General features: G+C 38.8%; 2 protein-coding genes and 4 pseudogenes across 9 annotated transcripts; 2 read left to right on the top strand and 4 right to left on the bottom strand.

The window, feature by feature from the left end:
• Window positions 1-86,506: 86,506 nt before the first annotated feature.
• TTC27 (tetratricopeptide repeat domain 27) lies at window positions 86,507-258,730 on the bottom strand. Its single transcript, XM_028117196.2, has 20 exons — window positions 258,420-258,730; window positions 257,023-257,200; window positions 256,288-256,417; window positions 249,795-249,935; window positions 244,537-244,639; window positions 232,736-232,900; window positions 230,475-230,608; window positions 222,558-222,670; window positions 218,026-218,092; window positions 189,539-189,652; window positions 160,639-160,734; window positions 156,823-156,945; window positions 137,771-137,998; window positions 119,897-119,995; window positions 116,295-116,347; window positions 111,355-111,520; window positions 95,925-96,122; window positions 94,514-94,625; window positions 90,374-90,474; window positions 86,507-86,746 (listed from the first exon to the last, which is right to left on the bottom strand). Exons 1-20 carry the CDS (start codon window positions 258,517-258,519, stop codon window positions 86,624-86,626), a joined length of 2,544 nt encoding a protein of 847 aa, XP_027972997.1. The 5' UTR covers window positions 258,520-258,730; the 3' UTR covers window positions 86,507-86,623.
• Window positions 258,731-267,779: 9,049 nt separating this feature from the next.
• On the bottom strand, window positions 267,780-499,152 carry BIRC6 (baculoviral IAP repeat containing 6). 8 transcript variants are annotated; one of them, XM_028117286.2, is made up of 74 exons: window positions 498,828-499,152; window positions 469,087-469,268; window positions 466,714-466,851; window positions 459,521-459,714; window positions 456,731-456,842; window positions 454,860-454,942; window positions 450,894-451,116; window positions 450,654-450,814; window positions 445,789-445,847; window positions 439,511-440,902; window positions 434,106-434,255; window positions 431,054-431,279; window positions 428,668-428,828; window positions 427,485-427,616; window positions 426,858-426,989; window positions 424,427-424,605; window positions 423,325-423,458; window positions 422,425-422,586; window positions 422,196-422,327; window positions 420,998-421,095; window positions 419,430-419,577; window positions 418,454-418,587; window positions 411,092-411,238; window positions 401,204-401,391; window positions 400,100-400,423; window positions 399,765-399,864; window positions 397,603-397,817; window positions 397,222-397,430; window positions 396,420-396,766; window positions 395,602-395,821; window positions 394,735-394,868; window positions 393,859-393,996; window positions 392,220-392,347; window positions 388,735-388,866; window positions 387,681-387,896; window positions 386,742-386,925; window positions 385,962-386,117; window positions 382,420-382,553; window positions 381,627-381,780; window positions 379,201-379,317; window positions 376,841-376,995; window positions 376,206-376,332; window positions 373,928-374,038; window positions 372,169-372,302; window positions 369,399-369,526; window positions 365,108-365,670; window positions 363,954-364,129; window positions 362,661-362,757; window positions 362,327-362,521; window positions 361,241-361,441; window positions 358,364-358,643; window positions 357,270-357,526; window positions 356,911-357,019; window positions 354,258-354,479; window positions 352,349-353,129; window positions 350,885-351,028; window positions 350,314-350,443; window positions 345,444-345,575; window positions 344,513-344,680; window positions 343,140-343,313; window positions 341,834-342,030; window positions 340,115-340,415; window positions 337,286-337,503; window positions 335,045-335,209; window positions 334,014-334,182; window positions 309,100-309,310; window positions 296,693-296,838; window positions 295,931-296,041; window positions 290,117-290,334; window positions 288,333-288,494; window positions 285,245-285,322; window positions 277,968-278,156; window positions 271,578-271,712; window positions 267,780-268,948 (listed from the first exon to the last, which is right to left on the bottom strand). In XM_028117286.2, the coding sequence occupies exons 1-74, from the start codon at window positions 499,150-499,152 to the stop codon at window positions 268,769-268,771; spliced, it is 14,664 nt and encodes a 4,887-aa protein (XP_027973087.2). In that variant the 3' UTR covers window positions 267,780-268,768. The 8 variants fall into 8 exon arrangements, 7 of the variants coding, with proteins under 7 accessions (XP_027973087.2, XP_027973088.2, XP_027973089.2 ...); XM_028117287.2 differs by having other exon boundaries at window positions 427,485-427,574; XM_028117288.2 differs by having other exon boundaries at window positions 393,886-393,996; window positions 427,485-427,574.
• On the bottom strand, window positions 327,947-329,192 carry LOC114219709 (putative acidic leucine-rich nuclear phosphoprotein 32 family member C; annotated as a pseudogene).
• Window positions 383,640-384,929, bottom strand: LOC114219601 (large ribosomal subunit protein uL4 pseudogene; annotated as a pseudogene).
• On the top strand, window positions 407,292-407,774 carry LOC114219708 (large ribosomal subunit protein uL23 pseudogene; annotated as a pseudogene).
• Window positions 414,494-414,889, top strand: LOC114219711 (activated RNA polymerase II transcriptional coactivator p15 pseudogene; annotated as a pseudogene).
• Window positions 499,153-511,401: the final 12,249 nt, after the last annotated feature.

Below are 511,401 nucleotides of genomic sequence, written 5' to 3'. Positions count from 1 at the left end.
ATGTGTGACCTCCTCCACATTTAACTCAGCTTCCAGGAACAGTCACATGAAGCTTTACGCATGAAGAATTACAGCAGAGCTTCATCTGATGAAGATGTCAGCCTGTCAGCCAGCTGCGTGAGCAACATGGAGACGGGCCTGAATTGCAGAGAAAGATGAGACGCCCCTGGAATTGAGCAACAAGGAGAATCGAGGTTTATCCCAGTATCTCCCTTCCCTTCAAAGCTTCAGGTTTGAAATTTAAACATCTTGAGTTGTCACTCAGTAAACATTTCTTGAACCACCCTGGGGCCCTGAGCTAGCCTTTGTGGACCCTTCCAGCAAAACCAAAGCAGACTTCCATTTCGGATGGAGACATTAAAATAATGCCTGGTTGGATTGCAGCCCAGAGATGCCCCTGGGCCAGCGAGTGCCTCTGTGCCTAGCCGTGGCAATACAGATCCTGATAGATCCTGTCCACATGGAGCATGCAGTCGAATGGGGTCACCAGACCCGAGACAAGGGTGGTGAGTACTGATAAAGACCGTCAGAATGAGAAATGAAATCCATAAGAGGAAACGAGGTCAGGGTCATGGGCTGCCTTCCTACAAATTTAGAAGAGCCAATCAATAAAAGTAAATTCACTAAAAGTACAGTTTTGTGTGCACTAAATCTCCCTAATTATTCTGGTCCCCTTCTCACTTGCCTTTATATAATTAAGGATGAGTGTCACAAAATGATGGCTTCTGAACACAACGAAGTGCCTCTCTTATGCTAACTAAAACCTGTCTATTAATTTAGCTCTCATTGAAGTTTGTCATACCCATTTATTCAGAACTTCTGAACATAAAACATGAAGCTACGTAATAATTAAATAGGTATCAATAGAATTGTACACTTGTCATTTACACCCCCCAGGCCTCACTGGGCCACTGGCAGGTCAACATTCAAGGGAGCACAATCGAGTTACATTCTTCATCTCAAGGCATTTGAATCTTGGAAAACACTTGGGTATACACTGACCTGAGGGGCCCCTCTACAAAGCAATCTACGAAACACTTGCCTTTTGATCACAAATTGGTTCCCAATTACTTGCATTGCACTTCGGCATCTCAGTTTTAAACACTCTGTTGACCTCCCATTCAGTCAAGGAACATTCCTAGTTTCCCTGCCTAAATTTACATTCCAAGATGCCCAGACACCTGCAAGGTTGGTGGAGTGCCAGGTGGGCAAACAAAGTAATGTTCTCTACGCTCAGATACAACTATTTATAAATTTTGATCCGATTTTAAAGGGAACCTCCCAGCACCACATCAGTTTCAATGCTTCCCAGGTTGCTGAGTTGCTGGAATTGCTTCTCAATTTAAATATCGGGACATTAATAATTGTTACGTCTCTTGCCCTATTTAGAATTTTCACCCAGTGGCACTAGAACATGATGTTGCCTGGGTTTAACACTTGATCCTAATTTTTTTCCATAATATTCTCTCTGCTTTCTATCAAATGGATGATCCTATAGTGAATAAAGCAATCTAGAGGGTCGCCTGGGTGACTCAGTGGGTTAAGTGGCTGCCTTCAGTTCAGGTTATGATCCCAGAGCCCTGCATCAGTCTCCCTGCTTAGTGGGGAGCCTGCTTCTCCCTCTCCCTCTGCAGCTCCCCCTGCTTGTACTCTTCCTCTCTCTCTCTCTCTCTCTCTCTCGCATGTACTCTATCAAATAAATAAATAAAATCTTTTTTAAAAGCAACCCAGAGAAAAGAAGAAAATGAGAGAAATTAATATACCACTTGGGGCGCCTAGGTGGCTCAATCGGTTAAGCGTCTGCCTTCGGCTCAGGTCATGATCCCAGGGTCCTGGAATGGAGCCCTGCATCGGGCTCCCTGCTCAGCGGGGAGCCTGCTTCTCCCTCCACCCCTCCACCCTGCTCATGATCTCTCTCTCTCTCTCTCAAATAAATCAATAAAATCTTAAAAAAAAAAAGTTACTATACCACCTCTACATACTAATTCCTAGGCTGTCTTTCTGTTTTCTGAGATCCAAGGTCCTTCATAAACTGTCTACTTCTGTTTCAACTTCATCTTGGGCTACTCCCCCAAATGAACCTTGTGTTCCAACTACATTTATCAACCTATATTTCTTTTCTCTTTGAAAAAAAAAAGACTCTGGTCTGCAGAAACAGGACACTCATACTCCTTGCTCTTGCCTCTGCTTCTGAAATACCCTCTTCTGCTCAACCAAGTCCTTCTCCTCCTTCAAAATAGAACTCAAGATCCTTTACTTCCATGAAGCTCCTGGGACCATTGTAAACCTCACTTGATTCTCACTCCTAACCCTTAGAGCATCTATTGTCCATCCTAGGCAGTAAGCACATAATACATGCTTTGTAACAGATGTAGAACATTTCCTGCAGGGTAAGCTTTTTTTGATTCTTGGTCCTAGGAAGATAAACCAGAATTAAGGCAAGTCGTGGTTAATAATCATTGAGGTTTGGTTCTGATATAGTGACTTTAGCTGTTTGCAGGCAGGGTTCTGCTGAGAAGTGGGGTTTGCCCAAACCTTCCCCCCAACCTAAACTAAATTGCTCTATCCAAATGGAGCCATGGGCCTCTATAGAAAGTTTCCTACCTCTGAATTAATGGTTTGGAAAGTTCTGTAGAAAGATTTTTTTGTCATATTTGTGTCTGAAAACTGTTACATTGCCAGAGATGTATCATTAAAATAGTCAGTGCTTTTATAACTTCTCTTTTTTGTTGCCCTCTCGACTGGCCCTATTATTAGAGACCAAGACATACCCTGGGAATGCAACTAGTAAAAATCCACGTAACACGGATGCACTGAGCAATACGCAGAAGTAACTCACACCACCAAAGAAACACCAGCTCTGCAAGGAAAGGCCTGGCTTTCTAAATAGTGAGGGGAGAGCAGTAAAACCAGCCCAGTGTCTGTGATTCCTCCAGGTTTCCAGGTTTTAAAGCCCAGACTACTGCAGAGAGGGATCAGGTTACATCTGCCAGTTGCCCCCAGAACTTTCCCCTTAACCCTTTCCAACCCAGCAACTGCATGTTACGCTTCCATTTCACTTACTAGAAAGAGCTTCTTCGTCTTTGGTCTTTACATCACTCCCCCACTTCCACCCGCCCCCACCCATCTTCTTGCCCGTGTCACAGGTCACTGGTCAATGCCCACACTGTCTTCCAGACCTCCACCGCATCCCTGGAGGCCTAGGTTGAGGGCAGAGATCTTGTGTGTCATATCCCCAGTGCCCAACACGGTGTGCAAGTCGTAGTAAATGCTTGTAGGAGAGTCCGTTGAGTAAATGACTGTGTCTTCGGACACCTGATTGCAGTGGGCGGTGCACAATAACAAAAACTATCTTTTTTTTTTTTATCATGACCTATCTATTCTTTTTCATCAGGACATTTTTAACCTTGTCCAAAATCCTTAAGTTGTCAAGGATCTGGAGATCGATTCAGTCATTGACACTTTCATTCATTCATTCACGAGACAATTTTGATGGCCAACATTTTTTCAAATAACAAAAATGGGAAAAGGGCTTCAGAAATTTTTGCCTAGGGACCTAATATTCCTGAATGATTCAGGATTCTCTCTGAAAGTTGGGGAAATTCGTTAGAAGGCATGGGATCAAGAGCTGGCTAGGTGGAATCTCTTCCTACGGTCCTTCTGCAGCTAAATGCTAGAAAACGGCTGGCAGAAAACTTGTGTGAGCACAGAGAACAGCATCTGCAGAATGTAAATACATAATCCTTGGTATCTGCACGCCAGGAAGGAAAACAATGCATGGTTAAGAGGACAAGCTTTGGTGGCAAACAACCTGAGCTCAGTTCTTAGTTCTGCCTCTAAGTATGGGAATGAAATTGTGGGGCACAGGCCCATGTTCTGGGTGAATCTAGGAAGCAGCTAGCTGGACGGTGAGGAACTAAACTCTTGAATCCCCCTTGAACAATCACTTTTATGAGGGAATGTTTTTGAGTTACTCAGGGCTGTCCCGGGAACCACTTCTCAGCTGGAGGCAGTTGGAAATAGATAATCCCGGCCTTAGATTCTAAGGCCATTGAGGCCGCCACTTTATTTTATCACTTTATGGTTCAGCACACAGAGTAAGTTCTCAGTGATCGTGAAGCGTGTCCCGGGAGTCAGCTCAGCCTCTACACGTTTACTGCTCTAACTCTTTCCAGTAGAAGGAAGGCATTCTGTAACAATGGAGCTTCCTCCAGAGGTTTGAGAGTCACAGATACCAAAACCTGATGAGTCCCTCATGCTCTTCGCCCGTGGAGAGAGGTCACGGGGTCACTATTTCAAGCCCACCTGCCTGCAGAAAAGAGAATCAGTCTAGGAGAGGATCAAAAACAGAGATGGAAGAGGAGACCTCAGTTTTGCAAAGGGAGATGGAGGAAGGAAGTAAAGGGAAGAAAATCCTTTGTATTCATTCACTGAGCACTTACAAAGGCCCGTAAATGGCATAGGAAGGTTCTGCACCTGCCATCACAGAAGGGAGTCATTCTATAGCCGGTTGCCTCTATAACTAAAAAAATGGCATTCTGTGATAAATAAATCATGAACATGTCTAAGCTTCTATTTTCTTATCTATAAAATGGAAACCATATCTACACAGGGTTCAGCAAGCTTTTTCTCAAAAGGGTCAGATAGTAAATATTTTCAACATTGCAGGCCATACAGTCTCCACCACAACAACTCAACTTTGCCATTATGGTATGAGAGTGGCATAGACATTAACAAAGCAATGGGCATGGCAGATTTGGTCTGTGGACCATAGCTTACTGTCTCCTCGTCTAATTTCCCAGGCCAATGCATGGTGTGTTGTGAGGATTAAATGAGCTAAGCCAAGTAACACTTTTTAGTACATCATATGGCAAGTCATTGCTCAATAAATATTAGCTATTATCAATGCTTGGATTTTAAACTCTCCTAACTGTATATGCTTCCTTTGCTCCCTTTAGTGAGTGGGGTAGACCTCAGAGCTCCTCAGGAGATATTTCCAGCCCTCCCTTCTTGGGCATGTGGTGGGTATGGCAGGTTGGATTCTCTGAGAACCCTGAGATGCAGTTCAGTGTACAGGATATTCATTAAGGAGTGTCATTGGGAGCAACCCTTGTGGAAAGGAGGAGATGGAAGCAGGATTGGGCAGAGGGAGAAGCCAAGTTGCCCAACAGGCTGAGCCAAATGCACAGGAATCTCTGGAGCCAAGATGGCCATCATCAGACTTGTCCTACGTTGGGTTAAAGTAGCTGGGCCTTGGTAACCTTACCTGCAACAGGCACTGCATGTGGGCTACCCTAGGAAGGGGGGGAGTCTTGGGTAAGGCAGCCCTGCAGCTCAGGTACTCCTGGAGGGTCCAACAGGGGAGACCTGTCTGAGAGCATTCCCAACTATTGGGGGGACATGGGTGGGAGGGGAAGGTGTGACCAATTCTGACCATGAAGTGTGCATAGAAATGACACAGTCACTTGCAGACCAAGCATTTAATTGTTGCTGCAAGAACCTCAAGAGCTTCTTGCCTCTGTAGTGATCAGCAATTTCAAGATGGTGGCTGCTCCATCAGTCTGGGTCCCTGGGGAACAACAGTGAACAGAATCCCCTATCAGCCTGTAATGGAAATGCAGCGTACGCAAGACTTAAATCTGAGTTGAATATTTTGAAGTGAAGATGCCCTTAAAATCTTGAAAAGTCAGAGAACTCCTTTGGAATCCTCATCATCATAGCTAACACTAGCATTTATGCGATTTCACTAATTTAATGCTCACAACCTACGTACAACACAGGTAGTATTATTATATTTATTTTTAGGGATGAGGAAACTGATGCCTATAGGGGTTCATTAACCTCCAGCTCACTGCCCATTTTTGTAAATAAAGTTTTATTGGAACACAGCCATGCTCATTAATTGCATAGTATATAATTATGGCTGCTGTCCCGATACTGTGGCAGGAGTGACTAGTGGAGTAGGGCCTGAAAATCCCTTTACAGAAAAAGTTTGGCCCCTCTTCTCCTCTCCCCGCTCTATGCGAGGCCTAGTTTCAGACTCCAGAGACACCACGCATAATTTAGACATAAGTAAATACTAGGTAGGCTTGGAAACGATAGGGGTGTTATAAAATTTTTCCATTTCCATTATTCTAACTGTATACATGTTTTAATTTAAAATTTTCATGACATTTAGTTCCAGCAACATGACAGACTCCGCATCCTAAAAATCCTCCCCTGAAAAACACCTATAAAATACTGGATAAAATGAATAGCCAACTTGGTAAGAAATTAAGGTATATCCTCAGAGGTGAAAAATGAAGCAGAAGCCAGAATCCACCATGAGCTGGTAAATGCTCACTCAATCGAGCCTTAAGGCCTCAAGACCCATGAGGGCCTTTGCCTTCGTGGGGTGGGTGTGGGGGGCAAAGGCAACAAAGCAGTAGACTGTCAGCATAAAGACTTTAGAATAAGTCCCCAAAAGCCCACATTTCCAGTGAAAGAGTGGACTAGAAAGTATTTGCCCCACAAAGGGGGGATGGCAAAGAAAAGCTTTATACCTCAGCTTTGATTTTGGTTGGAAGAAAAAGAGTCCCTTATCCCCCACCCCAGTCCCCCCACACCCAAAGGTAATAACCACAAACCAAGGCCTCAACCTGTGGTTCAAAATCACTCTGCTTGCCTATTGCAAAATTATTTTAAGCCAAAGAAACTAATTTAAAATAGTCCCGGATTAGTAGTTTCCAGGTACTTGGCAAAGTAAATACAAATAGAAGGAATATTCTCTCAAGTTAAGTCTCACAAAATTCTCACAGATAATGCCCCAACAAAAATGAGCTCCCAGTAAAAAATCACAAGACTACTCACAGAGCAAGACATCATGAGAGGGAGTTGGCAGGAACATCAAGCAGCAAAATCAGAGACATGAGGTCTTCAGATGTTAGAATTATCATGTGTAGCGGGGCTGGGCAAACTTCCTCCAACAGGCCAGGTAGTATATACTTTAGGTTTTGTAAGCTATACGTCTCTATCAAAAAGACTCACCTTCAAAACAAAAACAAAAGCAAAAACAAAATAAAAAATTTTTTAAAAGACTCAACTTTGCTATTCTAGAGCGAAAGCAGACACAGGCTGTATGTATATTAATGGGTTTAGCTGTGTTCTCATAAAACTTTATTTACAAAGATAGTGTGCCAGATTTGGCTGGCAGGTCATAGTTTATAAAATAAGTATGTTTTCACGTGTAATGAGCACTGGGTATTATATAAAACTGATCAATCACTGACCTCTACCTCAGAAACCAATAATATATTATATATTAATTAACCGGATTTAAATTAAAAAATGAAAAAAATAAGTATGTTTTCAATTTTTTAATTTAATATGTAAGCAAAAGATAAAATAGTATCATAAATATCAAGGCAGATTCTTAATTTCTAGAAGTAGAAGATGTACTTGAAATTTTAAGATTCAATATATGAGTTAACTAACAGATTAGAACAACTGAAAAACATAATTAGTAAGTTGAAAGCTGGATATGACAAAATTACTTAGGATATAATACAGAGAGACAAAGAGGAGGGAATTATGAAAGGGAGGTTAATAGATGTGGAAGTCTAAGTAAGAAAAAAATGGGAGAGAGACAATAATCAAGAATTTTCATGGATCCCTAAATTTAGGACATACAAAATACTGAAAAAAATATTTACAGCCAGAGTCATCCTGGTGAAACTGCCAAATGGTAAAGGCAAATTGAATAGTTTAAAAAGAGCCCAAACAAGATAGCTTACCCGCTTAATGTTTGATTTCTCATGAACAATAACAGACACCAAAATACTGCAAGATAGTGTCTTCGAGGTGCTGAAAGAAAGAATTGTCCATCTATAACTGCATATCCAGCAATTTATGTTTAAAAAATGAGGAACAAACAGAAATGGGTTTAGATGAACAAAAGCTAAGACAATTTATTATCAACAGACTCTTAGCAAAGGAAGTACTTAAAAGGATATACTTTTAGGAAGAAGGAAAAGAACCACAGAAGAGAGATGTGAGATGTGAGAAGGATGGTGACCAGGTAAGCAAAGAAAATGGTGATTATGTGGATACATAGAAATAAAAATCAACACTAATGGCAACACTTGATCTGTGAAGTTAAAAAAATGGGGGGGGGAGTGGCACATGGGCCTCTAAAATAGAGGTAATATTTGTTTCTTAAAATAGTAGACACATAGTATTCATGAGTGTCTGTGGGTGCATGCATACACTTTACGCATGATACATTTTGCAAAACATTTTTAATAGAAATAAAATACTGGACAATGATAGCCTATAAGTTGGAAAGAGTTAAAGCAGTAAGTTTTAGGAAGAGAGTAAATATAACAACCCTGCCCATTAAAACATACAATAGACTCTATAAGTTTCCAAGCACTAGAGCAGGAAAAAGATGGAACTAGAACTTCCTAAGACAAATAGAAAGCATGAAAAGGATAGTAAAAATAAACCCAAGTATGTCAGTGATCACAAAAGATAATAATGAATTCAACTTCCCAGTTTAAAATCATTTTTAAAAAACCCAGCTATATTCTTCTTACAAGAAACACTTAAAACAGAAGTACAACAAATGTTTGAAAGTAAAATTACTGAGAAAGCTCTATAAGGCAAACAAATTTTTCCAGCAAACAAAAATGACTTTCTATTTGCTTTCTGGGGTTACCTTTGAATCCTCACAGAAAGAGACATTAAAATAAAACAAAGAAAAGAAATTAAATGTGAAGAGAGAAATGAGAAAAAACCTAGGTTCAAAGTTAATATTCTCTGACAAACCCAAAAATATGAAAAAATAGTCCCACTAGTGTTATTCCTGTTGAATTCAAGCATTTGTGGAAAACTGGGGTTTAGTAGTGAGTCAGAAATAAATGCAATCTGTCAACTATACTTCAACTAAAAAATACATTAATTTTTAATCGGGCACCTGGGTGGCTCAGTCGGTTAAGTGTCTGCCTTCAGCTCAGGTCATGATCCTGGGGTCCTGGGATCGAGCCCTACACCAGGCTCTCTGCTCAGCGGGGAGCCTGCTTCTCCCTCTGCCTCTGCCTGTTTCTCCCTCTCCCTCTGCCTGCCACTCCCCCGGCTCATGCTCTCTCTCATTCTGTCAAGAAATAAAATCTTAAAAAAAAAAAATGCAATTTGGGGCACCTGGGTGGCTCAGTCGGTTAAGCGTCCAACTCTCCATTTTGGCTCAGGTCATGATCGCACTGGGTTTGGAGCCTGCTTAGGACTCTCTCTCTCTCTCTCTCTCCCCACCTCTTCCCAAATAAATAAATAAATAAATGCAAGTTATCACAAGTTATCACTACTCCAGTTTGGGCCAGATTTCCTGTCTTAGAAATGAAGTTTACAAAATAATCAGATAAAACTTCAAAGTAACTTGCATTTTGAGACAAAGGATGATATGGTCATTCTTCATTGTATTAATAACTCTGAAATTTATGAGGGATTATTCATTTAAATATAAGGATTCTAGGAAAAATTATATAATAAATCATTCTGAAGTGAGAAGGGCTTTGAAAGTCAGGGACAAAAATTTATGTATGAAGGTAGAGAGTTGCTGCGTCAAATTGAGAAAGATTAGGAAGAACCTAAATGAATAACATAGGAATGGTTAAAGTGTGAAGCATGTGTGGAATAAAATGTTTCTCTAGCTATTTTAGTGGCATTGGGAAATACCTATGCTATAATTAGTGAATAAAGTAATATACAAAACTCTAAATACAAAACGATCACAAATTTGTAAAATGCATCTAGAAACAGGATTGGGAGGAAAAACAATTTTAAGAATGATGGGAAATGAATAATTTGTATTTTCTACTTTATACACTATTTCTCAAGTTTTTACCATGAGCACTTTTATCATCGGAAAACAGAATAATTGTATTTTACATCTTTAATACTCTTGTTACATATAGGTAATGGCTCAGAATCCTCGTGAAGGAAAGAGCATGGGGAAAATGTGCTCTGCAAAGAAGAAAACATGGCAAGCCTTTAAGAGAACATTTTAAGAGACAGGGAAATTGCTGTATTTCTAACTTGTGCGTAACTTGATATAAAGTCACTTCCTCACTTCAAGTTTCAAGAATGTGTGGCAACACCACACCCAGAGGTTGCTATGGCTACGGAGGTAAACCTGATTAGGCCAGTATTCACTGTGCCGCAGAGGTGAGGCAGGAGGAAGAATTGCAGGGCTCCCCTTTGTGCCTCCGTCTCTCCTCCCCCAGCTCTCCCCTTTGCCCTCCCTTCCTCCCCACCTCTTAACTGCCCAGGCAGTCAACACTGTTAGACCCTGCCCTTCCAGACTCCCCTCCTCCACAGGGTGCCACACCTCCCTTACCATGAGCTCCGGAAGGCAGGATTGGTTTCCCTCTGCACCCTCGGCGCCCAGGACCTGCCCATGTTGGTGCCCAACAAATATATGCTGACCAAATGAATGAATGAGTGAAATGAATGGATGCACAGCCTTCATCTCTTTTGTGGGCTCCCCATCATCTGCTCACCCTTCAATAGGGTCATTCTCCAAGATTCTGGGCTCAATTGCTTTTTCTTTTCTTCTGTACTTTTCCCCTGGCTGATCTTCTTCTCTCTCTTTTTTTTAAGATTTTATTTATTTATTTGACAGAGAGAGACACATTGATAGAGGGAACACAAGCAGGGGGAGTGGGAGAGGGAGAAGCAGGCTCCCCACGGAGCAGGGAGCCTGATGCGGGGCTCGATCCCAGAACCCTGGGATCATGACCTGAGCTGAAGGCAGATGCCTAACGACTGAGCCACCCAGGCGCCCCTGATCTGTCTTCTCTTTGCTTTTGCTAACACTCACAGGAAAATGAGTCCAACCTGACAACTCTACCTCACCCCTTTGTCCTCCCCTGTCCTTCCATCTGCTTTCACTTGGACCTAAAGACATTCCTTATTCTCCTCCCCAACTCATCATGTTCTCCCCATTCTTCTTCCTAAGAGCCTCGACTTAATCAACACCAGCATCCCCTCAACATTCTGGACTGAAACTGGGGGAGCCCTTCCTCTCCTGTAACCCTAACCCTAACCCAGGGAGGTTAGAGGGAAGTAGCTCCCTCACTTCCATCCCATTCCCACCGCCCCTGCTCTACTTCTCACCAAGATCCTCGCCAAACCCTGAAGAGTGTCCTGACTTTGAATCTGCACTTCCCGTGTCTGCTGGATTTAATTTTCTAAGCCGCAGAACTCAGCAAGTTCCTACCTTGCCCAAAAGCTCCTGATGTTTCCCACCACCTTCAGAAGAAAACCCAAGCCCACCGGCCCCTCCCAGTCAGATTTGGGCTATTTCCTGCTCCATCTCCTGTCCCTTGTCCCCAGAGCCGCCACCCTGCCATCCTCAATGTCCTCCTCTCTCCTTCTGCCTCCCCATGCTTCTGGCAGTCAGCACTGCCTTCATGCCACCTCACATTTCTCCGCCTGCCTGGATGCCATTCTCCCACCATGCTGCCTCGCAAATTGCCCCGCCTCCTCCAAAGCCCAGATCGAGTGTCACCTCTACTGAGAAGCCTTTTCCCAAACCTTGAGTCAGGATTAAGGGCGCCCTCCTCTGCGGTCAGATAGCATCTTGATGATGCCTCCATGAGATCACAGCTCAAGGTTGTCAGCTGCAAGTGGCTGGACAGAGGGAGACAGTGAGGTGCCCTCCAGAACCGGAGCACAGAGATGGGAGGTTGCCCTCCTCCAGTGAGCCCATAACGACAATACAGAATGGAAAGGGACAAAAGAGCCTGCTAGGCTTACAGGAGCCACTCCTTTACGAGCAACAGCTGTAGCTTTTAGCCAGCGATGTTAATGTAGCTGCAGAAAGGCTATGTTAACAGAAGCTGGGGCTCAGAGTAGGGTGGGCTCCAAAGCAGCACATTCTGGCATTTTCCCAACCTTCTCCAGGGAGGATGATGCTAACGGGGAGGTGGGGGGAGGGGGGGGCAGTATATTCCAGACACTGGAATGATGTTGTCTGGCCAGGGGCAGGGCTAGTTTCTTCTTCTGGTCTCACCTTGACCCCCAGCTCTCCTGGAAGGCTTCCTGCAATCTAGTCCATGCTCATCAGGAAAGCTCAAGAAAACCAGCCACTCTTGGGTAAGTGCCGCAGCGCGCACAAAGGGCGGCCCACTAGAAGCCAGTCCAGTCCCTGACAGGACTATCCCACACAGTATGCTTGTTTTTAGCCCGTCCATCGGTCTTTGCTTTGGGCGCCTGTCGGCCCAGAATGAACTCTGTTGTCAGGACCAGGTGAACTGACCAGTTTGTGGAGCTGCAAGGCTGAAGGCAGGTCCACCAACTACAACAAAGCCCTGGGGCAGCAGCGGACCAACCAGCCGTCTCTGCCCCCTCACCACCACCGTCACCCACAGCCAAGAATTGGAGTTAACCGGGCATGGCTGTGTCTCTCCCACAAGAACAGGGGTTGACAAACTTTTTCTGTGGAGTTAAAGGCTCCTTACAGTCCATATTGTAGGGTATGTGGACAAGTCCTCTGTGGCAACTACTCAACTTTGCTGTTAGAGTGGGTGCTAAGGCAGATGTAAAACAAATATATAAGCGAATGGGTATGTTTGATTCAAATAAAACATTATTTGCAAAAACAGTCACTAAACCAGATTCACCCCACAGGCCATGGTGTGCCAAGCCCTGCAGCAAACTGTGAGGTGGTTTTTTTGTTTTGTTTTGTTTTTTAAAGATGTTATTTATTTGTTGGAGAGAGTGCAGAGCGAGAGCAAGAGAGAGAGAAAGAGAGAGGGGTTGAGGGGCAGAGGGAGAGGGACAAGCAGGCTCTCCTCTGAGCAGGGAGCCCGATGTGGGGCTCAGTCCCAGGACCCCAGGATCATGACCTAAACCGAAGGCAGACGCTTAACCGACTGAGCCACCCAGGCGTCCCCGTGAGGTGTTTTTTTTCTTTTTTAATTGAGATGTGACTGACATGACATTATATTAGGTTCAGCTGTACCACATAATGATTCGATATTTGTATATACTGCGAAATGATCACCCCAGCAAGTCTAATTAACCTCCATCACCGCACAGTTGCAAACCTTTTGTCTTGTGATGAGAACTCTTGAGATCTCTTCTCTTAGCAACTTTCAAATACACAACTCAGTATTATTAACCACGGTCACCCGGCTGTACATGACATCCCCATGACCTATTTATTTTATAACCAGAAGTTCGTAACTTTTGACCCCCCTTCACCCATTTCACCTACCCAGACTGTGAGTTCTCGATGGCAGCAACTGTGTGGGTCCTCTGGGGGGCCTCCCATGCAGGCATTCACATGACAGGCTCGCTGGGTGTGTGCAGTGCGGCTGAATGCCTTCCCCTCAGATCGCCCCCAGGCCTCCGTGCAGTAGTGACTACAGTGAACACAGAACCCTGCTGTCTGAAGGAATCCTAGAGGGGCCTCCTCATCAGGGAAGAACCCCTCAGATCGTTTCCTCGACTCATGACAACTACTCACACTCGTGCGGTGCTTCTGCCTTAGTGCAATAATCTACTTACCCACCTGATGGCTGCTAGGGCCTTCACTCTTGGGGTTACTTCCAGGAGCGACTCGGTCGATTGTTGTCGGAGAAATGGTACTTTGGAGGCAGAGGAGACAAACTGTCTACCGAAAGCCCAGGTCAGCGTCTTGGCTGTCAACTCAGCTGGGAGGTCCCCTGCCTTCTGCTGATCGGGATGGAGGCTGCAGCCGGCACCTGAAGTGGGCAACACACTCCTCTCAGCTTGGGCACTCGGATCTGGGGGATCTCACTGCAGCCCGGACCATGGCAAAGGTGGAGCCTCAAAGGAGTTCTTTCAGGTGAGTTCTTTCAGGTACTCTGGAGCAGGCCTTAGGATGTAGGGCCTGTTTTGATTGTGAGCTCCTAAGGAACATCACGTTTGAATTCTAATAGAAGAATACTTGGGACCCAGCAGGTGCTCAGTACAACTCCCATGGGTTGCCTCAGGAGGCATTTCTGTATCCTGGTTACCCACAACTGTATCTGACCTACATCTGACCTTGGCAGAGCCTCCAGTGAGATCCTAACAGGAAGTGCACCGGATTCCAGAAACTCTTACCCATAATACCAATTCTACAGCACTTCAAAATTTGCAAAGTGCTTTCACATGGTCTTCCTCTCTTTTCACCAGCACTGAAACCCTATAAGGTACAGGTACCTCAAATGTCCCCAGGCCTCACCAGCTTGTGAGATCCCCTTAAAATGAAGGCTCCATCAGAGGACTATAAGCCTTCAACGGCTGTCTGACCGCACCACCCGAAGCCTTCCTTACCTAAAACCTCCCCCAGTGGCTTCTGGGTGTCCTCAAAGATGCCCCACATTAGCTCATGAATAAGTGTGCAACACCCCTGTGCTGGTCCTTTGCACGGTCACATACCCATAGCCTATAAGCCCCCTGCACTTGGATGCTGATGTTTGCCCTGAGCCCATAGGCTGCCCAGATTCTGGGCCAGGATGAGGATAATCATTCTGCTCCATCTTCAGGTGTAGCTTTATCATCTGGGCCCCAAGGCTCTGTTCCACTCCAAACCTCATGCACGAGGCTGGAGGTAGGGGTCAGACACAGGGAAACTGATACTCAGGTGGGGATGGGGCACAGGACACGGATGCCATACGGAACTTCCATAGTCTTCCTGTCACCTCTTGGCCTCCTGCGTTCAAGGACACCCAGAAACCACTCTGGCTTCTCTAGCCAAAAAGAGGAAAATCCTCATATATCTTGTCGCATTCTTGCAAATGGCTCCTGGGAAAGGTCACCTGCACTTACATGTCGTTCCTGCTAAGCCTCAGCCGGCCGTACTACCTGGGTGTGGCCTTCCCCCTTGATGGTCAACACAGTTAAGGTTTACATCTCATTTAAATAAATGAATGGGAGAAATGGGCCTTGAACCCACATGTTTGACTTTGAACCATTCCTCCTTTCACTTTATGGCAACTGAACAATTATTGCTCTATCTCATCTCCTCATTGATCAAGATCGGGTCCATTTTCTACCCTTAGAAATGTCAGTGTTAAAGTCTAGCCTGTTCCTGAGTCTTCCTACCTCTCCCCATGTGTGGTTATCTGGCAGCACCAACAAGAGGGAGGGAGGGTCCTTGGCTCCGAGAAAAAGTCACTGCCATAGGCAGCTAAAGCCACACAAGATTTTCTTTATAATTTTGGCAGAAACTGGTTGTTTTCTGCAGACATTGTAAGCAACCAAAAGAAGGATCATGATTGCACTGTATTTCCAAACAAGTGAAAGCTGCCTCTGTTTAGCCTATGCCTAACCCTACTCTTCAGGAAGTGGGAAATTTACAGCAGAAGTAACTCCCCTCATCTTTCCATCCCCTCACAACGCAGCCTCTGACCTCTGGAGACGCCACCAAGAGCCAGAGCGTAGACGACTAAATAGGAAAAAGAAATGTAAACCACAGGAAATAAAGAGTTCATCACACAAAGTGTTACATTCAAGCCATTGTCTCAGATGTTTTGGATACTCTACTCCTCAGTTTAGGAAAGCAAATCTGAAACAGAACGATTACATCACAAATGGAACATTTATATAGTTACTGGGATAGAAAAATGTTCAGCAAAGAGAAGGCTGCACAATTTCAATGAGATCCAGGTGGAGCAGCCCTTTCAGCAAAACGTCCACACAGCAACCCGTAAAAATGATGGAAAAGGATTAAGAATAAAAGCAACCAAGTGCCAGGTGCTCATCCTGACTAAACCCACATCCTCTCTGAGCTCGTCCTTTCCAGTTGCTTCCATGGCCCACTCTCCCTATCTCCCAAGGGCTTGAATCTCTTTTGCACCTTCTGGGGTCTTCTGCCCATGGTCCTCCTTCCTTCCCCAACCCACCAGGCAACCAGAGTCTCTCCTGGCCCAGGCAGGGCTGGGGAGGGCAGCAGGGAGAACAAAATGACCAATATTAATAGTAACAACAACTTCTGGAGCCCTTGGGAAGCACCAAGCACTTACCTTGCATGTCTTGCATGTCATGACGACAGCCCTAGGCGGTGAGTTCTGTAATTGTTCCCATTTTATAGTTGAGGAAAACCAGGCTTAGAAAGGTTCAATGTCTTGCCCAGCTTCACACAGCTAGTTAGTGGCAGAAGAAAGCCTCAAACTCAATCTGACTCCAAAGTTAATCACCCGAACCCGTAGCCTACACACCTCCCAACTAGAGCTATTAATACTAGGTGCTATTTAATGTACTTATTTATCTTACCTCAAAATAAATGCAAAAAGTTGATGTTATTTTATCCATTTTATAGAAGGAAACATTGACACATGCGGTGAGCATATACTGTGTGTGTGTGTGTGTGTGTGTGTGTGTGTGTGTGAACACGTGAGTGCTTCGTTAGGATTCTGACCCATTTCTTACACATAGGGATTCCTGGTTGGGGAGTGGCAAAATTTGCATTTAGAACCCAAGTCTGGGGACGCCTGGGTGGCTCAGTGGGGTAAGGGTCTGCCTTCAGCTCAGGTCATGATGCCAGGGTCCTGGGATCAAGTCTCACATCCGGCTCCCTGCTCAGCAGGGAGTCTGCTTCTCCCTCTGCCTCTGCTCCTCCCCGCCATCCTCTTGCTTGCTATCTCTCTCTCAAATGAATAAAAAAAGAATTAAAAAAAAGAACCCAAGTCTGTATCTCATGTTGACTGCATACCCCACACGACCTACAAATGGGCCATTTCATAAGCCTCCACCTGCAGTCCAAAAGTCCATGCCACTTGCCAGGTGTCCGGCATCAGGCAGGGTGAAGGAGGGCAGGTGGGGAAAGCATGGATGCAGAGACAGCAGCCTGAGGGGCCAAGGACATGGGGGTGGAGGCTGTGGGCGGTATGGGCCACAGGCCTGGGCAACTTGGGGACTAAGCAGCCCGCTTCCATGAGGTCCCGGGCCAGGGGGGAAGCCACGAGGGCAGGCAGGGCAGGAAGCGGTATGTGTTCAGGTGGGACACAATCCTAGCAGGAAGAGAGGAGCCATGTTAGAGCAGGGTCGGGGAGGACTTCCCTCCCAGCCCCAGGGAGCCAGAAGGACAGTCTGGTTTATCTGCTGGAAAGGAGAGCAGAGGAGGCCAAACTGTGCAGGTCACTCCCCTGCCAAAGCCTGCTCTCCCTCCTCCAGTCCCACCTCCTTCCTCAAATCTCCCCTTCACCCAAGCATAGCCCTTTCCCCTACTCCAGCAACAAAGGGAAAGCTGCTCTGTGTGCCCCCAAGAGAGCTGCACAGGAATGGGCACGGGGCCTCCTGTCCAAGCCATGCTCCTTACCTGTACTTCTCCTGTGGTTCTTGATCACAATCACACTGTCCACCAAATGAAGACCTTACATCTTCTCCCTGCCAGTCTGAGCAGGCTGTGTTTTCATTCCCGGGGGTCATCAGTAATTTTGGTTGCGATCAGAGAACAGGCAAAATCCCAGAGGAACTTCCCGTACACAAGATTCTTAGCAAAAATGGATGAAGAAAAATGGAATATGAGGAACTCAGAGGGAAAATCTTATCAAGGAGATGGGATCAAGGGTGAGAAGAACAGGGCAACTGGGAGAAATCACTGGACCACATCGATGGGTACCCCATCCCCAATTCCTACCTGAAAATAGAAACTCCTCAGGAAAAACCCTTACATGCTAAAATACCTCTGACTTTGACTCACAGTGGATGAAATGCACAGAAAGAGAACTTGGAATATTCCCATAAGCATGGCCATCCTCACAGAGGTGAGCTGGGACACCTGCCAGAAATGCAGCCGAGGCAGGAAGCAGACCGTGCAAGAGAAACAGGAAGAAGCAGCCTTATATATGAACAAGGGATGAAAAAAGATGGCCTGGTGCTATACAGAAAGGCACTGATTAAGAGGAGAAGCAGTGCAGAATTACAGCCAAAATATAAACAAGGGTCCTTCTAGGGTGGGTGTGTACAGCGGATGCCCAGGCAAGGATGAGGCTTTCTGAAGGTCGGCCATACACCTGCAAGCAAGCAGTCATGCCGACAGGAACTTGAGCTATCTTTCTGTCTGTCTTGAAGCCACATTTTGCCAAACTAGAGTTACTTATAAAATTTTTTACATTCCTCGCTAACAATTCCAGCCCTCAGATAGAAGGAGAAACTGCCATTCTGGATATGATTTTAGCCAATGAGAACAACCTGTTTTCTGTACAGAAATTATAGGGACCCTGGGAGAACATGACCATGTCCCATTTGGGAGACTGTAATATAGCAAGAAAGGGGAACATTACATAAATTCTAAGGCAGTGTAATAATGAACAATTCCAGGGGAAAGGAAAAGAATAAGTAAATTCCTGAGCCAGTGTGGTCCCCCAGAAACTTTTTCATGAACTCATGTTTTTTAAAGGACATGTTCACAACACATACCCCAGAACAATATAAAAATGGAGGTTTTCAGGACGGCTAAATCCTCAGCTAAGGGGTAATGCAAGAAAAAGGAGAGATTTCACCAGAGAAACATGAGAAAAGGTGTTCGTTCCATGCAAGGCTCAGTTCAGAGAGAGAGAATGGGATGGGAGAAGAAGAAGAAAGGAGGGTGGGAAGGGGCAAGGAGGGAGAAAGGGAAGGAGGCGAGAACAAAGGGAGAAAGATAAAAGAAAGAAGGAGAAAAACAAGGAAGTGACACATTCAAAAAGAAGATGTAATGTTAACAGGTGACAAAAAGTCCAAATTACCAAATACTCAGCACAACAAGAAGAGTTTCTGAATTCTCAGTATGGGGCAAAGGAGACCAGGCGGTCTCCCATGCACAGTAAATTAGGGAAAAAGAAAAATCTAATAAGCGATTTCAAACCTCTTAAGTCCAAACAAATTCTATTCCAGAGTGTAAAAAAAATTTGAAGATAAAACCTCAGAGCCACTGAAAGTGAGTTTGAGAAATCATGGAGAATGGGAAAGATGCCAGAAATCTTGAGAAATGTTCTATTTCGCAATATGTTGGGGGGAAAAAAGACCCTGAAAACTAAAGATCCATAAGCTGGATGTGCTTCTCTTCAAGGACGGTGATCCCAAAAGGATTCTGTGAGTCAGAACATAACAATTTTTTTTATGAGGGCTGTTATCAAACTAGGGTCTTCCAAAAGAGAGTTATCATCGTGATGAGAAGTGGCAGCCACACCATATGAGGGAGGCTGAGAGGCATATACAGCCCAGAAATCAAAGATGACTGAGCAAGGTAGCAAAGATTTGAAATGTGATCATGTCCAGGGATCTGTAGAATCATTTTGTGTTGCCTTAGAAAACAGAACTAGAACTAACAGTAAAAATTGTTAAGTAGGTGGATTTTTCCTTAACTTTTAATATTTTCTGTCCATTCATTCATTCGACAAGTGTTTATTGAGCACCTACCTTGTGTCAGTGCCAAGCACTGAGGATACATGAAAAATGGAAACTAGTAAAGTATTTTCATATAGTTCCTACCTTTCTTGGACTTAGAGTCTTTTGGATGAAAACCAACAATAGGCAAAACAGGGAACATAATTACAGGTCATAGCAAAAGCCAGGAAGGAAAGAATAGGGGATGGAGAGAGAGTAACAGTGAGTCCCTACTTGAAAGATGGTGTTAGGGAAAAAAAAAAACTTCTCTGAGGAGGTGACATCTGTGCTGAGATCCATGTGACAAGGGTGGGTTATGTGAACGCTTTGCAGCAGAGAGAACGGTGGGTTCCTGAGACTGGAAAGAGCTTGACTCATTCCCAGAACTAAAGGAAGCCTGGCTGGGAAATGCAGTGCTCAGGAGAGAGGAAAACCTGAGAGGGCGAGGTAAGGCTAAAGACAGTGACAACACTCAGGGGATAAGATGTTGCCATCTTAAGGAATTCAAGATGTATTCCAAGAGATAAGGACAGCCATTGAAAGTTTTGAGCAGGAAAGTCACATGATCTGCCTGATGTTGGTGTTTTGGTCATTATTCCAGCCATTCTATGGTAAGCGGGTCAGCCTGGGCCAGGGCGGGAAGCAGAGAGAGCCTGGAGGAGGTGACTGTAGCATTTAGATGAGGCAGTAGTATGAACTGAGGGTGTGGATTCAAGTTGGAAAGAAGTCCATTCAAAAATTCTTTGAGGTAACGGAGACAGAATTTACTGATGAATCGAAAATGGAGTTTGAAGACCAATGGCTAGAATGATCTAAGAATGGACTCAGGTGACAGGCACTGAATGGCCATAGGAGAGGATGCTGCAGAATGGGACCGGGAAATGGGCTGGCAGGAAGGACTAGAAAGACTATGGCTGTATTTGATTCAATGATGACAAAAGGACAGAACTCCTGTGAAGGTACCTGCTTCCTACTGCAAGTCTACCAAAGTGGAAGCCTCCAGAAAACAGGCTTCGGTTGCCACCAGTTAGAATTTTCCATCACAAGCACCAATAAATCATTTCCATGGGAACATACAGTGCTCCCAGGAAACACAACAGGAATACTAGCAAAATGGAATGTAAACTTTGCCATAGAAATATATCTGTATATAATATATGCTTATAGTTTATACAATTATAGACTTTTGCTCACAGAGATGGTGCCTATGCTTTCAAAGCACATAATATACACTGATCCCCACCAGACACAAATACCATAAATGTTACTAAAGGCAGCACAAACATCCTCATCTTGTTACAGCATCAGGAGAAATTCTCTCTTGAAAAGAAGGCTTTTGACATTTAATAACCTGAAGAGTTTTTCATGTCAGAATGGATCTCCAAAAATGAATCCTCTCCTCCCTATCTTTCTCCACATAATCTCACCTTCCACCCACGGAAACATCCCAGCCTTCAAGTGTCATAAATATTGGGGATGAACAGCAGGGTCCATGAGATTTCGACTGGGGCAAGGATGCTTTTCTAGAATATACCAATCTTTAAATGAGAACCAGGACCAAACTAAAGGTAACTGTTGAGACGAGATCCACCATATTGTCAGCCATTTATGCTGCATCCAACATCCCACAACAGTGACCACATCAGGGTTTAAACTCCAAATCACAAACAGCTTGGCCTCAGCCCCACCCCTCAAGCTATCTATAGTTAGGCCACCTAACGAATCACTAACTGAATTAAGTGTCTGTGGGAACCTCACCCTGAGTGCTTTCCTCAACATTAAATTCATTTGTCATTTAATTTTCTTTGTTGGAAAGGAAAAAAACATTAGAGGAGGAAAGCAAGCTGCAATGTGGGCCAGCAGGTGTGAGTTTGCATGTTTCTGGTTCAGGGGCCCAGACTGCGGTTTCAGCTCCAATGGGGTGTTTTGTCTAGCTGTCTGGGCTGTAACATGTATTGTCCCACAAACAATTTGTCACACCACAAGAGGTGCATATTTGGGGACAGAGATAGCTCACACCATATGGCAAAATGGGCTACCCTTGTCAATTATTACCCGTGGTGGCAGGTAATTTCTTAGACAAGACGTCATGAACTCATCAGAATCGTGTGTCTATTCAATGCTGAGTGATAACCTCTACCCGGCAAAGACATGCCTGTTAAAAACCACAAAATAGAAATGGTTAAAGAGCTTTCACACAGTAGCAACTTCTGGATGGTTCTTTGGAGAAAACAATGTTTGAAAAAGAAAGATTTTACTACCAGATGCAGGTTTTGGCATAGATAGCCTGAATGATGTTAGGAAAGGTCTTAAAAATATCTTCTTTTGATTTTTTTCCCATTCAACATTTGTTTTATGCAGCTGTACTGGGGAATCGTCTTCATAGAAAAGCGCATGACATAAAAGACAATGGGATCTGCCAGTTGAACAAAATGGTGCAAAACAATGTAGTGTTGATGAAGCATGCTGTCCTAGGAAGGATCAGCTCAATCCGAAGCCGGCCTGCGGAGAGCTTCTCTTTCTAAAAATCATTCTATTGGCTTTCTGCTCATTTTTAGCCACAAGAGAAAAATAAGTATGAGCGCCTAAGTATATGAGAGTGAGAAGCCCAGGCAAAAATATGGGCCCGCCCATGTGGAGAAGTAAAAAGAAAGCAGAAAAATAACCTGGAGGAGATGGTGCCGGGACCAGAAAGAGAAGTCTGGAAATGTGGAGGGGCAAGTTGAGAAACTTTTTTTAAATAATCAGAAAGAGAGATTCAGAGAATATAAAAGGGAAAGATGGAAGAAAAACAGCCCGGGCCCCTCGGGAGCTCTCTTTTCCTGAGTCATAAAACCCTCCTGGTCTCCCTTGTCAGGAATCACTGTCCACAGTGTTAGAAACAATGCGCTCTTCTTTTCAGTTTCGAAAAGACAACCACAAAAACAACTTTAGGGTAGTTTTCATACAGAGAAGGGAACATTTTCCTTGCCCCTGATTAATTAGGATATCAGGGAAATGGCTGTCCTCTAGGAGAGGAAGCCAGTGGTGACGACTGTTCCCGAGGCTTTCAGCTGTGGCTGCACACCAGCTTTCCATAGGAATGGTTGAGAATATGCCTGCTCTTGTCAATAATATTGTAATGCATGTACCATAGTGAGCATTTTGTCATGTACCTAATTGTTGCATCACTATGCTGTATCCCTGAAACTCATTTATGAGAGGTCAACAATGCCTCAATTAAATTTTTAAAAAATTAAAAAAAATGTAAAGAGAATGTTTGCTTTAGAGTTGATGCAACTGCACAAATCCGTATTGAATATTTATGACAGCCTTCCTGCATGTTCAGAGGACTACGTGGCGTCGGCAGATTTTCTAAGGCAGCGCGGGCACTTTGATCTTCTGGGGGCTCTGACATCTGTTCTTGTCGTCTGTACATTCATATGCTCCTAGCGAGGCTCATAGCAAGACCACAGAGCAGCAATCTGAGGCCCCAAAACTTGTCCAAAGCGAACAGAGCTGAGATTTACACTTATTGAGACAATAGCATCTCACTAACGCAAGCCAAGAGGCGATCAGCCCATTTGGATTATAAAATATTCTACGTGCTGTAGAACAGAGAATATTGTTTTAGAAATGAATCCTACATTTCCCCAACTCACTGGCCCCTGAGTGCAATGTGATAGCCCAGGTTATGATGGCTCTTCCTCAAAGCTTCTCCCCAGTTAGCAAAGGGGTGCCACGGTAGTAGCATCTCATGGTGCTCAGGAATCAGCCCCCCGTCGTTTGCTAACTTGTTTTAAGCCACTGTGAGGCACTGGTGCCCACTTTGACAGCCCACCCCGAAAGGCCTATCTTCCTCAGTAATGGCATCTCTGAGCCCTCAGAATGTCAGAGCTAGTCCATTGATCAGGGAGGCTCGTGTGGCCCACACACCAAATCTTATGGTCTGGGGCCGGAAGCCACTTGCTGGACCTATGTTTTCTTCTAAGAGTTTCATAGTTTCAGCCCTTACATTGAGATCTTTGGTCCATTTTGAATTTTCATGTATGGTGTGAGGTAGGGTTCCGGATTCATTTGTTTGCATGCAGACAAGCAGTTGTCCCAGCCCCATCTGTTGAGATAACTATTCTTTCCCCATTGAATGATCTTGACACTCTGGTTGAAAATCAACTATTCATAGATGTATGAGTTTATTTCTGGAATCTCAGTGCTATTCCATTGGCCCATATGCCTATCCTATGCCAATACTACATGAGCTTGCTTACTGTAGCTTTGTAGTAGGTTTTGAAATCAGGGAGTATGTGTCTCCAACTTTGTTCCTTTTTTAAGACCATTTTGGCTATTCTGGGTTAAAAATTTAATACATCTTCCATCCACACTGTGACACTGCACTCTCTCTGAGAGATGCCCCCTAAAGAGAAGCAAAGAGAGCAAACAATAATGTTTTAATACCTTTACCTTTATGCTCTCACTTCTCTGATTTGGCTATACTACTTGGTCTTACAATACAAAGGATCTTTCTCTTCATTTCACTTCAGTATCCCCATGGACTTGTACAATATTTCTCTATTTGTAAAACTCAGAATCCACCTCCATATAAACACGGTAAAAGACACCTATAGTCCCTTTCTACCAGTGTCCTGCCTCCTGGGCAAATAGTATTGTGATGATTCCAAAGGGTTCGAATCCCTTAGAGTCTCGTATTTCTCCTAAAGAACAAGTTTAGGCCTTTGGTCAATTACTTCCACTTGGGTTAATGTCTATAAGAAGTTCAACTCCTTCTAGAGGACAAAAACAAATAGCAAACAACAGTTACAAAGCGAAAGCAAGAAGAAAATCAGGTGCTTTCTATTTTAACAGAGCAATATACGTTTCCAAAAACTAATTAGCTGGTTTTTATTTGAAACCAAATAGAAATAAAGTTCTTAAACTAGCCTTCATAGGTAAAATGTGGTATGGCCACAGACCCTGGAAACAATTGGTGTGTTTGACTTTGGCGCTCTGCATAACATGACAAAATAGAAACGTGCGTTTTTCTCTATGAACTGATCCTGCAGTCAATACTCCTGCCCTTTTTGTTTCTAATATAGTCATCTACTTATAAATGTATAAATATAATAAGGGTGTTCAAGAAAGTCACAGAAAAGCAGTCGGCCGTACTTCTCATCTGCTATCAGAGCACACGAAGCACTGGGTTGCTTTCTGAAAGTTCTAAGTTCAACAGCTATCTTGGGGGCAATCGAATCGGTTCTAAGGGCCTTTTCTGCTTCAATTGGCTTTCTCAGAACATGCCGGAAGGCCTTCATAACAGCAGTCAAGTGATGCACAAGCCCAGGCAAACCGGCTGCTTTGGCTCCTCCCTAAATCCTTCCATCCTTGAGTGCAGGCCTCCATTCAAGGAAGAAGTCAAGTTCAAGATGCAAGGCCCGCATTTAAAGAGGCTCTGAATGTGGATTCCTTTATTCCTCTATCCTCCCCACCACAGACACAGCTCTTGAGAAATTCTCAGACATGGAAATAACTTCACGGAGGAACGTCAGTTGGGAACGACTGTTCAGTATAAGACAGAAAACACTGAGAGACCACAAATCTATAAACCCACAGCCGCAAGAGACAATTGCACAGGATAAAATGTAGCCCAGCCTTAGTTTATAAATATATTCTTCAAATACCAAGCCAAGGGCAAACAAACTAGCATGCGCTGGGGTAATTAGTATTACCTAATCCTGAGAGTAAAAAAATAAGCAACAGTGTTTTAGCTGCTACCCCAGTTGTTAGGTTAGGACTGATTTAGAGGGGGAAAAGAGTATATTTTTAGATTCTGTTTCACAGGATATCCAATAATATGGCAAACACTGGGATCAGATCTGATGACAATCATACTGGCCACGAGAAAGCAGCAGGTGGTATGATGCTAAACATGTTTTGGGTGTGTCTTATTATTAAAATATTCTGGAATAGCAAAGAGAGGTCAGTAGAGGTACTGACCACATACTATTTCACGGTAACTGTGTAGACCTTGGTCTGCTACTCTGTGGCCCTTTCAACTTCTCTGCCTGAATCTTTTTTTTTTAAGAAGCTCTTTCTTCCTCCCAGTTTTAACCACATCACAGTGCTTCCTTCCAGCGTAGGGGTAGAGTTCTCGCAGAGAAGGGAGCCCCTCCAGCCTTCCATCCTTATCCCTCATTGGCTTCAGCCTGACATTCACCCATGAAATTTTTCCTCAGGGGTTTGCCTTTCTGAAGCCTTTTGCAAATCACCGTCCTTGAAACAAAGTCAAAGGAGACCAGCAAACCAGCCCGCTTGGGAACGATCTTCAACTGTGGATGGCAATCACAACAGGGCACAAAATAGCACACAATTCTTCATCGCCACAGGGGAACATCGGCCTGAAATGCACTAACACCACAGGAAATTTTTACGTTAAATATAAACCAATAGCTTCCCAACCACCACCACCAATCAGCTCTGATGTCACACAGAGAAGGTTCTAGAACTTCTCTCCAAACCACCAACACATGATGATGGGCTCTGTGAGGTTTATAGAGGCCTGTTAAATCACATGGAAGGCCTAGAGCTGTGCTGTCCAATAGAGTTGCCTTTCCACACGCGGCTGTTGAACCCTTGAGGTGGGGCCGGTGTGACTGAAACACTGAGTTTTAATTTAAATTTACATTTTAAATTTTAAAATGGAACTAGTGTAAAATATCTTTCTGCTAAACACAACTTTATTGTTTGGTAGGACTACACTTAACTGTTCTATCATGTATAATATTAGTGTTATGGTATACACATCAGCACATATATTATTTCCAACATGTGCTGATAATTTTTAAAATATTGATCACATATTGAAATGGTAATTTTTTGGCATATCAGATTAAATAAAACAGACTATCAAAATTAATTTCACCTCTTTCTTTTTACTTTCTTGGGGGGGCCACTACAAAGTTTTACATTGCCGATGTGCCTAACATTATAGTTTTACTTGATGGTGCTCGTCTAGTGGACAAGTGAAGATCTTCAAATGCAGGAGCAGCAGGGCTGTGGCAGGCCCAGACAGGAGAAGAAGAGTTTGGGACAGGGGTTGTAGATCCCATTAGTTCTTTGGTTTTCGTCCAAGGGCTTAATTTCTTTCCAACAACTGTGAAAACTGAAAATGTTTAATGTTTGAATTTTTTATTGTGCAACAATAATGTGTAAAATGTTCCTATTTTGCCAACTGGCCTTCTGCCCCTAAAATAAATTCTTCAACTAGGGAATAGAATAACTTTTGTGCACAGAGGTCTAGGGCAGGATTGCTGGTCCCACAGCCCCAGAGTCTTGGGAGAACTTGGGGTAACAGCACAGTCCACAAACCCATACAGGCCAAGCCCTGTCTGCAGACTGAGTAAGTCACCCCTGGCTTATGCCAACACTACGATTTTTCCAAAGCGTAGATGTTGCCATGATTAATAAAATGTTAAGCTCATTTTAAGGTGTTACTGAGTTCAGAGTTGTTAAGGGGTCATTATATATTTTCTCAATCAAAAGAATCCACAAGTCAGCTGCTCACACCTGGGGCCTGTGGAGGGTTGAGTCTTTGCTAGCTTATCTGGTGCCCGTGTGCAAATTAGAGCCAGACATGCCAGGGATTTCAGCCTGGACTCATTCCCAGGGTATGACCGGCAGGATGATATGCTGCAGCCCTGACATATTTTTATATTCAATAAATTCTTTACATTTGAAAAGGCTTAATTGTATCCTGAGGAATACCCAACAACTAGCGAATAAGAAATGGATGCTCCATCTCCAAAGAGCCCTGCCCTTACCATTGTCCCCAGGCCAGGGCTCATGCTTTCCCCCTGGAGGCTGGTGAGGTAGGCTTCTGGACCTGGCCAGGTGTCAGGGCTAGGGTGGGCCCGCCAGCGGCACTCACACCATCTATCCTCATGGGGACCGTAGTTTTGTTGCCCAAAAGGTTCTGCAAGGAGCAAAGTGGGAAGGAAACTGGAATCTGGATCCTTTGACCTTAGAATTTATAGTGGAATAAAAAGCATGCTATTTCTTCCAAATGCATTCGAATTTATTTAAATTTAGACCAGGGTTTCTTAACCTTGGCATGATTGACCTCTTGGTAATTTTTTGTTGCATTATAGGATGTTGAGCAGAATCCCTGGCCTTGACCCATGAGATGCCAGTAGCACTCTGAGCTGTGACCCTCGAAAATGCTTCCAGACATTGCCACATGCCCCCCCAAGAGTAAACTGGTAAGAACCACTGATTTGGAATATCAAAACATCATTTGTGACATTAGCTTATTTTTATATTTTCCATATTACCACTGCAAGCACATGAACGTTGCAATCTGACATAACTGAATTCAAATTCTGACCCATACGTTACTAGCTGTGTGACCTGGAGGAAGTTGCTTCACATCTCTGTACCTCAGTATCCTCACCTGTAATGGGGCAGTAACTCTGCTGTCCTCAGAGAGAGGCTGTGACGATTAATAAGACAAAGCTCCTGGGGAGCCTGGGTGGCTCAGTCGGTTAAGCGTCCCACACGAGATTTCGGCTCTGGTCATGATAGCAGGGTCGTGAGATTGAGCCCCGTGTGGCGTTCTGTGCTCAGGGCTCAGTGGGGAGTCTCCTTGAGATTCTCTCTCCCTCTGCCCCTCCCCCCACTCTCTCTCTTTCAAAATAAATAAACCTTAAAAAGAAAAACAAGATAAAGCTCCTAACAGGTGGTCAATAAACAGCAGCTAGTACACTCTGAAGCCCCCTTTTGCACTGGTCAAACCCCAGGTACCTGCAGGCTCACCCTAGCATCAAGGTTGATTCTGGTCTCTGTGTTAGTGTAGCAGCTAAGGACCTGGCCTCTGAAGTCAGAGTACCAGGGTTCAAACTCCGGGTGCGATCTGGAAGGAGTGGCTTAACCCCTGAAGCCACAGTTTTCACATCCGCTTAGAAAAGAGAGGGGGGGGTGGCGCCTGGGTGGCTCGGTGGGTTAAGCATCCCACTCTTGGTTTCAGCTCAGGTCGTGATCTCAGGGTCACGAGATCGAGCCCTGCATCAGGCTCCATGCTGGGCATGGAGCCTGCTTAGGACTCTCTCCCTCTGCCTCTGCCCCTCCCCACACCACCGCACATGCGCGTTCTCTCTCTCTCTAAAAATAAAAAATAATAAAAGAGAGGAAAAAATAATTTTAAAAAGTAAAGAAGAGAGAGAGAGAGAGAATAACTCTCCCTCTCCGGGCGTCAAGGGGATGAAGTGACAAGTGCAGAGGCTGAGTTTTTTAACGATTATCAGGAGCTGCTAGCCTGCCTATGAATACAGGTAAAAGCAAAGGAAGATGTTTTATAAAATGGCGACAAAATCGTGGTCTTTCTCAACCTCCCTTCCCTGCTGCTGCCCTGCCTCACCCCACCCCACCCCACCCTGAGGAAATTTTCTGGAACCCCAAAGCCCTCACACCTCATATTGTGATCACATCAGTTCCTCCTGGATACCTCTTGGAAATTGTCTTCCTGTTTCTGGAAGTTCTCCTCAGTCTCCCCTGGATGAGCTATTCCAGGTCCACTCTGAGGACCCTGAGGCTCTTACCTGTGGTGAAACAAGTGTCTTCACACCACAGTCGTGCTGGAGTGCCCTCCCCTCATCAACATGGCAGTCTGCAATTGGGCACCAGAATCTCTGCTGGGCTTCAGTGTCCCCACCTGTGAAATGGGGCAGCCCGAGCATCCCTTTCTCCAGGAAGTTTTGAGTCATTAGGGACTGCAGGTGCTCTTCATTCATACTCTTCCGGGCATTTCTCTATCATTGTAATTATACCCCACTTTAAGATAAACCTGCTTCTTTTTCTAAACCATGAACTCCCTTAGGTCAAGGACTCTATCCTATAGATATTTACATCCCATGTCAAATCCTCAGTAAACATATGTTGAAGGAATGAGTGGGGGAGAGGGGTACATGATCACTTTGAATGCTCTGAGTGTGACAAGGTGGGATTTTCTTCTCTCCTTACCCTCCTCTCGCCTCCACCCCCACTCCCATCCTCCGCTGGGAAAATATCTTTTGTAAGAAGAAGCAGAGATGGAAACTCTGTTCGTGTAATAACTGACGGAGGCTGTGCAGAAAAGAAGTTAATATTGGCAAGATAAACATGATTTGATTTGGGGGAATTTGGTTCCTCTGGGAAGAACCCAAAGTATCTGATGCTGTCCCTTCAGGCTGCATGTATGTGGCTGAGGACAGAGAAGGCTGGGAAGCGTGGGTCCAAAGGCAGAGGAGAGACTGTGAGGGTATAGGGCCACAGAGAGAAGGAAAATCCCAGGGAGCCTCCAGGGTGGACTCCGATATGGCGTGGCAGCACCCTGATGGAAGAGGAAACAAGCATCTGGCAGCATCCTCTGTGCTCTGTGAGTCTTCATTCAAAAGCACCTAATAGTAAGAGTTTTCTTTCTGGGAACCACTATGCCTGGAGCCTCTCACTCTTACTCCCAACAAAAGGACCTGACAAAAGTAAGAGATTGCAGTCAGAAAACAAAGTTGGTATTGTGGTTTAACTGCTGTGGTTCAGGACTACCAAGGCATCCTTTGGGTTACATCTAGAGTGATGGTTTTATTGAGACTCTCCAATCTGAGACCCCAGTTACAACCCTATTGGCACGATTTATAGCCAGGTCAAAACTCAGATGCCTAGGTCCCAGTCTCCTCCCCACTTGCAAAACTGAGAAAGTTTATAACTTTACCGGAGGTCAACTAGATGAACCAAAGCTTCATGGTGTCGTGGCGAAGAGAGCAGAGTTGAGAAACAGAACCTAACATGAACTCTGCCAGTAATTTGCAGTGTGACCTTGGTAAAGTCCCAACACTTCCAGACATCGATTTTCTAAACATGTTCAATGGAACTCTTACTACTTAGGTTGAGCTCAGAGGGACATTGTAGAGATAACATAAGATGTGATATTCAAAAACATATCAAACTGGTTAGGTGCTATGCACATTCAAGATATTTCTGCTATCAGTTTGCTAAATAACTCATATGTGAAGGCTCCTATTCATTTAGTGCCTAACTGTGGCAGTTGCCAAAGGATTGGTGGAGAGCCAAGGGCAGAGGAGGAGGCATGGGGGTGGGCAAGAGGAGAGAAGATGAAAATGAGAACAGTATGTTCCCTTGCCCCAAGGATCCCCTCTTCCGGGAGAGATAGAAGCACATACTACACCAAGTTTCAGGCAGAAAGAATTGAACACCAAAGCAAACAGATGAAGTGTTTCCGGAGGGCAGCTTGCTTCTCACCACGTTCATCACTGCCATTCACAACTGGCAAATACAGAACTCTTGGGAAGCCAGTGGAGGTACATGGATTTGGGGTAGGTAACTCTATTCACCATAGTTTCTCTTTTGATGTACGTTGGATCCAAAGTTAGATTAGTTAAGCAAGATGGTTTTGCAGCTATTTGGAGAACATTATGGTCAGTAGGTCTGATTCAGAAAAAAATAAAAATAAAACAGAAAACCATTTGTCAAGCAGAGATGAACGTGAGTGGCAACAAGTCCATGAGAGATGAAGGAGGCACTACCTGGTGGCTTTCAGCACCACTATTGCAGGCTGGACTCAGGCACGTGCATGAATAGAAAAATACAGAATGTGTTCATGGGCTGGAGCCAAAGGGACCAAAAAAAAGGCCATTTGGGAGAAGTGCCTGCAGCTCTTTCCAAAATAGTCTGAGCTCCCCACTGAGGCGCAGAGAAGATGGTAGGGAAAGTGAGTCTTGTCTTCTCCACCACTCGGCACTCCCTGGGCCTCAAGAGCATCCACAGTCCTTGGGACTAACCCAAAGCTTCAGCAGAGGGAGAGGTGAAAGACTCCCCCTTATCTGCCCACAAACACTTGTCACACCCCAGTCACCTCAGATCCAGAGCTTCTCACTATCTCCCAGTGATCAGAAGATGACTCCAAGCTCAGACATCCCGGTTGGGAACATCTGTCCCCTAGCCTCCCTGACTTTTCCTTTGTTCCCTTTCAACTTTTCATTTCGATCTGGTCTCCAAAGCTTGCCCTAAAGCATGCTCCCCCTCGGGTGTGCTCAGGACCATTTATGGATGGAAGTCCTACGCGTCCCTTGATTGTCAGTCAAACTATCAGCAGGAACTGAGACGTCATAAATGTCCACTGTGGGAATAAAGCTGAACACATATATAGTCCTTTTCAGCATTCCTTCAGTTATTTTAAGGAAACACCCTTTTTTTCTAAAGTAGTACATCAGCTGGGACCCCGCCTTCCACATTGCTTTGGAAGCATGCCCTTTGGGTCTATGTCGTTCTCTTCCTCCTTCTCATGTATATTGCTTATTCCACAGTACTTACCTCTAGAATAGCATCTAGAAAACCGGTCGTGGTTGCACATGCACACTAAAACCCCAGACTCTTAATTCAGATGGAAAGGAAGAGCCTTAATGTTGGCTGTATTTGTTTCCTACGGCTGCTGTAACAAATTATCACACGCTTGGCAGCTGAAAGGTCAGAATCTGCCATCAGTTGACTGAACCAAAATCAAAGTATCAGGAGGGCTACACGCCCTTTGGTGGCTCCAGGGGAGAATCCTTTTCCCCGTCTTTTCCAGCTTCTAGAACTGCATTCCTTGCATTCTCTGGCTTTGGGCTCCTTACTCCATCTTCAAAGCCAGCAGTGGAACATCACTGTTCAATGTCCTATTTCCTTTTGAGTCAAATCTCCCTTTGCTTCCCTCTTGTAAGGACACTTGTGAGTGCATTGAAGGGTCACCCAGATAATCCAAGGTAATCTCCCCATTTTAAAATCCTTAACTTAATCATATCTGCAAAGGCTCTTTGGACACATAAGGTAACATTCATAGTTTCAGGGATTAGGACCCAATATTTTGGGGGGCCATTATTCAGCCTACCCCACTGTGGCAAATGCATGGTCTCTTACAGTCTTCTGCTGAGGATCTGAAATAATGTTCAAGAAAAGTGCTGGACCCCTGGGTTCCTGCTGCATATTATGGATCCAGGATAACCCACTTCACACTCTTAAGAAAGGGGTGAAAAGCTAAGCATAATCAGTGCAGAGAGCCCTTCACTAGAAACAGAATGAACAATGCCTTTCACTTAGCATTTTAGCAAACCAGGGTTCTAGGTTTGCAGGTACTGGGAGAAGAACTTGGAAGTGACCCATGAATAATGACCACACTCCAGACTCACTCAGCCTCTGCAAGGCCAGTGAAGAGTACAAATGGCAGCCCACACGGCCTGTGTCTAGAATGTTTAAAAATACAAATCAAGATAACACGATATTATGTAAAATATGTTCTCTCCTCCTACCTTGACCAACAGACCTTCACAATGACATGAAAGCCATATTTGAATTTAGAAAATGTGGATCCCCCATGTTTCATCAGGGAACTCTAAGTATGTAGAGAGCTATCCATAGCCCCTGACCCCTGGCTATTCCCTCCCTCCCTCTCTTCCCACATCCTCAACAGCACGAGAGCTCGCATTCACATGCAGACACTCTGACCCACGCCGCCCTCACCTATAAAGAGCTACCCCTTGGCCACCCTCAGGCCTAGGATTAGCTCAGCAGCAGCAGCAGTCCACGCCCTTGGATAGGCAGACCAGAGAAAGAGGACTGGGCAGGCTCTGGAGGCTGGCTTGCCACCATTTGTGCAGGGAATTTGGGGTTTTAGATGCCCAGATCATGAATGAGAATCTGTGCTTCTCTGGTGAAGAGCTACTTTTAGTTGTTTTTTAAAAATGTCCACTCCACTGTGGACCAATAATTATGTAAAATACAATCAAAATATTTGAGAAGTATCAGATTGCCATAGAAAATAAGGAACATTTACTCTTACTTTCTGTATTTAGCTCACCATGGACCTGGTAGTAAACGGACCATGTTTTGTGTACCACCAACTAGAAGATGAACAAGGGGGAACAAGGGTTCTATGCTTTTATCTCAAATTACCATAAATGTAGTGGCTTACAACAACAGACATTTATTGTTTGGTAGTTTCCAGGGGGCAAGAGTCCATGGCTCAGCTTGGTCTTCTGCTCAGGATCTCACCAGGCTGTGGTCAAGATGTCAACCAGGGCTGGGGGCTCATCTGAGGCTTAGGGTCCTCTTCCAAGCTCACTGGTTGTTGGCAGAATTCAGTTCCTTGGGGCTATAGAACTTGTGGCAACATGCTTCTTCAAGGCCAGTAGGAAAATTTCTCTTTTTAGGAAGGGTTCAGTCCCCTTTACAAGGGATTTCGCCTGATTAGGTCAGGCCCACCCAGGGCAGTCTCTTGATTGACTTATAGTCAACTGATTAGAAGCTATAATTACATCTCTCAAATCCCTTCACCCTTGCCATATGATATAACCTAATCACATGAATGACATCCATCATATTAATAGGTCTTGCTGCATTCAAGGAGAGAGGAAGATACAGTGGATAGGAATTTTGTGTACCATCTTAGATTTCTTCCTACCAAAGGGGCCTTAAGATGGTACGTCCTTTTGTCTCTGGGACTCTTCCCCTCACAGAGACAGGAAGGCCAGAGTATGACCCTCAAAAGCCCAGGGCCCAGGACAGGGGCCCCCCGTGACCCAGTTCACCTTCCACAATAGTTTAGGATTAGAATTGTACCAACATCTGCTTCAAAAGCCCAGACAGCAATGCTGAAAGACACTCCTTCCAAGGACTATTTGGTTTCTGTCCTTTCAATATTTCTTGCTTCTCTATAATCACAGTAGTTGTTTATGAACACAACAGTATTTTCACAGCTGTATTAAGTCCATATTTCATAATTCTGGAGTTGCCAACAGTCGGTTGCTTGGAGATTATCATTATCAGTAAGAATTGTAGAGCTCTAATTCCATCTCTAGCAGAGGCTGAGAATTCACCTGGGCTCTTTGTCTGAATCACTGTGCCTTCCTAGAGATTACTGCAAGATCAGCCTAGGAGCATCGTTCTGATTCAATACATGGTGATATGCTATACATGGCATCAGAGTCTAATGCAAAATGACTGGTTTATTAAACAAGTTAACAGGAAGTTATACATTCGAGTGAATTTTGGCCTTCAATGTAATACTTTTAGAAAACTATACTCTTACACCAATGAGGCTGCCATTGCACAGATCATTTTAGGAGTTCCTCTTTGGGAATAATCTTCAAAAGCCTGTGGCATATTTTATTTAATAATCCAAGAGTTGTAACTCTTCATCCATTATAGTGAATTTTATTTTGGGAAAGAACCAATGTCATTTAGATCCAAAGGTCATGATCAATTTGTTAGTTATCTGGCTCAATTATAAAAACAAGTACATATAAAAGTGCTTTTTCTGAGGTATTGTCTGGTATCTGATGGCATTTCTTAGGAATATGAATTTTTAACAAGTTCCCTGGATGATTTAAGATTATTCAAGAACCACTGCAGGTTCTACTTCTTACTAAAAGGTAGACAGTTATGAAAGACTGTTGCTCTTGCCAAAGGAAAATTTATACCTCTAGCTACATCTATATGTGTCTTGAATTCTTTAAAGCGAGTGAACAGTAAAGAGCTGTGGACACAAAGAAGGGTAAATGAACTAAATTCCTGAGAATACTAGACACAGAAAAAAGAAAGCATTGGAGAATTTGAAGACAAGTCAATATAAATGATCTAACGAGAAGTACAGAGAAATAAAAAATATTAAAGGGGCTCCTGGGTGGCTCAGTCAGTTAAGCCTCTGACTCTCGATTTTAGCTCAGGTCATGATCTCAGAATCGTGGGATCAAGCCCCACGTTGGGCTCCACCCTCAGCACAGAGTCTGCTTGAGATTCTCTCCCTTTTCCCCTGCCCCTCCCCCTGCTCTCACATGCGCACGTGCACTCTCTTTCTAAAATAAATAAATAAATCTTTTTTTTACAAAAAGAAAAGAAATAATAGAATCTGGAAGATAATGGAATATCACCATTAAAGTGCTGAACAAAAAAAAAAATAACAAATATTAACCTAGAAGTCTACATCCAGTGAAAATATACTTCAAAATAAGGAAGAAATAAAGACATTTTCAAACAAACAAGATCTCAGAAGATGTGTTACCAACAGATCCACAGTATAATAAATAGGCCATTTTGTTTACATCACTAGTCTCCAGAGACATTTGTGAATTAAAGGGAAGTTATGCCAGTTGGAAGCCTGAATCTACAGGAAGGAATGAAAAGCACTGGAAGAAGTAAATATGTCAGTAAATAGAAAAGACAATGCTTCACTTTTTTAATTTTTTAAAAGATGTTTGAATGTTTAGATAAAAATAATAGCAAGTATTGTGGGGTTTATAACATATGTAGAAGTAAAACATATAACAAAATAGTGCTAAGGAATGAAGGGGTAAAATGGAATTAAAGTGTTTTAAGGTTATTACTTTGTCCGTGAAGTGCTATAACATTTATTCAATGTAGACAATGATATATTAAAGTAGCATATTGAAGACACTAGAGCCACCATTCAAAAAATAGAGGCATAGTTAAGATCTAGCACAGGAGATAAAAGGAATATAAAAATAATTGGGGCACCTGGGTGGCTTAGTGGGTTAAGTGTCTGACTATTGATCTCAGCTCCGGTCTTGATCTCAGGGTCGTGAGTTTAAGCCCCACATTGAGCTCCACACTGGGTATAAAGCCTACTTAAAATAATAATAATAATAATATAATAAATCAGTCTAAGAGAAGGTAGGAAAGAAGAAACAAAGAATATGTGAGATAAATAGAAAACAAAGCAAGATGATTCATAAACCCAACCCACCAGAAATTATATCAAACATAGAGACTAAACATTTTAGTTAAATGTAGAGATGTATAGACTAGGTTTAAAAAGTGGCAGCCATCTATGTGTTATTTATAAGACATGAACTTTGTTGATTCTGTTGTTTTGGGGAGGAATGTTGATAGCTTTGTTCCAGTCTTCTCTATCTTCGCTTACCTTTTACATTCTTACTGATTTCCTTTTTTCTACTTTTACTATCAATTACTGAGAGAAGAGGGTTGAGATCTTCAATGAAAACTGTCCAGTTCTCTATTCTTCTTTCACTTCTATCAGTTTTTCTTTTTGTCTCTTCTCCCTTGTCTATTATTAGGTACATACACATTAAAGATCGTCATGTCCTCTTGATAAACTGATCTCTTCATTATTGTGAAACATTCCTCTTTATCCCTGGCAATCATTCCTTGTGATGAACTTGACTTTGTCTTATATTATTATATCTACTCCAGCTCTCTCTTGTTTTGTGTTTGATTGGCATAACGTGTTGTCATCTTTTTTAAAATCTGTCTACCTCTTTATTTAAAGTGGTTATATACAGCACATACACTAGATCTTGCTCTTTTTTGAAAAATCTGATCTGACAATATATGGCTTTTAATTGGAGTATTTAGACCATCAACTGACATAATTATCTATATAGTTGGGTGAAATCCATCATCTGCTTTTTGTTTTCGATTTGTCCCATTTTTTCTTTTTCTTTTTTTTCTTCTTGGCACCTTTGTTGTTGTTGTTATTGCTGTCCTACTAGCCTGGTTATTTTATTTTTATTAAACTTTAAATTTTATAATAGTTTTAGATTTCTAGAACAGTTGCAAAATAGTGCAGAGAGTTCCGCTATCCCTGACTCCCAGTTTCCCTTATTGTTAACATCTTACTTTTGTATGTTACATTTGTCACTACTAATGAACCAATATTGATACATTAGAATTAACTACGGCTCATAGTTTATTCAGATATCCTTAGTTTTTGCCTAATGTCCATTTTCCATTCCAGAACGCAATCCAGGATACCATGTTACATTTAGTTGTCATGTCTTCTTAGGCTCCTCAGAGTTGTGACAATTTCTCAGACTTCCCCTGTTTTTGATGACCTCAACAGTTTTGAGAAATACTGGTCTGGTATTTCATAGAATGTCCTTTAGTTTGTGTTAGTCTGATGTTTTTCTCATGGTTAGACTGGGGTTATGGTTTTTGGAGGCAAGACTGTAGAAAGAGATAAAGTACCATTTTCATGGCATTATATCAGGGGTGCATACTATCAAGATGACTTATCTCTGCTGATATGAACTTTGATCACCTGGCTGAGGTTGTATTTGTCATGTATCTGCACTGTAAGCTTACTCTCTTCTTCCCATATTCCATCTGGACTCTTTGGAACGAAGTCATCATATGTACTCCACACTTAAGGGGTAAAGAGTTATGTTCCATCTCCTTGAGAAGGGAGTATCTACATAAATTATCTTGAATTCTTCTGCAGGGGAGATTTGCCTCTTTTCCCTCCTTTATTTATTTATTCAATCATTTTTTTCATATTAGTATGGACTCATAGATATTTATTTACACTTCAGGTTATAATCTGATACTAGGTTATTTGTTTTATTGCTCATATTGTTACAGCTTTGGTCACTGAGAGCCTTTTCAGTTGGGTTACTGTGTCCCTTTGACACACCCCTCATCTTTGTTTGTTGGTTGGTTGGTTGGTTTTAGCACTCCCTTACTTTCTGGCTCTGCAGGATCCTCCTCCAGCCCAGCCCTAGAGTCAGCCATTGCTCTCAGGAGCCCTGGTTCTTTCTACTGGAGAAAGTTTCTAGAAACCAAAATCTGGGTGCTGGCTGTGCTTGTTATTACTGAGATGCTGCTTCCAGGCCCTCTCAGTGGACAAAGCAAGGAAATGTACGCAGTATGCATGCGGTATACTAACCTGTACATGTAACCACGTGTGCCTATAATGAGCTACACTTGAGTTCATACTGATGCCCCCAACTCTCACCCACTACCACATGGATCACTCTAACCACACCCCCTTATGAGCACCTCTTTCAACCCCAAGGAGGGGGCTAAACATGACCCACATGTCATTTCCCAGAGTGCTTGGGTGGCACAGTTGGTTAAGCTACTGACTCTTGGTTTCAGCTTAGGACATGATCTCAGGGTCATGAGATCAAGCCCCACATCTGGCTCTGCACTCAGTGTGAATCTGCTTGAGATTCTCTCTCCCTCTTCGTCTGCCCCTCCCACTTGTGCACTCCCTCATGCTCTCTCTCTCTCTCTCAAATAAAATTAATAAATCTTCTTAAAAATGTCATTCCCTGTTCTGGTTACTTCCTCCCTCTTTCCCCTGTACTCTCCCACTTAGAAATGTTTCACCTTACACATTTGCTCAATAAAGTCACTCTCTAGCTCTGAAAAGTCTGCTTAGACATTTAAAATGTGGAAGATATGCACAGAAAGCATCAGACAGCTGCTGTGTTGACTTTGGACTCTACCATGTGCCCACTAAGTCTTTAGAGGCATATTTAATTGCTCAGTACCTCAGTTGCTCAACCTATAAAAGGGAATAATGCTTGACCTGTTCTCAGTAGTTTGTTGGGGAGACCAAATACAAAATGGGGTTAAAATAACTTTAGGGGTGCCTCGGTGGCTCAGTCAGTTTAGCATCTGACTCTTGGTTTTGGCTCAGGTCATGATCTCGCCATCATGAGACTGCGCCCCACATCGGGCTCCATGCTCAGCATGAAGTCTGCTTCAGATTCTCTCTCCCTCTCCCTCTGCTTCTCCTCCACTCACATGCTCTCTCTCTCTCAAATAGATAAATAAAATCTTAAAAAATAACTGTAAAATAAAAAGCACTGAGAATAGATATAGAATTATAGTGACTCTGGCCAAGCTCCTAACACCATACCTGACACCATGAGGAAGGAACAGACACTGTCTTATTAAATCCTCAAAATGGGATGCCTTTTTATTCTCCCCATTTTACTAATAAGGCAACTGAAAAATTCAGAACTTAGTAGTAATAGTGATGATAATAAATAGCACTTTCTGAGAACTACGTTTCCAAGCACTTTACATGTATTAATTCATTATATCTTTACCACAATGTGACAAAGCAATTTTCTATTAGCCCCCACTTTACAGAAAAAGAAACTAAAAAACAGAAAGGATTCCACAGGGTTGGCATTCAAACCCAGGTCTTTCTTTCCCTCCCACTTTTTTTCCTGGTGCCTCTTAATTAGCAAATTTAAATGCCGCTACCATTACTTATTCTTTCAGCAAATATTTGAGAACCTGCTATGTGCTATTTATTGGTTTAGGCACTGCTGGTCCAGTAGTAAATAACACAGAATCCAGGCCCTCATGGTGCTTCGATTACACAACTACAAGGCACTGTTATTGTGTTAACACGGAAAATGTACATCTCTACCTAGAGTAGCCTCTTTCATTTACGGCCACTTTTGAGAAGACATTTTGTCCTCGAGGCATTATGCCAACAGTCAACTATGGAGCACAGTGTTGTGTTCACTCCATTTGCTGGCTCTTATCTCAGAAGTCAGGAAACAGTGCCTGCAGGTGGATGTGTCCTCCTACGAACTGGAGGTGTCCTGTTCACAATGACACATGCCTTTCTTACTTTTATAGCACCTCTCAGCCTTTTCAGCCTCAACTGTCCTCAGGGGCATTGCGTTTAGCAGCTCTTCACTGAGAAGAGTCTGTTTCTGGGATGCCCTCATCAAGGCCCCAAGGAGGGGGCTAAACGTACCACAAGACACTGCTGTGAATGGACGTGATGCTCAGGACGGCTGCTGGATGCAGCCAACACAGAGAAGCGGAGAAATCCAGAAAGCCGCCAAGGAGTGGAGCCAGCAGTGCCTGTGCGTTGGGTGGAGTGTGCCTACTTTAGGGCTTGTTATGCAAGAGCGTGAATCGCCTCAGGGCTTAAGCTATCCTCAGCTGAGTCTGTGGTTACTTGCAGCCAAAAGCATCCTCACCAAGACAGCATTGCAAAGACCTCTTTGTTGTTAAGAACATGTACGCCTGGGAACCTCGGCTATAAACCGCCCCATTTCCCAGAGGTACTAGCCAAGGAATTCTCCCACAAACCAATGAAATTCTCAGTCTTTGTGGTCAAATGCCCTCTGTCTGCTCTCTTCTTTCCTTTGCTTTATTCCCTTAGACAACTACTCAAAGACACTTGGTACATTGAAATCACTCTCGCATTACCAAAAGCTATGTGATGCTGATTGGAGACACTCGAAGAGAAATAAAGCTTTGAACTAAAGCATGTTTCCTAGTGTTATTGAACAACACAAAAATAGGACCTACTTAGCCATATACCCCCACTGTGTTATTCATCCTCTGGCTGCTTTGGTGAGTGCCAAAGTGCTTTCGGGGGGCCTCCTGAGCACTTCTTTCCTTTCCATTTCTTTCCTTGATTGCATTCAAAAGAACCAAAAACAAACAAGGCATTTAATTACTAAGGGTTATTCATTATTTTGTTCAAAGCCTAAAAGCTCGAAAGAATCAGAGCAATTTATTTTCTGAATTTACTCATCACAGTTTCCAAACCGGCCAACGTGGGCCAATCTTTAGTACTTATTGAAAGTGTTCTTTCACTGCAGTGAAAGGGCTGTAGTACCCTTACACCAGTGTCATGAGATGAGCCTGTGGGCTGGGTGCCACAATTCAATCTGTGTCAAAAGATGTGTGGATAAGACTGCTTGGGAGTTTGGGAGCAACTTTATTCTAGGAAGGCCAGTCAATTCCAAATTAACGGAATGTTGAAATATCCTTTGCCTATGACAGAAAGAGGATCTCTCCTGCTTTGTCAATTCCAGAAATTGCATTTATTTATTTTTGTCATAGTAGGCCCAGAAAAGTACAGAGAATAATAAAACCAACACCTACATAGTAACCATAGTGATTTAACAGATGCAATATCTTGCCATATTTCCATCATGTATAAATATCATGATGGATATCTCTATTTGACCCATGGAATAAATCGTTAAATTGATAGTTCCACTTCCTTATTTCTCTTTAAGGGACATTTACAATTAAACCTTTCATTTCTGAGTCTTTTGCAACCGTGATTTCCAAAAAGAAGAGACAGGTTCCAGAAGAGACCATAAATATTTCAGATAGGACTTCAACAGAGCCTTGCTCCTGCCTGAAGGTGGGCTAGAGCTGACAAGGGAGTCTGTGTGGACATTAATATGGGACATTTAGGAGAGATAAATGTCCTGTAAGCAGGAGAGGGGCTAGATCTGAAGATCATGAGCTTCGGGGAGACTGAAAATCTGAAGTTACTTTTATCTATTGATTTCCTTTAATGTAAACATATTCTGAGATTTCATTTATAAGCATCACCATTTTAAATAACACCCACACACAATTTAAATTGCAGAAGTTCAGCAACTTAACTCCTCTCTGTGCCCCTACGTAGCTGACATGCACTGTCACATCTAACCATTATGGGGCTTGAATGGCTTTCCTTTCTTCCAAATAAGAACATAATAAAGTTCCCCTCAGCTCCCATGCCAGCCATATAGGTCTGGAATTTCTTTTTAAAGCACTTACAGATTTCTGTAGCTTTTCCCTAGTTTACAACCCTCCTAGAATAAAAGCAGAGTTCAAAACAGGGTTAAGCACAACATGCTGACAGACACAAACATACTTACCAGGAGCTGTCTCAGGAACAGTCTACTTTCCCAGGCAGGAAGACAGCAAACAATTGCTTCTTGATCTCACTTTAAAGCAAAGTCATGTATTTTCCCCTCTTAATGCTTAAGCATCCTATCTTGGTAAAGCTTAAGAAATAAAAAAGAAAAAAATAAGTTCTGGAAACAGATAGTCGAGATGGTTACACAAAATTGTATATGAACTTCATGCTACCCGTATTGTACACTTGAAAATGATTAAAATGGGCAATGTTGTGTTTCACTACAATAACAAAATTCTGGAATTAGAAATCACAAAATATGGGCACCTGGGTGGCTCAGATGGTTAAGCATCTGCCTTCGGCTCAGGTCATGATCCCAGGGTCCTAGGATTGAGTCCTGCATCAGGCTCCCTGTTCCTTGGGAGCCTGCTTCTCCCTCTGCCTCTCTCTCTCTCTCTGTGTGTCTCTCATGAATAAATAAATAAAATCTTTAAAAAAAAAAAGAAATCACAAAATATTTAAGTAATAGTTGAATAACAAGTCAAATGAAATTGTAAAAAACTATCCTGTCTTTTGGGCAAACAGAATGACTTTCAACGTTGACAACATACAAGTCCAGGGAGAGTTTACAAGTATCAGGTGTAGTTCTATTTCTTCAACACTCTGTGGATTGAAGTCCACTCATGCTTTTTGCTTTCTAGACCAGATAAAGAGCAGGATATCTTATGATTAAAACTATAAGCAATTCCAAATTTAAAATATGGTTTTACTCTGCTCCTGAATAGGACCCTCTCTGCTGTTTCTCCTCTCCGAACATCCCCAGTATCAGTCATCTGGTCACCTATGTTCATGTGCCATTATTTGACATTAAAAAAAATACAATTTGGGGGCACTTGGGTGGCGTAGTCAGTTAGGCGTCCAGCTCTCGGTTTCGACTCAGGTCATGATCTCAGCATCCTGAGATCAAGCTCCCCCTCAGGCTCCACGCTCAGCACAGAGTCTGCTTGGGATTCTCTCATCCCTCCCCACCGTGCGTGCACACACACTCTCTCTCTCTCTCTCCCTCTCTAAAATAAATAAATAAATCTTTCAAAAAAATACAATTTTAATCCGTGTTAGGTCATACTTGTTTACTTTGATATGCTTTTTCTACCGGCACCTTGTGTAGATCAGGTTACTATGGAAAAGCCCTAACAAAGCTGTATATGGATTTTGTTAAACATTTAGCATCTGTTTCCCAAAATCCACTAGTGAAGGACTCAAGAGAGGTAATAAGGTGACCCAGTTCGTTTTATTATAATGACCTGTCGCCTGGGAAATGTGCACCTTGTGTGCCCCAGAAATATCTGACTATAACCAAATAGAAAAACAAGTCTTTAGAATTTCTCCCTGACATGGCCTTAGTTTACAACCAGCCAGTATATGATGAAAGTTTATGCCCCTTTTCCACATAAGTTATTTTTCCAACTGAAAATTGTTCCCAGCTGTTCTGACCCAGATGTGTTGGCAGCCCATGCTGCGAGGGCCATTTTACAGGTGATGAAGCCCTCAGACAATAAAGTTTACACAACTTGTGTATAGCTGGTCTCCAATACAGTGTTGGACTTCTAACACCGCCCCCACCCCCACGCCCCAAAAAAGGTAGTGATTTCCTGACACTTCACTTGGGGCACAGTTAAGAGGGGATTTCAGAGTTACAGACCCAACCAAACTTACATAGGCCCCGGGCTTATGAAGCCAGAGTAAGATAAATTACCTAGCCTTCTCCTCAAGAATTCAGCCTGCTTTAGCTAAAAATAGCTCTGGACCAGTAAGAAAATGATCAGAAATTGTCTCTGGGATTTGGCTTCCAGGAGAGGTAAGTCATGATATCCAAATGGGACCCCTGAGTTGCCATTCATCTTGTAGCTTTACACTGTCCTGTTCTAGTGTCTACCAACTTCGCTCTTTCCTTCACACTTAAATGAAATGAGATGTAGAAGTTGATAAAATTAGTGCAATATTATGTTTCATCAGGAAGTCATAGGACAACCAAAGCAATCGATGGTGAGCAGGGTAGCTATCTGTCCAGGTTTTTCTAGGACAGTGCCAGGCAGTTTAACATATATCAGATGCTTCATTTTAAAACACGTTATTAAGTGCACCTGCGTAGCTCAGTTGGTTAAACAACTGCCTTCGGCTCAGGTCATGATCCTGGAGTCCTGGGATCCAGTCCCACATCAGGCTCCTTGCTTAGCAGGGAGTCTGCTTCTCCCTCTTACTCCCCCCCCCCTTGTGCTCTCTCTCTCCCTCTCTCTCTCATTCTCTCTCTCTCAAATAAATAAAATCTTTAAAAAAAAAACCACGTTATTAATAATACTGGAATCAAACACACTGGATGGGCTGAGTCCTGCACTTGGCATTCTCAGCCTCTACCAGTCCTGAACATTAGTGTTGAGACACAAGGGCAATACACTGAGATCTCACTTTTTCTCCTGGTAAACTCGGAAAGATGACCAGCAACACCCTTTTCTCTTTCCCTAATCATTTCCTGATAAGGTGCCCCTGACACCGCCTTTGGAGGACAGCATGACAAAACGCAGTGTGGCCAGCCACCAGTCCCTAGGGACTCGGGGGTGGTGAGCCATCCTGCAGTCCGCCACCCCCCAGTAGTCCCCGCTGTGGGGCAGCGGGAAATGTGGGAAAGCCCAGGGTAGGTGTAAAGAAGACACAGGCAGGAAATGGAGGCTGAGCAGCTCCGACACAGAGTGTAGACTGTCGTGTGAATACTCTTGCTTACAGTAGTTTTGTCGCTTACTGTACTGTGTATCTACAACTATTATTTATTACGCTGTTGCGTAACATCTTTTTCTTTTGCAATAGACTCTTGGGGCAGCAATCAGCTTGGAAATATCAAAGCATGTGCTTAGGGGAAAATTTAAAATATTAAAGTTGTAGATAAATGAATAACTTGCAAAAAATACCTCTTGATTCTACTGTGGGGATATCATCATGAAAACCAGCAAACATAATTTTGCTGAAGAAACATCAGCTTTTACTTCAAAAGTGCGTTGCATACGTAGACCGTGCACAAAGACCACAGTCTCACACAAGCAGCAGCACAGCTGTGTTTTCCTACACCCTGCGCAGCTGAGCTTTTATATGGACACAGTGACCATTCTTCTAAACTACTTTCCCTCACTTCCAATCCCGGTGTTTCTTGTGCCCGACTAAACAATGAAGTATTAGCTGCTAATGAGTCGCCTTTAGCCGAAGTAGTACTACGTAAACAGTGAAACGACTCAAGCTCTCTATCAGGGTCGTCAGATACTTCAAATGAGAAAATCTGTTAATTCTATTAATGGTTCATTTAAAAAAAAAAAAACCTAATTCAGGGAATAAAATTAAACCTTTGGTAAGTTCATTCTGTCCAAGGTGAAAAATCTGACATTCTGATGGCTACTATAAATCCAGTTTAAAAGTTCATCATTGGGGGCGTCTGACGCCTTCGGCTCAGGTCATGATCCTGGAGTCCTGGGATCAAGCCCCGCATCGGGCTCCCTGCTCAGCAGGGAGTCTGCTTCCCCCTCTCCCTCTGCCTGCCGCTCCCCCTGCTTGGGCTCTCTCTCTCTCTCAAGTAAATAAATAAAATCTTTAAAAAAAATTTTTTTTTAAAGTTCATCATTGGAGGGAAACTTTGTTTTTGAGGTGGTATATTTTGATGGCTAGAGAATCCTGGTAGAAACAGTATTCTTACTAATATAAGAACCTGTGGAGCAAAAACGTACTTGAACTGAGTAGTGGAACATATATAATTAGTACTTTTGTCCAAACAAGCTGTGGGGGTCTCCCAGGGGAAATGGAAGTAAGTTGTCAAACTTTACACAAAACACACACACACAAAGCAACTGGATCACAAAATTCTTCTTTTTGCCTACCAAATGACTCAGAATATCTGAGTCTTTACGATAAACGATTTTCTTAAAATCATCCTAAGTGTCTTACAACTTTGGGTTGCATTTTGTTCAAAATCATTTGGAAGTCTTCAAAGTATTGAGTAAATGGAGTTTCTTTCTTTCTTTCTTTTTTTTTAATTCAGCTTTTGAGCTCGAAGGTTTTGGAAAATTGCAATTATTGAAAACCAAGACAAACAAACAGGACAAGCTACATAATTTGCGGGGCCTAGTGCAAAATGAAAATGCTTGTTAAAAAACTAAGAATTTTAGGATGGCAACAGCAGAACCGTCAGCCAGGTGTAGAGCCCTTTTAAGCACTGGGTTCTGTGCGTTGGACAAGTCACAAGCCCATGAAGCCAGTTCTGCAAACAGGAAGACACTGAAATATATCCCGCAAAAGTGGGGGGTAGGGCACAATGAGTGCTCTAATGAAGTATTTTGAAATTCTATAATTGTGCCCTAGATGATCTCAACCTGTGAGAAGAATATTTTGATGGAGCTCCTATTTTTATTTGGATAAATTTAAATTCTGTCCCAGAATAGAATGTAATTGAGAAGGCCTACAATTTTGAATCATCTAAATTTGGTGAACCATTCAAAAGAATCATACATAGAGACAATTTATTCAACAAGTTGTATTGTAAAAATATTTGTCAAAAAAAGGAACTCTGAATGAAGGCTAAAATTACCTGAGCAAATATTTGGACCAAGTTATTTATTCTTCTCAATATTTAAAAAAATTAGAATTGAGAATAGCCTTTGTTTAGCAGGATTGCTCTTGCCCCTGTAAAGAGAGTGTTTTCTCAATTAATATATTATGATCTATAGAGAAGTCAATGTAAGTATCAGCAATTTCAAATTTTTTAAGCCCCAAATGCAGACAATTTTGTAGAAAAAGTTAAAAGTAATAGAACTATTTTAAAAATACATTCTTCAGGGATGCCTGGGTGGTTCAGTCCATTGAGCATCCGACTCTTGATTTCAGCTCAGGTCATGATCTCAGGGTTGTGGGATCAAGCCCCACGTCGGGCTTGTGCTCAGTGCAGAGTCTGCTTGAGATTCTCTGTCCCTCTCTTTCTGCCCCTCCCCCCACTTGAGGGAGCTCTCAAATAAAGAAATAAAGCCTTTAAAAATACATTCTGTAAGAAAATACCATGACAGATAAGCTAAGAAATGGACTAAAGTACATAAATATATAACAAGAATAATTAATCTGCTGAAAATTTTTTTAATGTTCAGATCAATATAGAGAAAATTTTCCAATTTGCTTTAATATACACAGATGGATGTTCTTTCATTTCTTCAAAAGAATTTTATATTTGAAGAGTCCCTGAACAGAACCATTCTATAGGTCTACCAATGTAAGAAACCAATCTGTTGGTCAGTAAGTAAACTTTTCAGAAAGTTATCATTCAACTTATTTTTATGCCCCCCTTTACTATTGAGGTATCTTGATTTGGTGACATATTACATCGCTCCCCTGGTCGTGATGATTATGGCCACCACGTGTTAAGCCCTTGGGGTGAGCCAACACTTTGCGGGCATCAGGTCATCCAACCTATAAAACAAGCCTATGACAGGTAGTGTGGGATCAACCCACTTAACTGCAGAGAAAACTATGCCTTCAGGTGGTTTGGCCACTTCTCTGGGGTCATGGAGCCAGGAAAAGATCTGAGCCCCCACCTCCTCTAACTCCCAGACCATGCATGTCCAGCTATCCGTTAGATGAGTTCACCACAGACTCTGATTTAAGAGGACCATTGCCTGGTAAGTTTCCAGGAAGGAACCCAGATCTCAGATGTAATTGCGGCTGCCTCTAAACAGGACAAATTTAGCTCTTCCTGAAAACGTAAAGAGATCCCCTTCACTGGCCTAACACAGAAAAGGAAACAGCTTTTCTCTGGAGTTATCAAGCCATTCATATACGCCTGGGTCTAATGTGGCTAACAGCGGTGAAAAACCTATGACTGTCTCCCCATCTGATGTCCCCTTCCTCAGAGCCATAGTAACAGAAGAGTAGATGCTGTGAGGCACTGCCCAGGCTCCCCAGCAGGGCTGAGGCTCACTGCTAGGTGACTGTTAGCTGCTGAAGGCTCACAGCTGGGCCTGTCCCCGGGCCTTGCCCTCGGCTGAAGCCAACAGCCCAAGGTTACCCACTCCCTAAGAGCAGCCAGCTGCAGTGTCTGGTCCGTGCAGGGGTGCACAGGCCTGGCCACCCCAGCTCTCTGTAGGATCATCCGGTGCCTCGTGTTGCCCTCATGGTAGTTCAACTTCTCTGTCCCCCCTTGTGTCCCAGCTAGCTTATCGGTGTCACCCCTTGAGCATTCCCTATAAACTTCCCGCCCTCAGACCTCCATCTCAGTCTTCCCGGGTCACCCGACCTGGGACACTGACCAGGGACAGAGCACCTGTGACTTTGAAGCACCAACTTCATACACTTTGGTGTCTAACCCACGCAGCACCTCTACCAAGTGGATGTCATTAGCTTCATTTTATAGGTGATAAAACCCAGGCTCAGAGATACGGTGTTCCTTGCCTATAATCACACAGCAAGTGGGCCACAATTCAACATTTAGGGGCAGGACTTCAACCTCAAATTGCACGCAATTTACTACATGCACGACACTATACTGGGCTCGCAATGGTTCTGATCATATTTTTATGCAGGGTACGTTTCATTAAAATAAAAACTATATTTTAGAGATGAATGGAGAACCTCTATAAAGGGAGTATAAATAAATAAGAATAAGTAAGAGATGTTGTTTGGTTACTAGCACTGTACTAATGTCAGTTTCCTGGCTGGGATGACAGACTCTGGTTATATAAGGTATTATCATTGGGGGACAATGGGGGCAGGTACAGAGGAACATACGCACCATACTATTTCTGCACCTTCTTGTGAGTCTAAAACTATTTTGAAATAATATGTTTAAAAATTTCTAAAGCAAAAAAAGAATGAGACATAAGAGATTCTGATGTCTTAAGAAAAACGTTCCTCAAAAGGGGAATTTAAAAGGTATTTCAGGGGCGCCTGGGTGGCTCAGTCATTAAGCGTCTGCCTTCGGCTCAGGTCATGGTCCCAGGGTCCTGGGATCGAGCCCCGCATCGGGCTCCCTGCTCGGCGGGAAGCCTGCTTCTCCCTCCCCCACTCCCCCTGCTGTGTTCTCTCTCTCGCTGTGTCTCTGTCAAATAACTAAAAATCTTTAAAAAAAATAAATAAATAACAGTATTTCAGAATAGTTGCTAAAGAGTGATATTAATCAGCTCTCAAGAAGAAGTTAATATAAATACTTTCCTATGATCCACTGAGGGCTAAGAGAGACTTTTTCGCCTTTAAACTAATGATGTGAGATTAGGGCGGGCCCAAAGATTCTTTCCTAATTGGGGCTTCAAATAAAACAACCTGCTAGACCATAAACCCTCTCCCCTTAAAACGTGGAAGGGAGTGCTCTTATGACACCTCCTCTCTTCACGAGGAATTCTAGGCAGAAGCAAGGGTGTGACCACAGGGGTCCTGTAACGTTGACTTGTCCCTACGGTTCTCTCCAGCCCTCCACGGGGCAAGCCTCCCCACCTTCACCTGGCCTCAGTCTCCCACCATTAGAACCGAAATCCCTCCTGGACCCTGGACGAAGGGACCACCCAATCAGCAGGTGCTGTCTCCATAAGGCTGTGGTACATGAGGCAGTTGTCCTGGAAGTCAGCTCAGCTCCTCCCCAGTGAGCTCTGTCCAATACGGAGCAGCCTTGGGTGTGGGGGGTGAGGTACAGGATGAGACCTGGAGGGGAGGGAGTGGATGAGCCGGCTAAAATTCATGCTGGGAGTAAGATGGTTATAACCTAGAGACGAGGCACAGGGAAAGAGAGGCACGAAAGATCATGGCCCAATCCCATTCATTAGTGTCTCCTGTCATCTCTTGAGAAGAGCCTTTAAGTCGTGGGGAGCTGTTTCGCTCATGGTTGCAATTCCATGTTTTCTGAGCTTCTAATTTTTACTTGAAAGTCCAAATCTTATTTTTGGCAACAAGTACCAACAGTTACTTTGACATGGCAAGCTCTCTTAATTTTCAAGAAAATTTCTGCCAGCTCCCCAAGTCTGCATAACCACCAGACGTCCTTCACTTGCTCCTTCAAGTAAAAACAGTGCTCGGTGGACAAAGCAGCTCATTCAGCTTGCAGTGCGTGTGCACAAGGGCCCTTCCTGGAGACAGCTTTCCTGCTCCTGTGCACTCAAGAAGTGCCTCATGTGTACTCCCCATCCAGTCACACAGAAATTTTAAAATATAGGCCTACACAGGTCACAAATTAACAACTTTTACTGCCTAATCCGAGGCGTTCTTAAGTGAACCTGGCTTTTTTATGAGTACATGATGATGAAGAATCCAGTGTCTAGTCCTACAGTCTGGTGCCTTGACCTGTCTGACCTATTTCACTTAGCATGTGATACCTTCGAGGTTCATCCATATTGTCACAAATGGCAAGTTTTCCTTAGGTTGTTTCCATATCTTGGCTGTTATCAATAATGCTGCAATGAACAGAGGAGTGCAGGTATCTTTTCAAGTTAGTATTTTTGTTCTCTTCAAATAAATACCCAAAAGTGGATTTGCTGGATCATGTGGTAGTTCTTTTTTTTAATTTTTTGAGAAACTTCCATACTGTTTTCCATAGTGGCTGCACCGATTTACGTTCTCACCAGCAGTGCACGAGGGTTCCCTCTACCCCACGTTCTCGCCAACACTTGTTGTTTTTTGTCTTGATACTAGCCATTCAAACAGGTGGTAGGTGATATCTCATTGTGGTTGTGATTTGCATTTCCCTGATGATGAGTGATGTTGAGCATCTTTTCATGTGTCTGTTAGCCATCTGCATGTCTTTTTTGGAAAAATGTCTGTTCAGATCTTCTGCCCATGTTCTAATTAAAGTGTTTCTTTTTCTGCTACTGAGTTGTAAGTTCTTCATATACTTTGAATACTAGTCCCTTATCAGACATACAACTTGCAAATATTTTCTCCCATTCAGTAGGTTACCTTTACATTTTTTTTGATGATGCTATTATTATTATCTCCTTTTAAAGATGAAGAAACTAGGACTGAAATAAAGACATTAAATAACTTACACCAGATACCACAGCTAGTCAGTGACACAGCCAGGACCAAGCACAGAGGGCCTGACTTCTGAATCTGCTCTGATGGACTAGTTCCCATGAGGAAGAGAGATACTATCTGCTTCCAGTTTGGGAAATCCCAATTGGCCCACCTCAGTCACATGCCCGCCTCCACTGGTCTCAGGGACCAGCCCATTTAGGGGACACATGCCCACCTCCACTGGGGATGGCTCCAATCATGAAGGACCACACAATGACACTACACAGCATGAGAATGAATGATCTACAACAATACTCAACAAAGTGGATGATGGGTCTTCTTACCATAATCTTGGACAAAGGCAGACCCCAAGAGCATATTCTATATGGTTCCATTTACATAAAGTTCAAAAACAAGCAAAATAATTATGTGCTGTTATGAGCCAGGGATGTGTTCACCGTTCTGGGGTAGTTAGTGAACAAAGGTAGGGGGAGGGGCAGGGAAGGGTGGTAACATTCTGTTTCGTGATTGGTCACACTTTGTAACAGTTCATTAAGCCAGACGCTTGTGCACTTTTCTGCAAGAATATTTTTCACTTTTATTAACTTTTAAATTTTTATTAAGTCTTTTGTGTAAAACAAAAAATGCAAACTAGGACAAAAGATCCACAAAAGAGTTTTATTTCACCAGAGCGGCAAATGGACCGCTGATTGAATAAAGAATCTATGTCCCACATCCTGATGGATAGCTGCAATAACAGTGAAAACCCAAGGACGAAGGGGCATTGTGTGTCAAATGGTCTTAATGAACATTTGTTCAAGTTTCACTCATTAGCATTAGAAAGCCAAAGGAAGGGTCCAGAACACAGAAGCGCCCTGTGCATGTGCCAGCTTTTTCCAATGAGGCCACCGGGGAGGGCTGCGTGCTCCACCTGCCCGTCGCCACCTTGGGGATGGGTGGGCACTTGGCAGGGCAGGCAGAAGGGGCAGAGCACCATGCCTTCCTGTCACTGGAACATTCCTGGGAGCTTTGCTGTGCTTTATAGGTTATAGATGGCTTCTCAACCTTTTAAACCCATGCCCCCTTCTTTAAGAGATGTAAATATCTCACACTTCCCTTTCATGTTATTTGAAATTTCAAAATTAATTAAATATTATGACCAAAAGCAAAGCCAAGCCACAGGACAAAGGGCTGCTTTGTTTCCAGGCGGCCTGTGCAGACCCCACAAAGCCCCAGAGCGAGGGTTCCGACCCTCCCTGCCCCTCCCCTTGCCCCTTGAGAAGCCTCGGTTTATAAATTACAAGCCTTTTCATTTCCTCCAAGGTTTTTGATGAGAGATTTGGGGATGCGGCCACCAGGTGGACGCCGCACTCAGCATTTACGAGCTCGTGGTGCGGCTTCCCAGAGGGATGAGGGACTAAGAAGCAGACGTACCTGCTTTGCTTCTAATAAAACCCACAAGTCCTTACTTATTAAATAAGCATCATTTAATAGCAATAGCTAATATTTATTGGGTGCTTCCCATGTGCCACACACAGTGCAAGGTGTTTCCCACCACCCCCACCCCACCCCGGTGTTGCATCACTCCATTCTTACCGCAGCCCCGGGGAGGGGGCATCAGCATCTCTGCTTTGTGGCTGAGGAAACCTAGACTTTGAGTGATCCTGGGCCTGCCCAAGGAAGAGGAGGATCTGGAATATGGGTCCCAGTTGGGCTGGCCCCAAGGTGCATGCCCCTGATCAGTAGGCCATGAACTATTTGGTAGAGCTGGGATTCAGCCCTTGCTGTTCAACTCCAGAAGCCCCGTGTGTGTACCTCCAATTATGAGAGTAATGGGTGATTGCTTGGACCCAACTTCTGATCAATGGGTGAGATCACTGGGTGAAAATGATGCCAAGGAACCCCCCCCAACCAGAAGGAACTCACTATGAGGGGAGGGGGTACCGGCTGAGTGACCTCTGACCCCACTTCTGTGCCAGGACCTTGATTGTCCAGGGATGACCTATGATGGGGACTCATATAAGTAAGGCCTCTGAGCAGTGCATTAACGACCTGCGAGGGTGCCGACCAAATGGGGACTGAGACCCAGGCCCGGAGGGGGAGCCACCTGCTGTCCCTTCCCTTCCAAGCCTGAGAAGCTGCTCCTGTCCAAGAGGGCCTCAGAGCCACGCCATGGAAAGCCATGGGCTTCTGTAAAAATCCCACGTGACAGTGAGACTGATCCACCAGCTCCCGCGGGGGCTGAAACCCAGGATGATGCTCTGGCCACAGACAACACTGGGCATGGGCAGTGCAGGGGGACCTCAAGCCCCCCTGTGCAGAGCAGTGCGCAGGCCTTCTCCAGGCTCCCTGGGTCTGGCTGGAGCTCTGGCTTCAGAGGTGATACTAGGAGGCTGTCCCAGGAGAGGAAATAAGGATGTAAAGGTGGCTCAAGTTAGTAGATGGTGGTTGAGAATCCTACCACTTTGATTATTAAGAGAAATAGGACTTCTCGGTGGCCTAAGATAATGAAGGGAGATAAATAGTTCCCCTATATTTGTAAGTGGATTTGGCTTAGGCTCCTCCTTTTCAGCTCCATGAGGAGAAGCTCAAAGACAATTCTTCAAGGGCTGGGGGGTCTCTGCTGCCAGAGGGCTGGCACAAAGCTGAAGCCGGTCTCCCCATAAATGAAGGGCCTCGTGCAGTAACAGGGAATGAGCTGGCAGCGCCCCTGAGACATGAAGAGCAGTTCCAGAGACAGGGGGGCCATCAACTTGCATGCGCCAACCTCAGATGCGGCATTACCTGTATTCCCGCCACCATTTTGGTCAGTGACCCACCAACACTGCCTTGACGTTAACCCCATTCCCTCCCAGGCTGCGGACTCACTCCAGAACACTGGGTCAGGTTGGGCTTGGGGACCTGCTGCCTCTGGACAATTCTCTTTCCTTCCTTGACCTCTACTCCTTTATATCCCAAACACAGAAGGGAGGTTTCCGTAATAATGAGATCTACTAGTTGAAACTGGCAGCCATTGAATTATCTCAAAGGGCTGCTCACACCTGAGCAGACTCTCCTTGGTGACGTCTACGGTGAACAGCTGTTCACACACCCTCCTGGGAAGAAGGCATCAGTCTGGACAGGTCATGCGAGAACCTAAAAACCACACACATTCTAACCACATGCCAGTTTCTTGCCACATTTAGAATGAGATTTAAAGAAATAAACATACTTCAAAACAATTGGGTTCTCACAGATTTTGAGTACTTGTAAATTATTTCCTAAAACTAGCAAATGTGAGTTACTCTAGCTCTTTGCTACTCAAAACGTGGGCCTTGGACCAAGAGTCTGAGCCTCACCTGGGAACTTGTTAGAAGCAAAGAATCTCAGGCCCCACCCAGACCTGTAGATTCAGAACCTACATTTTTACAGGATCCCCAAGTGGTTTGTGTACATATTAAAGTTTGAGGAGTGAGGCTCTAACTCACCCAGAGCCCTCTTTTTCCTGGCCAGAGTGTTTGGCTGGACTCTTGCCACACACACCGTCAGACACCAGAACTCTCCCCACGTGGCCACAAATTTCCATGGACAATCCTCCACCTCCCGCACAGGGTCCTGACTGCTTCCTTCCAAGTTCCTTGCATTCCTCTTGTTCTCCCTATACCCCCCCGGGCCCACCCCCAGCCTACTCATGACGTCACATTAGCTCTTCTGATCATGCTTCCCTACCTGAATATTCAGATTCGCCCCACCACCTCCTAAGTGATGTCCAATCTCTCTGGTGTAAGATTCATGGATCGATTTATCATTCTCTCTTCATCTCATTGTACACTCCCTTCCACGCCCTTCACTCCATTACCCTTTGCAGATTTTTGCTCCTATGTTTTGCAGGCCTTCAACACTCTGCAATTTATCTCCACTATTCCAAAGGTTTGGTGTCCTTCAACCCTGGCTAGAATACTTCCTCTGGATCGCCTTTCCAGCTCAACATAATCTCCTTCTCTGAACTCCCCCATCGGTATTTTCTTCCTCGGCACACTTGTCTCTCTCTACCTTCTATTAATGCTAGCGGTATACACTCTTTCTGTCCCCTGCTAACGTGTGAACACATTTAAAGCAGAATCATGCCTTAATCATCTTTGCTCCTAACAAATATGTGAACACACAGCTAAGGTGATCAAATAGTCAAACCTCAAACATGAAACACACAATTCAATGCCCCCTGGTTTTCCTTATTTATATATTTATAAGAACCTCAAATACTATGACCATATTTAATATATAGTTAATAATTGGCCTTTATCGAAAACATCAAAATTTCTTTCCAGGGAGCTATCTTGGAAAATCTAAACCATCTGATCCCTGAAGAGACATCCAATGCATGGTAATTGAATAACAAGCATATGAGAACACATTCCTTTTCCTCAGTAGAGTGACATGTTAATCCTTAGGTCTCCACTCTACGTAAGCTAAACATTGACTTTTGAGAAGAGATAAGCATGTGATTTGAGACTAACTAACGGCCCAATGAAAGCAGGAATTAAGAAGAGAAGTTCCAACCTCAAGGAGACGACGCGTCGGGGCTGGGAGGCACTGAGGCTGGTTTTCCTGCGTGGCTGGTGGGATCCCTTTGTTGCTGTGTTCCCATCTCACCTCAGAAGTGAATGTGCTGACTGAACGCTCCTCTTCCCAGACTGATTAAAGCTCAGCCAACATCTAAGCTGCCACTGAAAACTCAGGCAATTCACAAGCAGTGGAGTGTGTTCTTACGGATGAAGGAGGAGCACCTACCAGATTCAGCTGCAAGGAGAAGTGGGGGGAGGAGGAGGTGGGGGAAAAGCCATCATAGAGTTGCAAATTTGCCTTTGCAATGTAAAATCAACAACATTTTACCATGACCCCGCAGAGGAAACTTTTGTTTTGGAGCTCTGTGACACAGTTACCTCTGCAAAGAGAAAGGAAGCTTCTAGGCCTGGGACAGCTGGGGCTCGGGTCTGTTCTCTCAGAACTAGGCTGAGCCCAGTTCCTAACTCTGGGGAAGACTAAGTGAGATGGATCATTACCCATGCCTTGTAAATATTTTGGAACATGGGGCTGCCCGATCAGCTTGAACACTCCTGTGGAAAACTTAGAAGACCACAGTTAGTCCACAAGGGTTAGCAGACCAAAATATCAGATTTTCCAAAATCACCAAAGTCTTAATAAAATAATGAAGTGGAAAGTATTTGCTTTACCTCTTTTTTTTAAAGTAGATTCTTAAAATGCTAACTTCTCTTTTTAAACAATGTTATAAAGCTTTAGTCTTATCTTAGCAGTAGATCTCCTGGGAAAAGCCAATAAACAAAACGCCTTCAATATTTTGTCATTGGAAATTCAGCTAGAAAAACAAAACTCAAGCAGTTTTAGTGTTTGGTCACTGAATAGACTCTGGTTTTGATTATAAACACCAGCAGTTTCAAAGATCTGTTTCTAGATGCCAAACGTATCCAGAGCTGGGGCCAGGCGCCCTTGCAGAGGGTTCTTTAAGAAGCGAGGGTGAGCGAAGCACTGCGTGCATCCTACCTGTAACCAGCTACTAGCAATGGAAGTTCTGGTTAATTAGCAAGGAATTGTTTCCATTAAAACCTTAATGGACTTCAAATCAGCTAAATTAACAGCCAGAGGAACAGCCACCGCTAAATTGCATTCCACTGTTTCCAATTAAGTTGGAAGCCTTGGGTGCGGTAACCACCAACATTACAAATTAGGAATCTTTGCCAAAAATGAACTCCTTCAATTTTTTCTCAGACCATCAACAACCTTTGCTAATAGAATTAGCTCACTGAATGTGTGCAGAGAAATGGAGTTAAGCAAGCCACTTAAAAGCGTTATTCACTGAAACATGCCAAAGGCTGTTCGAGGTACAGGTAAGACCTGAAATGCAAGCCTCAGATGGGAGACCACCGCATAAGAAGAAAGTCATGTCTCTTGTTTTTGGTTTCCATTCCCGACACACTTGAGGAATCGCTGGCCTGCTGAAATCCAAGAAAAAAACTCTCGGACTGGCTAATCTCATTGAACCCTTTGGTTCCTCGGCCACTGCTGGTAGCTTTGGGTTACTGAGGTCAAAATAACTATGATGTCAATATTTATAAAGTAGCTTCCAAAGACTATTATGTGCTCCAATCTCTAAGAGAAGCATACTTTTTAGGGAAAAGGATAGAATCTTTGTTCTGTAGTAAATGTAGTTCGAGTTAGGAGGCTGTCAACAGACCACACTGCAGAACTAATTTGTGATTTTAGGGACTCTGGGAAGTCTCTGATGCCCCCAAGCCCATTCCTTTCCTGCTGGTCTGTGTCCAAAATGGTGCCATTATAGATTCATGGCTTTGGACCCAGATTCTTACTAACCACCCCACCCCCCCACCCTTCACCACCCCCCCCTCCCGCCCTGCCCTTGAAGGGAGATACTGCTATCACTGTCTAGGAAGGACTTAAACAGGCCTGGTACTAAACAAACTTAACAAGCGAGGGAACTTTCTGACTCCAACCTTGCCATCCGGCCGTGTCCCACCCACCCTCCAGTCAACTTCTTTTCTTCCCATCTTGAGTCCTAAGGCTTTGAAATATCTCCTTTTATCACAACATTAAATATCACATCTCCCAAGTCCTTGGTTTATACTAAGATGTAAATGATTGCTATAAACTTAGTGTGTTACTCCTTCAAGGGGCTTTGTACTTACTAAGATTCAAAGCCTGAACACGGAAGAGCTCCAGCCAAAGGAGTTTCAGGAAGCAGTCAGCTACATGCCAAAAATTGTCTGCTCTTTTGATCTATCATCAGATTTTGCACAAGGTGGATTTTGGTAGCCGGTCTCCAAAGATGATCCCCAACGAACACTTGGTATTCTCTCTGATGTAGTCCCACAGGGCTCTCCTGGAATTTGGAAGAGTTTGTGAAGAACTGGCATTCATTCTTATTTAAATGTTTGGTAGAATTCACCAGTGAAGCCATCCAGGCCTGGGCTTTCATTTGTTGGAAGTGTGTTGTTGTTGTTATTATTATTATTACTAATTCAATCACTTTATTATAATCACATAAGCGAATTCCATATAATAAATTTATATATGTGGGTCTATATATTATACTGCATTCTATTATTACTATTTTATTATTACTATGTATTTGTTTGAAAGAGAGAGAAAGTGCAGAGGCAGAAGGAGAGGGAGAGAAGCAGACTGCCCACTGAGCCTGGAGCCCAGTGCTGGGCTTGATCCCACAACCCTGAGATCATGACCTGAGCTGAAATCAAGAGTTGGACGCTTAACTGACTGAGAGACTCAGGTGCCTAATATTACACACATATGTGTATATGTCGTATATAATATATACTACATATGTATACACACGTGTGTAATAGATACAGCTATGTTACATATATAACGTATAATATATATTACACATCTGATTGGTTCTGCTTCTCTGGAAAAACCAATACAGGAGTCAGAAGTGATGGTAGGAAGGGAAAAATGAAGGGTGGGGGAGGGGGAGACGAACCATGAGAGACGATGGACTCTGAGAAACAAACTGAGGGTTCTAGAGGGGAGGGGGGTGGGGGGATGGGTTAGCCTGGTGATGGGTATTAAAGAGGGCGTGTTCTGTGTGGAGCACTGGGTGTTATATGCAAACAATGAATCATGGAACACTACATCAAAAACTAATGATGTAATGTATGGTGATTAACATAACATAATAAAATAAAATTAAAAAAAAAAGTGACATTCTGAAGCAAACATTAAGATGGCCTGGCAGCTTCCACTGCTGCACTTTTAGGAGTCCTGAGCTCCCGTCTGAGAAACTACAAGGGGAAGAAGAGGACTTGACAGCACATAGAGAGTGAGCAAGGCCCAGATATGATGGTGTCCCTGCTGAGCCTCCAGATGACCCTGGCCTTCGCCGACATCTAACGGAAACCACAGGAGTTGTTCCAAGGGAAACCGGCAGAAGACCTGCCTCACTGAGCCCAGTCACCACAAAGAATCATGAGAGACAATGGAACGGCTGTCATTATATAGCAATAGGAAAACAACAACAAAAACCAGCACAAAGTACCATTATAATCATTAGAGCCACATTTACATCTTTGCTCTTTACTGCTTGCATCTCAGACTCTCCATTCAGGATAAACTTTCCTTTTGTTATCAAGTATATTCTTTAGAATTTTTTTAGCACCTATCTGCTAGGAGCAAACTACTGTTTTTGTTTGTCCAAAAATGTCTTTATTTCACCATCATTCTTAAAAGATATTTTCAAGGAGTACAGAATTCTAGGTTGGTAGTTGTTTTCCTTCAGGACATTTTACATGTCATTTCACTGTTTTCTGGCTTCTGTTGTTTCTAGTAAGAAGTCAAGTGTCACTCATTAAGGAAATCTGTCTTTTTTCTCTAGCTTCTTTTAGGACTTTCTATTTGTTTCTGGTTTTCTGTAGTTCTGTTGACTTGCCTGGTGTGAATTTGTTATTGTTGCTTTTCCTTACTTCATTTATTTATCTTATTTTATTATTTGTATTATTATTTATTATTGATATTTATTTATCTATCTTAGGGTTTATTTGGCTTCTCAAATCTCCTACTGTCTTTATAGGCATTTTTAGGATCTGTTAAACCTTTGCACTTAACCCTGTATAGTAATGAGAACAGTATGGTACTGGCACAGAAATAGAAAAATAGACCGAAGGAATAACAGAAAGCCAGAAATAAACTCACAATTAAGTCAGCTGAAATATAACTAAAGTGATAGAACAGGATATCAGGGAAAGGATGGACTTTTTAAAAATGGCCCTGGGGAAACCTGGTATAACTGAAAAAAAACAAATTTAAAGACTCATCTCACATACAAGCATGAATTCCAACTAGTCCTATAAAGTACTTTCAGAAGCTAATAAAGGAGAGTATCTTCCCATTAGGTCAAATTAGAAAGCATAGCAGATCAGTTTGTTTCATTTTAGGTGTTACTAATTTTTTTTCACTTGGATAATATTTGGTGTCTATCAGATCACTTCATTATAAAAGTATCTTAATTTTTTTTAAGGATTTAAAAACGATTGCTAAGCAATTGTGTGGCTGTGTGTACTATTTTACAAAATACATATAGAGGAGACAATTGTTATTTTGCCTGCCCAGTATCTTTTCCTCTTTGTCTGGTAACAGAAGCCTGAATGCTTTTGGAGAACCTCCCACCTCAGGGAGGTGGAATTAACTCTACCCTTACCTCCAGGGGCGAGCAACCTGAACATCATTTTCTTCTAGCCCACAGTGATCATTTCAGAGATGAGACTGTGACCCAAGTAAATCAGATAGGTATTTTTTTAATTTAAAAAAAAAAAACCTCTTATGGGGTATTTACAATGTGCTTAGCACTGTTCTGGACACTTTACAAGTATTAACACGTTTCATATTTGTAATCCGATGGGAAGGGTAGTGCTGTCATCAACCACTGTAGAGATACGGGGGCTATAGTCTGATAAGTAACTCATCCACAGTCATATTGCTGCTAAGGGACAGAACTGGAATTTGCACCTGGGCAATGCGGGGTGAGACGCCATGCTCTCAACCACTCTACAACATAACTGTTCCATGGGAGCCCCTGGAAAAGAGGCATTCTCTCTTCCACTGTGAACATGAGCCATGGGCTGGAATGTTGGAGTAAACAATGCAGGTAATGGAAGCCATTGTGCCAGCAGGTGGTTAAAACCCACTGAGATTGGAGGCAGCATAAAGGAAGAAGGAGAGAGCAGGTCCTATGACCCCCCTGAGCCCAGGCATCCAGACACGCATGAAAGTTTACCCCTGGACTTCAGAGTTCATGAACCTTCCCCACTGACCCTATGAATACACAAATAAACTTTTCCTTCCCAAGCTTACTTGGGTTTTCTGTAACTCGCAACCAGAAGTCTCACTCCCAATAGAATCAGTAAAGGACCTGAGTTCTTTTTTAAATTTATTCTGGTTGAGTAGACTGTATCCTACTTAATTATGGCTCAGTTCTGGGACTGAACCATCCCGGTCACGGCTTTAAAAACATTATAATAACTTTATGAGCAACCTGCTCAAGACACACATTGGCTGGCTTTCATCCTAATGGAAAAAGTCCTACAAGGAAATATCTGTCTCAGATGCTGAGATGGACATTTGCTCGTAGGAAGTTGACCGGGGAGTGCTCTCTGAAGCAACACTTGTTAGGGAGCGAGGAAGCAGGGTGGGGCAGATGCTGAGGTTGAACAGTGAGGCAGTCCCAGGAAAGGCTCCTGCAGATCCCTCTGAAGCTCTGGAGCTGGGATAGCTTCAGAACCGCCCTGAACTGAGACGTGAGCACTGGGCTTGGAACCCTTGCATCAGGCCATTCTGGGAGAGGTGTAACTTTGGTCCCTCAGTCACGGCAGTCCTAGGAGGAAACTCAGCTGTGAGGCCTCAGCAGCCAATCCCCTCAGCAGCTGGGAGAATGAATGCCTTGGCTGGGAAGGGGGACCTGGGAGGTGCCCTGCAGCCTCCATTACAGTCCTTACTCATTTTACAGCCTGATTCAAATCCTCATCTTTCCGGCTCCCAAGTACTAATCATCACCACTGCACATCCCTGTTACCACCGCTGTCAGCCTGGGGGTCCGTTCTGGGAAAGCTAAGGCCCTGTTCCTCGGTCCAGCCTCAACTGCAAATAAACTTTCATGCCACTCACAGCTAAAGTTCATCATGTAAGATATACTGTACCAAGTAAAAAAAATGCAGCTACTACTAACAAAGTTTACTGCCCCTCGCATTTCCCAGGTAGCCAACTAAGAAAGGGATCCTGTTGGGTAGAAACTTACAGGCAAAACAATGAGAGCGAAAATCTTCACAGGAGGGGAGTTGTTCCAGCTATACCAAGCGCAAATAAACAGAAAGTGTTTTTATGCTTTGCCAACTAGCTCAGACAGAATTTAAGGAGGAAAAGTTATTAGTTAAGGTTGAAAGGAAATTGGCAAGAAATATGTATGGCCGGAGGCATCTTCGTTCAAGAGTAGAACTGAATGTCCTTTCAATTAGCATATCTATGCCAGAGTGAGCCTGCCTCTCACTCTTTCCCAGCCCTACTCTGACCTGTGTTCTATTTCTCTCGTTCTCTTTTCTCCCTGACCAACCCCCCCCCCGCCCCCCGCTCGTGCATACTTAGAATTTGGCGCTGGGTACCTGTGGGTATCTGCTCTGTCCTTCTTCCTGGGATCTGACCCCCCCTCCACTCCAACCACTGAGGGATGGGCTGCCTGCCTTTGGGGGTGTGCCCTTGACCTAGCCCTTCTCCAGAATATTTTGGCCTGGAACCAAGGAAAGAGAGGCAACTCCTCTTTACTCCCTTTACTAAAGCCAGGCCTCTCAGGGGTTATGTGTTCTGCTATGTGAAAAATAAAAAACAAAAATCCAAAGCCAACACACAGAGAAAGGGAGAGAAGGAAGTGTGCAGGTGGTATACCACCCTCTGGCAGCAGGACCCTCAGACCGACCACAGCCTTGCCCCACTGGAGACTGGTTATGTGAGCCCTACATTTGCTCCTTTACTCAGGCTAGCCAGGGGTGGATTTCCATCATCAGAGTTCTAATACATCATAGATTCATCAAAATAGGTGGAGCTTTGAGAGAATATCTGGTATAGACCTCTGACTCCAGGCAAGAGGATCCTTAAAATGAGGAAGGTGGCTATCATTCTTAAGACTCCCCAAGAAAAGAAGGCCCACTCTTTCTTTCATAGGCGTTATTCAATAGTTAATTAACCTTAAGATTGAATATTTCTTTATTTTTCTGTTGGCCACCATGTTTTTCAAAAGCTTCCTCACTAGAATTCTCCATCATCTCAGGTCACCAGGTAGGATCAGGAAGGACCACTGAACCCTGGCAAACCCTTGTTTGCATGGCCCATGGGGTGAATCTGTTCTTCATGTTCCCTCCCCAGAACTGAATCCTCAGGGTCTTCCCATGGAAGACATTCTATTTTTTTTTTTTAAGATTTTATTTATTTTTTGACAGAGAGAGAGAGAGACAGCGAGAGAGGGAACACAAGCAGGGGGAGTGGGAGAGGGAGAAGCAGGCTTCCCGCTGAGCAGGGAGCCAGACATGGGGCTCAATCCCAGGACCCTGGGATCACGACCTGAGCCGAAGGCAGATGCTTAACAACTGAGCCACCCAGGCACCCCTGTAGAAGATATTCTAATTCAATGCCTGCACTGCCCAAGATGGAACCTCATGGGAAACTGGCAATAAAATCATTTAATTAGCCAACAGTAGGAAACAGATCAGCACTGTTTGTATCAGCAACCTCTTTTCCTTAAATACAGAGATTTCATTGTCCTGTGGCTTTCTTCCCAACACATTTAAACATTCTACATAAGACCTAACTCCATGCTTTCTTTTCATACTGGTTTTTACTTTTCCTTCTTCTTGGGATCTCTTTGGATACTTTAATCTTTCTCAGAATGTAGAGCCCTAACCTCAAAATGATATGTGGGTAAGGCCTTGAGCAGCGGCAAGGGGAGTAAGGACTTATTTCTCAACCCCTGTATGCCAGACCATTAATACATCCAAGTGTCAAGTTTGAGTTTAAAATAACTTGATGACCTCTCTTAGGACTCTCTAAGTCAAAACATGTAGCCCAGGGCTCCCTGATAATCTGTCAGAAGATGGGTACCACCTTGTTCATAAAATGGGCATCACGGCCACTCACCCACACCCTATATAGTTCGCATGTCTCCCATGCTATGACAAGGGCTCAAGCTAGGACTGAAAATGCTGCCATTCTTCTGGAGGCCCATCTAAGGCCCAGACCTCCTCCAGAACCTTTTTGTTTTTTGAGGAAGTATACTCAGAGCCTCTGATTAGTCCCTCAGTCTTTGGGAACTAGCCAGAGTTGGAAGAGACCTGTTTGGGCAGCTGTGATCCCAGAGACATTAATTCATAATTTCCTTCGGTTGAGCATTTTTGATACATCTCTGAGTATCCTTTCTGTGCTAAGACTGGACCCTTCCTTGCTTCAGGGAAGGAAAGTTTGGGGAGCATTAGTGAGATTCAGGTTCCCACAGTTCCCCCGTCTCCTCCGCCTCTACCGGTTTTCTCCACCCATGGGGTTGAGGAGGCTCACAGTTGTCAAGGAGCAAAAGATGGCTCAGCCGGGAAGATTGAGAGTAGCCTTTGGCTTAGGCCACAACCTGATAATTATAGGAACTAATCTTGGTAAATGTAGTCCACAGAGAATCAGGGGTGGTTTCAGTTTGTTTGTTCGGTCCAACAAGCTCCTGGTAGGCTAAAAATGCCTGAGGCATGTGAGTATTTGACAACCATTAACAAAGGTCCCCAACAAAGCTTTTAGGGGGACACAGGAGAAACGAACAATGTGACCAGTGACATTCTCAACCTCCCCAACACTCTTGGTACAGAAGGGCTGGGAGAAATGCAATCTATCTTAGGGTCTTTGTCAATGACTTAAAAAAAATAATAATACATTGGATTTCCACTTAGATTATGTATCTAAAGAGCTCCTAAGTGGGTGCAATTATGAAATCGTTGGTAGGAAAGTCAGCCAGAAGTCAGGGTGGGATGGCTGGCCCTGGGAATTGGGAACTCCTTCTCCTTCCTCACTCTGCCCCTTGCTACTGTTGCCGCCAAGATCTGGGAGCCCTCATCATTTATTATGTTGAGTTTTCTATATTTGGAAACACTTTGGGGGAAAATTTTCCACACTTAGGAAGTCATTAACCCTGAGTCTCTAACACATGCATTCCTCCATGCTCTTACTTTATGCATTGAAAGGTTTATTGTTGAGGATATTCATTCTGGATGCAGTAGAACTAAGGCGACACAGGGACACCCCCTCCCCAGAGGTTCTGGTCCCTGGTGTGTGGGAAGATAGTGAAATGCAGACTGAAGGGGATGCTCCAAGTGGCGTGCTCTGCCCTTCTTGCGGGTCATTTGTTGTGACTTGTGGAAAGAGAGGTGGAGGTGGGCTGCTTTTTCCGAGTTGGGGTTAAGTGTTTTCTGTGCTTCTACAGCTAGGAGTTGCTCGGGCTCTGAAAGGTTTCTGTCTTTCTCTCCCTCGTGCTGGGAAGGAGCAAGTCATACGTGCCACTCATACAAGCAAGTCAAGAGGGATTTTACAAATGACAATTTCTTACTTATTCTCCTGATGAAAGAAAGGCATTGATTTCAGGAAAATACAGACAAGAAAAAGCATCTTAAAGAAATGACTATTGATCAAAAACTAATGATGTAATGTATGGTGACTACCATAACATAATAAAATTAATAATAATAAAAAAAAAGAGAAATGACTACTGATACCCAGTTAAGGCCTACATCTTCAACTTTCACCTGCGCATGGATAGTACTGACAGTCACCACTTCCTGAGGGCTCAGGTGCTGGCCTGGGTGGCTCACATCCATCCTTCCGCGTGCCCCCTGCCAGTCTACGGGTCACTTGGCAGGGTCCCCAGCATGGGGTATGGATGTAGTGTGGGCTCCAGAGCCAGGCCCTGCTCTGCTGTGCGATCACCCACAAGCTGTGTGGTCCACAGCCCGCCAGGGAGTGCCTCCAGAGCCACACCGCTCAAATGCGGGCAAGGGGCTGCCCACAGGATTCCATGAGTCAGATACGTAAAATGTTTACTGCTTGCTCCCTGTGAGTGCCCAGCTCAGTGCAGTCATCGATTGTCTCCTTCTCAGAGATACGGAAATGTGTTCAGAGACATCAGAGACTTGGCTGAGGTCCCACGAGTATTAAGTTATTAAGTGACAAAGACAGGCGTGAAACTTCAAATCTCTCCTGACTCCAGGTTCTTTATGATGTCACATGCACGTGTGTGTGTTTATGTGTGTGTCTGTATGTGTCTGTGTGTCTGCAAAAGAGAGAGAGAGAGAAGGGAAAAGAGATCTCCCCCCGCCGACTCTATTGAAAACATCTTTAGGTTACTGTATGGTAGATACTCCAGCGCCCGGATGTGCCGCGGACCTAGTCTGAGTCAGTGGGCAGAGGACTGTCTGGCTTCAGTCAGAGCTGTGCCCTCAAGCTATAAATCCACCAGAATTCCCCGGGGTTTTGTTGTGCAGACTCTGAGTCAGGAGGTTGGGGTGCGGCCTGCGACTCTGCATTTTGTTTTGTTGTTTTTTTTTAAGATTTTATTTATTTATTTGAGAGAGAGAGAGAGAGCACAAGCAGGGAGGAGGGTCAGAGGGGGTGGGAGAAGCAGACTCCCCACTGAGCAGGGAGCCCGATGCAGGACTCGATCGTAGGACCCTGGGTTCATGACCTGAGCTGAAGGCAGACACTTAACAACTGAGCCACCAGGCATCTGCATTTCTAACACGTCCCGAAGTGATGCTGGTTGTTGCTGGTCTGGGACCCACACTGCAGCCGCAGGTTTTTGAGAATGCTGGCCAGTGAACGTGCCTTATCCTGCAAATTCCTCCTGCTGACTCTTTTATTTACCCCGGTCCCCTCCAATCTCCCCTCATGCCCTGAGTCTGAAATTCTGACTCGCTCTATGTCACTCAGGGAAACGCCAGAGCTCCTGAGAAGGGTTCTCTGCTGAAGCTCGGGTGGGCCCACCTGAGAGCACTCAGTCCTGGTGTTCCCAGTCCAATTTCAACCCTGGGGACTCTGTACAAACACTCCTGGCGTCAGGCTGACCCACGTTGTCTGAGACACGTCAGGGGGCACACAGGTGTTTATGGATTCCAAAGAAAACAAGTCTACACTCTGTGTCCAGCACTGGGGGTAGCAGGGAGCATGGTGGCTGTGGGGGGCACAGCGGGGGAAGGAATCATCTACCTCCTGCCAGGAGGCCCAGAGGCTCTGAGCCCGTCATGCAGAAGTCTCTGCAGGCCTGATGTCATGGACTGCTACACAGACCACGACTCCCCCCGGTTTTCCATCTGGCACCATCTGCAAGCTCATCCCTCAGACAGGACATCCTTCAGAACGTAAAGAGGAAGTGACACCTGACACCTCTGCGGAAGTCCCAGGTAGGGCCAGAGAGTATGACGGACACAAAAGGGACTCTGGGTGTGGAAATCCGTGTGGGTGTTTGGTCACGTGAGTGGAACAATCCCAGCCGCCTCAACCTCAGACATAAAGGAAAATTCTGTCTTAAAAAAAAGTCTCTCAGTGTGATTTTTCCATGATGTGACCCATTTTTCACTCAGTTGTTTATCCCAGCAGACAGCAGGTAGGTCCTGACAAAATAAGAAGGGTGGAGAGGGTCACCCTGGGAATGAGGAGTCTCTTTCCTTTCCTCCTCAGGACACACTCGGTCCCCAGCAGGTGATATCTGTTGGCACTGGTTGAGTTTGCTGCTATTTTCACCATTTTAGAATTAGCTCCCTGCGTACTGGGAATTTTCCATGCAGACATAAATCCCCAAGCCTCATACTAGCCTCCAACTCACTGCTACCTCAATTAGAACCAGTGAAATATTTGGAAATTCCCATGGCCTTGGCCAAGACCTTAATGGAGTGGGTTTTAAAAAGTTCTGGATTCCCTTCTTTCTGTGCCAGCCAAAAGCACATTTCCCTGGGCACCACATCACATCTCCCTCAAAATACAACACCCCTGGATTGCAGGTCCCCATAAGCCTGCCTAGTCAGGCCCCCAACTTAGCATAAGAATACTCAATGCACCAAAATAAGCAGAGCAGGAAGGTCATTTATTAAAGCTCTACCTGCCAGTGTTGGGGAAACTTCCTGTTATCAGATATCTGAGAACGGGGTCAGGTCTGGTCCCTCCAGCCCTTGTGATCAAGACACTGACTCAGAGCCAGGAATCTGACCACTGGGGCAGTGCCTGCCGGAAGAGCAAGAGCGCAGCTGGGAGTCAGAGCTGGGGTTCAGGTCAGGTCTGTCCTCCTCACCGGGTGACTTCTCTGAGCCCGTGTTTCTTTAAAATGAAGATAGCAACACCACCCTAACTTATTCTCATGGGTTATTGTGACAGTAAGGTAACACATTTCAAAGTGGTTAGAAAGCAGCAAAGTGTTATTCCATGCATAGAATCTGGGCTTATCATGGAGATGAAGTTCAACGAGACCCTATATATACATGTACTCACACTGTGGTGTTTCAGGAAATATTTCCCAACTGGCTTTCTAGAGAGGAAAATGCCCTGATTTTTGAGCATTTGCCAATTTCCCTGGTGTAAAAATCCCCAGCATGCCTGACCTCAGAGTAACCATTGTGACACCACTGAATGTCAAGTTGAGAGGCAATGGGCCTCATTGACTGTTGTGTGCTGAGCTGAGCCTGCTCAGGACACGTAAACCTCCATTTATGTATTTTATCCCCTATAATATGAGGCACCTAGCCTAGTGCCTGGAAAACAGGGGCACTGACCTCCTCTCCTGCTCATCATTTCATTAGATTCAGGTTCTCGGGTGGGGAAATGGCAGCCCAAGCCCACCCCATCTGCTGAATCAGAATCGTGCAAGGTGTATGTTCTAAAGCTCTGGGGTGATTCTGATGCACAGCCCTGATGTGGAAGCCCAGCACAGGGGCTGCAAACTCCAGAGCAGTGACCACATCCTGGTTTGGTTCGTATCCCCCTTTCCAGAACAGCATGACCCACAGGATGCTTCTCTCAATGAAGTGAAAGCAGCTCGTTATCTGTAGCCAGATTGGCCCAGAAAGAGGTCAGATGTGCAGAAATGTGTAAGAAAGAGGGCCTTGCCTACTGCCATTTGCACCAGTGGGTTTCTCCCCACTGCTCCCCACTCCTCCGCACGTCACCCCTACTGACCTGTTTCTTGGAAGGCCACCCACATGCGTGCCCCAATGCCATCACTCATTCTGGCTCTGCTGATTCCTTTCTCAGTCCTGTGGGGCCTGCACCCACTCACTCCACTTCTCTGAGTGATTCCCTGCAGACCCTCGGGTCCCGGGGCCCTTGCCTTCTCCCCTTACCGAGAGCTGCCAGGACAGATGCACCCAAGTGTGGAGGGTGGGAGTGTGCACATGCCTGTCCCCCCATTGCCCAGTGCCCTCTTCATCCGGGAGCTCTGTCCCTAAGACAGCATACAGCCCTCAGTAAAGGTATTTTGAATAAAGGAAAACAAGTTACAGAGATGGCATGACAGGAAGGGAGGAGAGGAAGACATTCCAGGTGAATTAATTACTCCAGGAAAGACCCAAAGTAATTGGCACTTCCTTGGCCTGAGTACAAGAGCAAGGGAAAACTGATTTTTAAGCCAAAAATGTTCACATCCCCATCCATCACTGAATATGTGTTCCGCCCATTTTTATGTTCTCTCTCAATCCTGCCAATATAAACTACCAACTCCCTTGTCTTTCTCAAGGTAAGCTGGAGAAAAATGAGATGGTGGTATTCTCCTAGAATGGAACAAAAATGTCCAGATCATCCGTTTTAGGGAACAAATACAATGACCAAATTTTCTCAGACAGACAAGGCTACTAAGTATAACACTTGCACTTGCCACAAGAAGGAGGCCACCTACTTGTGCCCGGGGTCCTCGTAGAAAAACCCAACCTGGGGGCACCTGGGTGGCTCAGTCATTAAGCGTCTGCCTTCAGCTCAGGTCATGATCCCAGCGTCCTAGGATCGAGCCCCGTATCGGGCTCCTTGCTCCGCGGGGAGCCTGCTTCTCCCTCTGCCTACCGCTCTGCCTACTTGTGCTCTCCCTCTCTGTCAACTAAAATAAAATCTTTTAAAAAAAAGGAAAGAAAGAAAAATTCAACCTGATGACCGAGTTCCTGAAATGAAAATTAAATGTTCTTCTTATATACTCAGAACAAGCGTGACTTCCCTGTTTTCTTCAATTAAATTGTTTTCTTACTGTAAAATTAGAATGTGTTTAAGAAAAATTAGCAAATAAAGTTAAGCGCACACATACACAAAACTGTAAGTATGAGATGATGAAGGGGTTGACTAACCCCAGCACGGAGCCATCTTGCCAGGGACACGCGAAACACACGGCCACTCTGCACACGCCAAGCCCCCACGAGGCCAGGTGACAACTGTATCCCAACAAAGCTGGAATGACCTCCCTGATTTAAAGGAAAAGAGGGAGGGGATTCGCATTTATGAAGCACCTAATGGAGCCTTTCTGAAGACAGTATGCTCGGCACAGAAGGACTAATCCACACACAGCCCTGTGGAAGAACATCTTTTGACCTCATTTTACAGGGGAGGCAACCGCACACAGAGCTTTAGGAAATGCACCCACGGCCACACAGTCGATGAGCAGCGGAGGCAAACCTACAGCCAGGTGTGCTGGCTGTGGCCACGGACGGAGATTTCAGCCGTAGCCGCTACTGCAACCGCCCTACCAGAGGCCCTCCACGATGGATCCAAGAGTCAGCAAGACCACAGAAGGGGGCAAGCCCTCCTCTTCTTCCTCCCTCCCAGTGGCCCCCTCATGGAGGTGAAGCACGAGGAGACAGGAAGGGAGGAACAGTGTTCGAGGCAGGCGAGAGATAACCAGGGACCCGATGGGAATCTGAAGTTCACAGCGATCAGGTCTGAGGTCTACGGGCTTAAGATGCTCAGAGGAATGATGTTCGCTCTTTAAAAAAACACTCCACCAGCAGCAACGAAAGATTAGAGGCAAGAAGTGATTGTTCAGTGAGAACGGAAGGTATGGCATGTGCTGGCCATTGGCCTTACAGTCCTTGGGTTCGCCCGGTCCCCCCGAATCAGGCCCTGGGGGCCTCACCTGACCTCTGCCCCCACCGCGCTCAGCGGAGGTCCTGGAAGGAAGGGAGTGTGCCTCATTCATCTCAGAACCCTCAGGACACAGCAGAGAGCTTCTGGCAGAGAGGGAGAATGCAAACAACAAGTCTGTTGAATTGCACTTTCTGTTTTTCCACCTCTATTCCCGGGGTGACCTTTCAGAACCTGTCAGCTCTCCTGCTAGACTTCCCTGCACCTCCAGCCGAGCGTCCCCGCTCCCTGGCCCGTGTGCTGCACATAACAGGGTTTCGGCACTCAGAGAACTGTACTACGAGAATCTAGGTTCTGAGTCAAACTACACATCCTTTCGGGCAGGAGCAATCTGTTAGCGAGGTGTGTACCCTAAGCACCTAGCACAGTGCCCGACACACGGGAAATGCTTATTACGTATCCAATAACCAGGATTGGCTCCGGCAAAGGTTGGTGAAAAAAAGCAGTCTCTAACACCCGAAATCTTTAAATACAGTCTCTGCCACTTTAAGCAGAAGGAACCATAATGATAAGGTGGTGCCAAACTGGTTATAAACATGGTTCTTCACCCAGTATAGGTGGCTTAGTTCCTAACAGTGGGATTTGTGTATTTGGGGGAGTTGAGCATCTGGAATCACCTGAGACTAAATAAGGGGCTCAGATATAGACTATTTAGCATGGTAAACTCACAGCCTTACCAAGGGAAAACCAAACATGCTGCCATCACTATGAGGTGAGCTTGAAACGGGCAAGGATCCTATAGATGCATGACCAGGCTGCTTCCAATTCTCCTGCCCAAAGCACAGCATTACAGAAAGCAGGAGCATCCATTTCTTTACTACAGGAGACTTTAACCATCTCATGTCCACTGGGACTCTTCATGAGGGGACAGGCACACCTAGTCTCCCAAGCTTGTCTAGCCATAGAGTCCTTCCTCAGCAGCACTTCTTTTTTTTTTTAATTTTTTATTGTTATGTTAATCACCATATATTACATAATTTGTTTTGGTGTAGTGTTCCATGATTCATTGTTTGTTCATAACACCCAGTGCTCCATGCAGAACGTGCCCTCCTCAATACCCATCACCAGGCTAACCCATCCCCCCACCCTCCTCCCCTCCAGAAACCTCAGTTTGTTTTTCAGAGTCCATCATCTCTCCTGGTTCGTCTCCCCCTCTGACTTACTCCCCTTCATTCTTCCTCTCCTGCTATCTTCTTCTTTTTCTTTTTTCTTAACATATGTTGCGTTATTTGTTTCAGAAGTACAGATCTGTGATTCAACAGTCTTACACAATTCACAGCACTCACCGTAGCACATATCTTCCCCAATGTCCATCGCCCAGCCACCCCATCCCTCCCACCCCCGACCACTCCAGCAACCCTCAGTTTGTTCCTGAGATTAAGAATTCCTCATATCAGTGAGGTCATATGATACATGTCTTTCTCTGATTGACTTATTTCACTCAGCATAACACCCTCCAGTTCCATCCACGTCGTTGCAAATGGCAAGATCTCATTCCTTTTGATGGCTGCATAATATTCCATTGTGTATATATACCACATCTTCTTTATCCATTCATCTGTCGATGGACATCTTGGCTCTTTCCACAGTTTGGCTATTGTGGACATTGCCCTCAGCAGCACTTCTATGAACCCCCTCTTGGGAAGGCTGCTCCACATCCCAATCCACCTTTCGTCACATTCAACCTCACAAGCATCAGAAGACCACCTCTGCTCCATGCCCAAGGCGATGCACTAGATGTGGGAAGGGCCACACAGAGTGATGGTCAGTCTCTGCCCTCATGGGGATTTTAGTCTCACATAGGAGATCAGAGAAGGCAGAATCAGAGAAGGGATTGAAAGCAAAGCTGGATGAAGGTCAGCACATGAGAGGTACCTGAAGCAAGGCCAAAAGTGGCATGGGGGGATAGAATGAAGAGATAGGGCTCCGGGCATAGGGGCAGGCGTGTGATCTTGGAAAAGCCCCATGGGAGAGACGGGCCTTCCACAGGCAGACATGAGGTGGTAGAGCGAGGGGGGCACTATGAAGGGCAGGAGGAGAGAAGACAGACATGGGAAGGGCCAGGCCACAGTGTGGGAAGGGTGACAAGGGGAAAGCCTGGGAAGGTAGTCTGGGGACACATTATGGGAGTTTGTATTTCCTGGAGTGTTCCAGAAGGTCTTTAAGCAGAGGAATGACACAACTAGAGCCACATTTTAGACCACAGAAGCTTCTTAATGTTTGCCCTTATGTGATCTGTTAGTTCACAGATAACTCTCTAAAGAGATGACTGATTTCAACACAGTACAGGGTATAATTGTATGTCAGTCTACCGTCTTAGAAATAGCAATGGAAACATTTCCCAAAGTGAATATTTATGTTATGGAAAGAAAAATGGCAGGTAAAATCTACTGTATTAGTTACCACTTGCCATATAACAAATTGCCAATGTAAAGCACACATTGATTATTTGACAGTTTTTGTGAGACAGGAGTTCAGGGACAGCTGAGCCAGTTCCTACTCCAGGGTTGCTCATCAAACTGAAATCAGGGAGTTGGCCAGAGTCTCATCTGAAGGCTCAACCGAGGAAGGATCTGCTTCTTTTTTTTTTATTTAAATTTATTTGACACACAGAGAGAGATAGTGAGATAGCACAATCAGGGGTAGAGGGAGAAGCAGGCTCCCCGTGGAGCAAGGAGTCCAATGTGGGGCTCGATCTGAGGACCCTGAGATCATGACCTGAGCCAAAGGCAGACGCTTAACCGACTGAGCCACCCAAGCACCCCAAAGGATATGCTTCTAAGCTCAACTGTTTGTTATTAGAATTGTTTCTGACGGCTTGTTGGACCGAAGGACTTCCTCAAATCCCTTGCTTCCTTCAGGGCTTTGCTGAGTGTTGGCCTGAGCCCACCCTCAGTCCCTGACCACAAAGACCTCTCCTACATGGCAGCCTGCTTTATCAAAGCCAGCGAGGGACAGAGTCTGCTGAAAGACAGAAGCCACTACATTGTGGAACCTAGTGATGGAAGGGACACCCTTCAATGTTGCCAATATTTTGTTAGTTAGGAGAAACTAATTATTGAAAGGAAGGAGTTTACAGAAGGCCATGACTATCAGGAGGCAGAGATCACTGGGGGACTTCTTAGAGACAAACTGCCTCATGCATAGTTCACTATTTTCCTAGCACAGAGTAAACTTACAGAAATTCGTAACATTTTACTAACTACACCCCAAATGAACCTATAGGACTTGGGATCAGTGGCAGAAGCCATTTAATTTGGTGGAAGTTTACAGTCAAGGATAAAGAACCTTGTGTCAATCACTGCTCCCTTTGCAAATCAGGACTGTACTGTAAGAATAATCATGGAGGAGATAGAGTGACCCCCTTACCTCAGTGGACCCCTCTCGCCGCCGGCCATGTCTGTCCTCAGGACTAAGCTCAGCCAGTCTGCTTCCATTCAAGTCATCAGACTCATGCGGGCACTGGAAAAGGAAAGACTCTTTTGTTCTGTGCAGGTGAAATAAGATACTCTTCTTTCTGCCTGGGTCAGACTCCTGCCTAGGATTGCCTCTTTCACATAAAGAATGTACCAGCTACATTCCTGAAGATGAGAAACCAAATGCTGTCAGGGCTGATTTGTGATTCTTGTGATTCTCAGAGGAAGAAAGGAAAGAGAAGGGAGGGTTTATCGGGATGCGTGTAACAGTCAGAGGACAGTAGGATTGGTCGGGTCAGGAGATGGCTAATAAAACACAGCGTCTTTGATCTGTAGGTCACCAGTTTATTTAGGGTTGTCCTGAGACATTCCCTTAAAATATGCCTTTTTGGAATTCTTCCAGAAAAGCTTAAAACCTTAGGGTTATCCCTTTTTCTGTAGTGTGCTGGGTTTTGATTTATCATTCCCTGTCAAGCTGTGGACAAGATTTCACTTTTATTTATTCAAAACCCATCCAGGCACACATAAGTACTCTCCCTGAAAGTAGTGGTGTGGGTATCCTGTCAAGAAATGACTATCAGGATTCCTATTACAGTTTTAAGGGAAATCACCACCCCAACCAGAGTTGTGAAGTGGATCGTCTCAAGGCCTTGCTTATTCAACTTGGCCATCAGACATCAACAGGGACTTTTTCCATCATACTATGGAGCCCAGAGGAAATGCCACAGGATATTAAACATGTCAACACCATGGTTTTCAAGAGGAAATGTGAGAAGCTGGCTTTGGTCAACAAGATGGCCACACTCTATCAATGACTCAAAACTGGCCAGGTTCCCTTATGTTAGTACCACACTATTTATCCAGAGAGCAATGTGAGATGAAAGGCACAGGATCTTAACTGTGTGAGACAAAAGAAATAAAGCATTTAGAGCATAGTATCAAAGTATCCACATTTTTGTCTTAGGGTGAAACCATTGGAGAGCTGTAAAATGTTACATTTTGTTTAAGGTGTTTGCGAGTGGGGGGTGGTAGTTAAAGTTACCTGGGGGTAAGTTTCAGTTTATGATGCCAAATTTTACCTCAAAGAGCAGTATGCTTTCTCAAAAGTCAATTTTATGATTTGCAAGGAAAAGGAATCAGGGCTCCTCCAAAAAAGGAAAGGCCAAAGAAGTAGAAAAGTACAAAGATCCAGAGGGGAAAAACAGATACTCAGGTTCACATTAGGGTGCCTGCACTCTTCCTAATATTTTAGATTTTTTTTTTTTTTTTTTTTGAGAGAGAGAGAATGAGAGACAGAGAGCAGGAGAGGGAAGAGGGTCAGAGGGAGAAGCAGACTCCCTGCCGAGCAGGGAGCCCGATGCGGGACTCGATCCCGGGACTCCAGGATCATGACCTGAGCCGAAGGCAGTGGCTCAACCAACTGAGCCACCCAGGCGCCCTCTTCCTAACATTTTAAAGCTTTTTACTATGAACTGTAATGCACATTCAGAAAAATGTATAAAACAAAAATATATAACTCAATGATTTGGCAAACTACGTTAACCATGACCCAAATTAATAAAGGATACTGCCAACTCCCCAGCAGTCCTTCACACACCCTCCTGGTCATCACAAGAGTGTACCCACAAGAGTAACCACTGTCTTTCGTGGTATTCACTTCCTTGCTTTCCTTCACAGTTTTAACACCCCAGCATGGATCACTAAGTTTTATAGTTTAATTTCATCTGCCTTTTCAATTTTATATTATATCCATGGAAACATGCCACATGCATTTTTTCCCCTCACATCTGGCTTCCTTTGCTCAACATAGATTCACTCATGTTGTTGCTGGGGTTTAGTATAGTACATTCATAGTCACTGATGCATGCAATTCCACTGCATGGCTCTCCTGCCATTTATGTATCCATTTCACTGTGGGTGGATATTTGGATTGATTCCATTTGGGGGCTATTATGGATAATGCTGCCATAAACATTCCTGTAGGGGAGTTTGGGTGCAGGGATGCACACATGTGTGCTTGTATATATGCATGTTCACCTAGGAGTAACATTGTTGGGTCAAAGGGTATGCTTATCTTCAAAGTTAGTAGATATTGCTCAACTGTTTTCCAAAGTGTTAGTATCAATTTATACCATTACCAGCAATGTGTAAGAGTTGCTGTTACTCCACATCTTCACTGACACTCAAAGTCATTTCAATATTACCCATTTGGTTGAGTATGTGGTCATCTCTTTGTGACCTTAATTTGCATTTCTCTGAGGACTGAGTTGGAGCATATTTTTGTAGTTTTATTGGATGTTTGGTTATCCTCTTTTGTGAAGTGCCTCATTTTTTTACTTGTTTTTTTCTTATTAGTAGTTTTTATTAATATTCTGAATGCACATCCTTTTCCAGTTATATGTATTGCAAGTATTTACACTCACCTTTTAGCTTTCATTCTCCTTGTCATGTCTTTTGATGAACAGAGCTCTCAATTTTAATGTGGTTCAAAACTGTTTTTAAATTTCCTATGAAGTTAGTGCTTTTTGTGTCCCAAGGGACACTTTACTTTCCCCAATGTCATGAAGATATTCTCTTATATTATCGTCTAGAAGCTTTATTGTTTTACATTTAGGTCTACAGTTCACTTATAATTAATTTTAAGGAAAAAAAAGAATTGATTTTTGTGTCTGGTGTGAGGTGGGGTGATCAAGATTCACTTTTTTTCTATATAGATATCTAAATAACCCAGCACTATTTATTGAAAAGATCACCCTTTCTCCAGCATTTGGCAATGCCACTTTTTTCATAAATCAAGTGTCTGTTTACGTGTATTTCTGGTCTCTATATTGTATTCCATTGGTCTGTCTGTCCTTGCACCAATATCACACTGTCTTAATGACTGTCACTTTATGGTAAATCTTCATTTCTGATATATAAATCTTCAAATTTGTTCTTCAAGATTGTTGTGGCATTCTCAGCCCTTGAATTTCCATATACATTTTAGAAACAGATTTTTAATAACCTGCTATAATTTTGATTAAGACCATTTGGAATCTATAGATTAATTTGGGGAGAAACATCTCTACTACACTGGGTTTTCCAATTCATGAACATAGTATTTCCCACCATTTATTTACTGAGAACTTCTTTAATTTTCCTGAAAATGTTTTAGTTTTCTATTGACGTATATAATATCTTTGAAAAGATTAATTCCTAAGTATTTGAATTTTTCATGCTATTATAAATGATGCCATTTAAATTCTTTTCCTTTTCAAAATCCCTGCTGATTGTGTGTATGCATAAATTGAGAAGTTGATTTTTAAATTTATATGAAAATTCTGAATTTGGGAATAAAATTTTTTCATTACTTCTGAAGACATTTCAGTTGTTAACTCTTCAAATGCCCTTTCCCCATTTTCTTTAATATCCTTCTGCGACTTTTATTAGAAACATCCTTCTGGAAACTATGCTCTATGTCTTCTAAATTCTTTTTTCTTTTTTTTTTTTTTTCTGAAATGATGTGCTGCATTATTTCATTCCTTCATGAATTCTCTTCAGCTCTCTTGTTTAATCCAATGGTTCTCAAAGGGAGTGATTTTTATCCCCGAGGAGATACTTGGCAACGTTGGAAGTATTTTTCGTTGCCACACCAGGAAGGGCATGCTACTGGCATCTAGAGGATAGAGACAAGAGACACTAGTAAGAACCTACAATGCACAAGACAGCCCCCTACAACAATTATCCAGCCCAAATGTCAGTATTGTCAAGGTTAAGAAACCCTGGTTTAACCTAACTACTAAATTTCCAATTTCAATTATTATATTTTTCATTTCCAAAAGTTTAATATGGTTCTTTTTCAAATCTTTCTGAAACTGTGATAGTCTCTACGTTCAAAGTTGATTTTCTTTTTTATTTCCTTAAACATAAAAATGTACTTCTTCTATATTCTATAATTCCAACATCTGTAGTCTTTGTCAATCTTATTCCGTTTGTTTCAACTGATTCTTATCCATGGTGCCATACCTACTGGTGCATTTCTGATATTTTACTATGAATTCTTATTACTTGGAGCCTTGTTGGGATAATGCATTGAGGTCTGTGTTCAAAGTGTTTTCCTTCAAAGAGATTTATTCTATCAAATATCTGGTAGCACATCAATCTGGGTGTGCCAGATATAAATTTGTGGCTTTAGGCCACACAGGGTATATAAATTCCAGTATAAGAGCAGCCTTAGAGTTAGGAATGATCACAAAAGATATTTTTCTTTTTCTTTCTTTTTCCCTTTAACCCAGAGCCAAGGCTGAGATACACAAGTCTCCCACCAATGTCCCTCTGTTGAGTGAGTTTTGTACTATCTCTTGTTCTACTTTTCATGGAGGATGGTCTTGGATATAAAGGATCCCTGAGCCAACCTCCCACTTTGATGGGTCCTGGGTTTTTCCTCAAGTCTCCAAGCATGTATTAATACCTAAGTTTACTCCCCCATGAATTAGTATGTGCCTGCAGGGCACACTCCACCTTTGGTATTCATTAACCACTCTCCATTCATGCTTCATGGCCACCAGGAATGTCCCTATTCCTCTATTCAGCCACTGAATAGATTCAGCCACTCATTTTTTTAAAGATTTTTTTTTTAATTTATTTGAGAGAGAGCGAGCGAGAAAGAGAGGGGTAGACCCCGCTGAGCAGGGAGCCCAAGCAGAACTCCATTCTAGGACCCTAGGATCATGACCCTGAGCCAAAGGCAGACGCTTAACTGACTGAGCCACCCAGGTGCCCTCAGCCACTCATTTAAAAGGAAATCTTAAAAAAAAGAAAAAAAAAAGGAAATCTTTAAAAAATGTTTTATCCAATATATTTAGTTGTTCTAAATATGGGTTTCTTAATCTGGAAACTGAAATTGATATTTATTTTATTGTATTTTGCTCCAAATGTATGTTATTTAATAACTATAGCAATCAACAATACTACATAATTATTCATAATGAAAGTAACAATACTTTATACAGAGACCTTCAATATTCAGTGAATTTTTTTCCATTTAATCTTTACTGTCAGTCTATGACGAAGCAACATAGGATCTATTTTCATTTTATAAAGCTCACTTACATTCAGTGATTTTCAGGTAAGTATCAGAATCACGCTTGGAGCATTAAAAAGACATTTTCTCAGGACTAATGGATATGAATCTCCAGGATTTAAATCTAGGATTTTGTAGTTGTCCTTTTTTTTGAAAATTCTTTAGATGGCTCAGATTCACAGCCCTGGTTAAAAATTCACCAGACTTTAAAAAAAAAAAAAAAAATCCACGAGACAACTCAATGAACCCAGCTAGGGCTTAAATCCAAGTAATTAATCACTCTCTCCTCTCCTCTCTGGACTGATTTTAAAACCAACTGAGGTACACACTCTGAACTCCAACACATGGAAATCAAAGTGTTCGTTTTATTTATTTATTTTTTTGATGTGTTATCACATGTGAGCCCCCAGATACTTTGCCTGCAGTATAGCTCGTGGACTGATCCATAAAGGGAGAGTTTGGAACTACAGAGCAAATACCTACCTCAATCCAGAACTACCACCCCATTAGGAAGAAGAGAGAGAGACAGGTCAGCTCTCAGACAAGCCTGGGCCTTGACTCAAGTGTGCTTACGGGGAGAGCATGTGTTGGGGGACGCGGGGGAGAGAGCACTCTCTTTCGTTGGGAAAGTCTTGGAGGCAGACAGACAGACAGGGAGAGTCAGGCTTGTCTAGTTCCTTCCATCACTCTTCTGGCAGTGGATTAATATGCAGAGAAAAGAGAAACTAAATTATTCCTGCTATTCTTTTCCTTCATAGCATGTTGACTAGAAATTCTCTCTCTTGGGCGCCTGGGTGGCTCAGTCGTTAAGCATCTGCCTTCGGCTCAGGTCATGATCCCAGGGTCCTGGGATCGAGCCCCGCATCGGGCTCCCTGCTCAGCGGGAAGCCTGCTTCTCCCTCTCCCACTCCCCCTGCTTGCGTTTCTTCTCTCGCTGTCTCTCTTTCTGTCAAATAAATAAATAAAATCTTTAAAAAATTAGGAAAATGAGGGAGGGGGAAGAAGTGTATCTGACACCACTTTGCCATCAACACCACCCTTAACACCAGGCAAGAGATGCCTTTCCCTGGGCAAACGTCTCTCTCTCGTCGTCCTCCAGATACCCCTTGCTCACTGGACCAAGGGGATATACCCATCTAGAGCCTATACTAACCTCACCTTCTCGACCAGGCTCAGGTACCTGAGACCCCAGAATCCCCTGCTCAAAAGCCCAAAGCCTGCAGCCGGAGTGGCATGGCCTTACCCCAAGTCCATACTCCCGAGGGCAGAGTGGCCTCTGGTCCATGCACTCCTAGGTCTGCAGGGTGGCACTATGACTGCCTCTGGGTGGCAAGACAGACTGAGACAGTGGCTGGGTGTGCACCCCTTGGCATACGAGGCCCCCACAGAGAAGGGCGGGCTGAGAGAGGGCCAGCTGTCCCTGCACCACCCTCTTCTGCTCTGGAATTCCGAGGTTTTGAGAATTCTAAATTAAAATACACCCTTCCAAGTCACTACATAGGAATATTTATTAAGATCCAAAGCATAAAACAAATTTTCACTGTTTCTTAGCTTGATTTACAACATTTAAATATTTAGATATGTGGTACGTGGGCCCCCATTTGTGCTCTGGCTCTGAGCCCCGCCAGGTTGAAGGCAGGCCTACTTCCATGTGCTTTATTAGAAAGCTTAATTAAATTTTTTTAAAAAGCCTATCTCTTTCTTTCCCGTGTACCCACACACACACACACATTTGCAGAAAAATGTTAACGTGGTTATTTTCTACAGGGGTGGGGATTTGGGTGATTCAGTATTTTTCTTATTTGTATTTTCTAATTTTTTCACAATGAAAATGGAATGGAACACTTGTGTAATTTATTAAAGGGGAAGGACAACATGCATCAGGACACACCCACCCCCAAAAATAACCTCTTTCTTACTGGTTATGGTCAGGGGACTCAACTGAGTCCATAAAGCACACTCCAGCTCTGTGGTGGATACACATTTTTTTGTGAAAAAGAATTGTGGAGGCATAAGCAGGTTTTCTGGCCAGACAGCTAGAAAAATACCAAGACGGCTTTATCAACACTGGCACCAGGCATCCTATAGGCCAAACTGATTTCGGTCAGTAGAGCGACGAAGGGCACTCACAAGGCCGGAAAACCTTCGGCAGTGTTGTCTCTCAGACCACGGGGTCATGACCCCCCACGGGGATTATGGAAACCAGAGCCCAGTGGCTGGATGCCCCCATCCAGGGACTCTGCCAGTCCCTGGGACCCGAAAGGCCATCCACAATGTTTCTTTCTCTTGATCATAACAAGAATTAATTGTTCACCGTTGCTCACAAAATACTTCACACACGGCATCTGATAACGACCCCCACAGCAATTTTCTCTGAATGAGGTGGGAGGGGTAAAGACCTCTCTGTAGGGCGGTGATTTGCATTTTATAGCTGGGGAAACTGAGGCCCAAAGTGGTTGCAGGGGCTCAGGTGTGGTCACGGCTAGGAAGTGGGGAGGCTGGAAGTCACACCTGGGGCTGCTCACCCTGACTCACCTCATCAGTCAATTCCTCGGGTCACCCTTCCGCTTTCCTTTTCCCAGCACGGGTCCAACTGGAGAACTCCTGAGGATATAAAAATCGACCACCTCATAAAAACTCGTCACATTCTCGGCTTCTTCCCTTGCCCCATGCACACAGGTAGCCCAGAAACACGGGGAGGCTGCTACCAAATGAAGACACTGAGAACACGACACATTGGTGTCATACCCCAGCAGCACTGAATGTCATCAAGCTCCCAACCGAGGGACAGAAAAGATGGTGTCAGTGCTTACTATCGGTGGTTTCTAAGACACTTGGACATGTGTTTCTATTGAACCTTTTCATTTTCAGAGCACTTCTACAGGGCGCTGGGGTGGCTCAGTCAATTAAGCATTTGCCTTCAGCTCAGGTAATGATCCCAGGGTCCTGGGATCGAGCCCCACTTCTGGCACCCGGGGAGCCTGCTTCTCCCTCTGCCTGTCCCTCTCCCCACTCATTCTCTCTCTCTCTCTCTCAAATAAATAAGTAAAATCTTAAAAAAAAAAAAAAGCACTTCTACATGTGTCTTCGGATCAGTCTTGTTATAACATCTCTGTCTGTGAATGCTGATCGGCCACAGAGTGGTTAAGGCTTCCTCAAGCCCCACAGGCTTCGAGCAGGACTCCTCTGTCTGTGAGCACCTCCATAGATACTGACATCCATGTGAGCCCTCAGTCTGGAAAAAGTTAGCAATGCATGGGTTAGCTCCTTAACCAACATTACCATGATTTATTTCCTCCCACCCCTTTCTGGCAATAACACCGCCAAAGATTCAAATATGGCTGATCCCTTACCGTTCAGAAGACCTCTTTAAATACTATCAGTTTTCCACCTCGAAGTCCTTGGCAGGAGTCTCTTTCCACAGATCACAATGCTGGCACGGGGCTGAAAGATGGTGTGGCTGACTCACAGGTCACTGTGGTTTATAAGAAGTCAGAATAATAAAAAGGAAGACAGGTCTGACATCACTGGCAAGGGAAAAATGTTAGCTTGTGCTAAGTGAACTAATTAGAGCTAGCTCTGAATGAGGTGGGAGGGGTAAAGACCCTGTTGAACAAAGCCCAGCCCCAGGAAAAGGTCTACATGAAAAGTCCAACCACTCTACTGAGTCTGCAAAACTCAAACTTGACATTAACTTGTTATTTATCCCAAAGCCAAAGGGGGGAAAAAAAATTTGCTCAAGCGAACTCTTTATTAACCACTTTATTAACCAAGATGAAAGAGAAAGTGCTTTATGATAAAGTAATGAGAACACACAATGGGTGCACGCACACACTCACACAAATGCATATGCAATTGCTTTTAAATTGGCTTTGCTGCAAGCTGCATATATATCCAGGGTAAAAAGTACCTCTTTGTCCACTTAAGCTACTGCAGTTTAAAAAAATAAAAGAAAAAATTTCCAAGATAAGCTTGGCTTTATAATTCATTGGTGAAAACCGAATGCAGCTACAATTATTATTAGGCCTAGGTCTGTGAAAGACTCTATAAGAGTTAAAAGCAAGCCAGCACTACCTTGAGCCCATAGGGATTACTCTTTTATTAGTATAGTCTTGGGATTAGTGGAAATGTCTGTCTAATGAATGCAGCTACTATATTTGAGCACATGCCTGAATAAGCTACTTGTTGATTGAAACCTATCTATTTATAAGCACTTCTGCACGTTGTGAAAAATCCATCTGTATCACCACAGCATGGCGCCCACCATTTGAATAAAGGCTCTTTGCCATTTCACTATAGGGCCTGTCGAAAGAACAGGCAGAAAGGGAGTGTGTTGCATCTACTTAACAGGTTTTATTCCTCACTCTTGGCCTGTAAAGTAGAGTTACCTTATCTAAACAGTGATTTAGATTGATGTGGATGTTATAAAAACAGAAGTGGAAAAAAGTACTTTTCATGAGACTCACCCAGGGTTTTAACTTAGTAGATTTACCATAGTTTGGATAAATGGTCACAAAGAACCCAAACTAGCCCTACCTTTGCTTATGTCACAGTCTTTGAGTGGCATCTGGAACATAGGTGAATTGAGTTACTACACCTATTCAGTATCATTTCTTCCTTAAATGTCTGCTTATGAAAAGCACACTGATAGCATGTCCAACAGAAACAAGTACAGCATGAAGAATAGCCTTGATATACAAGTAACTCAATGCTTTCAATGTTTGGGGTCCTCCTTACCATACTGAGGCTCCATCTGAGGAAAGGCCAAGCACTTACCCTGAAAAGGAAACTCAAAGTCCAACCCGGGGTTCTGTAGTTCTGAGCCCCGCCGGCCAGCGCTTGGCACACGCCCCATGGCTCTGCTTCCCAGACTCAGCATCAACTCACTAAGCTTCCTGACTTTGAGGTTTGGATATAAAGAAGATATTTCTTATTCCACTGGGGCTTAATTCCTCTGCAGTTAAGTCCCCCACTTACAATGCGGCCTCTTTGGAAACAGGCTAACGAAAGCTTTACTAAATTTTCTTTAAAAAAAGGACTATAATAGACCACAGGCTATTAAGAACTGAGATTTCACAGAATTTCTCTCCTTGAAGAACTTTATAAACAATGACAGGCAAACATTCCAGGCATCCCATTGTGATAAAGAGAAGACAGAAATCGGCTGACCACTGGAAGCTTTTTCTAGCCCCAACAGAGCAAGTAGAGAAAGTTCTGGCTACTTCTCTTTCTAGAGTCTGTGAGCTTGTTTCCCGGTGATATCACAAGCCTACGACGTAGTGCATGGAGTGAGAGCTCCGTAACTTGTAGCTATTGGCATGATTATTCATATATTCATGATTATTCATATTAAAGAATCACATCTTTTATATTCTTCTACCTGACAATGCACAGAAGTAATGCCAAAAACAAAAGTAGTGATATTCGAAAACCAAAGTTGAAATTTGTAAAAGATGTTTGGAAATAGCAAGTATTTAAATCATAATATAGCAATATGAAGCATCAAAGACCCTATAGTAAGTGAAATACAGCATTTTAAAGATACTGTGTTACTGACTCTGCAGCGGGGTGAAAGTGCTCTAAGAGATGTTAAAAGCTTGATGGAAGGTACGATTATCACCACACTCACTTTACAGATGAAGAAATTAAGTAACTGAATGTTAAGTATTAAGTGTTAGGAGGTGGTAGAGGTGAGGTTTTGATAAAACCTCAACTTTTCCTATTCTACCATAGAACCTCCCCATACATTTTCTTCAATTATGTTAAACATTCACATGAGATTATTAAATATAATGAACAGATCTATGTCTTTAAAAGAAGACATTTAACAGCTCTCTTTTGTGAGATCAATCCAAGAAAAAAGAGGATGTAGGGCATCGTCCTGGAAACTTTGATTCAACATAGCATTTGAGAACAGGCCTGGAAGGGAGATGATCCTTTTGTGACTTGGTTTGCGACAACTCAGACTCACTCATGTCTTTCTACCTTGAAGCCAAAGGAAAACAAACTGAGAACTAAAAACTTCTAATACTTGGAAACTTCTTCAATTTTCCATTTGATTCCTGAAACCTTTGCCCTTCCAAGTATTTCTCTATCCATTTTCTATTGGGGATCACAGCCGGGGACTGATAAAGAGTTCATCTTAAAACCTCAATCCATCCATCCATCCATTTACCCACCTACTCTCCAACAGCTTCCATAAAAGATTTGAATGGACATTTAATGTTAACTCAGGCTATGAGCTCACTTTACTGGTCTTTCTCATAACTACTATGTCTCCTGTAAAAGAAACTGCTTTGGGGCAGACATCAACTCTTTTTTTTAAGATTTTATTTATTTGACAGAGAGAGACATAGTGAGAGCAGGAACACAAGCAGGGGGAGTGGGAGAGGGAGAAGCAGGCTTCCCACTGAGCAGGGAGCCCGATGTGGGACTCGATCCCAGGACCCTGGGATCATGACCTGAGCCGAAGGCAGACGCTTAACGACTGAGCCACCCAGGCGCCCGAGACATCAACTTTTTTTTAGACTTGTGTACTAGAAAAGAAAAGCAGGTGGCTAAGAAAAGCAGGTAGCTAAGAAAAGGAATAGCACTGGTAAGCATTTATAACTAAAATTCATCCATGGAAGTTTTTAAAGACTGTTTTTTTAATGTTCAGAATACTTGTATTTGTATTTGTGGAGTATGCATTTTAAAATTTCCAATGGCAGCTGAAACTCACAAAGAAGCCAGAGGTAGAAATTATTCACATTCTATAAATAAGAACACAGATAAAAAGCAAGGGTCAAATGACTTATGCATGGGACCCAAAATTCAGCAACCCAAGCCAGGACTGAGAATTCCTCACTACAACTTTTGTAGTAAGATCATTAAGCTCAGCTGCTGCCTTCAATATTTGTTTCCACAGACATTACTAAGAAAGCATTTTACTTTGGCATTTTTGTAATATGGCACCATTTATGGCTATCTTCACTCATAATAACCTTATTAAACAACCATCTTTAGGACTGGCAGTCTACAAAATGAGGAGGGTCAGCCTGGTTAGTAGTGGTTAATGGCTCAATCAAAATTTGGGTTATGTCATTTTTTTTCTTGCATTTTCTTGATTTAGAAGCTAAAGTATGCCCACATTTCTAATTTAGCCAAGCCTGTATCTTTCTGACACAAATACAAAATCTCAAGAAGGAAAAACATTTGTCATCCTATCTACTTTTTATCATTTTTGGATAATAATGCAGCCGATCCAATGATTCCACAGACTTGTAGTGTGCAGATTTTTTTCCCTGTTACAGACTAAGTCTTTCCAAAGGATGCTCTAATTCATTTTAGGCTGAGAGAGAATAAACCCTATGCTAAAAAGAAAACTATAATTTTTTCTCTTAGTGCCGAAATACTTCAGCACAGAATACAAAAGAATATACTAAATTCAACTGCAACTAAGCCTAAAGAAACAGGGAACTTTTAATTAACATACTTCGGAAAGTCCAAACGTGGAAAAATCACAAAACAAAAATGTTAGCCATTAAAGAGAAATTTATTTTAAAAAATCAATTATCTTTTGTTTCAGATACAAAGGTGTAAGAGAAATTCAGAAGGTAAGCGCTCCTTTTCCAAAAACTGCTCCCAGGATGGTCAGTACTGGTTTCGAAACTGGTTGCTTAGGCCTTGCAGTTCTAAGACGAGGGCGTCCATCTCTGCTTTTTCATCAGCTAACTCCCTGGAAATTTCTCCACTTGCCACATCTGTAAAAAGTTGCTGCAACATAAAGAACAAAGGAGAACTATCAAAACAATGACAATCTCTTTAAAATAAAATAGGTACAGAGGATAGAATTAAAATTCCCTATATCTAATAATACCACATGGTAGTAGCAATGGTTAATGTTTGTTCTGTTCACCATCCTGGAAATGTACAAGCTGCAAAATTAAACCAGGCATCAAACAACATGCCTGAACTTGTAAATTCAAATGAGCTCTACTCTTAAAAATGGCTGCCCTGAACACTATTCATTTTTTTTTAAATTTTATTTATTTGTCAGAGAGAGGGAGAGCCCCAAGTTGGGGGGGGGGGCAGAGGGAGAAGCAGGCTCCCTGTTGAGCAAGGAGCCCGATGTGGGACTCGATCCCAGGACCCTGGGATCACCTGAGCCGAAGGCAGATGCTTAACCAACTGAGACACACAGGTGTCCCCTGGTTATTCATTTTGATGTCATATGATGGCTTCAGGATGAATGGACATTTTTCATCCAAACAAAACAAATCTATTCATTGTGTATATAAGCAAAATGAATATATTTTATATTCAAGCTCATACAAATCATACCCCTTTATGCCAATTATTTGAAAATTATTACGGCTTAGGACTCAGAGGCCACAAAGATTATCAAGATTTGGTAAAAGCAAAGAAGCCCAGCATATTAAAATAAAAATAAATGTGCCCTCTTCCTGTAAAAGGAATTGCCTTGGGAGGCACACTGCAACATACTACGATAATGCCACCATAGCTGAGGCATTTTAGAGGGCCTCTCTTTTTGGAACTGCCTGCTGAGCCAGGATAGGCACCCAAGAAAATGAGTTTCAGGATTTTACGACCAGAATGTGCATGTGTGTGTGTTTGTGTGTTGATCAGAAATGTAATTTACTCAACATACTTTTTTTTTTAAATTTTAGAGAGAGAGAGTGTGTGAACGGGAGGAGGGGGGAGGGCAGAGGGAAAGAATCTCAAGCAGACTCCGTGCTGAGCACGGAGCCCGACACAGGGCTCAATCCCAGGACCCTAAGATCATGACCTGAGCCGAAATCAAGAGTCAGTCGCTTAACCGACTGAGCCACCCAGAAGTCTCACTGTCTATATTTTTCACCAGGCCTGACTAGATGACTTGTTTACCCTTACCATATGACTATTTACTATCACGACCATAGATAATAAGACATGACAAATACTCTGATGGTTATTCTAAAAAGGGAGTCCCAAAGATGTTTTGAGTGATGGTATAATCACTGGGACAAGCTTAGAGTTTCACACAGTGATTTTTGGAGCCAAGAACATTCATTGAATGCAGGACTTCATCAATGTTCAGTAAAGATTTGTCACATTACCATGTAGTCACACTGTGCACAGCATTTCATTAGAGAATGACATAAGACCGTTGCAATGTGATCAGTAAACACCTTTTAGAAAAATAACCTAGACTCACATAGCATATTTTATTTTTACGAAGAATTATAGTGCTTGCAAATCATCATGAATCTGCATCACTCACCTATAAACTAAAGAGGAAGGAGAGAGAAACTGAGGCTTAGAAAGAATGGATTATTTGCTGAGGGTCCCAAAGTGCGTAAGTGGTAAAATCTGCCCTGTCTCCAGGCTCTCCGGCATTTTCCCCAACAGCCCTCATGCCCTCTGCAGCAAATCTGCACAGCGACTGGCCAGGGGGGGTGGCGGGATGGGAGGAGCCCATGGACTGGTGGAGTCTCAGATGAGTCTCTAGGCTCTAGGAGTTTATGTCCATGAACTCCCTGGCCCGGCAAGAAAAGATCAGAGATTGGTACAAACCAAGCTTATTACAAGCTATTCAATAGAGCTATCTATCCTATTTCATTTTCACTCTTTAAAGTGTTCTAAAAAAGTTATTTTGGGGATCGCAATTCAGCTGAGCAAACCCAAGTTGTTAAAAAAAAAAATAGGAAAGGCATATGATCTACCACAAAATCAGAGACTCCCAAACACTCTAGCCAAAACAGGCTTTCAGAAGGAGGCGCTGGGAGGCAAATTTTCCCAGTTGGGATCTAAGGAGAACAAAATCTAAACATAGATGATGTTCTGAGGCCTCATTTTCAATGTTTGGGGATCTTCCACAAAAGGGTGGATGGGCAGTACCTGCAGAGACAAGATATTTAGGTTTGCAGGTACAGATTTATGTAAAAGTAATAACTTATAAGAAAAAGCTTTGCACAGAGATAAGAGAACTAGTAGAGTATCTCCGGAGGAAATAAACAATCGTGGGTAGGTTAGTAATCTAACCAAAACTAAACTAGGAAACCTAGCTCCCGATTTGAGAAGGAAAGTCACAGGAGAAGCTTGCTACCTTGACTTTCTTTGAGAGTCTGTGCAGCCTTCTGAGAGATACAAAATTGTGAAGTTATCCTACCAAGCTGGGAGGAAATACAGTTCTTCCTGGTAGATTATAGAAACCGGGTCCAGCTTGCAGATTAAAAGGATAGTAAAGCAAGTTAATAATGTAAAGGGGCACAAATGATGCCCTCATCAGAAAAGATCAAGCAATTAATAAAAAGGCATACCTACTCTGGGAAGGTTTTTACATGTGTCCTGAAGTGACTTCACTTGCCATAGACTTGCTCTCAGAAGTGTCAGAATTCATTTACAACCCAAGATTAAATAGTGAAGGCAAGCAAAAATGAGAAAAGAAAGCACTGAATTGCATTAGAAACTATATTCCTTGGGGCACCTGGGTGGCTCAGTCGGTTGGGCTCAGGTCATGATGCAATGTCCAGGGATCGAGCCCCACATCGGGCTCCCTGCTCAGCGGGGTGCCTGCTTCTCCCTCGGCCCACTCGTGCTTTCTCTCTCTCTCTCAAATAAATTAATTAATTAAAAAAAAAAACTATATTCCTTTACAGTTTGCTTCCAGAGGTATAATCCACACTGGCTGTAGGGATCTCCCAGGCTCCACCCCATGCCTGACCTGCCACAGGTAGACACTCCGAGTTCAGACTCCAAACCAGTTCCCTCAGGGATTCTCAGGCATCCACAACCCAGCGCTAGTTCACAAGGTGGCATTTGTAGATTGATGGTAAATGTTTTAGTTGTCAAACCTGAGTCACGCACCAACCTTAATCTCTGTGAAATCCATATACTACCTACTTAATATTTGTTTCAAAATCAACTTCTTAAACTTAAATAAAAGTCTTTTTTTAAAGGAAACATTACATTACTGCAAATGAAAAACAAGCAATAATATTCAGGAAAATGTAGATCTGAAGTGCTAGTTATAGTTTTTCTAACATGTGCTGAAATAAATACACATTAAAATCAAAAGTTCAGCCACGTGCTGTCAGTGGCATATATGTCACACTTTGGAAAAAGTGACAAGAAGAAGAGCATTGTTTTAATTTAAATTCAAGAAAGCAGTAGGGCTGGGTTATAAGTATTACTTTCAAAGACTCCCAAGTTACCCACAGGAGTCCAGCCATTGGGCCAATAATACCCCCACCAGTCCAACTGAACCCTGGGGGCTGATATCCAAAACGTAACGTGGGCCTAAAATCAGCCCTGATGTACAAGAAGATTTAAGAGCAGAAGATTTAGAGACCCTTCTTCCTATGACACTTTGAGTTAAATCACATTTTAAATCACTCTCACCTTTGCTTTAGATAACAGGCCCTGTAAATTGAGTCGAACTGAAGAAAGCACCTGTACAGCCTCCTGGGGACTGGATTTGTTTTTACTGTGTTTTATAGCCACTGAAACATAAGTATGGGAGAAAACATGCGTTAAATACTGGTAACGATAATTTACAAGTGCCAAAAACAATTACTTAATTAGGATTTTATAGTACAGACTTTAGAAATATTCCCACATGGAAAGATTTTGTTTTGGCAAAAGGACAACAATTATGTGCATAATTTCCCCCATTATCCTTCTTCACGCTTATTGCTAAACGGAGAATTTTGAGGGGAAATAGGTGATTTTTGGTAAGTTACAGATCACTGGGAAGATACCCTAAACACACACACATACACACACACACTGTGAAATTAGACAAAAAGAGACAAAATCTAACTGAACACAAGGTGCCCACAGAGGGCAAAACCAGATGTAGCAGATCTTTAGTGTAGCCTCCCGGAGCACCAGGTCCCTAACGGGGGCTCACAGTGGCCCATGACTCCAGTCCAGTGAAGCAACATCCAGGTATTTACAGCTCAATTCTAACTGCATTTTCCTACTCCGGGTTTACGTCCCCATTCTGGAAGAAGTGATTTCAACAACCTATGTGCTTGCGTTCAGCGGTGACCACACCCGGGCTCTCAGGTTGCTGGGCGGCGCTTGGCATCAGCAGGGAGTGGGAGAGAACGTCACTCATGCGTGACAACGCTGTGTCCAGTGAGCCAGGGAGCCCATCTTCCTAAAACGTGAAATTATCAAGAGGGGTAATCCTCCCTAGCAGAAGGCCTGGCTATTAATGCTTTATAAGAACAAGGGAAGAGCTTGGTAAAAATACAATGCCTGATATCTCTCCATGGTTTGTTTTTGGTTTTGTTCTTCTAAATTACGCTTGCCACAAAGCAGACCGATAACCAGATCCTATTTTAAAACTACACTAAACAGTGCAACGATGAAAGTCACTCAGTGCCCTAGATCTTAGACCAGGAATGGAAAATAGGTGTCCTTCTTGCATGCAAACTCTCATCAATTGGTGGGGATTGCCTGTGCCTGGAAAATCGTTTTATCATTATTTAATATCTTCCATGGCTGGTGAGAACCAAGTTTGACATTCTCATTTCAAAATAATTTATTAGACTTTGACATTTCTCAGCTAAGGGTTGAAACAATGCATGGTAATCAACAATGTGCAACTCGTTTTCAAAGAGCACAGTCAACCTGGAGATAGTGAGGATTCTGCTGTCTGTGTGCCTTAGGAGAAGAACACTATACTACCATGGCTGAGGTATTTGGGCTGTTAAATACCTAGGAACGTATCAGAAACAGCTTCTTTTTTTTTAAATTCTTATTTTCATTCAGGAAAAAATAAAAAAAAATAGAGCAAAAAGACAAAAACACTATTACACCCCTTGCTTAATCCCATTTCCAAAAAGCACTAGAGACAAAGAGTTCTAGAAAGGGAGAGAAATAAAATGCTGTTCCAAATCATCAGGAAATCCAAGATACCAGTGCTTCCTCCAGGCAGACTATAGTTAAAATGCATAACTATTATTTTGAAAGTCCCTGGATGGCAAAGAAGGAACCAGCTTTTGCCTACCCTTTCCCAGAAAACAGAAGAGCAGAAATTGTAAATGAATAGACCCCAGATAATACCTTGTGTACCTACACAATGACAACATGGTTACAGAAAGGTCTCAAGCCCTATGGAGAGACATTGCAGTTGTCCTGTCAAGTACATGGCTACTCTTAAAAATAGCAACCCAAAAGGGAGTAAATCATGTGGAAGGGTGTGTGTGTGTGTGTGTGTGTGTGTGTGTGTGTGTGTGTGTGTGTGTGTAGATGTGTGTAGATTTTTTTTTGGCTTTCTTTTTTTTTCTTTTTTTATTGTTATGTTAATCACCATATATTACATAATTTGTTTTGGTGTACTATTCCATGATTCATTGTTTGTTCATAACACCCAGTGCTCCATGCAGAATGTGCCCTCCTCAATACCCATCACCAGGCTAACCCATCCCCCCACCCTCCTCCCCTCCAGAAACCTCAGTTTGTTTTTCAGAGTCCAGATGTGTGTAGATTTTTTTCTTAATGTTTTATTTTCTTTTTCAGAATTGAGCAAGATAGACAACAGTGGTGGGGAGAAAGATAAAAAAAAGAATAGAATAACAAAGAAACCCAGTTCATTCCTCAACTGAGCACTGGTCTACAAAAGCAACAAAGAAAAGGTAAAGTTTTATCTTCATAAATCTAAAATATCACCAGGAACTAAAGCTGAGCATCCACTCACAGATGCTTAAATTGTTGTAGGAGCACCAACACCTAATTCATTAAAGTCAGAGGAAACTTAAAAGAATAGATGCTTGTTTTTCTCCCAGTATTGCCCTGATGAAAAACGGTGCCCCAAATAGCTTAAAAACGACTTTAAGATACTAAGTGAAGATTTTCTTCCTGCAGTACTTATTTCTTTAACCTGTGCATTTATATTTGGCAGGTTTAATAGCATCACTTAGTGACTACAGAAAATATCTTGGCTTTGACTGTTAGAAAGTTAGCTGTTCACAGAAATGTTTAGAGTTGGCAATCTCAAGTAGATAAGATAAATTCTTCCAAGGAGATTACACCTTGCTGTAATTATGTACATAATACACCTAGGTATGGGTTTCCTCAAACATGGTACTATATTCACAAAGGTCAAAGGCATCAGGACTGCACTCCCTCTGAGCCCACCCACCATGAGGCCAGCACAAGCCACATGAACTGCAGCCACATTCCATGGGTCTATCGGCAATGACCTCCAACTCATCTACTCTGTATTTCAGCTACACAGAGTTCAGCATGTCTCCCTGATCTGTCAAGGGGTAGGCGGCCCAGATAATTGGATATTTATATTCTTCTTGTCAGTGATATCAAAGACCGTAAGTAGAATTATCAACTACTAAGCCCATTTCTAAACTGTTTGAATGTTCTGTGACTTCTTTAGAGACACGTTAACCTTTACTCTTGTTCTTCATTTTTCTCTTTTTAGTTTTGAATGCCTTATCAGACAGCTCAGCTCCTCTACCCCAGAAGGAACAGGGTTGGGGTGAGGTCAGGGATTCACATTTCAACCATGTGCAAGATACTCCTAAGTGTTTAAATGTGTTTTCATTTATTCTTCCTAACAAGAAGGTAGGCATTACCCCCATTTTACTGATGAGGGAACTAAGGCTCAGAGGAGTTAAATGATTTACCCACCACCACCTAGAAAGTACGTGGCAGAGACGGTCCTGGAGTTTAGGTCTCCCTGATTTCAAGGGTCTGCCCTTTTTATGGTCCCTCATTGGCTCCCCAATTACTGTAACTATTAGTTGCCAAAAAAGTTAGAGGAGGACTTTAGGATACGTTCATAGTCTCTGTGATTCAGTTCTTAATACTGTGGCTTCATTATTTTATTTGAACTGCATATCCAGGGCATCACACATCTATACTCAATTCTAAATATAAAAATGCACTATTAAATTTAACTGGTATATTTTTTCATCAATGCAAATAATGAAAAGGGGCCTTTATCTGGAATATACCCAACAGGCATGCAACCTTATATGTAAGGTTATCTCTCCCCTCAAATATCACCCACTAAATTTCCCAAAGGCAGGGATAGGATTATATTTTTTATTTATTTTGCATATGCCACAGCTCTTTGTACATTCTGTGTTCTCCAGTAATCTATGTATTTTTGAGAAAAAATATTTTCATTTATAAAGGAAGGTTATAAGTCAGGAAATGTTAACAGATTTCCTTAGTACTACACAATCAACACCAACAGACCTTGTGTGCTTAAAGGTCAGACACAGCTGGAAAGGTACTCCGCGTCCTGAAAGCTCCTGATACCCATCACTTACTCCAATGGTTTTGAAGCCTCTATCCTTCCTACCGCTCCGGCCTCTATTTGCTACTATTGCTCCAAAGTGCTTACTACCTAGCAGCTGGTCTTATAAAGATTTGCTGCATGAAATATGACAATTTCCATAGAAGGAAATAATCTGAACTTATTTGTAATGGAACTTCACTTTTGACAAATTCTTTTTCAGTACAAATACATTAAAACGTGGCAGGGATAGCGAACATTACATCAAATACCATGTGCAAGTTCTAAGGCTCTGTGCACCACTTCCTTAAATGATGTCATATCTTTCTCCCAACAACTGGACTGTGTGTCACACTTGTATGCCTTAGAGAGATACTGGAACGCCTGAGGACAGAAAAAGAACAGTGTTCAGAATAACAAGTAGAATGCACATTTCAAACTTGGTTTCCTAGAAGTCATGTGGAACTAATTCCAACTTGAACAACGAGCATCTGGGTCATGCAGCACGGTCTTTATTATTCTCATCAAAGAAGGGGTACAGATGCACAGCCAACAGCAATAAGCAATTAAAAGCAATCAAATGGATGTATCTGGATAGAGACACTTCCCTCCAAACAGAAAAACAGAAATGCCAGGTTTGAAAATCTAGAAGAAGGGCACACACCTTTCCTCGGCATCTGTAGCCATCAGCTTAAGAGCCCGGTTTAGAGAATGAGGCATGAACTTGATGACACCTACAGAATTACCGAGAGGTGTGTATACTCACAGAAGTTTAAAATACTCTTTCCCAGCCCCATCCTTGCAGATTCTTGAGGGAGAAGTCACCGATCAGAGAATTCAGACTACCCTGGATTCCATATACGCAAGAGGACATAATTCAAGAAGAAACAGAAGGACAGAAAGTAGGAGTGTGTGCCTGCGTGCGTGCGAGTACGTGTTCTCTGGGTTGACAAGCAACGGTAGAAGCCAGCTGCGTGGACTGAGGGAGGAGAGACGGCTCGGAACCCCCCAGATTAGCTGTACTGCAGCAAATTCCAAACTCACGCAAGGAATACGTGTGATTTGTTGTGGATGTTTTGAAAAGAACAGAAAACAATTATTTCAACCTTGGAAACTCTGGGGGCTCCTTCGAGTTCTAAGAGGCCAAAGGCATAACTTGAGTGTAACTGGTGTTCTAATGCACTTTTGAGAAAGGTGCAGGGCAACCTCTGTAAAGCATTTTGCGTTTAGACTTACAAGCTCTCCTCCAATGTTCTTACCTAGTGCCTTTTTCTTTTTCCCTTCCATGGCCCCTATCTCAGATCTAAACCGTCTTTGTCCCTGGGCCCCATCTACCTGAGTCTTCGGCAAGGAGCCTGCAGAAAGGACTGGGGGTAAATAATGGGAGCAGCTGCTCACAGCAGCTCCAGTGGGGGAGCAGGCTGGAGAGACCCTTTTGCAGGAAACATAGAAAATTATGTAAGAAAAATTCATAGAAAGAAAAAAAATGAATGCTTACAAGTCTTAACCTGCCCACAATTCAAAGTGCTTATGTTAAAGATTCTGAATCAAAATAGAAAACCTGAGCATATCAATCTTCCATTTCAAGCTATTTAACTCTTCCCCCAACCATCAAAGAAGCAGATCCACTACACACAATTCAAACAAAAGGCAAGCACCCGGGAGAAATGAAAGAAGACTTACCTTTTCATTTTCATCAGGCTTTTTGCTCTGCCCATTTCCATACACTTCGGCATACAGCCTCCAGATTTCTCCATCATTCGTCACTCTTGAAGTCACTCTGCCAAGTAGCTCCTGCAGCTTCCCTTTGAGGCCAGTTGCAACATCTCCACTTCGATCGGTCATCCCGTCAACCACTGCCCTGACCAGAATTTTAAGGACCTTAAAAAATGCACAGAACAAACTGGTAAGCTAGAAAAAAAAACAAATAATAACAAAAAACAAAGGGCTACCATCACCATCATCAATGACTGTGACAGTGAAAAACCTTGAGACCTGTTGGAATATCACCTTTACACTTCTTAAAAATAAACATCAAGCCATGTCTCTAGAACCACATGCCGATTCACATGGGCTCCCTTTTTAAGGCTCCTGGGAGAGTTCTTCTTTAACAGGCTTGATGTTTCTCTCTTCTCATTCTGAGTGCTCTCTCTGAATGATTTGATTGACACCTGTAGCTTTTAGGAATGTAAGCTCAGACTCATGGTCCTAACTACATACAGCAAAAAAAGTGGAAAAGAGAACATTCAATTGTGTTTTTTCTTTCTTGTTTAGACAAGATACCTTATCTCTGCCTATAAATTCACATTACAACCCCACATGTTTAGTTTTAATTCTGAAAATAAAATTCTTATTACAATCCCATTCGTGGTTTTAAATCTAAAAGTAACAATGCAGAAGAGACTGCATGCATATGCACGGCTGTCAAGTGATCATTCTTTAAACATTTCAAGGATTAACACGCTTTAAAAGGGATGGCCTACTAAAATAGTTACTATCAAGTACAAATAAAGCATACTAAATTAGTAAAATACTTTGCTTTCTCTGGGATCTGACAATGGGCCCAACATCCTCCTCCTATAGGAAGAGATGGGGGAGAGAAAACTTTTAGCTTTCTTGCCAATAAAAATGGAGAGAGGCAGTGCAGGGGTTTGAGGGGGGAAAAGTTAGAGAAGAGAGTGTATGTGTGTGTGTATTTGGTGGTGTGTGAAGGGAATGGAACAGTAAAAGGGTAAGGAGGTGGCTTGTCTATGTGAACAGGAGCTGTTAGGGCGAAGGGAACTTTAGACAGGCAGATACCAAAGCCTCTACACAATTCATATGCAGATGTCACAAGAAGAGAGTGGGACCTTGAACAGGAGTGGAAGCACTGACAAATGTTTTCATACTCTCTATCTGTATGTTCAATGGCCAGTTAAATGAGCTTAGAAGAAAGTTCTATAAGGAGGAACAGATAACAGAAGTCATTCATGGCCATGGCAGATATTGCCTAAAGAGACTGTTGGGTAAGAATCAGATTACAGATAGAATCCTAAGGAACACTACACTTAAGGGAAGATAAACAGGGGTCTATGCATAAGTAAGCCTAAAAAGGAGTGCTCAGAAAGACGGGATAAAGTGATGTCATGGAAACCAAAGGAAGAGGAAGTAACAAGAAGAGCACATCTATAGAAGTTTAGGGCTGGAAGACTCCACTGGATTTAGCAATTACAAAGGGTTAGTGACTATCCAGAGCTAAAGCCAGAAGAAAGGCAGGAGACATTGATTTCAGACAAGAGGCTTACAAAGAGAGAGAAAAACATGAAAACCAAGACAATTATTATTTTTTTTTAAGATTTTTATTTATTTAACAGAGAGAGAGAGAGAGCACAAGTAGGCAGAGCGGCAGACAGAGGTAGAGGGAGAAGCAGGCTTCCTGCAGAGCAGGGAGCCCGATGTGGGGCTCGATCCCAGGACTCTGGGATCATGACCTGAGCTGAAGGCAGTTGCTTAACCGACTGAGCCACCCGGGTGCCCCAACCAAGACAATTATTATCATCACAAAAAATAAAAAGCAAAAAAAACCCCAATCATAGTAGACTGTAATGCTCATTTTGAATATTATATATATAGGCATAGACTGTTAATAGAGAATATTCATATAACCAAAAAATTTAATGTAAATATCCTGGGAAAATAAGAAAGAGAAGTAGTACTTGGGATGCCTGGGTAGCTCAGTCTGTTGAGCATCTGACTCTTGATCTCAGCTCAGGTCTTGATCTCTGGGTCGTGAGTTCAAACCCTGCTTAAAATAAAAGAATTTAGAGGTGGAATAATTCTTGGGGATACAAAATCCAAGATATGGCCACTTGAATGGGTTGCTCATAGGGAGTAAAGAAAAGGACAAAGAACTTTAAGTCCAGGGCGCCTGGGTGGCTCAGTTGGTTAAGCAACTGCCTTCGGCTCAGGTCATGATCCTGGAGTCCCACATCAGGTTCCCTGCTCAGTGGGGAGTCTGCTTCTCCCTCTGACCCTCCCCCCTCTCATTCTCTCTCTCTCTCAAATAATAAAATCTTGAAAAAAAAAAAAAAGAACTTTAAGTCCAAAGTACTGGACATAGCAACTACCTAAAACACTAAGTACTCAAGAACAGCTAGATCAAGAGTGAAGTGTAATATTTATAGAATTAGTTGCTGAAATCCACTAAAAATACAGGGACTATGACATTCGTAAACAGCAGTGATGAGGACAGGTTTTCCGTCTACTACATCACAGAACTGCTGTATCAAGGAATGAACATACATGTAAAGAGCTTCAAAACTATAAAGCAATATAAACCAAAAACTATTATGATGATCACTGATCCTCAACTTCCTTACTCCATCAGAAGTGGACAGCAAAACCCTCATTGTTAGTTCACTTTCCATACGCCCCTAAACTTCCTTCTGGTTCAAAAGAGACCTAAAGAAAAACAAAACCCACCACCATGGTAGCAGCCCTCAATACCTCCCCACTACCTCTGCTGTGAGCATCACTGTGTGCCAAGCCCTGTGCTGAGCACATGACCAACCTGATCTCATTGGTTCTCACAGCAACCCTAACAGGCAGGTACTTTACTCTCCCCACTTTACAAATAAACTCAGGCAAGAGAGGCTAAATGTACTTTCTCTGGGTCCCACAGCAAGTGGGGCGCGGAGAGGGGTTTTGAACACCAGTGGTATTGGACTCCTGAGCTTTGATGGAGATGATGAGAAGACAATAATGGTAGATTACACTTCCATATATATATGTAAGAGACACAGAGAGACAGAGACGGTGACGAGACAGAGAGACGAAGAGAGCATGTGAGCATGTTCAAGAGCCAGGGCCTCCATGAACACACAATCCTCCTGACAGTCCTGTGAAGAAGGTGCTCTTGTTATTTGCATTCTGTAGATGAAGAAACTGGAGCACAGAGGAGTCAAGTAACTTGTCCAAGGACACACACCTGGGAAAGGTGGAATTGGATTTGAACCCACAGTCCAGGTCCTGGATCTTGCGCTCAAGCATTCGTTGTGTTCATTTACAAGGCACAGTTCCTTATGCCTGTTATTTCTTCCTTTCTAATAAATTCTTTTATACTGGAAAAATTTCTCTTTTATGAAATATAAAAGTGACTTTGATCATTTCATTATCATTTCTTTGCCAAATCTTGAATTGACCAAAACCAAACAGGTTTTTGCAGTTTTATTTTTTATTTATTTATTTTTTACTTCCCCAAGACATCAGAGCTAATTAAAAACAAAAAGGAAAATAAAATTCCCAAACCTAAGCACTACTAACATTGCAGTGAATTTCTTCTAACTTTTTACTATGTGTGAATTTTTTAATACTACATAAACAGTCTTATCTTCCCTGTTTCACTTGACATTGTGTCATGGAATTTTTTCATGTTTTCATACACTCTTTAAAATAGATCATCTTAATAGATTTAAAATATTCCACAGAGTTGACATACTGTAGTCTATTTAACAATTTCCCTGCAGTCAGATAAATAGTCCATGTGCTCCCACTGTTGATATTATTATAATTAACCACTTCAATGCGTATTTTTGTGCCCAAAGTTCTTTTCCACATTAAAGCTTTCCTTAGGTTAGATTTCTAGAACAGGAGCGCCTGGCTGGCTTGGTCAGTGGAGCCTGTGACTCTTGATCTCAGGGTTGTGAGTTCAAGTCCCACCTTGGGTGTAGAGGTTACTTAAAAAAAAATAGAAAATCATAAAAAAAAAAAATTCCAGAAACAGAATTACAGAATCAAGGGAATAGACATTTTAAGACTCTGGTAGTGAGTTTGATACTTTCTACAAGGGCTAAATCAAATAGATAGGCCTATCAGTGGTATATGAAAATGTGTCATTTCATTGCATATTACCAGCACTGGGCAGATCACTATTTTTTAAATCTTTGATATTTTGTTGTACTAAAGGTATATGCAGCTATTACTTTGAATTTTATTTCTTTCATTATTTAGCTCATTTAAATCTTCCAAATGTTTGTTGAGTAAACATATTTCCTTTTAAAGATATTTAAATGTTTTCTTAATTTGTACTGAGCTCATTTGTTTCCAGTGTGAAAACAGCTTTACTGTTAATCTTCATTATGGAAAAAAACAGCCCGCAAGCTGATGGACTAATCCACCACCGGCTCCTCTTTCTGAATCCAACACCATCCATGGCTTGAGAAAGGAGAAAGTTGATGAATCTGAGGCAGAAGCATATGGGGAAGAAAACAGGGGGCGGGCTGAGCCGGGAGGGCTGTCACCGATAGGGGAAGGGTGTCACTGGGACGAGGAAGCCACAGCTGGTAAGGTAAGAAGTGCGAAATTCTGGAAACCAAGTGAAGGAAGCATTCGAGGAGGGAGACCCGTGGTGTTAGACATTGCTGATAGGCTGAAGAACTTGAGGACTGACGAGTGTCCCCTGGCAGCGGCACGAGGGGCCTTGCCAACAGTTCAGTAGACAGGGAGAGAAAGCCTCATTGGCATGGGCTCCAAAGAGGCCGGGAGGAGGGGAAGCCCATGTGGGAAGACAATTCTCCTCCGGAACTAAAGAGCCACAGAGAAATGGGGTGGTGGCTGGGGAGGAAGTGAGCGTGCACAAATTATTTATGCGCAGTTGGAAGACACTGAGGATGTTGACAAACTAGAGCAATAGATAAATGCATTCGGTAGTATTTTCCCATTTGTAGTGTAGCACAAGTTATAGAGGCATATTTTAATCCACAGTGATTATAAGGGAGGGCCAACTAGCCTTTTTATCTGAAAACTAATCCTAACAGTCTACTCCAAAGATGATTTTTTAGTCTGTGTTTACTTTCCTGGGGTTCTGGACACCCATGTGGTAATCTAATGAGAGTTCAGAACCCTCTTTCCATAATGTGCATATCCACATAGATAAGTCTTTTTCACAGTGGTGCAGGTCCTATCATGATCTCCTAAAGCCTAACAATGGAATCCGACTTTGTGAGAGAGAGAGAGAGAGAGAGAGAGAGAGAGAGAGAGAGACCAAGACTCTTTAACTACAGAGAACAAACTGATGGTCACCAGAACGGCGGTGGGTGGGGGGTAGGGGAACAGGTGACAAGGATGAAGGAGAGCACTGGTTGTGATGAGCAGCGGGTGCTGTATGGAAGTGCTGAGTCACTATATTGTACACCTGAAACTAATATAAAACTGTATGTTAACTATACTGGACTTAAAACTTAAAAAAAAAAAGAGAAATCCTAGTTTGTCCACCATGGCGTGGGATTCCGGTCTTCTCTCTCAATACTGCCTACAACTGAGTTCTATTTGAAAAGCGTTATTAGTTTTCTATCAGCTCCCTCCCTATTCTTACTATCTCCTTTGTCACTTCCAGACATTCAAACATCTGGTGTTGTTGGCTAACGGCAAGGCCTTCACATGATTAGTGGTGATCTCTGTGGCCTCTGCTGGCACAGCTCTGCGCACCCCACCCCTGCCACCACAACGGCTACCAGTGAGGCGCCGCTGTGTGCCGGGTGCACCCCGGCCCTTACCAACCCCACTTTTCTCAAAGGCACTGCTTTCTCCCTGAAAAGAAGCACAACAGTTGTGGTGGGTCAGCTGTGGTGAATTTGCATCCTCCCCAAATTCCTGTCTAAACAGAACTTCACAATGTGATCTCATTTGGAAACATAAAATTTGCAGATACAATTAGTTAAGGTGAGGTTATACCAGATTTGGGTGTGTCCTAAATTCAATGACCAATGTCCTTCTAAGAAGAGGAGAGGACATACAGAGAAGGTGGTGCAGAAGTAGGGGAAGAGGGAGAGACTGGAGCGAGGCCACCACAATCCAAGGAATGCCAGGAGCCACCAGCATCCAGTGGAAGCAAGGAAAGATTGTTCCCCACAGCCTTCACAGGGAGCAGGGCCTGGCCAACACCTTGATTTCGGGCTTCTAGCCTCCAGAATTGAATGGTGAGAATACACGTCTGTTGTCTGAAGATGCCAAGTCTGTGGTAACTTGTTAGAGCAGCCGAAGGAGACTAATCCAGGAGTCTCGAGTAGAAAGACCCAGACAACACCGAAATCACTGAGACAGTCTCTCCCCAGGGCACTTGCCCAGCTTCTCCTCATCATCTTCCGGGTTCAGTTCAGGAAGCACTAAATGAATGGCTGTCACCTCACAGCCTATCCCTTCTAGGGATGGTGACATCTGGCACCCCACCTCGATGGGCATTCTTTCCCCACGTGTAGAAGTTTCAAATATCGAATCTCTCAAACTATTCCTTCCTGGGGTATGGCTTTTGTGTCATGATTTAAAAGAGTTTCTCCAACCCCAAGCTTATAAACAATATTTGCCATACCTTCTTTTCTTTCAGTGCCTTTATGGTTTTAACTTTTTCGGCGATGATGATGATGAAAGCAGCCACACTTAGAACACCTGTATGTGCCAAGCACTGTTCCAAAGCCCTTTCCAGAGATCAACTCATTTACTCCGCACAACAGTCCTTGGGAGGCAGGTACTATTTTCATCTCCATCTTACAAAAGTGAGGCACAAAGTGAATTAAGTTCCCCAAGGTCGCAGGGCTGGTGACGGGCAGAGGTGGGCTGCAAGCCCAGACTGTCTAACTCCAGAAGCTCTGCTCATACCTACAACGTAATCCTGTTTCTCAAGGCACTCCAATTTAAATATGTGATCCACCTGAATTTATTTTAAGTTTTTTTTTTTTTTAAGATTTTATTTATTTATTTGACAGAGACAGACACAGCGAGAGAGGGAACACAAGCAGGGGGAGTGGGAGAGGGAGAAGCGGGCTCCCCGCCGAGCAGGGAGCCCGATGTAGGGCTCAATCCGAGGATCCTGAGATCATGACCTGAGCCGAAGGCAGATGCCCAACGACTGAGCCACCCAGGCGCCCCCACCTGAATTTATTTTGGTGTAAGCAGTGAAGCAGAGCTTTAGTGTTTTTATCCCAAATGCTTGGCCAACTATTCCAAGACATACTGAATATTCTATTTTTATCCCACAGACTTAAAATGTCATCTTTATCATGGACCACATTCTCATACTTACTTGAGTCTGTTTCTGAATCCTCTGTTCTGTCACATTTCATTCCTGTAGCAGATGTTAACTCTTTATATAATAAGGATATTATTAGCTTTTTATCTTTCCTATTTGTTACAAATATTCTGTCACATACTTTTTAAATGTGGTCATAAAAATTCTTTCAAGTTTTCTTTTATTGCTTTAAAGTTCAGAAAATTTGGGAAGTATCCACTTCTATTCCTGATTTTTTTATGAGATAAAAAAATAGTTTGCATATAGTCCATTTGGAATTCATTTGATGTATCATAAAATAATCTAAGTATATTTTTTAAACCTGGATGCTCAGAGGGATTTCATTCTCATCAATATAAACAGCCTTGTAGTTCCTCACATCCTCCCCGAACCAACACCAGGCCACAGATGCCCTGCAATGACCTCTTAATCCCTCACCCACATCTCATTCATTTAGGTGATAAGAACTTTCTTTCTCTATCCTGAGTCTCTTTCTCACCTTCATCCCAGACCATGCCTAGGGGATGCAGCAGCAGAGAATAACCTGTGGGGAGCCACCTCCAGCCTCTAAAGAGAGTTCCCGTTTCCTCACATGGAAGAACAGTGATTCCAATGTACATGCTGAAGAATCCCCACAAAGAGAAAGACCAAGGTTAGTTCCCAACATTAACCTTGGAATCCTTGGCCAAGTCTCACCAAAATCTTGGCTGAAAGCACAAGGTGTTGGCCCTCTGAATTCTGGAGGTCTTCAAAGCAGGAAGGAATGTGATTGCCTGAGGGCCAGTTATAAAAACTTCCAGGAGGGCTCCAGGCCAGGAGTGAAACCATTTTTCGCCTCCTGGCTTGGCTACCTCCCTGCTCCACTTGGAGCTCTTTACAGAACTTGCTCTGTTTCCTGGCCTGATAACCCTGACCCTTGGCTTCCCCAAACCCTGGTTATCACAGCGAGGTAGGCAGTTTAATATTTGCTTTTTCACTTCTTCAGGGGAAAAAAAAAGTCTTTGATTATGGAAAAGGCATGCCCAGGCTTTTAGGTTAAAAAAAAGACCAGAGTTTAGGTTTCAAGTCCTGGCTTTACTAACACTTGCTCGCTCTGAAATATCAGCCTTATCAGTTCACCTTGCTGAGCCGCAGATACCTCAGCAATCAAGCAGAAATAATGCCAACTTTACAGCTATAATTTGTGTAAGATACATCCATCCCCTCCCCTCTTTTCTTTCAGGGAACACCTAGCCACCACTCGCTCCAGGACTGCAGTGTGGTTGGCAGCATGCCCCACTGCCCATCAACACTGTCTCCCCACTTCTCAAAGAAAACACCAAAAGGAAATCCACACAAAGAACAACATCAATAGAAAAGTACACGCAGCTTATGATTCTCTGTATATGACACTGAAGACAAAGCAAAACTGAACTATGGCGCTGAAATCAGAAAGCAGTTGCCTGGCCGGGGGAGGGGTGTGTGTGGGGGGGAGGGTGGTGGTACAATGGACTGGAAAGGGGCCTAAGAGGACTTCCTGTGGTGATGAAAATGTACCGTTATCTGTTTCGGGTGTTGGCTCTATAAGAACATAGAAAATGAGAAATATTTAGTATCCACCTGAAAATACTGAATGCCCTATAAAAGATAACGCATGGTGCCAAAAACATAGTAAGCACTTAATATATGTTAATCCCCTTCCTTTCCTCTTCCATTTATAAATAGCAAATGGGGTGTAATACTGCAATACTTAAATTCTTTTCCTGAAATGATTGCCCCAGTCATCAAAGAAGGAGGAGAAGGTGGGCGGGGAGGGGAGGGAGGAGAAAAAGAAAAAAAACAACAACTAACAAATCAATATTAGAATTTACCCCGAGGAAAGCAGCATGGCTATACACAAGAATTTATCTATAAGAATATCCATGGCATTATTCACAATAGTAAATACCGGGAAAATTGAACAGAGACTAATTATGCGGGAATATGAAATTTTGTTTTATTGTAACTAAAATATATATAACCTAGACATAAATATAGATATGTACTATGACAAAAAAAGCATTCTTGAGTTTTACTAGGCTATGCATGAGTCAAAATTAGGACATAGAAAAAGGAGAAAGTGATATAGATAGTACTCCTTTAGTACAAACACATTTTGTATTTAGTACAAAAATACAGAATAATTGTAGCTAACTTACTGTATCTGTATTAAAAGTAGTATAAATTTACACAGATATCCACACACACAACAGAAACAATTAAAATGACAATAATCACATTTATAAAGAAGTAGAAACAAACAAATAAATAAAGTTTTTAAGCAAACTAAAATAGAATGAGGTCAGGTAGTGTCAAACATAAGAATATCAGAGTTTTTGAAAGACACCTGTTGCCAAACTTGTAGCATTAAGTAAAATTTCTTTAGCTAAGATAAAAATATTCCAGACAACCTATCAATTGTTTTAGTCCACACTAATTGTAATAAAGCATAATGACAGACAGAAATAGACCATGAAGCTAAATATGACCAAGCCCATCACTAGCCATCAAGACTCTCCTTCCATGATGATTATATCACTACAGAGCGATTCTCCCCACACCTGCTAGACACTAAACATTGCCATCAACATTCTAAGACACTTGTAAGGAAAGTTATTAACAGGTCCTGACACATTATCTCACTGTGGCTATTTCTCCATTATAGGGTCCTACAGATGATAACTTAGCCTGACCAAGTTGCTGGGTATTTAGATGTTATGTTCTCAATAACATTTCTCCAAATCCAAATGTAAACTTTAAGCTAAGAGCTTTAGGACGTCTTCAAAGGTGCCATTCAAAGTGCTCTGTTTACAAGCAATATTTCTCAACAGGAACAGTTCCTGGGGCTTCTGCGTGTGGCAGTGGGGGTACAGGAGGGAAGCCTCAAGAACCCCAAAGCTGCCCTTAATCGTTTCTAAAATCACTGTACTTTTATAGAAACTAATTTCAAACTCACTTGAAATATTCATGTGCAGATGAAATACTACCGTACAAAAGGAGGTGTGTTTCATATTCTGAATTTGAGGAACAAAGGAAGAATTAGAGGAAAACTAGGTTAAAATACTAGCTGGCCAAAAACTGTCTAAAACTTATTTTCATTCCAGCGTAGTTAACACACAGTGTTACATAGCTTCCGGTGTACATTACAGGGGTTCAACAGCTCCACATATTACAGTGCTCATCAGGGTAAGTGTACTCTTAATCCCCTTCCTCTGTTCACCCATCCCCCACCCACCTTCCCTTTGGTGACCATCAGTTTGTTCTCTGTAGTTAAGAGGCTATTTCTTGGTTTGTCCCTTGTTTTCCCTTTGTTCATTTGTTTTGTTTCCTAAATTCCACACATGAGAGAAATGACATGGTATTTGTTTTTTTCTGACTGGCTTATTTCACTTGGCATTATATTCTCTAGCTCCATCCATGTTTTTGCAAATGGCAAGATTTCATTCTTTTTTACGGTTGAATACTATTCCAGCGTGTGTGTGTGTGTGTGTGCGTGCGCGCACATCTTTTTTATCCATTCATCTATCGATGGGCACTTGGGTTGCTTCCCTAATTTGGCTATTGTAAATAATGCTGCAATTAACATTGCTGCATCTATCCCTTCGAATCAGTGTTTTTGTATTCTTAGGGTACATACCCAGTAGTGCAAATACTGGATCACAGGGTAATTCTATTTTTAACTTTTTAAGGAACCTCCATACTGTTTTCCAGAGTGGCTGTACCAGTTTGAATTCTCACCAACTGTGCACGAAGGTTCCTTTTTCTCTGAATCCTCGCCAACACTTGTTGTTTAGCTGGCCATAAATTTAAACTAAATCCTAATAATTTTCTCTAGAAAACCAAAAAATTGTCACTTAAGTTCAGGATTAGAATTTTAAATGGGAATCAGACCACAATTTTTCCATGGGTAGAAATTCCTCATGACTAGATTGCTGGAAGGAGTGAAAAGCTCCATGAACACCAAAAGAGGTTTGAAAAATCTAAGATAAAAGTTCAATCAAAGCATCTCAATTCATGATAGGAGAAGTTTTGGGGGTTTAAGACTTTTTTTTTCCTTTTCTGAAAAATGCTCAAAATGCATCTCTATGCATTCAGAATTAAGGTTGGATAAATTGAAAGAAAAAAGTAATCCTTTTGTTATAGAATCATTCTTTAGATTAATTAAGCTTTGCTTCCTCTTTAGTTCTTCATTAAAAACTTAAGAAAAATACATTTTTACTTCAAAATGAATTGTATTGACTGAGAATTGCCCAGAATTCCCTAGAATAAAAACTATTGTGAGTCTCTTTATTCTTTCTCAGGGAAGGCTACTGAAGATTTCTAAGCCTGTGTTCCTACGATTCCAAAGAACTGGATTCAGTACACAACATACCAAATCAACAACTGAAAATTTCTTCTTTAGAATCAACTAAAAACAGGTTTTTTTGCCAGAAATTTTCTCGTTGGTATCTGTCACTGTGACTACCAACATACTATTCTAAGTATCACCTCTCTCCCCATACACTCACAGATACTCAAATACAGCAGTATTATTCTGGACATGTGCAAGACTTTTTTTCCGTCCTGAGAGAGAAGGAGACTCCCGAGCCGGGAGTGGTGGGAGAACGGCAGGACGGAAGAAAAACTTCAGTAAGATTCTCAACACCTTTCCAGCTAATTTAATTACAAGAGACTGGAATGATCAAGGCTGAACCTATTTTACTCTAAATCATCCTCTTCAGTAAAGCAACTGTTTCATTTTGTCTTGCCTTTCTTTTGGACTACGGGCCTCTCAGGTACCAGACAGCTGGATGATGTGGCATACTTGATACCCCTAAGTCAACTGAAATCAGCAATATCTTGATGACTTTATAATTCTTTATTCATGTGGAAACAACAGCTTTTCAGAACAATCTTTGTACAGTTATTTTGTTTGATAGCATTAGTTTCCTTAAAACGCAGGGGAAGATACATACATCTGTTCCAGAGGCCAACATAGCTTATGAATGTCCAAATCTATCCCATAGAACCATGGTGAGAACTGAGTTAATACACGTCAAGCGCTTAGAATAGTGTCTGGCACACAGCAAGCCCTCACTAAATGTTAGTTATGATGACTCGACCATGTCCCACTTTGACATGGTTTATGTGCCTTGAGAAGCACAGGAGAATAAGTGAGAGAGAAAACAGAAAAGACGCCCCCTTTGATGCTCATATACCATAACCACCCAAGTCCATCTCTCATGGAAGAGGAGCCTAGACCCAGCCAGTTGGGTTCCTTATATAAAACCAACTCCAAGGGTGCCAAGCATAGAAGGATGATCAGGATTTTCTCAGGAAAATCCAAAAAGCCAGTCCGGTAAGTCAATTATTACTAATCCTTAGCAGATCCGAAGGATTGCTGTGAGTTAAAATTTGGATTTGGAGGGGAACTCCCACTCACGTCGAAAGAAAAGCAGATCAGTTAGAAACCGGGAACACACGACAGAAGATTAATGGGGTCAGACTGACCAAGGAGTCAATTCTAAGACACCTCGGGCAGACAAGACATCCCCAGCAGCAACACCAGCAGGGCAACAACTTGGGAGAATCAACCCTTCTGGTCTTATGAGGCACGAGGGGGGTTTCACACTCCCTTCTGATGCATGTGTGGTTTCTTCAGCCAAGCCTACAGGACTCCTCTAGGAGTCTACTCTGCCAGTTTGTAATTCTAAAGAGTGCTGGCTTTGAGCCAGTGGTGGTGTCTAAATGAGGAGTGTTGGATTTGAATGTTTTGCGCACATTTTTAAAATGTGAAAGAAAGAGAACCCAGAATTTATTTCAAGTATAAAATGGAATAAACTCCCAATGTAAACTATTTACATTCTCTCTGAGACTTTAGGAACAGGCTTCAGAATGCTTTCTAGTAAAGAAGGACCTTTTTAAAAATTACAGTTGAAGTAAACAGGAGGTAAGTACTTTGGAATCTCTGCCCCATCCTCAGTGGTTTGGTAACATACCAAGATCTGTTCAGAGCCTCAGCGGTACCCTCTGTCCACAGGCTAAGTGTAGAAGAGAAGAACTGCCTCCACAGAGAATTTCAGCTCTGTTTACAGGACCGGCAGGAAACCATGCAAGTAGATTTGCTAGGGCTCCTATCCTCTCTAGGATGTAAAATTCAGCTATGCCTCCATCACGTTTTAACTGATCTTTATGCTATAGAATTCAAGTCCCTTCTTTCTATAATGGAAGGTTAATGTACAATATTTAGAAAGGACAGAAGAGTAAAAGAAAAAGAAAGCTGATTCGAAGGGGTCAACATATGTCCTGGAAGTAGGTATATCTTTCTACTCGAAGCCAAAGATCTTTCAAGTGAATGGCCCAGAACCTGAGCCTTGAAGTAATGTGGCCAGTCATATGGCTGAGCCTGCAAGACCATGCATCCAGGTTGAGGGCTGGCGCTATATGACAAGGCCCAAATAAGGTAAATTTTGGAATAACTGGAGTACAGACAACAGGACATAAAAATAGTAAGCTATTATCATATATTAGGTGTTATTTTTGTTTTTTCATAATTTCAACTGCATCATTTTAAATAGCACGTGCTGATTAATGCAAATAAAGTATTACATTTTCAAGCCCCCTGACTTTGTAACCCATAGGCTTCTGCACAGCCTTGTCCTTACACAATCTTCAACCACAGTTCAACCACAAGATGACAAACACAATAGCTTCAAGTATCCCATGTTTTCTGAAAGGATCTAATATTTTTTGTACAGTGTTAGACTTAACCATTCTGACTTCATCTTACCAAGAGGACCATTTCACTAAACACTGCAAAGAAAATGTTAGTCTTCATTTCTATATTGTTCAAACCATCTGAAAGTATGCAGTAAATGCTTGTTCAAAGAGTGAATAAATGAGTATTGGACTTACTCCAGCTATTACATTGAGATAACCAAAGCAATAAATCACACAAACATCATTCTATTTCATTTCTGCAAGCTGACTGTATGTACGTAAACCACATAACAAATATTCTTAACTGAGTCACAATAACATTCAGTCTATAACTGCACAAACATATTTGACATTGGAATGCCAGAATATTTAATGAAGAATATTCAACTCGAGAAAAAAACCGCTCATTTTATATATCACATGTGTTTAACAAAATTTTCCCGTGTGTAGTCAAGGAAACAATTTATATCACTCAGGTGATTCTGGTCACCAATTCTGACCTGTGTGTGTGCGTGCATGTGCATGTACACACACGTGTGCAGGGTTGGGAGGTTCCCCACACTACCAACTCAATTCTGACACTATTTACCTACAGATAGCACTGGATCCCACAGACGGAGGTCTCAGTCCTATAAGACTGCCAATCCTTCCTCCTCCCGACTCCAGAGCCAGTCACAAGTCCAGGTTGTCACCTGTGCTTTATAGATTGGAGGTTCCAAACCCTACCCTTTGGGTTTGATTAATTTGCTAGAGCAGTAAGTTCACAGAACTCCAAGAAACATTTGGCTTACTAGATTACTGGTTTATTATGAAAAGATGTAACTCAGGAACAGCCAGATGGAAGAGGTGCATAAGGCAAAGTATGTGGGAAAGGGCATGGTGCTTCCACGCTCTCTCAGGGTGTACCATTCTCCTTGCACCTCCATGTGTTCACCAACCCAGATGCTCTTCGAACCCTATCCTGTTGGGTTTTTATGGAAGCTCAATTACATAGACATGACTGATTAAATCACTGGCCACATTGGTGATGGAGTTCAATCTCCATACCCTCTCCCCTCCCAGGAGGTCATGAGGGGAGAGGAGTGGAGGTTATGGGAATGAAAGTTCCAACCCTCTAATCGCATGGTTGACACCCTGGCAACCATCCCCATCCTTAGGTGCTTTCCAAAAGTCACCTCATTAACACAACAAAAGACACCTTTATGGCTGTCTTCGCTTAGGAAATTTCAAAGGTTTTTGGAGCCCTGTGCCAGAAACCAGAATCAAAACCAAATACATATTTAGTCAATATCACAATCATATAATCAAGCATTAACATCAATCACAAGTTGAAAAAACAAAATATGAATATATTACCTGAACATCTTTGTATTTGTCTCGTAAGTCCAAGAGCCTGTGATAGGCTTTAATGGCTTCTGAAAATTCTCCAACATCAGTGCTAGTGAGAATGTAGTTTTCCCAGATCTGCCAGTGTTCATAGTTGCACTTGAGGGCTTCTTGTAAAGTTCTAAAAGCTTTTAATCTATTGAAGGTCAGATTTTAAAGAGAATAATAACAAATAATCATAGCTAAAGAAATCATAGCTTCAGGTATAAAATGCTAATGTGAACGTCCTGTCAGTCCTTAGTCATTCATATTAATAAATAGAATCTGAGACCCAAATAACCCAAAATCACTTCAAATTTCCCTACAAAATTTTTTAAAATTTAAAAGGAGCTTATATGAGACTGATAATCACTGAACTCTACCTCTGAAACTTATAATACACTATATGTTAATTAATTGAATTTAAATTAAAAATAAATAAATAAAATAAAATTTTTAAAGGAGCAAGAAATGGCACAACAAAAACAGGTAGAAATGAAACAAGGACAGGGAGATGTAAATAAAAAACCAACTGGAAATTCTGGAATTGAAAGAGACACTTAAACAAATAAACAAACAAAACCTCAATAGGTGACAAAAAACTAGACTGCACACAAGGACAGAACTGATGAACTAGAAAGCAATAGTGAGGAATCCACAAGGAATTCAGATTAAAAAATAAAAGAGCAATAAAGAGAGGAAAGTATGAGAGGTAAGGCTCAAACATACATTTGATAGACATGCCACAGTAAACAGACGCAGAAAATGTCAGGACAAGGTATTTGAAAAGATAAAGCTGAGCATTTCCCACAACTGACAACAAAGATCTAATTCTATGATCAAAAGTATATTTTTGTACCAAACATAAGTAAAGATAAACCAACACCTAGGTATATTGTATGAAATTGCAAAACATAAAAATAATCCTAAAACCTACAAAAGAATGACAATGAAAACAGCAGATATTTCATTAGTAACAAAAGATGTAGAAGACAACACAATAGTACGTGTAAAGCACTGCATGAAAATAATTGTCATGCCTAAATATTATAACCAGCTAAACTTACCAGTCAAGAGTAAATGCAAAGTCCAACACTTTGAGATATACAAAGACTAAGAAAGTTTATCATCTACTGGCCCAAACAAAAGAACGACTGAGGGACCCTCTCTTGCAAAAATAAAAGGGAATTCAGACAGAAAGGGATACAATAAACGATCAACAGTGAGAACAGAAATTGATAAAATACATCATTACATTTAACTAATTATTGAGAAAAAAATTACCAGTTGTTTGTGTAAAAAAAGTATAACAGACCATATTCTCTGAAATTAAATAAGAAATCAACAGTAAATAGCTAAAAAATTATATGCCTGGAAACTTAAAGATGCACTCCTAAAAAAAAAAGAAAGAAAGAAAAGAAAAGAAACCACAGTGAGGGAACAAGGAGACTCATATTAGAAAATAAAAAATATTTAGAACTTAATGAAAATACTATATATCACCATCTGCAGGATATAGCTGAAACAGTATTTTTAGAGGGAAATTTGTGATCTTAAATGCACTTATTACCAAAAAATGACAATCAGTGAAAACATTTAACTTAACATTGTAGAAAAACACCAAATAAACAAGAAAGAAGAAAATAATAAATACAAAGAAAAACTATAAATGATTAACAAAACCAAAAGCTAGCTCTTTGAAAAATAATGAAACAAATGGGTAACTAAATTCCATTTAGAATAAAAGAAAATGGCACAAATAAGATTAGTAATTTTTTGAAAAAAAATCATAAGAGAATGCTATGAATAAATTATACACATGACCTAAAGAAATGGAAAGCCAAATAAATCAATTAAAATTAAAACAAAGCTAGGCAGTTTTACAGAAAAGGTATACCAAACCATCAAGGAATCTTTGTCCTATACTAGCCACTTCAGAAAAGAGAAAAACACTATTAAAAACTTGATACTGACAAGGAAATCAACAGAACTTCATGTCACCTTTTCTCTAAGTTAAAAATCTCAGCAAACAAAAAGATGCTTGATCCTTTCCTCCCCTCTCTGGATAAGACTATAGTTCCTTTATGGATCATAAATATTTTACTGGACAACTACAGTAACCTTCTTCAAGTGTATGCTATCAATCTCCTTTTCCAAAGCCATTTTGAGTTTGTTAATTTATGACTACAAGGTCTACCTCTGTTTCCTTGCCGAGCCCCACCGTGTTACAGCAAGGCATCTCCTCCTCCATGACTTTAAGGCAAATTTTGGAGGGGATAATGGAGATTCTTCTGGTCATCCCAGGCCATTGCTCTGAGAATCACTCCCTGAAGCATTTAATCAGTTTCTAATATACCTATGGTACCAATCACAATAACGTCCTTACAATAAAGTCCTTCTTGTCTTCTCATTAGCAGCCAATTCACTGCAGTTTAATTTTTTATTCTCTACATTAAACAATTTGCCTAAAGTTGTTATGGAACGTACTGATTGACTTATCCCTTGCTTTTAGAGTTAAAAATGAAGGTACCCTTGCTGTAACCCTTCCTTCTTCAAATTCAGCCTTAAATTGTTTTGGGAGAGAGAGAGAGAGAGAGAGAGAGAGAGAGAGAGAGAGAGAGAGAGAGAGAGAGAGTGTGTGTGTGTGTGTGTGTGTGTGTGTGTGTGTGTGTGTTGTCTTTTTCCCTTTCTTGGTTCCACTCCCTACGCCCACCTCCCACATAACAGCAACTGCCTTCAGCAGTGGTAGACTGAGATTGCAGTTCTCCCACCTGCGTGGGGGTGGGTGAGGTCGGCCTGCTGGAAAAGAACTTGACAGGCAGCAACCCAGGCAAGAGGATTATCCTCTGTCCTACATACCCTCTCATCCTTTGCCCACAATCTCCTGGCCTCAGAGTTTTCTCTATGAATTCCTTTTTCATAAGTGTAGCTTCCTTCATAAGGCTCTTTAGTTCAGGATTCACTTATTGAGCCCACAATGGTCGTGACACTGCTATAAAAGTTACAGAGAAAGATGGGAGATTTTCCCAAAGGACTGGCAGGGGTGTGATGCCTGCGGAATCAGATGAAACAGCAAAGAGGGTATGTTAGTGAAGAACCCCAGGAGAGCAAAGGGACAGACGAGATGGTTTAAAGGGTACCTTTTAGGCACGGATTCTTTTGAGAGGAGCGGTCATAATTTCCCCCTGAAGTAACAATCTCATGAGTCAAAAATGAGCTATGTCTGGGACAGCAGCAAAGAAAGGAAAGAGCAAAAAGGCAAGAATAAAGCAGTGATTCACCTTTGACCTTACAACCCCATTTTTACACAAAAACCTATTTGTGGAGTTGCAGGAAGACAAGAAAGTGCCAAATAGAAGTCGAACAATGTGCAGGACCCCCTACGAGAGAAAGCGGAATTCTTAGGGTTAATGGGCTGGAAAACGAGGTAGAGTATCAAGAGCCTCACTGCATACAAAATTATCAGGGTTACCAGAAAAACCCACTGAGGTCACTCTACAACTATGACAGGGATTTCCCCTGCCCCTTGTTTTAAACCAAAAGGTCCCTAGGGAATTTTAACACAATCAGTTGCAATCAAGAACACAATATTATTTTCCAAAGCGTGCAGTAGAAAAAACAGTACTTTCTTTATGTAGTTTGTCATCCAAGAGCAGCAGAAGTATTTCAATGTAACGTGGATTTAATGGTATCTTCAGAAGTATCTTGTGAATCCACAAAGAAAAATTAAATTAGGCTTGAAAATAAGGCCAAATGAAAATGGAAACAGATCCATCCTTTCCTTCATTTGCTAAAACTCTGGCAATAGCAACCCTTGTCTCTTCCCTTGGCTTTCTATGGCCACTCAATAAGGCCAATTGGTTGTCCCCTTTATAAATTGGCATGTGCCCTTTTTTTTCCAGGCTAGTTATCTCCTGCCTGGACTGTTACAACAGCTGTCTCCTGACTGGGTTCCCAGCCCCCAGCTTCCCCTCTAGTCTGTCTCACAGTGCCACCAGATAAATCTTCCCCAAAAGCTTCTTTCTTCATGAAATTGCCCCCACTGAAAGCGCAGGCATCTTACTGCCAACAGGACAGTCTCAACTTGTTAGTCAGATCATCAGAACACACTGCAATTTGACTCCAACCTTCTCTCTCCCTACAGACCTCACTGTAATCTACAGCTGGTGCAATTTACTTGCTCTGCATATGATCACATTCCCCTCGCTTGAGAGGCTTTCCTCTGTCCCTCTACCCATTCTTCCAATTTCAGCTTGCGTCCAGCATTCTGTCAGAAGCACTGGGTGTTATACACAAACAATGAATCATGGAACGCTACATCAAAAACTAATGATGTAATGTATGGTGATTAACATAATAAAAAAAAAAGAAGCGTTCCTGAATCAGGACCATAATCCTTCTGTCTTCTGAGACCCACACAGAGTGTCTGGCATAGAATGAGTGTTCTACAAATATCACCTACTGTTATTATAGCTCTCCTTGGATTTCCCACTTGATATTTACCACGTACTACTTCTGATCAATTTTTAAAATAATACAGCCTGATATTTTATTCTTTCAATCTACAATTCCTGAAGACATTGGTTTATATTTATATTTCTCAGTAATACCCTGTACACAGCAAGCAAGCAATCAATAACAATCTATCAATTGAGTTGATCAACTAAAGGCATGCATGCTCTCATCGTGTAATGGAATTTAGGATGCAAAACTTCAGTATCAAATAAAGATTCCAAATAATAGTTCTTATTTTATTACACAGTAAATGTTTTCAAAAAATAAACTACATTTAGAATTCAAATGGCCATAAGTCATCCTAACTCAAAGGTATGGATGGGCAAGGGGAAAAGGAGTAAAGGCACTAAGTTCAGTGGAAGAAAATCTTGTTCATTTTGGAAACTGAGTTCTTCATATTTGTTTGATGTACTTACTTTTGTTTTAATCGGATATAGGAAGTTGATAAATTGTTCCAAGCTTCAGCATTCTGAAATGATAGAGAACTCAGTTATAGACTATTCTCATTTAGGTAAAATAATTGCTACAACCCAAAGTATAACATATTTTTCTAGTGCAGGAGGTGCTCCTTACGATCACAATTTTCAATAAGGTATGTTTAAGGTATATGAGAAAATTAAATAAATTAAATTTAACTTTCATAATTTAAAACAAAAATAGCCAACAAACTGACATAACTATTATAGTACTAATTTGGAATTTAGCTAAGACTTTATTTCCAAATTTAGATTTCCAAAGTAACTGGACAATCTGCAATATAAATTATACAATATATAGATTTATTACAAATCCAAGGTGATGCAGAATATTGTTTTTCATATCTTAAAAGGCTTTGCTATTTTACCATCATCCTTCATCAGATAGGAGAAGAATGGAGTATGTGTTCTCCAGTGTTATTTCTAAGTATTTCATCAATCAAACATATTTCTCTACCTATTCCTCTATGCATGACAAAAATAAATTTAAGTCATTACATAAATGTTGAACAATATGAATTATGTTTGTTCCTTTTTGTTCAGCTCTTTATAAAATATAGAGTATATAGTTTTCAAGTTCATATGTACGTTTTAAAAAATAAGTGGCAATGGACCTTTGCTTGCAGACATAGCACAGTTAGTATTAGACTAGCCTTATTACCATAAAAAGCTACAAACTGGACAAAATTTAGGGAACTGTTTTTGAAAAGTCAGACAACAAACCGCATGGGGCTGTGACCCTTGAGAGAAGGTAAACTGAAGATGTCTCAACAATCAACCTACACCTCCATCTAGAGGCACTTTCAGGGCTCAGCACAGAGAGGTAGAAACCAAATGAAGCACAGCAAGTCTTACTGGGATTAAGAAAGAGATGAGAGTTCAGGGCTCAAAAGCTGGCCAGAACTTGCAGGGCAAAAAAACAGGGAAGTGAGATCTGTGCAGAGAATAAGCTCCAGAAACCTCAATAAGCATCTCCTTGAGTCCTTGGCTGAATATTAAGCTATACACGTACAGGGCAAAACTTCTTGAGGCCAGGCAGTGAACAACTACCAGAGAGCTGTAAGCTGAATGGAAATTCTGGAGGTCACACAATGCTAAGAGCTAGTCAAGTTCCAACCAACCAGAGTGGAGAACTCTTATTGTTCACAAATGGTATTAAGTTCAACCACCAAAAGCTTATACCTTAAAAGAAGGGTGATTACATCCCTAGAATAAGGACAATGCAGGACCCACCCTAACAAAGTTTAAAATAAAACTGATCCACAAGTAAATCAGACAAATGCCAAAATAAAGCTCTATCTTCCTTAAGGGAAAACAAAACCCAGAAACTCAACAACACGGCATCCACGATGTGTAGGATACAATAAAAAAATATTGGTAGACGTGCAAACGAACAAGAAAATTCATCCATAACCAAAGAAAAAATTAATTAATAGAAACAGATACAGAAATGAAAGAGATGTTGGAATAAGATACAAGAACTTGACAACAGTTGTTATAAATACAAACAAAGATATGAAGAAAACATGAACATAATAAGGGGACAACTTGGGAATCTTAACAGAAACATGAAAACTATAAAAAGGACCAAATGAAAGTTTTTGAACTAAAAAAATTACATTATCTGAAATGATGTGTAGATTTTTTAAAGTGAGAAATAATATTAGATTACTTTCAGGTGTACAACATAATGATTCAATATATGTATATACTATGAAATGATCACCACTAGTAAGTTTAGTCAACATCCACCACCACATGTAGTGTGATGAGTTTAATGAATAGATTTAAGAGCAGATTGGACATAAATGTAGGAGCTAAAACAATAAAACTCTTAGAAGAAAAGACAGGGGTAAATCTTCATGATCTTAAATTTGGCAATGGATTCTTAGATAGGACACCAAAGACATGAACAACAAAAGAAAAAACAGGTAAGCTGTACCTCATCAAAACTACAAACTGTGGTACTTCAAAGACACTTTCAAAAGTGAAAAACAATTTACAGAATGGGAGAAAAAATTTTCAAATCATATATCCATATGAGGACTTCTACCTAGGATGTATAAAGAAACTCCTACAACTCAACATAAAAGACAACTAAACCGATTTAAAAATGGGCAAAGGATGTCAATAAACATTTCTCCAAAGATGGGACACAAATGGCCAATAAGCACATGGAAAGATGCTCAACATCACTAGCCAACAGGGCAATGGAAAATGAAACCACCACAAGATGCCACCTCCTCGGATGACTCGAATCAACAAGAAAGGTAATAACAAGTGCTGGCAAAGATGTTGAGAAACTGGAACCCCCACACATTTGCTGGTGGGGATGTAAAATGGTGATTTAGAAAAACAGTCTGGCAGTTTCTCAGAATTTTGAAGACAGAGCTAACATACCCAGTAACTCTACTAGTAGGTACATACCCAAGAGAAATAGAAATGTATGTCCACACAAAAACTTGTAAATGACTGTTCACAGCAACCTAATTCATGATAGCCAAAAAGAAACAATCCAAATGTCCATCAACTGATGAACAAATAAGTAACGTGTGATACGCCCACATAACATAATATTATTTGACCATAAAAAGGAACGAAGTACTGATACATGCAACAACATGGATGAACTGTGAAAACATTGATCTAAGTGAAACAAGCCACAAAAGACCACATAGCGTATGATTCCATTTATATGAAATGTCCAGAATAGGCAAATCTAGAGACAGAACATACATTAGTGGTTGCCTGGGGCAGGAGGGGGAGGGTGGGGAGTGGAAGGTGTTTGGAAGAAGTGAGGACTGACTGCTAATGAGTACAAGGGGGTTCTTTTTATGACAATAAAATGTTCTTAAAATTGATTGTGGCGATGGTTGTGCAATTCTGAATATACTAAGAAATCACTGAATTGTACCCTTTAAATGGAGGAACTATATGGGATGTGAATTATTTATCATCTCAGTAAAACTATTAAATATTAAAAGACTATAAATGAAAAGAACTTTTTAAGAAGGCAATTAGCATAGGCAGCACACGTTACTGAATAACAAAACAGATGTGACATTTTGCTATATACTTCAGTTAAGTATAATTTTAACTAAAAAACTGTTGTACCAAAATTATTTCCATGAAGAACTTAGCTATTATAAGAAGAAACTTCTTTCTAGATTTATAAATCATTTACCTTAAGGTGTAACCTTCTGTCAAAGGTATACTTTCTTCCAACGCAAAAGGAACTGCTGTTCTTTTATTTTAACATAAAATAATAGAAAATTGGAATTTTTGCCTTCTTTTATCTGTTTTTTTTTTGTGAGAGAAGAATACTTACCATGAGATCTACCCTCTTTACAAATTTTTAAGTACACAACACAGTACTGTTAACCACAGGCTCCATGTTGTACAGCAAATCTCTAGAACTTACTCATCTTGTATAACTGAAACTCTATACCCATAGGAATTGCTATTCTGAACTACAGTACAATCCAAGTAACTTAGAGAATATCAAAGAGCTGTGAGAAGAAAAGCAGACCGAACAAACTCACGTCGGGTTCTAGAGTCACACAACGCTGAAATGCCTTCGCAGAACCTCCGTAGTCTTCCAAGGCCAAATAGGCACAGCCAAGAGAAAACCACACCCCCAGCTGCAAAGACAAAAGGTCAAAGTCATTCAAACACATAGAGACAACAAACACATAGAGACAACTATAGGATATTTATTTTACACTTTACATTCACTTCCATATAGGAAATTGAGTGGTAGAAATTTTTTCATATAATTTTCAAAGCTAATACAACACCAAAAGCATGTGCAGTATCCCTGCCCATCTTCTGCCGAGAAACACCATTCTTTGTGTTAACCAAACACCATGAATGATCTCCAGAGCTCTGTCTATAAACCCTGATACTATGAATGTGGGATTAATCTAACCTTTTGACTGAGTATCAACTATGTCAAAGTATACAAAGTATCAGCAAAATCACAACTGACAAATGTATGACGAAGAAAAACTCTTGCTTTCATCTTTAAGTTAGACCACAAACAATTCTGCAATTTAACCATGAGCAGCTCTGCTTAGGCATGCCTGAAAATAATTTGGAGAAAGCCGGCTGAGAATCTGGATTACCAAATAGCCGTTCAAAATGGAAAGCCTGATTTAAGTCAGTAAGATGCGTTAGCAGGGAGATTTAGAAAAAAAAAAAAAACAGGTGAATTAGGAAGTAGCTATTGAAATTACAACAGAATTCTTCGTATCACAGTGTTTCCTTAAAATTCAATAGCCTCTATCAAAAGGAAGATAAAACTGATAAAAATTCAATGAAATCAGTCAGAAAACCAGCTGTTGGGAGTCAAGTTTGCTTTCCTTTCTGATACAGTTAGTAAGGGCAAGAGAATGCAGCTGATTTGGTCGCTAACTCCCAGGACAAAGGCAGAGAGCCGGAGGACAGGTTCGGTGGCACCCTTCAGGGTGGGAAAGGAAGTGAGGTGCTCTGTTATCTGTCCGGATCCTTCCGCAGAGGCAGCGCAGGAAGCGGCCCATGCACCCTCCTCCCCCAGCCATTTCCACAAAACTTGTTCCATATGGCTAGTTGAGGCCTGAATGGTTTTTAAGGAGATAAAGATTTTTAGCCGATAATTAGAGATAAGGCTTAGAAAGCAAACATCCTTGGGCAATTTAACACTTTGCCTTGAATTCACAAGAGGCTATAAATAACTGCTATCAGGAGCCTTTATGGAGAACAGATTTTGTTAGAGGGGTAGGTACCTGCTGAAAAGGGGCTGGGTGTGTGTTTGCGGGGAGGGAGGAGATGCTAGAGATAATCAGGCTGAAACAAAGTTAGAAGTTCACTTTTTTGAATCAAGGGACTACCAGCAACTGAAAAATGACCTCATTACATCTTCCCTCTGTCAATTATTTACAGAATTGAGAGACCAAACCACACTCACTGATGATACATTCTGAGCTGGCCTAAAGTCTGATGCTAACCTATAAATGATATACAAAACAAGTTCTCTAACTTTTTTTTTTAAGATTTTATTTATTTGACAGAGAGAGACACACTGAGAGAGGGAACACAAGCAGGGGGAGTGGGAGAGGGAGAAGCAGGCTTCCCGCGGAGCGGGGAGCCCGATGCGGGGCTCGATCCCAGGACCCTGGGATCATAACCTGAGCCGAAGGCAGATGCTTAACGACTGAGCCACCCAGGCGCCCCAAGTTCTCTAACTTCTAACTAAGGTGCAAGTTTCAACATCTGTGTGTCATATTTCATCAGATTCAAGGTACACCTTTTTTTTCACCATTTAACATCTCTGAAATAGATCCGACCACTTGCCAGAGTTTATTGGAGGCATTTTATTTTTTATACAAGGTGGCACTTAAAATAAATGTGCCTGTTACAACTGATGGCATCTTATATCCAATGAATTGTGATCACAGGTTTACTTAGAAGGAGGGATACCTCATCCTGGGACTAAAGCAAGAACAATGACAAGTTCTTAAAATGCATGTGTCGTGCTTACTCTCTGCAAACAAACTTCCCACAAAACTACTTCACATGTGTTGTTATTAAAAAAAAGAAAAAGCAAGTGTAAATTCAAGATGTAAATAAAGAGCTTTATTTTTCAATCCGCCTGTAAAGACAAAGGTTACAAATGTCTAAAATTAGCAATTACTCGTAGCTCTAAAACAAGCAGGTGATGAGATTACTATTTACCTTTAAGGTTTTGAAACAAGTCAATGTTTTGTAACCAGTGTCTTAAAACCAAAATAAACTTAATGAAAATCAGGCAGATGACTTAATTTGATATACAGTATTATGGTTCTCTCTTTTTTTTACTCTTGGTCATTTGTGTTGCTGTTTTAATAATTTGCATCTGAAGGAAAATTCTAGGAACATTAACTGCTAGTAGATTCCATCTGTTGATAAGATTTAATTACATAGGAGATGACTTTTGCACACACCTTATTCTTTGAAGTCATGAAATGGCTTTTTAAAAAACAAACTCTAAGATCTTCTAATTGCTTGTAACTGACCCACTAAGCCATAAATAATGCATTCATACCTTGCTTTTCCGTTGAGTTCCTCAGAATTTGGAGGACTAAGGAGAATATTTGGTGCTTCTTACTTTTTTCATTTTAAAATATTACTTAAACTATTACTACCAATAGTGACTAGTTTCTCGATTCTGGTCATGCTCTTAAGAACAGAACACCATAAAAGAAAAAAATCAAAAGCCTCAAAAAAACTTCTCAGATGATTCCCCAAATTAAAACTGTATATGCTTGAATACCAAAGACCTCTACCTTCCAGTCACGTGGGGATATAATGTTAGCCTCATTACATTTTCTAGAAGCCACATTTAAAAAGTAAAAAGGGACAGGTGAAATTAATTTTAGTGGCATTTTATTTAACTCTACAAATCCAGATAGTCTCATCTGAACATGTTATCAGTATACAGAATTACTGAAATATTTTATATTTATTGTTTTCATACCAAGTCTTTGACATCTGCTATGTAGCCTGCACTTACAGCACATCTCAATTTTGACTTTAGCCACATTTCAAGTGTGTTCAACTGCCATACTGGTTAGCGGCCACCATACTGGGAAGCACAGTTCTACACTGTTTCTCCAAAACATTGACATCGACCCCAGCATACCTTGCATCCCTCCCTCCCTTCTTTCTTCAGTAAAGATCTAGCTCCCTGGGACAGGTGGCTGGCTCGGTCAGTGGAGCATGCGACTCTTGATCTTGGGGTTGCGACTTTGAGCCCCACGTTGGGTATAGAGATCACTTAAATATAAAATCTTTAAAAAAATCTAGTTCCTCTGGCTGAGACCCTCCCTTAGGCTCCTACTTTTCATAGGCTATAGTCTCTCCTATTCCACTATCTACAATAGCAAACAGAATGTTAGCACTTAATGAGCATGTACTATGTATGCCAAGAATGGATACCAGGAGCTTTCCACACATTACCTCATTTCTTCCTCACAAGAGCCTCACAAGGTAGTAAATATTACCCTCTTTAGAGAGATGATGAGGGGTCACAGAGTAAGTCAGCGACAGAGGAGAAACCTGACCTAGTCATTGGGACTGCAGAGCCCATGACTTCTCCACATGGCCACAATGCCTCCCACTGTATCACTCTGCCACATACAGCCAAGATTTATGGCAATACCATCCTTGTCACCAATACAGCAAGAGAGGAATAAAAGAACACAGTCAACATGGGCTGGGAAAACCCAGGAGATCAATATTTTAAGAACTGGAGCATATCTACCCCCACAAAGCTCTCTCAATTAGGCAAGTGGACACAGATGAAGCACAAGAATGGACAACCATATTTAGTTGGAGGGACGAGCTGAAAGGCAAACCTCTTATTAAAGGAACTGGGCAAGAATGGAGAAAGATAATCATCTGACAGGCTGGTTGAGATATCTGTAGAGCTTATTCCAGGGCCAACTGTGAAGGCAGGCTAGTTATTGGTAGGGCAATGATCTTTAGAAGCTGACAGTCTAGCTTTTTTTCTCTGAGGGAGCCAATACAGAAGCACAAAAGCAGGCCAACTACTTATTTTGAATGTGATGGTACATGAACTTAAAGAATGGTTTAAAAATATTTTTTAAATAATTAACAAAGAACAAGAATGGTGGAGAAGTTTCTCTCTGAGTTCCCCTCACAAAGCCCCCTACAGAAACAGTGGAGTAGAGGGGAAGACGAGTGAGTGGGATTCAAGAGGCTCTGAGGGAGTAACTTAACCTCTGAGTCTCAGTCACCCAGTTGTCAAATGGGGATTTGATTAAGCAAAAATTCCAAGGCTTCTTCACACCCAAGATTCTGAAAACCCAGAGGACACTGGGTTCAAAGGTACACTAGTGCCATCTAGTGGCAAAGTAAGCACCCTGAGGATAGAAACAGGAGAGGGCCGCAGGTTTGAGGAGCTAGGAGGGAATCCATTCAATGAGAAGCCTTAGAATTAGAAATCAATTCAAAAGAAGCAGAGAGGAAAACAAGGCATAGAAAGGAAGTAATTTGCCTCAAGCCACACGATGGTTCCTGGTTCCTGGTGTGCAACAGGTGTGATGAAGACAGAAAGCACAGTATGTATTAACCTCAATAATTAAAATAGAAATTAAACCATTTAAAAAAAATTAAACAGTTTGCTACTCTGAAGGCTAACATACACTAAGCACCACTAGGCAATGGGCATGGATTATTTTTACAAGTAAAAGGTTAATTTTTACAAGTCTTAAAGCACATCTGCAATAGGTACCATTTGCTTATATATTACAATTTTCTTTCTTAAATGATGAGTCTATCTACTACTACACAAATTTCCTTCCTCCTCAAAGTTTCTGCAGAATGAATGATCAGCAGCTTCACACTTTTGCTAATTTTCCTCTGAAACATGATATCTGTCTGAATTGTTCTGATATCACGTATAACGTTCAACACATTAGAACGAATAAAGGCCGCGTTGCACTCTCCATCCCCTCTTCTCACATCCCTGACTCATTCCCATGACCCCAAACGCAGATAAGTTGCTCAATGTGGCTTCCTTAAACAGGAAATGACCCAAGACAAATCCAAGAGCGATACCAATGGCCTTTGGTAACAGCTTTTCCTGAAGTGATGCTTGGGGCTCATATTCTTTCAAAATTCTTTCATAACCAAATTCCTCATTTACTGAACATGCAGTTCTCCTTCCTAAGGAAACACAAGTCCTCAGCTGCCAGCTTCTCTCTCTGAAGGAAGAGTGTCCTCTATTACGGTGTCTTGTTTAAACTACAGGAGCAACTAAACTTTACACAGACTTTTTCTCTTTTACTAGACAGGCTATTGTTTAATGCCCTCCTCTTATTCTTTTCCTCGATTTGGTTACCACTGGTTCTTACCTTTGCCCTCTTTCCAGAGAATACACAATGTGAGGTAGTACAAGCATTCACATGTCATCTGCACGTGAGACTCTCCTGCTGGATGTATCTCCCTATTTCTAGGCTACAGATAATGGGACCATTATTACCGCAAGGCAGTAGGGAAGAAAGATAAAGCCTGCGGTGTACCATCTATGACTGAGAACTGACTATGGACCTGGAAACATCTAGACACTGTGCATACATTGGCTCTAATGTCCCCAGCAGCATGCTGAGATAGCTATTATAATCTCCACTTTACAAATACGGAAATTGAAGCTCAGAAAGATGAGGTGACTGACCTACATGATGTTCCCTACGGCCTCTAGGATTCGGAATCAGGCTCGGGGCGGCAAGGCTTCTGCCCTCCCCACCATCCTGGAGTCACAGCTACAGCCCAGATGTTAACTGCAGTGCTTGTGTTTCCTGGCAGTTATGCAAGGGAGAGACTCTAAGAGCTTCATTTTTTATTGCTTACCAATATGAGAGAGGAAGAACAAAAAGGAAAGCATCTCTTTTTTCTCTACATATTATTCACATATGTTCATTCTGTCTTCTCCACTGGAATGTAAGCTCCAATTCCACGAGTCTTTCCACCACAGCTAATACCAGTTCACAACAGAAACTCTTGAACTCCATTTCCAATAAAAACACTTTCTTCCTTCAAACACTACGATGACATCGAAAATTAACCGCTACAGATCAAGAAGGAGCACAAGTTCCAAAGATAATTAACAATTCTATCATTGTATTGTGTCACAGAAGTGTGGTCTTCTGTACAGAATGGGCTGGGAAGGGCTGCCTCAGATCCTCTAAAATTCCCCAGTCCTGCAGAGACACTTGCTGTCATGTGCTCGATCATTCCAAAACACCCAAGTTATAACTTCTCTTTGCTCCTGATGAAAACCCCAGGGGTTCTTCATTCAAGGAAGAAAAAAATTCAAATATGACAGTTTTGTGTTCAAAACTTTCTATAACTTCTTTTTTAAGATTTTATTTTAGATTTTATTTATTTATTTAAATTTGAGATTTTATTTATTTATTTAATTTTAAGGAGAGGGAGAGAGAACGTGAACCAGGGGCGGGTCAGAGGGAGAGAGAGAATCTCAAGCAGACTCTGCGCTGAGCGTAGGACCCAAAGAGGGGCTCGAATCATGACCCTGAGACCATGACCTGAGCCAAAACCAAGAGTCGGACGCTTAACTTACTGAGCCACGTGGGTACCCCTCATAACTTCTAACTAGACCTCAACCAAATCCACCATTACTTCCTAATATAAGACAATGTCCTCCAGATGCAAGAAGGAAGAGGCTAAGAGTAAGCACCCTAGAACCAGAAAGTCCAGGTTCAAATCCCAGCTCCGCCATCATAAGCTTTGGGAAGAGGTACAAATTACTTAACCTTCTGTTTCCTTATCTGTAAAACGAGGGTAAAAACAGTAAGTACCTCAAGGATTGTGGTGAGGATTAAAAATACATGCAAAATGCTTAGACTGGCACCTAGTAAATACTCAATGTTAGCTGCTACAATTATTATTATAACTAAATTAAAAAAAAAAAACAGTGGAAACCAATAGTTATCAAGAAATCTTTGTTGGCTACATGGTTGGTTTTTGCATCTGCTAGTCTCCTTTCCTGAAACGTGTTTTCCCAACTTTTGCCTCCCATCCAAATCCCAACCATTCTTCCTACTTCAGAACATCCACATCAGGCCTTTACTGACCGTTCACACCCTCATTCATACGGCCATCACTAGGCATCCAAAGCATGCTGTCTATTTACTCTATTCCCTGGCCACATACAAAGTTATTTCTGCCTCCTCTCCTCATTTAGCCCACAGAAACCACAGAAGGGCAAGAGGCCATGTCTTAACACAATTCTTCCATAGCCCCCACAATACCTCAAAATGGTTTACACTTACATTCTAGCTTAGACTATAGAAGATAGTTAATAAATAGAAATTGCTATTATAATAGTAATGCTCTCATCTTCTTTCCAGTATCATTAGAAACATTATTCCTTTTCCAGCGCTAATACCTTCATCTCTTCTCATTTCACTCTTCCCTAGAATGATCTTCCCTAGTTATCTTTCCCTCTCTATATAACATTCAATCTCTCCTCCATCTGCTGGATTCACTTTCTCCTTTATCCACTGCCCTCAACCATGTAAAGGTCTCCAGTATCTTGTGAAGATTTACCTGCCTCTTCTGCCCCTTGTACATGACATTTTGAGTCTCATCTCTTTGACACGCTCCCAATATGAACAGTCTACAGATGCCATATCCTCACATGCCACCCACTCTAAACCTTCTGAAGCTGGTTCTGAAGGTCATCAGTGAGCTCCAAATCCAGTAACCTCTTCTTGGCCCTCTCTGGACTTCATCACTACATGTGACATTACTCACTAATACTTGTTGTTCCTTCAGTTTCCATGAATCCCTACCCTTCTGACCAAGACTCTGGTGTATTTTGTTTGAATTTTTTTTCACTGGTGCCATTTCTTCTACCTGTCAGGATTTTGCTCAGTGTTCTCTTCCAAGATTTTGTGTCAAGAATTCATTCACTTGCATGGCTTCATCTTACTTCCACAAAAAAGCCCCAAATCTGCAAGCTCAATTCTGGCTTTCCTACTGTCAGGCTCTTATGTCCAATGGACGATCGGCCATCTCTGCTTAGATACAGCAACATGCCTTCATATTCAATATCCAAAATCACATCACCTCCTCCTGTAAAAGATATTTTCCCTTCTTCTTGAATTCTCTATATTTTATCAACAGGGACATCTTCCTTTTTCACCAAACAATTGAGAAAACTGGCATCCTCTCGGATTCCAAGCTCTCCCTCTATCCTGCCAGTCCAAATGATTAAGTCCCAGAAGATTTCCCCTTGTAATGAGGCTTCAACCTATTCTATCTTTCCACCCTCACTGCTAAAGCCACTGCCCACTCATCCATAATATTCATTCCTTATTTAAACTTCCTATACCATTTTTGTCATATCACTCTTTTATTCAAAACCACAAGAGACATCCACATCTACAGGGTTGGATAATCCTGAAGAAAGGCATGTAGGTCCCTTCACAGACTAGGTCTACCCATATCACTCCCTGGTGGAAACTCTCCGCTCTCCACTGATAGAATGACACAGCCAAATTCATTCCCACATCCGTGTCTGTACATGGTAGGTTCTCGATAATGCTAAGTTAGGAAGCCATGTAATATATTGTTCAAACCACAACATTTTTGAAAGTGAAGGGAAGTTTTGTGGTTCTTTTTTTTTTTTAATTGATTTATTTGTTGACAGAGACAGAGAGAAAGCACAAGCAGGGGAGGGGCAGGTAGAGGGAGAAGCAGGCTCCACACTGAGCAAGGAGCCTGATGCAGGACTCAGTCCCAGGACCCTGGGATCATGACCTGAGCCGAAAGCAGATGCCTAGCCGAATGGGCCACCTGGGTGCCCCAATTTTTTTTTAGTAGGACCCAATTTTTTTTTTAAGTAGGACCTTGAGCTGAGATCGAGTCAGACGCTTAACCAACTGAGCCATCCAGGTGCCCTGAACAAATATTTTTAATGAGACAAAATTCATCAAATAAGTTGTCTCTATTTATAATTCTTTGTAAGTTTCACCAAATTTAGAGACTACTAAATTATAGGCCTAATTCTAGTATAGAATATAAATTTATTCAACTAAAATCAGAAGCTCAATAAAAGTTTTCTGCAGGGGCACCTGGGTGGCTCAGTTGGTTAAGTGTCCAATTTTTGATTTCGGCTCAGGTCATGAGATCAAGTCTGGCATCGGGCTCCATGTGAGCGTGGAGTCTGCTTGGGATTCTCTCTCTCTCCCTCTGACCCTCCCCCCGACCCCTCTTTAAAAAAAAGGTTTCCTACAAATTATTACTGATGTTTTAAGTACAATGGTATCATGATTACTTTTTTTAAAGATTTTTAATTTATTTATTTGAGAGAGAGAGCATGAGCAGAGGGGAGGGGCAGAGGGAGAGGGAGAAGCAGACTCCCCATTGAGCAGGGAGCCCAATGTAGGGCTCGATCCCAGGACCCCGAGATCATGACCTAATCTGAAGGCAGATGCTTAACTGACTGAGCCACCCAGGCACCCCATTATTGTTACTTTTTAAAAGTCATTTCTTCAGAGATACATACTCAAACATTTTAAAAATTAAATGACTTGATATATTGGATTTGTTTCAAAATAATATGGGGTAGAGTCAGGGAAATGTTGATGAAATAAGATCAGCCATGAGTTAGTAACTGTTGAAGCTGGTTGACGCATCTGGGAAGGGGCTCATTATAGTAGTCTCTCTGCTATTGTATATTTTATGTAATTGAAATTTGCTTAATAAAAGGTTACAAAGAAAAGATTCCTCCTAAGTGGATGTTATAAACTAAATTAAACCCCTAAAATTCAAATGTTGAAACTCAACCCCCAGTGACTATGCTTGGAGATAGGACCTTTAAGGAAATAACAAAAATGAAATGAGGTCATAGGGGTGGGGCCCTAACCTGATAGGACTGGTGGTGTCCTTATAAGAAGATAACTATAGGGACACAGCGGAAAAGCCCTGTCATCCAAATGCCAGGAAGAGTGACCTCACCAGAAACCAACCCTGAAGGCACCCTGATCTTGGACTTTTACCTTCTGGAATTATGAGAAAATAAATTTGTCATTTAAACCACCGACTCTGTAGCATTTTGTTATGGTAGCCCTAGCAGACTAATACAGAAAGATATTCAAAAGTTAATTTTACATTTTAAAATTAAATCCTGTCTATCATTTGAGCTCTCATTATTCCTTTTTATGGAAAATTTCAATGTCTCCCTATTTGAAAGTGTTGTCTTCAATAATTTCAATTTGCTAAAAACTTTTTTTAAAAAGCTGAAGTTTTTTTGGAACTCCATTGAGTACATAAAAGATTTCCAATTGATTATGAACACAATGCAGCCAAAATGCAAAAGACTCTTTTTCTTAAAAAGTTCATATCATTGTAGTACACTTAAATTGATTTATAAAATAATTCTTCAAAAACTCAAACATTTTTAAAGTCCACTTGATGATGGGCAGAAACAGAAAAGTATATACTGCCACACTATACAAACTTTAATTCAATATCAGACATGTCACAAGAATCTTATACTTCAATTACCCAAACAGTGTATATGAAAATATTTGTAAATGACAACAGCCAGTTTTTATATCCATTAGGAGAAGCCTGTTTGGACATAATATGTCTACCACTACAACCAAATCCAAGCACATTCACGCTCCCACGGGTTTTCTTAATTCAGAAAAAAACATTCTTTTTACCATGTTGCCTTGTTTTACCAAAATTTATATCTTTACTTTCACCACTAAAAAAAGTAATACTTTTATCTATTATGTTTAACTTGTTAACTAAACTCATAACAGCATTCAGAATAATGTCAGATGTTTCACCTTTAAGAGAATTAATTTCCTAAAATTTTATTTTGAATCCATTAACTGGGTGAAAAAAAATTAAACCATTATGAGAACGGAATTAACAAATTTTCTATTGGAAGCATCTAATGTCACTGATACTGAACTGGTAAATTCAACTGGTACTGAACTAGTTCTGTTAAACAAGCTGGCACATTAACACCTATGATCTCAACTTTCATACACATACAAGAAAATATGGTATGGACCAATCCTGTAAACCATTTGTGCTCATTTTCATTTGCTCTAGATAAAAAGTCAGGCCTCACAGAATGACATGAAAATGCATCCCCTATAGCCACATATTAAGTCGTCTTTGGACATGACTTCTTTAAAAAGACAAAAAACAAAAAGTACTAACTTTTGACATAAATGCTAATGTTTCTTCAACAGACAGGTCTTCTGGTTTTCACAGTCAGTGGTATCACCACGGCCTGTGAGGTGGAGGGTAAATGTTAACTACATTTTGTGCAAGTTCATTAGCTCTCTTGACAAATGAGAATTGAGTTCCTTACTGTCCTCTAAAAACACACTTTTTTAGTTTGTTTGCTTTTTGAAAATGAATGCTGCCAAAGAGTTTATTATAAACTATACAAAAAGTTACCAAGCCACATAATATAAAAATAGTGGTACATTTAGGCCATACAATAAGTGATCAAACCACTGTAGTAAGAGAATTCAGACTGTTCCCCACATGCTTTACTGAGGCCTGCTCTACTCTGCTCCCCATATGTCTAGCCTATGATTCCCCATATTTCCCACTAATCCTGCCAACTGGTAGTCAGGCAACGTCATGCCTTGCATGGGCCGCAGCTTGGCACAAATGTCTGATATATACAGGGGGCTTATAAAGACATTGGTTCCAGGATTTCTCCTACCACCACCCAGGACCTGAAGGAAGTGACTGTTCTCAGTACCTCTGAGCAAGCACAGCAGGTTATATCAGCAAGCATCCTGCACGCTGTGCTTGAAAGGGTAACGTAAGCAAGTTGTGTCAGGAAAGGGTTGGAAAAAAAGAAACAGGCTGTTACTGGTCACTGCTCAGATTTTAGCACTGTACGTGGGAGCTCTGTCCACTGCACAGGCTTTAAATATAATACAGACGAGACTATGCCAGAAGATGGAAGTACAAAGTGGATGTCTGTGAAAACCCACTCCAACCGCTTTTTATGCAACAATTAATAATAATTCATTTTTTTTCTCTCTTAAAAATTTTATTTTTAAGGAACCTCTACACCCAACTTGGGGCTCAAACTTACAACCCCGAGATCAAGAGTCACGTACTCTTCCGACTGAGCAAGGCAGGCGCCACTGTAACAATTCTTGATAACTCACCGTGGGTCAGGCAATGTGCATTCTGTATTAACTGTCTTATTTAACCATCACATCAACCCTATGAGGTAGGTCCTATTATTTCCTCCATTTTTCAGGTGAGGAAACTGAGGTTTAGAGACTATTAAGCCACTTGCCTAAAGGCACTCCAGCAATTATGGTGTAACTGGTACGCAAGCCCAGGTTGTAAGGGCTACAGAACCTTAAACACTCTACCATACTCCCTCTCTTGTATACCCATGGGAAGCATGCTTGCCTATCATTTTTTAAAGGTATATTTTTTGAAGTACAACTATTGTCACAGAGAATAATACTTCATTTAAAAATGAAAAATCTTGAGGCAAACGCTAAATGGGATGGGTTACCAGAATAACAAACAGAAACCATTTGTTTAATGAACACTCAAATCCATGGCTTTCTTCAGGCTCTTCTCCCTGGGAAGCCAGTTCCCCCTTCTGACCATCTACTCACCTTCCCCCATTTGGGGTACGCTTGAGCTCACCCCTGCCCCATCTCTGGCACGGCCTCCCCTGACCCCGTCAGTCGTGGTGACCACCCACCCGCTCTTGACTATAGCCCTTCCACCTGCGCGTGCCTCTGGGTATAATCCCTGCAGTGACATCATATAACCTTACAACGGTGGGTGACCAGTTCAATAAGGAGGAGAGTTCAGGAAAATAAATGGGGGGTAGTGGGGTGCGTGCTGGGGAGGGACTGACAAAAGAAAAGGAATATAGTGTGTGTACTGGGAGAGGGTGGAAAAAATAATAGGAAATGATATTTTCCCTTTTCAGAGCTACACATACTGGTTTGATATCTGAGCAATTTCCTTGTTCTATTTTTTACAATTTTCCTTGTCCCCAGAGTAGGGAACAATGGGACTAGTAAGTAGACATAAGGATTTCTGTTTTACCTCTGGTCCTGAGACTGTGAGACCCTGCTTGGGAGGTTTGGCTACCATTTCCTCCCACTTTCTTCAGCTTCCAACAGCCCACAAACTCAAGTCTAAGGATGAATTTTAGTTGTTTCAGAAGTTGCTTGGGAAAATGAAACAGGTAGGAATGAGTGGACAACAGCTGGCATCTCGAAAGCACACATGGAAATGGTACACATGTCTTCTGGTTCTCCAACAAATGTCCCGCAGACAGCACATTTGGTTTTGCAGACCCTCCCTGATATAAAACCAAACACTCCTATTTTTATACCAATGTGGTTTCGGAAAGTCATTGCAATGCACAAAAGCCATTCAAGTGTCACTGTCATTTTGCCTAAATTTTTGATTAAACCTAACAGTTTGGAAATGTCTGAAAGAAGAGAACACATTTCTTTAAATTCCTTTCTTCTATTTTCCTTCTATTCCAGGACTCAACGGAGGTGACAGCATGTAGGAGCTCTCCTTCTCCAGAGACAGTTCAAACTCAGATCCCAGGTTCTCATGTCTACGGAGTCCAAGTGTGCATCTTGTGGTAGTTCTGTACAACTGCAGCAGCAAATGGCTGCATACTTTGGCATGGCTCACAGCCTGCCTCAACTGGATCCATATGACAAACTACAAAATATCCTCGCATCACATCTGTTTGTATTGTGATGTTGCTTTGAGCAACTGTCATTTCTTTGTCTTGCTAAGTAATTAATTCAAAATATATAATGAGACCATCAAGCCCTGTCAAGTCCTCCCTTGCAGATCCCCTCAAATCCATCCCGTTTTCCTCTTGCCCCTCCCACACCAATAACTGTCACGCTAGACTAGTGCTGGCCTCCCAAACCTGTCCACATCTAGTATCTCACATGGCCACAATGTTACCAGGACAATAAGCCTAAATTACCTCCATGCAAACCGCATTCCTTCATTCAAAACAAAGCCAAACACAAATCAGCCCTTCAATGGTTCCCTATCTGCCAAATAAAAAGCCAGAGACCTTAGCCTCACATTTAAGACCTTCTATAATCTGGCTCCAGTCCAGATTTCCCACTGGAACTGCCCTATTCCCTTTTACTCTCCAAAACTAGCCTATTCACTAACTCCTCTGTTCCCAACACACACACACACACACACACACACACACACACACACACACACACACACCCCCTTCTCTTTCTGTTTCCAGGGCTTTGCGCATACTGTCCACCTGCCTGGGATGCCCTCAACCACAGCCCTCCTGGCCTATTCAAGTACTGTCCTCCAAAGCCAAATGCAACATCCTATCTTCATTATCTACCATTCTATCCCTACTACCTCTTTGACCTCTATATAACTAGTGCTTTACAAATAACTTACTTGTTATTTCTTTGATGCCTCATACTCTTCGCTAGTTTTGCTTATGTTCGCTTCACTAGATTGTACCACAGGGTATAAACCAGCCTCTCTGGTGATCTGCTGCTACTGTTTTGATGCTATGTGCACAGCAGACAATTAGTATATATATTTGATTGACTAACTGGTTAAAGATATTATGTATTTGCTCACTCAACAAATATTTATTGAATCCCAGTATGTGCTAGGCACTGTTACAGGCACCAGGAAAATATATTTGCCTTCAAATGTAATAGGACTTACACTCTAGGGAAGGAGAAATAAAATTCTTTTTTCAAAGTAAGCTGTAAAAATATCAGAAGGTGCTAAGTGCTCTGGAGAAAAAGCAGGGAAAGAAAGTAAGAAGTATAAGGGAGAGGTGGAAAGTGGGCTGTGATTTTACACAGAATGATCGTGGAAGGCCCCGCTGAACAAGTGACATTTGAGCAACGACCTGAATGAGACAAGGGAGTGAGGTATGCAGATATCTGGAAGAACGTTCTGGGCAGAGGGAGAGCAAGTGCTAAAACCCTGAGGCAGGAATGTGCCTAGAATATTCAGGGAAGAACAAAGAGGCTAATGTGGCGTGAGTGAGGTGGGGAGCGTAATGGGAGGAGCTAGGCTGGGAGAAGCCCTGCCGCCTTTCAGGGATCTGAGCTGTTAGCACTAAGGAATGGAGCAGAGGAATGACACATCTGACTCACATGTGAAAGGACCCACTTGGATGGTCACTGAGAATAGGCAGATGGCAATACGGACAGAGGCAGGAAGGCCAGTCAGGGTAACTTAGGATGGGGATAACTGTGGGGACCAAAGTCTTTAGGAGGGGGAGAACAGTATCTCAGACACTGGAAATATTAAGTTGGAGTAACGCATGGGGAGACTGAGGGAGCACTTAGACACAGGGGACTAGAGTTCAGGGGAGAAAATGGGGCTAAAACCCACACTGGGGAGTTATTGGTGTATAGACGGTAGCAAACATATGGGAGCAGATGAAATCCAGGGAGCCAGCGTAGACAGAGGCAAGGTCCAAGGACTAAGCCTAGGAACCCACCCAGACTGAGGAGGAGGAGCCGGTGAGGCAGGAGGAAAACAAAGAAAACGTGAATGCCAGCCTGTTGGGAAGAGACTGTGTGCTTGGGAGAGTAATCCATGTTCGTGATGAACATGGCACTGATTTAACTTACACTATGGAGGCTAAGAGGGAGTTTGTTTTTCACTCCTTTAGGGCAGCTGTGGGTAGGCAAATTTTAGGCAGGGGTACTAAGATAATTTTTTTTTTTTTTTATTTGAGAGAGAGAATGAGAGAGAGAGAGAGAGTACATGAGAGGGGGGAAGGTCAGAGGGAGAAGTAGACTCCCCGCCGAGCAGGGAGCCCAATGCGGGACTCGATCCCGGGACCCCAGGATCATGACCTGAGCCGAAGGCAGTCGCCCAACCAACTGAGCCACCCAGGCACCCTAGGCAGGGGTACTAAGATAAACAAGGAGAGGATACAATTTTCCTAAAAGTAAAAGTAAAATTTTGACAACATAATATTGAGTTCTGTTTTCTACTGGGACAAAAAAAAAAGGCCTAGGGATAATCACATTAGTGCAGGGTTTGTCAATCTTGGCACTACTGACATTTTAGGCTGGAAAATTCTTGATCTTAGGGGCTCTCCTGTGCATTATGGGATGTATAGCAGAAGCCCTGGACTCCACCCACTAGATGGCAGTGGTAGACCCTGTAGCTGCCCCCGCCCCCCAACAAAGTGCCAAATGCCCCTGCAGGGCAGAATCCGCCCCATCTGACAACCACTGACTTAGAGCAAGCGGTCAATAAAAACCAACTCTAAGTATACTTTAAACATCCTTGCTGCCAAATGCATCTGTTAATTTCTGCTGCTAATCTAATTTCTGCTGCTAATCTCTTCCCCAGATCTCTTAGCAGCCAGGTGATTTGGAAGGTTCTCACTGTATTCATTACCCAGAGTGAAGAAAGCAATTAGCTCAAAAATGTACTTCTAATTTTTTTCAATATAAAAGATATGCCCCAAATCTACCCAGTTCAAAAATGGTCATCTCTGCCCACACCTGTTCATAGCAGCACTATTCGTAAGAGCCAAGAGGTAGAAGCAACCCAGTGTTCAACCACGGACAGATAAACAAAAGGTGGTATATCCATTACCATGGAATATTATGCAGCCTTAAAAAGGAAGGAAATTCTGACACATGCAAAACATTGACATTCTGCTGGCAGAATAAGCTAGTCACAGAGACAAATACCGTTATGACTCTACTCATCTGAGGTACTTACAGTAGTCAGATTCACAGAGACAGAAAGTAGGATGGTTGCCAGGGACTAAAGAAAGTGGAGAATAGGGAGCTAGCTACTGTTCAATGCATACAAAGTTTTAGTTTTACGGGATAAAAAAAGGTGTAGAGATGGCAGATAGTGATGGTTGCACAACAATGGGAATGCAACTAATGCTATGGAACTGTACACTGAGAAATGATGAAGATGGTAAATTTCATGTTATGTGCTTTTTACCACAATTTCTTAAAAAAAAAAAAGCATACAGGCTCTCTGGTCAGACTGTCTTGAGTTCAAATACTGGCAAAATGCCCAGCAAGGTATCTGGCTCATAGTAAGTGCTCAGTAAACAGTAGGAGCTGATTACAAATTAGTATTTTAACCAGAATTCTACCAATTCAGTATGCATGTCTGTCAGGACCCATGGTTGACAGTAATGTGTGCATTTGGTGAAACAGGAAAGCAGTCATAAAGAAAGGATGGTTTAAAAAAAACAATGACCATTTCTGAGAATAAAATCATTTTACCAACTACTATTAAGTACAAAGTAAGGTCAATTTCTTCCCCCTCAAAATTAGGTCCTCTCCTGTAGATGTGTCTTGTCACGTATTTTAAAGATCCAGACTCTTTTTGTATTGTTTTCAAACCTTAAAAATTTTTTAAACATTTAAAAATATTTTTGTATATGTAAATATACTTTCTTAAATGATCAATAATCCATTCTAGATGTCACCCTGTTTATATGAGCTTTGCTTTCCTTATTGATTTCCACAACCCCCTGCCCAGTCCTACAGAGGCTGTAAGTCAGACTCCCATTCATTTCCTCCTAACATAGCTGCTGAAAACGGAACCTAACTGTCATAGCTGCATGTGTCTTAAGGACAGTTAAAGGAAAGAAATAACAAAATAAGACAGAAAAGTCAATAACAGAAACACAACAGAAAGTGCCTAAGAGAAAGCCAACGCTTTCAAAGACAAGCAAGAAGCAATGATCAGCAGAGGCTCTCAGCTTGCAAAGAGAAGCTCACCAGGCAGGTACTCACTCAGTAAGAAACCAAAGCAAAGCAGAGCGTCAGTGCCCGGCGTGGGTGGGGCTTTCTGAATTGTCTCACCTGCATGGGATTGATCTTCACCGAGCGCTCAAAGCACTCCACGCATTCTCTGAACTCCTTGTTCCGCAGATGAAGGAGGCCTTTGGAGCGCTGGGCCCGAGCGCTGCGGTGGCGGGACAGCTCCCAGGCCCGGTCATAGCAAGAGTGGTCTTGAAGGACATCTCCAAGCAAGCAGTACAAACTCGGCATTTCTTTTTTCTCCAGCTCTTGCCTAAGGATTTCTTCTGCCTAGAAATAACAGAAATAACTGAGAGCTTATAGCTATAGCTTATAGTGACAAACGGCTACTTTTTCTTTCTTTTCTTTTTTTTTTTTTTTTTTAGCACATATACATCTTTATCCCACAGGATCCAAATGCTTCTTTTCAAAGTTTGAGATGACGTGCTTATTTCCTGTATCTGAGACACAAGGCTGAATAAGAGAAAACCGACAAAAAACAAATATGGTACAGGTGAAAGAGAGGAACAAGAAGAGGTGAATCTGCTTTACTGGCATCTGGAATCCTCCAGGAAAGAAAGGCAGCAAGGAGAAGCTTACTGCACGATCCTGGGAGGACTCACGGAGTTCCCCATTTGCTCCCACTCCAATTGTCACCATTGTGACAGTGAGAGTAGCATCTTGAGTTCACCTCTACCCAACGGCAAGGAAAAGTAAGTTTTTCCTTTTTAATTTTATTTATTTATTGTTTGTTTGTTTTGTTTTTCCTTTTCTACAATGGCATGCTCAGGGAGCCTGGGATTGCTGAAACATTTATAAAAGAAGGAGGGGGGTACAACTTCACAGTCATTGCTTTTTCTCATAGACAAAACTTGCCAACATGAGGCCCATCTGCTTCCAGACAGTCCATTCACTTTAGAAATTAAAGACCATCCTCAGTGCACAGCACAAGTTTGGGTATGAGTCGCAAAGGTACACAATTCAGATTCACCTCATCAGCTAAGCTAATTCTGGACTTGCTTCCCCTACTACCCCACTTCCCGCCCCCCCGCCACACCCCTTACCCCTTGGTTCTGATCAGTTTCAACAGCATGCTAGCAGCTCTACTTTCCATGCTCACACACAAACACCTTCCTACGAACAGCAGTGGAGTCACCAAGATGCCAAGAGAGCCGTGGCCACAATGGATATAGACAGCCAGGAAGCCATCCTACGGTAGTTAACATGATACTTTAGATGCCTTCATTTACCTACCTGGCAATCGTAAAGTCTATATAGTTGATTTGCTTTAGGTTGCACATAGCTAGAATTCTTAAGCAGTCCAATTTTTGCAAAATCTTTTTAAAAGACCTTTGTATATTGCACTGTATGTTAACTAAAATTTAAATTAAAAAAAAAAGACAGTTGTGCTTCTAAAAGTATCTTTGAATGCTGAATCCTCTGCATTTCTGCAGAGGTTATGGGTTATGCAGGCTTTTTAGGCCGAGTCTGAAAATGCAACCAGAATTTATAAAACAGTTTCTAAGGAAAAAGAGTTCTAAATCCCAAATAGCCAAAACGCACATGAAATTTTCAAATAAAATCCATGTAATTCCTCTATAACAGACGACACAATAGTTACTACTGTATCTAACCATAACTCTGTAAGGCCATCTATATACGTACCCAACACATGTATATTTACCTCTGTGCCTATAGTATCCATCCAACACATGTATATTTACCTCTGTGCCTATAGTATCCACCCAACACATGTATATTTACCTCTGTGCCTATAGTATCCACCCAACACATGTATCTTTACCTCTGTGCCTATAGTATCCACCCAACACATGTATATTTACCATAGTATCCACCCAACACATGTATCTTTACCTCTGTGCCTATAGTATCCATCCAACACATGTATCTTTACCTCTGTGCCTATAGTATCCATCCAACACATGTATCTTTACCTCTGTGCCTATAGTATCCATCCAACACATGTATATTTACCTCTGTGCCTATAGTATCCATCCAACACATGTATATTTACCTCTGTGCCTATAGTATCCACCCAACACATGTATATTTACCTCTGTGCCTATAGTATCCACCCAACACATGTATATTTACCTCTGTGCCTATAGTATCCACCCAACACATGTATATTTACCATAGTATCCACCCAACACATGTATCTTTACCTCTGTGCCTATAGTATCCATCCAACACATGTATCTTTACCTCTGTGCCTATAGTATCCACCCAACACATGTATATTTACCTCTGTGCCTATAGTATCCACCCAACACATGTATATTTACCTCTGTGCCTATAGTATCCACCCAACACATGTATATTTACCATAGTATCCACCCAACACATGTATCTTTACCTCTGTGCCTATAGTATCCATCCAACACATGTATCTTTACCTCTGTGCCTATAGTATCCACCCAACACATGTATATTTACCTCTGTGCCTATAGTATCCACCCAACACATGTATATTTACCTCTGTGCCTATAGTATCCACCCAACACATGTATCTTTACCTCTGTGCCTATAGTATCCATCCAACACATGTATCTTTACCTCTGTGCCTATAGTATCCATTCAACACATGTATATTTACCTCTGTGCCTATAGTATCCACCCAACACATGTATATTTACCTCTGTGCCTATAGTATCCATCCAACACATGTATCTTTACCTCTGTGCCTATAGTATCCACCCAACACATGTATATTTACCTCTGTGCCTATAGTATCCACCCAACACATGTATATTTACCTCTGTGCCTATAGTATCCACCCAACACATGTATATTTACCTCTGTGCCTATAGTATCCACCCAACACATGTATCTTTACCTCTGTGCCTATAGTATCCATCCAACACATGTATCTTTACCTCTGTGCCTATAGTATCCATCCAACACATGTATCTTTACCTCTGTGCCTATAGTATCCATCCAACACATGTATCTTTACCTCTGTGCCTATAGTATCCATCCAACACATGTATCTTTACCTCTGTGCCTATAGTATCCACCCAACACATGTATATTTACCTCTGTGCCTATAGTATCCACCCAACACATGTATATTTACCTCTGTGCCTATAGTATCCACCCAACACATGTATATTTACCTCTGTGCCTATAGTATCCATCCAACACATGTATATTTACCTCTGTGCCTATAGTATCCACCCAACACATGTATATTTACCTCTGTGCCTATAGTATCCACCCAACACATGTATATTTACCTCTGTGCCTATAGTATCCACCCAACACATGTATATTTACCTCTGTGCCTATAGTATCCATCCAACACATGTATATTTACCTCTGTGCCTATAGTATCCACCCAACACATGTATATTTACCTCTGTGCCTATAGTATCCACCCAACACATGTATATTTACCTCTGTGCCTATAGTATCCACCCAACACATGTATCTTTACCTCTGTGCCTATAGTATCCACCCAACACATGTATCTTTACCTCTGTGCCTATAGTATCCATCCAACACATGTATCTTTACCTCTGTGCCTATAGTATCCACCCAACACATGTATCTTTACCTCTGTGCCTATAGTATCCACCCAACACATGTATCTTTACCTCTGTGCCTATAGTATCCATCCAACACATGTATCTTTACCTCTGTGCCTATAGTATCCATCCAACACATGTATATTTACCTCTGTGCCTATAGTATCCATCCAACACATGTATATTTACCTCTGTGCCTATAGTATCCACCCAACACATGTATATTTACCTCTGTGCCTATAGTATCCACCCAACACATGTATCTTTACCTCTGTGCCTATAGTATCCACCCAACACATGTATCTTTACCTCTGTGCCTATAGTATCCACCCAACACATGTATATTTACCTCTGTGCCTATAGTATCCATCCAAATTATGGGTAACAGACTGTAGCCACAGCAGGATTTTCGCTGAAATGATCTTACAGTGTAGTTGGAAGACATTTCTCCTGGCGATATGGCATTGAAACTTGATACCCACACCCTCCCAGAAATTCTGAAGGTTACCCCTGCAGAAAATAAAAATTTGTGCTGAGCTATCTGATCTAGTTGGATCTGAAGACATGAGGAGCCAGTGATCATGAGAGGGTGTAACACTGGTAGTCGTGATATCCAGAGATGAAAGAATTTCTTAAATTATCACCTGTGGGAACTTAGAAGAAAGCACCTACCAAATGTAAGGCTTCTATGAATTAAGTGATAGGACACTGAGGATACCAGACTGTGAGGTGGGTTGGCTACTTCTAAGTTCACCAAACAGCACAAAGAAAGAAAAGGACATTCAGTATTTTAAATCCTCAAGGTCAGAGAACCAAGGAATTTCTATGATTGCCGAAAGGAACTTCTTTTCCCTTCTACCTGCCAACCTAGTATAGCCAAAACTCAAGGTAGATATTGCTCCTGCATGACTGCTGAATGACAGTATAGGACAGTCAGTTTCACTAGATCTATGTGCAAGTTAAGGTATTTGATTGGGTTAATCAAATGTTTTAGTTATTCATTTTTCTTCCTCTATTGCCTTTTAGCTACACATCATTTGATTATTTCTGAGTGACTGCTCTGGTGCTAATCATGCACATCTTTAATTTGTCGAAGTTCATTTAGAATTAATATTGTATCCCCTCACCTTTTTCCTGTCACAAGTGGCTCAGTCAAGCCCTTCCTAAATTTCTGTTCCATAGAAACAATGAAAGAGAAATAAGTGATTGCTGTTGTTTTCAGCCACTAAGTTTTGATGTTTCACAGCAATAGTAACTGCAATGGTTGTTTAAAACATGAGGGTTACCCTAGTACTACTTACTTCATCTTGGTCAGGAGAAAAGGGCATCGATCATGAAATTGAAAGACCCAAGAATTTAACTAAGGACATTTGGGATGAGTCAGATAATAGAAATCTCCAAACCCTACTGAGTTTCCTATACCAGTGAAGCGATCCTCCCCTATCTATCAAAACTCTGCGACTTTGCTTAAAGACAATACAATGACTGCACCTCAGGGAGGTACCCAGCGAAGAATGCCAATTCTCCTCATACCTGCCCCTTCCATCCCTTATTGCCATTGTTCATGTAAGTAGACTTAAACACAAAGAGAACCACAAGATTTTATTACTTTCTAGAGGGGAAAATCTTGGACCATGGGGAAAAAGAGATCCTAAGGATGACAGACCATAGACAAATTGTGGATCACGATTCTAATCAATCTAGGTACTAATCAGAAATTTTTGATTCACAGGGCTAACTCAAGCAGCTAAGGATGGTTCTAAATTATTTGCTCAATTGCCTGACTAAAACCTGGACTCAAATGTGGCCAAAACTAAGTTGAGATGCCAGAAATTCCTCGGTGTGATGTGGACGAAAGAATCCAACAACTTATGAAGAAAAGGCTGTTGTCAATTTATTATTTACAACTTGTTCACCCATCCCAGTGACCTCCAAGAGGGCCCAGGGGATATTCCTTTCATCTTGGCTTTGAGAAATACATTGTATATGGGAGCATAAGCATTCCTGAAAAGTGCTATATAGCAGATGTCCTGTGTAAGCTCAGGGAAAAACTTGGGAGGTCCCTCAGTTGAAATGAGCTTCCTGATTTCAGTGAGGATTATTAGAATTCAAGGTAACAGAGACTAGCTGATAGCACTTAACCCCTGGAAGCAAGATAAGCATAGTTATTTGCAATAGTCACAGCCAGAGTAATAATTAAAACAGTGCAACAAGAATGGATCTTAGGCGGTGGCTGACTGACCAAGAAGCCTTAGGACCAAATTATATGTACAGTCAACTAAGTCCAAACTTGATCTATATAACATTAAAAAAAAAAAAAAATCTAGGTTTGGAGACCAGACGTCTGACCCGAGTCACCATTCTAAAACACTGTTTCTCCCCCAATTGGGAGAAAAATCCTTGAGTGATTTCAGAGTCAGAGCCTCTTAAAAAAAATTAGGAAGGAAGGAAAGAAGGGAGGAAGGGAGAAAAGAAGGAAGGGGCAAGCCCGCACCGGTGAGGAAGGAAGGGAGAAAAGAAGGAAGGGGCAAGCCCGCACCGGTGAGGAAGGAAGGGAGAAAAGAAGGAAGGGGCAAGCCCGCACCGGTGAGGAAGGAAGGGAGAAAAGAAGGAAGGGGCAAGCCCGCACCGGTGAGGAAGGAAGGGAGAAAAGAAGGAAGGGGCAAGCCCGCACCGGTGAGGAAGGAAGGGAGAAAAGAAGGAAGGGGCAAGCCCGCACCGGTGAGGAAGGAAGGGAGAAAAGAAGGAAGGGGCAAGCCCGCACCGGTGAGGAAGGAAGGGAGAAAAGAAGGAAGGGGCAAGCCCGCACCGGTGAGGAAGGAAGGGAGAAAAGAAGGAAGGGGCAAGCCCGCACCGGTGAGGAAGGAAGGGAGAAAAGAAGGAAGGGGCAAGCCCGCACCGGTGAGGAAGGAAGGGAGAAAAGAAGGAAGGGGCAAGCCCGCACCGGTGAGGAAGGAAGGGAGAAAAGAAGGAAGGGGCAAGCCCGCACCGGTGAGGAAGGAAGGGAGAAAAGAAGGAAGGGGCAAGCCCGCACCGGTGAGGAAGGAAGGGAGAAAAGAAGGAAGGGGCAAGCCCGCACCGGTGAGGAAGGAAGGGAGAAAAGAAGGAAGGGGCAAGCCCGCACCGGTGAGGAAGGAAGGGAGAAAAGAAGGAAGGGGCAAGCCCGCACCGGTGAGGAAGGAAGGGAGAAAAGAAGGAAGGGGCAAGCCCGCACTGGTGAGGAAGGAAGGGAGAAAAGAAGGAAGGGGCAAGCCCGCACCGGTGAGGAAGGACCCCACTACAACATAACTATCATACACCATAATTCTTCCCTTGTCTTCCCCAAAGACATAAACTTTACCATTTGCCAGGTAATTCTTTCCTGGGGGAAAAGAAATAACTGCCTTTTCGGGGTTGGTAAGTTCTTAGTTAATGCCATTCCTCTGGGACCCAGAACATCACCATGATGAGTTAGTGGGTTTATGGGAGTCAGCAGATCCCATGGTAGGCCTCGTCATATGTACTGCTATGTCAACTTGCCTCAGGGGGAAACTATGTTTCCAAAAATCCCTTTCCCTTCAGATTTTGCATTACAGTTGGTCAGGGGGGAATTTGTTGGGGATCTGAAAGGCAGAAGTAAAGCAACAGCCTTTACTCTTGGAAGGTGGCTGTGGTTAAGTATGGTGTCACAAGAGATGCAGAGATGTCCCGCAGATTCCAGCTTGTCCTTTGCTCTATGTATCCAGCTTATGCTTCTGATTGTGGACCCTGCCAACCAAAAGCAGTCCCGGGACCACCATCAGACGTTTCACTGGGGACCCTCAAGGCTGGGAGCTACATACAGACAACAGCATTCCACAGATCTCTCCACAAATTCCTCCTTCACGCTCCCATTTCAATGGCTGGAAGGACTCGGCTTCTCAGATTCCCTGGTAAGTTCTGACTTCTCCACTGTGCCAGTGCTTCAAGTGGACTGAGAAATGATTTCTTTCCCTGATCCTTCTACTCCCTCTTCCACGCCCTCATTTCTCTGGCTCTCCACACTTTTGTGTAAGATCTAATTCCTTTAGTAAGCCCCTTGATGGCATCCCAAAACTACTCAAGGTGTCTCTGCTTCCATCAACAAAACCTGAATGATACAATTTTTTTTTCATTTTTTGCCTTTTAAACTCCTTATGTGTCCTCCCATTTGATAATGATTTACAGATTAGTTTTTATCCAATATGCATTAAATGTATTATCTCACTTAATCCCTATAGTAAGTCTGAGAGGTGGATATTAATATGCCCATTTTTAATACGAAGAAATAGAAGTTTAGATTCCTTGGTCAACTGATCATTCCAAAACCAAGAGATACTAAGTTGGAAAATGGCACCTTAATTTCAGGTTCCATACTTTTCCTATATTCCACAGGTGGGCATCAGCAAAAATGGTGGTCTAAGAACCTCTGAAAATTCCTTACTCCATAAAAGCAACGAGAAGACTGGCAGAAAGTATTAGAATCAACTTTTTCATAATCCTGGAAATTAACCAAAAACTTGAAATAATCCCTAGAATGTTTATTTTAAAAAAAAAGTGATATCTTAGTAAGAAAAACAAGCTTTGTGTGATTTTAACTTGCACCATTCCTATTCCATTTTCTCCAACTTTGTAGTAGCCTTAAAAACCAACAGCAGGCAATCATGGTGATTAGCAGCCTGGCAGCCACCAGAAGGAACAGAGTGGGTTTAGAGGTCCTCTAAAGTCTCATTTCCAAAAAACTGTCATTATCTGACCTGGCTGGTGGTTGCCTGGAAGAATCCACTTGCAAGGCTGTCTGTATTGAACCTACCTCTGAGTTTGCCCAGTGAAAAGCCTTTGTCAAAAACAATTACAACTGGCTAATTTTGCAGTTGTCTGAAGTAGTAAATAACATGTGGGACAAACAACAGGCTAACCAAAAACTTAAAAGTGAAAAAAGGGAGGGAGATATACATAAGGGCTTTGAAAGGCTCCAACGTATTCATGGGAATCCAGAAGGCCATGCATGTGTAGGGTGCTGCACATGCTCAGAAAAGACCCAAGAAGGCCCTAAGCTCTCACCTCAGGCTGACCTCAAGGCTTTGCACCAGCAGTCAGTGAAAGCTAAGACAGGGCTGTTAACTGCCTGCCTCAGTGTTGGAAGCATGCTCCAACACACACACACACACACACACACACAAAACCCATCAGGAAAGACTGGAAGACTTGTTGATTCAGGCATTCAAGGAATTTTATGTCCAATTGTTAGGTGACCATTAAGCTAACCACCCTGCGACTTCAGTGGCTGCACAGGACAAACAATATAGATTTTACAGAATTATCAAGAAATATCACTAAACAAACAAACAAAAAAAATCACAAACAGCAATAATAACCTGATTTCCAGAGTTGTCACATTATATTATTTAAAATGTCCAATTTTCAACAATTTATAAAAATATGCAAAGAAGCACCTTAATTTCAGAAAGTATGGCCATTATATAAGAAAAAAAAAAGCGATCACTAGAAACTCACTGAGGATTCCCAGGTGATGGGCTTAATAGGCACTTAAAACATACTATTTTAAATGATCCCTAGTACAAGGACTAAGGAAATAACTCAAAAAAAAAAAAAAAGTAGTGGTGCCTGGCTAGCTCAGTCAGTAGAGCATACCTTGACCTTGGGGTTGTGAGTTCAAGCCCCACACTGGATGTAGAAATTACTTAAAAATAAAATCTAAAAAAAAAAAAAAAGTGAAAATGACAAGGGAATTAAAATGACACAGTAGAAAATATCCATTTAGCCAAAAAGAAGGCAGTAATAGGGAAAGAGAAAAGACATAAGACATATAGAAAATAACAAAATGACTAACAACATACTACATTATCAGCAATTACATTAAATGTAAAAGGATTAAATACAACAAAGGCAGAGATTGGCAGTAAGGATAAAAAATGATCTGACTAAATGCTGTCTACAAGAGACACACTTTAGATTCAGACACACAAAAAGGCTGAAAATAAGAAGAGAGAAAGAAAGAAAGAGAGAAAGAGAGGAAGGGAGGAAGGAAGGAAGATCATGTACACAGTAACCAAAAGAGAGCTGGAGTGGCTATATTAATATTAGGCAAAATTTGCCTTAAGACAAAAATTGTTAGTAGGACAAAGAAAGGATATTTTAATGATAAACATTCAATCCATCAAGAAGACATATTTATAAGTATATATTCACCTAACAACAGAGCCCCAAATGACATGAAGCAAAAACTGACATATCTAAAGGGAGAAATACACAATTCATCAATAATATTTGAAGACTTCACTTTCCAACTTTGGATAACAGATTGAACACCTATACAGAAGACAGAAATAGAAGACTTGAACAATGCTATAAACCAACTAAGCCTAAAAGACATCTAAAGAACACTCCACCCAACAGCAGCAAAATATACACAGAACACTTTCCAGGATATTCTACATGTTAGGCTGTAAAACAAGTAACTGGGAGTTTGAAAGGACTGAAGTCATACTTAGTATGTTCTCCAACTACGATGGGATGAAATTAGAAATCAGTAACAAAAAGATATTTAGGAAATTTACAAATTCATGGAAATTAAATAACACAGCCCTAAATAACCAACAGGTCAAAAAAGACATCACTGCGAAATTTAAAACACTTCAAGATAAATGAAAACAACATGATATGCCAAAAGTTATGGGATACAGTGAAAACAGTGTTTAGAGGGAAATTATAACTGTAAGTCCTTATTCTGAAAAAGAAAAAAGATCTCAAAGCAATCATCTAATCTTCCACCATAAGAAACTAGGAAAAAAAAAAAAAAAGTAAACCCAACCCAAAGAAGCAGAAGGAAGGAAATAATAAAGATTAGTGTAAATAAATAAACAAACCAAAAGTTGGTTCTTTGGACTGAAATTACTAAAATTAGAAATGAAAGATGAGAAATTACTACCAACCTTATAGAAATAAAAAGGATTATAAGGAAGTACTATACTCCACAGGTATCCTATACAAAAAACAGGACCTAAGATTCAGAACATCAAGTCATACCCTTTAAACACCTGCATGATCTAAAACTACCATTCTACAAATATTTATTCTACTTCTAACTGCACTGTAGTATAGACCGTAATGATCACCAGAGTCCAAAGACATAGAACACAGACCTAGTGTTGCAAAGAAGACAAATACAACAAATGAAAGATTAAATAATAATCAAGAAAACCTTCACATCTGGAAACACTAAGGTACTGAGGATTTCAAATACTTCCTTCACCAACTCATATCTATTTACATTCTTACAAGAATAAGGAACATAGAGAGTGGGTGGTATGCAACTTCTTGTTACCAAACAATATTGATTCTGGGTATTTTTTTCACCAGAACATGGGTCTGCAGAGCCAGAATGGGGCAGCTTCCTGAAGAAGTTAAGAAACACAAGAGCAGTGATCTTGTTTGGTCTGTACTGCCCTTTTCTTTCCTCTAATTCCTATGCCATATTTTTTTGTTAGATAAGTGAGTTCTTTCTCCTTGAGATCTTATACCTCTTCATCCTGCCAACAGAATGATCTTTCCCAAGGGCAAAGCTTGTAGGTAATATATTTCCTTTCTTCGATTAGTCACCCTGCATTCCTCAGTCTTCTTCACTCTCTCCAAAATGCTCTATATGCTCCTCCCTCCTCCACTTAGCCACTCAATTTATGTTAATTTATTATCAAATAAAGAACTATAAAAGATATGCCCAGTGAACATAAGTAAAGCACAAGGGCTTATAATATCCCTTTTGCAATATCAAAATGTGGGTGGCCAGAAATCTTCACAGAATGCAAAAGGTTTGGTATTTCTGGCTATGGGCTGCTACTTCCCAATGGGAAAATACAGATGCACATTTTTATAGAATACAAGAAATTTGTCATGTAAATATCTATTAAAAATGATAAAACAGGGCGCCTGAGTGGCTCAGTCAGTTTAGTGTCTGACTCTTGATTTCTGCTCAGGTCTTGGTCTCAGGGTTGTGAGTTCGGGCCCCATGCTGGACTCCACACTGGACATGGAGTCTACTTGAAAAATAGAAAAAAAAGAAAAGAAAACTACATTCCCAAACACAAAAAGGCATACTTAAATGGGCAACTGGCTACAATTAAACTAGGTTGCTTGCAAGAATACTGTCAGCTACAAACCTCAAAGACTATCCCTCTACCCAGATACACATACATATCTAGGCTGTTAAAACAATCTGTTTCATTCTATAATTGCAAACAACTATTATTCTTAATACAATTTTGTGGCAATAACTACACACAGCGAATCTCAGTATAAAATGATGTCAGCAGAGGCTTAAGTAGAACCTACAGTTATGGTTGAACTAATGATCCACTTGCTGAAAACTGCACCGGTAACCCACACTGCTTAGAGGAAGGGTCCCACACTCAAATGCCCAGAGATTCTTGCCAATTATTGAGAATGAATGAAGCAGGCTGGGGAATGAGCCCATAAAAGAAGGAGCCACTGCTGAACTCCAGCCAGGTAGTTGTGTTTCCACATTGTTTGATTCTTTTTTTTTTTTAATATTTATTTATTTATTTGAGAGAGAGAGAGAGCACGAGTGAGAGGCAGAGGGAGAAGCAGACTCCCGGCCGATCAGGGAAACCAACTTGGGGCTTGATCCCAGTACCCTGGGATCATGACCTGAGCCGAAGGCAGATGCTTAACCAACTTAGCCGTCCAGGCACCCCCACATTGTTCAATTCTTTAAGAGAAGCCAACCAAATACTTATTGCAATGTCAGATTTAGAGTATTAAACTTCCACCCTACAGTGGACATCAACTGTGCTTTTTCCTGCCCAGCATCCCTGCGAGCACTTAGGTGCCTTTAGTCAGAAAGGCAGTTCAAATGCTAGTTCTGCTGACAAAATGTATGACTCTGCGAAAGTTAACTAATATCTTGGAAAGTTTGTTCTTCATTTGTCGTTACCTACAAGAACGAGATGTGAAATGTCCCCAGCTTTTTGTCAAGCACACAGCCCTGAACTAATGTTTGTGTTCTTTCTCAACTCCCTTTACTGGAAAACCCAATTAGAAAGTAAGATGCTTGAGGTTTCACTGCTAGAAAGACAGAAGTGAACAGAAACAGCTTCTAGGGACATTAAAATTTTCTGTAAATAATCACATTGGTCAACTGTGTATAGTTCCTCCCACAGAAGAACTGCTGTTGTCAACTGTTGAATAAGTGATCATGTAACTGAGTCGAGAGGACTAGAGGAAGTGAAGTCAAAGGGGAAAACTTCTGATTATTACAAAGTTAAAGTTAAATTTTTCCACATAAGCTAATTTCAACCAATCATCGGTTTTTTTATGAAAGTGTGGAGAATTATGGGAGGAGATCCTAGAGATCTCAGAAAAAAAGTCTAGACAAGATACAAACTGAGTGGACTACTGCTTGAGAGAAGGACAGCAGAGGGAGAAATATTTAGCTTGCAATATGATGGCCAGATAGAATTTGGAATCTGTATATAATTCCATCTTGGCACCTGCTCTATCTTACTAAAATATTCTATTCGTGTGGCTCTGTACTATCAGGCTATAAGCTCCTTGGACGTAAGTTCTGTCTCTTACTCCTCTTTGGTACAGCATTGCCCAGCACACAGTAGGTACTCTATAAATGCTGGATAAATTCAACTGATGGCCCCCATATGAATAAAAGTGAAATTCAATCTCTGGTAAAAAGGGAGATGAAACAGTTCAGGAAAACTACTCATCCTCCAGTCAGAGCAATTATCAAAACAAAGTGCCCTTGTTGGCTGTGATTTATGCCTTGATTTTGTGAATGAGCAAAAGGCATTAATAATTAGAATGAGTGACAAGTGTGGCCTGGCCCTCATCTGATGTGACATCTGCTCAGTATAGAGGGACTATGACTTGGCAGAGCAGCAACCAGAAGAAGCCCTCCTGGCAAAGAATAAAGGGGGAAAAATGAGCCCTAGACCCAGATATGGTACTAACTATAACGAGCGTCTTTGAGGACTGCAGAAATGATTCTTTCTCCCCTCTCCTAGCAGAAAGGCAGGTGGCTCCCAGTCTAAATTCTTGTCCTATGAACAGCAACTGAGAGATGAGAAGTGCAGAACACTTCACCCATCCCCAGTAGTTCGCCCCCAGCTAGACTTCTTCTGTGTGCTGGTGCCTAGTCCTATTGACTCTCTTATGAGCCAAGTGCTCACTAATTGCTTTTTACATTTATGTTTGTGACAACACCATGCTCTGGCTTGATTTTCCAAAATGAACTTGCCAGCATAAATACTCCAGGTCCAGGATAAAACAGAATAATTAAAAACAGGCCTAGTTATCCAATTAGCTGCTCATCTCCTACTTGCATTACCAAGTTACAGAGTATATTTTCCTATTTTTCTCATACAAGGGGGCACAACAACAGGTTTTGGCTTATAAACTGAACATCTAATTTCTTTTTTCTTTTTTTTTTTTTGGTTTATTTATTTATTTGAGAGACAGAGAGAGAACACAAGTGGGAGGGGCAGAGGGAGAGGCGGAGGGAATCTCAAGCAGACCCTGCGCTCGGTGCAGAGCCCAAAGTCGGGCCCGGTCTAACAACCCTGAGATCGAGACCTGAGCCGAAATCAAGTCAGCCACCCAACCGACTGGCCACCCAGGCGCCCCTCAGATACCTAATTTCCAAGGGATTAACAAGAGCCCCAGTGAGAGGCAGGTATGGGGAAAGGAGTGCGAGTTTAAGGGAAAGGGAAGGTCTAAGCTGATTGCAAAATCTGCCACTTACTAAAAGGCTAATCAGTAAAGTGGTAAAAACAATTCATACTTTATATGTTGTTACATTACAGAGATTATTAAAAGATTAAAATGGGAGGGGAGAGATCTCATAATTTGTTTTTAGAGAGAGAATACATGGCAGGAGTTGGAGAAGTTTCTTTCGTCACATATAAAGTCCAAAGGGAGTATCTACGTGGAGATTTGCTTCAGCACAGTAACTACTCACAATGAAAGACTACAGGTCATTCGTTTAGCAAATATTTTGAGGAGTTACCATGTGCCAAGCCTGTGCTAGGTGTTGGGGAGACCTCTGCAAATACTACAGACATAAGTGTTCTTAAACGGCTTACAGTCTAGCAAGTGAAGTACACCAGCAAATGGGATATCAGAGTAGTTTGGGTGCCATAGGAGCGCAGGAAAACACCCCAAATCTGGGAGGGAGGTAGCAGGGAAAGGTCACTGGGCAAAGTAATTGCCAAGGAAAAACCTGAAGAATAAGTAGGAGTGAGACAGACAACAGCACATACAAAGGTCCTGAGGTGAAGCAATGCTGCAAAGTCAAGAAATTACAAGTAGTTTCAATCTGGTGGAATTTTGAGCACAGCCTCAATGAGCAAGTACAAAGGGGGATGAAGCAGAGATAAAAGAGTAGGGGGATAATGCAGTTAGCAATGTGAGCAGGAGTCAGATCATGAAGTGGTCTATAAACCATCCACGCTAAAGAGCTTAATCCTGGAGACAAAGGGAGTTACTGAAGAGTAGGAATGACCCGATCAGATTTATTTTTCAGGAAGATCACTCTGACTGCAGTGTAGGAAAAGAGTTTGGGAAATCTTTTACATCATATAAAAAAAACTATTTTACTTATTTATTTTTAAAGATTTTATTTATTTATTTGACAGAGAGAGACACAGCGAGAGAGGGAACACAAGCAGGGGGAGCGGGAGAGGGAGAAGCAGGTTTCCCATGGAGCAGGGAGCCCGATGCGGGGCTTGATCCCAGGGCCCTGGGATCATGATCTGAGCCCAAGGCAGACGCTTGACAACGGAGCCACCCAGGCACCCCTAAAGAAACTATTTTAAAAGAAACGTTCCCCGGAGTGCCTAGGTGGCTCAGTTGGTTGAGCATCTAACTTGTAGTTTCAGCTCAGGTCATGATCTCAGGGTCCTGGGATTGAGCACCGAATCAGGCTCCCTGCTCAGCAAGGAGTCCGCTTAAGGATTCTCTCTCTCCCTCGCCTCCCCTCCCCTCAGCTCACATGCTCTCACTCTCTCTAAAATAAATAAATAAATCTTTAAAAAAAAAAAAAAGAAACCTTCCCCCATCCCCCCAAAACCCAAACCAACTGCTAAAAGAATCTCAACTGTTACAGAAATAAAACATTTACTTGTAACTTAAAGGAAAACTTTTTAAGAGCTTTTGCCTACAATGATCTGCAAACATAGCAAAATAAAAGATAAGGCTATGTAATTTCAGGTAAGCCTTGTCTGTTAGGAACAAGAGAAGAAAAGAGAGGTCCTAACCCTTACCATTCCACTCCCTTTACACCTACCTCCTACAGGCAGCTTATACCAGCTCAATCTTTGTCTTTCATTTAGGGACCAAATTTGTGCACCAAAATAAGATTTTTGTCCACAGGCTTGGGGAAACTGCTACAAGTGTGCCAGATAACTTTAGAAAACTACATGCTAACAGATGAGAACCAGTTCTGATCACAACGTCAAGCAAAATTAATCTAAGCTATTTTGCCAATGGTCATTAAATAATGAGAATTTCTGTAAGTAACGTCTAAATTAGAAAGTCTGAGACCCTACAATAATAGGGTGCAAGCACCAGAACATAATAATTAGAATTAGATACTTTCTCGAATTTGCCTTTTAAAAATAAATTATGCCATTAAGCACTAAATGCGAGGATTCAAATTTCACAAACTTCTAGTTAAATCAAATGTGGTGACAACTACTGGCACATGACCAAATACTAAAAGAATCTCAGCTGTTTTAGAAATAAAACATTTGCTTCCAGCTTGAAGCAAAACTTTTTAGGGTCTATGGTTGAACTGATCTTCAAATATAGCATAAGAATAACAGGTAAGGGAAGTCTTTTATGTGACAAACGAAATGCTAAATCAGCCTTTAAAATAAAAAATTGGGGGGATGTTTGGCTGAAACTCACAAAAGACTTTAAGACAAAGTAAATGACTACACATTCCTAAAAATTAAGATACGTACATTTTCTAGAATAATTAGAAACATGGGAATTTATCATTAGCATAAGATAATGCTTACAAGGTCATGTGCCAATTAAAAAAACATTAATACTACAACTGCTTTAGAGGACAGAGTCAAATCTGTTCTTTGAAAGGGATCGATTCCTTATTTTTTTCTTCTGCAATTAGAGAAAGTCTCTGCTTTCCATACTTTCTAAAAATAATTACATAAATTTAGTATTTTAAAACATGCTTGGGGATCTTGGGAATCAACAACTTAATCATTTCAAAAATCACTATTTCCAAAACTACTGTAATTTTATATACAGTTCATTTATGCAGTGAGCAGCGTAAAGGACTAGCATACTGAAGAATGACACAATGGGAAATACATTAGACTGGGAATCAAGATACTCATTCACCCATTTATTCCTTTGTTAAACAGCTGAATCCTGCTTTAGTGCCAGGCCTACAGATACTAAAAAAAATATTTAAGTCCTCAAAGAAACATAATACTCTATTTCATCAAATTTGGGACACTATCAATCATAAGACTAACTCTTAACTAATAAAGAAAAAATGCTTTCAATTAAATGATGACATAATGCCTTGAATGAATCACATCAGCCTCTCATTGCTTTGATATTTTTTAAAATCTATTCAGAAAAATTTGGCAATTTTTCCTGCCTTCAATACATTGCTTGACATTTTAAATAGCAATCTTTTATATATATATATATATATATATATATATATATATATATATACACACACATCTCTCTACAAAACACAGCTTCATCTACTTAGGGGTGTCCTCCCTTCTTGGCTCCCATAAAGCACTTAGTTGTTATTTTTGAAGAAAAGTAAATGAAATTGTGATGATTTCTCTAAAGGCAAATGTTTATTTCCACGAATACCAAATTTACATCCCTCTACTTTGTTTCGGTCCTTTTCTGTGTGTTCAATGACATTTTTGTTTCAATGCCAAATCATAGTAAAATCTGTCTTGAAGATATTCTAAATGGCAATTAAATCCACCATATGTCACAACGACACCAGGTACATAACTCTATCGAAACGATGACACTAAATATAACTGTGACTAAGTGTGCACAGGCACAGGCAATGACAACCTACCCAGACGGCCACCGGACAGCCAGCAAGTGGAAGATACCATCAAGTGTCAGACACATTCCAAATGCAGTGAAAAAAATGTGTCTCAGAATCACAGCAGTGCGAGCAGTCAACACTCATGCAGCTCTGTGAGGAAAGGACATTTTACCTACTCGACAGACGTTACACCATGAAAACCTGTACAGAGGTGGATTAAGTGCCTGTAGATGAGGAAACTGAGTCATGGGGAGAAGAGGTGGGCCTAAGTAACTTGCCCAATACCACGAAGCTAGCACACGGCAAGGCTAGCAGCTGAATTCCTACAGCCTAGGCCAAGAGGCTCTGCTTTGAACCACTGGGCCATGTGGCCTCTCAAGCTAATAATCAATAACCGGCTTTGTGACCTGAGGCAAATCACTAGAGACTCCTTCCCTTATTTTGAAACGGAGGGAACTGGAACAGATGATTACGGAGTTCTTTCCCAGGATGAAAATATTAAAATTCTATAATCTTCTACAGTAAAATTTTATTCCCACGCTGGTTTCTCCTTGCGCTAATACAATACAAACCTTCACTGCCATTAGTGATTAGTGAAAGGAATCTAACTTTTACTACTGGTCTAAAATAAGACATACTTAGGAAGGTATTTAAGAAACAAACACACATGTACTTTTTTTTTTTTTTTAGGGTGATGGCAAAAAGTTGACTATAGAAATAAATGAGCCAGTGCGTGGGTTCTACTCTGTGTACTATACTTATGATAGAACTTAGTCATTTCAAAACTTAATCCAAAATTAACATATGACTTCAAGGTGTCAGTTTCAACAGATGCTCACAATGCAGAACTGCTTATTCTTTAAAAATTCTGTTCATTTATGAGGGGGAATAAAACAACAAATTAATAACAGATATAAATACTGCAACATCTTTCCTCTTGAGCCAATTTAAGGGTGGGATTAAGTGCATCACACACTTGACAATTCCTGGGCCCTAAGGAGGGTGGGGGGCCACACCCTTTAGGTTTCTTTCTACAGGCCCAGTCAACTGTGCACCCACCCAGGTAACCTCCCTTTGGCCCCACAAACTCTGATCATCAGGCAACCCACTGAGGCTTAAAATAATTCCTAATATTTCACTTTGAAGTTATCCTCAGGAGGAGAGTTAGCAAAGGAAAGAGATCAAAATACAGAGTCTTTAACACTTCCATTATTCATTCCTAAACATCATAATCATATCAGTTTTGGCCTGCTTTTCTCTTTTACATATACACATACACGTATACACATTAAATTATTTGCCCCAACAAAAAATAAGAGAAAACATTAAAAAGATTTCTGGCAGAAAAAGTGAAAAAGAGAATATAAGTGAACTACTAGCAAAAGTGGGCTTAGAAAAACAAAGCAAGCAAGCAAGATGCCCCAAAACAGAAGGCTCTCATCAGTACTCAGAAAATTCCTATTACATACCTTCCCGTGCTGCCCAGCTCTCTCGTAACAAATGACAACATCTTCCCACATTTCTAGCTTCTCAAATATCTGAAGGGCTGAACTTGTGCATCCCAGCTCAAAGAGAAAACGTGCAAGTTGGCGCTAAAAGAATCAAGTTAAAATAATGAACATTTCTTTATGTAAAGGGATTCCTGTTTCACTTGTGGGTGCGCTAACCTGCCATTTTTAAGGGTCTGCTTACTGTAATAAATACATCATTTCTACAGTTTGACCTCAACTAATTAGAAATTTGCAATGATTCAATACTTACCTTTACTTTAGCAAGTTTCTTTATAGAGGGCAAGGAATTAAAAAACTATAATATAGGAACTTTTCAAAACAATCAATATATCAATTTTTTCCTAAGAACTTAGAAGAACTTAAAAGCAAAATCAGCATTTGTTTCTTACCGAGAGATTCTGTGACCATCTCTGATTTGTGAAGCTGAGATCCAAAAAATCAACTTGAAAAACTCTAGTTAGAATGCCTGGTATCAAAAAGATAAGTGTTGGTGGGGATGTGGAGAAAAGGGAACCCTTGTGCACTGTTGGTGCCAATGTCAACTGGTGCAGCCACCATGGAAAACAGTCCGAAGGCTCCTCAAAAAATTAAAAATAGAACTACTAAGCGATCCAGCTTTCCCACTTCTGGGCATTTATTCAAAGAAAATGAAAATATTCACTTGAAAAAATATCTCTACCCCCGTGTTCATTATAGCATTATTTACAACAACTGAGACATGGAAGCAGCTTAAGTGTCCATCAAGGGATGAATGGATAAAGAAATTGTAGTGTGTGTGTACACCCAACACACACACATACACACACACTGGAATCTTATTCAGCCATAAAAAAGGAATGAAAGCCTAGCATGTGTGACAACACAGATGGACCTGGTGGGCATTATGCTAAGTGAAATAAATCAGACAGAGAAAAACAAATACAGTACAATCTGACTTACATGAGGAATCTGAAAAAATCAGATTCACAGAAACAGAACAGACTGGTGGCTGCCAGAGCTTGAGGGGTGGTGGTGAGAGAAATGGATGAAGGTGGTCAAAAAATATAAACTTCCAGTTCTAAGTAAGTTCTGAGGATCTAATGTACAGTATGCTGGCTACAGTTAATAAACTGTATTATATATTTGAAAGATGCTAGGAAAATAGATCTTAAATTTCTCATCACAAGAAAAACATCTGTAATTCTGTGAGGAGATAGATATTAACAAACTCACTGTGGTGACCATTTTACAATATACAGCTATATCAAATCATTATGTTGTACACCTAAAACGAATACAATGTTATGTGTCAGTTATATCTCAAACTGGGAAAAAATGAAATTGAACTCAAATAAACAAATAATAAAAATTCTAAGCAGTTGACATAAATGACAGAAATCTATACATTAGCACTTGTGTACTTTATTCATGAAAGCATCTCTGGGTCTTTCTAACTCAGATCTACTTAGATTTATTTAGACTCTAAAAAACTTAACTACTTTATTTCCCAGACTTGGCAGATAAAAAAGGAGGCAAATTGTGGTAAGGTTATTGAAAGTTAAACATATCAAAAAGTAAATATATTGTGGTTTATAAGTGGTCCATCCTGCAGGAATAGAAAAAAATACTAGAGAGTTTTAAAAAGTGAGGTTCAGGGCGCTTGGCTGACTCAGTCAGTAGAGCACGTGACTCTTGATCTCAGGGCCATGAGTTCAAGCCCCACACTGGGTGAAGAGTTTACTTTAAAAAAAAAGTAGGTGAAGTTCTTATATAATGCATGGTTTCATATTAGTGGAGAACTGTGTTGTTTTAAATACAATTTTACTGCTCTTTCAAAATTTAATACATATTTAAGAGTTAAGAAGCCAATGGATATGAAAAATCTACATTGACAAAATTAGAAAGTAAAATGAAATATACCTGAAAGTTATAAGCTAATATACTTAAAAAAAATAAAGGGAATGATCTAATTCTTCTGTATGCCATGAATCTGGGGAAATTTGGCTATTTTAAGATATTTGGACATTTTAAAAAAACTGAACATAGCATATGGGAGCTGAAATAAATCTTAGTGCTCACACGGTAAGCAGTTTATTTTTATTTTTTTTTTAAGATTTTTTTATTTATTTATTTGAAGGCAGAAGCTTAACGCCTGAGTCACCCAGGTGCCCCACATGGTAAGCAGTTTAATCTTTTCATTTAATAGATATGGCATCTAAGATGGTAGGGCTAGCTAGAGGCGAAAGACTGATTATCTTTTTACAATAAACTACGCTATTACTTTTTGATCTTTAAAAATAACACATAAAGATATGGTCATTCCCTATAATGAAAGAAAAAAATGATTTAAATTGTTAAAGAGGATGTTTATCTAACCGCCTAAAGAGCCTAAAATCCACAGCTTCCTAAACAGATAAAATAAACATTTTGCCTAAATTCTATCTGAATAGTATTTAATTTTCCTAATGCTTCTGTTCAGAAATAGACTGAAAGCTACACCCTCAACGTACATGTTTTGTCGTAATAATAGCTCAGAATCTGAGACGTTTATCCACCACAAACCACACAGGACAAGGCACTTAATTTCATAGATCAGGGTCAAAAACATGTCAAAAAGTTCCAGCTATTAACACCTTCTTGATAAAGAAGGTACTCCTTTTGAGATAACATAATAAAGCTTTTTATTTGCAGGTTATATCGAGACTCCTTCAATAAAGTGAATTCCAATGTGTAATAAATTCCCTACTTTACTCTGTGCTTAAGAATATGACATACTCTAAGAAATCTAACCATGGGGATTCAGAGTCATTGAATGATGGGCTGGCATTTATAATTCTAAATCACTACCTATGCACGTAATCCAAAGAGAGAGGACAGGAAGCTGGCTGAAATGACAATAGTTATGAAATCATCTAGAAATTTCTGCCTGTCACCATTTCACTCTACTTAACTTCTCAGTGCCACAGCTTCCTCATCTATAAAATGGGGATATTTCACACAATTGTTGCAATAAAATACTGTGTGCAAAATGCAGAACAAAATGCATGCGTCATAATAAGTATGCAGTAAAAGCTGGTTGTTATTAGCTGGCATAATTACAACCCAATAAAGAGATAAGGAAAGAAGGGAAACTAGACTGAAAATTGGGAGACCAGAGATCTACTTCATGAACAGCTGTGTGATCAACATCGGTAAAGTGTAGTTAACTGCACTGGGCTCAGTTTTCTTCTCTGTAATATTAAGAAACTGGACCAGGTGTCTAAGTTGCCTTCAGTGCTAAAAATTTTACAAAATAGGGGAACCACACCCATAACACAGGGGCCTGAATCTCTATCCCAAAATGGAGCTTTAGGAGCTATACTAGGTATTCCCGTATCTCAGAAAAAGAAAAGTAGTCAAGGGTATCTCACCATATAGAGCAAGAAACAAATGCTTTAAGTTGTTCTTGTAAACAACTTGGTTAAAAGGCTCATTCTCGAGCAGAAGGTCCTAACGGGGTTTTAAACATAAAGTTATTTTGAAAAGGAAAGCTTCTGTGGTTCTCCCACTACTTAATTTGAAGGATTCTATTTAATCTTGTTTTAAATTCTTTTAAAAATGTTTTAAAAGTTTAATATCACTTTAACCAAAAGAGCATTTTGAATTAATTGGCAATTCCCAGCTAGATACTTTTATTCTTTTCACCAAAATATTTGAAAACTTCAACATAAACTGAAAAATCATCCTTTTCTAGTGTATTTATCTTCCAAAAGCAAAGTATTTTCCATACCCAATGACAAACAGCAACAAAAATACCTGAATGGCCCAGTGAGGGGGTACTTGACAGCAATAGAAAATCTTCAGACGTTCCAATACAGATGTAGTCTTATCTTCAAATTGGTCTGCAAGAGCCTTAAGAGGACATGTCATAATCAGAATCTATATGTGTAATAACTTTTTTTAAAAAAAAGATTTTATTTATTGGGGCACCTGGGTGGCTCAGTCGTTGGGCGTCTGCCTTTGGCTCGGGTCATGATCCCAGGGTCCTGGGATCGAGCCCCCCATCGGGCTCCCTGCTCCACGGGAAGTCTACTTCTCCCTCTCCCATTCCCCCTGCTTATGTTCCCTCTCTCGCTATGTCTCTCTCTGTCAAATAAATAAATAAAATCTTTATTTTATTAAGATTTTATTTATTTATTTGACAGAGAGAGAGAGCAAAAGCAGGGGAAGCGGCAGGCAGAGGGAGAAGCAGGCTTCCCACTGAGCAGGGAGACCTACGCAGGGCTTGACCCCAGGACCCTGGAATCGTGACCTGAGCCGAAGGCAGACGCTTAACCAACTGAGCCACCCAGGCGCCCCTGTAATAACTTTTTAATGTAAATAAGATTCTTACTGTAAAAGTTATACAAATGGACAATAAAGAACACAAGTCACTTTTTCTTTTAAAGATTTTTTATTTATTCATTTGAAAGAGAGAGAGTGCGCACAAGCAGGAGGAGGGTCAGAGGGAGAGGGAGAAACACTCTCCACTGAGCAGGGCGCCCAATGCATGGCTCGATCCCAGACCCCAGGATCATGACCTGAGCTGAAGGCAGATGCTTAACCGACTGAGCCACCCAGGTGCCCCCACAAGTCACTTTGATGAGGTGATGAAATGTGTGAATTTTTTCCTGAATTTCTTCAAATGTTTAAAAAACTTTAAAATTTTTTGGGTGTTGAGTTTGAGAAGTTCTTTATAGATCCTGGATACCAGCCCTTTATCTGTAGTGTCATTTGCAAGTATCTTCTCCCATTCTGTGGGTTGCCCCTTTGTTTTGTTGACTGTTTCCTTTGCTGTGCAGAAGCTTTTTATCTTGAGGAAGTCCCAAAAGTTCATTTTTGCTTTTGTTTCACTTAGCTTTTGGAGATGTATCCTGAAAGAAGTTGCCGTGGCCGATGTCAAAGAGGTTACTGCCTATTTTCTCCTCTAGGATTTTGATGGATTCCTGTCTCACATTGAGGTCTTTCATCCATTTTGAGTTTATCTTTGTGTATGGTGTTAGAGAATGGTTGAGTTTCATTCTTTTGCATGTGGCTGTCCAATTTTCCCAGCACCATTTATTAAAGAGACTGTCTTTTTTCCACTGCATGTTTTTTCCTGCTTTGTCAAAGATTATTTGACCATAGAGTTGAGGGTTCATATCTGGGTTCTCTATTCTCTTCCACTGGTCTATATGTCCGTTTTTGTGCCAGTACCATGCTGTCTTGGTGATCACGGCTTTGTAATATAGCTTGAAACCGGGCAACATGATGCCCCCAGCTTTGTTTTTCTTTTTCAACATTTCCTTGGCGATTCGGGTCTTTTCTGATTCCATAAAGAACTTCTCAAACTCAACACCCAAAAAACAAATAATCAAGTCAAAAAATGGGCAGAAGATATGAAAAGACACTTTTCTGAAGAAGACATACAAATGGCTAACAGACACATGAAAAAACGTTCATCATCATTAGCCATCAGGGAAATTCAAATCAAAACCACATTGAGATACCACCTTACACCAGTTAGAATGGCAAAAATGGACAGGGCAAGAAACAACAATTGTTGAAGAGGTTGTGGAGAAAGGGGAACCCTCTTACACTGCTGGTGGGAATGCAAGTTGGTACAGCCACTTTGGAAAACAGTGTGGAGGTTCCTCAAAAATTTAAAAATAGAGCTACCCTATGACCCAGCAATTGCACTCCTAGGTATTTGCCCCAAAGACACAGATGTAGTGAAAAGAAGGGCCATATGCACCCCAATGTTCATAGCAGCAATGTCCACAATAGCCAAACTGTGGAAAGAGCCAAGATGCCCTTCAACAGATGAATGGATAAAGAAGATGTGGTCCATATATACAATGGAATATTACTCAGCCATCAGAAAGGATGAACACCCAACTTTTACATCAACATGGATGGGACTGGAGGAGATTATGCTAAGTGAAATAAGTCAAGCAGAGAAAGTCAATTATCATATGGTTTCACTTATTTGTGGAACATAAGGAATAGTATGGAGGACATTAGGAGAAGGAAGGGAAAAATGAAGGGGGGGAAATTGGAGGGAGAGGTGAACCATGAGAGACTATGGACGCTAAAAACAGGACGCTAAAAAACAAACAGGTTTAGAGGGGAGGGGGCGGGGGGATAGGTTAGCCTGGTGATGGGTATTAAGGAGGGCACGTACTGCATGGAGCACTGGGTGTTATAAGAAAACAGTGGATCGTGGATCACCACATCAAAAACTAATGATGTATTACATGGTGACTAACACAACATAATAAAATTTAAAAAAAAACTTTAAAATTAACCAACATTAACATAAACATGTACATTAAAAACTTATCCAGAAAATAGTTTTTAAAACTAAGATTTCCTATAATGATTCATTTAAAGAACTAGCCTTAATTAACCAGGCTTTTTATTTTTTCTAAGAAAAACTGTTCTTTAGCTTACCTATTTCACAACCATAATTCACTTTGACAATGACACTTGCTAATATAAGTCAGAGAAAAAATATATGAAGAACTTCATTTAGGACTATTTTCTCAGGAATAAAGTGAAAGCAAAAGGTGGGTCTATTTGGTCACAGAGAGCAATTTTTCTTCCTCTTCAGCAACAGAGTTCTAAGGTGGGACATTCATTCATGCAAGACCATCCCTGAGATACAGGACACAGCTCGGCACGGAAGGAGCCCTCTGCTGTACCGAAATACCCACACTGAATAACTGAACTCCTGAAGCTACATCAAGAAGCAGACTCTGAGAAAAGGTACCAAGGCCAACTGCAAAGTCAAAGGCTGCCACTATCCAGCAGTCAAATGATCAGTCATCGGAAGAGCTCATATATTCAGCCTCAAAATGAATGCGGCCACACTGTGGGGTTCCTAAGCAAATGCATGTACAACGGCCCCATTACCATGATCATCTTCACCTGCCTCTTAATATGTCATTCAATTTATCATAAGGATATATATTTTGTCTGACATATACTTAGACCTTCTCTCAACTATGAATTACCATGACCTTTTCTGCATAATGCAGTACTCAAATTTTCTTTCTTTTTTCTTTTTCTTTTTTTTGTCAGTTGACTAGTTTTCACAAGCCTATCTTATGAGGATTTCATGGTAACGAGGGGTCAATGTTAATATTCTGATGTCAGTGCACATAGTGTGATCATGTGGGAGAAGGTCCTTGTATCTGAGGATGAGGAAGTATCATGCTGGCAACTTAGTTTCCAATACTTTAGGATACCAAAAAACAGTTGCACTGTACTTACAACTTTTCTGTAAGTTTGAAATTGTTTCAAATTTTTATGAAATGAATTGGTAAAATCGAAAACCTCAAAAAAAAGTAAGACATAGCAAGTCTAATTTCCTCAGAAGAAAGAAAACAACGAGAGTCTAACATATCCCAGCACAGACCCAAGACAAGATCAGTTTCTAAGCAGGGAAACTGATCCTACCTAAATTGGAGGTTTTCTATATTTTACTAGGTGGGAGATACATTTGTTAGCCTAAGAATATCCTGTAGAATGAGAAAATACTCATTACATCACTTCTTCGACAATTCAAGATGTTATTCAATCAAGTCCGTCAGAACAAACTGAGACAGAACCAGACACTTAAACCATCTTGGTCAAAATATTTTTAAAGCTTTCTGGCCTTACTTCAGAGAAACTTAATAGCAAAAAGGTTGCATGCTTCTGCCCAAATCTGTTTAGTTGTAGGAAGGAGAGAAGAAAAACTTCTGGCTGAATACATATGGTTACAATACATAAATAAAAGGTTCACTGCATTATTCATCAAAAGGGGGCAAATTTTTCCTTTTATCTATTTTTTTCTTAGAAAGAAAAAATAACCAATGCTTATTTAATAATAATAATATAAGCCCAAATCAACATCATAACACCTACTTTTAGGAAGTCCTAATTACATGAAAAACACTTCATTTTCAAATAAAACTCATGTTGCTTGCTGTAGGTACTGCCTCTAGCTAAAATATATCCAATGCTCAGTAAAAACTTCCTAATATATTAATGACCAGATGATCTCAGAGTATCTAAGCATCTCTGTTATTCTCAGATACTCCCCAAAATCACAAAGGCCGCAGGAGAGAGATCAGAAAACCAACACTTGTCCGAGCTGGATACCATGAATAAGCCCCTGCACAAGTAGTCATGCTTCCTAAGAACGTGATTAGGCCATAAGTATGTAATGATTATGACAGAATTCTCACCTATTTTTACTCCTCCACAAAATATACTTCTTCCTACTTTAATCATGACAGCCACCTAAATAAATTTAGATCTACCTATTCATAAAATTAAGAACATTAAATTAATATACAAAAGAAAAGGATGATGGGGTGCTGTTGTTTGCCTATATCCTCTACTGAATTCAAAGTACTCTTTTCTATTTGCTAATTCACTACAAAGACAGGGACATCTATAAAGCACATCTCTAGATTTCTCAGAGCAGGATTTCTTTTAGCAACTCATTCTGAAATAACTCCATTATATCTAAACAAACTGGAGTCCTTTACAGGCATGGTAAATAATTTTACTGTATACAAATAGACTCAAGTGTTTTTATAGGAAAAACCGTGCTAGTAAGTACAAGTGACCTGGATTCTGTTCTAGGTTTATCTCCAACAAGCAAGTCGTTAAACCACAATGGTACTCATCTATGAAAGGATCTTTGCGCTTCCAACGTTCGATGGGTATATGGCTTTATCAAAAGAGTATTTTGTTTCATTTCAAGCATTTGAGGTTTGTTGGTTAGTTATAGGCACCAATAACTGAAGACAAGTTTCCTTAGAGGTAAACCAAAGGCCCAGATAGTTTGGAAGACAATGGCAGGATGTTTAGTACCAGGAGATGGAACTGAAGGAAAGTGGGGCCCCAGTTACTACTGTGTAGATCTATGTGCATGAACACGGACATGAACAGTGCACTCCGTGAGAAACTGGCCCTTTGCAAGCTTTCACATCCTCCCAGATATGTAGGTAAATGGTCTCTAATGCAGTGTCCTACCCTTGCACCATTTTCTCTTTCCAGTTTCTAAATTCATGATTTTCACACCTGAAAGTCATAGGTACCTAGTGGTAAGTTAAAACTGGTATGAGGAGATGGTCTTTAAGGGACAATGGCAATGCCAAAAACGGAGAGAGAGAAAGACAAGAAAATATACCCTAAATCAACCATTAAGAATTGGATCATTGAGAATGGAAAGCAAGACAGTATTCTCCAGGAGGGTGATGGAAGATGTGGATGAATGAGAAAGATGATGAGTAAGGAGTGAGGAATAGTCTAGGGCTCTGTCCAGAGGTGGGGAAGAGCCAAGTCACAGAAAATCCAGGTGGAACCGCTGGGGCACACCAACCATGACTTCATGATGTATACACTGTTAAGATATGACACTGTTATCAAGTTTTAAGCCTCCCTTTTAATGTCATTTTCTTCCCAAATGCCACCTCAAAGCATTTGTACTTTGAGTGACCTTTGAGAAAATGTACTCATGCATACGGATTCCCTAACCTCATGCAAAAACCACTCTCAAACCTTTCAGGAGCCACAGTACCACAGGTCAGGAGAGATTTCTAGGGAGTAGGGAATGAAAGAGTAAGACCACAGAAAACAATGATGTGCCTGTCTTTTCACGGCTGTCTTCAGTAGAGAAAGAACTTCCACAAAAAAACTAGGGAAGACCAAGCCTACATTTTAAAAATAGCACATGGAGAATGATTTAGTATAGAAGGACAATTCTGAACAAGGTCTGGTATGATTTAGACTTTATTTATGTGCTCATATCTAAAAGTATGGCACACATATCTTCAAAAGAACAGAGCTAGTCCCTAAGGACAGACCCTTTCATTGAAGGCTATTCATTCTTGCTAGCGTGATATCAAAGTGTTTATCATCTTTCTGAAGAGCCAAGTAAAAATTAGCCGATAATCTAAAGGGTATGACTGATCATATGCCAAATCACCTTGCTTTGTTGTACAATCTCTGTGCGCGCGCGCGTGTGTGTGTGTGTATAAACGAGGGTTGGATTTATTATTAAAATATGTACTTAATCAAACATATCCAACAGTTGGGCTGAATACCTCCCTCTGACAGGAGTCTGCAGTCATTCAGCTATGATTTACAAATAGAATAGTCAAGCTAACTGCAGCCTCAAACCCCCAAATCCAAGAAAATTTCCAGTAAGATCAAGGGGAATGAGAATTAGACCTATTACAAATAGTACGTATCGACAACACCATTAAACCTTGTTAGACCAACTTTACCTCATATATAGGAAACTGCAGCTCAGAGAAATAAAAATGACTTGCCCAGAGTCATAAAGCTATGAAAAAAAGAGCCCGCCTGATTCCAAAAGACCAAGTTGACAGCTTCATTAAAACCTTACCTTAGAACTAAGAAAATTATCAGAGCTGTGAAAAAAAGCACCTTCTCAGTGAAAAAATATTCAGAACTCCATAACTGGTTTTTTTCCCCCACCTAAATCCCATAACACAGGAATCAGGGCATGGCCTGGTCAAGAACTTCACTTACTGGGGCACCTGGGTGGCTCAGTTGGTTAAGCGACTGCCTTCGGCTCGGGTCATGATCCTGGAGTCCCGGGATCGAGTCCCACATCGGGCTCCCTGCTCAGCGGGGAGTCTGCTTCTCCCTCTGACCCTCTTCCCTCTCGTGCTCTCTGTCTCTCATTCTCTCTCTCAAATAAATAAAATCTTTAAAAAAAAAAAAAAGAACTTCACTTACTGCTTCCTGTTCTAGACACAGAAAAGGCCTTAGTGGGTGGGCTGGTAGAAACTGGGTCTACTAATGGGGGCTGGGAGAACCTAGATATCTTTTTTTATGATTCCAGAGCAAATTGATGAACACAAAAAGACAGTTCTCAAGGAAGCGCAGATAGCCACCTGGGAGCACTCCCCTTAGTCATACCTTAGGTTAGCAGTTCTTAACTATTTGGTTTCAGGATGCCTTTAAATCTTGGAAATTATTAGGGACTCCAAAGAGCTTTTGTTTATGTGGGCTATAATCTATCAATACTTACCATATTAGAAATTAAAACTGAGAAATATTTAAATATTTATTAATCCATTTTAAAATAAAATAACAGATGCATTATATTAACATATATAAAAATTGACAATGTCTTACTTTTTTGACATCTCTTTAATGTCTCACATTTTAATAGACGATATCTGGATTCTCATACCTGCTTCTATAGTCAATCTGTGGCAATATGATATGTTGACTGACATCTAGGAAGAAAATTTGACCTCATACAGCTATGTGGTCGGAAAAGAAGAGTATATTTACAGCTTTTTCAGTTAATTGTAGGTATGATTTTTTGATACTACACCAAAATTTAACATGTGGTGGCTTCTTAGCATTACTTGTAATGTGGAATTTTAAATCCTATCAATGAACTTTTATTTGTCACAGTAAAATCCACTGGTAAAAAAGCAAACAAACAAAATAAACCACTCACTGGTCTACCTTGAACCTTGAATGGATCTTTTACAGATGCTTGATTTTTTAACATCCTGTTTTAGTCATTTGGAAAATGCACAGATCTTCCACATGTTGACATATTTCATATAATATTTAAAAAATTATATGCCTTAATATCATCAACAATCTCAGGAGAAAACTCTCATCCAAATACCTGAAGTATTGGGAAACTGTCAAGTTCATAGCTGCAGATACAAGTTTCCCAAAACGCTTTTTTTTTTCTTAAAAGCTCAAGATTTTATCATTGGTAACAAATTATTGTCACTTATTCTCCTTGAAGTGATGAGCTCACTTCATGGTTTGTTTTTCTGAGAAAATTTCTGCCAAATACCTAAGTTTGAATACCCCAAGTGTGTCAGTTCTTTCAGGAAAAGATAATGTTCCATGAGCCAAGCAGGCAGCTCAGCTGTTTCCTGAGACAACCACGGTACGTTAGCGTGCAGCCCAAGTGTTTTCTAAGAACTTCCCACTTCATCGCAGAGAATATTAAAAAAGATACACTGTCAAGGCTAAAGACTTAATAACATAATATTTACTGTTTTATCAAAGGCATTCATGAATAAAACTTTTTTTTTTCGGAAACTGAATGCGTGGCAGTGAAGCATACGATGACTATCAGCACAGTTTGGCGCTGCCGTCTTGATTCAGGTAAAAGCCCAGCAGTTTGACACCACCCCCCCACTTCTGCTGATTCAGTATGAACAGAGTGAAAAGGTAAATAATATCCCAGTATTATTATGGAGACAATTTTGACCTGTGGATATTCTGAAATGGTCTGGGGACCTCCAGATCCCACAAATCACCCTTTGAAAACTGCTGACTTAGAATGAGCAGATGCACTATCTTGAATGCCGTCCCCACATCCGCCCACCTCCAATTTTCTCCCCAAACTTCTCCATGCTTAGTGTTTAAAGAAATACTTAATTTGGGTGGGAGGGGGGGTGGAGCAGAGGGAGAGGAAGAGAGAGAATCTCAAGCAGGCTCCATGCCCAGTGCAGAGCGTGACACAGGGCTCAATCTCACAACCCTGAGATCATGACCTGAGCAGAAATCAAGAGTCCGATGCTTCACCGACTGAGCCACCCAGGTGCCCCGGGAAATACTTAGAAGTTCTTTTTCATCATCTCGTCTTTAAAAAATTAGGAAATGAGAACACAAATCAGCCTGTTTATAATCTGCAAGGATTGTGACAGTGCAAAGAATAACAGATATTTATAATTAAAACCTAAGTGGAAGTTTTAAACTCCTAGCATCATCTTTTCTAAAAAAGTTAAAGTAGTTTGGGGCGCCTGGGTGGCTCAGTCGTTAAGTGGCGGCCTCTGGCTCAGGTCATGATCCCGGGGTCCTGGGATCGAGCCCCACATCAGGCTCCCTGCTGGCGGGAAGCCTGCTTCTCCCTCTGCCTGCTGCTCCCCCTGCTTGTACTCTCTCTCTTTAAAAAAAAAAAAAAAAAGAAAGAAAGAAAAAAACAAACTTTAAGAAGAAAAAGTTAAAGTAGTTAAATTTAATGATAAATACACCGACCTTCCTCAGTAGGTGTCAATGCAAAGCTCCTGCCCCTCAGAGCTCAATGTCAATTGGCCCCAGATTCTGTGACACTTAGTAACACTCACATCTAAGGTTCCTCCTGGCACTTGGCCTCCTGGTAAATCACAACGCTGGCCTCCAGACCTTGGCAAATGCCCTTTTAGCCTCTGCTCTCTAAGTACTGGGGTGTGAGACAGAAAAACATCTGGAGCTACTAAAGTTAACAGCCGACTTCTGCCTAAGGCAGTCTTTCTCAGAAGCGCCCCTAATCACCACCCCCGTGCTGACCCCGAATCCCTGAGGGTTGGGCTGCAGAGCTCTATATTAACAAGCACCTCAGAAATGGTTCACATATTCCGGCAAGTTTGGGAAATGCTGCATAAGGCTGTTAGGATGTGCACAGAGTGTTCTCCCAGGGAAAACTGATGTGTCTATAGAGTCAACCTAATCCGACTCTGTCTACACAACTTAAATGTGTCCCTGCCTGGAATCTAACTGGAGTTATCATTTAGTGCCACCTCTGGAAGTGGGGGTCCTTTCTTCTATCCCTCTACTAAAGCTCCTTGGCTGTTTTCTATTCTTTACATTTCTGTAACTTTCTAGGGTTTTTAATTTTTGTGTACTATTAATAATAAAGCACATTTGATGCTGCATATCACTTGTCCCACTCTTTCATTCCACTTATCTGTGAACTCATCATTGCCTCTTTTGTACCAAACTCTTATGATGAAACCCATATCCTGGTTTCAGCCTCGCAAACCTCACGGCAGCCCCTTTGCTTGGCCTTGGCAGAAGCCAATTCTCACCCATCTGTGTGTTCTCTTCCCTCACAGTACCTCGTCCTGAGAGTGAGCATTCCATTTCCTTCCCCCGTTCACCTAAACTGCTGGCCTTGAGAGGCACAGTTCTGCAACCCAACCCTTTCTCACAAAAGCCTGTATTCACTGCTTCCTGCCTATGTTCTCAATGCCTTTCCTCTAGATGATGCCAGGTCTTATACTGATCTTTTTTCTTTTTTAAGCCAGTTCTCATAGCTTCCTTAGAACACTACAGCATGATGGATTGACTTGGAAAGAATGGACTTCAAAATCCAAGGTAGACCTGGTTTGAATTCTAGCTCAGCTATAAGACTTTAGGTAAGTCACTTAAAATTTCTGTCCTTCATTTCCCTCATTAGTAAAATGCAGATAATGCCTATATGCTAACACCCGGCATGTAAGCATTCAGCAAACAGCAGTAACTACACACAATTCTGAATGAACAGTGGTTAACCATAATCATTCGAACACTAAAAGCACAGCAACAATCACACGAGCAAATCCGAGTATACTTTTCAGTAACTTTCAAATGCTGCCAATGGTTCCCAACGCAGGTGAAGTACAGAGCGAGGACGGACATGTTTCATCTTTCAGATTTTTTAAACCACTCAATGGCGTGACTTGGTATATTAAAGGTGAAGCACTGTAATTATCCCACAGTTTTTCAATTTTCCAAGTAGTAATGACTGCTTTTGGCAAGTTATACAAAGGATCAGGTAGTTTTACTGTTTCGTATCCATACTTTTCCTCCTATAAAGAGAGGATGATAATAGCAATCAAGGTTTATTGAGGGTTTTCTATGTGCCGGGCACTATTCCAAGCGTTTCACAAACATTAACTCATTTAATCCCTCAACATGTGTGTGAGGCAGGCACTACTTACTGCTCTCTTTGCTCTACAGATGGGAGAAACGAAGCACAAGAGGCTAAGGGGCTTAACCCTGGTATGTGATGTCTCCTCCTCTTGGACCGTAAGGTCTGTGGACAATGAAAGTTGGTGCTTTTCAGACAAGAGACATTCTGATACTGAAGCAGGCCACGAAAAGCAGAGATGGGAGAACACGGGCGAGAAAAGACAGAAAGAGAAAGAGCTGATGATCTGTTTGAGTCCCTGAATCCAGCTGCCGCTGAGGCTGGAGCACCCCAAGATTCCCCAGTCATTACGGCCAGTACATTTTCTTTCTTAGAGTCAGTTTGGAGGGGGATTCTGTCCCTCACAATGAAAAGACTCCTTACTGAAACCTGTTCTTAAATTTTACTGAAGTATAAGGGTAAAGGGTTTGAAAAATTCTAAACTTCATTTGTCCTTTACAGGCACCTTGTATTTAGAAGGATGTTCAAAATAAGTATAAAAATCAAATGCAACTTCTCAAGTTTTGAAGCCATACCCACTCATTAGGCAAGCCCAGTACTGCCATAGTTGGCAGAAATTACTAGACTGTGTGCCCCAAAGGGCACATACTCTCCACTCACACAAACAGTTGCACATCAACGTCAATCAATACTAAGCCTGACAAGTACAATGCATAAGGTTGTGCTTTTATGGAGATATAAATATATATAGAAATATAACAAAGCACAGGCGTACCCCAAGATGTTAAAATATGAAAGGGAAGTCTTTAATGCAGAACAAATGACTAGTCTGTAATAGAAAGAAAAAGCTTTGTTTTTTTTTGGTATGTTGAGAAATACAGAGTAAACATATTTCTAGGTAATTAAGTAAATTCACGGACTCTAGTTCTCTTATCACTTCTAATGACCTCAAAAAGTTGTGATTTATACATGTAATTCATCATTTTTTAGGAAACCCTGTAAAGAAAAACTGACATTCCTTTATCTCTTTTCCCTCCCCTTAAAAAAATACAGCCAACCAAACTGTGAATTACTGCCTTCTGGGAACGCTGAGTTAACTTCTGTGATCATGGTGAATGCTCTGTTCCTGTTAGCTCTGGCACCGGGCAGAAGATCCGGACTGGAATGATATCAGAAAAGCTGGCCTCTACAGCTTGTGGATTACTCAAGTGCCAGATGAAAATTTATTCTTTAATTTAGCCAATTCTCAAATAGTCCTGCTAATAAGTAACTAATTCAAACATGATTTAGTTAGATTCTTTTTTTCAAATTCAACATTCAGCAAACATCCACTGAATGCCTATTCTAAGAATATAGAAATAAATGAAATAGAGAACCTGACCCCTCAAGAAGTTCACATTTTAGATGTGAAGATAGAAAGGTTTCCAAATAAAATAAAATATAATTTAGTAAATGCTAAAATATAGCTTTGGAAACATAGTCCGTGGGGTGCCTGGGTGGCTCAGTCGTTAAGCGTCTGCCTTCGGCTCAGGTCATGATCTCAGGGTCCTGGGATCGAGCCCCGCATCGGGCTCCCTGCTCAGCAGGGAGCCTGCTTCTCCCTCTCCCTCTGCAGCTCCCCACTGCTTGTGCTCGCTCGCTCTCTCTCTCTGTCAAATAAATAAATGAAATCTTAAAAAAAGAGAAGAAAAGAAAAGAAACACAGTCCAGAAATTAATCACACACGTGGTCAGTTGATTTTTTATTTTTCCAACAAAAGGACCAACCAGTTGGTGAGGAGAAAAGGTAAGGAGAGTTCTAACAGTCTCAGTGACAAATGATGAAGATGTTAAAGTGGTTTAATTCTCTTATTGGTTGTGGGATAAAACAACTTCAGAAATCCTTTTCTCACAAAACTCAGAATGAAGCTAAGATGGGTCAGAAGCCTGGGTCTGCTGAGGGACACCCTCCCCTTATGATATTATTTGGTTGAGGGATGGGAGGTCCCACGTGGGGACAAATTATCCCTCGCCCCTGTGCAAATGCCAAGCAGAGTTTCTGGCACCGATGCCACAGGACGGCATCCTATAAAGGACATCTTGATGGGAAACTGGGGGGTACTAGGGAGCTCTTACCTGCATCTGAGAACATGCCCCCAGCTTGGTATAACTAAATATTATATCCCACAGTTGGGTCCCTTACCTTCTTTCTTGCAGTCATATCCCCATCTCTTTGAGAGAACCATACACTTACATAATTATTCTAAAGTTAAGGGGCACCTGGGAGGCTCAGTCGGTTGAGTGGCTGGCTCTTGATTTTGGCCCAGGTCATGATCTCAGGGTCCTGAGATGGAGCCATGGGTCGGGCTCCTCACTCAGCAGGGAGTCTGCTTGAAGAGTCTCTCTCCCTCTCCCTCTGCCCCTTTCCCTGCTCACACACATGCATGCCCTCGCTCTCTCTCTAAAATAAATAAATCTTTAAAAAAAAAAAAAGTTGAGATGATCTGCATCAGCTGGCTCTCTGCCCCCAAACTACTGCACTCCTGCCAAGTGCTCTTGATGACTACAGGTAGAGGGCAATTCTGCTGTGATGCCTTGATCCAGGGTCCGTCTTTGGTCTGAGAGCAGAAAGGGAGGCCCTGTGTTAACACATCTGATGCAGAGCTAATTTTGCATATCATCAACCTTGTACACATTTCTGGACTGTTGGATCTCTTTTCCGACCCTGCTATCCCATCCTCGAAACACTCTAACCTTGTTCTTGATGAACAGGAGCCTCTTCTAAGCACTCTAAGCCTTCTGTATCTGTAGCAGTCTCCCTAAGTTCAACGATCTAAGAAAACCTCACAAATTGTTTAGTTCACCTGTTGGGTTGTCATGCTGGTGAAGGTGACCCAAGATTCTAGGCTATGACTTCATGACTTACTACCACTGGCTGATGCTTCGGACAATCACTGAGAGAAGGTCTTCCTCATGGAGGTCTCTCTATCTCTTGTGACTGGCTCTTCACTAGGGATCTTGGCACTGCTACTACTCCTCTGGATACCATCTCTGGCCCCTAGGCTGAAGCATACTGCTTGCTTGCACCATCTAGGAGATGCTGTCCAGACCTTACATGTCTTGTCAGAGGAAAGGAATAAGGGAATAGAGCAAGAGGATATATGGGGCCTATCTGAAAAGAGAAGCATCTCTGTTATAACATCAATTACCTCAGATCCAGAGTTTAAGGCCCTAGGGGAAGGTGTAGAGGGAAGATTTTTGGCAACCTTAACGAAGCCTGCCAGTTAGACACACCCTGGCCAGGTGTGCAGTATGTAGTCAGCCCTTCCATTACAGGAAAAGGCCTCTCAGACAAAGAAACCCATATAACCGCAGAGGGAGCTCACATTAACCGCTAATACAATGAACACTGGTAATCATCAAGAAGTTAAGGATAAGCAATATCAAGAAGAGAAAGGCCAAGACGAACATATAAAACGATTTACTATTGAGGAGAGGGAATTCATGGAAAGAAGAGAATTTTTTAAAATTCTAATTAACAATGTGCAAAGAGGGGCGCCTGGGTGGCTCAGTCATTAAGCGTCTGCCTTTGGCTCAGGTCATGGTCCCAGGGTTCTGGGATTGAGCCCCACATCGGGCTCCCTGCTCAGCGGGAAACCTGCTTCTCCCTCTTCCACTCCCCCTGCTTGCCTGCTTGTGTTCCCTCTCTCACTGTGTCTCTCGCTGTCAAATAAATAAATAAAATCTTTAAAAAATATATGCAAAATTAAATGAGCTATCACATCAATAAAACAAGAAAAGCATATTAGAAAAAACAGCAATCAGAAAAATACAGAATTCCTGAAAATTAAAAATAATTGTCAAGTATTATTTTTATTTATTTTTTTAAGACAATTTTCTTTTTTTTAAAGATTTATTTATTTATTTATTTGACAGAGAGAATGAGATAGAGAGAGAGAGCATGAGAGGGGGTAGGGTCAGAGGGAGAAGTAGACTCCCTGCTCAGGGAAGTCTGATCAGGGAGCCTGATGTGGGACTCGATCCCAGGACTCCAGGATCATGACCTGAGCCGAAGGCAGTCGCTTAACCAACTGAGCCACCCAGGCGCCCTCAAGTATTACTTTTAATGAAATAAAGGGAATTAACAGTAAACTAATCTTTTTTTTTTAAGATTTTTATTTATTTATTTAACAGAGAAAGAGAGAGAGCACAAGTAGGCTGAGCAGCAGACAGAGGGGGAGGGAGAAGCAGGCTCTCCACTGAGCAGGGAGCCCGATGTGGGGCTTGATCCCAGGACCCTGGGATCATGACCTGAGCCGAAGGCAGATGCTTAACCGACTGAGCTACTAGGCACCCCAAGAGTAGACTAATCTTGATGAGCACTGAGAAAAAAATGTACAGAATTGTTGAATCACTATATTATATACCTGAAAATAATTACAAAAAAAAAGAGAAAGAAGGAAAAAAAAGAATTATCAAAATAAAATATTACAAGGATAGACTTAGGAATTAGGCTAATGATCAAAACTAGTGATATAGGAAAAAAAGGTCAAAGAAATCTCCCACAACATCAAGCAAAAATAGAAAAAGAAAAAGCACAAAATAAAGAGTCAAAGAAGATAAATTCAGGAGGTCTCACATAAGCTTATTAAAATTCCTACTGCAGAACTGAAATAGAGAAAAAGGCTTTAAAAAAAATGGAGACGGATAATTAAAGAAATAATGGAAGAAAATACCCTTGAACTACAGAGACATGGCTGTTCACATTTAAAGAACCCAATAAGTACTCCAAGAGAATAACAATAGTTAGGACATTTGTTAAGCACCTCCTTCCTGAGAGACACTGTTCTAAATATTAACTTATATAATCCTCATAGTAAGTATATTTATCTCATTATACACATGAAGAAACTGAGGCACCGCGAGGTTAAGTAGCTTGTGCAAGGCAGAAGCAGCTCATACACAGTAGAGCTTGTATCTGACACCAGGCAGTACAACTCCAGAACCCATGCTCACATTCAGACATCCAGAATTCCAAGCATGGAGAGAAAATTCTAAAAATGTTCAAAAAGAGAAGAAAAATATCACTTAAAATGGAACAATGATGGGGTACCTGGGTGGCTCAGTCGGGTAAGTGTCTGACTTTATTTCAGTTCAGGTCATGATCTCAGGATCTTGGGATCAAGCCCCATGTTGGGCTCCTCACTCAGCAGGGAAGCTGTCTGAGATTCTCTCTCTCCCTCTGCCCCTTCCCGGGCTTGCATTCTCTCTCTCTCTCAAATAAATAATAAATCTTTTAAAAATTGGAACAATAATCAAACTGCTACACTTATCAGTAAACTGGGATGCTGGAAGATTAAAGAAATGATCTCATTTACAGTCCTACAGAAAGATGATTTTGAAACTAGAATACTATACCCAAACCAACTAATAAATTCTGATGGAAAAATACATTCACATTGACTCAAATTTACCACCCATGTCCTTCAGATGAAAGTTACACAGGAAGTAACACAAAAAGACAAGGAAAACAAGGAATGTAACAACCAAAATCAAAGAAACAGTGGTAGCTATGACCTAGAATGAGTAAAAAAAAAAAAAAAAGCAAAAAAGGAACAAATAGAGAATCCCCTGAACCCTGATTGCTGTGACAGCCTTTGTCAAATAGCAAAAGTTCAGAGACAAAGCATACGATTTTTTCTCCATAGGTACAATCACAGTATTTGATTATATAATTAAAATATTCATATAATCAAATACTATAAAGCTGATTTAAAATTTTAAAAATCAACATATGACTAAACACAGATGACATAAATTACAGAACAAAATGTAGAGTAACAATCCCTAACCATTGTAAAAAAAAAAAGGCATAAAAATGGAAGAAGGGAGGGGCGCCTGAGTGGCTCAGTCGTTAAGCTTCTGCCTTCGGCTCAGGTCATGATCCCAGGGTCCTGGCATCGAGCCCCACATCAGGCTCCCTGCTCAGCAGGAAGCCTGCTTCTCCCTCTCCCATTCCCCCTGCTTGTGTTCCCTCTCTCGCTGTATCTTTCTCTGTCAAATAAATAAATAAAATCTTTAAAAAAAATGGAAGAGGGGATGAGAGATATACTGGCTTATCCATAATTCATAGTGTGGGGACAACAGATTCTATCTAGAGTTGATAAATCAAGGGGCACCTGGGTGGTTCAGCTGGTTAAGCATCCAACTCCTGGTTTCAGCCCAGGTCGTGATCTCAACATCATGAGATGGAGCCCCACGTTGGGCTCCACACTCAGCGTGGAGTCTGCTTAAGACTCTTTCTCCCTCTCCCTCTGCCACTGCCCCCCACATCCCTCTCAAATAAATCTTTAAAAAAAATAAAGTTGAAAAATCAAGAAAAAGAGTACAAGCATTTAAAGAAGTACAATAGAAGTATAAACATTTAAAGTTATAATGGAAACCACTAACAACAACAAAAAAGAAACTGCTAAAGAGTGAGCTGGGAATTGGAGAATTTACATCTTGCATTTGAGATCCTTCTGAGTAGACTTTTCTCTACTATGTATAGTATGAAAGTTTCTAATAGGCAGTTTAAAAATCAAAATACATTAATTAAAGGGCACCTTGAAAAATAGGGGAGAGGTTCAATAAATTATAGCACCTCCATTTAACAGAGTGACATACGGCTGCTGGAATGAATGAGCTAGATCCACAGGTACCGGCACATAGAGCTGATCAGGTTGCTCTGGTAAGAGGCAAAAAGGTATAAAGTAATAGAGACTGCATGAAGCCACTGATGTTTAAGCATACCGTTTATTTATGCAGAGAAAGAAGTCTAGAAGGTTACATATTGAGGCCGGAAGGCAAGCAAGGTGGGGGAAAACACAGTTTTTTACTTCTGCTTCTCTATCGCTTATACTTTTGATAATTAGCAGGTATTATTTCTATAATTAAAAGCAATTAAAAACAATGATATCGTTTAAAAAAACAAAACATACTTTGCCACTACTCATCATAGACTTGGTCCAAGTGTTACATATAATGCCAGCAGTATGGTTTTCCCTCAGTATAAAAAATAATGTGAAGGACCCCTTTACGAAATTATTCAAAAACAAGTACGAGGCTCACTGTATAAATCCTGACGTTATTATTTCTGCGACCAGTTTTTCCCTAATTTTTTTGTTATGACATGCCTTTAACCATTACTAGAAATTAAACAGCCATGTAAAGAAAGGACTATCAGCTTTTTTTCTTTTTAAGATTTATTTATTTTAGGGAGTGAGAAGGAGAGAGAATCTCAAGTACACTCCACACTGAGCCCAACCTGGGACTCAATCTCACAACCCCAAGATCACAACCTGAGCCGAAACCAAGAGTGGGATGCTTAACCAACGGAGCCACTCAGCTGCCCCAGGACTATCAGCTTTTAAAACAGAAGTGTTTTAGCCTATATGGGAGCAATAATCTCCACAACAGTACCAATCATTTTGTTCTGGACCATTCTCCCTCCAGAATCAAATATGATGGAAAACATCTATTCCATCAAAGCATATATGCAGCTCCAGTATCAAGAACAGATGTTCTTGGAAAACTAAAACTCATTTAAAAATTGTTAAATCTCAGTTAACAACCACAGTAAAGAAAGTCAAATGCAGTACAGTCTCCAGTGACAGAAAACTGTTATAATTTCCAATTCCCAGTTCAATGCACTGTCCTCCCAGAAATTCAAAGGTGAAGGAAAAGATCCCTGTTGGAAAAGCATCTTTAAAGGCAGAGCTACCTGAACAGGGGCAGACCGTCCTCATCTAAATTAACAGGGTTAAGATGAGGTGCCTGGGTGGCTCAGTCGTTGGGCGACTGCCTTCAGCTCAGGTCATGATCCCAGGGTCCTGGGATCGAGCCCCACATGGGGCTCCCCGCTCAGCTGGGAGTCTGCTTCTCCCTTTCCCACTCCCCCTGCTTGTGTTCCCTCTCTCACTGTATCTCTCTCTGTCAAATAAATAAAAAAATAAAAAAAAACCAGGGCTAAGAGATAACTGAGTAATTAAAATTCATTAGCAAGATTATTTTAATAACATAATAACATAAAATAATCAAAAGGAGGGTATGAATAAGTACTAGAGAATATAATCTCACTTTAATTCATTGTTTCTGAATCATAACCACTCAAACAATGTTTCCATAAACATCATTTTCTTTGTCATTACCACCATCATGCCCCAAACATGCAATCGTTAAAGAACTCCAGCCTAGAATAATTTTCATGAGATAGGGTATTTTTAATGATTGTCCTCAATTTGAAGTTCCTTCTTCCTCTGTGGATCTTGTAACATTGGTTTATTTACCTTTCGGTGGGATGCAATATCCTCCTTTTAAGTTTGGCATTTCTCAGAAATCCCTCCCAAATCGGCCGTCTTCAGGACTTGCCATCGTATCATTCAATGTAGCTGCTCATCACTGTGCAAGTTACAGTCGCAACTCTGTCATTAACTAGCCAGGCCAACGGGGGCGAGTCACCTGACCTCATCCCACCTGCGCTTCCTCAACTTATAATATGACAAGACTGAGCTTTTCCCTAAACAGCTCCTTCTGGCTTATTTTTCTTTCAGCCTTAACAGCTTAACGTTTTATCACGTAACAGCTGAGGAAGGAAACAGATTTTCACAGAAACTAAAACAGAATTTCTCCTAAACATTGTTTTATGTAGACAGGTATTTGAAAAATCATTTTCCTCTTAATTCTTCGGGGATGCAGCAACTTCAACAAATACAGTAATATCAAACCCTGAATCAGAGAATTGGCAAGAGTTCAGATAATGAGCTAAATAGCTCAACAAGGGACAGAAAATCAGACAAATCCTGCATTCACCTTGTCACATGATCTGGCTAAATTCCAAAATTTCTGGGTTGGGGCGTGAAGTGATTTTCTCTGCGGTATCACCCTGTAAAGGCAGAAATAACAACTCCTCATCCTGTCCTGTAGGCAGAGAAGTATACAACTCTCTTCAGAATGCAGGATTTGGATGGCAAGATGGGGAAATACAAGATACATGAAGGTCAAGACAGGGCAAGATGCAAGAGCATCTTAAAGAGATCCCTCTTTATATCTATTTTCCTCAAACACATCCTTTTATTATTTGATGCCCAAAAACATAATGTGCATAATTCAGAGAATAATGTAGGTTTCAAATTAAAAAGATGTGCTATACACTTACAAATTTACCACTCTACTTTTTGAGTTTAACTGCTGCTCCAAAAGAAAACTGAATGATGACAGTTATTTCATATGCCAAAGTTAACGTAAGAGATTAATGCAAAGCAAATCATTTCTAAGTCAGTATGTCCTTCATTAATAAATAAATGTAATCTAGTACTATTTGTATTAAGGCCAAACTTTGGCCAAAAAAAAAAAAAAACTTAAACTGTTTCCCAAAATAAAATTTAAAAAATTTATGTGTAGTCTCCTTGAACAAAAAACTATACAATTTTAATAAAATATGCATATTTGATCATTTTAACACCAGTTATTTCAACACTCTGCTTAGTGTGAAATGAGCTTTTAATAAATGAACTTCAATACAATAGGAGCAATTCAGCATGAATAATTTAAAGTGCTGATCACGAAACCACACCTTCACCTTCCTTCTTTGTTTTACACTGGGCCCAGCTGCAGGGAGTGGGGTGCACATGTGGCCCCTGGCTGTCAGCTGTCTTAGCGTCCCCTACAGCCACTGAGAGCACCTGGCCTGAGGTCTCGCCCCTTCCCAGGGCCACCTACATCCCGTGGCGGGGAAGGGAAGATAGAAAGTCAGGGGGACCGCTGAGCGCGAGAAACACCTTGGGCTATGTTGGGCCCACACCTCCATGTGACTTCTTCCTCAGCCCAATCCCACTCCATCCTGTTTCTCTTCAAGTGGCACTTAACCCTGATCTGTGTGTCTCATTGTTTTGGAGAAAACAACTTGTGACAATAATATAATGGGCTCTGAGGTACGATGTTACTCACTGAAAAGAAGTAGAATGGTTAAAACAGTATGTGACAAAGTGTAGAGCACATAGGAGGCCCTCAATAAATTCAAACAGTACGCAGGAAGAAAAGCAAAATGACATGGTAACTGCATCGTATTTTGCAGACAGAGGGGGGAGGGGGCTGAAAAAGAGGAGGTGGAAAATAATTCCAAGACAAAGAATTCGGCCCTTCAAATGTAAGCTCCTGAAAGCTTACATATTAATTATCTTAGCATACCCAGGGCCCAATACAGTGCCTGGTACATACTAAGAATTCAATAAATGTTTGTTAACCAGGAAGTTAGTAGCACTGACATTTATAGTAACTTGGTAACCCTCCTGTGGGTTGGCCAAACTTTGCTGACACAGAAAAGTTCTGGAAAGGAACGTGGGATTTTTGTCTTCATGGATTTTTTGTTTGTCTGGTTTTTTATCTGCATGGATTTTTTTGAACAAAAACTTCACTTAATCCAGATAAACATCTGCTTTTACCTGGCAACTAACAGACTTTTAAATGCAGGGGAGCTATTTCTAAGAGCTTTAAAAAGATCTTAAAGACTGTTTTTAAAGTGCTCACATTGTTTAGTTTCCTGATACCACTCTTTGAAAAATAATCTTATTCTGAACATTTTTTCCCAGAGAGTTTAATTTAAGCAGCCATACAAAAAAGTGTCATAAGTATTACCATCTTTCATTTTCCCTTCAATTTCACTGAAGGTAAATTAACTGATTTCTCTAACTTAGAACAACTACATAAATCATCTCTTGGATCTGTATTTCTATCCATACTAAATCTGCTCCCAGTAAGCAGACCTATGAAAGTAATCCCCAATTGAGGTTTCTGCTTCTATTTTCACCAATAAATGCTACCGTACTCTAGGACTCTCTTTGAAACTCTGACTTCTGTCATGTTACCCATAGTTCCTTTTACTCAGAGGAGAAAATCCACATTCTGCAGCCTTATATGAGGGTTGACACCAGAAACAGAACAGACAGCCCTTCCAACATTTTATCTCACGCTGCTCCCCAGCATGAACCAGACTGAAGGACTCTGTAGTCTACACACACTACATGCATTCTCTCTAAGTCACCTCTTCCTCCTTCCTACCACCCAGCCTTGTAAACGGTACCAAGTTATGATTATTTGGTAAACCTGAACATACTTCACCCAGTATTTACATCTCACTATGTATTTCCTTCCAATGTTCCCAGTTAAAAATCTAACTCAAGTCTCATTAAAATAAGAAACATCTGCACCTAGGACATGCACTGCCTAGCCCCCATTGTTTAGATGCTGGGCAGGAGCGGCCTATAGAACCAGAAACCAAACAAGTAGCAGTGATAACGTGGTACTCGCAGGCATACACATTCCCTTTTTTTTTTTAAGATTTCATTTTTAAGTAATCTCTACACCAGCATAGGGCTCAAACTCACCACACCTTGAGATGTAGAGTCGCCGGCTCCACCAACTGAGTCAGCCTGGCATCACCAGGCATACACATTCTTAAACCAAGATAAACTTTTCTCTCTAATTAGAATATAAATGTGTTTGGGTTTTTTTTCATTTAAGATAAACTTTTTATTTTGGAACAATTTCAGATTTATAGAAAATCTGAAAAGACACTATGGAGAGTTCCTATCCAGTCTTCATCCAATTTCTCTTGATGTTAACAAATTACCTAATCACGACCTATTTTTCAAGACTAAGAAATTAACATTGGCCCATTACTATTAATTAAACTACAGACTTTATTTATATTTCATTAGTTTTCCCATTAACGCCCTTTTTCTGTTCCAAGATCCAATCTAGGACACTATCAAGTTGCCTTAGCGTCTCTCTCTGATGTGTGTCGGTTTCTCAGTTCATGTTGTTCATGACCTGGACACTCTTGAAAGAGTACTAGCCAGGTATTCCGTAGGATGTCTCAATTGGGTTTTTTCTGATGTTGTCTTGTAATTAGGTGTTACTGGTTTGGTGGAAGGATCCCACAGGGGTGAAGTGCTCTTTTCACCATAGCCTATGATCAGAGGTATGTGAGATCAATAGACTTATTGCTGGTGATGCTAACCATGATCACCTGATTAAGGTAGGGGTTGCCAGGTTTCTCCACTGTAAAGCTACCGTTGTTCTGTTTCCATAGAGAAGTGATTCACTAAGTGATAACTAAGTGATTCAGTAAGCCCAGCTCACACTCTAGGAGAGAGAGACTAAACTTCACCTCCTAGACAGGGGGAGTATCTACATAAATTATTTAAAATTCTTCTGTCAGGAAGACTTGTCCTTTATCCCATTTATTCAATCATTCATTCATTTATAGCAGTATGGACCCATGTATTTATTTTATAACTTGGATTATAATCAAATACTATGTTATTCATTTTGTTGCTCAAATTGTTCTAGCTTTGGCCATTGGGTTCTCTTTCAGATTAGCTGCTGTGTCCTTCTGACATGCCCCCAACTCCCCTTGCTGTTTTTTTAAGATTTATTTATTTATTTGAGAGAGAGAGAAAGAGAGCACAAGTGGGAGGGGCAGAAGAAGAGGGAGAGAGAATCTCAAGCAGACTCTACATTGGGCGGGAAGCCTGACATGGGGCTCAGTCTCATGACTGTGAGATGACAACCTGAGACAAAACCAAGAATCAGATGCTTAACCAACTGTGCCACCCAAGTGCCCCCCAGATCCCTTTTCTTAACACTACTGTATTTTCTTGCACTACAAAAGATATTCCACACCCATCTTGTATTTTCCCTGCTTCAGCTACTATGCAAGGAGCATGGGTCCCTCTTACTGAAGACTGGTATTTAGAAACCAAGATCTGGGCACTAGGTGTGCTCATCTGCTACTGAGGTACCACTGCTCTAAACTTTCGGTGGACAGAGCTAGCAAAGAGTTAGACCCTACAGATTAATCTTTGTACCTCCAGGAACATTAACAGAGTGCTCTCAGCTTAGTCCATACAGGTTAAACTACTGTAAAAAGAAATTTTTTAAATATACTTATTAAGCAAGACATAATTTTCTTTCTCATTTATAAATCCAGTGATAAATGAGGCAGAGCTGGTAAAAGAGCTCTGCATTCCTCAACACATGGCATCTCTGATCTAAGATGGCAGCCCCACTGCTCCTGACCTTCTACACAATAGGAAAGGACAAAAGGCCAGGGGAATACCTGACTCAGAAGTGGTACCCATTATTTCCACCCACATACTGTTATGCAAAGGAGGATGGGAAGTCATATGTCTGTATAAAACTAAGGTTCTATTACTAAATGAAGAATGGATAACTGGGAATAATTAGCATTCTCAGACACAGAGAATCCACTTCTGCTTTTACTATAGCAACAAACAGTATACTCTATACTTAAGCTTATCTCATTCACATGAGCAAATTCTGTCAAAATAAAAAATTAAGAGTAAAGTAAATAAGTAATGACAGCATAAGATTACATCCCAATGAATAAAATAGAAATCCACGAGTACACACTCAAATAAATAAATAAGTGGAGGAATAAATAAAAAGAAGAAAAAGCTCTTCCCTATAGCAGCATACCAACTAAGATATTATAAAACTGCCACTTGGTAATCATCATGATAATAACTTCCCCTCTCAAGAAACATCAATAAATGTTAAAACAAGTGGATGAAAATTGGATGATAATCTCAAAGTAACTCCCCCCAAAGGCTTATTATTTACAAGGTAAAGAGTAACTTTACAATGGGGAGAAACTCCACCAACATGACCTTATGCAAGTGATCAGAGAGCATCACAGAACAACTCACAGCCTCTGACACCTGAGAGGGACACCGTGAGAACAGTACTACAATACTTCTGGAATATTACTGTCAAAATTGTGTAACCTGAATCAAATGATGAGGAAATGTCAGAGAGACCCAAATTGAAAGACAATCTCCAAAATAACTGGCTGGTAACCTTCAAGATCATCAACCCCACAGAAGTCAAGAGAGGCCTGAGGAACTGTTCCAGACAAAAAAACTCAAAGGATGAGGTGGCTCAATGCTGTGCTTGGATCCTTTTGCTACAAAGGACATTATTAGGACTACTGATAAAACTTGACTGGGGTCTCGTCAGAAGAATGGATGGTAGTTCTTCACATCAATTTTTTTTTTTAAAGAGAGGGAGAGATAGGTGGGGGGAGGGGGAGAGGGACAGAGAGAATCTTAAGCAGGCTCCACACCCTGTGTGGAGCTTGACACGGGGCTTGATCCCACGACCCTGAGATCATGACCTGAGCTGAAATCAAGAATCAGATGTTTAACCAACTGAGACCCGCAGTCACCTCTCTTCACATAACATTCTTACAACTAAATTGTTCCAAAGCAAAAAATACATTTTTAAAAATACCACTGTCATTGACTTCATGAAATCCTACATCTTTTACAACATTTTAAATTTTTCTTGGCCATCAGACTGCATCACAATTAGGTTATTAGACAATCTGTGAAAGAGACTATACCGACTGCATCACAGTTAGGTTATTAGACAAACTGTGAAAGAGACTAAATGCTATTTAGTCAATGGACGAGAATAAACATAAAGTTTCCCTAAATTCTGTGAGCCATTTTAGCAACTTATCGGACTCCAGGTGGGGGTCAGTAGAACCCCTGATTTATAGCCAGTCAGTCAGAACCAGACCTGAGGTTGGCATCTAAAGTAGAGGGCAGTCTTGCAGGGGTGGTTCAATATTCGCAAATCAATCAAAATGATATACATTATTGAAAGAAAGGATAAGATCCCCTCAATAGATGCAGAAAAAGCATTTGACAAAATGCAGCATCCATTTTGATAAAAACCTTCAACAAAGTAGGTATAGATGGAACATACCTCAACATTATAAAGGCCATATATGAAAGACCCACACCCATAAGATCATCCTCAATGGGGAAAAACTGAGAACTTTTCCCCTACATTCAGGAACAAGATGCTGGTCCACTCTCACCATTACTATTGGTACTGGAAGTCTTAGCCTCAGCAATTAGACAACAAAAAGAAATAAAAGACATCCAAATTGGCAAGAAAGAAGTCAAACTTTCACTATTTGTAGACGACATGATACCCTATATAGAAAACGCTAAAGACTCCACCAAAAAATTGCTAGAATACATGAATTCAGCAAAGTTGCAGGACATAAAGTCAATGTACAGAAATCTGTTGCATTTCTATACACCAATAATGAAGCAACCAAAAAAGAAATCAAGGAATCTATCCCATTTACAATTGCACCAAAAACCCTAAGATACCTAGGAATAAATTTAACCAAAAAGGTAAAAGATCTGTACTCTGAAAACTAAAGAACACTTATGAAAGAAATTGAAGAGAACACAAAGAAATGGAAAAACGTTCTGTGCTCATGGATTGGAAGAACAAACATTGTTAAAAAAATCTATACTACCCAAAGCAATCTACATACTTAATGCAATCCCTATCAAAATACCAACAGCATTTTTCACAGAACCAGAACAAACAATCCTAAAATTTATATGGAACCACAAAAGACCCCAAATAGCCAAAGCAATCCTGAAAAAGAAAAGCAAAGCTGGAGGCATCACGATTCTGGACTTCAAGCTTGATCACTGTAGTGATCAAGACAGTATGGTACTGCACAAAAATAGACACATAGATCACTGGAACATAGTAGAGAACCCAGAAATGGACCTACAACTATATGGTCAACTCATCTCTGATAAAGCAGGAAAGAATATCCAGTGGAAAAAAGACAGTCTCTTCAACAAATGATGTTGGGAAAACTGGACAGTAACATGCAGAAGAATGAAACTGGACTACTTTCTTATACCATACACAAAAGTATATTCAAAATGGATGAAAGACCTAAATGTGAGACCTGAAACCATAAAAATCCTAGAAGAGAGCTCAAGCAGTAATTTCTCTGACATCAGCCATAACAACATCTTTCTAGATATGTCTCCTGAGGCAAGGGAAATAAAAGCAAAAAGGAAAAAAAGGGAATTATTGGGAGTTCATCAAGATAAAAACCTTCTGCACATCAAAGGAAACCATCAACAAAACTAAGAGACAACCGACAGAATGGGAGAAGATATTTGCAAATAACCTATCTGATAAAGGGTTATTATCTAAAATCTATAAAGAACTTATCAAACTCTACACTGAAAAAACAAATAATCTAATCAAGAGATGGGCAGAAGACATGAACAGATATTTTTCCAAAGAAGACAGCCAGATGGCTAACAGACATATGAAAAGATGCTCAACATCACTGATCATCAGGGAAATACAAATCAAAACCACGATGATGAGATACCACCTCACACCTGGCAGAATGGCTAAAATTAACAACCCAGGAAACAACAGTTGTTGGCAAAGATGTGGAGAAAGGGGAACCCTCTCTGCACTGTTGGCGGGAATGCAAACTGGTTCAGCCACTCTGGAAAACTGTATGGAGATGGCTCAAAAGTTAAAAACAGAACTACCCTATGATTCAGTAACTGCACTAGTAGGTATTTACCCAAAGGATACAAAAATACAGATTGGAAGGGGTACATGCACCTTGATGTTTAGAGCAACATTATCAACAATAGCCAAATTATGGAAAGAACCCAAATGTCCATTGACTGATGAATGGATAAAAAAGGTGTGGTATGTATATATATATACATACACACACACACACACACACACACATATACACACAATAGAATATTACTTGCCATCAAAAAGAATGAAATCTTGCCATGTGCAACAACGTGGATGGAACTAGAGGGTATTATGTTAAGTGAAGTAAGTCAGTCAGAGAAAGACAAATACCGTATGATTTCACTCCCATGTAGAATTTAAGAAACAAAACATTTGAACAAATGGGAGGGGGGTATAAAAGAGAGAGAGAGAGGAAAACAAACCGTAAGAGACTCTTAATAGAGAACAAACTGAGGGTTGGTGGGGGGAGGTCGGTGGGGGTTGGGGTAGATGGGTGAAGGGTATTAAAGAGGGCCCTTGTTGTGTTGAGCAATGGGTGTTGTATTAAGTGATGAATCACTGAACCCTACTCCTGAAACCAGTATCGCGCTGTATGTTAACTAACTAGAATTTAAATAAAAATTTGAAAAAAATGAATAACATTTCTGAAATTGACACTTGTTAAAATTTATAGCATCTTAAAAATAAAATAAAATAAAACAAAATAAAATAAAATAAAATAAAATAAAATAAAATAAAATAAAATAAAAATAAAGTAAAGGGCAGTCTTGTCGGTCTGAGCCCTTAGGTTTATGGTGTCTGCACTAAGTCCAGATAGCGTCAGAACTGATGTCCACAGGGAAGTGGAGAAATGCTTGGTATGGAAGACCCATAGGTGTCAGAAGTGTTGTGAACAGAGGAACAGTTTTGCTTTAGAGAGGTTAAATATTGTGGTCACAGAGCTACTAAGGGACACAGCTGGGCTTTGGAGCCAAACAAATTCTAGAAATAACAAAATGAACAAAAGGAAAGCCAACTCATCATTTTATATTCACAACACATATATATGCTTATTTTTTAAAGATTTATTTGAGAGAAAGAGTGAGAGAGAGTGCACACAAGTGGGAGGAGGGACAAGCAGATTCCCCACTCAGCAGGGAGCCCACCCTGGGCTCAAACCCAGGACCCTGAACTCATGAACTGAGCCAAAGTCAGATGTTTAACCAATTGAGCCATCCAGGCATCCCTATGCTTATTAACAGCAATAAAGAGTTAATCATAAGTTTTTGTTGTTGTTGTTTTAAAGATTTTATTTATTTATTTGACAGAGAGAGAGAGAGAGAGAGAGAGAGAGAGAGCACATGCACAGGCAGGGGGAGCAGCAGAGGGAGAGGGAGAAGCAGGCTCCCTGCTGAGCAGGGAGTGCGATGTGGGGCTCGATCCCAGGACCCTGGGATCACGACCTGAGCCAAAGGCAGATGCTTAGCGACTGAGCCCTCCAGGCGCCCCAATCATTAGTTTTTGATGTAGTGTTCAGTGATTCATTCATTGCATAAAGAAGGGTTGGAAGAAGAACAAAAACTGTCACATTAATTCTCACCTGTGTCTGCCTCATTGCGCGCTCCATTCGGCGTGTGCTTCCTCTGTCAAGTTTGGTCCGGAGGATCAAGGCTGATGTCTGAATGGCCCAAAACTTTGGTTGTGAAAGCAAAAACTGATGGAAGAGAATTAAAAAACAAACACAAAAAGAAGGCATGAGCTTGGTGATCCCACTCTGATTAGTACAAAATTAACTCTTCCAAAAATATCAGAATACAGCTGAATACAGATCTGAAAATCTTCTCGGTGAAAAATAATAAAACATGTGGTGTCCAATATTTTTGTGAAGAATTTGTTCACTTGAGCAGTCATTACTTAACCTACTGGATCCAATCTATTGAATAAATCCCTTAAGGAATAAATCAAAATCTTTCCAGGTAATCAAAACAGTAGGCAGACTTTATCACACTAGTAATTAATAAATCTTTTTATCTCATAGGTTATAAAAAATGTGAGAAAATAAACTACCTCAAAATATCTTTCCCAAATTTGAAATAAATCTTTAAACATTAGCCAAACTCAAACATAAAAAATAATCATTAGAAATCTGGTAACTTTTCACTTAAAATACATCCTAATTCATAGATACAAATGCAAATCAAACTTCAAGTACACAGAATACCCAAGAATTAAGTATTTGCTCACTTAAAGGTGACACAATGGGAGAAGATATTTACAAATGACATGTCAGATAAAGGGCTAGTATCCAAAATCTATAAAGAACTTACAAACTCAACAGCCAAACAAATAATCCAATCAAGAAATGGGGAGAAGACATGAACAGACATTTTTCCAAAGAAGACATCCAAATGGCCAACAGACACATGAAAAAGTGCTCAACATCGCTTGGCATCAGGGAAATCCAAATCAAAACTTCAATGAGATACCACCTCACACCAGCCAGAATGGCTAAAATTAACAAGTCAGGAAATGAGAGATGTTGGCAAGGATGTAGAGAAAGAGGAACCCTCCTACACTGTTGGTGGGAATGCAAGCTGGTGCAGCCACTCTGGAAAATGGTACGGAGGTTCCTCAAAAAGTTGAAAATAGAGCTACCCTACGACCCAGCAATTGCACCACTGGGTATTTACCCCAAAGATACAAACGTAGTGATCCGAAGGGGCACGTGCACCCCCAATGTTTACAGCAGCAATGTCCACAATAGCCAAACTATGGAAAGAGCCTAGATGTCCATCAACAGACGAATGGATAAAGATGTGGGGGGTGTGTGTACACACACACACACACACACACACACACACACACACACACACACACAATGGAATATTATGCAGCCATCAAAAAATGAAATCTTGCTGTTTGCAACTATGTGGATAGAACTAGAGGGTATTATGCTAAATGAAATAAGTCCAACAGAGAAAGACAAGTATCATATGATCTCACTGATATGAGGAATTTGAGAAACAAGACAGAATCATAGGGAAAGGGAGGGAAAAATGAAACAAGACAAAACCAGAGAGGGAGACAAACCATAAGAGACTCTTAATCTCAGGAAACAAACTGAGGGTTGCTGGAGTGGAGGTGGGTGGGAGGGATGGATGGCTGGGTGATGGACTTTGGGGAGGGTACGTACTATGGTGAGAACTGTGAATTGTGTAAGACTGATGAATCACAGAACCGTACCCCTAAAACAAATAATACATTATGTTAATTAAAAAACAATTTTTTTTAAAGGCAAAAGACCTTCTTTTCTTTAATACATATTACAGAAAACCATTCTAAAATGTACGAGAATGCTTTCTAGCCTTGGTTAGGGTAGTGAGTCTCCGATTCAGTTAATATGCTTTCCCAGGGGCACCTGGGTGGCTCAGTCTTTAAGCATCTGCCTTCGGCTCAGGTGATGATCCCAGGGTCCTGGGATCGAGCCCCACATCGCACTCCCTCTCCCACTCCCTCTGCTTGTGTTCCCTCTCACGCTGTGTCTCTCTCTGTCAAATAAATAAATAAAATCTTTAAAAAATAATAATAAAATAAAATAAAATGCTTTCCCAGAGGGGACATCTTAATAAAAACTGGCCTAAGACAAAAGCTCGAATATGCAAGGACTAAAGTCCCAACCCCAGAAAGCTGTGACAGCCATGAGCTCAGAGAATGGAGTAGAAACCATTGGCTTTGACTGCACATGTGGTGGGGAAAAAAGTAAAAGTTCTGGGTGAGTGAAAATGGGCAAAATGTATGATGACGCAGTAGGGACTGCGTGGTGAAATGAACAGTTGTCACTCTCTGCTGATGATCTGGAATCCACACTGTTTCCCGGAGATCATTTACAATTACACATTCAGTCAAGACTGCTGAGAAACAAGGGAAGATACTTATTTGTCGGAAAGCTGACTATATCCTTGATCAGCTGCTTGTTTCTAAAAGTCAGTGCGGAAACACCCTAGTTAATTAAGAGTCCAATTAATCATTCAAAACCTAGCTACACATTAGAAGCGCTTGAGAAGCTTTTGGTATTTTTTTTTTTTAAGTAAATCAGATCTCTGAGAGTAGCATCTGGCAACAGTGTTTTTAAAACATTCGCCAGGTAATTTGAAACCATAGCCATGTTTAAGAACTACGAGGCTAAACCAAAACAATAAACATCAAAAACCACAAAAACTCAACTCTAACAGCAGTTTTTGAGTGTTTGTGACTCCAGGAATGACTGACTTCTTCATTGAGTGGCTGCCATTAGAATTTCCCAAGGACTGAATCATTCTAAACCCTGTTTTATTACCAAAAAGTATATTCTTCAAAAAAAAATTTTTAAGTAGGCTCCACACCCAGCATGGAGCTCATTGCAGGGCTTGAATTCATGACCGTGAGATCAAGACCTGAGCGAGATCAAGAATCTGATGCTGAACTGATTGGGCCACCCAGATTCCCCCACCAAAAAAGTATACTCCTTATCAGAATTACAGAACAGAATGGGAACTGTAATCTAACAAGTAATTTTTATAAGAAAGGTGCATTTATTTTAGGGTAGTCCTATTAATATTTCTTTATCAACTTTGTGCATTACACTGAAGGAAAATTTAAAACTGAGGCCTGAATATTTATTTTTTGAAACTACTGTGTCAAATATTAAAGTATAATTTGAAGGAGTTATAAAGTCACAATAAACACTGATCTAATTATTTAAAAAATCCTGGGTACTTAACTTATTCGAAGAGCGTGTATATGTGTGTGTTGTCAAAGTTCCTGAACATAATTCACAAAACTTTATCAGCAAAAGTTAAATGGCTCTAAGAAGAGCTTTATGTCGAAATGTAAAGATAGAATTTATTTATGTGTAGTATGTGATCCCCAGTTCCACTTTTTACTGTAGAGTGAATAACTGGTAAATTTTCCTTTCTTAGAGTTCTTCAATATTATCTCTTGAATAAAATTTGCATTAACGTTAACAGGAAAAAAAATAACCACTAGGATGAGATAATACAAGTATTTGTTTTTGGTCAAATTCATTTACCACTCCAAATTCTTATTAAGAGTTAGGAGGAGGGGGGCACCTGGGTGGCTCAGCTGGTTAAGTGTCTGGTTCTTGGTTTCGGCTCAGGTCATGATCTCATGGTCCTGGGATCAAGCCCCGGGGTCAGGGTCAGGGGTCCGCACTCAGTGGGGAGTCTGTTTCTCCTTCTGCCCCTCCCCCTGCTCGTGCTCAGGTGCTCTCTCTCTCAAATAAATAAATAAAATCTTAAAAAAAAAAAAAAGAGTTAGCAGGAGGTCCTTCAATGGAGTATAAATTCTATCTCATTCCTTACAACTCCTTACTGTACCACCGTGTGAGTTACCTCCCTTGGTCCCTAGAGACATCTGAATTTTCAACTCTGGATCAAGGCCAACCCCCTTACAATAAAAAGAAAAAAGAAGCACCAACAGGTTAAGCCACTTGCTCTGTATCACACCTTCATTAGTAGCAAAAGCTGATTCTAATACTTGGTCTCTTGATCCCCAGAACAACATCTTTATAGTGTTTTTTCAACACTTTCCCCAGATATGATCACCCCCTGGAAGTGATGATACTACCCAGGAAACTCTGGTCAAGCAACATAAGCAGCGGACTCAGTAAAGAATGCTGGGAAACTGCTCTGCTAAGGGGAGCAGGAGAAGGAAAGAGTGCATGAATAAGGGAGGAGGAGAATCAATAGATGGGGTCCTACCAAAGTGTATTCATTCATTAATTCACTTGCGCACCTACTCTGTACAAGGCCGTGTGCACAAGGCCCCAGGGACAAACTAGTAAGCAAGACAGACAAGGTCCCCATCGTCATGGAATTTACATTCTAATGCAATGTCAATTAGGTAATCTTATCCTTGTATAACTGTGCAAATTAAAATATTTTATCCCCCTGAAATATACTTTACCAGATGAACCTATAACTGTATCTTGTTAACCTCCATTAACTAAAATCTACGAGAAAAATGGCTTCATCAACATAAGTAGGTGTATATGGTATATATAAAGATACATAAGGTAAAATATATTAAAGAACTATTTAAAATGCGTAACACTGTCGGAGGGGGAGACGAACCATTAGAGACGATGGACTCTAAAAAACAAACTGAGGGTTCTAGAGGGGAGGGGGGTGGGGGGATGGGTTAGCCTGATGATGGGTATTAAAGAGGGCACATTCTGTGTGGAGCACTGGGTGTTATGCACAAACAATGAATCATGGAACACTACATCAAAAACTAATGATGTAATGTATGGTGATTAACATAACAATAAAAAATTATTAAAAAAAAAAGGTAATCTGCAAAGTGATTCTACTACCCACAATGGGTCGCATCACTGCCTTACTTCTTCTTCACCTGATTAAAGGGACTGTCTCTGTACCTTTGTGACAGGACAGAACAGCATGGAGGGAAGGGCTCTGTAGCACAGCGGGAACATTCTCCAAGCCAGCCAGAGCTTGTGCAGAATCCCAGCTCCACCACGTGAGATGAGTCACTGGGTGGCCTTGGGACCTCCCAGGGTCTCACTTTCTTCCTCTCTAAAACAGGGGTAACTATCTCTCACAGGTTGTGAGGAGGATTAAATATGAATTAGGTAAAACTTAACAAGCCTCTGAGAGTACCCACTGAAGTGGCCCCCTCCAGATTTCCCCTCCTGAATGCTTTCTCTCACCCCAACAGAAAATCACCACCCAGAGTGAGCACAGTTGCTGGCACTAACCTCTGATAGGCTTCACGACATGCTACCCCCAAAATATGGCACCTGAGCATATTGAATATTTTAAGCCAAAGGAGTGTGAGGAAACAGCAGAAGCAGGAAGATCACTCCGACCTTCCCCCTGCCCCTCTGCCCTGAGGCAGGTCATGAAACCCTGTTGTGAGAGTGTCCTCCCTACACCCTATACCTGGAGGAAAAGAGCATCCTTTACACCTACACCTCACACTTTCTGACCTAGCACATTCCTCCATGATGCCCACTCTTCATCAAACCGAGCATAAGTATACTCAAGTTTAACTGCTTCTTCAGGTCTTTGTTTCCTTATGAAGCCTCCCATGTCACCAAAAAAATCTGTATTAAATAAATCTGTGTGCTTTTCTCATGTTAATCTGTCATATGAATTTGCAGACCCAGCCCTAAGAAGGTCCAAGAAAACTTGTCCTCCCCTACAGCTCCCAACCACACTGATGACAGGCTTGTCAGAGTTAAAGCCCAGCTTTAAGGTTTGCACACCAAATAGGGGAGATATTTTCCTCAGAAAAATAACAAATTCGCTGGCACGAGAACAAGAGTTTGCCTGAGACTTTTATGTGAAGGTCAAGCAAAACATTCTCACTAAACACTGAGAGTAAAATGCAATCTGACAGACATTTGAAAAGCTTTACAGAAGGAACTGGCTGGATAATGGCATCCCTGAAGAATGCATTTATCTTATATCTGTTTGGCCAGGAGACTTGGGAAACTCTTTCTAAAAGGAGGTAAATTCGGATAGGCTGTGTTTAATATATTTTTACAACACTGCTGCCCACAAGGTAACTCAATCATAATTAGGTAAGAAAAAGAAAATTCAATGGGGGAATATCTGCTACAACACTCTACCAACTTATGAAGAAAATGCTATTTTTAAGAAATACCCAATCTAATAGTTCAGCAAGCAAATCCAATGGAGGGAGCACCAACCTACCTACCCAGGCAGCAGGCCGGCTGGTAAGGAGTCAAGCACATCTGTCCAGATGGATGGGCAGAGCTGATCCAGAGTCTCCACCGCATCCCTGGCCAGAGTTACTCTTAATTCCACTCAATTCAGGACCTGAGAATGACCACCTACCGCCTCCTGCTGGCTCTGCCTCACCCTTCGGGGGTCAGCTCAAATGCCACTTTCTCGGAGAGCCTTTCTCAACCACTTTCCCTAAGTATCTCCATCTCTACCCCATGATTCTCCACACTGCATGCAGGTTGGCTCCTTCAGCGCAGAGGTCCCAACTATTCTGTTCCCTAGCGCCTTCTGTACAGCCTGGCACACTGAGAGCACTGAGAGAGAGAGAGAGAGAGAGAGAGCACTCAGAGAGAGAGAGAAAGAAAGGGACAGAGAAGGGATTTCATGTTTGTCATCATTTACACAGGGGCAAAAGGGTATGTACAAAGATGCTTCTTCTGAAAAAGAAATGTAAATCAACAGTGACTAGCACTTACAAAAATCACCTGTCACGTTTTTTTTCCCTGACATTCCCTCAATAGATTTGGGAAAATACTCTCTCCCCAAGGACACAACATAGTAAATAATAATTGGGTATCATGAAATAATATTTTTATTACTATAATCCAGGTACACAGTGGCTTACATAGGCTTTTGTGAAGCAGCTCAGAAACTTAAACATTATAGTATTTTTTCTTTACAACAATATGCTCCGAATGCCAAATAAAATAAGCTTTCAAGCCTTTTGAAAAGAAGTCATTGCTAAATTGTAGCATACAACATAATTTTAAAGAAGAGGCATGGCCAAGTGGGAAAATGCACTGAAAAAAAGAACTGGACTCTAGACCAGACTCTCCACCAATTAGCTGCGTAAGTCTTTGGAAAAGTATTGACCATTTTAGCCCTCCTCTTCCTCATTTACACAACGATGGGATTCGATCTGATGGTCTCTAAGGTTGCTGTCAGCTAGAAAGTTTTAATAAAATTCCATTTGTTTTATAGCAAAGAATAAGGTTCCAAATAATTCATTATGATACTTTGTACAAATCCACAAATTAAGGTGAATTCTTTCCCGAACCAGCTTGAGCTCCTCCACCTTCCCAGCCATTCGCTATATGCCCTTAAATAAGTGGATTAACTTCTCTTGCACCAAGATATGTCTTATCTATAAAGAGAAAAAAAGTGGACTAAATGGTGACCAAAGCTTATTCCACCTACAAAATTCTGTCATGATGAAGGAAAAATAATGACATGAACTCCCAAGTTCATCTTTGTGGAATTTTGGTTATTTTATATTTTTAATTAACACTAATTTGATTGTAATTATTATAGACTTCATATTCACCAAAATGCCCCACACAGGTTATTAAAAGCCAATGAAAGTTCTTTACTGTCCAACATAAGAGAGAAATACTTGAGAACACTTAAATTTCTTAGATGTCAAAAATTAGTAAAATAAATGAATATTTTCACAAATACCAAATGGTGACTCATCAGATCAGGAATAGTGAGGTGTCTCACATAGACAAGGCTAAGCACACAGGTTCAGCTTTGATAATGAGAAGCAGTGATGACTGAATATATAGTACCTAAATATAAGCTGGTTCAATTTTTTAATAGCCTAGGATTCTAGCTACCAGTTATTTATGTGAGCAAAACCAAAAAACAAAATACATCAGAGATTAACAGATTGTGGAATTCCATTGACTGTTCTGTGTTCACGGCAGATATCTGACGATGCCTTTGTACAGATGAGGAAATCTGGGCATTAAAAAAAGGCATTCTCACTTTAAAAAAAAGACAAAAAAGCATCCTCAAAAAATTAAACATGGGATTACACATGATCCAGCAAACTCATTTCTTGGATATAAGCCCAAAAGAAATAAAAGGAGGGACCTGAATAGACACTTGCACACCAGTGTTTGTGGCACTGTTGTTCACAACAGGTAAAAGGCAGAAACAACACAAATATTCACTGACAGAAAAATGACAAACCAAATGTGGTATGTGTGTGTTTGTATAACTATGATTCAGCCTTAAAAGGGAAGGAGGTTGATACACACTACAACATGGATGAACCTTGAAGACCTTATGCTACCTGAAATAAGCCTGACACAAATGGACAAATATTTTATGACTGCATGAGGCACCTAGAATACTGAAATGCAAAACAGAAAATAGAATGGTGGTTGTCATTCTAGGGAGAGGAGAGCATAGGGAGCCAGTGTTTAATGGGTACAGAGTTTCAGTATGGTGATAAAAAAGCTCTGGAAATGGAAAGTGCTGATAATTACCTAACAGTGTAAATGTCTTTAATGTCACTGAATGATACCCTTAAAAATTGTTAAAATGGAGGTGCTGAGTGGTTCAGTCAGTTAAGCAGCCGACTCTTGTTTTCAGATCAGGTCATGATCTCAGGGTGGTGAGACGGAGCCTTGAGTTGGGCTCTGTGCTGGGCGTGGAGCCTGCTTAAGATTCTCTTTCTCCCTTTCCCTCCACCCCTCCCTCTACCCCTCTCTCCCTCTCTAAAAAAAATTTTGTTAAAATGGTAAATTGTATGTTATGAATATTTTATGACAATATAAAAAGCATATATTTTACAAAATCATTACTTACAAGGTCCTTTAAAAGAGCAATTTTACATTCAAGTTCAGTATTGCAAAAAACTTAAAAAGAAAATAGAAGATAAAAATATAGCTAAGACCAAACTAATATTTCACTGCTTTTTTTTTAAAGCCACGAGTAATACTTTGGATGAAACACCCAAATGCATATTCAACATCTCCCAAATTCCAAAGTTTGTCTCCCAAAATCTGGGTTATTTTGATGTATGAAAATATGTCTCTATATAATTTACAGTAAACACTCTATTTTTAATCATCTCAGTTCCTATTTCCCCCAAAGAACACATTTTTGGGGCTATCAAATACTGTATGTTGTTAATTCTTATAATTTATAGTTTTCGGTATTTCACTCATTTCTTAGAAATGTTCTATAAATTTCTGAGTATTTTTTATCTAAAACCGGCTCTAAGTAAGAAATTACTAAAAGGCCAATAATGGGAGAGTCAGATTCTTATTTTCAGGGAAATACAGTTACTACTCAACTGTAAAAGCCTGGACAAGTTCTTTTTTTCTTTTCAGGTTTTTATTTTAATAAAACGTTAATAAGATAAACTGTCGTGTTCTCATCACAACCAAGTGCGCTCCTTGATCCCCCGTCACCTATTTAACCCATCCCCCCCAGCTCCCCTCTGGTAACCACTGGTTTGTTCTCTATAGTTAAGAGTCTGTTTCTTGGTTTGCCTCTCTCTCTCTTTTCTCCCCTTTGCTCATTTGCTTTGTTTCTTAAATTCCACATATGAGCAAAATCATATGGTATGTGTCTTTCTCCGACTGATTTATATGTTAGCATAATACACTATAGCTCTATCCATGTCTTTGCAAACGGCAAGATTTCATTCTCTTTTATGGCTGAGTACAATATTCCATTGTGTATATAATGCCACTTCTTCTATTGATATTGCTGCTTCCATATCTTGGCTATTGTAGATAATGCTGCTATAAACATCGGGGTGCATGTATCCCTTTGAATTAGTATTTTCATTTTCTTTGGGTAAATACCCAGTAGTGAGATTGCTGGATCATAGAGTAGATCTATTTTTAACTTTGTAAAGAACCTCCATACTGTTTCCAGAATGGCTGCATCAGTTTGCATTCCCACCAACGGTGCCGAGAGGGTTCCCCTTTCTCCACATCCTCACCAACACTGGTTGTTTCTTGTGCTGTTGATTTTAGCCATTCTGACAGGTGTGAGGTGATATCTCATTATAGTTCTTATTTGCATTTCCCTGATAATAAGTGACACTGAGCATCTTTTCATGTGTCTGTTGGCCATCTGTATGTCTTCTTTGGAAAAGTGTTCATATCTTCTGCCCATTTTTAATTGCCTTATTTGTTTTCTGGGTGTTGAGTTTTATAAATTCTTTATATATTTTGGATATGTCATTTGAAAATAGCTTCTCCCATTCCATAGGCTGCCTTTTAGGTTTTGTTAATTGTTCCCTTTGCTGTGCAGAAGCTTTTTACTTTGATGTAGTTCCAACAGTTTATTTTTGCTTTTGTTTCCCTTGCCTCAGGAGATATATCTAGAAAGATGTTGTTATGACTGATGTCAGAGAAATTACTGCTTGAGCTCTCTCCTAGGACTTTTATGGTTTCAGGTCTCACGTTTTGGTCTTTCATCCATTTTGAATTTATTTTTGTATATGGTTTAAGAAAGTGGTCCGATTTCATTCTTCTGCATGTTGCTGTCCAATTTTCCCAACACCATTTGTTGAAGAAACTGTCTTTTTCCCTTTGGATATTCTCTCCTGCTCTGCTGAAAATTAACTGACCATATAGTTGTGGGCTCATTTCTGGGTTTTCTATTCTCTCCCATTGATCTGTGTGTCCGTTTTTGAACCAGTACCATACTGTCTTGATGACTACAGCTTTGTAATAGAGCTGGAAGTCCGGAATCGTGATGCCGCCAGCTTTGCTTGTCTTTTTCAAGATTGTTTTGACTATTTGGCATCTTTTGTGGTTCCATACAAATTTTAGGATTGTTTGTTCTGGTTCTGTGAAAAAAGTTGTTGGGTCTTTTTTTTTTTTTTTTAAGATTTTATTATTTAGGGGCGCCTGGGTGGCTCAGTCGTTAAGTGTCTGCCTTCGGCTCGGGTCATGGTCCCAGGGTCCTGGGATCGAGTCCTGCATCGGGCTCCCTGCTCAGCGGGAAGCCTGCTTCTCCCTCTCCCACTCTCCCTGCTTGTGTTCCCTCTCTCGCTGTCTCTCTCTCTGTCAAAGAGACACACTCCCTGCTGAGCAGGGAGCCCGACACGGGGCTTGATCCCAGGACCTTGGGACCATGACCCGAGCCGAAGGCAGATGCTTAACGACTGAGCCACCCAGGCACCCCAAAAAGCTGTTGGTACTTTGGTAGGGAATGCATTAAATGTGTAGATTGCTTGGGCAGTATAGACATTTTAACAATATTTGTTATTCCAATCCATTAGCATGGAATTATCTTTCCATTTTTTTTAAAGATTTTATTTATTTATTTGACAGAGAGAGACAGCGAGAGAGGGAACACAAGCAGGGGGAGTGGGAGAGGGAGAAGCAGGCTTCCTGTTGAGCAGGGAGCCCGATGTGGGCTCGATCCCAGAACCCTGGGATCATGACCTGAGCTGAAGGCAGATGCTTAACGAATGAGCCACCCAGGCGCCCCTCTTTCCATTTCTTTTTGTCCTCTTCAATTTCCTTCAACAATATTTTATAGTTTTCAGAGTATAACTCTTTCACCTCTTTGGTTAGGTTTATTCCTAAGTACCTTATGGGTTTTGGTGCAATTGTAAATGGAACGATTTTCTAAATTTCTCCTTCTGCTGCTTCATTATTGGTATATAGAAATGCCACAGACTTCCGCAGACTGATTTTGTATCCTGCTACTTTACTGATTTTATCAGTTCCAACAGTTTTTTGGTGGAGTCTTTCAGGTTTTCTATATACAGTATCACGTCATCTGTAAGTAGTGAAAGTTTTACTTCTTCCTTACTGATTTGGATGCCTTGACAACAGTAGCTCTTAAGCAGGATTTTATTCATCCTCTAGGGGAATAAGGTGCCACTTTTCTTAAGGCACAGAGTACATCAACTCCCTTAAAAGGGAAATTACTCAAAACATAAATTAACCTGTGACCACTCCACCTAAGCTCTCTGGCAGTGCTCAACCTACCAATGCACACCTTAGCCATTCGCCCTTAAAAAGGCACTGATACTAGTCATCTTAAAGTCTAAAATACCTAATCCCGGCTAGCCCTGTGCACTGGCAAACAGAAGCTATGCACAGCAGTAAGCTTTTCCCTTGTACAAATACTGTATTAGAATTCTTCCCAAATAACACAAACCCAAGTAATGTCCCACTATGTTTAAACAACATCCTTGTAGACTTCAGTGAGGTATCTGGTAGCTCCATCCTGGTATTTGGTGAAATATTTAGACGGCATTAACTTAAGAACAACTGGTTGCACAATATAGCCTACTGTTCTATCTCTGTTGTACCAGAGAACTCCTTACAACCAAAACATTATATTTATGTCTTTGTTAAGATAAGCAAAAACATACAAAATCATCTAGATACACAGCAAAAATGTGTTGTGAGGGGCGCCTGGGTGACTCAATAGGTTAAGCGTCTGCCTTCAGCTCAGGTCATGATCCCTGGGTTCTGAGATCGAGTCTGCCTTAGGCTCCCTGCTGGAGCCTGCTTCTCCCTCTCCCTCTGCCCCTTCACCTACTCATGCTTGCTCACTCACTCTCTCTCTCAAATAAATAAATAAAATCTTTTTTAAAAAATGTGTTGTGAGAACAAGCTGTGATTGATGTTTCTGAGCTTTTTGCAAGAAACTCACTTTTTTCATATAGTCATCAGTGGGTCATCCTGCATCTTGATGCTTTCTAGCATGGGTAGGCTTAAAGAAATAAATCAGATTATTCCCAAGCAAAGCACTAATACAAATGATAAGTTTGGAAGTTCATAATTTATCTTCATGTAGACTACGTGGAAGAAAGATTCAAACATTTTAATGAACTTAATACATCCCTACAGGAAACTGGAGTGAAATTACTAACAGAAAGAAAATACTTTATATAAGAAATGTTAGTTTGGTTAAAATGTGCTGAGAAAAGGTGCCTTATTCATTTTCTTAAATATACTGTTCTTTCAGCATATTGGAAATGACCATTGCAACTCGTCTGACCACGAATGTAAATGCCCTATGTGACTCTTTCCATGTATTTTTCAGTTTGATGTAGTGAAGAGATAGCTACTAGATCCAATTTTTTTATTAAAACATTTTTATATATTATATATAGAGATGCACAATGAATTTCCACAGACTGAACAGACATATAACCAGCACTCAGATCAAGAAACATTACCAGCATCCTACTGTCCCCCTTGTTCTCTGTTCTAGTCAATTCCTGCCCCTCTGTAAGGGCAACCACTACCCTGACTTGTACAGAGATCAGTGTGAATGCCTTTCTACTTTACACAATTGTAATCACAGAGTACTCTTTTGTATCTGATTTCTTCTGCTCAACATTATGTTTGAAAGATTCATCCACATAGTTGCACAGAGTTGTAGAATATTCAATTTATTGCTGTATAATATTCCATTATATAAATATACAATTTATTTAACCACCATATCACTAATGGGCAATTATGCAGTTTCCAATTTGGGGGTAATACAAACGTGCTATGAACATTCTAGCAGTGCTACCAGAATGTGCGGTTACGCACACTTTAAGACATGTTCTTTAGGTGAACATGTGCAAGTATTTTGTTGGATATATACTTAGGAGTGAAATTGCAAGGTCACAAAGTATGAATACATTTAGCTTCCATAGTTCCTCCCAATCTTCTAAAAGGTTATTCCATTCAACACTCTTACATTAGAGAACTCTTGTTGCTTCACATCCTTACAACACTCAATACGGTCTGTTTTGCATTTCAGCCATCCTCGTGGGTATGTAGTAGTATTGTATTATGGTTGTAGTGTGCATTTCTCTAACGACTAATAAAGTTGAGCACCTTTTAATATGTTAATGGCCATTTTAATATCTCTTTATTAAGTCCCTATTGAAATCCTTTGCCCGTTTTTTCTATTGGGTGGTCAGAATTTTTCTTAATAATTTGTTAAGTCTCTATTTTCTGAACACAAGTACTTTTTTGTTGGAGGAGGGTAATATATTATTTATACTCTTGACAAACTTCATGTAACACATACAATGTGCTGGCAAGGCAGTGGTCTAAGTGCTTTACAAATATTAATGGTAACTTTTGATAAAGAGAAGTGCTTAATATTAATGTAGTCCAATTTATCATTTTTGTTTTATGGTTAGAGCTTTATTATACTGTTTGTCCTAAGGTCTCAAAGACGTCCTCCCATATTTTTTCCTCTAAAAGCTTTACAGTTTTGCTTTTCACTTTTACATATCCAGTCTGGAACTGATTTTTGTATATACAGTTATGATATAGGGGTTAAGATAGCTTTTTCTGTATGGATATAAATCATCTAGTACCGTTTATTGAAAAGCCCACTCTTTACCATTGTACTGCAATGCCAACTTTGTCATAAATCAGATGAGCCATGTAGGTATGGATCTGTTTCTGGACTCTATTTGTTCTACTTGTTGGTTCATATTTTCTCATGTCAAAATGTCTTAATTCAGTGTTTCTCAAACTTTCAAGTGCCTGAGAATAACGTAGAGAAATTGTTAAAACATAGACTCTTTGGCCTCAACCCCAGAGATTCTGATTCAATAAGAGGTTGAGATGGAGCCAGACAAACTGCATTTCTAACAAGCTCCCAGGTGATGCTGATGCTGACAGTCCAAGGACCACAAACCGATAAGCAATAATATAGTTAAATAATACAGTTTTATAACAGGGCTTGCTATCTGGCGACATATATATGCCACCTCAGTACTTCATGCCTGCCTTAGCTATTCTTAGCCCTTTACACTTCCACATGAGTTTTAAAGTAAGCTTGAGCTCCACAAAATCAAAAAAACAACAGCAACACAACTACAAAAACAAAAAGTCAAACTCTGGGATTCTGTTAAGGATTGCATGATTATGTAGGTTAACTTGAGAAGACTTGAAATTTTAAAATACTGAGTCCTCCATGAACATAGCAGATGCTCCCATTTATTTAAGTCTTCATTGCTTTCTCTTATAATGTTTTGTAGATTCTAGTATAGAGGTCTTGTAAATCTTAAGATAGATTTATTTCTTGGAATTTCGTATCTTTGACCTTTGTAGGTGCTTTTTTCCCCTTTGTAGTATATTTTTAAATTGTGGTAAAATACATATAACATAAAAATTATCCATGGAACACCACATCAGAAACTAATGATATAATGTATGGTGATTAACATAACAATAAAAAATTTAAAGAAAAAAATTATCATCTTAACCTTTTCTTTTTTTAAGTAGGCTCCATGCTCAGCACAGAGCCCAGTGCAGGGCTTGAACTCATGACCCTGAGATCAAGACCTGAGCTGAGATCGAGTCAGATGCTTAACCGACTGAGCCGCCCAGGTGCCCCACCATCTTTTTTTTTGTTTTAAGAGTTATTCATTTATTTGAGAGAGAGAGAGAAAGCAAGCAAGCACACGAGTGGGGCAGGGACAAAGGGAGAGGGAAAATCTTCAAGCAGACTCCCTGCCAAGCGCGCAGCCCCCCTTGGGGCTCGACCCCAGGACCCTGAGATCCTGACCTGAGCAGAAATCCAGAGTCACACTTAACCGACTGAGCCACCCAGGAGCCCCAAGGCAGCCCACCATCTTAACCATTTTTTTTTTTTAAAGAAATTGGGTGTTTTATTTTGTTTGTAAAGATTTCATTTATTTGACAGAGACAGACAGTGAGAGAGGGAACACAAGCAGGGGGAATGGGAGAGGGAGAAGCAGGCTTCCCGCCGAGCAAGGAGCCCGATACGGGGCTCGATCCCAGGACCGTGGGATCATGACCTGAGCTGAAGGCAGACGCCCAACGACTGAGCCACCCAGGCGCCCCGTTAACCATTTTTTTAAGTGTACAGTTCAGTTAAGTACATTTACATGGTTGTTCAACTGATCTCCAGGACTCTCTCCATCTTGCACCTGAAATCCTGTACCCACTAGACATCAACTCCCCAGGAGTCTCCGCCTCTGGCAACCGCCACTCTACCTCTCTTTCTCTGCATTCCACTATTCTAAGTACCTCAGGTAAGTGGGATCATACAGTTGCATACGCTATCTTTTTTTAAGTCCATTTATTTTTACTTAGAGTTTGCTAACTCAAGTAATTTGATGAAATAGTGCCTCACAGAAGTACGACTGCTGGCTAAAAATCCAGTTTTTTTAAAAAAGAAGAAGCTTAAGAAATTTGGTGTGTTCAACTTGCAGCACTTTGAGAATTAGGACAGTGCTAAAGAATGCTGTGTCATGGGGCACCTGGGTGGCTTAGCCGGTTAAGGTGGCACAGGTTGTGATCTCTGGGTCCTGGGACAGAGTCCCGCATCGGGCTCCGAGCTCAACGGGGAGCCTGCTTCTCCCTCTCCCTGCTACTCCCCCTGCTTGTGCTCTCTCTCACTCTCTGTCAAATAAATAAAATCTTCTTTAAAAAAAAAAAATGCTGTGTATTTGCAACCATACACTTGTATATGAGATGGAATTCTCACCACTTTCACCCTTCAGGGCAAAGGTCAGAAACAACTTAAATGTAAGTGGTAACATTTGTGCAATTGTCTTAAGGAAAGTTCTCTCATTTCTCAACTCTCATTGACCAGAATCTATGAAAGGTGATTCACTGATCCAGTAAGCTTTTATAAATGTACAATATCCATATACTCTATAATATTACTTATTAATAACATTATTAATATTTATATCATAAATTTATAATATATACTCTAAATATTATTACTATGAAAGTTGAAATAAACTCTAGTAATATCTCTTTTACTTATAGTTACAATGGTTTATAAGTTAAAGAATCAATCCACCTCGGCAAGTGTTGACAGATATTTTGAGAGCAAAAGGAAGACTGCTCTGCATGCCTCAGGAGGCAGCGTATCACTTTAAGATACGCCACCTGGGCTGGTGCTCAGACTCATACTAAAAAAAGAACTGTAATAATCTAACATCTGAGCAAACTCAGTTAACTGAAATGAAAGAGCCAATGAACACCACTGTAACTCACACTAAAAAGTAAATTTTAATATCAAGACACGCTATGTATATGGTATGATTTTATGTAGCTTACAATTCCAACACACGAAACATTGCCATCATTCCCAAAAGAGCAGCAAATTCTTTAACACCCTCAAAGAAAATCTGGAGTGTTGTTTCTATTAAAAACAAATTTCCTTTTCACTCTTATCACTGCACATTTCCAATAATCTTCTTCCAGAGGTCACTGGGATCCTTTATATGACAGCCAGCCAGTCTGCTCCTTTAAACATGAAGGAAGGGGCTTTCAGATAGCTGCTTTTCCGCATATAAATCAAAGCCAACTCAGACCTCTTTGTGAGTCCATAATTGTTTGGCTACACTCAAGCCAAATCAGATGATGCTTACCCAGGTCAGGCTGACTTTACAATAAAGGAACAAAGAAATACTATAAAAAGCAGAACTATTCCCCCTTCTAATGAACTATTTAAAAAAGCATCCATAGTTAAAATCTGTATCAAATGACAAGTTTAAAATTCCCAATTTAGGCTATAAATTATCCCCAGTAGAACTGCAGTCCAAATTCCCAGGCCTTGCTCTATAGACCATTTAAAATCTGTCAGGAATCTGTTTTCCCATAAGTCTCACTATTGCCCTAACTAAATCTTCCAACCCAGCTAACCCAATACAATCACACTTCCCCATCTCCTTGCCTCTGCTCTTGCTATCACTCCATCTAAACCCCATGTGTCTTTCAAGGCCTGATTCAAATCCTTCCTTAATGAACAAAGCCTTCTTTGCTCTGTCCTAAACATTTTCTTCTTTTCTGAGCAGTTAGGGGATTCATTTATCTGTGCTATCCATTTGTAGTTTAAACTGCCTGATATTGCCAATTACATTTCCCTGAGTTTATCTGATGTAAGCTAAATTAAAAATTCCAAGAAGGCAAGTCCTATGCTTTATACCTTTATTTCTTCCACACGATCTAGGAGCAGGCTTAGCAAACCCTGAGATCCAAATCTCCTGTCATTACAACATTTTCAAAGCTCTGTTCTTTGCTCTGTAGATTTTCGTATAGAAAGCAGACACCAGAAAGAGATCAAGCTGTTGGTCATTTGTCTGAGTCAAAAAAAAAGGCCTTCTGCATTCTGGAGATTCCAGTTCATCAGCACTACCAGATGCACTTTTCACACCGTCATGAGAAACAGACCTATTTAAAACATATAAACTATTTTAAAGCTGAATTTTTCATCCTTGAATACCATGTTAGTTCATAATGTCAAAAAGCCTAAGAGCTTTCTTTAGCTTCAGTGATGGCCAAAAGCAGAAGCACAAAGCCACAGGTTGGAACAAGACTTCTTAATATCAACTGTATTACCAACTTAGCTGTAAGTCCTATATATTTCTGTATTTGGGGCTTTTCTTTCTTAAGGCTTTTTGTTCTTCCATTAATGTTCTTCACCATCACTGATTCTGCTTCTCACCAGACTAATGAATGACAGTAAGATACACTTTAAAATTAAAATGTATGCAATCAGAACTGTTTATTCTTAAAATGGTTTATCAAATAACATTTCAGTGATCTTGCTATTGCTCAGAATAGTTTTTAAACCTCATTTTTTTATTTGGTATATACAGAGGATTATAAGTAACTAAAGTTTAAGTTATAAAGTATAATATAAACACCTGTGAATCTGGGACTAGTTTTTTTAACTTATTACATTTATAAAACTCATCCAAGTTGTTGTTTATAGCTATAGTTCATTTATTTTCACTTCACTGTTGTATAATATTTCATAACTGTGATATAAAATATCACAACTTATTTATCCTTTCTCCTGTGAACAACATTTAGGTTGCTTCCAGTTTCTCTGCCACGATGACAAATATTGCTATTATGAGACATTCATACACATATCTACTGATGCAGACTCAAGAGTTTCTTAGGTATACTTCTAAGTCTGCATTTTCTGAAACACCTGTTATACACAACTTCTTAGTGTTCTACATCTCTCTGGTGTGGATAAGCATGGGTTGCATTTTTTTTATTCTGGTTTTTAATTTCAAATTATTTCTGGGGCACCTGGGTGGCTCAGTGAGTTAAGTGTCCGAGTCTTGATTTTGGCTCAGGTCCTGATCTCAGGGTTGTGAGACTGAACCCCCTGTCGGGCTCACACTGGGCATGGGGACTGCTCAAGATTTTCTCTCTCTCCCTCTTCCTCTGCCCTTCCCCACACAGCTCCTGCATATGCGTATGCACACTCTTGCTCTCTTAAAAAAAAAAAATTCTAAAAGTTACATTTCCCCTCCCAAATCAAAGAAGTGTAATAACAAAAGTTTTTCAGCTATCTTTTGATTAATACATGCTTTATTTCTTTAAACATCCTATATATAGCTGGTCTATACTATGAATCGGAAAACTGTTGTCTTTGTTGACTCTCAGTCACGGTGGCTTGCCTTCTCTTCTCTCCATTAATCTTTAATTGTGAGCTCACTGCTCAGTTTTAATTTGGGACTATTAATGTTTTCCTCCAGAGAAATTGGTTTCTGCTGCCATAGCAAGGTTGCACCATGAATCCAGGATTCCTTCAGACCTGCTTGAGGGTCTTAGTTTAGTAGAAAGTTCTGAAAGTGCTATTAGGTCAGTTAATTCCATCCCTCACAGCTGCCTCTGATCTCTGATCATGGGAGTCTCTGGTCTCTGGTCCATGGGTCCCCCTTCTTTATGTTAACCTATGTGTTTGGGTTTATTTCATAATGCCTCCCTGTTTCCTTCGCCACTGAAGACCCAATGGGGCAAGCCACAAGTGGGCAACCCAGTAAGAGACACAGGCAGGTTGAGAGAAGTTTAATGGCGGTCTGAACACATCCCAGAGAGCCTGTTTTTATCTTCAACCCCAAATAAGAATGGTTAGCTAGCCATGAGGCAGTGACAGGCTTTGCTCATTTTCTGTATAGTTTTGTGCCAGAAGTTTTTTCCTTTAACTTTTTATTTTCAGATTTATTTTTCTCCTTCAGAAAAATTTCAAGGATAATACAAAGAATTCCTATATAGTCTTCAACCAACTTAACCGTGCCACACAACCAATAGTTTAATCTCCAGACCTTATATTCTACTAAAAATGGCTTTTACAGACTTAAAATAAAGTCTGATTAGCTGTATTTTTATATCCATTAACACAAGAAGTTGCTTGAAATCCTGTATTAACACCTCACTGTATTTTAGAAGATGTCAATTACCTATGCTATTGTTACACACATTTCCTGCCTGGTGAATTCTTAAGGTTTTACATCCATCCTAGCTATCTTCCTGTTTGCTGTTTCTGGTGACTCTCAATCATGAGGGCGTATAATTCAACTCAAGACATCAATGACCTGTGTTAGATGCTAAAGGTCAAAATTACCACAAGTGGAGCTCTAAACAGTATATCCTTCCACCTGAATTTGGAGTTTCTTTTGAACAGAGGTTTCTAATAATATTTGAGAAAAACTAGCCTGTTTTGGCCTTAAAAAAAAAAAACTTCATACTAAATGTGGATACTGAGCAACATCCTTTTCTTCTGCATCTACATTCTTTCCACTTAATATATCAGGTAAGCTGTGAGTATTTCGTGTTATACTTTTGAAATTGATGACAAGGACTAATCTACCCTGAAACTAAAATCTTAATAAACTCACCAATCTTAAATATTCTAGGTCTAAATTACACCTATGCATTTTTCCTTTTGGGTTATTCTTAGTGACTTCATTGAAATATAAGACAGGTACAACAAAATAAACCCATATTTAGTGTAGAGTTTGCTGTTTTCAAAAATGCATACACCTATGTAACAACCATGAAAATCAAGATATACAAATTTCCATCAGCCCAAAAAGTTCCCTGGAAATCAACCTGTGATCTATTCTCTGTCATTATGATTTAGTTTTATCTGCTTTAGAATTCCAACTAAATGGAGTCAGGCTTCTTTAACTCAAAACTATGTTTTTCAGATTCACCCACACTGTTGAACGTATCAGCACTTCATTTCTTTTTATTGCTCAGAATCATTTCTTTGGCTGGATGTCCTGTAGTGTATCACTCACTTGTTGATGAACATTTGGGTTTTTTCCAGTTTTAAGCTATTATGAATTAAACAGGTATGAACATTTGTATATATGTCTTTGTGGAGATATATATTTTCATTTCTCATAGATAAATACCTAGAGGTAGCACTGATGATTAACTCTATGAGAAAACAGACTGGAACACCACTGTGTTCCAAAGTGGTTGTACCATTTTGCATTACATTACATTTACAATGGATAAGAGTTCCAACTACCCCTCACAGGATTAAGTCTTTTAAATGGTGAAGAGTGGTGTCTTGTAGTTTTAAAATGCATTTTCCCAGTGACTACTAGTATTAAGCATTGTTCATATTCTTGTTGGTTATTCATATATCTTTGGTGGAAGATCTGGTCAAATCTTTTCTCCATTTTTAATTGGTTTATCCTATTGAGTTGGAAAAGGTCTTTATTCTGAAAAAAAAGTCCTTTGTGAGATGTATGTACTGTGAATATTGCTCAGTCTGTTCTTGTCTTTTCATTTTCGTAATGAGCGCTTTCAAAAAGCAGATTTTAATTTTAATGCAGTCCAATATATCTTTTAATCCAATTTTCCTACTATGGTTCATGCACTTAAGTGTCCTAGCTGAAAATTGCTCATTACCCCAATTATACAACAATTTTACCTTAAGGAAATGTAGGAGATTTACATCAATGACTGACTTTTATAAATAAATTCCTTTGTAATTTCTTCATTGATCCACAGACTAAGTATGTTGTTTAATAATGTGGTTTCCAAATATTTGGAGTTTTTCTAGATATCTAATAACTATTTATGTAAAATTTAATTCCACTGTGGAAAGAGATTATATTCCATACGATGTTCTTTTTTTTATTGAGACTTATTTAACTGGCCCAGTATATGGTCTTGCTGACCATACCATGTGCCCTTGAAAAAAACATGTATTCTGAGTGTATTATTCTATAAATACACAGAATGTAAGAATCCTCATCTGTGACTCTTTCCTTTATGAAATGTTCTTCCTCACATTCCAGCAGCCATGGTAGCCCCAATCTCTGTCCTCAGAAAGAATGCTGAATTACTTGCGGAGTTTTAGCTTCCTTGCATGTAAGACACTGAGATTTAGCCATAGGATAGAAAGAAGAAAACCACCCAATGTCATTTCCTTCTTCCAAGCAAAAAAAAATTAATTAAAAATTAAAAAATCTCCAGGGCGCCTGGGTGGCTCAGTTGGTTGGGCGACTGCCTTCGGCTCAGGTCATGATCCTGGAGTCCCGGGATCGAGTCCCACATCGGGCTCCCTGCTCAGCAGGGAGTCTGCTTCTCCCTCTGACCTTCTTCCCTCTCATGCTCTCTCTCTATCTCATTCTCTCTCTCAAATAAATAAAATCTTTAAAAAAAAATTAAAAAATCTCCAGAATCTTTCTGCATTTTGTCTATAGTTTGTCATTTTTATCTGCAGAAGGATGGTTCCAATCAGAGCTTACCTTGGCCATCACAGAAGCAGAAGTCCTCCAAATAAATTTTAGAATTGGTTTGTTGATTTCTGCGAAGAAAAAATCTACTGGGATTCTACTGGGAATCCGATTGCTATTAGATTAATTTATAGCTCAATTTTGGGAGAACTGTCAATTCAACAATAATGAGATTTCCAATCTATGAACATTGCAATTTTTACATTTAGATCTTCTTTAATTTCTCATCATTATATCATTTTTAGTATACAAGTCTTACACTTCAGTTAAATTTATCACTAAATATTTGATATCTTATGCTATTCTAAATAGGTTTAAAATGTCTTTCCCAATTATTCATTGCTAGGAATATATAAACACAACTGATTTTTCTTTAAGATTGTATTTATTTATTTGAGAGACAGTGAGAGATTGAGAGAGAGCACACACGAGAGAGAGCACGAGCAGGGAGAGAGACAGAGGGACAGGGAGAAGCAGACTCCCCGCTGAGCAGGGAGCTGTCACAGGGGGCTCAATCCCAGGACCTCGGGATCATGAACATGCATACATTTGGGAAGCCGAGCTGAAGGCAGACACTTAACCAACAGAGCCACTCAGGCACCCCACCACTGATTTTTTTTTAATTGACCTTGTATTCTTCTCAGACCTTGCCTATTACTTCCAGTAGCTTTCATGTCAATTCTTTAGGGTTACCTATGTATACAACTGTGTCATCTATGCGTACTGATAGTTTTATATCTTCCTTTCCAATCCACATACCTTTTGCCTCTTCTTCATTTCTTACTGCATTAGCTGGGATTTCCAATTCAATGGAAAACTGAAGTGCCATTTTCCTGATCTTGAGGAAAGACTGTTTTTCATCAATAATGATTTTAATTAGAGATTCTTCAGTGATGTCATTTACCAGATTGACATTCCCTTCTATTTCTAGTTTACTAAGATATAATATAATATACATATTTTATATTATAAAGTAAAACTATAATATAAAGTTTGTTGAATTTTTTTTAAATGCTTTTCTGCTTCTACCGAGATAATCATTTGGCTTTTCCCTTTTGCTATACTAACAAGATGAACTGCATTGATTGTTTCATATTAATCCAGTTTTGCACTCTTGAGATAAACACTATTTGGTCATGACTTGTTATCCTTTTTTGCACTGCTGCTTCATATATTTTGTCCAATTGTGTAGTTGCTTACAGTAAAAGTTCAAAGTCAGTACCAGTTACTCCAACGTGGCTAGAAGTAAACCCACAAATAAGTATTAACCTTAAAGCCATGGTTAACAGTGAAGAAAGAAGTCTAGCAGTTACCAAAGTAGACGGTGGTAAGAAAAGAGCCTTGATCCCACTAATCCTATTACTCATTCTGCCTATTCCTGAAGTAGGATATATACAAGGAACTCAGTTCGACTACAGCCAAAAAATATTTAATAATCCTGTTTAATAACAGTTAACCTACAAACTGGCACAAAAAATAAAGCATGCTACCTCTTACTGCTTTAAAAGTTACCAACTTAAAACCCAGATATCACTACAATGTTCATTATCAATACATGCCTATTAAAATGTACAAGTAACATTTTGAGAGACAAGTATTCAAACCAGAAAGAAAATCAAAATCCTGACCTATAACTGCTTAATATAGGATGTGTCATCGTGTAATGTTAACACAAACTATCAGAAGTATCACGGCTATCTCACAAAGTTCTACTGCCTATCTTAGAAAATTAAGAAATGAGTATGCCCTAAAAGAAAAATAGGCAATCATTTTAATCTGTAAAAATGGTTTGCAAACTATTTTATGATCATAGATAAGCATTTATTAAACAGCTTTAAAATTAACAGCAGCAACAGAAAATATGTACCATATAATGTACAACCTCGAAACGTCTTTTTCCTTTTTTCATTTACAGAGACCTTGAGGCTTCAGAGCGGACACTCAGAAGGCAGGCTGCCAGTATCAATTCACACTGAAGCAAAACTTCTGCCAATGAAAACTGAAACACCTGTATGAATTAACTAAATTGTTCCCATTTTCAACAATGAAAGGAAATTAAAAGCATTACTGAATGTCACTGACTTGGCCCATGTGAAAGGAAATAACGTAGATAACAGCTAATTTTAAATTATCAAGCCGATACAACATAAATGGCTCTCTAAAACAATATGGGTTATTTTTACTATGAGTCATTCAGTTTTCCTGAAATGTGTGGATCAAGTATCTCAGGAACAGCACTATATTATGACAACCTTAAAAAAAGAAAGTACTCCTTTTAGGATAAGCTTCTGACACTGCTGAATGAAAACCTTCCCCCAACATATCTCACATATATTTCAACATGCTCCACCAATAGGAAAACACTACTAAAAATTTCTCCAAAAAAGAGATTTTACTTTACTTTACAACTTTAAGACAATTCACTAAAACTGAACAAAATTCAGGAATAATTCATTTGTTTATTCAATAAATATTTAACAAATATCCGATAGTAACTACAGTCCCCCATCCCTTCAAGTGCTTACAATCCACTGGTAGGAGTATGAAGACTTGTATTATTCTTGCTCTTCTATTAACTAAAGATACTTCCTAGTCTCGGTAGTTGACAGGCCCAGTTCCAGGCCCCCACACCGCTGCCGCAGAAGGGAAATGGCCTCCCAGCAGGAAAGAGTGCCCTTTCTTTACTCTCTGCTCTCTTCTCCCCGTCTACAGCCAATTTCAAACAGGTCTTCTCCACTTAGGAATTCTTATTCCTTGAAAACAGAATGCTGTCCCGCAAACCAGTGATCAGATGGCCCCGCTCATCCCCGAAGCTATGCGTGCACCAGCTCTATCTACTCAAAGGTACTTTCAGGACATTCTCAAATTTGATCCTCAAAGCAAGTTTTCAGGGCTGAGGAAGGGGCACACCGCCCTTCCCTCATTACAGAGATGAAGAAGATAAAACAAGCGGTTATCCTTCACATCACATAGCACTACCTGAAATTATAAAACTAAGTGGAGCAATGCTGCACTGAGTTATGGGACAGAAATAAATCCTCTCCAGGGTTCAAGCATATTTCATTCATTCTCTTCCTCTGCATCCATTTATTGAGCAACAGCTATGACTGAAGCATTGAAAGACTATACGGGGCCTTGTAGAAGACCCAGAGAAGAACAGAGCCCAGTCCCTGAAATGGGGAGCTTATAGTCTTGTGGGAGCAATAAGACATAAACATAAATAATTATAAGCCCAAATATGGTCCTTGTTAGAAGAAAGGCACAGAAAGAAGTTCAAGAGTTCAGAAGAGGGACAGCACCTAAAAGTGTTCCCTTTTGCCTCAAATAGTCTTTTGGAGTAATAGATAAAGGATCTTTATATACAGGATATTCCATTATATAGGATATAAATTTCAATGAAATTTTTCATTGAAACCAGGGGCCACTTCTAATTCATCTTATTATCTGCGTCAGTATCATGCACAAAGAAGGAATATCAGGAAGGACTGATAAATGCAAGATGAGTTGACAATGGCTCATCTGGATTTTTCTAGTGTAGTCTGTATGCTTCCTTTGGGATCAACAAAAGAAGGGGGTGGTGCAAATCACAAAGTATCCTTGGGGCTCCTAAAAGCCGTCCTCACGTATAAGTTCCTTGCCCTACTTCTTATGAACTAAAGATTTTCCTGGAATTAAAAAATTCATCTCCTGAGAAGAGTCAGGCCTGGCACTAGGCATCACTGTAATCAAACAGTCTTCCTCCAAAAAGATCAGTCCTCAGGTCAGTTCTGACTTGGACGAGAGTTGGAGGACAGAGAGCAAAAAAAGGATGTATTATAAAGCCCTTGGGAGAAAAGTATGAAACTCCAATTTATGACCTTCATTCCAAGTTAGAAGAGATGAGTTACCCACCCCAGAGGGTACCAGAGTTAACCATTTCAGAAGAACTTCATAGTAGAGAGGAACAAGAAGGAGGGGCGGTGCTGGGGTAGGGGATCGGAAAGGCAAACGAGAGACTAAGAGAATCTTAACTCTAGGAAACAAACTGAGGGTTGCTGGAGGGGAGGTGGGTGGGCCATGGGATAACCGGGTGATGGGCATCGGAGAGGGCATTTGAAGTAATGAGCACTGGCTGTTGTATGCAACTGATGAATCACTAAATTCTACCTCTGAAACTAATAATACAGTGTATGTTAATTAAATTGAGTTTAAATTTAAAAAATTTTTTAAATAAAAATAATTTAAAAAGAAAGAAACAGGAAAAAAAAGAAGTTTTTTTAAAAAGGAAAAAATGTATCCCCAACTGGAAATGCTAAAAAAAAATTGAACTGCTTGAATATAGAGTATTTTAGTGTCTTTTTAGGATAACTATGGATAATACATATACCTTGATAAACTGCTAAGACCCATCCCAAGAAGAAGTTATTATTGACCTCCTACCCATAAGAGGCCAGAAGGATCACTTCCTAGCACATGTTAACATCCTGTTTACCCCAATCATCAGAAGAAGCCCAAGTGTCCCGGTCACATTCATCATCTAGGCACTTGTCCCCATCCAGCTCTGTACTTCCCTACGGTGACTCAAACGCACCACCATTCCAGGCCCTCCACACCCCTCCCACTGTGACCCTCCCCACCACCTCGTCTAAAACAGTCCTCCCCATGCCATTTGTATTCCCTTACCCGGCTCTATATGTCCCCAGAGCACATCTGTTAGATACATTATTTCTCTCTTGGTATACTGCGTATTGTCCCCACAAGAATGTAAATCGATGTAAACGCCAAGAGGGAAAAGACTTTGTTGACACTGTATCCCCTATGACAAGCACAATGCTTGACACATAGTCAGTATTCAATAGAGATCTGCTGAATAGGAAATACAGAATAATTTCTTAAATTAATCTTTTAAGAAAATGTTTAACACTTTACTTGTCAAATTCCTTACAGCTTATGTAATGAATAAACAGGGACATTTCCACATAGTTACCTAAACACAGATATGTTCTCATCATAAACACCAAAGATTTCTAAGATAATCAAGTGAGAAAATAACGTAGGCACCCAGAGAACTCAAGGGATTAACATCCAACCGGCTCCAAAACCGTAGGCAGGAAACGGTAACTTGCAAAATTTATATTACAATACAAAGTAAGCTAGCTTTTCTACAGATAAAAGTACTTCATTTTTGCCTTATCTGAAAAATAACAAAGAAAGAAAACATCAGAATTCTCTCTTGATTTTAACTATAATAATAAAAATGCCTTTGAAAAAATTATCTTAAGCAACTTGTGCTCATCAAAGATGTGCGTTATCTTTTCATCCATACAGCTAAGAAGATACTGACTGACCGTTGGGTCTGTGACTTTTCTGTTCTTGAAAAGCCTTCTTTGATCTCAAATCCTCACACATCTATTACTCAACCCTTCCTTTTCACTGCCATTCTTTTCCGACTGTGGTCTTTAGCAATTTAATTTTCTTACATCCCATTCTCTCCTTAATTCCCTGTAATGAGGTGACTACACAACACTCCACTGAAACTGTCCTAGAAATAAGCAGGACACCCCTGATTAGCAGTGCCCACGGCCTTTCTCCTCTCAGCTCTACAGTGCCGAATGCTGACGAGCACCTCATGCTCTCGACACTGCCCCCTTCCTGGGCCTCTCTAACCCACACCCCCCTGCTTCTGGTCCTCACTCTCTGACGCCCTCTTTCTCGTCACCTTTAGGCATCACCCTCGGTTTTAGACAAGAGAGGTGCATACTACGGTGGCTTTGGAGTGAGGAGTCAGACTCTTGCTCTGTCATTTCATTTATTCAATGAACATTTATGGAGCACTACAAGAACTATTTGGCCACTGCCCTCAAATCCAAGCAAGTACAAAGAAAAATGCTTATGTTTACATCAACAGCAAGATATGTGCAGTTTGGAAACTAAAATGGTGAGGTTTTCTTCTCCTTAATTTCCTTAAGTGGCAGTGTTTCAATATGAGCAATCTGAGCCAAGTATATAACAGAAGCAATAGAACGCACAAGGAAAAACATGCAATGGACAGGACGAGACATGACTCACCGACGTAAATGTCAGCAGCTCCTCTTCAGTCAACTTATGCACTGGGTTATTCTTTTGGAAATTTGTGCTTTAAATTACAAAAAAAGCAAATTAATTCTAAAACGCATGTTTTTAGCTAATGAAATAAAATTTTTAAAAAGGCAACATAAACTTTATATATTTCAAAGCATGTATTTTAGTATTACTGCATTATATACCAAGAGATACAAGTTTTCCAAAGATAAGTATGAAAATTAACAATGTAATAAGTAATAAAATCCACAAATGGGGTGCCTGGGTGGAGCATTCAGTTAAGTGTCCAACTCTTGGTTTCAGCTCAGGTCATGATCTCAGGGTCGTGAGATCGAGTCCCACATCAGGCTCCGCACTCAGTGCAGAGTCTGCTTGAGTTTCTCTCTCCCCCTCCCTCTGCCCCCCTCCAAATAAATAAATATTTTTTTAAAATGATGACAAAATGTGGTTGGTACTAAATGTCAACATAATTAATTTTACTAGGAGAAAGAAATCCAATCTGTGCCCCTTCACAAAGAAAATGAAAAGAATTAACATGGCAACAGCTCCTATTTATCAAACTCATGCCAAAAAAATAAAATATTACTGTGACCGTTAGGCAAAAATTAAGAGGTTGTCAAAGAGGCAGAACAATGGGAATTCTTAGATCCTGCTGATCCAAGTATAATTTGATAGGACAATTTTGTTAAACAATTTAGCACTATCGTATAACATGAACCTTCATATATCCTTAGCTCAATAATTCCATAGAGCCCAGAGAAATTCTTGAACAGGTGTACCAGGAATGTATACACAAATATCCATAATTATAGTGTGTATAACAGGAAAAAATATTGAAATAATCCAGATGTCCAAAAGGAGAGTGATAAAATGAGAAATATTCACCCACTGGAATGCTATAATCCAAAGTAAATGGTAGCTACATATAAAACATGAATGAACCATAAAAACATAATAATGAGAGGAAAAAAACAATCACAGAAGACTACATAATAGTAAGATACAACTTTTATAAAGCTCAGAAAAAAAACAAATAAAACAATTGACTTAGAAGTATAAAAACATGTAAGTAAATATATTTTTTGAAAAGGCAAGAAAATGACAAATAGAAAATTCAGGATAGTGGTTACCCTTTTTTTTAATTCGAGTATAATTAACATACAGTGTTATATAAGCTTCAGGTACACAATATAATGACTCAACAATTCTATATATTTCTCAGTGCTCAAAATAAGTCTACTCTTAATCCGCTTTATTATTTCTACCCATCTCCCCCACCCCCACCCCTCTGGCAACCATCAGTTTGTTCTCTGTATTTAAGAGTCTGGTTTTTTGTCTCTTTTTTCCTAGCCCCACTATTTCACCAATCTACCATCTATAAGAATTCACCTTCTCTGTGTTTCCTTTCTAAACTAACCCCTCCTACTACAAAGTCCAAGTCACCTCTCCATAGGGATAATGGCCATGGGGATTACACAGAGATCAGGCAGTATTACAAAATCACTGTTTACAACCCCCACAATAACTCAGTTGATGTAAATCATCAATTCACTAATGTTCTTATCCGTTTATAAACACTGCATCAGATGCCCAAGATTCAGACAATAATGAAGTAGTTTCTACCAAACAGGGAAGATTTAAATTGCCTATAAAACCCACTCAGCAGGGCGCCTGGGAGGCTCAGTCATTGAGCGTCTGCCTTCGGCTCAGGTCATGATCCCGGGGTCCTGGGATCGAGCCCTGCATCGGGCTCCCCACTTGGCGGGAAGCCTGCTTCTCCCTTTCCCACTCCCTCTGCTTGTGTTTCCTCTTTCGCTGTGTCTCTCTGTGTCAAATAAATAAAATCTTTAAAAAATAAATAAATAGATAATAAAAAATAAAAAAAAATCCACTCAGCACTTCTAACTGTTCCATATATTAAGATTCCACCAATATTGTATTTGGAGGAAAAACCGGTATTTGAAAACAGCATTTTTCTGTTTTGTTTTTCAGTCCTCTCTCAACTGTGAAGTCTAACTCATTATACATAAAGCTCAACTGACAGAATCCCTGGGCATATGTATATTTTGTTTAACTTTGCTCTGTAATTCTGAGCAAGTCATTCAGCCATTTGAACCCCGATTTCCTATCTGAAAAATGGAGAAAGTAACCTCTAGGGTTGCTAGAACATTAATGAGGGGTAATGTGGAAAGTGCATGGTGCAATTGCTAGCATGTGGAACTGCTCACAAATGGTTGTTATTTAAATTATTTACATACTAAGAATCATTATGAATTGGACAATTTTTCATTAGTAAGCATAAAATCTGTCACTGGAATCAAATCATGTGATAGAACAAGAGATCTGGGCTTAGAAATAGCTACCGGGGTGCCTGGGTGGCTCAGTCAGTTGAACATCTGCCTTCAACTCAGGTCATAATCTCGGGGTCCTCGGATCGAGCTCCACATTGGGGTCCCCACTCAGTGAGGAGTCTGCTTCTCCCTCTCCCTCTGCCCCTCCCCCATTCATGCTTTCTCTCTTGCTCTCAAATAAATAAATAAAATCTTTAAAAAAAAAAAGAAAAAGAAACAAAGCTCTATCTGTATGTGTGATCCCTTTTACCCAAACAAAAGGACTAGAGGACTGCATTCAACTTTTATGTAAATGAAATGTGAAAAAGGGGTATAATGCTATGAGCGGAAGACAAAAGGATAAGTTCTACTGAGTTAAGAGACAATTTTTTTTTTTTTTTTTTACAAATTACCCATTACTAATTTGTTCTAAATTTTGGACCTTTGTGAAATACTGCATTTTGAACATTACTAAGTCTCTAGATGAGAAATGAGATATTTATGCAGTCCAAAAGCACCTTCCCACAAAATGTTAATTACAAGGGTGAAAAAGAAAAACTTTACAATGAAGAAGCCTGGCAAAGACGGCATCAATCATGTGATCAAAGTTAACATCAGCAGTAGTGGGACAAATCAAAACTGTGTTCTACTGCTAGGATGCAATAAGAACCACAAAACATGGGGTGCCTGGTGGCTCAGTCAGTTAAGCATCTGCCTTCAGCTCGGGTCATGATCCCAGGGTCCTGGGATTGAGCCCCGCATCAGCCTCCCTGCTCAATGGGGAGCCTGCTTCTCCCTCTCCCTCTGCAGCTCCCCCTGCTTGTGCGTGCTCTCTCTCTGTCAATAAATAAATAAAATCAATTAAAAATAAGAACCACAAAACTTCCCTTCTCTGATATCCATGCTAATGATGCATAATGCGAATCTAATCGTAATTTTTTTTAAAATAAGTCAAATTTCTGCCTTCGGCTCAGGTGATGATCCTGGAGTCCTGGAATCGAGTCCCGTATCGGGCTCCCTGCTCAACAGGGAGTCTGCTTCGCCCTCTGACCCTCCCCCCTCTCATGTGCTCTCTCTCTCTCTCAAATAAATAAATAAAATCTTTAAAAAAAATAAATAAATAAAATAAGTCAAATTCAAGAGGCAAAGTCTACAAAGTAACTGGCTTATAAATTTCAGAAATGTCAAGACCATGAAAGTCAAGCAAAAATGAGGAACTATTCCAAGACTGACAGTAATTGGAGAGACAATGAAAACTAAAAGAAACACATATATTCTACCATGGGCCCTGTGCTACAAAGGAGATTACTGGGACAACTGGACACCTTGAATGGAATCTGAGTATTAAATGACAGGAGAGTATGAAAGTTAACTTCCTCATTTTGATAGCTGCATTGTGGCTATGTACAAAAAATTCCCTAGTTTGTTGGAAGCACACACTAAAGTATTCAGGGATGATACAGTATCATGTTAGAAAATTATTCCCAAAGTTCTCTGCAATGTCTTACCCTTGCAACTTTTTTTCCAATTTTGAAATCACTTTAAAGTTGAAAAAAATAAAAATAAAAGGAAAAACTGTTTCCAACACACATAACGTTCGACAGTATTAAGAAGTAATTCTATCCTGGGGCGCCTGGGTGGCTCAGGTGGTTAAGCGTCTGCCTGTGGCTCAGGTCATGATCGCCAGGTCCTGGGATCGAGCCCCACATCGGGCTTCCTGCTCAGCGGGGGCGTCTGCTTCTCCCTCTCCCACTCCCCCTGCCTCTCCCCGCTGCTCATGCTCTCTCTCTTAAATGAATAAATAAAATCTTAAAAAATAATAATAATAATAATTCTATCCTTTGGAATGTAAATATCCTCAAAGGTCAAAATAATCATTCTCAGCTCTCCTAAATATTTTATTAAAAGTTTATTCCTAGCTAAGGCTAACCAAAGAAATTTTGCTTATGAAGGAAAGAGAAGGTGAAGTTATACTAACTCAAAGGAGATACCTGAGATTCCTAATCTCTAACCCTTTACTTAGTTGCCCAGCGGAGAGCACTGGTAGTTTAGTGGTAATCAGATGCCCCACTATTCTTGATCCTTGTAAGCATTATAAGATTCCCTATTCATCCAGAACTTGGGACACCTCCTGGAATAAAGTTTTCCTCAACACAACAAAACCAATATGCAAGTGAGTAACTGACTTACCAGATTCCAAGGACAACAGCAAGCTCTTCAGCACACAGGTCAGGCATCTGAAACTGCTCACAATCTGCTAACTTTATCTCGTTTAGAACAGTATCATCACTGAGCTCAAGATTCTGGTGCAAAACAAAAGAAAATATTAAGACCAAAAATTAAATCTGATTCATTCAACACACTGTATGCAACTGATTACTAAGGAGGGATAATTCACCTTTTTGTTAAAAATTATACAATGTCTACATATGGTCAATAGGCTGTTTCTTGTGGAACACATATTTGGGGATAGTTTGCTGTGTAGAACCGGAGGACATGGCATCTATACCTCAGGAATGCACTGGCAATATCAATAATAGGGAAAAACAGCTATCATTCAGGGAGCCCAGGAGCAAAAGCCCCTCTGCTGATGCATCAGGATTTAAAATCAAGTCTTTCTACTCTGCTCTAAATTCTCATCTGAAATATCAACTCCCAACTCTGTTTCTCAACAGGACCTAGAATAGCCAAAACAATTTGGAAAAGAATAAAATCTGAGGACTTAGGGGACTTGATAGAGTACCTGATTTCAAGAAATACTCCAAAGCCAAGACAGCGTGCTACGGGCATGAAGACAGATATACAGATGAATGGAACAGAGTAGAGTCTGGAATTTTAGACCCACACATGTCCACTGATTTTTAACAAAGGAAAGTCTTTTCAAGAAATGATGGTAGAACAACTGGATAGCCATTTGGAAAAAAATGACCCTTCACCCTTATCTCATACCACACACAAAAATTACATCAAAATAGATCACAGACCTTAATCTAGAAGCTAATACTAAAAAACTTCCAGAAGAAATCACAGGAGAAAAGTTTTGCAACTCTGGGCTAAACAGGCAGTCCTTAATTAGGACACAAAACACCTAAACCATCAAGTGAGAAAAAACTTACTAAATTGAACTTCATCAAATAAAAACTTCTGTTCTTTGAAAACATTGTTAAGAAAATGAAAAGCCAAGCTACAAACTCAAGAGATTATGTTCATAAAACAAATATCTGAAAAGGGACTTGTATTCAGAATACAGAGAACTCTTACGACTCAAAAAGAAGATAAACAACCCAATATAAAAGTGGAAAATGGATTTGTTCAGGTACTTCATTTAAAAAGATATACAAATGGCTAATAAGCACACAAAAAGATCCTTGACAACAGTAGTCAGTAGGAAATACTAGTTAAAGGACTGACAAATACTAAATGTTGACAAGGATCTACAATAATTAGAACTTTGACATACTGCTGGCAGAAATTTAACATGATTTACAAACCACAGAAAATATTTTGCCAATCTCTTATAATAATAAAGATAAATTTACTACCGGAGCTATCAATTCTACTCTAAGTGGTTACCATGAGAAATAACACGTCCACACAAAGACACATATATTAATGTTCATTACCATTTTATCTGTAGTAGCCCAAAACCAGAAACAAGTCAAATGACTGTCAATAAACAAATAAAAGAAAAATTATACTATATCCACCCAATGGAATTCTAATCAGCAAAAAACGGACTATTACCACATGTAACTACATAGGTAAATCTCAAAACATCATGCTGAACAAAAGAGGCCAGATACAAAAAAGTACATATAAAATTCTAGAAAAGGCAAACTATCTGTACTCAAAGAAAATAGATCCATGATGGTTCAGAGCCAGTACGTTGGGGGATTAACTGCAAATGGGCATGATGGAACTTTCTAGGGTAATGAAACATACATGGACTGTAATGGTTGCATAGATAGATATGTATATGTCAAGTGTCATCAAACTGAATGGGTTTAATCTCATCAATTAAAATGGGTCAATTTTTCTGTATATAAACTCTATTTCAAAAAAATTTATTTTTAGGGTTGCCTGGATAGCTCAGTCTGTTAAGCATCTGATTCTTGACTTCAGTTCAGGTCGTGATCTCAAGGTCATGGGGCTGTGCCCTTCAATCCCGAGCAGACTCTGTGTTCAACGCAGAGTCTGCTTGGGATTATCTTTCTCCCTCTTCCTCTGCCCCTCCCCCTGCTCATGTGCTCTCCCTCTCTCTCTCAAAAAATAAATAAATCTTTTAAAAAAATGATTTGGGGCACCCGGGTGGCTCAGTCAGTTAAGTGTCCAACTATTGATTTCAGCTCAGGTCATGATCTCCATGTCGTTGAGATCGAGCCCCACATCAGGCTCCACACTCAGCAAACAGTCTGCTTGAGATTCTTTCCCTCTTCCTTCACCCCCTGCCGCACTCTCACTCATGCTCTCAAACAAATCTTTTTAAAAATACCAAGCATTTACAACTGGCACTCACATACACTGATGGTTGGAATGTAAAATAGCACAACCACGTTGGAAAACAGTTTAGCAATTTCTCATTAAGTTAGAAACACACTGGGGCACATGGGTGGCTCAGTCGGTTGAGCAACCAATTCCTGATTTCGGCTCAGGTCAGGATCTCAGGGTCTGCTTAAGATTCTCTCTCCCTCTCCCTCTGCCCCTCCCCCCACACATGTTCTCTCCCTCTCTCTCTCTCTCATTCTCTCTCTAGCATAGAAAAAAAAGAACACCTTTACCACACAATCCAACCATTCTAGTCCTAGGTATTTACCCAAGAGAATTAAAAACATATGTTCACACAAAGACGTACACACAAATGTTTCAAGGAGCTTCATTCATAATAACCAAAAATTAGAAACAGCTCAACTGTCCACCAACAGGTAAGTGGATAAACACACTGTCCACTGATGGACCTAAGTGTGCATGCATGGATGAGTGGATTAAGAAGATATGGTACATATAATGGAATATTATTCAGCCATAAAAAAAAAAACAAACAAACCAGGAAATCCTACCATGGGTGACAACTTGGATGGACCTTGAAGGTATTATGCTAACTGAAATAAGTCAGAGAAAGAACATACTGCATGATCTCACTTGTATGTGGAATCTAAAAAAAAAAATCAAACTTGTAGAAAAAGAGATCAGACTCGTGGTTACCGGGGGCAGAGGGAACCGGAGGAAGGTGGTCCAAAGGTACACACAAGACGCATAAGCATTGGAGATGTGATGTATAATGTGAGTGCAGCTAACACCGCTGTGTGACCAACAGCAAAGTTGTTAAGAGGGGAGACCCTAAGAGTTCTCATCACAAGAAAAAAAAAATTTTCCCCTTTTTTCTGTTTTTCTTTTCTTTTTATCTATATGAGAAGATGGATGTTAGCTGAGCCTATTGTGGTAAACTTTTTACAATATATGCAAATCAAACCATTATGCTGTATGCCTTAAATTTATACAGTGACATATGTCAATTATTTCTCAATAAAACTGGAAAAAAAGAATTATTATAACTTAAAAAAACATAATGCTAAGTGAAAGAAACCAGACACAAGAGAGTCATACTGTATGATTCCATTTATTTGAAATTCTAGAAAAAGCAGCTCTAATCTGGGACAGAAAGCAGACCAGTGAGAGGGAAAGTGACTGACTATGAAGGAGTATAAGTGACTTTCTGGTGCAATGGAAATGATTCTATTTTTATTATGGTGGTGGTCATTCCATAGGTCTATTTTTCGAAATTCAAACTGTACATTTAAAATAAAATAGGCACAACTTTAATTTAAAATTTTTTCTAGTTCAATAAAAGTAGCCAAAACTGGGAGCTAAATGGACCAGAAGGCTGGAAACTGCCTCTGGCTAAGGGGTCAACCTCTTAACTAGTAAGCAGTAAATCTGCCCAAAACACAGCCCAGAGGAACAGCTTTCCTTGTCCATCCTCAAATTCTCCCTAACTGTAGGCCGAGCTCTATCTACAGCCTTTTAAAAAAAGAGTACAGCACCCCCCCCACCCCAAGAAATTGCTGACGGGAGGAACACAGAACCTTAGGCTTCCGCTCAGAATCCGTTGAAAAAGTGGCTCTTCCTCCCGAACGAGCCCCTTCAAAGGCAGGGCAGGCGGGTGCAGAGCGCACCCTGGTGGCCATCGTTTTCAACACAGGCCTTTCATAATTTAAAAACTAGAACTACCTATGTAATAGCCCCACTTAAAATAAAAAGGTAAACTTTTAAAAATGATTTAACTGAATACATCAAAAATACTATTCTTGTAATATGTGTCAACAGAAATTTATTAATTAGATATTATACACTCTTTTCTTCATAGTCTATGAAATCTGATGTGCCTTTTACACTTCAGCACATCTAAAATTGGACCAACCAACTTCCCAGTGATTAACAATCACACGTGGTTGATGGCTACCATAGTGGACCATGTAGCTCTACAATATCCCAAAATTCTCGTCTTTTCACATCCTTAAGGGAATGCACCAACCTACTTATTAATACACAATGTTTTCTTTTGGTTTTTTGCTTGTTTTTTGGTGTTTTTTTAAAGACTTCTTTTTAAAGATTCATTTATTTGAGAGACAGAGAATGCATGTACAAGTGGGGGGAGGGGTAGAGGGAAAGAATCTTCAAGCAAACTCCCCACGGAGCACAGAGCCAGACTCAGGGCTCCATCTCACGACCCTGAGATCATGACCCGAGCCGAAACCAAAAGTCGGACATTTAACTGACTGAGCCACCCAGGCAACCTTAAAGATTTTATTTTTAAGTAATCTCCACACCCAATATGGGACGCAAACTTACAACCGTGAGATCAAGAGTCATGTGCTCTTGAGCCAGCGAGGCGCCCCTAATACACAATGTTTAATAACACATCCGTACGATAGCTTTACAAATCTCATCTGATCCTTTAACAAAGTGTGATGTGGGAAAAACAAATGAGGAAACTAAGAATACCATAACTGTCCCAGATTCTCACCCTAGGCTAGACAGTAAGGACGGGACAGAGACCCAAGTCTCCTGCCATCCCAGGATCCCTCCCCTCCACCACCAAAGACCTGAGATATGTCAGTGTTGGCAGCATGGCATTATTTATTTGCCAGACACAAGCAAGTCATCAAAACAGCTTTGATCTTCATTCAAAATTCCCTATGTTCCTATTCTGCTCTTTTGAAATTAAAATGGGTCTGCCGCAGTACCTACTTACCTAACTGTTCTGCAAGTCCCAAATTTAAAATATTGTTCTACCTCAGTCCCACCTGGACCTCGTAACATTCTACTGAATCAAGAAGCTAGCACATAATTTATCTCCCATATGCAGGACACACACCATATTTAGCATTAAGGCATATTTCTCATTAGTGACGCTGATCATGTATGCATGTGTTTTTTGTGAATACACAATTGAACAACTAAGAACAAATTGTCCTTTTTTAAGACTTTTTTTTTTTGAGAGAGAGAGAGAGCATGAGCGGGGTTGGAGCAGAGAGAGAGAGAGAGGGACAAGCAGACTCCGCACCAAGCACGGAGCCGGATGTGGGACTCAATCCCACAACCTGAGATCAAGACCTGAGCTGAAATCAAGAGTCATCAGCTTAGCTGATGAGCCACCCAGGCATCTCAAGAACAGAGACTGTGTCTTTCATGTGCACATCAGGGTTGCTCCTAACTGTTGGCTTATTAAACCCTGATCTCCAATGGCTTAAGTCTATGTAATTCCCCATTAATAACATTAAAAATCTAAGAAGGTCTAAAGGGAAATACGTTCCTCACTGGCAATAAAGTTACTGTTTTCTCAATTCTAAGATATACATTTTCACACTGTAACATTTCTAATCAGGATATATTTTGTAATAACTAAAATTGGTATAATAGTGATCCTTTTTTTTCCCCCCAAGGATTGGTTATTAAAAAGACAGTGTACTTTAGGGACACCTGGGTGGCTCTGTCAGTTAAGCATCTCCCTTCAGCTCAGGTCATGGTCCTTGGGTCCCGGGATTGAGCCTCACGTTGGGCTCCCTGCTCAGTGGGGAGCCTGCTTCTCCTTCTCCCTCTTCCTCTGCTGCTCTCTCACCTTCTTTCTCTCTCTCAAATAAATAAAATCTTAAAAAAAAAAGATAGTGTATTTTATAATTTAATAGTGCCTTTGATATAAGGAAACAGGATATGTAACTAATTAAATAAGCAACTGTCTTCTGCTCATAAGTATAAAGCAGTTTCTATCTAATCAATACCTACATCATATAATTTTTACCTTTTACCTCTAAGTAGTAATTAAGATGATCTGAATGTATTTTACTTCAAATATGAAAGATTCAATAAATTCTACATTAAATTGTGTATCATCTTTTTACATTCCTCATAATAGTCATCATATCCTATTTATCATCCCAGGAGACAATTTTCTTTTCTTTTTTTTTTTTAAGATTTTACTTATTTATCTGACAGAGAAAGAGAGAGCATAAGCAGGGAGAGCAGCAGGCAGAAGGAAAGGGAGAAGCAGGCTCCCCGCTGAGCAGGGAGCCCGATGTGGGGCTCGATCCCAGGACCCTGGGATCATGACCTGAGCCGAAGGCAGACGCTTAACCAACTGAGCCACCCAGGCGCCCCTGAGACAATTTTCAGTAAGAGAACTCTATATAAAAAAACAATAAACAATGGATTACTGAATTGAATGTGTGGACTGCAGAATGGAATCTCTTTTCACTGATGCTTATGCGATGGCCTAAAAATCAGCTTTATGGCAGTTAATCTAAGACTTAGGGAGGGGCTTGGGTTACATCAAAAGGCTTAGGAAAAAAAAGGGGGATCTAAAGAGGAAAGGCCATACACGTAAGGAGGGAAGAGAGGTCTGAGGCAGGTAACAGCACCGTGTTCCCTGACCAGCATCAACACAGCAGTGGAAACGCACTTCACTACAGCTCAACCTGCATCAGGAAGTACAGACAGCACCCTGTGTAGTCTTATCCCTGAGTTTCTACATCCCTCCCTCCCTTCCTTCCTTCCTTCCTTCCTTCTCCTTAGAATCAACAGCGGTTCCTCCCTGAAGTTATCTCAAAAGCAAACAAGAGAGGGCTTGGAACAAGCCCAGCAGTGTGCAATAGCTCATCAAAGGCTTTCCCTGGGACTCCTGACTGCTGTCACTCTTTGTTCCCAGCCCTAGTCCCTCCTCTGGGCACTATTTTCAATGCAGAATAGAATTTTAATGTTCAGTGTACCCAGGGTAAATTTGTTTATAGGCTCTGGAATGAAGGGTAGGGCTTCAAAGACAGTAACATCAGGCAAAGGACAACCAAAAGTGTTGGCTTGGAATCTCCGCAGTAAGAAAATATAAATGCTAATGACCTCTATGGAAGCAGATGGAAAGGCATTTAAGTAGGTAAACTGACAAAGAGCCATAAATTTAAGCTACAAGAAGAGAATGCATTGGGCTGGCTAAGTTGGTAGAATATGTGACTCTTGATCTCAGGGTTATAAGTGCGAGCCCCCATTGGGTGTAGAGACTACTTAAGAATAAAATCTTCAAAAAAACAAAAACAAAAACAAAGAGAATGCATTAGCCAAGTCAAGAAAAACAATAAGGCAGCAATCAGCCCAATAATGACAGTAACAAAGGATCAGAACACTGGTAAAAAGAAATTCTTATCATCTGTTCATATATTTTGAAGAAGCCTAAGAAATTTCAAGTCTCTTAATATTCAAAAATATCCACAGAAGGCAAAAGTTAAGGCAACAAATACAGTAGCAGCTAGAAAAATTAGGCTCTACCCAGTCTGTCTTTTAAATTTTTTCAAGGAACAGTAATACATAACTGACTGCATTACTAATTCATATTACTGAAGTCTAAAAGAAAAACGACATTTTATCTCTATTTAAGGGTAAAAAAGGCTTAAACACACGTTGGTTTGCTTGGGTATTTTCTAAAACCCCCAGCTACCATGAAAAAGCTCGAGAAGGAACAAAATGAAGCCTCTTACCAAAACATTCAGTGTTTCTATAAAACTCACCTACTGAACCTGTTAGATTTGGATGGTAATTTAAATAACTTACAATCCTACTCACCTTGGTTAAATGTTCCTGAGGAGTAGGTGCTGGACTGAATTCACAATGTGAAAAGGCATCCCCTTCCTTTCTTACATCTAGAATAAGCTGTGCCACATAATTTTCCTGGAACCGTGTCCTTTTCCCCAAAGCACCTGAAAAAAACATATTAAATTGTACTTAATGATTTGTCAATCAGATCTACTGTACAATCATGAAAAGTAATATTTTCAGAGTACTTTAAAATCTGTAAAGGTGTTTATCCATTTCACATAAAAAAAAAAAAAGACCTGCGACTCGGTGATTATCTTAAAACTACTTATAAAATTATAAAGCCAGGGGCAGAAAATAAAAAATAAAAATAAATATAAAATTATAAAGCCAGTAAGCTATGGGGGCAGAACTCAAACCCAAGATTTATGCTACTAGATTACAGATACTCACTTTTGCATCAAACTACCTCCTTCCCCAAAAATTTTCATAGGTAGAGGAAGTATCATCATCCTCATATAACAAATGAAAAAACAGAGGTTCCGAGGTGTAGTTACTTGGTTAAGATCACGGCGACTTTCAGTCTCAGAGCCAGAGCTTAAAGCCAGGGTATCCAGGTTCTAAATCCCACTGTCTTTGTATTATTCTATCTGGCTTCATTTAACACCAACATTTTTTCCATTTTGTATCTGAAATAACTTGCTACAGAATAGCTTTAATAGAAGCAACAGTTCTAATATCCACTCTCTGGCAAGCATCAGATTACAAAGACCCTTGATTGTAAAGACCAGTCTAAGAAGTCTGGATTTTATCCTGCAATGAGTCTGGATCTAAATTATACATCAACCTTTTAAACACGCTACACAAAAACAGCTACTGAGATGGTCTAACACAGCTCACTTTTTTCTAGAAAGGCTACAGTTTAATGGAAAAAAATAGTAATCTGATTTTCATTTTATATTTGTGAGTACCACATTTGTATTTTTAAGTTCTTTGCTCTTAACTTGGAAAAAAATATGAAGAACTAGCTAGTAAATATACCAGCAGTTAAAGCTGACTATACAGAATACTGTGCCATTAGTTTTTAAATAGCCCAAAAAAAGTCCCCAAGGGCCAAACCATTTAAAAACATAATCTCTGAAGCTAACCTCACAAGTTATATTACATGCAACTATATTTTCAAATACAGACAAGACTCCAACTTATATATGGCGATTGTTCCAAAAGTTCTAAGCTGGATATTTAATAATTTTCCCCATACAAACAATGTAACAAAAGATGGCTAAGATCCCAGACCAGGCCCCAAAGTCATATTTAACCCATAATATACTTGAAATATTTTATTGACAAGACCAGCTGAATAGGAAGCACAGAATTTAGGGGGTAAGAATGGACCTTAGAGATAATCTAAACCAAATCCAGGAAGGACAAATAGGTTCAATCACTTCGACCTTCGCAGACACAGCCTGGAATGCTGAACTCAGGTTCAAGAGGTGTAACAAGTGGTGTGCTCGAACTGATAAGGTGGGACTTCATTAACATGATCAATACTGAATGGCAATGATATTGTAACACCCCAGGGATACAGCAAGACAGAAAGAGCGACCAAAGTTTCTTTTTTGTATTCAGAAGAAATACAGAGGTTTTTGGAGAAATTCTGTAACTTATCTGTTCATTCAACAAACGTCTGAGTGCCAACAATACATGAGCGTTCTAAGGCACTGAATCTAAAACAGTCGACAATTTCTGTTCTGAAGACAAAAAAAGCAGACGGAAGCCATAGGTGGGTATTTACAAGAAAGGGCAATGTAAAGACGCCACACCAAATGTGGGAGTCAGGAGGAACTTCAGGAAACTCACACCCATCAACAAATGGTCAAAAGTTCATTTGTGGGGGTGCCTGGCTGGCTCAGTCGGTAGAGTATGTGACTCTTGATCTCAGGGTCTTAAGTTCAAGTCCCACACTGGGTACAGAGCTTAATTTAAAAAAAAAAAGAAAAAGTTCATTTGTGTACTACCTGGCTGCCATATATATATATATATCACTAACATGTGCCTAACCAGACTGGAAAATAAAGGGGAATCTCCAGGAATAAAGAAAATATTTCATTTCAGACTTGTTCTAAAACTGTGGATTTTTTAAAATAAAATCTTTAAAACTGATTTTTACAAAGCAAAGAATAGAACAGAAAAAATCAAATGCAACCAAACAATATAGCCAAACATACAATGTCTATGTTACTTTTATCATAAAAATAAGTTAATCATCCACAAAAAGTAACAAGTCTTACCTGTCAAATCAATTTGTAATTTGCTGATGTCTTTAGCAATGTTGAACTGATCTTTTGCTTTTGTATATTCATAATAATATAAAAATATATATGCACACTCCAGATGGAATTGAATAGCCAAATACTGACCAGAAGCACCTACAAACAGATCCTCTAGTTTCATCACTGCAAGACATAAGATGAAACATTAAAAACTATGATGAAAATGAAAATCTATGATTAAGTAAAATGAGCAAATGAGTAAAATGTTGAGTCCACAGTACGTGAAGCATACATATTGCACAGTCCCTGCTCTTAAAAAATTTTAAATCTGGGGTGCCTGGGTGGCTCAGTTGGTTAAGCGACTGCCTTTGGCTCAGGTCACGGTCCTGGAGTCCTGGGATCGAGTCCTGCATCGGGCTCCCTGCTCGGCAGGGAGTCTACTTCTCCCTCTGACCTTCCTCCCTCTCATGCTCTCTCTCTACCATTCTCTCTCTCTCTCTCAGTAAATAAATAAAAATCTTTAAAAATTAAAAAAATAAAAAAATAAAAATAAAAAAATAAAAAATTTTAAATCTGGAAGATGAGGAACACAAGTACAATCACAGTTCACAGCCAGCATTTTCTGAGCACTCACATGTTCCAAGCAAAGAGCTAAGAACATTATATACATCCCTCCTTTACTACAATCCTAGGAAACACAATTCATAAACCTGCTCTAATTTTAGAGTGCTTGTTTTTTTTTAAATATTTTTAGTAGGCTTTTTTTTTAAGATTTTATTTATTTATTTGAGAGAGAGAGACACAGTGAGAGAGGGAACACAAGCAGGGGGAGTGGGAGAGGGAGAAGCAGGCTTCCCGCTGACCAGGGAGCCTGATGCGGGGCTCAATCCCAGGACCCTGAGATCATGACCTGAGCCGAAGGCAGACGCCTAACGACTGAGCCACCCAGGCACCCCTAGAGTGCTTAATTGTGCTATTAAAAAATATAGCAACACAAAGTGAAGATGCAAGGTACCAAATGAATCTACAAAGAGTTAAATACTACAGAAAATCTAATGGAGAGATCAGCTTAGGGTTTCCCTCATAAAGAATGCAGAAGTCCTCCCTTCAAAGGAGAGACACACATACAAAGATATATATGACCATATGAATATCAAATATAGAATGAATATTGGTTTAGCAGTCAGATTCTGATTTCTCTAAATACCTGAGCTGAAAAGACGGGAGGATAATAACCTGATAACACAGTGACTAAAATGAAATAACTCTCTAAATTAACTATATGTAATAAAGAGGTTAGTTGACACACACCAAGTTGCAGGGGACATCTACAGGTCACCTGGTCCATACCTCTACAATATCCCTGACAAACGATCCCTCACAAAATGCTTCCAGTAATGGGTTAGTCAGCATTTCACACAGCAGTCCACAAGAATTAACGCATAATGTGAAACTAATATAACACTGTAGACTAATTATACTTCAATTAAAAAAGAATTTTTAAAAATGTTAAAGAACTAATGCAAAAAAAATGAATAGGAAATGCACTCCAGTGTCCCAAGACGGGAGAATCCATTCTCTACCATTCAAGCTGAAAAGGAAGGGATATACACTGAATGCCCACTCGGCCTGGCACGAGGTATTTTACACATCATGTTATAATTCTCACAATGATGTCTTTGAGGTTGACACTATTCCTATTTGATTCATTAGAAACTTGAACTCAGCTTACCAACTAGTCCCCTCAGTTGTTAAGTGGCAAAGCCAGAATTTGAATCAATGCTTATTGGGAAAACGGGGGCAGGAGGGAGTTGGCAGAGGAAGAATACGTGCGTAGAGGTGCCATTACACAACCCAATCTCCTTCATCACCTAATTATCTGACAGAAATACTTACAGCAATGAAATAGATATCTTTTATTTTCTCCTGAACTGAAATTAAAATAAGTCTGAAAAAGAAAGTGTTTTTCTCGGGCACCTGTGTGGTTCAGTCAGTTAAGCATCCAACTCTTTATCGCAGCTCAGGTCTTGATCTCAGAGTCATGAGTTCAAGCCCCACGTTGGGCTCCATGCTGGGTGTGGAGCCTACTTAAAAAAAAAAAAAAAAAAGTGTTCTTCTATATACTGCCAGCCCTTTAAAGAGATTCTCTGGACTCAGAGTAAGTCAAGATGTACATGTCTTACTTCAAAAGACAGGTCTTTTTGAAGAACATGAACTTCTCACAATGAAACTCCTTCAGCAGATCTCCTCCACACAAACCAAACTCAAGAAAAGCTGGAACTGGTAATATTCAGTGCTCTTAGTGCTTTTAATTAACTTTCTTTCCCTTTGCCCATTACTCCTGAGTGTCTAGCCACTTTTCTCAGAAATATAGTAACCTTCTATCATGCTAGCACAGTTCACAAGTGACAGGATTCTTCTTAGCTGTCGATGACACTAAAGTAATCTTCCCAAAAGGTTCTGGATACAAACATATATCAAGGGATGTGAAACTTGGCCAAGGTTTTTTAAAATCTCTCAATAAACAAAGAAAGGCTGTTTTTGCATTTAAGTAGACGTCTGATGGATAGCTCATGTAAGCCTAGGGAAGGCTATCGAATTTAAACTATCCTAATAACACATAAATACGTCACATAGATGCCCAAAGCCAGTTCTCTGTATTATCTCCGCTCCTACCTACCTACCTATCTGTGTGTGTGTGTGTGTGTGTATTTGTATAATTGGCTTTGAGCTCGTACTTCTGCTTATTCTACATCTTATGTGTTCAGCGTCAAAAATTGTTAAATAGGAAGATAAATCCTGATTTTTTTTTAAGAATTAGTTTAATCTTTAAATTCTAACAGCATGTCAAATTACTTTTCCAATAAAAACACTTTTTAAAAGCTGGATTTAGGAGCACCTGGGTGGCTCAGTCAGTTAAGCATCTGACTCTTGGTTTCAGCTCAGGTCCTCATCTCAGGAGTGGGATCGAGCCCCACATTGGGCTCTGCGCTTGGTGCAGAATACGTGAGATTCTCTTTCCCTCTCCCTCTACCCCTCCCACTGATGCTCTCTCTCTCTCTCTCTCTTTCTCTGTCTCTGTCTCTAAAATAAATAAATAAATATTTTTTAAAAAAATCTGGATTTAAAATGTTTACTATATTCCACAGACCAGACAGGGCCCCAAGCACCCACTGAAACCCATGGCTACATCACAAGCCTGGTGAGCCTGCCAAGGGGAAGCCCTTTATTTTTTTTTTAAAGATTTTATTCATGGGGTGCTAGGGTGACTCAGTCAGTTAAGTGTCTACCTTTGGCTCAGATCATGATCCCAGGATCCTGGGATCCAGCCCTGGGTGGGGCTCCCTGCTCAGTGGGGAGTCTGTTTCTCCCTCTCCCCCCACTCATGCTCTTTCTCTTTCTCTCAAATAAATAAAAGCTTAAAAAAATAAAGATTTAATTCATTTATTTGAGAGAGTGTACACACATGCATGAGGGGGGATGGAGACAAGGGGGAGGGGAGGGACAAGCTGACTCCATGCTGAGCGTGGAACCCAAGGTGGGACTCAATCTCTCAACCCTGACCTGAGATCATTACCTGAGCCCAAACCAAGATTCCTACACTTAAGTGACTGAGCCACCCAGGCACCGCTAAAGGAAGCCCTTTAAGCTCCTAGGAATTTTAGATGCTGAAAACATTCCCTGTGCATGGGATTCGATATTATATGGTTCACCAGGATCTGCTGTGGCTGGCCTTGGGCATTTTTTGTTAACTAGTAAATTTAGAAGATCATGTGATGTTGGAGTAGGAGGATTAATATTGGTGACTTTAGGATTCTGACTCAATTGTAGGTATAATTATGCAAAGCTAAAAATCCAGGAAAGAATTGCCAGAGAAGGAATTAAAAATAAGATTTTATATGAAACTTGAAATGTAAGTATGTAAGTATGAAAGTACCCACGTTGATCCTGAAAGAAAACAAACCAAGGGCAACAGCAGCAACTGAGCAGAGTCTCAAGCACAGAAAACCCAAATACAATTCACTGGAGTCAGTGTGAACAAAGCCAAGGTCAATATATTAAATGCTGTAAGTACCCCAAGGTCTGTGTAAAAATAAATAAATAAATAAATAAATAAATAAATAAATAAATAAATAAATGTGTAAAATATTTTTATGTTAACAATTATGCTGAGAACAAAGGAATCCTCAGAGAACAAAAACTAAATGAAAACCGAACCTCAGGAATTAAGCATGTACTGACACCACATTCTGCCCTAAAGCTAACTACCAAAGCTTAAGGACCTGGGAATTTCATTTTTATGGCTGCAAGGAACACCAAAGACAAAAGATGAGGAGGCCTGGACCACCCAGAGTAGCCAATCTAGCAGAAGACTCCATTTGAAGCTGAAACTCAAAGAACTGTATCTTCACTGATGGTTAAAAGGAGCTAAGTCTGCCCTGCAGAAGAGGTCAGCAAGAAAAGTGGCACTAGGAAAAGGGGAAAAATGTATCCTACGAATTCATAATCATAAGCCAGCCTTCACAGATTTGTGACATCACGTCAAAACAGGAAAGTGCTAGCCAACTCCAATTCATTTCCTCTAAAAAACAAAAACAAAAACAAAACAAACAACTCCTTTCCTCCCTGATCGCCATACTTAAGTTGACTTCCTACTGCTGCACCTCCAATGGTCCTTCCTTCTCCTGCCTCTCCCCTTCTCAACGATTTCCCTCTATTCCATCCTTTGCCTTTTAATCAACATCTACTGGATTATGACAGATGCTTAGAATTGTGCTAGATCCTACAGCAAGGTTTAAGCCCTGATCTTCCCTAACGAGAGGATGGGAAGAAGACCTAGGAGGAGAAGACACATAATCATTATTCAACACACGGTTAATGTGATGTGAGATTGTGTGGTACTGACTGTAAGTACCAAAGAGGGAAAATCCGTAAAGCTGGGAGAGTTAAACAACCCTTTTCAGGAGGGCAGACCTTGAAAGACGGGTAGAAATTTGGCTCCAATTCACTTCTATTCCGTAAGGCTCACAAAAGAAGGGTCCACACGGCTCTTGTTCACTGCTGTATATGCACCACCTATCATAGCTGGTGCTCCATAAATACCCTAGGAGTGCACAAGTGCATAACCCTTTGATGGCTACCACCAAGACGAATATCTAACGTCCCGATGACCTAGCTCCTCATCACCTGACATACAGCCCACCCTCCCACTCTACTCCGGCCATTCAGAACTACCGGAATTCCCAAGCGCACAAAGATGTTTCAAGTCTCTGTGTCTCTCTTTGTACATGTGATATGCCCTTTCCAACTTCACCTAATAAATTCTTACTCATTCTTCATGAGGCACTTTGTGAAGCCTTCTCTGATCTCTCAGGTTTAGACTAACCACATCCTTTGCTTCACTCCTTCCTCGTTATGCCCTTTGTTTCTACTTGTATTTTTGCCCCTGCCTACCGCATTCATGGATATCCCTAGCACCTAGCGCAGTGACTGAAACACAGCAAGCATCCCAAAAACAATTTTTATTAAATATGAAATTGGATAGAAAATATAAAGTCAAAGATAAAACTGGAAATCATTCACAGCTTTCCTCATCAAAAAAAGTGACATGATGAAATTGGTATCTAGAAAAACCAATTCAGTACTGATGAAGGAGAAGGAACAAAGGCCAAGGAAGAGCCTACAAGTCAGGTACAACCCTTCAGATGTGAAGTGATAGTGACGGTAGCCTTAAGTAACTGGGGGGCTGGTCATATAGAAGGAAGGACAGATCGACCCAGTCACTGTCTGTTGCTCAACAGCAGTTCTGTCCAATGAAACTTTCTCTGATGATGCAAGTATTCTCTAGCTGCACCGTCCAAAATGGTAGCCGATAGCTACACATGGCCTCGGAGCACTTTGAATGTGGCTACTGAAACTAAGGAACTGAATTTATTTCATTTATCTTACTTTATTTAAATTTAAATAGTCACAGATAGCTAGTGGCTACTATATCAGGCAGCCCAGCTCTCCAGCTAGCAGTTGTAAGTGATGAAATCACAGCCTTTTTTAATTAATAAAAGGAAGGACTTTGCAGCAATTATGGATCCTAACAATGGAATGCACTCTCTCAAAGTAATTTCGGAAAGTGCCCAAGGAAAGAGGAAATAACTCTTCTGGATACAATCTTCCAATGGATTCCAGCATTAGGATGAGTGGAAAGCTGGCCTAAGAAGAATCACATTATTCTATACCTGGAAAGGATTCAACAATCATTTTACATGGAAAGAATCCTTGGTTTGGAAGTCAGATGAGTTGCCTAAGGTCACACAGGGAACCAGTGACAGAGTAGAAACTCAAAGCAGATCTTAAAACACCGTGTCCTGTTAATTGTCTTGACTGTGATCGTTTCAGAGGTGTATGCATATGCAAAACGTCATCAACTGCACACTTTAAAATATGATTAAATACTGTAGGTTAATTATACTTCAAAAAAGCTGTTAAAAAAAAAACAAACAAAACCATCTTAACATCCTCTGTCAACTCTTCAGTTCTATCTCACAGAGTTATTGTGAGAAATAAACTAGTTATTGTATTTAAAGACTTAGAACAGTGCTTGGTATGGAGCTAGCACTATAGAAACATTAACTGCATTATCACTATTAGATACTAGAATTCTGCCCTACTGACCAGTTGCAGAAATGTAACGGAAAGAAGAGGGGGCGGGATTGGAAGTTACAAACCCTAGATCATAGGTCTGGCTCTTGGCCAATCTGTCTCAGTTCTTTGTAAAATGAGTTAATTAGCCGAACAAAATAATCTCTAAAGGGTCTTTCCAAACTAAAGATTTTGGACATGGCCTAGGATAACAGTTGTAGGAATGGAAAAGGATGCATATGGGACCCTTAGGGAAGAACTGATAAGATTTAAGAACTGGCTAGATGGGGGCGCCTGGGTGGCTCAGTCGTTAAGCATCTGCCTTCGGCTCGGGTCAAGATCCCAGGGTCCTGGGATCGAGCTCCACATCGGGCTCCCTGCTCGGCGGGAGGCCTGCTTTCTCCCTCTCCCACTCCCCCTGCTTGTGTTCCCTCTCTCGCTGTGTCTCTCTCTGTCAAATAAATAAATAAAATCTTAAAAAAAAAAAAAAAAGAACTGGCTAGATACACAGTATGATGAAAAACAGTGAGTCAATGATGAACACACAATTTTGAGCTTTGGATGCCTCAAGGTTTAAAGAGAGGAACATGTCAACCCAGTAGACAAATATTTATTATTTTAACAAATCAGTAGGTTCTCCGTGGAAATGATTCATGACCTTCTGGATGCAAATGTCACCCAGTACATTTAAAATGTATGCTAAAACCAAAATCCCTTCTTATAAGATTATTTTCATGCTATGTTAAAGTGAAATCTCTATGGATAATTAAAATTAATCATATTCAGTATATTTAGTAACATTCATTCCAAAGTTATCAATTTAAAAAAAAAAAATCAGTGCACTCATCAGTCACCAAGAGACTACTCTCTCAATCAGCTCTTTTGATGTGGAAACAATCTAAGCCTAGAGTCACAGAGTTGCTTGTAGCTGTCACAGCAGAACTCTCAGACAAAGCATTTCGACCTGTTTTCTCTTAGACTTCTTCATAAGCTCATCGTCAAACACTACACTGCAATATTACATCTCATGCACTATATGGAATGCATTTTCAGTATTGGCTCCCACAATAAATGGCTGTGTGTGCACCTAAGCAGTCTTTTAGAGAATCGTGGTTTCACTGGTGTGACATCCAAAAGAGTGCCTCAATCACACTGAGGAGCATACTTTGCAAGACTCTAACTTACTCCTTTCATAGATGTGATCAGTCCAGCAAAGTTATGCGGACATTCTGATGGGTTCTATTCCATTACATTGTACTGATGTCACATTCCTGGACAAAAAGATAAAGATCACAGTTGTTCACGAAATCCTCACTTTTATTTCAAGGACTGAAAAAAATCCTGCCAACTTTTTCACGATCCTTCAAGGGCAACATTTCAAATATAATATCCTTCTCTGGACACTGAGCAGTATTTCAGTTATAACTGACTACTTGGTCAACATTTGAGTCAAATCCCAGAACCAAACATTTTTTTAAAATAAACTTGTTTATGAAATGTTGCAGTTTAAGACTATCTGCAGACCTACCTAAACATAGCCAAAAAGGACCAATTTATGACCAGATAAAATGAAAAATGTTGTCGATAAGCCTAGAACAGCAACATAAAAAATGCTTAGTTATAAGCAAAGCAAATGATATGCTGAAATATACTGCAGAAAAGAATCAAGACCACGTGGGGAATGAGTCACTTAAGAGTCATATTTTCCAGTCTTAGTTAACTCTTTCTGTTTGGAAACTTAATTTTACCCCATAGAATAGAATTCTCTCTAAAACACACCATATTGTTCTTCCCTTTTAAAATGGCATATAAGGAAGGGTATTTTTTTCAAATGTGACTTTCCCAATAGCAAATGCATCAAATCTGATTTCCTATAAAAAGAAAAAACAAGTCCCAGTGACATCTTGTTTTTTGTTCGCTTACCAATTTTCCATACAAGTATAACAAAGCATAGGAAACTGTATAATATCCTAAGCAGTACAATGTAATTACCTTTCTACAAAATCAAACCATGGGCTGAATAGCGATGTCATCTTATTCCAAATGCTTTCACTATCCTCTGGAAAAGGCAACTTTTTTCCCCATTACTATCAGTGATGTTCAAGTCATCCTTGACTTTTTTTTTTTTTTAAGATTTTATTCATTTGACAGAGAGAGACAGCGAGAGAGAGAGAGAACACAAGCAGGGTAAGCGGGAGAGGGAAAAGCAGGCTCCCCGCCGAGCAGGGAGCCCGATGTGGGGCTCGATCCCAGAACCCTGGGATCATGACCTGAGCCAAAGGCAGCCACTTAACCATCTGAGCCACCCAGGCGCCCCCAAGTCATCCTTGACTTTCAAAACTTTACCCAATTTCATGAACTAGAAACTCATCCCCACTCTTCTTCCTCCTTTGCACTAAGTTCATTTATGGAGCATCTCTCACATCATTTCAAAAATATGCAACGTCATGAATGGGGGAGACTCAGGCTACACAGGCTTCATTTTACTAAAGAGAAAGGACAACATGTCTGCTAAATGGGGCATCAGGTCTTCATTTACTCAAAGGTTCACTCTGTATTTCATTTTGAAGAGAACTCCACCCCTAGACAACACTATTAGGAGAGATTCAAAGTACATATGGCATCCAGGTAGGATCAATTTTGTCCTAACTGCTATAATATTCCACTTTTTGAAACACTCTTGTACAGAAATTAAGTCAGATGCAAGTTGTTACTACTGAGATGAAGGACAAATAGAGGAAATTCTAAAACTTCTTCCCTAAAAGTACATGTAGAAAGGCCTCAATAAACCTTAGCTGTTGTTATTCAACAAACATGTACTAAATACTTATTATTTTCTAGGCACTATGCTAAGCAGAAAGAGGTTAAAAAAAAAAAAACCCAGCTCACAAGGAACTCACAGTCTAAAGAATCTACAGTCTTAGTGAAAACAAAGATGGTGCAGTTGGCTAATTTTGCTCATAAAAATCTTTTATAACCCAAAAGCATTAAACGAAAGACTACTATTGTAGGAAAGAGGGATAGACGACTGTTTTTCAGTTCTGTTACTTAAGAAACATTATTGTATAGAAAAAAGTTAACTCCTTGTATGTAATAAAACAACTAACCTATCATATGTCAGGTTTAAATTCTGTAGCAGAATATGTGTGTGTGTGTGTGTGTGTGTGTGTGTGTGTGTGTGTGTGCAAAGTCTGATTTAACACCTTGCTAATTCCACAGTCTTGCATTACCTAAAATCCTAAAAGAATATAAATGGTCTAAGTCTTGGCAAAAAATAATGTAAATGAATCAATTACTATACTCATTGAATATTATTTTCTTTACTTTCCCTTTTTGAATCATGTACAGATTTTCATTTTATCTAAGATCAGCATATGCTTATGTATTTCTACCCTAGAACAAAAAAAAATTGAGAAATTAATTTCAACCAAATTACCTAGCTTAGTAGTATTTATTACTGCACAAACTAACGTCCTCTCTAGTGTGTCCTCTCTAGTGTACCCCGCCCAGCTTGTTACTACATAGATGTAACTTAAAGGAAACAGACTAAAGAAAGGTATGGGAGCTTCTTGCAGTTACGTATGTGCACATGTTGAGTTGTTTTAGGCCTTCGTGAATGTCTACTCCATCAAGTACAGATCACTGCTCCTCCACCCCGAGGGATGCAAACGACCCCTTCCCCCACGCATCCCCCTTTATCCCTGGGCGATACGTCCCAGGACCCCCAGTGGATGCACGAAACCACAGTAGTACCGAACCCTATATATACTACACTTTTTCTCTCTCTCAAAATACGTTATTGTACTGTGCTCAGCCTTCTTGTGATGATGTGAGATAAAATGCCCATGGGATGGGATGCAGTGCGGGAAATGACGCAGACATTGTGATGTAGCATGACGCTCCTAACGACCTTATGACAAGAGGTCAGAAGGCAGATTATCTGCCTCCAGACCACAGATGACTGCAGGTAATTAAACCATGGAAGTTCAAACCATGCATAAGGGGGAGCACTGAACACACACATGCACATGTATACATACTCACGCCATACATACTCTTGCTATGTGAAACAAGTATGAGCTTTGGAATCAGCCACACCCAACGTCAAACCCCTTCTCTGTAACTCTGAAGTTCGTTACCAAGTCCAAGTTTATCTGTGTTTAAGTGCTTCTTCACTACAAGGGAATCTGTTTTTGTTTTTGCTTTGCTTTGTTTTGCAACTTTTGCTAAGAATAATCATTCCAAAAGCCCAGGGAAACCAAGTGTCAAGGTACCCAAGATTTTCCTCTTTTCAAAATGCTTCCCTAGGAAATGTGAAGGGCAACTGTAACAAAGGCAGTGGGGGGCACTGACAGGGGTGTGTGGTTTATTCTTTCATTTACATTTTAGGTACTTTTGTGTATATATGTTACATATAATAAAAAAATAATATAAAATGTAAAAATGCCTCTCTACCTATTGTCATCCTTAGTAAAATGTATTTTCTGCCAAATGTTAAAAAAACCAAAGGCTTTCTTCATGTGCTTAACAGGATAGTGGATAAATAATTTTCTACTCTGCATGTAATTTGGCACAATTTACTCCAACTGGAGTCTGTTTCCTTCAAGGGTATATCTATGTAGTAACAAGCTAGGCCAGAATACACTAAGAGGATGTTAGTTTGTGCAGTAATAAATATTACTAAGCTAGGTAATTTAGTTGAAATTAATTTCTCAATTTTTTTTGTTCTAAGAGAGAAATACATAAACATGTTAATCTTAGATAACATGATTCAAAAAGGGAAAGTAAGGAAAGTTAAGGAATTTTTTTTTAAATAAAGTTTACATTTGTTTCCAAAGAGGCTTCCTAGATTAAAGAACAAAGAAAAACTAAACTACTTTTAAGCAATTGTGATAAAATCATGGTAACGTGCATAGAACAAATCATTTTCTAAATAGGCTATATAAATGATAATGATTACCTCTTTTAAAATTCAAAGGCAAAAAGAAATTCTATAATCTGACACGCCAATAATTTGTGATATTCCACACCCAGAAAAAAAGGGGAAAAAAAGAAACAACCTCAACCAGAAAGTTACTATTACCGATAAAAAAATAGTAATAATAAACTTTTAAAAAGGCCTGTCTCAGCTGAGAAATGAGCCTGGAGCTGCGAGCCTGCGTCAAACACAATCTGCTCCATACCTTCCTCGATACAGTCTCCAGCAAGAGCTGAGAGCTGCGGGGAGCGCTCCTCCAGTATCTGCTGGTGAACACTTGCACATCTCAAAGTCCACCACGGCAAGCTCTACGGAAAGAAAGTACCACGTAAGCTGAAAATAAAAGCCCCTCTAAAACACAATGTTCACATTAACTGAAATTAGTGTTTAGAATTTTTTTAACATCTGTGAAATTAAATGTACTCTTCAACAAACTTACCCATCCACTGCTGTGTCCTCAGTAATACCCAAATCCACTTCTCCCTCTTCCGCAATAACGCGTCTCCTCCATCCTCTCATAGCCTATATTTTTAGCCAATTGGGCTTCCTGATGCCATTTAGAACTTAGTATCTCCTTTAAAATGTCTGCTGTTGTCACCATCCTGTGTCCGCTGTGGCACCCCCTCAACGCCATAATCCACGCAGCCGTTCCCCCGGGGAGGCAGAGTGTGGGGGTAGGGGGGTGGGAGGCTAATTTTTTCCCTCCTCTGAAATTCTAGCATACTATTCGTACTACCTCCTTTGCAGATACATTCCGCTGCATTCATGGAGGTCATCCCTAGCTTTCGGTGTTGTCCACTATCTACCCAATAAGACAAGAAGTCATGTCCTGCTCATCTCTATATCTTCCTCAAAGCAATATATTTTGCACAAATTAGACTGTAAAAATTACCTTAGTTTCAAATATTTTCCAAAACTAAGACAATCCCTTCCACATCCTTGTGAAACCCTCCCATGAAGCCTTCTCCCAAGAGGGTGGCACACATTGATCTCTCACTTCTCTGAACTTCTACACTGTTCCTAGAAGTTAGCAGCACATTGGACAGCTCTTGTGTTTCAAGAGTTTAACTCCACCTGGCCCAAACATTTCTGAGGACAGAGACTGCATTTCATACACTGTCTTGACTAATGCACAGGCAGAGAACACAGTAGGTTTTTCTCTATTGTCTGGTGTTGTTCTTACTTGATCACAATTAAAAAAAAGGAGGGGAGGGCTCCTGGGTGGCTCAGTCAGTTAAGCGTCAGGTTATGGTCCCAGGGTCCTGGGATCAAGCCATCAGATTCCTTGCTCAGCACGGAGCTGCTTCTCCCTCTCCTTCTGCCTACCACTCCCCCTGCTTGTGCTCTCTCTCTCTCTCTCTCTCTAATAAATAAAATCTTTAAGAAAATAAATAAAATAAAATAAAATAAAATAAAATAAAATAAAATAAAATAAAATAAAAAGCCTGATCCTGGGACACCTGGATGGCTCAGTCAGTTAAGCATCCAACTCTTGGTTTCAGCTCAGGTCACAATCTCAGGGTTGTGAGATGGAGCCCCACATTGGGCTCCAAGCTCAGTGCAGAGTCTGCTTGAGAATCTCTCTCTCCCTTTCTCTCTGCTCTTCTTCCCGCTCACCTGAGCACTCTCTCCCTCTCTAAATAAAAATAAATAAAATCTTTAAAAAAAAAACACTAGATCCTTATTAAAAAAAAAAAAACTAACAAAAAAAGAGCAACAAGCCCACACAGAAGCATATACAGTGAAGAGCAAGTCTCTCTTCTGCTGCCTCAGTGCCATTCTCCTCCCCCAGAAAAATCTGTAACTCCTGCCAGCAACAAGTGACTCAGGTTTGGCAGCAAACCCTTTCCTTTTCTAGACATGGGAATTTAGACAGAGCCAATCAAAGAGATTGCCCTTTAAAGAAAACATACATCAGGGGCGCCTGGGTGGCTCAGCCAATTAAGCATCTGACTCTTGGTTTTGGCTCAGGTCACGATCTCAGGGTCGTGGGATGGAGCCCCGAGTCAGGCCCCCCACTCAGTGGGGAGTCTGCTTCCTCCCTCTCTGCCCCTCCCCCTACTTGTGCACTCTCTCAAATAAATAAATCGTTAAAAAGAAAAAGAAAACATATAGCCTCAGATGCTGAACCTTTAAACATCAGATCTATACATTACCTCTTAAGCCAAAATATTTATCCTAGGGGGAGGAGGAGTATGAAAAACATAGAAAAAGCATAGCCTGTTTTTCTATTGGAAATAAAAGTGCCCTTTTCTATTTGCCAAGAACGGCTGAACAGAAAACCTGAGGCATTAATAAAAAAGAAACTTGAAGCCTTGCTCTAGTTTCTAGATCCTGTCTCCTGATTTTAGCACTTATTACAGAATGTTCTTTTTTTTTTTAAGATTTTATTTATTTATTCATGAGAGACACACACAGAGAGAGAGAGAGAGAGAGAGAGAGAGGCAGAGGGAGAAGCAGGCTCCCAAGGAGCAGGGAGCCCGATGCGGGACTCGATCCCAGGACTCTGGGATCATGACCTGAGCCGAAGGCAGACGCTTAACCATCTGAGCCACCCAGGCGCCCTACAGAATGTTCTGATTGGAAAGCTACACTAGTCAATAACCTCCTAGACGTCAGGAAGCATAAGTGTACTAAAAAGGCACCCAAAAAAATTTTGCCAGCTTATTCCATTTTTTCAAAGATTTTATTTTATTTTTTTATTATCTTGTTAATCACCATACATTACATCATTAGTTTGTGATGTAGTGTTCCATGATTCATTGTTTGCGTATAACACCCAGTGCTCCATGCAGAACGTGCCCTCATTAATACCCATCACCAGGCTAACCCATCCCCCCACCCCCCTAAAGATTTTATTTTTAAGTAATCTCTACACCCAACGTGGGGCTTAAACTCACAACCCCGAGATCCAGAGTTGTGTGATTTACCAATTGAGCCAGCTAGGCACCCTCCATTTTTAAAATAATTATAAATAAGGAAACTGATATTCCAAAGAAATTAACTAGCATAACGTCACACAGCTATTAAGCGGCTGAGCCAGACAAACTCTGGTCTGATTCCAAAGCCAAGACTCTTTTTACTCAACATTTACATCTTACTAATACTAATCTATATACCACAGATTAAAGGATTAGGGGAAAATCACCTTCTTTTACAGTTCCCCAAAAATATCATAATGAACAACTTGATACATTGCTTACAAGTAAGCCTATTCAAAGCTAACTTAAAAAGGTAAAATTAACTTGGATAGGTAGAGGACACTTCTTTCATTTTATCCTCACTTACCAAAGAAGTCATTTTTATATCAATATTTAGAAAATGACATATTAAAGATCCAAAGAAAAAAGAACTTTAGTGATTTCACTGAAAGGCAAGATTTCAACACAAAGTGATCTTTGTGTGGTGACGTGTAAAAGAAAACAGGGTTGTAAGCCCAGGTGAGAAGTTGTTTAGTATCCGCCAAGCAATACAAGTACTTTGTCTCTCCAACCCTACCATATGACATCCACAACCAGCAGTTCACATACCTACTGGTTCTCCTAAGTTGACACCACAGATATCTTTTATTTTTTTAAAATGCTTAACAGAGCGCCTGGGTGGCTCAGTCTGTTAAGTATCCAACTTTTGATTTCGGCTCAGGTCATATCAGGGTCACAGGCTCTGTGCCCAGAGCAGAGTCTGCTTGTGCCTCTCCCTCTGCCCTGCTTGAGTGCACTCTATCTCTAAAATAAATAAATAAAATCTTTAAAAAATAATGCTTAACATAATTGCTGATGAAAGTTTTCCACCAACAAAATTTAAAACTGTCTCACTCACTTATTAATGACTCTAGTCTCATAGAAAGAAAATGCCACTTGGGCAGCCCTATGCCTTGGTGGTACTTGCTTTACAGCCAAGTACTACTCATCCTGTAACACAGCATTACACTCAGATCAACTCTGGAAAAATTTTTTAATTCAAGCTAACATGGCTAAAAAATCAAAAATAAGGCTTTCTGTCTACTCTGACATATTGAAACCCTTCTAATAAAACTGATGCCAATCCCTCTGGCTTTCATGACAATAAAAGAGGCAAACTTGCATTCTTGCCTTTTGTCTAAACTGAAATACTTGGGAAAATAAGCCCTTACACAGTAGAGACCAAGTCTACATTCTGACAGTTGAAAACTGTGTTTCTCAAAATTTTTCAGCCAATACTGAGAAATTGGGAGGTTTCATATAAAATTTAGATTTATTATTTCTGGTAATATGGGTCAAGTTGTCACAATCAGAACGGGAGTCAGCTAGCTATAATCTGCAGGCCAAATCCAGCCCCCCTCCCCCTATTTTTGTACAGCACAAGAACCAATAGTTTGTACATTTTTTTAAAAGATTTTATTTATTTGGGGGCGCCTGGGTGGCTCAGTTGGTTAAGCGTCTATCTTCGGCTCAGGTCATGGTCCCAGGGCCCTGGGATCGAGCCCCACATCGGGCTCCCTGCTCAGCGGGAAGCCTGCTTCTCCCTCTCCCACTCCCCCTGCTTGTGTTCCCCCTCTTTCTGTGTCCCTCTCTGTCGGATAAATAAATAAAATCTTTAAAAAATGAATAAATAAATAAATAATAAAAGATTTTATTTATTTGAGAGGGAGAGTGAGAGAGAGAACACGAGCAGGGAAAGGAGCAGAGGGAGAGGAAGAAGCAGACTCCCCACTGAGCAAGGAGCCCGATGCAGGGCTCGATCCCAGGACTCTGGGATCATGACTTGAGCTGAAGACAGATGCTTAACCGACTGAGCCACCAAGGTGCCCCCAGTTTGTACATTTTAAACCACTGAAAAAAACCACAAAAGAATATTTTGTGATATGTGCAAAGTATGTAATTCTTTACTTAAAAAGAAACAATGTAACAGGGGCACCTGGGTGGTTCAGTCTGTTAAGGGTCAGACTCTTGATTTCTGCTCAGGTCATGATCTCAGCATTCTGAGATCAAGCCCCATAGTGAGCTCCACACTCAGAGGGGAGTCTGCTTGAGATTCTCTCCCTCTCCCTCTGCCCCTCCCCCTGCTCAAATGTGTGCACGCACACACACACCTTCTCTCTCTAAATAAATGAATAATCTTTAAGAAATGATGTAACAGACATTCAATAAATGCTCTACTAAATCCAACCTGAATAATGAACCAAGGTAGGATGTGAGCCAGGAAACAGTAATTAAGATCCACTAAGATCCACAGTAAGAGTACCGAACATACATACGATCTGTATAATCCTTCAAAAGGGGCTCAATATAGTAACGTTTTGTATTAGATGAATCTCAGAGACGGAGAACATTTTTGCTTATTTTCATCAGGTTTTAAAGTGAAATACCTAAAGAAGACTTAGAAAACACACCAAAACACTGTCAGCATCACACCTGAAATCTGATGCTACTCAGCACAAGTCACCCTTGGGTAAGAACCCACTGCCTTCTTTTCTCTCCTTACCTGAATAGCTGTCAGTTTGTGTCTCACATTGACAAGAATGACTCGTGCTAATAAGAGCAGGACAGGCTTTGAGGCCGGGCTGGAGACTGATTCACCATCCAGAACAAGCAGATTCAGAACAACTGCATCCAGTCCTTTGACCTGAAAAAAATACATAAGCCAAAATGACCTAATTTAACAAAGTATTAATCTTTATAGGTTTTGGAGTAACATATTTTCCAGTTAATTCAGCTTTGAAACAAAGGCATCAATCTATTACACAGCACTTGGCACTGGACAGAATCATAACCTTATAAATGCCACTGGGGACCCACAAACGCAGGCCACCCTGACAGACGGCCACTTATATGCTTGCGCTTTAGAGAAACAACAAAATCAAGAAAATGCTAGTATCAAAGAGCCTTCATTCTTTATAGATTTACTTACAACAAAGTATCATCTCAATAAAAAGCAACCCTACGTTACTTATATTAAACACGCTTCACATATGCTTCATTAGCTGACAAATGTCATTACAAAGGAGGTCTGCTCCATAATTCCTTTTTTTTTTAATGTTTTATTTATTTATTCATGAGAGTCAGAGAGAGAGAGAGAGAGAGGCAGGGGCAGAGGGAGAAGCAGGCTCCCCGATGCGGGACTCGATCCCAGGACCCTGGGATCATGACCTGAGCCGAAGGCAGACACTTAACCATCTGAGCCACCCAGGCGCCCCTGCTCCATAATTCCTAAGCCAAAGAGTCAACCAGGTCTTACTTATCAAATGCTGAGTGGGCATATAACCACAGACCAGTGGGAACAGAAGGCTGCAAAAAAAAAGGGATGCCTTTGAAAAGTCCACTACTTGGCTGAAGAGAGATTTTCTACAATGGACAAGGCACCTGTGTATTTTGGTTTTGGTTTTTGGGTTTTTGTTTTTTTTATTTTTGCAGAGGGAGTGGGAGAAGCAGGCTCCCCACTGAGCAGGAGCCCAATGCGGGGCTCGACCCCAGGCTCCTATAACCCTGAGCCAAAGGCACACGCTTAACGACTGAGCCACCCTGGCGCCCCTCTGTGTTTTCTGAGATGTGTGCTGTATAACTTTGATAGCTGCCACAAAATAGCAAGAATGCTTCCCCACTAGGAACATGGGCTCTAATGTCACAGACGCAGGATAGTGTCCTTTTCCTGCCCCTTATTAGTTTGTGGGTATAGGTAAATTTTTTAACTGAAGCCTCATTAAATACAAAATGAAATAATAGAACCCACTCCTAGATTCTTTAAGGATTAAATTAAATAATCCAAACAATGCCAGTGCCTGGTTCAGTATGTTGAAGTACTCAATATGGCCAAGAAAGTAATGCTGTGCATTCATCCACCATCCTACCTTCATCACTGAGAAGTGTAACAGAGGAACAGACAACATGAAAGAGCACCCCCAAACCACAAATAAAGCTTCCCATTATCTACACTAAGGGCAAAGGAATTTATTTTAACTTCAATAATTAAGAAACTATTTTGAGGGGTGCCTGGGTGGCTCAGTCGGTTAAGCATCTGCCTTCAGCTCAGGTCATGACCCCAGCATCCTGGGATCAAGCCCCGCATTGGGCTCCCTGCTCTGCGGGAAGCCTGCATCTCCCTCTGCTGCCGCTCCCCCTGCTTATGCGCTCTCTCTGTTTCTGACAAATAAATAAATAAAATCTTTAAAAAAAAAAAAGAAAGAAAAAAACTATTTTGAAATTATTACAACTACTTCAATTTTACAAGGAAATAGATACAAATTTAAGTGCAGTTGAAAATCACAGAGAAGTCAGTGAACAGATTCCAGCCTGTTTTCCAACTCCCCAACCAATGTTCTTCCTGCTACTCCATGCTGCCTTCCCCGCAGATCTCTTCCTGCCTCCAGGCAAGGTTCAGGACCCTGCCAAGCATCCAGAAAGGCTGCAAAGACAGGGCCAGGATCCCTTCTAGCCTTCTGACTGGGACCACTTACCTCTCAGCATGCTACTGACACAGAGACACTAGAAGAGGCCCCGTGTAGAGGAGACCCTCACCAATGAGCCCGAGGTGTCTCGTGAGAGCTCCAAATGCAGGTGCTGAACACACCAGGGAATATACTCACTTAAGAACTTGGGAGAAGAACCTGCCTAATGTACCCAGACTGTATCTGCACCCTCATCAAGTTCTCTTCTCATACAAAGATGTCAAAATAAAGATTTAACCACCTTTATTTCCCAAAGTCCAAAGCAAACTGGTGAAGTACAAGAAGTATGAATCCAGGGCACCTGGGTGGCTCAGTCGGTTGGGTGGCCAGCTCCTGACTTCAACTCAGCATGATCTCAGGGTCATGGGATCAAGCCCCACGTCAGGTTCCACGCTCAGTGGGGAGTCAGCTTGAGGATTCTCTCTCTCTCCTTCTCCTTTTGCCCCTCCCCTGCCCTGCCCTCAGTCTTTCTCTAAAATAAATAAATCTTTAAAAAAAAAAGAAAAAGAATCCATATTCTAATCACTTTGATATGAGAAACACATCTAACTGTTCTAGCACAAATTTAGATCATTCTCTTCTAAATGAAATTCCTAAAGATAACAAACAAGTAATTTAGTATGCAAAAAAATTATAGAGATAGCCTATGATATACCACCTGGGTATCATTACCTCTGATATTCAAAGCCAGGGGTTGGTTATTAAACCTCCTACTCTTCAATTCAAAATTCTCTGGAGATGGGCGGCACCTGGATGGCTCAGTCTGTTAAGTGTCTGATTCTTGATTTCGGCTCAGGTCATGATCTCAGGGTCGTGAGATGGGGCCCTGCTGTCCGATTCCACACTCAGCAGGGAGTCTGCTTAAGATTCTGTCTCTCCCACTGCCCCTCCCCCCGCTCACAAACTCTCCTCTAAAAGGTATAAATAAAATCTTTAAAAAAGAAATTCTCTGGAGATGGTATTAACAAGACAATAAATAAATGCGTGAATGTATGAATAGCCAAATATACACATTTCTCTTCCCAGTGCTACCTTGCATCATCATGAAAAAAATGAAATGCTTTTCTATCTTCTGTTTAAGTAAATAAGCCTCTACCTACCCTCAAGATATTACACTGATATTCCAACTGAGTTCTAAACGTGCTTCCAGAGGTTTGGGGAAATGGTCTGTTTTTAAAGAGGACTGCTTATATTTTCAAAAAAACAAAAACAAAAAACAGACAAAGCAAAGGTTATAACTCTTAGGAACAATTCCTCAGTCAAGACAGCATAGGACATGTAAAAATATAAGTATTTATCACTATAATAGTGAAAAAAATTTCAACATCTGGGAGCCAGAGATAAATTTACTATACAACCAGATTACTAAGATTAACCTTTCTGTGCGAGAGGTGACCAATACTGCTCAGACATGGACCTTCAGTGCTATTCCTCTGAGACCAGTTAGCATCAGATGTCAGCGTTAAAATGACAAGGCTGTAAGTTAAAGGCAGGGAAAATGAATTTGGCTTTGGTCACCATACTCCATGACCACAAAGTATATTCACAAATATTTATGCTTCACAAGAGCTAAGAAACATGAATCAGCGCAGGAAAATGACAATTAGAAAATACTGACGTGTTTAAAAATTTCAATTCCTCCTACCTTCCAAATTCTCAGACTGCGGGTAAAGAGTATAAATTGAATATTCCTTTTAAAAACAACCTGACAGGGATGCTTGGGTGGCTCAGTCGGTTAAGCGTCTGCCTTCGGCTCAGGTCACGATCTCAGGGTCCTGGGATTGAGCCCCAAGTCGGGCTCCCTCCTCAGCGGGGAGTCTGCTTCTCCCTCTGCCTGCCACTCCCCCTGCTTGTGCGCTCTGTCTCTCTGGGCCAAATAAATAAATAAAATCTTAAAAAACAAAAAAACAACCTGACATTACCAAGAAGAGTTGAACATGCATATACTCTAGGGCACAGCAACTCCACTCAGGGATATATATATACCACAGCAGAGCTTCCCAACTCTGGGAAGATCATCCTCTCAGCCCTCAGGGTGTCACCTACAGCCCGAGGGCCAGCAAAAACAGCCTCCTCTGCTTTTTCAGTATGCTGTGCTTTGAAATTCTTGCAAATGATTCCCAGAAGATGTGTTCCTAATAGCACTGTATGTAATATGCTGGGGGAAAAAAAGGAAACATACCATATCGCCATCAAGAGTAGAACAGACATACACGTTCTAGCATAGTCATACAATTGGAATACTATACAACAGTAAAAATGAATAATGGTATCATTTCAAAAATATACCACTGAGCAAAGCAAGTCACAGAAGAATGCATACAGTTTGTTACATTTTATAAAAGTTCAAAAACTAGCAAAACTAAACAATATGTTTTCTAGAGTTACAGAGGTGCTGAAACTATGAAGAAAAGCAATGGAATGATTAACACAAAATTCATGGGACTGGCTCATTGGAGAGGAGGGCCAGGGACACCATCAGGAAGCACACACAGGGGATCTTTTAAGGCAGTATTTCCAACCCTTTCCAAGTCACAGCACATGCAGAGACGCTATGATTAGTGGTGCAAAGCAGGGAACTAGCAAATGCTGCCGACCAGAAGAGACCAGTTCCGAGGCTCTCCCCACTCCAGCCCGGGCCCCACACAGGGAAAGGGACTCCACATCCGGGGAACTGCGGTCGGGAAACTCTGTTCTACAATGCCGCTAATGTTCTCGCTCAAGCTGGGTGGGAGGAGCAAAGTGGTTTTATTATTTAAACTGCATACACTTCATATGCTTTTTTTGAATCTATGAGGTAGTTCTAATAAAAAAAAAAAAATCAAGGTCTCAAAGTTTCCTACAATCTGGCCTGAATCCCATGAAGTGTGACCTTTCAGTGCTACTCCGGGAGGGCCCAAAACATCCTGCTCCCACCGCGCTCTTCCCCGGTCTGAACTTCTGCTCACCTGACTGCGTCCAGACAGACTTGCCTGCTCCTCTCCACCTGTCCATTTCCTCAGCACACTTCAGCTCAACTCACGGTCCACTCCCAGCTAAACTGTCTGATAAAATCCCCATTCCCCACATCTCTTGGTTAATTGCAATAATCTTAACAGTCCAAATCTCGCACATAACCTATTTCTGTACTGCCCTGAATTGTTACCTGACTTTACAGGTGCTTCTACACTAGTATAGCAGAAAGAGGGCTGGATTTAGGCCCAGAAAATGTGGCTTCCAATCGCCCAGCTGTAAGACCTCTGACAAGTTTCCTTCACCACTAGGAGCTTCCATCTTCTCATCTCTGGGATCCTCAAACTGATAGAACACGTGAATTAAGAACTTGCCCCACATATCTGTGCTCAACAAACACTATGACTTTGACTATTTGGTGAATTTTTAACCTCCACTACAGGGCTGAAGAGGCACAAACTGTTTCATCCACAATAAGAGAGGGAGTGAGATGTTCCATATAAGCAAATTTCTAGACAACTGAAGCATTTCTCTTTAAGTGACATAATCTTTGGAATTTAATCACTTTGATGAAAACCTCTGTAAAGTACAGATTCAATTCCCGTCTTAGACATAAGATACAGAAGACCTTTTAACCTTTCGATAATGATTTAGAGCCAGGATTATGAATTTCAATTATTCTACTGCAACATAATAAGTGACTCACCACATTGATGTGTACAGAGCTAATTACTGTGGCTGTCAGATTATGGCTGCTTTTCTACTTCTCTTTCCGCCCCACCATCAGATTGTTTTAAATATATTTTATTTATTTATTTAATTTTAAAGATTTATCTATTTGAGAGAGAAAAAGCACGTGAGCAGGGGCGGGGCAGAGGGAGAGGGAGAGAATCTCAAGCAGACTCCATGCCCGGCAAAGAGGCCAACACTGGGCTTAATCTAATGACCCTAAGATCCTGACCTGAGCTGAAACCAAGAGCTGGACTCTCAACCGACTGAGCCACCCAGATGCCCCTATTTTATTTATTTTTTTAAGTAAGCTCTATGCTGGGGCACCTGGGTGGCTCATTCGGTTAAGTGTGTGCCTTGGCTGGGGTCGTGATCCCGGCATTCTGGAATCGAGTCCCGCACTGGGTTCCTTGCTCAGTGGGGAATCTGCTTCTCCCTCTGCCTGCCACCCCCTCTCCCTGCCATTCCCCCTGCTTGTACTCTCACTCTCTCACTCTCTCTCTCGAAATAAATAAATAAAATCTTAAAAAAAAAAAGTAAGCTCTGTGTCCAACGTGGGGCTCAAGCTCACAACCCCGAAATCAAGAGTTGCACACTCCACCAACTGAGCCATCCAGGAGCCCCTCTACCATCAGATTATTAACACTTATCTCTAATTCCACTCCTGACAGTGGACCTTCTAGAAGTACTTGAAAACCTGATTGATGACCAAGGACTCTTAGTACACTTTGTACAAGCTATAAAGTCCTATTTTTTCCTACCATTAACTCCAGTTTATAAAGACCAGTTCCTAAAGAAAGAGAAAAAAAAAACCACAATAATAACTATATATGACATTTCCAAGAAGCATACCTCACTGAATTGCTGGAATAAAATAGATGGCAAAAAATCCTGAGGTTGTAAATCAACGGGAGGCCCCGTCCAGTTACTCTGAACAAAAAGTTGCAAACTGCTTACACCAATTAGGAATATCAGCTGTTGTCTGCATATAAGAATAAAAAAAACAAATATGAACCACTGTATAACCACAACCAATTTCATTTCAGTTTTACCAAGAAAAATATAAAATATTAACCAACATCACCCAAGTACTACAAAACAAAATTTCTGAAACCTAAACAATTTATGTCTCAATGTCCAATATTATAACCATGTGCCACATAGGGCTCTTTTATTTATTTATTTAAAGATTTTACTTATTTGACAGAGAGAGATACAGAGAGAGAGGGAACACAAGCAGGGGGAGTGGGAGAGGGGAAAAGCAGGCTTCCCGCTGAGCAGGGAGCCCGATGTAGGGCTCGATCCCAGGACCCTGGGATCATGACCTGAGCCGAAGGCAGATGCTCAACGACTGAGCCACCCAGGCGCCCCACATAGGGCTCTTTTAATTTAATTACAATTAAATGAAATTTAAAATTCTGTCCCTCAGTTGCACTATTTCAAGTGCTCAACAACCGCATATGACTAGTGGCTGCCATACCAGAGAGCCCAAGTTTTCCAACGACTAAAACCACTGTCTTATGCTGGCAAAGCACTACTAAATGTATTCAGTCTGTTTCTCTATGAAAATTTCAAATAAAATTCTACCTTTCAGTTGTGTCCAAATCTGTTGAGTAATCCAGGAATGTTACTATCTGTTTCTCCAGGTAGCTATCCAGCTTTTCTTCAGTCATAGTTGTTGAGTTAAAAATATTTTGAGTCAATGAATTTGAGAATATGGCCTCATAATTCCCTTTGAGCAGCAATTGTAAGAAAGATCCACTCTCTGCAATATAAAAAATTAGTCCAATAATTCAAAAGACCAATTTTTTTCATACTGAAAAGGGTAACACTATTAGGTAAATCTACCATTTTACATTTTAGTATGAAAAATATGTGTATCCTTAGAATGCTTACTATACATTAATCACAAAGCACTGAGCAAATTCCCATTATTCTATGAACATCACTTCTACAATTAGCAGCTCATCCATACAATGAGCAGCAAGGTAGAAGTTAGACACAGGAATATTTCTCATTAGTAAATATTATCACCCTTCTGGGAATTCAAGATTCCTATTGACAACAGAAAAGTTTCCACAATCAGGGGTCTAAGGCCTTTCATAATCTGGCCTCTCTTATCCCCACCAAACTCCCTGAGGAACAGCTGGTTCTCTCACTGTTCCCTGAATATCCCATGCACACTCCTGCCTCCACACTTTTACACTTGTGATTTCTCCTGCTGAGCTCTTCTCGTCTTATCCTTTAATCAAAATTCCACTCACGTCTGACTTCTTCCATGAAACTTTTCCAGATCACCAGACTTCAGAAACTACCTCTCTCCTGAAGCACCTATTGCATACACACACACACACACACACACACACACACACACACACACACACACACACACACAACACACGCACACTAGTGTCCTAAATTGTTATTTTTCTTCCGGGTCCAACCTAAATCTCACAACCAGATGTGCCTTTATCTCACATTTATCACTAGTAAATATGCTGTTAACACCTCTCTCCGGTAAATGTGTACTGTTCATAAGAATTATATCTTTGCTGCCTCGTTTCAGGTTTTATGCTTACCAACTGTGGGGCCTGGAATAAATTACTTAAACAATCTGTCTTTAAACGTCTTCACCTGCAAAATGGTATTAAACGTAGTATCTATCTTAAATGTCTATTATAAGGATTAAATGACGATAAATGTTAAGGACTTAGAAAGGTAGCTGACATCGCCATCGCTGTTACCACTGAGCCTAGGCGGTGAGAAGGTTGGGATCAAGACACGCACTGAGCCCAGAGGACCCCGCCCACCACATCAAGGATGCAACAATCCAAACTCTTAAGGGATCAGCCAGATTTCGGCAGGAAAAAAAACAAACAAACAAAAAAAAAAAAAACAAGGAGGAATGAGAACCCAGCCGGCACCACTCTCCGCTCACAGTCCACACGCTTGGCCTCCGTTCCTGGAAGGTTCGCCTTTCTCACCTGAACCGGCGACTCCCTCCTGCTTCCATTGCTGCCGCTCAGCCTCAGTGGGGAAGCCCCTCAAAACTGCCAGCTCCGGTATCCACATCACCCTGGACATCGCTGCAGCCAAAAGGGGTTCTAAGAGGGTCACACGGAGTCAACAAAAGAAAGTAAAAAGAAAGAGGGTCCAAAGATGCCGAAATCTAGTGGCAACAGATCCTGTGAATACCACCCACAGCCCCAGAAGTCCATGTGCAAACATCGTCACTTGGACGCGGCCATGACAGCAGCGCGGGACACCCTGGGAAAAACACAACACTCCGCTCTGGTTTCCGCCTAGGAGACCTACTCAAGACCTTAGTACTGAGCATGCCCAGTAGAGATGCCCCGCCCGGAGCAGGGTATGGGCGGCTTGGAGGGCGCGGTCGATTTCAGCCCCGCCCTAAAGGGCCGTGGCCAAGAGCTGTAGACGGCATGAGGCGGGTGGAGTCGTTTTGCACCACCCCCTGAGGATTGGGATTAAAATGCAGCTAGAAGCCCGGGTCTCGTTCTGCCAAGAGGTAATAGGAATGGTCTACCGCTTGGGTTCCTCAACATTTTTGGATCAGAACCCTCCTGACTACCTAACCAAGGTCTTTCACGCAAAATGCATGTGGGCCCTTGCTACCAACGTTCGGGTACCATTCCAGGAAGTTCGAGGCCCCCTGAAGTGGAGTCGACCAGCACAAGAACCACCTCTGCAGCGAATAGGTCTTTATTCTTAGAATGAATTAAACTGTAAGGAAAGTTTTGGGGCGCCTGGCTGGCTCCGTCAGAGGAGCATACGACTCTTGACTTCCGGGAAGTGAGTTCAAGTCCCAGGTTGGGTGTAGAGATTACACACATACCTGACTAAACAGAAGAAATAAATAACTGTTGTTTTTTTTTTTTTTTAAGTGTAAAGAAAGTAGCTGGTTTTGATGCTACCACTACATAAATCATGATTGAGTGGGACCTGTGGCCCCCCGGCTGGTGCATGGAAGCTTGTGGAGGATAGGTTGAGTCCAGAAACCTGTCACCCCTGTGTGCCTGCCGCTGAGCGCGGAGCTGGCGCCTCATTCCCACGTCCTTTCTTCATAGCCAGGCTCCTAGGCCAAAACCGAGGCGCCAGACCTCAGCGGGGCGGGACTCTGCCCCAATGGGCCTGAAGCCTGGACTGTGAAAATGCCATGCACTAGCCAGGGTAACCCTGACCTCGCCGCATTCTTGGAGAAATCAAAGGCAAGCGATCTCTGAAAGAGCCTAGCCCAGTGCTGGCTCCAAAGAGGGAACTAAATTCTCAATTCACTTACCTCCCCCATAGACTGTGGAGGGAATGGTGGTGCTCAGCCTCTGCCAGCAGAAGCCAAAGGAAGCCAGACCTGGGTTGAGTGGAGAAGAACAGATGCCCTAGAATGTCTTCTTACTGAGAAGTAATTAAATGCTATTTGTGCAGGAAATGATATTTAATCAGTGTGTCCTTTTGGTTTTTTTAAGCACAAAATCCAGCACTGTCTAAACCATTTGACGGTTGTTAGAGCTATTAAAGCAGAAACACACTGGCCGCTCAACCAGGTTCCTCACTTGTCCCGCACAGTGAACTTGGTGCTTTCTCTATATTCAAGGTTTGTTTAAGTGAGATATGCTTGACAATGATAGTAAGTATATTCATCTCTCTTCAGGCAAATGGACTCTAGAATAAAAATGTGGGAGAAAAATATATGGTCTCAAATGAAAAAAACAAAAATAAAAACAAAGAAAAAAATGGAGTGGATGGGGCACCTGGATGGCTAAGTCGGTTAGGTGTTTGCCTTCAGTTCACGTCACGATCCCAGGGTCTTGGGATCTAGTCCTGTATTGGGCTCCCTGCTTAGAGGGGAGTCTGCTTCTCCCTCTACCCGCCCCCTCCCCATTTGTGATCTCTCTCTTTCTCTCTCTCTCTCTCAGATAAATAGGGGCACCTGGATGGCTCAATCGTTAAGGCATCTGCCTTTGGCTCAGGTCTTGATCCCATGGTCCTGGGATCGAGCCCTGCATCAGGCTCCCTCCTCCAAGGGAAGCCTGCTTCTCCCTCTCCCACTCCCCCTGCTTGTGTTCCCTCTCTCACTGTCTCTGTCAAATAGATAAATATAATCTTTTAAAAATATATTTTAAACAACTGGAGTGGACACTGAGCTGGTGAGTAGGCTATGTCTACTTTAGGAGTGGCTTGGCTGGACAGTCTGCTGGGAACCCTGATGTCAGGGGTAGATGAACCATCTCAAGTCTTTTTTCTTGAGCTGGTCAGATTTCTCAGAGACTTTTTAAATTTCCTACCTGGATAGTGAGGATCTGGTTGCCAGAGTTCCAGAGTCAAGCAGAGCAAGAAAGCCAGGAGTCTCAGCATACAAGACCCAGTCTGAATATCAGACCCTGTAGAGACCACGGCAAGGGGAGTGGAGGGGAAGGAGTGGGCAGGGGTTCCTACTGACTGACTCAGCTTTGCAAGAGTCCTCCTAATTTCAGCCCTTCCTCTTCCCACCCCATAACCTTCAGTGCCAGGGCATCTCATACTCCCAGTTGCTGAGTTGTTCAGGGATTCTTCAGTCTAGATACAAGTTTGCCTTAGCTTTTCCCATGGCATTTTTAGGATTGGGCTTTCTCTGGTTAGTGACATCAGTTACTAGCTCCCAAACACGGCATCTCATCTCATCTTCTCTTTCCCTGTGGGTTATGTCTTAATTTTTTTCTTTACCATAAATTTAGTGAGTTTTGAAGGATAGACAGCATATATTCAACATGCCATGTTTACTCTAGAACCTTAAACTGTACTGTAAATGACATCTTTCTCCATGTAGCTTCAGGTTGGATACATTTATGTGTTTGAACTAATCCTATCTCATATCTTTCTAAGTAGTAAAAAGGAGGCAGGATTGTAATGAGCATTTCATGACCCTTCAAACCTTTTTCATATTCATTAACAAATCTCATGTTTAATAATAATAATTTTTAAATGTTTGTAGCAGCATTTTTAGTATAGCCAAAAACTGGATACGACCCAAATGTCCATGCACAGATGAACGAATAAACAAATTGTGATATAATGGAAGTGTTCAACTATAAAAATGAATAAACTATATATATAATATACACAAATACCAAAGTAATTATGCTGAATGAAATAAGACAGAAAAACAGAGAACACACGAGTCTATTTATATAAATCTAGAAAATGCAAACGAATTTCTAATGACAGAAAGCAAATCAGTCATTGCTGGGGAATAGGGAAATGGAGAGGAAAGCAGGGAGGAATAGGGACACTTTTGGGGGGTGAACAGATATGTTCACTATCTGATGCTGCTAATGGTTTCATGGGAATATATGTATGAAAAAACAAACTTTTCAATTAAAATATGTGCACTTTTTTTTTAAGATTTTATTTATTTATTTGACAGAGAGAGACAGTGAGAGAGAGAACACAAGCAGGGGGAGTGGGAGAGGGGGAAGCAGGCTTCCCGCTGAGCAGGGAGCCCGATGCGGGGCTCGATCCCGGGACCCTGGGATCATGACCCAAGCTGAAGGCAGACGCCCAACGACTGAGCCTCCCAGGCGCCCCTGAAGTAAGTTTTCATATAATATCATCAGGCCCAGTCCTTTTTTAAGAAATCAGACCTTTTGGTATAGAGGTGTAGCACCATTTGGCAATCAGACCTACGTCTTTTATAAGATCATTAAACTTTGTTTGCAAGGTACGTCATTTGATAAATACTTGCGCCATCCCTTGCTTGTATTAGCTGTCTACTGCTGTGTAAAAAATCACTATAGAACTTAGCAGCTTCAAAGAACAAGCTTTTATTATTTCACAATTTCTGAGGGCCAGGAATCTGGGTGCAGTTTGGCTGTGTGCCTCAGGCTCAGGGTCTCTCACAAAGAGGCTATGATAAACAAGGTTCAGCAAGGAGAGGATGCTCTCTCGAGCTTATCCTGTGGCATGCCTTCTGTTCTCACTGGCTGTTGGCCAAAGACATCAGTTCCTTTCCATATGGCCTCCCTGTAGGGAAGCCCTCAGGGTGGCAGGAGGCTCTTCTCAAAGGGAGATCCAATATGGGGCTGCAGTCTTTTTGTAACCTCACCTCAGAAGTATCCCTTCACGAATCTGTGTGTCCAGCCCACATGCAAGGGGAAGGAGGCAGGGCCCGCTGGGGTCACCCCGGACACCACCTACCACCCTGCTTTTCCTGCTGTTTGCTCTGCTTTTGCCAATGTTGGTCTATAGGTATGAAGTCTTGCTTCGTGTATTTTTGCTTTATCCTGAATTGTCCTTTTCTGCAGGATGTCTAAGGGAGTATTCCATAGGGAATGTGTGAAAACATACCCAGTAAGTCTCCACTCCAATCCAAGCTGGCCATGAGGTTGTTAAACGGATGACGGGTTCAAGACAAAACCATGGATCAAACTTCACGTGGATTCCCTGTACAACCTTCATGGAAGCAATCCCTCCCTGCCTATCAGTCTATGAAAGAAGGTCATTTTGTTTAAGCTAAAGTCTAACGTCAATGATTATTGGGTCATTGGTCATACAGTCTAAGACTAGTAGTACTCCACTCAGTTGGAAAATTTGAGATATGGTTACGAAGCACACATACTGTTAACCTCACCAGCCCCCTTCTTGGTGTGTTAAAGTTTGACTATGTCGAAGTCTAAACTGCTTCCTGGAAGAACTTCTGCCTCTTATATAAAGTCACACCACAATCCTAACTCTTGAGTTTTCCCTTGGTAAATGGAAAAATTAAAATTAAAAAGAAAGAAAAAAAACCCCAAACAAACCCTGTTTTACTTAGACTAACAATGGACACTATGGGAAGCTTTTGACAGAAAGAATCAATTATATATTTAAAAGACATTCTAAAAAAATTGGGAGACAAAACACCAAACAGACAATAGTGAGCTTTTTTACTTGGGAAAAATGAGGCCTTAAAAAAAAAAAAAAAAAGGGCGCCTGGGTGGCTCAGATGGTTAAGCGTCTGCCTTCAGCTCAGGTCATGATCCCAGGGTCCTGGGATCGAGTCCCGCATCGGGCTCCCTGCTCCTTGGGAGCCTGCTTCTCCCTCTGCCTCTCTCTCTCTGTCTCTCATGAATAGATAAATAAAATCTTAAAAAAAAAAATCCCAACTCCAAGAGTCTCAAAGTCTTCGTAACCGTTTGAATCTTATCCTCCTTGAGTTTCTCTCGTTTTACTCAGCTTTACCTGATTTTCCAAATGAGTTTTCCCCCCAGTTTTCACAGAACACACACACACACACACACACACACACACACACACACACACACACACATTCTACTAGATCCAATCAACTCTGCGAATAGCAGGGAACTGAACGTATGGATTCCCGAAAAATAAAGGTAGAGGTTAATGAATCTTAAGGTTCATGGCCCCTCCCAAGGCTGGGAAAGGTTCTAACAATGTAGCCACTTGATCATAAGACTATGTAACATTTGCTAAAGTCACAGAAAGTAGATTGATGGCCTTGGGCAGGCGGGGGTGGGGGGGGGGAAGAGAGGTTGAAAGATAAAGTTAAAAGACACAGATTTTCTTCTAGAGGAAAATGTCCTAAAATTGGCGGTGATGGGCACCTGGGAGGCTCAGTTAGTTAAGCATCTGACTCTTGATTTCAGCTCAGGTTGTGATCTCAGGGTGGTGGGAGGGAGCCCCAAGTCAGGCTCTGCACTCAGTGGGGAGTCTGCTGGAGATTCTCCCCCTGCCCCTCCCCCAGCTCGTGCTCTCTCAAATAAATCAAGTCTTTAAAAAAAACTGGTGGTGGTGATGGTTACACATATCTGTGAATACACTAAAACCATTGAATTGTACACTTAAATGGGTACATTGTATGGTATGGGAAATATATCCTAATAAAACTTTTTTTTAAAGTAAGATATTTTTAAGTCAGTTAAGTCTACCCTGCCTTCCACTCAGACACACTTCTCCAGTCACATGGCATTAGAGTGGCTGTGGTAATTTGGGGGATCTGGGGAGTTGGGGATTTGATTTTGGTACAGTGAGATTTATGTAGTTCACAGTCGTTTCTACAGATAACTAAGGTATTGCTAACCATTGCAGCGTAGGCATGGCTTCCAGGAATGCGCCCACAGCCAGCTCCCTGTGCTGGCCCTATTAGGAAACAAAAATACAGCTCGGGCGCCTGGGTGGCTCAGTTGGTTAAGCAACTGCCTTCAGCTCAGGTCATGATCCTGGAGTCCAGGGATCGAGTCCCGCATCGGGCTTCCTGCTCAGCGGGGAGTCTGCTTCTCCCTCTGACCCTCTTCCCTCTCGTGCTATCTCTCATTCTCTCTCTCTAATAAATAAATAAAATCTTTAAAAAAAAAATACAGCTCACGCTCCCTCTCCAAAATAAATAAATCTTAAAAAAAATTTCTTTTAAACTTTACAGTATTATAAATCTAGATGAACCCAAAGCCCTGCCATGCTCTGACCACCTTGCACAAGACGGAGGAATCCGTGCAGCAGTTTGGGCCGGGCTCCAAGCGCCAGTCCTCTGCTACCCCGGCTGCCTGCTCCAGCTGCCTATCTAGCTCCCCTCAAGGTCTGCAACCGGATTTGTACCCGTGTCTCGGTTGACCCAGTGGGCGCATGTCTGTTTCTATCTTGGAACCTTTTGTCTTCCATGATCCAAGCCCTCCAACCTCTCTAACATTACAGCCTACATTTCATTTGACTATCATACATTACTTTTTTTTTTTAAGATTTTATTTATTTTACAGAGAGAGACACAGCATGAGAGGGAACACAAGCAGGGGGAGTGGGAGAGGGAGAAGCAGGCTTCCCGCTCAGCAGGGAGCCTGACACGGGGCTCGATCCCAGGACCCTGGGACCATGACCCGAGCTGAAGGCAGACACTTAACGACAGCCACCCAGGCACCCCTTCTACTTTCTCTTACAATCCAATGTACTACTGAGTTTTCCCCTCGTTCTCCTGTGTCAGTAATAACTTTTCTGCTGGCTTTTTTTTTTTTGAGATTTATTTTTGGGCGCCTGGGTGGCTCAGTTGTTGACTGTCTGTCTGCCTTCGGCTCGGGTCGTCGTCCCAGGGTCCTGGGATGGAGTCCCACGTTGGGCTCCCTGCTCGGCGGGAAGCCTGCTTCTCCCTCTCCCACTCCCCCTGCTTGTGTTCCCTCTCTCACTGTGTCTCTCTCTGTCAAATGAATAAATAAAATCTTTAAAAAAAAGAGAGAGAAATTTCTTTATTTTTGAGAGAGAGCATGAGCGGGGTGAGGGGCAGAGAGAGGGGGAGAGAGAGAATCTCAAGCGGAATCTGTGCTGAGCATGGAGCCCCACACAGGCCTTGATTTCATGACCCTGAGATCATGACCTGAAGTGAAATCAAGAGTTGGACACAACCAACTGAGCCACCCAGGCGCCCCTGCCTAACTTCTTTATCCTCGTCCTTCAAGACTCAGGCTATCTCCCTTGAGGAAGCCTTTCTCGACCACATCATCTCAACGCCCATTAATATTTTGCCTAAGTGTTCCTCTTTTGTGTTCCCAATAGTACCCTGTAAACTATCAGAAACTTCTCAATTGTACCAACATAATGTTTCCATGTCTGTCATTCAACCCTCAAGTGCAGGAACCTGTACCTACTACCAAAGTGAGTGCTCAAAGTCAGGATCCTAGACGGAACCATGTTAATCAGTCTTAAATTTAGACTTTTAGGTCTTGGGGTTTTTGGTTTTTTTTTAAGATTTTATTTATTGCAACGATGTGGATGGAACTGGAGGGTGTTATGCTGAGTGAAGTAAGTCAGAGAAAGACATGTATCATATGACCTCACTGATATGAGGAATTCTTCATCCCAGGAAACAAACTGAGTGTTGCTGGAGTGGGGGGCGGTGGGAGGGATGGGGTGGCTGAGTGATAGACATTGGGGAGGGTATGTGCTATGGTGAGCGCTGTGAATTGTGCAAGGCTGTTGAATCACAGATCTATACTTCTGAAACAAATAATGCAATATATGTTAAGAAAAAAAAAGATAGCAGGAGGGGAAGAATGAAGGGGGGTAAATAGGAGGGGGAGACGAACCATGAGAGACGATGGACTCTGAAAAACAAACTGAGGGTTCTAGAGGGGAGGGGGGTGGGGGGACGGGTTAGCCTGGTGATGGGTATTAAAGAGGGCACAGTCTGCGTGGAGCACTGGGTGTTATGCACAAACAATGAATCATGTTACACTACATCAAAAACTAATGATGTAATGTATGGTGATTAACATAACAATAAAAATTTTTTTAAAAAAGATTTTTATTTATTTGACAGAGAGAGAGAGGGAACACAAGCAGGGAGAGTGGGAGAGGGAGAAGCAGGCTCTCCGCTGAGCAGGGAGCCTGATGTGGGGGATCATGGACCTGGGGATCATGAGCTGAGCCAATACTTAACCAACTGAGCCCCTAGGCACCCCTAGGTCTTGGTTTATTAAAAACATGAATTGGACCTTAGAGTACTGGTATTGTTACTTTCCTCTCATAAAGCTTTCTGAAGACTAGTGGTGTGAATTGGAGAAAATGACCCAACCTTATTTCAGTGATTAAAAATAAAATCCTGGGGCACCTGGGTGACTCAGTTGGTTAAGCGTCTGCCTTCGGCTCAGGTCGTGATCTCCAGGTCCCGGGATCGAGCCCCGCATCAGGCTCCTGCTCAGTGAGGAGTCTCCTTCTCCCTCTCCCTCTGCCCCCCACCCCCACTCCTGCATGCGCACTCTCGCTCTCACAAATAAATAAAAATCTTAAAAAAAATAAAATTAAATCCTAAATTGGAAGCAAATACACCTGATACAGTAGCTTTCATCATCCATCCCTGACAGGACCTGACAGGAAAAAAACGAAAAGCCTAGAGGACTGATGACTATCCTTTTACTGCTGATTATTTTAAACCTAGATTTTAGCTAGCATGTGTGTGAGTGACATTTGATTGACTCTTCTTTTTCATAAACTGACTCCATTTTGTCATTCATTCTTGGTGTATGTAGCTTACCACCCACCACACCTAACAGTGTGTGTTACAACTTTTCATTTCCCCTCCTTCATCCGTGCTTAGGGAGCACTATGTCTTGTACATCAGACAGTATCATACTGCCTAGTCCCCTTTTTCTCCAGAGAGCAGCTCACTGTTCAGAACACAGCTTCTCCTTCTGGTCACCTCCAGATTCGAGGTTTCCACACACCACTTCATTTTATATACTGTCAAAAATCACCTTAGCTTTTCCTTTGTGACAATTGGTCTTTGAAAAAATATCCTTTCCTTTCCGATGCTTAGGTCTTGAAAGTGTCCAATTCTTTGTAGAAATAGCATTTCACACCATGGCAAACTGTTTTAGAAACAAGACATACTAATACACCTAAGTCTTTATTTATTTGGCTCTAAGAAGAATTTGCATGAAAATGAGCCTGTATGGCAGGTACAGAATGTACTGTAACAGCACCAGAGAGGTATCCTCTCTGCTCTACAGAGCCTCAATGTTTTAATACATACATGTGACTTTAGTAATAAAACCAGAGTCCAGGAAAAAAGGAGCCCTTTAGGAAAAAAATCAGTTTAGAGTGACTTTTCAAATTGACCATTCCTTCTCATATACTTAAATTCAAATAACGGATACATTCACAGGCCCAAATGTTGGCATAGAATAAAATCATGTGCATTTATTTTTTCTGCATCTTAGAATTAGAAGGCATAAAATTAAATACGTTGAATGTAATAAATTCATCCATACAAGTGCAAGTCTCCAGCTATAATGCATTTTATGGCATATTTATCATTTAAAAAAATGTACCAGTAAATCAAAAAAGAGGGAGTATGTCCATTTAACTTTTATTTAAGTGTATGTAGGAGGTCTTCAGAAATCAAAGATGAGCATGAAGATATGGCCAAACATAAAATCTATCAAATTCAGTGAAAAGTTGCTGACTTTAAATAGTAGTTGTAAGAATGACCAATATATATTCTTTGTTAACAACCCCTCACTCTACAGTAAAAAAAAAAAATAAAATAAACATTCAGTAAACATTCTTTCCTAAGGTAGTTTCCCTTATATATCAGTGATTTATCCATTTCTTTGTATACACAAATTTGTTGAACATACCAATCAGTGGTTCTCACAATTGAAAAATAAAAGCACAAAAAAGTTTACACTCTTGTACAGGTAAAGAAAAGATCACCTTGAATTAAACTGGATCTCCTTAAGGGCATAGTATAGTTTCAGTTTCAATAACTATTACATAATTAGTTTCTTACATACAAATATTGACATATTTGGCTTGTGCTTCAAAGCCTTTGTGTCTATGAAGTCCATGTCAATGCAGCTCATAATTTGAAGTCACTGGGGAGTTCTTTACTGCTGCTGGGTTTGACCTGATCATGCATTAGAGTCTCCTCAGCACCTGCTGTGGCAGTGCACATCTCTGAGGCATCATCAGCATCGGGGTCCAAGCCTTCGGGACAGGGAAGTTTTAGCAGCTCTTCCCGGAGCTGAGCAGTGTGACGCTATAGAGGGGAAAATAAGCGATATAAGAATTACTAACCCTGATATTCTAACATAACATCATTTGAGGGAGGAACTGAGTTCAAAACAAAACCCAAAGCATTAGGCCTACAAATATTTATTGAGCACCTTCCTTCTGTTAGCTACTATAAGAAGCAGTGAACAAAATGGGCAAAAACCTCTAACCTCAAAATAACTGTTGCTGAAAAGCCCTGAGTAGCATGCGCACAGCTCCTACCCATGCCGCCTACCCGGTAAGAGAGACAGCGTTACTGATGATTTGTAAGAAACCATTCACGTATGGTAGATACACTTTGAAATTACAGACAGTAACATCTTGACTTATAATGCATCTTGTCTCTGGCTAAATATTTTTTAAGATTGATTTTTTAATTAATTAATTAGAGAGAGCTCACACATGCGAGCAGAAGCAGTGGGAGCGGCAGGCAGAGCAGGTAGAACAGGCAGAGGGAGAAGCAGACTCCCTACTGAGCAAGGAGCCTGATGAGGGACTTGATCCCAGGAAGCTGGGATCATGACCTGAGCCCAAGGCAGATGCTTAACTGACTGAGCCACCCAGGCATCCCTCTGGCTAAATATTTTTCACAGAAAGTCCATAAATGAAAATAAACCCACCATTACTTTACTGAATACAAACAAGTATTCAGCAGGTACCAGGTCTTGTGTAGAACATCTACAAAATGTTTTACACTAATAGTCTCACATAATGCTCAGAAAAAGCCTTAGAAACAATTTTATTTATTTTAAATTTTTTTGACATATAATGTATTATTTGTTTCAGGGGGACAGGTCTGTGATTCATCAGTCTTACACAATTCACAGCACTCACCATAGTACTAACCCTCCCCATCTCCATCACCCAGCCACCCCATCCCTCCCACCCCCCTCCACTCCAGCAAGCCTCAGTTACAATTTTATCATCCTATTTTTTTTTTCGTAAGTAGGCTCCATGCCCAGTGTGCAGCCCAACACAGGGCTCAAACTCATGACCCTGAGATCAAGACCTGAGCTGAGATCAAGAGTCAGACGCTTAACCGACTAAGCCCCCTGGATGCCCCCCGAAATTTTTTTTCTAATTTAAGCAAGTGAAAAAGAAGAACCAGAGAGATTATATAATTTTGTATTCTACCATTTAGAGAAAGATGTAGAGATATTAACAGAGAGGGAATAGTTGTCTATAAATATTAATTTTTGGTTTCTAATTTTCTATTGGGAGAGAGATGACCTCAAGTATCATACCAGGGCTTTGAAAATTAACTAACCAATGTTTACAGAACAACTTTTATGTACGAGGCACTATGTTCAACACTGAAAATATAAAAGCAATGAGTAGAATAAGGAAGATATAACCTCTCACTTCACAGAGACTAAATTTGGGTTGGAGGTCTAAGACTTATAAACAAGATAATAACAAGTACAGACTTGTAGCCATTTGTAAGGTTGCAAAATATATTAACACGCTGGTAACTCATAATTTCTCTAGCTCCAATTTCCCTTCCACTGTGGACAACAGGAGAAAACATTAGGGAAGAAGAAAGAAAAATTTGACAATTATAAGGGATCTTATGTCTTTACTGTGGGATTATTAAGCTAAGTAGCTGCATACGTTTCTCAAGTAGCACTCAGCAGCTAAGGTATAGCTGGGATGACAGAAATTTGGGCTGATTCATGGATAGAGATTTCCAGGCCTGAGTGACACAGAAAATAACAGAGTAAAAGAATTTGAGATATAAGCAAGACACCAACTGACATAACAAAGCCAAAGAAGGGTGGACTTTCATCACTAAGGTTTTATTTAAAAGAAAGAGCTATCTAAACACAGGTTTGGGGAAGATCGATTTGGTTATGGACTACAGAAAGAAGCAGAAGGGGAGAACTAAGTCCAAGGAAGCTGGTCAAACAGACTTAGCTGTGGGAACTGAAAAGAAATAATGGGGAGAGGGGAGGCAGCATCCCCCTGAAGGCAGCACTGATAAGACCTAGTATTGACCAAGTATACTAGATGAAGGAGGAGTTAAATACTATCAGAAGATTTTAAGACAGAGAAAAATGATTTAAATGAAAAATACAGGGTGCCTGGGTGGCTCAATCAGTTAAACGTCTGACTCTTGTGTGTTTTAACACAAGAGGGTATTATAGAAGCTTAAACTGAAGTGATCTAAGTCAAGGCAGGTTTCCATAAAGTTAAATTTAAGCTGCAGATGAATGGCACTGAGCTAGCAAGAGCAGGTGAAAATGAGAGTAAAGGCCTGGAGGGGAGAGATGAGGGAGCAGAGAGGGGAGCCAGGGTCACTGGTGTGGAGAACTGGGCATGGGGACCTTGGGTAGAATGAAAAATAAACTGCAAAAGAGAAAAGGGAAAAGAATAAAAAAAGTCTTTCACAGAGCACATGTTGTTGTCAACATCCTTTTCAGGAAGTGTCAACTCATTGTCAAAAATTAATGTACGTTTTCTACAGATTTTTGGGTAGCAACTTAAGCCTCTGAACTTAAATGTTTCTTTGACTCCTTCTGATTCCTTTACCATCTGGTAACTACGGCTCTGTAAATGACTATACAACTCTTCTTTTGAAGCCGCCAGCAGGGCTCCTGTTAGTAAGGCTTACTCACCTTGAGAGCTGCGGCATGGTGAGACATAGTTCTGCCTACCCGCTTATCACTGCTATACTGCTGGATGTCCGCAATCCACTCCTCACACTGGGCCATGATCTCAACTCTTTTCAAGTAAAAGTGTTTGTGTATAACCTTAAGAATAAAACAACCAAGAGAACAAAAGGTGTTCAGGTCAGAATTTACAAAGAAATGAAATTTAAAAGACAATTGCAACGTTTTTGTCTCCACAAAACTCAGTTTAGTGAATTTTACATTAACAGGGAAGAATCAGGCTAATGACATCAGATGACAAGTGTTGAAATGCCCAGCTCTACAGCAGAAAATAATGCCCAATAGCAACCAGACATTCAAATAGTTAATCCTATCAGAGAGAAAAAAAGACAAATATAATGTAATACATTCACAAGGTGAGCACTGTAAATAAATAACCAGGAGAAAATAATTAGGAGGGTAATGACAACAGAAAAACCGGCAAATTTTCAACCTTTAAGAGAGAACTCTATAAATACCTAAATAACTAAAGACATTTTAAATGTCAAAGATATTGATACAGAAATCAGAACAGAGCCCTAAAAATAGGCACTATTACTACTTTCTTAATTTTATCTTCTGGTTAATTTATAGTTAAGATTGTATTTTATAAAGTTACCTTTCCTTGTTTGTTTGAGAGTGAGCGAGCACATATGCAAGCTGGCATTCTTGTGTGTGGAGTGGCGGGAGGGGCAGAGGGAGGGGGGCAGAGAGAGTCTTAAGCAGGCTCCATGCCCAGCGCGAAACCCCGTGTGGGGCTCCAACTCACAACTCTGAGATCGAAACCAAGAGCCACCCAGGTGCCCCAAAGGTAACCTTCCTTGTAATAACTGTGGTTTTTATATGCAATTAAAAAAATTCTTTGAAAAATTAGAATTTCTTCCTTCCTGTGTAAGCAGTAGGAGCCTACTTCTGACATATTTAAGTTAGAAAATAGATCAATTTGGAAATATTATATCAATTAAAAAATACTATTCTGGGGGCGCCTGGGTGGCTCAGTCGTTAAGCGTCTGCCTTCGGCTCAGGTCATGGTCCCAGGGTCCTGGGATGGAGCCCCGCATTGGGCTCCCTGCTCAGCGGGGAGCCTGCTTCTCCCTCTCCCTCTGCCCCTCCCCCTGGCTCATGCTCACTCTCTTTCCCAAACGAATAAAATCTTTTTTTTTTTAAAGATTTTACCCATTCATCTGTGAGAGAGAGACAGAGATTGAGGGCACAAACGGGATGAGTGGCAGGCAGAGGAAGAAGCAGGCTCCCTGCTGAGCAATGAGCCCAATTCAGGACTCGATCCCGGGACTCTGGGATCATGACCTGAGCCAAAGGCAGACGCCCAACCAAATGAGCCACCCAGGCATCACTAAATAAATAAAATCTTAAAAAAAAAAAAAAAAACCCTGGGGCGCCTGGGTGGCTCAGTTGGTTAAGCAACTGCCTTCGGCTCAGGTCATGATCCTGGAGTCCCGGGATCGAGTCCCGCATCGGGCTCCCTGCTCAGCGGGGAGCCTGCTTCTCCCTCTGACCTTCCTCCCTCTCATGCTGTTTCTCTCTCTCTCTCTCTCTCTCAAATAAATAAATAAAATCTTTAAAAAAAACAACACAAAACCCAAAAACCCAAACTACTATTCTGCATTTTTCCCTTCCTTCTCCTAATGTCCTCCATGCTGTTCCTTATGTTCCACAAATAAGTGAAACCATATAATTGACTTTCTCTGCTTGACTTATTTCACTTAGCATCATCTCCTCCAGTCCCATCCATGTTGATGTAAAAGTTGGGTATTCATCCTTTCTGATGGCTGAGTGATATTCCATTGTATATATGGACCAGACTAACATAACACAATAAAAAAAAATTATATAAAAAAACAAAAACAAATTAAGAAACCCCACGTTTTAAACAGGTACTCTTGATAATTATAGAAAGTAATGTCTTTTAAGTCCATGCATTAAATAAATGATTTTTAGAAGAATATGGAAAAAACAAACAAAAACAGTATTCTGTATTCTGGGTCAGCCACTATATTCCAATGAGCTTATCTCCCCTAAAGAAAAGGCAGTAATACCTACAAGGTATTATTAGGAAAACGTGGGAATGGATGTAAAACACCAGTAAGATCCCATTACATTTAAGAGATTTTTTTTTTAAGATTTTATTTATTTATGTGAGAGAGAGAGACACAGCGAGAGAGGGAACACAAGCAGGGGGAGTGGGAGGGGGAGAAGCAGGCTTCCCATGAAGCAGGGAGCCTGATGCGGGGCTCGATCCCAGGACCCCGGGATCATGACCTGAGCTGAAGGCAGACGCCTAACGACTGGGCCACCCAGGCACCCCAAGATCCTATTACATTTAACAATTATTGTATTTGATGCCTACACGGACACAAAAGTAAGACACAGCCTGACATGAATAACCATGACAACCACAGAACCAGACAGGTGACTGCACCAGAAAAAGGTACTTAAAAAACAAAACGTATGCCATTGTTGGATCACTATATTATACACCTGAAACTAGTAACATTGTATGTTAACTATACTGGAAGTAAAGTGAAATGAAATAAAATAAAGAAAAAACAAACAAAAAAACCCACAGGGAATTCAAAGAGTCACATCTAATTGGGAAAATCAGGAAAGCATTCATGGACAAGGGGTGCCCCCTTTAATGTGAGCCAGGATCTAAAGGATGAGAAAGATTGTTTCAAATTATACTTATTTGCTTTCTGTGAAAGTCACCCCCTCCCACTCTGAGTTCCTTGTGTTAAGTTTTTCTTCCAGAAAAATATTTTGATGTGTGAACCAACAAATTATACATCAAGTGAGTATAAATACTTACACACTTATTTCAATACATTTTAAAAGTGAAGTTTAACATATACAGAAAAGTACACAAATCACATGTACAATTGGATGCATTTTTCCGCAGTGCATACCAATGTGATCTCTACTCAGATGAGAAAGCATATTATCAGGCATGCCAGAAGTCCCCTTTGTGCTACCCTCCCGCCATTAATCCTTATCCACAGGTATACACTATCCTGACATCCTTTTTTAAAAAAAAGATTTGAGTTAGAACACGCGAGCACATGTGAGTGCACGCACATGGTGGGGAGGGGCAGAGGGAGAAGGAGAGTCACAGGCAGACTCCCAGCTGAGTGTGGACCCTGGCAGGGCTCAATCTCATGACCTGAGCTGAAATCAAGAGTTAGACACTTAACTGAATGAGTTACCCAGGTGCCCCTATCCTGACTTTTTTTTTTTTTAAGACTTTATTTATTTGACAGAGAGAGACACAGCGAGAGAGGGAACACAAGCAGGGGGAGTGGGAGAGGGAGAAGCAGGCTCCTGCTGAGCGGGCAGCTGGATGCGGGGCTTGATCCCAGGACCCTGGGATCATGACCTGAGCCGAAGGCAGACACTTAACGACTGAGCCACCCAGGCGCCCCCTATCCTGACTTCTTTAAGCATGTTAGTTTTACTCATTTCTGAACTTTTTATAAAAGGAATCATGAAATGTACTTGTTTATGCTTGGCTTCTTAAATTGTATTTATGATATTTGTCCACATTAACGTACATAGCAGTTCATTCATGCTGCTGTATTCCATTTTATGAATATTCCATAATTTGTCTATTCATTCTTTTGATAGACAAGTGAACTGTTTCCAGTTTTTGACAGTTACGAATAATGTTAAGAACATTCTCTATACCCAATTTCTAGGAAGCACATACCAAGTAGTAGAACTGCTGGTCACTCAGCATATATTCAGCTGATCAGACTCTGCTAAAGAGTTTTCCAAAGCGGCTATACTGATTTATATTCCCATCAGAAGTGCATCAGAGTTTCAGTTGCTGCACATCCTAACATTTGGTACCAAAAGCCTTTAAATTCCTAGATAGGCTGAAGAGTAAGAAAGGGGCCAGACAATGTGGGGCTTTGCAGGCCATGGTAAGGACTTTGGGTTTTCTTCTTCATATAACGGGAAGTCAATGGAGATGATGAGATTATGTGTGGTAATCTCTGCAGAAGGACAGGAGTGGAAGCAGGAAGACTGGTGAGGAAACTACCTCAAATATTCAAGCAAGGGGTAGGTGACAGTGCCTTGAAATAGGCTGGTAATGGCCAAGATGGTTTTAACCGCCATATTTTCATTATGTTTTGAAGGGTGGAGCCCAACAAGATTTGTCATTAGACTGAATGTGTTATGTCAGAAAAAGAATCAAGTCACAGGTGGTACAGGTTTGGGGCTTAGATGATAGCGCTTTTACTGAGAGAGGGAGGGAAGTAAGGAAGAACCAAGAGTTCAGTTTTAGTGTTAAGATGACTTTTGTACAATCTAGTGGACTTGTAAAGTAGTTTCTGTATCTGGATTCACTGAGTCTTAAGGGCACTGAAGAAATTCATGATACAAGAGGAGGAATATACGTTTTTCAAGGGCAGGAACTGAGCTTCATTTATCCTTGAGTTCTGAGTACCTTAGTGCAGTGCCTAATAACAGTTCACATTCAATATGGGTGTAAAATGAATTACTTAATATAAGTAACCCAAGCTTGGGACGCCTAGGTGGCTCAGTTGGTTAAGCATCTGCCTTCAGGGGCGCCTGGGTGGCTCAGTTGGTTAAGCGACTGCCTTCGGCTCGGGTCATGATCCTGGAGTCCCAGGATCGAGTCCCGCATCGGGCTCCCTGCTTGGCAGGGAGTCTGCTTCTCCCTCTGACCCTCTTCCCTCTCGTGCTCTCTATCTCTCATTCTCTCTCTCTCAAATAAATAAATAAAATCTTAAAAAAAAAAAAAAGCATCTGCCTTCAGCTCAGGTCATGATCCCAGGGTCCTGGGATCGAGTCCCACATTGCTGGGTGAGGAGCCCGTTTCTCCCTCTGCCTGCCACTCCCCCTGCTTGTGTGCTCTGACAAATAAATGAATAAAATCTTAAAAAAAAAAAAAAGTAAGCCAAACTAGAAAAAGGATAGAATATGTTTCAGAGCACAAAGACATATGTTTGTATTGCCAGTAATATTAGGAAAAGTGAATTCCCACGGCCTTCCAAGGTAAAATGCAAGCCTTTGCAAAAATAAAACACCCAACTTTATCATTCAAAGTATAAATTCATTTAGTAATAATAAAAATGAAAGGAGAAATGTTCTTTCTACATCCTTTCAAAGTATATTCATCATTGCTATTTGATGATAAGAAGGGCTTCAGGTATGATGCTACCCAGCAGCCACACATAACTGCTTAGTTAGGTTAAAGATCGATTTGCTGGGGGCGCCTGGGTGGCTCAGTTGTTAAGCGTCTGCCTTCGGCTCGGGTCGTGATCCCAGGGTCCTGGGATCGAGCCCCATATCGGGCTCCCTGCTCCATGGGAAGCCTGCTTCTCCCTCTCCCACTCCCCCTGCCTGTGTTCCCTCTCTCACTGTGTCTCTGTCAAATAAAATCTTAAAAAAAAAAAAAAAATCAATTTGCTGGCAGGTAAATATGCCAATTTTTCCTTTAAAATGTTGAGTTTCTAGCACAATTTAAGAAAGTGATGATGAAGAGAAGCACTTTTTAAAAAGAAATATGTTTTACAATATAGTAAAGTAAGATGTGATAAAGTAGTTTGATATCACAGCTGAAGAACAGAACCATACTGGCATGCATGGGTGGCTCAGTAGGTTAAGCGTCTGCCTTTGGCTCAGGTCATGATCCCAGGGTCCTGGGATCGAGCCCCGTGTCGGGCTCCCTGCTCAGTGGGGAGCCTGCTTCTCCCTCTGATGCTCCCCCTGCTTGTGCTCTCTCTCTTTCTCTCTCTACCTCTGACAAATAAAGAAAATCTTTAAAAACAAACAAACAAAAGAATACAATCATATTTTAGGAAGACTATGGAGAGACAACTAACCACAAGGAGAGTCACTTTTCAGGGGGTGAAATAAAAGCACTTGTGAATATCAAGACAGGTTTCAGAAACTTACTAAGTCCAACTTTTTCCTAAAGGAAAGAAAATGTCTTCTCTTCAATATTCACACACAGATATTAGTATAAGGGCAAAGTTTCTATTCGTAAGACAACTTTTAGAAAGTACCTTGCTTGACCTCTAATAAAAAATAATATTTTTATGAGAACTACTTTAAAAACACAGTTTGCTAGTAAAATAGTAACTGTTAAAAATAAGAAATTAAAAAATTGTCCCAAAATATAGTCAGATGCCTTGTAGGAAGTAGGTGGTTTTAAAATTCACCTCTATTATATTATTACTCATCTTTTATGATTAAAAGTATAATTAAGTTTAGTATACCACAGACTATTTAATATAAAGGCAGGTACAATACTAATAAACAATATTCTGTAATGCCTTTAATAAAGTATTTCATTAATTTTATTGAACATACCTCTTTAAAGCACGGTGAAGGGTTTCTGATTTGTTCTAGCATTGCCCACTTAACCGTTGCTTGTCTAATGTTTCCATCATATTCTCGAGAACTCTGTGTGCCACTGGGAGTGCCTCTAGACCGTTCATATCCTGGTTCATTAAAATAAGGCTCAGCTACTAATATAAGGGACTGAACAGACACCAACACCTGAGGAACAAAGAAATAAAGACAAGTTATAATGGGACATTTTTATTACCAGTAAACTGGTATCTTTTAATATGTGCTTCCACGTATTTTTATCACCATAAAATTGATGTTAATCATTAGGACACTGAAATACTGTATTATTATTATGTTTTTAAGATTTTATTTATTTATTTGACAGAGAGAGAGAGACAGCGAGAGAGGGAACACAAGCAGGGGGAGTGGGAGAGGGAGAAGCCGGCTTCCCGCCAAACAGGGAGCCCAATGTAGGGCTCAACCCCAGGACCCTGGGATCATAACCTGAGCTGAAGGCAGATGCTTAACGACTGAGCCACCCAGGCGCCCTGAAATACTGTATTATTAAAAGCAAAATTAAAATAGGTACAGAAGTGGGGCACCTGGGTGTCTCAGTCAGTTAAATGTCTGCCTTTGGCCCAGGTCATGATCCCAGGGTTCTGGGAACAAGTCCCGTATCAGGCTCCCTGCTCAGTGGGGAGCCTGCTTCTCCCTCTGCCCTCTCCCCACCCTCCACCTCACTCGTGCTCTCGCTTTTCCTTGCAAAAATAAATACAAAAAATCTTTTAAAAAAAAGGTACAATAGACTCATATATTTGTATCTTATATTTTATATTCTTGAATCCTTGAAAAAAATAGAACTAAAGATATTTCCTGAAACTGCTATAAAAACATTTGTTTATAAACATCCCACACCAATTTAAACATTATTGTGCTCTAACTGTCCTGACTCTCAAAGAGCATAATGGTAACCATGCACTCTTAATAATACTCACTTGTAGGAAAAACGAGCCAAGACGCAATCTTTATTTTTTACTCCAAGGAAAATAAATACTTTTTAAAGGCATCTTGTATTTGCCTTTTTAAAAAAGATTTATTTATTTATTTATTTTTAAGATTTTATTTATTTATTTGACAGAAAGAGAGAGAGAGTACAAGTAGGCAGAGTGGCAGGCAGAGGGAGAGGGAGAAGCAGGCTCCCTGCGGAGCAGGGAGACTGACGTGGGGCTTGATCCCAGGACCCCAGGATCATGACTGGAGCCGAAGGCAGCCGCTTAACTGACTGAGCCACCCAGGTGCCCCAAGATTTATTTATTTCTTTTAGAGAGAGAGAGAGAGCACAAGTGTCGAGGGGCAAAGGGAAAGGGAGAGAGAGAGAGAATCTCAAACATACTCTGCGCTGAGCGTGGAGCCGGACGTGGGGCTTGATCTCACAACCCTGAGATCACGAACTGAGCCAAAACCAAGATTCAGACGTTTAAATCAACTGCTCCACTCAGGTTCCCCTGCTTTTTAAAACATACACCACTTTGGGGAGCACCTGGGTGGCTCAGTAGGTTAAACAGCTGCCTTTGGTTCAGGTCGTGTTCTCAGGGTCCTGTGATCGAGCCCCACATCGGACTCCCTGCTCAGCGGGGAGCCTGCTTCTCCCTCTCCCTCTGCCTGCCACTCTGCCTACTTGTGTGCTCTGTCAAATAAATAAGTAAAATCTTAAGAAAAACCAAACAAACATACACCACTTTGGAAGTATACAAATGCTACTTTATTTTTCTTCAGTGAACTCAGCTATGTAGGAGTCATAACATTCATTTTATGGAATTTTCTGGAGACGTGGATTATCTGACTTACTTATTTTATTCACAGCACACTTTTTACTGTAGGCATAAAACTGGGCATAAAAAAAAGTAAGTTAAGAAATCCTTGGAAGGAAAAGATTTCTTTTTTAAAAGGAACTGATTTTCAATATCAAAAATTATCTAGCTCTGAGAACAATGTAAAATATATAAGTCAGAGACCACAGTAAGCAGAATAACTTATCCCTTCAGAACCTATTTTTTGGTCATCTGTAAAATGAAGATAACAACTACTTAAAGAATGGCTGTGAGAATTAAATAAACTTTAGTTGGGAATTAAGCAGTAGTGCTCATTAAGTTTAATTTATCCACAGTGGCTATTCTTTCTTGGAGTAAAAATAACAGCAGACATCCACAAAACAGTAAAATGCAAAACAAAATCATTTCTACTCTGAAAATAGTCTTTTTACTTATGTAACATGGGCCTGCCTGCAGAAAAGCAGTCAGCATGAGTTCCATTTTTTTTTTTAAAGATTTATTTATATGACAGAGAGAGACAGCGAGAGAGGGAACACAAGCAGGGGGAGTGGGAGAGGGAGAAGCAGGCTTCCCGCTGAGCAGAGAGCCTGACATGGGGCTCGATCCCATGACCTGAGCCGAAGGCAGCTGCTTAACCAACCGAGCCACCCAGGTGCCCCATCATGAGTTCCATTTTGATCAACAGAACTTAAAAGAGCTACCTGGATCAAACCAAAATATGATGTTTATCATAGCTACATCTGGCTAAAGTGTTTTCTTAGAATATGAGCTGACAATGAATAACAGAAAAACATCCATTACATAGCATAGTATATTAACATATATACAGTTATACTGAAGTTAATAATAAACAATATATTTTCATTCTGTAATACAGGTTCCCTGATTCCTAGTCAATCCTTTGATACTTTAACAAAGTCAAGAGTTACAGACTTTTATTCATAAGCTGAATTTACAGTCCCTCTCCTCTTCAGTTTTATATTAGTATCCACAAAAGTGCAAGAAGTTTTCATTGTAATTTGTTTGGAACTGACCAAATCAAGAACCATGTAACAGCTTCCTTTCACTATCTGTGTGTAAACAAAAATTTTAAAGCTGATGGGTGGTCTTCTACCAGGCCACTCAACTAGTTAGCAATCAAGTCTCCTACAATCTTATATATTCATTTGGTCACTTTATTCCTACCACTATCCATTCTTGTGACTCATTCTTATCTTATCTTTAGACTATCCACTAATTTGCCATATTCCTCCTTCTACCCCACATCCCTTAGGAATTATTAACTTTTGATTTCCTGTATTTTCATGTTGTATCTAAAATTTTACTATGGATATTTCAAACATAGGAAAGTACAGAGTATGTAATCCGAAATACTAACTTGCAACAAGAAACTCTATCAGAAGAAATAATAACGTCTTTGGTGTGAGGGAAACACTCTTCATTAGTAAAATGCTTTTAGCCTTTTAAAATGGTAAGTACCTGCCTCTGGAAAATTATGCTGCTATTGAGTAGGACTGTAAACAGTGGATGATTTCCAGAACTTTCCATTTTAAGAAAAATTGTTTCAGGGGCATCTGGGTGGCTCAGTTAAGCGTCTACCTTCAGCTCAGGACATGATCTCAGGGTCCTGGGACTAAGCCCAACATCTGGCTCCCTGCTCAGCGGGGAGGGCTCCCTGCTCAGTGCGGAGTCCGCTTCTTCCTCTTCCTCTGCTCCCCGCCCCACCACTCATGCTCACTATCTTGCTTGTTCTCGCTCTCAAATAAATAAAATCTTTAAAAAAAAAGAAAAAAATGGTTTCTCATATATATATATATAACAATTCTATTTATATATTTGAGAGAGAGACAGAGAGAGCACAAGCGGGGGAGGAGGAGAGGCAGAGGTATAAGCAGACTCCCTGCTGAGACATGGGGCTTGATCCCAGGACCCTGGGATTAAGACCTGAGCTGAAGTCAGATGCTTAACTGACTGAGCCACCCAGGTGCCCCAATGGTAATATCTATTATAAATGGTTGATTACATGAACCATATATTATGTTTAACTCCTCTTGCATATGACGTCTTTATTAACATGCAACTGGATGAAACTATTCACAAGGCATTATAATAGGTATTTTAAGTACATTATAGAAACATTAAAAACTAGTTATAGCAATGCTAAAATTTGGTGCTACTGTAACAATTTTTTTTAACTTTATTTATTTAATTGACAGAGAGAGAGAGAGACAGCGAGACAGGGAACACAAGCAGAGGGAGTGGGAGAGGGAGAAGCAGGCTTCCTGCTGAGCAGGGAGCCCGATGCGGGGCTCGATCCCAGGACCCCGGGATCATGACCTGAGCCAAAGGCAGTCGCTTAACCGACTGAGCCACCCAGGCGCCCCTTTGGTGCTACTGTAACAATTCTGATGAAAGTTTTAATGAATAATAAGACTTTTGATTTTAAATTGTGCTAACAGTTAAGACAATTACTATGCTACTGATGGATATGAGACCTATGGCATAAGACTACCATATGTGATATTTTTATACAAATAACCATTACTCTTTTAAGAATTTCACTACAGAGAAACCAAGCAATTCTAATAAAGCTTGCCACTGTCCAAAATATCTTGGAATTGTTTTTAATTATATATAACCTTCAGAAACTTTTTGTGGTATATTTTCAATCTAGCAAAAGTACTTTTATTCTTTGTGCACATGTGATAAATAAAAAGGTAAAACAACGTTGGTTCCCAAAATCTAACCAAGAAGAAATTAAGTAATTTACCCTGATCCTCCCTAGTTTGCCCCTGAAGAAAGTTTCTAACAGAGCACAAAGAGCAATGTTTTCCTGCCTGCATGCATTTTTTTCTTGTATAATATATAATAAAAGAACCTCACAAAGAGACCACTATTTCTTAGGACAGATGCAAAAATCCTCAAATAAAATGCTAGCAAACTGAATCCAGTAATATATAAAAAGAATTATATACCAAGAGACCAAGTGGATTTATCCCAGGAATGCAAGGTTGGTCTAACACCCCAAAATTAATATAATATGTTGTATTAATAAAATTTAAAAAATAGTAATCATTTCAACAGATGCAGAGAAAGTATCTGATAAAATCCAACATCTATTTGTAATAAAAATACTCAGTAAGCCAGGAATAAAGAGGAATGTCCTCAACCTGATGAAGAGAATTTATGAAAAACTCACAGGTCACATGACACTCAATGGGGAAAGACTGAGAGCTTTCCTCCCTAAGATCTGGAGGAGGACAAGGCTATTCACTTTCGCCACAGAAAAGAGAGCCTCCTCTTGTTCTGCCCAAGTCAGTTTGTCCCAGATCTGAAAACCTAGACTTAGGAAACTATCTAAAATAAAGAGAATGTCATATAGTAACTGTTATCATTTATAAAACTAAAAAAATCAGAAGTGAAATAGTTAAGCCAATAATGGAGAAACAGTTCAATTACAATATATGAACTCAAAAGATTATTAATAGCAATTAGAAATTATAAAAACATAACTTGGAAAAATGGATATGCTCTAATGTTACGTGAACAGAACAAGGTACAAATGATGTATCTAATATGTTAATCATCATTCTGTGAACTATGTATACAAAAGCAACAACAAAACCCTAAAGGGAACATATAGAAAATTTTTATGTATGGGTACTTAAGTTTCCAAACTCGTAAAATTTAAATCCCTGAGCATAAGTTGCTTTATTTCACAAGATTTTGGATATATATTAGGTATACAGGCAATATAAAAGTTAAAAGCAAATTAAATTTTAAAATAAAAAACTTTGAAAATTATAAATTTATTTTTTAAATTATATAAATTGAACAAAAAATTCAATTCTCAGCTAAGTCTAATTTACTTTATGAAAAATAGGATATTTCTGAATTTCCTTTTGTAGTAAAACTTGTCATAAGCTTAGTTTGTGTTGATAAGAGGAACATACATGTAAAAAAATTTTTTTTTTTCAGAGTTTTTATTTATTTATTTGACAGAGACACAGCGAGAGAGGGAACACAAGCAGAGGGAGTGGGAGAGGGAGAAGCAGGCTTCCCGCCGAACGGGGAGCCCGATGCGGGGCTCGATCCCAGGACTCCGGGACCATGACCTGGGCCGAAGGCAGACGCCCCACGACTGAGCCACCCAGGCGTCCCCATGTAAAAAAATATTTTAAGGTTTTTGGACTAGAATTGAAATAATCACTTCTAAAATGAAGTAGTACTTGGGAGGAATATTCTAGTAACTTTCTTATAGTTCTTTGCATGAATCATGTAACATTTTTTCTTAAAGGTCTCAAGATTAACAAAAAGGGAAAAATTATTGGTACTATTTTCTTTTTTTTTAAGATTTTATTTATTACACCCACAGAGAGAGAGAGAGAGAGAGCATGCACAAGCAAGGGGAGCAGCAAACAACAGGCAGAGGGGGAGAGAGAAGCAGGCTCCCCGCTGAGCAGGGAGCCAGATATGGGGCTCAATCCCAGGACCTTGGGATCATGACCAGAGGTGAAGTGAGACACTTAAACCAACTGAGCCACCCAGGTGCCCCTTGGTACTATTTTCTTAATTCATGAGGATACTGCAAAGTCTTTCCAGAGAACCAAAAAAGTGACATCCTAAGGAATTATTTTTCATATCTTCTTTCACCTAATTCAAAATAAAAGTGTAGAAAAAGAATCTTTTCAGGATAGGCTTAGCTGGAGATAATTTATGATGGTTTCTCTTAAACACTAAACTTCAAATGTGAGTTTAAACTATTATGAGCAGTAATGATTTGTTTCTGCTTCCTCAATAAACAACCACAAAAGTTAATTCATGTTGTTAACATGCTTACCACCTGTCCATCTCTTAGCTGGGATTCTTAACTATGGAGGTAAAGCATCAACAAAAAGCATCTGATGGGCTATAATACAACATATTATGTGCTCAAGTGGTATGTGGAAATTAATTTCCAAAATTCAAGACTATGAAATATGTGTGTCAAATGCTCTGCAAAATAAGAACTTCAAATCCCAAGTTTTATGAATTCTAGGACAGTGCTTCTGAACCTGAGATGAGTCCCATTATTAAGGAGATTAGAGAAAAACCGTATTATATGTGGAAGAAAATGTAATACTAGTAGTTTAATAATTCTACTCACATGAGTTTAAGCCCTGTGACTGGGAGATGGGAGAAAATTATGTCTTATGCTATCTTTTTGCACCATAGTGTACTTTAAGGGCAACTTAGGAATTTTGTTAAAGGTAATTTTGGCAAAGTGCAACTTTTGTCTTATGCCCTAACTTAAGATTCTAAACTCCAGATGAGACAAGACTCACTGTACTAACTGCTCACCTATAAGCTATTTAGGATAGCTTTTTTGGTTTACTATGTTTATTCTTGGTCACTAAAACCAATTTTTTTAAAAACACAGATAGTTCTTTATTTTCTAAGTGAAACTCAGAGAAATGTGTTTACTTGCAAAAAGCTTGAGGTCTGAGGATTCCACTTCTCTTCTGGTCTTCCATGCCACGTATTTAAGATGCTTAAACAAACCTGAGGAAGAAGGGAAGAAAGCATAAACAGAATTGAGTGCTTTTTAAAAGCAAACTGCCGCAACTAGAAGCAAAACTGAAATGCTATCATGTCACAGTATCTCAGTTTTATGTCCCCCAGCAAAACACTAAGGGTCAGTCTGTTAGAACAAACTGGCATCTTCAGATGTGATCCAAATCTGTATGGCATTACAATTCCTTCATAATGAAAAATAACTCTTTGCCAAATCTTTTTTTTTTTTAAGATTTTATTTATTTGACAGAGACAGTAAGAGAGGGAACACAGCCGGAAGAGTTGGAGAGGGAGAAGCAGGCCTCCCGCTGAGCAGGGAAACCGATGTGGGGCTTGATCCCAGAACCCTGAGATCAGGACCTGAGCCAAAGGCAGACATTTAACAACTGAGCCACCCAGGCACCCCTTTGCCAAACCTTTTAAAAAAAAAATTTCAGTGGGAAAAAGTAGTACCATTTTACATTAAAAAAATCTCTCTCAGGGCGCCTGGGTAGCTCAGTTGGTTAAGTGTTTGCCTTCAGCTCAGGTCATGATCTCATGGTCCTGGGATCAAGGCCAGCAACGGGCTCTCTGCTCAGCAGGGAGTCTGCTTCTCCCCCTGCTTGTGTTCTCTCTCTCTCAAATAAATAAATAAAAATCTTAAAAAAAAAAAAAAAAAACTCTCTCGAAATTTTGTAAATTTCCAAATGGATATGGTTTAATAGAAGAGATCTTGATTTCCTATTTGCCTCTACATTCAATTTGTTACAATATATTGTTCAGATGGAAGTATATGGAAAAATCTAGCTTCACATAAACATGAAGTTGGAAGAAGGAGGACTCAAAGACCCCCTGCAAGGGCCTTGAGGATCTATCTGCTGGGTTCCTCAGAACAAACTTCACAACACATATACTTGTTCACTCAGACAGCAAGAATGAACTCAAACTATCTGCCAGAGGTTAAGAGGTCATTCTGGGAAAAACAGAACTGGGGACATTTTATCTATACTTGTGTACTAACAACTTCATATAATGGGCAACAGACTTGGCAAATAAGTGGTCCTAAATAAAGCGAGAAGTCCATCTCCTTGCTCTTCCTGTAATCGTTGTATGATAGCAATATGCAAAATATACTAATTCATTTAGGACATAATTTCATTAATTTTTTATTTTTTTATTTATTTGACAGAGAGAGACACAGAGAGAGAAAACATAAGCAGGGGGAGTGGGAGAGGGAGAAGCAGACTTCTGCCAAGCAGGGAGCCTGATGCGGGGCTCGATCCCAGGACCCTGGGATCATGACCTGAGCTGAAGGCAGATGTTTAACGACTGAGCCACCCAGGAGCCCCAATAATTTTTTTTTAAAGATTTTATTTATTTATTTGACGGAGAGAGACACAGTGAGAGAGGGAACACAAGCAGGGGGAGTGGGAGAGGGAGAAGCAGGCTTCTCGCGGAGCAGGGAGCCCAACACCGGGCTCGATCCCAAGACCCTGGGATCATGACCTGAGCCGAAGGCAGATGCTTAACGGCTGAGCCACCCAGGCGCTCCTCATTAATAATTTTAAGAGACTTGTACCTGAACAGCTTTGTACACCATTACTTAAGGTACTGTCAAACATTTCATTTTCAGAGCATCCCCGTGACTACCAATGGCAGGTATTCTTACCCCTACCTAGAGATCTGGAATCTCTAGGTTAAATGTTACCAGTGTACAATATAGCAAAGACTATATAATTCAGGATATTCAACTCTCAGGCCCTTACCTGCTTCCTTATACCATTAAGTCTTCTCCCCCCCACCTTTTTCTTTGGTGAGAGGGAGAGAGGGAGAGGGAGAATCTTAAGCAGGCTCCATACCCAGTAAGGAGCCCGATGCAGGGCTCGATCTCATGACCCTGAGATCATGATATGAGCCGAAATCAAGAGTCCGACGCTTAAATGACTGAGCCACCCAGGAGCCCGTATGCCATTAAGTCTCAAGGAAGTAATTTCTTAAATAAATTTTAACATTTTACACTTAAACTCTTCAGATTCTAGTCTCTCTTCAGTAAGGTCAACATTGTTATATCCTCTTCTCTGCTCAGTTATAAAAGATCCGTTCTTTGTTCTTCCAAAGCAAGTAAGGTCTACCTCTCACTAAATCTCCTGCAATAAACTCACAAAGCAAATTCCGGTTTTATGATCTGAGTTTATGATGAAGACAAAAACCAAGGGAAAACTGAGTCCACCTTTAATAAACCAGATCAACTTCAAGTATTTGCTCCTCTCATCATCAAAGTGTCTGCTTATGAAGTCTATCAATTTCTTCTGATCATCTAGTAATTTTTAAACATGAAATACTTCCAGCATGGAATTCACTGTTGAAATTCCACCAAGCTCTCCAAAATTACTTTGAAAGGTGATGATTCTTCTTTTAAGTCTAATTTTAAAAGGTTTACTGTCATATGAAATGCTTTTATACCTCTTAGTCAACTTCTTTTTCAGACAGAATGCATCTTCCTATTTATTAAAAAATATAAAACACTTTAACATAAGTTAAATGGCAAACGTAAGTTCACAATTCCATGTATCATGGAAAACATGGATAGCTATGAAAGCAAGAAAAAGTGATGATATGCAACAAAGGAATACGGAGGTGACAGGACCACGCTTTCGGCATTCTGCTATCCTGAGGCACCTGTGCAAAGGTAAATGGCACTGGAGATACGGAAGGTAAAGAAAGGTAAGAGACGAAGACAGGCCTCTGGCTCAGGACAGTCTCAACTGGCCAAGGACTATGTGGAGTAAGTCCCTCAGTAACTTAAGACTCTAAGTGCTTCTCAACACTGTTGTGTTTCTGTCCTTTTTGGTTCCTTCTCATTCCTCAGGCTAATCTTTGCATAGAGGAAAGAGAAGCATGAAGAAAGCCAGGGAACTCTCGGAAAGATGATAACCAAAAGAAAATTTTTGCTTAAATTACAAAGAATCTTTGGTTATAATACTTAGGCATTAGAAACAAAAGGCCGAAATTACATTACCTTGCCATCATTATAAAGGTTTGGATTGAATCGCACGCTATGACCACCAGTTGTCTCTAGATTCACAAGAGGGGGTGAACTGGGATAATCTTGAGGAAAATATACATCAAACTCAAAGCAGCCATTTGCATAAGGGGTGTCCGCTGGACCAGTTATCAGAACCTAGTATGCATGTACAAATACATAAAAGTCCATGTTACTCTTCCTTAACACTACTCGCGATTTAGAAAAACACAATCCAACATGAAATAAGGATAACCTTCTTACATCCTACATACATCTCTACCAGAATGTGTTAAAAATGAGATTAAAAGTTAAAAATAACAACATGACTAGAAATGGTTTTAGATTAGGATTAAAGTTATTTAGTTTTGGTGAAAATGGGCTATTAAAAGAAAGATGCCTTATTGGCAGCAGGAGAGGTTACCTTAACATCAAATACCCTTTAATATTAAGTTACTATTTTTCTAAGAGCTTTTCTTCATATTTTCTATTGTATTTAACAATTTGAGATTTTAGGTATACTCATCATCACATCCAAAAGGTATGAGGGTAATTTTCTGCAATACATCTTCAGATAAGTTAACATTTTGAGAAGTAACTTAGTTTTAAAAATTTTTCTCTGGGATAATGAGACAAGTAGTTAACAAAAGTTCTCATGTAACAACTTATGATAAAAAGGTTTTGAGAGAACAGTAGGTATTTCCCATAGGGTTACTGGTAATCTAAAATATAGCAGAGTACCCAACAGTGAGTATCAGAGTTATTTAATGAATTTTGTTTAAGTTGATCAACAGAGACTAACTGTGCAAGGCATGAGCAGAAAAGCCTCTGGTCCTGAATAGCTGTGTGTGGAGGCAAGTGGCACTAGAGTCTCAATCTGTGACAACTCTGATATATGGCTGGGAGCTCCGTCTTGGGATTTTTTATTTAGGTCCAGCATAATGTTTAGCAGAGACAAAGTCACAAGTCTGAACTCATGTGGTCCATTTAGTGATACAATATTCCCAAGGCAACCATTCTATAATTGGCTATTATTTGTAACAAGGAACAGGTAAGAGTGTGGTCAAATAGGCAAAGTCTATGAGATTTCTACTGAAAAAATTATCCAAAAGAGCAAAATAAAAAAGCAAGCAAGCAAAAAAGGTCTTCAAGTCAAGGTGTCAACAGTTAACAGATGTGTATATAAGGAAGATGTAACCCAGAATAAAATAACAAATGTAAAGAAAGGTGTGCCACCATTCCCGTCCCTGCCAGGTGTCCAATCTTTCTAATTTTCTTGCTGCAGCAATCGCTTAGAACTTAACGCCAGATCACCATAGTGTTAAACATAAAGGTGCAGTTATTTATTACTGTACTACCATTACTTAATTCATAGATATTATGGTTCTGTAAATACATGAATTTCCTAGAAAAGGAAAGAAAAAGAATAATTTTGAAGACTGATAGTATAAAACACAAAAGGAACATCTTGGATGACAAGGAAGAAATCTTAACGACTTTTTTCTACTGACCAGCATTAAATCCTTTGATACTAAGCTCTTAAAAATACCGGCTGCAAACAACCTTGACTCAAGGAAGGCATTTTGGTATTTTCTTCTAGGTATTTTGAAAAGCAGTCTCATACACATACTCTAACATTAAAAAAAGGACTCATTTCGCTAATGTCCAAAATGGTCAAAAGAATTTTTATTTATTAAAATTCATGCTATTTCTAGTGCTCTGTATGAATATTTAAATAACGACATTAGCCAGAGAGACAGAGAAATAGTTGTTTTTTCTACCTTCATGATGTCAAGTCGTTCCTCATCACAGCGCACGAACACACTCGAAGAGGATGAAAGAGGCAGTGAGGTGGACAGCGTCACGGCTTCCTGGGCAAGGCGGCGGGCGCGGGCAGCACTATTTGCATCATTTGCATTTTTCACCTGAGACATGTAGTGGTAATTTACTTTAAAACCCAATTTCCCATCTTCATCCTCAGAAACCATCTCAAATGTATCTAAAAGAACAAGAAAAAAAAAAAAACACTGAAAAAAAGAGAGAACTAGAATGGAGGATAGTTGTTACAATGACAAAAATCACAAAGAAATCACTAGCCCTTCTTCCACCCCAAATGGAGGAGATTGAAGCCCGGCACAGAGAACACAGTCAGTGCGACTGGAACAGCACTGTATGGTGACAGATGGCAGCTACGCTTGTGGTGAGCAGAGCAGAAGGTACAGAGATCACCAATCGATGTTGTATGCCTGAAACTAATGGAACATTGTGTGTCAACTATACGCAAATAAAACAAATTTTAAAACCCCACAATGTGCAGAGGACTGAAAAAACAGGAATCATACATGTTTATGTCATACCTACTGTTAGATGGATGAACTACGTAATGGAAGCAAAAGCAGGAAATGATTTTTTTTTTAAAGATTTTATCTTTAACTAATCTCTACACCCAACATGGGGCTCGAACTTACAACTCTGAGATCAAGAGCCGCACACTCTACCAACTGAGCCAGCCAGGCACCCCCAGGAAATGATTTTTGATGTACAGTGAGGACAAACTGATAGATTGTATCAAGTAGCTATAACAATGTAAAGCAGAAGACAATTTATTCTTAAAATGAGTGGTGTAATGTTTTTGCCAATTCAGATTTTCATTTTTAAAGATAAGAATATGTCTTTTTATATTTGCACTGATTTTGGAATCTGAAAACAAAAGTCTCAGGGTGAAGTTTACTCTACTTTTAGAATTTAAGTTAATGGAATAAAAGATGATTAGGGTAATCTTCTAAGTACTTTGAGAAAATATAATTAATGGGCTAATTCTTAACCAGATTTAGAAAAGACTTAAAGTTATTCTTTACTTATAAACTCTGTACACAAAAGAAAGAAAAAAGTGGATTTGGATTTTATCTCTAGTTCGAATTACTCCACCCTAACCAATGGGTTACAACAGAGATTTATATAAATTGTAACACAAAATCAAAACCACATACTAGGGGAAATACTGTCATTAGAAGCAACAGTAACGTCTGGTCTTGTGTTCATACAATTCTAAATATATGGAAAAACTTTAATGCTATATTATAATTAGCATTAATGCACCAAATCTCACCAAGAACTTACGAAGTGCAAGGCTCTAGGCTAGGTTGTTTGGGTCAAATGATAAATAGGAAACTAAATCTGCCTTCAAGGAGTTTATAATGTAGAAAAAAGGGGAAGACCTATAAAATGTCACAGATCTGTGCACTCCGTATGTTTAAAACAGGAGTGCCACATCTTTATTTAACAAATCTTTCAGAGAGAAAAAGAAACTTTTGGTGCATTTCTTGTAGAAACTAAAGAAACTATCATCTGCTTTGTATGAGCAGAATCTAATTTAAGAAGAAATGTTGAAAACTTAGTTTATTATACAGTACATATAACTGTTACTGATCAAATGCACTGTCTCGGCAAAATTACTTCCTGTCAGTAAACTTGTAAACTGGAGTTACTTCATCTGCCCAATTCTGCTGCCTTTCATATACTACAGAGGTAAATTTCCTTTGAATTTTATAAACAGCAATCCACCAGAAACACACAAGCCCATTCCCATGCCTGGAGGAAAACTTTTCTATCATATGCATATAAGAGACCAGGGCCTACTAATACCAAAATTTATTACAACATTCAATTAGGGGCACCTGGGTGGCTCAGTCGGTTGAACGTTGGACTCTTGATTTCAGCCTGGGTCAGTGAGATCAAGCCCTGCGCTCATCCTGGAGTCAGCTTGATATTCTTCCTTTCCCTCTGCCCCTCCCCCTACTTGTGTGCACATGTCTGCTAAATAAATAAAGTCTTACCAAAAAAATATACTTTCACAAAGTCTGTGACACCCTCTTCAAAATGTAAAAATTAATTCCCCTTTCTTTGAGTCTGGGCTAGATTTAGTGACTTACTTCTTGAAGAATAAAGCAGAAACAATGGTATACAACCTCCAAAAGTAAATCATAAAAGGCCATGTGGCTTCCTGTTTGCACTCTGTCTCAGAGAAGCTAGATGCAATGTGTGAAGACACTCAAAAAGAGGTCCTATGGAAAGGCCCACATGGCAAGGAGCTAAAGCCTCCTATCAACCGTCACATGAGTGAGCTCCAAAGCTCAGCCCCCAGAGCCAGTCAAGATCTCACATGACTGAAGCTCCAGCCAACATCCTGACAGCAACTTTATAAGAGACCCTAAGCCAGAACCAGTGAGCTGAACCATTCCTGAATTCCTGACCCAAGGAAACTGTGAAATAATAAATATTTTATTTATTTATGTTTGTCAGAGAAAGAGAGAGAATGCACAAGCAGGGGGAGCAGCAGGCCCGATGCAGGGCTTGATCCCAGGACCCTGAGATACTGACCTGAGCTGAAGGCAGACGCTTAACGACTAAGCCCCCCAGGTGCCCCCCTTTTATAAGATTTTATTTGGGGCTCCTGCGGGGCTCAGTCGTTAAGCATCTGCCTTTGGCTCAGGTCACGATCCCAGTGTCCTGGGATCGAGCCCCACATTGGGCTCCCTGCTCTGCGGGAAGCCTGCTTCTCCGTCTCCCTCTGCCCCTGCTTGTGTTCCCTCTCTCGCTATGTCTCTCTCTGTCAAATAAATACCTTTAAAAAAAAAACCAAAAATAAAAAAAATAAAAGATTTATTTATTTAGGAAAATTTTTAAGAGAAATAAAAATGGTATTGTACAGTATCAGAAAACAATGATAGTTATATCCTACAGTGTCTTTACTGGATTCATGAACTGTAACAGTAACAATGGAAGAGAAAAAATAATCACTTTTAAAAGATTTCTAAAAAGCCAAAACCTGCTTTTCAATGATAAACTAAGGTTATATAAAATAACTCAATCTATATAAATTATTGCCCACCAGGAAGAATGTTTTCCCAAGTAGAAGGAAACCAATTCTTGGTTAGAACAGTCATCTCTTCGCTCTCCACTACCCTATTCCTGACACCTCTCACTCCTGGCTAAAACTCTAACCATTGAAGAGGAAATTAAAGTTTGCAAATTATATACCCAAAAGAAGAGCAAAAATAGTGAATAAAAATTCAAAATAAAGAACCTAAAAAGCTGATTAAATCTAGTTATATCCAAAGCCTCTGTGAATGATTAAAGATCAGTAAATCCAAAGTTCAGCAATAAAAGCAAATCATATGTGGTTTATAAAATGCTATTTAAAATCTTGAATATTGACTATGGACCACTTTTTCTTCCTCTTTATATAGTTTTAGCAAGTATTAGTAGTGCTATGTCTAAAGCGGCTAAGTGGGAAGCAACTGAATGATATTCTTCTGACATACCTACTAGAGTCATACTAGAAAGGTCTTAGATTTTTCAGGATTTATTTTTTAAGCTAAGCATGCTTTAAGGAGTTTCCCAACAAAGTTACTGTCTACTGAGCTGAGGTTCAAAATTCCATTCCATTCCACTCCGGAATTCCATTCCAGAAATGGACATTAAAGGTTTTGGTAAATATGGATTTTTACCTAGTTGGAGCAACTCACAGACTAAATCTCATTCGTAATAAAAACATAATTAGATAACCAATAAAGAAGCAGAAAAAGTTTCTGAGGTGGGGGGAAGTGGAACAGAGGAATGTTTTTGCAGAAAACAGGCTGTCACAAAGTGAAAAAGTATATAGAAATGTGAAGCTAAAGATAAACCCATCTAACATCTGATTCTTGGTTCGTGCAGACAAACTGGGCAGAGGTATATATCGAGTATTTCACTTTTTTAAAAGATTTTATTTATTTGAGAGAGAGAGAGAATGAGAGAGAGAGAGAGAGCACATGAGACGGGGGAGGGTCAGAGGGAGAAGCAGACTCCCTGCCAAGCAGGGAGCCCGATGCAGGACTCGATCCAGGGGCTCCAGGATCATGACCTGAGCTGAAGGCAGTCGCTTAACCAACTGAGCCACCCAGGCGCCCCTCAAGTATTTCATTTTAATGCAATGCTACTGACAGCTCTTAACATATCTCCAGTCTACTTCAGCTGTTTTATTCTACACGACATAGTGAATTTAATTTTAAAAAAGATTTGCAACAAAATACATTAATCAAATTATAACTACACAAAGTTTGATTTGATTTGATTCAAAAATTATCTATTTAAACACTGAGAGTCCTTTTCCTGCTAATTGTGATATTGAATGTGGCTACAAGGATCATACTTGATCCTTGTATGTGTGTGGCTTTCCCCAGTAATTCTCATTATTCCTTTGTATGATAACCCTTGGAGGATGTCTAGGATTCATGTTGTACTTGTATAGCATTTATTCTTGGTGTTTTGCAACTTTAAAATTATAGCAATATTTTTGTTACTTTCATAATCATTTGTAGTTATTATATTTTCCTGAATTCAAGTGTTTACTTGTTTTTATTATTTTTTAAAGGTTTATTTATTAGAGAGAGAGAAAGAGCGAGAGCACATGTACAATTACGTGGAGGTGGGGGGAGAGGGAGAGAATCTCAAGCAGACTCCCTGCTGAGTGTGGAGACTGGCAAGGGGATCAATCCCATGACCCTGAGATCATGACCTGAGCTGAAATCAAGAGTTGGACCCTTAACCGACTGAGGAGCCCCCTGAATTCAAGTGCTTATTAAACAAAACGGTCACAACCTATCAATGGCTGGCACAATTTTCCAAAAACATGGATCCGTTGGCAAAACTGTTACATTCTTTCTGAATAACAGTATACACACTTCACCTCAATTCTTCCAATCCTAAAATGATGAACAAGACCTTTCAAAGGTCTGAGTGCTTTATCATTTTCAGATATATTACTGTATGTGATTTTTATTGCAAACCTGGGAGGTAAGGTAGAGCAAAAGCTCAAAAGCCTTTGAAACGGAAGTTTCAGACAGTATGACAACTCTTGCTTTAGTGTTCTTTTTCATATAGTCCAAGTCCTTTGGCTGGTTCTCAAGGGTGGAAAAGAGGCACAGACAAGAACAGTTACTAATGGTCACCAAAATTTGGAATTTTAGACTTTATTTATAGGCTAGCACCTTATGGGAGAGAATGATAGGCTGTATTCTTCAGTCTTTACTTGTCAAGAGTTTTGGAATAGGAAAGGCTACAAGAGAACTCTACATTAACTGTACTTTCCAAAGGCAAATCTCATGGAATTCTAAAATGGCGACAGTAATAGACTTTGTTAAAAGTCTCAGGCCTTAGCTTCCTTTAGGCCAGGATATACAGAAATGGAGAGGTCTTTTTTTTTTTTTTAAGAAATGGAGAGGTCTTAAAGAAAGAAAGCCACTTTCTGCCTGTTCGTTAGACATTCGATTTTGGGTTTTTTTCCCCCCTAGGTTTCTAAAGAATCATGATTCCCAAATATAACTAAAAATATATAAATCCAGAGATAAAAAGATGATAAAAATTTCACATGTGTGCGCATACATATTTATACTCTCTACATACAGTGTGCACACACACGTATACATAGGATATGAATGATTCATGGTATGAGCAAACTTTAAAATCTTTAATTTACTAGAACACATTTCAGTAGCACTATTACACAATGTGAAAGGAGATCTCAAGAAACGAAGATTAAAACTTCAACTTACCAAACTGTAATTTCTTCATAACAGCCACATATTTTTCTTCAAGTGATTTCAATACTGATAAAGGTTTGGGTTTCATAGCCACCTTCTTTGAATATTCACCTAGTTTTTTTTCTGTTATTTAATATTTCAAGATAAATAACATAAGCATACATTTTAAAAGATTAAAACAAAAACAACTTCAAGAGTTCAAAGTTTTAATTCTAAAAAGTTACCCCATTCTTCACAATTATCTTCCTATTGTACCCATTTGAGAATAAAAGATTTCTATTTCATAAACATAACTAACTTATAGGGCTAAGACCCTTATCAACTTTAAAGCTTAAATTCTTAAAATGTTAATTAGTTTTATCTAATCAGGCAAAACAGAAGTAAAACAATAGATAATACAGAATTATTTATATCTCCTATTGCTAAGACATGAAAATACCAATTTAAACTATATTCTCACACATTGTCTTCATGTATTCTTTCTTATCCAATACAATGGCATTTTCCAATTTCATAACTACCAACAAGAAGAAGAGAAAATCAGGATGCATGTTGTTAGCCTACCGAATCTAGTATTAATCATACATAATAGAAGTAAATATTTTAAAATTAAAGGCTATTCATGATTAATTTGAAAACCTGACGTCAAAATTTTTAGGTAAAGGGACTTGCTTGAAAACCATTAACACAGAAGAAAAAGAAAGGAAGTTTTCAGAAGTAAACGAAACATCTCCGGATCCACAGAAAAACAGCAGAGAAGTGGCAGTGCTATACCTTGATTGGCCTGCCGCAAACTGGTGGTAGCTGCATGGACGATCTCAGCAGTCTTCTGGATGTCTGGTACCAACAGCGTAAGTCCTTCTGGTTCTTGATCAGATGCATCTGGTTTTACTCCTGTTTTAACATTTTCCCTTTTAGATCTGAATTTTTTTTTTTAATATGGAAAGAAATGCAAGGAAAATGAAGATTTTTAGGATTGAAAATTAAGTACCTCCGTAAGTAAAAAAGTGGTTAACAATCAGAAGGATAGTGTCATTTCATTTGACATACATATGATATATAGCAGAAGAGGTTTAAACTATAATTCATTGTTGCTTCTGAAGTCATATAATCATGCCTAGCATAATAAATAAAGTTTTGGGTAGGTTTTTCCTTCAAATGCAATAAATAAATAAACAAATAAACATTGTAGAAACACCATACTGTAAGAAGACCCAGATACCTGATACGTCCTTGGATTCACACTTTTAAAAACACACTTTCGCTAATTATAAATACCTAGAAGTAGAAAAATCACTTCTATTATCTAAAAGTAACAGAAGTCTATCCTCTGTCTTCTAAGACTTGGGAATCAAAGGACCATATGTAGTTTTTCACCTTAATAGTATTTGTATTTCACTCACAGTAAATGTATTAATTTCCAAGGGGAAAAATAAAAGAAATATTCCAGAGTTAAACACAGGTTCACCGCTAGGTATCTTAATATAACGTGCTTTTATACATCGAAACTGTATTTAAACACTAAGTTTTAGGGCATAATCATTTTAGAGGCATTAGCTATTCAGGGTCTAAAATGTACCCAACCTTATATCAAATTTTACATCATAATAGGATGTACTACAACAATGTCTCAGTCTATAAAGCATCAAAATGTTTCTTTAAATTTTCTAGATGAATACAGAATTTTATCATAACAGTCACTGAAAATAACAAGTGAATATCAATATCCTTTTTTCTATTTCAACTCTCAGCATATATTATTTACATAATAATCATTATACTATTGTTTAGATACTAAAAATTTATATCTTATATACTAAAATTTACATCTTTGTTAACACATTAAATAGATAATACAAACTGAAATCACATATAAATAAAGTTGTTTAAAATATTCATGCTAAGGTATGATCTAGACTACACATCACTTATTTTTCTAGTTTGTATATACCTACCAACAAAACAACTTGGCAATTTTATTAAAACAGTATTTCACAAAGTGGGCATGGAGCCTTAGAGAACTATACAAAGACTGACAAAAGGTAGACGAGTCCTTAACAAAATGATATGGTTATTTATGTATAAATGAACTGTTCCTTATCACAAAGACAAAAATCTGCTCAGAAGCAATTCAGTGCTTAACTTTAGGGAGATAATAAGAGGTAAATTAAGAAGTGCCACTCAGGTGGGTAGCAAGGGTAAACATACATAATACTGCATGTGTTTTGAATCGATTCCCATAGTGTGTGAAAAAACGAGTATCCACAGACATTTTTAACTATAAGGTATATATTGCTTAACCTGGCAAGATGACTTTATGTGTCACTGGGTTATTGCCTTTTCTCCTATGCTCTTATCTTCCCTGAGGTATAAGAAGTCACAGAGAACACATGGTCAACTTTCCTTTGTCACTCAGGACCATTTGGTAGATGTTATATTGCACATCATTTCAGTCATCAACTCCTGCATGTGTACACGTGTATATGAACATATACGTTTGTATGTATATGTAAGGAGAATATAGTGAATGAGTATTTTAAGATTGAAATAGCGGCATTTTAAGTGCTAGAATCAAATAAGATATTGGGTCTTTTATAGCTATGAAATAAAAGTTGAGATTTTCTTAAAGATATAATTATGGTAGATAAGCTCCAACAGATTCTCAATTTCTGCATTTACCAACAGCTATTCACAATCAGTGACAAACAATGAGGGCCAAGAAAAGTACATAAGCTGCTTGACAGTACTCCTTTTGTATTTATGAGGACTCTCTCTCCCTGCCAATTGTAAATGATTCTTCCTCTAATACCAGGGCTTAAAAAATTCTTAAGTAATAGGGCCACTGACCATAATAGGAAAACAACAGTAAGTAGTTTGAAAAACCAGAAGAGTTATGGTTAAAGCCATAATAAAATAAAAGATGGTTTCCTAAAACCTGTCATCAGTTGATCCATTATACACTCAATAAAGACTTCACTTAAGAAACACATCTTGCCAAGCAGAGAAGAAAGATATGGAAGTGAAGCTCATTTTTCCAGAATTAGGGTACTTTTTCCTTGAAGAAATAAGAATGTCTGGAATGGACAGTAAACTGCATCAATGCAATTTAGAGCAAGTTACCCTTGGAAAAAGTACTCATTCTAAATTTCAAGCCCTATACATGAATACCAATTTCCTAATTCCAGTTCTTAAAAGATGATTAGTAGGAGACATTCCTATTATTAAAATAGTTCAAACAGGATGGTAAATTTTATATATTTTTTGACCACCAATTTAAAAAAATGTTAAGTATAAAAATCTACAAAAGTTTAAAAAATGTTATTTTTTATATCAAATGTGTGAAAAAAATGATCTTATAGATCTCATTTTGAAGATAATGGTTAACTCATAAAACAGATATATTTTAGACCTTTACACCAGGCTCAAATGAGAAATTTTTACATGAATCATCTTCTTGACAAAAACATACAGGAGAAAAAGGGAGAATGTCCAAAAGGCAAGAGTACTTCAAATATATGAAGAACACATACTCCCTGCCTACTGATGACTACAACTAGTCATTGTCTAATATTAAACTACAGCCAGTAGTCTCTTTTCTATAAAAGTTGCAGGTTACTGTCAACCCATATGTAGGCCCAGCTCATGAAAAAAGGCCATACCTTAGCTCACATCCTGAAGTCTGTGGGAAAAGCTATTTGAGTTCAAGGCACCTAGCTGGAAGTAGGTCTTTGAGACTGACAATGGATCCAACATGGTAAAAGCAATCAGCGACGGCCGCTACCATGGTATCCGCTGCTTTGTGCATACGTTGAATCTGGTTGTGATCACTGCCCTGAAGAAATACGAGGAATCAACTGAAGTTTCTACTATTGGCACAGAATTATCTGCAAACATTTTCCACTATGCTGTGAATTCCAACTAAACGGCTAATAAATTAAGCAAATGTTGGCTCTGTGACATATAATCTGAGCTAGGATGTGAGCAAAATGGGTAAATCTTTCTTGTAAAAAAAAACAAAACAAAACAAAACCCATAACTCAACATTCAGTTATAGTGACCTGCCTCTGCTAACACTATCACCCAAAATAAGTTGGATTTTTGTTAAGACTAAATGCAAAATATCAGACTTATGTTCTTTTATAATTTGTAAACTGAAAACAGCTTAATACAGCTATTTTCTTGGTAGAACATTAGGAAAGATCACCTCCATTCCCTGCACTGCTAATTCTGAAGTCAAAACTATCACACAATTGAAATAAATATTTAAAAAGCAGAGCCATGTTGAAGAAGTAATCTGCAGACAACATGCTGAAATGTCCAGATTCCAGAACTATTACCATCTTAGAGGAAGATTCTAAAACTATAAGCAAATGAAATTTCTACATTTTTCTGTAAACCAATGCATCATATAATACCCCACTTTGCCAGGGATTAAAGTCCAAAATAAATTAAGATTAAAAGTAAGCAGAAAGATTTTTAAAAATACTACTGTGGAGAACTATCTGCTTCTAATCATCTCCAGAAAACACGAAAATAATTCTTGAAATGCACCAGTAAATGGAGCAAAGACCTCTTTAAGATGAATGCTTTCCACTGTTAGTTTAAAGTTTAGTTTTTAACTGATTCCCTTTTGTTTTTAAACTCTTTCCAAATGGAAGTACCAGTTTTAGTTTTCAATTTGATTTAAAATTGAAAATAAAATCTTCCTTGTCTTGGGAAGCATAAATGAGCACTATAAGAGAAGGAAATATTCAAAACAGAAGTATGAGAAGCCTTTAAAAATAAGTCTTGATTTCTAGATGAGATAAAAATATAATTTTTAGGTCAGATTAAACATCACAGGACAAAATGAAGGTACTGTGTGCTACTGTGGAATGGAGTAGCCACAAATAATATGCTTCACCAAGAGATAATCCAATTGAGGCAAATAAAAGATAGTAAAATAAATGTTGGCACTGCTGTCTCCATCACTGAGTAAAAGGCTGATGAACGACTAAACCTGTTCAAGGTCACCAAAAAAAGAAACTTAAAAAAACATATATATATGTATGGTTACAACAAATGCTTCCTGGCTATGAAACCAGGCCTCTTTCATTCTGTAGGTGTTAGAGGTAGAGGAAAAAAGAGGAGAAACTAGGAAATGTTTTTCCAACAGAAACAAAAGCAGGAGGCTGGAACTGAAATTCTTTATTAACTGACTGAAGCCCTAGAGGAACTAGCTTAAAGCAGTTATAGTAAGAATCTGAAAGAAAATACGCCTTTTTAGCAGGTCAACTCAATCTTAGTGCTTAGTTAGATCAAAAGGAACCGGATATTTCTACAAGAGATTTCAGTTACTTTTGAATATGATGAACTTCTTTGCACCAGGAAGACGCTTTGAGATAGCTAAGGGAACCAACAATAAAGGATGGCTGCTTCCTTGCTGTTCAAGAGGAGTGCAATGTCCAGAGCACCTTACACTCAGCACAGAGGCATTTGGGTCGCATCCTTGTTAGCAATTCAGATTACTTGATTGATAGCAAGTCCCTCTTTCAAATTTTTGGTGAAGTATCAAATACTAAGTATACTACATAGGATTATTTGCCAGCAGCAAAAGTCCATATAGAAGATTAAAGATAAAATAATTGCCTTTGTTCCTGCTCCAAGGAAGCTATGAAGTGTCATACTTATTCAAAAGTGAAACCAAACTACTTTGGCTGTAATCTAACTTTGTGTTGAGATAACACAGGTTGGAATAGCCAGGAGAAACTGATTTTCACCAGGACTGTTATGTAAAAGCTGAAGAGGTCATATCTTCACATCAATAACCAAGAAATTTTCAGGAGTGCTTTTTATTAATTCTTTTGAGCAAGAAAAACATCAAATGGGTAAAGCTGACCCACTCCTCATGTAAGTGATAATTACATAAAGTTGCTTCCTGCTCATGTACTAGAGAGACCAAAAAACAGTGAGGGTGAGGTTTACTTCAGTAATGTAGTAATTACTACTTAGGCACAACTCAAATGCTATGCATACTTAATGAAATATGCTGCCTTTTAATGGCCTATCATGACTTGAAAATTCTTCAGGGTAATGAAAAAAGATGAGCAAAGGAAATATTAGAAAAACTGTAGAATTTGCATTATTGTATACAGTTTTATAATTATTAAAAGCAAAATTTTCAACTAGAAAATAATTTTACTTCACTGTCAACATTAAAAAAAATTATATAGCCTAAATATCTAAAGCCAGCTCGAAAACAAGTCACCTCCCCAATTTCTAATTATTCACTGATGGATAGACTGAATTGTTCTTGGGAGTTAAGTTTAATTTAGTGGATAAATATATCTGGTTGGGACATAGAAGACATGAGTTATCACAGCTCTGCCATTAAGCATCAAAGGACCTAGAACAAATCACAGTATTTATGGACCTTGTTTTCCTCATTTATAAAAAAGAAGGATCCGAGCTACCTGAATCCCACAGAGTCCCCTTACAGCTCTAACACCTATAGATAATATGGGACAGGTTACTTATTGTGATGTGCCCAGAAGGATTTGTTACAAACTAAATCTTACTTAGCAAGATACTTCAAATTCCACAACAATTCAGAGTGCTTGAAATATTGTTTGAGATAAAGACAGTGGACATTGTCCTGAAACATAAAGCTCATACAATGTAATCCGATAAGGAATAATCATTTCATATTGTTATGTGATGCTTCAGAGATGGAAGTCTAAAGTCAATTTATAATTTTTTATGAGTTTGTTAATCACTTAAATAATAGAATAAGTTGTATTTTGGCATTTGATCAACGTGTTTTTCAAGAACCAGTTAATCCTCAAGTCTAGCCATTCTATACACATAAAGCCTAAGTGATCAATGAACTATTCTGATCAGAGGTAGCAATGGTGTATCTGGAGTAACGGTCAATTAACTTGTCTTTCTTCATAAAAATTTTTGTTTTTAATCATGAAGATCATAGGCATCAGAGACTGGGGAGCTATATGCCAGATTTATAACCTATTGGTAAGTTTTTAATGTTAAAGTCTTAAGTAGTAGTTTCATTCTCTGTCAAATGACAATAATAAATATTTTCTTGCCTACAGCATTGATCAGGGAAAACTAATAATATATAAGAACTTTTGAAACTATATGTACTACATAGAAGTTACCTCCGTTTATTTTTTATACAACTCTATGTTACTATATATTTATAACTTACCCCCCAATTTAAATCAGTTTTTATAATTCTCAAAAAAAAAGAAAGGAAATCAATAAAAGCACAGAGGCCAAAACACAAATACTATACTAACCAAAATTACTTCAAACTGGCAGAACAAAAGGAATGCAAGAAATACTCTGGTGTTCTGCCTAAGTCATCGATCTGACAGTTATGAAAATTCATTTTCACCAGATTTTGACCCCTTGTAATTGGTACAAAATTAAGTGGCAGTGACTCTGGACTTATGCATCAATGAGCAACTAATCACAGGCTGTCTCTGGCCTGTGGGTAACTCTGCTGACACCTTGTATGCATCTTTGCATTCTATTTGATACCCTCTCTCGTTCTCAGTGCGCTTTCTCACCATCTCTCTAGCTCTCTCTTTGGGTCCCTGCAGAACTGTTTCTTTCCACTGCTTGTAGGCCTAAAATTAGTAAGTATTAGACACAAAAATCATTAAAGTATAAAACTGAAGAAAAAAAGCCAGAAATTAAGACTTTGTGGGTAAAATAAACAAGAAGCCAGGAAATTTTTTCTGCATTAGGCAAGAAAGAAAGGGTTAAATACTGGTACACTGAGGACAAGGGAAAGAGGGAGTGTTTATGGTTAGGAAACTATGTAACCATCACCAAGGGAGTTAATTCCACTCCAAGTATAAGTCCTGTGTGCATAAATATTTAACTCTTTGTTCTTTACAGGTGCCTAGGATGGCCGTGGACAAGCAAAGGAAATGCAGCTTTTTATCATTTTGGAAGTCCACTAGTAGGTGGCTTTTGAACAATGTCTCTGAAATAAAGTAATAAACTATATTATTGAAGCAAGTTAATAGAACCAATATTTATAGTTTAATTAACCATTTCCCCATTTTTGTTTATTATAAAAAATTTCAAATGAACAACAAGAAAGTACAAAGTTTCCTGATGAAAGCATCCTGAAATGCTCCAATACTGTTTAGGTTTTAAGTGATAGATCATGGAAGAAAATGGCCTAAGTAGAAAATTACATTTAACCTCATAGACACAGTTGCTTTCAAATTGATATATAACTAATGTATAAAACATGTCATCTATATTTTAAAAAATTGATTCCTGAAAAAATCCTGATGACTAATTACCTTTAATCTTGTCTATTTCAGACAAAAGCTGGAAATTGTTGAATATAAAATTCTCTATTCTGAAGTGATACACTTTTGCCTATTCTTTTGTGCTTCTAAAAAGAATGTTATTCCTGATTTATCTTAATCCAAATGCTTACTAATAATCAGTCCACAGCAATATTAGTCAGTTCGTCTGTTAACCCATTTGACTCAAATTAGCTCTATGCAGTTATACATTGTGAATCTTGAAAGGACGGGTTAGGAAAGGTGGTGGATAGTAAAAATAAAGAATCATGAAAAGAAGACTAAAAATAGTAATCATCTTTAGGAGGCTCTCAATGCAAGTTGTACAGTAAATATTTAACAAATACCTAAGGAATGGTCAACTTTAAGCCAGAAAAGAGGAATATAATAAATCAGAAGTACTACATTCACTCCCTAAGTAGTGTTCTGGTTTCCAGCAAATATCAACCCCATCAGAGTCCTACACCAGTCATCAAACTAGCCTCATCCATAAGAGGTAATCATTTTATTAAGGTATAATTATAATTGAAGGAAATTTGAAACATGCCTTAGAGTCTATTATTTCAAAAATTAAAATTCAGAAGCTACTTTTCAGATACATGTATGTGCATTGATATATACATGCATCTATAATTATATCTCATACACACAATAGCAAAAACTCAGTAATTACAGAACTACTAGGCATAAAAGGCATTCCCATGGTGTTGTGCCACCGTGGCAACAACTCTAGTTCTTCCTCTAAGCAGTTATTCTTGTTCGAGCCTTCGGGTATATAGAAAGTTGGGTAATGAAAATCTGATTAGATCTCTGAAATCCTTTCAGTAGCTCATCACCACACTTAAGAGCAAGTAACTCTAAATACACTCCTTTTCACCTTTGAGCTCCTGCTTTCCTCTCTAGCCTCATCTCCCACCCATATACTATATCTGGTCATACAAAATTTCTTTAGGTTTCCCTGAATATGTGATACTTTCACTGCTAACATTATTCTCAGTTTGGTATACCAGCCCACTGCCCCACTTCATTCAGCTAATTCCTACTGATTCTGTAGGTCTCCAAATCAGGTTTGATTCTTCAATAATGTCTTATACTTCTAATATGCCATTTTAATTAAATTAAAACTATCAAGTTATCGTTAACCCCATTTATCGGTCAGTCCCTTAGAAAAAGGACCCAATTTTCTTGCTATGCTCCCATGAATGTTCAATAAACATCTGTTAAATGTTTAAATCAGGCATGCTCTTGTGACCGGGCCAGCTCTCCCCTATCTAAATATAATCACAAATTTCTAACATACAAATTAAGTAATAGCCAGGTAAATGATCTGCCTTTTCAGTTTCTTAAGAGTATCTTTCTGTTTGCTCTTATAGGTTTCCAGCATGGTTGGGAGAGAGTCAGCTCACTCATATAATTTCCTTCATTCTTTGAATTTTGAGATCAAAATCACTTGGGACAGAATAATCTCAATCAGGTTATTCCCAGCAGGAGAGTAAACTTCTTTTCAGTACTGGGATAAAACACTCTCATTTTTCTCATCCATAAAAGGAAGATAAAAAATATAATATACACAGAAGAAATAATTTCAATGAAAATCATTATATGTAACCACAATCATAATCTAGATACCTTTTTTGCAGAGTACACAGCAAATCTATTTTTTATTTAAGATAACGAAATGGCTAAACATATTGAAAAAATTTCATTTGAAGGGAAAAAAATTGCATGCCCTTTGTGTATGCTTGCTTTAAAAAAACGTAACAAATGAGAAGTTAACAAGAGGAAACAAAGGCAATAAACTATAAAAACATAATTAGTAAACAAGTACTTGCTCTTACTTTACTTAAAAAAAAGAAAAACTATACTAAAAAGAGGTACTTTATTCACCCTTACATTTCTTACTGAGAGCGGAGACAAAAATAATGTAAAAATTTTCTGAGCTGAGATACACCTACGTGTTATCTTTAAAGCCACATCTCCAAACCCTGATAATGCAACAGAACAGATCCTAAAAGTGATCAATGAACAAAACATATTTGCCTTGACCATTATCTTCTCAAGAGTATCATGGGTTTTTAAAAAAAATATGTTGGGCTGGGATAGGCAGGTGGGGGGAGAGGAAGTTTTATACTTTCAAATGGTGTTAAAATTGAACTTAGCCGATTTCTGTGGGTATAAACTCTATAAGGAAACTGGACTATGCTGCTCACCTTATTAGAGTTCTATTATAATGAAAATATGAAAAGAAATACATTTTAAGTCCTGACAGGTTAGAAGAGAATAGATTTTATCCCCTCTCTGTGTGAAGTAGAAAATGAATCCTCAATGTACTACTAAACCTGAAAAGGCAAGTAGGGATATTATAACATGTATGTCTTTGCTGGTTTTTTTCTAACAGATGCTGTAAAATATAATAGATATCATGAACAACCCTAAGGAGAATATTCATCAAATCCTAATGTAAAACTCACTAGCATTGTTTCTTCATCACTAAAACAGTTATTAAAGATAGTTACTGTACAGAGTCACCATTAAGATAAAATAATGTAAATAAAATGAACTCTGAACAGTCATTATGATCCTTACATGTATGTTTCACTGGTACAGACTTTAGAGGTGTGAAGTGCCATTTTTCTTATTGAAGAAGGAAAGAATTCCAGTAGAAAAAGTAGAAAAACAAAAAGCTCCAAAATGAAACTCAGTTATCCTCTAACTGAAATTATATTTTTATAGTGAATCATCAATACATTTTATACATAAGTCAAGTTTACTTTTATTTTATTTTTTTAAAAGATTTTATTTATTTATTTGACAGAGAGGCGAGAGCAGGAACACAAGCAGGGGAAGTGGGAGAGGGAGAAACAGGCCTCCCGCCAAGCAGGGAGCCCGATGCGGGGCTCGATCCCAGGACCCAGGGATCATGACCTGAGCCAAAGGCGGACGCTTAATGACTGAGCCACCCAGGCGCCCCTCAAGTTTACTTTTAAAAAATAATACTATGTATGTTATAGAAACAGGAAATATATTAACTTAAGAAAAGCAACAAAAAAGGTGCTTTAAGTATACAAATTCTGTTTGCTGCAATAAGCATCCTCCATAATTACCTTAGAATTCAACACACTATAACTCCATTTTTGTAGGATCCAATAGAAATTGTAGCTTAAGGAAATACGTAATATAAACAGTTCTTATTTTAATGGTCTTATTTTCACACTTATACCACCATAAATTTGTGATATTATTTTTAATGAAAGTGATAATTACAGCTACATTCCAAATCTTCACACAATTTTTTCATCTAAGAAATAAAATTGCTCCTGAGAAAAAACACTCAAGGTTTCAAAAATTTTCAATTTTGTTATATTGCAGCTAGTACAATACACCTCAAAACACAGAAAGATGAGGTACAGAAACACAGGGCAAGATTCCCCTAAAAATATACAAGGGAATTTCAAAGCACTGTATATTTTATATTAATTGCTTTGTCAAGAACTATATGTTTATTGTACAATAAGGAACAGAGATGGCGAGGGTAGAGATGGGATGTTAAATTAGATGTTCCTCAATGAGACATTAGCTCAATTAGAAAATTAGACCTTCAGTTCAATTTTGATAGGACACTATTGCCGGCTGCCTATATTACCAGTTAGATTTTTGCCACAATGAAGGATGGGACCATATATAATGTTCTCTTCTCTACAACATAAACAATCTAACCATCAAAAATTATATACCTTTACATTTTCCTTCCCTGGTAAAAGAGTAGTATGAAGCTACAGCTTTTCATTTCTACCAACTGGCTCTTCTTTAATCTCTTATCCAATTTACAATTCTTAACTGCCTGGCAGTAAGCCACCAGCTTTTAAAGTGATAGTGAGCAATAAACTAAGAGAGTCAGGATTATCGCAGCAGCTGATTTCTCCCTGAAAAAAACTGTTCTTTCAGTGACAATTCTCTGCCATCATTTGATGTATACTGTGTTTCTCAAATTTTAGTATCTTAAAAAAATAAGTGAGAATAGGTAGAACAAATATATTGTAAAGATGGTAAAGAACATTAATTGACTCAAAAGACCACTGACAAAAGAATAAATTTCCACTGGCAGTATAAATGCCTTAAAAATCATAATTTACATAAAACGACAACCACTGAACAGATTCTGCTAAGAGAAAGAAAAAAGTTTACTACGTTTCTTAAAGAGTTTTTGTTAACATCTGGATCTAATGAGGTATAAACTTAAGCCAAAAATTAAGTAAAGAATTAAATTTACCAAGAAGATAAATACTAACTTTGTTATAACTACAACAAATATTGAATCCTCTCACTTCTAAAAAGGATTACAGCATGTGTAATAACATGTATCACAATAAAACAGAAGTAATCCATAAACCCAACAATTCTATGAATCTACTGTGTGATTTCTACAAGTCTCAGAAGATGTATGTATGAGGTTATAAACTGAAAATAACCCAAATGTCCAATAACAGTGTCTACATACAATGCGTAATTGGAAGTATTAAGAACAACATCTGCCAGGATGTATTTACTAGCACTAAAAGGTGTCTTTGGACCCAATACTGACTAAAACTAGCATCCATCTGTTTAACAGGTACAATATGACAGAATTTAAGATAAACTCCATACCTATAGCTGCAAGACTACACAAGGAGAAGTCTGATAAGTCAACGTGAATAAATGTTTGAGTGCAGGATATGGTGGATACTTTTTCTTTGTAGTTTTAGGTCTTGCTTGTATGCATGTGTGTTTAATTAACATATGTCATTTAAAAAAAACCACAAAGCTATTTAAAAAAGACAATTAGATGCACAATGAAGAGAAATGAACCAAGTATACTACCTTAAACGGTTGGTGTAGGTATCAACACAGGTCTTCATTTTGGCTAATAATGTACCAACAGAAGTTTGACATTCTGACTGTTCTTCTTCCTCTTCACCACTCTCTGTAGAAAGAGGCAACAGTAGGGGCACCATGGATGTACAGGAAGCAATGGCCCGGAGCAATTCCAGCAGAGCTCGATAGAGTGGCACATGTCTCGCCATGTCAAGAACTATAAGAAGGGGAAAGCATAAAATGAGAACATGTTCAATATAAAAGTCAGTCCACAGCTATGTAACTTCTACTCAGATCTTTTTCTTTTAAAGATGTATTTTATTTATTTTGAGAGCGAATGCGCACATGCGAGCAGCGGGAAGGGGCAGAGGGAGAATCTTGAGCAGACGCCCCATTGAATGTGGAGCCTGATATGCAGCTTGATCTCACGACCGTGAGATCATGACCTGAGCTGAAATCAAGTCAGACACTTAACTGAGTGAGCCACCCAGGTGCCCTGTTTCTACTCAGATCTTTTTTTTTTTTAAGATTCATTTATTTGAGAGAAAAAGAGAGAGTGACTGAGTGAGCAGGGGGAGAGGGAGAGAATCCTCAAGCAAACTCCCCACTGAGTGAGAGCCCGACGTGGGTCTCAATCCCAGAGATCATGTCCCCAGCTAAAACCAAGAGTCAGATGCTCAACTGACTGAGCCACCCAGGCACCCCTCTACTCAGATCTTAAGATTAACTGATTACTTGGTAAATAAACTAATGCAGATGTTTATGAAGCACCACCGTTCAATGTATAATAGGCACTTCAAGGGGACAAAAATGACTAAGGCAAATAGTTGGGGAGAGGAAGAAAATTAAGTAACTAGTTATTTTACACATAAAAATGACTAAATAGCCCACATAATTTACGGCAAAAATTCATTATTAATGAAGTGGAATTTTATTTTTAAAATTAAATTGAAATGACAGAACCACGGTAGCTTAGGTAAAATAAAATATGATCACCGTTTATCAAAGGTATATAATTCAATAGATCAACTTGTTAGAAAAGTTTACTTTTAATTATTAGTTCAAATGAAATGTTTTCATAAAACTACATGCATCTGAGAATGAATTACCTACTCTAAGAACATATACTACTTCTAAGGCTTTTATAAGTTGTTTTGTTCAAGGTTTTGTGGGTTTTTTACAACAGTAATTTACTTTTGTGAAAAGAGCTAACAACTTTTTTTCTTTCTTTTTTTTTCTTTTAGCTCTATGCCCAGCATGGGGTTTGAACTCATGACTCTGAGATAAGAATCACATGCTCTATCAACTGAGCCAGCCAGGTGCCCCTAACAACTTTTTTCTAATACCCGTTATTGAATAAAGTTACTCCATAAATATTTACGGAAAACGTGCTGCTGGACAGGATGAGAATACAGCAGTGAAGAAAAGAGAAGGAAAATGAGTAAAAAATTTTTTCAGATGCTAATAGGTACTCTGACTGCTACACAAAAGATTGAAAAGGGGAAGGAGAATTGGGGGAGTACCTACTGGAGGGAGGCAAGAACTGCTTCACTGCCCACAGACCTATGCTGGGATTAGAGTATGGGGGGGTGAGGCACAGGATTCTTGAACCCTATGTGGCAACTGATTAAAACTTACTAAAATTAGTTGTGATGGTCTGACAAACAGGAAGGGCTGTTTGAAGTGATGGAGGAGTAGGGGTTCATTTCACACCTTCCAACAGTGATACAGAGGACAGGGGTAGAAAAGTATGACTGCTCAATCTTGCTGTATTTAAACTTTTACCCTCCATTTTAATCATATATAAAATTTTCATACATACTTGGTTATGTTTAAAGCCTCTTTTCCAACCCATGACCTAATATTCCTACTTACTATAATTTTATAGTATAACATAGTACACTCCACTTTTCCAGAAAACACGTTAAACCCCAAAGTTACTAATCAACAGGCATAAAACCTGACATTAATACTTGTGATATGAGAAAGCCAGACTTATATAAACAGGTAGATATGAAACCTGATAACCAATCTGGCATTATTTAATGCCCATATTCTATGACTTAGCAATATCACTTGTTACTATACACCTATAAAACACAATATAATACTGTTTTTAGGGGCACCTGGCTGGCTCACTTGATACAGCATGCGACTCTTTTTTTTTAAAAGATTTTTATTTTTGAGCATGTGATTCAATCTCAGGGTCGGAGTTCAAGCCCCATGTTGGGCATGGAGCCTACTTAAAAAAAGATAAAATAAAAAAAATATATAATACTGTTTTTAATACTGGAAGTTGGAAGCACCTGAAGGGCAATAAATTAAAGGGTTAAATACACAATAACATTCACATGATTCTTTCCTATGTAGCATTTAAAAAGAATATAGTAGATCTATATCTGAGTGAAAAAGTTTGCAAAATAATACATAAAGATGACATTTATGTAAAGAGACTCAAATATATTTTTTATGACTGGGGAACTATGTAGGAATATTAGAGGAAAAGATGAATTTCTAAACATTACTGTTATATACATGAGTAACATCTTACACTGATTATCTTGACAAATCATAAAACATTCCTGATAAATAAGTCTATTTTTTTTTTAAATTTTAATTTTTTTTTAAAAGTAAGCTATACACACAACGTGGGGCTCGAACTCACAGCCCAGAGATCAAGAGTTGCATATTCTACCAACTAAGCCAGCCAAGCACCCCAAGGCTACAATCTATTTTGACCATTTCTTTCCTACTCGACTCCTTCCCCCAGGCATATCACTTTGGTATATATACATCTAATCCTTTTTCTAAGACAATTTTTATTTCTGCGTGTGTGTAACTCCGTGGAGAGGGAATTATGGCCCCACTGTGTGTATGAGAAACTAAGATTTAGTAAATTATACAAGCAGCTAAATAGAATATAGCAAGACCAACACTGACACTGAGGTATATCTAACTCTAGACCTTTTTCGTTAAACCATGATGCCTCCTGAGTTGTCCAATACAGTAATCACTGGTCACACAGCTATTTAAATTTAATTAAAATATAAAAGAATTAAAAATTCTGTTCCTTGATTGTACTAGCCACTTTTCAGGCGGTCAACAGTCACATGAGTCCATTCTGGACAGCACAGATACAGAATGTTTCCATCATACCAAAAGTTCTCCTGGATAATGCCATCTTCAAAAGATAAATTCCGTAGATTCTGTTTACATATACAAACCATGAAAAATAAGTGGGTATATGGGCTCTACCCAGAGAGATGGGTCTTTCTCTGGGAGTTGTAGGTACCACATAGAGTTAAAGAAACAATCTCTAGACTATATTCAAAACAGCATGAATACTTTGCTTCAGGTTTATTTCAAAACCAGTGATATATACATGTATTGGATATACTTGTATAGCTAGATATAGAATACTGAGAATATTAATCATAAACTAGTACTGGCATTTTCATGTAGAGAGGACTAAGGCTGGGGGGGCAACATTAGGGTGAATTACTTTTTATCAGACATCAGTTTGAACTTTTTTTTTTTTTTAAGATTTATTTATTTGAGGGGCTCCTGGGTGACTCAAGTCAGTTAAGTGTCTACCTTTGGGTCAGGTCATGATCCCGGAGTCCTGGGATCAAGCCCCACATCCAGCTCCCCACTCAGCTGGAAGTCTGTTTTCCCCAACCCCCTCCCTGCTCATGCTCGCTTGCTCGCTCGCTCTCTCAAATGAATAAATAAAATCTTTGTTTTCTAATGTTGTTTTATTATTTTTTAGAGGGGGAGGGCAGGAGAGAGTGAGAATCTTAAGCAGGCTCCATGCCCAGCACAACCCTGAGATCATGACCTGAGGTGAAATTGAATGCTTAACTGCCTGAGCACCTCCCAGGTGCCCCAGTCTCCCAACGTTATTAAGTAATGTATACTTACAGACTTTCCTCAGGATTTGGTGTTTTTCCTAACATTCTTTTGAACAGAATTCTATGAATGTAATTTATGCTCCATATTACATTATTACTTCCATATAATCCACCTTCCACTGCTCTGCAAGACTCTACCGTTTGAAAAATTAAACCTAATACAACAAAACATGCCTTTTTATAATGTAAGTAATTAATAACATATAATCTCACATTAGAGAAGCAGTAAAATAAATTATATGATAAACTACATATTAAAGTGACTCCAAACATTAAAGTGAGAGGAGCTTATTATATATATACAAAAACTGTCTTATTAGGGGTTTCATAACAAGACACTTTGCCAGGATAATCAACAGGATTAAAAATAAAAACTAATTTTGTCCTCAGAAACAAAATAATTGAGGCAACACTGTGTGTGGGTTTTTTTTTTTTTAAGATTTTGTTTCTTTGACACAGAGAGAGAGAGAGCGCGCACAAGCAAGGGAACAGCAGAGGGAGCTGCAGAGGCAGAGGGAGAAGCAGGTTCCCCCCTGGGCAGAGAGCCCGAAGCAGGGGCTCCATCCCAGGACCCTGGGACCATGACCTGAGCCGAAGGCAGATGTTTAACCGACTGAGCCACCCAGGCGCCCCAAGGCAACATTGTGTTTTTATTAAAAGACAATAACCCTGTTAAATTAAACCTAAGATGTTCTGACATATAAATAATTTGATCCAAAGAATATGAAGAAATAATTTGACAAAGGAAAGAAATTTTATTTTTTTATTTTTTTTTTAAGATTTTATTTATTTGAGAGAGAGAGAGAGAGAGAGAGAGAGCATGAGAGGGGGGAGGGTCCGAGGGAGAAGCAGACTCACTGCTGAGCAGGGAGCCCGATGCAGGACTCCAGGATCATGACCTGAGCTGAAGGCAGTTGCTTAACCAAATGAGCCACCCAGGCGCCCAGGAAAGAAATTTTAAAGAAAATGAAAAAACACATCTCCAAATGGCATAACATTAGCTTCTCACTGATCAATTTTTAAGAATAAAGGTACAGGGGTGCCTGGGTGACTCAGTTGTTGAGAGTCTGCCTCCTGCTCAGCGGGAAGCCTGCTTCTCCCCCTCCCACTCCTCCCGCTTGTGTTCCCTCTCTCGCTGTGTCTGTCAAATAAATAAATAAAATCTTAACAAAAAAAGAATAAAAGTATAAATCACAGTACACTGATTACTAATCCCCAAAGGATAATAGCAATTATAAGCAGTGTAGTCATTTTCCTTTCTAAAACTGAAAGACAACTAAATAATACAGGAAATGATTCTGATTACATTATCAATAAATCACTGAAACCAGAAACTAACTCTAGAAGTAATCTCCCTCTAAAGGTGGCTTCACGTAAAATTTATATGAATTTAGATATAAATCTAAATGCGATATTAATTAGGACTAGTAATTAGTGGTACTTAATTGGTATTACTATAAAACTTTTAATAATGCCTTTTATTATAGGTAACTAACACCAAAGCACTAAAATTTGTTTCCTAAGCACCCAGAAAAGGACTTAGATAAGAACTGAAAAGTCTGGACTTCTAGTCTAATACTATTTTCCTGCTGCTTCTGCTTTACAAGAAAATAAATTTATACATTAAGGGAATAATCATGATGCTTTAAAAACAAAGAAAACCGGACACTTCTAAAGAGAACACTACTGTCTCAAATGTAAAGAGTGATTATGGTAACAGTAAGAGCAGATAACAGTGGGAGCACACACGCCTGGCAGGAACTGTTCTAAGCATTTTACATCTATTAATTTACTCAATTCTGACAATTCCATGAGGTAAATACTATCTTCATTTTCCACATGAGTAATGTAAAGCACAGAAAGGATGAAGAACTTGCTCAAGGCTGCATAATCAGTGAAGTGGAGAGGACAGGATGCACAAGCAGGTGATCCAGCTCTGAAGTCTACACCCTTAAGCACTAGAATATAATGCCACTCAAAAGTCACAATTTCAGAGAAAAGCACTAGCATGATTTGCTAACACAGAGAGGAAAAAGTACTTTATGCATGGGGAAAAATTAATATCGCCTTAAATTCATCCTAACAGTTTCCTTAAAGCACACTAAAAAATGCTAGTTGCCTTTAAGCTTTAATACTGTATTATTCATAACCTTAACATTTTTTTCAACATATTTTTAAAACATGGTCTCAAATTTAGCTTTCTACTGCATTCACATGGTAAAATGAAAAACTGAGCTCTTTATTTTAATTCTCAGGGTTTTTTTTCTTCTTTTTTCTTTTTTAGATTTTATTTTTAAGTAATCTCTACACCCAATGTGGAGCCTGAATCACAACCCCGAAACCAAGAGTTGCGCACGCCACTGACTGAGCCAGCCAGGGGCCCCAAGTGCCAGGATTTTCTAATTGTCACTTTGTTACAAAAAAAAACTCTGTAAGTAACACAAGGAAAACCATGAAATCATTTCCAGATATTTATAAGTTTTAAAATCTATTAAGGCATAATCAATAAAATGAACTAATTTCAAATGTGCCTTTAATGACTTATGACAATAAACATTCCTGTGTAATCACTGCCCAAATGAAGATACAGAATATTTCTATCATCCCAAACATTTTTCCTTTTTCCTTGCCTCTTTCCTCCTATTGCCAGCTTCATGTAACCACTCCTATGCTCTCTCTGTAGAAAGCAGAAAAATATCTTACAGATATTAACTGACCAAATGCTTGCCTTTTCAAACTGCTTGTCAGGACAAAGTAACAAAAAAGAAACAAACAAAAATCTACAATGATACTTTGACTAATGAAATCCCGAAAGGCAGAAATCCTCTGGTAAGAACAAAAGTACTTCCTGAAAAAAGGAGCTGTAAGCTACCCTTGCAGATATAGCATTGCATAACAGTGTTGTGCCCCCTGCTCTTTCTTTGTCAGCTGGTCACATTTAATCCTGTAATAACAGTGAAGTGTGCATGTAGAAAGAAGCAAAGTATAAAGACACCTAAGGGTTTTCTGATGCAGCTCTTCAGGGCAAAAAGAGGATTAAAAAATTCAAGATTGAAACAGTTGCTCTGTTTTGTATTCTAACAGGCAGGTTTTCTTCGTTTGTTACATTTATTGACTCCTTTTGTTCACTGAACACCCAGCCATGTTAGTTTAAAAGTACATAACTAAAAAAGAGAACATAAATTAGCTTCTCCTTAGTTTTCCAAATTCTCTCTGGCTGTATTCAGAAATAAATCTTCTTAAAAAAATAAAACAACAGGGATGCCTGGGTGGCTCAGTCGGTTAAGCATCTGCCGTCGGCTCAGGTCATGATCCCAGGGTCCTGGGATCGAGCCCCACATCAGGCTCCTTGCTCCGTGGGGAACCTGCTTCTCCCTCTGCCTGCCACTCCCCCTGCTTGTGCTCTCTCTCTCTCTGACAAATAAATAAATAAAAATCTTTTAAAAAAACACAAATAATGCAAAATTAGATTGGTAACCATGTTGCAGGTTCCAGACAAGTGTTGCTTCACAGACGCGTTAATATCTCTTAGAATTTGACCTTAAAATGAACGCACTTGTTTATGTAACTAGTTGTTAGGAAAAATGCATACATGACAAAACCTTGACATTTTAAGTGCAAAATGCATAAGAAATGATACAGTAATGAAATTTATTTAAAGTTCTTTATAGGGGCGCCTGGGTGGCTCAGATGGTTAAGCATCTGCCTGTTTGGCTCAATAGCTGTGACTGGCAAAAACATTTCTACTTAAAATTTCTATTCGTTTCAGCCTACATAAAAGCTGTAAGGGCTTAGCTAATAAACTCTCATGTCCCAACACTAGCCTTGTCTCTTCTCTCCATTTTGGTAGAAATGGCTAAGCTGTTTAAGTTCCAAATATCTCCATACTTTTATCTTCTATCACCAATCTAGGTACCTGTTCATACTTCTAGCAATACACATACAATTAGTAGATGCTACTATTTGGGAGCGCCTAGGTGGCTCAGTCGTTAAGCATCTGCCTTCGCCCAGGTCATGATTCCAGGGTCCTGGGATGAAGCCCCGAGGCGCACATTGGGCTCCCTGCTCCGCAGGAAGCCTGCTTCTCCCTCTCCCACTCCCCCGCTTGTGTTCCCTCTGTCAAATAAATAAATGAAATCTTTAAAAAATAATAATAATAAATAAATAAATGCTACTGTTTGTTATTTCTGGAGGGTGGTACATGAGGTAATCTATCTTTACTTTCTCCTTTGTGTTTTTAGGCATTGCTTAAGTTACTCATGGCATGCACAAAATGATGTCTTAGATTTGCCTTAAAATAAGCTACTATGTGTATATATGTGTGTGTTTGAAAAGAATAAAGATATAAATGGAAGCAGAGCCAAGTGTTAATCACTGATGAAGCTGAGTGATGGAGCTCATGGAGGTTCATTATGCTACAATCACTAGTTTTACAGATTTCAAGCTTTTCTATGATAAAAGATTTTATTAAGTTGTCATAGTCAGAAAAGGCAAGAAGTCTGAGAAATGTTCCAGATTAAAGGAAATGAAAGAGGAACATATGTAACACGTGATCCTAGATTCTTTGTTGGACAAAAAGCAATTTTTTCTTTGCTATAGAGGACATGATTGAGAAAACAGATGAAATATGAATATCTGCGAATTAGATGATTAGATGGCTGTATTAGATCACTGTTAATTTTCTATATTCTGATTACTGTAATGTGGTTATGTAGTAAATTGCCTTTGTCTTTTAGGAAATAAATTCTAAAACTCTTAGGGGTAATAAAGCTATAATGTCTGCAACATATCTCACAATTGGTACAGAAATGTGCATATATGTGTAAAATTTATGTATGTCTGTATGCATGTATAGATAGATAAAAGGAAGGAAGGAAATTGGTATCAAACTTTTATGAAGGTATCAAACATTACTGATTAACATCTATAGAGGACAAGTTACAATCTGGCAAAATAACAAACTGACACACAATTTCAATCACCAGTTCTAGTAACTCTAAAAATTAATCCTAAAGATAAAATTATCAAGGTCACCAAAATTAGTCACCACAGCATTCTTTAGAACATCAAAGGAAATCAATTTGTGCTTATCAGTATGGCGATGACTTAATTACTAAATATCAGTTGTGTGCTCCTAAAAATGAAGATGAGCTTTATGATGCACTGGAGCAAATTCCAGAGCATGTAAGGCAGGGGGAGGGCGGGAGCAAGAAGGAAGGAATAGAAATGTACTTGTATGGTATACGGCCATTTGGGTAAAATATAACACAAAACAACAACAAAAAAGATAAGGAGATGTATTCATATTTACCTGTTACATATATTATGTAAATACACACAGGACATCTATAAACATGTAAGAAATCAGTAATAATGATTTTATCTAGGGAGTTCAACTGGCTGGCTATAGCACAGGGGAAGGAAGACAACTTATACAGCCTCTTTCAACTTGGGATCAGCAAAAGAATGAAGCTTCAGAAAAACCCTCCCTCTTCCATTAAAATTATAAATAGCTTCCATTTCTACATTTAAATATCTGAAACATTAGAATTTATATTGATATACATGCAGCCAGTTATCCCAAAATTTCCATTTGTACTATTTTATAAACTCATTTAATAAAGTACTGCACAATGTTTTATTTTTCCCAACCTGCTTCCTGTAACATACAAAGAGAAACAGAACAAAGCACAAATCATCCCAATAAAAACCCCAGTAAGTTATTTTGTGGATATCAACCGATTCTAAAATTTACACAGAAAGGCAAAATACTCAGAATAGCCAAGACAATAAAAAGTCAAAGGACTGCTACAACCAGAATTTAAGACTTACTATAAAGTTACAATATCAAGATAATGTAGTATTGGCAAAAGAATAGACAAATAGATCAATGGAAAAAAAATTGTAACAAAAATCCATGCATGAAGGTTTACAGCAGTTTTATTCATAACTGCCAAAACCCAGAAACAACCAAGATGCCCTTCAAAAGGTGAATGTGTAAGTAAACTATTGAATATCCAAGCTATCAAGCCACAAAATGACATGGAGGAACCTCAAATACATACTGCTTAGTGAAAAAACTACTTAGTGAAAGAAGCCAATTTGAAAAGGTTATATACTGTATGATTCCAACTATATGACATCCTGGAAAAGGAAAAACTGGAGCCTGTAAGAAGATCAGTGGTTACTAGAGGTTTCAGGAGGGTGAGAGGGAGGTTGGGATGAATAGGCAGAGCACAGGGAGTTTCTTAGGGCAGTGAATCTATTTTGTGTGATACTATAATGGTGGAATGCATGACACTATGCATTTGTCAAAACCCACAGAACTGTACAAAACAGAGTGAAATTATATGTAAACTACTGTCTTTAGTTAAAAATAATATATCACTATTATTTCATCAATTGTAACACTAATTAAAGATGTAAGTAACGGGATACTAGGAGTAGAAGAGAGAGGGAGTATGTGGGAACTCTGTAAACCTACAACTGCTTTAAAAAAATAAAGTATATTAAATAACTAAACTACATAAAATTATAGTATTTTAGATAACATTATACAAGAATATAACTAATCTAAGACACACTGATTTTCAAAAAGTAAATGGTTATAGGTTATCAAGAAAAACAGGAAAAAGCACAAAATGAGAAGTATCTGTCCATTATAAAAATAATGCTGAGGACAGCCTGGCAAGCTAAAACTTAATAAAGAGGAGTTGGGGGAAAAGATATGACAAGTTTGCAAGCACTGTATGATTGACAGCTGAATTTTTTTAATATAAAAATAAATGGGCATAGAGAAAATAAAACAATTCTTTTAAGTAAAAGAAACATGGTATTTCCTTTTATTCAAACGGCATTTATTTCATTCAATTAAGTTAGCAGTAGGAAGGGCCAACTGGGAATCTTAAATTATGAAACTAAAATATATTCTCTTCATAAAAGGAATGGAAGCAAAAGCTACGGAGACAGGGCAATAAACAATGGACAATGAGACTAAGAATAGCCCGAACAGTGTGAGCCATAAAACTCTGGGTCTGATTTATAAAGAACTTTTATTTTTTTTTAGATTTATTTCTTTGACAGAGAGAGAGGGAGAGAGAGTACAAGCGGGGGGGGCATGGCAGGCAGAGGCAGAGGGAGAGGGAGAAGCAGGCTCCTCGCTCAGCAGGGAGCCCGATGTGGGGCTCAATTCCAGGACCCCTAGGATCATGACCTGAGCCGAAGGCAGATGCTTAACCATCTGAGCCACCCAGGCGCCCCTATAAAGAACTTTAAATAAATTTCATTACTGTATCATTTCTTATGCATTTTGCACTTAAAATGTCAAGGTTTTGTCATGTATGCATTTTTCCTAACAACTAGTTACATAAACAAGTGCGTTCATTTTAAGGGTGCCTGGGTGGCTCAGTTGGTTAAGCAACTGCCTTCGGCTCAGGTCATGATCCTGGAGTCCCGGGATCGAGTCCCGCATCGGGCTCCCTGCTCAGCAGGGAGTCTGCTTCTCCCTCTGACCCTCTTCCCTCTCGTGCTCTCTCTCTATCTCATTCTCTCTCTCAAATAAATAAATAAAATCTTTAAAAAAAAAAATAAGGTCAAATTCTAAGAGATATTAACGCGTCTGTGAAGCAACACTTGTCTGGAACCTGCAACATGGTTACCAATCTAATTTTGCATTATTTGTGTTTTTTTAAAAGATTTTTATTTATTTATTTGTCAGAGAGAGAGAGAGCACAAGCAGGGGGAGTGGCAGGCAGAGGGAGAAGCAGGTTCCCCACGGAGCAAGGAGCCTGATGTGGGGCTCGATCCCAGGACCCTGGGATCATGACCTGAGCCGACGGCAGGTGCTTAACCGACTGAGCCACCCAGGCATCCCTGTTGTTTTATTTTTTTAAGAAGATTTATTTCTGAATACAGCCAGAGAGAATTTGGAAAACTAAGGAGAAGCTAATTTATGTTCTCTTTTTTAGTTATGTACTTTTAAACTAACATGGCTGGGTGTTCAGTGAACAAAAGGAGTCAATAAATGTAACAAACGAAGAAAACCTGCCTGTTAGAATACAAAACAGAGCAACTGTTTCAATCTTGAATTTTTTAATCCTCTTTTTGCCCTGAAGAGCTGCATCAGAAAACCCTTAGGTGTCTTTATACTTTGCTTCTTTCTACATGCACACTTCACTGTTATTACAGGATTAAATGTGACCAGCTGACAAAGAAAGAGCAGGGGGCACAACACTGTTATGCAATGCTATATCTGCAAGGGTAGCTTACAGCTCCTTCTTTATTCAGGAAGTACCAAGTGCATGTTCAGTGTTACTGCTTCCTACTATGCAAGCAAAGTCACTACCATCCTGATACTCTGGTATTCCCTGGTTGCTGAATTATGCAATACCTGAAAAATACCTTGGAATTTTCAACAACTAAGGATACAGACGTGTGATAATACTATAATTATTCCCAGAAGATAATTTACTAATTTAAAAGTAGCAACTAGCGGCGCCTGGGTGGTTCAGTCAGTTAAGTGTCTGCCTTCAGCTCAGGTCGTGATCCTGGGGTCCTGGGATCGGGCCCTGCATGGGGCTCCCTGCTCAGTGGAAGTCTGCTTCTCGCTCTCCCTCTGCCCCTCATGCTGGCACGCTCTCTCTCCCTCAAATAAATAAAATCTTAAAAAGAAAAAAGTAGTACTAGATACAAGAATAAAATTCTCACTTTCTGTATTTGAAATTATTTCAACAGAGAGAAGGATATTCAAATAAAAGAAACAGAAGAGTTTTAAGATTCATCAGACAGAAAATTCATAAGAAATAATCATAAACGTTAGCATTTTTTCCATGAAGCACCATTCAGCATGTATAAAAATAATTCTAAGACAAAAATGGAACACATTTACCATTTGGCTTATTACTGGCAGAAGCTATCAATTTATATGGAATAGTTACAGTGAAATATACCATGGATTACTAATGGAGAAAACCCATCCCTCTGGATGAATTGAAAACATTTGCCATCTTCAATATGAAGCCTGTCCAAGTTTTCTTCACTTCTTTTTCTCTGAGTACAAACAGAAGCTCTCCACAAAAAGATCCATTCATCACTATTATAGACTAAGCAGGATATCTGATAACACTTTATTCCTGATGCAATGTAGGGTAAGGAACACATCTCTTAATTATTTTAAAACCCTGACATTTAGTAACTTCATTATTTAGTCTAAAATGTGATGATTATACATTCATATCAGACAAAGTGACAGCAATTCACATTAAATATGTCAGTTTATATATACATAAAAAACTTGAAAATAAATTTATAGCTACTAAATATAGAATAATATATAAATGGGGTGCCTGGGTGGCTCAGATGGTTAAGCATCTGCCTTCGGCTCAGGTGAGGCTCCCTGCTCCACAGGAAGCCTGCTTCTCCCTCTCCCACTCCCCCTGCTTGTGTTCCTTCTCTCGTCTGTCAGATAAATAAATAAATCTTTAAAAAAAAAAAAGAATATATAAATGGTAGAAGCTAATGTTTGCCTTTTCATTAATTTCCTATTATTCTGTTGAACTGCTGGAATGATAAAAGATTTGGAGTTCTACTAAAATAACTCATTTTCTATCATTTTCCATCATGTTAAACTAAAATAGAAATGCATACCGAAACAAATATAATTTATTTACTATTTCTCTACATGTTCAAAGGTACCTTTCCTAGAGATTTGTTTCACAATTTTCTTTTTTTTCTAGACCAAGAAAATGGGTACTTCTGTCATTACTATAGCAGAAGATGTTAAGCAGCAAGAAAAGAAGAAAAAGAAGAGTCTATCTTGGCCATATTGGGCATTACTGGGACAGCACTTCATCTCTTGCTAATTGTTTTTATGTCTATACCACACTCTGATGGTCTTTTCCATGGAGCTGCATTCAGGACAAAATTCAGCTCTCACGAGAATGATTTCTAAGCACATCCTTTAAAAAGTACATTTCCTGAAGATTATGACACACATTCCAGGGTAAATGCCTTGTTCTAAGTGCAGCATTAAAGATGGATAACAAAGATTTACTGCCAGAAAACATACAAGATTTGGTAATATAAACAAGACACAAGGGATGCCTGGCTGGCTCAGTTGGTGGAGCATGCGACTCTTGATGAGTTCAAGCCCCAAACTGGGTGTAGAGACTAAAAATAAAATCTTTAAAAAAACAAACAAGACACAAAAGCCAAAATGCCACAGACATTATTCTAAATGTACATATTGAATATGTATTATTTACAATTAAATTACATTTAAATATATGTTTCCTTTAAGCCAACTAACAATCTACCTAATACAGGCTATGGAAATTTAGTTAGTATGAGAAATAAGATTACCAAAATATACAGGAAAATATTTAGTCAGCATTAATAAATACTGAATATTTTCAAAATGACATCTTCTTCTGGATTTATATTTAATATCCCAAGAGAAATGCCTGCTTTATAATAATTTTTTGGTATGCAACTGTAACTGTAAGATTACACAGAATATAAACACTATGTGAAAAAAGCATCCTATTTTTTTCCTGATGAGTCATCTTCATGTGTTGACTTTCTCTACTGAATTTCAGTAATAAAAAACAAAAACAAAACAGAAGCTCATATGAAGTGTAAAAACCTCAACTCAATCTAATAAAATATTTTGTTTACAGAATTTAAGTGAACTCAAAACTGATGTGAAAACTAAATAAATTCATTATTCAAATATTTACTTTTCAATTAAGGAATTTATCCACTTACTCTGCCTAACTTGAAACATAAAATCATTCTGTATTTCATAGAAATATCATATGGAAATAAAGCAATCAGAGATCCTCAAATTATTTCTCTGTAAATTATAAATCCTTTCAAGTATTTGAATACTAAAGCTTAATCCCTAATTATTTACCATTAATAAACCTACAAAGTAATGTGGTTAATGTGCATATCTTAAAAGATAATCATATAACAAATATATGACTGGTAAACTAATTTATTTAAAAGACAGTTCAATTTTTTAGTACTGAGCTGATAATTTGACTCTTACAAAATCCTTCCTAACTAAACTGTATTTCCTTCTCTACGTGATCAAGTTGTAGAAATTATACTTGAACAAAATACAGTTTTAAAAAAAGGCTGAAATAAACATTGGGTAAAGTAAGAGAGAAAGATTTTTTTTTTTACCCAAAATATTCTTAAATCCTACAACATAACTGAAGAAATAAACCAAAAACTATTCTTTATTACATATTTAAAAACAAGGGGCACCTGGGTGGCTCACCTGCCTTTGGCTTGGGTCATAATCCCAGGGTCCTGGGATGGAGCCCCACGTGGGGCTCCCTGTTCAGCAGGGGAGTCTGCTTCTCCCTCTGCCTCTCCCTCTGCCCCTGCCCCTCTCTCGAATAAATAAGTAAAATCTTAAAAATAAATAAATAAAAATAAAACATGGCTCTGCAATTAAGATACTTGCGAATGAAATTACTGAAAGAACATCTTTTTTTTTTTTTTTTTTTTTAAGGTTTTACTTATTTGGCAGAGAGAGAGCGCGCACAAGTGCACGCGCACACAAGCAGGGAGGGAGAGGGAGAAGCAGGCTTCCTGCTGAGCTAGGAGCCCAATGCGGAGCCAGGACCCTGGAATCATGGCCTAAGCTGAAGGCAAGCACTTAACCAACTGAGCCACCCAGGAGCCCCACTGAAAAGACATCTTAAGTGAGCACATATCATGAAGAATGATTTGTCCATTAATAAACAGAAGGTATTTTACTGCTACGCTACCGAGTTTCATATATAATTAGCACAAACTCTATCATATGTAAGTGCTTATAATGGAAACATGAGTTTCATATAAATACAATGATAAAAATAACTTCTGCACCTAACAATTCATACACAATATTTCATCTCCCTTGCAATTTTCCAATTATTTAATTTATTGAATTTATACTCCTCAACCAAGCCTTAGCCAACAAATTATTTTGGGGATTCATGTCAACCCTAGATATGCTGAACTATGACTGAAGTTGGCAGTTAAGGCAGCAACTAGACAAGAAGAATGAAAGAAAAATCCACATCAAAGTATCAAAGATTTCCAGCAGAGGATTAAGGTATGTATGTTTTTTACACAAGTCAGGGTCAACTTGCTCTACCCAGCTGGAAGGACATTCTACTGGGGATCTCTCTCTCTCTGAAATATTTTATAGTTTCTCAATGTAAACCTAATTAACTGTTTTAGCCAATTCCTTTATTATGGGGTCTTTTTAAAAAAGTATTCCTCTGTTTATCATATAAACATCTAGTTTGTGTAATATTTAATCATATAATGGTAATACAAGCAGCGTAAATTTGGAAACAAAACTAACTTTTAATATGTTTTCAATTTAATTACTGAGCAAAGAAATATACATATAGTCAAGGTGTTTATAGAAGAATTGAAGAATTATGTTTAATTTGGCAAGTTGGTTAGGTGGAATTTCATTAAGAAAGTTTATACCATAACTGGACTACACTGTGAGAAGTGAAAATATAAGCATTAGGTACACTGGCAACTAATAGGAAGGGAAGGATCACTTTACTTTGATTAATCAAGGAAGGTATCTCTGACGTGTTGCAGATATTTTATCCTTCACAAACTTGTACAAATAAATTCAATTGGAAACCCATTTAAATTTTAATTAAAGCAACCTCTTCCCCCCCTTTAAAATTTATCAGAATAATTACTTAACAGATAGAGTGATGTATTATATACCAAAGATATTTATTCCCACATAGGATGCCTTTGACAAATATGAGAATTTCAGACACTCTAAGGGGATACTAGCATGATCAAAATTTTGGCATCCCGTACTCTTTTACCAAAAATGAAATAAATGGTAGATACGTCCTAATAGTATCTTGTTTTTAAATCGCATAAAGAAATAAATACACTAAATACAGGCAAGCAGTCCAAATTTTTTTGTACTTAGCTAATTTTCAAGAAAATCTGGGCCATATTATAACACAGCTTGGGATTAAAAACCAAATGACATGCAACTCTACTTAGCAGAGGAATCTTTTAAAATTTTAACCCATTTCTTATAGAGTATTAAAACAGTGCAAAGAAACATACATAATAAAACTCAAAAGTTTAAAATAAACCATTACCAAGAAAACTGTCAAGATACAAAGTTAAGTACTGTATGTCATAATGGCTCAATAATTTCTATTTCTTTGTTCCCAGGCAATGTATATCAATAAAATAGGCAAAAATAAGTTTTCATAAATGATGAAATTATGTATTTTCTACTGATAAACCACTAGCTTTTCATGGCACAACACTAATATAATATCCAAGCTCTCAAAGAACACTAGACCCTCCTGAATTTGCTGCCCTTAAGGCCAGAAAATGGGTACAGGGGTAGGTGTGTGGTTGGGGAGAGAAGATGGGTATGCTTCCAATTGTACACTTACTGTGAATTAACTTTTTAGTAGTAACTTCAGGTTTTAAAGAATGTGGTCAGGTTTAAATTAAGACATTTGCCATAACAACAAAATTAACTTTATTCTCAAATAGTATACTCATGAAATTAAACTTAAGTCCTGACTTTTTGAAAAGTATAACCAAAGACAAGATACAGTAAGAACTCTAAACACATAAAATAAAACGTGAGGGAAATCAGATGGTGTAATACAGCTTGCAATAATGGGTTCTGTCCCACTCTAGCTAGCTATGGAACTACCAAACCAATACTGTGAAAATGAGAAAACTTTAACACTAATACACATCATTTAGCTAAGGCAACTAGACAAGTTGGCAGATAATCTCTAATGCTCCCAACAAAAAAGTCCTGTGCTTCTCTCATTTCTACCTTCTGCTAACATATCATGTTTATTCATTTCTCTTTTCCATACTGAAAAAAGCCATTTTCTATCTTGCTCTAAAATTTGAAAATTTGGGGGCGCCTGAGTGGCTCAGTTGTTAAGCGTCTGCCTTCGGCTCAGGTCATGGTCCCAGGGTCCTGGGACAGAGCCCCGCATCACGCTCCTGGGTCAGCGGGGAGCCTGCTTCTCCCTCTGCCTCTCCGTCTGCCTCTCCCCCTCCTCCTGCTCTCTCTATCTCTGTGTCTCAAATGAATAAAAGGAATTTTTTAAAAAAATTTATTTTTGAAAATTTGTGGGGTGCCAGGGTGGCCCTTGGTTTCGGCTCAGGTTATGATCTCAGGGTCTTGAGAGGGAGCCATGCATCAGCTCCACTGCTTGGAATTCTCCGTCTCTGCCCCTTCCCCCCAATTCCCACCTGCTTTCTCTCTCTCAAAAAAATAAAATTAAAAATAAAATTAAAAAAAATTTTTTTTAATTTGTGAGTTTAATAATGGTCATATTACTGCTAAACAGTTAAACCTGGGCAAATGAATAAATTTCTCTGAATTTCAGTTTTCTCATTTATTCCTTCCTCATCTATAAATTGGCAGGGACTTAACAGGAAAACTCAAATTTCCCTTTCTGAAATTATATTTACCTCCATGCTATAAAACCATCCCTAAAATGGTAGAGATTTTATAACACTATGATAATTAATGGCAAGTAATTTAATGTGCTCAGTGATGTTGCTTTGTGAAAATACAGTATGTCATTTTCCAAAATGGTACAGAGACAAGGTGAGGGTGAGGAACCCTAAAGTAACATTCTACATTCATACTTTTTTTTTTTAACCAAGTATTGCTAGCAATGAAACAGGATCCCCATCTAGTGGACAGCAGGGTAACAGCACGCTTACTGAATAGCATAAATGTTAATAACCATGGATTGAATAAAAAATGATCCTTGTTTACAAGGCAGCTTTCAAAATAACATGGCTATGAGAAGTCAGAATGTTGAGAGACAGAAGTTAAAATGAACATATTCTTTCTACAAGCATTTTCCTATCTACCTAACTACTTTCTCTCTTTAAGGGTTTTTTTTTTTTTTTTAAATGTTAAGATTTTATTTACAAAGCTTCTTTGTTGTACAGAAAGTAAAAATGCTGTTACAGTCTCGGTGTAACTGGTAGCCACAGACGGCCGGCTCCCCAATCACAGCTCTCCACGCTACAGCAAGTCTGACATGAAAACCTAACAATGCTTACAATTTTGTTGGGGTGAAGTCCCCAAGCTTGGTGGTGAATTTCCAAGAGGGGCTAAACGGAGGAAGGTGGAATGTCACAGGAACTATTCTTTGGCTCTTTGGGTGGGTGGGTGTCCTGGGGTTTGTATCACAGCTACCTTTTTTTTTTTTTTTTCCAACAGCTACCAAATCCATATGAGCAGTCCAACCAATACTGAACAGTTCTTTCTTTCCAAGTTATTTGGGGTCTTAATCATCTTCTCCTTCATCGTCTGTTTCTCTCTTCCTCTTTTCACCTTTCCCACTTTCTTCCTCTTCTTCTTCATCTTCATCCTCATCGTCTTCATCTTCATCAACTTCTCCATCATGTCCAAATTCTTCTTCCTCCCCACTGACGTCGTCTTCAACCTCTTCCCCTTCCACATCTTCATCGTCAAACTCTTCCTCCTCACCATCCTCATCCTCCTCGTCCTCCTCATCTTCTTCATCCACACCATCCACCTCAGCATCTGAGTCAGAGGCTTCCCGATCCTCCCGACCGTAGCCATCCAGGTAGGTCAGCTGGGGCAGGAGCTTGAAGACACTCTCTCCGTAGTCATTCAGGTTAGTAACCTCACAGTTAAACAGATCCAGGCTTTTCAGATATTCCAACTTTTTCAAAGGTTCCAAGGTGCTGATATCTTTCAGTTTATTTCCACTTAAGTTTAGATGTGTAAGATTTGGAAGTTTTTCTGCTAACATGTCCAGACCTCCAAAGATTCTATTGTCACTGAGCTCAAGCTTTTTCAATTTAGGTAGTTTGGGGAGATTTGAAACTGAAATCAAGCCTACATTTATTAAACTGAGGTACTCTAAGTTCACAAATTCGGCTGTTAAGCCCTCAATTTTCCCATCATTTGATTTGCAATTATCCAGGACAAGTTCTCAAACAGCTGCCGGGGTCCGGTTCCTCAGCTCCAGGTGGATCCTCCTCTTCATGTCCATGTTTCCCTCTTCCCCCCTCTTCAAACTTAACTTTCTGCGGCAGGGGCGGAGGGGGGAGAGGCGTCCCGGCCTGCGCAGCGAGGGCCGTCGGAAGGGGTCTGCTGGCGGTAGCGGCCGGCGGCGCGGTCCCAGGCGGCTGGCGGCGTGCGGGCTGGCGAGCGGGCTGGCGAGCGGAGCCCCCCGGAGCCAAGTTACTCACGGGAGTGGAGAGAAACCATGGAGGGAAAAGGGGGCTGGAGCGCAGCGCTGGTCTCACTACCGCCGCCCCCGGCCGCGGCCCCGCACTGCGCTTAAACCGGCGACGCGGCGCGGGCGGCTGCTCGGCTCGACTCGGCCCCGCGCTCTCTTTAAGGATTTTTATCATTCCTTTGAAAATTGATATTGGAGATAAAATATTTAATTCACTTATTTGTTGGAATTACCCACCTTGAAGCTCTGGCTTCAATTTACTGTTTTATAATTTTTCTAACAACTCTCTTATAAATTAGCTTACTGAATTAAGTTCTTTGAAGAAAAATTTAAAAATACATACATAATACTGTTTGATACATATAGTTCGCCAACACCGAGTTATGTTACTGATTTCATGTTGATCTAATGTACAAAACCAAATAAGAACACTAACAGATGTCTTTATTTTAGTTAGCATAAAAAGAACTATTTAAAACAAGCTTCAAACGTACTCATCTATTTTAAGTAACTGGAAACATGCTGTAACATTTGACAAATCTGAAGACTAAATATGAAGACTTATACTGCCCCTGTGATGCCGCCAAAGCAAACACTCCATCTCCATTCTTTCACTCATGACAAACTTTTACATTTTCTTCTCTACCCATTTTCGGGCCAACAGAGAGAGGCCAATATATGAAAAGGTAGGAAAGGTAGGAAAACTACTATCAGGTTATTAAAAATTCCTCCTGAAAAAAAATGAAACAAGAAGAAACCAGAGAGGGAGACAAACCGTAAGAGACAATCTCAGGAAACAAACTGAAGGTTGCTGGGAGGGGTTGGGGAGTGGGAGGGATGGGGTGGCTGGGTGATGGACACTGGGGAGGTCTGTATATGTTGTGGTGAGTGCTGTGTATTGTGTAAGATGATGAATCACAGACCTGTACTTCTGAAACAAATCATACATTATATGTTAATAATAATAAAAAATTCCTCTTGAAACAATTAATTTACAAAAAAAGAAATATTAGGATTTTCTCCTAACAATCCTAAGTCTGTATAAAGCTCCAGATATATACACATTCGTAAGAGCATCAAGTAATTTTTAAGTTTTACAAATTTACCTAAAACTAACATACTGGATAAATAATGCAAAGATATTATCATGCTACAAGTAAAAATGTTGAGAATTACTTATTGACTGAATTTAACAAATTTAATTGGGTTCCCTGCTCAGTAGGGAGCCTGTTTCTCCCTCTCCCACTCCCCCTACTTGTCTTCCCTCTCTCGCTGTCTCTCCCTGTCAAATAAATAAAATCTTAAAAAAAAAAATAAAAACAATAAATTTAACAAATTTAATGATAAATATAACCAATACCTCTCTCTGAAGAACAGGATCAGTATCTCAGTTACAGACCGTTAGGTCAATAATGGAAAAAAGGTTGTCCTTTCCCCTAAGAAATTAATTAGTATGCACTCTTTATGTCGGTAATAATTTTGCAACTGACAGTATTCATTTTTTTACCTCCGATGCAAAGATGTTCACAGCTAAAAGTGAAGATCAATTACTATGTGGAATTACTGCTTATCAGTATGGTCAGCATATTGTTAATCACTTAAAATTTTTGGCCAATTTTTAAACTTCCACCAAAATAAAACAGACTTATTGCTAACCTGCTTGTTACAATGCAAGCCTTCCAATATGAGAACCTGAGGCTTTATTGAAAGAAACAAGGAGTAGAATCTGGTATTCATATCAATTTTTAACAGTAATTGAAAAAAGTATTTTCAAGTACCTAACTTGTACATTAGGAGCCGGAAAAGAAAAAGGACAAAAAGGAGGTGGGAAGGGAGTAAGAAACCATATTCAATAGTTAATGGCGGATCAATGAAAAGTGAAGCATAAACTACTGTATGTTTCTGTATTTTCTTGTCTTGATCGCCTATCATTTAAAAACATATAACAGAAAGGAAATGTGCACTATTGACTATAGCTCTTAAAAGAGCTTATTGCATTATGCCTGTATTTCTATATATTATCTGCTAGTGATGTAAGCAAACCATTTCTTGAATATAATGTCACAAGTGAAATTATTAGCACTGCTCTCACACTTAAATACCAACTTGCCAGAGAGTTGATGAAATAAATGGTGTACTCTGTAAAAATGTCAATATTATGAAAGACAAAGAAAAGCTGGGAAATGTTTCGGATTAAAGGAGAAGAGATAATGGCAACTAAATAAAGTAGAAGATTCTAGAACTGGATACTTTACCCTATCCCACCACCCCAAATTGCCAAAAATAATAAGCTATAGGCAAATGATAAAAGTGGAAAATGGATATAGACTAATTTTCTAAAATCGGAATTTTTAAAAAAGATTTTATTTGTTTGAGAGAGTGAGAGAGAGAGAAAGAGCATACGAGAGCACAAGTGGTGGAGAGGGAGAAGCAGGCTGCCCATCAAGGAGAGAGCCCGATGTGGGGCTCAATCCCAGCATCCTGGGCTCATAACCTGAGTCAAAGGCAGCTCCTTAACCGACTGAGCCACCCAGGTGCCCCTTAAAATTGGAATTTACTAAGTTCCAAGAGAAATGACTAGATAATTTGTTCAGATTTTAAAATGCTACTTAAAAAACTAACATTTTAACCAAAATTGATTATATAAGTAACACAATACTAATGTGACATGAAGCTATACTTTCCTGAAAAACAATTCATATTTAGAATATTCTAAATGAGCACACTTTTCTCACCAACAAATGATCAGAATACATCCCAAACTCAAGAAATATTTTCTCTGATCACTGAAAACATCATTTAAGAGGTGTGCTACCAAATTATCTGACCTACTCATCTTAACTAAGTCACTTTATATTAATTTATCTTAAAATATTATTTCAAGGGCGCCTGGGTGGCTCAGTTGGTTAAGCGACTGCCTTCGGCTCAGGTCATGATCCTGGAGTCCCAGGATCGAGTCCCACATCGGGCTCCCTGCTCGGCAGGGAGTCTGCTTCTCCCTCTGACCCTCTTCCCTCTCATGCTTTCTCTCTCTCATTCTCTCTCTGAAATAAATAAATAAAATCTTTAAAAAATAAAATATTATTTCAAAATAATTTGTTACCACTTTCAAATATGAATGTATCAATTCCAATTATACCACTGGACAAGGTACCAGATTCAAGCACATAAATCTAAACCTTGGGCTGAGGAAAAAAAAAAAAAACCCACCTTTTACAGGTAAATAGTATGCCACAAAGGAAAGGTCAAACTCTGATTTGTCATATTATATTCTAAAATAGCTCCAATATAGAGTATCAAAGTCTCTGTAATTTCAGATGGTTACCAAAATCACAATTTATTAACATACATACTTACCAGAAATTGTACCTTACATGAATACATTATTTTAAATAGTAAAAGTAGAGAATACTGGATTTCCTTTTTGACCCTGAACCATAAACATAAAAACTCAGTGTTATACAAAGACTGAATTATAGAACAAGATAAGTTTTAAAATTTTTGAGGATATACATTCTGAAAGTGAAATGATTAATAAAATTGTATTTTAATAATGTGGAAGGAGATAAAGAAAAACCTTATCACTCTATTCAATTTCTTTATACAATCCAATATTAAATTTTGGCACCAATTATCTGTTTTAAAGCTCTAAATATTTTACTTAATCAAAAAATAAACTGTATATTTGACATCTACTTTAAAAAAAGACAAATGTGATATATTGAAATAGGTCAGAGGAAAAACTGATTCTAAATAATGTATCACCTCAACATTTTTATGAGGAAGCTTAAGGTAGACAAGAGAACTATCTGCTTTTAAGCCCAATAATCTCCACAATGGCAGAACATAAGGGGCAATTACCCCTTTTCAAAAATACAAGGAGCTTTTTCCATCCATCCAACTGTGTGCATTAAACTGCTACCAAGCACCAAACAGACTTCAAGACTTATTCCCATCACTTTCCTTACCTATCCTTCCTTAATAATCTAATTATAGAGGTAAACCTCTATTTTTACAAGTAAGAATATAAATAAAGGCAGAAATAAGAAGCAGAACAGACAGCTGAAAACAAAAACAAAAAACCTAAAAGTTCTTGGCTAAAAGGAGGAGATATTAAACTGCTTGGTTTTTTGTTTTTTTTTTTGGCAATAACTGTGAACAAAATATAACTTTCTATTATTATTTGGGAAAAGAATACCAATTCTTGGAACTAATTTCAGAATTATAACCAGTTTCAATTATCAGTTGCATATTGGAAAGTAACTATAGTACTTTTATTATTGAATTTGTAAAAATTAGTTCTTATTATCAAGTACCTATGGATTAGAATAATTTATATTATCTGCCTTTCTTCAAATTACCATCATCTGAAATTGTACAGTGTTTGAGACAAACATTAAAATGCACAGTTCAATCAACCATATTTAGCTCAGAATACGGTCATGAAGCTGCCCCACCTTTGCCCTATTATTTTCAGTTATACCTTATTTTTAAAAACAGTACATTCACAGGTTAAAACAAAGGGATAATGAAAACTTTTATTTTGTGTTCCACAACAGGTCACAACACAATTATCCAATTAGGAGCCCCTAAAAACAACTAAGTATCTCCAGAATAATTTTTAAGAAATAAATCCATTAATCTTATACCTACATATATTGGGGAAGACTAATACCAAATACTTCAATTGTACCTTATTATTTTAACAGATGATAAAATAAGTCAACAAAAGACTAATGACAATGTGATTTACCTGAATCATTTCGTAGATAAGAGGACATCGCTGGGATGAGGCAAGACTGACTGAGCAGCTCTAGAAGTACAGAAGGAAGGGCATTACTGTTCTGGATTCGATTCTCATGAGATGACTGGGCTTCTCCATTTACTGCACCACTCACAGGATTTATATAACTTGCAAGAACCTAAAAATAACAATTGTTGGGTTTACATTGGATTTTAGCTTCACACGCTTTAAAAACCCACATTTTGTTAGATATTAAAATCCGAGTACCAAGAGTTTATATTTTCAAGTCAGTCACTGTCTATCTTTTAAAAAGATAGTCTTTTCTTCAGACTGTCAAAAGAGAAGGGTGTGCTTTTAGCGTGATGGTATACTGTATTCAGTCAGACATAGAAGAGTCCACCTAAGAACACAAACTAAAACCTTAGCAGCAATTCTGATATTATTTTATTGACTAGATTCAGTCTACATTTTGAGAGTGATCTTAGAATTTTATACTAGAATGAGCCTATCCTTCTACAATTGCAGAAAATAAGGCTCCAAGATTTGACCTCTTTTAGAGTCAGTTAGTTGATGCAGGGACTAAAGCTAATATTTAAGCACCTCCCCTTCTCATACTGGTACTGTGGGATTTTCCGTACTCGTTCAACTTGGCTGATTCTAGAAAAGTAGTAAAACAGTATGAGAAACAAAGATATAAACAAATAATTTTTTTTCTTAAGAGTCCAGACACAGCACTTTAGATGAAAAGATGACTGGAGGGAGGTAGATATGGTACATTTTCCAGTTACTGGATAATTTCATCCTTGTCACTTTCCTCTCAGTGAGGAAGCTAATTGCGAGGGAAGAAATTTATAGTTACAAGTAGGGAAGAACAATCTTTGTCCAGTGGTATCTTAAATGTATTGAGAGGAAGGAGCATAATATGTTTTACAGAAGTAGCTGAGGATAAGTTGGATAGTTATCAATACTTAAAAATCAATACAAATAGAAAAAAAATAATTTAACTATTATCCCTGACAATATCAACTTTGTAAGCACACCTGCAGAAGACAGGTGACATGCTCCTCCTCCAGCCTCTGTTTGGTTAAGGCTTGTTCCACATCCCATCCAGAAGCTGTAGAGCCCGTCCCAAAGCCAGTCCCTTTGGCCCAGTACAGCTGCTGTTCTTCTGTTGATGTAGGGTTATGAGAGCTTGATACCTGTGGCTTATAACAAAAAGCGAAAACTTCTTACTATTTGATTTTATTTACCCTCAAAAATATTTATCAGTACAAACATAAATAGTTTAACTGCTATAGAAAATAGTCTGTGGACTCTTCAAAATTTTTAATAAAGGATTACTATGTGACACAGCAATTCCATTCCTAGGTATATAACCAAAGAAATAAAAACTGATACTCAAATACAAGTCCACGTGTTTTCACAGCAAGACTATTCATAACAGCCAAAAAGTCAAAACAGCCCACATACCCATCAATGGAAGAATGTATAAACAAATTGTGAAATATATATATACACAATAGAATTACTCAGCCATAAGAAGTAATGAAGTATGATACATGCACGCTATTTTGTGGATGAACCTCAAAAACATGCTAAGTCAAAGATGACAGACACAAAAGATAACATACTATACTATTCCATTTATATTAAATACCCACAGTAGGTAAATACGGAGACACAGAACACAGACTGGTAGTTGCCAGGGGCTGGGGGAAGGGGAAAATGGAGAACCAATGTGTCTATTTAACAATAAATAAAATAGGGGCACATGGGTGGCTCAGTCATTAAGCATCTGCCTTCAGCTCAGGTCATGATCCCAGGGTCCTGGAATCGAGCCCCACATCGGGCTCCCTGCTCTGTGGGAGGCCTGCTTCTCCCTCCCCCACTCCCCCTGCTTGTGTTCCCTCTCTCGCTGTCTCTCAAATAAATAAAATCTTAAAAAAAAAATAAATAAAAATTTTAAAATATTTATCAGTAAAACATGGGGTAAAGACTACAGCGTCAATGACTTAAAATTAAATAGAGAAAAAACGAATATGGATATGAGCCAGATCCCTTAGGATGAATTTAGTACAAGCATATCTTAGGAGAATTCTATAATGGTGTCATATGTTTTCAATCATAGTAAGCAAGATTGCTTCTATTTCTAGAAGGAATAATTCTCAATTTCTTTCTTATTCCAAATGTGATGTATAGAAAAATCTCTTTTAGCAAAAGAGGACATATTAAAAATGTGAATAGTGTATAGACAAAAGAAATTACTGAGAACCACTGGCTTTATTAACATAACCTCAAACTCTGTAAAGGTCGATTCTTTATTATTATTTTTGTGGACAGTAAAATTAAAATTAATTCTGTAACAAGCATCCTCTTTTAAAGAGTTTTCACTAAATATCCTATGTACACTCAAAAACATTTGCAATTAAGATTAGTTTCAAGGGTTATTTAAAAGTAATACAAATGCTTTTCATTTCTTTTAATGGGAATATTTTCTAAGGAAGAAAACTGTGTACAACACTTTCATAAATTGACCTGCAATTTAGTTTTATGGATAAATGACTGAAAATGCCATCTTTCACATTTAATAAGATAAACTGTTAAATGAATGATAATTTCATTACCATATAAACAGTTAATAGTAGAATAACATTATTGATGTTATTTAATAAAAAAAGTTCATTTTATGTTTCTTGCTAGTATATAGAAGTAACTTATTTTATTTATTTTTCTAAAGATTTTATTTATTTGACAGAGAGAGAGAGAGAGAGAAAGCGAGAGAGGGAACACAAGCAGGGGGAGTGGGAGAGGGAGAAGCAGGCTTCCCGCTGAGCAGGGAGCCCAATGCAGGGCTTGATCCCAGGATCCTGGGATCATGACCTGAGCCGAAGGCAGACGCATAACGACTGAGCCACCCAGGTGCCCCAGAAGTAACTTATTTTAAGTACTAAACCTGGATACTGCATCCTCATTAAACTCACTTATACCATTAATTATTTTTGGATTTTCTAGAGAGACCACAGTATAAATTCAGCATATCCTGATAAATGGGAAAGCTTCTTAAGCTATTAAATCTTTGTTTTTCAAGTAGATGGATTAACTTATGGTTTCTAAAAGAGCCTAATAGAGAAGAAAAAACTTAGTTCATAGTTTCTCTTTTAAATACCCTTTTAGAAACAAAAAAGGAATACACGAATCTCATTATTTCAGAAAAACCCTATTCTATACTCCATGAATTTAACTTACCTTTTTCATAATCTAAATAATTAAAACAAACCTACCTCTGCTTGATTGAGACTAGAGTTTGGAACTCGTGGGGCATGGTGGCTCAGAGCAGAGAGGCAGACAAGAATGAGGTGTAGTGCTCCAATTTCCAATGCCATCCGCCTTAGAAGTACACCATCGTCAGTTGTCAATGGTGTAGTGCTAAACAAGCTACGAAGGACATGGAAAGGAAGAGTTGGAAGCACATTGGCTGATGGAGACTGCAGAATATGACCTAGATTAAGAAAAGAGAACTCAAAATTAAAAATATTTAAGAACACAATAACAATATACAGGTCACAAATTAATAGTGACAATACAACATCTATCATTAAATTTATTTAAAAAAAAAACCCAAAGACCACAAATAGAATAATATCTGGAAGTTTAATAATAAGAAGTATCTGGAAAATCTCTTTAAGACATAGTATATGTAAACAAATAAAAGTTGAAATATATTCATATGATAATTAATATAGACTATATCAATATTATTATAAATGAGAAACTGAACGGAAACCTAACAACTAAAATAGAAGCACTGAAAGTTCCTGATTGCCTCGGGAATAGTTTCCACCATGAACAGGTAACGAAAGAGTGAAACCATTTTATTTGGTCTGTGATGTAATTTGCTACTACATCTAGCTTTAGAAAGGAATGTTAAACACAAAAAACCCAAACCAAACCAAAATAAAAACCACCACTATATGAACAGTGGATGAGACAACAGATATCAGTATTATACTTTTTAATAAACATTCATTGTATATTCACTAAAAAAAAGGGTGAAATGATATAAAGACAATTTTCTGCTTAGGGTTACACCTATCATTTTGTGATAGAGTACCAAAATAAAATGTATCTCTTTATCTACTTAAATTAAAAAAAATTCCTGATCTACTGAAATAGGTATATAGTTTACATATGAAACCAAACAACCAAGACTATTTATAATATGTAATTTAATAAGTTATTAGAAAAACATTTAAAATAATGTCACCATTTTTTTTTAAAGCTTTTATTTTTTATTTGAGATACAGCAATAAGTGTGCATACAAGCAGGGGGAGTGGCAGGCAGAGGGAGAAGCAGGCATCCTGCTGAGCAGGGAGCCCAATGCAGGACTTGATTCCAGAACTCTGGAATCATGACCTGAGCCAAAGGCAGATGCTTAACTGACTGAGCTACCCAGGCGTCCCAATGTCACCATTTTTTAAGAATTCCATCAACATGAAAATTCAAAAGAAAAGAATGTGCTTTTTGTAAAATATGTACTTTGAATATTCAATAGCTTCAGAGTTACTGGATCCACAAATAAATTCACATAGTTTTATTAGATTAAATATACTTTGTAGTAAGGGTTTAACAGTATTCTAATTGGCATGTGACAGATTTCAGCTCTAATCAAAACCATGTGATTTTAAAATTAAGAACAATTAATTTTCAGATGGAATGGGTATTAACTGAATAATCACAGGTAAGCTGATTGAAAATCTACTTGCTAGGCTACCCTAAATTAATGACTTTTCTTTTATGTTCCTTTATATTAAATAAAATTGCCAGCCCAATGGAAACAATTGCCATAACTTTTTTTTAAATTTTATTTTATTATGTTATGTTAATCACTATACATTACATCATTAGTTTTTGATGTAGTGTTCCATGATTCATTGTTTGCGTATAACAACCAGCACTCCATTCAATACGTGCCCTCTTTAATACCCATCACCAGGCTAACCCATTGCCCACCCCCTCCCCTCTAGAACCCTCAGTTTGTTTCTCAGAGTCCATAGTCTCTCATGGTTCATTTCCCCCTCTGATTTCCCCCTTTCATTTTTTCCCTTCCTACTATCTTTTTTTATTCTTATTCTGTAATATATTACAAAATAAATTATGTTACTTTCCACATTCTGTTCTCTTTTGTCTAAACACTGCTTCCAGATTCACTTTCTTAAGAAAGATTATCATCATATCATGACTTGGTTCATACGTTTTAATAAATTTTCATTACTATTCAGAAAAAAATCTGAAGTTCTTTTTTTTTTAAGATTTTATTTATTTATTTGACAGAGAGAGAAAGCACATGAGAGGGGGGAGAGTCAGAGGGAGAAGCAGACTCCCTGCTGAGCAGGGAGCACAATGCGGGACTCGATCCTGGGATGCCAGGATCATGATCTGAGCCAAAGGCAGTCACTTAACCAACTGAGCCACCCAGGCGCCCTAAAATCTGAAGTTCTTAATAAGACCTTCCATAATCTGTTATCAATAGTAGTTTTTAGAATCAGCCCTCAGTGTTTTATGTAAATTTTCATCAGCTAACTTATCCTCTCTCATTTAATCTGAGCACATAAACACTGCTCAAATCTTCTTTCTAGCTCATCTCAGCCTATTTAAATAGACTATCCTTCAAGGCCCTACTAAAATTACTCCGCTAACTTTATTCACATAGCTGGGTAGTAAGGAAAGAGTCTCATACCTGTGAGCCTTCACAATACTGTACTTCTTCCAAGTCTTTTGTAACTTGTTAAGTCTATGCTTATATACACTGCTTGTTGCTACTATTGGAGAACATTAGCTACATGAGGGCAGGATCTAAATAGCTGCTTCATTTTTAACTGCCTCTGATGATGCCCAGCAGTTTTGTAAACAATGAATACATTTTGAATGGAAAAGTAATGAAAATGAAGATTCTTTAGGGTTTGTTATATGTATCATTAGAATGAAACTACCAAGAACAAATGATCTAGTAGCTTTCCTGTGAAAGAAATAAGTAATGAATAATAAGCACTGATCTGAATAACTTTTACACAACCTATGTTAAATTTCATTAATAATTCTAAACACTTACTTCCTTCTCCATCATCCGTCACTCCCAATACCAGTCGCAGAAGGCACTGAGCGTGTTTTCTCTCTTTCAGTAGGACTTCAGCATAGCCCGGAAGACGAAGAAATAACCCAAAAGCAGCCAAAGAATGGGCAGGAATGGGAGACATGGTCTGTACTGCTGATTTGATAGGTGGAGGTTCAGCTGCAATGGTTTCTGGTGCTTCATAAACTAATTCCCCTGACTGTTCAATGGTCACCCATTCAAACTGATCACTATCTTTTGGCTTTTCCTGAGTGGTAGAAGTTACCACTGGAGCACTCACCTAAAAAAAAAAAGAAAGTTTTTGCTTGGCTATTTGTGTGTTTCAACATTAGGTTCAAATTAAAGATGTGATTTTAAACAATCGCTTTCAAATACAGGAATAAAAGGACCAATAAAGGGACATATTTTTAAAAAGCTTCCAAATCATCAGGAATTAAATTATATCAGGAGTATGGTGGTATCTGCCAAGTATTTCTACTTTAGATATACATCCATACATTTATTTATAATTATCCTTTATAATTAGTTAAGAATCTATAGACAGAGTCTTTGAGGCTATGTATCTTGTTTCTCCCCAAACTTTGATCAATTAGAATTAGCATTTTAAAAATTCTTGCCTAAAACAGTAATTATTACATTGGGTGCCAAACGGTGACTTTCCATCATTCCTTCTACATTTATTAGTTGGCCCTGAACTGTAGGTAAAAATGTTCCCTTCTTCTCCACCTATTTATTAATTCATTTATTACTCTACATCAGTATGGAAGTAGGGTCCCTGCAGATGGATGAGGGTGGATCCTAAATCTGTGACAACTGTCTTCGATGTCTTTGAAGAGAAAGATGGCCGTGTGAAAATACACGCAGAAATCGGACTGGTGCAGCTACAAGCCAATGAATGCCAAGTGCCAGCAACCACCAGTGGCTAAGAAGAGACAAGGATGGATTCTTCCCCAGAGGGAATCCTGCACAGGGACCATGGGTCTGGTGACAACCTGATTTCAGACTTACAGCTTCCCTACACTGTAAAAGAATAAATTTCTGTTGTTTTAGGCCATTCAGTTTGTGGTCCTTTGTTGCAGCAGCCCTAGGAAACTATAACACTAAGTACATGAAATTACAGGAAATAATTCCCCTACTTCATTCAGTAAACAAAAAGTGCTTTGTAATTACAACTTTCCATGAGCCATACTCCCTCCACATTAATAAAAGAGCACTGAAAATACATACATCCATAATAGCAACATTAATAGTAAAGAGGTTAAAGCAGTATGTTTTTAAAGCTACCTGAAATAGATATGGTACCTAAAACAGGAAAAACAGTTAAACAAAAAGACAATGCATTTGGGTAGCAGTATACACTACCATCTTACTCTCCCATTTCCAGTAATATCCATAATTAATATGTCCGAAGAAACACAAAAATAAAAATGCTACAGTGTGACGACCATAAAATCAAGGTAAAATGCTGCAGCGTAATGAGTTTGGCAAATGTGCTCGGCCTTCAGCATTTTTTTGGTACCAACTAATTCTCACAAAGCTCTGCACAGGCTGACCTTTGAAATTATATGATGCTCAAGGAGTGTAAGGGAAAGGGTACTCCCAAAAGGTTAACACAAGTGAGTTTTTTTAAAAAAGCAATAAAAGAGAACAAAGGGCTTTGCCGTGGAATGATACATTCAATTAGGAATCTTATCTTACTTGTTGAATTACTTCTGGATACAGCATGGGTAGTCTTTCTGCAATAAGAGCCAGTCCACCCATTCCTGCAAAAACTTGTAATGGTGACTGAATGGGACAGGTTTCAAGTAAAGATTCATCCAATATCCCATCCATACATTCATCACTTGGAGTGAGAGCCTCATCTTCTGGACAGCTACCAAGTAAGTCTCCATGATCTAGAACAATAAATTACAAGTAACAGGTGAGAAACGGTCTCTTTTTATAATAATCTTTCATTTACAAAGCAGATCTTATTGTCACCTCTCTACTCAACAAAAGAGCATAAATATCTTAGGTTATTCAGATAAAGCTTTAAGGCTAGATGCTACAGTAATTTTTAAATGATTTCTGATGTTGCCTCTCAAAGTCATGCTACTCAAAGTATAGTCATTGGCATACGAGCACTGGCATCATCTAAGAGCTTCTGAAATGTAGAATCTCAGGTCCCACCCCTGACCTACTGAATAAGAATTTGCATCTTAACAGTGTTCTATAGGTAATTTATAAGCATATTTTTTGAGTTTGAGAAGCATTGTCCTTTAGGGCCTATCTGTAAGTTATAATGTATGTAAAAATAAGTAAGTCTGCAGAGAATCAAAGCAAATACAACATATGTACATCATGTTCTGAAGTATCCAATTAGGAAAAACTGAATACCAACAAATGACTTCTCATACTGAAAACTAAAAATTACACCATACTGGGTGCCTGGGTGGCTCAGGCATTAAGCGTCTGCCTTCGGCTCAGTTCATGATCCCAGGGTCCTGGGACTGAGTCCCACATCGGGCTCCCTGCTCAGCAGGAAGCCTGCTTCTCCCTCTCCCACTCCCCCTGCTTGTGTTCCTGCTCTTGCTATCTCTCTGTATCAAGTAAATAAAATATTAAAAAAAAATTACACCATATTGATTTAACTTTGAATCACTCACCAAAGAAAACCGAAAGGTTAGTAATGTTTACACTTAACTAGATTCTATAAACACTAGAAAACCCCCAAATAATTCTCCTGAAAACCAAGCAAAGGAAGTATTCTAAAATTTACTAGAGAATGCAAAAGGCTACCAATAAAGCATACGTGTTCATAAAATAAGTGATGCTGGAAGAGAAATTAAGATTAATTTCTAGTGAAAACAATAGCAATCTTTTATATCTATAAATAATTCCGTCACAAAGAAAAATATTTTGTTAGCTTGATATAATAAAAACAAAGTAAATTAAGTCATCAGCTACAGAAATCGCTACTTCTTGGATCATGGTCTGTAATTTTAAAGGATTATCACATACATACCTTTCTCAGGGTGTAACCTTTTAAAAGAGTCTGTTTTTGACAGACTTGGGTCTGTGATAACTCTAGATCCCAATTTAACAGTCAGGTCTATTGAACGGTAACCTTGAGGAAGTTTTCGGTCATAAAGGAGAGTTAAGAGTTGGGCAAGCGTCATTTCTGCTGGCAATGGCTGGCCTAAAAATGACATAACTAAGTTAAATCTAGAATCCAAGAGGGAGACATTTACTTGGTTTGATTTAGTCAGTTAGTTACTATTTTTACTGAACTGCACCTTAAGCGTCTGATTCTGACACAATTTAAAATCAGCACATGGAGTTTACAGAAATCTATTTCTGATACATGTGAACAGTATTGTCTATAGAAAGTATCAGTCACTAACCAAATTCCACCAAGATCTTCTGAGCCATAGCAAGAAACAAAGAAACAGACATTCCTACAAATCTGGTTGGCAAAATCTTTTCCCTAAAAGGCCAGATAATAAATATTTTAAGCTAGGAACACTATATGGTCTCTGCTGTAACTACTAACTCTACCACCGTGGCATGAAAACAGCTATGGACGATATACAAATAAATGGGCATAGCTGTATTTCAATAAAGCCTTATTACAGAGAGAGGGGAGCCTGGGTGGCTCAGTTGGTTAAGCGTCTGACTCTGGATTTTAGCTCGGGTCATGATTGTAGGGTCGTGGGATTGAGCTCCACATCAGGCTCCATATTCAACACCAAGTCAGTTTGAGATTTTCTCTCCCTCTGCCCTTCCCCCTGCTTGAGCTCTCTCTCTAAAATAAATAAAATCTTAAAAAAAAATAAACTTTAAAAAATATTTTTTAATAGAGAGGGATTCAGTCTGCTGGCCATATGTTGTTGATCTCTGCTATAAATCAATAACATAAAGCTAAGAAGGAAAATCCTTTCAAAGTTAGTTGGCAATTTGATTATAACAATATAGCACAAAAATGGAGATAAATTGGGTGTCACCTTGACCAATGGAAAGTATAGTGGTCAAAGAATATGTATCACCTACGGAGAAAATATTGCTTAACTATCAGTGGTATGGCAAAGAATTCCACTACTATAATCAGTTCTTCAAAATCTGCCTCACACTGCTTCCTATACAACTTGTTATGAACTCTTTGAAATATTAGTTTTACTGATTTTATAGCACACTGACAGCAAAATTTAGGAAACTAGTAAGCTGTAAATATGCAACATTATAATGTTAAAAAGGACATGTAAAAGGTTACTCCTTTTCTTCTCATTTTTTTTAGAGGGAACTGTATGTTTATCTCATCACAAGCAGTTGATTAAACAGGAATCTGGTAATTACATGTCTTCAAAATTTTTTCTTATTTTTAAATATTGTGAACATTACCTGCCAAGAGTTTGTGAAACAGGTGAAACACTGGGACAGTAATTATTTTGTTGGCAGTCTCCGCTCCTGAAGAAGCACTTCCTATTTTATCAGGCATTGTCCTCCCTCTCCTGGATGGCGGACGAGGTGGTGTAGCTGACACAGCCCGTTTAGACTGGGATTTCAGCCCTAAAAGAATCAGGAAGATTCTATAGATAGCCAACACACTAATGAAATAAAAGGGCATTTCTACAATATTTTTAAAAAGCATCACATTCCTAGCTAATGCCAAAAGACAAATATTTCTTCTGATTTTAATCTCCCAATTTTACTTGCCCTTCATGACACACCATGAATTTTGGTTTCACGTTTGTAACTATTTTCAAGAGAGTAAAAAACAATGCTAAATTCTACTGTCTCTGAGATAGAGATGACTGCCCATTTACTAGAAAGTATTTTTGTGTATGTGAAGGAAATCTCACATTAATTCTTCTCTGAAATAGAATAAATTCCACCAATACAGAGATCTCCTATTTGAGGAGTAAAAGTAATAGACTAAACCTTCTTTGAACTAAAATCATCTCAATTATGTTATAGAAAATATCCTCCAAATTGATCAGTTATCTTGACCATTTTGTCTTCATCTCCTGACAGTATTGAGTACAATTCTCTGTACATTGTCAAGTTTAAATGGAGTACCTAAACAATTCACAAATGTTCAGTATCTGATGAACTATATTAAGTTTCAGATATAAAATAAGTGTAATAATTACACTGCCAATGAGTAACAGATTTCAGGTGCAATGTTTTTACAACCAGTATTAAAACATCATTACAAGTCAGCTTTTCTGCATTAATACTTTTTACTACATGACGTTCCTATAAATACATATTCTTATATTTAACAAAAAAACTCAAACAAAATCAACATTATAAAAAACCGAAAGCATACCTGAAGCAACAACAACACTGTAATTGTCCTGAAATCCATTTTCTGCCTTAACTTTTTCTTTCTCTTCATGGTTTTTCTTTTCTTTGTCATCTTTCTGTTCACTAATTAGTTTAGCAGTGATACTTGGGGTATCTGTAAGAAAATATTACCTAAAATACACTGCTTTTCAAAGTCATTAAGAAGGAAGCTACAAATATTTCAAAACAAAGATTACACAAGACATTATCACTAATATGGACAGAATGTAAATGCATTTAGAAGAAATTGATGAGGTAAAGCCTAATAGTCAATCCTTGCTGGTTATCAATGTAATGGAATCACCACTGTTCATAAGCCAGGATACTTAAATTTCCATCTCTAGAAAACATTACAAATTACAGTGGTATTACCTCAAGGCAATGAGAAACTATTACCACTAAATTTCCTTTATTTTAGGCACAGTTCAATGTGCCTGCCACCAACATGTAATTTTGTCCTCACAACATGAGTATCAAGAACGAATATTATTCTCAAAATAAGGAAACAGGCTTTAGCAAGGTTACTGACCTAACCTATTAATGGCAAATATGGAATTCAAGCTGAGGACTCATCCTAAAGCATTATATTAGACTCCTTATTTTACAAACAGGAGTAGAAAGGAACACACTTCAGTAATGAAGATTTGTTTTGCTATTTTTAACTTAGGAAATTTAGATACTTTAAAAACAAATACTAAGGACTTTAATAAGATAAATTCTTTGAATTAATGTTTTCTTTCATTACTTGGAATATAGCATGGTATTAAAAATCATGGAATGAGGGTGCCTGGGTGGCTCAGTCGTTAAGCGTCTGCCTTCGGCTTGGGTCATAATCTGGGTCCTGGGATTGAGCCCCACATCAGGCTCCCTGTTACGCCAGGACCCTGCTTCTCCCTCTCCCACTCCCCCTGCTTGTGTTCCCTCTCTCGCTGTGTCTCTCCCTGTCAAATGAATAAATAAAATCTTTAAAAAAAAAGTTATTATGTTTTGTATTATTTCCTACTCTTTAGCTTTCTTTGAATGTGTGAAAATATCCCTGTGATCTCAATTTCTGGAGTTCCTTCCTAACTGCAGACTGCCTTTAGAGAGTTCCATTTTTTTGTGAAATTTAAAAATTCTGTAAATACTATAAACAATAAATAGAGAATGCAACAATACATTTACTTTCTTCCAAAAACAACCAAGCAACCCCAAATGGCAAAATAGTTACAGAAGTCAGAATGAAATACTTAAATAATAAAAAATTCACACAATTAATTCATAGTATTCATAGTATTTTCAGGAAAACCAGTAAAGATCATTATTAGGTGCTAAGAACTTAACATAATGCTATCCTAGCAAATGCCAAATACTTAAAAATATCACTAAGAAACATTTTCTCAATGTTGTTCAAATTGTTCTAGTTTGGATTACCACTTCTGGTCAAGATAAAATAACAAAAACCAGATTTACTCTCCTACCTGAAATAACTAAAAACTAGAAAAGTGCATTAAGTAGTTTTCAGACAATGGCCATTAGGAAGACAGGAGAGGGATGCCTGCATGAGTCAAAACTGATGAGGCGAGCCCTAGGACTTCTACAGCTGATTGCCTAGAGTTTCCTGGGCCACAGACTGGCACAACTCAGGAGTCACCCAAGGTGGGGACAGGGACTGGGAACCCAGGAAGACAAAAGCAGCTGGCTGCAGTTTTTAGGTCACACTGCCAGGGAGGAGAGATCTGCAGAGAGAGAGCTCCAGAGACCTAGTGTCTCTGAGCATTTTATATGAGGAAATCACCAAAGGCCAAGGAAAGTACTTCTCAAAAAGTAACAAGGGGACAAACCCCAGGGTCTAAAATGAGGGCTATAATATGTAGTGTTCCCAATGCCTACTGAATTCCTAACAGAGTTCTCAGAAGGGTATTACCTCATTAGTGAGGCCAAAGTAGCCCTAGACCTTCATTTTCAAATGTGGTACCCTACTTCTATTCCAATATAGCATCTTTTAAAAATTAAATTCATTAAAAATTTAGTTCCTTAGTATCACCAAACACATTTCATGTGCTTGAGAGCTACTGTACCAGACAGTGTAAGTTTATAAAAAAAAACTTCCATCTCACAATAAGTTCTGCCCTAGATTAAAAGCAGCTCTTGTCTACCTAATAAAACTTAAACGTGGGCTCTAAAAGCAACATTGTTTTCAGTTACTGTTAACTTTAACCCAAAACAAAATAAAAAATATTTATTAAAACACAAAAATATCGAGCACCCAAAAGAAGTAAAAAAGTAGAAGTCACATTGCCTGGCATCCAATAAAATTTTCTAGGCAAATAGGGGCGCCTGGGTGGCTCAGTCGTTAAGCGTCTGCCTTCGGCTCAGGTCATGATCCCAGGATCCTGGGATCGAGTCCTGCATCGGGCTCCCTCTTCAGCGGGAAGCCTGCTTCTCCCTCTCCCAGTCCCCCTACTTGTGTTCCCTGTCTCGCTGTCTGTCAAATAAATAAATTCTTAAAAAAAAAAAAAAAATTCTAGGCAAATAAAAAAGCAATAATACACAATCCATAGTAAGGAAAAAATAATCAATATAAACAGACCAGTGTGTTTAAGATGATAGAGGAAAGCTTATACACTTTAGATAAGGACAAGGAGATATATAAAGAGAAGTGGCAAAAGTTGGGGGAAAAAATGAACAGAGCTTCAGTGAGCTGGAAAACAACTTCAAGAGGCCTATTAAAAATGTGTAACTGGAATTACCCAAAGAGAGGAGAGAAACAGGGAGAAAGAAAATACTTGAGGCAATATTTTAAAAAAATAAATAAATAAAATTTGATGAAATCTATAAACCCAGAGTCAAGAAAGTCAACAAACCCGCATCCGCAAAAAAACCACAAAAAACTACAAGGCATATAATCAAACTGCTTAAAAGCAGTAAGAGAAATTTGTAAAAGCAAAAATACTGACACACGACTTTTATTATTTGAAAGCAATGTAGTGAAAAGCTATCGGAAGCGAATAAAATTAAGTAATTTTGGATTACTTGTTTTTGTTTTTATATTGATAAAATATAGACACACGTAAATATATCATCAAATATGGCTAAAGATCATAAACATGCCTTAAAAGACCAAAATACTGCTAAATAGAGGTTAAATTCAGCACTTGGAAACTTCTGGTGTTTGCTCAGGATGACTCTGTTGGACTTCTTACCAAGAGATTCTTAAAAAGCAATCAATTTATTTTTAAATATGTAGGTAATAAAGGGAACTATTCCTTATTCTTTTTTTTTTTTTAAGATTTATTTGAGAGAGAGAATGAGAGAGAGAGAGAGCATGAGAGGGGGGAGGGTCAGAGGAAGAAGCAGACTCCCTGCAGAGCAGGGAGCCCGATGTGGGACTTGATCCCGGGACTCCAGGATCATGACCTGAGCCGAAGGCAGACGCTTAACCAACTGAGCCATCCAAGTGCCCTATCTTTATTCTTAATAATTATTTTGTAATAATGTCTATTACTTCTCTATGATCAAGTTAAATGTAAGAAATCACAATAACTGAACTTTAGTACTCTTCCCCACTTGTCCTTCTTTTATTTAATTAATTCATTATTCATTTTTTTCTTCACCATGTAGAAGGAACAATTTCAAGGCTATGACAGAAAAAAAGTCTGTAAAACCAAATTTTCAAAAAAATTTAGCTGTAACAGGATAAGGTAGACATTTTCAAATAAGAACAAATGTTATGTATGCACTTTTAATAGTATTCTAACATTTTATTGTATAACTTGTAAAAAGAAAAGAATTAGAGTATTACATACACACTTGGGTTAGATGCAGTGACTAAAGACAAAAAAGATTCTTTTCTACCTTATTTTCTCATAGTGATCACATCCATTCACATGGTTTAACCTACTACCTATGTATGGTAACAACCTCGAAATCTCTTTAATCCAGTTTTTTATTCTAAGCTTAGATTTCTATTTCCCACTGATAAATAGAGATGTTTTTTTCTGAGATACTCCTAACTTCCTACTGTTGTAAGCTTAGGTATCCCCTTAAAACGCATACAGATAGAAACATACTTACTTACATTTGTATGAGAGAATGCAAACATTCTTAAATTTCATTTATTTTTTAATCTGACAACATACATAAAATCATAATACTCTGAGGGGCAGAGTGTGTGTCTTGCTTTCTCTTATACCCTCAGGGCTGATTACTGTGCTTAGATAGAAGATGCTCAATCAACTCAACACTGATTTCATTCACAGGATTTCTGAGAGGCAATAAAATCAAACTTTCTACAGTGGATTTGCATTCTGCCATCAAAAACTCTTTTTATTTTAATAACCTGTATGCTGTTCAAAGGCATCATCTTCATCTTAGAATATAGGCAAGAACCTAAGGGAAAATTTCTCTCAGCTTTTTTCACTATTATAAACAATAAGGTCACCAATCCGATCTACCTACTTCATTCTTCTCTCTTGACCATTTCACCCTAAGAGCTAGTAAATGTTTATTAGAGTCCTGCCATCCCAACTAATGGCCTGCAAATCATCTATTATAAGACAACCAGATGGTTTGTGAGAAAATTCCATCAACGGCTTCCCAAGGCTTGTCAACATTTCCAACTGTCCATTCTGTCATTACCTCACATAACACACATGACACCAAAAGAACTACAGGTGCTAGAATATATTGTACATTTTGTCCCTTTCATCAGCTTCTTATGCTTCAAAATGTGAAGACATATTGACCTTTTCTATTCATTAAATAGTTGCTGAGGCAGTAGATGCATTAAAATAAACAGTTACAAAAAATAACAAAATTCTACAGAATCTAACATAAAGTCAAAGACAAATTAATACTTAAATCTGACTTGCCTGACACTCTGTCAAGAACTTCTGATAATGTTGTTGAGACTGGTAAATGAAGTGTGCGGAACTTATGGCCTGCTCCGTACATTGGATGCTGGATGACATGGCTTGTGGCATTAATTCTACCTTTATACAGCTGAAAATTCAAAAGAAATCAAGAAATGATTTTTTGATACATGTACCATTATAAAACAATTTCAAAAGCATAAAAGAATAAAAAATTTTAAATGCACACAAAATATGAAAGGTTTATTTTGTATTTATTTTAAAACATGGTGCATTTGCCATTTGATTTGTTGGTCAACTTCTGTATTAGCACCACTGTACCTAATAATCAGTCACTTTTTCGCCCAACCAAATTACACTTTTCATGGTAGGGTATAATTAGGCTATTCATCACAAGGAGGGTTATCCAAAAGAGATTTTTAAGTCCTATCATTGAGTATAGAGGTTATTCTAGTTTGTTTGTTATGTAAGAAATTAATACGTAAAGGTGACTCCAGGTTCTGATATGAAATTATGAAATGTCTTTGCATACGGCTAATTATTAAGATTTATTTAACTGTTAAATACTCACTGGACAAGGAGACTGAAGAAACATTGTCACTTTCTCATCTTCCAGCATCAATTGCAAAAATAATCTACGTATAAACCCCGAAATGTTCCCTGACGTTGGAAGATTCCCTCTTTGAGGAGATGTCTGAAAAAGTTCACAGAGAACCTGGCAAGTAAAGAGATTTAAAAAGTTAAGTGCACTATTTACCTGCAGCTTTGTACTTTAAAGAATAAAAAAGACTATCCCCACAGGAAACTCCTGTGACTAAGAGAAATTACTACTACAGGGTTTTCACATTATAAATACCTAGCATAACCAAGTTACTTTTAACTTTAGTCAATATCAATGTCGTTACAATGCAATAAAAATTATGGAAAAAAGGGTATTAGAAATATAACACAAGGCCTTATTAAGAAGCTGAGAGATGAAAATTAAGCCAGAAAGCAACAAGTCATGAAGTTTTCATGCTATCCAGAGGCACAAGCCAAATTTTCAAATACTCCTGTCCTTGGTTAAAACTGATAATTTAACCATTTCCTTTTAATTAGGCACATTAAGCAGATATAGTTTCACAATAATTACTTTTGACAGTAAAGTATCTTGTTATTCTTCTCAACAAAGTTAAATCAGTATTTTTTGAAAATTATTATTAACTATCCTTCTAGATATTAACAGTCAGCCCTGAATAAGCACTCTAAATTATGGAGTAAAAAAAAAAAGCTGATTCCTATTTACTGGTGCCTACCAGATATCAGACAGACTCTATTCTATGCTAGTTACTTTTTATACATTATGGTTTTTAATGGTCTCAAAAACAATCTTTGAGGCAGGTATTACCATTCCCATTTTATAGGCTAACCAACCTGATGAAAGTCAAAACAGCTAGAAAGGAGCAGAATCTGGCAAAAATCAACTAGACTTATTCTTGAAATAATTCTAACTTTCAAGATTTTGGCCCCATGGACTTACTACAATAAAATCATCTCTTACATTTTTAATGTGTTTTGTCAAGAGTCTCCCATCTGAAAACTATCCTGATGTCTGCTTCATTAGAAGCAAACCAAGAGTTGTAGCAATCCAGTTACAACAAAACACAAAGCCTCACTGCAGATGAGATGCTCAATGACCACCTCCAAGTGGTCACTCCTCTTTCAGAAGCTGAAGTGCTGTTCTTCTGGGCTTGTTCTTTTTATTGGATTGGGGGGGTTGTGAGTTTAAAAGGAGGAAATGTATCAATTACAGTTAGAATCGCCATTAATTTGCCCATTATTTCATCAAAAGGAATATGTGACACTTGAGAGGAGGAGGGAGCAGATATCATCAATACTTTAAGTATGGTTTAAATTCAGATCCTTTAATGCACCGGATCCCAAACTACATCAACACCTGTAACACATACCCCTTTCTCAACTAATTTCATTAGTGTTATTTAACAGTGCATTAAAATAAGATGCCTAAAACATAAGCCAATTTTTGTAATCTTACCTGGGCCATCAGTTTTTGATTATTAGGGTGGCATGAAATGCACTGCAGAAAGAACGCAACAGTCGCATTCTCAATTGCTGTCCTCTGTTGAGTAGTCAATCCTGTTGGAGCAGCTGAAGAAAGAGAGGCTGATCTTGCACTAGTCTGTTGGGCACCTAAATTATGTCCTCCAGAAGTGGACCCAGAGTGACACAATAAAAACAGAAGTGCTGTCCACAGTGGATTGACTTCAGACCCACCAAGCCAGTCTTTCATAACATGGCTACTGCCAACTTCTGTCAAAAACCTAAGAATAGGAGCAACCAGGTCTGCTGTGATAGGCATCTTATTACATTGCTGTGCAACATGATGCCGCCTGAGCTTGTCCTGGGAAATATCTATTGACTGAGCAATGCTTTCTGAGTAAGAAATGTGACTAAAGCAAAAACTAGCCAGACTCCTCACAAGAAGAGAAGGCAAACCTGAGTCCAATAATTGTTTGATAGCTTCTGGAGACTGAGAAGAGGATGCAAGGGTCGCCAAATGTGATTCAGTTAGTGCAAGAGGTGCTTGTGCATTTTTGGAGTCATCTGTTAAGGATGAAGTAAGATCTTGCTTTTTGCTATCATCAGTCATGGACAGTCTATGATGACACTGCACTGGAGGAGGGGTAATTCCCATCCAGCCCATGAGCAAAGAAAAATAATTTGGATGTATATGACACATGGAGCAAAGTAGACTGTCAACAGCTTTCTTCAAAACCATATTGCAGGGAAGAGACATGGACCAATTAAAAAGTAACCTAGAAGAATAAAAGATGCCAGGTTAACATTATGTATGTATCTTTAGAAAGACCTCATTGTTTCTAATACTTCTATTAGAAATCAACCTATACTCTATAAAATTATAAAACCTGTAAGATAATACATTTTATTTGACAAAACAATATTTTGTCAATTGATTTTGGGAAGACTGCTTGTGATATATATTATTTAAGTATTTAGGTAGACAAAGTTACATCAGACTTGTAAAATGAGTACAGAAAATCAAGAGACCTATATTAAAATGGATCTACCATTGTCTGTGTGATCTCAAAAAAAGTCACATAAAGAAACACTGAAAAATTATACAAAAAGAAACGTTTAGATTGAATTTGACATGATTGATGGCTTAAAATTCACGTTTGCAAATCAGAAACTATTAGGGAGTTTCACTATTAAGTCATGGGTTATGCCAACTGAGAAGGCCAAATATGAAAATGACAGACTGAAGGACAAAAGGCCAACCTTTTAAGAGTCATGGAATGCCTCAGAAATAAGTACAATATTCTTTTACAGACTTAGCAGTTATCAGGCAGTAAGGTCAGCAAAGCCTTAGCTGAGGAGAACAACTGTATCAGATATCTAGAAAGTAGTAAAAACAACTAAGCATAAAAACTCTCCGAAGTAGTAACTCTTTCAAAATTTCCAGCTATACTTTTTCTCCCTAGTTGTACATTAAAGATAAAAAAAAAAAATCTGGTGGGGTGGGGGCTGGGTGGCTCAGTCAGTTAAGCGTCTGACACTTGATCTCAGCTCAGGTTTTGATCTCAAGGTGATGAGTTCAAGCCTCGCACTGGGCTCCACGCTGGGCATGGAGCCTATTAAAAAAAAATTCTGGTGGGTAAATTTGCAAAAAAGAATAAACACTACGAACTGGAGGAACACATACATTAAACACTCTGATTTTAGGTGGGAAAAGCACGCAATGACATGAATATAAATTAATTAAATTTGTATGACACTTATTTCAAAATTAAACCTGACTAAATTTAACTACTTTCAAAGTATTATTATTGTCCAAATAGGCATATAAAATACTGTTTCATCAAGTGAAAACCTATAAAGATCTAGTACTGGGGAAAAAAAAGGATTTCAAAAATCATACTTACTCAAAGAGCTCTCGGTCCAGCAGCGCTGGTAAATCATACTCTACAAGCAGTTCGTAACTATGCCACAGAATTGCTGCCACACAGTGAAGATGAGAAGGAGATGGCATGAGAAGACCATACTCTACTGCTGAAGAGTTAGGACACATGTAGCTCATCCTGCCACTTCTCCTCATAGCAGCCACTCTTGCAGAATCACTGACCCATTTTAACAAGGCCTGGATTCTTAAAAGAAAATGAATTCAGATAACCAATTATACCACAACTGATATTTAATATGGATAAATATCACCATTACATGTAAGCAACATATATACGAGAATAACATACTGTTTTCAGTAAATTTAATCTAAAATAGGAAGAAAAAGGAATTTATATAAGCAGAAAGAATATAGTAGTTCTAGTTTTCCCATAACCTTACTATTCTTAACTAATGAAAATGTTTGAAATAACAACTATAATTTTGCAAATATTAATTTAACTCATTAAAAAAACCCTATCACTATCTGAAATTACAGGATACAAAGCTTAACAAATTCACTATCTCTTGTAAATTTTATCTTGTAACAAATCCACACAACCTAGAGCAGTAACCTGGTACTAATTCTTCATTGTGCAGAACCTCATGTAATATAGCACATGTGTTATACCTCTGGTCCCCAACCATTAAATACTAGTAGCAGTCACCCACCCCCCCTTCACGCTGAAAACAGAATATAGCCCCAAAATATATACTTTTTTTCAAGTGCTACCCTACCCTCAATACCCTGGAGCAAGGCGCTACTGACCAAGAACAAGACTTTTTAAACCAGTAAGGCTTTGGAGTTTATATAAAATACAGAAAATGGGATAAGATTTATAATTGAGTTCTTAAAACATGGTGTTTATATTTTTGTTTGCCTTCAAATTTCTAGATCTTAAGATTCTTTGTTTCACGGTAAAAGAAATGGGGGTAGGAAGGTATATAAATCTACTCAATCCTCCTCTCTGCCCTGAAGGACAAGACCCTTTAAATTTCATACTACAGGAAATTAAGAGAACTCAGAAAAAGAGAAGAGAGATGAGGAAATTATGGAGTAGTAAGATTTTCTCAGTCCATAGAAGCCAACCATCTTGTTATTATGTGAGTTCTAAGACAGTTATGTTTTAAAAAGTATTATGCAGTAAAAACAACTTTGTTTAGGGTAATTTTCTTATGATAAAAACCATAAAACTATTAAAGAATCAAGTAATTTTAAGAGATTTTAAGAAAACTGTTCCAGAAAAATATTTAAAACTCATTTTTTATATTCTTTTTAACCCTATTAACCATTACGATTCAAACTTGGCAAAAATTTCTTTTATCAAAAAATATTTTTTAAAAAATTCCAACCTATTTTTAAATAAAAATATAATTCATGTAAAGGAAGAAGCTTAATGGAAGTCAGCTTATTTAATATTGTGAAGTTATCATGCTGAAAATAAATTTACTTGGTTAAATGTCATTTAAACATTTTTAATCAAAAAATATGAAAGCAACTAGCCTACAATAAATAAAAGCCATTACATTATCAGTGGTTAAAGTATCAATATTTACCAGGCACCTTCCATGCCTGACACTACTATATACTCCCAAGTCTGACCTATATAAATCTTCCCTTGTGAATGACAGTACCCTTTCTCCTCAAACCAAAATAAAAGCTGGATTCAATGAACTTGTTGGACACTCTAGTATCTGGCACAGTGCCAGGCATACAGCAGCTACTCAGTAAATACTTATGAGTTAAGTATCCACAAAAATTAATGATTTGTTAATTTATAAAAAAATTAATAAAATATCAAAAGATTTTCTCAAATATTAATCAAAATATTAAAGGATAACATAACTCAGAAAACAAAAGACTGTCTATAGAATCACGTACTCTATAAATGTTCTTCTGATATAAATGATATATATAAAACAAGAGAATGCCAAATCACCACTCAAAAATTTACCAATAAAAGCATGTTTCAAAAATACTTGGTGTTCTTACCAATTTGGAGGTAGAAGACATCAAGGAAGAACTACACTAGCAAAACTCATGTAAAAATTACCTTTATAAAACATCACTAAATATCTAGGTGAAATGTTCAGATGTTATTTACTTCGTATGATTAGCGTTTCACTTTGTGGTAGGAAAGAGAAAAAAGGTAGAGCGTCTAATGAAAAGCTGTCAATGAATATTATAAATAATAAGTAATCAAAACAAACACTATTATCATTTCAAAATAGTCTATGTGCCTAATATGGACACAACAGTCCTATATTCAGAAACAGTAAATACTACCTTAGATAGTATGATTATGAGACCCATTACAATTTATAAAGATCTCATCACAACATGGTTCACGTAAAAATATGTAATATTTTATTCCATTCCAATCAAAAATATTGATTAAAAATTCTATTTGGGTTCAAATTTGCTTAAAATAGGTCCAAATATATAAAAATTTATGTTAAATGTTCACAAAAATCCCTAAAAGTTGTATCATGTAAAGCATACAGGTAAACATGCAATATAATCAACAGTCTTAACTTTTATGAAACACTCTAAGGAGAAAATATGACAAGTAACATTCACTACCATGTGACTGTGTGTATTTGAGTCCTTAAACAAAAAACAAGATCAACATATACCTGTCCTTTGTTCCAGGATCCTGAGTTGTTCCAAGCTGGTAAAGAATATCTATTGTAGAATCAGAAGAGAGTCCATTCAGTCTTCCAAAAAGTAAAGGGCTGTTCAAATCTTGCAATAAGGAACCAAAAGAAAGTTTGCTCAATTAGCAAATGGGATAAAATTTGCTCAATTTAATTTTAAATTGTTAATTAAAAATAATTCTTCTATAAATTATAACAAAAATAACAAACCAACCCCTAAAACATTGAAGCTAAAATGGAAATTAATTTCAGAAACAGTTTAGTCATAGAGATCACATAATTCAACTGTCATTATTTTGCAGCTAGGTAAAACTTAAACTATCAAAGTTAAGTGTCACCTGTAGGATCACTGCCTGATGCTGCACAGTTTCTCAGAAGAATGTCTATAAGCTTCAGGCCAATTCTAGTGGACTGGAGTCCTATCTTTACAAGCACGACCTCAATGTTGGGTGAATGCATTCCACAGTATGGGGACATCAATAAGGCAGCACAAGTCTGTAGCAGGTTAGCAGTAGGTGCAGCTGCACTGGCCATCATTCCTTCCAGATCACTGATGTGAGTAAGGCAATGATGTAATAACCGTAACCATCCGATACTGAAATATACAACACAAAATGGTTTATGTGGCAAATTTAAGTAGCTCAAATTATTTCTGGGGTAAAACAAATCAGCATGTTGTGTTTCATAAATAACACCGATCTGTGTAAGAAAAAAAGATGCTGTAAGATCAATAAGGAATTAAACACATTAAGTTTCCTCCATAACACAACAAATAATACTAATCGCGTTTAGGAACTACATGCTTGTCTTTTTTTTTTAGTCAGAAAATGTTTTTACATATACATATATTTATATGTTTAAATATAAACTGCATAAAATTATAGCTGTGCAAAACTATAAAGTCTTGGCAGCTTGAGAATAAAACAGAAACCCTAAATTTTCTTCTCAGGCAAAACTTTTAACAAACCAGTCTATATTATTATCACCTATCAAACTTTACCAAATGAAAGTGAATTAAAGGATATATTCAGGTCTTGGTTTACTTGGTTAATCTGAATCTAACCCTTCTACTAATTGGCATTTAGGAATTACCATATTAAGACTAGGTCTCTGTCCATATGGTCAATTTGTATGGCTCAGATGTATCCTAGTGACAGACACTTGGAAATCAGACTGTGATCCAGAAACCCATACTTACATATACCACATTGTAGATTATCTCAAGAATTAAACACACATAAATCTCAATTTTAACCAGCCTTAAGTTCTGGTTCTACAGAATCAGTGTCTCTACTGTACCTGATAAAATTATGGGATTACATAAATTACCTATGGAGCAAAGACCTTCCTAGCCCTAAAAAAGAAGCCACAGAATAAATAATTTCATAAAAAACTCAGAAAGCTTTTTTTAAAATTGAGATACATAACATACCTCGTTTTGGATACCTGATCTTCAGATGGAAGAAAGGGATTATTAACTGTTGCTGAAGAAGTGGTACCAAAAGCAGTGAGGCCCAGTAATTTAATCTGTGAAAGGCCTAATGTGCTGGCATCTCGTGGGCGATGAAGTCTAAGGCAGACAGCAGAAGCTACTTCAGCTTTTACCAGCTGAATTTTTATGTAGGTGAGACCACTTGTGACAACAGGAGTGGACAAAGGTAGCATGTTTACCCCATCTGCACTCACTTCAACAGACACTGAGGATGGGCAGGCTGTAGGAAAAGCATATTGAAAGGTTACTCAAGAAAATGTGAACTGGACTTCATGGTTTAGTGGAAATCCTAGTAAAATAGCAGCTTTTAGTTATATTCATTATGAATTTGCAAAAGAAAATTTATATGCCACATCATACTCTGTCAATGACTTTCAAAATAACTGATTTTGGAACTATTTTCCAACATAAAATATGAGACCTACAATATAACAAAGAGTATTTTAAAAATTCTAAGATTCACCTAAAAAAAGATAACTGAATATATGTAATCCACATATATACTCTTGAGTCTCTACAAGAAAAAAAATTGCCAGGGTGCCTGGGTGGCTCAGTCATTAAGCGTTTTGGCTCAGGTCATGATCCCAGGGTCCTGGGATTGAGACCCATGTTGGGCTCCCAGCTCAGCAGGGAGCCTGCTTCTCCCTCTCCCTCTGCCTATCCACCCTGCTCATGCTCACTCATGCTCTGTCAAATAAAGAAATAAAATCTTAAAGAAAAAAAAAAAGAAAATTGTCAAATTGGCAATTGCTCTATTATTCCTACTTTACTCAGAATTATCACCAACAATGTGGGACATCTTATTAATATGCCCTGGTTTACTACTGTTAAGTCATTTGGGAAAGAAGAATATAAAAAAAAAAAGTGCTTTTCTACCAACTCATTATTTCAGTACTACCATATTGCAATGATTTTTAATACAGCTGAGTTTAAAAACTGCTTTTGCCTCAATATTTTATTTCCCTTTCAAAATTTAATGAAACATCAAGAAGATTTTATTTTAAATCATTTTCTGCTAAAATTTAGGTAGGCTCAATGAAGTAATATGGGAAAATTATTTCTAACATAACATGGAAGCCCAGATAAGAAATATATCTATCAACTAAAATGACCTTTGAACTTTGATTTTAAATTTAATGATAATAATTGGAAGTAACTTTTACTATATGCCAATTACATGCTAGGTTTACACTGAGAATTAGCAAAGTCATATCAATTTTGAAATTTAATCTTCACTTTTGAGAAAAGTATTATCCACATTTTACACAAACTGACAAAAGTCTAAGAGATCAAGTAATCCAAATTCTTACATGAACAAATGGCACATTCTATAATCAGCCCATATTTGATTCTAAAGACTATGTTATTTCCAATGGAACAAAATATATCTTCAATTTCTGCTCCAATCCAATAATAAAACCAAAATGTTTTACTGAGCACACTTATAGTAGGGAACACCTAACCTAGTGATTTTTTTTTTTAATATCAAGTGTGTGTGCCTGAGTAGGGCGGGGTGGGGGTGGGGGCATAGGAATGGGGGCATCGGGGGTGGATGAAAAGAGGGAGAGAGAATCCTAAGCAGACTCCAAGCCCAGCGTGGAACCTGATGCAGGGCTCAATCTCATGACCCTGAGATCGTGACCTAAGCCAAAATCAAGAGTTGGATGCTTAACTGACTGAGCCACCCAGGTGCCCCAAACCTAGTCATTTTTTATAATGAACAGAGTTCATCCTTGTAACATTCTTTCCATCTCAGTTCCCATGTGCAAATTCCAGCCCCACTGCAAAGCCACCATTTACAAGGACCACTCTTACTCCTTCTAAATAAAAGCAATTTCTTCCTCATCTTAGATTTTCCTCTACATCTTATACTGACTTATATTTTACAATACAGTTGTTTTTGATCGGCAAAAACACTGAATTCATGCATTTTCCTTCTGCCATTATATCTGTTTTTATCTAAGAGGTGTGAATTCCAGGGAGTAACAGTAGTCTAATCTTGCAAGTGGAAAATTTATTCTTCCACATATGCCACGGATCTACAAAGTTTCCCACAGCTCTTCATCCAATTATTGACATTTGACAACAATGAGAATTAATCAGCAACAAAAATGAATGTGACAATCTCAACAATTCTGTAAAAATCACTATGTTTATACTGAAAGAATTTGGGGATAAAAAATGCAAAATAGTATTTCACATTCCTTTATGAATACCTGAAAGAGTTGTTGCTCCTCTTACTGTAAAACTTGTTTTCTAGAAATTCTTTTAAATTATTTAACTTGCAAAGTGACAAAAACATATCAAAATGAGTGATACTCAAAATAGTACAAATTAAAAAATTCACACTCAAATATCCAAAATATTACAATAAAATATTCCTTACATGTAATTATCTTATAATGGGAAGGGGGAAAGACAAATAAATCTAAAAGATTTAATTTCACATTACAGGACTAGCACTGAGGACAGGGATGGAGAAAATAATACTGCTATCTACAGGGGTATAAACTAACTCATCTCAATGCTACAGCTTAATTTGGGAGGAAAGGAAAGGCCAAATTATATATAACTGAAATATATTTGTCTGGATTTCATGCAACATTCTATTTGTTTGAGGGGAATAGCCATGACAATTCATTTCATGGGAAATGATTCAGTGGTAATGTTGAATATTATACAAGAAAACTACAAAATTAAGCAATTGGGGAATCGTACCTAAGTGTATCCCTGTTTGCTAAATATTTTTCTTATTTTTAACTGTTTCTCGTTTACAGTTTATTTTCATTATACTTCTTTACAAAAAATATGACTCACTTGCAAGAGATGCAAGGTGAGGTTGGATATGTATCTCTTTCAGAAGTACTGCTGCAGGAAGGTGAATGGTAAGGTCGCACCAAGCCTCCTCCGGCAGAAAGATGTAGGACCAAGCAGCAGAGCGAGCTCTTCTATGCGGTGGCGTGGCCTGTAAAAGCACCTCAGCTGGTTGGGCAGTAGGACTGCTAGAAGTAATTGTACCTACAGCAAAGATTTTAAATATAAAAAGAACTTTGTAGAAGAAACCAAATAAAACATCAAGAACTATTCAAATCATAATAACTAGAAAAATTAGCTAAAACGGTGACATATGCTACAAATGTGCTTGTTAGTACATATAGCATGATTTGTCACAGTATTTACAAAACATCAGGACATCTAGTCAACTTGCAAGGTGGCAAGTTTATTATTGTTGTCTAATTTCTTTGTACTCACATGTCGAATGAAAACTAAAGTAGTAGTAACAACAAATCTAGCACAACTCTCAAATAATTTTGAGTAATTATTGTAGTAAAAATACTACGTTCAAGACAAACTTCAACTTGAAAATAATCACCTTTATTTTAGTTGTCACTATTCTTGAGTTAGAAATATGAAAGAAATATATAAAAAGAAACTATGTAAGCTGGGAAAAGGAGTATATATTTATATATACAATATATAATTTTATAATATATATTATAAAATAAATTTGTATACATAATATATATTTATATATTTAAATCTTTATATATTTATATATTTAAATCTGAAGCTACTTTAAAAAAATCATGCAAAATAAGAAAGAAAAAGTCCTTTAAACTGATTAACATTTACAATGAAAACTGATCTAAGAATTTGCTATTTAGTTTCACAAATTGTTTTACTATTTAACTCAGAAATAAAAACAAATGTGATTGCTAAAAAACCATTAAAAACTTCCCTCTCATCAACAGATAGTTTCAAAAACGGCTACCTTTAAAATCAATTGTTTGTAATTGGTGTTACTGTAACATGATCAACTTACTTCAACAACTATTTCTGCTTCATACCAGCTAATAAACTATATAAACCCAAACCAATATGATTTAATAATTCTTTTCTTACCCAGGGGTGCAAAGTTATGGATCCCTTCTGCATTGTCAGGCTCAGAAGCTAGTATTCTTGTTTTCAAAGTGCTATCAACAGCTTTATTCGGACCAGAGTCAAGAAATTTCATAATAGTTGATACCATACTTCTTGCAGTGTTTACAATAGCCCTTGTACTAGTAACCATATTGTTGCAAATCAGCTGAACGCCACCTAAATTTACAAAGAACACCAAATGAAAATTACCTTAAGATAGTTTGACACTGAGTCACCTTTTGCAGAACACTACAAAAATGAGATCATACACTGTCAAATGATTATACTAAATGACAATTTCTGGAATTTATCTTACCCATATCATGGAATGCTTTCAAGGCATCACTAGTATCCAGTACTCTCAAAATAAACCACAACAATGGTTCAGATAATTGGCAGGTAGCAAGAGAGCCCTTAAAAAAGAAAGAAAGAAAGAAAGAAAAAAGTGTATTGTGACTTTAAAATCTTAATTATGAATTTCCTGTGAATCAGAAAAATTAAACTTATTAAATATATTCTTTTATAGTTAATTATTCTAAAATGGCAGCCTTAATCTAAATCACTAAATATAACATATCTCCCAAAATACATAAGAAATTTTACCTGAATTAGAAAGGAAGTGTAGTCTCCTCTCTGAACTCAGAGTATTTTTTTAAAGCATCTGTCTATACCTACTACTATCATTTTTTACCTTAAATGGGCATTGATTTTGTTTTCCATTAGACACTAATTTCATTTAAAAATGGATCCTTCTCAGGGCACCTGGGTGGCTCAGTCAGTTAAGCATCTGCCTTTGGCTCAGGTCATGATCCCAGGGTCCTGGATCGAGCCCCACATCAGGCTCCCTGCTCAGCGGGGAGCCTGATTCTCCATCTCCTCCCGCTCCTGCTCTCTCTTTCTCTCAAAAAAATAAATAAAATCTTTAAAAATAATAATAAAAATAAAAATGGATCCTTCTAAAATATCTATCTACTCATGGAAAAATATATGCATATATATATCACACATATAAGCAATAAAGTTTTTAAGAAAATGATAATTTTACACTGACAAAATACTTAAAAAAGTATGTTTTAAAACCTATATTTGAAAAAATGGTAAATGGACTAGAAGTTAAAATAATCACACTGGTTCCTACAATTTCATTTTATAAGGAAAGAGAAAAAGCAGTAATATTCTAACCTCTTTTACTTTTAAAATTACCCAAATCCCTTTCAGCTGAAAGGAAACTAAACATGCAACGTAACTTGAAAAAAAGTTCCATTAAATTTTCATATGTAACATCTACAGAGAACATTTTGCTATTCAACTATGCTATTTCTAGGGGAAAAGAAAGAACTATTTCTTGAGACAATGGGGGAAAAATCTAAAATTTAAGAATATGTTAAATGTTTTATTCTTATATCACTGTGGTCATTTCTGACAATACCAACTCTAGAAAACTTTACATTCTAACTTCTAGGAATAGTCTATAGTTCTCACACCTCATGCCGCTGCTCTTTTTCCAGTATATGATATGAGTCCTCTGTTCCCTGTTCTATAAATAATTCTCTATTCCCACTGCTAGAAACTATTTACATTACTGAAATATTTGCTGGATTGAACTTACTTGTCTGCCCATATATCCACAGGCCATATAGGTTAAAATTGGCTGCAGCATCATATGGACTGTAGAAGCTTTTTTACTGAGGGTTGTCAGTATGGTAAATAATCCATCCCCAACTGATATGGCATCTAACCCACCATGAAAGTTCTCATGTTTGGTAAGATGTAATCCACTTGCTCCTAGTTTAAATAAAAAGATTACACATTTTTTTAAAAGTATATCCTTAAAAACCAATAATAATTAAAACAGAAGCTTTAAAGTCATTTCTCCTGAAACCACTGAACGATGGATATGTAACAGTTTTATGTGTGTGTGTGTACATGTATGTATGTGTATATCTATCTATACGAAACTGAGGTATGTATCATAGCATTCAGTAAAGCATATTTTTGGATATCTTCTTACATGATATACCTCTATTGTTGGTGACAGTAAGAAGTTGCTCTATGACTGAGCAACATCATCTTACACGTTAGCAATGTATGGAGAAGAAAGGAAATGGATAGAAAGTCAGTGATGTGGGTACATAACTGCACTTTAAATCATCTAATTAAAAAAAAGGATATGATGATTGTTTCCCTTACCCAAAGAATTAAGTAAAAATAGACTGGAATGAATTTTGTCACAATTTACAAAGTTTTATTATTTGAAAAAAATTAACACAGATATTATTTTTCAAACAGGCAGAAAAGTTAAGCAACAATATAGAAATTTTACACTGATGTATTTGTCACAGAAAAATTTTATATTTCACTTAAGAAAATGTGAATAAATGTGAATAAATGTGAATAAATAAACCTTACTGGTTCCCTAAAATTTGATGTGAAATTCTTCATCTATAAAACATTAGAGATGTACAACTATAAATTGTGGTACCTTACTTAGAAGACTGACTTTTTTCTTAATTTAACAAACTGCAAGTTATTTGGTTAGTAATTTCTAATTTTTAAAAAATTCACACTTAAAATTCTTCCTAATTTCAATTTCACTTATTGATAGAAGCCACTCTATAAAAGTTTTTACTTACATCATGCTAAGAAGTTTGCAATCAAGTAGCTTTACACTATAAGGTAATAAAAAAATGAATCTATATGTTGCTCATGAAAAGAGATACAATACCCAAAACAAGTATAAGATGAAATATTCTCAATACGTACCAATTATCATCGCCATGGCACTGCTATTACATAGGCCCAGAGCAGACAAAATCTGGCTCATGATCTGTTGGTTGGCTAACACTAAGTCAGCGACATATGCAGGTGATCCTTGAATACCACTACTGCTTCCATTACCATCTTTGCCTCCTGAGACTTTTTCTTCATCTGAAACACTGTCTGTTGTATTGGTGGTCACAGACACTCTTGCACTGTATTCTCTATTGTCTGAAAGAGGCAGCTGTACTAAAATGTTAACCAGTTTTAACAAATCGAACATGAGTTGATCTCTTGTCATTTCACCACAAACTGCTTTTGCATCACCTGGACGAATGAGGTTGGCAAAGAGTCCCCCAAAGCATGCTCGAGCACCGACTGAGCTATCAGATCCACTTCGAGACATTACTTTGTCTGAGCAAGTGATATAGTGGTGCACTAAAAAGGTGACAGACTCTATTACAGCAGAAATAGTACTAATGGAAACAACTTCAAAATTCTGCTCCAGAGTAAATTCTAAGAGCTTTACTTGGGCATCAAGAGGTCCTTGGCCTGTCTGGAAAGCACCCCTGCAGAAAAAGAGAGGATTAAAAATTAATCCCTGTTAAACTTTTTTAAAAAAGTAACCATCACAACACAAGAAAGCTAGCAATTAAACTCTTGGTATTCACTATTTCATTTTGCAGGCAAATAGTTTCAATCTCCTCTTGAGTTGTTCTTACTCTCTTCTCCATTTTACACAAAATCAAAAATGACTTCCCCTCCAAATAGAAAACCAAAGGACAAGTAAATCAAAGAGGTGATTTTGAAACCCCAGACTAAAATATTTCAGCATCACATGGCACTCCTCATGATGGAATAAGCTCTGGTTTTTCATATCCTCAAATGGTGCTATTTTAAACACTCTGTACTGATTATGATGTTCAAAAATTAAGATTCAGTCAAATAATTTTTATGCATCAAAATTAAATGTTCTCCAGTTCTGCTCATGCCTAAGATATAAAAAGCTGGAGAGAACAGTGCCTCCAAATTAACAAGAGAAAGTGAAACTAGTTATAATGTCACATAAACCCATCAGAGGGCTTGAAATCCATGAAAAGACAGGCACCTCCAAAAAGCACTGGCTCTCCTATGACAGAATTTGAGAAGAGACACTGGCAACATTCAAATGAGTAAGAAGAATTCCACTAAAATATTTAACAACTTGCTAAATCCTGGTGTATGCAAGGGTAGTAACACAGAACCCTTGGTGTTCATACCCATTCACAGGCACCCAACCTCCCCAACCCCCTGCTACACACTATGCCCTATGTATCTATTCCACTTGGCTGTTCCTGAGTTATATACTTTATAATAAACCAGTATATGTAAGTAAAGTGTTTTTCCCGGGTTCTAGGTGAGATTTTTACAAACTATCAAAACTGAAGCCAGTGCTGTGAGAAACCCTGGATTTGTATCCAAATCTGACAGAAGTGTGGTAGCCTGGGACCTAGGACTTACAAATGCCCTCTCAAGTGAGGGCAGTCTTATGGGACTGAGGAGTTAAACCTGTGAAGCTGATGCTGACTTTGGAAAGTGTCAGAACGGGACTGAATGGCAGGGCAAAGCTTTATGCTGGTTCTCTGAAAATATCAGTAATATTGATAAACTTCTAGCAAGAATGACCTATATAAATAAATAAAAATTACCAGTATTAGAAATGAGAAAAAGGAATCAAACTAGAACCTATCAACATTAAATGGATAAGGAAATAGCACCAATAATTCAACAACATAGAAGAAATGAACAAATTCCTTCAAGATGCAAATTGCCAAATGTCACTCAAGAAGAAACAGAAAACCTGAATAATCTTTCACCTATGAAATAAATGGAACATTTTTTCCCATAAGAAAACTCCAGACTCAGTATGCCTCGGTGGCGAGTACTATCAAATATTTAAGTGAGCAGTAATACAAGTTTTACACAACCTCCTTCAGAAAATAGAAAAAGGATACCCCGACTTATGAGTCCAGGATTACCTTGATATAAAAAACAGACAACTTTACATAAAAACTGGACATTATAAGAAAAATGCAAACATCCCTCATAAAAAACATAGATTCAAAAATCAACAAAATGTTAAATTCAATTCAGCAAGTATGAAAAGGATAATACCTCATGACCAATGAGTATATCCTGAAATACATACTGATCAACACTTAAAAAAAAAATCAGTGTAATTCACCGTATTTACAGATTACTCAAGAAACAACATACGATCAATTCAAAAGATACAGAGAAAGCACTTCACAAAATCCAAGAGTAATACATGATTTTTTAAAGACTTAGCAAATTAAGAGCACAAAAAAACCTCCTGAACTTGGTATCAGTCATCTACAAAGGAAGCTACAGCTAGTAACATTTCTACTTCTGAAAGACCTTTACTTTTCTAAGAGTGAGAAAAAAACAAAGAGGGCAAATTGAACCACTTCAATCAATCATATGGGAGGTACTAACCAGGGCATTAGGGGAGGCGGCGGGGTAGGGCATAGGGGCTAAGACACACACATTGGAATGGAAGGAATAAGACTGTTTTCATTCACTGGCCATGTGACTCTATACAAAGAAAAATCCAAAGAGGCTATATAATTTTTCCTAAATTGATCTGTAGATTGATGCATTCCCAATCAAAATCCAGCAAGGTTTTATTTTGTTTTATTTCGGGCAGTGCAGATAAGAATCAATAAATGTATTCTCAAATATATGTGGAAAAGCAAAGGAACTAGAATAGCTAAAACAATTCTGAAGAAAGAACAAAGTTGGAAAATCTGTACTATCAGATCTCAAGAAACTTATGGAGGTACCAAGGCAATATGGTACTGGAAAAGTGTAGACACAAACATCAATTCTACAGAAGAGAGTCCAGAAACTGCAAAACCAATATGGTCAATGATTTTTAAAATGCATACAAAGATAATTCAATGAAAAGCAGTCTTTGCAATAAATGGCATAGGAACAATTGGACATCCACAGGCAAAGAAATAAACTTTGACCCAAATGCAACATAAATGTAAAAACTAAAACTATAAAATTTCTATAAGAAAACACAGCAGATCATTTGTATGACCTTGGATTAGGCAAAGGTTTTTTTTTTTTATAGCACAAAAATAATATATAAAGGAAAACTTAACAAATAAGACTTCATCAAAATAAAAAACTTGGTTTTTGAAGGATATTGTTAAAATACAATCCACAGATAGAAAGTATCTGCAAAACACTTACTTGATAAAATTGAATGCCCTCTTTATAATAAGATGGGGTATTTCTTTTCAGTCACAAAATTAATTTACCTAAAAGCTGCTGGCTAATTTATCAGGATACCAGAGACTTTCTTAAAAACAAAGAAAACATGGGGCTCCTGGATGGCTCAGTCAATTTTGGCTCAGGTCATGGTCTCGGGGAAGTGAGATGGAGCACCGTATTGGGCTCTGCGCTGGGCATGAAGCCCGGTTGGGATTCCTCCTCCCCCTCTGTCCCTCCCACCTGCCCCACCCCCATGTGCTCTTGCTCTCTCTCTCTAAAAAAAAAAAAAGTTTTCATCAGAAAGTAATGTCAATTTTATGAAATGTCTTACAGTATGAGATAATGATTCATTAATATGTTATGTATTATGATTTTTAACCACTCATGGTCACAATTCATTCTTTTAACATACTGCCTGATTTTGTTAATAAATTTATTTAGGCTTTCTCTATGGGATTGGTATGTAATTTTTTTTTAAGATTTTGTTCATTTATGAGAGAGAGAGTAGGGGTCAGGGAAGAAGGAGACTCCCCACTAAGCAGGGAGCCCAATGCGGGGCTGGATCCCAAGACCCCAGGATCATGACCTGAACCTAAGGCAGACACTTAACTGACTGAGCCACCCAGGCGCCCCTGTAATTTTCTTTTTTAAGCTATTTTTTTCAGTTTTCTTACATATAGGTTTCAAGTAAAATCCTTGGTAGCTTTAATACTCTCTCTGTATTCTACAACAATTTAAACAGCTTCAAGTAAATTTCACTAATCTATGAAAACACTAAAAGCAAGCAGAGACTTGATGTACTGTATATCTTTCATAGAGTTCAGGAATCCGAGACAGCCGTAATAAAATGGAATGAAAATAGTCAGGAGAGAAATGGATAAACCCTTTCCCCTTAATCCCTACTATATTGCTTATCTGTGCCCAGATAAACCCCTAACAAATGGTAAGGGAGCGTTTATCTGAGGGATCACATATTACTTCTATATCAGGAATATATGTATACATTGAAATTTACCTTTCTGTAGAAAGTATATGAATTAGCTTGAGCAAAAATTCACTGAATATCTGAGGACATGTTGAAGAAAGATGCACTTGCAATCGGGTAAGAAATTCTTGCATAGCTTGTGTAGCTGTTGGACCAACCTGAAGAGAATCGAAAACTTTTTACTGATAATTTTTAAATGAATAATTCTATAAATGTTATCAAGTGTTAAATCAAGCACTATACTCTTTTAACTTTTCATATGAAGAACAAAAATATTAACATTAATATTTCCTGATAGCAGGAAACCAACTGATTTTTTTAGGTCTTAACATATTTAAACTGAAAACCACAAATTCTAGTGTCATAATTTTATCATTATGGTTTAGAACTTATAGTAGGTTTATATAACTCAAAACAGAAAAAAATCACCTGAATTACACAAGAAATGCCTTCATAATGCTGTCAAAAGTATAAGGAACTTTTGCACTGATTTTCACAAACAACCTTACTACCCATTTCAAAACAGAAGCATTCAAAGAGGTTAAGTGATCCACAAATGGTCATGCTTCCAATGACTAGTAGAGCAAATACTATCGAGAATGAAAAAACACAAAACCACAAAGAAAAAACTCTAAAAGTAAAAACAAACGGGGTGGGAGGGATGGGGTGGCTGGGTGATAGACACTGAAGAAGGTATGTGCTATGGTGAGCACTGTGAATTGTGCAAGACTGTTGAATCACAGATCTGTACCTCCGAAACAAATAATACAATATATGTTAAAAAAAAAAAAAAAAAGAAGCTACCAAGAGGGGAAGAATGAAGGGGGGGGGGGGAATCAGAGGGGGAGATGAACCCTGAGAGACGATGGACTCTGAGAAACAAACTGAGGGCTCTAGAGGGGAGGGGGGTGGGAGGATGGGTTGGCCTGGTGATGGTTTTTTTTTTTTTTTAAGATTTTATTTATTTATTCATGAGAGACAGAGGGAGAGAGAGGGAGAGAGAGAGAGAGAAGCAGAGGGAGAAGCAGGCTCCCAAGGAGCAGGGAGCCCGATGTGGGACTCGATCCCAGGACCCTGGGATCATGACCTGAGCCAAAGGCAGACGCTTAACCATCTGAGCCACCCAGGCACCCCTGGTGATGGGTATTAAGGGGGGGCGCGTTCTGCATGGAGCACTGGATGTTATACACCAACAATGAATCATGGAACACTACATCAAAAACTGATGATGTAATGAATGGTGATTAACGTAATAAAAAACTAAAGAAAAAAAAAACAAAAACACAAACCTGTGCCAATTCATAAAAGACCGCTTTCCCAAACTTCTGTCTCATCAATGAAAGAAATGGTGAGAACCACACTATGTAACCTCAGGTATGTTTTGGAATATTTTGTAATACTTCTCCATGTGATTTTATTCTATCCCAATCTGCTATGATCATAAAACCCAGGTGGAGTTATGGTAAAATAAAATGTAATTCTTCAAACTGTTTTAAAGTTAGATAAACTTTTAATTTCTAATACTGAGCACATAAATCATAGCATTCTTAACCAAACTTCCTATATACAACTAAGATATCAGAGGAAATTCTGATCTTCAATAACTTACTCTGCCTTGAAAAAAACAAAAGCGGGAAGAAAAAAACTCTGTTTTATACAATAGCATGCTCTCCAATACCTAGTTCTACTGCTAATAAGGTGTGTAATTGTGGGCAATGCAGATAATGCATCTTCTCATATGTAAAATAATGAAGTTATTAGAATCAATGATCCCAGGAACCTTCACATTCCAAATTCATAAATCTCTATGTACAATGATCCCTTGATAATATGCCTCTGCTCCCACCAACATTCTGGCCCCATCTAACTACAATAGTTTCTTATTTTCATCCTTGTCTCATTTGTTTTATTGTGATCTGCAAAATGAAAGTACATGCAATATGAGAGTACAGACTAAACATATCCAACATATTTAAGCTGCAAGAAGTCAAAGACTTGGTCTTGGTAACTCCTTATATCCCCAGCACCTAGAACAATACCTGGACCTAGCACACAGAAGCATCTTAAAAACTTACTGAATAAATGAAACATTAGAAAGGATGGTACTATTACACACTAGACGGCTAAATGAGAATCTGTCTAATGGCAAATCCAGAGAAGAATTTAAGATGCTAAGTTTAAAAAGACGGTAACGTTGCATAACCTGCACTGAAAAGATGCTATGAACACTAAATATATATTTTATATAAAAAGAAATAAAATGAAGTAGAAATATTTAAAAAGCAGTACAGTGTAACAAGAAATTAATTGACATAAAGGAGGTTTATAGTAAGACTAAAACATGTTTGTAAGCTCTGAGCAATACTTGTTATTTTTTGTTCAACAACATATTTAATATTATAAAATGATTAAGTCAGGTTAATTATCAATCTTGACAGTAGGTCATTAACATGGTACATTATTTTTAAAAATGTTTTTAATACTAAAATTTCTGAAATGCTTCCCTTTCAGGTATTTTTTCAGAATGTTTCTTAAATTATCCAAAATTAATGTCAAAAATACATACCTGCACAAAAATCCAGTAAAAATTCAAGAGAAAATTTACTACCTACTATGCTTCAGTTTCAGTATAGCTATTATTACATATTATTCAAAACATTTTATATTATATGGACATGTAAAATAGTATCATTTAATACCTTAGCAATAAAAATTACATATTAGGTGCATTAAGTTTTTCTTTACAGAAGTGTTTATTGAATAGTCTGGGCCTATCACTAGTTTCCAAAAGTCATCTTACCTGTGGACTGTGTTGATTTGTTCCATGTGGACTGGTGCCCGAAAGAAATTTCACTAAGACATGAATCAGGTTTGGATCTGAAACCAGCAGATGAGCAGTACTCTCCTGAGTTGCAATGGCACTGCTTGAACCCGCTGTAAAACATTTAAAAACAAAAATGCTCTTAACAAATGGACCCTGAAACAACAGAAATACAGTATATAAAATATCTTTTAGTTTCAAGGAAAACTCACAAATTCCTGGGAGTTAGTGTTTTGTTTTTTTTTTCTTAAGATCTTATTCACTTATTTCAGACAGTGAGGGAGCGAGAGAAAGCACCAGAGGCGCAAGGGGCAGAGTGAGAAGCACACTCCCTGCTGAGCAGTGAATGGGATACAAGGGATCATAACCCGAGCCAAAGGTGGACACCTAACCAACTGAGCCACTCAGGCGCCCCTGGGAGTTAGTTTACTAAAAGGGTTTGAATCTCTACTGTATTGACTAAGTTGGACTCGTTCTCTATTTTCATCTATCTTCCCTCTCTTCTAATCTATAAAAAATAGATTAGACTATAAAAAATATCTGGTTTAATGTGCGTCTTATTTAGTATACAGTCAAGTGGAAAAGAAATAATTAAATGCTTACTGACCTTTTGGTGAGCCTATTCTTGGTAATTACTTCCCTCTTTCAGAAATAGGGATCTACTTTTTGGGTAAATTTTAACCCTGATTTCTAAGATAAATCTAGGCAAAAACTGTTCACTTTTGCATGTCAGTAGTATAGTGGTTGTACACTGTTAAATGATATACAGTAAACACACCAGTTTTCTGAACTGAATAAACTATCCTTTGCGTTAAATCTCTCTTCAATATGAGAGAGTGATGTTTTTGAATCCATACGTGGAAAACATTCCAAATGAAAAAAATAGCAGTTTAATGCTAAACAATGATTTAAACTGACATTTTATCAATGTGACAGAGCTTTCTATTTAATGAAATTAATCTCAAACAGAATGGGGATGAAATTTACCCACCTCTTACCATAACCTATAGACAGAATGAAGATTTCAATTCATAAATGGCTAGGCCTTATTGTCTGCTATGAACTTTCATCCCCACCTCACAACACTCTCAAGAATGCCAGATAAAACCCAGACCTAAACGTGAAAAATAAAAACAATACACACTACAAAAGATAATGTAAGATTATCTTCATGACTTCAGGACACATAGTCATAGAAAGCACTAAAAGTTCCTTTCTAAAAAGGTGCAGAAATTATTTTACTATCCTAATTATAATGAAGAAAAGGGGGTGGAGTAAGAAAGTAGAAAACTCATTATCACAATCTGAGAAAAAGCAATTATATTCTATGAATACAGCTTTTAGATGTGGTAAACTAATCATACATATTTATGAATATAATAAATCATTTTTTGAGTGCAAAGTTACTTTAAAAAGAATAACATAAAACAGTGAACATTTGATTTTGTACTCAAAAAGCAATCAGTTTTATTTTAATAAGTAGTAAGCTTTTAGAAAGTAAAACTATGATTTGAACTTGTGGTGGTAGATTACAGTGTATTATCAAAGTAAGGAGACACAAAGCCTAAGATATATAAGAACAAATTCAGAAGAGATACAGTCAAATAAGGAACATAATCTTTTCACAACTATATCACTTCTTGGAAAAATCTTAAGAATCTGAACGTAAGAATAAAGAAGTATAGGTCAGAGATTTAAAGGAACAGTTCGATGTAAAGGAATAAATGTTTGCACTTACGATTAAGCTGCATATTTGTCATGAGTGTTAGACTATGAAGCACAAGGCACCATGTCCGGAGTAAAGTGTTGGGATACCAAGCTAACACGGTGAGAAAGCTAGTTATTGATGCTATACAGAAAAGAGAAAGGGGGAAAATTTTTAATTAAGGAAAACCAAATGTTTATTAAGAATTAAAAATAAAACAGATAAATTAAAAAATGACACTATTTCTTTCAATCAATTCATTACCTAGTGTCCTCAAAACATAGAAATGAAAAGAGTTCCCCATTAAATATCACTGAAAATTAAGAGTTAATAACATTTTATGGCTAAGTTTAAAGCTCAGCCTGCAACACATAAAGTGTTATCACTATAAATGTGTTGTCCTCTTCAAACTATAGGCACTTCTACTGCAACATCGTTTGTTTTACTAAAAATCTTCACATTCTGCAAGACCAAAACCCAAAAACAATAGGGGATACTAGAAAAACAGGGATGGGGTGAGACCACTGAAAACCAATGCGACTTCACAACAAAAGCACAAACTAGAATAATTAGGTCACTTGCAAGGCCTTAATAGAAAGTGCTTATGAGAGCTGGAGAAGCCGAAGAAGTTATTCAAAATGCACGAACTTAATACAGTGCCCAGACTGTGCTCTTAAAACACCATTTAAAAATGGCTGGTTCCAGATTTCAGGCTAAAATACACACAGACTGGAATATTTATCACACTGAAAGCTAATATATAACAACAACAGCTAAGAAAGGAGCGCCTCACTGACCACAAACGGCAAAATTTCTGCATCAGTAAGCACAAAAATGGTAACTGAAACAAAAAAAAAGTAAAAACCATAAACTTATACAGATATTTATTAAAGAAACTAACTGACTGTGCACGTAGACTGCTTGTGAAGCAATTCAATTTAAAAACTAAAAACTAAAAAAAAAAAAAAGAAAAAAATAGTTCTGGCATTTTCCCTGCCTCTATTATACAAACTACCAACAGAGGGTGACATATTAGCCTATGAAAGGAATTTTCTCTTTATCGAAGTGTTTCAACTAAAATAAAAAAGAAGTGATAGAATTCGACTATCCTCATTTTGAAACCTCTAATGAATTATTAATGGCACTAAGCATCACTGTCGTTACTTAACAATGTAAAAAGAGAGGCAACCTAGGAAACTGCCTTTTAAAAAAAATCAGATAAAGCTCCAGGTCTAACTACCACTTTATAGGAAATCGAGAGGACATCATGGAGATACAATCACTAAAAATCAGGACCCTGGAAATGCTGAAAGACAAAAGATCAAACTTCTTTGATAAATGACTTTGTTAAGGGATAAAAAAGACATGGAGTGAACCTATACAGATTCAGAGGGATTAAAGAAACATAATTAAAATATGTGGATCTTATATGGATTCTATTTCAAATTTTAAAAATTTTATAACAATTGGGACAACTGGAAATCTGAATACTAACCAGATATCTGATAATAATGAACACTTATTTAGTTTTACTCATTAACTCTTATTTATGTGTAACATTTTCACAATAACAAAGTTGAAAATAACAATGGGAGCACAATTTATAATAATTATTAGTGCAGTGGAAGAGATGAAAACCTATTAATTAAAGCCGGACTGGCTCTTGCCAAGACAACACAGATTTAAGTGGGACCATGAGCCAGTGGGGGCTGTCGCTACGGTTTAAAGACAAGCCTATGAGAGCCATGCAAGATACAGAATGCACCCCTGTGAAAGAGAAAGCAGCAGAAATAGATGATCATTTACACTTTTCTTAAAATATAATGAAAACAGATTCCTGCAGCCAGAGCTAAAGGCTAACTGTATTTCTGTAGAAGGATATTATTTTACTCCCATTATTTTCACACTCTTGCATTTGTCAAAAACAAAAACAAAAAACCCCAAAAGCTAACTAATACAACTTCCACAGGAAATGTGATCTCCTTCTCCAAGTTATCAATTCCCCTGGTGCTGATTCGCATTTTTCCGAAACAGCAGTGGCAACAGAACAGCTCACGAACAAGATGGTATTTTTTGGAAATATAAAGATTAACACTGCAAATTTTAGTTACACACAGGCACAAGATAATACAAAAACCAGAGAAAATGTGTTTTGTTTTTCCTGAAAATTAAGTCAATGTATAAAAAAAGGGCTTTTTTTCCCACTAAAACATTATAAACCTAATGATAAAGATTAGGTAATATTAACCTAACTGCTGCCTTTTTAGTTTATTTATGCTATGTTAATAATTCTCCTTCTAATAAATCTTACCCTGATTTAATGAAATGACAGGTATTCGATTAGCATTATATAAAAAAATGTCTGCTCCATTTTCTTTGTTTCCAGAAGAACTAGAATTCAAGCTCAATGTGAGCCACAACTGGAGAAGTGATTCCAACTGAAAAAGAATGAAAATTGACAGGGAAAACAAACAAACAAAAAAAGTACCTATTATATAATGAAATATATTTAAACAAAAATCTTACGAACGAATCCCTTTGAGTAATTAATTTTTCTATTAAGTATTTCCTCTGGTTACTTTAATTCAGTTGGCAAGCAAACACATCTTAAAATTCTTGATGAAAGAAAATTTAAACTGAATTAAAATTTATAATTTACCTAATACATAATAATTTTCTAAATTAAAATAGGTGATTCAAGTCTTTAAATACAGGTGTATGTAAAACATAAAATTGGAACTACAGGAATAAATCTTAAAAATCATAAAAATTATAAATAACCTATCACTGAGGATCTGTGGTTATTAAAGGATCTCCAATATTTTTCCATCTGAGATAATGAATAAATCATCCCTGTCAGGTTGAGAAAGATCTCCCCAGTTATTTTCATCTTTTACTAGGCTTGCAATAACGCGTGAAAATACAACATTTCTCCTGAAGTCATACCTGAACATGATGGACTTGAAGCATGGAAAAAAGTTTGTTGAAACAAACATTTAACATTGGGACAGATGATAACTGTATAATAAGCTGGTTGGATTGGTTCGCTGCTTGTAAACCCCCTAGAAGTGAATCATCTGTTCCAGTGGGAGACTGTGATACTGAAAATTAAACACAATTATGATTTTATCACAAAGTATCAGGAGAAATGTTCACCAGCTATTAGTATGTATAGGTTAAGTGAAGATCTTAAAAAACTTTCTTTTAATTGGTTTCCTAAGAATGGTTGATCATTATATTATTTGGAAATTTGTTTTTACATTACCTGAAAGTCAAAAAGACAATCACCAAAGACAGAAGCTCCCCAATTCACAGCATTTGTCCATCAAAGGAACAAAACCTTACTCTCTAGCAATTTTTATTTTCTATTTTTTCATAATTAATAAATGAGGAAAAGAAGAAAAAGAAGAATCTTGACTATTTAAGAAAGTAGTTTGAGAAAAATTTAGACTCAAGTCCACTGATTCTTAACCTTAATTATACATTAAAATTATCTGGGAAGCATTAAAAAATTCTGATGCCCAAGTCACACACCAAACTAATAAATGAGTATACATTAATGGGGAGCAGAGAAATACATGAGCTCTGAGAGAGGTTTTTCATATATTCAGAAAGTTATATTAAAAAGGGGACACAGTTCTGAACAGGACAATAATCAAAAGACACAATATTAAGAGAAACAGATATAAATCACAAAATCATCTTCTAATAAATTGTTTTAAACAAGAAAAGTCTAACAAAGAAAAGGGCTACTCAGGTCAGTCCTGAGTTGTCTGTGGTCACAGAGAGGCTGCCCAACAAAAGAGATCCCTCTATTACATGAGAGATAAGATACAATACTAGTGTACCAATAGCAAGATGATAGAACACTAGACCTTTTCTTCGGTTTTTCGCTTTGCTATATACTTCCTAAGGTAAGAAATAAATGAAAACCACCAAGTGAAAGAATTCAATTTGACACAAACATGTCTAAAAACCCCAATTTCTCTAACGCGTCGTGAACTCCCCTTCACGGGGGAAGAAGAACATGATGCTCTTCCTAGGTTCTAACTAGTACATCTACTTTCACTGACCATGCTCCAGAGAGGTGAAGTAATTGTAGGCCTAAGAAAAATAAAAACATCCCTATCTCCTTAGCACAGCTCCTCAATCTTTTGTCTTTGTGAGATAGGCTGCTATCTAACTTAACTGAGCAAGTGCTCACCTGATAGGAGGCGATCTACCCAAGTCTAGTATTCTACTTCATCAATGATCAAAACAGGCTGTGTCACAGTTTCTGCATCAGGCATGCCCACCGGTTTAGATACTGAGCCACTTTATTGCTACAAAGTCAGAGTTGTGTAGTTACAACACACACTGTGCAGCTCAGAAAGCCTCAAATATTTACTATCTGGTCCTTTATATAAAACATGTGCCTTCCTCTGATGTAGATAATTAGGTAGTAAACCCTCTCAATTCAGCAGTTCAGTTAGGCCCATATATATTTCTTCCATCCTAGTCTTTAAGGATGGTAAAGATGTCACTGCAGTAATGCCCCCTTATCTGGGGTTCTGCTCTCCACGGTTTCTGGTTTCTGGTTTCTGTTACAAGCAGACCACTGCAGTCAGGTCAACAGTACACTAACACTCCCTCACAATGCCTACATCATTTACCTCACACTTCATCATGCAGGCTTTTATCTTCAAACATCACCACCAGAAGGGTGATTGTGAGAAAGAGAGAATTCACATTCACACCCTTATTACAGTATATGATAACTATTTTATTATTGTTGTTAATTTCTTACTGTGTCTAATTTATAAATCAAACTTTATCCTAAGTATGTATGTAGAGAAAAAACATAGTATATGTAGGGTTCAGTTCTATCTGTGGTTTCAAGCACCCAATGGGGGTCTTGAAACATATCTCTCCCAGAAAAGGGGTGATTATTGTACGTAAAAACCCACTTTATCATAGATGTGGATATAATGCAATGAACTCCCAGGCAGCTAGCTAAGCAGACAACTCTTGGAATTTCATTAACCTCACAACACAGTAACAAAAACATCATTCAGGTCTTTGGACTGAATGTAAGCACATTACTACATGGAGGTCTTTTGCTCCCCTTCCACTTTTCCAATTTATTAATCCTTTGTCTTATTTCTCAACTTGCTACTAACTTGGGGAGGGAGAGGTACTATATGCTTAGCCCCTCAGCCTCGTACCACACATGGAATTTAAAAATCTGTCCCTGCTGAATGCAATTAAAAATTATCAAGAGATAAATCATTCACTGCAATACTCTAACAACGGTGATTTTCACTTACACGTAGGAGATGTATTTGTTAATGCTTGTAAAATGGAATCTGCTTCCAGAGTAGACATCATTTTCAACATAAGTTCTGCTTGCTGTTCAAGTCCAACTTCTAGGCGAGCATCTAGGGCTACAAAAGCAATTCAAAGAAAAAGAGCTACTTGATAATTATTACTCATGTCCTACTTCCTACAATAAAATGTTGACATCCAAATGCAAAAGAGGGTGAAGAGTGTGTCCTCATGTAAGAACAACCTGTCAGGGAGTATCAGCCACAAAGCAGGCACATCTGTGCAAAGGAGGCTAGAGATGGGAAACCAGTTATAAGAGTGAGGTGGATCAAATAAATGAAGTAATGATAATGGAAGCAAATAAGTTAAGGATAATGAGAACCAGGTTCCTCACTGTCAGAGAAAAGATATGGAAATATGGAAAGGGAGAAAGTTAAAATGAAGTCTAGGTAATATTACAGTGTATGTTAACTAACTGGAATATGAATAAAAATTTTTTAAAAATTAAAAAAATAAAATGAAGCCTACAGAGTTAGATTACAGCCAGATATATTGATATGAAGTCAAGACATTCTAGATAAAAAGGCAGATACAGAAATATAGATGCAAATGTGTGTAAACACACGTCCCCTAGATCTGTCCACCAAGAGGGCACAGAAGCAACCACCAAAATACGAAGTATGCCTAGTACCCAAATCTTGGTTCTTAATCACATTCTTCCACTAAAGAAAGGGTTTTGAAAAACCCTTTCTTTAGTGGGTTTTGAAAAACCCTTCTCCCTTCTGAAGTAGTTAATTCCCAGTTTAGGGAAGGTAAAGGAAATGATTAGCCTGGGGCATCTTGTTGTGCCAGAAAACAAGGACGTGCTCAAAGAAAGAGGAGACAGATAAGCTAAAGGAGATCCAACCCCGCTGGTCAAATCTGGGACAATTTGTACATAAAAACAAAACATGAAAACTCTGTGAATGTACTTAATGCCACGGAACTGTATAGTTAAAATGGTAAATTTGATGTTATTTATATTTTGCCTTAATAAAAACTAAGCAACAAATAAATAATAACAAATTATGACCCACTGAATAAAAAAGGAAACCATGGGTCTACTTAAAAAAAAATTCAATGAATAGACTAATTTTTTTTTTAAAGAATAGTTTCCAAGTACCATTCTCCCACACCCACAAAAATTTTTTACCGAGGGGAAAAGAATAACTTTACAATGGAGAAGACTGGCACAGATCTCCTTAAATCAAGTAATTAAACTTCAAAACTCTGGTCATGGAACAAATTTAAATCATAAACCAGCTAAAAGAACGCAATAAGAAAACCTGAGCATCACACAACAGACACTTCTGGCACCGATGGCGTGACCACAATCTAATCATGGGGAAATAGCATACAAACACAAATCTTGAGGGACATTTTACAGAATAACTGGCCTGTAATCTTCAAAAGCATTAAGGCCATGAAAGTGAACTCTGAAGAACTGTAGCAGGCTGAATGAGACTGAAGAGCTATGACAACTAAATGCAAGGCATCATTTTGCTTTGGATCCTTTTGCATAAAGGACGTTGTTTAAACACAACTGCTGAAACCTGAATGAGGTATGAGTGTTAGTACTAATGTTAATTGCCTAATTTTGACAGAACGTGCTTCCTGACTGCTTATGTAGAAAAATGCCCTGATCTGTACAAAGAACAAATAAAAACAAAACGAAAATAAATAAAGATTAGCAACTTACTCCCAAAGGGCTCAGGATAACAAATGTTCTTTATAGCAAACTTGCAACTTTTCAGTAAAGGTATGATTGTTTCAAAATTTTGCAAAAGATTTTATTTTTAAAAAATATTCTACATGACTAGAAGAGTGCAAAAATAATATTCAGTGTGGTTTCATTCTGTTTACAAATAAAATACAAGTTTATTATTAGCAGTAAAAAAATAAAAGAAAGCAAATTAATTAAAATCACTGGCAATCCCACACAACTCACAAATATATTTTGCTAGGTGTTATTTTTGAGAAACAAAAGATGCCCCATAAATGGAAGCTCCTCCAAAGTGAATGACACCAAAACATACGCTCTGTCATTCTGATGGCGTACCTGTGAAACTAAACCCTCTCTGCATACACTCAGGCTCATTTTCTCAAAGGCCAAAGCATACATAAATTTAGGACTTGTTTTAAGTATAGCACATGACTGGGCGCCTGGGTGGCTCAGTCAGTTAAGCGTCTGCCTTCAGCTCAGGTTGTGATCCCAGGGTCCTGGGATCGAGCCCTGCATCGGGCTCCCGGCTCAATAGAAAGCCTGCTTCTCCCTCTGCCTGCCGCCCCCCCTGCCTATGCTTTCTCTCTCTCTCTCTGTCAAATAAATAAAATCTTTAAAAGAAAAAAAAAAGGATAGCACATGACTTAAAATTTAACACACACTTACCCTGAGATACTGAAACACTAACTGTCTGTGATCCATTCTTCTCTGTGTTTGCAGGTGGCTTTGCTACAGGAATTCCAAGGCCTCCAATGTAAGGGTTGTAATTGTAGGTACCATAATCAGCACCCCAATAGTCATACCATGTACTGCTTATTGGCTTAAAAGAGTGGAAAAAAAATTGTGGTTTATTTTTACCTCTTCACTAAGAGTGACATTATTTATACTTTCTAAACTCATATGGGGCTACAAAATAAACATTCTCCCCACCCTTTAAATCACCAAAACACACTTAGGATCTTAATGATTTATTGGAATAGATTCATTTTATACCAAAATTTAAAAATACTTTATTTAGAACCTGAGAGATAAGTAGCATACTTAAAAAAAAATCTCTTATACACAAAAAGAAGCAATATAACGTATTAGGGGGATATCTCCTTCAGAAAACACTGGATCTAATACAAAAGTAGAATCTGAAATAAACTGGGCTTAGCGGAGCTTAAATGCTGCTTCAGATTTAGTAAACTATAACTAAACTTCTCCATGCCTATTACTGGTGCTTACTAATATATAAGACAATAATTGTGGCTACATTAATAAAAGGGTACAAGTTTCCCTTATACTATTCTATTGGTATTAAAAAAACTACTATAGGACCTATAGCAAAATAATGAATTTTGAGAACAATGAATAATGGATTATATTATGTGATAAATATGTATACTTTCCTGTTTTAAGTGATTAAGCCAAAAGTACAAAATGAAATATTTTAATTGCAAAGAATAGCGTATCGTACCTTAAAAACTTTGGCTGCAAGAGGATCCTTTTCCAAATCAATATCTAAAGGATCAATGTCAACTTCCATTAGATCTTGAAGTAGCTCAAGATCAATTTCTTTATCTTTTTCCAAAGAAGAAAGAGGAGGTGCACCTTCAAATAATTGAAAATGATTTTGAGAGAGTATACAACATAAAATTTAACCAATATACTGCTTTTATTTACAGAAAAAGTTATTTTACTGGTATGTAACATGTTTCTATTGCTTTAAAAATATCTCTAAATTTTTATACTTGACAATTAAACATTAGTAAGTATAAAAATGTATCACTCTAGGACATACAATTAAAAACACCATGCAATAATATTTGACTTCCTTGGGAAAAAGACCATGGAATTAGCCCTTGTTGAATTAGGTTGCATAAACTTTGTTATTTTTTTATGAGAAAAAGTATGTAACTTTATTGAAAACATTTAGTGTACACACCATGTTCATAAACTGAAAAATGCAATTTCAATTTCATATGGATGTTGATCTTTCTCAAACTGATCTAAAGATTCAGTTGGGTTTCCTTCATAATCTCAAAGGGAATTTTTTATTGGTGGAACTTGACAAGTGGATTCTAAAATTTATATGGAAGAGCAAGGACCAAGAATAGATCTTAGGGAGTCCTAAAATAGGGGTGACAAAGTGGAAAAATAAGTTGTGGTATAGTCAATGGCTCACTATACAGCAAGGAGAAGGAATGGAATGCCCTACAGCTCTACACATTCATTTGAATAAATCTCAGAAACATAATATTGAGTGAAAAGGTAAGCCACAGAAGAATAAACACGGTATGATTCCATTTACATAAAATTCAAAAACATGCAAAACCAATACAAACCTAGGTAATATAATTACCAGGCAAAGCAAGGGAATGATTCAGACAGTACAGTGTTTTCTCCACTGGGGAGGGGCACAGCAAGGGCTTCAAAGGAAGTGGTATCCATTTCTTAAATGGGGGGATGGAGGGAGTTTCACTTCTAGAATCAACATTACTCATTTTACTACCTCCAATATGTAAAGCACAATGTTACATCCAATATTTCAGAAAATGATACCCACTATTAAAGTGAAAAGCAAAGAAAATTTAAGTCATATGACCGTTATTCAACTTTCTTTGCCTTTGATCATCTTTATTCAAAATTAGCTATCCAAAATGATCTGACAATTATAGAATAAACAAATTTCAGTTTTTATACAGCAGGCTTCTTTTCTTCCGTGGTAGCTTTCTTTTCTGCAGGCTTCTTCACAGCTGCTGGTTTCTTGGTAGCTGCAGCCTTTTTTTTTCCTGCAAAAGGTTTCTTCTGCTTCTTCACACCCTTCACACCAACAGCCTTCTTTTCCCTTCTTCCCCATCACAGGCTTCTTGCCTGGAAACCCCTTCTCATCTGATTTGGCTTCTGAGGCTGCTGCTGCCTTATCCATCCAGAGCTTGTGACTCTTGGCCTGGCAAAGAATGGTGTTCTGGCATACGGTCTTTGCACAGGGGTTTAGCTTTGATAGGATTCTTGGGGTTTTCAGTGGATTCTCCTTCAGGACTCTGCAATGAATCCTCTTGCATGGTGCTCGGAGGGCTCATTAGATCTCTGGGCTTTTCGATTCTGCTAAGGCCTGTATTAAGCATCTTGTGCATGGGAAGGTTGTAGTTACTCTTGAGGGAGACAGCCTTATGTCAAGTGCCATACAGATTGTCTACTTACTTCCAGTCCAAATGCAGAAACGTCACACATGCCCACCAGGGGCAAGTTTCTAAATGTTCAATTTGCTTACATTAAGTAAAGTAATTCCAGGGATGGTTCCAAAAGGCTTTGATGATACCACTGTCCTCATTATAGATGATGCAGGTCCCCTGTGCTGGATACAACGACGGTTTCTCATTTTGCTATTGCCAGTTCTCATTCATTGAGAGTCATAGACCTTTTTGATCATTCTAGGCTTTAAGTTTTTTAAGAAGCAAAATAGACTCCTTGGTCTTCTTGCAGCCATCAACTTTATCTTCATCCACCAAAGGAAGTTCAGGAACTTCCTCAATACAATGAACTTTAGACACGACCAGCGCTGGAAGGCCAAGGCAGCCTGGGCAGAGCAGATGGCATATCACTTCTGTGTCGTGTTCACGCTGTGATGCCAACGGCACCAGGTTTTGTTTGATACAAACATGCAGGCCCCACGACACATATTTCTAAAAGCACCCCTGGCAGAACAGTGAGTCCCACCACCTCAAACTCTGGGAATTTGAGTTCTGCCAGTATCCCAAGACTCAGAACTGGTTTGATGACTTGCTAATTCACTAACAGCTGTCTGTTGTTTTTGCGCAAGTTGGTATGAACAAAGTTCACAATATCAGGTCAAATTGGAGCCTTGAACACAGGAGGCAAAGTAACATTTTTGCCAGATGATTCCCCCTTTTCAGAGTACACTGTTATCAGGGGATGAGCACACGCCATCACGGGGGTAGGAGAGGGTCACGCTCCTCTCAACCCAGCAGCTCCTACAGGAAAAGCTGCTAATCACCTTATTTTTCCATTCTTTATTTAGAAATTAGTTTGCTCTCAGATGTCTCAAAGATCTTTACTAAACTTCTATGCCTTACAATAAACCTCAATAAACCTTACTTTCCCATCCTTCTCACTCTCTGATTCAACATACAGAATGCCTAGCATATGCCAGCCTTTACTAGGGTTTGAGTATGTGAAGATTAATAAAACAAATTTCTGCTCTCCAATAAACTAATTGAAGTCCAGAGGTGAGGATACACTATAGAAATTAAACCAACTATAGCACGATGAGTACTATCACAAACGATCTAGAGTAGACGGCAGTGCCAAAGGCAGTCTCCAACACTGTTGCCGGTGCTGATGGAAAAAGCTTATTGGAGGAGGACAAGCTTTATGTGAATCTTAGATAAGGAGTTCATCTTGCAAACAAGAGAAGGAAGTCTATTCCAGATAAAGGGAATATCACATAAAAAGGCTAAAATGATTAGAGAACATAAGACTGAGAAATGACAAATGGGTGAAATGACCACAGCCTCCACAACATACATGGCAGTAACTAAAATACCCTTTTCAAAAAGTAAGGAGCAAAGATTGTATATGCTAAGATACACACATAGTTTTTAAAAGGCAGAAAACAAAGAAAGAAAAAAGAAAGAAATTAACCGAAAAAGCTGGATCTTAAAGAGTAAGAACCTTTAACTTTGCTATCTTCACCAATGTGTATCTTTAACTGTTTTCTAGATTATATTTTCTTGAACACAGCCAAATCAAATCATACCAAAATAGTTAGGACATTATGAAAGGATAGTGTTTCATTATAACAAGCATTCATTCAGAGAATCAAACTGAAATATATTTATTATATTTAACTAATGTGGTTACTAAAGCCAAAGCCCTAAGACAAAAATACGAAAATTATCTACGTCACTAAAATTCTTAATTTCAAAATATATTTTCATTAAAAAAAAAGAAGAGTGCCAAGACTATCTTAAATAAAACAGAATTTAAGGAATGTACCCGTTATATCATGTGTCAAAGGTTCATCTATAGTTTCCAGCAACTGAACCGAAGACTGCTGCAGGGAGTCATCAGAGTCCCCGGCTGTTGCAGCTACGTCATCGCTCACTGCTCCCTCCTCCATGGCTTCTGCAGCTACCGGAGCCAGCAACTCCCCTGTACGAAAGAAAACAGTTCTGTCTTAATAATTTCTTACCAGACCTCTAAAACATATTAAAGCATATTTTTCCTACCGTTTAGAGAATGACGGCATGCATGTGCTACAAACTATAAAAGAATCCGAGGCAAAATATTCCCCACCTACCTAAGGAAATGCTAGAACCCACTGCACTACCTTCAAATGTTAAAGACAAGTAACTAGTATGTTTACACAAAATGTGTAATATTAATCACTTTACATATATTAACTCACTTATTCAAAACAACTTTATAAGGAAGGTACTATTATTGTCCTTATTTTACAAATGAAAAGATTAAGGCATGTAGAGTCCTCAAGGCCACATAAAGTACTAATAAGCAGCCCATTACTGACATTAATAACAAAACCGAGTAGCTATAATAGTCCTTTGCTTTAACAACCTAACTACTCCACATAAAGACTTAACATTTATACATGTCAACATAATTAAATACAAAAGTAATTCTAAATAGTTGCTACTGCTATAACACTAAACAGACCTTTTTCACTTTGGGGGGGGGTTACAGTTTCTTTTAAATGTTACTTATTCAAGCTATGACAAGCTTATTTGGACATACTATGAAAACTAAATCCGGACAAACCTGCTAATATATCCTGTAGCATACAAGTTAAGGAATACTGAGCCCAAGCACCACCCCAAGATATATCTCCTCTATTGAAGTCAGTTCCAACCAAAAGTAATAGTAGTCTTTCCAGCTGAGGTTCATTCACAATCTCACACAGATGTATAGTTGGCCTCGTGGCATTTGCAATACGTGCAAGAACCTGAAATACATTTTGTGAAATTATAGCAATTACATATGTTTTCTTTAAAAACAAACTGTTGGAATAATACTTTTCACTGACGAGATATGTTTTTGGTGTCAAAACAATTGCTTGAGATGAAATACAAAGAAATGTATTTTCATGATCAAATATTAAAATCTCATTAAAAACTGTGGAATAGTGGGGCGCCTGGGTGGTTCAGTCGGTTAAGTGTCTGACTTGTGATTTCGGCTCAGGTCACAATCTTATGAGTCTGGGCTGTGAGATCAGCTTGCTTTGGGATCCATGCTCAGCGGGGATTCTGCTTGAGCTTCTCTCCCTCTGCCCCTCCCCCACTCACATGTGGAATAAAAATAATTTTTAAAAACAATGAATATGCTACAAGAAAGCCTTCAGGGTATTAAAACTCCTTCATTACCATAATGACACTTATTTGTATATTTCCTATTTTAATTAATAGATAAAAGGTAGCTTGGAGATAGACATATCCACCTTATGTACATTTCAAATCTACATTAATTTAGTTTTAACTAGGTTAAAATATAAATCACATCTCCTAAGAAATCACATCTCTTAAGAAGCGACAAAATATTTTTTAAGTCTTTCAGGGCACAATAAAAAAACCTGACTTACATAAGGAAAACCAATAAAAGAACTATTACTACTCTTAATCAAAAACCAATTACAGTATGCAACCTTTCTTTTTCTTACCCTCTCAGTCTGTAATTATAAATTATGCCTATTAGTTTACTTACCTTACAAACAAACAGTAAGAGATCTGCATGACATGTAAAATCCATGGAAAGGAGAAACAGCGTAAGTTTCTGCACTACTGAAATACAACGTTCATGGGCCAGGGTAAATGGAAGTGGTTCTATCTCTGCACTTTCTTTTGTTGTTGTAACTTCTGTGTCTAAATTAGAACGGGACCATTCTGCTGTCCGACGTAACCGAATTAAATCCTTGAAGTGCTGCATAGAAAAATTTACAGTTTTTAAATCAGTGCTTACTGAATGAAAATTCTTTCAGTATAAATTTATTTATGGAATGTAAATATTCACTCAAAATTCACAACTTCTAAAGAATAAAATTTTAGATAAAACCATAAGCTTCAAAATAAGATTATTAAAAGCTCTACTGACCAATATACCTAAAGTCCTGTTGAGAGTAAAGTATCGGATATATAATAGAATTCCAGAAAAGTGAAATTCTACATTAAGTCTACATTAGGTCAAATCTAACATCTTTAATAAAAATCACCAAAATATCCTAAACATAATTCATAAAAGGTGGATGGATAAAGAAACCTATGTAACGTAACTTTAAGTACAGGGTATTAAGTTATCTCAAAATTTGAAGGAATAACTGTAACTTCGTATTTACAGAAACATGATAAACAAAACTGGTTGCTCTATGTGTTAAAAAATACATGTTAATTATATTTTAAAATTTTATTTAAAAATCAATGGATTTAATTTTCACTTAGAAAGAACATATTAAGAAAACTATACATTTCCCTGAATCTTTTATCTTCAATTTACTGGCATGCAATCCACTTTAAAGGAAGCACACCAGAAACATAATGTAAGTCCACATATATCATATATTTCTTTGAGCTACCTTCCCTCAAAAAAAAAGAGGGTTAGAATAGATTTTTTTCATTGATAAGCAGAATAGCAAAACTTTAAGTTTCTTAATCATTATTAAAAATATTTAACGACTCAAAAAAATATTTAACTACTCAATTAAAAATATTAAAAAGGAAAGTGACTGTTCCAAACTAATTACATTAAAAAGTGAAAATCATACCTTTGAGGTAGCCTGCTTTAGTTTTGCTTGCTCTACCAGAAGTTTATATGATGATCCTTTGTTACTTTGTATTTTTTCTTTTTCCATCTGTTCTACCAAAGCTTTCTGTTTAGCTTTTAATAGGTTAAGTTGCTTTAAAAAAAAAAAAAGAGGAAAATTAATCTAACTTTTTAACCCAAATTAACCTAACAGTGTTAAAAACAACAAAGTAAATTATTATATGCCTCACAGATTTCATACATCCGACTAACGGACTAAATAATTCCCTGAAAGATTTAGTTTTAACTGCATTGCTAAGTCATTTCCAAATCCCAACTGATCTCTCCATATTATGATTAAGACGTAATTCCTCACCCATGGGAAATGGAAGTAAGTGGAAAATTTTATGTAAGCCACTAATGAGATTGAGAGATATTTTTTGGAGGAAAGTTAAGTGTTTTTAAATATATGGGCAAAATATCTTTATTGCACAATATTCTTAGCTTTGTTTTTACGGCAATCTCCCTCAAGAGTAGTACATTTTTTAGAATGTCTATGTTCTTTATTAATTAAAAAATTTATCAAGATAACTGTAGATATGTAGTTATAAGAAATAAGAGATCTCTTACACACTTTACCCAATTTCCTCCAAAGACAACAATTTGTAAAGCTATAATACCACAACAGAGTACTGACACTGTAAAATTCACCAATTTTATTCAGATTTCTCTAGTTTCATCTCTACTCTTGAGTGTATGTCTGTTTGTGCACTAATTCTGCATATTTGTGGGCACATGAACCAGCACTACAGTGTCATCACCACTAGGTTCTCTCATGCTGTCCTTTTATATGGCCCACCCATGTCCCTCCTATCCATCTGCCCAATCCCTAACCCCTCACAAACACTAATCAGTAGCAATGAATCAAAACAAAGAAAGAAATGTCTGCAAAGGCCTAAAAAAATTCACTGAATGACTCAACCACATCTCCATATAAGGCAGAACATTACTCTAAACAGAAAGTCACTAAAAAGTAATAGCCATAATTATAAATGAATAATTTAGTTAAGAATTTCATAAACCTACTTCTTCAGAGAACATTTCCTTATTTTCTATTTTTGATAGATATTTTTGTTATCAGGAAAAAAATTAACTAATACAGAGAAATATTCCCTGGGCTGTAATCTCCATATATGAAGAAAAGTGTATCCTAAATTAAAAACAGCATGCACATTTATTAGATAATCAACACATGTATGTGTAAGAACTATTATAAACCAGTATTTTCAGAAAACTGTCCTAAAAGTTCTACAATAACCACGTGACAGTTACAAAAAAAATAACTTTTATTTCAAAACAACCACAATCTTAGCAGCTTTAATTACTGTAAAAAGCCATTTTTTCCCTAAACTATTTGAGAATAAGCTGGCAACCTAATGACCAGCCAACTTGAATATTTTGGTGTCTATTTCCTAGAAACAAGATCCTTTCCTGCAAACCATAATAAAACCATCAAAATCAGAGAATACTGATACACTACTACCAACTATGCCTCACACCCCACTTTTAGTTCTTAAGTTTTGCCAGTCCCAATAATGTCTTTCATGGTAAAGAATAAAATACTAATATTTTACTAAGAAAAATCTACTGGGATTATACTCTAGGTTTGTTTTCCAACTTCATATCCTAAATTAAATACAGCAAGCATAAATGTTACGTGTTCAATAAAATTAGCTGATTTTGAAAGGATGCAAATTATTACCACCTAAAATTAGTTAAGAGTCAAAAAATAAAAGAGTTGAGGGAAAAGCTTCACATCATTTTTTCTGCAAAAGATCAAATAGTTAGCTCACAGTTGAAAAACTTGTAAGTGAAAATAAATAATTTAGTGCTAAGCCCATGTTTTTAAGGACTAAAGCTTTCACAAACTTGTCAGATCCGAAGGATTTTCATATAAACTATTACAGTTTAAATCAATTATATAAATATTTATTGACAACACACTAGGCTCCATACTATGTATCAAGGATATAGTATTTAACTTTGTATATACCGTAAGAGAAAGACCCATTTTAAAAAGTAGTAATAAGAAAGTAACGGCTCATAAGAATCTGACATCAGCTATAAATTCACTTCTACACAGTAAGATGCATATCAAACAAATTGTATGTGCAATTTCAAAAGGGATCATGGAACCAAGTGAGGAAAAAAAGCAGATATATGCACAGGTGTTCTGTAGTAAAAACCACATTCTAATACATGACTTTGTGTGAAAGAAAGACTGAGTGTGAGTACGTGCAAACGTCTGCATGATAAGCAGAAGAAACACATATGCGCATTTGTTTGTATTTCAAAAAGAAAAAACCAACACTAAAGGGTTCATCAACAGGCAAATGGATAAAGAGATTGTGGAACATTCATGGAATAGTGGTCAAGAATAAAAGAAGAACCACTGATATAATCAATATGGACGAATCTCAAAAAAATCATTTTGAGCAAAGAAAGCCAGGTATAAAAGAGCACTCTGCACGACTCCTAACAATACTTTAAGAAATAATTTACTCACAGTGAAACTCACAAATTTCATGTTAACAAAATAAAAGAAGTCCTACCAAAATTTATGACGAATATAATGAAAGGAAAAGTATAGGACACATGGGGAATATACTGTATGGAGTACTATCCTAATTTGGAGAACAGAGAAGACCTCTTTGACGAAGTGATTATAAACTAATGCCTAGGAAGTTAGGTTATCTAAGCAAAAGAGTATACGACGTGGTTGGGGGTTGGTGGGGAGAGAAACAGCACACGCAACAGTCCTGGATGAGAAAACTGGGGTTGGTGGTTCATGAATTCAAATTCAGTATGGCTAGACTAAAATTTAAACCTGTAAGTTACCAAGAGGGAGCCATGATGGACACCCTGAAGCCGTGTCAGGGACTGTGACCTTCAAGCACAGGTTACTGGAAGCTACTAAGGATTCAAGAAGAGGTAAGATAAGGATTGAGAAAGAACAAAGACCCTGGTGACTAGACGAGAAAACGGTGGCCTCTTACTTAAAACAGTATCAACAGAGATGGGAAGAAGGAGACACTTTATTTTTTTAAGATTTTTTTAAAAATTTATTCATTTGACAGAGATACAGAGAGAGAGCATGAGCTGGGGCAAGGGGCAGAGGGAGAAGCAGGCTCCCTGCTGAGCCAGGAGCCCGACGCGGGGCTCGATCCCAGGACCCTGGGATCATGATCTGAGCCGAAGGCAGACGCTGCACCATCTGAGCCACCCAGGCGCCCCAAGAAGTAGACACTTTAAAGGACCTCACCAAAAATCCATAAACTACAAACTGTTGCCATCTTACAAATAAGGAAGCTCAGTCTCAGAACTGTTAAACAATTTCTCTAAGTACCTCCTTAAATAGCATACCTAACATCTGATAACAAATCTATCTTATGCAACCTAAAGCAATGTTCTCCAACAGTAAAATTAAAAAAGCATATTGAAAATTACCTGTTTATGATGAACTAACTGCTTTCTGATTTTTCTGGAATATAATCTATCAAGGCTACTACTGCCTTTGGAAGACCTATTTATGCTCTGAGTGTGCAGATTATTGTTAATAAAACTCCACTGGTTACCTATAAAAGCAAGAAAAAGTGTTATTAGTAATTCTATTAAATGTGATTTTAAAGTACTTTACATACCCAGAAAACACAAATTTATAAATGTGCCAATCATGACAAAGCAGTTTTAAAGAAAATGAACCATTATAAAGAAATCAGTAGTAAGATTTGACCCTAGAAAGTCTAATCTAGACCCTAAATGACTTTAAGATCAGAATTTTCTGTCTCTAATCTTTCCTTTAAGATAACAGCTATCTTTCTCCACAATTGTTTAAGATTAATTTTTATACAACACACCTCTGAGGTAACTCAATTCAAACAACAACAAATGCTCACTACTGCCTATTTCAAACCCATGCTTGCGTGTAAGGACCCAAAAAGAGGATATTCAATAATCTGACTTAATGAATGCAAAAATAAGTTCAAAAATCATGCTGTGTAGCTTTTTCTCATTTTTAAAAATGTGTCCAGACTATTACTTCAAGTATCATTCTTCTGCTCAACATCACATTTGCCCATCTCCACTACTTGTTCATGCCAGCTTAACCTAAAGACATCTTTTCCTATTATCTATTATCCATTTCTTAAGTCAGTTCAAATTCTTCAAAACCTACAAAAAACGTCTTCCACTAATGTGTTTCCACAGTATCTGAATGATATAAAAACTAAGATCTCCAATACTATAATATTCCAACTTCATATGGTAGTTATACATAATTGTATAGATACCTCTCTATCCTATGAGTAAACTGACCCACAGACTCTAAATATTTAAGACATTTTCCCTCTACATGGAAAAAATTCCCCACCCTTTTCCCAAACATAATGTGCACCATAACCAATTGATTCATCTATCTATAAAACACCTCGAGGGACCTTTTTTTAATACCAGAACCCTGACAATGTGTAAAACTCAAAATTTATGGCACTTAATGGCTGTATTTAGATATAAGATGTAGCTATTTCAAAATCTTTATGAAAAGTGTTGTTAGCTTGGAAGTAGGGAAGAAAATAATTTGTCTTGCAGTTGGATTTCGTTTAATTTTAAAATTTTTCTATGCCTCAAAAATTTATGAGAAAGACTGAAACTCAAAAAAAACAAAACAAAACCAATCTGGGAATTTCCATATCTAAGCATAAAAGCTCCTTATACTTAATTAGAACTCTACTTCATAATGATAAATAGAATGACATACTATACTCAAAGAACATAAAGAACTCTTCCCAGATTTCCTCCTCATAAATTCACTTACATGTATGGTATTAGTGTTCAAATGAGCATGGGAAAAAAAAACCTCATGAAAGACATGCTTGTATCTAGAAACTAAAAGTCATTGTCAGATAAGGGGCTTGTCCATTAAGTCCCTCAAAAGTAAGTTCTTTCCTTAAAACAGATTCCTAGTAAATTTAATTCATATTTTACATAAATTACATACAGCTGGAACCTCCAGGCCAATAGCCAGTTCTGGAACAACCGTGTAGTCACTCAAAATCCCCACCAACAGATTATTATAAACTTCTGATACCTGTCAGAAACCTCTCCCTGTCTTTACCATTCAGAGGCTTTTTTGCAGCTGCTGCTTCATCTTCAACAGTGGCCACATAATCCAGCAACCTGGACACCAGCATCACAACCCAACTGATCATGGGAATATCTAGTACTCCTATACACAGATGACAGTGGAAAAAATAATCAGGTGATTCTAAGAGTTCTAATGAAGTCTGAGAAGATAATTATGAGATAAAACATTTTATAAATTCAAAATATACCATTATCACTACTAACATTAATATTTATTTATAATAAGCCTCAAAACTAGAACCTATGGCCACAAATTGACAAACACATTGAATCTAATGGAAGACAAAAGTTTTATGGTATGAAGATAGATTCTTGATTATAGGTTGAATCCAAGAGATAATAATTTATAAACTAGGAAACAAGATATAAGGTCCTATTCTGAGACTTCCAGGTAACTAAATAAAAAAATCTCTCACTTTCCCAATCATATAGTTTTAAACTAAGTTCTAAAGTTTTTGTTCCAATAAGAATTTTGTTACTCAAATGAGATACATTATGAATGATGAGAAAAGCAACTGTGCCTAAAATTGAGACTTTTAATTAAGAGAGTCTGATTTTCATAACAGTACAGAAAAAAACATATTATAATAGTTCCCAAGTTCAAAATTCAAAAAATGAAAACATAATAGATTTATAAAGCAATAATCATATGGCAGGCAGTCAATCACATGAAAGCCTACATTCTTAAAAGTCTATAGCATAAAAGTATTAACAAAATGTACAGTGGTATTAAAATAAGTACTTCACACTAGCCATTTTATAAAAGCAGTATTTATAGGAATCTTATGTTTTTACTAAAGATGACCACTTTAAATAATACCTTCTGTCCTCCTATGCATGGGTAACTGTGGCTGAAGAGGTGACAATAAATTATCCAACAGATTAAGTAAGCTTTCTAATACTCCACTATTACTAAGTGATCTTTGACCAATGCAGGAAAGTAACATGAAGACCCTAAAAAAGAGATATGAGTAAAATACCAGTATGAATCAATATGCTCATTTAAAAAAGTAATTCACACTGAAATTTAATAGACAAATGACAGGATATGTGGTTCTTAGCACGATTTGTATCTGGAGCTACGATGTTAAAATTAGCTCTTTTTTTAAAATTTCTTTTATTTTATTTTTTTAAGATTTTATTTATTTATTTGATAGAGCGAGAGAGCACAAGCAGGGTGAACAGTAGAGGGAGAGGGAGAAGCAGGCTCCCCGCTGAGCAGGGAGCCCGATGCGAGGCTCGATCCCAGAACCCCGGGATCATGACCCGAGCCGAAGGCAGACACTTAACCATCTGAGCCACCCAGGCGCCCCAAAAAATTAGCTCATTTCAAACTCTTGGTTCTATTTCCTAACTATATCCATAAGAAATCCAGCAGAGAATTTTATCATAGTCGCAAAAGAATAAACTTAACACATAAAGTAACATAATCTGTTAGGAAATACTAGTAAACACAGATCTACGAACTCCACAGTGCAGCAGTCAGGAAACTAAAGAATGTAGCCTAGTTGTATCATGTATAATCTTCTTCAATATGTGCTTCACTGGGCATTCCCAAACCCTGGAAAGACGTGCTTCATTTCTCTGCTCAGGATCCAGCCACATACACAGAATTTCAAAATCTGAACCCTACCTGTGAAAAGTAGAAATTACTAATAAAAAACAACTCCAATATTTTCTGACCTACCTATCTTGTGGAAAGATGAGAAGCTGCTCTGAATTGTACAACTCCTGAAGAACATTAGAAAGAAACTGACCCCACCATCTTTCACCACCACAGAGCTGAACAAGCAGAAGGCCAGTGTGCAACCGTATCTTGGGGGTTCCACTGATGCACAAGTGTTTAAAAAGCTCTTCACAGGCCTGGGCATGAAATGTGCTCTGCAAAACTGCAGGAACAGAGTGTCCTATTACAAAACAGAAAACAATAAAATTTCCTATTTAAGTGTATGCTGTAGTATCAGTAGCGGCATACCTAAATACACTTTCTTCTTTACCAGCAATCAGTAACCAATTATATTCTATTTATTTTGCTATTCATTTATTTATTCTTCCTACGTAGAATTTTAATTGTTAAATACTGGGAGAGGAGAAGAGCTAGCATCTGAATCAACTATATTTAAGTGTGGTGGTGGGTGATTCACATAGTTGAGTATGTATGTGTGTGCATGTGTAATGATCAAAAATAGCTCTTGATTAGAAAATAACAGTATACTGTTAGCAATTTATTAAGTTTTCACAGTAACAATATTTAATATTTTGCCAAACTAAATGATGTACCACATCAAAAGCAAAGACTCAAGAAAAAAAATAATCAAAAATTCATTTAAAACAAAAAAAAGGAGAAATATGGGGAAAATAAGGGGTTAACCTACAAACACATTTTGTAAATACATTAGAAAGAATATCAAAATGAGTACCAGGAAATACTAACACAACAAAACATGCAACAAAATCATATCAAACACACTTCCATCATTTAAAGAACTGAAGCCAAATACAAACCATTGGAAGAGTGAAGGAGACTGAGTAAAGTGTCCAACAAATATCTGATGATGGTACGCAACTGCTCTGTGGAAGACGTTTGAATTAAATCTTTTGGATCTGACGTTTCACTTAACATCTTCCGACTTGCACCAAGAGCTACTTTGAGCCTCTGCACTGCATTATGGGCCAAATTCAGTTGAAGCTGTAGCTGAATACAATCTTGATAGGAAGAAAAAACTCTACTGTCTTCTTCAACTGCCTTGTCTGGTTTTCGCAAAAAGTACTGTGCATTGTTAGCACTGTTAAGAGGAGGAAGATCGATACTTTGCAAAAGAGTTTCCAGTCGATGACAAGCTAAGTTATACCTGTAAATAAAAAATAAATGTACAAAATAATTCCTGCAACATTATATATATTTACAAACATACACTAAAAATTAAATCTCTAAAACACGTTAACAACCATTAAAAAGAATGTCAATTGTTAAGTACTAAATAAATGAAGCCAATTATCTAATCACAATATTTTAATTTATCAAATATTGTAACACTCTAGCTTCCTACATTCTTTTGTTCTTTTCTTTTTCTTTTTTAAAGTTTATTTATTTTTTTTAGTAATCTCTACACCCAACATGGGGCGTTCTTAAATGCCCAACTCTTGAGATCAAGAGTCACATGTTCCTCTGACTGAGCAGCCAGGTGCTCCATCCTTTTGTTCTTTTCTATACATCTATGCAAAGACATTTCTTGAAAAATATATGTAAGACATACAAAATAAAGGGTCTCAGTAAGATTAAAATATACTGCAATTTTCTAACAACCTGCACTGTATATCCTCCTGTAGAGCAACCATCATTGCTAAATGCTGGTCAATTTCTGGTTGGTTTGCAGATTCACCCTCTCCCCTTAAAGGATCATGCATTAACTTCAGTTCGCTTTCCCAAGGTAAGATATACGTATGACCGTAGTAAAATCCTAGTGGGATTTTGGCTCTGGCATTTGTACTTCCATAACGTCCAATGACAGTGATCTGAAAAAAAAAAAAAAAAAAAAGAAATGCATACATAACCATCTGCAAAAATAAAATTGTGAGCAACATATTTTAGAAGATAGTTACACTTTTTAATTATATGTCCGAGTATCTTTCATAACTTGTTGGACACACGGAAAACATATCAATTCATTGTCTTGAAGTTCTTTACCTTCATAAATCTGCACACAGGAGGTGGTATCAAATCATGCAGAATTAGTGAATGGGTGCTTATATCAGTTGCCACTACCAGTCGCCTCCCATCCACCTCTTCTCCTAATGTCCAAATGTCAATTGACAAGGAGGCCAAGTCTCCACAAGTGGGAATCAATACATCTGTCAACAGTATTGGTCTGCCAAAATCCAAGGTCACAAATCTCCTTGCTCCTATCAGAGAGACAGAGCAAGAGATGACAAAAACCACCACTGTTTCAATTAACCAAAAGATGCATTCAAAAACAGTTGGGAACATGCATCTTAAAATATGAAATCAACTTATTAAACTACAAGAAGATGGGAAAGAAAGTAAATAAGCAGCCCTCAAAAATTTTCTGAAACCTCAATCCATGCTACTTAAGACTTAAGTAAAAAGTGTACAAGAGTAAGTTTGTTATTGTAACAGCAATCAACTGTACATACAAGCTTAATTTAAAACATTAGAGTTGAAAAACTGTATTATCAAAAATAATATATGGATTAATTCTAAAAAGTATCTATGTGATCTTCTTTCAGTCATCTGGTCATTTTTTTTAAATTTCCCAAATAGATGCATTAATGATATCAAATTATATGCTTGATTTTAGTTTTCTCAAGCCTTGTTTGACTTCTTACAGAGTTAGACTCACACTGAGGCTCCGATGTAAAGTATAAGGCAGAAATCACACGTAGTCTTTACTACCACTAAAAAAAATCCCTTAGGAAGGTCCTCCGATAAAGAGAGACAGAGCTTATCTCAAACAATGTTTTTGCCCAGGCACTGACACATCACTCTCTTTAGCTACTTAGTACCAGGTGAAGTAGATGGCTTACTCTTAAGGGTCACACTAAAGTGTGGCCCCAGTATGCCTCTTTGTGTAAGCACTAGAATCACACTCAGCACGGTTGAGATGCTCACACTCATGAAAGGTAAAAATGATCTGAGAGGAATGGAAAAAGAGCAGATTTGCATCCCTCATACACATTTCGGAATAAGCCCAATTAGTCAAACAGTAGACAGAATCATTAATAATAGAATTATTTTTCTTCTTTACCAGGTTGAAGTGAGGAGGACTTAATAAACTTAAAAGAGCTGCATTGTACAGTGAAGGGACCCAACTAAACTGCTAGAACCCATGCTATTTTCAATGAAGCTAGTTTAGTAGAAAAAGGTAGTTACCAATACTTTCCTAACAGAAAAACCATTAAAAAACAAAGAACATAATTCTATAATCTACAGTCAATTCCATTGATAAAAAGCAAACTGCAGTGTAAACAACTGCTCATATTTCATAACACTGCACACCAACAAGTCACACTCTAAATGTTACAGACACTAATGGTGATACCAGTGAAGGATTAGTTGAATAGAAAACACCAGTAAGAATTTTATTTTATTATTTTTTAAAAACTCTCTTTTCCAAAGAAGGAACAGCCCAGTGCAATAAAGCAAATATGGTTCAACTATTCATATGATGAAAGGTAACACAGTATGCATTACATTCATATTATTCTCTGCTATAAAACACAGAAGGATTCTGTTGAATTCTGCTGCAGCTCAAGGTCAGAACTAACAGTTTGGTAGGATTATAAGGTTAAAATTGCCCATAGTTTATTATGTAAACGTGCTCTAATTGAAAGCACCTATCCCATTCACAGGTCACTAGCACAGAAGTATGACTACAAACTTGGGTAAAATTTGAATTATCAAGACCATGGAGTGTTATTAATCTTACTCAGTTATTAAGATCAGCAGTAATTCTATCTGCTATTTTCTGGAAATGGTTTCAACACCAGAGTGCTGGTCGTAGGATATTGAAGTGTAATTTCTAGTGTCAAGATAATTGAGCAGCTACAATGGAAGTAGGTACTTATGTCCATCACAGTTCAACAGGCAAGATTCACATACAGGTCAGATTCAGAGTCTGGATAAAACGAGCCACCCTACCCAGCAGCACTCCTGCATTCAACATGCTGAGCACACAGATAAGCCTCATATAGTGCTTATTCTTGGTAAAATGTACTTACCCGGGAACAGATGGGCTTTATTTGCAAAGGAAAATCAAACTACAGAATATTAAGATTCAAAGGGCTGACAGACGAGGCAAGAAAAAACATTTTAAGAAAGTTGAAGATTACCTGAATGCATTCGCTCTATAATAATGGACTGGTGGGGTGGAGGTTGAAGAAAATGTGAAGCATGAGAAATTGCAAGAGCTAGACCAGAACCAAGTGGATTCTAGAAAAGAAAAAAGTATAACTCTATATTGATATTACTCTTGCTCTATACAAGCTAATAGCCATAATATCAAACTAACAAGTCTCATTTCCTGATATATATTCTGTAGTACTATAAACAATCTAATTTGATGTATCAAGTTGGTATAAGAAAAGTTTGCCTTCTCAGGTTAGCATATACATCAAAATAATTTTAAATGTCTAAGCGAACACCTACTTAAAATACAATAATTTACCATTCTGGACTTGCTGGAATTTTTGTTATGTGCAGCAAGATTGACTGTTGGGGGATCAATAACTGAGCCTGGGAAAAGCTGTGCAAGCTCGGCATTAATCACAACAGAAACGGCTTCATTGGGCGGGGTGAGTGGTGGAGTCATAAACAGTGGTGTTGTCTTTGGAGTGGGTGGAATAACATCCGATGGGTGGATGAAGAAGCCGGGGGCCGCCGCCGGGTTGGACGGCACGGAGTTGTGAACGGGGCCTACTGCGGAGGCAGCTGACGCCGCGGCAGCGGCTGCAGCCGTCGTCTGATGCAACTTGGCTTCCAGCTTGGCTTTCTGCAAAACAAGTAAAAGCCACAACATATAGACCACTCCTGCCTGCACAAACTGTGGGGAGTACTACCCAGGAAAAGAGCTTACGGAGATAAACATGGTCTGATGAACTAGATCTTAGCAAAAGAAAAGTGAAATTAGATTAAAAAATGGACCCAACATGAATTGAGTATTTCTTCGCTATATTAACTTCATTAAATATCTGATATATAATTTCCTGTGTCTTAGGGACCAAGGACTTCCACAAAGCAAAGGTGGAAAGGAAGAAGACCACATAAATGTAAATAAGGAAACAAAATTCTCCTCAAAGCAAAATATTAACAGGAGGAGGAAGATTCTCATGGTGCCTAACCTAATATAATGTCACCTACAATCACACAGACTGCATTTAGACCACGATGAAATCGCCAAAGCATCTGCCATTATTACTAAATTTTAATCCACGTGAATTCAATTCATCTCTAAAACGTTTCAGGATCTCCAATCCGTAAAAATTCTAATTGGTAACTCTAACGTTTGACCAACAGTGTTGAAACAGATAGATTTTACTTAGAGACTGCCCCCCCAAAATACCAACTCTATTCCTTCAGATATTTATCAAATAAAATTTATTTTTTAAAATTTAGATATATCGCAAAGACGTTACCTCCATTTTTGTAGAAACTGATTAGCTCACATCGGTCAACCTACTTTCCTTTACGAAAATAATGGTCATTTTTACAGTACTTTTTCAGCTTTTGAAGTTTAGAGACAGCATGAACAAAGAGCCAAAGAGTCTCCAACCTGTTGCTGAAGCTTCAAAAGCTGCTGCTGTTTCTCTTGCAGCACCTGCAGCTGTTGCTCGGCTGACGCCATTGCATGAGAGAGAGACTGCAAAGCTACCTGGGCTGCTGAACTCAGGGCTGTCGAAGCTTCCCCAACTGTCCCCGATGACAGTCCACCTACTGCAGGAGTAACCCCGAAGGAACTCACTGGCATAAGACAAGGGGGGAGAAAAGGGATGAGGAAAAGGTTCATAGAAACATATTCCAAGTATACTATTTTGACATTAAGACTCCAGTTTCATTTTAAAAGGTAAGAATCTATAGAGTATCAATAGAAAAATCTTAATGGTAAAAGCATACTGATTGATAATAACAGTATTCAAGTTTAAGGAATCCAGGAACTACTTCCAAATCAAAGAAAAATTAGTATGGTTTTGAACTTAAAATATTTTCAGCATATAAAAAATTTCATTTAATATGGTTAAAATAAAAACACAAAATGAGAGTAATCTTATTATACAATTTGAGCATAACAAATAAACTGAAATTTGCTTTACTAAGTTTTCCTTTGGCAATACTTCCTTCTCCCTCCCCCCAAAGCTCAAAAAAACCTTCAATTATACGAACATCATTTTAAAAATCTGATGATACCTTATTTCCTCATTTTAAAGCATAGCCTAGATGGAGTCTGGCCCACAGAGAATATGTAAAGCAATGTTTCCTACCAAATGCTCCCCAGAACTCTAATATGGAGAGAAATATGTCTGATTTGACCTATGTCAAATAATTCTGGCACATACTGCTTAGTCATGAACATCATCATCCTTTTTTTTCTTCCCCTCAAGATTTTGTTTATTTATTTGACAGAGAGAGACACAGGGAAAGAGGGAACACAAGCAGGCGGAGTGGGAGATGGAGAAGCAGGCGGGAACTGATGCAGGGCTCGATCCCAGGACCCTGGGATCATGACCTGAGCTGAAGGCAGACGCTTAACCAACTGAGCCACCCAAGCGTCCCGAAAATTAAAGACTGTATGAAATTCCTATAAGTTGAATAATTTCTTTCACTTTCCTTTTCAGTGTTACTCAAATATCCATTGTAAAAATCACTCTTTCTCCATTAAATATTTACCAGTATTTGTGGAAAACATTTTAGAAAAATCTAAGATAAAAGCTTAATTTCACAACTTAATGAAAGAGGTCACCACAAAATAAGAAGGTCAAATTCAATAACAGCATTAACATTGATATTATAACAGGCCTTTACTAGAAAGTTATATTGGGGAAGGATAACCGCTACAATAGTAGGAAATGTTTAGTGTGCATTACCATGTGACGCTGTCTTAATTAATTACATATTCAATAGATGAACAACCCTGAAAAGCAGATACTCTGCTCTGTTTCTGTTTAACTAAGAACTCTGTTTCTTAGTTAATGGCTCAGAGAAGTTACCTGTAGAGCTCACAGTGGCAGAACTAGAGTTGGAACCAAGGACTATGGGAAACCAAAGCCAATGGGAGGGCACAGCGCTAAGCACGGAACTAACATCAACTCATTTCATCTTGGCAATGGCACACAGGGTAGGTACTACAGTTATCCCACTTTACAGGTAATGAATCAAAAGCTGAGGGAAAACATTTGCTCATAAATACCTGAAAAGGTGGGCGGAAAACAACACGCAGGTATCTGACAGCCTATTTTAACATCTAACAATGCTGTACTGTGCCAGGATTCAAAAAAAACTATTAAAAAAATTAAGCTCTAATCAACAAGATAGCAATAAATGAAACTGTACATAGCCTCTTACAATTAAAAGTGTCAACTTAAAAAAAAAAAAAACCCACACATTTATTACAGAACAGCCATACTACACTTAACCTTCAAGAATCCAACTACACAAGCATGGTCAAAGAAAAGAGCAATCATAACTCTCATAAGCTATGTAACCCAAAATGAAATATATCCGCTTCATCAAATGGTCCACCAAAGAGGAATAATTATTAGACTTACTGAAGCAGTGATATTGTACTTGTACTTTTTGGGTCATTAAAGTAATTTTCAATATTAACCATATGGAGTTTAGCCCTTTACTCACTTTAAGATCCAATGCTTGAATAATACTTATGAGGAAATGAATTAAGGCACCAGAAACACATAAGAGACATAAACAATCCAAAAGAAATGTCATCTTACTACCACAAAATTTAAAAATCTTTTGCCCAGTCTGAGTTTTCAGGATCTTTTTTATTTTGATACTAGGGGCCTCAAAAACCAGATATAAAAATAATGGAGATGAGAACAAAATAAAAATGACTATGACCACCTTTTTCAGTATCATGTAGGAAGCCTTAGAAAGCACAAAAGAGCAAGAAAAAGAAGTAAATTTTATAATGATTAGGAAAACACTAAAGAAAAACTCCTAACAGATGCCATGATTGTGTCCATAAAAAGTCCTTAAGAATCTACAAACTATAAGAATTAGTAAGCTAATATAGCAGTATCAGCACATATGAGATTAATATGCACAAATCAATTATATTTCTATACACCACCAACCAAAAAAATGGAAATAAAATTCAGAAAAATATCACTTATAATAGCATTAAAAAAATCACATAGCTAGGGATTAATCTAAAAAAGATGTGCAAAACATCAACAGTGAAAACTAAAAAACATCTCATGGAGTAACTGAAGACCTAAATATACTAAATACACCATGTTAATGAAGTAAAAGGCTTAATATTTTTTTTTAATTTTATTTATTTATTTGACAGAGACAGACAGCGAGAGAAGGAACACAAGCAGGGGGAGTGGGAGAGGGAGAAGCCGGCTTCCTGCTGAGCAGGGAGCCCGATGCAGGGCTCGCTCGATCCCAGGACCCTGGGATCATGACCTGAGCCGAAGGCAGACGCTTAATGACTGAGCCACCCAGGTGCCCCATAAAAGGCTTAATAGTCAGATGTCAATTTCCCCGAACTGATTTATATTCAAATTCTAAAAAAAAAATAATACTAATAAGCTTTTTGGTGTATAAATTGTCAAGCTGATTCGAAAATTTAAATGGAAATACAGAGATCTAATGTACAGCATCCTGATAATTAATAATGCTGTATTATACACCTGAAAGTTGCTAAGAGTAGTCTTAAATGTTTTCTCCACAGAAAAAGAACAGGTAATTACATGACAGGACAGAGGTATTAGCTAATACTATAGTGGTAATCATTTTATAATATATAAATGTATCAAACCAATACATTGTACACCTTAAACTTGCTCAATATTGTATGTCAATTATATCTCAATAAAACTGGAGAAAAATGGAAATAAAAAAGACATAGAAGCTTTAAGAAAAACAAAAAGAAGAAAAGTGGTGGATTCCACTTCTAAGTATATACTCAAGAACTGAAAACACAAAAATGTACACAAATATGCTGCATGGCAGTATTTTTCTTAACAGACAAAAAGAAGTAACAACCCAAATGCCTGCTAACTTCTCAGCAGATAAACAAAAGGAGGTATATACAAGTTGTTTTAAAAGTGGTACATCCATACAATGGAATACTATTTAGTCATAAAAAGAAATGATGTACTGATACATGCTAAGTGGATGAAACATGAAAACATATTAAGTGAAAGAAGCCAGACAAAAGGGCCACAAACTATATGATTCCACATTTATATCAAATGTATGGGGTAGGCAAATCCATAGAAAAACAACACAGATTCGTGACAGCCAGGTGATGGCGGGGAAAGGGAAACTGGGAATGACTGCTAATGACTATGCAATCTCTTTTGTGGAGTAATGGAAATATTCTGGAATTACACTGATAATGACACTGCACAACAAGCTTTATATCAATCTTTAAAATCTACCAAAAAAGAAGGAAAAAAAAAATAAAACCCTGGCGAATGTATACTATAAGATTTCAAGGCTTAATATAAAGTTGTAATAATGAAGACAATTAGGTACTGGCATAAGGCTAGACAAATTGAACAATGGAAAAAAACAGACCCACGCCAACAGCAGAGACATGATTTCTAACAGAGGTAACACTGCAGTAGAGTGTTAAGAAGGGTGTTTTTTCCCCATAAATAATTACATAGAAGATAGAATTAGTAAACCAACATGAATTAGAAAAAAATACCCATACATAGTAAAAGGAGAGATTAAAAAAATGAGAATTATATCATTTATACTGATGAGGTGTAACACACATGGAACTGCTATGGTGGTAATCACTCTATAATATATAAATGCATCAAACCAATAAATTATACACCTTAAACACACATGAAAATTAGAAATACAAAAAGAGTGAAGATAGAAAACAAGCCAGAAACAATGTTTGCACAGTTAATGGCTGAGATATTTCTAAAGCTGAAAGAAGGTATTAAGTAAGAATTCAAGAAGCCTTATGAATCCTGAGCAGGATAAATACAAATGAAACGGGATACAGCAACATCATAGAAAAATGCTAAAAAAGGGGTGGGGGAGGGAGGCCTGGGTGGCTCAGTCAGTTAAGCGTCTGCCTGTGTGGCTCAGGTCATGATCTCAGGGTCCTGGGATGGAGTCCCACATCAGGCTCCTGCTCAGCAGGAAGCCTGCTTCTCCCTCTCCTTCTCCCTCTGCCACTTCCCCTACTTGTGCACTCTCTCTCTCTCTCTGACAAATGAATGAATGAATAAAACCTTTAAAATTAAAAAAGGGGCGGTGGGGGAAAGTAGAAGAAGACAATATGAATGAATCTCAAAAACAGCTTGAGAACTTACAGTTACCTTAAAAGAGGAATTATAAGACCAACATGTAAGGTCTAACAAACACAGTGTAAGCTAAAATATAATCTTTAAATCACTAAGAGAAATAATAGCTAGAATTTTATGTCAAAATACACTTCAAGAATGAAGAGGACACCTCTAAATCTAATAAGCCAAATGTAAAATGTATTGTTATGACAGTCAGGCAAATTTAATTATGTATGAGAAACAGAGCATAACATGGAACTGATTATGCTAATTTATTTGGTTATGATAAAAATGCATCTGGATTAATTATAGTTTGTATTACGATAAAAAATGGCATCAGTTATTATAGAGAATATCCACATTGTTTAAGGTTATATATGTGTTTTATATATATATATATACATATATATATATATAAAGGAAAAAAGATATACTATCTAGGATTCCTTTTGAAGTACTTCAACAAAGAAAAAGAAGAGTTAAAAGAAATGTGAAAAATATCAATAATATCGGAATCTGGATAATGACTGTGTAGTTCGTTCATCTAATTATTTTAAATGAAAATTTCCCCCCAGAAGCTAAGCTTATTCATCATCAGTAGACAAGAACAAAGAGAGAATTTACAGAATACTTTTCAAACAAAGAAAATCATACTTGATTTCAGTTCAAAAGCAAAGAAAGGAAAAGAGGATGAAATGGAATTATAAGATAAATCCAAATGAACACTGAATATAAAAAACTATAATAATGTATTTGGGAATAAAAATACACATAAAATTAAGGTATAAAATCACAACACCATCTAAATCAGGAAGGTGACAACTATTCTAGATATTTGCACTGTATAGTACAAAAAGCAGTTGGACTTCTGAATACCAAAGGTATGTGTATATTATGATCCCTGGGATAACTGCCAAAAATAGTAAAAAGTAGAAAAATAGCCCAATAAAAATATAAAAACCCAAAAGAAGAAGGAAAGAGAAAAACATGTAACTGGCAAAAGGAGAAATCTAATGCTTGTATATTAAAAACATAGCAAATTTAAATACAGATACACTAGTAATTACATTAAATGTAAATAAATACTCCAACTGAAAGACAAAGTATCAGACCGGAATAAAAAAAAAAACAACCACAGGGGTGCCTGGGTGACTCAGTCCTTAAGTGTCTGCCTTTGGCTCAGGTCATGGTCCCAGGGTCCTGGGATCGAGCCCTGCATCGGGCTCCCTGCTCAGCAGGAAGCCGGCTTCTCCCTCTCCCACTCCCCCTGCTTGTATTCCTGCTCCCACTCTCTCTCTGTCACTCTTACTCTCTGTCAAATACATAAATTTTTTTTTTTAAAGGCAACTACAAGCTTTTACAAAGATGGCGCCGAAGGCTAAGAAGGAAGCCCCTGCCCCTCCCAAAGCCGAAGCCAAAGCAAAGGCTTTGAAGGCCAAGAAAGCGGTGCTGAAAGGCGTCCACAGTCACAAAAAAAAGAAAATCCGCACGTCACCTACGTTCCGACGACCCAAGACACTGCGTCTGCGGAGGCAGCCCAAATATCCTCAAAAGACCGCCCCCAGGAGAAACAAGCTTGATCACTATGCCATCAAGTTCCCCCTGACCGCTGAGTCAGCCATGAAGAAAATAGAAGACAACAACACACTTGTGTTCATTGTGGATGTCAAGGCCAATAAGCACCAGATCAAACAGGCTGTGAAGAAGCTCTACGACATTGACGTGGCCAAGGTCAACACCTTGATCAGGCCTGATGGAGAGAAGAAGGCATATGTTCAACTGGCTCCTGACTATGATGCTTTGGATGTTGCCAACAAAATTGGAATCATCTAAACTCAGTCCAGCTAGCTAAATCTAAATTAAATTTTTTTCACCAAAAAAAAAAAAAGGCAACTACAAGCTGCTTATGAAAGAATAAATTCAAAGTAAAAAGAAGGAAACATGTTTATCATACAAATAGTAACCAAAAGAAAAAATGATAGAAAGTATATAAATATTAAACACAGTAACTTTAGGAAAAACAGCTAGCAGAGATAAAGAGATAATTCCTAATGATGAAAGATTAAATTCACAAGAAAGATACAAGCATTCTAAACTTGTATGGTAGTTTCAGAATACATAAAATAGAGACTGATGAAACTCAAACAGCCACCTCCACAGGTGCTGCAACAAGAATTTAACATACTGATCTTATGAACTAAAAGAAACCAAGGAGTTAATCAATAAAGACAGAGAATTTGAGGAACACAATTAGCAAATTTGCCTAAACGGACGGAGTACACTTCACCAACAAGTACAGAGTAAACATTATTGTCATGTATTCATGGAATATTTATAAAAACTGATCCTCTACAATTCCCAACACAGTGTACAAGACTGACAGAGTAATTTTTGACCCTATAGCAATTTAAATAAAAATCAATAGCAAGATAACTAGGAAATCCTCATACATTTGGAAATTAAGAAGTACATTTCTGTAATGTTACTTCCTAAAGTCGAATATACGGAAAACCTATGAAACAGCAAATCAACTTGTACATTCATATCCAAGAAAATAATATATCCAGTAGCACTAAAAGCATCACAATGGAACAACCCAAATAGCAATCAATAGTACACTAATCAAGAGTAGACACATAGGGGCGCCTGGGTGGCTCAGTCATTAAGCGTCTGCCTTCGGCTCAGGTCATGATCCCAGGGTCCTGGGATCGAGCCTCACACTGCGCTCCCTGCTCCGCGGGAAACCTGCTTCTCCCTCTCCCACTCCCCCTGCTTGTGTTCCCTCTCTCGCTGTGTCTCTCTCTGCCAAATAAATAAAATCTAAAAAAAAAGAGTAAACACATAAATTTTGTTTTATGCAGACAAGAGAATCTTAAATAGCAATGAAAAAGAACCAAGTAACTGCATGCACTGATACAGATGAATTTAACAATAACAACACTGAACAGAAGGCAGATCAAAAAATACATAAAAACAAATTTATATTATAAAGGCTCTAGTCAACCAGCGATCAGAAATGCATAATTAAGTGATTATACAATGAAACAAACAAAAACCAAGAAATGATTACTCTAAAAGTTAGGACAATGTTTACCTTTTAGAGAGCGAGAGAGAAATAAGTGGAAGGGGACATGAAGATACCATTTAGAGGGCTGGATATATTATTTTTTGATTTGGTGGTCACATGGACAGTTTGTTTTGTCATAAACTGCTGGTTATACAATTGTTTTCTGCATTTTTTCATAAGAGCATCATATTTCACAATTAACATGTTTCAAAAAAAGTAAATAAGAAGTTGAGAGACTGTAGTCACCTTTAAGCACCTTACGACCACCAGTCAAGACTTTGCCCTAACATTTAATAAAAATTCGTCTGCTGGTGGTGGTTTCATTTATGGGCAAAATACAGATAATGATTACTTGTATAGGCACACTATCTTTGGAAATTAAAGAAACTGGTTCCAGGGACGCCTGCCTGGGTGGCTCAGTTGGTTAAGCAACTGCCTTTGGCTCAGGTCATGATCCTGGAGTCCCGGGATCAAGTCCGGCATCGGGCTCCCTGCTCAGCAGAGTCTGCTTCTCCCTCTGACCCTTCCCCCCCTCATGTGCTCTCTCTCTCTCTCATTCTCTCTCTCTCAAATAAATAAATAACATCTTTTAAAAAAATGATACTGGTTCCACTGCTTGCTTTATAGGAGAGGAAAGGGAGTGTGAAGAATACTTCTCTTTTTCGAACCTACTCTTAAATCTGTTATAAAATCTCATACCTTCTAAAAGCATTACTTACTCAAACACATTAATTTTAGACCCTTAATTTCAAAACAGTTCCAAGAAAGAGTGTGATTTGTAACAAAAGAGTTCTCTGAAAATTCAATTTCTTATCACGTATTTTTCTATTCCAGTGTACATGTATGTCTCTACAAAATGACTATAACAATCCAAGAAAACAAACACAAAATTTCATCCTTTTGGCATCCCTATATAAGAGAAAGATTAGATTTTAATTGAAAACTTCATGTAAATTACATAAGCCAAAGATTTCACTTAGTGGTTACTTCCACGATCAGAAGACATAAGATGATTCTGAATTTAAAAAGGCACTTGAAGAACTGGTAATTTCCTTTTAAAACCCTTCTTAAGGGGCACCTGGATGGCTCAGATGGTTAAGCGTCTGCCTTCGGCTCAGATCATGATCCCAGTGTCCTGGGATCGAGCCCCACATCGGGCTCCCTGCTAAGCAGGGAGCCTGCTTCTCTCTCTCTCCCTCTGCCTGAGGCTCCCCCTGCTTGTGCTCTCTGTCAAATAAATAAAATCTTAAAAAAAAAAAATCCTTAAGATTAAATTTTTTGTAGCTTCTCAAACTGTTTTTACTTTCTGTTACACTGCTGATGAAAACAAAAAGAAATCCACAAAGCACAAAACCACCAAGAGCTGAATTCACTCAAGACAATATTCACACTCTTCTGTGACTGTAAGATAAAGATAAAACCATATCCAATGTTTTTAATTATAAAAATTTCAATTATTTGCACCAGGACAGAAGTATAAATATTGACCCTATGATGTAAAGGGAAAAAAATCACAGAAAAGAAGGTATATAAAAAAACAAAGTTCCCACTGATTCATTTAAAACACCAATAATATGACATATTCAACACTTTCGAATATTGGTTCATATATCTGAAGTTGCTTTAAAATATCTAGAAAAATAATATTCCCTCTTCACTCTTCTCAACCTTCTCAAAGATATTATATACTGTGAGCTTTAAATATTCCATTAGTTTTAAATGTAAGAAATAACATTATGATGCCAAAACTACACATAAGGCTGGCCAACAGTTGAGGAGAGTTGAGGCTAGGTAAAGGAAATGTAGTCTATCATACTTTTCCCTTTACTTTTGTTATGTTTGATATTTTCCAAATTAAAGGGCTTCTAAAAATGTACACACATAAAAACAAATGGAGTTAAGACAGTGTTTTAGAAGGTAGGAAAAAAACTATAAATTGCTTATGATTTTCCCCCGTATTAATAAGCTTCTATTTAACATAACACCAAAGGAAATTACATATAATATAAACTGATATTTAAGTACTTAAAATCACTTTGATTTCACTTCTGCATAAAACGTATGATAGAAAGAGTGAATAATAAAAGAAGGTATATACCAGTAAACGTACTTGCATCATCCCTTTCTATTCTGGTGCCATCACTAGTTGACACACAAGTAAAGTGCAGGGGTTCAACTTCTAGAAGTCCAGTGAGAGATGTGAAACTACCTTCGGCAGCTGTGCAACTACTGACCTTTCCATTTCCTGTTAAAGAGACAAGTTTTATGCTATGTAAATTAATTTTTAAAAGGCAATAGTCATATGGAAAATCATAACTGCTACTTCAATTTCCATTAGAGAAGATAAATAAACACACAACCCTTATACAGTGCTTCCACAAAGGACATGGGATAAAGAAAACTAACAAACAGAAGATACTTGTTTCCAAGCTGCAAAAGCAGAGTTGCATAAAAGCAACTTAGTGGCCATTCACATTAATGTGAAACAATAACAAGTGATCTGGATTTTAAATGAGGAAAAAAGAATGAAATAAGGTAAAAAAAATGAAAATAAATAACAAATAAGTCAAATCAAAAAATGGGCAGAAGACATGAACAGACACTTCTCTGAAGAAGACATACAAATGGCTAACAGATACATGAAAAAATGTTCATCATCATTAGCCATCAGGGAAATTCAAATCAAAACCACATTGAGATACCACCTTACACCAGTTAGAATGGCAAAAATTGACATTTTTGTCAATTTTGTGACAAACAACAAATGTTGGAGAGGTTGTGGAGAAAGGGGAACCCTCTTACACTGTTGGTGGGAATGCAAGTTGGTACAGCCACTTTGGAAAACAGGGTGGAGGTGCCTCAAAAAAATTAAAAATAGAGCTACCCTATGATTCAGCAATTGCACTCCTGGGTATTTACCCCAAAGACACAGATGTAGTGAAAAGAAGGGCCATATGCACCCCAATGTTCATAGCAGCAATGTCCGCAATAGCCGAACTGTGGAAGGAGCTGAGATGCTGTTCAACAGACGAATGGATAAAGAAGATGGGGTCCATATATACAATGGAATATTACTCAGCCATCAGAAAGGATGAACACCCAACTTTTACATCCACATGGATGGGACTGGAGGAGATTATGCTAAGTGAAATAAGTCCAGCAGAGAAAGTCAATTATCATATGGTTTCACTTATTCATGGAACATAAGGAATGTCATGGAGGACATTAGGAGAAGGAAGGGAAAAATGAAGAGGGGGAAATCGGAGGGAGAGAGGAACCATGAGAGACTATGGACTCTAAGAAACAAACAGGGTTCTAGAGGGGAGGGGGGAGGGGGGATGGGTTAGCCCGGTGATGGGTATTAAGGAGGCACGTACTGCATGGAGCACTGGGTGTTATACGGAAACAATGGATCGTGGGTCACCACATCAAAAACTAATGATGTATTGTATGGTGACTAACATAACATAATAAAATTAAAAAAAAAGCAGAGTTGCATAAAAGCAACTCAGTGGCCATTCACATTAATATGAAACAGTAACAAGTGATTTAGATTTTAAATGAGGAAAAAATAATGAACCAGCTACTAATATTAGCTATTATACAATCTGTTAAGAATGCATAAAATCAGAATACATTATTTCACATCAACTGTGTAAATATGACACCAAGTAAAAACTGAAGAAACATTCTAAAATATTACCAAGATTTATCTATAAATACATCTTTGTATTTTGTATATATTATCAATTTTAGAACGAGGCCTACTACATTATAATCATGAAAATACATCTGACCCTTGAACAATGCTGAGGCTGGGGTGCCAGCCAAGCTCACAGGCAAAAATCCACATATAACTTTTGACACCCCCAAAACTTAACTACTTCTATCCTACTGTTGACCAGAAGCCTTACAGATAACAGTTGATTAGCATATAATTTTCATGTTATATGTATTATACACTTTATTCTTACAATAAAGCTAGAGAAAAGAAAATGTTAGTAAGAAAATCATAAAGTGAAAATACTTTTAAGTACTGTACTCTATTTATCGAAAATAATTCCACATATAAGTGGACCCGCACAGTTCAAACCCATGTCGTTTAAGTTAGCCTATGTAGTTGAAAAGAATTAAAATAATTCACATGATCACAAGTATGTGAACTGTAAAACCACAGCAAGACGACAAGACAGAAGAACACAAAAGAATTAAAAGTGTTATGTGGTATGGGGGAAAGGGGTTATTATCAGTACTGTCCCAATTTTCTGGAATTAGCACTGCTTTAAACAGAATTCTTTAATAGATAAAATTAAACAAAAACCAAAGATGGAAAGAATGGGGAGATACAAGACTATCAACATCTGAAGGACTAAATTAAATGCAAGACTAAATTGTCATAACATCTCCCACTTTTCATGCACAACATAGGACCTGACACATGTTAAAAAAAAAAAAAGTATTTATTGAGCACTTAATACTAGACATGAGAAATACACGAGAAAAGGACAGGCCCCAGTTCTCATTAAACACCTACTCTGTGTTATAGGTTACTAGGCACTAAACTAATCATACATCTGAACTTTAAAAAAAAAGTGCTTACCCTACAATCTAGCATTTGCAGTACAAAGTATTTACCCAAAGAATACAAAAATACTAATTCAAAGGATACACACACCCCAATGTCTACAGCAGATTATCTACAATAGCCAAATTATGGAAAGATCCCAAATGTCCACCGACTGATGAATGGATAAAGATATGGTGTAAACAATGGAGTATTACTCAGACATAAAAAAGAATGAGATCTTGCCATTTACAACGACATGGATGGAGCTAGAGAGTATTATGTTAAGTGAAGTCAGTCAGTCAGAGAAAGACAAATATCATAATTTCACTCGTGGAATTTAAGAAACAAAGCAAATGAACACGGTGGGGGGAAAAGAGAGAGGCAAACCTAGAAACAGACTCTAAGAGAACAAACTCATGGTTACCATATGGGAGGTGTGGGGGGGAGATGGGTTAAATAGGTGTCGGGGATCAAGGAGGGCACTTGTGATGAGTACCAGGTGTTTTAAGTAAGTGTTGAGTCACTAACTTGTACATCTGAAACTAATATTACACTGTATGTTAACTAATTGGAATTTAAATAAAAACTAAAAAAAAAAGTGCTATGTTTTACTTAAAAGGAGTTCAAAGGACTAGTAAGTCCAGGGGAAATCAGTCTAAGCCAAGGAGTAATAAAATACTTTCATGATGAGGTGATGAGATTTATGGGAAGAATGACATTTTTACGTACTTATTCCAAGCAGGGGAAACCTGGCAAAAGAAACAACATGAGTGAAATCTCTCCAGTAGGAAGAAGTATGGCACACTGGAGGAACTAAAGGAACAAGGTGGCTGGAGGAACATTTCTCAATCCAAACACCCCTCTCTGTATCTTTAAAATGATTAAGAACTCGCAGTTCTTGGTCAGGTGCAAGCGAGCGAGAAGGCAGTTGGCTGCGAGAGTAAAGCAATGCCTAAATCAAAGGAACTTGTTTCTTCAAGCTCTTCTGGCAGCGATTCTGACAGTGAGGCTGACAAAAAGTTTAAGCGGAAAAAGCAAGTTGCTCCAGAACAATCTGTGAAGAAGCCAGACTGGTGACACTTCAAGAGCCTGGTCATCCTCTGAGCAGAGTGGCAGGGGCAGCGGTGGGAACATGCTCCAGACTGGGAAAGTGAGCTACGCAGTGCTCGCGACTTTAAAGGGAAAGTCCTAATTGATATTAGAGAATATCGGATGGATCCAGAAGGTGAAATGAAATCTGGAAGAAAAGGTTTTTCTTTAAATCCCGAGCATGGCAGCCAGTGGAAGGAACAGATTGCGGACACTGATGACACAGTAAGAAAGCTGTAAAATCAGAGCCACACGAGACCTGTACTGTTCTAGTTGTTTTAGTCTTTTTACATTGGCTTTTGTTTTCTAAATGTTGTTTTCCAAGCTATTGTATATTTGGATTGCAGAACAATTTGTGAGATGAATTTTTTTTATGTGCATTATTAAAAGTGTTCTAGGTGAAGCTAACTGTCAACTTTATTAAGTAAGATTGCTTTGTGCCTGCCACCTAGTGTAAAATAAAATCAAGTAATAGAATCTTTAAAAAAAAATAAAATAAAATGATTAAGAACTCTTAAAGAACTTTCATCTATGTTGGTTGTAGATAGATATTCATCATAGCAGAAATCTTAGGATGAGAATAACTCAGGTAATAAGTTCATTAGATAGAAATAGAATACCCTGATGAAAAATAACCATCTTCAGACAAAAATAACTTTATGAGAGTGGCAATGTTTTACATTTTTGCAAAACTCTAAAATCTGGCTTATCGGGATGCCTGGGTGGCTCAGCCGTTAAGCATCTGCCTTCAGCTCAGGTCATGATCCCAGGGTCCTGGGACTGAGCCCCGCATCGGGCTCCCTGCTCAGAGGGAAGCCTGCTTCTCCCTCTCCCACTCCCCCTGCTTGTGTTCCCTCTCTCGCTGTGTCTGTCTCTGTCAAATGAATGAATGAATGAATGAATGAATAAATACATCAACAAATAATCTGGCTTATCAAAGAGGGTAATTGTATTGTCCTATCCATCTCCACATTGTGTGTTGCAGGATGTTGTTTTGGGAGAGCTTTACAAAAAAAATCTGGCCTATCACAGATATGCAGTTGGAAAAGGAATATTTTAATAGTCTTACATATTCAAAAACTTTGGCAAGTGCTAATATTTTTTTTGAAGATTATTTGCAATCTGGTATCTGAAATCTTTTGTTGTTTTTTTTAAAAGTAGGCTCCACACAGTTCAAGCCACTGCAAGGCTTGAACTCACAACACCAAGATCGAGACCAGAGCTGAGACCAAGAGCTGGACACTTAACTGACTGAACCATCCAGGCGTCCCTGGTCTCTGGAATCTTACAGATGAACTTCTCAAACTCTATAACGTTATTTTTAATTGGACTTCCTGTACTTTTAAGGAATCTCTTACCTACTTGGAAAATACTGGTTGACGACTATATACATATGTTAACACATTTCATTATATATATCAGAAAATGACATTTAGTAATATCAACATAGGCCATCAGAAAAGTTGTTATATACTGGGAAGCTATCAAGCTCACTAGATGAAGCAAGTTCTCCAAAATTCTAATTTTTGCTTAAAAGCTCTTTTAACTCTGGCAAGAAACACTATCAATTGGATGGACAGTGAAAGGCTTTTCCTATTCATTTTTAAAAAAATACCTACCAAACAATGAAGTATGAATAAACATATTTTGCAGATCAGTCATTCTTGCAATAAAAACGGTTTTCCATAAAATAAGCAACTAGTTCAGCTTGTAACTCAAACTGCCAAAGTGTGTTTCCTTAAAACCACCATGGTATTTCAGTATGAAGCAAAAGTGCTTCATGCCTATTTCCCATTTCATCACAGAATACTCTAAACATGACTATCAATAGGTTTAAAACTTAATAAAATTAATAAGTTTTACTGCCTCATCAGGGACATTTTAAAGTGAAACTGGCATATTTTTCATTGCCAAGGACAGAGTAGAGAACATCACACTTTTGCACAATTAGTATAAATGTCAATGCAGTGAAAAAGGCAAATAATATTGTTCTATCATGAAGATAGTTGACCCATGGATTCCCTGAAAGTATCTCAGAGATCCTGAGCGGGTCTACGTACCACACTTTGAGAATCACTAGACCAGAGAGAGGAGACTAACAGAGGCAATGGTACTAGATTAGGTGTCAAGGGAAAGAGAGCCAGATCATGTAAGATTTTATATGCTGAAACAGAGATTTTGGACTGCAGGATAAAGCAAAGACATGAAAAGTATTTTAAGGAGAGAGGTAAAGTGATCAGGTTTGCATCCAAAAACGATGGCACTCATTGCAGTGTGGAGAATGTACACAAGTGAAGCAAGAGCAAGGCAAAAAGACCAGTTAGAATGCTATTACTGTAGTCCAGATTCAAGATGACTGGCTTTCCTATAATCATGTGATAATGGGAGGTAAGAGAATAGATTTGAAATATATGATGGTGTAAAAAGAGATAGGATCTGTTGACAGCTTCAATGTGGAGGCTGAGAAGGAGGTATCAAAGATGAAATTCAGATTTCTGATGTGCGCCAGTGATGCCATTAACTGAGAAAAGGAACACCGCACAAGGATTAATGGTGAAAAATAAAATGAGACATTCAGATGGAGACTTATGTCATGATTTCTAAGTCTCTTCTTTACTGAGTGTGCAGCTCTCGTGTATTTAACTCCCTGGCCTGACCTGAGCTTTATGGTCTTTTCCTTATACTCTCTCCATAATGAATCTCATTCCATCCTAAGGTATACAGAAGGCATCCATTTACTGAGTTCTAACCTCTCCTCTGACTTCCACTCACAAACTGATGTCACTTGGGACAGAGAGATCAGCATAAAGTAGGCAGAGCCTAAGTCATCAAACAGAGGAGGTAACACATACCCACGGCAACATAAGCCATTAAAAAGTAAGTAACAGATTGGTAAGTATAGTATGATCTCTTTCATTAAAAATGTTCATGAATATGTGTAGCACACAAGTCTAAACAGCTAAACATCCTGTTAACAAAGGTAATCTAAGAGGGTGGAAAGGTTGTAATTAAGGCACTTTACATTTTATTTGTATTTCTGTATTTGATTTTTTCCTTTTGCTTTTTTTCACAATTCATAATTTACTTTAAAGTAAAAGAAAATAAAATTAACTCCCCAAATTGACTGCTACTTCATGTGATAATTATTGTATTATGTCAAAATTCTAACACCGTGGTTTATGGCAACACTTATAGTCAGTTCAGTAACATGGAAGAAAATAGTGCTCATTGTTTTCATTAACAAAACTAGATAAACACCAAACTATAGTACCTGAAAAGGTTATACACTCAATCCTAAAATCATATTCTTGCAGAAATGTATACAAGAATACATATAACACTGTATAAAGTTTAACTGAGTATGCTAGTATCTAGATACAGAAAATTTTTTTCACCATCTTTACTTATTACTATATATTCATTTTACTTTCTGAAATATGAAATAAAACATTCTTTGATTTTGTGGACATGAAGGCATACCAAACAAAACGGAAAAGGCTACAATAATCACATTTTAAAGTCTCTTATGATCATTAAAGTTACACTGACATGCAATGAAACACACACAAAAAACAAACAAAAAACAAATTCACAACCCTTCCAAAAATAACTTCAAAATTTTTTTTTAAGGGAGAAGTTATGAAATAAGGGCAAACAGTTTCATGAATCACAGATGTTAAGGTTAAGTCCTGAAGAATTTTAGTTTTTCAAGACAGAACATAGTCACTACAATCTGTTAAGTCAATGGTAGCTTAAACCAAATATGTAAAAATCAGAAATTCCTTTAATAAAAGATGTTACTACCTGAAAGGACATCTGACAAATCAATTTCATCTGACTGGACACCAATGCTGCTGTTGTATACATTTTTACAAGAAGAACCGCTCATCTCCAAATCAAAAAGGACTGGATCAAATGGTGAGCTATATAATCCGTATCTGAAAAATAAAATAATGTCCTAACAATTTTCCTGTCAGCCATCTAATTAACAAATTACCTATTTATTTAGTTTTGAAAGCAGTTTGACACAGGGCAAAAGGAAACACTAACCAGATTTAACCCACTAAATTCAGTGAATCTCAATTGTGTTCCTCCAGAAACCTATACTCTAAAAGATGTGGCCCAGAGACTCAACAAATGTGATTCTAATAAACTGGTAGGTAATGAACCAAGACTGAATCTTTATCTGCAGACTGAAGCAAGGACATGATAACCAAGCACCCTTCCCTCAACTCCACTATTAAATACACTGATTCAGTAGAAAATACAAAGGCTTTGAGTAAAATTTTATCAAGATTTCTCATCTAAAAACATTACAAAATCATCATGTTAAATAAGAGAATACTTCCCACACTGAAGATCAGGCAAGAACTCAAATCTAACCTTCAGTTATTTATTACATTATGTTGAAATTTTAGAAAAATCAACCAGCAGATGAAGAGTACTGGTTAAGGCCAGTAAGTGATTTATATAACTCCAACCACAAAATTCAAACTATAGAGAAACAAATTATTTTAAATGTTTCTTTGATTAGCAAGAAATACCACTTTTAAGTGTTTACATAATTAGTCCTCTAAATAACCATTTTCAGGACCTTCAAAACTATAAAAGGAATTATTTCAGAGAAAACAGAGGAAAAGAAAACCTTAGGCTAATACTTTGAAAAAAGAAATGCATAAATATATTTCTGCAAGCAAATATATATAGAGAGAGAGTTCTGTGCAAAGCTGGTATCATATCCTGAAAGGCCCACTGTTAGTCATTACGTATAATAAAATACCTTGTCTGAAGTAAAGCTTCCATTGGTGTTAGCCTGTCCTGTAACTGTTTGGACACAGCAGTAAGCAAAGATGCACAAGCTGTACTGCACCCAGCCAAATCTTCATCTTTAACATAATTCAGTAAGACAAAATACCAATAGACAGAACCTGAAAACAATAAAAACAAATCAATGTTTCTTTTCCTCATTGTTCCCTAACAAAGAGAACTTCAGATTACGTATTTATCAGTAAGTCCCCTTACAAAACAGTCTCTAAAGAATGGACCAATTCCTTGAAGGGCACTAAGAGGACAGTGACAGAGAATTTGAAATATTTTTTTTAAGGAGTATATAAGTCAACCTAGTCATTTAGGTTCTCAGTAACTTGAGATGACTCTGAGGGACATTTTAGAATAGCTGGAAAAGTACAGAGATATCAGATCTTCCAAGCCATTCTTCCTGAAATACTGTTTGGTTTATACTAAAATTTTCAAAAACAATGGATGGCCATGAGGTACAAATAACACACGCTGCCAAGTGAATATAGTCGTCCTATACTGTCAGTTAGATAGATACAAACCCACATGGTTAAAAAACGATCATGATGTACTTTAAGACTTTTATAAAATATGAGATATCTAAGTACTAAGTATACCCCAGAATTTAAGCATCCTACCACTAAGAATATTCTCAAAAAACTATTTTAAACTCCAAGACTATTAGAGTACGCAATCAAGTCCAAAACTTTCTACTCTATAGAACAGAGAGTTAACAGTTCCACCCAGTTTATGTCCAAGGTAAACATAAACAGATTCTTTATGCAAATTAAGATTGATAAAATAACCATTTATCAACTAACTTTCAGCAGGCTCTTTTTCTACAATACCACAAAGATCAAATCCTTGTGAAATATATAATCCTTGTTGAATAAGTTGATTATTTATTAAACAAAAGACTCTAAGAAATGTCTACAAAAAATAACATTAGGTTTAGAAGGACAAATCAGTAGCTCTTTATAGAAACAACAAAACGGCATTGTATTTTTAAAATATTCATTACTTTATATATGTGCTATTTTAGGGGACTGCTTTGTAAAGTGCTACTTGATAACTACATTCACTCTTTTTTTTGTTTTTAAACACCACATTCACTCTTCAATGGCATTTCTATAGTCTTCAGGTGCTGGAAAAACCTACTGGCCCCTTATAGAGAGTTCTAGTTTGCCAAAGTGCCTACCAATCACACACAACACCTGCATGGAGCATTCTACTTATGTTACCTCTCTGGCTCTTGCTGGCACTTTAGCAAATTTGTGATATCTGATCTATAGTCAGTGAACAACCAAACAACTCAATGATTTTAATGAAATATAGAAAAAGCATGAATTAAGATGACTTGCTATCTACTCAACTCTCTCACTTCTTCCAAGCTCTGCCCATCTAATAAATCACAATTTATCAATCCCTTAGAGAAGCTACAGAAAAAAGGCAGAATAACCAAGGAAAAAAATACTTATAAAATAATCCCGAACATATTGTGAGATATTTCCTAGGACTACTGCTATTTGTGATTAAACTAATTTCACATACCACCAGTTGCCGCTGCAGGTAAAAATGACATATTATCAAGTAAGGCCTTCAATAGGACAGATCCAAATCCTGGTTGATATGGGTCACATTTGCCATTACTGAAAAAATTTAAAAGAAAATATGTAAATATATCACTCAATATCTAAATTCAATCCTAAACATGGTATAGTACCTAAGAAAACCATTTAAAATGTATTCATAGAGATTACCAAAAAAATCTGCCCTAAAGCCCTATATACACAAAGAAAGATAACAGGGACTGATTATATTAAGAGTCTTTGTAACGGTTTTCTTTACCAAAAAGGCTAACAAACACATATAGTCAATACTATCAGTTTTTAAACATTTACTAGATGGTTTAAGTCTCGGGGTCTAGAAAAAAGGTCTGCACAATGTTACAAATAAGCCTGGTAAGACTGTCATATAACAGGGAATAAGGCTTAGGAGAAGAATTCAAAGACAACCAGGGAAGATAAAAACAAAGGTGGGAGATGGGATCCCCTTACCAAACTCCCGATACTGCTACTAATAGGCAAAGAAGCCTAGTAGACTACTTTAATTAAGAGGCGCCTGGGTGGCTGTCAGTTAAGCATTCAACTCTTGATTTCGGCTCAGGTCACGATCTCAGGGTGGTGAGATCAAGTCCTGCGTCAGGCTCTGCACTTAGCAGGGAGTCGGCTTGAGATTCCCTCTCTCCCTCTCCCTCTGTCCCTTTCCCCGCTCACACATGCTTCTAAATAAATAAATAAATAAATAAATAGGGACGCCTGGTTGGCTCAGTCGACTAAGTGTCTGCCTTCAGCTCAGGTCATGATTCCAGGGTCCTGGGATCGAGTCCCGCATTAGGCTCCCGGCTCAGCGGGAAGCCTGCTTCTCCCCCTCTGCCTTGCTGCTCCCCCTGCTTGTGTTCCCTCTCTCTCTCTGTCAAATAAATAAATAAAATCTTAAAAAAAAAATGTACATGTATATATATAAATAAATAAAATCTTAAAAAAAAAAAAGACTTTCCAAGATGACATTTTCTCCTAAAAACCTAAAATTCTTTCTTAGTATCTCAATAACTCTCTTCAACTTTTGAAAATACTCTTGTTATACATTCATTCGATAAGTATCAAATTACACTACAGACACAGCTATCACCTGCCAAACTGCAAGCGCACCTAAAACTGGACTTTCAACAACAAAAAAACCCACCAACCTAATGCACAAAGCTAGAAATCGAGCACACTTATGGGCTATGCTTCGTCCTGCCTCAAAGAAGCAGACACGCACGATGTCTGAAAGACATTTTCGTGTTTTTGAAAGCAGGCTCTCATTTCCCTCTTTGGAGCTGCAAAACAATAGCAGACATTTAGACTCATCTTGAACTTCTATTCATAACATCCAAAGGGCAATCATCAGTGTTAAGTAAAATCTTAATTATTAACCTTCCAGGTCCATTTGAATGTACTCCAGCTAACCAACAAAGGGTATCCAGCACAAGGCTCTGGGCATGTTCTGTGATTTGGCCATCATCTGCTTTTCTACAAAGAGTGTTAAGAAGCTTCTCATGAAATTCTGAAAACTGTAACATAGCACATCGTTGCACTCTAAAAAAAAAGAAAATACAAATACATTAACAACCAAAACAGAACAGTTAGACTAAAGCTATCACAACCTGGTTGGTCATATATTTATTTCATTGTGAATCATGAATATCACAATTCAAAATTTTTTTAAAAATTAAATATTACAATGGAATGTAGATCTCTTATTAATTTTATGGTATTAAAAGATTTAAAACAGCATATAAGCAATACTTGGTTCATAGAAAGTTTTAAAAGAAATTAAGTTTGGGGCGCCTGGGTGGCTCAGTCAGTTAAGCATCTGCCTTCGACTCAGGTCATGATCCCAGATCGAGTCCCATATGAGACTCCCTGCTTGGCGGGGAGTCTGCTTCTCCTTCTGCCTCCCTACCCCTGCTTGTGTGCACTCTCTCTGATAAATAAAATCTTTTAAAAAATAAAAGAAATTAAGTTTAATAATGTATTATATTCTGACAAAGAGTGAATAAAACCTCAAATTATATTTCTTTCCTCGTTCTACAAATACCATTATTTATACAAATACAATATTCCTGGTATACTCCAAAGCACTTTATATATATAATGAAGTAGAAAGGTAATTCATACCCTCACTGAGATTAAAAGTACTTAAGTAAAATGGAAAGCAAACAAAAATTTTCAAGTAAAAGTCAGAGTCAAAAATTTTATGTGTTGTATTTTACTAGAATTCTTCTTTTGTACATTTATTACTATAAGAATAGAAGGAGAAGGAAATGAGGTTACCTTTCCTTAGAAATTGAAGTTTTCTTAAATCTTCGAATGGTGACTGAGACCTCTTGCAGTAAGTCACAGCCCCGGAGGTTCTCAGATTTGCGGGCACCACTTGTATTTTCATTCTTAACATTAGATGATTTTTCCTAAACATACAAAAATAAATAACTCAATGAACAACCAGAACTAAAAAATTATTTACTAAAGTTTTTAAAAAAGAAAATAACTGAATTGTGACTATCAAAACATATATATCAAATTAAAATGACAGCTTTTACCCTCATATTCAGTAAATGACTAAATTCCCCCAGAATTATAATGGGGAAAAAAACAAAGTCACTGTTTTAAAGGCAATAACCCAATGATTAAAGACTAGAAAGCCAAAGTCCTGAGACCAAGTCACAGCCACAGCACTTATAAGCAATATGAAATACGACTGCTCCCCAATCTCTAAGGTTCACTCACTTTCAGTATGAAAAATGGAGATAATAGTAGCACCTGCTCTGCCTACCTCAGAGTTATTTTGAGGATTAAAATCAGATAAAGTACACAGAAGTCCTTGAAAAATTGGAAGACCTATACAAATATAAGATGATTGGTGTTACTGATATTGCTATTGTTGCTTATGAATAATGATGACAGAGAAACAAAAATCTCCAGAGTTCAGGAAAATCCAAGATCAGACAATTATGAAGAGACAGCTACTTGTAGGAAATCAACCTCAAAATTAGATTTACCTCTAACACTACTCCCCGACTTCTCTTCCTGCATCCTCCCAAATGTTTACCAAAAAAAGGGGTGAGTTACCAGTAAAAGACACAGACATAAATTCTAAAACCTAAATAAATATTATGGCCTAAAATAATTATAAAGGGAAGTATCTGCTAACAAATACTCTCTCCTGAGTATACTTTATAAACACTTGCTTAAAGTTAATTCAAAATATATTCTTCTTAATTATATTTTTAAAGTCACTGCAAAGAAAAATTATAAACGAACCAATTGTCTATTGAAAAATCAATGAAGGGTCATACTACTTTCCAATTGTGTGTCAAATCTTGTCCATAATCTTTATTACAGCATTGTTGTGGTTCAAAATGACACTGCTTCATACCTTGCCTGCTGCAACTTTTGCCAAGAGTGAAGCAAGTGAATAACCCTTGTTACTCTGGTGTTTTAGGGATGGAAGTCTTACTACAGGGCGTATACCACCATTACAGATCTCATCTGTTCCTCTTTCATTCACTGCCTTGACGTGGATTAAAAAGGAACGATATTTTCCTCCTGCCATACCTGAGGAGCAGCACAGAATGGGAAAAATAACTTAATCACCAAAAGACCAAATTGTTTTTCATCTTTGTAGAGCAAGTTAATTCCACAAGAAAAATACACTTGATTGGAATTTTCAAATTATACTGTTTGAGTATAATCATTGAATAACCTTCATATGGTGGTAGCAAAAGAACAAAAAGCACAGGAGTTATACAAACACCGTAAAACAGAAAATTCTAATTGTTACAAACATTATGCGTGTTTTTCCCCAATGAAATTATTCATTTTAATAAGACATTTTGTGAACTACAGAAAAACATACACAAAAAAACTATCTTTAAGGCACTACCCACAGATAATGATGGTATCATTATGTGAATCCATCTCAACTTTTTATGCATGCATGCATGCATATACACATATATTTGCATACACACATATACATAAGCACTGCAGTATTAAGATATGAAAAAGCACAGGCTTTGGAGTCACTACCTGTGTTTGAATAATGGCTCTGCCATTTATTAGGCATGTGACAAATTAATCTCCTGTGGTTTGGTTCTTTCAAATGTAAAATGGAAGTACTAATGGTACCTATCTCAAAGACAACTCAAACACAATTGCATGGCACAAAGAGAGCACTCAATAAATATTGGTTATTACCACCAGTACATTTTATTCTCTTTTAACTAAATTAAGATCATACCATACATATCTAAGTAAAATATATTGTAAAAATACCCTCAAAATAATACACTCACCAGTAAACCATCAGCCTATTGGTACCTTGCAGGTATTTAAATCTTTCTCTAATTACAAAAACTATCTTTCTTGTTTCCCACTGATTAGCCGGCCTACTGTGCTAGCATTACACTGTTATACTCTTATTGCTGTATTATTATTCTATGTTCTAGTATCTGACAAGACCCTCTCTCTCTCTTTTCTTTTTCCAAACTTCTTTGATCCATATCATCCTTTTCCTCTAAAAATTAAGCAATCATTTTCTCCAGTTCCAAAGGCTTTTGAAGAATTTGGTAAGAAAAAAAAATCATTCTTGGTAAATTCTAGAAAAATTAATACCGTTAAGTTGAGTCTTTTGAAATGCATGTCATTTAATTGCATTCTCCATTTTGTCAAAGCCAACATCTTTGTTTTCATATACAAATTTAAGTTTCACAATCTCTTTCAACAAAAGTAACTTCTACTTGCAGCAATATGAGAGATTTTTTTTTTAAAGATTTTATTTATTTGAGAGAGAGAATGAGATAGAGAGAGCACGAGAGGGGGGAGTCAGAGGGAGAAGCAGACTCCCTGCTGAGCAGGGAGCCCGATGCGGGACTCGATCCCGGGACTCCAGGATCATGACCTGAGCCGAAGGCAGTCGCTTAACCAACTGAGCCACCCAGGCTCCCAATATGAGAGATTTTATTAGTCTTGCTGACTGCTATACCCCAACATGCAGCGTAACACACTAAAGGATCTTATAAACTTAATAGAGGAATTAGGGTGTAGTCAAGAGAACACATTAAAACTTGTATATATGTCTGCAACTAAAGGTAAATATGTAAATGTAGACAACTAATATGAAGGGAATATATACAAATTAAAATAGTTATCTGGGTGGTCAGGTATTTTCCTGGTTTGAGGAAGAACTGCGTATCCCACCACACCTCCAAAATAACTGTAATAATGGAGCTAGGTGTTTTGTTTTTGGCTTTTTAAATTTACCCTGGGATACAAAAGCTGATATACAGAGGTCCTACTACTGCAATATCAATCCTCTACATAATAGCCAATTATTTTTTAATATACATTAATTATAATGTGTTTATGTGAGACACTCAAATAATTACCTCTGATATTATCAAAACTCTTCTATAAAAACCCTCTTAAGGAAAATATTATAACAATATACAACTAAAGACACAGGACTCTAAGTTGATGGGAAAGGCAACCATGCCAGAACATGTCACCTGATTACTCAAAAAAGCTCTGCGATATCACACTAAGTTATCATATATTCATTTTTTTAATGCTTTCCCAAAAAGCACTGAGACCTCCAAAACACAGAAAGTAGTATATTGGAAGTTTCACATAAAGTTACAGTCACTTCTGAGAGGAAATGAGCTCAGCAACCAGGAAACTGATGGAACTGTTAATGTAAATCCCCAAAAAAACAGAATCTTACTTTTCTGAGATCAGTGTTTAAAAAAAAAATCTATTTTTCCAATGTGGCATTATTTATTCTGCTTTTGTAAAATATGTTACTTCACCTTTAACAAGTTTGGGGCTTGTTAATGTCAACATCCCAGCATGCCCTGATAGATCAAGGCCACTAGCAAGCCATACTGGTCCACACAGAATGTCTTCTTTATGATCTTCTAAAAATGGACATAATCTCAGACCTAAAAAGAAAAAATACATATTTTCTTTTAAATTAGTTTGTAATTTAAAAATATGAAATAAGCAAATATCCATCCCATATATAATACCACCACACAAAATACCATATTTAGAATGTGTTCAAATAAGAATTCACTATCATGCTAAGGAACTATGATCAAAGATCTGATAAATTTTCAAATATCTGATTATATGTTGCTTTCCATTCCCATATTATTTTACATTCACCTTGATCATCAAAAAATATTATAAAACCACGACATGATTTTAAATCCCAAGATATTAAAAAAAGAAGAATGCGAGTATTAGCGCAGCTGTGTTCACAAAGATGAGCTGAAAGTTAAAGCATATTGCCAAAGCAAAATTAAAGGTTATTTTTTAATTGTGTTTTTAAAACCAAGTTTTTGCAAGCCATAAGGAAATCTCTGCCCAACATGATGCATTTGGATCACTACTCCTTTTACTGTCATGGACAACAGCTCTATAATTTAACTCACACTGTGATTCCTCTACATCCATGTGCTGCATTTCTTCATTCAAATCAACCAGGGACGGTTTCCCATTTTGTTCCACTTCAATGTTAAGAGCTGGAGACAAAGGAAAGGTGATCTGCCTATCTACTGCTGTTTCTAGAGGATAAAAATATTAGTAAACTTAATTTTGCTTAATATCAATAATTTATGTGCCTGAAATTCTAAAATTTTCTGTTAAATTGGGAACTACTGTGATTCTTATCACAGATGCTACAAAATGGTTGTCAGAAGAAAAAAAAATTAGATTCTATTAATCATTTCATACACTCTTCTCTCTTTTAATGGTACTAAAATATTCACCTGAGAAATAATTTGCTGGCAACTAAAGTAAAAGTTCTTAACCCTGCAGAGTACAAGCACCTGCAAAGTTTTAAAAATACCAATGCCTAAGCTCCAGACCCAATTAAATCAGAACCTGCCATGATTCAAAAGAATACCCCACACACACAAACGCGCACACATATACACAAACACATACATATGTATTTTGAAAACAAGAAATTTTTCAGGTTTTACTGTTTCTACTCCCTGGTGTAAAGCAGCCATTTTACTCTAAAATTATCCCCAGCCTTTCCAATTAACCTCTTAAGGAGAAAACACTGATGAGTAACGTCTAGTTCTCAACATACTCAATGTATACAATCTATTTAAAAAACTCAATATATCAAATTCTGAACTTATAAGAAAAGTAAATAAAGTTGGGTGTATTTCTGGGTGTGTTTCTGTATTACATGAAAGGTTGGGTTTCACCAATGATCTTAAAAGAATATGTGACTTCCATTAACAAAGTTCTTTTCCCAATCAAGTCTCCGCTTACGAAGAAAAATGTGTATGTCTAGGAATGATGAAAGTGAAACTAATTCAGAAAGGAACCAACTGAATTTCCCAAACAGCAAAATTAAGTTATTCTAGATTATGCAATTCTATACAATACTGAGCTACCGAAACCTCTAAAATATTCTAGAATTAACTTTTCTAAATAAAACCACCAAAAGTAGAGCAGAAAAGAAGTACGGGGGTGGCGGAGAGAGTAGAGAGGAGGGGTAAGGCAAGGGAGGGACGTGAAACCTAGACAGTCAAGTTGAAATTAGTTTTTTTAAGAAATCAACTGCAAAATCATCAAATATAAATTCTGATTCATTCTTACCATTGACTTTCCCTAAGCCCGGAGCTTTATTTTTCAGCAGCGTCACTTGTATCTGTGGAATATTGGTGATGTTTGAGTTCAAAACAAATTTGAAGTCCACATGTCCAACCATACAAGCTTTAGGTAGAACCAGTTCAAATACATGTTCATCCCAGCTGTTGCTGTCAAATAAGGGGGAAAATGCTAAACACAGCAAAAGTCTTTCTTTGGCCAAAACCACATTATCATTAATAACACTTCTCACACTCTTTGATTTGTAGCCTCCAACAAAACTCAATGCTTCTCAATGGGATCAACTCCCAAAAGAAAGGTTAAACTTAGGCCAATAACTGATCCTACCTTAGAAATCGACACCTATCTTGGGAACTGAACATTCCAATAAACCCTTCCTGGGCCCCACCCCAAATCTGTAAGCGGGGTCCCAAGAATCTGCATTTTAAAATAAGAATTTCTTCTATTTCTTAGACATGTCTATTTTTTTTTTTAAGATTTTATTTATTTGACAGAGGGAACACAAGCAGGGGGAGTGGGAGAGGGAGAAGCAGGCTTCCCAAGGAGCAGGAAGCCCAATGCAGGGCTCGATCCCAGGACCGTGGGATCATGACCTGAGCCAAAGGCAGATGCTTAATGACTGACCCACCCAGGCAACCCTAGACATGTCTATTCTGATTTTAAATTCTATATAAAGGTTGAAAAATAAAAATCTCCAAACCATACTCCACTAATTTCAGACTCATTCAGATGTCTACCAGACATCTCTAATTTATCATAAGCAAAGCCAAACTTAATTGCCCACTCCAATCTCAGTAAACAGAAATTCTATTTTTCAATCAGCTCAATCCAAAACCTTAGTCATCCTTCACTCTTCTCTCTCACACCAGATGTTCAATACATCAGCATATACTATTCCTTCTACTCCAAATTATATCCAGAATCTGACTACTCTTTTCACTACCTCCAACAACTATCATCATGGTCCAAACTACCATCAACAGTAATAGCATCCAAATTAGAATGCTCACGCCTATCACTGCCCTCCACAACACACAACCACTCATAATCTACTGTCATCACAGCAGTCTTACTGTATCCTTCTAATATATAAATTAATCCTATATCCAAAACCCTCTAATATTTTTCTGATCTTACACCACATAAAAATCTCACTATGGCCTATAAAGATACTTGTCCTCTGGTGACCAGCTACCTCTTTTGACTTGGCCTCCTCCCACTCTCCCCTACCCTCACTGCACTCCAGCAACACTGGTTTTCTTGCTCTCACCAGAATTCATAAAACATACTCCTCAGGGTCTTTGTACTTGCTACTACCTCGGAATTAATGTCTTCATGGAGGTCGTTCTGGCCCCTTATATAAAAAGTACCATACTGGGGGAGCTGAATGGCTTAGTCGGTTAAGCATCTGCCTTTGGTTCAGGTCATGATTCCCAGGTCCTGGGATAGAGCCCCGTGTTAGGCTCCTTGCTCAGTGGGGAGTCTGCTCCTCCCTCTGCCCCTACACCTGCTCGTGCTCATTTTCTCTCTCTTTGTTCCTCTTTCAAATAAATAAATAAAAATCTTAAAAAAAAGAAAATACCATACACATTTTCTCTTTCTCTCACTCTTGCACACATGTACATACCCAGCAACTGACACTATATTGTTTTATCATATGTCATAACTTTTATGTGGCATAACTATGTGGCATACTAGATATTGGCTTACTGTCTTTCTGTACCCAAGAGAATGTAAATTCCAGTGACAGCTATACAGGAGTGCCTGCAAAAAACAAGCATCTAAATATCTGTTAAGGGACGCCTGGGTGGCTCAGTCAGTTAAGTGTCTGCCTTCAGCTCAGGTCGTGATCCCAGGGGTCCTGGGAACGAACCCCACGCTGGGCTCCCTGCTCAGTGGGGAGCCTGCTTCTCTCTCTGCCCCTCCCCCTGCTTGTGCTTTCTCTCTACCAAATAAATAAAATCTTAAAAAAATAAACATGTTAAATAGGGGAGATGGGGTAATTAGGAGATGGACATTAAGGAGGGCATGTGATGTGATGAGCACTGGGTATTATAGAAGACTGATGAATCAGTGAACTCTACCTCTGAAATTAATAATACACTCTATATAAATTAATTCAATTTAAATTTAAAAAATAAATATCTGTTAAACAAACTTGTGAACTGACTGCCCAAACTAATTGTAATGATGGATTACTCTTATCCTACAACTAAGAATATAGAAATTTCCAAAATTAAGGGACAAATGAAAAGAATAAAGTTATTAATAAATAAAAGTTAAGAGAAGCAATAATATATCTAAGAATTTTATGTTGTTTCTAACAAATACATAATACGGACTTAAAATCAAATACCTTAGAAGAATGTCTTACCTATCAGTCTGTAGTTTCCAAGTTCTAGTATGCTGAGCAGCATCTCCATGGTGTTGCTGATGCAAATGCTGAGGGTGCCTCCTTTGCTGCTGTTCTTGTTGAACTTCTACCCAGCATGGAGGAACAGTAGCTGAAAACCGTGGAGTCAAAGTCTCAAAGCGGGTTAGCTCCACTAGAGATGTCAAGATGTCAAGGGTGAATGGCTGGTCCACCAATAAATCAACTCCTTAACAAGAGTGAATATAGAATTTGAAATAAGTTTAAAAACAAGTTTTAATTCATGTTTTTTGTCTAGTCAATTACAAAACTTGCCAAATATCCTGAGAGTTATTAATGTGAGCTCATATTTATATGCAAATAAAGTAACTAGCACTGACTACATAATGGCCACAATAAATATCCATCTTGAATATTTTAAATTATAGAGAGGGTACTCCTTATTGGAGAAACCCAAACTCAACTTGTTAGATGAGCCCTGACTGAGCTCCAACCAGCCCTAAGTTAACAAGAGAAATGAAAGTAGTGCTGTAATGCAATCCAAATCTGTATCAAATCAATAAATAACTTTTAGACTTCATCATTTATAAAACAAAATGCTAAACATCAGTAAGTATATAACATCTGCCCTTTTTTACTTTATATAAAAGAAATTTTTTAAAAGTCAAAGCTAATCTGATGGCAAAAAAATACACACCAAAAGCTTCACCAGTACTTCTTCCTACTTTTGTGATAGTTAAGAATATCTTGTGAGCATACCAGTACTATAAGAGTAACAATCTGCTTCAGAGAGATTAATTTTCTCTTATGAAAACATGCTTACCATCTATGAAATTTCTAACATTAGACAGGCTGTTGTGCTTGTTCCAATAACAAAAATAAGTTTTTTTATAAAGATTAAAATATGAAATCTGACAGGTTTAGAATATTTTCACAAAGAAAGTTTATACCGAGTTCTATAAAATTATAAAAAGTATACTTCAAACCACATTTCTCTTCTCAAAGCTTAGAGCTTTTTAAATCAGACTGAATCTGTTAATATTGTTTGTAAACATTAATTGTATGTCAATATCCCTTCTTTACATTATTTACTTCCTTATAATCTAATTCATCTTTTCTCTACTCAGTAGTATTTATGGACTACATATGAAAATTCTTGGGGTGCCTGGGTGGCTCAGTTGGTTAGCATCTGCCTTCGGCTCAGGTCATGATCCAGAGGTCCTGGGATCAAGCCCAATGTCTGGCTCCCCATTCAGGAGGGAATCTGCTTCTCCCTCTCCCTGCGCTCCTCCCTCTGCTCATGTTCTATCTCAATAAATAAATAAATTTTAATAAATTTAATAATAAATCTTAACAAATTTCTTTTCCATTATAACAATAACCTATAAAATAAGAAACATTCAGCTTTTGAAACCAAACTATATAGTTAATCAAGACAAGTCTTTTTTTTTTTTTTAAGATTTTATTTATTTGACAGAGAGAGAGAGAGAGAACAGGAACACAAGCAGGGGAAGTGGCAGAGGGAGAAGCAGGCTTCTTGCCGAGCAGGGAGCCCGATGTGGGGCTTGATCCCAGGACCCTGGGATCATGACCTGAGCCAAAGGCAGACACTTAACAACTGAGCCACCCAGGCGTCCCAAGACAATCAAGTCTTATTATAGCATGAGACATGAGTCAGTTTATCTCAACCAGGGGGACAATCTTGACTCCCAAGGGCCACCTGGAAAGAGGTAATTGCCTGTGCTACTGGACTCTAGTAGATAGAAGCCAGAGATGCTGCTAATACAGCACAGGACAGTCTGCCTACAACAAAAAATTATCCATCCCAAAACGGCAACAATGGTGCTAAGGCTGAAAAACCCTGCCATGTAGATAGCATAGATTATACTGATCCTCACTAAAGTTAGCTTTAGTGGTATTATATATATTATATATATATTATACTAGTAGTAGGTATATATTAGTAATATATATATTATATATATTTATACTAGTATAATTACTAGTATATATATATAGGTATTATACTAGTGTGTGTGTGTGTATATATATATATAGGTATTATACTAGTAATCACTAAAGGTTTGCCTTTGGTGCAAAGAAAAATGATCAAATACCCAAATATTAAGTGTCCATAAAAATCAAATACCAACTTTATGTATTATTTCTATTTGGAATACATGTGAGTTTAAACACACTTTTCATTAAAGATTCATTAACCTTTTAAATACTAGATTTAGGGAATAAAATGTATTAAGGACTAAGAGAAAAACATAACAGCACTGTGGAAGCACAAAAGGACTAACTATAGTCATAAAGGGTGGGGAAGGAGAGTTTAGTGTAACATGTAAAGAGCATGAAACGGAATTATACACTCAAGAAATCATGAAAAGTTTATTGTAATAAACACTGAGAAGAAGACTGGTATTATTTCATAAAAGTCCAAGATTTAGCAGGAGTAACATGTTAACTATTACTTCTGAAAAACTAGTTCTGGAGGGCAGTATAGAACACACACACAGAGAAGAGGCAAAAACAACATACAAAAGCAAACCTATCTAATGGTACACAATGGGGAAATGAGGATCTGAATATACCACCCCAGGAAGAGAATATTTTTCCAGCTTTTCAATTGCAGTAGTAATATCAGTAACATTAAGCCACTCCACTGACTTCTTATTTTTTTAATCAATTCCCCTATTTTATGTTTTTTTCCCTAACTAGACCAAAAGCTCCTTAATGGCCAAAATAATGTTTTACCTCTTAAGTAACATCACCAATATTGGCCAACCTACCATAGGTGAAAAAACATTTCTTATTTTAATGTTCACAACAATTTGCAACTACTGAAAAAAAACAATGATAAATAATAAACAAAAACAAGCTAAGTGAAAGAATAGCAACAAAGAAATGAACTCCCTCAACAAAGTAACCAAGAGTTGACTGTAAAAACTGAAAGAATGTTTAAGATTATTTGAGGAAGACTCAGAAAACTTTGAACATCACAAGAATTTGCATTTTTAAGATTTCATTTAAAAAAAATTTAGTATCATACCTGAAATGCCAGGACTTGAAGGATTTGATAAAGGTTTGGAACCTTCTGAAGACGGCTCTATTCCTTTAGAAAGAGATCCATCCACTAGTATATCAGCTTCATCAATATCATCACAAGTTCCTCCAATTTGGAGAAAATGAAGCTCACCACCTATGGTGTAATAAAATTTTATCAACATAGGAACACAGAATATGGATAAACATACAAATACATACTACTTAGTTAAGAAACTCAATTTATTTTAATATCACTCAACAAGCAGATAAACAGGGCTGACAAAGTGACATATCTTCCAGAAATTAGAAATTAAACTGACAAGGTACTACAAACTGAAAATTTAATTTAATTTAAAAAATGGCAAATACACAAACATATGTGAAAACAGTTATTTACCTAGTACTAACTATGTGTAAGACACTATTTTAAATGCTTAAGTTAATTCATTTAGTCTTCACAAAAACCCCTGAGGTAAGGACTATTATTGTGGCCACTTTACAGATGAGGAAACTGATGCACTAGCTAAATATCTCAGCAGTAACAAAAATGAACAAAGATTCTTAATTTTTTGAAGCATTCACCATGAAATGAAACTGAATTTCTATTTTTTTGTATTTCTCACAGAAAAAAACTGAAAGCAAAGTTAGCAAATACTTAAGACAAAAATCAATGGATAAAAGAATATTCTAACAAAAGTAGTTGGAGATTCACTTTCAATATGACAGAATAAAGAAGAGGACAACTCCTCTTCCTTAAAAGCAACGACAAAGCCAGACAAAACTGTCATTCAACCAGGGTGGGGCAAGCAATGAAAACCAGCAGAAGGGATGCTACTTGCCAGAGGGGGGCCCAATGGATTTGGAAAGCCATCAGTTTAAAGGGCTCAGTGGCAACAAAAATGAGGTGCATCCTGAAGTCAAGACTCTGCCCTTAATACCAAGTTACAAGAAGTGAAAGAAACACAGGTGGCTTGGTAAACTCTCCACATGATCCACAATGATCAGAGGCTGTACACATGTGTTACAAAACCAGATGGGGCCCAAGTCATCCACACATTCCCAGTCAACTAACCCCATGCATATGCAGAAGAGTTGTAAGAGGGCATGACAGAAAATAAAAATAAAGCAAATAAAAGCCAGGACACACCTGAATACAGTCTTTCTGGTGAAGTTACTTGGACATAATCATTTATCAAAACCTTTGGCTAAATACTAAGCTAAGCGGACACAAAGGCAACAAATAAGAAACAAGGTTTAAAAGTTAAAAATCTCTGGGGTAAAAAAAATGAGGGGAGACATCAGTGACTGCACACTGCAAAAGAAACAGATTTCACAGATGTAGTCCTGATGGGTTACCAAACAAACAAACAAAGCAACAACAACCTCCAAAGAGGGGAAATCAGAATCCAGAATTCTGCAATGTTATTTAAAATGTCCAGTATTAAATAAAAAATTATAAGACATGAAGAAAGACTGACCCATGCTTAAGGAAAACAAAATCATTGAGAAGTATCTCTGAGTTTCCAAAATTTGAGTTTGGCAGACAAGAACTTCAAAGAAGCTACTGTATTTTTATAGAATAAAAGGAAATCAGGTATGGAGAATTAAAGGAACAAACGGTGGAAATGACTCAACAAGTAAAGAATCTCAACTAAAAAATAGAAATTTTAAAGAAGAAAAGGGAAATTCTGGAGTTGAAACATAAAATACATAAAATGAAAAGTTCATTAGAGAGGCTCAAAGCAGATTTGAGATGGCAGTAGAAAAATCAGTAAAATAAAAATAGAGCATAAGAAATTAACCAATCTGAAGAAAAGTAAAAGATCTTTTAAAATGAAAAGCATCTCAGAGACCTATGGGACAGATCAAGTATAAGAGCATACATGTAATGGGAATTCCAGAAAAAGAGAACAGAAAAGGCAAAGAGAAAAAATTGATGAAATAATGAATAAAAACTTCCCAAATTTGAAGAAACACATTACACTGCAAATCCAATCAATTCAATGAACTTCAAGTAGGATATATAAAATGAGATTCACAGGTATATATGTTACAGTCAAACTGCTGCATGTCAATGAGAAAACCTTAAATGCAACAAGTTAAAAATGACTCATCAGATCTAATAACCATGATGCAAATTAAGAGCGGACTTACCAGAAACAATGGAGGCCCTAGGCACCTGAATGAGATGTGCAGAAATAGTCAACCAATAATTCTATAGACAGTACCATTCTTCAAAAATGAATGTGAAATAGAGATATTTCAGGATAAACAGAATTTTTTACTAGGAGATCTGCCTTGTAATAAGTACTAAAGAAAGTCCTTCAAGATAAAAGAAAGCACTACCAAATTTTATCACACGCACCAGAAATGAGTAAGTAGGTGATGAAATAAGTAAAGTAGATGAATATATATTTTATCTCATTTCCTTGTAAATTTTTTTAAAAGACAAAGATTGGATAAAATAACTCTTTTTGGTTGGGTTTGTAACTTATCTAAATGCAACATATAAGACAATGGTAGCACAAAGGAGCAGGAGAAAAAAGATTAGAGCAAAGTATATTTTACTAGAATTAAGTTAGTATTATTCTAAAGTAGTTTGTGACAGAATAAATCACTAAGAACAGAACTCCAAAAAAGTATTAAAAAAAATATATCAACAAAGGCACCAGTAATGTCACACCAAATGGCAGAGCAGGAAGTTCTAGGTAGGAAGCTCTAGAGGTCAGTTACTGAACTAGAAAGTGACTGAAATCAACTATTTCAGAACTCTGGAGCCTAACAAGAAACAATGACCAGAGGATGCTTAATAAAGGGAAAGGCTACTGATCTTCCATGGAAGTGGCCTGCAGGAGCCAGCTGCCATCCCCCATTCCTCAGCCCTGTGCAAGCTGTGGGGAAAGCAGTCCAGATTTCTGGAGTTGCTGGCTGGTGGCCAGAAGGGACCTTACTTCCTCATTTCACATATATGTATATATGTATGTGTGTGTATATTCTATTTCCAAATTTTAATCAAACATAGCTGCATCAAATCTACCTTCAGTATATTATTTTTTTAAAAGATTTTATTTATTTATTTGAGAGAGAATGAGAGATACAGAGCACGAGAGGGAAGAGGGTCAGAGGGGGAAGCAGACTCCCTGCTGAGCAGGGAGCCCGATGTGGGACTCGATCCCGGGACTCCAGGATCATGACCTGAGCCGAAGGCAGTCGCTCAACCAACTGAGCCACCCAGGCACCCTACCTTCAGTACATTATTAATACTATTTGAAATTAACTTACAACATTTATTAGTTGTAGATTTTTATCAAAAGGCTCAATGACTCTACATGAGAAAAAGTTTTATGCTACTTGAATACACTCTTATGACATGTCATGGAAATGTCATGTCCTTTTGATTCAAAGCCTGTAATCCTTTTTAAAAATTTTTACAACTACTTTTTGGACTGTCATACATACATTTTAAAACATCAACTTTTCTTTCCTCTTTTTTGTTACTCATCTCATCTTTTCACATCTATCTTGACCAGTCAATCCTTGAAGAACTAGGAAATAATCTTCAAAGTGCTTAACTTCTCACGCTTTTTCTTGTCCATTGATCCATCTGGATAAATTCCCTATCACATGAGATCAATTCCTAGAACTTTTCATTGTCCAAACTCCAAGAATACATTAACCTATTTAAACACTACTTATCCTCTGTCTCACAAAAGCATATCTCATCAAACAATTAAAATCATTAAACCCTGACTGTATTTCTGGAAAACACTAGTACCTTACACAGATGTGCCCTGGGCCTAGGTCACTCAGGTTCCAAATTCAGCTCCATTCTGGATGGCCTATGGCATATTAAATTGTTTTCATTTTTTAAATCTTTCACATTAAAAGAGTCTTTAAAATTCAATGTATGAGTCTTCTTTTTTCTTTTTTTTAAGTAGGCTCCATTACTTTTTTTAAGTGGGCTCCACACCCAGCGTGGGCTTGAACTCATGACCCTGAGATCAAGACCTGAGCTGAGATCAAGAATCACTTAACCAACTGAGCCACCCAGATGCCCCTACAAGTCTTATGCTTTTGTTACATTCTAGCAGTATAATGTAGTTTAAGCACCCTGACAACAGATGCCCAGGTATGAATGCTGACTCTGTCATTTATTAGCTCTGTGACTTAGGCAAGTTACTTAACCTCTCCTTCCCTCAGTTTCCTTATCTGTAAAATGAAGACAATAATAGTATATATCTCATAAAGTTGGCATGATGACTAAATAAATTATGAGAAGTAAAGCTCTCACAACAGTGAACTGGCACATACATGATCAAAAACTTCAAATTATCCTTCATACCACATAGTATTTTAATGGTTTTTCTAAACTTTATCAACTCTAATTCAAAGTTTAATTAGTCTAAAGTTATTCTGCATTGCTCATTTTTAAAATTAATCTATTTGGGTTTTGATGTTATTTGAAGATTTTTCTTCCCCTTATTTCACTAGATGTATTTCAGAGAAGGCAATCTGAACCACTACATTCACCACTACTCTTCTTGGCCAAACTCTTGCAATCTTTTAAAGGGAGGAAAAACTCGGATTAATTCCTCCCAAGAACCACAAATGAGATGTATGACTCTCCTCACACCCAGTTCTTCTCCCAAGCACTGGTTATAGTTACCTGGGCTTCAAGTATCTCCTGACCCTAACTTCCTACTAAACTATCAGTAAGACCACTCATTTTGCCTGATCTTGTCAGTAATCCGTTTCCAAAAACTTCTTTATCTTTCCAACTTAAAATATATAATAAGAAAAGTAGGAGGAAAAATGAACACTATGTTACTCTGTATGGGGCTCAAATGTTGCAAAGCTGATTCAACCATTAGCCAAAAGTCAGGAATAAATCAGAAAAGAAAAATTTATTTGGCAAAACTAGTATTCATTCGCTAAATATTTTTATTTCAGGAGGAAATAATGACCGGTATATATACTCTGTGCCAAAAACGTTATATACATTATTTCATTTCATTCTAAGAAGCCTGATAACAGGCCTTCTTATCCTCGTCTATAAATAAACAAAGGTTTACTGAGTTTAAAGTAACTTGCCCAAGGCCACAAATTTGAGCAGATGCAGAGTCAGGACTCACAGAAACAACAGCAGGTTATTTTCTTGAGGTTAAAGCAGAGAAGATACTTTCTGAGAGACTTATTAACTTATTTACAATTAGAATCCTTACCTAGGGCAGTAGAAAAAAGTTTTAAAAAGTTAAAACAGTAGCAAAGATTTACCGCTTCATTATAAAAAAAATAAATTTCTCTCCATCTATATGGATCTAAAATTCATACTAGGTATGCATATAAATGAATGCCATATACACTGATTTTTTAAGATTTGTAGGAGACCCAAACAAACCAAGAGCTTACCTTTGGTGCATGCACACAGCCTGTCAGTGCCCGAGCAGTAAATGACAGAAACAAATGTGTCCTGTTCCTCAGTGCCCTCCTTTTTGGGAGGTTCCACTTTGGCCAAAATTTCAAAGTTTGAAAGATCTAATATTTTTACATATCCTCCCTGAGTGGTTATTACCAGGTGTCCAAGAGTAGAAATATCAGCCTTTTTTTCTCTTTCAATGCCATTCTTTGAGGTTAACTGCATTTCCTCAACGGGTTCCTCACAGTCATCTTCTCGATTATCCAATATATCTGGTGGAAGCAAAATGAGCGAGGTAATTGTGTCCTGGGGGTCTTTGATATGTTGGATTTTTATTGGCTCCTCTTCTAAAGTCACTATCCGAGTGGCATAATTCATTTTATAAAGTATTAAATATCCACCACTAATATTCCTCTGCTCAGGCTGAATTATCAAAGGACTTTGTACATCTGCTGGTGATTCGTGTTGGATTACACTAATATTTGCACCATTCACTACAGTAAGATTTGATTCCAGCTCACCTTTCCGTCTATTACATAGTGCAGAGTTTAGTTTATTTAAATTATTCAAGGCCTCTACTTGATTTATTGCACTCAAGGATTCAACAGGGCATGTCCGCAGTCCTACCAACAAATGAATTCCATCAGCACAAGGAGTTAGGGAGTCTATACAAAGATTCTCCTCCTCTGCAAATTTTGGCAGCCTTAAGCACTGAACCAAAGTCCCAGGCTTGGGAAACACAGAGTTCCACTTCTCAGAATCTGGAGAGGTAAGGTTGGCTGCGGCATCTGCAAATTGCTGAATGTAAGTCACAGGAGGATCCTGCAACAACAACTGCTCCTGACTATCCAGCTCCATTTCAATAATCTGTGGAACCGTAAAACCATCATCATGCAAACTTTTGCTCATTATATTGTTCATCTGTGAAAATATTTTTCCTGCTTTCTCATCAGATTCCTTGATGCTATAAAGAAGCAAAATGGGTAAAGTCCTCCTTACCAGAGGAGAATTTAACTCTGAATTAGTGCAGGATTCATTGTCAGTTGACCCTTGTTCTGATATACTTTCACCCTGAGTTCTGCTTAAACCATCCAGTGACCTGTGAGAATTACTACTAATGGGTGAGGTAGCAGGAGATTTATATGTTAATAAACCTCCAGCTAATAAACATGGAAAGGGAATGTTGTGTTGTTCCTGGTGCTTTTCCTTTGTCTTTTCACTCTTAGAGTTTAAGCAAGGATTTGCCCCAAGTTCTTCAAGATCCTTAACAGTATCTTCAAGCACATTTGCCACAATCTCCCACTGAAGTTTTTCAGGCTGCTGCAGAATGCTGAGTGCTGTTATATCAAGGCTCACTTCCATGGCTTCCTTCTGTGATGTATGCCCTTCGAAAAGGAACAATATTCATTAGAATTGGCCTTGAGATTGGCAAATCACGAATCTTTTTTTTAAAGATTTTTTTTTTAAAGATTCTATTTATTTATTAAAGAGAGAGAATGAGAGAGAGAGAGAGAGCATGAGGGGGGGAGGGTCAAAGGGAGAAGCAGACTCTCCACCGAGCAGGAAGCCCGATGTGGGACTCGATCCTGGGACTCCAGGATCATGACCTGAGCCGAAGGCAGTCGCCCAACCAACTGCGCCACCCAGGTGCCCACGAATCTTTAGTATAATGCTTTCGTTACTTTTCTTTTCTTACTCATCCAATCAGTGCATTATAATTACATAAGTGGAAGAATTTAAAGTATTTTTAAGGGAAATTAATCAAATCTGAGGTAAATCTACTCAGAAAAACCACTGAGGTATTCAAGAGAGTCAAAATCATTTTCAATTCAGAATATATTCTCTTGGCAATTTATGAGCAACCCTCCCCCATCCTTTTTAATTTATGAGAATGGTTAAAGAATGAAGACATTATTAGTATCAAAATATAGGATTTCTGTCCTTTAATTCTAAACCAAAAGCCATTCAATACCATTATAACTACCACTTGTGCACTTTATAGAATATCCATGAAACATGATTACAGTGTCTGTTCCCTTTCTTTCACTATTTAGAAGTCATAGCATGCGCTCCTCTCTCCTACCCCACCATGCTAATTATCAGTTATCATAGTACGCAATGTAATTCTAACCTCAGCTTAGAAAAAAATTATAACTAGGAAGGAAAAATTCCCAAAATTTGCCATTTTAAAGTGAAGCATAAAGCATCTTCTGTATTATCTGCTAATTTATAGCTCATTTAAAGTTAACTACATTACCCCTTATGATCTTTTGTCCACTGTGTGCTCTCCCCTTACAAAGAGTACAAAAGTCATTTCTCAGTCTCAATGCTCCAAAAATACCATGTCTGTCTACACAAAACCTTGCAACAGATGTCACTCAATTGAACTGAAAGTCTGAACCATTTGTTTCTTTCTCAATAGCAAAAAATACTATCAGTCAACAACAACATTATTAGCAACAATAAGTATTTCTTTTTTTTTTTAAGATTTTATTTATTTGACAGACAGAGAGACAGCGAGAGAGAGAACATAAGCAGGAGGAGTGGGAGAGGGAGAAGCAGGCTTCCCGCCAAGCAGGGAGCCCAATGTGGGGCTCGATCCCAGGACCCTGAGATCATGACCCAAGCTGAAGGCAGTCGCTTAACCAACTGAGCCACACAGGCGTCCTAATGTCTAAGTATTTCTTATGGAAAAAAAAAAAAGCATTGGAACTGGCTTTATGATTTTAGATAAGAAAAATACAGAAGAGTAAAAGAAATAAATATAACTCGAAACTGCATGAAAGTTTGAAAGCTGCCCAAGTAACGTGCAACTGAGATTCATGGAACATCATATACTTAACATGTACTGAAAGTTCTGTTCACAACATTTCTGTTAACTATTTCATAAACTATTTCTTTAAAATGCTCACTGGCAGCTCTACCTAGAATTTCCCATTTTCTGAGAATAATCTTAATTCATATAATGTTGCTATTATGACCTGAAATGAAACCATTTCTAGTTAAATGGAAGAAAACTGTAATTATACACTCAACAGTTTAATTGTCCTAATGAAGCTGTTCAGTTACGCAACCACTCATTTGGCTACGTTCACATGCAGTCTGTCTATACTGCCATGCATTAGTTATATATATATTAACTCTACTAATTTAGATTTGAAATTAAAAGTTGACAGTAAAATTTTGATACCATATAGTACACTATAATAAATCTTAAGGATGCTCAACTATTTATTGGACTAAACTGAAACTTATATAAATAATTTTTTTAATGATTTTTTTTTTTTTTTAGTTATGGTCAGAAATTGCCAGGAAAAAACACTAGTGTATGTATACAGAGATTAAAAACAAAATAACCACAAATTACATGTATTAACACACATTTAAGAAATATTCAAAGTAAATGGCATAGAAAGTGGGGCTATTCATTAAGACAGGCAGCATGACAAGTGGCATTATTACTCTTTTTCCCAACAATTAAAGTAACATCTAAGAAACAGCTTATGCTGTACATTCTACTTCAGAAGACAAAGCACAATGACAACTGTCAAATACTGCAGTAAGGAAATCTGTAGTCTTATCTCAGAATTTCTCCAACCTACTGGACTACAAAACAAGTTTTTACATAATATAGCTATAAACAGACTGCAATACAATATTCTCCAGATAATCATTTTGGGAAACCCTTCTCTTCTCTGCTTACTTAGGTAGTGTAAGCCAACAGTTCTATCAGCCAAATTTCCTGAGGTGAGCAACTAGGTTTTACCTAAGCACTTTTCTAAAACTAAGAAATTTCAATTCGAACCCTCCTTCAATCTCTCTGTCAAACACTCTTCCCACTCTTCACAAGAATATATCCTTAATTCAGTTATCTGGCCCCAAAACCAAACTTTTCTCTGTGACATCATCTAGATACTTTCAAAAGCCATAACCTTCAAATGAAAAACAGGTAAAAGTCTCTTAGTTAAGAAATACATTCTATAATTCTTCAGACTGTATCATTGATCGGAATCACCTAGAGTTAGTAAATGTAAATTTTGAAATAGCATCTATGACTTATTTTAGATACTTTAGGAAAAGAACACATTTCCCATTCATATCACGAGCCTCCATAAACTCGCCAATAAACTACCAATGTAAGAGAATTAACTTAGAAGATATAGTAGTCCCCCCCCAGCTTTATAGGCAGGGGATACGTTCCAAGAACCCCAGTGGACACCTGAAACTGCAGACAGCACAAAACTCTGTATGTGCTAGGTTTTATTTGTATACATAATGATAAAGTTTAATTTGCAAATTAGGCACGGTAAGAGATTAACGGCAATATCTAATAATAAAATAGAATTATAATAATACACTGTAATAAAAGTTAGGTCAATGTGTTTTCTCTCCCAAAATATCTTACTATACTGTACTCACTCTTCTTGTGATGATGTGAGATAAAATGCCGATGTGATGAGATGCGGTGCGGTGAATGACATAGGCATTGTGTCCTAGCATTCTGCTACTAGGTTATCTGCTCAGGATAACAGCTGACCAAAGGTGACTGAACTGTGGAAAGCGAAACCCCGAGTGAGGTGGACTACTATCCCTATTTTACTACAAATGAATGAACTACTTACAAATCCTAAAAGGAGGGAATTAAAAATTCTGAACCAGAAGAATTTTCTTCTCTTTCCATAGCTACCTTTTAATACTACATAAGGACAACCACCCCTGCCCTGATGAGGTATCACAGAAAAAGCCAACAAAATTACATGGTGACTTTCTAGATACTGGGAAGTGAGATAAACAGGACTACAGTATTTAAAGGAAGTGTGAAAAAGCAAGTAGGCTAGATGAGAAAGAGAAAAGTAGGAAAGGAATAAAGAGATCGACCAAAGAGAGATGCTATAGTAACAAAATACCTGCTGAGATCGTCGGACCCGAGAAGAGAGCGAAGCTACAGCGCACAGAGGAAAGGCTGTGGTTAGAACCACAAACTTCAAGACAGAAAAGGAACACTGAGCTCAAACACTTCACTTTACAGAGGAAAAACAGGCCCAGAGAGTTTAAGTGATTGACAAGACGAAAGAGTGAATTAGCAGAAGAATTCAAGCTCTGACCAGGTCTCCAGGTAACCTGTGACCAGTTTATTATTCTTTACCAGATCAAGAAAATGCAATTGTAGCCCTTTTCTGTTTTTGCAAAAGGACAATAAAAGGGGGAAGGAGCATTATCTTCATCAGACTAATTTTTTTAAATGAATCTATTCTTTATTTTTCTAGAGCTAATTATACATTTGTAAATTATTCAGGGCATTTTCCTACTTTAAAATTTTTTTCATTGCTAAAAATTACTTCAAAAGACAACTAAGGTTTTACTCCAAATCAGTCTAGCATTGTTTGGGGGGGCTTTAAAAAAATTTCATGACAATTTAGAATCTAGAGAGCAGCTGCTATTCTATACTCACTCTCATTTCTGACAACTGTACTATACAAAGCCGTGTCTCTTTCCCCAGAGATTTAACAAGTTATATATGTCCTCAGTTCCTAAAACAGGACGTTACAGAACAGCCACAATTCAGTACCAGTCACTTTTTTAAAATATTGGCTACTCCCCAGGTACTATGCTTTATATATTTTTATCTTAATCAGTCCCCAAAACTCTAATTAACAGATGTTAACATAACTCTTTCATGTATTGGGAAATGCGTTCAGCCTATAATAAATGACAAGAATTTGAATTCTGATATGGAAAAACTATTTTGAGATGTACTATTAGCCTTGCCTATTATAAAACTACATTAAAATCTGAAGCACATGCTTTCACCATTAACATTTCATAAGATAATGGAGTAAGGCAGCACTTACTTGATGCCTTAATGTCTATGATTTTATACTTTAAAATTTATTCTCTCTTTACCTGTTTTATTTTGGGGATAAAGAACCTTAATTTCAATATTACTTTTATTTAACAACAAAATAAATTATGCAAATAAACTGAACACATTCTGAAGGGCTTAATGTGTATTCCTTGACATCTGTGACAAAAATTTAGTAAAACTCTAATTGTTTGGCTCAAATACATACCATTTAAAATTTAAGTATGGGACTCTACATATACTAATTCAAGATCTGTCATGTTTAACATTTGAGTTTTCTGTGTATATTAGTGAAAATGCAGAGTTTGCATTAACTAAGAAATTTAGAATTAGGTAATATTTAGCTTTACCTATACCTGTATAAATGCAAGGATTTAAACAATAGATTATCTGACATTTTTAACATACCTGTCACAGAATCTGATCTGGAATGCTCTTCACTGTCTGAATCCTCCAGTAAATCATCACTTAAAGACAAAGTAAAAAATAATTTGAATTTCAAAAAAAGGTACGCATATTATGAGACAAAGAAGAAAGTTACAACAACCACTGCTCTGCATCTCAAATATAAGTATCATACAAAACTATTAAAACTCACTTAAATGACATATAAGTAGTCTGAGATAATAACCGATTGACAATGCTGGTATTGGATTACCTTAAAATCATGAAATAAATATCTGTCTGAAAGAGAATGTGGAAACCTCTAAGAATCTATAATAAAATTTGTAGGAATTTGAAGACTGTTAGGGTGTGACTGGGAATAGTCAGGTAAATAAACAGATAAAAGAGAGAAGCAGCTAATAAAATCAAGTACAAGCTTCAGGTAGTAAAATTTTAATAACTATTGTATTACTGAATTCAGGAAAGTTGTCCTAAAATCAAATAAAAGAGCTATCTAAATACATGTATATGTACACGTTTAAATACACACACGCATTTCATTTTTGTGTTTGCTTTGTTTGTTTTGGAAGGGGTAATAAGACTCCTTGACAAGCAGGGAAACTATTACAACTCAGAAGTTAGGGGTTAAGACAAGAGGATGTCCCTCCTTGACTCTTCACTCAGATAGTCAAGAAATTGCCAGCCTCCCTCTTTGCATCCATCTTTATCCTCACTCTCATCTGTTAGCAAACAAGAAAAAAATTCAATAAAAGATCACTCTAGTACAATATGAGACTGTGTCAGTACTCTTATCAGCACTTCTACAGCAGTTCTAAGATTCTGATGACCTCAATTAAAAAAATTAAAAGATATATTTTGAAGGAAAGAAAGAAAATATTAACTCTCCCTTTTTGAAACAATGTATTTCACTTACAACTGAAATAACCAGGCACTTAAGTAATTTTAAATGAAATGCAAGTTAGTAATCTCTGTTAAAAAAAAAAAAAGTTTGAAATATGGGGCAGGGGGCGTTAGTAATCTGTTTAAAAAAAATGTTTGAAATATGGGGCAGGGGCAGGGCTTGGTTAGATATTTTTGACAAATTTCTGTGTTTTAAGTTTTTCAAGCGGAAATAACTGTCCATGAAACAATTCTGTGCTATAATTTAAAACAACAAAAAAGGGGCGCCTGGGTGGCTCAGTCGTTAAGCGTCTGCCTTCAGCTCAGGTCATGATCCCAGGGTCCTGGGATAGAGCCCCCGCATCAGGCTCCCTGCTCGGTGGGAGGCCTGCTTCTCCCTCTCCCACTCCCCCTGCTTGTGTTTCCTAACTGTGTCTCTCTCTGTCAAATAAAAAACAACAAAAAAAATTTTAAACAACAAAAAAATATGCAAAAGTTCAAGATCAGCTGCTAATTAGCCTTAAGCTATTTAAATGCTAACTGGCTGATTTCAGAGAAATAATAAAGATACTTGGAAAAATAAATCCCAAGAGGAAATATTAATCATTGGGAATTATCCAGAATAAAGAACTCCAAACCAAGAAGACACAAGAGGTTTCAAGTATGGGTTTTCACATTAAAAGAAAACCAAGTATTACCCAGCTATAAGGACAAAAGGTTAAATAAAGTAGTTGTATATTTTATTTTATTATTTATTTATTTATTTTTTATTTATTTAAGTAGGCTTCACGCCCAATGTAGAGCCCAACACAGGGCTTGAACTCACAACCCTAGATCAAAACCTGAGCTGAGATCAAGAGCTGGATACTTAACTGACTGAGCCACTGAGGCGCCCCAGGTAGCTGTATATTTTAAAGAAGGAAATCAAGGTGTCTTGATATGAAATTACAAATAATGTTACAAAGAGTTGCCAGATAATCACCGTAACTGGCAAAACAAAACAAAACAAAAAGTTCTTTCTAAAGTTTTTCAAAATACAATCTTTTTTCAAAAAATTATTTGATAGAAAAATCATACCATTACATAATAAAATCATATGAGTTCAATGACTGAACTGTACCCTAAAAGGGTGAATTTTATGATGTATAACTATACCTTAAAACTCTTAAATATGGGTTAAAAAAACACTTAAGTACACATTAAAAAATTTATATATATAAATGTTAACATAACTAGACAACATGATTATGGGTACTCTACGTTCCTTCAAGGTATTTCTCTGTATTGTCCAATTTTTCTATGTTAAGCATGCATTAGGTTTATAACAGACACTAGATTTACTAAAGCCTTTTACATGTGCAAAACCTTTTGCAGAGTAAAAAACATGCAAATTAAATAGGATATTATGAATAAGTTTTAAGTTAGGATTATCTATTTTTGAAAACTGAATATACACTAGTTATCACATGCATACCTTAGCTTTGATATATCAATACTATATAAACAACTTCAAAGTTAAAAGCAGGAAATTTTTACCAATTTGAAAAATATAACATATAAAATGAGACAAAAATGTTAATTCATTTAAATTAAGTGTGTTCCCAAATAAATAATCTTCCTTCCCAAAAAAATATTCTTCCCTGAATAAATTCAGAACAAAGATAAATGTTGTCTTTCAAGTAGAAATGGTCATAAACAATCCATAAGCAAACTATACTGCTAATTAAGCTTCTTGGCTAAGTTTTAATTTGTTCAATTAACATACTATTCTTTGAGCTAATGAAACTCATACAGTGTATTTTAAAACAAATATATTGTATATTATGCCATAATATCAGTATTAGTTTGGTTCATTATATTCACTACCAATGCAACAGAAATCCTGCTACCTCTTGGGGGAGGGAAAGCCAGAGAGAGAAACTGAAGTTAGAGAGGAAGTTCCATCTCTTCACCTTCCTCCTAACTCCCCAGCTTCAGAGTACTCTTTCTGTACGATTCACTTCACTTTCTTAGGAGAAAAAAGTCCTTCTACCCTGGAAAGACTACCTCTTAAAATCACGCAGATATTTATATCTCAACTCCAGCACACTACCCCAACATAATACCTGTCCACCTAAGATACTGGGTGTTTACTGAAAATGTACATTTTACCTAAGTGTGTGTGTGCGCATGTGTGCAATCTTAAAAAGTATGCCTTGATTCAATTTTTAATCCCCAAATTACAAAACTCCAAGATGAAAGTTCTAACTAAAATCAGTGTTCAGGGGCACCTGGGTGGCGCAGTCAGTTAAGCGCCGACTCTTGGTTTCATCTCAGGTCGTGATCTCAGGATGGGGCTCCGCACTCAGCAGAGTCATTTCAGATTCTCTCTACCTCTCCCTCTACTCCTCCCGTTTGTGCTCTCTCTCTAAAATAAATAAATAAATCTTTAAAAAAATAAATTTAATTAAATCAGTGTTCAGAAGCACATACCAATTTCATTATCTTCTATTAATTTTTCACTAACTTCTAAGAAAACCACAGAGCTCAAGCACACTTAACTTTCTAGTCCTATTGACAAACGTGGCCAAAAGTCAGACAACAGGCCACCTGCTTTTCCATCAAGCTGGGAATTTATTCACACAGATTCGTAAAAACTGAGAACAGCCATGAAGCTTTAATTCAGTCTGTTTCAGAGCTCAGGCCATGTTCATTTACCTACCCATAATTTATTCATCTTATTACAAAGAAAGACTAGACAGAGGTAACCTTCCCAACTACTATACTGTGAATTTTCCATTAATTCCATTAATGAAACAATTTGCACTAATTAAGTTTTACGTTAGTTGTTGTTGTTGTTTTAAAGATTTTATTTATCCACTTGACAGAGACACAGCAAGAGAGGGAACACAAGCAGAGGGAGTGAGAGAGGGAGAAGCAGGCCTCCAGTGGAGCAGGGAACCCGATGTGGGGCTCGATCCCAGGACCCTGGGATCATGACCTGAGCCGAAGGCAGACACTTAACGACTGAGCCACCCAGGCGCCCTAAGTTTTATGTTAGTTCTTAATGAAAGTACATGCCACCAGAGGGACTGTGAAGTAAAATATTCTTAAATCACACTGACTGTGGTATGTCTATCGCGTATTAGTAACATAAGAAGCCCCTGCAAGTGAAATGACAGATCGCCTCAGCATCAGGACATTTGATCACAATTATAGGCTCCATTTCACACTGCTACATTCAGAATCTTAAAAGGGAGTAGCTTCTACTGCCTAAGACAGGTTGAGTGGTTTTTGGAACCCTTCATTCTGTCTGCCTGAGAATACTGTATGTGTTGCTCTATAATCCTAGCCCAGTTCAGAGTTACAACTGCAGTGTCTTGGGAGACAAGTGGGTAAAATAGAATTATACTTTGACTCTCCAGCCCCCACACAGATCAAATACAGCTACAGAAATCAAGACTGTCAGAAAAGCTGAAAGGAAAAGAATCCAACACAACAATTTTACCAAAATGTCTCTACAGCAATAATTATCATGCCTCAACTCATTGCTGACTACTGATAAACTATTTTAAATAATCAGGTCATCTTGCCTAGCCACGGGTTATTTCACTATTCATTAGCACTTGTACAATTTGAGGTGCTAATGAAAACAAGTGGAAACCAAAATCATTTGGTTCGACTGCACTAGGAGAAGATTTAGAAAAAGGTAAAATAAGGTTAATCCAAGGATTCTGTTTCATTACTTAGACTTTATTTTTCAGCGCAGCAATTATTTCTAACTGGCACAGATTGAGACAGAAAATAAAGTACATGTTACAGACCATGGCATTTCTGAATGAAAATTTTTCTCAAGTATCACACAGTTCCTTCAGATATTATAACTAAATGTTTGTTCTCTACTCTCTTGAACTAATAATTTTTTCTGCCCCTTTAATTAGAATTAAGAAAATATAAAATTTAGGAAAACACATAACTTTTATAAATACCACTAAAAAAAATTCACATACCTATCTCCTTCCAATTTTGGTATGTCTGAGCAGCTAGAGGAGTCCTCCAGCCACGCCAAAGTTGGTCTCCTTGATTCAACTGCTGAGCTTGGTTCTCCCGACAGAATAAGCTGTTGTACAATTGCTGGATCATATGCATTAATTTCAAACTTCAAGTGCACCTAAACAAATGAAAAGCCTACGTTTAAGACTGATTTTTTTGCTCAATTACTAATCTGTTACTTCAAAATTAAAACATACCTTCATAAGTTTGGAAACATCCCATATGCAGATCTTTCCTCGTTTTGTTGCAGCAGCAAGAAAATGAGGGCAGCTTCCCGACCCAAAGCAAGCTATTCTGTCAGTTCCATCAGTACAGGGAAACTGTGCAGGACTTGTTGCGAGAGTGACAGACAACGGCACATTCTGTGTGTGCTCACCTTTCACAAACGGGCAGTTTGGGGAGTGTCTCTCGTGTTCAGACCTTTATATAGATTAAGGAAGGAAAAGTTTACTGAACAACAAAGCTGTCAAGTCTGTGGATTAAAACAGAACTCCAGGATCATCTTTTCTTTTTTAAAACACAATCAAAGTATGATTTATTAAAAAGACTCAAATGCTACTTCATTCAATCTTACCAAGATCACTCTAACATATTCAACCACTCACTGTAGTAGCAGATTTTTATTCCCTTTAATGGATTACACATAAAATCAGTCTCTGATGAAATAAAAATGCTATAGTATAATTTACACTATATTCACATACTGATAAAATTGTTTAAAGTCTGGTATTTCCTCACACTGTTTCCTACAACTGTAAATAAGTCACTACTTTGTTTCAGTTTAAAATTCTCCATAAAGGGGGGCGCCTGGGTGGCTCAGTCAGTTAAGCGTCTGCCTTCGGCTCAGGTTATGATCCCAGGGTACTGGGATCGAGCCCCACATCGGGCTCCCTGCTCAGTGGGAAGCCTGCTTCACCCTCTCCCACTCCCCCTGCTTGTGTTCCCTCTCTCGACGTCTCTCTCTGTCGAACAAATAAATAAAATCTTTAAAAAATAAAAATTAAAAAAAAAATTCTCCATAAAGGTACAGCGTGGTGACAACAGCTAATAATTTTATTATATACCTGAAATTTGAGAAGAAGTTATGTCTTAAATTAGATCTTAACACATGTACACACACAAAATGGTAACTGTGTACAGGTGATGGATATATTAATTAGCTTGATTGTGGTGGTCTTTCATATATACCAAAACATCAAGTTGTACACCTTAAATATATACAATTTTTACATGTCAAAGATATCTCTATACAGCTATTTTTAAAATTAATTATTTATAATTATATGCATATCTGTATTTATCAGTGGCCACAAGTGTAAATGACATATAATAAAAACTCAAATGTCATTCGTATCACAAAAAACTTTTTAGTAAAGATCTGAAAGCAAAAAGATCTATAGAGTATAGATAAAATGACCTATATTAAGAACACAGAAATACATCTTATACATTCACTACAGGACCAGACCAGATAAATAACTTCTAAACAAAGTCTCTTTCCAAAGGAACATAGAAAGATAATATTCATAGACTGTACATTATTTCTTTCACATAAATGATTAATGAGCAAAAAGAAACGTTAAATTTGTTTACTGAGAAAACTCTAACATGTTTAATAAAAATACAACACTAGGTATTCTCAAGACTAATATAATGACTTTAAAAATCTTCTCAAATATTGAAAGCAGGATCAACTTTAACACTTAAAAATTATGTCTCCTTGGCCTGGTGATGGGTGTTAAAGAGGGCATGTATGGAATGGAGCACTGAGTGTTATACGCAAACAATGAATCATGGAACACTACGTCAAAAACTAATGATGTAATGTATGGTGATTAACATAACATAATAAAATTAAATTTAAAAAAAATTATGTCTCCAACTTTGTGACTACTTTCTTTCTTTCTGGTTATTCTTTTTTTTTTTTTTTTTACTCTCACTAGCTGTAATTACTAGGCACTATCTGAAATGTCAGGATGCTGCTACCAAAAAAGAACTTTTTTTTTTTTTGTATTTCCATGGCAAAGAAAGGAAAACTATACTTATAAAATATGCCATTCCTTAGGGTGTACATATTTCTTTTTACAAGGCACCTGTGACTCACCTATATCCATATGTAAAACCTGGACAATTTGCAACATGCAGATGTCTTACATAATTGCTTTTACATGACATCCCCAAGCACATATTTTGACTGGATTCCCTTCCCAACTAAATCCTACGGTATTTTCCTCTTTCCATCCTTCTTTCTTCCCTGAGTTTTAACTTTTTAATTAAAATGATATTTATACAAGTGACACCTAACTATATAAAATAAAGCTAAATACCACTCAATTACAATATCCAATCCCAGTAATCTCTTTTCCCACCTCCAAATAACCTCTTTTATGAATTTAAGTGGTATACTTCTAAAATATTTTTATGTTTTCATATATCTGTACGTGTAAGAAAATTTTCATTTTAAATAAAAGTACTACTGTATGAATCATCCTACAATAAACTTCTTGACCCAATAACATAACTAAAAGTTACTGATGGTGAAGAATAGAGAGCAAACTATCGATTCCTTTTCACTGTTGGACAATGGTCGATTATGTGAGCGTACCACATTTTATTTGGCTATTCCATCCTGACAGAGATTTACGATGATCCCAGTTTTTCAAGGCAGTTACCATCCGCTCTGTGCCTCTGTGCATACAAGAGGAATTAATTTTCTCAGGTATATAAGTAGAAGTGGAATTGCCAGATAATTGCCAGGGCGTGCTCATTTTTTTTTAAAAACTTCACTCTCCCTCTAAAGTAGCTCTATCAACTCCCACCATCAAAACGTGAGAGTCCCAGTGTCACCTGCAAGTCCTCCTCCTCCCACTCACAGACTCAGAAGGTACTGAGGCTCAGCTGCCCCTCCCTTTGATCCTGCACCCTCCTATCCATTTAGAACACTGTGTCCTCAAAGCCCTCGGAGATACTACCAATTGCTTAAATTTGAGGAATCCTGAATCCGGGGCAAGAAGAGCTAGAATCCTCAATTCCCTCACCATGTCAAGAAAAGATAGGTTTTGACAGCCCAAACTGAGTGTGTGAATCAATTTCCTCCCCCAAAAATATTTATGAACAAAGTTACATTCTATAATGTCAAGGTATAATTTTTTAGGGATGGCTGAAATAACTGAGGTTCAGCCTGAGAAACTAAAAAATACATGTTAAAATGGTTTCTATATATATAAATAGTTTCTAGGGGAAAAGGCTGAGTTCCAAACAGAACCTTAACCTAAACTGGAAACCGCACATGTTCAAGTCTCGGTCCACAGATAGATGCAACTTTAATTTTTCATACAGTAAACCCCACTGCAAGCTGGAATCCATATGTACACTCCAATAGGCTTCAGCTAGTTCACCCCATTCACATCAGCTGATTAACACTGGGAGACCTCAAACTAATTTTACTACAAACCAAGTCCTCGCTCCATCACTAATTAGCCATATATCCTTTGGCCAATTTTATTTTCTTTATTTACAATAGGATAATAATAATTCCTATCCCTCCTATAAAATGAAGATAGTAATGCCTATTTCATAGGGTTAATATGAGAATTAAATGAGTTAAAAATATATAAGGTACTTAGGATGGTACCTGGTAAGTAGCACTATATAAATATTTGCTCTTATTACTATTTCTATCAATAAGGCCTGTTACTTGTAAAAATTAGGTTTCAATACATGATCTCTAATGTTGAACCAAGTTCTAAACTTTCATCCATTAGAATTCAAAATTACCACAGACTCCCTAAAATTACTTCAAAGTTAAAAAAATTAAAATAATAAGGCTCTGCTCTGTGGATTCCCTACTGGCAGGCTGCCTGCAACTGACCAAGATTAAACTGCTAAAGTTAACCATGTTGTATCAACTTATTTATCATAGCCTTCTGGTTCAGGGCCTAAATCTATTCTTTGGCACTTCTCCCATGTAGATTTTAGGAAGTCAAAGACCATAGTCACTATGTGCCAAGTGATGTGACAGAGCAGAGACAATGCTATCTCATTCTCTTAGGACAAAGGCAAAAATACAGATGGAAAAAGGCAGGAATATGAAAAACAGAAAATTTAGAAGCCTACTTACAGGATTAACTTAGCCTATTACATTCAGAAAAATCAGAACTCACCAAGGTTCATCAGTAGGTTCCCAACAAACGAGACATACACTACAAGTAAAACACATGGCTCTATCATCTCCAGATGAGGCAGGCTGCAAATTTAAAGACAGAAAAGGTTAATATTAAAATAACCTTTTAATAAAAACTCTTCCAAAAACGTTCATAATCTTAGGTAAAAAGCACAGAGGAAAAGACAATTCACCTATACATTGATTCCAAAAATACAGTGAATGCCCAAATCTTCAAAAATTTACTACTTTATTTGAAAAACTGTGTTTCGTCAAAAAATGAGCACTAAATCAAACATGGAGGCACACTCATACTCAACCTCTAATAGCATCTTCTAAATGCATTACTGAAGTATCTGAAAAACTAGTTAAATATATAAGGAAATAGAGTATAACATATTTTATTATTAAAAACTGAATTTCATACAACCACACAAGAAAGACCAAGTAAAAAGGAAAAGCAAACTAGTGACCCTAATTCACATAATATTCTTAAATCACACAGGACAAAATGTCATATATATAAAATAACACATCAAAATCTGAACTAAAATATAGCTCTGAAAACAAAATTAATATTTTTGAGGACTTAACTCTACTTTGCACCTACTATGCATATAGATGTAAATTTATTTATATTTTTTAAAATTAAGAATAATTGGTCCTTAACACAGGCAGAAGATTCTAGAAAATCTGTGACTTGATCTCTTTGCAAAGATGGAGTACAAGGAACAATAATAATTCAACAGAAAAAATACCAAGGCATCACTTCACAGAGACTGTTTTAGGAAATGACACCAAATAGCAATGAAGACAAATTATCAGGAAAAATGGTCCATGTTCAAACTTTAAGTTACAAAATAATTTCAGTAATTCTAGTATTTAGCCAGCCTCCAAACTAATCTATCTTTAACTGGAAATCTGAAAGACTGTGAGTAAAACAGTCAAATGAATTTCTCATTTAATTTTAGTTAAGATATTCTGAACACTTCAAGATAACTTAAGGAATAATCACTCTTCAGACTCTTTACAATAGTTACTTCAATGCATTTCAAAGTTTAGTTGAATTCTAAAATTAAGTAAGCATGCTTTATGTCAACTGACATGTAAGTATTAAATTGCTTAGATTCTTTAGCAGTGGTAAGCCATTCTACGCTACACAGTTTAAGTCTCCTTTAATTAGTAATTATGCCCATCTGAAGTCATTTTTCTTAACTTCCCTCTACTTTAGCTCAGTGAACCTCTCTATAATGTCCCACTCTTGTCTTTTTGTCACACGAGTCCCTATACTGTACACTTTCCTCTTTTCCTACATAAATCATTTTCCTTGACTAATCATTCTTCTTTCTGTACAATTTCTTAATCAGTTCTTCAAAGTATATATTCAGGTTGCACTGTACCACCTGCAATGCTGCTTCTACAGTTAAAGAGAAGTATGTGGGTAATTTATATCCCAACCAAAATTAGAGTTTCCAGAGTAACTGCAATGTGTTACTTTTGTTGCATTACCCTCAGTATCTACTATTCTGTGAGGAATGCAGAAATCAAGAAGTGAAAATGAACACACATCCAAAGAGAACACTTTTCAAAAAGCAAATCTGAAGAATACCGCCTGGCTTCTGGAAGAAAATAGTTATGAAGCATTAACTCAGCTGACTTGTAACAACTTTTTTTTTCCTTTTTGTACACAATACATGATATAGGAAATAGTATTCAAAGGTACAAGAATAAAACAAAACTCACACAAATGCATACACACAAGCACACGGTGAGGTTGCATAAAGCAAGTTTTTGAGAAAGTATTAAATACTGATGATTTTACTGAAGACTACAAAAGCTGAAAAGAAAAAATGTTTTTTGAGTCTTTTTTACCTGATGGTAAAATCCAGCTTGAGCCATGGGATCCGGCTGTGCCCATCGATAGCCCACATGAGGCCATGAGGTAAATGTCTCCCGTCTGTTAGCTTCACTATACATCAGCGATCTACAAGTAAACATACTTTATGTAATCGAAATTAGGCATCCTACTGAAGAAAAATTTTACTGGATTATCAACAAAAACTGGGAATGGTCTAACGACCGAGTTCAAATATGTATTTTAAACTAAAAATGATCGCTTTTAGGAATTTCCCTTAAACACTATAAGGAAAAAGAAACCTGATTGATGGCTAGAACTGATAATTTTAGGGGTAGATTAAATTAACGAATGTTGCATAATTACCAAGCAGAGAACACAAAATCTAGAGACATAAAGACAGAGAGTCATATGTTTTCATCATGTCCCAAGTTTGCATAAATGGATAAAACCACAACCAAAGTGGTCTTATCTCAACCATGTCGAGAAAGTATTTTCCAGCTTAATTTTTTTTTTAAGTAGAAAGTCGTTTTCTTTCTGTTCTTTCTCCAGAGAAATCCTTTTCTAGGAAAGCTGTACTCTCCAGGGAATTATAAAAATAGAAAATCTTCATATATGTTTTCATATTAAAATATATTAGCTCACTGAGTAAACCTATAACCTAGAGTATTTTTTAAATGAGTTGCTTTAAAAAAAAAATTTTTTTTTTTAATTTACTTTTTTAAGTAAGCTCTATGCCCAACGTGGGGCTATGACGCCAAGATCAAGAGCTGCATGCTCTACCAACCGAGCCAGTCAGGCACCCAACCTGAAGTATTATTTTAAAGAATGATACCAAATTCAGAAAAAGTCCAAATGGCTTCGAGAAAGAAAGGACTGGTAAGCAAAGGTTACTCTTCTTAACACAAAAGTGCAAATGACAACAGGAAGGAAGGAAGGAAAAAAAAAAAAAAGAAAGTGGTAAAGGTCATCACAGTGAGACCAGAAAAATACTTTTCTCTAAATTCTTCCCTAAATTAGTACATAATTTCCTATAATATTGCTAGTAAGCTTATTAGGTTTAACTCATTGTTGTGTTCTGGTTTGAAAAAAACAAAGTTGGATTAGAAAAGCCTTATCATTTACATGCTATAGATGTCTTCAGGATCTTTGTCAGACAGAAAACCACCCACTTACTTATATTACCAAACAAAAGAGCAATAGCATCTAACAGACCCTAACTCAAAACTCCAACAGACCTAAGTTCATGAACGTCCTCATAAGTTCCTACATTCATTCTTAATGAAACAATTACCACAGACTACATCAAAATTAGTATTTTGAAACATTTAAATACCTCCAGAAACACAATATCCTATCCAGTGAGTGAATTTCCTAAAATAAGACATTCACCACAGATTGCACAGATTTCTTTAGAAACCCAGCTACTATTTGCAAAGAAAATAGCTCTGAAAGGCTGTTTTATAATCTCAAGATAGGCATAGCTCTAGGAAAAGAAATACTTATTCCAGGTACATTTTCCCCCCTCTCCAGACATCTTCTAAGGAATATTTTAATGATAACCATACCCCACATCACCTGGTAATTAAAAATGATAGTCTCTACATTTGCCCAAAAGACAGACAATGCAGTGTTACTACAGAATATAAAAACCCTTCCCAAATGTTAACACAACTAACAGAAGTTATTTACATAAAAACAACAAAAAATAGGCAACTGATCAAGCAAAAGTCTCAGTTTACCAAGAGCTAAGCTAGTAAGGATCGCAAACTAATGTAAGAGCCACACTTAATAGAAGTTAATATATTCAGTAGGGGCTTTGCTAACATCAGCATGTACTATTTATAAATGTACTTTAGAAAAATGCACAGGAAGTTATAATTCACATCTAGTGAAAATGTGAAATGCTACATGGGAAGGCAAATGTGAACTTACCAAACTGCTAAATTTAATATTTCATTATAGCATTTCTAAATTTTATACTTTTGGTAAGAATCTGATGTTATGAGTCGACTGGGTGGCTCAGATGGTTAAGCATCTGCCGTCAGCTCAGGTCATGATCTCCAGATCCTAGGATTGAGCCCCCAGCTCAATAGGGAGTCTCTACTTCTTCCTCTCCCTCTGCCTCTCCCCCCTGCTCATGCTCTCTCTCTCTAAATGAGTAAATAAAATCTTAAAAAAAAAAAGAATCTAATATTATTTCAAACAAATCATTTTTTAAATGAACATATTACTATTGGCTTTTTTACAAAGTTTTATACAAAGCAGCACCTCAACGAATCTCTACTGAAGAAAATAATGGTTGAGGTATGATTTCTGTAATACACTGTTTAAATCCAGGGCAGGCAGCATAAAAATCTTAATTCAAAATTGCCCTAATTGATTTTTTAACTCTTTTCCTTTTTTAAGTAGGAAATAATATATGGCTCTTATACATAGGTTCTGACATAGCTTTTCAATTTATGAAAAATTCATCTCAAAGGTCACAAAATTTAATCAAGACAAAATAATTCTTACCTATTAAATAATTATATTTTTACACAGACTCAAATATTTACTAAGTATGGAGCTGGAATTTTCAAAACAGTTTTATGACCCCTTTAAATACCTTCCAAGCACCAAGAGAAATTGTTTAACAGCACTTCAAGTACTAATTCACTTCATTATTTTTACAAGAATCTGAATGGTTTTCCAAAATACTTTGAAATACGTTTTGAATCATAATTAAATTTTTGTTATTTTTGGTTAATCCAAAAACCTAATCAATTCAATTTCACTGTAACATCTCTTTATAAGCAAGGTTATACCTGTCCACAGAACGGCCTGGCCCCACTCCAAGTTCTGGACGAGCACTAGGTAAGAGGTAAGACAATCTGTCCATCACTGAGGATGCCACAGGTAAGGCAGCAACATTTTGATTTATTTTCTTGAGTTCATTCACAATGGCACTGGCAATGGACTTCAACACATGATGAGGAAGATGAAATGTAACCGTGGCCCACTGAAATAAATTGGGAGTGTAAGCAAAGGAAAATGTACTCAACAGTTTAAACCAAAACTGTAACTTATACATTATAAAATAAAGAACTATTCAACAGTCTCGTTTGTTTACTCCATTAATTCATCATTTAAAGCAGGAACTTACAATTATTTAAAAAAATGAAACCTCAATTAGAAAAAGACAGCTTAGAACCTGACGGTAGCACATCTTCTTACATATGCATCAACAATTTAGGGTAACAAAAATCATCCATTATTTTTCATATTCCTCCACCACATTTACAATGTTAAGCACAAACTAGGCACTCAAACCTCTCTGTTCATAAGAATGTACTTGTACAGTGTAGTGATACTGTACATATGCGTAGGCATATGAGGATTTACTTCAGTTTAGCAGACTCTTATGTTTTTATTGTTGTCACTATACACAGAGTAACGAAAAGCACAGATCTTGTCGTCACAGACTTGGATTCCAAGACCATCTTTACCATCAAATATGTGACCCTGGTCAAATTAATTTTATTCTCCCGCTTCTGTAATATGAGGAAAAACGAATACCTACTCACACAATGTTCTTATGAAAATTCAAGTGAGAAACGGTACAATGTTTAATACAGTAAGCATTCAATAAGTATTAACTACAATTATTTAACATTAAAATTATTTTAAAAGTTAGAAAGCAAAGATGCTAAGTATTATTCTTCTAGAGAAATAAAGTCTATAAAATAATTTCATTTCTATATCCTCCCCTGCTCACCCTATGATTTCCATTCTGTCTAGTACATTCTAGGCAGCCTACTAAATTATAACTTATCCATCTAACTAGAAAAACTTTTGGACAGAAACACAACTTGAATTGCTAGAGAAAGAGAAAGCGATAGAGACAAAAAATGAAAGCCTCTTATTTTGTTCCTAGAACTAACCCATTCATAATCCAGAGCCCCTTGCCTGAATCCCCTTGAGAAAGGGCACTACAATAATGCCCCATCATACACTGTAAATCGTACTCCAAACATTCCCCAAGGGTACCTGCAGACACACCCTACTAGAGTCACTGTCCACTGGGAAAGGGAAAATATTGTGATCTTTCAGGCTTTACAAAGAAGTAGCACTGAACTGATGTAAAACATCACTGTGGTCCACTAGTGAAAGTAGGGACTTATGATGGTCAAATGGTTAATAGAGTTTTGGCCCAAAGTTATCTCCGTGAGCTCTGTGGATCCCTGTACCTATCTTGTAGTTATTTGTCCAGTTCCCAAAAGTGTAACTGGAAGAGATATAAAACAGACAACCAGAAAAAGTTCCACATTGTTTCTCTAGTCCTCTTTAAGAACTATTAAAGGAAGAAGGGCCAAGTGGAAGCCCCTAGAATTTCCATTCTCTACAAACCTACTAAACCAGAGCAATACCACATTCCTGAGGAAATTTCTGAGATTAACACCACTATAAGAGACCTAAAAGATACAGGGGAATTCAAACTATCTCACCTTCATTTAACTGGCCTGTTTGGCCTATGCAAAACGTAAAAGGATCTTAAAGAAAAACTGGATTATAAACTATAAGGTGACTTCAACTGCAGCTGCTATTCCAGGTATCTTTACTAAAGCGAATCAACAAGTCCCTTCTAGGCAGTTACAGTTCTGTGAAATACTTTTTTCTTTATACTAATTTTTTTTAAAGATTTTTATTTACTTATTTTGACAGAGAGAGACAGCGAGAGAGGGAACACAAGCAGGGGGAGTGGGAGAGGGAGAAGCAGGCTTCCCGCAGAGCAGGGAGCCCAATGTGGGGCTCGATCCCAGAACCCTGGGATCATGACCAGAGCCAAAGGGAGACACCTAACAACTGAGCCACCCAGGCGCCCCTCTGTATTAATTTTTAAGAAACATCCAAAAGTAGACTGCTTTTATCTGGCAGTAACAATCAATCTTCAATCCTACCCTGGGACTATTGCTCATGTTCTTTACCATATCTAGTCTGTAGAAATCTTGATCAACTTAATATCCACAGCTCACCACACTGGTCTACTACATCATGCTGTAACACACTGTAACATCACGCTGACTGGTCCAGATGAGGAGGAAGTAGCAAGGAACTTACATGCCTTACTAAGACACAGCAAGCCAGAGAGGATCAATAATGCCCAGAAAAACTCAGACTACAACCGTTGTGAAGTTCCTGGAAGTCCAGTGGTCTGAGCATGTCAGGATATTTCCTCCAACATGAAAGACAAGTTGCTACAACTTATAAAAGCAAATAGTGAAAAAGAGGCACAATGCTTGGTGGGCCTAATTGGATTTTGGACCCACTATCCAACATATTTGAATGTGCTACTCTAATTCAATTATCAAAGAATATAGGCACGGAACAAGAAGCTCTGCAGCAGGTCCTGGCTGAACCACAAGATGTTCTGCTACTTTTACCACTGAGCATATACAATGACACTAGAAGTGTGTACAGCAAGTAAAGATGCTGAAAGGCCTGCCTGGCAAGCTGAACTGGGACAATCACTAGCACAGTGCTAGGGTAAAGCCACAACCTCCCCTGTAAATAACTGTTCTTTTCAGAACAGTTTCTGGCTTCTTAGTCCCTGACAGAAATTCATACCAAACCATGAAATAATTGTGCGATCAGAGGCACCTGGGGGGCTCAGTTGGTTAAGTGTCTAACTCCTGATTTTGGCTCAGGTCACAGGACCTCAGGATCATGAGATTGAGCCTCGCCTCGGGCCCCGCACTCAGTAGGGAGTCTACTTGAAATGCACTCTCTCCCTCTCCTTCTACCCCTCTCCTGCTCTCTCTCTCTCTAAAATAAACAAATCTTAAAAAAAAAATGCCTGTGTGATCAGAGCTGTCCATCATAAACTACATGTTGTATGACACACCAAACCATAATACTGGGAACAAAAGACAAGTCTCTTTTCATTGAGTGGTTTACAAGAGATCAGTCTTGAGAGTCCAAAAGGCCAGTTTTGGACAAGCGGAACAAGCAAGTAACTCAGACTTCCACAATACTTACTCTTGTTATAATCCCTCCTTCTCATTATACCTTGATGGCTTCACAGAGAACTCCTTATGAGGTAACTGTGGAAGAAAACCCTTGGCTCTGATGTACAGATGGTTCTGCACATTAGGCTGGTACCACCCTAAAGTGACGGCTGCAACATTACAACCCAATCAGGACAGCAGTGAAGGTAAATTTCAGTGGGCAGAACTTCAGCCAGTATATGAGGCCGTGCTCTTTGTCTAGATTGAGAATTGTCCATAAGTGAAGATCCTCACTGATAAACAGACAATAGCTAATGTTTTGGCTGGATGGTCAGGCATTTGGAAAGATCAGGACCGCAGTCAAGGGTAAAGGTCTAAGCACAGACCTCTCAAAATAAACAGATTGGGAAAATATTTATGAGGTACACAAATGCTCATCAAAAGACATCTACTCCAGAGGAAATGGACAAATTATACACATTGTATGAATGTCACTTACCCTCTCTCCATAGCCACTCCCAACGCTTTGCTCAATGGACCTGTATGCAAAGTGCCATGGCAACAGAGATGGAGATAATACAGGTCCAATAACACAAACATTCCCTCACTAAGACTAACTAGGCTACAGCTTTTACTGATTGCCTAATCTACCAATAGCAGATACCAAAGCTGAGCCACCAATGTCACACCATTTTCCAGGGGGAATAGCCAGCTATCTGATTACAAGTTGATTATACTGGATTCCTTCAGCCATGGATTGGGCATCAACTTGTATTCACTATAATAAATATGTGTTCTAGATATGCATTTACTTGTTCTACCTAAAATGCTTCTGCCATAGTATTAAACCACTGCCTACGGACTAAGAGAATGGCTTATGCACTATCATGGTATTCCACACAGCTTTGCTTCTGACCAAGAAAGCACTTCAAAGCAAAAAACAAAACTAAACAAAATAAACAAGAAAAACACAGCAATGGGCTCTTGGCTATGAAACTGACTGGTCTTACCATGTTATCATCCAGAAGGAGCTGGCCCGACCAAAAAAAAAAGTGTAGTGCCCTACCGAAGTCTTATTTTCAATACTAATTGGAAGAGAGGTTCTACCTCATAGGATGATGAATATGCTTAGAATCAAAACAAAACAACAAAAAACACCTAACAATTTCTCCTAATAGGGTCACTATTACACTTAATACCCCATCAAAGATTTTTTTCAAGCTTTAAGCTCTAGCGGTCCTACATCCCAAGGGAGGAGTGTTCCACCAGGAGTACAATGGTTCCACTGAATTATGCATTGAGACTGCTACCCAGCAATATTGGGCTCCTCTTGTCACTGAATCATCAGGCAAAGAAGGCAATTATTCAGCTGATTGGTATGATTAAAACGGACAAGGGGAAACTGGATTGATGCTAACTAATAGGGACAAGGAGAACTTAATTAGAAACCAAGAGGGGCGCCTGGGTGGCTCGGTTGGTTAAGTGTCTGCCTTTGGCTCAGGTCACGATCTCAGGGTCCTGGGATGGAGCCCCACATTGGGCTCCCGGCTCAGCAGGGAATCTGCTTCTCCCTCTCCCTCTGCCCTCCTCCCTGCTTGTGTGCGTGCTCTCTCTCAAATAAATAAAATCTTAAAAAAAAAAAGAAAGAAACCAAGAGATCCTTCAGGGTGCGTCTAAGTCCTTCCATGTCCAATAGTAAAAGTGAATAGGTGATTACAAAAACTAAAACAGCATCACTGAGGGTTGAAACCCTGCAAAAGTGAAGACTTGGGTGGGTCACTCCACCATGCAAAGACAACTGACAGCTGAAGTGCTAAGGACAAATATGAAATAGGTAGTAAAGGGACGTTGTAACTATCAAGTATATCCTCTTGACCATTAAAGACCTGAGGGATATAGTAGCTATGAATATTTCCTTCTCTTCTTATTACACATAATGTATGGATGTAGATTCAGATCCAGATACACAGATGCAGACAGACATGTAGACTTATCTTATGCAAGAATTCTGGATGTAGTTAGTCTTTAAGGTAGCACAGTTCTATTACCTAAACAGTTGAGACCTAAAAATAACTAAATTTTAGTAGTTAGTATCACCTAGGGATAGGTAAAATATCTATTGGAACTTTGTGTCTCTCATCTTTGGGGATGGGGAGAGGGAATCTTCATGTGTAAAAAGTAAAAACACAGTATTTTTGTTGTATTAAAAGTTCAAATATGCACAGAAAGTATGTATGGAGATGCTGAGTAGCCAAAGAGTATACTGTGCCAATTATGAAACTATTATCTGTCAGTTCCAAACTGACCCTTTATTTCTCTTCCCTATCATCTTAAGGCTGGGACTCTGCAAACTGCATTTCTTCTTTCCCAGCCAGTTTCCTGGCTGTAAGGTTCTGACAAAAGGAATACAGGATGGAAATTGGAAAGCATGAGGGTGGAAAAGACTTGCCCTGGCTATTACTTGTCACTGCTGTCAATGCTGATTCAGCACAGGACCTGGTGGCAGCAGTTGATTCTTCTAGTCTTCTGCGTTTTGTTTACTTAGCATTCCCAGAACCAGTCTCATAGAGCTCCTCAGAGGTAAAAACACCAGCCAAGCAGCACCTCTCTTCAGAGATCCATGTCTCAGCTCCTCAATCTCTGATCCTCAAGCTCCTGAGGTACCAGCTGGACAGGAGCTCCTCCTGAGGAGCCTGGATCCCAGACCCACAGAGCCTATTCTCTAAATTTGTAGGTGCTGACCACCCTAAGCTCTTGTTCCTTTAGACCTAGGTGACGGCGGCTTCCCGGGGTTACTATCCGTATGCTTCCTCAGGGCTTCCTTTCCACTTCTTCAATTCTCAAACACATGTTAAAATCAATTCCTGACGATAAATTCTCTTTGTTGGAATGCATAGTATGGTTTCTGTTTTACTAAATAAAATGTTCCATCAATGGGATAAGTTAATAATATTATGGTAAATCTATATTAAAAAATTCAGTATTAGGAAGGATGCAGCTGATCTGAGGATTAATAGGAAAAATATTCAAAGATACATTCTTAAGTGAAAAAAAGCAAGGTATATGCTATAGTCTGAATGTGTGTGTCCCCTGATCCCCAAATTCATCTGTTGAAATCCTAACCCCCAAAGGTGACAGTATTAGTAAACAGGGCTTTTGGGAGGTACTTAAGTCATGAGAATAGAGCCCTGTGAATGGAATGAATGCCTTTATAAAAGAGGCTCCCAAAAGATCCCCTGACCTCTCCATCATGTCAGGACACAGTGAGAAGGAGCCAAGTATGAACCAGGAAGAACGCAGCCACGCTGGCACCCTGACCTTGGATTTCCCTGCCCTCAGAACTGTGCACAGGAAACTTCTGTTGTATGTAAGCTACCCAGTCAGTGGTATTCCGTTAATAGCAGCCAGAAAAGATGACAGTACATCACATTTTAGTACTGTCACAATTTTACTTAAGAAAAAACATACTTACAAATGCAAAGATTATTTTTAGGAAAACAGTTTTTACTTTCTACCTTACACCCTTTGGTACAAAAATTTCATATGTATTACACTTATAACTTAGAAAAGACAGAAAAATCAGTAAAATATATCCAAGGATTTAATTCAAAGCACATTCTCACATAGACATCCTAGTCACACCTACCAAAAAATTATTTCAACGAAAGCCCAAATGGCCCATTTCCAAAGACATATTCCATTTCCCAATGAAGCTTATCACCTAACAAGAAAGTCTCTTTCATCAGCCTCTCGACCAATATAGAGCTACCAAGCACAGAAGCTTTAGGAACAAAGTAAGCAAAATAATTCCCACAAACTGAATTTAGACTTCAGGAAATAGTTTCAACTTTTAGGTGACTTCTAAACACATTTTGTTCTCTAAAAGAGAGAAATCTAGAACTGGAATATTTCCAAGGGTAGGTGGAGAGTGGGGGACAGGGAAAGTGAAAGTATGGAGGTATTCTTTCTATTACAATCCAAACAAGGTAATTTTTTTTTTTAAAACTTCTTACCTTAGCAACTTTGTGGTTGGCTGCAGTCTCATGGGATGTATTTTTTAAACCATCTTTGAGCTGTGTGATGAACAAATCATAACCTTCCGTACTAGAAATATCTACCTTTTCTAAACATGCTGATAAGAGCTGTTGTGCCTAAATAAAAAAGATGACCACAGAAAATTAAACACAACAAAAAAATGTTACATTCAGATCCTTATTCAAATACTTCAATTTGTAATGATTCTGACAGGTACTATAACTAAAGTTTACTACTTTTACTTTTTTAAACAAACTAAAATCACATATAATTAATCATATATTGATTTGAAAGACTGTTATAAATTAAATGAGATAAAGCAATGTATTCAGTGTAGTACCACAGAGTGAAGTTTCAATACATGGAAGCCATTATAAACCAAAGCAAGATAGAAAAAACTGGATAAGCTGACACCATGAACAAAAATGAAAGGTAAAAGTTTAAACAGATAAATGTAAAATCCTTCCGTGAGTTTTAAATACTCAAACTATGCAAAACTGTAAGAGGGAACATTCACTAAGTCAACAGGTAATATAAAAAAGCCCTCTGTATTGTTACCCACATATTCAAAAAGAACTACTTTAACAGAAATACACAGTTAACATATGGAAAAGAATACATCCACACTGATCCAACCAAACCTAGGACCCCATACTTTAGTGAAGACAGTGACAAACTAATGTGCTGTAGTAAAGGATGTCTGGGATGGTGGAAGATCTACAAACAGTATTATGCAAACAACAGAGCTGTAATTACTTAGGTACATAGAAAATCAGCATCAGATGTTAATGGCCAACAAGATAGAGGAGGTGACAGATGTCAAGTAAATACCTAACACTTCAGACACAATATGAAAAATACTGATTTGAGGGTCTATTTCATCATAAATATTCCAATATCTTATTGTAATTCTCTAGTTCTTTTTAAAACCTGAACAGTTTGATAACCATCTTTCATCACAGAATATATATATATCCTTTATTAGGATATCAGCCTTATTAAGTTACCATCTAGTATAAATTCCTCAAATTAGTAGGAAGAAATGTTCAATACAACTAAAACTAATTAATTCTCTATCCAAAAATTTTAGACATGACCCCAGATCCAAATATTCTGATGACAAAAAGAGGGCTACTCTCTTTTCAGAACTCAAACTTTCAGCAACATACTTTCAACAATAACATATAACAAACAACTACGTTACGACACTAAATGTGAAATCTAAGTGGATATATGTTAGTATCTTTTTTTAAATAGCCTTCCAAAAAGAGAATAAAAACATTTATACTGCACTTTATATATACACACTGACAATTTTCATGTTCTAAAAATGGGAAATATGCTATATTGCTTTTATCAACTAATCATACCACCAAATGCAAAACAATTCATAATTAACAACTTTGTATGAAGACAAAAATGGTATCTCACTTTATTAGGGAACACAGCATTAAAATCTCTTATATTTTATTTAAGATGATTTAAAATCTAATAACTTTGAAAAACATACTTTCAAATTACACCATATGAACATCAACGCACACTTAAAGAATTTAAATTAGGGTGAACCCACAAATTAAGTAATGAATATGTAACACTACGGAAACATACATATAACTAAAATTTTAAACTGGGATTGTTAAAAGACATGATACACACACACACAAAAAGATATGATACACAGTGAAGATTACTGGTTGTCCACTAATACTCACTCCTCCCTTCCATCTAATATTTAAAAAAGAACTACCTCTTTCCCCGTTCTTCTCAGCTTGATGTGACCATGTGACTAATTTCTGGCCAATGGGATGAACATGAAAAGGGTGTATATGAGAAAGTTTGTTAAACAGAACAAGAAAGAATGAAGGAGAGAAAGAAAGCGGAAGGGAAGGAGAGGGGGAGAAGAGACAAGAGAGAAACAAAGGGAGAAAGGGAGGGAGGAGTCATACCAGTGTGTTCCCCTGGACTTTCGCTTTCGCTTTCACTACAACTGAGAAATACTAATGAGACCTGGAACAGCTGTCATGAATTCACGGACGGAAGCTAAGTGTTGAGGTAAGCAAAGTTAACCCTACACTTAGCCCTGTACTGTTACTGAAAAAACTATATTGTCTAAGCCACTGTATTCTGGTGTCTCTGTTACAGTTTAACCTGTACGGTTCACACTTAACTACCACTTTGATAAGCATCAATTAATTATACAGAGGAATTAAACAAATGTGATCAGTAAGCCAATTCTTTGTTAAAAACAGGGATACATATATAATGTCCTCAAAAAACAACCTAACTTAACAGCTAATAGGTCTGAGAGTACATTAAGTAGAAAAGTACACTGATTTATTTCAACTTACCTCTGTAACAGGTAATTCAAGCTGAACCACATCATCCTGCTTTGAAACTGGAGTTTGCAGAGCAGTGTCTAACAACAAGATTCCATTAAGGTCCTTCCTACACCCTACTGCATAATCATCCACAAATATAACTTTATCCACCGCAGATATATACTGACATTTCACCTGTCCACCTGGTTTAGCTGTTAAAAGAAAAAAATTCAACACTTAAGATTTAAAGACTAATAATAGTCCATTAAAAATAAATGCTTACATGGAAGATAAATACAGTATCTAATCTTGCACTGGAAAAAATTGCTCTAAAAGACATTATTAGAACAACTAATACTTGTAATATGTACTATAGATCAAATAAAAGTATCACTGTGAAACTGTCAGAACTTGACAACTCCAGAGCTATTATAAAAGAGAATATGGCGGGGGGGTGGGGGGAGGGCGCCTGAGTGGCTCAGTTGGTTAAGTAACTGCCTTTGGCTCAGGTCATGATCCTGGAGTCCCAGGATCCAGTCCCTCATCAGGCTCCCTGCTCAGGAGAGAGTCTGCTTCTCCCTCTGACCCTCCCCCCTCTCATGTGCTCTCTCTCTTTCAAATAAATAAATAAATCTTTAAAAAAGAGAGAGAATATAGGGGCGCCTGGGTGACTCAGTCACTTGAGTGGCCAACCCTTGGTTTCGGCTCAGATCATGATCTCAGGGCCCTGGGATCAAGCCCTTGTCAGGCTCCATGCTCAGCAGGGAGTCTCCTTCAGGATTCTCTCTCCCCCTGCACCTCCCCTGCTCTCTTTCTCTCTTTCAGAAAGATAAATAAATCTTTTTAAAAAAAGAGAGAATATAATTGTTCTTAGAAATAAACAGGGGTGCCTGGTTGACTCAGTTGGAAGATCATGGGACTCTTGATCTCGGGGTCTTGAGTTTGAGCCCCACGTTAGGTGTAGAGATTACTTAAAAACATAAAACTTAAAAAAAAAAGAAACAGAAATAGTAAAGGGTAAAGGGGCATGATATTATGCAACCTATTCTCAATAAGAGCAAAAGTATTATGTGTATATATGTGTGTGAATGTTAAGAAATGTGGTAAAGTATTTAAAATTAAAATTGATAGAATGAGGTAAAGGGTACAGGGAAGTTTTTTGTTCTATACTATTTCATAATTAAAATATTCAGAACAAAATTTTTAAATATTCAGTATTTGTCATTTTTTGCAAAATTCAATAAGCATAAAGTCAGTATGCCAGTTTCTAGGTAATTACCACAAAAGTTTTTGGAGGCTTTTACATCTGAGATAAAATTATGGAAAATGTTTATAACCTAGGTTAAGAGAAATAGGAAAGTCTCTAGTTCACCCCCCACTGAATAAACACAGTCAACTACCAGTGAAGATCAACATTCCCTGAAGTTTCTGCTGAGTCAGTACTGGAAGAGTATTTTAATGGAGAAAGTCAGTGAATACACGACCCATTAAATTTCTCAGGGTAAGTCAGGGTGGAATTTCAGAAGTCTTATAAAAAACAGTAACAGGCAAGAGACTTTGAATACAAAAAAAAAAAAGTTTTAAAGATAACATCAGTTTCTATACTTAAATTTATAGACTTATAAGGTGATTAATGTTAAGTGTTTCTGCCACAAATAGTCTCTGTAAAAAGAGTTTAAAGAATGATCAATTGTGAAATTTTATTCCATTAGAAAAGATAATTCCCTGTGGGCAAGTAATCCTGCTGCCAGTATACCTCATCCTAAACTCCCACCACAACTCTACAGAACATCCCAGTAACTTGCTCTGCTACTACCTAATGAGACAAAAGCAGAAAAATAGAAATAAATCAGAGTCCTAGTTTTCAATCTCTAGGTCAACTATAAAACATGTTATAATCAATGAATATTGGGTTGGTATTCTTTTTATTTTTTTTCCCCAAAGATTTTATTTATTTGACAGACAGAGACACAGCGAGAGAGGGAACACAAGCAGGGGGAGTGGGAAAGGGAGAAGCAGACTCCCAGCTGAGCAGGGAGCCCAGTGTGGGACTCAATTCCAGGACCCTAGGATCATGACCTGAGCCGAAGGCAGACGCTTAACAACTGAGCCACCCAGGCGCCCCTGGGTTGGTATTCTTAATTTCAGATTATTATAGCTCTTTTGGACTCTAACAGACAGCTTGGAGGCATTACAAAACTGATTAGGAACTAATTCATTATCTACATAAAACGAAACAAAAATCTATAGTTCAGTTTCAGAATTAGAGGTCTGAAATATATGTTAGCATAAAGGAAAATAATCTCTGTAATACAATAAAACAAGAATATTTACCTAGCACTTCTAATACCTAGATAAAACCACAAGAAACACAAATTATAGAAACTCAGTAAAATTGTGTAAGAACTTGCAAAGATCATTTCAAAACTCCAAAACTCATTAACTATATATATTTTTAAGGACTTCTTTATGGGGTGCCTGGGTAGCTCAGATGGTTGAGCATCTGACTCTTGGTTTCAGCTAAGGTCATGATCTCGGGGTCATGAGATAGAGCCCTGCATCCTGCTAAGAGCTCAGCGGGGAGTCTGCTTGAGATTCTCTCTCCCACTCCCTCTGCCCCTCCCCCTACTCTTGCTCACGCGTGCGCGCTCTCTCTCTCAAATAAATCTTAAAGAAAAATAAAGCTATTCTTTTTTAAGAACAATTTTAGACTTCCAGCAAACCTGAGTAAAAGGCACTTAGATTTCTAATATATGCCCTCTGCCCCCACACATAACTATAAAATTTTGAAAAACAAAGTGCAAATTCTGCTTTACTGTTTTAGATATGTACATTTAAGTAACAAATTATAAAAATTATAATTTTTTCAGCTTTTATTTATTTGACAGAGAAAGACACAGCAAGAAAGGGAACACAAGCAGGGGGAGTGAGAGAGGGAGAAGCAGGCTTCCCGCGGAGCAGGGAGCCCAATGTGGGGCTCGATCCCAGGACCCTGGGATCATGACCTGAGCCGAAGGCAGACGCTTAACTGACTGAGCCACCCAGGAGTCCCCAAAATTATAATTTTGTTAAAAGTTCCCAAGAGAGGTATAAGATGTAAGTATTGAGACTCTATACCAATTTCCAAATGGGTTTCCATGCAACTCTAGAGAATTCCATCCAAATCATGCCACTAGAGATTCCTCAACAGATCTTGACTGAAAAAAAGTCAACACTGTTTTTACAACTTCTTATACACTATACAGTACTAGCACTCAAAGTAATGCACAGTGATCAAGCAGTCTTGCTGACAATTTCTTCAAGCCAGTATAGCAGCATGCAATAAGACTATGTTCATTAGGATGAGTTCATTCCCAGTTTTTGACCTTAGTTATGGAAGGTCATCCATAAGCAGAGGGCTGTACTGCACAGGGGGAAGAAAGGAGGGTATTATCAGCCATAGCCCCCTGAAGGATCTTCTAAGCTCGTAGACCTCATTTTAATTACATCTGCAAAAATCTTATGTCCAAATAAGGTCACAGTCTAAGGTTCCATGTAGACATCAATTTTGAGGGAAGATTATTTAACCCACTACCGACCCTTTCTCTCAATCTTTTACTCAGCCTGAAGACTATTTTTGAGAGGACAGCTTTGTTAATGTACCCTGGCAGTATGCTCGAGATTTACTCTTCTGCCCCTAGAAAAGTCCTAGATGGGGCACCTGGCTGGCTCAGTCGGTAGAGCATCCAACTCTTGATCTCAGGGTTGTGAGTTTGAGCCCCATATTGGGTACAGAGATTATTTAAAATAAAATCTTAAAAAAAAATCCTAGATTTCTGTGCAATTAAAGTATCTTGCAATGAACGAAGAATATTTTTGGAACTTTTCAACTTCTTACATGTTTGAGCAAGTCTTTTCTTATTTAGGAAGCAACAAGACAGGACAGAAATCCTCTAATTTCAGTTAAAAATGAAATCCATGCATGTTTAGGTCTGACCCAGAATTGAGTGTTTGTACAGTAAAAAAAAAAAACAAAAACACAAAAAACACGGGTTTCACAATCAGGTAAATTCAACATTTATTTTTAGTCATAAGAATAACCATTTTAAGCACAGAAAGAAAAAAAGAGATGAAGAAATCAAGAAACCTATAATAGAGCTTGACTGTGTCACTCAGAAAACATGTTTTCTAAGTCTTGTAGAATACTGAGTTATACTTTTATTCATGATGCTTTGATTCATGATTTTAGTTGTATTACTATTCAACAATCAATATATTTTAATGTTACCAATAATATTGATAAACTTATGACCTATACTTAAATTATATCTCCCAAAACTACCTTTAAAAAACTTTAATCCCATTTTGGCATGAACCATTTATTATTTCATTTGCCTTATGAGTTTAAAATATTTGGAAAATAAATTTCTCAAAGAAAGGTAAGCTATGCTTAAATAATGTTTGTTATGTTTTCCAAGAAGAGTTAGCTAAAAAGTTATTTTTGGCTTTTAAATAGAAGGAAAAAACTATGGTACATACCCTGTACTACATACTGAACCTTTTTAGAACTTTGTACAGAAGTAATCTGTAAGGGATGCCTGAGTGGCTCAGTTAAGCAGCCTACTCTTGATTTTGGCTCAGGTCACAATCTCAAGCCCCATGTCAGGCACCATGCTCAGTGGGGAGGCTGCTCGAGATTTTTTTTCTCTGCCCCCCCCCCCCGCTTGTGGGTGCACTCTCTCTCTCTCTCTCTAAAATAAATTTAAAAATCTTTTGTTTTTTAAGTGACTTTTAAACCTGCATGGATAAAGTTAAAAAAATGAGCAGGAAACTCAAATTCCTCCGTGTACAAAAGAAATCAGCAAACTTCTTGTGAAAAGGGTCAGACAGTAAATATTTTAAAGTTCACAAGATACATGGACTCTCTCACAATTACTCACCTCTGCCGCTGTAGTGCAAAGGCAGCCATAGCCCACATGTAAATAAATGGGTGTGGATGTGTGCCAGTAACACTTTATTTATAAAATTAGGAGACAGCCTGAGAGCTACAAGGGTTTGCAGACCCCTAATTGACACTAATGACTTGTATTAGTGCAGATATTCTTTCTGGGAAGGGAAAACTTCACAAAACAGGTTAAAATTCACAGCCAGACACAGTAAGTTTCTGAAGACTAACACTTGAAAGCAAACAGACAATAATGACACATTATTTTCATGGAAGTAATAATACAATAAAAACATGTATCATTAAAAACCATAAAGCTCATTAGGAAGTGGACAATTTTTTTTAAGTACTAGAGAAAAAGAAATTCTATACCAACAAAAATGTCCATCAGAAATGAAGGTGAGAGAAAGATGGCGGAGGAGTAGGAGACCCGGATTTTGTCTGGTCTCAGGAATTCAGCTGAATAGGGATCAAACCATTCTGAACACCTACGAACTCAACAGGAGATCGAAGAAAAGAATAGCAACAACTCTCTGAACAGAAAAGCGACCACTTTCTGGAAGTAAACTCAGCTGCACTTGGCAAAACTATTTATGATGGAAACCACTGAAGATTACTTCTTCAACAGAAGACCATCAAAAGAATTTGCTGCTCATCAGCTGCCATCACTGTTATTTTTCAAGGAGCCTAAATCAAGCACCACTGGGCAGATCAGACATGATGCCATACTCTATGGTCTGAATGTGTCCCCTGGAAGTGAGACTAGCGCTCTTCTAAAAGAGGTTCCAGAGAGATCCCATGTCCCTTCCACCATGTGAGGACACCGTGCGAAGGCACAAGCTATGAACCAAGAAGAGGGTCTTCATCAGAACACAGCCATGCTGATGCCTTGATCCTGGACTTCCCAGCCTCCAGAACTGTGAGAAATAGATTTCTGTTGCTTATAAACTAAAAAAAAAAGAAGGTGAAATAAATTCTTGGATGAAGGAATACTATAAATTTTGCCAGCAAAGCTACTCAAAAGAACTACAAAAGGAAGTTCATCAAATATAAGAAAAATCATTTCAGAAAACTTAACAGTAACAGAAATGAGGGAAGATCAAGAGGAATGGTATATATAACCAATGATTTTTTTGTCTCAGTTCTTTAAAATATATTTGAAAACTGAAAGCAAAACATTATATTGTCTGAGAGGGTTTCTAATGGATGTAGATGTAATGAACAAGTAAACTTTTAAAAGAGGGGAGACTACGATATAGTAAAAAGTTTCCTACGTTCTGCTTAAATTGGTAAAGTACTGATTCTAAATACACTGTGAAAAGTACATATACTGCAATCCCTCAAGTAACTACAAAAAACATATACACATAATTACAGTAAAAAAAAAAAAGTTAAAATAATTAAAATATCAAATAACGAGGGGCACCTGGCTAGCTCAGTCAGTGGAGCATTCAACTCTTGATCAAGGGGTAGTGAGTTCAAGCCCCATGCATGTTGGGCAGAGTCTACTTAAAAAATAAATAAATAAAATAACCAAAAAAAAAGGGAAAAGGAGAGGAAACAGAGGAAAAGGGAGAAAGTAAATAACAAAATAGAGTATCTAATTCAAAATGTCAACAATTACATTAAATATAAACAGTCTAAATATATGCCAATTAAAAAACCAACTGTCAGAAAGAAGTGAAAAACACATATACAATCCAATTCTGTGACGTCTATAAGAAATTTTTACCCTTCTAAGAGAATAAAAGAAGCACTGGCTGGTTCATTCAGTAATGTGACTCTTGATCTCAGGGTTGTAAATTCAAGCACCACCTTGGGTGTAAAGATTACTCAAAAATAAAAAAAATACGGGTGACTGGTGGCTCAGCGTCCAACTCTTCATTTCAGCTGGGGTCATGATCTCAGGGTTATGAGTTCAAGTCCCACAGTGGGCTCTAAAAAAAAAATTAGAGGCGCCTGGGTAGCTCAGTCAGTTAAGCATCTGACTCTTGGTTTCGGCTCAGGTCATGATCTCACAGTTGTGTGATTGAGCCCCATGAAGGGCTGCACACTCAGTGTGGAGTCTGCTTCAGATTCTCTCTCCCTCTCCTTCTGCGTCTTTCCCAGCTCTTACCTGCACGGACGTGAGTGCTCTCTAAAATAAATAAAATCTTTTAAAAATAAATAACAATAAAAATTTACAATAAAAGGATGGAAAAAAGATATTTCAGGCAAACGTTAAAGAAAAGATGAAGTAGCTATATTTATATTAAACAAAGATCAGAGCAAAGAAAATAACCAGGGATAAATGAGGTCATTACGTGATTAAAGGGCCAATTCACAAAGAAGAAAAAGCAATACTAAATACGTATACACCTAACAGAACTTCAAAACACATACAGCAGAGCACCTGGATGGCTCAGTCGGGTAAGCCTCCGACTCTTAATTTCAGCCTAGGTCATGATCTTAGGGTACTGAGATCAAGCCCCGAACTGTAAAGCCTTAAGATTCTCTTTCTTCCTCTCCCTTTGCCCTTACCCCCTCTTAAAATTAAAACACACACACACACACACACACACACACAGCAAAAATTAATGGAACTGAGAAGAAATAGGCATCCAAATTACAGCTGGAGACTTCAACACTCCTAACAGAATAGATTAAAAAAACCAGCAGCAATATAAAGAAATTGAACACCACCATCAACGAGTAAGATTTTTAGAATATTCCACCTATCAAAAGTAGAATACACATTCTTTTCAAGTGTACACAGAACATTCACCAAGATAGATCATACCCTGGGTCACAAAACAGACCTTAACAAATATAAAAGAGCTGAAATTAGAAGTATATTCTCTGACCATAATGTATTTAAGTAGAAATCAGTAACAGAAATATAAGAGGAAATACTTGGAAAATAAACAACATACTTCTAAATAATCCACACGTCAAAAAGTTTCAGATAATCCAGAAAATATTTTTAATTGGAATGAAAATGAAATATGTCAAAATGTGTCATATGCAAATAAAGCATTGCTTAGAATGAAATATGTAGGAACTAAATTCTTATACTGGGGTGGGGAAGAAGGTCTCAAATCAACAACCTAAGCTTCCTATTTAAAAAAACTAGAAAAAGGGCGTCTGGGTGGCTCAGTTGGTTAAAGCGACTGCCTTCAGCTCAGTTCATGATCCTGGAGTCCCGGGATCAAGTCCTGCATCGGGCTCCCTGCTCAGCAGGGAGTCTGCTTCTCCCTCTGACCCAACACCCTCTCATGCTCTCTCTCTCTCTCAAATAAATAAAATCTAATAAATAAATAAAAACAGAAAAACTAGAAAACGAAGAGCAAAATGAATACATAACAAGCAAAAGAAAAGTAATGATAGCAGGAATCAATGAAAATGAAAATACAAAAATAGAGAAAAATCAAGGCAAGCAAAAAAGTGTTCTTTGAAAAGATCAGTAAAATTGGTAAATCTCTAGGCAAGGATAGCAAAGAAAAAAGACACAAATTACCAATAACATCAAGAACAAAAGAGAAAATACACTATAGATCCTGCAACATTAAAAGGTAATAAGAAGGAGCACCTGGGTGGCTCAGTTATTAAGTTGTCTGCCTTTGGCTCAGGTCATGATCCCAGGGTCCTGGGATCAAGCCCTGCATCGGGTTCCCTGCTCCGCGGAAAGCCTGCTTCTCCCTCTCCCACTCCCGGTGCTTGTGTTCCCTCTCTCTCTCTCTGTCAAATAAATAAATAAAATCTTTAAAAAAAAAAAAAGGTAATAAGAAAATACTATGAACAACACTATACACATAAACTTGACAACTTAGGTGGTCAAAATAAAGAAACCTGAAAACTCAGACTGCCAAAATATACTTAATACTACAAACTTAAAAAGATAATTGGGGAATAATAAAGACAGAGCTACACATATAAAATTGAAGGTAGAGGTGAAATGTACCAATTGACTGAAACCACAAAGTACCAAAACATCCCATATGAAACAGATACTCTGAATTAAGGAAATTGAATTCATAGTTAAAAATCTTCCAAAGAAACCTCTGGGCCTACCTGACTTTACTGCAGGATTTTATCAAATATTTAAGTAACAAGTAACACCAATTCTACACAATTCTCCTCCAAGAAAGAGTAGTGGGTATACTTTCAGACTCATTTTATGAAACCAGCATTAACCTGATGCCAAGTCTAGAAAACGCACAAAAAAACTATATACCATTATCCCTCACACATATCGATGCAAACACCCTCCACAAAATAAAAGCAAATGGAATTCAGCAAATATAAAAAGAATAATAGACCAGGACCAAGTAGAGTTATCCCAGGAATATAAAACTGGTTCAAGGGGCACCTGGGTGGCTCAGTCATTGAGCGTCTGCCTTCGGCTCAAGTCATGATCCCAAGGTCCTGGGATCGAGCCCTGCCTCAGGCTCCCTGCATGGCGGGAAACCTGCTTCTCCCTCTCCCACTCCCCCTGCTTGTGTTCCCTCTCTCGCTGTGTCTCTCTCTGTCAAATAAATAAATAAAATCTTAAAAAAAAACAAAAACTGGTTCAATATTCAAGAATCAATCAATATAAGTTACCATACTATAGCTTAAAGAAGAAAAGCTACATGATAGATGCATTTGGCAAAATATAACATCCTTTCATGATTAAAAAAAAAAAAACTCGGGCGCCTGGGTGGCTCAGTTGGTTGACCGACTGCCTTCGGCTCAGGTCATGATCCTGGAGTCCCAGGATCGAGTCCCGCATCGGGCTCCCTGCTCAGCAGGGAGTCTGCTTCTCCCTCTGACCTTCCCCCCTCTCATGTACTCTCTCTCTCTCATTCTCTCTCAAATAAATAAATAATAAAATCTTAAAAAAAAAAACTCAGCAAATTAGAAATGAAAGGGAATTTGCTCAACCTGATGAAGGACATGTACAAAAATCCTACCACTATCAACATAATTAACGGTAAAACAATGAATACTTTCCCCCTATAATCAGAAACAATGCAAGGACACACTCTCACCACTCCTATTCAAGATCATACTGGAAGATCTAGCCACTGCAATATGAAATGAGAAGGATTTAAACGCCATACAGATTAGAAAGGAACAAATGAAACTGTCCCTATTCACAGACAACATGATGAACCTATGAAGAAAATCTAAAAACAAAACTCCTAGAGCTAATAAATGAGTTTGGCAAGGTTAGAGTAAACAAAGTACATAAAAATCAATCAACTGTACTTCAACATACTAGAAATCTGAAACTGAAATCTACAAAAACCAGTTTATGATAGCTTTAAAAACATAAAATAAGGGTTCCCGTGTGACTCTGTTGGTGAAGCATCTGCCTTTGGCTCAGGTCATGATCCCAGGGTCCTGGGATTGAGCCACGCATTGGATTCCCGGCTCAGCAGGGAGCCTGCTTCTCCCTCTCCCTCTGCCTGCCATTCCCCCTGCTTGTGCTCTGTCAAATAAATAAATTTTTTTAAAAAGCATAATAAAATACTTAGATATATATCTAACAAAAAGTATACAGAATATGCATGCTGAAAAGTACGAAAGACTGGTTAAAGAAATCAAAGACCTAAACGGAGGCGCCTGGATGGCTCAGTCATTAAGCATCTACCTTCGGCCCTGGGATTGAGCCCGCATCAGGCTCCCTGCTCCGCGGGAAGCCTGCTTCTCCCTCTCCCACTCCCCCTGCTTGTGTTCCCTCTCTCGCTGAGTCTCTCTCTGTCAATAAATAAATAAAATCTTTAAAAAACAAAAAAAGACCTAAACGAAACCATGGTCAGGGACTAGAAGGGTCAATATAATAAAGTCAATATAATAAGGGTCAATATAATAAAGTTGTCAATAATCCCCAAATTGCTCTATAGATTTGATGTAATTTCGATCAAAATCCCAGCAGGAGAGGCACCTGGGAGTCAATATAATAAAGGGTCAATATAATAAAGACGTAGATAATCCCCAAATTGCTCTATAGGTTTGATGCAATTTCGATCAAAATCCCAGCAGGAGAGGCACCTGGGAGGTTCAGTGGGTTAAGCGTCTGACTCTTGATCTCAGCTAAGGTCTTGATCTCGGGGTCGTGAGTTCAAGTCCTACACTGGGCTCCACAACTGGGCGTGGAGTCTGCTTTAAAAAAAAAAAAAAAAGGAAAAAAAATCCCAGCAGGATTTTTTAGATATAAAGTGATTCTTAAATTTATTTGAGGGGCACCTGGGTGGTTCAGTCAGTTAAGCATCTGCCTTCAGCTCAGGTCATGATCCTGGAGTCCTGGGATGGAACCCCATGTTGGGCTCCCTGCTCAGTGGGGAGTCTGCTTCTCCTTCACCCTATGCCCCTCCGCCTGCTCAAGCTCCCTCTCCCTCCCTTTTGCTCTCTGTCTTAAATAAAATCTTTTTAATAAAATAAAATTTATTTGAAAAGACAAAAGAATTGGAATAACTAAAGCAATTCTGATAAAGAATAAGGCTGGACAAATCACATTACGTGATTTTAAGACCTACTATAAAACTTATAGTACCGGGGCGCCTGGGTGGCTCAGTTGTTAGGCGTCTGCCTTCGGCTCAGGTCATGATCCCAGGGTCCTGGGATCGAGCCCCGCATCAGGCTCCCTGCTCCACTGGAAGCCTGCTTCTCCCTCTCCCACTCCCCCTGCTTATGTTCCCTCTCTTACTGTGTCTCTGTCAAATAAATAAATAAAATCTTAAAAAAAAAAAAACTTATAGTACCCCACAAGAAAATATAATAGTGGCAAATGGTTAGACATAGAGATCTATGGAACAGAAGAGAATCCAGAGATAGACCCACATAAACATGGCCATTTGATCTTTTAAGTTATTTTTAATTCTGGTAAATCAACATAGCAAAATTTAGCATTTTAACCATTTTTAAGCACACGGTTGAGTGGCATTAAGTTCATTCACACTGTTGTGCAACCATCACCACCATCCATCCACAGAATGGATGGTGCAAAACTTGCAAAACTTGAGCTCTATAACCATCATGCACTAACTCCTCCTTTCCATCTCCATACCCCCCAGTGCCCAGCAATCACTATTCTACTTTCTTTCTATCTCTAAGAAATTGACTGCTTCTAAGTACCACATTATAAGTGGAGTCATACAGTATTTGTCCATTTGTGATGGGCTTTTTTCTATAAGCATTTTGTCTTCAGTTTATCCACACTGCAGTAAGTGTCAAAATTTCCTTACTTTTTAAGGCTAATATTCCATTGTATATATACACCATATTTTGTTTATCCATATAGCCATCAATGGACACTTGGGTGGCTTCTACTTTTTGACTATTGGGAATAATGCTGCTTTGAACATGGTGTACAAATATTTTTTCAAGACCCTGCTTTCAATTCTTTGGGGTATATACTGAGATGTGGAATTGTGATTTCATATGGTAATTTTATTTTCAATTGTTTGAGGAAACACTATACTGTTTTCCATAAAAGCTGCACTATTTTATATTCCCACCAAGAGTGTACAATACGAAGGTTCCAATTCTCCACATCCTTGCCAACACTTATTTTTTTAATAATTTTTTATTATGTTAATCACCACACATTACATCATTAGTTTTTGATGTGTTCCATGATTCATTGTTTGTGCATAACACCCAGTGCTCCACGCAGAATGTGCCCTCTTTAATACCCATCACCAGGCTAACCCATCCCCCCACCCCCCAACACTTATTATTATTTTTAATGACAGTCACTATAATGGGTGGGAAGTGGTATTGCATTGTGGTTTTAATTTATATTTCCCAAAATATTAGTGATGTTGAACATCTTTTCATGTGCTTTTCAGCCATTTGTATTTCTTCTCTGAAGAAAGATCTACTCAAATATTTTGCTCATTCTTTAATTGGGTTATTTTGTTGTTCTTGAGACGTTAAAGTTCTCTACACATTCTGAATATTAATTCTTTATATATACCTGGATATGTGATTTGCAAATATTTTCTCATATTATGTGTTTGCTGTTTTACTCTTTTGATAGTGTCCTTCAATGCTCAAAAAGTTTTCCTTTTGATGAAGTCCAACTTGTCTATTTTTTCTTTGGTTGCCTGTGCCTTTGATGTCATATCCAAAAAAATTACTGCCAAATCCAATGTCATGAAGCTTCCCCCTTTGTTTTCTTCTAAGAGCTTTATAGTAGTTGTAGCTCTTATGTTTAAGGGTCCAACTTCATTCTTTTGCAATGTGGATATCCAACGTTTCTCAGCACAATTTCTTGAAGAGATTGTCCTTTTCCCCCACTGAATGGTGTTGGCCTTCTTGTCAAAAATCATTCACGACATATGTGAGGGCTTATTTCTGTGCTCTCTATTCCATTAGTCTTTATGTCTGTCTATACCAGTACCACATTGTTTTGGTTACTGTAAAACTGTAGTAAGTTTTGAAATGTGAGTCCTTCAACACTGTTCTTCTTTTTCAAGAACACTTTGTAGAATCCCTTGAGATTCTACATGAACTTTATGTGGGTTTTTCTATTTCTGCAAAAAAAAAAAATCATTGGGCTCGTGACAGAGATTGCACTGAATCTATAAATCACTTTGGGTAGTACCGACTTTTTAACAATATACAGACGAAGCACTTATAGGGATGCAGAGTTAAGTGGAACTCATATTTTTAATGGAAAAACATAATGGCACAGCCACACTAGGTTTGACAGTTTCTTTTTTAAGATTTATTTTTTATTCATTTATTTGAGAAAGAGAGAAGACATAAGCAGGGAGGAGGAAAAGAGGGAGAGGGAGAAGCAGACTCCCCACTGAGCAGGAAGCCTGACGAGGGGCTTGATCCCAAGACCCCAGGATCATGACCTGAGCTGAAGGCAGACACTTAGACTGAGCCACCCAGGCATCCTGGTTTGACAGTTTCTTATAAGATTAAATACAAACTTATCAAATGGTCCTGTAATCCCACTTCTACGTATTTATCCTAGAGACATAAAATCTTACATTCACACAAAAAACCTGTACTCAAACATTTATAGTAGCTCTATCCATAATCACCAAAGCTGAAAACACCCAAGTGTCCTTCAGTGAGTGATTGACTAAAAAATGGTGACACATCCATACAATGAAATACTGTTTATGTATTAAAAAAAAAGAACTACTGATACATGATACATGTAACAACTTGAGTGAATCTCAGACATTATGCTAACTGCAAAAAGTCATTATCAAAAGGTTACATACTGTAGGATTCCATTTCTAGGACATTCTAGAAAAGACAAATAGTATGGAAAACTTGATTGCCAAAGGTTGGAGGGGAACAGGATGGGGGAGGGGTAGACTATAAAGGAAACAGCACAGGTGTTGAAACTGTATCCTAATTGTAGTGGCAGTTACATGAATCTATGCATGTATTGGTAATACACAAAAAATAGACTATCTTATTGTAGAGTATTAAAATTTTAAAATATTATAGAAGAAAAAATGGGAAAATATCTATAATATGCTATTAACTAAGGAAAGGGAGGGAAATAGTTTATAAAATATCACTGCAATCCAAATTCTATAAAAATATATTAAACAATGGGGCACCTGGGTGGCTCAGTCGGTTAGGTGTTACCTTCAGCTCAGGTCATGAACTCAAGGTCCTGGGATGGAGCCCTGCTCTCTCTCAAATAAATAAAAACTTTAAAAACTTCCTTAAAAAATATATCAAACAATAGAAAAAAGCAAAAAGAAATTGTTACACACCAAAATGCTAACAATGGCCATCCCTAAGTAACAAAATCATAGGTGACTACTCTTTTCCTTAGTCTACTTGATGTCTTATAATAAATGGAAATTCACAAAGGTAGGAAACTGTGTTTTTTAAAATCATTTAATCCTAATACCCACTTCAAGAAATAGTCAATTCTTTATCAAGGCACTATCCATGTGCAACCCTACAAAACTTGCAAAAATATTATCTGAATTACATTATCTTTGCAAACTGACAGGACACACTGTAAAATTCCATTTCCACAGAGATAACATCAGAGTTCAATGCTTAAAATACTCTACTAAAACACAGTATATAAAAACATCAAGGTCAATAAAGGGGGTATAAAATTAATGTTCTTACAATGATTTTAAAATATAATTAAAGTAACTTAACAAAAGTTGTTAGTACACTATATTATTCAAACCCAAGGCAAGTATTCCTGTAAAACTAAAGTCAGTGCAAAGCAAAGAAAGTTTGGGAAAGTTCAGGCGCTAGGCCATGAAAAAAGGGTAACAAATGGACGAAATGCAAAGCAGTGATAGTCTTATTCCAAATAAGAGAATCAACATCTACCTAGGCATGAGAGTGGGTCTCCAAAAGATACAGACTTACTGGAATTAAGAATTCCAAGTTCCAGGGCGCCTGGCTGGCTCAGTTAGTGGAGCATGTAGCTCTTGATCTCAGGGTTGTGAGTTCAAGCCCCGCCTTGGGTATAAAGATTACTTAAAAAATAAAATCTTTAAAAAAAAGAGACAGAGAAAGAGTTCCAAGTTCCAATTCTCTCTACTCACTTTATCCAAAAGTTCCACCAAACCACCTATTTTACTCTAATCTTAAGTACCTGATAACAACTGAGAAAGTTTTAAGAACATAATCATCACTGAAGTTTCCAGGGATGGGACTCAATCGTTAAAGACCTACTCCCTGCAAGAAATTTTGGGAACTATTTCAACATATATTATTCAATATGTTACAGTTAAATCTCCCAATCACCTTGGGATACAATAGTTCCATTCTTCCTTCAGAATTCTGAGCTGGCTATAATTAAGCAAAATTTGGGAGCTGCTTTCTCTATCTAATATTGCTCAAGATAACCCTAACCATCTATATACAAATTCCTGTTGCTATACAAAGCTGTCCATGTGAGAAGGAACTCAGCTATAAATTAAAACAATTCTATAATATGGAGGACACACCCCATGAATTTCTATTTGGAGCTCATATTTGAAACTACTGTTCTCTGATGAATACAGAAGGCACATATATCCAGAATAGTAGTCACAGACCCTTTATCATTCCTCACATAGCCTAAATTTTAAGTCAGTCCAAGTCAAATTCCATCCAAATATGCTGAAAATCCATCTAGCTGTTTTTGCATACTACAGTAACAGGCCAACAGAAAACTTCCCTAGATATCTGCCCTGCTGCTTCCTCACATCACTGGGATCTTTGCTCAAGGGCCACTTCGGAGAGACCCTCCCAGACCGCCTCATAGCACAAATTTGCCCATTACCATCTTGTACCAGCTCTAATTTCTTACAGCATTTATCACTACTTGGTACAGTGTGTGTGAAATATATCTCTTCCCACTAAACCATGAGCTCTAGCAAAGCAAGGACTTTGTTAACTAGTGTATTACCAGTGCTTGACACACAATAAATGTTTTTGAATAAATGAATCATTTTCTATGGTTTTGAAGAACTTTTTAATATATTAAAACTAAACTATAATGTGGTAAAATACAATATTCTCAGTTTTGTTTGTTAACACAACGTGAAACAAAGACAGTTCAGGCATGAAACTAGTTGAACTGGTACAGATAACCCCAGCCATCTCTACCCTTCATAGCCCCATTTTCCCCTACCTTACTCCTGCCCCCAGTATGAGGTCACTGTCCTTGGCTATAGGGGTATTTTGGTCAACCAGTATCAGAGCACTTAGCAGGTTCAAAAATCAACCAAAACTGAATTACAGCAGAGAAAGACAAAATAGAAACCAAGAGAAATTTGGTCCTTGATACATCCCTGCTGCTTACAAGCATATTTCATTATATAATCACTAAATACAATTTAAAACACAACGAGGGAGATTTTAGTAGCAGACAAACTAACTTGGGAGGTTTTTCTTAACCAAAAAATTAAGGCTAAATAGAATACTATTCAATTCAAATGAAATCTGTCTCTCATTTATCCCAAGCTTATCAAACAAACTTACTCATTAAGTTTGAACCTCTAAACCTAGGTGCACATTAGAATCACCTGGCATTCTTTTAAAAAAAAAAAAAAAGCAGGCCTGGGCTCGACTCCAGACCACTTAAGTCAGAATTCCGGGACCCAAAGAGTGCCTGGTGGCTGTCAGTTAAGCATCTGACTCTTGATTTTGGCTCAGATCATGACCTCAGAATCATGAGACAGAGCCCCTCACCATGTGAGGCTCCTTGCTCAACACGGAGTCTGCTTCAGATTCTCTCTCTCCCTCTACCTCTGCTCTCCTCCCTCCCCTACGTGTGTGTGGGTGCCTTCTCTGTGTCTCAAATAAATAAATAAAATCTAAAAAAAGAAAAAATACTGGGACCCAAGCAGAATTTTTTTTTTAAGATTTTTATTTATTTATTTGTCAGAGAGAGAGAGAGAGAGAGCACAAGCAGGGGGAGCAGCAGAGGGAGAGGGAGAAGCAGGCTCCTCACTGAGCAAGGAGTCTGATGTGGAACTCGATCCCAGGACTCTGGGATCATGACCTCAGCCGAAGGCAGACGCTAAATGACTGAGCCACCCAGGCATCCCCCAAGCAGAATATTTTTTTAAAGTTCCCCTGATGATTCTAATGAGCAGCCAAGGCTGAGAACCCACTGCTCTATGCATCTCCCCAGTCTTACTTCTCTCCTACTTCATAAATCTAAGTACAGAAACAAATCATGAACTTAAATCATAACTTAAATTCTTGGCACCCACAATAAATCTCAAAGAAAACATTCCTATCTGCCCCATTCTAACACTTCTATCATTTCCCCTAAAGAGTAAGCATAATATTTATCTCCCCTAAAATACATTCCTGATTTAAATACTCAAATGAGACCACAATTACTTCCTTTTAGGAGCACCACCCTTGTCACAAGCTATTTTATATAGCAATTACTTTATTCTTTTTGTTATTTATATCTGTTATCTCTGTTTTTATACCCAAGGAGTTTGTCTTTTCTTTTTTTTAAGATTTTATTTATTTATTTGACAGGGAGAGCGAGCACAAACGGAAGGAAAGGGGAGAGAGAGACTCCCCGCTGAGCAGGGAGCCTGACAAGGGACTTGATCCCAGATCCCAGGACCCTGGGATCATGACCTGAGCCAAAGGCAGACACTTAATTGACTGAGCCACCCAGGCGCCCCCCAGGAGTTTTAACTTTTTTGTTTCCTTCACATTTGAGGTGCTACAGTTTACAAAGACCCTGCATTCATTATAAGATGGTGAAGTAGTCTGGGCAAAATTACCACTTAGTAGAGCATTCTTTTTCTTTTTTTTTTTTTAAGATTTTATTTATTCATCTGAGGGAGAGAAAGAGCACAAACCGGAGAGAGAGACAGAGGAAGAGGGAGAAGCACACTCCCCGCTGAAGAGGGAGCCTGACTCAGGGCTGGATCCCAGGACCCGGGGATCATGACCTGAGCCAAAAGCAGACCCTTAACCGACTGAGCCACCCAGGCGCCCCAGAGCATTCATCTCTTGATCTCAGGGTCGTGAGTTCAAACCCCACAGTGGACGTGGAGCCTACTTTACAAAAAAAAAAAAAAAAAAAAAATGTAAAATAAATAAGTAAATAAAAATAAATTTAAAAAAAAGAGAATTACTAGCCCATTTTAAAGATGTTAACTCTGAGAAGTTATCTTGCCAAAGGCCTTGGGCAGTATAATGCACATATCAGAAAGGTCCTCCTGCCCATTCCCTACTGTTCTTACAAACTATATTACAGAAATCTACTATTGTTTATAGTCATCTGTCTGTAGCTACAGCCAACACTGCTAAAGACAAAGTACCAAATTTTCAACAACTTAAGTATGGTTACAAGTACAAAGTGCCAAACAACAAGGTTATAATGGGTGCACGTTTACTTCTGCTCCCTTCCAAGTCTCACTAAAAAGACAGTAAAGAAATAAAGAGGGCATTAAACAAACCCACAAAGACAAAAAGAACAAGTTAGGAGATAATAACAGAAAAATTTTGAAGTTGGAGGGCAGATGGAAGAGCCTTAACAGAATCATTTCCCCTGGAAAAATCTCAAAGCTAAACCAGGAGGGAGGAAAGGCCAAAGTATCTTTGTTGTAGTGGGTTTTCTAAAGTTGTATTTATTTATTTTAGACGAAGAGTGAGAGATCGCACGTGGGCATGCAAGTGGGGGGAGGGGCAGAGGGAGAGAATTTTCAAGCACACTCTCCGCTCAGCAGGAGCCCGGCATGAGGCTCAATCTCACAACCCATGAGATCATAACCTGAGCCAAAACCGAGTCAGAGGTTTAACTGACTGAGCCACCCAGGCGCCCTGTGTTGTAGTATTTTTCAAATTATGCAGTAATAAGTCTAAAATAAAAATTACTTCAAAATAGTAGCCTTGGGCAGTATTTTTTCAACTGACACTAAAAACACAGCTCCTGTAATAACAGGTCCCTAAATTTTTTTACCTGAAACTAGGAGTTCTTGCACTGAAAAATATGGTAGCCAAGGTCAGAGGGACCAAACCCAAGATCCTCAGGCTATCTCATCACGCCCATCCTTGAGCTCTGCACTCCAATACCAACATGCCTGTAACAAATACTACCTGCTTCATGCCTCTGCTCTTGCTCATGCTGTTCCCTCCACCTGGCTAACTCCTCTTCTTTCAGGAGCCAAGGTGTCACCTCTTCTAAAAGCTTTCCAAATTGGGAGGCAGGGGGGGATTTTAAATTAATCTTACTATCCCCATATGGCAGACAAACACTTGTTGAATTGAACTATATAATTAACACCAATCCAAAAGTAACACTTATCGCACGCTTATGGTGGATTAAGCAGTACCTACATGTATCAGTTTATTTAATCTTTCCAATAACCCAATGAGTTAGGTGTGCAGAGAGAGGTTAAGCATCTTACCTAAGGGCACAGATAATAAGTGGTGAATCATGGACTGAAATGCAGTCTGGCTCCAGAACCAATATCCTTAATCACTAGGCTCAGCTTTCTCTCTAATTGCCAATTTTCCTAATCTGTGTTCCCAAATCCTCAAGCTCAACTCTGAATTCCCAAAGCCTTCTGGAGATAACTACTTGGATGTCCTTCAAGAACCTCAAAATTAACACAACCAACATCACTATCTCCCTCTTGCTCCCAACCTTCTCCAACAAAAACCACTCACCACACCTTCTTGTATTACTTATTTCAATTAATAAATACCATTCACCCAGTTACCAAAATTGGGAACCCATGCATGAGTACTTTTCACCTTATCCATCTCTCTCATCCCCACATTCACCAAAAATTATGGTTCCTACCTTTCAAACTAACTTACACAAAGCTCTCATCACTTCTCACACCTGGGCATTAGTTTCAAACCTCTCTAAAAACAAATTTGATCATGTAATAACCTACAATGGCTCCCTACCATTGATATCAAGTCAAAATTTTTTTCTAAGATTTTATTTATTTGTGAGAGAGAGAGAGAGACAGGGAGCACTCACACACAAGCAGGGGGAGCAGCAGAGGGAGAGGGAGAAGCAGACCCCCTGCTGAGCAGGAGCCCAATGCAGGCTTGATCCCAGGACCCTGGAACCATGACCTGAGGTGAAGGCAGACACTTAAGTAACTGAGCCACCCAGGCACCCCTCAAGTCAGATTTCTTAACAAAACATATTATGATCTTGTCTTTGCCTCTCTCTCAGCTTCAACTCTAACCATCCCCTCATACATCCTAAACTCCAACTGGTTTCCTTCAAAAACTTCTCTCTGTTCCTTGAATTCACCACGTTTTGAAAGATCAAAATGTCTCCACACAAGCAAGTACCCTAGCTTAAGATGACGATCCCTATAACATTCCCTCTCACTATCTCATCTTTCAAAATGAATCATAAAAACAACCTCCTTTGAGAGGTCTTCTCTATTACCCTCAGGTTGAAGAAACTACCTCCTCTGTACTCACACGGCATTCTGCATATCTATATAATAGTACTTATTACGCTAAAATGATTTACCTGAACACATCACCAAGCATGCATTCAAAGACCAAAATGTTGCCTTAATTATTTTGTGCCCCCATATCTAGCATATGTTCAATAAATGTATAAATACGAATCAACTAGCTCTTCATATTACCGTGCTCTTTTAACAATTTCAAGTCCAAAATCAATTAACTTACAGAGTTTATATTTCTCCTATAATACAAGAGTTATTATAATTATGTCCATTAGATTTCCCCCAGTCACATTTCCACATACATGGAAAACTGGAAGAATACTGCCATTTCAACAAAATATCTGTAGCAGAAAGTCTACTATATTTAAATAGCCACTACTACCAAAAGAATAAAAACACAATAAAAAATACTTATATAGAGTACATATATATACAACCACCTTATGGAGTAGACACTATTATTATCCTCATTTTATGGGATGAACTTCAAGATCAAATAGAACCAATGGGGCGCCTGGGTGGCTCAGTCATTGGGCGTCTGCCTTGGGCTCAGGTCATGATCCCAGGGGCCTGGGATCGAGCCCCACATCAGGATCCCTCCTCCGCGGGAAGCCTGCTTCTCCCTCTCTCACTCCCCCTGCTTGTGTTCCCTCTCTCGCTGTGTCTCTCTGTGTCAGATAAATAGATAAAGTCTTAAAAAAAAAAATCAAATAGAACCAAGATTTAAGCCCAAACTCTTAGGCTCCAGAAGATGACCTCTTATAGTGACTCTCAGTAAGTCTAAAAACTACTATAAGACTAAGACAAATTCTTGCTAGAGCAAAACCATCTTTGAACAGATAATAGTCAGGAAAACTTCCGAGGTAAATGTAAAAAAAAAAAAAAAAAAAGGATAAATTTGGAGGATCTTAAAAACAGCACAATATTTTTAATTTTAATATAAATGCACTCTACTTAATTGTGGGAAATTTTTTGCTAATAGGGTACCTGGGTGGCTCAGCTGGTTGGGCGACTGCCTTCGGCTCAGGTCATGATCCTGGAGTCTTGGGATTGAGTCCCGCATCGGGCTCCCTGCTCAACGGGGAGTCTGCTTCTCCCTCTGACCCTCTTCCCTCTCGTGCTCTGCCTCATTCTCTCTCTCTCTCAAATAAATAAATAAAAAATCTTAAAAAAAATGTTTTGCTAATAAAACAGCTAATTGGGGCACCTGGCTGGCTCAGTTGGTAGAGCATGCGGTTGAACTCACGGTTGTGAGTTCAAGCTCCATGCTGGGTATAGAGATTACTTAAAAATAAAATCTTGGGGTGCCTGAGTGGCTCAGTCGTTGAGCGTCTGCCTTTGGCTCGGGTCATGATCCCGGGGCCCTGGAATCAAGCCCCGCATCCGGCTCCCTGCTCCGCGGGAAGCCTGCTTCTCCCTCTCCCACTCCCCCTGCTTGTGTTCCCTCTCTCGCTGTGTCTCTCTCTCTGTCAAATAAATAAAATCTTTAAAAAAAATAAAAATGAAAATAAATAAAATAAAATAAAATCTTAAGGGGTGCCTAGGTTAAGCATTCGACTCTCGGTTTCAGCTCAGGTCATGATCTCAGGGTCATGAGACAGAGCCCGGCTCCATGCTCAGCGCACAGTCTGTTTAAGACTCTCTCTCCGGGGCACCTGGGTGGCTCAGTTGTTTAAGCGACTGCCTTCGGCTCAGGTCGTGATCCTGGAGTCCCGGGATTGAGCCCCACATCAGGCTCCCTGCTCAGCAGGGAGTCTGCTTCTCCTTTTGACTCTCCCCACTCTCATGCTCTCTCTGTATCATTCTCTCTAATAAATAAATAAAAAAAAAAATCTTAAAAAAAAAGACTCTCCCTATCCTTCTGCCCCTTCCCCCCCACTTCAAATAAATCTTAAGAAATAAGTAAAATAAAACAGCAGGTCTTTGACATAAGGCAGGTCATCATGTAGCATTACTAAAATCAGTCAACTACAACATAAAGTTTGTACTCAGCCCACAAAGAGATTTGCCCAATTAAGTTTTTATAAAGAACTCAGATGCAGGGGCGCCTGGGTGGCTCAGTCAGTTAAGCGTCTGCCTTTGGCTCAGGTCATGATCCCGGGGTCCTGGAATGGAGCCCCACATCCCTGCTGAGCAGGGAGCCTGCTTCTCCCTCCCTTTGCCTGCCTCTCCCCCCTGCTTGTGCGTGCGCATGCGCGCACGCGCGCACGCGCTCTCTCTCTCTCTCCCCGTCAAATAAATAAAATCTTAAAAAAAAAAACAACAAACTCAGAGGCATTTAGGAGACAACTATCTTCTAGGGCTACTGAAATCCCAACTCTATACTGTGTTTATTATCTTTCATAAAAGAATAACTGAGGGGCGCCTGAGTGGCTCAGTCATTAAGCATCTGCCTTCGGCTCAGGTCATGATCCCAGGGTCCTGGGATCAAGCCCCCGTGTCGGGCTCCCTGCTCAATTGGAAGCCTGCTTTTCCCTCTCCCACCCCCCCGGCTGGTGTTCCCTCTCTGGCTGTGTCTCTCTCTGTCAAATAAATAAATAAAATCTTAAAAAAAAAAAAAAAAGAATAACTGAGACTAGGAAGGCTGCCTGAACCAAGGTAAGTCAGGAAATAGAAGTGGTCTGAATCATTTACAACTTCCAAAACCGAGACCTACAAAATTTTACATTTTATCCAAATTAATGCATGCCTGATTCGGAAGTAGTAAACAAATATTTTCCACCTCTAACAAATTGATAATAAGTATGAGTTTTATCCCAAAAAATATTTCTTGAGAAATATGCAGGCTAACCTAACTAGTCTTCTATGCTCCAAGACTTCTTGAAGCAAGCAGCTCTGGGCTTTAAGTCTGAACAAGAAGCTCATATCAAACAAAAAATAAAGAAGTAAAAATTCACCCAATCTGAACTCCACTGCAACTGGAGTACAGTGATCTTTTTCTCACTTATGACCATCATGCAAATTTCTCAAATCAAATCAGACTCAACGTCAAAGGGAAATATTCACAAAGAAATGTGAAACTAGATTATTTGTCTAAAAATACTGAGCAGCTTTGGAGTTTCCTCACAGTGACAGAAATCTGGAACCCACTTCAGAAACGAATAGACATGATTTCCTTTTACACATATGCTACAACATCTACTGATTAATACCCACACACATACATCTTCAGTTACTTATGTACATATACCACATGAACAATCCGTGTATACACAGAACTAGTAATACAACAGTCTTAACTTCATTCTGACATTCAGCCATGCCAATATGCTGAAAGACGTTTATCCAAATAGGTAATATTTGTCACGAACATTTACATTTCCATGTACATTTCAACGATATCTCTCTGTCCTCTGCATATAAACACTAAGTCAGTGAACTTTTTTCAAAGTAATAGTGAGGAACAAGGCAATAGCAAGCACCCATGAGGCTTAAGAAAACTGACATTCACTGTGTACATATGCCAAGCAGCATCAGGCACTTTAAACGCGTTTACCACTTAATCTACACAACCATTCTATTAAATGTTAACCTTAATTTACAAATGAGGAAGCTGAAGTTCAGGAAGTTTAGAGAGTGAGTTAGTAAGCGAGCTAAAATTCAAAATTCAGGAATACCTAAAATAGAAACACCCATTCTTTTCCACATGCCCTCAAAAAAGTTTATCAAAAAAGCAAACAATACACAATGTTCTACATTTAGGGGAGGAGGGCACTATTTCAGAAATCAAGAGAAAACACCATCAGTAATTAAACAAGAAAATACTGAACAGGCGTGCCTGGCTGCCTCCGTCAATAGAGCATCTGACTCTTGATCTCAGGGCCATGAGTTCAAGCCCCATGTTGGGTGTAGCGATCACTTAAATTAAAAAGGAAGGAAGGAAGGAAGGACAGACAAACTGAAAAAATTAATAGTACCTTACTCTTACATCAAAGCAAAAACTAGATGGATTTTGCTGGATGATAAAAGGTGGTAAATAGGAAAAATTCCTAAGTTGAAATTTAGGGTGAAGTTCAAAAGATTTAACATAGAATATCAAAAAGGCTTAAGAAAAAAAGAAAAAAGAGTATCTACAAAGATTTACAAGTAAATAGAAGAAATATTTTTGAACAGTAAACACACTGTTCTAAGAACTTTCCGTGTATTAACGCTCACAATTAGGACAATTATCATCCCCATTTTGTAATGGGGAAACTGGAACAGAAATGTGAAGTAAGTTAGTCAAGGTTACACAGTTAAATTGGGAGGTGAGGGAAAGCAGAAATTGGGATCTTAACCTAAGCCAAGTGTCTCCAAAACCACGCTCCTTCCTATTATGCTAAATTGTAAGAACTACAGCTAAAGAGAGGAACATACCTAGGAATATAAACAATATGGTCAAGTGGTGTATGTAGAGCTATTTTGATTTTTAAAATCCAAAGTGCACAAATTAGCCTAAGAAAAGATGTTCAGCTCATATGTCATCAGGGAATTGCAAAATAAAACAATGAGATACCACTACACGCCTATTAGAATGGCCACAATCCAAAACCAAAAAACATCAAATGCTGAGAAGGATGTGGAGCAACAGGAACTCTCATTCACTACCACTGGGAAAACAAGAGCACAGCTGCTTTGGAAAACAGTTTGGCAGTTTCTTATAAAACTAAACATAATCCTAACACACGATCTGACATTCGTGCTCCTTGCTACTTACCCAAATGAACTAAAAACTCAAGTCCACACAAAAACCTGCATACAAATATTTATAGCAGCTTTATTCATAACTGCCCCAACCTGGAAGCAACCAAGATGTCCTTCAGTAGGTTAATGTGCAAATGAACTGTGGTCCATCCAGACAATGGAATATTATTCAATGCTAAAAAGCAAATGAGCTACCAAACCATGAAAAGACATGGAAGAACTTAAATGCATATTCCTAACTGAAAGAAGCCAAACTGAAAAGCCTACTATATAATTCCAACTGTATGACATTCCAGAAAAGGAAAAACTATACAGTCAAAAGATGAGGGAGTGACGGGGGGGGGGGGGGGGGGGGGCGGAGGGGGGGTATAGGAGAGGGACAGGTGAACAGGCAAAACAGAGAGGATTTTTATGAAAGTGTAACCATTCTGTATGATATATCCATTTTTCAGAACCCAGAGAATGTACAACACCAAAAGTGAACACTAATGTCAACCACAGACTTGGGTGATAATGATGTGTTAATGCACGTTCATTGACTGTAACAAACACTTTGATAGTGAAGGGAGGTTTTGTGTGCACAGGGAGCAGGAGGTATCTAGGAACTCTGGACTTTCTGCTCAATTTTACTATGAACCTGTAACTGCTCTAAAAAATAAAATCTATTTAAGAAAAGAAAGGGAAGGGGCGCCTGGGTGGCTCAGTCGTTAAGCATCTGCCTTCAGCTCAGGGCCTGATGGGATGGAGCCCCCGCACTGGGCTCCCTGCTCAGCAGGGAGCCTGCTTCTCCTCTCTCACTCCCCCCACTTGTGTTCCCTCTCTCGCTGTCTCTCTCTGTCAATTAAATAAAATCTTTAAAAAAAAGAAAAAGGGAAAACAAGGTGTTTATTTAGCAGTACGTAAGAAAGCATCCATTTAAAATACTCATTAAGCCTATATACACAACTGAAAAATAGTTATTAATATTTTGTCCTGGGCATCCTGAGGTGGGTTATGATACAAACAAGAGGACAGGTTCCTTCCCACAAGGAGTTTTAAATATAGTTAAACGGACGTCGTATATTCGCGAAAAGCTAAATAAAATGGAATTTAAATAGTTCAAGACAGAAAACATACTAGAACAGTAAGTTGCCAAATTACTGAAATAGACATTAAGAGGACAATATGCAAATAGGGGTTCAGTGGATCACTTCAGACTAAAAGAACCAGGAAGTTAAGATCTGCTCTAGGTCCTGAAAAATGTCTAAGATATGTCTGGAGGGAATTGGTGCATTCCAAGAAAGAGCAAAACCACCGAGTCAGGAAAGGAAATCAAATGAACCAGTTCACAAAACTAAATAGGAAGACAAGACTAGAGAGACTGGTAGAAGCCAAATCATGGAAGTCAAAGAATGCCAGGCCAAGTAACCAGCCTAGAGACTCCAAGTTCTTAACTCTTAAATGCTAAAAGGGAGCAAATACTTGCTTAACCTATGTTATACTGATAGCTCTTAATCTAATGAAAGTGTATTTAAAAACATTTTATGTCAGATACAGATATATACTAGTAGGCATAGTCAAAAATTCACCAACTTTGCTACCCAATTGAATATATATACACACAAGTCCTGCTCCCATCCTTCAATTTCCAATCTACTCTAATAAGCTACCCATAACCCCATAACCCCTGAACCCATTCAGAAGACGCACAACTCTATCACCCAATAAAACTCTATATGGTTACCCCACTCTTTTTCCCTTTACACAAAGATGTATTTCTGCTGGGGTATAAAACAAAGGGGCTCCTTGCCCCTTTAACTGGAAAGAGGGGTCATCTTAGGACCATGGTCATTAGTGGCACCTTCTTCTCATTCTATTTATAGGACTGTCACCCTCTATTAATCATTAAAAGCAAACCTCCTAAATAAGTATGTAAAATATACATATTCCAGGCAAGACAAAAAATGCAGCATTCCCTCCCCAATCACCTGATAGATGACATACATAAGACTCTATACAACCTTTGGTAAATATTATCAATAACTGCAATTCTCATAAATGAACATATTTCAGATTTTGTTCATTGTTACTTTCAAACCTTTCCTGTAATCCTTTTGTCTTCCATAAACTATTCCACGTATTTTAAATCACATACTCAAACTTCAATGTGTGGGCATCTGCAATTGTATTCAATCCCACACTTTTCTAATTAACAATTTTTCCCCAACATATCCCAGCTAAGTTATCCAAAATCAATGATGTTCTATGCATGTACCTTTAATCTTGTGTTAAAATCCTAAAACCCTCCCCTTTAGGAATCTACCACCAGAGTGACTATTTTCTCACCTTTCATAACAGACACATTAATACATGTCCAATTTCCTCAACCATTTATAACAAACTCTAACACACATTATTTTTCTCAAACATAAGCTCCAAGCATAAAAACACCCCATTGGACTCCTTTCTATCAAAAACATTTTAAAACTTCCAGTAATATGGCTTTTTATAAAAAATTCAAATACATATACTATGATACCAATTGGTCAAAGTTTAAAAACATGAAAGACAGTATTAGATATTGTTTAAAGATACAGGCATATACTGAAAAACATAAAAACGTGTGACAACAATAAAACCAAATTAAGGAGAATGCTCATGGGGGAGGGAGGACTGGAGGAACACAATCCAAGAGACAGAAAAGAGGCTTCAACTTTCTAATGTTTTATTTCGTAAACAGAATCAGGGATACATGGTTGTTCATCTTATTCTTTATACCTTTCTGTTTTTGAAATATTTTAAGTGAGTTTAAGAAGATATCCAATTACTAATTAGTATCTCCCTCTCATACATAGTTACAAGTTGTTAACGTCCAAATTGCAGTTACTACTCATTGTTACATCCGGGACACCCCTCCTGTCCTTTACCTAAGCCAAGAAAAGAAAAATTACAAGCCTACAATTCAAAACTCTCCCTTAGACGTATCTTAGATATGATCCAGGTTTATATTCTGTAGGTATATACACTCCATTTCTTTCACAACTCTCACATCGACAAAAGTTAAACCTCTTATTTTATCCTTCTATCCCTACATTGCTATTAACTCTTACGTGCCTTATTACAGTAAACTGGAATAACCTTTCCTTATTTGCGTATGTTAAAATATAAGTGAATTGTTAAGCCACATAACTAATTTACTTGTCTGAACGCAGTCATATATACCTCTGTGCACGAGTCTCACTCATATACTAACTTTTCAATCTCAACTTATAACTTCTAAATTAAACCACACATCATCTGACCCCAAATGAAAGGTCATCTCAGCCAAACCCAACTTAGCCAGGGCAATTCCGAAACACTCCACTCCAGCATGCAGAGAGTTCACCGAATGCATAAAGTCCCGTTCCTGGAACAAGGTCTACACCACCCAGAAGTGCTCTCCTCCACTGGCGAGACTCAGACACACCTCCGAATCCTAACTTTCGGCTCGCTATGGTAAAACAAGGAGAGAGGACATGAAGTTGCATCTCATCACGAACCCAAAGGACTCTATATTTCATACACCAAAGGGCCTGAGTTTCTCATCACTGGGGGGTAGAAGTTGGAAGCCCCGATCTAGGGGACAAGGTCTAGTCTTCCATGGCGTCCGCCACAGTCCTAAAGTCGTCGACGAAGAGTTCAGGCAGCCGACCCGCCTACTTCCCTCCCCACCCCCACTCCAGGCGCACCCCACCCCCACCCCCGGCGCGAAGCCCACTGTACATCCCTGCACCTGCGGGTCCTACGAACAGCCGACTATCCGCTTCTCTCCACCAGAGGGAATGGCTTAGATGCCGGCTCCGACGCTCGCCTTCAGCCACCAGGCTCTCACGTCGGGACCAACCGGGCGACCCGTTCGCTCCCTGATCAGCAGCGACACCTTCTCCAGAACCGACCCGGGGGCCTGGCCTTCTCAGGTGCCGAGCTCCGAGGCCTCCTCACCTCTCCCAGAGGACCAACCTACACCGGACGCTCAAGGCCCGAAAGGCAACTCCCACCACTCCCCGACTCGCCAGTCTTTTTTTCTTCCCAGCTGCAGCCGCTGAAAAAGCCAAGCCCCACGGTCCTCCTCCGCCAGCTTCCGGGCCTCGGTTCACAGGCAGGCCTGAACCCCCCAGCCTTGCCCTCCGCCACCCCAATCCAGTCACTCCGCTTCCCCCCGGCCGGAGGCAGAGCCCCAGGGCTGGGCGGCTTCCTTCCCCGGCATCCCGCGGGCCCGGCTCCTCCCGCGGCGGGCCCGGCCCCCGCCCGGCGTGCCGCACACTCACCGCTGAGCGCTGAGGCCTGCAGGGTGGCCCCCGAGGTGCCGTCGATGACTTTGATGGTCCCGCGACTGGTGACGGCCAGGATGGCGTTGAGCGCCGGGTGGTAGGAAAGGCTGTGCAACCCATCGGCGTCGCAGCGCATGCAGCCGTCTCGCAGCACCAGCCACTCTGAGACCCCGGCCGCTCCCGCCCCCGCCGCCGAGGAGCAGCCCGGGCCCGAGGCCGCCGCAGCCGCAGCCGCCATCTTCCGGCCTGCGCTCAGCACAATCACACTGGGAAGCGGCTCAGTGACAGTCCCGGGAGGTGCAGCACCACCGCCAGTCACCATCCGGGGCCAGGGGGCAAGCGAAGCGCGTTAGCCGGAAGTGAAGTCAGGCGCCGGCACGCACGCGGGACGTCGGCCGCGCGCCCGGAGGGGCCAAGCTCGGAGGGAGGCTGGCGGGGGGGGGGGAGTGGGAGCGAAAGAGGCGGGACCCGGGGAGGGGGCGGGCAGCGGGCGACTGGAGCATGCGCGGGAGGGCTCGCGCGTGCCACGCGCCCCTGGTCCAGCCAGCTCCGCGTCCGCAATGTCCCAGGGTTTTGTTTTTTTTTTTTGAGCCTGGGGAGTGGCCACTGCCTGGGCCCCGCCCCACTCCCTTGCTCCTGGCGGTGGGGGTTGGGCTCCGTGTGTTTCCGCTAGGCGGGGACCCGGGCCGGTGGGAGCTGTCTGAGATGCGCTGAGGCCTTTTGCCGTTCCAGCTGCACCTGGACGGTTCCCTGCAGGCGCTGTTGTAGCTGTTTCGTTGTGGCCGGAAGAAGACCCCAGGGCTCGGCTCTAGTCTACAAGTAAGCAGTCTGAAAAACCTCTGGTCTGGATTGGGAGAAACCAAACGACCGCAGTACCCCGTGCCTATTGCACGCCGCCATTCCCAGATCTTTTTCTAGGGCAGAAGTGCCAGATTGGAGGTGCTGGAAGTATATTATTTAGCTGAATGTCTTTATCCACATCCCAAACAACTCATGTGAATTGTTAATAGATGCGTGGGGGTGTTGTGGGGCCAGAAAGAACTGTAGTCAAGTAAATTTGCTATGATCATATTTTTAATCTTTTTATTTTATTATAATTATTAGGGGCAACTGGGTGGCTCAGTCCGTTAAGCGTCTGCCTTCTGCCCAGGTCATGATCGCAGGGTCCTGGGATGGAGCCCCACATGAGTCTCCTTGCTCAGTTGGGAGCTTCTCCCTCCCTCTGCCTGCCGCTCCCCCTGCTTGTGCTCTCTGTCAAATGAATAAATAAAATCTTTAAAAAAAATAAAAAAATAATCATCAGATTCACACTTTCAAATATAATACAGACCTCTGTGGTTTGCCTCCCCAAAAACCATAACCCCTAAAAAACAGGGGTTGGGACCCCTCGGTGGCTCAGCCAGTTAAGCGTCTGCCTTTGGCTCAGGTCACAATCCCGAGGTCCTGGGATCAAGCCGGGCATCGTTGAGCTCCCTACTCAGCGGGAAGCCTGCTTCTCCCTCTGCCTGCCGCTACCCCTGCTTGTGCTCTCTCTGTCAAATAAATAAATAAATAAAATCTTAAAAACAAAAACAAAAAAACTGGGCAAACTCAAATTTAGGGACTTCTATAAAATACCCGACCAGTATTCCTCAAAGTTGGAACAGAGAGGTCCAATTTACCCAGTTTCCCCAACAGTTATATGTTACATAAGTTTAATACAATATCAAAAGCAGGGATTTGACATTTAAATGTTGTGTGTATAATTCTGTCATTTTATCATGTGTAGATTGCTGTACCGCAATCAGGATACAGAACTGTATGTTCTTGGGATCATTCTTTATCTTTTTTTTTAAAGATTTTATTTATTTATTTGTTAGAGAGTGTGGGTGAGAGAGAGTGAGCGAGAGAGAGTGAGCAAGGGTACAAGCAGGGGGAGCTGCAGGCAGAGGGAGAAGCAGGCTCCCTGCTGAGCAAGGAGCCTGATGTGGGACTCTATCCCAGGGCACTGGGATCATGACCTGAGTCGAAGGCAGATGCTTAACCGACTGAGCCCCCCAGACGTCCCGGGATCATTCTTTATCTTGGAAAGCCTAAATTCTTCTTCCTTAAAACCTAAAGTGCTGCTGAGAGGATCAAGAGTCATGTAAAATGTGTAGAATAGCATCTGACATATGGTAGGTGCTCAATAAAAGTTATGAAAGTTAATTGTCTTCCCACATTCCTGCATACTTCCTTCAGGAATCTTCATAGATTATCCCAACTACATCTTAAACCTGTTTATTTGTATGCAAAGTTGTATTTATGTAATCTATCCATTCCATTTTGGAATGGCAAATATGCCATTTTTATCTGATGTTGGGTGGCAACATATAATAAAGTGGAAAAATACCCAAGTATTAAAGTCTAAATGAATATCTGATTTTGAGTCACTGCAGTTTCATTTTTCAGTTCTAATTATGAACCTGGATAAATCACTTAAACATTCTCAAAATGTTCCACCAAGTGTCAATTGGAAATCATAAAATTATTTGCCCTACTAAGTTTTGTTATAAGACTTGTAAATTGTAAAACTTACCAGAGTACTGGGGCGCCTGGGTGGCCCAGTCGTTAAGCGTCTGCCTTTGGCTCAGGTCATGATCCCGGGGTCCTGGGATCGAGCCCCACATCGGGCTCCTTGCTCGGCGGGAAGCCTGCTTCTCCCTCTCTCACTCCCCCTGCTTGTGTTCCCTCTCTCGCTGTGTCTCTCTCTGTCAAATAAATAAATAAAATCTTAAAAAAAAAAAAAACTTACCAAAGTACTTGTAAACTGTAAAAATGAAAACACAGAGGTGAAGTCTTGTCCAAGGTCCCCCAGCTTAGGAGGAGGGGTTAACAGCAAGCTAGAGTTTGAGCTCAGGCAGCTTGACTCCAGAACCCAGACTCCTAATTTAACCTCCTGTTCAAAACTTGAGTGCCTTGAGATAAATAAAGTATGCAAATAAATTTAAATGTAATTGGGGGTGTCATTCTAAAAGTGTTTTACGTCTCAGGACACAAGCAGAAACTAAAAACTGCCATTTTAAAGTTGTTTTCTATCAAGACTCATTTGAGGGGCGCCTGGGTGGCTCAGTCATTAAGCTAGTCTGCCATCGGCTCAGGTCATGAGCCCAGGGTCCTGGGATCGAACCTCGTGTCAGGCTCCCTGTTCCACGGGAAGCCTGCTTCTCCCTCTCCCACTCCCCCAGCTTGTGTTCCCTCTCTCACTGTGTTTCTCTCTGTCAAATAAATAAAATTAAAAAAAAAAAAAAGACTCATTTGAGCCAAACTTTTTCATTAATCTGAAAGGGTACCTGAATAGGCCTTGAATGCAAATCGAGCCCCCCCCTTATTGATAGGGAAAACAAACTAATAACCTGAACACTAAAGTTAGTGTACTTCAGTGTTATACTAATATTGAAAAGAATTGCACGGTTTTATCAGCTAGCCAGTATTACATTTTTTTGATTAGGAAAAAAATATTCCTTTTCTATGAATCTAGACTGCTTTCATCTGTAAACCAGCATTTTCCAAAGCTACCCAGATGTCCTGAAATAAAACACTACCATAATCAAAGAAATTTAGGTAACAACTCCCCCTATATTTCTCCTTTTGGAAGATTTATAATACATATTAGGCTACCAAAAGCTCTGAGACCTCCTATGATAAAGAATCCTGTTTAACCTTCTTTAACCAACATTCCACAAACTCCTATGACCATAGATTCCTGTAAAACAAGTGTTTCAAAGAGCACTCTTTAGTGTAACTTGTTGCTTGTTTTTGTGAATATGTATTTTTGTTTGAGCACTTATTGAGACCTCAAAAACTGCAGTTAAGTGTTTCAGGACCCAGGTTAAGATTCCTTAAACTGAAGTTATCATAAAAATGAAACTGGACAGACTTGGCGATGTTCAATATCAACTGTGTTGATTTCTTTCTGCATGTGGAATTGAGAACGAATACTTCTAACTTCGAAAATACACTGATTTTCATGACTAGTCTATTTTGAAGTCAGGGGGTTTTGAGGGTCTCCAGCCCCAAACCATTTTGGTCATAAATGGTGATTGCCTAAAGAAAGTAGAAATTCCCAATGACAATCATTTTGAAAGAGGAATTTGTTGGAATCAGAAATGTGGACCCAGAAAGGGGGCCTGACATGGAAAAAGCATTTGACAAAACCCCACATCTATTCGAAGAAAAAAACAAAACTCTCAGCCAACTAAAAATAAAGGGAAATTTCCTCAACTTTGTAAAATGTATCTACCAAAACAAAACAAAAACCCAAAACCTACAGCTAACAGCATACTTAACAGTAAAAGACTGAATGATTTCCCTCTAAAATCAGGGACAAGCCAAGGACATCTACTCTCACTACTCCTTTCAACGCAGTACTAGAAGTTCTGGAACTTAATGGAAGTCACTACAACAAGGCAAGAAAAAGAAAGCATAGAGAGAGAGCAGTTTCTCAGATGCACCCCTCTTTCCCTTATGCAGCCATTGGTGGTGGGGCCAGTCTTAGGGAAGAAGAGTAGAAGCTAAGGCCTCAAAGGGGACTACTGGCCCACAGCTGCAGGTGGTGACTGGCTGAGCAGAAGCCTGTGTCTGCAGCTCCCCAGGAGCAGAGAGAGAGGCAAAACTGATTCTAGAGTTTACGGAATAAACACTCTCTCTAAAGATTCCCTGGTAAATACTAGGGGGACTCTGAATGGGTGGCTGAAGTCATGCCATGGGAGCTAGAATTTAGGCACATTTATAACACACTCTAGTAAAACTCACAACACACACACACACACACACACACACACACACACACACACACACACACAATTGAGCCATATACAAATGTTGCATAAAACAAATGCCTGGGACACCTGCGTGGCTCAGTCAGTTGAGCGTCTGCCTTCAGCCCTGGCCCCGCTTTATGGGCAGGTGCACCCTGGAGCCCTCTCACCAGCTCAGGGCCCTGCGCCACCACCCACCCCTTCCCACCAGCTGCTGCTAGCCCTCTGTGGTTGTGTGTCCCACCTGCCCCCAGCCAGGGGCTGACTCTAAAACCCTTCATCCAATGGTGCTAACCCCCGGCTCTGCCCTGCCCCACCCCACCCACCCAGAGAAGCACAGACCCCGCTAGGGGCAGGGGCCCACCGCACACCCTTGTCCACCTTCTCTCAGGCTGGCCTTCCTGGCTCAGCCAGTGAGGCTCAGCAGGGACACAAAAGGGATGGAAGAAAAGAACAAAGAGAAACTGTTCCTCTCACCTCCTTCCCTGATGCCAGGTTGTGATCCCAGGGTCCTGGGATTGAGCCCCACATCAGGCTCTGTGCTCAGCAGGAAGCCTGCTTCTCCCTCTCCCTCTGCCCCTCCCCCCGCTTGTGTTCTCTCTCTGTGTCAAATAAATGAATAAAATCTTCCAAAAAAAAAATGCCTAATGTAATAAAGGAATCTAAATTTAGAGGAAAGGGCGCCTGGGTGGCTCAGTTGGTTAAGCGACTGCCTTCGGCTCAGGTCATGATCCTGGAGTCCCGGGATCGAGTCCCGCATCGGGCTCCCTGCTCAGCAAGGAGTCTGCTTCTCCCTCTGATCCTCTTCTCTCTCATGCTATCTCTCAAATAAATAAATAAAATCTTAAAAAAAATAAATTTAGAGGAAAAAGCAGTTTGATGACAATAAAGGAATCTCTAAACTAAAAAAAAAAAAAGAAAAATTAGAAATTATCACCCTAATGCCCAGAAGTTTATATGCGGATTTGGTTTATCCCAATGCAGGAAATGATGAAGTTCTAATGATTTGTAATGGAAAGGCGGATCTATGAATTACTTCTATCTGGCCTGATATTGACAGCTAGTATGTGTATCATTAAAATTCAGTCTTGGGGGGCGTCTGGGTGGCTCAGTCATTAAGCATCTGCCTTTGGCTCAGGTCATGATCCCAGGGTCCTGGGATAGAGCCCCGCATCAGGCTCCATGCTCCACAGGAAGCCTGCTTCTCCCTCTCTCACTCCCACTGCTTGTGTTCCCTCTCTCACTGTGTCTCTCTGTCAAATAAATAAATAAAATCTTTAAAAAAAAAAATTCAGTCTTGGGGAGGGGTGCCTGGGTGGCTCAGTTGGTTGGTTAAGCGTTTGCCTTCTGCTCAGGTCATGATCCCAGGCTCAGCAGGGAGTCTGCTTCTCCTTTTTCCTCTGCCCTTCCCTCCAACTCGTGCTCTCTCTCTCTCTCAAATAAATAAATAAAATCTTAAAAAAGAAAAGGAAATCATAGTGCCTTTTTGGTGTGAGCAGCCATTGTTTATGGAGAAAAGCTCAATATGGCATTAATTGAAAGGATACCTGATCTGTTTACCTTTGACACTTGCAGGCAATCATACAAAAATTCACCAGGCTGTTCGGGAGTGAGGATAGACACCTTGGAAGCTGCAGATATGAAAAGGCTAAGCATAGGATTGCAGTCTGAGATCAAAGAAGTCACAGACTAAAATAAATAAATAATAAATAAACCAGTGGGAACGAATTGAAAGTCCATTAAAGTGCCTAGAAAGTTCATTTGCTTTCCTTCTTGCTTTCATACACTATCTGAGTTACCTTTGTAATAATAACTTTGCAAACATTTATGGAGAGTTTATTATGATCCAGTCACTGAGTTAGGTGTTTATTAAGCACATACTACAGACAAGGCATGTGATAGAGTAAAGATGACAGAAACAACAAAGAGACAGTCATAATCTCTGCTCCTGGGGATTTGCCATCAAGTGAGCAGGCCGACATTAACCAAATCATCAGCATACTAACCGCACGATTGCCAATGTGCTAAGTGCATGAAGGAGAAACCCTAGCACTATGAGAAAGTAGCAGGCCTGGAGAGTCAAGCCAAGCTTTTCCACGGAAGTAAAAAGTCCAGCTAACACCTGAAACCTGGAAAGGAAATGCCAGGATTTAGGAGTATCTTGGAAAAGAGAATATTCTGGGTAGAGACTATTCTGTATGAAGGTGGTGGGGCATTTGGCTTATTCCAGCCAGTGCCCCTGGAGTTCCGAAGGCAATGGGAATGAGGTTCTAAGAGCAAGGCAGGGGCCAGTCTTTGTACGGACGGGTAGGTGTAGGCCACACTAAGAATTTTGGACTTTATTTTTTTTTTAAGATTTTATTTATTTATTTGACAGAGAGAGACACAGCAAGAGAGGGAACACAAGCAGGGGGAGTGGGAGAGGGAGAAGCAGGCTTCCCACCAAGCAGGGAGCCCGATGCGGGGCTCGATCCCAGGACGCTGGGACCACGACCTGAGCTGAAGGCAGATACTCAACGACTGAGCCACCCAGGCACCCCAATTTTGGACTTTATATTAAGTGGAAAGGAAGCCTTTAGCAATGGAATGATATGATCTGATTTGCCTGTAAAGAGACCACTCTGGCTGTTGTGTGAGGAGAAAATTTAAAAGCCACAGTCAGGGCCCTGACTAGGGAGAAACAGTAAGGCGCTCACCTACCATGCAAAATGTAAAGACCTGCCAAAACACTCAGTGAGCCAGACAAATCATTTATTTTTTAAGATTTTATTTATTTATTTGACAGAGAGAGACACAGCGAGAGAGGGAACACAAGCAGGGGGAGTGGGAGAGGGAGAAGCAGGCTTCCCGCGGAGCAGGGAGCCTGATGCAGGCTCAATCCCAGGACCCCAGGATCACGACCTGAGCCAAAGACAGATGCTTAACGACTGAGCCACCCAGGCACCCCCAGATAAATCATATTTTAAAGCAAGACTTGAAAAAAAGCAAATCTACAAACAATGACCTATACTCCCCCTCTCTGTTTTTGTGAACCAAGTTTTATTGGAACCAGGGTGGGGATTAGCTTGAGAAAAGTACAACAGCATGGTGGGAGGGCAGATGCTGCCCTTAGTTAAAATTTTGATTTTTTTTTCACCATTTTTTGCATTTATTCTGATTTTAAAAAAACATTTCATTAAATTATGATTTACCCTGAATACTAAGGTTTGGGCACCCTCTTAAAATTTTGCACCCAAGGCAAGTGCCTCACTTTCCTCACTCTACAAGGGCAGAAATAGGAAGACCAATTAGGAGATTATTCATCTATTTAATCACTCAAAAATGCCAGACACTGTTCTACACTGTAGGGGTGCAGAGTGAAAAAGACAATTATAGTCTCTATACTCTCATGGAATGTATATACTAGAGTAATATAAACAAACAAAAAAACCAAGATAACTTTAGATTTTGTCAAGTACAATTAAGGAAGTAAAAGAGAGAACCTGATCTGGTGACCAGGAGGGGGCTGCTTAAGAGAAGGTGGCCAGGAAGGCCATTAGGACTACAATCTGAATGGTGAGAACCAGAGAAAGGGGTTCCAGGAAGAAGGAATGTCAACGTTACCTGGAGTAGGATTCTGGAGAGTGAATAGTGACCTGAACTGGCATGGCAGCAAAGAAACCGATAGTTGCGGCTGATGTGAGATGTTTTAAAAAGTAGAATCCATCATTGGTTCAACAATCCTGGAGTGAGAGAGAGATGCCAAAAGACTCCCCATTTCCTGACCTTACAGTTGGCTGAATGAAGGAAAAATGTGACAGTAAAGGCTGTAACTGTCGTGATGTTTTAGTCCAGCAGAATTTACGAGTCAGAGGAATGAGTACATCAAGCTAGCTACTGACCACTTGCCCTAGAATCAATACTTTCACCCTGCACAAGCCCCAGCTCAAGTGCCCACAGCCTCACTGGTTTAAAGCAGATCCATGTCTCTTAAGAGATCCACTCTAGTTTTCCTGAATAAAAAATAATATGGGGAGAGTCTAGCCACCTGACGTGTCAGGAAGGGATGTGCTGTTCATCTCAGGATCCTTCTCTAGGCTAGCAAGCTCTGTCCTGGATGCCTAACATTTTTCTGTGGCTGTGATCTCCTCCAAGTGGAGGGTCCTCTTTACATCACATTCACCCCTTATCTCTTTGGGTATCTTTCCTCTCATTTCTAACCTGCCCCATTGTGTCAGAATAGTCAATATTCTGGGTGTTCCCTGATCTGATAGTGAACCGCCCTTCTGAAGAGCAGTCTCTCCTGTAAGGTAGCAACTGCAGTGAACTTTTCAATACATAAGTCAACATTTGGGCAGTATACAGTTTGAGAAGACTAAGGGAGGAATATTAGTTTAACTATGATGTACAACAATCCTAAAGTGCAAAATATTGTCTTACTGCTTTATGGATGATGCCACTGAAGTCCTAAGGAGTTACAGGCATACGGAAGATCATATACTAGTTAAGTAGGGGAGTCATGGTTTGAACTTTGAACTCCCAAGGGACTTCATAACCTGTATTTTCAGACACTATTCATACTAAACTTCCCCCCAAAGGGTATAACTTTATTAATTTGATGTTAGTGCCTGGAGGGAATGTGGTATAGTGAGAGGGATGCTCAGGGCAGTGGACCTGGGTTGTAATCCTGCCTTTTCCTGGTGTCCCTCACTCTGACCCCAGAGCACTCTTTCTCAATTGCAGGAATCCCTAACCTCCTCTAGGAGAAACTCCTTGTCCTACAGAGACTTCTGAGTTGGAACTCTTGCCCTATAGGAAGGCAGGGTCAGTGTAGATAGACCTGATTCTTTTTTTTTTTTAAGATTTTATTTATTTATTCATGAGAGAGAGAGAGAGAGAGAGGCAGAGGGAGAAGCAGGCTCCCAAGGAGCAGGGAGACCGATGCGGGACTCGATCCCAGGACTCTGGGATCATGACCTGAGCTGAAGGCAGATGTTTAACCATCTGAGCCACCCAGGCGCCCAGACCTGATTCTTTTAAACACAGCTGTCAGTCTGGACTTTTTGTGTGAAGTTTCCAACTTTTTAACGGTAGCAAGGAATTCACAATTGTTAAAACAACAACAATAACAACAACAAAAAACCCTCTGTGTGGACAAATTACATCCTTGGACCTAACATAGCTTGGTCTCTGCTGTAAGAGAGCTGTGTATAGAATCTTTCTCCCAAAGAGAATATACTTTGTTTAAAAACACATCTTTTTTTTTTTTTAATCAGAGAGAGGAGAGTGAGCACAACCAGGGAGAGAGGCAGAGGGAGAAGCAGGCTCCCGGCTGAGCAAGGAGCCCGATGCAGGACTCAATCCCAGAACCGTAGGATCATGACCTGAGCCGAAGGCAGATGCTTAACTGACTGAGCCACCCAAGTGCCCCTAAAAACACATCTTAATGTAAATTTAAAAAAAAATTTCAACCAGACTGTGAAGGAAACCCAAAATGGAATATAAATTATAAAAAATGACCGTAAGTGTATTATGAATCAATAACATAAGCAGGCTACAGGGAGTGCAGTGGAAAACAATTAATCCAAGTAACTTTGGAAACCAGTATTTTGATTGTATACTATAAAGTTAAAGAAAAAATGAACTGCACCAGGTCCTATATACCCTGGTTAGTTAGTAAACTTGTTTCTCACGAACGTATGGGTAATTCTGAAAATTTCTCGTACATCGACATTATGTACCCTCCAAAGGAAGTACATTACTTGAATTTTTTTGCTAAAAATGCATAGCCTCAATCTAATCATGCAAAAAATACCAGATCTGAAATAGAGGTCATGCTACAAAAGGACTGTACACTTCACAAGTTTCAGTACTCTTCAAAAGTTTCCAGGTCTTTTTTTTTTTTTAAGATTTTTATTTGACAGAGAGAGAGCGGGAGAGCACAAGCAGTGGGAGTGGCAGAGGGAGAGGGAAGAGCAGACTCCCCGCTGAGCAGGTTGCTGGACGCAGGGCTCAATCCCAGGATCCTGGGATCATGACCTGAGCCGAAGGCAGATGCTTAACCAACTGAGCCACCGAGGCACGCCAAAAGTTTCAAGGTCTTGAGGACAAGGAACGACTGAGAAAGTGTCAAAGAAGACTTAAGGAGACATGATACCTAAACATAATGTGGGATCTGGGATTGGATCCTGGAACAGAAAAAGGACGTCAATTGAAAATCTGATGAAATCCAAATAAAGTCTGTCATTAGTTTACAGTGTTGTACTCATGTTAATTCTTGTTTTTGTACTATTAGTAATAGTAATTAGTAAATGTACTATTGTTATTTAAGGTATTAACACTAGGGAAAACTGGGTGATAGGCATTCAGGAACATTCTGTATTATTTTTGCAACCTCACTGTTAAATCTAAAATTATTTCAAAATAAAAATCTAACACCCCCCCACACACACACACCACCCACACCACACACCAACATGCTTTTGGTTGGCTGATTGAGAGGCCTTTTAGCTCAGACTGAGAGGCAAAGAGAGAGCCAAATTGCTTTGCCTTAAGAAAGTCACAGAAATTTGGGGAGGGACACTAGAGAGTAGGGGTGAAGAACAAAGAGGAGACAAGTACCCAGCTACAAAGCTCTGTGAAGAGGCCGTTATGCAGAGGGAGTGACTGAGGGAATTTTAAGAACAAGATCCACACAGGTGAAGAGAGGAAAATATAAAACAAGACAAAACCAGAGAGAGAGACAAACCATAAGAGACTCTTCATCTCAGGAAACAAACTGAGGGTTGCTGGAGTGCTGGGGGGTGGGAGGGATGGGGTGGCTGGGTGATGGACACTGGGGAGGGTATGTGCCATGGTGAGCCTGTGAATTGTGTAAGACTGTTGAATCACAGATCTGTACCTCTGAAACAAATAATACATTATATGTTAATTAAAAAAAAAGAACAAGATCCAAAAGTTGAGGTTGTTTGTAGACCATAATGTGCTACAAGCAGCCTTGTGTGGTGCTTTGGGGATTGAATGAATCAGGATGACAGCACAGCTGTGACACAGGATGGCAAAGGGACCACACTGCGTGGCAGGTAAAATAGAAAAAAGAAAGAGAAGTCAGCAGAACTTAAAGACAGAGGCAACTAGAAAATATATGGGTACCACAGGAATTTCCAGAGTTTTCAAAGGAACATGGGGTTTCCCAGTATACTATGCTTCTGGACTATTTTACTTAAAGTTTATGTTATTTTATACTTTGTCTTTAAAAAAATTGTCTCTTCTTTTCCCCTCCACCCCTGTCTCCCATCCTTCTGTCTTCCATCTGCCTGGATTTCCTTCCCTCCCACTAACAGTTAACCACCATTGTTAGTTTTCTAAGTATCATTCTAGAAATTGTAAACATTCATTTACAATCAAATATGAGTATATATTGTCCTTCTCTTTATTATTACACAATTAGCATATTCTACATAGTTAACTGCACCTTGCTTCTCATGCTTAATGATGTTTCTGGTAGATTTCCCCATATCCGTTCATGAACAGCTTGTTCTTTTATACAATTAACAGTATACCATTGACTCTATGTACCATAATGCTTTTTTTTAAACAGACCCTATTGCTAGATATTATGGTGATTCCAATGGAATTGCTGGGTGAAGTGTACATACATTATTTTTTTTAAGGATTTTTATTTATTTGAGAGAGAAAGAGAGAGAGAGAATGGGGGAGGGGCAGAGGGAGAGGGAGAGGGAAAGAATCTCAAGTGGACTCCATGCTGAGCACAGAGCCTGACGTGTGGCTCAATGTCACGACCCCAAAATTAT

Source organism: Eumetopias jubatus, unplaced genomic scaffold, assembly GCF_037043125.1.
Source record: "Eumetopias jubatus isolate StellerSeaLion01/CBP00866 unplaced genomic scaffold, mEumJub1_p1.0 scaffold_9, whole genome shotgun sequence".
NCBI classification, from domain to species: domain Eukaryota; kingdom Metazoa; phylum Chordata; class Mammalia; order Carnivora; family Otariidae; genus Eumetopias; species Eumetopias jubatus.
The sequence above is the reverse complement of the archived record's forward strand: the minus strand, read 5'-3'. Positions and strand labels throughout refer to the sequence as shown.

Coding starts and splice junctions, on each gene's coding strand:
- TTC27 (XM_028117196.2), bottom strand. CDS start 258,519: ATGTCCAGGGTGATGTGGATACCGGAGCTGGCAGTTTTGAGGGGCTTC. Junction 244,640..249,794: donor ACAAACTGACAGCTATTCAG/GTAAGGAGAGAA, acceptor TTCTTTCCGTAG/AGCTTGCCGTGGTGGACTTT. Junction 156,946..160,638: donor CCCCTCACTGGGCCATTCAG/GTATTTTTGTTG, acceptor TGATTCTTTTAG/CGCCAACTTGCACGTTTTCT.
- BIRC6 (XM_028117286.2), bottom strand. CDS start 499,152: ATGGTGACTGGCGGTGGTGCTGCACCTCCCGGGACTGTCACTGAGCCG. Junction 469,269..498,827: donor GCAGGCCTCAGCGCTCAGCG/GTGAGTGTGCGG, acceptor TTCTTTTAACAG/CTAAACCAGGTGGACAGGTG. Junction 271,713..277,967: donor CTTCACCGTGCTTTAAAGAG/GTATGTTCAATA, acceptor TTTATTCTTAAG/GTTATACACAAACACTTTTA.